The sequence below is a fragment of the Scleropages formosus genome, chromosome 8, assembly GCF_900964775.1.
Source record: "Scleropages formosus chromosome 8, fSclFor1.1, whole genome shotgun sequence".
Lineage (NCBI taxonomy): Eukaryota > Metazoa > Chordata > Actinopteri > Osteoglossiformes > Osteoglossidae > Scleropages > Scleropages formosus.
The window spans coordinates 18,005,170-18,515,429 of record NC_041813.1 but is presented as its reverse complement, the minus strand read 5'-3'; the positions used below and the strand labels follow the sequence as shown (position 1 = coordinate 18,515,429).

Here is a 510,260-nt window from a genome sequence, read left to right as displayed (position 1 = left end):
CACATCCAGCCTTCGCAAGACGTGGATGCTCCCTGAAGATGCTTCCAACACGGGAAGCGAAACGTCGGAACCAGTTTCCTACACGACGCGGTCTCATCCAGAAGACTCAGAACCCCAGTCAGTTGACACCGGCTGCGGGAGCCTACGTGTTTTGATATCAGTTCGGCTTTATTCACCTCTTTCCACTTATACAGTTCAGTCATGCCACTCTCTGATCAGGGTTCTCACCCCGGACCGATACGGTAAAAAGCGGATAGCTCAGGGTAAGTTCAGACTGCTTAGACAGACAAACTGCAGAAGGCCACAGCAACACACAGCAAAGACACTGATGGAGTAGGACAGGAGACACTGAAACCACACCGGAGATGGTGAGTACCGCACCCGCATGATCACAAATAGACAGCGAGGTGCAGATAAACAAGAAGAAACGAGCAGAAAGCTCAACCAGTCCGCTGCCAAAAAAGACAAAACGAATAATATTGAATTATTAATAAAGACGGTTGAAAAAGTGAGGGGAAACAGCCAAAAAACAAGGGTGATGAGGCCTAAGGGTGGTACAGGTAAAATAAAAAACGGTCTGGGCGTCCGAGGCCTCCTGGGAATTCGAACCTTTCACACACACACCATCTGAAAGCGCTTGTCCCATTTGGGGTCGCGGAGAGCCGGAGCCTAACCCGGCGACACAGGGAGTACGGTTGGAAGGGGAGGGGACACACCCAGGATGGGACGCCGGTCTGTCGCAAGGCACCCCAAGCGGGACTCGAACCCCACACCCACCGGAGAGCGGGACCCGGTCCAACCCACCGCGCCACCGCACCCCCTCGAACCTTACGCTGTCCGTCATTAGGGTCCAGTTTATAGAAGGGTCAGGTGTTCACCTGGACTGCTGCTGCTCACAGATGAACGTCAATGATTTAGGAGCTAAAGTACCACGGTACGTTATTTAAACGTCACTTTTCAGGACTCGTACTTTTGTTGCGGTGGCTCAGAGGACCGCTCAGTCCCGCTTTGGCAAGGGCGACACAAAACGCGCTCGACAATTGCATGCAACGGCTGCAGCCCCTCTGCCAACATCCAGCCCCGTAAACAAGCCACGGCCACCTGCTTTACTTGGGAAAGAGCTGCAAAAGTGTTAAAAAATTACCTTCTCGTACCTCATTTAATCACTTCTAAGGGTCACGCAGGCTCTAATTAATTCATTTTTCCATTAAATAAACACTGCAAAGGAAAGATGGGAAAACAAGAAGAAAGATGATGCGAGCTCCTCTTTTTTAAATATTCATGAACTGTGACAGAGGCCTTTAATTATTGATAGACCTTTAATAAAGTAGTTTTATCAATGTCTTTTGTCCCTTCATTATCAGGCGGTTCTGGGCCCAGATCTGTTACAGTGATTGTTTATCTCTGTTCTGCAGATGAAGACAGATGGATGATGGAAAAATTATTCTGGGAATCAAATAATAGCAGCAGTGGAGCCATCGGACGTGACTACACACACACACACCACCCAACTTAAAAAGCACGTAATGTTCATCCATCTCCCCAGGACCCGGGCGCGACTCATTCCACCGCAGCCAGTGCGATGGCACTGCCGTCCCAGAATGCCCGTGTTACGCCAGTGTCTGTTTCCGTGATCTGGAAGCCTACGTTACTGCCACCCGCGTGAAGGCTGTCGGAGGTTAGGGTGCTGGTCAGGTGACATGGATGTGTAGACTTTATACTGGTAGTTATTACCTCTGCCCGACATTACCCTGGTAATTATAACCTCCGTTGACATTACCTTGGTAGGTATTACCTTCGCTCAACATCACAGATAGTTATCAGCTCTGCCTGACATTAACACAGTAATTATTACTGCTGCCCGATATTACTACGGTAGTTATTACCTGTGTTGTAGATGACACTGGTAGTTTTTACCTCTGCCTGACATTTACCTAGTAGTAACAACCTCTGACTGATGTTACCATGGTAGTTATTACCTCTGCTCTACATGACACTGGTAGTTATTACCTCTGCCTGCAATTACACCGGTAATTAACTCCGCCTGACGTTACACCGGCGGTGACTCACGCCGGCTGCCTCAACCGAACGAAACAAAGCCGCTCTAACACCGCGGTGCGCTGTCGTTGCCCCCGCCACCAGCGTTAGACGCGTTCGCTTTCGAGGTCACAGAAGATGAAGTAACCAACATCCTTGCCGTGCAGCGCTTATTGGGAACGCACGTACGCTAATAAAAGCGGAATTTACATTACGGAGAATCTGGACTCAAAGCGCAAGACTCCAAGGTCGTCCCCTGAATAGCTAAGAGGACTACGAGCCACTTCAGTGACTGCGGATAAAAGAGCGCTGTAGCGTCTTTAATGTTAAATACTCGTTGGCATTCAAGATAACTTTAATGTGGAATGATGCTTTTGATTCGCGCCCCTTGTTTAAATTCCAGCGGACGGCCGTGACAAAATTGTGTCTGTTCCAGTTTGCTCTCCGCATTTGTAGATTAAAGCGGTGCCTCGACACAAGGCTGTCGTGGGCAAGCAGGGATGTCCGCATGTCTTTCCTCGTCATGCCTATCAGTCATTCGCACGGCAGCCGCTTTCATCCAAACGGACTACAGCGACTGCGTTTCACTCGCTCGTTTGCGCCCCTTACGTTTTGCAACGTCTCCCGTTCCCCATTTGTTTTTCCCCGGTGTCTCATATTTGGCCACTGTGCTTCGTTCCATCTCTTCCACCACTAATCTCTTTGAATTCATGCAGACAGGATGGAGATTGCATCCATTCTCTCAGCCGGCCGCGTCTCCAGCATATCGGAGATCATCTGCACCCCCTGAGAGCCTTCAGAGGGGCAGGGCATCGTTATCGCCAGAGTTCGGCTTGCTACAGTGAACGTATGCTAGTCGGATTTCAGGACGAAGCCAGATGAAGGGTTTCGCCGGGGGGATTTGAGCTGCGGGAGATGGGTATTTGTTCCTGGAGCTCTTCGTGATTCTGTTCCAAAGGCCAACGGGCTGCCTTGCGGTAAATCAGTGTTGCTTTAAAGCCAGTTATCTGGGCCACAGGCCGAACGCTCCAGCTGCTGTCACGGTCATTAGAAGGATCCCTCCCAGCCCCCGCGGCCTCGGGAGGGCAGGAGCGGACAGGGTTATGCGAAGACAAGGGCGGACAAAGAAGCGTGTAGGCAACTCGGGCACGTGCGAGTGGCCCCGATTGGACTCCTTTCCTTCTGCTTCCTCCTGCCAACCGCCTCGACCTCCCACTGTAATTCCACCCACCAAACCGCAGCTTTATTTCTAGCCTGCCGGTTCCCATGTGGAAACTAACAGGAGGCCTCACATGTCATGTGTGTTTTTCCCCTATGTGTTCAGTTCAGCTCCATTCCCGCCAGCTGACGCTCGGCTCAGCGTGAAAAACAGTCGCCAAATTCGGACGGGGAGCTGCAGGTACGTGGAGCCAAAGGGGCATGCGGGAACAGCCTGCCTTCCTCCTGCATTGTCTTCGTCACACTCTCTTAAAAGTGTCTCACCTGAGGGATCAACGATGGTTTGAAAGCAAATGTCCATTTCCGTTTCATTCATAAAGGTGGTTTGTGACGCTACGACGCCATTAAAGCTGCATATTAATCCACACGCTGACCTTCCAATTACGTCTCCTCTAGGAAACGGACCATTTTATAGCGGACACTATTGGAACGCCCTGCTGGTCTCCTCCTTCCGGGGTGCAGATGTGCGAAGGATAAATACTGCATTCGCGTGTCACTCAAGTCACTCATCCTGCTCATTATATAAGGACATTAAAACATCCGACCGAGGTCGGTGCAGCGCGGCACACGGATGCAGAGAACCTGAAGTTAGCTATACTGGTGGTCACGATGTTGACAACTGGCAGTGCAGTAGTTAAGGTGTTGACTGATTCACATCCCAGGAGGGGCCTTGCTGTTGTATCCCCGAGCAGGGTACCAAAGCACAGCTGCTTCAGTAAAATACCCAAAATTTATTAGTGAGTAGAACTCCGAGTTTTGTAAGCTGCTTTGAACAAATAAGGCTGCCAAGTAATTAAGTAAAGCAAGATAATGAATTAATGAGCATTTCATATGCGTTGGAGAATTACTGCGGTTGTGCAGCCAGAATCGGGGTTTGTGCCGCACAGGCCAGCTGAGGAACACCAATTAGCCCTTGTCCCCTTGGGTAGGTGACACGGCTGGGGGGTCTCTCCCCCTCACAGCTCCCGCTCCTAAGCACATTACAGCGAAGGCTGCGGAGTGAGGAGAAGCAGGCAGCTCAAAGCCCAAACATCCGGGGAGGTGTGTAGCTGGTTTCCTCCCTCCCAGGCTGGTGTGGGCGTTCTTCTTAGAGACAGACTTAAGAAACTGAGTACTCAGCCACTACTTAAATTAGAAGAAAAAAGCAGGGGTAAAATGCAATATGTATAATATAATAAGAAATACGTCCAATTACTCTCCTATTCGAGGTGGACTATTAAGTGGCTCATAAAAACGGTGCTCTCGTCTTTGACAATGTCAGGTCATACTCTCCAGAATCTGAGTGCAACTATTTACAGGGGATCAATAACACCCGATACCTCCGGTTCGAGTGTTTCGGGGTAGATCCAAGAGAGAGCTCGTCCTCCCACTGAATATAAATGGGCGAGTTTTGGACCTCCGTGTGCCTCCCACTAGTGGCATCTACGCCAGCAATACAAATGAGCCCAAAGTGCCATTAATACATCACGGTGTAAACTACAGGTATTAAACAAACCGGTGAGGTCTGCAGCCAGATTCTCATAAAATAATTTGAATAACTTCAAAAGTGAACCTAAAAGTAGGCACGCGCCCCGTCGTATGTCAGGAGTCAAAATCCGTGCTCTCTTTATACACAACATTGACACCCTCATGTAAAGAAATATAAATCAGCGGCACGCATGAAATAAGTCCATTTACGTAATGAAATGGCACCAGTGTAAGGCAGCCTATTGACTTACAGCAGAGAATTAACTGCTGAGAATCTCTCCGTTTACACCGAGTCGCGCGCGCCGCTGAATGGGCGAATCAATTATCGCCGGCGAGGCCGTAACTTGTTGGTATCGCCCTTGTAGTCGGGCGCAAGCTATAAAAAATAAAAGGGGCTCATAATGAGCTTCTTGCCCGCGTATGCTTCCGGAAGGAAATGTCAGCTGCTTTTAAAGTGCGCCTGGTAATTACTGCACCAGGGCACTAATGAAAAAGAACCACGATGAGACGAGCGTCGCATCGAAGCCCGAGCGTCCCGCTTTTGTGAACTGGCCTCCTAAGGGTCGGCCTTCATCGCGCTCAGCTTTTGTCGAAGGAAGCGGAGACGGGGAAAAAGCAACAGACGACGTGAGAGCGCAGCTCTGCTCCGTCCTTCGTAACACGGCGGCCTGATGGCCCTTCGGAGCAAAGGCCGGAGCAGAAGTTTGAACATCCGACATTTAAGCCGCATCTCTGCGTGTGTCAGACGGCGAACGCTCGCATCTCACAATAATGCAATCAATGGGGGCCCCTTATATGGTTAGAGAAATGTCAGACAGTTTTGACCTTTCAAAACCACAGTAGGTTTGCGAAGACGGTGGGCCATGTGGTCCCGGGGACCTTTCAGAGCCCGCGGTCCGCTGGGGACGCGCAGCAGTGGCGGAAGCCCCGTAGAGGAACCCGGGATCCAATCCCCCAGGCGGAACTGGAGGGACAGCTTTGATCGCGGGGCCAGCAGAGACACAACCGCAACAGATTCAAAGCTGTAATATACACTCCGGTCTCCCGAGGTCCAGCCATTGATCTTTGTTCACTCTAGAGGACATATTTTTTCAAGCCTCTCCCAAACCGTACAGGCCACAATGGTGTGTCCCAGCCCACCATCCAGAAGACATGTCATACTTTTTTTCTTTTTTATTGATGCCACATTTACATGTGGGACTGGGACAGTTTCCTGGGAACATATACAGAAAATGACTGTGCTACACCTCAGGAGGCTACGTATACCTCTTAATGGTGTGGCTCAGATTTATAAATGGATCCCCATTCAACCAGCGGATTCGGTCTTTTATAACCCGCCTCGGCTCAGTTCTGCTAGCTGAAGCCGTAGCATCCTCATACATACGCGACACGCACGGATGCCAACGTCAACAAAAATCCATTACAGAATATTTGCAGGTTTTTATACCGCGCTCTTGTTGCCTCAGACACGGTGGACCGTTTCAAAGGTATTATTCTGAAGTGCTGGGGCCATTAAAGGAAATCAGCACTTAAGACTCTGCATTCAGCCCTTAACAATTTACCCGGAGTGATGCGTGCGCGTTGATGGCTTCGAAACCGGACCTTTGAGAGTTTGCCGCAAGGCTACGATGTTTTAACTGTTCCCAGCACGCGGAGTGAAAGAAAAACACAAACGGTCTACAAACGTATAAAGTCGAACACCTCGGCTTCCAGGAAATCGAAGCGAGGCCCTAATGAATAACTACCGTTCCCCACATGTACAGGGAGAAACAAATGATTCATGCTGGCGAAACACCGGCCAAACACATCAGCTGCAAACCTATTTGCCCCACCAGTCTTAGAACCTTAAAGCTCTTTACCGTCAAGTTACTCCAACAGCGATTATCCCAAATGCACTTTGTTTATAGACTCTCTGGGCCTCTGAAATGTCACGCAGCACTTGGAAATAATTATTTGTAATATATTTGTTGTTTTTGTTAATCAGGGCGTACCACTCCTGCCACAAGGTACATTAATGAGCTGGGATGGTAGTGAAATATTTAAAGCTGTGGATCTAAAGCAGTTTGTCTTTGGAGAAGATGTCTAGTGCAGCACTATTACCCAGAGCAGAGCACTGTGAGCGCTAGGTGTTGGACTGATGACTTAAGGTCTCACTGGAGGAACAGTTCCGTCAGTTCAGTTTGAAACAATCTGCAGTGCAAATTACGAGTTGTTGTTATTACCAGTAATGTTTTTTAGCGGACACTTTTCTCTAAGGCAGCTGACAGCATCGGGTTTGTATATCGAGATACAATGATTTCTCCATTTACATAGCATGGTAATTTTACCGTGTCAATTAAGGGTAAATACCTCGATCAAAAGTACGCGAGGTGGAATTCAAACTCGGCACCTTCATTTGCAAGCTGCTTACGTGCAATTATATTAAAAAGTTTCGTGTTTCCAGCCCAGAGGGGGGTGAAGTGGTGCAGTGGGTTCGGCCAGGTCCTGCTCTCCGGTGGGTCTGGGGTTCGAGTCCCGCTTGGGGTGCCTTGCGACGGACTGGTGTCCCGTCCTGGGTGTGTCCCCGTTCACCGCGACCCCGCTCGGGACAAGCAGCTTCAGACAGTGTTTGTGTGTGCGTTTCTTGCCTCTGTTCGGTTCTCAACAGAACCCGGGGGTCTGATTCGAACTGTGCAACCGCTGTCCGTGGACAGTGACCTTGACTGTATGTGGTTCACTGACCTGATGAGTCGTGCTGCAGACCATCTTGCCTGACTGAGCATGGAGACACACGCTTGCTGAGTGAGAAAAGACCCCCCTGGCGGGTGCCGGATGCACGCCCTTATTTTCGATGGCAGTAATAACCCCCCCCTTGCATTTCAGGCCAGAGATTGCTTAGGCTGCAGTAGAATGCTCTTCTTCATAAATGCAATTTAGGAGCGATGCTTTCTGGCGGCTTTGCTGCCGGTCGTGTCTGTCTATCATCTAGCTGTTTACCGCAGGAGGAGGGGGCCGCCAAACAATGCCGTAATAAAGCAGACCGAATGCATGGCCTTAACAAGCGTGAACGTGTGGGATGCATTTAGATCCCGGTTTGCCCGCAGGGATTTCACACAACAACGTTACATTTCACTACGCTCACATATTGCATTTCTACGCACCTGTTCCGTTGTAAAGGTTATTTGTTTTCAAACTGAAATTGGAAGCTGTGGGGAAGCGACAAAAAGACCTTTCCTTGTGTTTGTTCTGCTTCATTGGATGGGTTTGCGAGCACCGCACTCCGGGACAGGAACGCAGAGGTCTTTTACGCAGACAAACAAACAGCATGGGCTGAGTCCACATTCGTGTCCTATGTCAAAGAGCAGTCAAAAGCAGCTCCTCCTCGGCTGGGATCCCACAGCCATCTCCGCACCTCCTCTGTGGACCTGTACCCGCAACCGGGATGCTGATGACAGCCCGCTCATCCTACAATGACACAGCTGTCTTTGAGGCCTATGCTGGGACATATGTTACACCACACCGGGTGCATCTGGCTGCATGGGTGCTGACCTCACTCTCTGTGTGTGTGTGTGTGTGTGTGTGTGTTAGAAAGTGGTTCCTACAAGGTATTGGTATCCTCAAGGTAAGCAGGATGCCCAACAAGATCAGAAGGAGGAGGAAAGAGGACCCAGGACAGAGTCCCCAGTAGGCAGTAGAAGCAGCAGTGCTTTCCTACAACATTACTGTAGAGGAACAGTGTATAAACATATGAATCACCAGCATGTGCACAGTGGACATTCAGGAGACATTTCTTACAGTGTTACATTTCTCCAACAACGAAAGTAGGATATTTTGTGCTGGATGTACTCAAGTGACACTTGTTGCTCAAAGGTCCGAGGTAGGGTCTAGCACTGGAACCCTTTTACTTGCCTATTTGGCCACAGTTGCTAAAATCTGAGTGCATGACATTTATTCATTTAGCAGACGTTTTCCTCTAAAGCAACATACCAGTCAGAGTAAATCACAGTACAAAGAAGCTAAGATACAAACGTAACTGTCAAAGCATGGTCAGTTTGTCAAAAACCATTGCTTTTGCTGGCACACAGTACACAGGCAGAATTGAGAATTTAAACAATATCGAGCAGTTAAGAAATCAAGAGAGAAGGGGGTTCCAAATGAGTTCAGTTTTGAGACCCTATTTGAATGATGGGAGGGATTCAGCAGCTCTGAGAGATGGAGGGAGCTCATTCCATCACAGTGAAGCCAAAACTGAGAACCTACACACTTTCGAATTATGACTACCATGAGGCCAGATGTGGAGGAGCACAGTGGTCCTGCTCGGCTCTGTGGGATTGATCAGATCCTTTACGTATTGGGGTGGAGATCTTTTGACCATCTTGTAGACTATAACTAGTGCTGAAATTGATACGAACAGCTACAGGCTGCGAGTGGAGAGGAACAAGCAGGCAAGACCCATGAGAACACTTTGTGTCAAAAACAGCTTACGCTGTGGTACGTTACATTTACTCATTCAGCTCATGCTTTACTCCAAAGCAGCACACAATGTTAAGCTATTTAACATTGTACGATTAGCTGGAAACGTTTGATGGCGGAGGCTGGGAGACAAGACAGGAAGGAGTTGGAGTAGTTCAGGCGGGATATTACCATGGCCTGGACCAGAAGCTGTGTACGGTATGAGGCGAAATGAGGGTAGATCTTGTAGATGTTATGCAGGATGTATCTGCAGAACTGGGTTATGCCTTCGATGTGCTAGGAGAAGAAGAGACTACTCCCAGGTTCTTAATGGATGGAGCAGATGAAATGAGTAAGTTGTTCAGTTTAACAGAGAGTCCCCTACAGGTGGATGGACTGGGACACGGAGGATCTCTGTCTTGGAAAAAGGGAGCTGTAGATGATGAGATGTCCAAGCAGATATGTCTGAGAGGTAACAGAGAGGTATGAGATGCCTTTGAAGAAGACATGCAGTTTTCATGGACTCAGTTCATCTTTAAATATCAGTAGTCAGACATTTCTCAAGAGACCAATGTCCTGCTTCTGGAACAGAGTGGAAGCCTTTAAGATGTCGAGATAACCTTGGTGCTTCCCTGCCATCGATGCTCATGAGAAATAAGCAGAGAGGGAAGCAGTGGGATTGAAAGAGTGTAAAGGAGAGTGAATAATTCAGTGGTACCAGGGCGACCCCCTCTTTAGAATGTGGCCAAGCCCCGTATCCATTCAGGAGGCCGTTCCCAAGGGAAGGAGGATGTCAAGGCTGTCTCTCCAACTAATTAAACATTCATTAATGTTGTGTGCAGGATTCATAACCCCGCAGCCTCCAGCAGGTGATGTACCGGCCAAGTCGCAAGTTAATTAACCTTTACATTGACTTCTGGAGAACGCGAAGCGGGACATTTTCAATTTTAACCACCCATAATCCTTTTCCATGTTATGCTAACGCTTCAATAGTCATAAAGCAGTGAAATAATATTATTTCAAAGTCTGCAATGTGAAATAAACACAGTGAATACATGTAACAAGCTTGAACCAAACAGAGCAGTGAACGTTATGCGCCATGCAGACAAGAGCCCGAATCCGTTAGTGGCCAGAGGAAAGGCACAACGTGAACCACTAATGAATCATCAAGTACACAAATGTAGGCATTTTTAAAAACGGAGACAACAGAAATTCAACTTCCAAAGCTTATAAGGCAGCGCTGATGGTCGTGCAGTCACAATACCCTTGCCGACATGCACGCAATGAAGACATCACAGTCAAGGGAGTGAAGACAGATAATTAGACTTGGAGAAAACTGCATTTCATGGACTACTGACTCCTGATCAAACTGGTAACTTGGCAAGAAAGCAGCCTAATGCCTGAAAAGAGCTGCACAAACCTTATTTCGGCAGATTTAGGAACCGACGACACTTTTTAGCGAGTGATGACTTTGTACAACCATAATGCTCTGCTGCTCTCTCCAGGAAGCCAGGAGATATCTGCAAAGTAGGGGCTCGTCCTGAATCGATTATCCTGTCGGCTAATATTTTCCTTCCTACAGTACAGACCTGCTGCGGGTGTGACGGCCACCAACTCCACGCAGGCAGGCCAACGGTGACTCAACCGCGAACCAAATTGGTTTCCATTCGGAGACATCCAGCCCACATCGATTATGACACTATTATAGTGCCCCCGGTCCTTATTATAGAGCTGCAGCTCTGGATCAGAACCACAAATGCCAGTTTCAACAGACCTCCTCTAAGCTGCCAACTGCTACGGTAGCCTTCCTCGGTGAAACAGAGCCCCACTTTACTACACGTCCTCAGAAGCTTCCAAAGCCCAGGCTCCGGCAGGGAACGGCTAAATGCGTGCTCCCGTGGCAACGAAGCTCAAACCGAAGCCAAAAGGAAACCTACCCCAGCAATGACAGAAACCTCAGAAGCCCACCGCGGTTCCATCGGGCCCCCTGCTATGTAATAGTCAAGTGGCAGTGCTGATTGTTGCCTTCTTTCCAGAGCTAGTGCTAGCGGCCCGCTCTCTCGCCGCCGCCGCCGCTATATTACAATAATTACACGTTGTCCGTAACTGTCGGTTCAGCTGTCTTTTCCGCCATGTCAGTTACTGCAGTGAGACACTCCCGACAAGTGCCCCGGTTAAAAATAACCAGGGAAATGATGGCTTGCTAATAAAAGCCATCTTCCACCCTCCGTATATCCTGATCCGAACTTCCAGAAAGCACTTCGGGGGAGACGTCGTGCTGAAATGCAGCGGGGGCTCGGTGACTAATTACCTGGCAAGGAGAGACGCGGAATCACTGTCCTTGAGGCAATTAATGAGAGTTGTCGAAACAAACACACAGAAACAAGCAAAACACAGCAACTGTAATGAAACCACATGGGCAGGCTGGGGAAGGAATGAAGGAGAAGTTTTACACGACAACCAAAAGTGTGCGAGCGGAGAGCGGAGGACTGCCGGCTGTACCACGACATGTCAACGATTGCATGCAGCTGCTCAGTCTGTACAGCATATATACTCTCTGTTATTGCAGTATTTGTGGTGTATAGCAGCGTGGGTGAATTTACTGTGGTTTTAACCATTTTTTCGGTTCAAAGGTTATTTATAAAAAATAAAAAATAAAAAAAAAATCAAAACATGGTGGAAACATAGAAACAACATCACTGACATCCAGGTAATATTCAGACCATGGTCTGTTAGCCCAGAACGTCCCCCCCCCCCCCCCTTTTTTTTAAAAATGAACCTCAGACCTCTGAAATTGTTTTGTGCGTGACTGATGAAAGTCATAACAGTCTTATTTTTCTGTTTTTGAAGTATTTTTACTCCTGCAACTTTTGTCATGGATTAGCGCCCATTCCATTACAGGCCTGGGAGAGTGAGCAAGGCAATCAGGCTCCAGGAAATAGAAATGAGGAGATGGACATTAAGTCAAGGATGGGCAGAGTTAAACTTAAATATGAGAAATCCACCCACATTTCAGTCCAAATGGAGCAGATGGAGTGTTGAGCTTGAATAAAGATACCTTTTCGCATTTTAATTTTTGACTTGAAAGAAGAATAAATAAGACTGTCAGATCGCTGTATGATATTAAAAGATTCTGAAATTGACGGCTCACTGTCGGTTCATTTAAACAGTCGTTTGCGTATTTTTCTCCCTGTTGTGTTGAAAATTAACGTATGGCCCCCTGCTGACAGGCAACTCATATGATCCTTTCAAACGGAACACAATTGACTGAGCTGACTGGCATGTTCCCCTCTGGTCTACTGTACATTTCTTTTTCTTACTGTACTTTGCTATTCCACACAGCTGGCACGAAGCCTGAACAGAGGCACACGCGTTTAATCATTGATAGCCGAAGGCCACGTGGACATAAATGGAAATGCGCTAACTCGACAGGGGACGAGTGGGTCTTGCAACACGTTCTAACTCGACGTCAATCCTCGGTCGGAAGATGCAATGAATCATATTGTGAATTCAACGTCAAACTAATTTCTTCTCAGTAAAAAGGTGGTCAAAGTCCAACAGGACTGGTGTGAAGTTCACAGTTCCCACTGTTGCTGTAGAAACACATCCTACGGTCTCCTGGGAGACACCTGGACTTAGTAAAGCCTTGTGCAGTGAGAAACAGCTGGATTAACTAGTGGGTCAACCAGAAAAGGGCAGCAGGTGGCGTAGTGGTCGAAACTGACAAGTAATAGACCCAGGTTTGAATCCCACCTACTGCTGTAGTACCCCTGAACAAGTTACTTCCCCTCAATTGTAAGTAAAATACAGTAAAAATGACACTGCTGTATAAATGGTTAAATCATTGCTAGAAACTTACCGTTGTAAGTTGCTTGGGGGAAAAATATAAAAAAAAAAAAGATAAATAATGAATGTAGCCTATAAAAGCATACAGCCAATCACCAGCCGGAGCAGCGGTGTCAATCAGCCCATGGACTAACTCCAAGAGATCCAGACGTTATAGTGATGCAAGGGAAGTGTGTGAGGTGTTGGCTCAGAAGGCCACTGTGACCCCGCAATGGAATTGTTGACACGGGAAGCATCTCCCAGGTTGGTGGGCTGCGAGTAGGAGCAGCGCGAGTTCTTGGGTTGCACACACGACTGCCTGAGTGCCGTTTCACCCCAGTGACATCTTACACACACGGTGCCACACACTTTTAATGCAGCTCCGTGACTGGGAGACAGTTTTAAAAGAACCCAGGCCTGTTGGCTGGAGTTGCTGTTCTGGATGTCATCCAGCCCGGCTGAACACCCAGCCGTGATCTGGTCGAGGAGATGAGGGTTTTAATGCTTTAGACGGGGGCGAATCCAATAAAACTGGCGGAGAGGAGCGATAAGAAAGAGACTGGTGGGCAGGGGGGTGATGGCAGGGACACGGTTACTCATGGGCTTTTTTTCTCGGAAATGTTAATAAAAAGGTCTTAGAAACAGCCGAGGACACTATGAAAACTGAAGAAGCAAGAGATATCTCCTTCCAGCCATTATCCCTCTTAATACGAGCTCTTTTTAATTCATAAATAGGAAGCGGAAAGAATTAAACCCGAATTTATTCAACACGCATTCTCGTAAAAGTTTTACTCAAGGTTATTAAAGCTTTTTGACACGCATCATCTTCCAGTTCCACACTGCGTAGCACCATTAAAATGTAATGAATATAATAAAAATACTATTTAGGAATTATTGACAATGAACGCATGATACAACATAATTTACGAACAACTGGAAGAATCTTACTTTTAAAATTAAAGCAAATTTATAAATGGAAAAGATGAGAAGGACAATTTCAAATGTCAAATTTCAAGGGGTTTCAGATGATAGGGATGAAAAAGCTATTTTTGATTAAGCTGTACAGTTTAAAAAGCTATTAATGCAGTATTTGTCTATTTAGTTGACACTTTTCTATAAAGTGAATTACACTGATTTACTCATTTATACAGCTGGGTAATTATTACAGTATTGATTCACAATAGGTACCTTGATCAAGGGTATGACCGCAAGAAGTGGGATTCAAACCTGGGTTCTTTGAGTGGGAAGTAGGAGCTCTAACCACTACGCCACCTGCTGTCCTACATATGACATGATGGCTACCCTGTATCACACAATATGACATATAATCTGTACACTATTTAGTCACAAGCACCTTGCAGCCCTTGAAAGGAATTTAAAGCAGTTAATATGCACCCTTAGCCAGAGAAGATGCAGCAATGTATAAGAAATATGTGAAATATGTGGTTGGCTTTATATGAGATGAAGCCACAGGACTGAAGAATAATGCCCCATGTTTTTATACAGTGGAGGCAGGGTGAAGGTCTGGGGGGGGGGGGGTCCAACATGCATTCTCAAAGTAAGGGTGGGTGACAGCATCATCCAGCTGAGGCCATGAACACAACCAAAAGGAGCTGGAAATGCCCACTCGAACCAAGGCGCAACCCCAATTTCAATTAGATGGAGTGACTGCTCCACCTCCTCTGTTTATTAGCTGTCATTTCTGTCTGCCAGCTGCAGGCTGTGACATGACAGGCAATTAAAAATACACTCTGCTGGAGAAAGAGCGCTTGGTCCGACATCACAGCGTGACGCACGGTGCTGGTCGCCAACTTTGAGCTCTCTACAACTTCGCTTTCTGTCTGGCCCACCCTGCGTTGAATATCAGAGTTTTAACAATAACTTCTGTCTTCCGAATTAGAGGTCCAACTAGTTGGAGCCCATTGTACAGCGCTGAGTCACACTCTGTGTACGGGAAAGGACACTTCCAGCTTGTCCTCTGGCCTTATGGGGAACAGAGAAGTGAAACAGGCTACCGATTTCACAGGCACTTATTGCGCTGCTCAGTCCTCCAAATTCCTCCCCTTTTCTCAACTTGTCGCGTCAATGAGCAGCTTTTAGCTCTAATCTTCCATAACCTCTGAATAACCCAATCACTTTCATGTGTGCCAATCCAGGAAGACACCAAGTGTCAACAGAACAAATGGCTCTGGACAGGTGAGTGGAGTTCAGTGGGTACCGGGGGAATGAAAAACATGATTTCACCTCTATCCAGTCCCAGCTGCAGAGGAGGCAATGTGAGGAAGCCAGAGAGAACAGGGGTAGGTGGAGGGAGGAAGGAGGGCGAGGGGTCAGCCTGCAGATCAAGATTTCAGAGCGACGAGGCTTTCTGCAGAATATGAAATATCTGCAAGTTATGAAACATGTTTAAGATATCTGACATATGACTGAAGAACATCATTTAAATGCAGTCACTTGCTAAACAGATGCATGTTGGAAGTGTGTGCGTTTGCACGTGTTTTCTGGGTGCTGTCTCACAGTTCCATCTAGGGTTGTCAACCCCTGCAGAAGAAAATAAGGGACACTTTTGGGTTCTTTATCGGAAAATAAGGGACACTCGGAATGTCTTTGTAGCTAATGTATACGTGTAAAAAAGAAGTCTCTGCTTGACTGAATAAAATGCTAAAATGAATCTGAGACATTTTACTTTTAGCTCACTCGTCAAATGTAGTTTTATACAAGAAATGTACAATCCATTGGTTAAAATACATTCTGTAATATATTTTGAAAAGTAAAAGGGTGTGTAATAGAATACACAAAACAACAGCTAACAATATCAGCATCAGTCGAGGCGGTGCAACAAAAAAACTGGAAATTGCCCCTTGGGGGGTCGTTCCGTCGATGATTTTCCGCGGACGCATCTTGTTTTACGCCGCATAAATCTCTCTTCCAAACAAAGCTTAAATTACAGTTTGCCATGAACTCGTTCTCCCTGACTTTGCTAAGCCATCGGTTCTCTGTCTCCCATTCTTTTTACTTTTCTAATCGTTTTCGTTTACGAGGTGGACTGTTAGTAGCCATGATGACATCTAGTCATCTAAGTAGCTACCTGCCTTGACCCCTGACCCCTCCCACACTGTCAAATTTAGCATCCGGGTAACGTAGCAACGACCAACGACAGTCGGACTCGCACACGCGACACAGCTGTGTTTCACATACATTTTTGCAATGTTTTCCTAATCTTCTTTTAACACAAACTGCAAAGTTTATTTATGCAGTAAATATATGTAATAAATAATTTTAAATGTCTCGGTGTGAAAGGTTAAAATACTGGACAAACCGTGTTCGGTATGGTTTTAATACGGAACGCAACTCCAAATACGGAACGATTCCGTATTATACGGGACGGCTGGCAACCCTAGTTCCATCTGGGCTGCTGCAACCTGCCAGTCAGCCGGACGGTGTGATTTATAGCCTCGCTGTAAAGGGCCGATCCCAAGTTCTGTCACACATCCTCCACTGGCAGAGCGCACAGGGCTTGCTCAGACCTGGTCCTCCATGGTTTCTCCATGAGCTGGTCTTTGTATTTTCATAGATTTTCATTTATGTTCAAATACCTCACAAGGAACATAACAGACCACTCAAGACAACAATAACAAGGGACAAAACCACAGAAAAAACATAGTTCCTGTGGATATAAAAAAACATGAAATTAATTAAAACCATTAGAGAGTGCATTGCTTGGATTCTTTCTGCATTACAAATTTCAGGTCATTTTCTAACAAATGAGGTTGCTGACCTTGTTAACTTTAGCTTTAAGAAACGGGCAGATATATAAAGGCTGTGGCAAGAGTAACTCTGCAACGTGAGACTGTGGTGGGTGTAAGTAGCTCATTGGGTCAGGATTGGCATTAGGGCAACTAGTAGCAGCGAGCTGATGTTTTGCTTGGTAGAAGAGGATATCTGCCCAGAAATATATTCAGAAGACCAGTAAACCTTCCTTAAAACTTTCTTCATCTTAAGGGTCACGTCAGGGGTCATCAAGAGCCTTCTTACGCGGTCTTCGCAAGGGCCATAAAATTTTCATTCCAAGATATCAGTCCTCTCTATTAGACCACGACAAAACAGGTGTTGAATATGAATCTATGAAATGTCATGCACCTGATGAAATTTGTCATAAGACAGTGCGATTGACGCATTCTTTTTTGTAAATTTTTCTTTAACTTGTTAAAATTGCTCCAGAGATTTTATCGATTTGACCAAACCACCTTGGAAGGCCAACAACTTAAGATAGGCATTTCCCATCCGCATTACTGTCACCACCACACAAAAGTAAAATATACCTCTCCTCGGTCACCCCACTCTCATTTCTCACTGCTCCATCCCATAATCCTCCCACCTTTCATTCTCTCTCCCCATTACTGTCAGCTTGGCCGCCCACCACCTGCTCTGAGGGCAATTAAACATCTCAGGGATTAAACTGTCCACCACGTGCAGCAGACCCCCGTTCTGCATGGTGTTAAGGTTGGATTACATGCTGTTCTTGGGTGCTGAGCAGCGGATGCTCTAAAGCCCACTCAGCTGTCGAATCACTGTAACTTTAGGCACACTCCCTGCATCAGAGGATTTCCACTGGGCAAACGGTGACGCTCCTTGGAGAATTGTCTTAGCATGTACTGTGCCTCATCCGCACAGTGTTGAGGGTTACATGAGTGTTTAAAAAGGGAAGGGAGTGACTGTCTGTCCTTGAGTAGGGTGTTGGTCTGATCCACATTTTCCTACAGCTCTACACTCAAACCCACACACACGCACAGATGCAAAAAAAAGAAGAAAAAAACAATTTTCAGCTGCAAGCCCATCAAAGCAGTGCCAATGCAGGTGGCACCCATCCATTGGACAACCTTCCATTTGAACACATGCCCTTGCACTTTGAAATGCCTCAACCAGACAGCATCCGCATGGTCTTCTCTGATGGGTATTAAGGGCCAGCGTAATATTTGATTACACACTGTGGAAAAGTGGAACGTATCACAAAATTATACACTGTGCTAAAGAGGAACACATTGTTTTTTTTGCATTTAATTTTTCTAATCCCCAGCCGCTCATGAATCCTTGGTGCAACGAGAAGGTACGCAGCAGCCTGTACAGTGATGAATTGCTAACTGGAAATTGCGTGACGCTGCCAAGTGCACGCCGTGAATTACACGCCAATAAACAAATAACATATGAACAAACAGTTGGCCCACTGTGTACACGGTTGCCGTCATCAATAGCGACCCCAGTTTCTCAAAGACGAGCAAATGGACCGCGTTAAATTGAGTCTGCCGTAAGCCCCCGTTCGCATTTACGTTGCGTCGTCAAACCGACCTTTTAGTGCCTCTTTGGGCCTTCTCTTTCTCAGCGGCTTTTCAGCTGGCCAGCGGTGATTAACATTCTTGAGACATGAACACCTCTATTCTGCTAATTAGCTCCTGTTGGTCCACATGTGGGGATATCGCGCACACTTCATTACGCTGGGATTATGCTTGGGGCTGTGTGTGTCGACTGTCTTTCTTTAATGGGTGCTGGCGCTTGCGTGCCCCCGTGCCATACCTAACAAGCGTCCGTCTCCGGAGACCACCGCGTGCCGAGCGCTGCCCACCGTAGGGAGAGAGAGGGCACACGCCCAGCGTGAAGCCATTAAAACCATCCTTTCAGTCGGTGTGAATTAATGAGAGAGAAAGCGGCGTGCTAAATCAAAGATTTAATTCTCCCTCTTCCCACACTGCGCAGCTTGTGTTTGACAAATCCAATTAGTACACCCCCATCCCCCACACACATCACGCGCTGGCAGAACTGCCGTGAGTGAGGTATGAACACACTTTGCCCCAAGGTATGAACCCCGGGGCACTGAACACCATCACGTGTTGCGGGACACACATCTGTACACTGTTGACCAGAGCATGAGGTTCGACGAAGAATGAGGCCAACTGTGGTTGATGAGGAGATTCTTCCTTCTTTCAGACTTGCGCATACCACTGAAACACTGGGTCAGGTATTCATCAGCACCCTGTCCAGCCTGCTCACAAATTGTACGTCCAGTACCCTGCACCCTCTGTCCCAACCTTTCCTGTGCAATCTCCCTCGCCCCACCTCATACTCCGTCTACTGCTCTTCCCCAGCCTCACTCCTCAACCCGTACTCTGTCCCAAGATCCGCCATGCATGGAAACCATTTTTTAAAAAGCCTCGATTTTGGTCTCTGTGGCACTAAACGTCGGCCAATTTATTCCCAACCTTACAGCTTTCACTTAATGAGCTGGAGCGAGGCACCTCTTGCACGGTTCCGCGAACCGCCGGCTGCTCCAATTACGGCTCTGACCCCCCCCCAATCCATCCCCTGTTCCTTCTCGCCGGCTTGTCCGCTTGCACTTGGCAGCGACAGTAATTATGAAAAGCTGAGAGGAGTTAGCGAGACAGAGCTGTGGGCAATTACGGAGGGGTCAGGTGGTGTCAACCCACTGGCTCTCTGGCGGCCAGGCGCCAACACGCTCACACATTGCCGCGCTCTCATTGGCGATCCAGAATGCCTCCTGCCACCGTATTATTGTACCGTACACCTTCCTTTATAAAGGCCTACTGTCCTAAATAGTAGTGCTGAAACTCCTGACCGTTGATTCCCTGTGGTTATTGCCTGGCTTGAAAAAGTCACATGTTCTTGACTTTGATTCGCTCAAAACACTTGAAGCATTCCGATGGTTCGTGTTTGGTCCCATTCATTAACTAAGGATGAGCAGCAGGCAAACGTTGGCCAACGAGGTAGCAAGATGGAGGGATGATCTCGAGCGTGTTGTAAGCAGGAACCACAGCGTACGAACGGAGTCTTGCGGTACTCTGCAGTCAGTGACAACGAAGACTAAGGCAGTCCAGACCAAGTGAGTTCCTCAGGCCTGATGAGGACATCACTTCTCCACCCACTACAGAGGAATTTTTTTGTGGGCTCCATTCTGGTTACAGCTAAATACACACTCTTTGCTTCATTATAGCACTGCAATGAAAGGGACAAAAATAACAAAATCTCAGAAAACTGCAGCAGCCAGCATTTTCCCTGCAGCATCGCCAACAATTGCTGGAAAGAGGAAATAAGGGTGATGCAGCCACGTGGCTGATTCGTGTCCCACACAAGGCTGTGTCTTTCCTCACGTGGCTCCCAGTGCTGAACAACTGCAGCAGCTCCTCCTTTCCCCTTATTGATGTAAGCACTGGGTGTGAAGAGAGAAAACCAGGCAGTTTGTGAAACACATGCACTATTTGTTAAGCAGCCTGCTTGATCCAAATGCTAACATTTTTCCCAACTTGTATATAATATCCAAATATCTGGGCCAAAATACTTTTGTTTCTCTGCTTCCTACACATTTTTTATTTTTTTGGCAGTATGAGATGATGAACTGCATCAGGATGTAAATCTAATAAAACCATACTGTGAAGTGGAACTACAGCTTTCTCATGCCAAGAATACCAGCTTAATCCTCACCACACTCCAATTTTAACTGCAGCTATCATTGGCCACGTCCGCTGCGTGTTCCAGCACACCACTGACCGACCACCGCACTTCTCTGGTTAAAGAACCAGCAGCACCATCCATTGCTGGCAACTGTCTAACGTAGCTTTGGTTTCTCCAACGATGCAGGAAGAAACACGAAAAAGTAGGATACCTACCAACAAAAAGCACTTAACTTGAATAACATCTTGTATTCATCCGATTCACTCCGTTTACCACTTGGAAATACATATTTTGCAAGGCTGAAACGTGCGTTCATTTGCTCGAGGAAGAAACTAAGAGTCCACATTTTAAGATGGCTCCGAGGCTTCGCATAACTCAAAAGGTATCACGAACAACTTCGCAATTAACGGTTTTGCCTTGAAACACGTTTACAGCACTGAAGCACATGGTACCCTAACAGGGTGTGGAGATGGAGGGGTGAGGTGGGGGTTCTCAGTCATTAGAAGCAGTTTAACAGACAGTAAACACAGAGTCGCATCAACGATACGAGCGCTGGGGAAATTAAAGAGAACAAATGACAACAGGAGGAGTCCCAGGAGGAAAAATCTCTCTAGAGGCTCATCGTGAGAACCACTGTGATCCTGCTCCAGACGTCCAGAAGCTTCCCGCCTGTTCTTCAAACATCCACAGAGAGACCTGCAGCAGAGGCCCTCCGTTTTCTCGCCCTTTCACCTAATAATACACAATTAATTGCATCGTGCCGTTGTCAAAGCTTTCCCCATCACAAGCTGAACGTCTAAACTGCTGTCAATTGAGCGAGAGGATAAATAGCCGAGCCCTGTTCTAAGCAGTGCAAGGGATCCTGGGAAAGAAGGCTTGTGTTAAACAGTACCAAACTCTACTCGAATGCTAGGGTTACCACATTTCTTCAGGACACCGCATCTGCTATGATCCGTGATCAAAGATGAACGGACACTGAAACACCAAACCCACATTGCTATTTTTCTTTAAACAAAGAACAGCTCCATGCTAACACATGGTGTGAACGTTCAGATGAATTTTTAATTCAATTAAAAAAAAAAAAAAAAAAAGACCTGCACTTGATCTCCTGTCTGCATCTCACAGACCAGCTCTCTCATGTATATAAAGTTATTCCACCAGTCATGTCTGCATGAAGGTTGTGTTTGGTTTGTTCTCTCATATGAAAGGAAAAAAAAAAAAAATTAAATTTTCAGAATTAAACGACAGTGTCGTGGGTTTGAGATTACTTTCAAAGTTTCAGATTCCTTTCTAGCAGACAACCTCTGATATGGAATTACTGCCAGAGTCAGAATGTAGATGAAAAAAGTATGTATCTGCACATTTTTATTTTGATTCAGGTTCAGTCTAATTAGATTTTAAAAGCCGCAGGCCCTAAAAACATGCTAGAGATCACTCCTCCAAATATGCATCAATATGTCAACGTAAAATGATAATCTTACGCAAACTGAATTGGCACAGTTTAAGGTTTCTGTCCTACTAGGCTGGGGTTGAAATGATGGTAAACTTGCTGTTGATGTAGCTATATCACTGCCTTTCAGAGAAGGTGCTTAACCTGAACTCCTGTGATGAATATCCAGTCGTGTGAATGGGTTTATACCTAAATTAACGTCGCTGTGATGAATAAAAAACAGAAAGAGGGAACAAATAAGAGCACCAGAATTACAACGTTAAATCAGAGTTATGTGGCCCTCACAAAACCACAGCCAAAACCATCTCAAGAAGTAATGCCCCCAAGTAACATTAAATGTTTTCCAATTTCCTTTGTTAAAACTTGCATTTACTTGAGCAATTACAACAAACATACCTCGAGGTAAGCAAAACAAGGTAGCCTTTTTAATTTTGCTGGAAAGAAATACTAATGAATAATCCTTGCGATCTGTAATAAACCTGACATCCGCGATACAATATTCATGCCGTTTGGTTGCTATGAATATGTATGGATTGCTTAATGGAACGTGTTTAATCTCCCAACTGGTTTCACTTACAACTGTTTCGATCCCAACGTTCGAGTCGTATGAATGCGGAGGATACGCGAGAGGGTGCGCATGCGCACACACACACACACACACACACACCTTCTCAGACTTTCATGATCCCAACAGCCCTTGCTTGCAGTACTTTCTCCCATCTGTCTCCACCATGTGAGAAGCTTGTGTACCCATCAAGACATTAATGGCTCCCCCCAAGCAGTCATTCACACAGGCGAAACCCATATTAACGCCATTGGTGCCGCTGCTAACATTTCAGTGCCTTGCATGCATAATGCAGCCAAGAGAGGCCGTCTTCTCGGCCTACAAAGGCTATTTGCTCCTTGACTCCCGTGGATTAACTGCCCTTGTTTATGACAAAATATATCATCTGTCAAAAAAGTACACAGTTTTTGGCAACACAAGTAAGGTACAACTGAATCATCATTGGCTGATTTGTGAACCAGTGCTCACTGGGCCACAAACTGCTGGCCGCGTCATGAAATGTGGACAGACCTCCCCAGGATCGCACGGTCCTCACTGAGGGATGGCGTCTGCACTGTATAATGTGAAGCGTCACCCAGCACGGCCTGCAATCTGCACCGCTACGACAAAAGTGTGACTGCATGGAGCGGCCAGCTTGCGCAGAAGGTAAAGCGAAAAAAGTCAAAACAACAATCTTTTGTTATGAATACAAGTGCTATGCTGGGGACAAGTTTTCAACTTTTTTGCTGTTCTTGAAGCATCACAGCAATTTCCATCTTTTAATGCGTTTTGAAGTCCAGCAGTAGGACTTCCAGGACATGTTAACCTAGCAGTTGGAGCAGGTCTTCACGATGGTCTTGGGCTCACACAGCCCAAAAAGTGAACGACTTCCTCGTTACGGTTTTGCTCACATCTAGCAAGAGTGCATGTGCTGATGAGTGATAATAAAGCTGTAGGTCGTCTATCGAGTCCAGGATCTGGAACATTCATCATAAGGTTGCACTATGTAGTATATCATAGTCGAAGCAGAGAGAGTGAACCCAGCAGAGGACCCAGAATGTGAAATCAGAGTCATGAGTTGGAACAGAATGAAAATAAAAATGTCATTGTGACACTCTGGTGGAAAATATACCAGAAATACTAATAATGAAAACCTTAGTGGTGCTAATACATGCTATTGTATGTAAATGATAAAAAGTAAGCAATCAACTGGCAACAGAAATTATTAATAATTACAGCAGTGGATATTACGAACCTGCCTGTGCCTATGTAAACACACGTTAACCAGGCAAATGCAGCATCATCAGATCCTAATAATTACGCCAAACTTTGCAAGCATCCTAAATGCATTTCAATCAGGTCAAATTATGGCTGATTGCTGTTCACAATAAGTGATTTCCCCTTTTTCAAGTGCAAAGAAAATACTAAAATGTGCAGTGTTGCAACAGCAAAGCGTATATTCAACATCAAAATGAGGGTTAGCTGGTAGCGTAGTGGTTGAGCTGCCTTTGGATCCAAAGGTTGCAGATTTGATCTCTGGCTGTAGTACCCTTGAGCAAGATACTTACCCTAAATTGCTCCAGTAAAATTACCCAGCTGTATAAATGGGTAAATAATTGTAACCTTAACCCTGCAAGTTGCTTTGAAGAAAAGTGTCAGCTGACTGAATAAATGTAAAATGGTGGATGACAATTGATGTTGTGCTTGGGCAAAATCTATACAAACCAGTGATGCTAATAAAAATAAGTACTTTTAAAAAAGAGGAAAAAATCTATACCTCTCATTTCTGCACTGCTGGCTGATTCTGTTTGATGTTTTTTTCTCAATAAAATCATTAAAGAACCTGTTCAGGTTGGCTTTGGTGTGCACAGTGTGTGTTTTCTCTTTCCGGCAGGTGTACTTCAGGTGAACAAAAATGCAGGCAGCTTCCCTGGGTCAGTCAATTTCCTGACATTTGCCAAAGAAAGTGAAGCCATGCGACCGGGATGCATTGATACAACAGCAAATCACGTGGCTCAGAAAATCCTGGCCACGGGAGACGTGCAAAGACCAGGGCAGCAGGGCAAGTTTTAGTAAGTTGTATCAGTTCTGTAAGTAACTTCATCAAAGGTCCTAAAAGCAGGAGGTAGGATTCAAACTCAGGACCTTTAGTTTCAAGGCAAAACTTACTATGATATCACCTGCTGCCCCATTTTCTCTGAATGCATTTGAAATTGCATTTGTTCAAGAGAGACATTTATATATTTCGATGGAATGTGTCCTGTTGGGCTGCATATCAAAACCACGATCGAGGTCCAGGCTTTTTGTTTGCTTTAATCTTCAAGTACTTCAGCCCCCTGTTTGTGCAGCAATTGAATGCTACTTTGAAAAGGGCAAGGGTTCAAGTCATCCGCTGCTGCCACGGTACCTCAGATCCGGAGAAGCAGACAGTTTGGCCTCACGTTCCCATGACAACCCTCACTTCTATCTCCATGGAAACCATGCTCTTTTCAGCACTGGAGCAAGCAGCACGGGGACCCTTCCATCAAAGCTTCGACATATTGTGTTTTTTTTTTCTTTAATAGGAATTCAAAACATGTTTTCGCTTATGAAGTTTAACAGGGAAACTTTTAGTCTTCGCAGAAGAAAGATAAGGCGTTCAATAAATGCTGCGTACGTTTAATATTGACATGAATTGATCTAACTGTATTTCAGAGGTTCATTGTTGCTTTTAAAGATAAAACTGAAAGGAGTTTCTCAGGAAATTGATCAATGCTATCTTCTGTAAACGACGATGCGTGATGAATATGAGGCAGTCTTCACTGAACGTTTTCTTTTTTCAATAGCACAGCGCCACTATAGTCTAATGAATGCATGAATGAATTATGAATCGCTATGGTCCTGTCATATAAAATCAGTCAAATTCAGGCCACTGAACCTATTGATTCATAAACAGCATCAATACATGCTGCTGCCTGTTACCTTTACTCTCTTAGACCTACTTGTGTGGAAAATTACACTAAAAAAAAAAAAGACAGGGAGTGCTGTTGATTCTTTTGAATACCAAAATCCAAAACAGTCAACAAGCTCATCAATCCACAATTTTTTATGCAACACAAACAGGTCCAGGAAGGAGCTGTGAAGCAGTTGCGAGGCATCGAAAACAGAAATCTGTTTACTGCTTTTCACTTACACTCTATTCTGTACCATGTTGTTCTGCAAAGCCAGTACTGACAGAAGGCAACTGTGATCTTGACCCTCCATCTCTTTCCCGCCATGGGAGTAAGATGTGGGCCAGCATTGCGTAGACGACGTCCAATGAGTGTCTCAATTAGCCTGTTCTGGAGGGAAAAGGTGTCAGTGGTGAGTCTTCATCAGCTGAAGTTCCTGTCAAACCACACTGGTCAAAGGAATGAAACGCTTCACTTGCGATGAGGCGTAACTGTCCAGAAGGAAGGCGCTCAAATCAATAAATTTACACATGGTCACCAATGAGAGCATTTTCTCCCAGATATGGTTTTAGGGAACTGGCAGACTTCCTGTGGAGGGGTTGCCTAGCCAGTTTAACTTGGGGTGTTAAAAAACATATAAACAGATAAATCTTTGTTTCAATATTTCCTACATATCTATTTTCACAAAAGGAGATTCCAGAGTAAGTTGTCCAGACATCCTAAGCTCCCCAAAGTCTCCCAAAAATCAGCATCTCCTCCCCACCTCTGGGAAGATACACACCTTCTGAAACTTTCCCAGACTCACTTTGCCAATGAACTGTCAAGCTCATGTATGGTGTAAATGTTCATGCATCTTGACTTTATAATCATACCCAGATAAGCATTTCCATAGCTGCTACTCCTGTATTGTATGTAAATGTAAAATGTAAAAATTGTACGAAGGTGATCGGGATTAGTCTATCCTGAGTTTAGTGCACCTACTCGTGCAATCAACATTGTTTCTTTCCACTTTATGCACCAAACTAGGATTACTTAAGAATCACATGACTGCAGCTATGTCTCTCTTTCTCCTAATATAAAACACAAATTGTATTTTCTCGGAGATGTACATCGCTTTGGAGAAGAGCATCTGCTAAATGAATAAATGTACATGTATATGTAAGTGATCCACAATGTCCGGGGAATCGGTCCCACCCATGAATATTTCCCAGATCTGGAAAAGTGACTACTGATCATTATACAGGTGTGATGTTTTTTCAAGGGCCCCTGTCCACAAATTTGACAAATTGGAAGGTCTGAAATATACAAATTCAAGTGTTGTTTCAGTTTTGCTCTTATGGTGGTAGGAGGGTTGTTTACAGCATGTATCAGACATAAAATATGGGTCTCCTACGGTAAAGCGGGAGCATGAAGACTTGGGGCTGCTGCATCCTACTGCCTCTCTTTCCACACACGTTCGGGCGTGAAGTCAACACTTGGCTCACGATTGCAGCTACAGGACAGCTGCAACGCAGAAAGTGGCCGGGCTCGCGCCGACAGAAGCGTTGACACGAGCTGACGAGAGCGTGACGGTCGGGGGCGCCGCCATCCGACTCGCTGTCACTTATATCTGAGGGCCGTGTTCCAGCTGTCAGCTGGCACTCCTCTGTTCATGCGACACAGGTGTATTTATAAAGCTGCCAATCAGTTGCTCTGCCGTGCACGTCAACGGAGCGAGTGCATGTCGTGAGTACCACCAGGAGCACGAAAACACAACCTTGCTAACAGAAGGCTGAGGACAGCAAGTGAAACTCCATTTCTGATAGAGATTCAAATCAACCAGCCTGAAAAACATCAGCTGAAAAACGTGAGAGGGCACATAATGCTGGAAATGTTCTGCTGCCGTCAGAGTTTGACGCACGGTCATCGGGGGCAGAAAGACACGGTGATGAAGGTCAGAAATGACTGTACCTCAGAATAGCCCCCTCTGCCCTGGATGACCAAAGCTGTGAGTGACGGAAGAAACCACATTGTGGTGTCCCCTTGACATGCCAAACCCTGCAGTCAATTAAAAGCCAAACCTGGTCCAGGCAGGTCAGACTAGCGCTTCCTCCATGTGACAGCACACACTGGGGCTGCCGTTAACTGCTGCTCTCCACGGTGCCCCGATGACACTGATAAATGGCGGACAGTTCTTCATTGCTGAAGCAGGGCGATAAGATCCTAGAAGAAGATAAGTTGGGCTTTGGCTGCCTATTGTGCAGCTGTGAGGTGGGGGGGTGGGCGGACAGATGTCCTGCTGCTCCGAGCTCAGAGATTGACTTGCTCGTCATTTGTGCATTCATGCACACACCTCTCACTGACACCTAACACAACCACTAAGCGACATCACAACTTTGTCGCTGGCTGCCCACCACCAAATAGCTGCAAGTAACCCAAAATGATGAGTTCACATCTCCCCTTAACAAATATATGGAAAGGTGGGAAGTCATGTGACAGAAATTTTAAAACGGTAATACGTGGCTTTTGTTTACAGAAACAATTACAGCAGAGAGACGCCAAAATGACAAGTAACGTCCTGACTCTATGCAGAAGGGAGACTAATGAGCTCTTACATACCATCTTGGTCATTCAGTGGTCACACTGGAAAACAGCTCCCTTCACAAATTCCTGCCTGCAACCAAAAGAACAATACCGAGCATGTGGGAAAGAAGTCCAGTATTGCTTTCACCATGGATGGCTGTGAGACACGGAAAGCCTTGTCATTGGACGCATTGCAGGAAAGGCTTAGAATGTCAACCTGCCTCATGTGGTGGAATGAGATCCCCTTGTCCCTCAGAACTGCTGAATACCTCCCACATTCAAAAAGAGCATCGAAGCAATCTCTTTCAGACCCAGTTCAACCTGATCTCCTGACAGCTAGATAAATTAGTCCAACACCATCTGCTATGATTATCTATGTATTTGTTATTTCAATGTCACTTCCAGAGGCAACTACTCGAGGGATGTAAACCAGAAACATGATGATATCAGACACACATGCTGCGTGTCCATAATCTTGTGTCTGTGTCTAAAGCTCTTCATCTCTCTCTGATGCACATTTATTTACTCTGAGTTATACATCAAAAGCGTAAAAGGCCTTTTTTCACACATGATGATGAAATGCACTAGTCTTCAAAAAATGACAAGTAAGCATATAAAATTAGGGTGTCCGAGTTTCCAGGAACCACAACAGGGAGCCACCCATCCCCCTGCCTGCTGTACACATTTATCACTCAAGTCCCCTGTGGAGTACCGACTTCTGGAAGCCTACAGATTAATGTTTTGTCGGAGATCATCATTAATGGTTTTGTTTTGACAGGAAATGATGTAATTGCTAACAAGAGGGTTGGTCTCATTTGCTGGGATATAGAATGTGGGTTGAGTGTGGGAGGGTGTGGGGGGTGGTGGACCATCTAACAGCTTGGCCTGGTGTACGAAGATTTGCAGAAAAACAAAAGTCTGAGTTCTTGCGATTGCTAGTGATGGTGAGGCCCTCTGGACATTTGTGATAATGTTAATGTATGAAAACTGTTGTGCTATGAAAGCTGAATTGCTGTATAAATCTCTGTAAATGTTTCCTTTTAAACAGCTTCCTGTCGCTTCAACCCATCCGTAACTTGTTTGCTGCAGTCTGTTCATTGCCTCAAGTGTTTTGTGTCCAGTGCACGTCTTGAGGGTTGAAGAGGGCTACAGTCAGCTAAGGAAACAGGCCAAACCCTCGATACCATACGACCCAGCCAACAGGCTGTGTGTCCATGGTGATCTGTACTTCCTTTGCTTCTGGTGCAATCTGAAACACGTCTGATTGCACTTTGATAACACTCTTTTGCCAAAGGAACTGAGTGCCACAATCTGTCTGTTGCACCACACCCTCATCCAGCACCATGCTGGTGATGGTATTACTAATGACTGGAATTCAGGACCATGTTTTTAATTATACCCCAACATGTCTGATGTGTAGTCTTGACAAAGTCAAGTCAGGACAGAGGCTGTTGTTAACAGCACCAGTGGTGTAGCCTCACTGACCAATCTCAACACTGGTGGCAGAGGTGGGATGGAACCGTAATTCAAACCCTGTTATGAAGGAATTGTTGCTGAACATGTACAAGTGGCTAGGAGAACAGGTAGCTAAAGCGTATAGCACCCTTAAGCAACTGAGAATGACAAATGGATTTTGAGGTGTCTAGGAGAGGGAGCAGAGACCCCAAGAGGCAGGCTGCACAGTGACAGTAGAAAAGTTGTGGCCCATGTTTTCCATTAATCATGTGACACCACGCACAAAAAAGACAGAAGGTAATCAATGGTAACAAATCTGATTAATGGTTATCAAACAATCATTCATAATCATTTAAAATCATGGAACTACAGCTAACAGACTTCAACTTTTTACAGAAACACAGAAAATGCCTACCACAAGGCATTGTGGGAAGAACTAACGTACAATGCATCCACAACACTTCCGGACTACATAACCATCCAGATCAGAATAAAGACCCATCATTTTATAGTCTATTTTCTCATTCAGACCCCACCCCATGATGTAAAACCATGTCAAACACCACCGTGCATGCTTTATGTTGTTTTGCTCTTAAGACCTTAATCGGAATTTGACAAGCCTTCCAGACAAAACTGTTGTCAGTGACAAAGAAAAGCAGAAAATGCCATTTTAACACACCGACACAAACCTCTGACACAAAATCTGTGGGTTTTTTCCTGGGTAAAATTTTTGTGTAAACAGGAAGAGGAGCTGATCATTTCCTGGGCAATCTGTGCTAATGTGAAGTAAGCAGAGCTGCTGCGGGGGCGACAGCAGGTCACGTCTCGGTCGTGTCACCTGCCAGTCGTGTAGGAGAGCTGAACAGGGGGTGGAACGCTGCTGACATCCCTCCAGATGTAATCCCTTCCGGAAAATTTACGACAGCTTGACTTGTGCATTAGCGCCCCCTGCGCACCATTCGCCTGCCGGCAAGCACAGGAGGCCCTCTGTGGGGGCGCCATCGCTCACACACTGTGCTGCATCCCCTACAGTCTGTAAGAAAGCGATCAACTTGGTAGGGATGTATCAACTCACACAGAGGGCCTGCTGGGAATGTAACAATAGTGGGACTGGACCAGAAACTGGGAAAGGAAATTACTTCCCATTCAAAGCTTCTATCTCGGAAACTAAAAAAAGTGACCGTAAGCTTCCAGTCACTTCCGAGAGCCGTGCTTGCAGACATACACGCGGTACCTACACACACGCTCCTTCAAGGAGCGGGATCAGGTGACAGATTGTTCTGTGTGAGGATGCTCTGTATTCAGCCCACAGTTCAGTGAGCTACAGTCATGTGCACCTCACTGCAGCAGCATCATCAGCTCGCCTTTGGGCACGCAACCCAGGCAGGTGAGGGTGTCAACCAGCCCGCGGGGCACCATGTTTTATTCACATGCGGAGCGTGCACGCGTTGGGACGGGACCGCAGCTACCGTTCAGAGACGGAACAGAAAGGAAGAGACGAATGTGAATGGAAGCACATGGTGCACAGAGTTATTCTTGAAAGAGAACGATACTGTACGGACCAGTGTCAGTTCAGTCACTCCAAGGACTTCCTTCGTGAACAAGAAAAGTGTCCCTGAATAGAGATGTGGGAGACAGGAGAGGACAGTGAGAGAGAGAGAGAGAGAGAGAGACAGAAAGAGGAATGAAGAAGGGTTTACTGTGGGTCCCTCAGCAAAGCAGGGCTGCTGATTGATGCCGCATATGGGCCTCATGATGACGGATCGGCTCTAATCTTGCCCAGCATCTCAGCAGCGCCCACGGTCGAGGGCCAGGCCGTATCTTCCCGCTCGTTTCAGGAGCCGATCCCGCTCTAAATGGAAACGCATCTTTGTACTGACAAGGAAATAGCTGATGCATATTTGAAATTGTTTACTTACTTTATTCCGTTACACTCTAGAGGTATGGATCTTCTCCAGAGGGTTGGTAGCAATGGGGGGCGGGGTGGGGTGGGGGGTGTAAAGCCGACAAACTGCCGAGCTTGGCGAGGTTTACAAACTCGTCAGAAGCCATAAAGCACATCAGATCAGATATGCATTTCTGTATCGTTAAGCGGATGAATTATTCATGCAGACAGTCGATATCACGCGCCCGCCGTTGACCCTGAGCATCAAGATGAGACATGAGGGAGGCATTAATTTTGATTAAATCCATCCTCATAGTTAAACAGATGAGGCGCAAATCACACACAGCTCTGTGCCAGGAAGGGTATAGTTAACAGGCATCTGGAAATGAAGAACAAAATTGAATTAATGGCTTGTGAGGAACTCAATAGCCTCAACCCATATTCATACGTTTCCAGCACTGCGTGAATATGCATTCAGGGGTGGAGCTTCTTCTGTGTTAATTAGGCAAACCCTGATCCTTGACAGACTACCTTCAACAAAGGGCCCTTTCTTTCGTAAAAATGATCGATTTTGCCTCCGGGGTGAGGCCAGAGCACTGTAGCAGATGTGCCCAGCCTTATTTGTTTTTGGAGTGGAATGTAAATACAAATTGGACATAAAATTGCTTCTGCACTCCGGGGCAGAGTGTGGCCAGCCGCCATCTGGTAGAGATAAATTAGTGCGATCCGATTACGGCAGGTTTCCACGCTGCCAAAACCTGCCAGAGAGAGGAATAATAAGGTCAACACAGCACAAATGGGACTTTGTCCTTGCTCCCCCGGGGTTGGAAAGAGCACCCCTTGGTGGTGGGGGCATTAATGGAGGACATGCCACTGATCCCAGTTTTCACTAAGTCTTCACTGTTAAGGTGCCAGGGACCATTTGGCATTGTCTGCATTGCTCTAAGGCTGGACAGCATCTGTCGTAGAAGTTCAAGGAGCTGTACTGTTGTACCCTTTACCACAGTACTTTACCATGATGGTTTTGTTAAAGACTGAATGAGAAGAAAATGGAGGATAAGCACTTTTACATTTATTCATATAGCTGATGTTTTTCCCCCAAAGCAACTTACAATGTTAAGCTATTCACAATTATCCACACATTTATACAGCTGAGTACTTTTACCAGAGCAATTTAGGGTAAGGGCCTTGCTGAAGGATACTACAGCCAGAGGTGGGAATCAAACCTGCAGCCTTTGGGTCTAAAGGCAGTAGCACTAACTATGCACTATAACACTATGCTATCAGCTGTCCCTAGTGACCCACCCTTACACAGATTCACATAATTTTTACCGTTCAGCACCTACTCTTACTCTATCAAAGCAAAGTGGGAACCTTGATCAAAGGGTACAATAGAGGGAGAAGAATTCAAACCAGAGGACAATACAGTGCAAAACAACCGCTATGCCACCTACTGGATGGAAGCTACAGCTTGCCAAGACTGTCCATGACAAAAATAAACCTCGAGATGGTGAAAACACGCTGCCTTACAGTGTCCAAGGAAACCTGTTAGCCTTTCATTCGAGGGCTCAATAAAAGCAGTTTAGTAACGGTGCGCTGATGCTGCGTCTGAAGGGAAAATATTCTCTCTTTCTGCTCCAGTAAACACCGTCTATATATTTAAAGCACCTTCTGCATGGAAATATTAAAGCACTGCAAGGCTGGCACTGGTAACACTGTCACCTGCATGCTGGACACAGCTCAAGTTCATCATCAGGAGAAACAGCGATATGAACAAACATAAGTATCCACGTATATTATTCATTATTTTGCAGACGCTGAATAATTTGTTTGTTTATTACAGTTAACTGCTTTGCGCAGAGCCTATCCTGAAAGCACAGGGTGTGAGGTAGGGTTCATCCATGCCAAGAACGGTCTGTCACACCGATATTCACATCTCATCATTATAGCTATGGAAAAAAATTTTGAAAAAAAAAAAGGGGGGGGGGGGGGAATAATGGAAATGTGTGGAAATGCTCTGAGGTCAGTGAATGGAGAAACACACATCCTATCTAAGGTATTAGATTAGTGCGCAAAATAAACTATTCTGTGCTACATGACATAAACTCAAGGAAAAAAAAAAAAAGCTGACTCACGGTGCGACATTATATTGGCGAGTTGTGCAGACACCGTTCATCGTATCAATTCAGTGAGGCCCTTCCCCACGTCTCTCCCACCTAATTGTCCCTAGAAAGCTGAGTGCAGCGTCTATACATCTTACTAATTGAGACAAGGCCTCGGTTGAGACTCCTGCTTAACAAATGCTGACGGCCAATTAGCTCGGTGACACCGGTTTCACCGAGGTTACGCAGGGCAGCACCGATGCTGACCTCGGCAAGACTGCCTGTGACCGCATTCCAGCTGCGGATTCGCCGCTCTCTCCCAAGACGACAGCATGGAAGTGACGCAACTGTACGGTGCCATTAATCAGCTGTGTAAGCGCTGGTAAACACAGGTCCAGCCCCCCAAGGTGAGGAACGGCTGGAGGCATCCAACTTGACAAATGAAGCAGCACTGGAATTTGGGTCTGTCTGGCATCGCCGCCTTGCCTCGCCTGGGAACCTGCGCTCGAGTGAACAGCAAGGCTTCCCAGGGTGAGCCCTTGTCCCTCAAAGGCAGCGATGGGACAGGGCAAGCTCACTCTGCACCCATGTGTGTTCACAGTGACCTGCAGGAGGCGCTCTAGCTAAGGTGCCAGACGGACAACCCCTGAAGTATTAGGATCAACTTATGCAAAAAAATCCGACTCCACTGAAACACTTCAGTTTGGTGACCTTCAGTGAGACCCAACGTCCAACTGACCACGCAACGATCCAATAATGACTCTCGAAGACACCAAAAATGTTATTAGATCCATAATAAGCACAATATGCACCAGGATATTTTTAAACGGTACATGATTAAACTAGACAGAGTGACCTGTACAGCGGCAAACAAACACCGTGCTCCCGCAGTACAGCTCACGGCACTAACAGTACTTTGTCCTTTTCCACACGGTGTGATAATATTTAAATGAGCAGGGCTGCGAGTGCACGTACACAGGGATGGGGTCCTGCTCTCCCATGACACCAATAACAACACGAGCTACCGCTGGCTGCGTCCCACCTGATAAGCTTTATTTTGGGGTTGGGGGGTAGAAGGGCAGTAGGGGTAAGAACAGAGAGGTGCACGTCGGGCAAGACTGCCCACATACAGAACTTTCTGGAAGGGGGATGGCAGTGTTCCAGGGTGCAGCAGCACCGTCCCCACAGGGCCTATCACCTCTTTTATTATCATTATTTATTTCCCTTTATCATGGAGATAGGCGAGGGAAGCCTTTTAGAACCCGGGGAAGGCAGCCACCGAAACCATGTTGAATTACACCGCAGCTAAGCCCTTATCAGATCCGGCAGCCTATTTTTATTCATTTCTTTGCCTGCTTTCTTGTTTATTTTTGCCAGAAGCCTGTAGGTATGACCCCCTCACCTGGGCAGCTTAAGCGCCACGATGGAAGGAAAGTCGCTATCGCAGGGCAGATGCTGGGCTTGGGTTCGATCATGCTGAACTGAAAATAATGAGCCTGCGGGTCCAGAGGTGTAGTATGGCGTCCCCTGCTGGCACAACTGATGAATCTCAACCTTCCTTTTGTACTAGGACTGGATGACTTGGTTAACACATACAACCTTGTGTTCCTAAAGCAAAAGGGAGACAAAAATCAGCTCCACAGCTTTGAAGGACTGAGCAGATACACGTCCATAAGCTCACTATTAATCTCAGTATTGGCTAAGATGAGTAAAAGACAACGTAAGAAGACAGGGTCGAGACCTTGCAAGCTATAAAGCTGGGTTCGAGTCCCCCTCCTGCTTTTATTGCCCTTGATCAAGGTACTTACCCAGTAGAAACAAATGAGTAAATCAATGTAAGCAGCCTAGTGTACAAACCTCACACTGCAGGTCACCTTGGACAGAGGAACTGAATAATTAATAGTTAGTGAAAACTTTTTTCTTGACAAAGGGAAGACGTTTCCCTTTTATGGAATACGTAACTGTCTGCACTGGGGGCACCTCCTCATGTCACCACAAGACTTACTGTGGGAAACACTGACAAGGAAAATCACACAAACAACACTATCACATAAAGCATCAGTCATTCTCAGGCTCACATTTCATGCCCCCCGATCTCTGCTGGGGCTTCTGGGTCCCGGTCTCCTCTGCACACAGGCCCCGGATACCATTACCCATTCTGACCAGGTCTCACCTTTCTAAAATAATCCACCCTAATATGAATATGAATATTTTATGAGTCACTTTAATGGGATATTCTAAAAGGTGCTGCCATGTGCTCTGCACTTTCGCTCTCCTCCAGGCGCATATTTGTGCCTTAAAGGCCTGCTGGGTTCTCCGCCAGCACCGTATGCGACCGTGAGCCGAGGCGCTGTCCTTCCGCCTCACTCTGCGCCAGTCTGCTGAGACATGCCTGACCCCTGAAAAAAAGGAACTGTAAACAGGGGACGTGCTGCATGACTCCAGAAACGTTGGGTGCTATTGAAATCAAGGGCCACAAGGCTGCTAGTGACAGACGCAGCGGCCGCTTTTAGCACTGACATTTAAGAGCAGTGTGGTACCGATAAGGTAGTTCTGGAAGGGGGGGGGAACACTCCCAGAACAATCGAAAGGCAGTCAGCCCTTATCTCTCCTTCTCCTGCACTCGAGGATCAATGTCCCCCAGATACAGGAACTGTGAATTTCATAAAATGAAGTTCTTTTTAATATAACAGTACAGATTAGCTGGAAACAGCCATAAGATACACTTCATATTTTTGCTGCAGAAAATAAACACTTCCTCCTACACTGGCTTGTTAGCTGACAAATGCAGCTGGGGGTAGAAGTCTGCTCAGAACTATGTTGTTCACAACTCCAGAGTCATTTTTGCCAAGTCATCATTAGTAAAAGGGTAATTTTACCACATTTAAATTTATTCCTTTAACAGATGCTTTTCTCCAAAGCAACATACATCTCATAGAAAATATGAGCACATTACATGAGCAGAAAGAGCAACTTAGATGGAGATACATGATTCTAAACAGTTACTTTACACCATATGAACCAATGGATCACACGAGTATCTGCATAAAGGTTTATCCAAATAATCAACAATTCCTAATGAATTTTTTTTAAACAAACATTTACGTCATGTGAGTAACTGCACGGTTTATCTGTTACTTAACAGCTGGGAGCTCAAAGTTATAGTGGGTGAACATTTAGAGATTACTGAGCTTTAGAGATCATGGGAAAAGAGAGTCGAGGAAAGGTGAGTTTTAGGACCCTTCTTAAATGTAGGGAGAGAGTCGGCAGTTCTGAGTGAGAGGGGGAGGTTGTTCCACTACATCAGAGCCAAATGTCCCAGATACCATTATGTTCCTCCATTCATTCATGGATTAGCTTCTGTTAGTTATAGTGAAGAGGAATTATCCAAGACCTTTATGGTTTCATATTTTTATCTATTTTGAGCTACATTAAAATTAAATCTACTGTGAATCACTGGAAATAAAAAACAAAAAACAATCTCCACAAACCCCTATTCTGTGTTGACTGATTCATCTCACAAACCTGGGTAACTTTCCTCACTTTGATCATCTACACTTAGGAACGACACATGTTGTAAACACAGTGGAAGTGAGCTGAACCCAGGCGAACCCACGGTCCTGTTCCGTTTGGGTCTTACTGTCATCTATGGACTGGACATGCAAATAAACTGGAAAATGTTCCCACATTTGTAAATTCATAACTCACAGTGTCAGTGTACTTCTATAAGGCTTTATGCAACATACATAGGACTACCTCCAGTAGAATGCCATTTTCATGGTTGTGAATTCACTATAGGGTCAAGGAAGCGACCAGATTTGAACTGAATTCTTGAAAACAGGAGAACGAGGAGCTTGTGTATCAACAGTAGCAGAAGGACCCTCACGGAGACGTCGTGTTAAAAGACTGAATGCAAAGTTTAAACGAGACATAAAAAAAAAAATCTCACTAATGACACTAAATGCATTATACAAGGCTTCATAGAACATTATGAAGTAAATATATTACAAAACAGTGGAAAAACTGCTCAAGATGTAAACTGACAAAATTCTTAGTGATTCTTCAAAGGAGTTTTTTTTTTTTTTTTTTTTTAAAAATAAAAAGTTTTGGAGCTTGCTGGAGAGCCTACCTTCCTCCCTGGGTACAGTCAAGTGGTTTGGAAAGAACCCCTAATGTGTACTATTAGTTTACTGTAGTTAACATGCTACACTTTCAGTTCCTTCAGTAGAACACAATGCACTCCTGAAATAGCTCAGCAGGAAACAATATTAGGGATGCCACCTTACAATGTGAATGCAGCAGGTTTGAGCCCCACCACCTGTTGTAGTACCCTTGACCAGGATACTTACCCTAACGCAATGTGTTAAAATGACCAAGCAGTATAAATGGGTAAATCAGTGTAAAGCTGATTGTCAGCTGCACTAATCTGCTTTGGCAAAAAGTGTCAGATAAGCACAAGTTAAAAATAAAATATTCTGATGCTGTTATATGGCTGCTGACAGTATATGTGATCAACTCCCTCACCTTGATGCCAGCAGAGCAGAAGATCGAAGCTGTCCCGTAACCCTGAAGTCTTGACGCCACACACGACACAAATGCAAGAGAAGAGGGGGGGGGAAGCACCACTTCCATGTTTATGCTTCTCCTTCACTGACACGCAGCATGTGTGTAAAAATTCTTCACCTATCAGACGTGTCTTGCATGCTTGTGTAACAGAGATCCTTGTAAACATTCAGGTCCGTGCAACTCTTTGATGTTTGCCATTGTCGCTCTGCATCCTGGAATTTGGTCTTGGTGGCACATAATATATCAGTCAGCCCTGGGGTGGAACTGGGGTGCGCTGGTGTGGAAGTTAGGTGACAGAATCTAGAGAGGAAAATATTACTTACATTGCCTGTGGACAGATCTGTGAATTGTGCAGCAGAAGGGAGAGTGGATAGTGTGGCAGAGGCAAGGCAGGAGGGCGAGAGATTTCAGGTTATGGCGGAAGGTGACAATGGGTGCAGAAAAGGAGAGGGATTCATAGTGAGAAAGGGTTGGAAGGAGATGAAGAAATGATCAGACAGGCACCAGTGTAACAGAAGACAGGACAGCCACAGTATGGGAAAAGACAAGGTCAAAGCTATTGCCTGCTTTGTTAATAGCAGGGGAGAGGTCGAAGAGCAGCAGGAGCGGCAAAAGGCCGCTTGCACGAATGTCCTCAACATCAAGTTGAAGTCCCCTGGGAGAGAGCTCAACAAGTCGTCAAGGGCACCCAGGAGGGCAATAAACAACAACAACGATGGGGGCAGTGATAGAGACAAGTTGCAATTCAAAGGAGGACAGGTCATGCAGGAGGAGAGAGAGAGAGAACAGAATAATCCCACTCAGGAAGGATGAGCAAGCCACTCCCTCCACCTCTGCCACAGGGACGAGAGGTATGGGAGAACGAGTAGTTAGTGAAGAGGGCTGCAGGTGTGGCTGTGTTGTCTGGGGTGATCCAGGTATTAATTAGGGCCAGGATGTCCAGCGAGAGGTGGGAGGCATAAGCTGGTATGAAGTCAGCCTTTCCCACAGCAGACTGACAGTTCCAGAGTCCCATGGAAAGGTTGAAACAGGATGGAGGGCTTGATGGATGAGGATAAACCAGGTTACTGTAGCAGCGGGGGCGTCTGAGTCTCTGATAACGGTGATGTCCCACAGTTCAGTTGTCAGACAACTCTGATGTCTGATGTGTTCGACGCACAATCCCTCACAGAACACGATGTTGACGGCCAAACTAACGTAGTGGCGGAGCCCTCCCTTGGTGAACTCCCGCAGGTAGACTCCCTTGTCTTCGCACCTTGAGGCAAATAAACATTTAAAATCACAATGAACAGCAGCAGCAATCCTCCAATGCAAGTGTGTATATATCTGTATTTTACCACTTGTGAACAGCTTAAGCCTTTGCTTCTTCATTAGTGAAATATTTCACTAAAACAAATTCTGCATTGAATGTTGTGTGAATTTCTGCATGTCTTATTGCCTTCAGTACAAGGCAATAAATTACGTAACATGGAAAATGTAGTTTTAAAAAAAAAAAAAAAGATGTGAAGCAGCAAGGAAACCGCACTACAATCTCCATGAGGTGAGTGTTCTCACCCAGCCCACTGGACAGAACACACACCTGTGCCTCACATAAGGGTGAGGATTGGTTCCAGTTACCAATATTTGTTATGTGGAGAAAAACAAAGAAATCGGATCCTGGTTGAAAAATGTCACCTAAAATTGATGAACACCAAAATTAAACGCACTTTTTATGCATGACAATCATAACACTAACATATTTCATATTTGTAATAAAAATGATTATTTCTAGCATGTCTTAATTCCATTTTTATATTTTCATTAATGACCTCTTGCCCAAAGCAGGGTTGTGGTGATCCAGAGTCTATCCTGGAAGCATGGAGTCACCCCATCACAGAGCAATCAAACACAGACTGTTCTCAGTTTGTTTTCCTCTGCCTTTTGCACTTCTTTTTCAATCTTTTTTAGGAGACTTTTAGAAAACTTGATAGGCACCCAAGTATGTATCTCCTGTGGGAAACTCTTCCCCTGCTTCCCAGTGGCTACCTTCATCCCTGCCATCCTCACTGCCACCAGAGCCATCTTGTCAGTTGAGTGTCGATGAGCCTGTCTTTTGTCTTCGCCACCGCTTTCTGGATGTGTTCGTTGCCATCCCCAGGTGCTGAGAATCAAGATGGTGCATGGCGACGTGCTGATTGCTGATCCTCGCAGACTTGATAGTTTAGTGTGTATTGTTTTGTTTGTGTTGCTATCCTTCCAGCCAGTTTACTCTTATTACTTATGATCACCAAACACTTCTGCAAAATAGATGAAACAGTGCGATTAGACGCAATTCTTGGTGTTAGAGAGCTGAAGTCGCTACCTTCGCTCTGCCACAAACACGGCTGCGACCCACCTGGGACCACTCAGAAGGCGCAAGCCCGGAGACGGGGCCGCAGGGCTGGCGTACAGTTGAGAATGAAACGCCGTGGGCTATGATGTCCTATGCCTAGCATTTTCCTGTCCAGCATTCAGTCTCTGGACAACAAACGATGTTCTCAGAGGACGACAAATTCCGAAGAGACCTATGGAACTACCGTGTTTTCTGCTTTACGGAGACGTGGCTTACCGCAAGCATGCCGGACCACGCGGTCAAGCCCAAGGGACTCTCAATCTACCACGCAGATCGAACCGATTCATCGGGGGGGGGGGAAGAGGAGATATGGTGTATGCTTTCTTATTAACGACACATGGTGTACGAATGTAGAAGTGATTTCACAGAACTGCACTCCGTACCTTGAATACCTTTGGATCAAATGCTGACCGTTCTACCTGCCCAGGGAGTTCTCAGCTGTGCTCATGGCCGCAGTTTACATCCCACCCCAAGGGAATACGCACAGTGCTCTGAACGAACTGTACCACATCGTCACTAAGTACGAGAACAAGCACCCAGGTGGCCTGTTCATTATCTCTGGGGACTTTAACCAAGCCGACTTCAGGAATGTGTACCTAAAGTACCATCAGCACATCTCCTGCCCCACCAGAGGCTCAAACACCCTCGACCACTGCTACACTTCACACTAAGGCGCATACTGTTCCCTACTGCGTCTGCACCTCGGGCAGTCAGATCACACCTCGATTTTGCTGCTCCTGCTCTACAAGCAGAAACTCAAGCGAGAGGAACCTGTGATACGCACAGTGCAGCGCCGGACACCAGAAGCGAAGGAAAGGCTCCAGCACTGCTTTGACTCCGTGGACTGGGACATGTTCAGAAACTCATCCTCCAATCTGGAGGAGTATGCCACAGTGGTCACGGACTTCAATCGGTACTGTGTAAGGCAAATTTTTTAAGACATGCAATGAACAACTGGCTGCTGTCTTCATGTATCATATTTAACACCTCCTTAAAAAGCTCAGCTGTACCCACCTGCTTCAAAAACACCACCATTATGCCCATTCCTAAGAAAAACAAAGTGAGCTGCCCTAATGACTATTGTCCAGTGGCACTGACCCCCATTGCAATGAAATGCTTTGAGAGGTTGGTGCTGGGACACATTAAGGACACCATCCCAGACACTTTGGACCCACTACAGTTTGCCTACCGCCACAACATCACACACACACACACACACACACACACACACACACGCCACTCTGGCTCATCTGGACAATAAAAACTGCTATGCAAGGCTATTATTTGTGGACTATAGCTCGGCATTTAACACTGTCATGGTGACCAAGCTGATCCACAAACTACTAGGTCTGGCACCGAGTACCACATTGTGCAACTGGATCCTGAATTTCCTCACCAACAGACCACAGCATGTGTGGATTGGCAGAAATACCTCCTCCCCACTGAGCCTCAACACTGGCACTCCACAGGGAACACCACTTTCTAGAGGTGTGCTGTGGAGTCCGTCCTCACAGGGTATATTACATCCTGGGGTGGAAGCTGCTCCATACAGGACAGGAAAGCCCTACAGAGGGTAGTCAAAACAGCTCAGGAAATCGGCACACAGCTACCAGCAGTCCAGGACACCTACACCACAGGCTGCCTCAGAAAGACAATGTGCATCATGAAAGATCATAGTTACCCTGCATGGGCACTTTTCTCTTATATTTCTATTGTTTTTGTTTATAGTGTGTGGAGAAGCATTCAAGAAGAATTTCATACTTCTTGTACACATCACTTGTACCTACAACAATAAACTTGAAACTTGTGTTCACAAGCCTTGAAAGAGGGCTATAGAAAGTGCTCTTCTAGGGACCTCCTCTGGCACATATTAGTACTACAGCTTAATCTTGGCTAAAAGGCAGTTTTAGATAGAAGAGATTTAAGCTCCAAAACGTTCTGATCCAATTCACACACCTTACCTGTGCCACAATACACACATTTATCTGAGATTGGTCAGTGGTTTCTTTCACATAATGTTGCTACATTCTACAACCATGGTGAAGTAGAAATGTCAAAAGTGTTACAAGTTACAATATTGCACTGGAGTATGCAAATTAGCTTTATAATTTGTGGTAACATTAAAGCTTGTATGACAAAGTACCTTTCTCATAGATTGATTAAATTGTATATAAATGTCCACAGGGAGTGAAACATTCATACATTAATATTCTACTACTTTTCTTACCTTAACATTCTCTGTGCAAAGATTTATAGGAAGTGTCATTTAAAAAGACAAACAAGAAACCAATAAAAAGTAGTGGAGTTTACATTTATCTGATTTTTTTTTCCCCCCTCCTCAAAGCGAGTGAAGATGTTCTTTTTCCTACAATTATTTTCCCATTTACTTACTGAAACTTTTACTAGAACTATTTAGGGAAAGTACCTTGCTCAACAGTACTACAGCAGCAGGTGAAATCTGAACCAACAACCTTTGGATCCAAAGAGAGCAGCTTTAACCACTACACGATCACGTCACACTACAGTGATTGACTGTAGAGGACAGCCTGCGTCCTACGGTGCTGTGCCTCACTCTGAAACACATCCTCTTGGACACTTGAAAATGTGTTGAAAATGACAAAAGGAAATCATTTCCACATAAAGTCAAGCAAATGGTTTAATAATGCATACCAGCAGTGGCATAACAATAAAGGAGACTGAAACTAATAGATCACTTTTCAAGCAATAAATCACAATTACATTTTACATTTAGTTTTATGCAGCTACTCGTGTGATGAACAGTGGTGCATATGGTGAACCAAACAAACTGTACTTAATCATGCATCTGCAACCAAGTCTCTTTCTGCTCATTTAATGCACAAACTTTTCTATGGGATGTACGTCGCTTTGGAGAAAAAAAAGTCTGCTTAATTAATAAATGTAAATGCACATCATGAGTTGTTTTATTTGTATTACTAGTAATCACATTATGCTTTCAACAAATTTCTTGGGTCACAGAACTACACTATTACACTTCTGCCTCCATTTACAAACACAGCTCCAGGTGTTTGTAATTCAAGTTCTTCGCAGCTCCAAAGTCATCAATAAAGGCTGAATACAGAAATCTCACCACTTGAAGAGGTTTTTTTTTTTTAATTATAAAAAACCTCAAACAGTTAAGTGCTGAGTTGTGGTGGTCTGAAGAAATGGTGCCAGTCTGGGTACACTCTGGCTGTGATGCTGCTACTTCAGTGTGATACTTATTTAGCTATTTTTTCCAATGTGAAGATTACCGTAAGACGCATGCTAAGATAGACGAGCACTCTTTGGTGTTTGTACCACTGGCATAGACCCCATCTTTTCCCTCGTGGGAGTTTGTTTTTCATGTTCCTTCATCAGTAGTTTCTCAGCATTTTTCCTTTGAATTAGCTTCTACTAATCTAATCATTGGTGTGAATGTAAAATTCAGATATTGTAACATAGCAAAGATATTAGAAATGACCCAAAGGTTTCTGGGAAATTAAAAGGTAAACCAATAACTGTCCATCTGGCCCAAATGGAATACCGCACTTAACTGAAAAGCTTGCAAAAAACTCACAGGGTTATTTTAACTTTGTGAAAGAGCAGTTGAAAATGTACTGATTTGGCATCACGTTTCGTGTGCTTTATACCGCCTTGGGGAGCAGACAGGTTCTTCAATCATCTGGAAAAACTTTACATTAAGCTGCAGTAACTTACTTTGGATCCACGAGGTGGCAGCAAAGCGAGGGGAGAGTTTCCACTGGTAAACATGATTAAACCAGGAACCTTACATTTACTTAGCAGACACTTTTCTCTAAAGCAACTTCAGATGAAGTCTATGTAGTGTTCTCAGCCCATACACCTTATTCACCAAGGTGACTTACACTGCTAGATACACTACTTACAACAGGTCACTCATCCATACATCAGTGAAACACACTCACTCCGTGACACTCGCACACTACGGGGGAACCTGAACAGCATGTCTTTGGATTGTGGGAGGAAACCAGAGCACACGGATGAACTCCACACAGACTAAGTGGGGAATCAAACCCATGTCCTCTCACACCACTCAGGGGCCGTGACACAGCAGTGCTACTCGCTGTGCCACCCCAGGCCTTGCAGCTAACAGGCCGGCTCCTTACCTTATCACGTCACACCACTGCTTGAAAAAAGGAGATTGAAACATTGCAGGTGTTCCGCTAAATCACGACTGCTCACGCTGAAACTCGGATTAGGCTGAAAAAGAGATATACACCACATTTACCTGACACATTTTCCTCTAAAGCAACACACAAGTTAGGTTACCTACGATTGTTTATCGATTGATACAGCTGGGGAATTTTATTGGAGTAATTTAGGGTAAGCACCTTCCAAGCCAGGTACTACACTGCAGTGTGCACAGCTAGTGGGATTTGAAGCTGTGACTTTTGGATGCAAAAGCAGCAGCTCTAACTTAGAGTTAAGCACTTTCAGACAAGACTGGGACAAGCAACCCAGATTACAGACACGTGGCTGTCACCTTGGCGCAAGAGGCATCATGGGTTTGCAGTCACTGTTTGGACCGACACCAAACACAAAATAATAACACAATAAGAGACCGTCAAACCAGCAGTGTGGTGGTTTGTTTTCCACCAACTTAAATACTTGTTTGCTATTAAGACACATGTCACATGACACACCTGTCCTGTGCTGTGTAACTGAGTGTATTGCAGATTTATGAATTAAGGCCTTCGAACAACCAGCGCCAGGCTTCATTTAACCATACTTCCAAGCCAAGGCATTTGAGCAGGGACTTGTCTTATAATAAAATTAACTGTTTTTCATTTTCTGCTGAAGAGAAGAAGAAACCAACTACAATTTCTCTCTTTTTTCACTGAACTGAATTAGGCTTGCGGCCTAAACCTCTTCAGAAACGACAGTTCAGTTGTCGTGAGTTGAACTATAAACACACAACTAATCTCATTCCACATTATATAGAAAACGAGTACAGTTTTTTTTTTTTTTTTTTTTTTTTAAAAAAAAGGATATGTACAAACCTTGTACCTCTTCGAAGGGTTGCTAAATCCTTAAATTACATCAATTTCTTCGTTCTGGGAGCACGCAGCTAACCACCGCTCGGGCTAAGTTATATCTGCGCGCCAAAACCATTAAACTAATTGGGCATTCCTAAAACGCGTTTTCTTGGGAAAATGAGACCGTATCAAAATAAAAGCCCCCTTTAATAACCGTACGCCATTACAATAATATGACAAAATAAAAGTACAAATACGAAAGGAAAACAAATCTAACAAAGGAATACAAGTTTTAAACATCAGCTGGGGTCCTTTACACATATTTTTTCTTTTTATTAGTTTTTAGTCATGGAGACATAGGTGAATACTATTTTTTTATTTTTTTTGCAAAAACCACATCAAACTTTCTGGAAAAAAAAAAAAAATCACCAAGCCAAGGATGTCTGGGACTTTCAAAGTTCGAAAAAAAAAAAAAACTTGTCACTTTGTGGTTAACACCTAATCATAGACACGCACTGTCTGAAACCGCTTATCCAAAGTGGGGTCGTGGCGATCCGGAGCCTAACCCGGCAACACAGGGCGCGAGGCCGAAGGGGTTGGGGACGCAACCCCGGACGGGACGCCAGTCGTCGCAAGGCACCCCAGGCAGGATTTGAGCCACGGACCCACCAGAGAGCGAGTCCCAGCCAAGCCTGCTGTGCCCCCTAATACCTAATCAGTTTCTGCCAATTCAGTAAAAAGTGTACTAATTTGGCAGTTTTTAAGGTTTTTTCCTGCCAAGTTCTGTACATGAGTCAATACTTATGCCTCAACCCCTCTGTGGTGTGTATGCACCAACCGGTCAAATCGTACGACAACAGCCATGCATGCTCATATGTGCTTCCTAAGGAAACATTGTTGTTTTATTATCATTTTTTCTTCATCTAAGAGAGAATTAGCAGTTGCTTTTAAATGACAGAAGAACAAGTTAGTAACATACTGGATAAAATACAAAAATAACATATCCTTTACACTTTTAAACTACCTCACATATAATAAAATCTGGCTATGATTTTGAGCTTACTTATAAATGAAACAAAGTGTAAGGCTATCTCTGGACCGACAGGAATGTGTGTGATGTAATGCTGTCTGCACGTTATTTGAAAGTACAAATGAGGTGATAATCTGATCACTTAGAGGCTCAGTCTTTTTTCCCTGTTTTTATAATGCCTGCATTAGGAAATAGACCTTCCAGAGCACTCCTGGCCAGGGATAATGCACACTGGAGTAAGAACTCGGCGCCAAGCGTTAGACGAGGGGAATCTTTATCGTCTACTTCAAATAATTCCTTTGAAAACAATGACCGCCTACCGAGCTTCTCGAAAACACCCCCAGAAACTCAGTGAAGAAATACTAGTTCCATTTTTAGGATCGCATCAGTTCATTGACACATATCAAAAGCCCTTTTTTAGGCATGATTCAAGGCCCCAGTAGCTGTGCTGTGCTGTGCTTTTCCCTCAAAAATCGCAAAAAATTATGATTTATCGTATAATTGCTTTGGATCAGCACCAGCAGTAAGTTCACCTATGGCTGTCATAGTCAACGTGTTGATGCCAGAACTCTCCATGTTGTTTGACCAGAGCTCTTCGCTTACATGTTTACCCCAAGCGCACCTGTCTTGTTACCCTGAATCCATGAATCCATTACGTGTCTTGAATAAAACGAGTGACACACTACATGTGTGTTATTGCACGGTGCCTTGTTCACCACGCCTACGTCAGCCCTGCAAAAGGGTGAGCAGACATCGCTGATTCAATTAGGGAGAGCCCCCGGTCTCGGTCCCCATCTCTACTCTCATCTCAGCCTTTGTTGAGAATAATGAGGGCATCTGTTAAAGGAGCCCGTTTGCAGATGCTGGTCACCATGAAGCGGGAGCCCTGTGCCAATTATCGTTGGGCTGGATAACGAATACCCAAAGATCATCATTAGCCATAGCATAGCTAACGCTAAGATCCTGTCCCGCACCCGCCCTCCCCCCACCATCTCCATTCTCCATTAAATACGTGTGTGTGTGAGCAAACAGACAAACATAAGCACACACCCCCTGAACGCTTCCCTGTTTTGCAACTCGCTGTGTCCCCCATAACCCCTGGGCACAATCATCCCCTCTGCAGCCCACTGCCACATCCCCAACCTCCCCAACCTCCCCACCAGCGCTCAACGTATCACAGTCTCGGCTGAACGTTGTCCGTATTGCGCCGTGTGAGTAAGACGCAGGAGGGACAATAATAAAAGCAAGGAGGATGGATTCGGGGGAGGGGTGCACGTTACAGCTGTTCCATTTTCCCTGTCCCTCATTTCATATGTGCTCCAAGTGAATTCATTAAGATGTGGGGGGGCTGAGCAAGGCAAGGAGAGGGAGCGGAGCAGGGAGAAGAAAGAAAGCCATACGTGGAGGCACACGTTATTACTGGGTGGTTCCAACAGATGGGTGGAGGTAATGGGGGGTCATTAAGCGGAGGATTTTCATAGGGGGGCAACAGAGCTGAACTGAAAAGGAACCCGGGAATGCGCCTCTGAGCTCCGACATGTTAAGAAATTGTACAGTCGCAGCCAGCGAGGCTGAGAGCGGAGACCAGGAGACAAGTGGGGTGGGGAGGGAGTGGGGGAGAGAGAAAAAGAGAGCGAGATGGAGGGAGGGGCCACTGAGAGAGAGAGAGAGAGAAAGAGAGAGAGAAAGAGAGAGATACGAAGCAGTGGCTGCAGACCCGCGCAGGATCCAGTTGAGGCACACAGCTCTGCCACCGAGCATCAAGGGGACGGCGTCAGCTGCCGTCGGAGGCTGGACAAGAGGTGGCACATAGGTAAGGGAAGCATGTACGACATCTGCGTGCAGGATTTGATCCGTAGTCCCGCATTTCGGCGCTGGGTCAGGATGAGGGGCGGTGATCATACTTAGGGAGGAGAATTCAGCTGCTTGGGGAATGCTTCTCTTTTACCAGGCATGCTGCTTGGCTGGTGGGATTGAGAGATTGGGGGGGGGGGATTAGGAGGAGAGAGAGGAAAGGAGAGCTGAATGGATCAGACTCATATGAGGATGCTCTCATCCTTGATCGGCGGATGAGGACGACCGATATCCAGAAGTCCCATTTTCAGGGGTGCCTCACTGTAAACGACACCCCGGGAGCCGCGACCCCCTTTCCCTCCCCTGGCCCAGCTGTGCTTGTCCTGCACCAGTGTATGGTAGGCAGCTGCAACCGGCAGAGGAGGGGTCTACCCAGGGCTTTCCGCCAAGCTCGTAAACCCACTTCACTTCATAAAAATAGTTTATCATCTGTGTCACTGCAGCAAGAAGCTGGAGAGAAACGCTTTGTCCAGTTTGCAGATGTGACATAATCATAGCGTTTATACCATACTACTGAAGTTACGGCATATATTCGCGTCACCGCGTCTTCACGAAAAGTTGGTTTATTACCAACCTTTTGTGGCTTCCTGAAGGCAACCAGCTATTTTAAGCAATTTTGGAAGCTGGTTAATTGCTCAGTTCAGGGTAAGTCCCTTCCCCAAGGGTCCAACACCTGGAACTCCTGGGACTTGAACCTGCAACTTCCAGGTTACACCATGGTTCTCCAAAACATTGTAGTTCTTTAAGGTCTTTTGTGTTTCACAGGGATTCTTGTGGTTCAGTGTTTGCAGTCATAGTCATCCCTTGCCAGTGGGGTAGTAAAAAAAGGGGGGGTGGGTGCCGCAGCCACGACTCCTTGGTCTTGATACGGTCATTAAATTTGCTGCCATGGAGATGCGTCATTCACTGATATTTGTATCATTTGCTCTTTTTGGTGTACTTAGGTTGGTGGATTAATTCTCATGGAGAACTTCACTTGAAGTATTTTATTTGGATCTTCGCAGTCCCTTCCAGGGAATTTTAGTACAGCTGTTGTGGTCGAGTGTGGTTTCCTTTGGGATCAATAAAGTTTATATCTATGTATATTAGGTCCTCAACTTACAAACACAACTGGGAGCAGAAGTCTTGTCCCAGTTCGACTTGTTCCCAGCTCGAAAATCAATTACCAGATTGCAATAGGAATGCTGAAAACATCCACTCACTTTTTAGCAGGTTAGGTTTTATAAAAACCTCAGAGATACGATAAATTTTGAAAAATAGTCCAACACTTCCATCAGTCCATTATGAGAAACCTCCTGTTATATGCAGTGGCAGCCCTTGATGTGACACCACTACATCACTGTGTAACACTTTTGTTTTATTACTTTACATTTTGCTAACTTTGAAACACTTTAAAACTCTCTTAATATTAGTTAAGTAAAAAAAATACTGAAATAATATTACTGAAATAAAAATTCCGCCTTTCTGCATCCAGTTCCTCGTATAAACATGTCCAATTTTTTTTTTTAGGTACAGGATTCTGTCAAATCTTATTAATAAAACCTTAATGGATAGATGTCCCTCAGTTTATATATAGGTAAGTTTCTGTAACTATTTTGAATGTGTCGATAGTAAATACTTTGTAGAACTTCAAAATGTAACATTTTATTAGCTTCAAGAAAAAAAAACTTAAAAATGAGTAATAGTAAAAGTGCATTCTCTCCACATTCATCTCATAAACATGTGCAGGATTCCTCATCTTTATTATTACTTACCACCAAAAACAGCACACAGAGCTGTAAACATTGTATCATCTGATAACTCAAGTTGCTCCCACCAACCTGCCAAATTTCTATTTTGTCTCATTGAGTTTTACGGCCAGCTAATGGCAGCGAGCAGAAACACTGGTCATTCAAGCTCCACGAGAGACATAAAATTGAGAAAAAAGAACGGTGAAGAAAATGCAACTAAAAACAAACTTTGAAACGTTTGCAGCTATGATAGTTTATATTATAACTCTAATGTTTGTAACACGGGGGGGTGCGGTGGCGCAGTGGGTTGGACCACAGTCCTGTTCTCCGGTGGGTCTGGGGTTCGAGTCCCGCTTGGGGTGCCTTACGTCCCGTCCTGGGTGCGTCCCCTCCCCCTCTAGCCCTACGCCCTGTGTTACCGGGTTGGCTCCGGTTCCCCGCAACCCCGTATGGGACAAGCGGTTCCGAAAATGTGTGTGTGTGTTTGTAACATAAGAACCAGTGTATCTAAACTAGCAATAGGCCTCTTCACCCTCTGTCCCTATTTTCCTATGTAGTAGCACTCGTTCTCTAGGTTGGTATAAATTCTTATGGTTTTGTAGCCTTGGCATTGAAGGTCCTGACCTCCATTTCATACCTTTATACCTTGCACTCTTGGAACGTTAAGGGGTTGGTGATGGTATTCCTGACCTTGCCACGTAACAGGCCATCTGTCACAACTGACTGTCAACCCTCTCCGCAGTGAAGATGTGGGTGTGTTGCTGTTGTGCTGCCTTCAAGAACTGTGCGCACAGGTGAATCAAGGAAAATGCAGAAGAGCAGTACGAGCATCACGATTTACACCTATGTGATTTATTTGCGTTTTTGGAAGGAGCCCATTCAGCCGATGCTGAACACATAGACTACCTGTAAAAACATCCCAGAACAAGTACGGTTAGGGAAAATCCTCCAGCAATGAACAATATGATTTTGTTCAGTTTTGATGTTGTCCTAAGTATCATAGAAATCTCTCTTGTCACTTATCTCCAGTGTTGCACATCTCTTACATCCAACCTCACTCTGCAGATAAACTGAAGACCAGAGGCTTGTATTATGCCTGCTGTTGGACCATCACGCCCATGACAGAGGTCAAAGATGGCAGTGTTTCCCCACAAAAACTGAGGGCTTTATTGGGAAAACCAGAGCAAAACAGGCAGCTTGTCTCTTTAAGAACCCAAAAGATCCTGAACTTTTCAACAAATAAATAAAAAAAAAAAAAACTGTGAAGACATTAGAGAATAAGTAGCATAACAAGACAAAAATACTAGCCATCAGTTGGACATAGTGTGTTCACCTGCTCCCTCCATCCCCCAAATCTCTCTGTAGTGCTCAGACCAGCTGCCTCAACAGTCTGTGTTGATTGTCCCTTAATTGTGAGCAGCTGGTCATCATAATTTTGGCTTGGCAGGGGTGGGCAATGGGGAGTGGTCCATCATAATCTGCCTAGGCTTCTTCTGTGCCTTTGTCCACGTTAACTGCATCCTACTCACTGGAAGCGGTCAGATCTGTGCAATTGTGCCGTTCCTTTTTGCACGGGTTTTCGGTTGTGTGAGCGCTGGGATGGCAAATACACTCGCATGCATCATACCTTCACAGTGGGCTGGCAGGAATCAATGGGAATAGCCTGACCTCATGTTAGTCCGAATCAGGCCTTTGTGTTGATCACGAACTCCTTTGATGGGTTTCATATGAGTGAAATCTCACATAAAACTGAAAGGCAAGCAAAAATATTACAGAAACAGCCATGTGTGCATGGTATATACTATAGAAGCTAGACTGGTGTCTTATGAAAACTCTTAAAAGCACTGATTCGTAACTTAACGTACCTTTTTCATAATAAACTGCATCTGAGAAACATCAGTCTGAGATCCTAATGAGCTGGTGGCATAGAATTCTGTGCTTTTTTCTATGGGAATTGGACAAGACAAAGCAAAAATGTTTCTAAAACATTTCCTTATTCTTTCTTAGAGTGAAAAAACTCAAGGAGATACTGCATTTTAATATTTTCCACTCTTTGCTGATGACATTTGTGACTGGTGGGATTGTCATAACTTTTTTTTCAGGCCAAACACCCTGAATTCACAGTTGCGATAAAATACCCTGGCCTTTCCAGAGGTTCTAGGAATAAGACAGAATTACTATGTAATGATGGCAAAAAAGGCAACAAAAAGCTACCTTTACCGCTGGGTTCTGACACTATGATTTCCGTGTAGTTAGAAAGGCTACATATTTAAATCTAACATGGATTTTTTCCAGAGTTAATGCAATCAATGAGAGCATATCTAAAGGTACAGTGTAAGAATAAAGCATACAGATAGATATTAAATATTTGTAGACATACATACTGAATAGGATAGGTGATCTCAAAGATCAAAAACAGGTGTCGTCATTACTGGCCTTAATATTGTATATAATCACACACGTGCAAACAATATAGTCTCTCTATGTTTAACTAATAATCCAGACGATACACCGTACGTGTTCATGATGAAAGAATACGGAAATAAAGATATTAAAAAACGAACAACTTACACCACCACTCGTCTGTTAGCCAAGATCCTGATGTGCAGTAAATATGGAGATGATTTCAATGGTGAAAATGACCGCTTTCAGCAATGGCATCAGTCACAGTCATTTAGCAACAAAACTGACGTCATCCTTCCTCTGGCAGGTCAGTACTACCAATATAATGGAAACTAGGCTGCCCTGTGTGTGTGTTTGTGTGAGGGAGCATCCCTGACCTGCTAATACCTTCTATGGCAGATGTAATTTTGATTCCTAAGAACCAGTCATGCACTGTGAGGTTATATACCATTAGCTTGATCCTAATCTGATTTATATCCACCCCTCAGACAAAAAAGAAAACCTGATTGAAATACAAAAATCATAGGAACAGGACCTAAGGCCAAGATGATGATGGACAAAGGGAGCACTATCACTATGGTTTTGTCTGTGCCTTCAGTACGGGTGCACATCTCTCTCCCTTGGCTCTGCTAAAATGTAATCCCCATCATTTATGGTTTTAACAGCTCTCACAGCTCTTCCCCCATGGGAGAATAGGTGGTCCAAGGGAGGGGGAGGCTATGGTGATCTTGCAGCTGGTGACAGGACCCTGGTGGTGATATCATCCCATCATGCTGGCCTCAAGAGGAGGGGAGGACTAGGCTAACCATTAAAATGAAATTACAAGACAATTGTATCTGATGTGCATCTGCTAAAGATATATCCAATGTTCAAGTCTCTCTGATTCAGTTATATTACTTTATATCATCGATTTAGCAGAACTATTCCGATTTAATTTGATTGCTCTTATATGTGGATCTGCATTACATGGCCAGGCTGGTAATTCTATAGTTGAGGTGAGAAGAGCTCAAACGGGAGATGGTTTTGTCCATGATGTGCTGAAATGAGCTCACTCTGTCCCTCAGAACTGCTGAGTCCTGAAAATGGCTCTCTTTTGGACTCACTTCTCTGATGGACATCAATTAGCCCAAAACCATCTGCAATGATCGTCTTCGTATTTTGCTGTGAAATTCAGGATTATATTGGCAATTAACGGAGTAATGCGGCTGTATCGGACAAACTAAGTACGTTAATAATCACGTGTCCATATCTAAAGCGCTTCGTCCGTTCTGAAAAGTACTTGTTTACCCTGAGTTGTATGTTGAAAGAGAGAAAGGCATTTGCTAAAAGCTTAAATGTAATGAAAAATACACTATTTCTGCTGCGGAGAGAGATGGTTATTTAGCTTTTAACCACTGTGGGTTAAACCACAGTAAATCACAGATGACATCATTTTAATGTGGCCAAAATGAGCCAATAAAAGCCCATCAGATTATACAGCATGGAAGCCATGCAATGGAAATCTCCTAGTTTGCTCATTTCTGGCATCAGTTCACTCTGACAATGCCTTGTTTACCTTGTTTACCTTGTTTTGACAGGGTCTACTTGCCCTGTGTGAGAATCTCATATCTCCCAGGTTTCTGACACCCTGGTCTGCAGCCACCGTTAACTGACAGTTATCTTTAATGTGCTGCCAATGGAGATCACCATGATGGCTCTTGTTTATGGTCTAAACGAATGTGGGTAGGGCAGGGTAGGGTAGGGTACACTCTTGCTTTCTGTGGCGGCTTAACATGGACCCATTAGTTATTTACCTCTCTTCTCTGAGTTTGGGGCTTTGCACATTATAGATGAAGCCTTTAAAATTTCATTACCTCCCCTTTTTTTTTTGCTCCTCAGGCCCAGTCCAAAGTCGGTCCTTGGGGTACGTACGAACTGTGAAAAAGATGCACTTTTCCCAATTTCAGCAGGATTGTTTGAGGCAAGCTAGAAGAAAGTTCCCTGGAAAGTTCCTCTGACGTCAGACACGGCTCCTGAGCTGCCACTGCATTCACAGGCCACGACGGCCGTTTGAAGCCCACATGGGGGCGACTGCTAACCCACCTCTGCGTCACAGAATGGTGAAAAGACTAAAATTAAACCTCTCAAACTACACGGCAGCCTCTTCAGACTCCAATCTCGTCTGAGCACGAAACGGGGAGTTAGAACTCCAGCTGAGCTATCAATCGAATCATTTGTATAATGAGTTTGGCTCTGCAAACAGGTCTGGATCCATAGAGCAGTCTGCGCTCTGGGTGTGTGCACTTTAGCCACACTATTTTCATACTTCCCGAGCCCTAATTTAACTCCTTTTCACATCGTGCTGCCTTTTTACTCTAGTATTCTAATCCTTAAAAGCAGCGATAATTAAGAATATACTGAACGTGTGCGTGTAGTATATCAGAAATAATTACGCGCTACTTCACTCTCGTGCACAATATTGTGGGTCAAACACACAGGTCACCCCGCTGATCCGGTGCTTAGGTAGCTTTCAATGTTATATTTAAATACTGAGCACAAAAAAGCCCTCAAAATATTCCAGTGGGCAGCTAGAGTCCTTTTACATTACAGAACTGATTTATTCGGCTTATTTGAAATTACTACTTAACTTCAGCCATGTGTAAGGGTTTCTATTTGCTAAAGAATTTAAGGCTCCAACCTCCAGTCTCCACACTGTAGACTACAATGCTGAGCTCTGCCATTCAACCAACAATCGTTGTGTCTCATTTTACTACGTCCACAGAATTCAGTCCGGATGGATGCTGGTTGAAATAAATGTGAAGATAATATGAAGTGCTGAGTTCATAAAGTCCTGACTTCAGGACTACCAAGCTATCCATGCTTTTCTCAGACAGACAGTGATGTCTGGAATATGTCCTAAAAAAAGCTGGAGCTGATGAAAAGGTACTCAATCAAATGTAGATATAGCAGGCTTTACTGTACCTTTTAGCTGTGTTTAACTCAAGAGCATCAACCTGCCAGATCCATACAGGGTCACACAGCAAAGACGTGAGGCTCTTCCTCCTTTGTCTTTCTCTCTCTTTATCTCTTTTGTCTGAGAAAAGGACGACTGATGCTGAAGATTACATGTGGTCCTGAAATACACACTCCCCTTCCTTCACACTCCACCGCTGACAAGCCATTTGAACCCCCTCCCTTCCGGGGCTGCTTTACATTGGCCTCAGCTGGTGGAGCTAAGGCCAAGGGGGTTGGGGGTGGCAATAGAGAAAGTCCTTTTAATTTCCTGAGCGACGGATGTCCTCTAGGGAGGGCATTTTCACGGTTGATACTGCCTGTCTGTCTCGAATCTTGCCACCTTTTTCGCCAGGCTCGGTCGCCCATGTCTGAATGTCCTCATGTTACACGAAACGTACAAAGGGCATCACAAGATTTAGACTAATTCTGCTATCTGCTACGTATGTTCATTTTTTTATCCTCGTACAGTATATGTCATTTAGCCATCTGAACATGTACGTATATTCATTTATTTAGCTGACACTTTCTCTAAAGTGGCTTACAGCGTTGAGGGCTTTACAGTGCAAAAGGGTACTATAGCAGGAGGTGGGATTCAAACCTAGATATTTTGAGGATAAGGCAGCAGGTCTAACCACTACTCAACTTACTGCCCACCGATTTCAAAACATTTATCGTAATAAACACTGTGAGGGTTCGAAAAAAAGCCTTGATGCTAGAGGTTATAATCATTGTATCCACCCAGTTATTACAACGTCATGAGGTCCGGTTGCAGAGCACGGACGTGTTTTACAGGAATGAGTGCGGTTTGCTCCTTGCTGACTCGCATCTGGAACGTTCCTCCACCGGAAGAGAAGCTGCAAGAAGTGTACTTGTGTATTCCACATTCGCTGAATTAAATGGCTTTGCTGGCAAATTGGATGCCTTCATAGTGAAAACTTTTGTTTTTTTACCCATTTATAGTGACGTTAAGAAGAACTACATGCTGAGATGTGACTTTAGAAATGCTGCGCATCCCCATCTCCACACCGCTGGCCTACAGAGGAGGATTCGCATCCTGCACCGATATCAGCTCACTCACTCTCTGCTTGAGGAGAAGCTTGACTTCTCAGACTTGATGTATTTATCACCCTGCACGAGTTTGAAGACACGCACACTCTTTACCGCACCTGCACCCAGATGCTTTTCTACCTCTGCAACACTGCAGTACTGAACAGGATTTACTTCTGAGATCTTAGGTAGGGCATGGAGATCCAGCACACCTGTCTAACAGTCGCACTCCTCCAGGAGGTCCCACGTCATCCTGTCTCCGTGCTGCATCACTGGGATTAGGGCGCAGATACGGATCGGGCTGTTTGGCCACCGCTTGCAGGGAGAGAGCGTGTGTTTGTCTGTGCGGCTTTGCAGTGGAGGGAAAGAGAAGCACGTGGGGATGAGGATCAGAAAGAAGAGCGCAAAGGCTGCCAAACAAATCATCTCTGTCCTTTTTCACCCCTCCCCATGCAGCCAACTTCCACCCACCCCCCTTTCCAGGTTCTCCTGACCAGGTGATTGATGAAGGAAGTCATGCCGGTGCTCACGGCAGGCACAGGTATGAACCCCGCTGGGGCTCGAGGTGGGCGGCTGAGGGTATCTCTCTGCGCCTCCGATTCACAAACCACGTGCCACTGCAATGCAGTGCGCCAGGCTAAGTGATATGCATACGGATCCTGCTGGCTAGCCTAGTTACTCACTCACTCATACGCTCTGGCAAACACACAGCGGAACTACGCATCATCGCTGCTGCTTGCAAAACGGCGCGCTGCCCTGAAATCAGGCCTCCCTGGAGAGACAGCACTAAATATAAGGGTGTTTTTTTGCTAAAAACCTTCAATCTTCTGTCAGCCAAGCTGCAGAACATCTCTCCACCACCAGCTATATAAAAACATGTATTTGTCCAAAACTGTTAGTTTATAGAGGGGGGCGCGGTGGTGCAGCGGGCTTGGCCGGGTCCTACTCTCTGGTGGGTCTGGGGTTTGAGTCCTGCTTGGGGTGCCTTGTGATGGACTGGCACCCTGTCCTGGGTGTGTCCCCCTCCCCCTCCAGCCTTACGCCCTGTGTTGCCGGGTTAGGCTCCGGTTTGCTGCGACCCCGCTTGGGACAAGTGGTTTCAGCCAGCGTGTGTGGTTTATACACCTTGTTCAGAAGCACAAGCTCCCTCCTGAAACCTGATCACCAACTGTCTGGCCACAAATCAAGACCCTTAACCACTATGCTTGCTATGCTATCCTTGGGCTAGACTAACCCTCCGAGGTGCCGGTCTTCTCTATAGAACGTCCTCAAACTTAGTGTGACCATGTGATTTGTCCTGGGCAGGACTGCACGAAACTCTGGCCCTGCTGACCTCGCAGCTGAGGCCAGATGCCAATCACAAGGAGGACATGGTGTTCCTCAAGGACATCTTCAGCGAGAAAGGCCTGGGCAACCTCATGAAGGTACAAGAGCTCACAAGGCAATGTGTCTTCCCCAAGTGTTAATCATCTCTCATTTCTTGTAGCTCCAGTCTATCATCAGCAATACAATGTGCCAAGAAACAGTTATGCACAGTTATGACTATGAGATAAATGTATCATGAATTTTTCTCTCTTCCAATGGTGACGCTTCCATTTTGCCCACTCTGGCCTCATGCATATGGGATGTAGATTTCTATCATCTGCAAGAACGCTAGAGTGACGTTTTATTATTACTTTTCCCTCTTCTTCCATCTTGGCGTTGTGCTACAGATCCACGAGAGGCTGCGACAATACGAGCGCCAGAGCCCCACACCAGTCCTGCACAGCGCCTCCACCCTGGCTGAGGATGTGAGTGCCACACCATTAGCAATTTCAGCAACAATATTGCAAAAGGACTAAACATTTGGCACAGAGTCTTAGGGAGGAGTCTGCTGATTCTAAAAAATCCAATTCATTCCTACAGTGCATATAAAACTATGAAATGTTGTCGGAAAAAAAAAATCCCATTAGTATGTTCTGTGCTTTCGCTTATTTAAACTCTAAACAATCATTCTCAAGTGAAATAACATGGAGCAGCTCCAGGGCCAGAGGGATTCTGGGTAATGGGAGAGTTGTCGGAACATAAAGGCAGAGCGATGGCAGCAGGTAGCTGAACAATTACCAGTCTCTGTTTGACGCATGTCGACATGTAATGAGAAAATTCACTTTCCTCAGACCTTGGGGTAGCAGCTTGTCCACAGCGAAGGAACAGGCCTCGAGAAAGGGAATTCCTTAGCGTGGGGGATGGAGACGGAGTTGACCGATCAGGCTCCCTTAGCTGGGGCGTCGCAAATCAAAATGTGCAAAAAAAATTCTAATAATCAGATTCACTCTCACTTTCCCTTGTTTATTCTGTGTAAACAGTTGTTACTGAGCCTGAAAGGTATCAGTTATTGAAACGAAACACACCCGTACACCGTCCAAATACACAGGTGTGATACCTTTCAATTGAAGGATTTTCTGTATGTTGAACGAGAGGAGGACTGGACCACCAGAACATGAGACATTTCTAGTGGCCCATACGCATCACACAGTTTTTACCCTACTCACAGAGCCCTGGTGTGCTTTTGGGCGGCACGGCGACCAATGCAGGCACCTTGAAAGCGCTGACTCCGAATAAACTGCTATATTAGAACTCCGGCATCCTGGCTGGCCGTATTCCTGCCGGGGGAAATGAAAAAGCTTCAGTCTACTTATTCCCTGGTGGATACAGCTTTACTGTTGTTATTTTGTTGCTCAGTTGACTCTTTTACGTGTTTATACTGCTGGGTATTTTTCTACACCAATTCAGGTGAGCAACTTGCTGAAGGGTACTGCAGCAGGATCGCTTCTTATGCGACAGACCTGATCTTCACCTTCCATCTGGAGTTCTTCAAAGTCTACTACCTGCAGTACCCGCTGCTTTGGCTTTAGTCATATCGCCCGCTTACGGCGTACTCGATGACGGCTGTCATATTCAGTCCTGCACCGGCTTGGGCTGCTCTCTGCTGTTTTCCCCCCATTTGAGGCCCAGAGCAGTCAGACTGATAACAGCACTCTGTCTAGTGAGTCTCGATGGCCCTCTCCCCACGTAGAAATCACTGATTCTGTGATTGACAGGTTGTGGAGGAGTTGCAGAGTGGGCCAATGAGCAGCGAGGAGAAGGAACTAATGCAGCTGCTGATGTCACCACACATGAAGGTACCAATATGTTAACCAACGTACCAACCAACAAACTAAACCACACAATGACACTGCCATCAATCAGAAGTCGCTGTCTGTGATCATGGCCTAACCAGGACTTAGTGCCTTTGAATTAAGTTTGTCAAGACACTGTCACTGTCCAGGCTTTGATAGGGACTCAATGTCATAGACAGTCATAACCAGGACTCATTTCCCTCAACCAGGACTTACCCAGGACCCAACTCCACTGAGTGAAGTTTGACCAGGACTTAATGTCATTGACCTAAACTAGACCTCACTGCTCTGAATTGGAGCTTAAACAGGGTTCACTGGCATTAACCAAGGCCTGACAAGCACTCTGTGTCGTTGACCTGGGCTTAACCAGGACTTAATCAGGGCTTCGGAAATGAAATGCAATTATCTTGCTCAGCCTCAGCTCATAAATGCATAATTTAATTTCCTCTTTATACAGAAAACACTCTTTTGTGGTGTGCCAGGTGTAAATTGGGAACTGATGAAAATGTGCTTTCCATTCTGCAGTTGCTGACCACTCACCTAAACTATCATTGCTCATTTCTCTTCTATAAAGTCCATGTTTGATCAGTACAGTTATCTTAATTATATCCATTAATAGAACCTTGCTTTGAATGAATGCGACGTACAGGGGGTGTTGTATTCCCCTTTGGGACAAAGGTTAATGAGAATTCATTACCTTTCAAATTGACCTTATATTGCGTTTCCGTTCTGAAGCTCCATCAACTCATATGGTCTAGTCACACTTCCAAACGTTATTTTTCAGCCTTTCTGTAGTTCCCATTTTCTCTCCTTGTCCACTCCTCCTTCAGGCTGTGCTCAGCGTGCACGACACTGTGGCGCAGAAGAACTTTGATCCGGTCCTGCCTCCGTTGCCTGATGACCTGGAGGACGAGCTGGAGGAGGAGTCGGTGAAGATAGTGCGACTAGTAAAGAACAAGGAGCCCCTGGTGAGCAGAATCTGGTTGTGCAATTAGAAAGACCATAGAATTCCTCATTACTGACAATTTAAATGTTACTGAGAGAAGCATTTGAGTGATGAACAGTTGTGGAAGAGTCAGAACCACCATCGCATCTTTACTTCATCTTTAACAAGGGGGCAACCATTCGCCGAGATGAGACTACGGGGGCTGTCGTGGTGGCCCGAATCATGAGGGGTGGTGCTGCAGATAGGAGTGGTGAGTTCCCTGTTTGTATCGAGCTGGCCGAAACAGGACTGAACTAAATGTGACAACGGTACTTGGATCCCTGTTTATTAGGGTGGTATCGATCTGGATGGTCCCATCTGCATGCATCCTGCTCCCAAACCACACCCCACTCACAAGTGGGGGAGTGTGGGGATGGAAGATGAATATTGCTTTGAGGTAAAGTGACAGACTGGCGATATATGAGTGGAAAAAATGGATCAGGTATGAGATGTTTGAACATAGAGGCTGATGAGAATAGAGGAAGCTCAATAAGAGTTCAACTTCAGAACAAGATGTACAAGAATGAGAAAAATAGGGCAGGGGAAAAGAAATATTACCGAACAGAATAACACAAATGCCTCAAGACTGGGTCTGTCCACTATAATTTTATCAAAGAGACCTCCTAAACTGGAAAGGGGAGGGGAGGGGGGTGTTCTGGGAAGCTGACCACTGCAGTTGCCATGGAAATGTGATCCTTCTGAGTGTGTTTAAGTGTGCACAGATGTGACTTACTGTAAGCCTCTATGCTGTACTTCTTAATTGCATGCATTCCACTTTATAGTCTTATGAACACCTTTTTTCCCCTCAATCCCTGGCTCTCGAAGGCTGCAGCCTGCACTGATTTTCTTTCAGCTTTGTTTGCTTATGGAATTAATCTATAGGACCTTAAGCCACTGCAGCCAGTGGTTTTCAGTAACCATTTGGGGCTCTGTTGATACACATTATATTCTATTGATCACCTGTTCACTTAAGGGGTCTGATGTTTTGACATTTAGTTGTATCACATCACACAAAGCAAGACTTTTCCACAGCCTTCAGCCGTGAGATCCACACAAGATCCCCTCCCACTACTCCATGCAGGTCTCGTGCACGTAGGCGACGAGCTCCGTGAAGTCAACGGCACCTGTATCATCCACAAGAGGCCCGACGAGATCAGTCAGCTGCTGGTACGGAGCTCTGATCCCTCTCAACTCTGTTGTTCATATTGCCTTTGATATCGCTTTTTCGTTCGGCAGCTAACAGAGTGCTTTCATCTCCACCACCCTCAACCTCAGAATGCTGTCATCTTGCAGAAATGTAAATCAGAACGTGCTTGAGTGACACTGAAGAGTTTACACAGGATCCTTCAAAACCAGACACAATGTATTTTTCATGACGTTGATATCAATTTTGCATAGTTGTAGAATGAAGCTGAAGTCAGCAACTCAGTTGTACATCTTGTAAGAATGAAGCAAGAATTTTGAAATGATGCTGATGTACATGTGTGCAGGTGAGGTCTATAGCTGGATCATTGCTGAACAAGCCATTTCCTCTTCTCTGTGCTCAAGTCCCAGTGTCAAGGATCCATCACGCTCAAAATTATCCCAGCCATCAAGGAAGAGGACCGGCTGAAGGAGAGCAAGGTGTGATAAGGTGCAACTCTATGACCATTCATGAGCTCAAATATTGCTGCTTTCTCATTGGTTCTCTGCTTTTGTTTTGGACAACAACGGGCCGCTGTTGCCTCCAAGGTGTACATGAGAGCCCTGTTTGACTACGTGCCCTCTGAAGACAAGGCCACGCCCTGCCAGGAGGCAGGACTTCCTTTCAAGCGTGGGGACATCCTGCAGGTGGTGAGCCAGGATGATCCCACCTGGTGGCAGGCCAAGAGGGTGGGGGACAGTAACCTGCGAGCTGGGCTCATGCCTTCCAAGAGCTTCCAGGAGCGGTAGGGTCTGCCCCATTGCAAATGCATCTGTCCAATGGTTTCAGACATCATTTTATCGGTGCAATCTGAGGTTTCCATGACAACTATCTTTTCATTTTAGTTATGTACTTACTATAGCTTTAATATGAATACCTTTGTGTTCCTTGGTGTGGTGAATTTTCGCTGAAAAGCATTCCTCAGAGGCACTGCGATAGCAACCGGACCGAAGACCTTTCTTCTCAGCCCAAGGTCTAAGGACAGTCTTGCTTGTAAAAGACAATCAAACAATTCTGAAGCTCAATGAGATGGCAGACGAAAGTGTGCGCCAATTTTGTGTGACCTTAGCGTCTCAACCTGTTGATGGAGTTGCTGCCACTGCGATGTCTGCCATGGTTTTCTATCCTCTGAGCACGTCTGCCTTGCATAGTCCTGATTCTCTACTTTGGCTAACATCAAATGCACTAAGAAAAATCCGACAAGTCAAAGACCATCTCTTTTTTAAATATTTTTCCTTCGTTTCCTGTGTATCCTTCATTACTATCCTGTTCTTGTTAGATTTCTTTTCTCTCTGTTTTATCAGACGGCTGGCTTACAGGACTAAAATGGGCACGCTCCAAAATCCTAGATCACCAGGAAGACACCTTTGTAAGTTTTTTTTACACATTTAAATATTGCTGCAGCTGGGGTCAGTATGATTTTCATTATGATTATTGTAAAAAAAATATTCCAACATTGTATTCATTATTTATTGACTCAAGCAGGTTTTCTGTTTAGCAGCCTCATTGAGTTGATTCCTGGATTAATATATTTTAAATATACATATTTAATGAGTTTGTTTCTCTCCCTTTCTCGTAATTCCAGAATTACTCACTACTAAGTCGTTGCCAGTAGAAGTTAATTCACATGAACATCCCTCCATTTATTTACAGTTTGGGTTCTGTAACCCTGAACATCACTGTAACAAAAAATACTTTGTCTTTTTTCTTAATATTCGGAATGACTTCAAGGCACACAAACACACGGGCATTGGCTGAAGCCGCATGTCTCGAGCGGGGTCACGGCAAGCCGGGGCCTAACCCGGCAACACAGGGCACGAGGCTGGAGGGGGAGGGGACAGACCCAGGACGGGATGCCAGTCCATCACAAGGCACCCCAAGCGGGGCTCAAATCCCAGACCCGCCAGAGAGCAGGACCCGGCCGAACTCGATGCACCACCGCACCCCCACTTCAAGCCACATTAAAGCTAATTATAAATTACTAAAAAAAAGTTATTTTCACAAACTCCTACTAAGTCCAAATTTTTTTATCTGTTCATCACATAAACGTGTATTATTTGTCATGTTACTGATTACCAACACCCATTATACTGAATTCAGTCTCTTAAGCTCCTCCTGTAACTTGGTGTGTTTTAGCGCCATCTATTGGCTGCATGTGTAAACACACGGTCTTTACTTGGATTTATTCATTTAGGCGATGCTTTAATCCACAGCAATTCAGAATATTAAACTACCTACAATTATCAACCCATTTATACAGCTGGATAATTTCACTGGAGCAATTCAGCACAAGTACGTTGCTCAAGGGAGCTACAGCTGGAAGTGGGATTTAAACCTGCAACCTCCGAGTCGGAAGGCAAGCGCTCTAACCACTACTCTGCCAGCTGCCCCCACTGCAATTCAGACATGTTAGGAATTAAATGAAGATTATACAGTTCAGAATTAAAAAAGATAAACAGGAAAATGCTTGTGTCTTTTAGAATTCCTAGCTTAACTCTGCTGAAAATGAGGAGCCGGTGTACTGTAGTCCTTATACACTATATGGCCAAAGTATGTGGACACATGACCATCATACCTCTATGAACTTGCTGGACATCCTGCTCCAAAAGTATGGGCATTGATATATATAACAGCCTGCACTCTTCCGGGAAGGCTTTCCAGAAGACTTTGGAGTGTGTCTGTGGGAATTTGTGCCCATTCAGGCAAAAGAGCGTTTGTGAGGTCAGGTACTGACGCTGGATAAGAAGACCTGGCTCACAATCGGTATTCCAATTCATCCCAGAGATGTTCAGTAGGGTTGAGGTCAGGGCTCTGTGCAGGCCTCTCGCGTTCCTCCACGCAAGACTCGTTAAACCATGTCTTTTCGGATCTGGCTTTGTGCGCAGGTGTGCAGTGATGCTGGGACAGAAAAAAGCCTTCTCCAAACTTGCCACAAAGTTGGAAGCGCACAGTTGTCTTAAACGTCTGCGCATTGACGGTACCCTTCACTGGAACTTAAGGGCTTCGCCCAAACCCTGAAAAAACAGCCCCAGACCATTTTCCATCCTCCACCATACTTTACAGTAGGTACTAAGCATTCCGGTAGGTAGCGTTCTCCTGGCATCCACCAAACCCGGATTCGTCCGCCAGACTGCCAGATAGCGAAGTGTGATTCATCACTCCAGAGAATACGTTTCCACTGCTCCAGAGTCCAATGGCGGCACGCTGTACACCCCTCCGGCTGAAGCCTGGCATCATGCATAGTGAACTTAGGCTTGTGTGCAGCTGCTCGGCCATGGAAACCAATTTCAAGAAGCTCCTGATGCACATTCCTTGCGCTGATGTTGCTTCCAGAGGCAGTTTGGAACTGTGTAGTGAGTGATTCATTCTGCTGCCAATGTTTGTCAATGGAGATTGCACGGCTATGTGTTGGATTTTACGCACCTGTAAACAACGGGTGCGGACGAAACGCCCAAACTGAATAATTATAAGGGGTGTCCACATACTTTTGGGTGTATAGTGTATATTTGGGTTGTGTTCCTGGGCCACAGATTCCTGCTACCATGACTTCCAAGAACAATGACACCACAGAGGGCTATCTGAACACTCTTTGTTCCACAGTGCCTCCCAATGGCAGTGGAATCCAGCTCGTTGTTGCGGCTGCAGGTCACTACATTTATTTGTGTTTTTTCCTTCCTCACTGCTGACGCTTAGATGACCAGGGCTGTGAAAAAGGTGGGTATGCCAAGGTCCTCAGACATACGGTCCCAGTGCTACTCATTATCTCCTCTGTAAAGCAAACACAGTCTTGTACTACGTCTACCTCTTGACATGCCAACAACAGCTGCCGTAGAGGAAGAAGCGAAATGAAACTCTGTTCTCCTAAGACCCTTTTGTGAATGCACAGAGGTCAATCATTCAGTGGCTGATTTACATTTGGGTTTATTCGTTTATTATTGCACATTACAGGGCCTATGTGAATTATATTTCGTATTTATCCCACGTTATTTGTTGTTCTCCCAGAATGAGTATAATCAAACTGTTCTGTAATCTGAGCATGAAAGGGCGGCTGGCTTGTGGTCTCAGGGTCTGTTTCCCTGAAGAGAAAACCAATCCCCTGGGCCCTCTCCTGCCTCTCAACTGCAATCCCACCGGCTGTCAGCCTACAGAAGTGGAATAGAGATTCTCCAAGCTCTGGTCCTCGAGTTCCCTGATCAGTCCTATCCGCCCCCAACAGCCCTTGCAGCTGAGAGTCGCTTTGGCGTATCGCATCGAGACAGGCAGTTGCTCACTGCAGTCAGCTCCCCGTCACCCCAGTGTCCTTATTCTTCTATATCCCCTCGTTCTGCTCCTGCTCTTCTTCTGACTTGTCGTTTAGGATCTCATTATAATCCCTATATTGTTTATTTCCTGATATAAATGATATGCTGAGGGTGACGATATAATTAAAAACGTTTAATGATAAGCGCTCTCACGTATATTAACCGCAGATGTTTGTCTCGATTCATTGCTGACTGGTTGATCGTAGAATGAGCTCGTGTTTGTCGCGTCATCCAGACTGGAGGGAGCCGATAGCTCGTGCGATCATATGGGCACCACGGAAGCCGGTCAGAGTGCTTATGACAAACTTCTGCACAATTTCACACTCACGCATTCTCACTGCGAGGAATTATGCCTCTAAGGAACATGTTCACGTGTCTGCGTGCTGTTAGCCGGAGGATCCACGCTATAGTCGAGTCGTTGGCCTGGCAGGAACAAGAGCCGTGCTTGATCCCTAAGTGTCCAAGCACTACGCCTGGTTTCTTTCATTGCGGCCGATGCAGAAGCTGTGAACTTCCCAGAATCCCCTTTTCCTGTTCCTGTTATCCCTGCAGGAGACTGTCCATACTCCCGAATGCTTCCCAAGTGCCTGCCTTGCTCTACTGTCCTCAAAAGCCCCAACTCCAACCCATCTCTCAACAGTCCATTGTCCATGTCTGTTACCCCACATCTTACCCCCCCTTTTCCCTGCTTGCCTCCCTACAGAGGACTGTGACTGTGAGGGATATTTCAATGGACATTACATAGGTGAGCGCATGCATGTCTTCTACGCCTACTCGCTGGCCTCAAGCAAACTCGTTCCAACGTAGCCGCTTTGGGCAAAGAGGCAGTGGACTTGGCTGGCCGGGGTGGATGTCAGTGGGAGGGGCCATCAATCCCAGGAATTTATTGGAGTATACTGGAAACTCCAGAAAAGTGGAGGGTCCGTTTTCAGGTTTACCCAACATGCTTGTTCCTTAGTTTAACCTTCAAAAGAGAACAATTAAAGACTCGCCACCTTTAACTCCCATGCGTGACTAAGAAATTACGCTCATTATGTAAAGTGTTCTCAAAGCTGCTGCAGCTCACAGAGGATTTAATTGTTCCTGAAATATGTGCATCTGCTGCGTGGTGCAACATCTGGGCGTGCCGTTTCACAGTCACAAATTAAAGTTGTTCTTAAGCATTTTCCAGTCATGAGCAGAGGTCACATTACGCCGCAGCTGTGGAAAGTGCTAAAAGAAGTACCCACAATTCATCTGGGTTAGCGCTTGGAGTCCTCGGGTAGTGTTTAGATCCTGATGATTCATGCTAGATTTTGCTGCATTGTCTGCATTCACCCGTCCCGGAAGGCCCCCCTGCTTACCAAGTGCAGTGTTAGAAGTTCCTGCTCCCGTTCTCGATGATTCATTAAGTGTCACGAGGATGTGGACGCAGCTTGATGTAAGCAGTTGTGGGATTCAAATAGTCCCTTGGCTAAGCCTCCTGGCCTGATCCTCAGCACAGGTCCTTCATGGCATGAGCATGCCAGCAAGTGGCCTTACATGTTATGGTTTCCTTCATGGGCTCCACTTGCATTACAGAGACGACAGCACCCCCTATCAGCGATGTTTATATCACACGGAGCCAACTCTCTCCGCACCCTCCCTTGTGGCCGCGTTGCGTGTGCCTGTGCTGCCTAATCCCCTCAGCTTTGGACGCATTGCATCTGAGCGGTGCACGGCTGCCCTCCCCTTGCTAAATCCCCCATGCTACCCCCTTACGTGAACACATAAGTCTGGTTGTGTCATGGTCTAATACGAGTTATAGTTTCTCCAAAGTGTAAGCCTGTTGCGCCCTCCTGCGGTCAAGCTTTTTCCTGGGAATTTTACACAGGTACTGTCCCTGTCTACTCCAGCGTATTTACACCCTCTCCCATGCATCATCAGTGTGTTGATTTCTGCCCACACATATCGCACCCTTGGCACTCAGGCCTTGCTCTAGACTCAGAATGATGTTTTAGTGAGAGAACCCGTGGCAGGCATGGGTGGGGATACCATCAGAATGATTTCCTTTGAATAATACATGCTAGTATTTAGAGATGTTTGTTGGCAGATCTAATGGGTCAGACTTTCCTTCTGAGGCCAGAGCAAAGCATTGTTCAGCAAAATAAAGGAGGAACGCACTCAATCAGTGCAGCGGTGGCTCAGCTCATCTACCGGCACTGGCTTCACAGCTTACCCAGTTTAGGAGAGCACGTAGAGGAGGCATAGGAAATTATTATTCAACAAGTGCTTAGTACCTTCACATTTTGAGGTGGCCACCAGATAAGCGGTTCACCGATGACCTCTGGTCAGTCACACATCTGGTTTCATATCGCACACTTTGCAAGTTCACTTTTTACTGAGATAACTGGCACTAACTGACATGTATCTTCTTTGGTGACAGTGCAAGGGAGAATACAGTACCAGTGAAAAGCGAGAGTCCACCTACTGTAGAACGGAGTTTGTTTCCACAGGATATTTGACCAACAAGCTGGATCAGGAAATGAGCCATAATGTGTCCCCAGCTCTTATGCAGCTTTTTCTCTTCTGTCAACGTCATCCCATTAGGGTTGCCAACCCCTGGAGAAGAAAATAAGGGACATTTCTGGGTTCTTTATAGGAAAACAAGGGACACTCGGAATGTCTTTGTAGCTAATGTATATGTGTAAAAAAGGAGTCTCTGCTTGACTGAATTAAATGCTAAAATGAATCTGAGACATTTTTCTTTTAGCTCACTCAAATCAAACGTAGTATTATCCTGGAAATGTATAATCCATCGGTTAAAATAGATTTTGTAATATAGCTTGAAAAGTAAAAGTGTAAAGAAAATGTGTGTATAATAGAATATACAAAACAACAGCTAACCATATTCAGTATCGGTTGAGGTGGTGCAACAAAAAACTGGAAATTGCCCCTTGGGGGGTCGTTCCATCGATCATTTTCTGCGGACGCATCTTGCTTTACGTCGAATAAATCTCTCTTCCAAACAAAGTTTAAATTAGTTTGCCGTAAACTCGTTCTCCCTGACTTGTCCGTCTCCTATTCTTTTTTTATATTTCTCTAATCGTTTTCGTTTACGAGGTGGACTATTTGTAGCCATGATGACATCTAGTCATCTAATTAGCTACCTGCCTTGACCCCTCGCTGGGGGGAGGTTTCTCCTTGACCCCTCCCACACTGTCAAATGTAGCAACGACCAATGACAGTCGGACTCGCACACGTGACACAGCTGTGTTTCATATCCATTTTTGCAATGTTTTCCTAATCTTCTTTTAACACTTTAATGAGAACTGCGAAGTTTATTTCTCCAGTAAATATATGTAATAAATACTTTTAAATGTCTCTGGGTGTGAAAGGTTATGGGACAAACCGCGTTCCATATGGTTTTAATACGGAACGCAAACCCTACGGAACGATTCTGTATTATACAGGACGGTTGGCAACCCTACATCCCATACAAGTATTGCCCAGAATGGCCAAGCATACTCAAACTTTTGACTGGTTCTGTATATCTTGCAATGCTTTATTTACTGTTGGTCACAGAATACCACACTTAGTGCGTTATTCTCAGCTGTGAAGCACTATTTAATTACAACCTCCACCTTATCTTGCTGTTACAGTTCATGCAACACATTACTAAATATGAAAGGCAACACTTGACATCAAAGTGCTCGACACAAAGCAAAGAGGACCACTTATGTGTTTGTGCGTGAGTTTGAGGGCCTGGGTTCAGGGGCAGCATCTCACTGGTAGCCCTTTGCATCTGTCTACCTGTCTGCTGGTCAGCCGGCTTGCGAAGGAGCTTCCGCTTGAGTCGCAAGGACCGCCAGGAGTCCCAGTCCAATGAGGACAACTCCGACTTCCTGACCTACGAGGAGGTGACGCGACACCAGCAGCGCCCTGGCGAGCGGCCACGTCTGGTGGTGATGATCGGTAATGCAGCCCGAGCTCTGTGGACCTATCTAGCTTGGGGTATTGATTTTGTGGAAATTGTGGTTTCCTGCACTCTGCCCTGAACAGTTGGAGGAGGGATGAAAGTACTCCTTGCCACAAAGCAGTACGTGAATGAAGGCTCACATGCAAAAGCTTGCATTTCCTCGATGTTTCAGAAACTCTTCTTTGACTTGCACAGCCTCAAGTCCTTGGAAAGACAATGCTGTTGCTCCCTGAGAAACCTTCCGCTGTCTCTCTGGGCAGGTTCCCTGGGAGCTCGGATCAATGAGCTGAAACAGAAATTGATAGCAGAGAACCCCCATCGCTATGGCGTTGCTGTGCCGCGTGAGTCCTGCCGTGACTCCCCGTCTACCCATCCATTTAAGAGTACAGTATGTGCATGTAAACTCACGCATGTACATGTGCACCTTGGGTGTTGAGCCCTTCCTTCTGTTTCTTTCTGAAGACACCACAAGGCCCAAGAAGAGCCACGAGAAGGAAGGCGTGGAGTACCACTTTGTGTCCAAACAGGCCTTTGACGCTGATGCCCAGAGCAACAAGTGAGTGGTGCTTCACTAACCTGTCTCTCCGCATCATTTTTACCTCCCTACTCAGCATGCATGAGCAACTGCTCATCACAAAGACTAGATGCATAATTTTCTTCAGGGTTTCCATTGTATTTTTGGCAGCTGTCCTACATTTAATATTTTTCTTTCACAAAGGATGCAGTTGGTAGGCCACTCTGTGAAGAGGTATCAAAACTAGGTCAATATGAACTGGGCAGCTGAATAAATCCTATTACATAGATGTCCTGAAAAGAGATAAAGCAATTTCACAATAACAACACCTCATTGTGTCTGTGCTGTAAAAGAGAAGCTGGCTGTAGTGAAAACCAACAACAGTGGGTCCCCAAGGTCAATGGATTGAGCAGCACACATGTAGTCCACTATAGAAAGTTCCGGACAGCTTGTGTGTATCCCTGGGCTAAGGCATGACTTTGCGGTGAAGTGCTTAGCTGAACCATACTCCATCCTGCCAGGTTCATTGAACATGGGGAGTACAAGGAAAATCAATATGGCACCAGTCTGGAGGCCATTCGTTCAGTACTAGCCAAGAATAAGCTGTGCATCGTAGATGTACAACCGGAGGTAAGAATCCATTTACTGTAGTAATAGGAACAATGGTATATCATCATAAAGCCTCAGACCCAAAGAGCCTTCTGTATCTTCTCATACTGTTATATTACCTGTGATAACATTATTATAAAACATTAAACACAATTAAGGATAAATGACATGAAATAAACCAACATTAATGACTCTGACAAGAGAAAACCATGTCTGGTGGGATCAAATGGCTCCTGTGTTGCCAGTAGGCAGCTGAGCCACAAAAATTGTGTAACCATTGGAAATTCGATAGATGCCGAAGATGAAAAAGGTAGACATTAGATGAGGAAAACCTCTCTCACCCCAGGCACTGAAGACTTTGCGTACAGCAGAGTTCAAGCCCTATGTGATCTTTGTGAAGCCACGGATCCCGGAGAGCCAACGACAACGACCCAGTGACGGTGCATCGCCATCAACATCTGAGCAGTTCCGTGTCACGGTAAGATTGCCCTCCACCACTCAAATTTAGTAGACTGCGGTTGAACTGAGGTGTCACAGCTTCTGCATCATGCAAAATACACGCCACGCTTCTGCACCGCGGTGACCCCAATGTTCCTGCTCCTTGTCAGGATGAGGAGCTGGAGGAGATGCGACTGTCGGCTATGCGGATTGACCAGGAGTACGGTCACTTGGTGGATCGGGTCCTAGTGAAGGACGACACGATTAGTGCCTGTGCAGAGCTACGGTGCATTCTGGAGCGGCTAGAGCGGGAGGCCTTCTGGGTCCCTGTGAGCTGGGTGCGGACCTAGTCCAAACAATCTGGGGGTCCCTGGCACCCTCTTTCTCTGAGTCCTTCTCTTACCCCTGTCTGTCTGTCCCATCACACGGACATGCAAAAATCCCAGAGACAAATGCACACAAGGTGGGTCCTGAAGGGTGTGGCATGCCTTAATGCAGGGCATTCCAAACCACTCATACCCACATCTATAGATGTTCTACACCTCAACCAGAGCAATCCCCCTGTGTTGACAAATGAGACAGGTAAGTTTCCCTTTGGGAGGAGCAGTGAGGGAAAAAGATGGCTGAGACCTGCTGGTGGTCAAAGAAGTTATAGAAGTTTGTAGAGCCGTTGGACTTGGAACCCTGCATGGACCCCTCATCTATGAAGACTTAGTCCAAGTTCAGATCAGTCCCTTTAGCATTTTATGGTTATTTATTTGATTACTGAACTGTTTATAAACAACATAATTTATCACAGCAGGAACTCTATGTCATATCCCACTCTCCTACGGCTCAACCTGAAGAGCTGGAACAGGGTGTCAATCAAGGGCCGCTTGGTGGGGAAGCGGTTTCAGCAAGTATCTTGGCTCTAACCTCAAGAGAGCTGTCATCACATCACAACCATTTCCAGTTTTCATTCACTGATTCAGCGGAACGAAGTGCACAGCTGGATGAGCAGGGTACGCAACGTACTATAGATGTCTGTCCACTGCTGAAGACCAAAAGGCCCTTAAAGTTATCCAAGACATCCTCAGTGAAGCCTCTTCTGAACATAAAAAAAGGAACATTTCAACCTCATGGTGCTTCCTTCTTTTCATTATCCTGCAGCCATGTGAATGAACAAGGTCTTTATAAAGCTGGTGTCTGAGATGTAAAACAGTCTTTACCATGAGTCCAAAGGTCAACGCAAATCCAACGCCTTCCAGTACAAAATGTTCATGGTGTGCTACACATCTCTGTCACAAAACAGGTCTTTTTCTGCATCATTCAGCAACAAAGACACCAAGGACCCTTCATTTCGGTTTCAAGCAAATCCCTTCATGCAAATATTAATAACTGCACAAACGGCACAGCGTGAATACCATTTTGTCAGTATGAAATTGCAAATCATATCAATTATTCCGACTGAGGTTGGTATGAGAAAAGGATGAACCCAGGCAGCAATGCAGTTCTACAGGAAATCCCAAGGAGTTCAGTGGTTTTCCTTCTCTGTGTGACAATATCATTACAGCACAAATAAGCAACCAAACTGTCACACATTGTTAAAATTAATGCAAATATATGAGCCCAAAAATCATTCCATAACCATTACGTTGAGACTGGACTGCGGCAATGTGAGCAATATAAAAATCGGCTATATTACCCACTGAAGCGTTCATATAAAAGACAAATATGTTTTAATGTATAATAGAGACTGTACTCCGCAACAACCCATCACTGCAGTGTCACCCATCTGAGGATGATTTGCAACTATGTTATTTGTGTAAAAAACCTGAAACCTGTGGAATGTGCCAGAATCCCAAAGCCTCTGAATCCCACACAAAATGTTTCCATAAGCTCTTACTGTAATGTACTGTTACTTGTGAACCCATTATTCAGGTTGAATTTGTACCATGAAAAAGTGCCATAGTAAAAGCAAGCTATGCTGTAGGTGGTGTTTTTTTTACTGCTGTATTCATGCATACTTGAAAAACAAACAGAAAATTACTATATTATCTAAAAAACTTTAGATGCATCTTTTACATTCATTTATTAATTTTACATGTGTACCATATAATACTGTTCATTATTACGCTGCAGGGTTATGAAAAGCAAATACACCTCTCGGAAAGTTTTGTCTTTAAGACATGCGGATGTGAAATAATCATTTAAATACTACTAGTGGCTCAAGGGACCACATTTAAAAAAAGTAACACTGTACATTTGTACTTTTCAAACATTTTGAAAAACTATACATGAATGTGCTTTCCCTGAGTGGTAACACTGAGCATACCTCAATTTCAGTGCTGTGCGTCACCACAAATAGCCACCTTTCCCTCAGGGTGAATAATCCAGACCCTGATCGCTACGAGCAGGACATAGAGAGACATACAACTACTGTAGATTGAGGATATCGGCCCTCGGTAATAAATAGCCGGTCTGTCATGAACACCACATTGTTAGTGTTGCGTACTGCTGTATAGTGTAAACAGCACCGCACTGTGGAAGGTTTCTATACTGCATTCAACAATTTTACCAGCCCATTATATTTACATATTTAGCAGACACTTTCCCAAAGTGACTTCCGATGAACACTATGTAGTGTTCTCAGCCCACACACCTTATTCACCAAGGTGACTTACACTACTTACACTGGGTAGCTCATCCATACATCAGTGGAACACACTCTCTCTGTGTCACTCACACTATGGGGGAACCTGAACAGCATGTCTTTGGACCGTGGGAGGAAACCAGAGTGCCTCGAGGAAACCCCCGCAAACATGGGGAGAACATGCAGACTCCACACTGACTGCGTGGGGATCGAACCTATGTCCTTTTGCCCCATCCGGGTGCTGAGAGACAGCAACACCGCTCACTGTGTCACCCCACGCTGCAGTAATAAAATACTTGACTTCTGTTGGCTGAGGAAACACTGTTTTTTATATTATACATGAAATGAATACTGCCGAAGTGCACTTAAAAAGATTTGTACACCGTGAGCAAAATCTTATAACCTGCAAGTCATCAGTCCAGGTCCCACCGCAGCAGCTCCTCGCATCGGCTGTGGCTCATCCCCTGGGTCCCATTCATTTACAGAAGCGGATCTACTGTTCAAACAGACCTGTGAGGAAGTGCTGCATCCGGGACCAATTTCGGCTTTCGAGAGATACAGAGAAATCCTCGAAAACATGAATGCTATTCAATCAAAGGCTCAGTTTCAGCTGACTGCCAGGGAAAAGGATTCTACCTCCTGTCAAGGTAAAAGTACAAACTTTGGAATGTCTTACCTTACTACTTGGATGGAGTCGACAGCGCTAATGTGACTGAATCCATAACGGACCGATGATGGGTCAACACTGATTCATTCAGTTTACACTTTTTACCAAAGCAGCTTATGTCACGTCCACGCCCACAACTCAGTTGACAGCACCTGACACCAGTTCAGCACCTACCCTTTAAAAGACACTCCGCAACTTCCCGACCTTTGCGGAATCTCGTCAGGGACAACCGCCCTTTCTCGTGACTCTTCGTTCACGTCCTCCGGTTTCTGACTCTTCGCTTCGTTTCCCGACCACGTCCACGGATCCTCGTTCCTGTCCTGTTCGCCGTTCGATCGACCCTTCGCTAAGTCCTCTGACCTCGCTCATGGATCTTCGCTCTGTCCCTGACCGCCGATCAACCGACCCTTCACCTGTCCCCGACACCGAGAACTAGCCTCATCCCTCGTCTCCGGACAAATGACGCTGCACTTGGGTCCAGCCGTCCCAGGCCCCTATGTTTCACAACAGCTTACAGTTATGTTTTCATTTACAGGGCTGGAAAATTTTTTTGGAACAACTTAGAGTAGCTCATAAAGGGCATTATAGCAGTAGGTGGACCTCAAACCTGCAACCTCCAAGTCCAAAGGTGCTCTAACCACTATACCACCTACTGCCCCCAGGCTACACACTTAAAAGTGGATTTATGAAAAATAAATTATATTCAACAAATAATTAAGTAATCGAATAGCAAGGATTGCTAGTGATTGCTAAGCGCATTCTAGTGAATTTCTTTATTCTGACGGATTGGTATCGGCTCTGGAGAAGATTTGTGATATTGTGACATTAAGAATGTTTGAATAAATTAAGGATTTTTCGGCTTTTGCACAGCTGCAGAATTTTGTCAGATTTTTTTCTGAACAGAAGGAATCAAACTCATTAATAATTTACAATTAGACTACAGGCAAAAGTAAACATTCTGTCAAGTGAAAGGCAAAGCAGAACTCTCTTTTTCTGTTTGTTTCTTCCTTAGAGAAGGCTCAAACATTAGTAGACATTGACATGTGTTCAAATTTGTGAAGTCCAGCCCTAATCAAAAAGTCGAGAAAGCTTGCAAGTACTTCGCTGAAGTTTCAGTTAATTATTGCTAAGTAATTTCTATTCTCTAAATTAAATCAAAAGGCTCCACCAGCTCATCAGCGAGTTAAGAAATTACTAGCTTTAATTAAACCAAGTAAAGTTACTAGTTCTGCAGGACTTTTCTATGCATGTTGCATTGTTTGCAGATTGGCCACCCCCCAGGTCCACCACACACACACACACACACACACACACACACACACACACACACACACACACACACACACACACACACACACACACGCTACAACCCTGTAATTCCTCTGTACTTCACTACTGTCCTTCTCAGATTATTGTTTTCTCCCCAGTCTACATCATTTTTCCTTCCAGTCACACTTTCTGATTAATAAAATTAATTTTTAACATTTTGCCAAGAGAATTTCCGTGTGCATATGAATTTATTTTTAATTGGGGGAGAAGATTGGCTTGCCAATGTGACTTTGTTTCATTTTGAAGGTAGGGAACGTTTGATTTACCTGCAGCTGTGTCCACCTCTTAATCTTTTCCAGCTGGAATTCGCTGTATGTCAGAGACTGCTTCTAACAAAACAGTGTACACAGCAGAATTAATCGGGCTGAAAATGACATTTTCCTTTAAAAATTAAAAACACGACTGCTTCTCGCAAAAGTATGTAATGAAACATATTGTTTCATCAAGAAGGGGTGCGGTGGCACAGTGGGTTGGACCACGGTCCTGCTCTCTAGTGGGTCTGGGGTTCGAGTCCCGCTTGGGGTGCCTTGCGGCGGACTGGCGTCCCGTCCTGGGTGTGTCCCCTCCCCCTCTGGCCTTACGCCCTGAGTTGCCGGGTTAGGCTCCGGTTCCCCGTGACCCCGTAAGGGACAAGCGGTTCTGAAAATGTGTGTGTGTGTGTTTCATCAAGCACACAGAGCACAGACCTGAGAACGGAAGCTGATTAGCTCATTGACCTACCAACTTCTCAGGTACTGTGGCACCAAAATTATTATACACAGTACACAAACTGGACATGAATACAGGGAGGGACATGTCAAGGTTGCTTACATACCTATGACTAACCTTCATGCAAACACCTTCTGGATCATACAATAACAGGTCAGTATGCAGTCGTCTTTGACACGGAGAGCCATGCAGGGGTCACACCAGGACGTGGGCCAGGCCACCCCCCATGAGGATGTTACCAACTGGAGACAGAGGAGGTGACGGTTGGAATTGGGACAAGATAACCTGGTGTCATGGAAATGGAAGGGGTTCTGAGATATTCGAACTTTTAGGGTAAACCAGTGTATTTCAGTAGCTAGACAGGAGATGGTTTAACATTTGTCCAGAAGGAACAAGGAACACTGGAGGTACAGCTTAATGTATGCAAATGTAAACTTGGCCACCAGAGGGCAGCAATGCACAAAGAAGAGGAATCGACAGAGTTACAGCAGTACCTCTGCAAACAGGAGCGCGGCCTAACAAACATACCAACCAACGTCAAGAACTGCTTGTCCTGAGCAGGGTCGAGGTGAGCTGGAGCCTATTCTGGAAACATTGGGTGCAAAGCTGAAGGGGGGGCACACCCTGGATGGGACGCCAGTCCATCAAAGGGCCACAACTAGTTACCAAGACACAGAGCTAGACAAAGGTACTGGAGCAATTGCAGGGCAAGCACCTTGCTCAAGGGCACTACAGTCGGAAGCGGAGATCAAACTGGCAACCTTCAGAGCCAAAAGCAGCCGCTCCAACCACGACACCACCAGCCGCCCCTTTTGACAACCATATGAAACTGGAATTCATCTAAACACACACATACACAATCTGAAACCGCACGTCCCAAGAGGGGTCACGGCAAACTGGAGCCTAACCCAGCAACACAGGGCACAAAGCTGGAGGGGGAGAGGACACACTCAGGACAGGACACCAGTCTGCCTCAAGGCACCCCAAGGAGGTCTTGAACCCTAGAGCCACCAGTGAGCAAGCCCTTGCCAAATCCACTGTGCTACCGTCCCCCGATCATCTAAACACTGCATGTGAAACACTAAAGGCAAAACATTTCAAAAATCCATTGTAAAGCTCCTTTTGGCAGTTTCCTGCAAAATCGATAACAAAATTCTTCCGAAGATTCTTTCTACTGTGTGCTGGCAGCCAGAAGTCAAAGCTACTCAACACCTATTCAGACAGAAATAAAAACAAATCTATAAAACGAGAGCTTAACGACTAAAACTGACATATCAGTTTTGTTCCAATGTGCATATTTTATTCTGAGGTCCAGACCAAGGTTATGAAAATACTAGAAATGTTATAAAGAGCATTACATCTATTTTGATAGACTGCTGCACTGGGCAGCTTCCAGGGTGAATAACATAAAGTATTTGAGTGAACACACACACCCAAGGTATGCGATGGCTGTGCTTTGTCAGTGCCACCCTCGGACAAGATTGGTACCATAACGGGAGGTCCTCGGTCAGCTGATGAAATTTTAAGAATAGTAATTACTTGCTTTTTAATTTCTGAATAAAGCAGAGGCAAGGCACAGAATTAAACTGGGCCTTGAGACTGTCTCTGTGTGGTCGTCCTCATTTCATCACTTGGCACAAGTGGGTCTGAGACCCTCACTGCCCCCAAAGCAGTGTGTCTGCATACCCTTACATATGTCAAGCTGTCATATGCTTTAATGTGGGAAAAATCACAGCATGTCCACCAGTCTTCCTCCAATGGTCTTTCCCAAGTTTAATCTTAACATGATTTTGACTGATTAATACTGTAAATGCCAGCCTAAAACTGCACAGTGGAAATAACAAAGTCAGTTTAAAAAAAAAAAAAAAAATCATTGTGTGATCATAATTAACAACGCAAGAAAGGGAGGGACATAACAAGCAAACACATCATTAATCGCAAAGCCTTCATTTACAGAGTGCAAGATGTATCACTGATCATACCTAATTGGCACGGACTCCGTATGTGGGCCAAAAAGATGTGCGTTTTATGATTCCCACTGCATTCCCTTTGCTCAAAGAAAGAGTACCTTTGAATAAGAATAAGGTTCTTTTTAATGGTCCAACCTGAAAGGTCACTGTATCCTTAAAAGCCCCCGGGGTGCAGCGGGGTGGAGCGAGCCGCCGGTGTCCTTGGGAAGAGCGATAAAACAGATCGTCTCTATATCTTCTTCAAAACACACTCCTATTGACATCTGTCTTGTCGATATCTAAGAGCAATAGACTGGGTTATTCTTCTTCTTCTTTGCTCGTCAGATGGGCTGCGCTACAGCAGGGAGAAAATAAAATCCTCTTTACAAAAAAGGGATTTTAACCAGCTCATCCAACACCACTTGACGGTTTAGGGTGTGGAGGACAGTGGCCCCCCCAGCTGGTGGGCAGTCTAGCTGTTCCAGGAGCCTCCTCCTTCTTTTCCTACCCCCCTACAACAGGGTCTTGGAGGTGCATCTCTGAGCTTTTGGTGTTAAATGAATAAAACTTCAAGATTTTATACAGTGTCTTAGGAAACCTATTTAACCCTCCTTCCAAGCTCATGTTGGTGAGACCATCAGCCCTGCCCCACACAATCCCATTCATATCACAGGACCCCGAGAACTCCTCACCTCCTCTAACTAAGCTAATCTGGTGGTGACATGATGTGCGGTATTGTACTCAATTTTAGATTACATGTAAATTTCCATAGAGTCTTTTCTATAAGAAGCTCAGGTTCACAACCTCTCAAAATGTCCATCTTAGAGGACAGGAATGGTTTGCTGGAGTTTAATCTCTGCTGCCCTGAATGCGCACTGCATTGTAATGTCACTGTAGTATACCCTCACTGATCCCTTGTTCTAATGGGGAACAGAGTATTGTCAAATACATGTAAGTAAAAGCAAGAAAATATTTTGCAATGTATTGGGAGTTCAACTGCTTATCAGTATAAATATGTCTCAAAACAAAGGTTTCAAACAGCCGCTCATGTAGAACGATCAATAGCTCAACAGAAATTTGCGCTAAGAGAGAATATTTGTGATTTTCCAACAGGTTTATGAAGCGGGCTGATCTCATTAGAGTGGTGCAATCACCCCAGCATGAGTGAACTCCGCAATAACAACGGTAACAGCAGAAATAATAAAACCTACCTAAACTCAAGAGCGGGTGAGATTAAGAACATTGATTGAAGACACATTCTAACACAGGTGAAATCAAAGCTGAAGGAGTCAGTTGCATGAATAACAATCAGAAACACAGGAAACCAAAGACAAGGACAGGTATGACATGATTGCTGGTTTTCAGTGCTCCAATTGGCCAATGTTTTACAACACGATACCACAAGGATACCTCAAGAGCAATGCTATCTAGGTTTTGTTATCATTGTAGAAGGCTCTGGATGTATTTGGCCAGTCAGTGCAGAATTACAAGATTCGGCCTCTGCTAACCAGAAGGTCACCCTCACCACCTGGGGTGTCGTGCAGAATGTCAAGTTGGTCTGAGAACACACTGTGACAAAATCACACACATGCTTTTGAAGTAAGGGGTCTTCCATCAACAGAAACAAAGACAAGCCCATACTGACATTTAAAAACCTTCTAAAGACAATCTATCCACCCGTCTACCTATCCCCCCATTCATCCATCCCTTTATCAACAGAAAATGCTTGACTAATGTAGGGTTGCGGTGTTCTAGAGCTTGTCCTGGTAAGGCAGCGATATACTCATCTAAAGGCAAATGGTTTTAAAATGGTAGGGTCACATCTGTTCACCAAATAATAATCATTTGTCCCGAGATAGGTAATGACACACACTGTATGTAGGCTGCTTGTGGACCATATGGTTCTAGTCCAGCTTTCTGAACATATCCCATATCTCCGACAGGGAAATGACGTTAGTGACCTCATATAACATTACCTGCCAAGAGAACGATTGGCGCCCTGATGTTAATTAATTTGATCTACTGTTACAGAACTCGAGGCAGCCCAGGGGAGCAATCTGATCATGTTCTCAGTGTTGACAGAGAGAAATTCAGCCCTCATAAACCCGTACCTTGGAGACCAGTTGGCATGGCTGGAGGTCCAAAGTGGAGCACAGCATGGAGACAGAGCATCTGATACAGGGCTCAGGTATGCCTTTTTCCAGGTGATCCTCCAAGGATCATTTCCCGCTTCTGGGAAGCACCTCTGGGATGTGAGGATCTGCTGAGTTTGACCCCACTCACCCAACAGGAATTTATTAAAAAAGAGAAACATTGACAGGTGGCCTTCAAATGGCTACAATTTGAAATGATGCTGCCATAATGACAACAGCATTGCTTACCTGGATTGTTGTCACCGCACCTAACACCCTACTTCGTCTGACCTGTATTTCAAGGCATTTTGAAGTAGTTAGAATATTTCAGCAGTAGGTGCCCTAACAAAATCACACGTAAGTAAAACATCAGGCTTGTCATGCATAATTAGCCTTGACTGAACATGAGCACTTAATGCAGGGCAGAACAGGAAGGAAAATGCAGTTTTTTTTATTTTCCATACAGCAATTATTTCTCACTGTACCTCTCAATTCATGTCTCCATAAAATTTACTAAAAGCCATGTGAAGTTCTACCATTAAATCCCACTAACTGGCATAATGATTGTTGATATCACAAACCAAAATTTGCTAGTATGCATTGTGATTTATGATGTTTACAGTACTAGCCCAAAATCTTAGTAAACCTGCTTAAAAGATTTTCATTATTATTTATTCGTTAAACTGCGTATAATTATCAATCTAAAAAAAAAAAATAAAAACGAAAAAGGATGAAATGAAAACGTTTTAATGAAACACTTTTTCAAAGAAAACTTATATGATGTAAAATGTTAATTGTAAAAACAATTGATTTCCATCAAGTGTACTAAAAATTTTGCCTGGAACTGCATATCTATACAGTATGAACTATTTTCATGTTCTACTCTCATTCTCACCTCAAAATTCCAAATAAAAAATATAAAGTACAAAGCAAAGGACAAAGAAGCAGAATATCCTTTCAAACTTCCCATGTGGGACACAAACTTCCCAGAAGGTTGTTATTTTGGATGCACTTCAGCTGACATTCAAAGGCTATTTCATGGCTATTTGAAGAGACGTTTCCATGGCTATTCCTTTTGGTAGAGGCTGTCTGTTTTACATCATGATTCAGTGGTGTTTATTGTATGGATTTCCATTACAGAACTAATGTCATCCGGCGGGCGATTGTCACGGGACAGCCATTGGCTAGAAAAAAACGTGAAAGTACTGTATGCCAGGTAACTTCGGTATTTGACATGAGTGACGTGGCAAAGTGACCTAAGAGGTGTATTTTCTTCCTGCCCTGTGATGGGCGCTACCTCGGATTATTGTGCGATTTGATAAGAAGAAACGTCTGGCACGTTACAAGGTCCCAGCTGACATTTGTTCAAAAGGTCGCATGGCCAGCAACTTGTTCAGGTCACTGGCACGAATGTAAACGCACTCCCAGGCTACCTACTCACCAACGAGCTTGAAACAAGCCTCCGCATGGGCAGAGCACCAGTTTGCAGAGTCCATTCCTCTTCTGTCCCCGGCTGCTGCCCTGCCTCATATTCTGCCTTTGTTTATTTTTATCCAGCTTCTTGAAGTTAAGCTTGAAACATGTCTGCCAGGATACCAAAAGTTTCTGTTGAAAAAACTCAAGGATGTTGATCCTCCGCTCTAGCTCCCTTTCAAAATGCGTGCTTCGGACGCAACTCAAGTGATCTCAAAAAAAAAAAATCACTGTAAAGACTTTAGAGACTAACTGGGAGGGAGGGAAGAGTTCAAGCCAAGCACGACCAAGCAGATGAGCCACACATGGCTGGTTTGTCAATACCCTGCCTCGACTCTTTTCAGCAGATTTCTTTGCATTTTTACTCTCGGTTCTCTAGAAAATGGCACCGAAAACACATAGGCTACACCTGTCTGATATAAGACGCACGACCGATTGTTCATATGATCCCAGTGTATTCAATCTTGTGTTTTCTCACTAGGTGTTTCAGTTGGTAGAGCTTTTGCATGTCCTAGATGTCTCCTACGGGGCCACGTCTGGCACTGCAACTGCGAAGACCCACTTGAAGCTCTTTTGCAGCACTAACCTGGGCAGAAAGGCAATTTGGCTGATGAGAAGTGGGGCTGAGACGTAGTATTTAGAAATCAGATGCTTGCAGCTCTTTCTCATTTTCATCTGTGCTGTCAGAGAAAGAGGAATCACACCGGAAATCAGCGCCGTGTCTCAGAATCACACAGCGACATCTGAGAGGTCTCGGTAAACATGGAAGAGAGCCAGTCAATTCTCTCTAGTGCAATCCATCGAACCGTCTGCCAAGATGACTCTCGGCTCTTCCACAGTCACTTACAAATGGTGCGATTGCCGTCACTGGCTGTAAGTGTAGGTCTATGGAACCGTTCCATGGGGTTTTTCGGCTAATTATCTCTTCTTCATTAAAGTGGGAAGATCTGAAAACCAACAACAGACCTAATCACTATCCCCTTCCCTACTCGAAGTGCGAACATTTTGTGCATTTCTGGGTGGACGTCCAGTAAAGCCTACTTCTCTTAAGCGTGAAGATTAAGCCTTTTTTTTAAATATCAAATGCTGTGCGTTCAGCTAACTAGTTTCTGATGGGGTGAAACGATGTGCCGCGTGAGAAGAAACAAACATAATTGCAACGCGAGACGTTTGCAATCTGAAGACGAAGAGAATAAATCAGTCCAAACAGCTCAAAATGCTACCTTCACATTAAAATTGTCATAGATACCAGCGGTGACAAAATGAAAATGGATTTAATAGGGGTTAGGGGGTTGTGCAATCTCACTCCAAGAAATCGTAAGATTTCTTCGTTGAAAGTACACAGTATTTAAAATTACAATAGCAGGAGTTGGTCAGCTACATGGTATTGCAGGTCCCTGGTCACATGCCATGTTTACCGTGCATTGTGAAGAACCGCTTGCGCATTGTAGCAATCTTACAAGCCAAAGGTATGTTTAGTACGCTGCTGTGCAACCACACACACACAGACACAGACACACTAAAACAATTTAGAATAATTGATTCACCGTAAATCTGTCTTTAGACTGTGGGAGGAAACTGGAACACTCCATTATTTCCATTTTTTGTACATGTTCAAATTCTTTTCTTATTCAGAATCTGTGATTTAATAAACATCAAAATGTTTATAGCTTATCCTTTAAATTGAACTGTGACAAATTCACTTCCAGTCTATTTGATGATAAACAAGACCGAAGGGAAAGTGGTTCAGTATTTCAAGCGTGCGTCTGAGGCCTGTTGACACAAGACAGGAGAATGACACCACTTTAATGGCAATCCGCAGAAACCCGACAGGCCTGGAAACACAATTAATATGTGTTATCCAGCAGCCCACTGCTGAGTGGCCTCACCTGCACCGCTTGGTATCCGTGTTACCCAGACAGAAATGACTGTGAAAGAGACAGGGTCCCTTCCACGGCATCCGGACCTTTTCAGAAGCAAGTGTATGAATTCTTTTCTTCTTATAATAATCGATTACTTTGCACCAAGTACTTTAGATGAAAACTGGAGAAATCAATGCTTTTGTCTTTCTGACTCCAAATTGCACTCACTAAAACCTCTGGATGCTCATGTGTGGTTCTCTTGAAAAATTTATTTTAAAAGAAAACGGACGAAAAATATGAATTACCCCAATGGCACTGCGTAAATCCTAATTAGCTGGATAACCGCAATGTTAGTCAGGCTAATTTTAGCCCATTAAAGTTTATTATCTCATTGATTCCTTCTTTGATTTAACTGACTTTTTCCAGTTTTTTTGTACCCTGGTACAGTAGGAGGAGGAGGACGAGGTGAGGACATCAATGGCCCAATGGCCTGCTGATGCTGCCCTTGAACTTGGGATTGCAAGGTGTTGAGGGAGCTCTCTTTCAGCACCCCGGAGCCATGTTAGGCGGAATCAGAAACCACATGCTGTCAACGGACTCACTGCTGTGGGAGCTCCTGCTGATCACACAGACTGGGGAAGGGTTGTGGGGGTAGGATGAAAAACCTCACGGGAGGTTGACACAGACCCTATGGTTCCTTCATGGTCTCTCTTTGGGCTCAGGAGGTAGCCACCCTCATGGTTCCTACGAAAAATTAATAGTTTGCTTTTCCAGAAAGATCCGGAACAAGCCTTCATTGTTCTGTTTAACAAAGGTACAGTTCCTCGCTATTCATTTCTGCAGGCAAATAGTCTGTACGCTGTGTCATGACCCCTTCTGCTGTACAGACACAAATAACCCTATCAAATGATATAAGGAAGCAGCCATTATACCAGTATGCTATTACAGGTACAGAAACAATAGTCTGTTTTGTGTACAGCAGTTACTTTCCTCAATTCACATTTTTATCATCCGATGCCAGCTGACCAGAAGCCGCATACAAACATACTTTTAAGACTTGTAAGTTACAGGTAAACAATATAAGACGAGAAAAAGAAATAAATCCACTCAATGAATTCCTGAAATCGGACCCATGTTCCCTCTCAGTTGCCTTCAATCTGATAACAGCAGTCTAAACGGTCTTTCTGAAGATTAAAAATTTCCTTGATTGACAGGCATTAAAATTAATCCGCTAATTAAGTGAACAAAGGCCCAGCGTACATCTGGAGGGTCAGCAGCGGTTTGCCATCTCCAGTCTGCACCCGGGGGGGATTGATCCAATCAAATTGGCCGACAGATGCAAATGGCATGGAAGTTTTCACTCCCAGAAAAATTAATTTAGCTGAGGTTAGTCACAGTAAAAGCTGTAGGAGAGATAAAACACGGAGCAGAACTGCATGTGGCCCAGATCAGTCTGACCCGATTTCCCTTCTTTCCTCCCCTGGAGCTGTTTTTATTTCTATTACTTCTGTACAGTTTATGGAGTCAATGCAATTAAATGCAAACATTGCAAAGTGTCAATATCCATTCTGATATGAAGACAGTGCTTCTCTCAGAGAAACCCCACTTTTTTCACTTGTAAATTTATTATTTACTTTGAAGGCAAAGAGATTCTTTGATAATATCTAAAGCATCCATTGCGTGAGGCCTGCTCTGTACTTCGACAAGCAGCTTTTTTGTTTTATTTTACCAAATTACCTGGCATGGAGGCACTCGGTGGACCGTGAATCACATAAAAGGCATTGCTCGACTACTGGAAATCCTTAATAAAGGAAGAAAATTGTGTTTTTCAAGATGGCTAATTGCTTTGGCTTCTGTGTCTCCCTGGTAACAACCCGATTTAGCCACAGCATCGTAAATGGAAAAAAATAAAATCTCCATTTCCTTTTCCATTTTTCTTCAGCAAGGTTTTTAAAAAATGAAAACCAAAACAACAGTTAATATGTACATTTATTAACACATTTGTACAGTGAGAAAGTCAATGACAGCGCGACGACAGGGTGACGTATTTGTCTAGGACAGGATAGCTCACCCTGCGAAAGAACTGCCGGCAGTGAGGTGAGGGGTCACAGCCTGAACTCTTTGATCTGTAACATGATAATGCCAACAGTGGGGAAAAAGATCCTTTGAAAATTGCCAAATTTCACTGAAAACCAGATTTGCGCTGCTAGCACGTGCAAAATTAGCTAAACCAGGAAATTTCCCTTATGAGGTTCTTACTTGTAAAAAAAAACACTTGTGTGCTTAAGACTTGTTGGACCAATGGAGACTTTGTGCTGTCAATACTTGCTGATCTGAATAAGGAGAGAATAAAAAAATGAAGTGAATTAAAAAAAAGTGTCGAGACCCCAAAGACTAGCTAATTGCAGAGTTAGAAAATTTGGCTAAGTTTGCAACTGTGCCCATGTTATGAGCTGCAAAGCAATTTATTACACATGTTGTCATGTTCTTATTAGGATGAGTCTGATATTAGGTTTTAATGAACTAAGTGAGGACACCCAAGACAAAATAGAAATAATTCATTTTATGTTCAGCGTAGCCTCTCGATGTTGCCATTATATGGGGCTGTACGTTATCATTATCATCACTAAATATTTGGAGTATTGCATTGTTTTGGTGTGGTTAATGGAGCAGAGATACAAGGCCCAATCAAAGAGAGAACAAATATGTTACTATATTAAAATCAAGATTAAAATCCAACAGAACGAGATTTTTGTTCAGTGCTTTTTTTTTGTGAACACAACTTTTTGAGAAGAGTTGTAATTTTATGCCAGTGCCTATGATCACTTATGAGGTACATTTCCAAAGGGCTTGACATAACAAAGAGTCTGGATATTGAAGACTAAAACAAATTTGACCACAGCCAAGTTCACTGCTCAGCCCTGATCTGTCAAATTTCAGCAGTGTATGCCACACAGTGTATTGAACTTTTTGGGTGGTGACTAAACTTTGTGTTTCCAAGCACTCCTTGTTGGAATGTACATCAAAATAACGGACAATCCAATGCAATGTACTTTATGTAAATAGATGAAAACAAGAGCAATTTCATTTCATACAGGAAAAAGGGATGTGATATATAAACTGAAGGTAATTGTTACACATACAGTTCAATTAAATTAAATGTTCTTTTTTAAATTTATGGTAATTACAGGGAATAGGAGGAAGAAAAGAGAAAAGGATTAGAACATAATACGTATTTTTAGTCCTGGGTTACTGCTATCGCTTGAATTGGGTGTTGCTGAAAGTTGCTTGAGCAATTCATTGTGTTGTACCCACACCTGCATGTTGGCCACTGGAATTTGATATTTGTAGGTGGGTGCTTGTACTTTTGTAAAAAAAAACTCCATTGACATTTATATGGCATGTGATAGTTGGAGATCTTTTCAATCAGAAGGAGGGGGAAACGGCATCATTAGGAGAAACTAGAAAACAAGATGGTGCGCACCCCCCCATCATCCCCTCGCCCACGTGAGTCACAACAGCCATCTGTCCTACGCAACTTCTGCCACATCCCCATGCCTTCACTCGGTACTGTTTACCTGTCGCTCCGCCGCACGCAGTACGTTACCAAATAACCTTCGTCTGACTCAAATATTCCAATGAAAAAGGTTCAGCTGATCACCGATTGCCCGAAAAGTGAAAATGAGTGCAGCTGGGACAACACGCTAAGCTCACGGCACACACCATTTAATTAACACAGAAGGCTGTTCATGACGGGATACTGACAGACGGCGAGCCCTCCGACCAGCACCACCCACTTGCTTGGCAGGATGGCTTCCTTTCCTCGCTTATACCTCACTCCCCCATCTACAGCCTCCCAGAGAGAGATACAGCGCAAATAAGCAATACAGCAGTCCTGGCATTAGTAAAAATGACTGTATCCAAACAAGGGACATGCATGTAGGACAGTTGTACAATTTACATTTGGCAGTAGACTGTAAGTGACGCACAGTTGCTTGTATAGGCAAAACTTTTGTACAGATCATTTGTGTGTCTTCTGATCCGGTTCGGGACTTGTCCTTGACACCAGAGACATTTCCATGGCAGGCCAACGGAGGAGGGCGGGGACAGAGAAAAGAGCGATGTTCACTTTGCTCTGTCGCATAGGGAATAGTTAAGTCAAGGTGACATGCCTCTCGGTCGCCACTTGTGGAAACGCTCTTTGTCAAATTTGCCTTCCGGTCTCTAGTGCACCCGATTTCCAGTCTGAGGATGCCATCCCATTTGACTGGAGCAAGGCGAGCTACCCTCTGTTCCTCCCCCGTGGTTATTAGCTGTCCATCCCGGTTGCTGGGTGACGGGGGGAGGTTCGGGGGTCAGGGGGGATGGTGGCGACTTGCTGCGATTTAATGTTAACAGGCAATCTCCTCCAGCGTGCCCAGAGTGGTCTGCAGAGGCACGCTCACTGTGTGGCTGATGGCTTCGGAGTGGTTTGCCACTGGGTCGCAGGTGCTCTGACCCACACGCACACAGAGGAAAGAAAAAACACGAACAGCTGCGTTGAGCAACCGAACCCGTGAGCCACGTGGTTGTGTCAGATCTTTGAATGGCACGGATTCTTTCCTTACCACATCCTCACCGCGGCTCTCCTCCTCATCCTCACGGCTCAGCAAGTCTAGCAATCTGTCCTTCATCACCTGACAACAGTAAAATGCTGCATGTTATATGTCAGAACCTCATGAGAACAGCTGGCAAAAACCGACCAATCGCATTACCACACCTGATTAAACCTGAGGCAAGGTGCCTTGATCATTTCAAAGTGCATACCTAAAGTTAATGCATCCATGTGTGTGCGCGCACATGCATGCACGTATCTCATACCAGAACCTCGTTTTAACCTAAAGCCAAAAACACCTTTCACAGTGCAACTTAAAAATCAACAGGAACTACTCCCCGCTGCAGAAGAAATATGAAACACAAATTTTTAATTAATGAATAATAGCAGATTTTTAAATCAGGCAAATTAAACAACAAAATGGTTGCACAGCCAAGGTGCTTTGGAAAGTTATTGGAGATATGCTGACACTTTCAGGTCCACACAGGGGTAGTGTGCAGCCCACATTAAACATGAAAAGGCTTCTTCATGCTGTGTCTTGTTCATATTTTCGAAACGCTGACGGGCAATCCAACTGCCAGACGTGCACTTGATGTCCGAATGTGAAGGCAGGAGAATATGGCCCTCAGACGAAAGTAGGCGTAGTGAGGGACTGACATGTGTGTGGGACCGTTGCTCTCGCCTGGTGATCTCTCTGACAGTTTACTTTGCTCTCTGTGCACCCCTGGGTGAATCCTGACCTCATAGGCGTAGTCAAAAAGTTCCAGTATGGTGAGGATGCTGGCACCAATGAAGAGTCCCATCTGACCCCCGATGTCACCTAACGAAACATTGCAGTATTGTTACAGCATATCAGTATGGCTGCATCATGAAATGTAAAGTGCTAGGAGGGAGACTTGCGCTCGCATGCCTCCTCTCAACCTTACCAAGCAAACTGGCAACCTCGTACGCTTTCTTCTGCTCAATGGTCTCGTAGTTCAGCGCTTCAAAGAAGACGTCCAACACTAGGATGTTGTCCCTGAGGAAAAACCGAAAGATGCTGAGAGAAAAAGTAGCTGCAGCTCAAGGCTTCTCAAGAAGATGCTCTCCAGAAAAAAAAAAGCAGGAGCTAAGTGGTAAAGGAATGATGTCAAAGTCAAGGTTTCCTGAGCACGAGGATGAAGCCAGTGGCCTCCCATGGCCTTCCCAGTGACCACATCTAAACAGCAGTGAACTTTTATGCCATTCTGGAGAAATGAGTGCAGAGTAGATTTCCACCTCAAAGAACAGGAGGCTTCTGTCAGTCAAGAACAGCCCTACATCCCAGTACTCACAGCTCACTTCTCATTTAAAATGCTCCCAAAAGGAACTCAGGCTGGCTGGAGCTGAAGGCAAAGGTGGACCCTCCTTATCAGTTACTTAATACACAGTACATATATTGGCAATGGACTACACCTGTCTTCAGGTTCTCATATTTCATCATATCAGTTTTAGCAACGTAATTTAATTACACGTAGCAAGTAACATAATGGTTAGAGGCATTGTCTTGTAATCAAACCCAAGAACGAATCCCACCTCTTGGTGTAGTGCCCTTGATCAAGGTACTTGACCTGAAGTGATACAGTAAATCACTGAACAAGTAAATGAGCAAGTTATTGTTAGCAGCACGATATATAAATGTCACATTTTAAGTCGCGTTGGATAAAAATGTCAGCAAAAGGAAAGAATAATCTTATTAATAAGAGTAACTAATGGCTATTCAGACAGAGGGTAGCTGAAAAAGTAGCAAACTAATCATCATAAATTTGCCATCATTACTGCTTTAGATGTCTGGTTAAAAAGAAATAGGCTTAAAACATTCAAAATGACGATTATTTAACATTTAAACAACTTTATTAAAGTTTAGTGCAACTTGGGTAGCGACAAAGCTAAACTGCACTTGAATCTGTACATATAACAAAGTCATAATATGTGCTTATTAAATAGTGAAATGTGTTTGCAGTGAATACATGGATACAACTGGCAGGTCATTGCTGGGCGGTGAGTGTTACATCCCTCCAGCACCTAACAAGCTGGAGTGGATATTTCAATCACGGAGCATCACTGAAACACTTTGGATGGGTTTCATGGCGTTCAGAAAAAATCCCAGCAGAAGTCAATTATTCAGTGTGATCGGGTTTCCATTTTCCACTCAGTTGAAATGACTGCGCTTAAAAGCATATATTAGCTGGAGAGCTGAGTGGAGACGTCTCTCCTGGTGCTTTTCGAGAACACGAATGCTAAGTTCTTGTACTGCCTAGCAGGTAGTGATTTTCCAGATCTGATGTCTTTTGCCTCACGCTATCCCACCTCTTGGAACGTGAACCAAATAAATATTCATGTATTGAGGCAACCGAGGTTAGCTAAGAACACCGGGATCAAAATTTTGCTTATTGTTCCACATTTGGGACCAATGGCAGCAGTAATTAATTAACATGAGAGGAAAACCAGCAGGTAAAACTTCAGTCCAAGTAATTTGTATGATCAAAAATTCTACTTGAAAAACATATGTGGGATCATTAACGGTCTCTTAAAAATGAAACATATTTGGGATTAAAATACTTTTATCTTTTGACTTTGGCTCTCAATAGCAGGCACATGCAAGTATTGGATTTGTGAAGAAAAGTCAGTGGAGAAGATGGGGAAGCTGGGAGATTGAACCCCGGTGCTCGCCGATACTCACGCGATGTATTTCTCCGACTTGTTGAACTTCCTCTCCAGGTACCTGGCGGAGGTCTTGCTGGGGATCTTGACCATGGAAAGTTCCTTGTTGTAGCGAGTCAAGTTGCATGGGGTCCGGCACATACAGTCGCTGTTCTCCTTCTCTGCAAGCGTTGCTGCCATGAAGAAGGAGGACAAGGCAGAGACGGAGGGAGGTGCGTGGGGAGGATGGAGCAAAGAGCAGTCATTCAAAGAAAAGAGGGAGGGGGAACAAAGAAGAGTGTGAAGGCAAAGGAAAAAGGAAAGAAACAAAGATGCGTACTTAACAAAACCTTGGAAAGTTCAGAAAAACATGAACACAGGCAAACTTCAAAATATTTGCACAGATGGAAATAAGTCTTCTGCTGCCTTGTCTTGGGGGTGCAGTTTCTAACTGACCCGTTTTTGATGACCTTGTTAATACTCTCTACACATAAAACACGGCTCTACCTAGAAGCCCGCTGGTCCGTATGAATCCCTGCAGAGAAAAATGTAGTTAAAACACTGTAAAAACAAAACAAGGGCCAGCACGCAACTCATTTCCCATTCTATTTATTAGTACTGTACTTAGAACATCCTGAAAACTCAGGATGAAAGGAATGTTAAGTTAACGGTTGTTTAAGAGAAACAAGAAACTAGAAACTGGTATCCAGCAGTAGCCCGGAAGTTGTATGTTATCCCCAGTGGCTGCTGGGAGAAGCGGTGGCTTTCTTCGAAAAAGCTCCAGTAGACAGTGCGAATGTAACCGGAGAAGGGAACAGATGATTCTTGATTCGGTGCTTCCAGGGAATTCTCCCTAAAAGCCCACTTTGTTTTTCCTGTAGTCGCAGCAGTGCTGAAAGCGAGAGCTGTAACCCCCGACCCTGTAAAAAGCCAACCGCCAGACAACCGCCGCCATCTCTCCTGCTGTCATGCTACATAGACAATCCACCTAATTTTGCCGCTACCCGGTATCCTTCCTCAGAGTCTCGGGGCTGTTCATCCTGTTAACTCTCTTTCGGGACAATCCAGAGTTTGGCTCTGTGTAAGCGCTTCGTGCCAACAACTGTTTTGGAGGAGGTGGCTGACCTGCGTTGGTCAGCACGGTCTGGGAGAAGGAAGCATTTGTATCTGCCTCTAGGGTTGATAGAGAAAGTGCCAGAATATCCCTTTCCTATTGCCCCCCTCTCCCAGTTGGGTGTTGAGACAGGGCAAAGCAATTCTCCGCAGCCACCATCTGCATTCCACTCACGCTGGTTCCAAACACTCTCGACAAGAGGTTGCTGCTAAATTTCAGTTGGAAAAAAAGATCACGGGGGGGTAGACACAACAGGCAAACAAAACCCCCATCGCTAATAGTGGTACCCATCTTTGTGCTCCATCGGCAAGGAACTAAGACTCCCAGCGGTCAATTAAAGCCTTTGCCATCCTCGTAGCGCAACAGGAAATCCAATACAGCATTGGCTGCACTCTCATTTTCATTTTAATAAGGCCGGTTATTGGATCTCTCCTCCTTTATGAGCCCATTCTTGGGCCTTTGTTTTTATCTCAGTGCGTCAGTACTCTGGAAGAAGGGTGCAATACTTGCCATTTCTACATTACTCTTTCTGAGCGATTATTCGTGCGGTGCATTTTCCCCTCCGCAATGTGAGTGTAAACAGCTTTAAGGAACGAGATAATCTATCGGTTAGGATATGTTGCTTCACTGTTAAAGGAAACAATGTGCCTTGAAACACAGGTAGTGTTTAGGAACACTGAGTAAAATATAAGAAACATTTTTTTCCCCCACATATACTTCTGAGACAAAGCAATTCATTTTTATCTATCGTAGTGGACATTTTTTTTTAAAATTTATCTCCCAAACTGTATATGCTACAGTATTGAGTCCTAATGCACATTGTACAGGGCATTCCAAGTTGTGGATGGTAGCGCATATGTTTTAACAACTTCCTAGAAACCCTTGAAATACACACACACACACACACACACACACACACACACACAGGCTGAAGCTGCTTGTCCTGAGTGGGGTTGTGGCAAGCTGGAGCCAACCCCAACAACACAGGGCGCAAAGCTGGAGGGGGGTGGGGACACACCCAGGACGGGACGCCAGTCCGTCACAAGGCACCCCAAGCGGGACTCGAACCCCAGATCCACCGGAGAGCAGGACCTGGCCAAACCCACTGCGCCACAGCACCCCCCCTTGAAATACATTCAAAGGCATTTTTTTTTTTCTTGGTCTCATGAGGATATTTCATACTTCAGAACTGTGGTTCAAAAGGTCTGTGACTATATTTTGATCTTCAGAGAGGAGCGAGACAAGCTATGATCACCTAGCAGTTGCGTGCGATACAGTTTTACGGCTCATTTGCTTGCACATTACCTCTCTGTGTGCCAGACCAGTTAAGTGTGTTGGTGTGAAGGTTGTCATGAGGAACTGCTTTGCACAGAATGTTCTGGAAGGTCTGGTGGTAACAAAACACGGGCAGTTCTAAAGGCGGTTTTACGTGCTCCAGCAAACCTTTATTCAGTTGTCTTCAAAGGCACTCAGGATAATTGCGAGACAGAATAGGCCACAAGTGAATATCTCTTACGCATTAAGCGGATTTGATAGCGGGGGTAAGTCTGGGCCTTAATTTGACGGCAGGGGTTATCACGGGTGCAACGCAAAAGTTTAGAATGAGATTCGCGCACATAAATCCATCGATCTGGATCTCATTTGACTTTCATAAGCATCTGTGAAGCTTTAAAGGATGAGAAACTCATTCAAAAGACAGCAGTAAAAATGTATAAATGCATATGGAGAAACCCAAACATTAATGCAAGAGTATTAATTAACTGTCAACGTCCACATGTTGTGGAGTTTCTGGCAAGTTACCAAGTCACTGATTCTGGTGGAAGTGAAAAAGGCAAACCCACGAGGGACAAAGTAACCCTCCGTAGGTCCAATCCCAAAGGCCGTTTCTGGTGGAATGCTCAGGAGAGCCGCGAACTACAGCCGTTCACGCATTTTGGAGAGCCAAAGTTTGTGTGTGGAATGAAAAACTGAATAAGAGCTGATGGTGTGTTTCCTCGCATCAGGCTGCTCCCCAAGGAGGAACAACACGCTCAGATACATAAACATCCAATCAGCCCGAAGACCAGGTGCGAGAGAACCTGGGAGAAAAAAATGCAAGACACTCACTGGGGGTGGGCGAGAGTGTTTGTGTATATGTGTGTGGATATTTGTTTGGGGACAGGTGACAAACGGGAGTATAGATTCAGTTTCTCGGTGTTCATGTTATATGCTCAACTGAGAAAGGGAGAAATCTGGTCGAAATCCATAATTCCATATGGAGGGTGGTATGTGGAGATGGAATGTTTAATCTCCCTTTTTCCCACAGATCAATCAAGTGGAGGTTTTTTCCGGATAATTGATGCATCTGCAACTCGTTTAGAAATCAGTTTTGCATCGAAAACACGGCTCCCCAGCCAGCTGGCTAATTACGTGGAGAACTGTTGTGATACTGGTCCAAGGTTCTCTATCAAAAAAATTAGTTAGCGGGACCTCATCGACCTCATAATTCCTTCACTAGATGCAATTACCACTCATTTATATTCGTGAGCGAATGATATCTCCATCCCGGTTGGCCCTTCTCTATTGAAGGGGGTTTTCTGGGGGACAAAACACTTATTTTCACTTGCAAACATTGGCTTACCACTGATTCTTCAAGGTGGATATGCAGTTGGGTACTTGACCTTCCAACAACCATCTTAGAGTAGGATCTCAAGTCCAAACCATGCTCTGGAAATAGTGTCTGAAGATATCAACATATCGGTGTATCTGGTTTTAGTGTTGTTGCCTCCACTGTCCCTTTTATTTGGTTTTTTACTGAGGCACAAGTGCTTATGAAATGGTCAATAAACAGAGGAGCATGTGGATGTTGAAACTCACCCAGTGCCGGCTCGGCGCACTCCTTGTATTGCTCAGGAGTGCAGAACGGAGAGTCACCTGCAGGCAGAAGAACCGTCTCAGAAACGGTCAAGCTTTTTCACCTCGGGCCATAAGCTTTGCTACGACCCAGAAGAACCAGATCAGGAAAATTTGACCTTGGATGATGCAGCCACATATAAGCATGGAAGGAGGCGGGATGGGATTTGGTTTGTTTTTCCACACTGATTTTCCAGGCTGTAGTCATATGGGCATGAGCTCCCATAAGATAACTGATTTTAGTGCCCTGCTCAGGTCCACAGCTCTATGACCCGAACGGTTACACTTATACACTTAGATATGCACAAAACACCATTGCTCTCCTATAAGCGGGTGAGACAGGCCTTGCATCAGTATTTCACTGTTTTTGTACACGTGTCAATGCCTGTACTCTGTGAGAAATAACAACTGCTCACTTACATAAACTATGAAACTGTTAAAATTTCCATCGTTCTGTTGTTAAACTGATACTTTCATCCAAAACATCTAACAATCTGACCCACTTATCTAGCTGCTTGTTTTAATGATGCTATTCAACTTAAGTACCATTCAGAAGGGCTCTTCTGGGACTTGAACCAACAACCTCCAGGTTATAATCCGTCATTAACTAAAATGATTCCTGTTTGTAAGCACAAAAGCAGAGTATTTTCCACCTTTGTGTGTCAACAATGGCGTATAAGCAAAATCTAAAGGTGACGCGCTGGTAAAAATGTTCACTGTGTTTATTTATACGGTAGGAACTGCTTCCTTAATGGCAGAAATGTTTTTTTTTTCAAGTGGATCCCTGCGTTAAAGCGCGCTGTTCTCCAAGATGCGGAGAAGCTGCAGTAATTAACGTGTCCTCCTGCTGCTGCCACGCTGCACATTCAATACTTTCAGGGTACCAGAAATGAATAATTTCATAGCGACCCCCTGTGGACTGGGCCAGTTCTTGCCAGGGCACACTAAGGGATTTGTAAACCGCTTTCTCTTGTTACAGCGATGCACTCATTCACTGTCCCAGGACGGATTTCCTGAGCTGGATGCCACAGGCGCTCTTGAGTAACTGGTGAGCTTGAAAGTAGTGTATACCTGGAAAAAGGTATGCAAATGAGGAACAAAGTCACAGTTGATGATGGACGATGTTGTAGTAGAGAATCAGCGGTGGGGCGTGATCTCTAGGAAAACAACACCCTTGTAATGTCATTTTTAATACTATCTTTTAGATGCATAAATCACTTTGATTAATGCAATTTTCATTTCTGTTTTCGTGTTTGGTCGAAAGTTTCGGTGTATTAATCATCAAGGGGCAGCGCTTCTTCCTCAAGAGTAGGTTTCACGGTACCTTCATGTGTTTGTTATCAGTGGTCTGCTCCTCTGCAGTTGGGTGGTGATGGCATGTGGAATGGATGGAGTAAGGACACATGGACATGAGCTGAAAGACAGGGAGGGCTGGGTGGGTAAATGGCACGGAAAATGAGACTTTGTGGACAAATGACAGTGACAAGGACAATGACTGCGATCGCTCAAGCCGCAAGGTCGGGCCGAAGCCGCTCAAGGCCGAGGGTTGGAAAACAAACAGCGGCAGGCTTTCTAAAGACCCAACACAGCTGTGTCACTTTGCTTTATCCGGAAAACACAGCGGCGAGCTGCTAAGTGCTGCGAGGGGACAGAGAGTAAAATTAACATCAAAGAAAAAGATGAAACGAAGAGGGGCTGGTGCGGGTGCGAGTGGGGGTTGGGGGGTGCAGGATGGCAGAACCAATGGAAGCAACAACAAGGGAGAGGACAAGCAGTGAGAGGAGAGCATAGTGGATCGGAGAGGGAGTTGATGGGAGGCCCCCATGGGTACTGCGTGGGGGGGGCGTCTACCTGGCATGTGCACCATCCTACAGTTGCAGTTCTCCACGATGTAGCGCGTCTCGCAATCGATGCGGCACGCCGTGACGCTGTATACCTGGAAGAAGCTGGACTCCTGGGCCCTCAGTTGGCACTCACCCCATGGTGGTGGGAGGTAGGTAAGCTTCAGAGACAGACACACAGACACAGACACACATCTATGTTACATGAGTTCCCACTGGCAGGAGGAAAAAAAACTAAATCACAGCATAATTTCTTAAGCGTGTGCGTGGCAAAGGAACGCACCATGAATACAAACACGGGACAAAAGAGACAGAACCGCCACAGCCCACAATCGCCATATTTATTCAAGCCACCACATCTCTATTTTGCACATCAAATTTGCCACCTTCAGCCGCAAGCGAGGACACCTGGAGCAGAGAGATGCCTTTCGGCCAAATGCTGAGACCATTAACCTCCTGCGCTTGAATTTCACAACGATGTACGGAATCATTCATCGCTTAGCTGTGTAACAGAAGACCACATTTGATCCCTTTCTGTATGTATAAGTATGGATCAATACAAACAATCGGGGCTAACTGGCTCAATACATTTTAACCATGCCGTCTATTTTGTCTCTGAATCGCCATTGCAGCCTAGACCTCAGCGTTATTCTGAAAGCCACCCCTCACCATAGCCCCCTGTCGACAGTTCCACGTTTTTAATTCTGCCTTGGCTGACCTTGCTGCACAAATGGCCACTTTGACAACTGCTGCAGAGCTACCCAGTCTGGGTCCCGCAACAAAATGCTCTCAGCGGGAGGTGCCCAGCGAATTACAAATTCAAAGTGCGATGCAGAGTTAATTGGCCGCTTCTAAATATAGCCCCAGCTCCCACCGCACGGCGTAAAGGGGAGGATTCGACAAGCAACAGATCATCAACCAGCACGAGTTCTGAAATGCTGAAAAGAACAAAGTCTGATTTGATCCTGTACAGCGAGGAAAACCTACACGGGGACCCCAAGAGATCTCCCACCCTCCGCCTGCCGGGTGTGTTTGCCTCCTTCTGTTTCGAGCTGCGCCTCAGCTGCGGCGTGGACTTGTTGCAGCATCTTGTTTGCTGATTCTTAGGTGCCTTTTCATCTCTTCTGTTTGTTTTCGGCGTGTCATTGTTTCACAATGCTGAAGGAGCTAGTTCATTATGAGAAATATGGAACACGAAAAGTCAAGAGGATTAAAGGAAGGGCCCGGCTAAGCGATCGGTCGAGGTGGTGGTTTATCTATAGCCTCTAGCAACGATGCTATGCGGCAGACACCTGCAGAAAAGTGTGTGAGGCTTGGGGGGGCATTTTGCTGGAGGTGGCCATCGTATTCGATGGGTTCTGTCAGACATAATCCCAAGTTTTTCAGTTTTCCCCACTCTTCTGTGCTGCGGTTTACAGCAATCTCCCTCTGAAGCACGCAACAAGAAATACAGCGAATACATCTCACCACCTTGACTTCAATATCTGTCAGGGGACAAATCACCGGCAGAGGTGAGTAACAGCCATTCAGCACTTGTTGAAGGCAGATCCCAAAGGGCAGAGCCGCCAGTCGGCTTTCATAAATATGAGGGGAACTGAAATTGGATACATCCATCATGGCCTTCGAAATAACACGGGCTAATGGTGCAATTGGGTCGAATGCTCATCCTTCACAGATGCATACCGGCGCAACTGCAGTGTTCATTCTGAGCTGCACAGCAGCCGTCCAGGGGGCATGCAATCTGGCAAAACACAGGGGCCACCTCTTGTTGCTTGGGGGGAAGGCGTACTCGACTCCTTCAGAGGGGCCCAAGATTGCGCCCAGCCTTCTAGCAGGGATGCATCACGCAAGGTTGCGGCGACATCAAGGGATCCTGCTGCAACAATCCCCACGGAAACATGCCCCACCCACGTACCACCAGCAGGATGAGTTATCTCAATTACTGGTGGGATGGAAATTATGTCTGAACATGGGCAAGAAGGGATAAAAATCAGGGCGATTCATCGTGGGTGAGTGCTCCGACTAAAGCAAATAAAGAAATAACTGGGACACACATGATGGCAATGCTGGATGAGGATTAAATAAAAAAAAATGAAAAATTAAAGCATTTTCCCTGTAGGAGTCGGCCTTTCAACGTAACCTTCCTTCAGAGGGGTGCCTTGTTAATTTCTATTAGAAAAGCTCCCTGGGGGAAGTTAAAACACAAATGACAAATCGTCACCTTCAGCTGCGAAGAAGATCTATCATTTGAAAAAGAGCTCTTTCCCCTCCTCTCACTCTTTCACCATTATTTACTGTTCAGTAGTGATTTTAACAAAAATATTTAATGTGTAGGGGGGCGCGGTGGCGCAGTGGCGCAGTGGGTTGGACCGGGTCCTGCTCTTCGGTGGGTCTGGGGTTCGAGTCCTGCTTGGGGTGCTTTGCGATGGACTGGCATCCCGTCCTGGGTGTGTCCCCTCCCCCTCCGGCCTTACGCCCTGTGTTGCCGGGTTAGGCTCCGGTTTCCCGCGACCCCGTATGGGACAAGAGGTTCAGAAAGTGTGTGTGTATTTAATGTGTTTGTGAAACAGTAGCGAGGAGGTGGGAAGTAAGCACGGTTTCCATTTAGAATTTCATGAAAACAACAAGACCCTGGGGTTTATAAGCCACTGGTGCTGACCTTGAAATACATAAGTGCATCATGGTATTTTGCGTAGTTACCACAGATACCCTTTGGGTGCTGACATGGGTGCTGGATGCGGACATTACTCCTTCACCTGCTCTATTCTGCTTCCAATGAAAGGGACCCAAGGGTATGCGGGGACTGCCAGGGTGGCTGCCCGGAGGTCCGCACTGCCAGGGAACGCATTTCGGCATCACAACATCAGGGCTCACAGTTCACACGGTTCCACGGTAACTCACAGCCAGAAGCTCCATCACTGTCTAATAAAACCTGAAAAAATGCAATGTTATCAGACCGGTCCATCCATCCTTCCTTCGTCAAAAACAGCTTGTTCCGAGCGGGGTCGCGGCGAGCTGGAGCCTACACGACAACACAGGGCGTAAGGCCGGGGGGGAGAGGGGACACACCCAGGATGGGACGCCAGCCCGTCACAGGGTACCCCAAGCAGGGCTCGAACCCAAGACCTGCCACAAAGCGGGCACCGGCAAACCCGCCGTTGCGCCACGCCCCCACCCCCATCAGACTGGTGCTCCTCAGAAATTAAGGCTCCTGGCTTATGTTGCAGGTCCATTACTCTGGCCTTAACTCAAAAAGAAAGTCTGGGTTAGCTTGTATACCTGAGCAGAGATGTTTTATCTACTTTTGAAGCATTACTTCTTCATACGATTACAAAATCCAGGGACACTATTGCCTAACAGCGAGCTCAAAGGTATTACCTTTCAGCTTGTTACTGTTCTGGGCAGCAGCAGTATTACGGTTCACAATGACACGTTTTCAGCAAAACTGCAAAGCTCAGTGAGAGCTTGAACGTTGTGTTTTTAGCAACAACTACAACACCACCACAAACACTCTGCCACCTATTAGCTCATCTGAAGAGAGCTGGGAACCGCCACAATGTGAGACATAGAAAGGAAGCAGACAAGAAAAGCGCGGAGAAGTCTTGGCCCGAGTAAAACGGAGAGCCAAAAATGAATGGAAATGGAAAGGATCAGGGAGAAGATAAAATAAACAGAAAAGAGAAAGATCTTGTTAACAGCAATGGCTGCTAAAAGACACTCACCCTTTGCTCCTGGGTGGCGACGAAGGTTTGGAAGCCGGGGGCGACGCCGAAGCCAAGCTCGTGAACGAACGGCGGCTCGGCCTGGCTGTGGACCTGCACCCGAACCCCAGCTTCGAAGGCGGTCTCCTCTGTACATGGAAACAATGCGCAAACATGAAGCCCTCACAGACCTCCGGGAGATCATTGCACTCTTAGATCGGTAGCCCCAGGCAATAAGCTAACGTTGAGTTTACAGAGTGCAGCAGAAAGCAAAGGGTGAGGCGCTCCATGTTTCCTCACACGGACTGGGATTAGCGGTTCTGCCCACAACTCTGCTTTGTGCAAACGTATCACCGGCAGCTGTTGAATTCTTCATTAGTCCAATCAAGAAAAAACACCAGCTGTGTTGCTGCAAGGGGACGGATGGAGGCTTGGGCCTGTAAAAGTGGCTGGGGAAGGGAGCCTCTGCTTCGCTTTGTTGCCTTCTCCAGCTTGCTGGGTTTGAATAGCAGTGATGCATTATGGCTCTGCACAGCATCCCGCCTCTTGATTATGTGTTTGTAGCAAGACAAACAGAAGTTCATTTTCTTTCATCCATTCTGTCTATCACCTGTCTGATTACAGTCTCACACGGTGCTTGGCCACAGGACCTCCACACTCACTCTGCTCATCTTGGCAAGTTGGGAAAAAGCCAGCAAAGAAAACGATAAAGAAAACTAAATGAGCATATTCTACATGAATCACATTGCTAATTCCATGTCTGCTTCCCTATAACTTTTCCAAATCCAGTCCACAAAAAAGCCTTTCTTACTCCAAATAGCTACCCAAAGCTATATGTGATGGAGGAATCTTGGAAGTATTTGACTTCTAAATCTGCCTCAAGGCTTCAAGGAAAGACCCAGAATATTCCACAGCTCTTAGAAGTTGCTGCTTTCTATACTCTGCCTGCTCCGCTAAACCTTCAGCTCCCTCGATAGAGAAGGCTAAAAACCTCTAAATAGGAAACCAATTTGTTAAGCGCAATTGTAATCTTGTCCCAACATTTGTAAATCACCTGCTTCGGTTCGCATGGCTCAGTATGAAGGCAGTGAGCAGGCAGTGCTTAATTATACTCAACATGTCCCTGTTCACACACACCCACATGGGATGTGGCTTTTTTCGCTCTAACTCCGCATCCAGAGACAATTCCCTAATTTCGACCTTCGTTTGAAAAGGTTTGGACGGAACGGGGCGAAACGGCAACCTGCTTTTCGATGCTGGGAAAGTTGGTGGATTTGTGACCGAGATGGCGGTTAAGCTGGCCGCTTTCTCTTCCTCCATTCACTGGTGAGGAATCGGGTCATTCTGAGAGGCTGGAGTAATTCCAGGATTGCGTACCCTTGGGCTCACATTTCCCAAAGGCGGCATAAAGCCACAGAACAAAAACAGAGCTGTTAGATGTGAAATCCCTGAAACACCACCCTGCACTTCGTAAGGAAACAATGACACTGATTATTATATAAAAAAAAAAGTTTTGTAGATAATTGTCTTTACTATAGGGTTAGAATTCTGCTGAAGGTGAGATGGCACAGCCCTAAATATTAAAAAAGTATAAACTCTTTCTTATGTTTCTAATGGTTGAGTTACAATTTTTTTGAAAAAACATTTTCCAATGAGTTTTTTTTTTTTTTGCTAATTTATTGCGTTTTTTTCACTTTCTGTTTTCTGCTTGTTGAAGAGCAAAGGCAACCTGTGTTTATCCATCCTCTTGCTAGGTGTCAGTAAAATACACCCAAACAGAATACCAGCGAAGAACCACCTTCATTCATTTGGCTTTCACAGTGTTTACAACTTTCATGTTGCATTTGTGAATGTTGGTGATGAATAACAAGATGATAAATGCTGGATATGTTTATACTTCCAATCTGTCCACAATCTGTCTTGAACGGGAGTTTCTGGAGATGACATTTTTTCTGTTTTCACTTCTTTAAAATTTTTTTCAGTTTGAATTTTAATGTATCTGGAAGTTAATGAATCATTTAAATGTCTCGGAAGGCATTTTTATTTATTATAGCTTTGTCCAAGACTTTAACACAGTGTAACCTGTAAATAAATTGAGAGATGTCTTTATTATATTTGTAGTCCTCGACTTAATACATCAGTGATTTAGAACAACCTGGATTTACGACAGTGGTCCCATCAACCTTATTATATTTTTGAATCCCGATGTTCGCTTGTAACATCTCATAATAACTGCCTGCTCCACCTGCTGTACGATAACATTGGCTGGCTGTGCTGTGACAAAGAATTTGTATTTGTTATTGACTCAGTGTCTCTATCACCACTGTGTTTTATTTGAACAATGTTTTATTTTCAAAACATTTCACTTGTTATTCCATTCAAGCTTCTTTTTAGTTAAGATGTGAGTAATCTGGTGGTCCTGAAAAGAAAATGAAAAAGAAAACATTTAGAAATGAACGTGAAACTTGCACAGCTTGAAAATATATCACTGCAATGTATTAATATTGTTTTTCTATATTAGTACTGTTGAAACTTGTATAATGTGTGAAATCAGTGGAAAAACTATAACAAAGCCCTACATAGCATTCATGCTTAATCAATTATTTCTACATCCTTGTGGTTTATATAATACAGTATAAGGGGATTTGAGACTTCCGTTGAAACGGGCGGAACGCCATCATCAGCAGAAGACCATCTGTAAAAGTTTTGTTCACTATCCCTTAGTAATCAAACTGAGTTGGTGTTGGGCTTCCTGTTCCTTTTGTATTAATAAGGTGAGGAACAAGAATGCAGTTTAGGATACTTTGCGTGTGTATACCAACTGCACCTACTCTACTGAACAGGTGACTGAGAAACAAAGATAAGACTATGAAAAAGACCGCTCATGGTGTACGATACGCAACATTTAGGAGGGGGGAGAAACCACAAAACCAGAAAGTTCTACAGCAAGGGGAACATTATGTTAGATCTAATGACAATATTTGAGAAGATTTGTCCTGAACTGGAAAGGATTTGAAGCAGCTGTTTGAAAGGTTTGAAAAGATTCCCTTGCAAAAAAACAACCAAATGTTATCTTTAGCAGGGCTTTATTCATGAATCTGTAGCAGCTGATAGCAGAACAGTGTGTGAAGATGTGAAGAGGTTCTTCTGAAGTTCTCCAAAAGAAAGGGTGTTGCCCACAGTGCAGTGATATATTCTTGCAGAGGCCAGACTTTGGGGTGGCACCCTGTGGCTCTGCATTCATTTACATTTGTTTGTTCAGTTGACGCTTTTCTCCAAAGCAACTTATGATGCTAAGGTTACAATTATTTACCCATTTATATGGCGGGGTATTTCTTTACTGGAGCAATTCAGGGTAAGCTCAAGGGTCCTACAGCGAGAGGGGAGGCTCAAACCTACAACCTTTGGGTCCGAAGGCAGTCACGCTAACCGCTACAGTACCAGTTGTCCCATTCATTGGCACAAGTCTTATAAACAGTGGCCTCTTTGAAAGGCAAAACAGAATGGTTTTTTAATTTTAATTTACTTCTTTGCGAGCTCTTTCATCAGAGACGAAACGGAGAAGAAACTTGGTTGGAACCATAATGGGGCGGCCTGTTCTGTCAAAGACGTGCACAGAACGCTATAAAGAAAAGATGAGAGAGAATCAAAGTGGGATCTCTGCCTTTCATGGGTTTAAACCAGCTGCCAGCTGCTGTCCATGCGGTTCACGGGCCCCCACCACCCACCTCACCCCAGCCCCCGTCCACATTCCGAGACCGAATCGATATAAAGGTCTTTGTCCCGGAGCACATCTGCAGTTGTCGGAAGCGCTGCCCTTCTCTTTCTCTGAAATTCATCATCAGGAGTCTGGAGCTGGGTTGGACACAGACAGATGGAACACCTGGACAAATTGAAACACTTCTCTGGACCCTATATATCTGATTCCACTGTCCAGCCACATTTGCTCGTCAGGTTCGCAGACTCTGCAGTCCGTGGCCTTTCCTCTCATCCACACCTAAAAGTCTGCCAGCGCTAAGCCGGAACTCACTTCGATCCAAGCCACGCAGGGGCCATTCTCACGGCCATCCGCCCAGATTTCTGCCGGAGGCTCTGGATCAGAGAACTGAAGCGGTATCAAGCAGACTCACATATGCTATGTTGGACGCATAGCTGCACAGTGCAGAATACAGGCAATAATTCAGAGATGGTAGTATGAGCAGCCAGCACATCTTCGGTGCACTAAGGGAACTTTGCTTACACTGAAGCGATGCTACACCAAGATAACTATCTGAAATATTTTGGTTCCAATTAGTATTAATGAAGGAGATGCAAACTCACAGAATAAAAAGCAATTAAGAAGTGGAAGTAATATGTCTTCATCAGAGTGGAGGAATGATTGAAAGCGGATCTGAATAGGATGAAACATTTAAACTTCAGAGTGCACATGAGTATAATGGCACTATAAATCTTGTCGTGTTCCCTTACCCTAACTCTTACTCTAACTCTGGTATATGAATGCGTCGAATGTGTAATATTAATGAACTCTGGTCTGTTTTTGAATTGTTAAACAGCTGAAGTCTTATTCCCCTGTACGTCCTTCTCGCAGGCAGCTATTTTTGGCTTGTGTTTTTCAGCCGAAAAGGGAAAACATGACATGAATAAGTAAAAAACGCATTCCTCTTTCGGAAAAAATATTCCACTGTGGGACTCAGGCTGATGCGCAGGTCGTCTGACCCTGTCGACTTCCACAAGAATCTGTATGAGAATTCTCTCTGGTATGCCTGTCTATGTCTTTTTAAATTTTCTATTCTAGTATCCTTCGAAGGAGATGGTGGGCTCTGCTGGAGTAAAATTCACCTGTTAAGAAATATAAATGACTGAGTATAAAGTATGCAAGGGAGTGAAAATGTTTCTCGTGGAAAGATATACACGCTCTGTAAATGGCTTATTAAAAACATTTTTAAAAAAATCTGCAACAGTTATGCACTTTGCTTTCTGGCTCCTGGTTATGTAGCTCATTTCAAGGTTTGTGAGGGCATTCCGATGACTGGATCACCATATAATCAGAATGAAAACGTAGAAATGCAAGTTAGAAAATGCGTAGCAGAACAAATTGGGAACCCGAGAAGAGGCGTTACAGCAAGACAGTTCCAGAGTAAACCACGGCTGTGAAAAAAAGAAACAACAACAAGAGGAATGTGTAAGTAGCTCCTTTGATCAAACAGGCCTGAGAGCGGAGCAGTCAGAGAGACGAGAGCAGCTTCAGATCTTGTTCTCCGTTAAACTTGGCTTGACTTCACAATGCGAGGTGCGGGAACTCGCAAGGCAGGACGTGCGGAAAGTGCCAGCGAATTCCCTCCACAGGACGTTTGCTGAGATTCCACAGATGCCAAAGAATTGCTTCTGAATCAATTGCTTCAAAAAAAGCATCTTTCTTATTGTCAGAGCAAATGAACTGGAACAAGTGGTTTTGGATGCAGAGCAGCTCACGAGCTGCGATCGAGTCAGAAACCATTCTGGCTCATCACTGAAACCAGTGCATTAAGGTTGTCATGGCGCCGGGGAATGCTTCCTCCATTATGACAGAATCCAGAATCTTTATACCCCAACAGATATACAGCATTGCCTAAAGTGCGAAATTAAACTTATCTAAAAAGCTTCTACCATATGAATAGGAGGACTATTTCATTCTGCCTGACTCCTTTTATTTCAGTTGGCTTATAATTTCACCTACATGCGCAGATTTTTGACCAACAACTATTCAGGTGAAGCATCTGGCCATCATGCTGAATGGTGCAACAGCAAGGCCTGTCTTGGGTCTTGAACTGCTAACCTTCAGGTTTCAAGTCAGCACCCTTAGACAGAACACTAGTGGTGAAAAAGATCAACTTAACTTGAATCTTCAAGGGTACAGTTACTGGAAAGGTAAGAATGACCAGTTACTCTAACAGTGAGGTGTTTAAGGCTGCTACCTTCATTATGGAAGACCTCAACAGATTCAGTTACATTTAACTTTATATACAGTAACTCTACTCAACAAGGTGACACAGAGTGTCAAACAACAAACAACAGAGCACATGCAGTTCAGACAAAAGTGAGAAAAAAATAAAGACCAAATAAACAAAGAAGGCAGTTGCTCAAGAATTATACTATGAAATAAGCCATGTATGACTGAAAAAACTTCTAGGCCAAAGAAAGAAAAGTTTGGGTCCGAGTACCAGTGGCTGCCGCTGCCTCCTGGTCATCCTGGTGTATAATTGGGCCTGTGTGGGGTGTTTCTACTGTCAAGAAGTCTAGGTAGGTTGATGCAGAATTGGAGTCACTGTGGTCAGAAGCCATGATCCAGCGGTCTCGGATAACCCGATTTGGTGGGCATAAGTGTCATGGCCTTCCTAGGTGACCAGTACAGATGACATGTTCAAAACAGATGTTTTCCATACGATTTTGCAGGAACTGACAAATTCTGGTATGACTTAGCAGTGGCGTTCTTTGTCCTCAGACCCTTGGATCCATCACCCAACCTTCTGGGAGCATTTTTTTATGCCAGACACAATGCTCTCAACCAGTTGAACCCTATAGTTCTCTGGCATGTAATCTGAAAAATAACAGAAGCAGTGCCTAATAAAAGAAAGTACATTACTGGAGCCAAGATCAATCATTTAATGAGAAATTGCAGGAAACAATCAATTTCAATAAGAATTTGAGATATGTGGTAAATTATGAAGCCTAAGCCCTAGGCATTTGTGCCTCTCATTCACCTTGTCTTTCCATCGCTTTAGCTGCATCATTTCCGTTTTATGTCCAGATACTGGAATGAGCAATGCGGATGACAAATACTCATTGGTAAACCAATAATTTCTTTCCAATATCCAGCTGGCACAAAATGACATAAGGTGCAATAAAGCTGGAATTTGTTAATAGAATATGAGAACAGTACCTGAATACTGAGGGTAACATTGTTTCAAAATTAAACTGAAAATTTTCTGGATGTTGCATTAACCCCCCAAGACAACCTGAATTAAAAAAAAATTCTGTTTTAAACAATTTTAAGTTTTTAAATACAAAGCAGTTAAATACAAAGCACCGTGGTAACAGAATCAGCAACCTGGCTAGAGGCCCAAATTGTTTTTATGCAGGTTGCATTATTAGTGCAATATTACAAGTTACCAGTTTCAACCTTGTTTAAACAAAGAATTTTAGACATGCAATATTGGACTGCTAGTTTATAAAGAAGTGTGAGATGTATGTTGCTTTGCAGAAAAGCGTCTGCTAAATTAATAAATGTAAATGTAATTTAGCTGTAATATTTTTTGTAAATCCTCCAAAATATAGAGAATTAAATACAGTTACATTTATAAAATTAAATGATTGCAAATGAAATGCCTGATAACTTCACTTTGTGAATTATTTCACAAGTTATTTGTTATGTATTAGTTGAATGCAATATGTTGGTTAAAATATAAAATGGTTTATCTTGGGCACATTTTTCCTTTACATGTCCCTAAATGTATTTAATGGCAAATGTTCTCTGGCTAAGCTGATTGAGACCTCTGAGAAGTTTAAATAAGAAGAGGAAAAAAAAAACTCTTCTTTCTGTTGATGTAATGCAGCTTTGGAGAAAAGTGTCTGCTAAATTAATAAATGTAAATGTAAATTTTAAATGTACTGCAAGGTACCATCTTTGGATCTACCTGTTTCTCCCCAGACAGGCAGGTACTCATCCTGCTGTATGTCCAGCATGATCTCCAGGCCATTGCCTGTGCCCCCCTTCATAGTGGTCCGCAGGGTCTTCCCTTCCTCCGCAGCGTTGAACATGTAGCACTTCCCGTACCTGGTGAACACCTGGGACACGACAGAGAGGCAGGGTTAATGATGTTCAGGACCACATCCAGTGTTCAAACAGGACACTGTCAGTAAATTATTTCATTGTGCTTTCATTGCTTTGGTAAATCTTCAGCTAAAATACATAAGTAGAAGATATAGCTGAAATATGTGGCTTATAATGAACCAGTGGTGAAAGACTCAAGTCTGGTATAAAACAAATTTATGTAACAGGTTTCTGAAAAGAGAAGAGAACAAGCACAGGCAATGTAGTCACTTTTGCTTTTTTTCTTCTTTTTTACTGCATTAAAGATTTTAACCAGTCTTTCTGCGTAACTATGCTGAAGTTACAAAAGCAACTTTAACTGGAAAAATCTGGAACCTTTTTCAATTACACTAAATGAGAACATCCCTTTTTTTAAAAAATTTTTAATGTTTTGCTGTGTGTGCAAAAGCATTCAGTGCCTTAACTGGCAAAGTTTGACCTCAGCAGTGATTCCAGAGGTCATCAAAATGGAGAGATGCATTATAGACCCTTTATTGATTTTTCAGTGCTTGTTTTCCCGCTGAATGCTCCAACTGAGACAAATCCTATTATTTAGTGTAATAGAGCTTTAAAACAATAGTTTTCTTGAACAACCCGTTAGGCACTAGTTGGGCAAGCAAACATTTTATGGTCTGAAGAGCAATTTCAATGTCCCAAAGCTCAGGTTTCACATAGATTTTCTTTAAGAAACCCTAATAAGCCTTCAGCACTCACAACGTGACTTTTAATGAAGTCTAGGTTGCCACGACTACAGTGCATAGAAAACTATTGTTGTTCCATTGCATTAAATGATAAAATATTGCGTAAATATGTACGAAGGTTAGGCTCCCCCCTTTTGCTAACTTTAACAAACAATTTCACATGCAAAAGCTTCCTCTCTTGATTTACCGCAGCCGGCAGGTACAGTCCGTGTCTAATTAAACCGCGTGGTTCCTTGGCTGCAAGGGAGAGGTGTCAGGGACATGCTTTTTCAGTTATGGAAATTATCCGCTGACTAATTGAACAGATGTTGACAGTTGTTTCAAAGGCCCAGGTTCAGATGAACCTGTGCTACCGTTCCTGTCGGAAGGCGAGCAATAAATGACAGTGTGTGTTAGCCAACGGAAAACAAACACATGGTAGGCTGGAACCCATGAATGACATCAAAGTCCTTTCCAAGTGGAGCCCATACTGTTGGAAAACTGTTGTAACACACATAACTCACGCCAGCAGTCTGCATTTCTCTCGTACAGCTACACGGGGATAAACAAACACACACACACACACACACACTGTCTGAAGCCGCTTGTCCCAGGCGGGGTCACGGAGAACCGGAGCCTAACCCGGCAACACAGGGCACGAGGCTGGAGGGGGAGGGGACACATTCAGGATGGGATGCCAGTCTGCCATAAGGCACCCCAAGCATAACTCGAACCCCAGACCCACCAGAGAGCAGAACTTGGCCAAGCCTGCTGGGCCACTGTGCCACTGCACCCCCCTGGGGATAAACAGAAAAATTAAACTTTCCAGAGCTCCCTTTTAAAAAGAATGTCCAAGATTGCATGAATACATCCTCAGTTTATAGGGACAAAATGATCATTTTAATCAAGGAACTATTATAGCTTTAACATGAACGGCAGGGACTGCGTGCAGCCACATGCCTTGATCATCTGACAGAGCAAAGTGTGTGTTTAAAATTCAGAATTACACGTGTCTTGAGTCATGTTAAAAAACCCAACCCAAGGACATAAGTAGATTGAAACATTGTCTACCCACAATGAAACCCCTGAAGAATGACAGCATGAGGGCTGCTTTACACACTCCTGTGAAGCCATCAATCCACTCATCCATCCAATATCAATAACTACTTGCCCTTTGCAGGTTCTTGGTGATCCAGAGCCTATCCTGAAAATACAGGACATGAGGCAGGCTACACCCTAGATGGGACACCATGGCACACATACACATACAATGAGAAGCACCAACACTACCTGCTGAGTGACTGTGTCAACCTGATTTTCATTGATAACTTTAACCATATTTTTTAAAATAATTTACACATCATATTTCTGAGATGGCTGAAATGTTTCAGGGAAATTACTTGTCTATGAATATTTACCAAAGACACAAATTAAAAATAAAAAAAAAAAATTTATTGCTTTCTCGCTTCCTGGCAGATGGAGTAACCTGTTGTTCCCTTTTGCACTTTTCATCCAGCCTCATATGTCCAAAGCCCAGTGTGGGCATGCTATATAAAAATAAAATTAAATAAATAAACTAAAAAAGTAAAACAGCACTGACTGAATCACATTTGTTTGTATAAATATGTGTATCTTGGCAAAAAGAAAAATTAATGCAGTGCTATCTGGAGACTGAAAAGTTCACACAGTAAGGCAAAACAAAGGGAATTAAGCGCAATGGGCATTAAAGTCTTAAAGAGGCTCTCTTTGTAATCTCACCTTCCTAATTTCACACTAAATTAATCTCTCCTCTGAGATGGAGTTCAATTACAGTAGTCCATATATAACAGGCCTCCACTATACTGTATGTAAAATAAATCTTTCTTATTAATTAAACACGATTTCCCTCTGCGGAACAGGTGGCTAGAATAGCAATGTCATATTCTAAATAACACTGGGAGTGTGAACTATTCTCAAGTCAAAAGAATCACACATGGTACAACTTAAAAGTCTGAATAGAAATGCTTGAAAGCATAACTGCTTGAGCCAAAAGCACAGTAAACGGGTGGTTCAGAAGTGAAAGATTTCAGGGACCCAGCAGTTGTTTCTCCAACACTCAGCACTTGGAGGAAGCAGGGATGTGCTTGTGTGGTTCCCACGGACCAGCATGGAGGTGGGAGCATCATTTCATGGGGTTGCTTTTCTGGTCACAGCCATCTCAACCGGTATGCACACGTACTGCTTCAGCAGGATCATGACCAGCTGGTAGTTCATTAACAAAAACAACGATCCAAAACACACCTCAAAGTTATTTAAGAACTATCAGTTGTAGAAGGAAAGTGAAGAGCAACTCAGACTAAACTGGGATCCAAGACCTGAATAATTACAAGATGAAAAAAGATAAAAACAGGTTTCAGCAAGTACACTCAAATTTTTGAGTGGTACTGCAGATTGACAACTTCATTCATTAATAAATGGGCTTGACTCAACCTCAGCTCATGTTAGGTTTTGGCTCAGAGTGGGATTTTTGTTTCTTTTTTAACATATCATTGCTGAGATTGGGACCCATTCCTCCCGCAGTCTCATAAGTACTTTCATCACCCGGAGAGAACATTCACGGCCAAGGAAAATGAATGCCATCTTCATCTCTGCTGTGCTATTGTTGGAACAGTTAGTCTGTAAAACCTTTTGTCCTGAACTTATTATTTTGTTCTTTGATACTGATGGTCTAACGATTTGACATCGTGGCTCTTTTCATTCTTTATTTAATGCTAAAGTTGGTGGGAATCCATAAACTGATTTTCTTTATAATAAGACCTATATACTTTCTTTTGGAATAGTGGAATTAGCTCCAGATCGATGCTTCCTCCAGTGCACACGACACCTACCTGTCGACTGCTAACAGCAGCCGCATCACCAGTCAAGCGGGAATACTGGTGTTGTGTGATTTATAGATTATTCATGATCTATTTTCAGAGCCGCTGCGATGCTGTGAAATTAGTCGGGAATTATGGTTATAATTTTCACAGTTTAGTGTTACAAGAGCATGCCCAAATGAAATATTATACCATAGAACCAATACTTGATTTTGACATGAACTAAAAGCATTTTAACCCCTCTTATTTATCATAAGCACATCTGCAGCTCCCACGAGATCCCATCTGCAGGCAATACTGCTGTGGGATGTACCATCTAACCAACCATTATCCACTACTAATGATCTGGTCAGAACTGATGTTTCTGAAAGCCAGTTTTGGGAATCATGGGGTGTGAGGCAAGCTGCACCCTGGGCCAGTCTATTTCACAATGCTGACATACACACAAATGCACATTTTCACTCCCTCAGTCACACACGACGTCTCACAAAGGGGGGTTTAACAATCCGCTTACATTTATACATTAGCAGATGTTTTTTTTTCCCAGAGTGATGTACATCTCATCTCACTTGACCCTCACGTCTTTGCATTGTGTGTAGATATACATATAATACTGGGGGGACCTATAAACACCACCCAGACAGAAGTGGGACTTGAATCCAACCTTAAACCCTGGAGCTACTGAGCCACTGTCCCATTTTGCAACAAACTGTTTAGAATTAAGCTTATTAAAAAAAAAATCCAGACGCATAAAGAACATGTCAAAATGTTACTTTGTTCTCCTACTGTAATTAGTGGTGACAGGCACCTCTAAGACATCTTCTCTGACAGATAACATTCATTTGCATTTCTAGCATATGGAAAAAAAGGCTGGAAGACCTTGTTAGCAAAGATATATCAAAGGTGGTGCATGACTAACATTAAGGTCTTTTTTTTTTAACCGTATACTGTATAAGTACCCAGTTCCCTTCAAATTTATTTATTTGTTTATTTATTTATTTTTAAAACAAGATGTCTCCCAGTGGGACAATGGATTCATCATAACTTGGAAAAGTTCTCTGTTTTTTCTATCTTTACATATTTATTATATACATGCGTATATATTGTAGTGCGCAGGCCCACCGCATGCGGTTCTTATCGCGGCGTGCCTATTGGCTCTCGGCCCCGCGTGCCGACAGATGGAGAAATTATCTTCCAGAACTGCCGCTGCTATCGCTCCTTTCTTCTGCCTTCCCTGCCTGTTTATCGCGGCCCGTCTGTGTCTGCGTGCTGTCTTGTTTTTCAACATGAAAGAACCCTGAAGTGCGTGCTGCACCCGAGTGGCCTCCCTCTCTCCCCCTCACTCTCTCTCCACCTGCTCCGACGTTCCGCTGAGGGGGTAGGTAAATCTGTGAGGAGAGCCCCCCAAACTGAGGGCGAAAGCACAGTCATAACTTTCCCCAGATGCTACAAACGCCCCCTCCATTAACACTTTTTTATTTCCTGTTTATTTTCTCATCCTCACCATGTTCCGCCCACGCGTGCATTTCATAGTCAGGTCAGGAGTTTATTTCTCTGGATCCATGTGGATTAGGGAATCTAAACTGCCTGTTGTATGTGTGTATGCGTACGTGTGTGCTAGTGTGTGTGAACGAACGAGTCTGTGATTGCCCTGCAATGGACCGGTGTCCTGTCCAGGGCATACCATGCCTTATACCCTATACTTTCAGAATAGCCTCTGGATCACTGCATCCCTGCACTGGACAAGCAAGTAATGACGGGGACAACTGGTTGTGTCGAGGCAAGAGCTACTGCCTTCGGGCCCATAGGTCACAGGTTCAATTACTACCTCTGGCCATAGCACCCTTGAGCGAGGTACTTACCCTAAATTGCTCCAGTACAATTACCCAGCTGTACAAATGAGTAAATAATTGTAGGTACCTTAAAATTGTAAGTTGCTTTGGAGAAAAGCGTCAGAAAAACGTAAATGGATATTTTTCTACCCATTACATAAACAATCTGGATCAAAAGAATTCAGAACAACAAGTTTTAATCCTTATATCATTTACATCTTTCGGCCAATCTCATATATTGGGTCGGCCTACCGCAATATTAGAGCCGCCGGCACGGTCACCATTTTCATACAGATTGCCATAGGGGAGGGAAAAGATTTGGCTGGTCAGTAAGCACATTTAATGTCAAACTTGCTTTTCTCCACAGCTCAATATTCCATAATGAAGGTGACCTCAGCTCTGCCAAAGTACCGCAGTGATGCATAACTCCAATCAGCTTCTTTACATCTTTCCAATACAGTAGACGGCCAGACGTAGGATTAATGCTTTGTACATCTGAAAATCTTTACTTTGACACGTCGTGGTCGCTTGTCAACCGTTAATTTGGTTACGGAGTGTGGAAAGTGAGCAAGTTTTTATGGATCCTGCCGGCAAGTATTGGCACCTTTAGATGAAGAATCACTAGGCTAGTCAAAGGCACACTTGATTTGCATTCGACTACGGTAAGCAGCCAGAACGCTACCCGAAATGGCCTTGGGAAGAGACCGGCAACCTGACATTTTAGACTCACAGCAGCTGTTAATCACAGATGAACTGCTGACCGTGGAAGACGTTTGCGATACAGTCCCTGTGAAGTTGCTCTGAAAGAGAGAGGTAATGCATGAGGAATATGAAAATTAAACGAGTTCAGCTACTAATTACGCGATTTGCTAATTTTCTGAAAATTAAAGAAAGAAAGGTACGGCGTCACACAGAGTCACTCTAATTTAGGTACCGTTAAAGGTTGGTGTATTTACAAACGCACATAGTCTACCCACCCATCCGTTATCGATCACTTCTTGTTCAGTGCAGGATCATGGTTGTCCAGAGTCTATCCCAGAAACTCAAGGCGTGAGGCAGGGAACGCCTTTGGCAGGCAGCGATATATTGCACACACATATAAACACTATCTCGAACAGTCGGAGAAAACCAGAGCGCCTGAAGGAAACCCACCTGAACACAAGGAGAACGGAAAAAACTCCGCATAGGCAGAAGTAGTAGTACTTACTGCATCACCGTGCTGCCAGTGTTGATAGAGATTCGTTATTAGGTAGATAACAAGCTGTTAATAGTCTCCGGTCCTCTTGAGGTGTGTCTAGGCATCAGTGTGGGGAATAAAGGAAATACGATCAAATTTATAACACTGTGTGGTAAGTTAAGGTAAAGGTGCCTTAGTGAGTGTGAGTGTGTGTGTGTATGGGTAAGCGTTAGCACACAGCTGAAAATAAAATAATGTGCCGAGACTTAAGCGCTCATTTTTCAGTGTATATTTTGTATGCGCATTTTCCTTGCGGGTGTCAGCGCACGCGATAAGCTGTAAGGTTAACCTCGGTACATAACATATTACTGAACCGAGGCTGATGTGTGGCACGGTCATTCTAACCTCGGGGGCCTCACCTATTTGCTACATGTTGAGGGAATTTGTTCGCGCTGGGGATGCTAATACGTGGTTAAACGTATATCCAGCTGGAACATATGCTGTGCAGCTCTTCCAGGTTCTGACGCTCTGCTGTAATGAATAGATACTGAGCTGGTAATGAATGGGTAATGATCTGTATTATTTATTTCTGTCTAACATTTAATATCCACTACCAGGCGCCGCTTATCACGACGTGCAAACAGAAGGAGGAGGCCGCTTCCCGACCGACTTTCGGAAAAGTTTGCAGCTGCATTTGAACTAGTAATTGAGTAAACTGAGCTCCGTCGCGTTATCAAATTTCATAGAGTAGGCCAGGGTATTTAGCTCATGTGAAATTTGCATGATTATTCCACTACGGTGGCATTATCTCCGAAAACCATTTCCACGGCGACATGCACAGGCTGGCCCAGAGAAAAACGGCGACGCGGTGGCGTGCCGGGTCTGCGTTTTCCCGCCACGCAGCGGGTGCGCGAGCCACCCTGGGTGGGCGATGAATAATTGAGCGGACTCAGACGCGCGACTACCTGGCGAAGCGGCACCCGTTAATCCCGAAGCGGAGATGCACGCGAACTTCGAAAAACGACTCGTGTTTGCGTCTTGGGATCACTAGGAACCCCAGCTGGGTGAGACGAAAAAGCTCTAACCGTCTTCTCCTTTCAATTCAAACCGAAGAACTCGGATACAATTCAGGATTCCAGTTTAGGCGATTTTACACCGCCGCCGCCTTTATAGTACATCCCTCGCAGGGTAACCGCTGCAGGCTGCTGGCGCAGTATTAATCTCCTTTCTTAAACAAAAAAAGGAGTTGGGCGATTAATGAGGAACAGAAATGGCTATGAATGTCACGGTTTACTGGCACAAGGGATATACTGACATTGTCTGTGCCCGCAGAATATCTCAAGCTTAATGGCATTTAAATAAGAGGAGTGGCGATGTTGCTGTCACCTCTGTGTCGAGGGCCTATCGGTCACACGCTGCCAATGGGCTGCCGCTCACGTATCTCTTTCCAGTCCCTCTTTCCAGTACCGGTGGCGCTCTAGAGCGGGAGACTCCAGCTGCAAACATCATCTCTTCTGGCATCTGAATGTGACACAACGGCATCCTTCATAGTTGGATTTCTTTTGTCTGCATCTGCCACCATGTCTTCAAAGCGTCTCGCAGAAGTCCTGGAGAGCTTATTTCATGTCCTCACCCACTGATGGACTCGTGACAGCAAATCACGTCAGGAAGTAATCCTGGGAGCGGCTTGGCTAAGGCTGAGAGTTTTTCTGGAACGCAGTGATGGCGGCACCTATTTTACATGACAAAACCCCAGCCAAGGACCGCTCCACAGAATGCAGGAGGGGGTCTTTGAGGCATTGGCACGACAGCATGTGCGCACCTGTCGCTTATTGCCGATCACGTCTTTCAAAATCCTCACCCTTTGCTCCCCATCGCTGCAGGTTGGAAAAGTGCACCGCACGCTGTGCATCCCCACATTCACAAACCATCTCAGGGACACATGACCTCATGCTGTTCTGTTTGGGCTCAGGATTCAATAGATGGTCTTTCAATACATCCAAAGCCTTTTCCAGCTACAGAGAAAGTGTCAGAATAGAAAGATTGAGTGGAGATCATCGAAATATTTGCCCAGTTGGGGAAGCAGGAAGCAGTCCAGCCTTTCAACTTCGCCTATTCGGTTTTCATACACATTTATCCAATATCAAGAAACCAATTTATGCACAGGCGATACATTTCTCTGGAAATTTATGAGGTGGTTCAGAAGTGGAAGAGGAACAGAAGTTAAGCGGTGAAATTCAATAAAGTCAATTAGTCAGAGAACCTTCCTGCAAATGGAGTTTTTTAACAGAGTGCTGGAGTAGATGCACAGGAGGATGGTCTTGCATGAGCACAGTGAACTGTGTGTCTGATGTGTCTTCGTGGTTAGTTTTTTGCCCCCCCCCCCAACCCGCCGCCCCATCCCCAAGGGCTCCTATTCCCACAACAAAACAGGCAAATTCTGTCAAGAGAACAAAGTCACCACTGAAAGTCAAGAAACAACTGGCAGAAGAAAAAACCTTGAAACTCCTTAAGATTAAAAACATTCCTTGTTGAAGGAAATCAATCACGAAATGAAAAATTAAACAACGGAAACTGGTATTTAAGGAGGTTGTAGCCACAATTGTTTGTGGCTTTAATTTGTACCCCTTTGCGTGCATTAGTGCCACTAACAGGAAGCGTTTTCTGTAGCGCAGCGGCTCGCCGGAGCACCAAGAGGTATAAAAACCCTGAGTCATGTTTGAAGGGCAGGCCTAAGAAATGAGCCAGGGTGAATATAACTCCGCACCGTGGTGCAGAGCTTTGCGGTGCAGCCTGAGACACGCTTATCAGACCACAATGTGGTAATCGAAATCACAATAAGGGAAAGAATAAGGTGCCGTTGTGCACAGATCACAGACTTAATGAAGTCTACTCTCTGGAGTGTAATTACTGCAACATTTAAGAAAAAAAGAAGCCTCTTATCAGGAAAAGCATATCTGGGATTTTTTTTTTCCCCTATGAAATAGTTTGAGGCAGTAATGAAGCTGATACTACTTCCCCCATTCATCGGTGTGTCTCTGTTTCGCACTGTCGAAGGTATTAGCACCTTTTGATGTGCGTTTCCAAGAAAAAAGCAAATCAAGACTTGCGAAATAGAGTGCTTACAGATACGACTGTTCATATATGCGAGGTGCTTCTGAAAATGCATGACTTGAGCCCCATGCTATAATTCTGCAGCCATGCTTTGCAGATCCATACACTTCCATTTAAATTTGCTATTCAAGTCAGTTCAAAGTGTCACATATAAGAATGCAGGACCTGAACTTCTGCCAAGCTGGACGTGTTATTAACATTCCACGCGTATGTTTTACGACCCATCCATGCCAGCAGGTGGCATGGTGATAAAAGGACTGAAACGGTGCCCAAAAGGTTATGGGTTCCAATCCCAGAAAGGGTTCTTCTGCCATTCCGTCCAGAGTTGCTGAACAGTAAAATACCCAGCTGTCCACATGACACATGACTTAGCCTGCATAATACACGTGTGCCAAAACAGTTTCTGGTGTTCTGCCAAGGTAACAATGTACTACATTTACCATGTGAAACACTGCTCTGATTATATACACTGCTGGTTTAAAGACACAGCTAAGGTGCGTTCTGACATGAGGCACCGCGGCACATGTGACAGGACCAGAGGCTGAGGCACTCCGATATTTAGGGAACCGCAACACCTGCTCCTGCTGCACTCCTTCCAGAAGCAAACATTGCTTTTAAGCTCTGACGCAGCCTAAAATCTGGAGGCAGCCATAACATGTAGTGAAAATTGACCCGAAACACACGTACACTAGGCAGGAAAACAGACAATTAAATGAAGAAATATTATATGAATGAATAAATAAATAAATAAATAAATAAATAAATAAACAAACAAACATCCTCTGAAATCACGGGAAATGATATTAAAAAATATGTGGTAGGATGTGCTGATAAGCCAAGCTGAAGGCTGTATCGCGCCGCATCAATCTGCCTGCTGTTTTCTGGGCCCTGGAGGATCCGGTGGGCGGTCTAAACGGCTCCCGTGCGCCCAATCAAGGAACCTGAATATATCTCATTAGGAGACACCAAAGGAGTCAGGGCCCAGGGCACAGTTTTGCCCCATCCTTCACATCCGCTGTCATTCCAAGCATGACGTGGGCTCTTAATAAGCCTAGGAGCTCCTGGCAGTCGGTGCAAATGGGTGAAGGGGGGAGGCATGTCAAGCAATGGTTTTTATTTTTCGCAAAGAGCTGTCCGCCTGTCGTGAGCACCAGCTATCCGTGCATCCAAGTGGGAGGGTGATCTCGCACCCCTTGTCTTCATTTCCCCATGAGCTCTTTGAGATCTTGGACTTCACCCTTAATCCATCCAAACTGTCAGCATCTAATGAGTGTGGAGACCAAGATGGGATGAAGAACAGCACCCCGTAGTCCCACAACAGCACCCCACCTACTCATTCACTCAGATTTGAACTGGTAAAGATGTACAATGCCAGCAGCGTAGTACTTCACCACTCTTTGCCCTTGTACTGTGTCACAACGTCTAAGTGACTTGGCTTTGTTATGACTGCCAATAAAATAAATGCAATACAATGTAATGTAACATTTGCAGAGATCAGGGTGGATACCATGCTGGCTGGACTTCCCAGATCTAACTAACAAAAATGTTATTTATAGACCTATTGCAAAAGTCAATGCATGTGGAATGCATTAGCTAGAGAAAGTAATAATAATAATAATAAACACTGACATCGCCTTACACATAATAGCTGAGGTCTCAGATACAGTAAATATACAGAAAATACAGGCAAATCACACCGTTGTCATCCAGTCTGTACATCTATGGTACCCTTTTATTCATAACAATGAAATGGGTGTTCAGCATAGAATCGGTAGGAAGGAGGTGTTTAGGCTTGGAGCTTGAATCCATCCAAAGATGCTATTAATAATCCCTATTTTACCCTGCTGGGTCTATGTCTATAGGACTGAAGTGTAACATAACACTGAACTGAAATTACCTCATAAATCCAACCAGCCAATACGTAAACATTCAAATCAGAAGCTGTCAATAACCGTAATACTTTGTTTCCAGAAAATTATGATTATTTTCTTGGGCAGGGCTGCTTGAGATCCCGCACATTGACTGCTGCAATGTTGGCATGCTGCAACACACCGATAAAGTTTATCGAGCCCTGGAAGATAATCCCCGCCCCGACTCGGCCTGACAGAAAAGCTGATTCAACAACATCGTTGACACCAGCTCCTTGGAGAGGGCCCGCCAATGCCCATTGCGATTTTGTGGGAAGATCGCTGTCACGCGCCGCTCTGCCCCCACGTCCCGCCCATTGGCTCACCGAAACGTAACAGAGGAAATTCGGCGTGAAGCGAGACAATTAAAATAATTGCCGTTTTCAAATGTCAGCTGCGACTGTGATCGCACCGTAACGCGGCAATCCGAGGACGTGCAAATGAAATGATTGAAAACGACACACTCGTTTCATCACGGAAAAGGGTAACGAGGTACTCAAACACAGAAGCGTTTATGAGTAGTAGCTAGAGAGATGCACGGGGCTGATGGACAGCGTGCATCCAGATGGGAGGATAGTCGCCTCTTCCGTTTAGCAATTAATGAACTGAGGAGGCCAAAGTAATGAGGACAATCAGGGAAAAGTCATAACACCCATACTAACAGATGGACACCTGTTCCCACGATACCAAGTCCAAACCATACAACACTTCCAGCGTTCCAAAGCTTTGCACTGGCGTGAAATTCATTTTTTTTTTAAAGAAAAAACATACCTACAACAATAAAACTTTGTCTAAGCCTATGCTTGATTTGGACTAAAACTAAAATTAGAGTTATGATGGTTCTGAAATATACATTTCCTTAGCTGACACCTTTCTTCAGTGTGACTTACAATGTGTTGTTTGTATACTGTGCGACTCAAAATGAGGTATACTAGGTTATTTAAAATGATTTATCTATTCTCTCTACATAGATTTTTGTTTCTGTATCAATGCAGGGTAAGTACTTTGGCAGTCAAATTCAAAGAGAAAGGCTTGCTACTCGATGAATCGACACAATCGCCTCACTTTCAAGTATTAGCTGGTTGGTGGAAGACCGGACGCTTTTCAGGACAGCTATTCACAGAGTCACCGTGAGTCGACATCGACTTGACGGCACCGAACAACAGCAACAACACTGAAGCAGTGCACAGCAGCAGTAGTGGGATTCAAACTACTGGCCATCAAAGGCGATGATGTTAATAACTGTGCAACCTGCAACACTCAATAAGACAATAAGTCTAGTCAGTCCTGAAGAAAAAAGGTACAATTCTGTGAATCAGGCCCTCGGTGTACATGAATATTTCAATTAACAACTGGATTGCGGCATTTTCCACTCCTACGGGATCAGTCAGTCTCACAAAAACCACACGGCAAATTCTCCACCTTTTATTACGTGCCGGTCCGTAGGCATATCAAAGGGATCATAATCACAAGCAGATGGATTAGCGTGGCTTGTCTAATAATACTCATTATGTCACCTTTAAGTGTATGCAAATGATGCAGAATGGCTGCTTTGGGGACTTCCACTGCAGCTGCAGTTGAATCAGGGTGAATGGTATGTACTTTAACAGAAAGAATCAGAGAGCAATAAATGACACACTGGGGGCACCCAGGAACCAAGACTTGATTCAGTATGGGTTCGCATCATGAATAATGGGGCGGGAGAAATGTTGAAGAGGCTGAAGCAAACTTGCTCATTTATAATTAACCTTCTAACACTTTTAGAGCTTTGGAAATCCTGCCAAGCCCTCTAGAGTTGGACATGCTCTACGCTCTTCATTATGAATGAACAATGGAAGGCTCACCTGGGCCCTAATGCACTCGCAATGCAAAAACGTCAGGAGAGCATTGGGAGGTAACATCGGACAGGTGAAAGGGCAGCTGTTGTTTGGCACATGTCTTTCCCATCACTTCCCAGCAATCTCATCTCATCTCCCATTACATGGTATCCCCATGCCTGGTTTTCCTCTTATTTGGTTAAACATTTTTAATGACACATCATTAATTGCTCTGCATTTTCATTTGTCTAGCCTGTGGCATCCAGTCCTGTCCCCAAACATTCGACTGATCCCGATAAACCAAGACTGCACTTCAGAACTGTGCCAAGCGGCGATATGAGAGAGACAGACTCACTGCATTGTGGAACCTCATACCTGCACTCTCAGCTGTGGTCTGACACTGTATGGTCTCACTTGCATACTCCCAAGTTTGTTCTTGCGTCGTTTGTGTTGCACCATTTTGCTTTAATTATCTAATTACTGATTTATATAAAAATATAGTGTATTGCCTTCATCTTCCTCAAGCCAGCCCATGCACACAATCAGGATAAGTTTGCTTGGAATTCACCCCGAAGTAGTAAATCCTTGAAATAAATATTTTTTAACAATGTATTATAGATCATGCTATTAATTTTCAATATTTTACTATTTTTTTTAAGGGTTAAACAAATCTTAATGTATGATATTAAATCTTTTTTAGGTGCACTTTAGGATGAACTTGGGATGGAATTTGGACAAACTGGAATTTTTCCTCATTAGAAGCAATGAATTAAGTAATTTCCTTAAGCATATTTTTTAACATTTTGTGTGTTTTCAGGACCAAAATAAAATTTCTTAATGCGGGACATGCATATTACAATGCACTTCTTTCCGCGTATGGTCATTTGGTGTAGCCTCTACGAAGCAAATGCATTGTCTACATTGTTCTCATGGATTCCACTGCAGTTTGAAGTTACGTGTGAGCAGGTCAAACAGAAGGACCTGCAAAACTTTTTTAAGAATATTTTGTATTCTTACAACAGAAGAAACAATGGTGGATTTCACTTTGGAATTGTGAATACTGGATGACTGTGAAAAGGGAAAAAGTACGCTATCTAAGAAGGGTGGTGATGAATACAGTGTTTATATTCACTGGATACTCATTAGTCATCAGAACAGAGCTGCAGGAACTTCATGCTAATGTTATAGAGTATAGATGTGTGCTCATATGTGATTAATGTGTACTGCATTGTTAGACTCAGGAAAACGTATTGCTTTTCCTATAACATGCACAAACGTTGTAAATCTAATCGCGTTAAGAGCCTTTAGTAGCTGAAGTTGGAATAAGGTCTATGGGGACGACAAATAAACAGTGTGAAATCAAGCGTAGCTCTATAAAGTGAACAGCATTTCTCCAGTTGGATTTTAGCAACAGTTTGGCCTGTAACAGGTTATTGCCCATGTGTTTTAGTTCACGGTTGTTTTGATCTTGCATTTTTTTAGAAGACCACCGAATTATTTAATGCCACAATTTTTTTTTTTCTAAACCTGGGGTGTTACGATGGACAAAGGAACCATTTTCAGCACTTCCTGCTCAGTCAGCCTCCTACACAACAAAGAGCTGAATTCATTCTTTCATTGGTGATTTTCATTTTTTTGTTTTTTTAAAAAACTATTGCTACCGGTCTCGAAAGGGTTCTCCTATTCACACTGTCTGACATACTGTGTCTGTACCAGGGGCAGCAGGTGGCAGAGCAGTTAGGTATGTCACTTTGCAATTTGAAAGACCTGAATTTGAATTGCACTTCCCATTGTAGTGCATTTTATCAAGTAACTTACCCTGACTTGATCAATAAAAATTATGCAGCTGTATAAATGAGCAAATAATTGTTAGTAGATTAGATACCCAACAGTTGTTTTGGACAACGATGTCAGATGAAAAATGGTAAATAATACAGCAGTATGACAGCTACAGAGCTAGGCGGAGAAGCCGCACACTATTCTCGTACACAGCAGGTTGCTTGTCTTTGTTTTTCTCCTACTTGTGATGTATTTCAGTTCTTTTTTAAGACGATTTATGTGGAAACTCCAGCTCCCTCTGTCATATTCTGCTTCATGACACAGTAGGGCACGGCCTGCACATGGAGCTGAAACGATGCTGTGATCTTTGGAGATAACAGGTCTTGGTGTTAACAGGTATTTTCGAGCACTTACACGATGCAAGGGTTTTTTGCTCTACATTTTGAAGTGTGCTTTTAGGAAATTGATAGTATCCCCCGCCCTCCCAGGAACCACACATTTATCAAACAAGAGGGATTTAAAAAAAAAAAAAAAAAAAAACAAATTCATGTGGAAAGATTGAAACAAATGTTCCTCCAATAACCTTTTGGAGTATTTGCATTTAAATTTATTTATTAAGCTGATGATTTTCTCCAAAGCGACTTAAAATGTTAAGCTGTTCAATTATTTACCTATTTATACAGCTGGGTAATTTTTAAGGTATTTCATTCTTTTGTACTGGAGGAGCACTTGCTCTACTGAGAAGCTGCGGTCCAGCCAAATTACATTTTTTTGGGAACAAAAGACAGGAAGCCATATCACGTAGACAGGATGAAGGAAGAGAGGGTTGTGCACATCGATTAGAAGCTGTATGGAAGTGCCTTTCCAATCTGTTATGTTGTCTCTTCGCCTGTTCTGAAATCCTCGCGTGCGATCTTCTTCAAAAACATGCCTGTCATCATAACTGATGTTTTGGGTCTGAAATGCCCTTTGTTCGAGATAGGCACACAGATGGATGTTTATTGGAAGAACTACGTTGCTGTAGTGACCCCAATAAAAGTGACAAGGTTTAACCCCCGAAAACAAAACGATAAAGGACAGCAAACCATACAGATGCTACAGGGGCACCGGATTTACTTTTACTTCTTTAGTTTTTGTATTTGATGGTTTCTTCCCTTGATGCTAATGCAAGAAGTTCTAAAGCAAGGTTGATTTTGCACTCACTGAAAATCATGCTCGCTCCTGGTTTAGTTTGTCATTGTCAGCAGGACAGTTTTTACGCTTGCCCTGGTCACCGTAGGAAACACGAGAAAAAAAACACATGGCAAAGACTTTCAGGAGACATCAGCAGAACATGTTGGCTCTTCACACTGCAGTGCCTTTTTGTCTTTCCCTGCAAATGCTGTGCAATAGGCTCCACAGTCAACAGAACACACACCTGTAACCTGAAAGTTTATGATCCACTTCTTAGAAATGATCTTACTATGGTTCTCTTGGGCACTGTATTTCACCCAAAGTATTCCAGTTAAAAGCTCTTCATCATCACCATAGCTCAGTATCATCAACTGCTTGTCCGAGTTAGTCTCACTGTGGGCTGGAGCCTGTCCAGGAAGTACAGGTTGTTAGGCTAAGTAAGGTACACCCCAGACAGGACAGCAGTACATGTAATTAAATATTACTATGCATAAATGAATAAAATCCCAGTCCGTGTTGATAACAATGGACAATGCCTACAGAAATGTGGTAAAATACTTCGCATGAATTACCTTAACTGCATATCAGTGATTGCCACTTAACCCAAGTGATTTCTAAAACACCACAGTTGATACAGATATTTCATAAAAGGGGACAAAAAATTGTATTTGTATTCAATTTAAAACTGCTTTGTTTGACATTAAAGAGTATTTTCCAGTTAATCAGTGTCAAAAAAGCCACATTAAACCCACTATGATTCAATGTTTAAAACAATAAAAAGTCTGAGAGGGAAACTTTCTTATCATTATGTGCAATAGAAATGTGTATATGCAATGACAATGATAAAAAGTAAAAGCTCAAAATGAATCCCTTCCATGCTGAGAAATATAAATATATCCACATAATGTTACATCTTACACTGTAAATGAAACCAAAGTATGAAGCTGAAAATCCAAACACATAAATCAGTAGTATCTCCCACAAAACACTTGCACACCTGAGAACAACTAAAAAAAACTAAAAAGAAGACTAGGGAAAAACAAAAAAAAATAATTTTTGCTTAAAATTGTGCCAAAATTCCTTTCAAATAATGGCATGGCCAGCAAATGCAGAGCTCACAAGTAAAGCACAGGAACCCTACTGGCCTGTTTTTGGATTATCGCCCTGGAAAGGAAAATATGGAAAAAACACATTTAACGAAAACTCTCTTAAGAAGGAGATAGTAAACCCTCTCCTTTCAGCTCACCATATTGTGCCAGCTTCTGTTAAGGAAGCACATAGCAAGTTTTTGCAGCAGGGTCTTTACTGACAAGCATATTGATGTGATGGAAATCATGTCACCAAACTTCCCACACTGGGAGACGTACACACGCAGGAGGGAAAAAGCATCGAAAAAGTGGTGGAAACACAGCATGTTTTTGGTCACTCATCTCACATCATGTTTCCATGGACACTGGATGTTGGAGGAAATCAGACCAGGACCCTGAGAGGAAGCACAAATGATGACACTGAAGCACTTTGGCCACATCATGACAAGAGTGGATTGAAAAAACTGTAATGGTTGAAAAGGATGTGGAAAAAGAAAGAGGATAAACAACAGCCGGAGAGATGGACTTAACCAGTGACAATGGACATACCCCTTCAACACTAAGGAGTCAAAGCGGGAGGCAGAACATTGTCTATGTGGTCAACAGAAGCCAACATTAACTCATTGGCGCTTGGCAACAATAACAAGACCACGTGACCCATCCTGGCCAGGGGGGAGGGACAGATGCTGCATTGAGTTTGAAACTGAGTTGACTGAAGGAAAAGCACTTCAACAGAATGGACAACATCCAGTGAAACTAGAGAAATCAGACAAAGCTGCAGGCTGCCTTGCCAATGTACCCAGAACAAACAAAAAAATGTTTTATTTTTCCTAAACCATACAGTGTACTGGCCACCCTGCCTTTCATCTTTTATGGAAACTGAAGCCCTATCCAAGGCCCCAGTCAGACAGGGGAACTGACTTATGCTGTAGTCACTTCTGATTGGTTGTCTTTGGTTCTTTGATGAAACCAGCGCCGATTACCTAAGTGCTTTCCTGCCGACACCTACAACATTCACGAACCTCTGTGCAACACTCCATACACCTTCCCCAGTGAAGGTCTACTCCTAAATCGGTGCATTGGTAGCCGTTTTATTGTTGATGATGGGAAAGAAGGAGAACGTGACTGTGATCCCAACAGTACTACATTACCCAGAATGACACAAAAAACAAACGTGATCTCTTTTCGTACCTCTGCCCAAGAAGTTGCTGCTGTATGTTTTGCTACCGTAGTTCCTGGCTGTGCCACGCTGATTTGAGTTTTGCTCGTGGATTATTTGAGCTCATCGACACCGAGTTGTATGGGAGAATGACCTCACTGCAACGAGTCTCGGAAAGCGCTCTCACACCTCAGGCTACCAAGCTGCAGACAGCGCCTGAAAAAACAACGTGGGCACAGATCCAGGGGCCGATGGAAGACAGGGCCAGCGAGAGAAGAGCTCGGGTCATGACCCGCAGTAAATTTGCTGACTCGAAAGCGCAAGCCTTGCTGCGTTAGAAAAGTGTGCGCTGACAATGTAGGCAGCGAGTGCACTCTGAGGACCTTGCTCAGGAAACACAAAGAACTCACGGGGAAACAATTTAGAGATATCTCTGCAAACCGCAGCTCAACGATGGCCATTTTCTCCTCAAACCTGCAAGGCGCAGATGGATTATGGACTAACATGCATCTGCAAACCTCAACCCTCACAGTTAGATGTGTCCACATTGATCATATGCTCATCAGATGGAAAACAGAGCAATGAACAGTGTTTTTGAGAAAAACTTGTGAAGTGCTCCCAAGTCCATCTCATATTTTCCCATAAACCTTGATTTCTGAAACCAATGACACGTGTTTGTGCAAAAGCGCTTTAAAAGTCCCGTGAATCAAAATCAGTCATTGCTGCCCGACGGGCTATGTTTTTTATCAACGCACCAGATTATAAAATAAACAATGAACGGCTGTCAACTAAATTCCCAACTGTTTGTACCCCTGAGCAAGATACCAAGCGAGACCCTGAATGGTACCAGTGAAATCTTGGTAGAAAGGGATAAAAATGTAAATCCCTTTGGATAGAAGCATCATCTAGGCGACTGACTCTTAACTCAGTGCCACAGAAGAGTTTTGGGGACATCGATTGTATCAAAACTCCTTTGTGAAAATACAGAAACATTCGCAGCATGCAAAATGCGGTGCAATGGCTGCACTGTACCACTGAGGAGACCTTGCACTCAAGGGTCTTTGAGAGACAGATGGTTGAAGCAGACCGGACCACCCCCTCCCCACTGAGAATGCAGTCTGTGGAATCCACCCCCCCCCCCCCGCCAAGACCTGATAAAGCAGCCCTGTTTATTATGCCGCTTAAAACGCCAACGTGAGCGGCATCAAAATGCTGTTATTACAAACCCATATCACTGCTAATGCATCTACCGTCTCGGGCGGTTATGTTCCCTTTCAGAAATAAAAGCACTTTTCTACATGTGAAGCCAATAAGGAGATGTGAATGAAAAAGCACTGCTCATATGTGAGGCTACTTTCTATTCAATTAGCAAGTAAAAATCTTCATTGTACACTTTTTTATGAGTGTCAGTATATTCCAGTCTTCCAGTTAAGAAAGATAACGCCTGGTGTTCAGCAGATACAGATAATATTAATGTTAAAGGATGAATGCAAAAACTGATCAGCGGGGTGATTTCGTGACTTTTTCCCCCCAGACTTCTCCCATCTGATTCAAACTCTGAAGATCCACCCTTTGACATTTTGGAGTTTTCATTTAAAGCCGAGAATCCCTCCAAATCCCACCTATTCACCCCTCCTCCGTAAGTCACAAGCTGTGAGTTTGCCTGTACACGGCTCTACTTTTTCTTTGAGTTGCCAATCTGCCAGTTTTCAGTGATTTCTTTCGTGTTTTTTGGGTCTTCATCACACTGACAGATAAATCAGGTATGCACGACTTTGGCTTGCTCAGATCCAGACTTTCCCACGGCAGATTTCCATGTTTTCTACCACTGATGCTCTGTATGTAATTTGGCGGGTGGAATAACGACATCCAACAGACGTTCTCCTTCAGGGGCTCAAAGTAATAACATCTCAGTTTTTCACCGCCGTTTCTTTTAAACACCATGATTGCATTATTGATCTGGCTCAAAGACAACTTTATCTGAAGGGCCTTACAAAGTGTACCCTTTACCGTGATTATGCGGCGTGGTATTTACTGGTGCACAGTTTAGACCTGAGACATTGTTAGAACCCTCCAGCATTAGTTCATGAGTTCAATTCACTAACCACCATGGTGTGTAACTACAGACACTATATTTGTATTGATTTTTTAAAATGCTTGATGAGTCAAAGCTCATTTGATTAAACAATAGAGAGTGAAATGAGTTATATTACCGTTCATTACCTTTGAAACGGCAGCTCGATACCATGAGAAGTATCTCAGAACTATGGCGGGACTGTTCTCTCTGGGGCCAATCATTGTTATTATATTTAAAATAAACACTGACAAAGTGGGCTTGATGTACATGAGTGAGACTTGGAACAGTATTGGCACAGTGTTATGGACTTACACGTGTAACCCGAATGTTGAGTGTTGAGGCTTTGCTGTTGTACCCTGATTAAGTAAGTAACATAATAGTAGAGTCATAGGTGTGACCCCATCAACTGTCACTGCAAGTCATTATGAAGGAGTAAATGTGATATAACAACAACACCATCAAATATCTTGGACCCCAGTGTCCAAATTATGTTGAGTGCACAGTGAAATAAAAAAATACACGTATCATTAAATAATTAGCTTTTCACACCAAACAGTTTCTCACTATGCCAGTACATCCTCTCTCATCTGTGTGGAGTTTGCGTGTTCTCCCTGTGTCTGTGTGGGTTTCCTCCAGGTGCTCTGGTTTTGTCCCACAGTCCAAAGACATGCTGTTCAGGTTCCCCCATAGTGTGTGACTGACACAGAGAGAGTGTGTTCCACTGATGTATGGATGAGTGATCCATTGTAAGTAGTGTATCTAGCAGTGTAAGTCACCGCAGTGCATAAGGTGTGTGGGCTGGTAACACTACATAGAGTTCACTGGAAGTCGCTTTGAAGAAAAGCGCCTGTTAAATAAATGTAAATGTATATACTGGGCGGATTCCACTTTCCTCGGGTTATCTGCTGTCAGCCGGGCCATGCGTTGTCTTCCCGATCGCGCCATTTACGATCTCTAAGCATAATTTAATCCAATTACGGGCACAATCCAATTACTGCTTTAAGGCGGTATGAATCGCTCGGGACTGGGAGTTGAGAACTGCCACTGTGCAATTGTTCCCCGAGCAGGGTGCTGTAATGGCCAACATGGTGACAGGAGACTGCAATTTCCTGCATGGTTGACCTCTTTCAGCCACCGCTTGAAGAGAATAGGATTCGCTGAGTCCCAGGGGAAGCAGGGTAGAACAGCCAGCAGCGCACTAAAACAGAACAGCTAACATTTTCCCCTTTTGTTCACCTAAACTGATGTGCTGCAGGTATGCAAACCTGTGGCTGCTGGAATTTCTATTGCCGTTCAGTGTTCGGAAACAATCCCACCAAGAGATGCGGAAGTCAACATTTGCGTAGGAATGCACCCGTCGACACCATCGCCCTCGGGATGCTGAGCCACAAAGGGCTGATCGACGGCAAAGTGCGGCATCTTTGACGGAAGGCCCGACAGTTTGGGTCCTGCGTGGGAGACCGTTTGCGGTGCAGAACAAAAAAAGTCAAACCCTGTCAATGCGTGGAGAAAGTCATCCGCGTGCCTGAAGTGTGAAATGAGCTTTTATTCCCAGCTGTGGGAACGCATTACGTGGAGCCTTTTTAGAGGAATGAAGGGAGCGCGGGTCAGACTGCTCCGAAAAAATGAGTGCCGCCACACAAAAGGGATGCTGGGAACCGGCTCTTGCATACGTTAATGTGACACTGAAGTAGAAAGACTATTACGCAACATCACGCGGGTGTCCAGAAAAGTTAAACGAAAGTCTAAACGAGGATCAGGAGTTCAGAGCTGTCGGTGAACATATGCACCGGGGGCAAATATGAGCAAATAAAATGAATGACCAGGAATGGGAAGTCACGGTCAATTTCCCACTGAATGTTTCCTGACCAGTCACTCCTTTCTTCCATGTGTGTGCCTCTTTACTCTCAAGGCTGCAGCTCAACGGCGCCCTTATCTCCCAAGTGTACATCATAGAGTGTGGGAATGCGGCGCAAGCGAAGGGGGGTTGAAGGAGTGGGAAATGTTTCAATCTATTTCTTTGATTATATGTCATTCCCTTTGCAGCCCGATGGGAGTCGGCGGGGGGCTTAAACGAAGCAGAGGTGACGCGGCTGTCACATTAATAGTTTTATCAAGGTCTAACAGCGTGTGCCAGCACAGGAAGATTTAAAAAAAAAACTGATCTAATTTTAGATGGGGTGGCAGCTTGGCTGCAGGAAAGGGGTTCAAACCAATGAGGTCTGAAAGACTGGGAGCCTGGGCCCCATTTCCTGGCTCAGGGAACACCTCCCACAGGCAGAAACACAGGACTAGCTATTTCCAGTCCCCATTATTTGTAATTACATATGGATGGGGCTGGTTATCCCTGCTGGCCCTCACCCGATGGACAAGTCCAATGGACAAGTATCATGGCTGTCTGTTGGTAACATGGAAAAATTTAACATAGCTATATAGGTATATATGAAAACAATTTAGTCTACGAGACTGACGGAAATGCCATCGGGGCAGGAGGTGGCACAGTAGTTAGAGCTGTTACCTTGCAATCATAAAGAATCGAACCTTGCTATAGTCCCCTTGATCAAGATACTTTCCCTGAACTGATATAGTAAAAATTAAGCAGCTGCATGAAAGGATAAATAATTGGAAGCAGTTTAGTATACAAACCTTACAAGTCACTTGAGAGAAAAGAATTAACTTAACAAATAAAAAGGACATCTGGCAGGCATCCAGATGGTTTCTGTATGTGCATATTTGTTTATCGAGGTATACATGGATGTGTGGGCTTGAAAACGATGGAGGGGTCAATCGGTTCACTTGCCTTTGCAACGTTTTGTTGGGAAACACGGGGCCGACTTAAGCTGGAAAACTGCGATAACTTGGAGGAAAAACTTAGCGGCTAAAGTGATAAGACCCCTTAGGCTCAAAGAACACTGCCAGAGACTAAGCCCTTTGTGATGCAATTCCCAGATGCTCTTGTCGCCGTGGCAACTGCCTCCCATGCCTGGCCAACTTGCATCGATAGCACTTCCCTTCGCTGCGTTTTAGCCTCTTTCCTTCGGCTCACAAGTTAATATGTGGAAAAGAAAAAAGTTCTCTCTGCCTAAGGCAAGTTATTTTAATAATGAAGAATTACAAGGACAAATGTAGCACTTAAGTACAATCTACTGTTTTTCTGGTAGGTGAAAGAAGAAACTAATAACAGCAGGATGATTCATTTGTGTTGCTGTCAGCATTTGCACTAAAAGAAATAATTGGGTAATTGACCATCGGTCCATCACAGAATTGACTGTTGGTCAAGTCATAGATGGTGAGGAATGGCTGCCACACCTGCCATCAAGTGCGTGCCAGAGTGAAGGAGGGTGTAGTCATTCGATGTTCAGCCAGATTAGAAATCACTAATGAGCTGCTCCTTACCCTTAGCAGCCATCCAATCAATGTGTGAAATTTATTAAGTATTCTATTAAGTCGCAAAATCATTTTAGGCAACTTTGTTGGTAAGTGTCAACAGGATTCAATGGACAGATGGCAAACGGTGAACTTGCAAACAAGAAGGTAGAAAGTCAAGAAATTACAAAAAAAAATGCATGGGTTGCCCATGGGTTTGATCAATATTCAGTCTGTATGGAGTTCATATGTACTCACCATATTTGCTTGCATTTCTTTCTAGTGTCCAGAGATGTGTGCATCAGTTCAATTTTTGACTGTAAATTGCCCATAGCCACAGTGTGAGTGTGTGTGTGTGTGTTTTACAATGCTCGCTGGTGTACAGATGTGTGAATGAATGTAAGAAGGTTAACGTAGCACTGCAAGGTATCTCGGACAGAGGTGTTACATAAATACTACATAGTGACTGCTAAACATCATTCTGGAGAAACATATATAAATGAATACACATAAATAAGAGAGTGGTAGATCTGAACTTATTTTCCACGTGCAGAAAAAGAGAACAAAGTTCTCCTCATCATAACTGTCCCCTCAACCGCTATCCTTATCCTTCAGAAACACCTTCTTCCTGCCAATTATCTCAGCAGTGAGGAGGAAATGGAGGCAAGTTGGAGGAACTTGATGGAAATTGAAAGCGGCGGCAGACGATGACCCCTCGAGTTTAACGAGATTAGCCGTGGTGGATTAGCATCTGACATCCTGCATGGCTGATGTTCTGTCAAAGTGGGGGCCAGGAGGCCAGTGTTTAATGACGCTATCTCCTCTCTTGCCATTGATGGACAGAGGGGAAGTGAGCACATCGCTTACAAAACTACACAATACCCAGATACTCCTTGTGCCACTAGGCTATTTTTTACCACTTGGAGCCGGCTCGCACATTCACTTGACATCTTTATCTGGGTTTGCGAAAATCCGACACTTTTTTGCATAAACAGTGCAAGAGCTCACTTCGTTCTTTTAGATTTTCCTAAAAGCCCAACCTGACAACCTTGGCCAAAAGACCCTGTTGTTAAAAAAAGTGTATTTATTTTACCGTATGTACCTGCATGTTTGCGTCGACGTTAACGTTGCTAATCTCCTTGTTGCGCCTCCACTGCTTTGAAATCCATAACTAAGCAACAGATCCAAGATTAAAAAAGGTATTCAGCTGATACCAAAACAACCCAATTTGTCTTAATTGATTTTCAAGCAGTTTTTTTTTTCTGCTGGATTTTACTTTTATCTCCACTTTCTCAGAATCACTAAAGGCAGAGCAGTTGCTCTCATGCTACAACCTGGACACATTGAGAAGGGAAAAATAAGAGAGAAACGGAGGCAAAATGTAAGGAAGAACAAACGACTTCGGAGAGCTTCGCTGAAGACTGTCTGATGAGATCCCGCCGTTGACATGAATAAATAATGAAGCGAACGGCAGCACGATTCATTTTGTAGAAGATCCAAGTCTATAATGAAGCCTCTCGTGCCTGTGGTTTCAGATGCCGACTCCTTTTCCTTCTTTCATTGTACAACTTGCCTCACCAAATTGTGCTTTTACTAATGCATTCCATTTTCTTAAGCGAATAGCTTTACCTTACAAGTTTTTACATCTGTCCATAAAGGCTACAGATATGAACATAGCAGGTTGGGGATAAGGACACGAACCAGTAATGTAATGGATGTTAATCCAAGAGCTCCTCATATAGCACCCCACTGAACCTAAAGTTCTAAAGTCAAATATCCTGCCATATAAACAGGTAAAATTTAAATTAAAGTGCTAGTTGAGCAACTCATTAATAATGATAATACTTTCCCAGTCAAAGGTGCAATGGCAATTCCACTCTTGAAAATTCTTTCTCGTATTTAGCTCCTTATACCCTGAGCTGCCCTCCTCCCAACCTGCCGGCAGCCATTGCAGATGTTTGTCAAGTGCGCACGTATGGCATGGAGGAGAATGCATATTTCTCGAGCTCAAAGGCAAGGCCTCGCTGATTAAAGCTTTCAGCTCCACTGGAGAGAGACTACATAATGAGGCCGGGGGCTTATAGCCTCTGCTGGCCGGTGCCGACAAAACCCATTATGGCCTGTGTTATGGTCCCATCACTGAGGTGCGGGGGTGTTTCTCAAAGCTTTTTTCTGACACGCCGCTCTTTCATCGAAAAAGAGACTGCCATGCTAAGGTGGTTTCTTGTGTGACTGATGGAGCTGCTTGCAGGTCTTGCTGGAAGCTCCTCCCACTCTACACTTCATTCTTACACCAAACCAGCACCAGCGAAACAGCCAGGTGGTTTGCATGACCCATTAATATGGATCGCATGTATAATTATTTATTCGTGTAGCTGACACTTTTCTCCAAAGTGACTTACAATGTTACGTTGCACAATAAGCCATGATTTACCCATTCACACAGCTCAATAATTGTTACTGGAGCAATTCATGGCAAGTACCGTAGATTAAGGGTACCAGAGCAGAAGATGAGATTCAAACCCAGGTCCTTCAAATGAAGGGCGGTACCTCTAAGTGCTATTATCCCATAATGTTTGGTCATGCTCTTTATGCAGCTGAATGCTTACTGAGAGAGTTAAGAAACTTTTTAAAAGATGGATGGTTCACCTATTATACAGCTTGCACACCTGTAGTTTACAGCAGTGCCGAGTTTGCTTCGGGCAAACAACCTGGCATGAGCATCTCACCTTCGGTCCGCTTGATAGTGGTGATGGTGACGATGGTGATGATGACGGTCTCCACAGCACTCCCCAGCTGCTCATTAACACACCGGTGTGCCTGGGGTGAGAGATTGAATCACTTCCCCTGCCTCCTTGGAACCCTTTGAAGTATCTGGACTGAGGGAGAATAATGCATTTTTCAAAATGAGATAAGAATGAATTATTCCCAAGATGGAGTGGGAAAAGAGACCAGAGCTATATTTAGAAATGGATGTTTTCCGGCTTGGGGTTTTGGAAGGAACATGGAACCAGTGAAGATACCCCAATGCGGTGTGAACCATGTGAAATTCACCAGCTGTGATCTGACATTCCCGTTAGCGCCCACTTTGAATATGAACAAAAAGAAAAACCTAGAAGGGATTCCATATTAAAGAAGGCTCATTAGGACAAAAAAATAAAATCGGGCAGACTTCGGAATTTCTGAAACTTTGGAAGAGGAAACTTGCAAAAGTGCAAAGCATCATGGGAGACACAATCTCTTTCATCCGAGATTCTAAAACGACAACAAAGGCTATATAAACATGACTTAGTACAAACTAAAATTACTGCAAAAAAGACTGCTATTTCTCGAGTCCTTTGGATAAAGAAGAGAAGAAGGGAATTTGGATCTAAACCTTTTGTAGGGATGTCTATTTGCATAATTCCAAATTTAAATTGTTTTCTGATGCAGCGGCACACATTGGGGAGGGGGCGGAACTCATGATTCTCCGTGTTCCAGTTCAGTCATTCAGACTGACTCGCCACAATAACATTATCTTAGAAATTTCCCTGCTTCTTGTGATGGACTTTAACACGGTGAAAGGAGGCTTATACAAAAGTTTGAGCTTGCGGCACACTTGGCCACGCACAGCTTGAGGTGCATCGGGCCTTCTTCCCAACGACAAACGCGAGCCGAAACAAAACACAAATATCCGCCCGGGTGTGCCGACACCCCACTCCCCCGCCCCGTAGAGATCCTTCTGTTGCATTAGCGTGTTTGCTTGCTTGTTTGATTGTTTGTACTTGACTTTCGCCTGTTTTCCTGGGCCCGCATTCGTCTGCCTGCAGGCAGGAGATGGGTGTGTCTTTGCCGTCTGCTTGCCAGAGCACGTTAACGCAGATAAATGTGCTTTCAGCAGAAAACCTGCAGGAAGGATCTTCTACAGCTTTGTTATGAAGAAAGGCCTTTGTTAGCAAGAGCGGCACCGTTGTGCTCCACCGTCTTAAAAACTGCGTGAGGTAGAACCTCAGCTGTCATCCGTCACCACAGATTACTTTTCCATAATATAAGGGTTAGGCAACATGTTTATATTGAGCAATTCTCTCTGTACATGACTGCAGTTAAAGTACTCAAACTTTTTGGCATTTCCTTTATCAACTGCTAAGAGCTCATTTAACATACATTATACATTTCATTAATTTTGGAAAATTTGGTCACTTTTTTGGAAGATTTTAGATAATGCTACATGCCACCCTGCTGAACACAGTAACCCCTAGCCCTTGTGCTGTGTTTATTTGTATGTGTATGTATTTGGATTTTCTTGATATACAGATGATATGTGTATTGTGACCCAGCTCTGTTCCGTCAATTGAATTTGAATAAATAAATAAATAAATGCACACACACACACACACACACACACACACACACACATATATATATATATATATATATCTTTAAACATAACCTGCATATGCCCGAGGTACTTGTGTCTCCACTAGTAGAAATTCTTATTACGTATTCATTAGTCATCACATTACACAGAAACATGCTCACAATGTAAGGAAGGAATTTACTAGTTTTGATTACATGAATCTATTACATCACATAAAAAGTCAAAATCAAAAAGAACTTCTCTTCAAAAAGAAGCACACCTTACCGGTAAAAGTTATATTTTTAATATACATTTCTAGAAATCCTGAAACTAAACAGGAGAATTATTATTTAAAGTTCCTGGCTCCTCGTGCCTATCCAACTCTTCCCTAATCCATAAGGAAGCACTAATTTTGAAATTTCTTGGTACTCGGTATAATAGAGCTAATTAAATGTTAAGTGGATTTTGCTGTCTGGACTTGTACAAATGAATATTCATCCTGTCACAGAGAGGCGGGGATTTGATAGTCCCAGGCATCTGGTGCAGGAGCTCGCCGCACATCAACAAAGCGCATTTATCAGGAAATTTCCGTCGAACCGCAGTCAAGCATCCACTAGAGTTTGGCGCGTCCTCATAGGAGTCTTAAAATATAAGGCAGGCAAGAGTGACAATAATACTGTACCTCTGAGGAGGAGCTGGGCTTGGGAGGACTTCAGTCCGCAGAAATAGGAGGGAAGGGGCAGCGCATCGTTAAAAGGAGCTCAGCTTTAAGGCCAATTTGTCGGGCCTCAGGGACCCAGCAATATCGTTCATTGTTTGTTTGACAAGAATCCATTTTTTTGGTCCATTCCATCTAGCAGCCAAATGACCGGGAATTGTGGCGTTATTTTCCTTTTATCTGAATGTTCAAGATACCGAGTCTGACATACAGGTTAACAACTTTCCCTACAAAAAAACGAACAACCAAATTAAAAAAAAAAATAAAAAAGAAGAAAAAAACCAAGGCCTTTAGTTAACCTTGAGGCAAACTCGACTTTATTTGTTCTTTTTTTCTTTATTTGGTCATCTGCTTACCTCCTGGTCCCACGCTATATCTTTTGACCTTATCTGTCAACAGGCAGTGTTTCGAGATACAAAAATAAATCCACACATACATAAATAAATAAAAACAGCTGAATGAGTCAAATTGACAGTCTGAAAAATGGGCCTTTGGAACGCTCAGTTTGATTCCAAACACCCTCAGAAAGTGTGTGCGCGTCTCCATTACCCACACCCTCCCAAAATAGCAACACGCCATAGGTTGGGCGCAGAAGGGCCGCGGCAGTCCTACGGTAGTAATTTGGCCGCTTTCTTCCCTCTGTACCGTGAATACCAGCAGTTCCATGCTCCCAGGAGTTGGCTCTTTTATTGGCCATTTTTACTGAGCTGCCATTAAAATTAAGTATGATATATCGCAAGGTCTGGCTCTGAGACAGGGCAAAGGATGGAACTGTGCTGATGGCATGACTTCAGAGTGCCAGATCCCATTCTTTTTGTTTGCAAGCTCACCCACCCTCTACTGGCGTTACGTGCGTCGTTCGGCCCCGGGCAGAGGAGGGCGGGTGGAAGTCCGTTCGCTGGGCTTCCGTTTGATGTCGACAGACTCCTTTTGCTTACCATGCTGGTCTGCGGTCGAGAAAGCAGTTCTTTATCAGCCCCCCCACCTTGATGATGGAGGAGGAGATGAGCCACGGCAGAAAAGGATAAGAAGCGCGAGATCGATACAACCATTTGCATGGCACTACAGATTCTATTAGTGGGAGATTGCAATTGCGCTGCAAAAGTGCCGCTTCCGTCTTCACGCACACACACGCAGGTTAATTTAGCCAGGACGGTCGGGACCACCAAAACCGAGCATCCTGTCCTGTGCTATCGGTTTTGGAACAGAACATTACCTCACCGAGGGCCTCGAAAAATAATGGAGAATGACAGAATGGGAAGATGCGCATGAGTGGACGATTAAAGAGGTGTGGCTGTTCATGTGTGGCTGGGCAGTGTGTGTGTGTGTGCGCCTTAGCGAGATGGCGAGGGCACTGAGCGTGTGGTTGTGCGTGCATATGTACGGTATAAGGATTCTGTGAGTTTGGGCGAGGGCAAACAGAGGTCTGCATGTCCATTAAGCTTGAGCCAGCCAGGGCTTTACTGTCCTTGCTCCACACATGGAGCGGACAACGCCCCTGACACGCTGTTCCTCTATGGAGAAAAGCTGTTTCGTATGTATGGCACCAGCAATATATCTTTAACACGCACCCACTGGCAGCTCCCAGAACCCGGATCCAGAGCTGTCACATTCTCTCCATCCATTTTGCATTTTTTTCTGATATCCCAAAGCCCACGTTTCATGTACTGGGAGCTTGAAGGTCATCAAAAGCCCAAGGGGTGCAAAAGTGTTTTTCTGCCTGGCTGGCTGGCTGGCTGGCTAGTGGAGCCATCTTTTTCTTGCTCACTATGGAAAAGGTGGACATGGTAAAAGACCGCCCTGCCTGCATCTAACCAAGTTGAAGACACACCGTTCTCCTGCTTTTTCTCCTCACCCGATACATTTTTCACAGCTGTGCCGAAAACTACTGTCATCATTCACTCAAAAAGAGATGAGCAGAAAAGGGAGGACATCAGTAAATGTCACTTGCTTACCCCATTTAACAAGAATAATTCATTCCTGGATATCTCTTTGTAAAGTGAACTCTCAGAAATAGAAGTCTTTGTTAAGATTAATTTAAACTGGAAAAACTAATTATGTGTTTCTGAACTGCAAAAAGTTGACTATTCCTATCTGGAATGTACTGCTACTTACAACTCCTGAGATGAGAGTTCAAGCATGGGTTTCTAACTTACTGTAACATACTTTGAGAAGCTCCAATATATAAAGATAATTATTTAAATTATTTGATCACTCATAATTCTCATAAAACAGTCATTCACGATGATATTGTCCTTCAAGATAATTCTTATCGCTGAACGTTTTACATAGGTACGCTTTTTTTTGAAACTGCCTTGTGTACGGGAAGCTGTTGATTATGAAGGGCAGGGATTTTCAAGATGGAATTTTTTCTCGTAAGATGCATCTCATTGATTATTCAGATTTACAACTATATTTGCTCAATAAGAGAATTCTTTGAACTGTTTTCGATGATGGAAAACTTGCTTTTACTGTCTTGTAGAAGTAGCGAGTCTTGCTCCTTCAAGCCGATGGAAGCAGGGAGCCTCATAACCGAGCAAGAGAAACAGAGGAAGCAAAGGGAAGTGGAAAGTAATGAAATGCACGACCCTTTCCATTATCTTCCAGCAGAGGTACATTTGACCTGATGTGTGGTGGCACAGGTCTCAGCAGACAGCAGCACTGTGGTTGAGTTGCTACCCCAGGCAATCATCTCTGCCAGGGCCCTCCCTCTTCACAAGAGCGGCCAATCTCAACCTTCGCACGGCAATTCTGGCACCGCTCGTTTAGCCGTGAGGATGGGGAACATGACTCAGAGCGACTAATAAACAAATTTTGCCACCCCTCCACCCTGCAGCAGAGGAGAAGCGAGAAGATGTCACATCGCTGCTTTGCTGCTTGTTAATGGGGAGGGGGTGGCGGGGTGCTGCCATGTGGCATTGGTCACTGTGCTTTCTGCAGTAGGAAATAACCCATTCTGTCCTGGATCCCACTCCCTCCTACCCACTGTTGCCAACAGACTGAAAGCCAAAGGTCACAGAAACACAAGCTTCCTTCTATCTGTTAGTGCCATCTAAGTTGAGGTGACATTCCAGGGTTTGAAGAGCAAACTCTGAATTTTAGCCTAGGGGCAGCAGGTACTGCAGTGCTTTAAGGATGTGGAGTCATGGTTTAGAGGTTGCGGTGGTGCAGTGGGTTGGACTGGGTCCTGCTCTCTGGTGGGTCTGGGGTTCAAATCCCGCTTGGGGTGCCTTGCATTGGACTGGCATCCTGTCCTGGGTGTGTCCTCTTCCCCTCTAGCCTTATGCCCTGTGTTGCTGGGTTAGGCTCCGGTTCCCCGTGACCCTGCCTGGGACAACTGGTTCAGAAAATGTGTGTGTGTGTCATGGTTTACAGGTTGTCCATTCTATGCCCCCACTTCAGTGCTTTTTTTCCCCATATAACTGAAAGCAGTTAACCTGGGCTGGTTCAGGAAAACTATTCAATTGTTCAAATATCTAAAACTTACAGGATGAACACAGCTGTATTAATTAAATAAAAATGTATAAATCTCCACTTAGGAACGAGAATGAAAAGAATGGCAGCTACATAATGGTAATTATTAGAACTTTTGGAACCGTCTTCCTGGTAAAAACTCAACATGATAATGGTGTCTACAAAATACATACACAGTACATGTGTTCAGTGGTGTGCCAGTTTTTCTGTGGAGCTGCACCTGCTGCTGCTTCATGCCAGTTAAATCAGCCTTGCTGAAAATAAATGTAGAAGTTGAGACAGCACCATGATGCATTTGAAGTTATATTATCAAGCAAATAAATAAAAACACATAGTTGCATTTAGTAAAACTGGGATAAAATTTATTTTCTTTGATTTCTAGTGCTGCCAAATTTTTCTTTCGTAAATATTATGTTTCAAAGGCATTTTCTGTTGCGATAATCAAAATCTTCAGACAAATCTTAACAGCAGAGTGTCACAGCATTTTCTATTTCCTTTGTTTTATTTTTTTTGGGAAGTTTTTTTTTTTAAAAAAAAATAAAACCCTTTCCAATTATCATTGCCCTTGAGTATATTGTCAAAATCGTGATCGCGAAAAAAGCAAGAAATATTTAAACGACGCGAACGTATTTACTCCTTGCTGAAATGTGTTTAAGTGTGCTGCAGTCCTCAGAGAAATGTAAAATGAGCAGTAAAGCATGCAGTAAATCCAGTTGTTATCTTGTACGGTGTCAGCTTGACGTTGTCGCAATCACCCGCTCCAGCCCTCGCTTAACACACTTCATCAGTGTGAATTAGCAACTGATTTTCAACACTTTCAGGAAACGCAGGTACTCCTCATAATCCGCAAGCCTTTTCACTCACGCGTAGGCCTACTCAAGACACAAATAAACACATAATAGGTTAATTAGGAAGGCCGTCTAGTAAAGTTCTGGATCTGGATTAAATGCGCAACATTTTTAAACGTTTCTGGGCAGGAAACAAAGATGGTGTAAAACATCTCCGTAAAAGCTATGGACGGTTACAGCGGATTCATTTACAAACCACCTGACTGCCAAAACGCGACCCTGCTAAGCCCCGTCAGGGACAGAATTCCCATAATGTTTCCAAATCTAAACCCCTCCCCGAACACACGTGGAAACGCGGATGGCTTCCTCCGTTACCCGCCAGGCCATATTTTGAGAACGTACTTTGGGTGTGAAAAACCACCAAGGGGGCAACACTATTAGTCATGTTGAAAATCCGCTGGGAGGGAAAATAACGGAAAGCAAAGAAAACTCTGAAAACAAGCCAAAGGTTCTGAGAAGCAGCATGATCCGGCTTGAAAGGATGGCACCGACAATGGGGCATCGCGCGGGTAACTCGTACAAAATATAACGTTTCCCATCCCGCTTGTTTCGCAGCCCTCCTTTGTAATAAAAAACTCCCCCATTTAGTTCCGTCTGCGAGTTACAAACAAAGATACCGGCAAAATATGGACGAAGTATAAATAATCAGTCGAGCTGTTTTTTCCCCCCTCCTAAACATGTAATTAAAGCTCCATGGAAGAACAAAGCATGTAGTAAATGCCATGTAATTTCACAGCTGAGAGACCAGCAGGAGAGGAGGGGGGCCCTCACCTCTGAAGACCTTAACCTTTTCTTTCTGACAATTCGTGAGCGAGCACAGGCACGGCAGCGCGAGCTGCCGCGTTTTCACTCTTCGGGGCTGTGTGAGAGGACAGTTGGGCCGGAGACTCGGCGGGAGACGAGGAGGCATCGTCTCAGACCGTTTTAAAAAAAAACCCCGTATTGAGAGCCTGTTGTTGCGAAAAAGCTGCTCAGTGACTGTAAAAACCCTCCAGTGCGTAGCTGAGCACAATATGGAATCAAGAGATACGTGCAATCGCCGCCTTAACGCAACTTCAACGCGACTGTCCTTTCGCATAGTAGCTGTCACGCATACTTTATACTTTGCAAATTAACCTTGAGTACAATTAAACACAACGATTAAATATAAGTGCAATTGATTGAGAGACCAGGACCAACCCATGATTTAAAGAGCTTGTGTTTGAAGCTGTGTCATTTACTCTGAGTTGTGCGTAATTTTTGGGAGAAAATGCTAAATGAATGTTAAGTGACTAAATGTAAATGTACATTTCGGTCGTTGTCACTATTGCACAGACACGTGAAGGATTTTGCACATATTGTGAGAACACTAAAAAGAACGCTGGCTCCACATCATACTAACACATTAGGAAAGTCGATTTATAAATCGATTTGGTCATAAATCCACTCTTGCCTTTACCATTAAGTCAAAATCAATAAAAGCTTAATAACACTGTCTGCCCTTGAGTTATTTAGAGGTTATGCCATGTAGAAGTCTTCTTTATACCTTTTATGCTGTATATATATTAATGTACAGTACTGTGCAACACTCTTATGCACTTTGATGTTTCACAAAAATATTTGTTTTGATGTCTTCTGCATTAGTGTCAATGGGAAAGAGCATATTTTAGATTTCCAAGCATTCCTTTAACGAAAAGTTGCAGTATTACAGTAAGGGTGTTGTATGTCATTAAAAAAGGAAAGTGCACACGCACACACACGCACACACACACACACACACACAGTCCGAAACCACTTATCCCAAGCGAGGTCGTGGCGAACTGGAGCCTAACCCAGCAACACCGGGCGCAAGGCTGGAGGGGGAGGGGACGCACCCGGGACGGAACGCCAGTCCATCACAAGGCACCCCAAGCAGGACTCGAACCCCAGAACCGCCAGAGAGCAGGACCCAACCAAGCCCGCTGTGCCAAGTGGTTGTTAACAATGGATGGTTACTAAGCTTTGTAGGAAGTACATTAATTAAAAGCATTATTTCTGGAAGCATTCTCACGTCACAGCTTTTTTCACCGAGTACCTTTTGCACAGTACTGTATATAATATCCTGTATGTATGTATGTATATAATATACTGCATAACATACTGTATACATATTAATGTTTTAAGTGGATTTCTGCCACATAAGAGAAAAACTGCAAGGAAAACTTTTAAATGACTACCTATAACATTCTCTCTTGACAACTTATATTCGGTGCTGATTGCTGACCGATGAGCTACACAAACACACACACTGTCTGAACCGCTTGTCCCGTACGGGGTTGCTGGGAACCGGAGCCTAACCCGGCAACACAGGGCGTAAGGCTGGAGGGGGAGGGGACACACCCAGGATGGGATGCCAGTCCATCGCAAGGCACCCCAAGCAGGATTCAAACCCACCAGAGAGCAGGACCCGGGCCAACCCACTGCGCCACTGTGCCACCGCACCCCTCTTATGCCACACAAACATATGAAACATTTGTCATCTTGCCTCGGATGACCCACGCACAGGAAGACCAGACAAGCTGTAGATACTATGGAAGGGAGTGAAATTGATCTGGGCACACACTCCTGTTCAGTTTGGGTGAATGTCACAGCCACGTATGAGCTGGGCATGTAAACAGAGGTCACATTCGCTCTGGAACAAACCAAACCTTTAGAAATTGAAAGTGAAGAAAATGCAATTTAAAATAAATAAAAATACTGGAACCACCTTCTTTTGGAAGTGTGCACTATGGCTTTATGAGTGGATGTCGATCTCCTTATTTTTCCTTTCCCGTGACAACATGGGTCTGTTTGGGGGTGGAGCTCAGACAAGTGGGCAGGGCCAAAAGACAGGGGGTGCATTAAATCCAATGAGAGGCGTAGCATTTTGGCAGGAAAAACAGTCAACGTTTCCGTTTGCTAGAGTTAATTTTGTTTCTTCCCACTTGGCCATGTAATCAAAGCAGCCTGGTCAGAGGTTTTGATGAGGTTTGCCGTATTTCTCTAATTTAGTGCCTGAAAGCTGTAGTACACATCTCTCTTTAAATGTCAAATTTCTTATTTAAGATGAACGCCTTGGGAATCAGGACCGATGAACAGAGGTGAAAGTTGCGAGAAATATTTACCGTACATGTCCCGGGTGGATGTAGGTACATATTGGGAAATCTCGGGGGAAATTATTTCCGGAATACCACTAGGCGGCCACAGCGGCAGCAACGCCCTGGGGGCAGTCGTGTCTTATTTGCGGGCCGACGGCGTCAACCAGATATGCCCCCCTGCGTCCCGGGGCCTCGCCTTACAGGGACACGTTGCCCATGCAAGTGCATCAGCCTCGCCTTGTTTACGGGTGCCTGTCAGGCTTCGGAAGCATCAGCTCGTCTCGGCACGGAGCGAGGCGGCCTGGCTCGATCCCAAGAGCAGCAGGGACGCCGGCAAAATGGACTTCTGTCAAAAAGTGTTGGCCCTGGAAAAAAGGCAAACCCAAAAACAGCATGTGCCCTTTGATGCAGACATAAACATTTACCAGGGATCTGACAGGAGTGCAGAGTACAAAATGAATGCTCAAGTAAGCCTGCGGGGCAAAATGCTGGCCTCCCAAAACGGACCCCCCCCACCCCGCCCCCATTCCCCTATAAGCATTGATTTCTCCTCCTGATCCCGATGGCCTGGATACTTGTTTAAAGGCAAGACCCAAGAAATCAGGGCCAAAGGTCAGAGGTTACCTTGTAGAAATGAGGACTTCTATACAGGAGGGGAAACAAAATAAGGTTCGCAGCAGCTAATACCATACATGGTAAGAACTGCTGCCTTTGGTTCTGAAGGTCACCGGTTTGAATCTCACCCACTGCTATACTACTCTCGAGCAAGGTACTTACTCTAAACTGCTCCAGTAAAATGGCCTACAATTATTGTAGCTACCTTAACATTGTAAGTCACTTTGGAGAAAGTGTCAGTTAAAGTAATAAATGTAAATGTCCAGAGAAATTCAAGGCACAGCTGCATGTTTCTGAAAATTATGTTTTTCCTCCAGCTGCCACATTCATAAGGATCGGAAAATGCCAATCTGAAACAAAATCAGTATGAAAGAAAACTGACCAAAGTAGCTGCAGATCTTCCAGTTTTTATATATTTTGTGCAGTATTTCATAGACGGGGGGGGGGGGGGTGCGATGGCACAGCGGGTTTGGCCAGGGCCTGCTTTCCCATGGGTCTGGGGTTCACGTCCCGGGTCCTGCTTGGGGTGCCTTGCAATGGACTGGCGTACCGTCCTGGGTGTGTCCCCTCCCCCTCCAGCCTTATGCCCCTGTGTTGCTGGGTTAGGCTCCAGCTTGCTGCGACTCTGCTTGGGACAAGCAGTTTCAGACAGTGTGTAGGTGTGTGTTTATATATATATATATATATATATATATATATATATATATAGGGCAGGATGGGGGGTTTTGTGGTTGGAGCCGCAGACTTGAAGGACAGATTTGAATTCCACTTCCTCCTTCCACTGTTGACCAAGGTACCTATCCTGAATTGGTTGAGTAAAATTACCTTGCTGTATAAATTGGTAAATAACTTCAAGTAGCTTAACACTGCAGGTCGTCTAAAGAATAAATGCAAATGTATTCTGTTTTCTAGCAAACAGTGGATGATAAAGCTTTTAATTGGACCGAATGGAATTAAAGGCCACAAAAACAAGCAAGTAATGCAACACGACAATGCTGGGATATTAAGATCTTTAAGTGACTGCGGTACGTGTAAAAAAAAAAAAAAAAAAAAGGCAACGTGAAGGGATTAGTCTCGTCCTGTGCTTGTGTACCGTTGCTCACCAAGGCTCATTCGTACGCTCCTCCGCCGTTAACATTCATGTCACTTAGCATCTTTTAACTTTTGTGTCACTGAAGATGAATTCCGATAATAAAAACAAAAGCATGTATTGCAGGAGGGCAGTGTTGGGTTATAAAAGAGGCAATTAATCCATAATGAGATTGATCCACCTGATGTATTTGGCTTTAAAGCAGCCTCCCAACGTCACACGAGGTTTGTCTTAATTACCCTCCTAATAGTGGGAGGATTTTGTACCCGATAAATCTCAGCGTTCGCATAAGGGGGCCGCGCTTTTGCCGCTAATGAACTTCCGTGAGGAGGATTAGGGGATTGCTTCGCTTCGATGGACTCGAGCTTTATGCAGACTACGCACTTAAGGTGCTTTACTTCACCTTCACAGACACCAAGGGCTAGTACTCCTCCGATCACTGGTGGCCAACTTCAAACACAGGATCTTCCTGACAGATGCCGAGCGAAGCTATTGTTGAGTATAATTCTTTAATTACGACTACCAGCATTAATATTACGTTGCTAGCCTGCGCAATAGACTGGCGTCCCATGCAGGGTCCACCCCACCTCACACCCTATACTTACATTTACTCATTTACCTGACACTTTTCTCCAAGGCGACTGACAACAATAAGGTACTTACAACTAATTATTCACCCATTTACACAGCCGTGCAATGTTACTGGAGTAATTTGGGGTAAGTACCTTGCTCAAGGATACTACAGCTGGAGGCGAAGCTCAAACCCGCGACCTTTGGGTCCAAAGCCAGCAGCGGCTCTAACCGCCACGCTACCGGCTGTCTTACTTCCGGGATAGACTCTGGACCTCCGTGATCCTGTACTGGACAAGCCGTTAATAACAGATGAAAGGACGTCGCTCCGTTGACGCTTTCACCCCAAGCAAATAAAAACTCCACTCGTCTATAGAGCTGCATTCGTTTGCAGAACATTTCATTTCACGCTGAGTAGCCGCTTCGTACAGCGGAGGACTACCCCGCACTCGGAGCGGAAACCTTCGTGCTACCAGGCTGTGTCCCTAACCACACCTCTGCCCGTTGCTGTTTAATGTATGGGTCTCTGGAACCGATTCCTCAAATTCTATTCAGCAAGTGAAACATCAAATATTAGATTTTTAGCAGAGAGAATGGCGCACATCTCCTGGGCACAGTACATTAATTCAGCGATTTATGACAGCGGGGGCTACGACAGTGCCAGGAACAAGCGTCAACAGGAAAAAAAAGTGTCCCCACTGGTGCGATCGCAAAGCCACGTGCAAATACTCCATTGTTACTATTATTAAAAGCGGCCAGTCAAAATGTCAGGCCAGCTGTAACTCAGGAGTCGATTATTAAATTTCAAATAATACGTTTCCCCTAAAACCAATTTGAGTGGAACATCTCCCTCCACATTCTAATTCCACTTTCCTGAATAAATGTCAAGCCATCGGTCACCCAGACTTAAAAACGACTGGAAAAGTAGGAACTTTGCATTATTACTATTTATTATACTTCTGATATGATCAATGATCGATAAGAACTTTTCCGTATGAAACATTGCAGCCTTTCCTTTCTGTCTTGCAATTCCGGAGAACGTGCCATTTGCTAGCTTTGCTCTGAAATTTAGTTTCTACAGGAATTTGCAAACTTTCTTCGTCCGGGCATGATTCGCCTTACTTGTGAGGCGTTCAATTTGACATAACTTCAGAACCGGTAGTTGTTCAAAAAAAAAGAAAAAGACTATTAAAAAGGAACTTCTCTAATAATCATTACTTAAGGTTGAGGGTTGTAGTATATTATTTATTCATTTATCTGACACTCTTCTCTAAAGCAGCTTACAATTTCTGTACACTAAATCACTTGCAGTAACCTTCCGACTTGGGCAATATTTACTGTATCGCTTTAGAATACGTACCTCAATCAACGGGTACTGCAGCAGGGGATGGGAATCAAACCTGGGTCTTCTGATTTTGAGGTGACGGCTCTAACCACTACGCCATCTGCTGGCCCGCATTGTTTCGCGTCAGCTACGCTCTCACGCCAACCGTTTAGACTGCCGCATACAGACCCACAGACCACTGTGGACCACAGGCCAGAGCAGCTGGGGTTCTTCGCCTTCACCGCTGAAGTCCGTGCTGATGCAGGAACGGCAGCCCTCTAATAACGCACGGCAATGCAACTCTGTGCCAATTGTACATTTGTGATTACGTGTCATTTTTGGAGCACGATGGCCGCTAAGCAATTTACTGTTAATCAATTTTTACAGCCCGATGGATTTTACTTCGGCATGCTGAATTATCATATTATGCACCAAATCTTTCTCCAGGGTGCCATAGCATGGTCAAGCCCGAACGTTTTGGACATGAGGGAAAGCCCTTTCCCTTAAGCGTCACGATGGCTTGCTCACAGGGACGGCTGTAGACCAGCGCTCCTCGCCCGAGCGCATTACAGCCACGGCTTTCGGGATTGCCGAGACAAAACACGGCAAACCAACACGGCGTCACAGCAATTTTTACAGCTGAGCTGTAAACAAGAGCAGACACCCCCTGCAACCCCCTCCCCCGAGCATGACGCTGCCCTATACAGCTCCTCTAAATAACACGGTTACGCAACACCTGCTTTATGAGGACAGTACAGCTGACACATCACCGCGTGTTGCCAGTACAGGGTCGGCACTGTTTCGGAAGGTTATAATAAATACTTATTAATAATATCATGTTTGGTGTTTTTGCCAAAAGGCATAAATATAGATGGTCACAGTCACAAGCAGGGGAAGAGCGTGTGTGAGAATGCATGTGGGTGTGCGGGTGTGTGTGTGTGTAGCCTGAAAGACAGTAATCACTAGGGGAAATGTATCTACTCCAGCCTTAATCGTCGTAGCAACAGTGATATTGCGCTTATTTATTATCTAGTTTGTCTGCAAAGCTGTGGACACAAGGTCAGTCAAGTTGACAACCCACTGGGGTGCTGCATTGTGTGCGTTGGTGGGGGGGGGGGGGGGGGAGACAATGACACCAATAGCCCTATTCCAGCTTTGTTTGTCTCGATCTCTAATTCACCCCCTGAGGGAGCCTCCCTCAGCCTCTCAGAGAGACCCTGATCCGAAAGTCTCCTGGGTTCTGATCCAGAAAACACCAAAAGGCACTAGTCAAGGTAATACATGAAGGAATGGGTATGAGTCCTAGGAGGGATCCTGCAAAAGTAACCTATGAGCAAGATACCAAATCTGAATATCTTAAGTAACACAGAATTTTTGAAAAAGCTAAGATGGTGAAACAGTGTTACTTTGACTTAAAAATATCTATTATTTCCTGACTTCATAAGAAATGGAATAACAACATAGAAATACAGAAATGGAACATATTAACTCTCCCTCTGCCTGGTTTAAAAGCTGTCATTTATGTAAACATACAGTGTGTGTTACTGTATATATGCTTGTGTGACAGATGAACTATTCAGCACTATTGTTAGTTCATCTTGTTACTGATTGTATTACCGTTTTGTACAACTGCACTTTACTGTTGCACTACATACTGTTTTAATTTATTTAATATACTTTTTATTCTTTTATTTTTCCAACAGTATACATAATTGCATGTATATTTTTATCTTGTATTTTTAACTTGTATTTTTCCACTTGTTTTATATGTTTTTTAAATATATATTGCAAGTATTTATCTGACTTGTGTTCTGCTGCTGTAACATAATAATTTCCCGTGTGGGATCAATAAAGTATATCTATCTATCTATCTATCTATCTATCTTGTGTGCATATACACACACACACACACACGCACTCATATACATAAAGTACACAATTATATTTACATAAGTGTATGAGTATTCATAAAGGTAAAAACGGTTTTCTGCAAGTTTTGCAGTAATTGGGTGTGATCTAATAATTGGGTGTTATCTTTTGTTGATCGCACACTAAGGAAAATTCAGCGCTTGGTCCAGACAAATTAATTCAGACTAATTTATTTGTCTCAGCAAAATATTCTGCCTCAGATTAATATGCATAAGAGTGCACATGAGCCTTTCAATTCCCATTTACTTGATTGAAATATTCTGATTAAAGTTTAATGAATGTCACTGATTGCCTGAAACATTAAACAGAATAATCTTATTGTTTGAGTAATTTTTTTTTTGTGTATTTTCAGAAGTATGAAGCATAACTGCACTCCGTCTTTGCCAAAACTTATGGCAGCAGCCACAAAAGAAGCGATCAGTGACTCTTCACAACAGCACACATTAAGACAAAAGACAGAACAAAAAATTATAATTAAAAAGAAAAAAATTCTACAATAATTTCAAAAGAAATCTGTGATCCTGCTCATTAACTGGGGGGGGGTCACAGGCCTCTTCAGAAAATTCTGGCTTGCCAACCTTAAACAATCCCAAATATCATTTTTTTGCTCAACACTTGATTTCAAATGCTTTTGTCTGACAGCTGAAACAAACAAAAGAAGCAAAAGAAATTAATACCTATTTTGTACCACAGCTTTCTATGTGTTTATTGTATTTTGTTTCTCCCCAATTCAATTTATTAAGTTGCCTCACACCTTTTTTTTTTTTCGCTCCAGGCAGCTTCATAAGAAGTTTTTCATAACAGCTACATCAGTGACTGAGTAAATGAATATTTTCCAATTTCTATGCTCAGTTACTCAAAATACACCTGCTCAGTCCAAGGTTGTGAAATACAGTCTGCAACCCTGTCCCATCAAATGTGGTACAACATGCAATCATCTGGAATATGCAATAAAAGAAAAGCACGTGGCTGTAAAGGACATTACTCGACATGCAGTCCCTAGCTTGAGTGGCAGGTCTCCCTTAAGGAGGAAAAGGAAACGATTCTGCGCACGCATGGAAATACGAGCGCTTGGATCAAGCAGAGGACAATAACGCATAATACGGGGAACAGAGTCAGGCTCGCGAGGTGGTCATAAACGCTGTTCCTGGAGCACCGCGTGCCGTTATGTAACGTCTGCGACGCATGGACTTGGGTCGCTCACCGCGCGCTCCCACGTCTGTTTAGAAGTCAGGCCGCGCAAACGGCAGTCCTTCCCACTTCTGCTGCGGTACCTCGCGACTGCAGCGGCAGCCGCTGTCATTATAATTTAATGTCTAAATTAGGATGTCGATGGAAACACGGGATGGAAAGTCACTACTGAATTATTCAAGGTGGGCTCCGGTGTGGGCACCCTGCTGTTTCGCTCAAGCCGGGCTCTCTCGAAATGAAAAATTCCCACAATTAAAAGAGGGAAAAAAATAGTCCCTTCTGCTCAGCGGCTGCTTTGCCCCTGCCGATTGCGACCGGGGTCCCGGAACACCCAAACACGGTGGTTATTGGTGGTTTCCAGGGAGATCATGGGACCACTGCATGAAAGGGACAAGGATCCTGAGGGCTTGGTGGTTCATAAATGTGAAGGATGTGCACTTTGATCAAAGACATGTGCTGGCTTAAAGAGATTTCCTCTTGTGTTGACCGGGTCTTTGTGAGTTTGAGCTCGTGTGGCTGTTCAGAAGTGAACCCCCCCAGGGATCACAAGGCCACCATGAAAGTGGACACAAGCAGTTTATGTTCTGTCATATCACAACATATGAAGAACCTCATGTGGATCCATCCATCCATCCTAAATAAACCCTTGTCCAGTGTTGAGTCTCGGTGACTCAGAAAGACAGAGCGTGAGCCAGGGTACACCATGGATGGGATGCCAGTCCTCTACAGGGCAATCACACACTCATATACTGTATATATGCACACGCTAAGGGAAATTTAGAGTCACCAACTCATCTGAAACACAGACTGAGCTGGGTTCAGACCTATGTCCAAACCAGTGGCCCAGGAGTGTGAGGCACCAGTACCACCTGCTGAGTCACCATCCTGCCCTTTTGTGAATTGAATTCCAAGTGATTGTTATCGGCTGGTGGCGTCGCGGTTGGAGCGGCCGCCTTTGACTCTGAAGGTGGCCGGTTGGATTCCTGCCTCCAGCTGTAATGCCCTTGAGCAAGGTGCTTGCCCTGCAATTGCTCCAGTACCTTTGCCTGGCTATGTGCCTGGGTAGCTAGTTGCGGCCCTGTGATGGACTGGCATCCCATCCCTTCAGCTTTGTGCCCAATGTCTCCGGGGTAGGCTGCAGCTCACCACGACCCTGCTCTGGACAGTTGGTTGCTTGGTAATTGTTATTAAATCTCACTCAATCACAAAGGAAAGCCAAGCAGAACAATGGATACAGATGCAATGGAAGGCAGTAGCAGTTTCTCTGGGGTGAAGGGGCTGCATTCACACTACGCAAGTGTAGTGACAACTCTCACTGCTGAATCCCAAACTGGATACAGTAGCCACCTCTCACCTCTCTGTCAATCTTTCCCTTCGCTTGGTTGAGTATTTGAATTCACCCGATACGTTGTATAAAAACAGCCTCGGGTGTAGATGGGGCCAAATCCCCAGTGTGATTACCAGCTGTCCGTCACAAGGTCATTGCTTGGCTATTTCGCTTCACGTGACTCGAAGTCCTGTCATCTCAAAGCTTTTGTCAGGAGAGCGGTATGGGGAGCATCTCTCACATCACCCAAGCAAATCAAAAGACCTTCAAGGGAATCGGTGTGACCTAAATCCATCTATGACCTTTCACACAATGATTCACCTGAGAAAATTCAGTAGGGGACTTAAAGATCTCCAGCTGTTTTCACCTGTACAGTGCAGGATGCCGGGGCAGCAGGTGGCATAGTGATTAGAGGTGCTGCTTTGCACTCAAAGGACCCAGGTTTGATCCCTACTTGATCAAGGTACTTACCCTAAAGTGATAAGAGTAAAAATTACTCAGCTGTGGGTAAATCACCGTAACGAACAACAATTAAGTCGATTTGGAAAGAAGCGTCAGCTGAATAAACGAATGTAAATGTAATTTAAATATTCAAACTTTCCTCATCATGATTGCGGAGCTCAAATCCACCTGGGCAGGAGCGTCAGTCAAATAAATGCAAAAATAAATAAGACTGTGCCCCATCACGTTTTCTCGAATAATAAATCAATTACATTTGCCAAGTTTATTTAAAACAGAAGTGATGTCTCATTATGCTTCTCTGCACACATCTCATCAAGGACGGCGTGCAATGCCGGGAAAGCTGCTTCTCAAGCTTTAAACAGCCCAGTGCCTTGCTTAGGATCTGAACCCACAACCCTGAGGTCATAAACCAGGGTTTCTCACCATTACAGCACTCGCTGCCCTTGCTAACACGGAAGCACTTGTCTCACATGTTTAATAGTGGGAGTGATATAAAATGAAAGTCATACTTGAAGCCAGGGCCTGGCAGCATGATGATGTACGCGCCCGTGATATTTGAGGATGGCCTATGATTTAAACAGAGCTCCACATTAAGACAAGCTTGTAATACTTCCTGCGAACAAGCAGAAATCCTTCATTTCAATTCAGTGTGTTTGCCACACATACTCCGAGCAGTTTTTTCATACTGTATTTCCAAAGTTTTTTTTTTTTTTTTTTTTTTTAAATGAAAGGCGTCGCTTCATTTCGATCTGCAAAATGACGCGGAAAAAAGGAAAAAAAGATGAAAATGGAGAAGAAAATGGATGATAATTCAGGGAGAGCATCGTCTCAGGTGACACGGCGAGGAAAAGTGACTAACACGGTAGCTCATGGGGGATGCTGTGACAGATGGGATGCAAAAAAAGGGAAAGTAACAGAAAGGCTGTTGGGAGCACCAGCTGAGTCTGCTGTGTTTGGGGATAGAGGGCGTAAAGGAGGGCGGAAGGAAAAATTGAGATAAGAGTCCGAGGACCAGCCCACGATAGCCTGTTCTAACCACGTTTCTGCCTCCTGCCACAAACCCTTCTCCTTGCGGGCCCTTGCCCATCCAGATAGCTCCTATAAGCAAACAGACAAAATCGCAAAGTTTCAGGGTTGAGAAACGCACATCATGGTATATCACATCACCCATGGTTTAGTACTTTTTTTGTTTTTTTTTTTTTAACTAAACTTGTTGCTTAATGGAACACGCATCTTTATGGTTACAGCGATGAAAGCGTTGCACTGGCTTGTCCTATCATAAGTGGTCGAGTTACAAATTTAAAAAATCACAGACATTTTCCAGTTTGGGGGCGTGGTGGCGCGGAGGGTTTGGCCGGGTCCTGCTTTCTGGGGTTCGAGTCCCGCTTGGGATGCCTTGCGGCGACTGGCGTCCCGTCCCCACCAGCCCCGTGCTCTGGTTTGCTGCGACCCCCCCCGGGACAAGCCGTTGTACACATTCACACGTACATCATACACTCCTTTAAAAGACATTCTTAATTTCAAAATATTACTGCTGTACCAAATACTCAATTTTTGTGTGGGACAAAAAGTCAATTTTAATCAGCAAAAAATTTCTATGAATTTATTTCAATTCCATATGCACGTAATTAGGAATGAGAGCGTGTTACAAGATGTGAAAACGCTCATCACGGAACATACCAATGCGCTTATGCGCAGTCACACTCCGCTACGCCTCGCACACACATACGATGACCGTGCTTGGAAGAACTGCACCACTGTAAACAAACAAATAAATAAATAAAGGCAGTAGTTAATTACTGCAGTGACTTCTAACTGCAAGTTAATAGCTCAGAACAATGCCAGTGCTTCCAAAAGTGTTTCTCGCATTCTGGTAGCTTACACGTTTGTCAAAATGACAGCAATTTCGCGCTTTTGTTTTGAGTTTCGCATCTGCAAAAACACATTACTGCGGCATACACCTAATTGCTTCACGCCCCAATCACCCTAATCACATCCGCTGAACTTATGCACACCCTACATTTGTGGCATCCACAGTCTGGTCAGAATTATTTCCTCCAGACTTCAAGATACTGCTGGTACTGCTATAAATATAAATTATTATTGCACCAAGAGGGGGAGCAAACCATCTGAAAGAGAATGGGGGGGTCTGTCTTTGAACCGGCCTTTATAAATTAGCTAAATTGTTTTTATGCTCCGCCTCCATTTGGGCTCATCATGTCTACACGTGCCGTTGAAGTTTGGAAAACACATTTCTGCGAACTTACAGTAAATCGTGGCTTTACAAAACTGTGTGATATTTCATGTTTCCTGCATTAAAATATGAAGAGAGGAGCACAAACATTCAGCGATTCAAACACTGAAAAATTAAAGGTTTGAATCATAACATACTGTTCACTCATATACGCAGACACATATAAATTGCATACAATTTTGGGTGGTATATTTTTCATTGAAAAAACATATTAACTTGAAAGGCACCAAAACTTTTCTGGTACATAATTCACATCTACTGTACATATAGGTATTTAGAATGAATTTTTCTTTTTTGTACTCTTGTACTTTTTTGTACCCACCTGTTGTTTTAAAGATATCTGCGTTAAGATGTGACAATATGAATTTTATTCCAGAAATACATGGCCGAAATGCTTTCCACAGCAATACATATGCAATATGCATGCGACTATATGCATCCTTTCCCCTGCACCGGTAATTTTATACAGCTAGTATTCATTGCTCTTTTCACTGATATCTGCTAATCTGGATGTGCAGAGAATATAAATTTGGATGGGGAAAAAAGATTCTCTAGAACCTTAAATATCACAGACCTAACATATACGACTGGGACAATAATTGATGATTTCATTATTCCTTTGACAAAAGCAGAGAAATGTTGGAAGGCTTCAGATGTATTATTACAGCTTCATTTTGGGTACTGAAGCATGTTCATTAATGTCAGGTTGGTGACAGGCTTCACAGAATGTACAGGACAATATAGATGCAAATAACGAAAAGAGGGATCATGCAAAATATTTCCAGCTCATACCTTTGTCTGAGTTGACTTACAATGTTAGTTAAGCGGCAACCACTTACACAGCGTGTGAACAAACAGGTTTATATAATGTGATTAATCTGAAAATTTGTACTTGCGTACTGGCATACAAAAATGACTGACTCTAAAATGCCAGACGTGAAATAACTCATAATGGCCTTTTTGATAAGGAAGCTGCTTTAAAAATTAATCTTGTTTACTATAGAATCTAGCAGTTTTGACTATGCCTAACATGTTTTTCAAAAAGAACAAGATGTGGCTACAATAAAGGCAAATGAGAAATTTTATAAGCAAGATAATTCCAAAATGAAACTGATCAGAGTTGAAACAGTTACCTTAGTTCATTTCTACTTATTATTAATATCATCATGTATTTAATTGATGCTATTTTCTGTGGTGACTTAGAAGGTATATCGAAGCACTTAGAATTATTTATCCATTTATACAACACGGTAATTTTTTTACTGTATAAAAAAACAAAATGTACCTTGATTATGGGTACTACACCAGGAATGAGAATTCAAACCTGGGACCTTTGGGTTGCATGGTGACAGCTTTAAACGTGACATTACTTGGCGCCACACATTTACATTATTTAACCACATTTATACATTATAACTAAGATAAGTTTACCTGAACCTGATGGAGTTAAGGGGGGGCGCGGTGGCGCAGTGGGTTGGACCGGGTCCTGCTCTCCGGTGGGTCTGGGGTTTGAGTCCTGCTCGGGGTGCCCTGTGATGGACTGGTGTCCTGTCCTGGGTGTGTCCCCACGCCCTGTGTTGCTGGGTTAGGCTCCGGCTCCCTGCGACCCCGTATGGGACAAGCGGTTCAGCCAGTGTGTGTGTGTGTGTGAGAGAGATGGGGCTAAGTTCTGTGCTCAGGGTAACAAGTGTCCATGTTTGATTTCCTCACAAACCCTGACAACTAGAGGGTGACCCTGCTCAGGCAAAGGATGGCAATCTCTGGCAGCTCACATGCTGACCCGCTGATCCTGGCTATTTGCAGATTCCGGCTTGACCTGTTGGTCATGGTTATTTGCAGCACAAGGACCCATTTATAAACACACAAAGTGTGGGGGTGGAAAGGCAATCGGAGCGGACTGTGCCGATTTGTCCAAAGTGGCGCTTCTCCAACTGCTGGCTCGATAAAAAAAAATTTAAAAATAAATAATTTTTAAAAGAAATCACAAACTCAGTCATGGGTTGAACATATTGCTTTGCTATCAATAAGAGCATCTGCTAACTGAATGAAATTTAAATTGAAACTGCTTTCCCAACATGTACCACAGCGTACTGCAGACAGTATGTCGCAGGTTCAGGTCTTATTTTATCCCCAAGGACATAAAACTAAGGTTTGTGCTTGAGCAGAAATGCAGGCAGCTTGAGGCTCATTTGTAAAAGCAGTCATACCAGTGTTCAGCAGCAAGCACAACTGTGTTGAACGCCAACGTGATGCTCAAATGGTGTGTGTTGGCCGCAGATTACTCTTCTGAACAGGTGTCTCTAATTTCCAATGTGCTTGACAATGCCCGCCATGGTCGAGACAAATGTCTCCAAGCGAAGAAACTGACAGTTGATGAAGGACAGGGGGATAGTGGGTGACTTCACAGCGGGCAGATGGAGACATTCAAAGTAACACCTGGATCTCAAGAGCAGTCATGGGAACAGCGGAGTTCCTCCTTAAAACGATGGCGCAAAGGGTGAATCGGGCTGTCTTCACCTGACAGGATGGATGAACATAGACTGAACGGATGCGCTGGCTACGGGGACTGATTTTTCAGAAAGGGTTTTGAAAAGGGGTGTTAGTAGAGACTCAGCATCTCCTGACGCCTCATAACCAGTGTGGCGTGGACAGATTATCCTGTATGGTCCTACAAACTGACTGTTATTTTAACTCTGAGGTTTGTGCGCTAAGTCACGTACATTTACACATACAGCAGGGTACATCTTACAATCTCAATTTAGGGTAACAGCCTTGATCAAGGGTACAACAGAAGGACCAGGGGTTGAATCTCAGTCATTTGAGGAAGGCAACGGTTTTAACAACTACCATCTGCTGCTCCAATCTTCTGATAAGTCCTGTGTGGGGAAAAAATTTTACTAATAACATGGCTAACAACTTTACTAACAGCTTCACCCTTAAAAAGTTTAACAATTCCTTTAGTTTTTTTTGGTTTAATTCTTATATATATCATTCCTTGTGTGTTTTCTGTTATACTCTTGTTCTGCATTGATTTGTGTTTCCACAAGATGGTCCAGAAGATGAGGGTAATGAAGGTCAAACGCTGTAAGATAGACTGTAGCGTAAGGAGTGGTGTGACTGAGGGGCCTTTAGGACTGGTGGAGGACAAGGGGAACTGGAAAGAAGTGCTACGGAGTAAAAATCTCTGTCTCCATATTGTGTCACTGTGTCGCCAAAGAACCAGGACTCACTGCTCCCAACACATGAATCCAACAGCTGTCATCGGTCTCGGCACGGTCAGCTGGAACAGGTCTTCGTGAGGATTGAAGAGTGGCGCCAATTTAAGGCTTATTAGCATCTAGTTCTAAGGAAATTAAACGGTATTAGGCAGATAATAAGGACAGTCAGAGGAGATCCACACAGCAATTTTGCCCATAAGGTGAGGTTCGAGAGTACATGGGACCTTCTTTCTCACTTTCTACTCATTGATGTGTGCCTGCTCCACCTTATTCGCAGTCCCCCCTGCGGATAATACCAGCATTCGTAGCACACTCCAGGGACGTGACTGACGGCATTGATCATGATCCATCTTCCACCTCCTCCCCGCAGGCTGTTGAACACCCCCCGCTGGTTTATGTTTGCTGCAAAGACAGTCACGCCGACCTGTCCCATTTGACAACGCCTGCAGATCGATGCCACCAGTGATGCCGTGGGTGACGCTCTTCTCCTTCGGGGGGCCAAAGTCCTTGTTGCCGGCAGCTACTCTCCCCCTTGTTGCCTAAACTGGAAGAGTTGCTTCAACACAGACCTGGCATGTTGCAGCAGAGCAGATTATTTCCTAGGAAGAGGCCGTCTGGTTAAAAAAAAAAAAACAATGGGATGCATCGCGACTCAGCATGCAATTATAACAGCAGGAGGGGGAAAACAATGAGGCACTCAAATGGCAAACAACCAAACGCCTTCAAAGTACTTAAAGATCTTGCACTTTGCACAGTGCATTGACACACAGGCTTTGGCTAGGGAAATGGAGGAGGAATTTTTGGATGAAAGGTACAGCAGCAAGCGTGAGCTGTCCAGAAAATCTCCATGGTTACGTGGGCTGAGGACCATGGTAAAGGTGGCAAGGCACAAGTAAAAATCAAATGCTGGTGTACGAGTTAAAGAAGAACATAGCGCGGTAACCCCAAAAGACTCCCGAGACTCCATGGCATCCTTGGTATGCGCAACAGGTACCACCCAAACATACACACGTTCCATTCGAAATACTTTTCATTCACACATTCCTGTTCCAAAAATCTTTATATTTTCAACAAAACTAAAAAAAAAAAAAAAAGTTAAAATCTTTCCCATAAAAAGGTGATTAAATTTCAAAAACATTCTTTCAAGATTTACTATGTTTGTGAGGAAAACATTTATGCATATACAATACACACACACACACACACACACACACACACACACACACACACACACACACGTTTCTCAGGCTACAACCTCAAGGGCACATGAACCACAGAGATAAATTAATCCCGTTGAATACATGTGAGCTCAGCAGTTTTACGAACGGCGAGGACAAACTGCTATCAGCATCTCTCATTGAGCCCAGATGCAGGGCAAGACAAGAATGGAGGTGGGAGCAGGGTGGGTGTGGGGATAGGTAAGTCTGGAAGGGATGAGGACAAGAAAGATGGGGAAGGATTCGGTTGAGCACAAGATGGACCTAAATTCTGAAACATCTGGAAAGGAACTCATATTGTCTCTGCCCTGGTAAAAGCAGGGAGGCCTCGGGCCAGGCAGTGGATGTGAGATATTGATCAAAAACAGAAAACATGGACAGCATGAGCTGCACTGCTGCTACAAACTAGCATCTGCTCACCTCCGCCCTGCACCCCTGGCTAAATCAGGCTCAGAACTTAAGAGCATAAACCATGTTTGACAGAGCAAAGACAGCTGCAGGGAGGTACACCTTGTGCTTTGTAAGAGGAGCTGATATTTTTCCGAAATATACAATTGAATTGAAACACAACTGATCTGTATCAGTCTTTTCATTTTAACCTTAGGTTCCATGGGGATTTACAATATGTTCTGGAATGCCTCAGTAAAAATGACATCTTATGCACCAGTTGCTTTAAAAAAATGTGTGTGCGGACAGACACATCAGCATACATTCAACCTAAGACTGGCAGTCACAACAAGGCTGCCACTTTTATAGGAAGAATCTCAAGGCCCTCTCCTTTCACACACAATTATTCACACAAAATACTACATAAAAAAATAACTAAATGGTCACCTGTGATACATTTGACATGAAATTTAAGACTAATGGTAATGGCTGCAGAGAACGTACTGTTGTAACATTTCCATTAGGTTGCAATAAATCTTCTCCAGGAATTAGGCCCTTTAAGGAGTAGGAGGTAAACACCGTCCGCTTACAGTCCTGCTGTAATCCACGGCTCTGCAAATGCTGATTATGTATTTTTTCCAGCACCGCGGCTGACTGCTCATCGACGGAGTTTAAGCGGTACATCATCAAGGGCTGATTGCAGGTTTAGCCAAAAGGCGAGGCATCACAGGAGCATCAGCGAACGCAACAATGTCACATGCATGCGGACTACCTCTAACAGACGTCACCTATGCAAGCTTCAGAAGACTCGGGACACGGGATAGGCAGCCCTTGGTTTTACTTCTTAATTTAATAGCCTTCAGTTTAAGCCAATGTTATACGCTCAACAATGGTATTTAAACATTCAGCAGAAGAGACAGAGAAATTCACTAAGACACCAAGAAATCTGTGTGGCACATTTAACAGAAAGTATTATTATTAATAATAATAACATTAAGAATAATAATATGAACAACAGCAATCTTTGTCGTGAAGTGAGATGAAAACCAGACATTGAACTTCATGGAAAGGTCTTCCCAAGCATTATTCACAATGGATACAGAACTCCTAATACTTTTTCGGAAATACAGATGGTAAGTTAAACTGCAGAGAGGCAGGTGCTGTAATATTGTGGTTAGTTATCCGGACTTCTGAACAGCAGGCTGAGGGTTCAAGTCCTAGGGGTGCCCATGTTGTTGCACTCCTGGGTGAGGTTAGCAAAAACACTCGGCTGTGAAAACTGGAACAAGTGTTAGCAATATATATGCTAAGCAACTAAATAACGGCATGCAAATGCCTTCACTCCCACAGACACCAGTATAAATCATACTTTCAAATACAAGAAAGACCTTACAGTAATGCAGCTAAGGGAGCTAGTGCCAGAGCTTAAGGCTTTTCTTAAACCTTCCAATAAACACTTCTTATAGCTACAGAATGAGTTTTTCCCTCCAAATGTTGTTAATAATTGACGGATCACGGCTCCCTGTCACGGAGAGCAAATTCAGAAAAACGCCAGTGTAAAAAAAATATCTTTCCAGAGTGGGTGTTGTATTCAGGTAGGGTTGGAAGAGTCGAACCATTGACACGGGGGCCTGCTGTGATGGTGTATGGAACCGGCGCCCCCTGCTCGGACAACCTCCTCCCAGGAAAATAGAACAGTCTTTGAAGCATGCACATTTCGGGTGGGGGGTACTGCGCCATCAGACATATGTGGCATTTATTCTTTGCTGAAAGATCCATAATAGCGTAGTGGGGTCCTCTTCAGGGTACATCAATCCCCCACACACCGCAGAAGAACACCTGACAGGCTTATCGATTAGCCAGACATCCGGCCACCATCGCAGTGCAACCCATGTGTGAGGTGATGGAGCCATATTATTCCTCTCATCTACATTCTCTTCTACACCACACCTTTATCTCACTTTTTTTTTTTTAAACTCTCGGCGGCTTCATTGTCGTCATCCCCCTCCTCCCCGCTATCAGCAAGAAAGCTCCTATGTGACGTCAGTCATGTTTGAAGCAAATCATGTGCACATGCATTGCGTTTAAAATGCACCTACACACCTCCACTGCCACTCACGTACAAATTTTCACTTGTGTAGGTAATTATTTTTAGGATACGCTTGTTAGAACAACAGACACAGCACTTAATTGAGGTTAAGCATAATTTCAAGAAAGAATTGTTATGTCATCCCACGGCTATGAAAACACAACCTAGTTCCGTGGGAATTTTAGATGTGCTCTCCTTCTAGGGAGAGACAACATGTTAATCTTTTAACTCCCTCGATGGCTGTATTAAAAAATAATCAATTCCTAAGAAGATCCTCACTGACTATTATGGACCACTGATGTACCGTCACCCATAAAGACCTTCAATGATCCACCAGCTAACATCAGTGCTAATAAAATGCTCGTTCAAAGTCCCTTAGTGAATACTTCAGGAAAGTTCGAACTGTCAGAAGTTGCACAAAGATAAATACCATGTGGTTCAAACTGTCAGTGTCTCTTGATGGATGCATCAGTTAATATGTGTAGGCCATCTGGCATTGGCATGCCTTCTGATTAAGAACACTGTGATCAAACTCATCCTTTAGCGATCAAGCTTATCTTGTTCAAAGTCCTTTTTCCCTGGATAGGAAACTCTAACACACGAACAACCAGAGATGGATTCATTAAGGTGCTTGTTCTGGCTCTCGAATGTCATGGAAAATTAATGAAACCCGTCCATTTTCATCAAGTCAATGACGCAGATGGCTTTTCATTGCTATGGGGTGTGTGGATGGAAATAAACTTAGGAAAAACATGATCGCCATCATCACTAAACTGTGCGCTCCCATCTAACGTCAATCTTTAGTTAAACTTTTAAAAAGTTCTACAATTCTTGTTGAAAAACAGAGTTAGATGATTTACTTTTGTCATCACATGGTGGATGATTATTCTTACATGCCTGGCAAGGAAATGTACTTTATATCTGTTTTCCACAGCAGAAAACCCCTTTACAAATATGACTAACTCAAACGTCTAACTTTGTTATACTAGAGAAGTTTGGACTGCATGGTAATTCCAGAAGATCTGGTCACTCTTCTGGAATTGTACACACCCCAGCAAAATACTGTAACTTTTTGTACTTGTATTGTATTGTAAATGAAGGTTGTTGCGATTTCTCGGTATACCTTTTCTGCCTCTGTGTTGCTGTGAGCTGGATCTATTCTGTTGCTTATAAAAACAAAGTTCTATAATTCATGTAAGACTTTTCAAGAAGACAAATTTAACTGAAAATATGGTGAAGAAAAGAGACATCTGACTGTAACTCAGAGATAGAGTTATAATCTACAAGATACACTCTCTCACAGGTAAAAGTTTCACAGGACATACCAAACACACCACGCAGGCAGAAACACCTGAAAACAACGTTAACACCCTGTGAGGCGTATCATAAGTTACTTACATAATAAATATTCAAACAAATAAACAATATTTGCTTGTTTTCTATGCTGATTCCGGGGCTGCAAAAAATCCATCCTTGATCTCTCTAGTTTGCTGGACCTTACAGACACGTTACAGAAATTTCAGTATCACTGTAAGTCTGAACACGCTTAAATGCTGCGCAACAAACCAACAGCACACTCTCAGTTTCGAACTTGCTGCACTGCAATACATAACATCTTTACTGGTTCCCAAAAGAGCACTTTTGCACAGTGCAATACAGCGAACTTCACATATTTATCGGAGGCAACGCTTTCATCTTGGAACATCTGTGAGAACAGTGATGGGGGAAATCAGATGAACTGCTGAAATAATTGAAAAAGTAATAAATTATTTGTTTGCAGATACCGGGTCCTGCACGGGGAGGCTGTGTGGAGGGATGGCGGAGGGGATCTGTAATACCCAAGCCCAGCTCGCGCAGCCAATTAAGCAGATCTGCTCAGACCTTGGCGTTCGCCTCGTTTCTCTGTGCAGGAGCAGCTCAGCAGCTGCGTGTCGCTCCAGGGTGGAGGACGGGAGACGCAAAGAAGACACAACTGACTGTTTTTAGCAGGGATGTCCTTGGGCAGAAGGGGCTAAAAATATCCCTCTATATCAGGGGGATCTTCCTGCTCCAGCTTTCACCGAAGGTTACCATCCCTCACTTAGCGGAATCTGTAAGGCATCGTACGGGTTGGAAACCTTAAAGCCTTGGGACCTTGGGATTTAAACAGGTCATCTGTGGGTAATTTCCTCACAGTTACCAAAAGAACTCTGACACCAGAATCACAGCCCCCAGCAGGACTATCTCTCATGGCTGTTTACAACAGCAAGGAAGGAGAAAATAGGTGTGATATATGGCACCAAGTCACATAGTCCAGCTAATGCTCATAATGAATCATAATTCGCAGTTTTAATATATACTGACAGTAAACTTGGCATATGCACAAAGCTTTTAACCACTGGCTTACCTTTAAAGACCAATTATAGAAAATTCTGCACCATAGATCCCTGTTGCTGGTCAAGCTCTTATATTTTCGTTTAAAAGTACTGGTTACAGTGAACAGATTGTTCCCTGGTTGCAGTGTTAACTATTTAGTGCTGAGGAAAAAGGAGGAAGAGGAGAGGCCCAATGCTGGAGCACGGGATGACTCACTGTGGAGAAGTTCTGTGGTCCACACATCTCCCCGCGATACTTGCATGAGAGCAGCATGTCGTCCAATTGGTGGCTCAGCCTGTCCATAAACTCCAGGTTGGTGCCCTCAAAGTGGCGTGGGGGCAAGAAGAGGCGGAAGTCAGAGAGCTTGTGGAACCAAGCCCGGCGATCCTCCTGCAGCAGGTCCAGGACAAGGGGCCGTGCAGTCCGGTTGGCTAGCAGCAGCCCCAGCCAGTGTCCAGCGAAGTACAGGTCGCTCTTGGTGAGCTTGTAGAAGCGAACTGGGTTATTGTTGCAGATGGTGACAGTGGGAAAGGGTAGTTCCTTGGCCCACTCTGTGTGCACCTTGGTGTAGGTGGGGAAGGAGAGCCAGTGAAGGAGACGGTTGGAGGACCAGGAGAGGAGCAGGCCCAGGGAAGTGCATAGAGCCAGGATCCAAAAGGTGCGGCGCCCGATGGAGGAGCCTCTTGCGCACACATGCCGCAGGCCGTGCAGGCGTGTCCTCGGTACTGGGGCCTGTCGCCGTCGCCGTCCCCTCCGGGCCGGGGTGGCTCCCCGCTCGCCACAGCGGCCCTCCAGTGCCATGGCTGCCCAGAGCACAGCTAGAGCAGTGGGAACGGCATCATCCCTCAGCCAGGCCTGTGGGTCTGGGGCCCACATGAAGCTCCGGGGCAGACTAGGCCCCCTCAATGGTTACCTGGGCCCAGCAAAATGCCCCACCTCCACCTCACCCCTGGACAAGCATGCTATTGCAGGCAACAACACACTCTACCGGCTCCAAGATCCAAAAGCTCAAAAGCACAGAGATGGAACAAACAAGGAACCTGGCTGAGGGACCACTCTGCTGATGTCAGCCTACTTGTTGTCCTCTGTCTGCCTCAGTGGGAACGGGCTCTCTGCCCTCTCATCGCTACAAACGAAGGATTTGGCAGGGACGGAGCCCGTCCTGTTGTCCATGAGGAAGTCCGGTACTCGGGACTCCCTTCCTCGTTGCCGTGGTCGCCTCTGTCCACCCGATTTCAACAAGGAGCGAGAGCGGTGTGACAGAGCAAGAGGGAAGAGAGAGCGATAGAGAAACACAGAGTGAGAGAGAGAGAGAGAGAGAGAGAGAGTGGCAAAGGGGAGGCGAGAGAGAGTGAGAACAGAGGAGGAGAGCTGTGGAAGAAAATCTAGGAGAAACGGGAAGAGGAAGAAAAGGATTAAAGTAAGAAGTCTTCCAGAGGGAGATTTCCCCAAACCGGCAACTGGAGCAGCTCAAGCCTGGTGTTGAAGCCTCAAGTGAAAAAGGTCTCAGTGAAGCTCACCGCTGTCTAGCCCCCGCTGCCCGGAGGGGACCAGGCTTGACTCGTTTCCATGCCGACGCTAACAAGAGCCTCCACGCATCGCTGATTGCACTTTATCGCTGCCCTCCTTTTCCTCTCCTTCCTCCGTGTCGCCGCTCCCCTGCTAAGCATAGACTCTCAGGAAGGAGCGTTTCATGTTGCCGATTCACAGGACTTCCTCTGTGCCTCCGTCTGTCGCTCCTGCTACCGGCGCGCTCATCCTTCCCCACCTCCTCTTTCCCAGGGGTTTCCAGGACAGGATTCAGTGCCCTCTTCTCTGGGCATCCAGAGCTGGCTTGCTCTTCCCGGTAGCTGTTGGGTCAACCGTCACCAGTGTGGATCTGGTCCCAAAGCGCTGCGGGGCGATACTCTGCCGCCCTGTTCCCCGTTTGGAACTTGTCATCCAGCCCTTCTTCCTTTTTCTTTGTTTTCCGTGTCCCTTCTCTGAATATGTCAGCTTCTTTTTAATACGACCAGGATGTAAACTTGCTGTCACTTCGCCATGCTTCCACTGGTCAACGCCGCTGCACTGTCAAGGAGTTGAACCCTCAAGCCTCATGCTCTCATCTTTGATCCCATCACCCCACGCTTTTATCATGGGATCACACTGAGGTAACAACCCCCATGGGGTGCCTGTCCTCATGGGGGGATGATGGCATTGACTTGTGTCAGCCTCCAATGAGCTTCAGCATCAAATGGCCCTCGATCCTGGCTGCTGGGCAGGCGCTCAGAGCGTCGGTGCCACACACTGTCCGAGCTTTCCTCCTCACTGCAGAAAATGCAGCGTGTTTCTGCTTGGACTTTCTCCCTCTCATTTCTCCATCCCTCCCTCCCTCCCTCCCTCCTCACTTCCTCTCTCCCTCCCTCCCTCCTCACTCCCTCTCTCCCTCTTCCACACACTCGCTCACGTACATAACGTGCACTCGCTGTTTTAATTTCCATCGGTTATTTGTGCACTCCCGCACGGAAACAGATAACCCGGCATCCGGGAAATTAAGACAAGAGGAGAGAGAGGTTGTCAAAGGGGCTACAGGAGCAGACAGAATAAAATGAATGCTTAAGAGATATGCAATTAAAATATTATCACAAGGAAATCCGCGCTTGCCTACCACAGGTTTGGCAGCAGCAATTATTATGCTATACCCTAGTATAATATACCCCTCCCAGGAAATTCCCTCAGTAGAACTAGTCATCTTTAGGCAGCCGATATTTCAGGACTTTATATTCTTGTTTGACTGATTGACTTCCTTTGTTCATATTCTTCCTTACATTAGCAATATAGACCAAGCTAAAAACTTCTGACAGATGTAGTTGCACTCTCAGGCTGCAAGATTTTGCAAATCTCTTCCCAATAATTAATTGGTAGGTGACAGGAAAGCATGAAGAATTTGACACATGAAAAATAAAAACAGCAATGTGTTTTATTCAAAAAGCATCAAAGGAAGACTGATGACAGAAAATCTTCATCCGTTTACGTAACGCTAACCTGAGGGGTCTCGATGAGGAACATTATTCTACATTGCAAGCTTTTGCAGCTAAATTATACCTCTTGACTCTAATAAACCAAGAATTTAAAGGCCACAATACAGCACCTTTACTTTTTCTCCTCAGTGTAATCATATAGAAGTTCCGCAATTTATGTTACTTCTGTGTTCAGATATTTATTTCAGCCATGCAGGTTAATCATCCTGATCAAGGGTACAATACTGTTTCTGATTCCGGGATTTGATCCCACAACCTTTCGGTCAAGCTCACCATCTGCTGCTCGTATGCATTTTTGAGCTTGACCACAGGGGCCAAAAATATCTACATTTTTTATCATATATTTACATAAAATTTCCTTCCGGTAGCTTTGGAAAATCTCGGAGTATAGAGAAATAGTAGATAGTGAAAGACAAATTTGAAAAGCCATGAGGAAACAAAATGAAACCTTTGATGGACAGAGTCATTAGTTCAATATGTGTTTATAATTACATTGTTACTTTAGTAAAGATTTTAATGCTTGGTTAAAAAAAAAAATTTCATCATAGGTGCTATTCTTTCATGAAACACACCTACTGATGAGAAATGATTATATAACCTATATAATATTTTAGCCCAGAGACTTTCCTCAAATATAGCCTCTAATATATCTTCAATTCATAAACAACAACATAGACTACAGTACAAAAATCAGCGAACTGAAGAAATCAGTGATATATTTCATCCAGTTCTGCGACTGCTCAGACGTCTTCATTACAATGTGTGACTATCAGGGAAATACAATTGAAGGACAAATGGAAAATGTCACAATTGATGTTTTTCAGATTGAGCGACTGCACGCACTTTGGGATACATTTATCATTTTGGAGCAGCATCATTCCTCCAATTTCACCACACTTCAGCAACACCTCAACACTTTTTACCTCTGACTGCGTCATTTAAATTTGTCCAGATGTTTAGTTATGTCGAAGGTTAATCTGTTCACACCGGCAGGCCGTGGCTTGCTCACGCACACGTGTGCTCACGTGCAGCCGGCCCTCGCGCCACGTGATTCTGCAGCAGAGTGAAATGGACAGTTAAGCCTTCAGTGGGGCGGGGAACACCATGGGGATCTAATCAACATAAATATCCAATTAGCAAACATAATTAACAATCATCAGGGCTGCAGATAGAAATGAACTGCAGGCCGAAGCTTTTCCATTTTGACCAGCGGTAAGGGACTGTGTGCAGGAGCAGGGAGGGCATTCTGAAATCCCCCAAAGCCTGATGCCAAAGCAGCAGAGGTGATAAGAAACACAAAAACAGCCTGCAAGGGATCCCCCAGTGTACGATGATAGTGATGCGATACCCGTTTCTCCTCAAAGAGGCATCACAGGCTATTGTAATTGCTCTAATCGAAGGGACAGGAGTGAAGAAAACAACCGGAGTCAATTTCCTTTGATGGGAGCACACGGTAGCTCCAGTCGGCTGGAAAACAAAAGAACATTTCTACTTTATAGAAACCCTCCCTCCCTCCCTCCAGGGTCCAAGTGCACCAAGCCACCCACCTCCAACTGTACAAGACATACTGAATTGAGGAATAAAGGGGATAAAGCAAAAAGAAACTCTATGGTTACAAAGCTTAGATCTTAATCTACCCTTTGAATAATGATGTCTCCGATCACATTATATCGATTACTTTCACTCTTTTGTTATGAGATATTTTTCACATTTCCTTGGAACTGCAGCTGTTTGGTAAATTCTGGACACACTGACTGTGTGAAGATTATATCCATATCAGTGCTTAAACTCAGCCGAAATAGCATGCCAGCCTTTTTCCATAGACTGGTGATGACTTAATCATCTTCAATACACAAATTCTTCTCATATATTCAGGCACTTGCATTTTAGCCTATATACACCAAACACTTTCCATTATATGTTTAATACTCGTGTACTTGTTAATTTTTTATCAATTCCAACAAAATAGGATACAATGAAATTGAACACAATACAGGCAGTCTTGCTTAGTCTGTCTTTAAGTCGGACTTTGACGTTAGTCGCAACAGTTAGGTATGGTGGGAGAGAGAGAGAGAGAGAGAGAGAGAGAGAGAGAGAGAGAGAGAGAAGAAAGAGCATGTGCGTGCAAAACATTAAAGAAACATTAATGCTTGCTTTTCCATGTTCATTGGCATTTCACCTTTCGCTTTATTATTTACTCTTTAGTTTCAGTCGTGATGGCTTCCTTTTTCTTGGATGCATCACCATCATTTGCATCACATTTACGCTTTGGTGCCATGGTCAGGAAGGTAAAAACAAAAAAATTAAAGCCAAATACAGTAACACAAGACACTGTTAATGGGAAAAGAAGAAGTCTGTACTACCTCGGGCTCACGTGCCCCGCCCGCAAGCCAACAAACTGCTGTAGATGTGCAATGAATGTTTGGATGCGCTTTGGAAAGTAGCGCCCGTTCATTATTACGAACGATTGTATATACAGTAACTCAAATTTGTTTATATAATAGGCTTAATCAGAAAGTTTTCATTTGATTGTTACTTAAGGGTGACAAAAAAAAAAAAAAAAATCAGCTTCCATTCAGTAAGGGGGTGGTTCGTAAGTATGTGTTGCACGTAAGTCGGACGTTCATAACTCAGGGCCTGCCTGTATAAGATTTTTCATCTGAACCACAGAAGGGCTAGGAATACCAAAATGCAGTACAACTATAATATGAATGAACGTATCGCTTTGACAGGCTAAGTGTTTTTATTTTACTTATTACTGAAAAGACAACCTGTTTTGGGCGATTGTGCTCATTGCTTACAGTTACAGGTCCATGCCTCTAGGGACACTAGCGAGCAAAGGCATCTCTTTGTGTTCCGAATCACAGTTACCCTAAACATCATTTATCTGACCAATACAATCTAGTGTGCCTATACTAGTCATCACAATTCTAGATATAGTACTTACTGCAATCCTAGTACCTGCGTGTGAGGACACCCATAGGCCTGTTTGAGGGTGGCAGGTTATAGAACATCAATATTTATCTCTCAGGCAACGATTTGCTGTTTTTGCAACTACCCGAATAACAATATTTTTATTGACGTGGACCTGTGGAAAACTGATGATCGGATATAAAGATTCTTTCTTTTATTGGTTTATAACAGTGGTGGAGGCCTGCAGACAGCTGACATTGATCTGAGTCTGAAGGAGCAGATGCATTTTCTGCGTTTGTGAATACAAGAGGAGCAAATACACAGCACTGCAGACAAAGCAAGCGAAAAATTCAAGAAAAACAAACGGAATATGCAGCTATCCAGTATTCACAGCACTCCAGATAACAATAACGGATGTTGATGTACGGTTTTCATAGCACCTTTACAGTTGAGCGGCTCACTCTTTACACTTTGATCTCGTTGCGCCAGCTTTTATTTTTCATCGCTGCAAACATAAATGCAGCAAACAGTTTACACGCAGTCCCTTTCCTCTCCTTGCTTATCGGTCACCCAGGCAATCAATCTCATTAGGGTATGATTGATTGCATTTGTGGAGGGTTGGCAACTGTGGGCACTGGCCTTGCAGTGATTACAAATGCACGGGCACTGGAGAGCCCTGTCAAACCACGACCGCGTAGGGGCATGGTGCACAATCCATGGAGCAAACAAAATCCCTTTAGATTGCATTTATGTCCTCACATAATGGTTTTTATTTTTACTTCACTCAGTAGCCAACACATATATATAGTGAACTGGTTTTATCCATTTTACAGATGGATGCTGGTTAGCTTAAGGGTCTTTTATGTATAAGGGTGCCCCTGCATCTTGAACCCACAACCTTCAGATTCAAGTGATTCAACGGTATGCTAGTTGTGTTTATGAAGAAATAAATACTATTTTCTTTCAGCAGGTGATGCTACTGTAATTCATTTGGAAGGAAAATATCTTTAAAGGAATTCAATAATTCAGTTTGAATAACTTTCATCAGTTGTACTCATTTGCTATCATTATCTAACTAATGTGACTAAATGGCTGAAAGCAGGCAAACATGATTTAATCTAAATGTTCTAAAGGTGTTGAAAAGCACCTTACAGTTTACTGTACATTAAGATGGACAATATGTTTATATTCAGTGTGAGTTCTGTAATATTATTAATTTTGCTGCGGTGAAATGTGTTATTTAACAAAGTTTAATAAATTGCCTACTAATGGTAGTTAGTGTGAATTAAACAGAGAAATATATAAACAAGATTAATTTCAGTACAATTCTGAGATAATTTTGTGTGCCAGTATCAATACAGCACATAAATAAAATTCATAATTCAGGCCTATACCACACACATTCTGAAACCGCTTGAACCAAGCAGGGCCGCAGTGAGCTGGAGCCTAACCTGGCAACCCAGGGCACGAGGGGACACACCCAGGACGGGATGCCCATCCATCACAAGGCACCCCAAGCAGGGCTTGAACCCAAGACCTGTCAGAGAACGGGACCCCGCCAAACCCACTGCACCACCGCACCACCCTATACCTGGCCTCTTGTTTTACAAAGTAACCTGAGACAGTATTATTGCAGATTAACAGTTATAAAAAAATTCAAACAGTTTATCTGCTTAAGGTGACAAATCACAGGCAGTTAACAGTGAAGGTCTCTATGGTACGGCTGGATTTCAATTACATGAAATTAATCTCGGGATCGACAAACTCGGGATCGATAAACTCAGTGGGTCTGGAAGTCCGTTCGTAACCCGATTTGTTCATACTTACCACAAAAGTCACAATAAAAGCATAATCATAGAGATTAATATGTCTTGCTGTAACAAAAAACAGTAACAGTGTTCAAATAAAGTCTTATCGATTTTCAAGCTGCGTGATAAACTGCTTTGAAATGACTGAGAATGACTGTGCAACCTCCTTCATCTTGCTTGATAACAAACAGAAGCAACAAAAACTGACAAAGTTAAAATGAAGCGGTTCCCAGTCCCGACTGCGTGTGCTTTACTGACACCCATGGGCTCAGTGGATAAACACAGGTCACCGTGGCTCCACAAGACACGGAAATTTACAACAACAGATTTATTTCATTCTTAATAAGCAAACAAATAAAACTGAGACGTGTCTTTGAAACAGTTCAGCTGAATTATGAACAGACTGTTTTTCCATTTAGAATTATAATATTTCAACATATTAACTTAACATTTAAGCGGTACGCTTGAGTAGTATTTTTCAGGTGGTAACTTTGCTTGTATTTCTCTATATGTGGAAGGTGTTAGGGACGAATTTTCTTCTGTAAGATCTAATTTTAATTTGATCTCAGTGAAAACTCATAGGCGGATACTTTTTGAACAACGGACTTGGGCAATGGCAGCTGATCGCTTCTGAGAAATGCTTCAATTTGCTATCCTTGATTTACATTTGCAGTTCCAATATTAATCTGTGTTGCTGCCCTTGTTTCTCTTTGTACGTCACTGTGACCCAGTCCAATTTCTAAAAAAGCGGGAGATTGTTCCTTGGGAATACGTAAATTGTTTGTAACACGAGGAGCCAGTGAAACTAAAAACTGAGATTGAGGAATCATTTACAGTGAGACGGCTATAATCCGTGTAGATTGTGAATGAAGCACTAATGTAAAGCAAAGATTAATAAATCATCCATTCCTTTATAGCAGCCATCTCTTCAACAGACAGACACCCACTGACTGAAAAAAGCTCTGATGTTAACAGTCGATCGTAGCTGTCGCTCGTTCGACTCGGCACAGGCAGGAGGGTTTAGGAATACGAACAGAAATGTGCGCAGCGAGCTCTGCTCACATGTGACGTTAAAGCTTTTTCCTGAAACAGGCTGCCAAGCCACACTGGGTAATGACAGCCCGCCGCGTGAATTTTCTGGGGTCGGCCATCATCGCAGAGACAAATTCAGGCTGTCACACCGTCCCAGGTGCCACTCTGATAACTCAAAAATGACACATTTTAAATACGCAAGAAATATAATTCGATAAACCGACCGGATGCAGCCACGATGGCAAGGAACACACATCAAGTTAACTTTCTTGCCAGGTTACAAAGATTGTGAAATTACTTATGTGCAGTTTACAGTGCCTGCACTGAGCTTTTTGCATCTATAACACACTGAGGAAAAGTTAAGTGTTTTTAAAAATCCACCAACCCGCCGGCTCGCCTGCCTCTCAATGCTGGTGGAGAACATAATCTCCGGTAGAACCGTGGACTCGCAACAACAGGGGGATGGGGTCAAGAAGCGGTTTCACATAATGACATCGAGCACCATGTGCAAAATGCTAAACAGTGCAGATGGATGGGGCGAGACAGATTCAGGGCAACCACGTTCCTTTCGCTGTGGCCACGAACCACCAAAAAATGCGTCCTGCTAATTCAGCTGCAAATTGTCATATCATATATATATATATATATGTCTGTGTGTGTGTGCGCGCGCACGCCAGACCATTACTCAAAGCTAGGAGAGTGAATAATCATGGACAAGTGCAGGCCTGCTCAATGATAGCACTCTAAACATATTTATTCATTTAGCTTTCCTCCAAAGTGATGTACAACTCAGAGTAAACAAGATGCATTTCATTAAAAGACAAAGAGCTCTAGATGCAGACATATGATTGTCAAAGCATAGTCAGTTTGTCTAGGACCACCAGTTTTGCGCAGTCGTTGCATATGAAATTGAGTGGGACAACAAATGCGGAAGCGACTGCGTACTTTATTAAAAATTTATTTAGCTGTTAGAGGGTCACAAGAGAATTGGGTCCAAATGAGATGGATTTTGAGACCCTTGTTCAATACTGAGGGGATTCAGGAGGCTTGAGGGGCAGAGGGAGCTTATTACACCTTGTTGGAACTAAAACACAGAACCAACAGGCTTTCAATTTTGTACCGATCATGAGTGGAACTACCAAGGGGCTCCATCAAGTGGAGGAGCACAGCACTATTGTTGGGGAATAAGAAGTGATCAAATGTGGGCGATATCAGGGTTCAGATCCTTTGTCTTACAGACCAAAATCACAGTCTTAAACACCACAGAGTACAATAATTCACAAAATATATCTGCTATCTACGTGATATGTAGTCAGCAGGAAAGTTATTTAAAACAAAATAAATTTAATTTGCAACAGGTATAACTCATGAAACTCAACATGCCTGAAAGTGAACATTCATTTTTGAACTAATGACTGTCAGGTCAGATGAAAATCAAGAGAAGGGGCCAGAGTACCCTTCCAGAAAGATCAGTTACACACTGATTTGAGTCTCATTCACTCTGTTAGGAAGCTGGAACTCTGTGGCATATGCACCAACCAGTTGACTCAGAGAATCTACTCAACTCTTTAGTCATTGTTCAGTTAGAGATCATAGTACCAAGACATCAAACCACTTCCTCCATCAGTCAAGGGACCTGGATTCAAACCCTCATACTTGCTGTAGTTCCGTCAGTCAAGGTACTTAACTTGGATTAGTGCTGTAAAAATGACGTAGCTATATAAAGGTGTAAATAGTCATATTTGGCTGTCACGTCAAAGATTGCACGTCGATCAGATGCACCTGCAGTGCATCGAGGAGACGGGGCATAAAAGGGCTGCCCCGACATCCCAGGTTGCAGAACCTCATATGAGCAACCACAGTCTCCACGATTGCTTGCGATAGCCAAAGTTCTCCACGCTCCTTGTTTTCCCATCTCCCTGTTCCCTCCCAGTACCCCCCGTTCTGATCTCCCGGACCCTGACCTCCTGCGTTTGCTTCTTGAGCAAGATTCTGGTTTTTCCTTCTGGACGACATTTGCTAATCAGTGACCTCCTGCTTGTTTTCTGACTACTCTTTCGTCCGCTCCTTGTCTGATCACACAACCGAAAAAAGACGTGCACCTGCGTTTAGGTCCGACGCCTCACTTCCTGGTGGCTGGAATGGCGATAGCTTAATGTCTGACTTAACATCTTAAGTCCCTTTGGAGAAAACTGTCAGCTAAATGAATAAATAATGACTCATTTAATGAGCAAGATATCAAGTAATCAGCAGCGGATTAAAAAAAACCCACCAAGTCATCAAATAAAAAGTAATCACTGATAAGTTAAGCAGGTTGCATCATTGTACTCTTTTTTTGTCCATGTTTCAGAGATTTCCTTGACACACATTATAGGAATGCAACCCAAAACTCACGTAGTGTTATTGTTGGAACTGATATATTTTACACATTGGTTACCTGTGCCTAAAGATGGTGATGTGACATGTATGAGTGGGCACAATGCTGTGTTCATTTTGCAGCTAGTCTGTCACACTGTGACTGGCTTCACCTCACGCATGGAGGGATGTCGCGGTATTGGATTGCTCCCGCTTGGTTTAGGTAGTACCCGACCAGTTTCATCTTGCTTCATGAGCGAGCAGCATGCGGCAGGACTTCCTTATCTCAGCATCCCACCCTGGATTTATTCAATTCCATAAACTGCTCGGGCAGGCTGCTACTGGAAATAAAAAGACTGGTTTTTATATTTGGCTGTTGGTGTTTGGAAAAAAAAAAAAAAAAAAAGCTACTGAGATAGATTGCTGTTCAATTTTTTGGCTTGTACAAGCAGCATTGCTCAGGACACTCACAAGCACATCAACCATCTGAAACCCTCCCATCCGGTTGCTCCTATATCCAGCCCTCCAGATTGGAGATTGTTGAAGGGGAGGCCGGGCTGCTCTACCAGGCCATGTGCAAGAAGTAGCCCTTCTTTCCACAGCTTGGCCTGGAGCTCTGGCCATAAATTCCTCCAGGGTCCATCAGCACTCCTGTCAGGGCCCTCTGGATCCCAAATCATCGCTGCTTAGCCGCACGATTTACGCCGCCTCTGGCATCAGTGAGGTCCAAGTTTGAAGCTCCTGGGAGTGCATTCTGAACAGCATGTTTGTATAATGTTTCCCTCCTCTCGGCTTTGTTCGACAGATCCTTTAGCCTCCATATCCACTTCCATGTGTTCCCAAGATTGGCTGGACATATGCATAAAACAAGAACAGCAACCTTGCAGTGTTGGAAAAGACTGGCAGATTCTAGTTGTGAATATATGACTGGACTGAAAATTGCCTCGGCATGGGAGTCGCAACGTGCCTAATGAGACAGCGAGATCCTTCGGCAAAGAACAACATGACGGGGCGAGGACAAACCCGACTGGCACAATTTCAAACCTACAGAGGATAGAATATTTCTGAACAAACCCAGGCACAATAAATTGTCAATGAGCTGTGTGGCAGCCACTGCCCAACTCCAGTTCCCCATGTTTGCGTGTGCCATTTTCCCATCCCCCGAGCCTTTCACGCATAGGTGGAACAGGGTGAAGATAAATCTCGTTTCCCCTCCTGTGTCAAACACAGAACCACTTTCTACGATGATTAAAAAGCAGGGCGGTGAAATGGAGAAACTGTTTCAAAATCTATCCAAAGAACTCCGTTTAACAGAAGTGAATAAGTTGGATTCTGTGTAGCCCTTTGAGTTGCAAAAAATGATTAACATACCCGTCTTTACAGGAAAGAGGCTGTGGTAACAGTTAAATGAAAGTAAGCTTCAGTTCAGATGTCGGCGGGAAGCCGCAGCCCACAGCAAACTGGAATTTCATGGGAAATTAATTGCATTTTCAGAGCTTTTCTCAACCAATGTGCATTCAAGAGCTGTTTGCTGCTGGAACACAACTGCAAAGACACCAGTAAAGCTACCGCGTTTACACCCTCCAGTCAAACGCAATTTCTTATTTTGTTTGAGTGCTTTCCATGAAAACAACATTCTAAACTAATACAGATAAAGTATCATTCAAAAGGTGAGTAGACCTGGACAACAGTTGTATGGCATGAACTGGACAGAAGAAAGAGAGTGAAAAACAGACCAACCCCAAAGCGTTCTATAGCTCTAGGAAATTAATTATAATAACTGGCGAGACATGCTCTGATCAAAATTATTCACTGGACACTTCCTAAATAATAAAAACTTACTTCCAACAAGAAGAATCAATATGTATATGGCATTAGTGAAAAGTTAAAGGTTAAAATATATTTAAATTAGACCAGGGACACTACTACTGCATGACCGTCTCTGACTCTGAGTCAGTAACCTTGCGTGCAAGTCTGTGCCCTTAGCCACAACACAAGCTGCTGCTCAGTTGTGGCTAGGTTGCCAAAATCAGAACAAATTAATGTATAATCTTATACTCTAGCATGCCAGCGTGTGCTATGTTTGAGGTGTGACAAGGTGAGGGGTGAATTTATGCATAGTTTTCTTTCCCATAGTCTTTAAATAATAGCAAACAAAGCTCGGCTGGCTGTTCCTTAAGAAACAAACAACTACCCAGCTTATGACAACAGATACAAGCTCAGAATATAAACACAACTTAAATTAAAACTTTAAAATAACATCAAATTCTTTCTGACCGAAACTCAAAGTTCAAACTTTTATTCACAGCACATGGTTCTCCTATATGTCTGTCCTTTAGGATCCAACTTCTTCCAAACTGGCCATACCTGGTGCTCATTTCCGGAGAGCAAACCCACGCCAGGTGTAACTGTGAGTGTACTCATATATAGCGAACATGGGCAGGCTCACTTTCTGCTGGTCACATTTATGTCACGACAGGTAATGCTTTGCACTGCTGAGTTTTTTTTTTTTTTTGCAACAAATACATACATACATACATATACACAAACTCTTAGCCCTTCCACCTGCCCTGCACTGCCTGTTAACCCTCCCAGTGAGACAAGAAAAGAAAGAATTAACACAACAACCGAAACATTAAAAATATTACATCAACACATATTCATAACACAGCCTGGGTTGATGGAAAGGGTGCCACCCCAGCCCCCTGCTAGAGTGTAAAATATTTTTTTCCATCGACTGGCCATCCTTCCATCCTTGGCAGATAACCTGCAAAGTACCCAGCTGAATAAAATAGCTGAATTTCCATAAAGATCTAGTGTACAAACTTAAAATTGTAAGTAACTTTGAACAAATGTGTCAGATGAATAAAAGTTAATAATAAGAAAGCAGCAGGTCCAAAGGTTTAAATCCCAAGATGGTCCCTGCAGCCAAATATGTAAAGTAAGTTAGAGCAGCCAGCTGCATAAATGTACATCGCAATAATAACCTATCTAAATTGGACTGGATCAAAGCATTAGGAAAACGATAACCATAAGAGGAAATCATTAAGTAACTAATAACCAATGTTTCTGCTCCACTTCTTTTTTAAAACTTCAACCAGTGTAAAAGTGCAAAAAAAAAACAGACGAGAACATTAATAAAAAACTAGGGGTGACCCAAGTTTATACTGCAGCACTATAGGCCATGCAGTTTTTCAAGGTGATGCATTGACGATTACCGGTCCCTGCCTCCAATGCTAATAATGTCTAGATTTTCCAGCGTAATTACAGTGAAGTGAACACAAACGGTTGGGAGCATTAGCACTGCCACTAAAGTTGTAAATATTTAATGCAAGCCTTTATCAAATGTGGGAAGTGCTCCTAATGCCCATTAGAAGCCAAAAAAAAACTGTCCTGTTTAAAAAACGGAAGTGTAATTAAAATTTTATTTACTTATTTATTCATTCTTTCTTTCCTTCCAGAGGAACTTGGTTGGATAATTGCTTCAATCAATCATCACTATGAATCAGCAGCAGCCAATGAAAGTGAGGGCATCATTATTTAATAGCATCCTTGGCTGGCTAGACAACATTGACTCTGACCAACGGGAGAACTGGACCGTTTGAATCTCTGCTTCCCAAAGGCATCATCAACCCCTGGTGCTGTCGCTTTGCATGAGGCCTGACTGTGGTCACGGAGGCCCACTCTTATAACACATTACTCTCTGTTTGCTTCCTTCACTGATCATGTGCAACTGCATTTAGAGCACTGCACTATCCCGAGGAATAAATTCAGATTTAATCATAACCATTGAACTCGAAGCACCACTATTCCCCCCTGGAGCAAAGGACTTACCCTGAATTACTCCAATATTATTATTATTATCATCATCATTATTATTATGTCATATTTAAAACAGAAACATATCAAACAGTTTGACAAAATCTGTAATATTCAGGTACCTGTAAAGTTAATAATAATAATAATAACAGGTAGCAGAAAAAAATTTTTGATCTATCTTCCCTTTTATGTCTAAATTAAATACAAAAACAGGAGCTGAATAAACAGAATGATATGGAGCATTTAAAGTATGAGGTACGTGCGTTTCAAGAACACACCATTTTGCGTTATATAAGGGCTCTACGTGCACTCTGAAGATGCATGGACATCAAGCGGTCATCCTTGTGGAGTTAATGGGGTTGTGGAGTTATTCCTTTCAGCTGCTTCGGTGAATTGAGCATCACTTAATGACCGTTTCAATGAAAAGCAGCACCTTTTCAGCACAAACTGTATGCGCAAATGAAAAAAGTCAAACACAGCAGAGAGCACGTACAGCTTGTGCCAAGTACTTGACAAAAACAAGTGCCCATTATGAATGTACTCAGTAGATGCTTTTAAAAGTCCAGGTTCAACAGCTGAATGCCAGTGACTTTTTGATTTTGTTTAATTTAATAAAGCGCATAATGCTTTTGATAGGTAACAGTTATATCAGCGTATCAGTGCAGAGGTCCATGTTAACAATTATAATTTTCATTTCACACGGCACAAAATCAACTTCTCAAAGACCTTTACAAAAAATAAGACCACGCAGAGTACAAATAAATAATAATAAAAAAAAAAATTACATTGAAAAAAACAAAGGATAAAAAGCATATAAGGAGGGAATAAAAATAAAAGAGACAATGACAGAAAGGAAAAAGGAGGACACAAATGTCCTATCTGAAGGGCTTTAAATTAAAGGGGCTGACTGAGCGCTCTTCAGATCTGAATGTCCCTTCTTGCAAACGAATGTTGCACAACTGTGTTTCTTTGTGTGTGTACTTTCTTTGACCTATGGCGTTTATCAGCAGTGTTGCCATTTCACCATGGTAACAAGCCCTCAGCTGTGCCGTGGAGTTGGTAATTGACAGCTGTTAGAAAGGGTCATTATGTGCAGAGAATTATATCTCCAGGAGGTAGGGAGAAACTTAACTATTTAAAAAATATGTTTATGTAAAGATTTTTTTTTTTTTTAAAGTCAGGGAAAATTAAGCAGTTTCTAATTATGTAATTAGCACTTGCGTATAATTATAATACTTGCCATGTCTTTGGCAGAGACATCTTGAACAACCATTCAGTACCAAAGCAATGTAATATTTGCAGGGCAATACCACAACCTTAGAAGTAGCATTACATTCTGCATGACACATTATTAGTAATATTTAACCAATTTATCTGCCCTTCCGGTAATACACTGTGCTACCTACAACAATTTACCAACTTATATTGAATCAGTTTAGGGGCCTTAAATGGGTACTACAGGAAGCACAGGGATTCGAACCCAGGTCCTTTAACCGCAAGGCAACCACTCTAACCGCTATACGGCTGCCACTGGTATAGCAAGTGTGGCTATGAGAATTGGAAAGAAAAAGTATGTGTGTGTTTCGGCAAACCACAATCAGCAGTGGGTATGGATTTGACTCAGTAACTTTCTGTGTAAAACAACCATGAAAACAACATGTCGGTACAGGCGGTCCTTGCATTGCAAACGAGATCCGTTCCTAAATCTGTCTTCAAGTCGAATTTGTACGTAGGCATAAATTCAGTAACACACGCGAGACACCGTTGACAGCAACGTGGCCCGAGTCAAACTGAGCGAACAGGAGACTGAGGTGTGTGTGTGTGGACCCAATCGCGGGATCTTTGTTGTCGGTACACAAGGGAGCAGGCGAGATTCGTGGTCCGGGACAGGCGTGGGTCGGTTGATACGCAAACGTAGGTTTAGGGGAGAATCCGATGTTGTAGTAGAGAAGACGATGCAAGCGTCGGCAGCCGTGGACATCAAGAGTGAGAAGGAGGGATTGAGGAGAACGAGCAGCTTGGAAGGGCAGGTAGGTTGTCGTGGGTTCACTCGAGCGCTGGAGAGACGGGTTTCTCAAATGAGATTCCTTAACCAGGGTGTGCAGGTGTGGTGGCTTTATACCCCGCTGCTCTGATTTCGGGCAGGTGCGGACGTTTGGGGCAAGGTTGTGGGCATGACAGGAAAAGATCTAAGTCTTTGTCGTACCTTGAGCTCACGAGCCGATGAACCGCTGTAGATGCCCAATGTTTCGATGCGCGTCGCAAAGTAGCCCCGGTTTGTTATTGCGAACCATTGTGTGCCGCTCGAATTTTTAATATAATACGCTTTACGAGGGGTGATTCATAACTATGGATTGCATGCGTGTCGGATGTTCGAAACCTGGGGTCTGTCTGTAAAAGGAAAAAAATAAAACTTGCAAAATGAAGACCAAACAATGAATATTTGGGTCAGTTGTCCCACCCATGAATCAAATGCTCTCTCCCTACAAAAACTGCACGGATAAACACGCATTTGTCTTCAGTTGGCCCGTTCTTTAAAATTAATAATAGCCTTTCCGTTCTCCGGAGAGTTCATTACATGAAAGTCTTGCTCCAAAAAACAAAACACTTTGCTTCAGGTTATCGTTCTCGTTGCAAGCATATTACCGTAAATTACACTGCCAATGTATTTGCATCATTGTAAAAAAAACTCCTACTAATAGTATGCTGCTAAGCTGGACTTACTGAAGAAATGAGGGGGAATAAGCTGAAAAATGTTAAAAGTCAGAAATTGTGCTAAGTATTAGGTTCTTATCAAAATTTTGCATCCAGAAATGAAAAAGGAAATATCAGTTTAGTTGCTGCGAATTACCAAGATGGGAAGTGAGACGGAGCAAAACGCTGGAGGGATTTTTATGCCGAAAAATAGCCCATTTCTGCGGCCCAGTTAGAATCAGCGGGTTCGACACCTTCCCCCTGCATTATCCCACACACATCCTAGGCAGGTCTGCGTTGGAGGGGTGAGGACATGTGGCGTGACTCATGTCCAGCTGTCTACCCACGACCCCCACCCCCAGCAGGATTCATGTTTAAAAGCATGAAAGACAGGGCCCCCGTACTGTAAGAGGGCATGAATAAAAGATGAGCTCAAATTGTTCCAGCGGCTCATCGAATTGACTGGAACAGATTTTCAATTTGCATTTTGTCCGAAAGCATCTAAGCATCGCTTCCAAAACTGGCGGCACTGACGAGCGGTTGGCACGTTTTGGTCCAAGCTCGCCCTGATTGGCTCAAACAGTGGGTTTTTGGATTCGGATTAACAAATCGCGCCGCGTCTGTGCATCCGTTAAAATGAGCCTGTGTGGGAATATTCTTCTCCAAACTTGGATTAGGCACCCTCCGCCTCTCAAGCGTAATCGAGCAACCTTTCGAACGTGGACCCGGATCCGGATACGGAGCCGGTGTCATGTTCGTGTCGTACAGTAATTCCACTTGCAGGAAGACGCAGCCCAAGGAGAGCAACAGTGAAAAGGTCGACATCCATTAGTTAATGGGAACGGAAAGGTCAGCTCTGTTATGACAACATCAGCCGGCCGCTCGTTTCCCGACAGGGGAAAAGTCTGCCGATCCAGAAAAAGAATCCGATGTATAACCCATACATCTCAAATAGGACCTGCCCTTAAGCCTTTGCTTCTCTGCGTTCCTCCCGACATGCCCCAGGTTGAAGGCTTTGTTTATTTAGCAGCAGGTCATGTCTTTGTACATCTCGAACCTCTTTCCTTTTCAGTTTACCTTCTTTAATCTGATCAACCACTCAGAATAACATCAAGACAAAATTAATTTTACGCTATTAAACAAATACATTCGAAATAGTTACAGTAATTTAACAACTCCACTTGGACTCCAAGCACTGCTGTAGTACCCTTAGGCACGGTACTTACTCTGAATTGCTACAGTAAACTGGAGGAAAATCCAAAAGCAGCTAGAAACAAAAACATCACTTAAGTAACTAATAGTAATTACATTTACATTTATTCATTTAGCAGACGCTTTTCTCCAAAGCGATGTACATCTCACAGGAAAAAAAAACAGTGTGTGCATTACATCAACAGAAAGAGAGGCTTGGATGCAGATGCGTGATTCCAAAGTACAGTTAGTTACTTTCCACCATATGAACCAATGTACATCACACGAGTAGCTGCATAAAGGTTTATCTGAATTATTGACAATTCCTGATATTTTTTTTTACATTTACATTACATGACATGAGTAGCTGCGTGAAAGTTTATTTAAGTTACGGTCTAACAATTATGATCTCAAAATCAAGGCGCATGAACATTTACACATTCCATGAACTTCAGAAATCATAGGAGTAGTGAGTCTGGAAGAGGTGAGTTTTAAGACCCTTTTTAAATGTAGACAGAGATTGAGCAGTTCTGAGTGAGAGGTCAGGTGAGGTCGTCCACCCCATCGGAGCCACATCGGGACCAGTAATTATTACTGTTGATCATAATTCATATGAAAACTGCAACTTACAATACAGCAGGGTAATTTTTACTTCTGAATTTATTGGATGCACCTTGTTCAAGGGTACAACAGCAGGAGGTGGGACTTGGACCCAAGTCCTTCAGCAGCAAGGCAGCAGCTCTACTTCTGCTCGCTTGGTGGTCCCGCGAACGAAAGGTAAAGCTCGGAGGTTCTCGGTTCTGGATCCGTTGTGGTGGAACGACCTAACCCTGTCACTCAGAACTGCGGAAACTCTGTCTATATTCAAGAAGGATCTGAAAACTCACCTTTTCCAGATCCACTTCGCCAAAGATCTCTCCAGTTCATTTACGGTGTAACTGTTCATGCATCGTAACTCCGGAAGCATCCCCAGATACAGCCTTTATTCAGCCACTACTCTAGCATTGTACTTGCTTATTTGTGTGTCTTATAATATTTAAAAAAAAAAACGGTGGAAGGGTATCGGGATTTGTCTATCCTGTGTTTTATGCACCTAATAGAACGATGAACCTCGGTGCAGCAAGTGGTATGTAACAAACTGGGTTTGCTTGAGACTTTCATGTCTGCAACTATATCTCCTTCTCTTAATGTAATGTATAAATTGTACTTTTGCTGAGATGTATGTCGCTTTGGACAAAAGCATCTGCTAAATGAATAAATGTAAACGTAACCACCGCACCAACCTATTTCTAGTTCAACACACACACACATTTTCTGACCCGCTTGTCCCATATGGTGTCGAGGGAAACCGGAGCCTAACCCGGCAACACAGGGCGTAAGGCTGGAGGGAGAGGGGACACACCCAGGACGGGACGCCAGTCTGGCGCAAGGCACCCCAAGTGGGCCTTGAACCCCAGACCCAGCAGAGAGCAGGACCCGGTCCAACCCACTGCACCCCCCTCTGTGGCATGCATTTTTTAAAATTATTTTTTAGGTGAAGAAGTTGCACCACAAAGAAAAAAAAAAGTTTTCAAGTCAGGCGACTTATAAAACATGCACAACAGCTTGTGCTCGTGGACTCAACACTCCTTAAGCACCAAACCCAAAGTGTTTGCACAGCGTTATTATTTTTTCATTCCGAGATGAGGGAGCTTCAGACCAGGTAGAGAACAGGAGCCTCCTGATCTGCTCCCAGGCGGCAGAGCTAAGGTGGACACGGACAGCGCACGTTTACACCGCTCAAAATCTGCACCCCCCCCCCCCCGCATGAAATATGGAAAGACGCCTTAAACATACCAGTGCATGTGATCACGGTGAGAAAACGTGCGTTCGCATCCCCTCAGACTTTCTGGAGGATTCTGGCGCGTGGTGCCGTGCGCTTCTGTCAAAACAAAGGGCCCACGAGTGGAGCTCGAGAGCGATCATTCATTTTTCATTGCTTGTACTGTCGTATCCTCTTTGGTTAATTATGGATTACACTGACTACTGAGCGCAGGCCCCGCCGACTCGGCAGCTCGCAAACTCAGCCCCGAACCGAAGAACTGCAATAAACTCTCCATTATATCATTTCTTTAAGTGCAACTCGCTGACATCAGTATCGACTTTTTCACTCGCTCTTTGTCGAGCACGTTCGGGCTTCAATACGAAGGTTTTAGGTTACCGCAGAGCTGTAACGCACCCCATCCAGATTGCTGCATCTCCATGGCGTGCGGTTCACATCGACTTTATCTATTATTCTCCAACTGCCCCTGAGCTCCATTGCCACGGTGGAGGAGCAGAAACGTGGAACTGTTTGCTGTCCAATGATTTAAAAAACTTTAACATCCTGACTGTTGCCCAGGATTTCAAGAAGGAAGAAAGTGACAGCCAAGCTTTGGGGAATTCTGTTTGGAACTGATTCTTTGCAGAAACCAAAAAAACAAAGTCAACTCCAATGACAAAAAACAGAAGTAAAAATGTGTATGTCTTTCAAAATCGCTGCAGTGATCACGTTTCATTATGGAACTCCGTTCATCCAACCTCTATCAATAATCACTTGTTTATTGGAGGGTCACAATGATCCAGATGGTTCCAGATGGTTAGAGGAAACCTGCAAATTCCACACAGGCTGGGCCAAATTCAAATCCACAGTCCAGGAGCAGTAAGGCACTAGTGCTACCTGCTGTACCCACATACTGCCGAAGTATAGAATACCACAAAGTTTGAATGTTTGCAGAAATTTTTGCTAAGAGAAATTTATTAATGGAGACAAGAATCTAGAAACTCTATGATAGACTCTTATATTTAAAAAAAAAAAAAAAAAAAGTGTTATGAGGGAACAAAATTCCTCTTTGCTTTGCCTATCTGAACATATCCCTTTCTACTCTACTTAATAGTTGAAATTGTAAAAAAAAAAAAAAAAAAATAATAAATTGAGAATGAGACTAGGAGACAAATATCATGAGATTGTTTTTTTTTTTTTTGTTCTGTGACACATAGGCACATCAATAAATACTGGACATGAACAATTTAATCATATCCCTTATTGTATAGATGAAACTTTAAGTCGTTTCTTATTAGTTTTTTAACGCATTTTGCTGCTTGGGTCAGAAATGCTCGAAAAAAAGGGTCATGAAGCTGGGAAACAGACAAAGTGAGGAGGGACCGCTGAGCCCCACAGTTAATTAGGAAGCGCTGTAACCAGGGATTCGGCCCGGCGTTCACGAACCGAGGCAGAGCCTCTGCAGCTTTCAGATTGCTTCCTGGGTTGATGTTCCCCGAGAAGCTCCGAGCCTTCCCGGAAAGCGCCGGTCCGGCGGTGTCTCCGTCTCAGTGACACATCAAAGAAGAGCTCCGTTCATAGACGTGTGGCTGTAATTACGTGTTCCTTGGCTGGAGGCATGCGGCTGTCAACGGGTACCCAGGGCCAGCAAACACCTCTTTAATAACCCGACTCCTTCCCTAGTAGCTTCCCATGTCCTTATATGACCTTTAGCACCTTTAAAACCCGCTTGGAAGTGAATATAATATTTAATTTTTTACCTTCTTGCACAGAGATTGAGAATGGCATTCTGCAACATACGTTGGAACATGTGCAACAACAAGGGAAGCACAGATCAGAGTCAAGTCAAACTTGAAGGTGTTCAGAGCATTTTTAACCTGAGTCGGAAGAAAGGATGCGGCGGGGGCGGCGACGCTCGAACCCTGTAGCCGCGCTGAGACGGGACCCATTTCCTAGCAGCTAGTCCGGCAGGGGCTTGGTGCCGGTGTGAGGCAGGTACACCCCCACATGGTGCACACAGGTATTCCTTGTAAGCCATCCATCAAGATCTCCAGCGTTGTGGTGATGAGAGGGAAGAAACTAGGGCTGGAGATGTTCAAGCGCACAGTTGTCCCTGCAGGCTTTTGATGAGGCCATTTAAAGGCGGTAAAGAAACACAGGAGACACATGTTTGTGGCAGTGAAGGAACAAAGGACCTATCAGTGTTGTTTCTGGATGCCACAGACTTCTGATACCACTTATTGCTGTTTAGCCAGTCCTTCCACACTCTCCCTCTCATATTTACACAGCATCCACAGCTATTTGCATTTCCATACACAAACTCGGCTACGCATTTTGCCGCGGAGGCCGTGAAACACGGATCACTGCACCATTTTGATTGGGGCTGGATTTACTGTTACTCGCCTGTTAGCCCGAGCCTGTAGAACAGCCCGTTCTCATTTCCAAAGTCAATGTCGAAAAAGTCAATATATGGTGCGGCGGCAGATCGGGCACGCCCCTTGAAAAAGAGGTGCATTTCCGTGCAATTGCATCGAGCGAGCACCGCCAGCGCTGACATTTAATGCTTTTTAATCTTGCCGCATTCAGCGCTGTGTACTCTTAAGATGATTAAACTGTGGGCCCCTGTTCTAAAGCGGCCCGACTGCAGGATTTCTACATTAATGAGGTAAATATCGATGGACCCCGGCACCGATGAAGACCGTCCATGATGATTACCACCCAGATCTCTTCCATCTTTCGTCCTCGCTCTGTAACTGATGGTGTTTGTCTAATTTATACCGGTAGGCACGAGAGCGTTTCACCCTGCATCCACATTGTGCTGTGTATGTGCGTGCGCAGACCTTCGTAGTGCACTCAGGATGAGCTGAGTGGATACTGAAACTAGACATCTAGATGGATGGAGATCACCCTGCCAAAGGCCAACACTGATTTCATATTCCGAGAGGGTATCAGCTGAACAATTTCATGGAGAAACCTTATGCAATGGCCTTCCTGATGCTCCCCGGCCCTCTGCGGTCATCGCGCGGACATGGTGAAGTCATATTCTGGGAACAAAGCCTATTGAACTCTTTACAACAGTGCCAGTGAACTGTGTGGCTGTCAGATCGTGGCTTTAAACCATTCATATTACCACCTCTATCAGATTGTCCTTGTAGGCCCTCAAATTGGCAACGTCCCCCAGTCTAAAAGCGAAATTACCCCGTGCCAGTGATCGTAAACGTGTCCATCCTGTCACTTGGAAGAACTGCTGTAAAACAAAACAAATTCATGCTTGTTCATTTCTTTCTTTTCCCGTTGTTTCTTGCCCTGTCTTCGTGAGCTGCACATTTTTAGTTACACGCAGAACTGGATTCCTTCATGAAACCGCAAAGGTACCGAGACTCGCGAGAGGCTGCTAGGTAATCAGCGGAAGTATAATTATGATTTAATTTAAAAGTTCCGAAATTTGATCAGGTCTAACAATTTCCCTGCTGGGAACTCTTGATTAAAAATGCAGGGATGAAAAACCTTTAACTTCTAAGTGAAAAATTAGATTCTCGCCATAATAATGGACTTTTGGCGAAAGGAAAAGGAGCTCAAAATGGCCTCCGCTGCAGTTCATATACAATATTAATGGAATCGGGGATAAAACAACCCACAGCACATTTGCATCACTTTTATAGCAAAATAACACACTTTGCAGTTAAATCCACAACCTTGGGTCCAATACAATGACAGCTATTGAACGGCTCATTTGGCTTTCCAGCACATCACCAACTTTTTTTAATAATATGACCCAATAACAAACCATTAAATGACCCATAAGAGCCTTACGGCGATGCTGCATTAATTTCTCCGTCCCTGAAGGACATTCGAACGAAGGTGAGATGTTGTCACGGTGCACCGAGGACATTTGGAACAGACCTCACAGTGCACGGACCCCAGACGAACACTCCCAAGCACGGACCGCCATCTCAGTTCACTTTACCGGCCTCGCAGGCTGACCTGCAAAGAGGGGTGCTGGGCGTTTGGGAGCGGAGCCTGACAGGTTGCTAGGCAGCGGATGGCGCTGAGGCGGACGCCAACGAGGCGAGGCAAACGCGGGATTGCCGCAGGCGGTCCAAACCCCTCGAACCCCTGAGCGTTCCCTTGCGAAGGCCGACCGCACTCAGGTATGAACAAACAAAGAGTGTTTAAAGCCTCCTTTCAGCCACGGCGCAGGAACGGAGCACATTGTCTTTTTACGGGACGAATGGAGGTTTGTGCGTTTTATTTTTGGTTGGGAATGGTTTGTAAAACCCGGAAATGCTGCCTGTGCCTCATCTCTCTCAGCGGTGAGTCACAAAGGTCCCTGTGCTGAGCTCTTGCCAGCGTGGGGTGCGCACTGCAGCCCAGTGAAATATTTAAGTGTTGCTTTGGCTCCGTTTATGCATGATTCAACAGATGGAAATGTTAAATGGTGATGACGGCTTGCAGCACCCGTACATGTCGTTTCGACAGGCCACGACACGGTGAATTTACCCGTACCGGTGAATTAGGGAGAGGCTCCTGTTGGACTGTAAACATGTATGTTGAGAACATCTTCTGCTATTTTCGTCTACTCTTTGCCTTTGCCAGGCGTCTTGGTGGAGTCAGAAATCTGTGGTCCTGGGGGTTTGGTTGGAAAAAAAAAAAGCCTTTAATTAAGCCAATTAAATGTGTGACCAAAAATCCCAATCTTCCACACTCCAGCGGAGCTGTAAAATAACCAGACCCGGCACAAGAGATGCTGCTTCATTAATGGTGGCAGATGAGATCATTATTTAAATGATTCCTTGTTCATTTAGCTGAAACTTTTCCCCAAGGTGACTTACGACGTTAGGGTTCTACTCTAAGATACTTACTACTCTTTGCCTATTTGTGCAAAAGAATTATTTTTACTGTATCAAGTCAGGGTGAATAACTAGATTAAGAGTACTAAAAGCAGGAGCAGGGATTCGACCGCAGATCCTTAGAGTGCAAATCGACAGCTCTAACTACTGCACCACATGCTGCCCCACATACCGCAGTGCTTAGGGATTAGTGAGTGAACTGTGCAGCCTTGCCCTGGCTTTCTTATATAATTACGTCATTTAGCATGCACCTGTGCTCCCCGCGATGCTGCACCGTGCCTTCTCACCACATTTACCCTCCTCCCGCCGCGGAACCCAGCGAGACGCCAGCTGGCCGAGCAGCCGGGCAGCAGCTTGATCCAAAGGCACAAAGTCATCTCTAGGGGCGGCACGTCGATGCTTTCGCCTGCCAAGGCGTCGCGGCACACAAGCTCGCAGTTTTCCACCCAGGTGGGAAGTGGAAATAAAACAACTAGGAGCACAGAAAACTTGAACGGTCAATGCAAAGTTGGACACGTCATCCATACTGTCACACCTTAAAGGCAAACGCTTCTTCTGGAGTGGCGAAGGACAGTTCTACCGCCTCATCCAATTATTGTGAAGAACTTTAATGAATACTGGAAATCTATCTTTAAGCCTTTTCCCCACATGTTGCCTTCAGGTGACCTGTATAAAAATGATGAGATGTGAAGCAAACTCTTTGTTTTGGCTTCTGCTTAGCTGCTGATCACTGAGGTTGAGTCACTGTCGCACCCCTGTCTGCAGGCTGGTAAGCGACTTTTTCACCTGTCGCTGATATATGAACACTTCCTTCTTAATTAGTCAACAAAGTCAGAAGCTGCTACTTCCAGCCTGCCTGTGCAGCTAAATTGTTTCAACATCGCCCCATATCCCCCCCGAATCATCAGAGTTTCTGAGATTTGCTTCTGAACGTCCCCTCGGGAAGACATGCTGGAGACACTGTGCTTCTTAATGAATTACTACAGAAAGAGTGACGCAAGAGGCCAATCTCTTCTTACTAATCCATCAAAACACTGCAGAAATCTGCTTTTCTTGACCATTTGGATGAACAAGGATGGAGTACAAGTTGAGTGCAAGGGTCAAATAAGAGCTCAATAATTATAACAATATCAATCATTTATGCTACACCTTCCAAATCCCAAGTTACTTTTTCCATGACTATCGCCTTCTTCATGAATGATTTTTTTCCCCCCAAAATTACAGAAAGATTGTACCAGTGCTACTAACTGTACTTTTTCAATACACTCTAAAGAAGACCAGAAACAACTGTAAACAGCTCATTTATAATGTAAAAAGTGCCAGACTTACATTGTCAAATGGTATTAAAAAAAAAAAATTAAAAAAAAAAGAGTCAGAGTCTTGTAAAAACTAAAATAAACTTGGGAAGTTTGAATTTTCTCTCCTGTGCAGAAGTGGATATAACCCTGCAGGAGCAAGGGCACACCTGGTATGAGCCGTTTCTTTCGATTGGCCATCGCGCTGGTGCCGGTTCTCGAAAGCTGCCGCCGCCCGTTGTGAATAATGACTTTGCCATCGGTGAGTAACAAAGAGGTCGCCATGTTCATTTTATGCTGGCCTCAAGCTTGTCTTGTCCCCGTCATTGCCAAGCAGTATCCCCCGTCTCCCACCGCATGCCACGGTCAGGCTCGTGAGCACAGCGAAAGGCCAGATTTGCGCTGGGCCGTGGCGGATTTGGGCTGACCGCATTATTGATATTTCTTCATGGGCACTGGCTCCTCGTCTTATGAATGCTAAAGTTATGCATTTTCAAAGATTTTTTTCAGACATATTCTACTTAATTTCTGAACTGAAATTTCTTCACCTTTCCATTGTTTCCAATTTTCCTCTGGAGCAGAGCAATTGTGACGTGTATTTACACGGCCGGGTGAGAGATGGCCGTAAATGGGGCCCGAACGTAATATGACTGTGGAACCACCTTAACTGAGCTCAGTTCTAACGTTTACAACTTGTGTCTGGTGCTCCCGACTGTTGGTAAGCAATAAGATGAGAAACACTGCACATACTTACGGGATAAATCACTCAACAGGGAGCACTTAACAGGAGTTTGTGAAGAAAATGTATTTCTGCTTTCGCTCATATTAATTTTAATGTAGCCTAAAGTTAATAAAAAGTAAGTCTCACAATAAATTCTTTGTTTATTACTGCTATATCTGAGATTCTCGCAAATGCTAAGCCAGGAATAAATTGAGGAACATTTGCATTATTACATTTTTCTTGAAATGAAATTAATTATGAACAGACTACCAATTGTATTCATAAGATGAGGAACCAGTGGACTTGGAATTAAATTCTCGTTTTGCATGGGTTTCTCATTTGTAGCTCACTACATGTTTTATAAGTTTATTTGCATTTTGATTGGTCACATTTTAATTGCAGTTAAAGAAAACAAATACTTTGAAGTGGTATTTTTTATATTTGTGTTCAAATTTATATCTTGCATGGGCATTTTGTATTTTGTACTGTGGCAGGCTGCAAAAAAGGCAGCAAAAGAAACAGATCCGTTTTAATCACGTTAGAATAGATAAAAGTCAATTTCTGCATTAAAATTAAATAATTAATGAACCTCATTAGACAGAATTGCTGAGGTCGGTTGTTAGCGAGAATTTACATAATCAAATTTGTTATGCAAGTTACGCGGGAAGCGACTGGCATCGAAAAATCGAGTGTGCCTCGTTTTTCCGATGATTCCAAGTCAGATCTCTGGAAAGAAATCAGAGTGTTGTGTCACAGAAAAAAAGGAAACTGATTTTCTTCTTATTTTTCTTAGTGGTAACAAATGCAGACAAACTAGTGGCGCACAACACTTGTTCGGAGTACAAGGGAGGGTCCCAGGAAAGCAGCCACAGCAGCGGCAGGCAGATGTCAAGCATTTCACCTGCTCCAGGAGATGACAGACAACAGCTGCACCGCTCCCCACCACGGCGTGCCTGCGGTACGAGCGCCGCATCGGCCTCTACGCTTGCTGCGTGATCTCAGGTAATGCATTTTAATGTCGGTATTTACCTGCATGGCTTTTAGTTCATACATAGTAATTTCCAGCATAAAATCTAAATCCAAAATCCAGTCTAAATCTAAAGCAGACTCGACTGAGATGCAAATATAAAATGTAATACTTCATCTTATTTGGGGGGAAAAGAAAAAATCACTAGAATTTCTTCAGATGTAAGTTTATCATGTAAAAATCATCACATTCCTTCCCCAGATAGCATCATTATTAGTATCAATTCATATGACATTGCACTTAAATCTATTTACTGATCTGCTACTCACTGGATTTCATTTTGAGTAAACTTTTGCCACCCCTTTGGTTTCTGGTGTGGAGCAGCCCAAATGAATACATTACACAAAACAGCAGAAGCCCTTAATGCATAAAAAATTAGTCCCATCCAATTAATAATTCAAAGCAGACCAATTATATGAGAGGCCTCTGCTGAATATGGAGATACACTAATGGTGCGGTTCTGCGTATTTGCATCTTAGCGTTTAGTAGTCTTAGTTCTTTTATCCGGAGACTTACACAACTTACAGCTTTACACTTTTCCTTCATTATACTGCTGGGTGTTGCACCGAGGTAATTCAGGTAAAACCTCCTGGAGACATGAGCGGAGTCTCACCAAGGATGTGAACCGGCAACCTCACGGTTACAAGGCCTTGTTCCTTTTCAGACTACCACAGGCAGCCGGTGGCATATTGACTACAGCCACTTACTTTCAGCTGTCATCAGGATGTTTACCATGAATTGATACAGTAAAATCTACCCAGATCTATAAGTGGCTGAATATTGTATGTAGCTGAAGGTTTACACATCACACACTTTACACCGACACTGTATATGTATAGGACCGCACACTTCCTGGCATCAAGGGACCCAACAGATTAGAAAGTGTTGGACAACATAATCTGCTATTCGCCACCCAAATGCTTGTATGTTTAGTAAACCTTTGGCAAATGGATGCAATAATAATAATTCCGCCTCCCCATCACTGAATAATTCAGAGACAAGACACCTCAGAAATACAGTGACAAGGGGACCGAGGGTGTCGGTGCCACCCGCGCAGCCCACTCTGTGCCTCCGGCCATCAGGCATCCCCTGGGCTGTGGGAGTCGCGTGGGGCTGAGTCAGCCGTCCTGCAGGGCCACTCATCACTCTCCATTACAGTCTGCCTGATGGAACTGAACGTCCCCCATCAGAAATTCATCACGATATGATGGGAAACTGGGCGGGTGGGAAACGGCGCATTCCAGCAAGGGTATTTCTGCCACTTGAAAAGGTGTGGAATAACTTCATTTAACCACAAAAAGACAGAGTACTGGTAGTCATACAGGAACTCACTTTGGATTGTGAAATCAGGCATGATCTTGAAGCACTTATCTGGTGAAACCAGCTGGGAATCAATACATTTAAGTAATTTTTATCCAAAACCTCTTTAAAAGAACCAATTTTTAACACTATCAAGCCATCCATTATCGATAACCACTTATCCAGTGCTGGGCTGCGGTGAATCAGAGTCTATCCTGTGTTGGAACTCATTTCGGTCAATTCTATTTAATTTTACAGAAAAAGTCTCCTGCAAGCAAATATTTAAAGCTGAATTTCCACAAAACCCATCCAGCCAGTAAAAGCACACAGTAAAATGTTCACGTAAACACGGGCTGAGCGCTCGGTAAAACCGGCATCCCGTCATCCCTACGTTGCTTAGCGCTTCAGTCCAGTTCAAACTTGTAAAACTAGTTCGTGCGGAAACCACGCGGACGCCTCATGATGTAAGCCCTTGCAACACTTCCAGGCCTCACCAGGCCCCGCGGATCCAGCCCCCGTTGTGAACTCCTACCTGTTGGAAAGTATCTCCCTATTCTCAGCCTTCTCTTTTGGCAAACTGCTACACTGCATTATGCAAATAGTGCAGCACCCGGTGTGACAGACTTAAATTACGGCGTGATGGCTTTAGCAATGATCTCAGTCAGAAATGCACCAGTGCATCTCTTAATAGAGTTTAGCCGAACGTGGAGGGCCGGGGTACGCATGGCTGCGTGGGGGCGACGCAGGGGTGTTCTTTGGGAGCAATGTGAACACGAACACGAAATTATAAGAGGCTCAAAGAGGAACCTGAAAACAGTCCAACCGCTCAACGTCCTACAGATGTACAACTGTGAGCGAATCCAAAATTACAGCACGGCCACTTTTTTCATCACGACTTCAATTTAACGCAAATTATGCTTTGCGCTTTTTCATCATTATCTGCCTGTTAAACTGTCATGAACAAGGAATGAAATACTACAAGTACAGCCTAATATTTTATTGTAAATGCTATTAAAAGTCATACCATATTTGATTAAAATGGACATTATAGGATTTGTCACTGTGCTGACGTCTTGTTAAAAAGAACAAGATTACTTCCTAACCTTGATTATTTCTATGGCATTCGCTGCAGCTTCATTCAGGGCAACATCCATATTGTGCATGTTCGTGCAAATACTGCGGCATGCAGTGCTCTGGGTCAGCATAGGGCGAAAAAGGGCGCACAGGAAGCATTCATTTTGAATGTTTTATCAGAGCACCAGCAGACCGACAAACAATGCTTTGGGTTCGAAGACCCTGTTTCCCTCAAGGACCTGTGCCTCAAACCAGCCCGGTTAGCGCACCCCGAGGCTTTCTCCTCTTCCCACGGGCAGTCACCTCATTATTTTCCCCGTAAGTCCCCCCAGTGGTTAAACACTTTTTTACATTTTACCCACAATGCAACTCTGTACAATACACTTGTTTTCCCACCCAAACTCAGGGTAACGCGGGTCATTAAATTACATTTATTTATTTAGCCTATGGTTTTCTCCAAAACAACTTGCAATGTTACATTTGTATACTAAGATACAACAACTTGCCTATTTATGTAGCAGGGTTACTGGGTACCTTCATGAAAGTCTGTACAACAGAAGCAAGGCTGCAAACCTGGGGCCTTCTGACCACAATGCAGCAGCTCTTGTTATTGCTCTTGTGAACAGCACAGGGTCACGGCAACATAGAGGCAGAGACAGCACATGGAGAAACTGCAGATGCATCGACATGCACAGAGTGAGGGCTCAAGGTTAAAAGGTTACAAATATTGCAGGTTTGATCACATAGCACTTTAGAATAACTTCTAATAACAGAAGTGTATCCAGATACTCCAGAATTCATTAGAATTGTCACACAAATCACATGGAAATTTTTCAATAAGGTCTATACCAAAAGTTCCCTCTATAAACATGTGAATAACTGACATGCAATTCAGCAGCTCCAACCCCTGCGCCACCTGTTGGCCTATATACGCCTTTGGATATTTCAAAACTATGACTGAACTTGAACGAGCATTTTTCAAGATACAACTCGGTGTCCATAGCTACTGCCTGCTGCTGAAACACTAATACATAGAGTATGCATACCTCCCAACAGCAGCACTTTTTCATTATTTAAGTTTGTTTTTTTAAATTTTAGGTCTCAGAAGCAAAGCCGCTGATCCGATAGCATACACGAAATACGTGGAAAGCTTTATCAAAAAAAAAGAACATTATTGCGAAGTACTACTAGGGATAAGACGCTAAATCCATGTATGTCCCTGTCTCAAATGCGTGCTCCGAGAGAGGGAGGCTCCTCTCAGAATTTGCGGGTAATAAAACCACAAACCCATTACAATGCAGGCTGTTTAATTTGAACCGTGTTCAACTGGAAAGGTAATACGCATCATAATTAATTTGAGGCCTGGCGCAGGACGGTATATAACAGCACTTTAGAGCTTAGCTGGCACGTGGAACAGTGTGTTCCAATTAGGGTGCCGTGCTCAGAGGAGCAGCGGTGGGGGGACGGTCCCTCGACCGCAGACGAGCGAGAAAAGGGCCGGCTGCCTGCTCCCGTGGAAGAGACTTGCAGCAGCATCTGTCGACTCGTAGCAGGGCAAAGTCGCTGCAAAGTCACTCGCGATGCTCACATCAAGTCATGCAGTCCTAGCTAAACATGCATCCACTCATGATCAATAGCCACTTGTAAAATGCAGGGTCGTGGTGGTCCAGAGTCCAGATGCATGGGGCAGGGAACACTCTGGACGGACATCAGGGCAATCGCTCACTCATTCGCTCACAAATACACACAAAGGGCAAATTTAGAGTCTCCATTCTACCTGGAGCATGTCTTTGATCTCTTGACATATGCATTGTCGTAGTCCAATCTGCATTTCTGAAGTTCCTTCATTTTAGAATCAAAACTGAACTTTTCTGAATCAAAGGAGCCACTACGTGTCAGGACTGATCTGCTCTGCCATATCTACATTTGCACTCTTTATGTCTACAACATAAACTGGTCAACCTGGGACGTTGGAGAGTTGCCGTGTCTGAGGGTATTAGCTCCATCTGAACACTTTACAATCTGATTCCGCTCATCAGCATTTTATTTTAACAGCTCTATCCTGGGATCTGGGAGTGCTTTTGGGCAGCTGGGTCTCTTCCAGCTGCAGTAGCTGTCAGCCTTGATGTTTTTGCGCGCCTTCTTTACCTGCGCCACATCCCCAGTTTGCATGCGAGCTACGTGTCCAGGTGCTGTCAGCGGAGGCGATCATGCAGCACTCCACACCAGCACCTGGGTATTTCTGCCCGCCTGCCTTGCATCTGCTGCTCTGCACGACTGACTCCCTCCGAGGTCCGGCATTTTGCTTTGCTGTTGCCGTCGAAACCACTTTGCCTCCTGGCTCGATTGCAAAGTGCAGCGTCCTGGGCCGTCGAGAGAACAAATAAACACCTCTCCTCGGTAGCTTCTTGTACCTACTCCTCTTCAAGTCCTCAAAGGGAGAGTGAATTGTGCAGAAATTCAGAAAAAGCCTTCAACAGCTTTGTTAGAGGCGCTCCCTCATCTTCAAGATAAATGAATACCACTGGATTGAATTGTGGATTGAATTAACCTTCATCTACCCGACAAAAACAGCCTAGCTTCAGCATTTAATGCATTAATTTTGTTGAACTGCAAAGGGCAAAGAGAATACTCGCTGCAAAGGGCTGGAATTGTCTGTAGGACTGTTTGTAGGACCACAGTGTGACTGTGAAGTCACCCAACCAGATTAACTCCATTGCCAGTTCTCTGAAGTAAAAGGGTTTAATAAAGACATCATTCAGTCTGCGGCCCAAGAGGGATTTGGACTGCTGACTGGATTCTTACAAGTCAGGAGCTTCAGCCTGAAAAGACAACGATCACAATTTTCTGAGAGCCAGCGGTAACACAAGGTCCTAAAAAAAGAGATCAGACTTTTAAGACCACACAGCATGAGGTAGTTAACAGTAGTTGACTAACTTTGGTTTTCATTACCTTACTTCCATGTTTATGTTAAATGGAACATTTCTCACGACTGAGACCACATGCCGTATTTGAACCAGTCTCTTAATGAGCCCTTGCATGAGACAGGTAAAATGCCAATACCATTACATGTATCATTAGTCAGTGTCCACCAAGAAATCAAAGAGGAGTGTGCAACTTCTTCCTTATTTGGCACAGATTACAATGACCTCCTCCTGCGGTCATTTCTTTCTCACTGTCACTTCCCTTATTTTCCCCCGATTTTCACACCGCATAGGATAACCAGAGTTGTGCGAGTGTGTGTGAACAGGTGCAAGTAGATGGATGGATGGATTGTGGTGGGGGAGGTTATGCTATTTATACTCTGTTTAAAAAAAAAAAAAAAAAAAAAAAAAAAAAAAGGGCAGAATGTCAGTCATTTAGACTAATGTGATAAAGTTAGGTGTGAATAATTGTATCATCATTACCTTTACTGAGTACTATCCATACAAAGCTTCGGAGTTGAATAATAAAACAATAGAGTAGAAATAAAAAAAGCTGTCTTTTTTAAAATACTTTTCTTAATTTTGATGGAAATTCAAGCTAAAAACCAATTTTAAATTACTGAAAATAAAAACTACTTCTCCCTACAAATGCCTTTTCATTATTGTCTGTTGACCGGTTCATCCCATAAAGACCTGCATTGTTCTTCATCTTGTTATTAATCACTCCAATTGACAATCACTGAACCCGGGCTGTAAACACTGTGTACATAGGTTGAAGGGAGCTAGTCCCAAACTCCTGCTCTTTTTTAGTGACGCCTATTTGGTTAGAGGGTAAACACAAGTCATGTTCACTCCAGCAACAGAAGAAAATAAAGTCAATAAACTGAGGAAAATACAGAGCTAAGGAACCTACCCAAGTCAGCTCAGCCATGGGCCTCCAGAACAACCCCTGTGCCCCTTACAGTCAGAAAACAAGGATCTGGGAAACACTCGCTGTCTACAGCGCCATCACTGAGGAATTCGTTATGCAATGCAGAAAGGAACAGGGCAACAATGACTGATGGAGATGCTGAAATGTCCCCAAAGGACACAAGTTTTGCCATTCAGCAGCATGTCCTCATTCGATCCCAGTCCCTTTCACTTTGAGGGCTCATAATTAATTTAAGACCCAGAATTAATTCCCAAATTCACCCCTACACCACATTATGCACTTACGGTACTGCATACTATTAAAATATATTATATCATGTCATGGCCTTTTTTGAAACCAGTAGGCCAGTACTCAATTTATTCCCCGTTTCCCTTAATTTTCCTCAGTATATACAGGTTTCTGAGGTTGTTCTATCCTAGAGGGAGATATGGAAAGAAAAATGTCCTCTGAGCACGAAAAAATCCAAATACAGAGCCCATTAATTAATGTGCAAATGCAGTTTTTGCGATTCTACCATAAGCAAGGTCACATCATAATCCTGATTTCCTCAGGATTCGCCGCTTAACACAAAATAGTTGCTTATGCCTGAGAACTAGCAGCTAATGGCTCTAGGAGTCTAATTATCATGACCAAACATGGCTCAGCTGCCCCATCCATGGCCATATTTTCTTGTTAATGCAAAATAATTTGAGACTGGGTGATACCTAGCTGTATGGGAACGAAGGGAGGATTTTGTTTGGTTGACTTTAGTTGAAAAACCGAAATAGGGCTGATGGGAACAATCAAAGTGTTTTAAATTAATTAAAGACCATTTTTGTGTCTGATTTCGAGGTGTCCCTCCTCCAAATGACTGAGAAATCGATACATAATCTAATAGCTGAAATATTTCAGACACAGTGAGGTGCGGATTAAAGATCTGAAGCCAGTTAAACTTTGCTTTTTCGGGTGAACGTCAGGCCAGGGAGCTCATTTCATATTCAACAACATTTTAAGCAGAAGTACTATCAGAAGTAGAAGGTTTTTGGTCCAAGTTCACGTGGCAAGAGCACTAACAAAGCTGCACTTCTCTGGAATCTCAAACACAAGTAAAACCATCTGCTTAATCATTTAAGTCCTCGTTATCTAAATGCTGCCGCCACGCAGACAACCGCAGGCAACAGATTTTAATTCATTAATGAGTTCAACAAACAAAGGTTTGAATTTTTAACTAAGCTGTTAAGAACAAACACAAACCAAAACCTGCATGCAGTGTGTTACTTTGTTGGACAGAAACAGTGGGTTTAGTTAGACCCAACACAGTTAACAAATAATTGGTCAGCACCCCTATCGATCCGGCGCCATCTGTGTGTCTGGGGTGGAAGCCCAACCTGGAGCAGCAAAGCAGTAGGGACTATTCAAAGCCAGCTGTTCATAGGATCAATGCTGCAGAACTGTTGTTAGACACCATTAGGAATCATGCCAAGCCCTGCCGACTAGTCCCACTTAAAAGCACACTGCCATAAGGACTCGGAAAATAGAAGCCGTGGGCATGCTGGGAATAAAGGCCAGAAAAAAAACAGATGCAAAGGTCAATACAAAATTAGTCTTATGGGACCGTATTGGATTGTCATTCTTCAACCTTCCACAACTCTTCAGTTCACCTGTCTCCTTTAAGTACCGCTGAAGTTCACAGTTTCAGTGTCTCTAACTTTCAATTTCATGCCTTCTGAGCATTTGACTCAAATTCCGATTGCACCTTGAGCCCGGCCATTTGTTTAGAGGAAGAGGAGCTGTGGAGAGCAAGGCTGATCGTCAGGTCTGGTGATTAATAACGGAGATGTTCCAGTTGTCCTGGAAAGGCAAGGGTGCATGGGTTTGTTCGCCCACAAGTTAGGCTAAACGTTTCAGTCAAACTTGTGAAAGAGCCATAATCTCATGATCTTTCAAGACCAAACTGTGAGATAAGTGAATCCCATTATTCATGCACTGCGCTGTAACCTTTGGCTGTATGGTGACACAGCTAGTAGCAATGGTGCATCACAGCTCCCGGGATGTGGGTTCAGATATGGGTTTGAACTCAGCTCACCCTCTGAAATGGATTGGCATCCCATTCAGGGTGTGCCCTGTCTAAAACCCAATATTTCTGTTATACACTCTGGACACACAGAGACGCTGCACTTGGTTATTGACGATGGATGGATGAATGGATGGATGGATATACTGTATCTTAATTACAGCCCATGTCAACATTTTACTTTGTTTCTACCAGTGACATATGGAAATCCAAGAATTATCTGAATTTTTGCTTAATTGTTGGTTTACTGTTGGACACCACGGCCCCAAAGTAGAGGAGTCCTCAAGTCCTGACCCCTGTATACATCTCAAGCAACATGCAAAAACATGTTCCTACAGCTTAACAACAGCTTTTCCATCTCCCTCATGGGAGAAACTCAGTCTCTGTACACGACTATAAAGACCACCCTGCTAAACCACCACCAATCTGTCTAACAGCCTATATTTCTGGAGCATAGTGCTGCGATTAGGGAAAGAAATTAAAGAGTCCCAGTTGTGTGGCCCTGTCATTCGACCCGGTTCACTTAAACGTTGTGTGCTGCCACCACCACGCGCTGCATTATACATTCAAAAAAACTAACCATCGTGTGCATGAAACACTGAAAGGAAGCAAAGTTGAAATAACAGATCTTGAATTAGGAATCACAGCACGGCTTACATGGCAGCGTGCAGAAGTGCATAAATAGTTTACCGCTGTTAAATTCAAAGGGTCCATTTGGTTATAATAGGAGCCTTTGTAATATTTAATGGGAGATTTTTACGCAAATTAAAAATGCATGGAATCGTCAATTTTTTTTAAGAGAACGGTAAAAGGGAGGGCACACAGATGGACCCAAAAACACTGTGTAAAGCCTTTGATTGGGGGGGGCTCCATCCTTGTAAATTTAGATAAAGTTCTCTGCTTTCTGGTCTTCAGAATATTTCACTTTGGAAATGTACGGAAAATTCCACATCAGTTATTTTCAGGTTTGAGCACAGTCTGTTGTCTCTCACACACACACACACACACACACACACACACACACACACACACACACACACACACACACACACACACACAGAGAGTTTACCTTCCATAGTGGGAACTTCATACTGAGTGACTTCAAATGGGAAAATGCAAATAAAAGTGGAAAACTGTTGCCTTTTTATTTTCATTTTGGAAAAATTACATTTATTTATTGAGCTAATGCTTTTCTGAAGAGCACCTTGTGTTCCTCTCCTTACAATGATTTACCCATTATAAAAATGGATCATTTTCACTGCATCAATTCAGGGCATGTAGGGTGATCAAGGGTGCTCCAGCTGAATGCGGGATTTGAAACCAGGTCGTTTGAGCGTATAGCAGAAACTCTAGCCACTACGCCACCTAATGTGCAAAACCTGTTCAAATTTAACAAAGGCAACTTACCATGTGTAGATGTCTCCTAGAGGCCTATTCACAACGTTTTATCCATTACACATGTTCTCATAAGGAATCAATATCACGGTAGATACTCACCTCACACACTGGAGAAGAAAGTTTTAAAATATTTTCCCGAAGATGCTGAGCCCTGTGACACTGAGAAGACCATCTGAGTGTTTCAGCAATCCTTACCCCATAACCGCAGAAAGCAGTTAATAGCCACGGTTCAAGAAGAGGGTTAATTATCCCCAGGCACAGATACACACCCACACCGAACATAATTTCAGCATCCCACAAAGCTTGAGAAAAATACAGTATGGCACATACTCAGAAAACTTAATTCTCTCATCAATTGTGGATTATTCTGGAATCAGGTTTGCAGGCGGATTCAGCCCTTGATTTTCCAAAGGCTTTGTTCATCATGCCACGTCCTGGCTGAACTATACAGTGATAGATGGCAGATTGCTGTACATTTGACAGTCTAATACAGCCTCTACTGCAGCCATTCACCAGTGAAAATGTACAGTGAGGTGGGTTAATTATACTTAGCTAACCACTGAAAAGTTCTTTCTAAACTGTTACGGTGATGCGTGAAAAACAAGTGGCAAAATACCATAGCTGACTGTGCCTATTTCAGATTTTCTTTCTAATGTACAAGGAATATGTATTTCATTACCTTTCTGTTTTGAATGTCTTATGTGAAAGCAAATAGTGGGATGCGGGGATGCATGAATATGTGCTGGTTGATGGTAGGTGTAAGCAGACTACACTGGCTACTCATACTGCTAGAGGGGGGGAAAAAAAAAAAAAAAAAAAAAAAACTTTTTTTTTTTTTTTTTACCCCAAAGTTCATCTATGTAACTTCACTTCTACAATTATGTCATGATCAATAAAATGTTAACACAAAAGTCCCTCTTGAGATTACTTGCAGGTTAGGTTCTGTAAAAGTTTTGGATATTGCTAAAAAAAAAAAAGTTGTTTTTCTTTTTTACTTAAAGCTCCATTCAAACAAATGTAAGTGAATATAATAAGTAAAATAAGTGAAAATAAACATACAAGATCTCGAGAAACTGTTATTCAATGCTGACCATTGACCAGTTCTTCCCCAGATATGTACTACATCTTGTTATTGATTACCAGCACTCACATGAACTTGTAAATAATGTGGAAGTGAGTTGAATTAATGTCGCTTCACATCCCTATTTTGTCTGAGTGCTCTTTACTGCCATCTGTCAGCTGGGCAGGTAAACACAGGTCTCACTACAAAAGACATGAATACACGAAGTGAATAAAAGGCAATTAAAAGTACAGTACTAGCTCAATTTGCACTATGTCTTATAACGCTGTTATTTTATAGTGCTATTGTATTTTAGTCATTTATGAAAGTAATTTACCATATTTAAAAAAATAAATAGCTAAAAAAAATCAGTCCGTGACCCCTTGTAGCACTGTTTCATTTGGCACTGCATTTCTCAAGAGCACATCTATAGCACTGATCAAGGTATTACCGTACTGCAAATGCTGTGAAATGTTTGAATCTTCGAAAAATTCCTGACTACGCTGATCATGACACGAGGAACTAGCAACGAGCAGCCTCACAAGGTACCAGTTCATATTTGTTATGCTGTCCATTGTTATAAAGCTCCTACTTGGCTAGCTGAAGTTCAGATTATAAATTTGTAATTCAGAAAAGGTTAAGGAAAAAAGAAAAATAGATGCTTTCTTGGAAAAAATCTCAAAGACATCTGCATGCCCTTAACTAGTGTTTAACACAAGACACAGCAGTGCTGAGAGCCGCCTTTAGGAAGCATCCAGCCTGTCGTTATCTACAGGTTAGACACACATTAGGGCAAGGTCTGCCCATTCAAAGCAGTTCTGCTAACTACTAATGACACAGTAAATGTGGGCTCCAGATCTCAGGGGGCACAGCACGTGGCTGCTAATGAAACAGTGCAAATGAAGCACACTGGCGAGTGAGATTATCTGGAAGAAGAAGGCCTCATTCCCTGGAGTTATCTTGTCCTCAAGATAACACTGGTGTATGTGGCCTACACGTACAGCTGCCAGTGCATGTAATACTCCCACTCACACATGCTCTGAGGATTCTCATATTACAATCCCAGCTGAAATTTAATCAGTTCTGCCTTTTTAAATACAGTGAAGCTAATTTGCTTTAAAAGAAAGGAGAACATCACCTTTATCTCCCATGTTGTCAGTGAGTACTTCCTTTGTGCAAAATCTGATCTTGGGGACAAAAAAAAAAAATTGGAAAACAGGCAAGAGAAGTGTTTGGGGGCTTTGAAAAGCCCCTGGCTTATTTTTCTTTGAAGGAAACGAGCATTCGAAGAACGAAATAGTGGTGCCGCCACACAAAGGAGGAAAAGCACTCGAGAGAAGCTGATGAGGTCTCCAATTAGACAGAGTGACAAAGGGGCAAAGTGAATGTGGATGAGAATGTGACAGCGCGAGTAGGGGGTGGATCAGTGCTACATCCCACAATGAACCCCGACAGCGAGCAGCAAAATATGAGGACTATTTGAGCCGAGAACAACGTGCGTGCGCAAGCCATAGCGAAGACAATGGAGCTGTTCCAAAGAACGTTAACGGTCTCATTTCCCCAAAAACGGGGCACAGGGTTGAGAGTAAAACAAGATTGGTACGTTCAAACCTTCTCCCTGAGAAACCATTCAAACATTGAGTTTCAATGAACTCTGTCAAACGATGCCCTTCATTTAGGTTCACACAGTACATATAGCATGCAAGGTTTTCCAGACATACATTCTGCAAAGGCTTTGCCGGAACATTTTAGTTAAAGAATTTCAGTTAATTGCTCAGCTGTTACAAAGTACTGTAATTATTGCAATTGTTCATTTAGAAAAAGAAAAAAATATCTTTGCATCTTTCTCGCAAGCATCGGCATACCATCCTTTGGCTAATACACAGTTGGTTTAATGGGTGTTGGGTTTTATGCTGGGAACATCAAGAGCCTATAGCTAACACATCAGGCTTAACATGACTAGAACTGATTGATCATGATTAGAATTGTCATACAATGAATAGCTCCTTTAGGAAATCGATCGAAACCCCCGACTAAGCTTCTTGTGCAGAAGTTGTCCAGTGGTGGGATACCACGTGGCCACTTTAACTTCAGTATCTTTAGTAGTTTGAGATTTCCTAATATCAGTGTTTAGGCCTGCAACGTGAAGACCTTTTTTTTAATCACCAATGGCTCTTCAATAGTTAGCAGTACTAGACTAATCTTGCATTTGGTTGAGTGTTTAAAGTAGCTACCATCTTGGCGTAAAGTCTATGGCAGGACGCGTACCTGCAACCAAGTGAGGCTGATGGAAAACCAGATTTGAGATATTGTTGAACAAAAGAGAAGTGAGGTAGCATCATTGAACAAAAAGACAGCTGGTCGCATAGTGGTTAGCGCTGCTGCCTTTGGATCCAAAAGTTGTAGGTTTGATCCCCACCTCCAGCTGTAGTACCGTTGAGCAAGGTACTTACCCTAAATTGTTCCAGTAAAAACAAAAAAAAAATTAGCCAAGTGTATAAATGGGTAAATAACTGTAACCTTAATGCTATAAGTCAATTTGGAGAAGAGTGTCAGCTAAATGAATAAGTGGAGGGGCTGTGGGTTTTAAAAAAAAAAAAAAAAAAAAAAAAAAAAAAAGAATCAGGTCATGCGGCAGCATGAAGGTTAGTGGGGGTTTTATGTCTTGTACATGATTGACAGGTGGACTTGGCCAGGGGTTTGGTCTAATACTTCCCTTTCCAAATAGAGTTTTTTTCCCAAACTCCACTAGTAGGATTTTAGAATCACAGCTTTTGTGATGGCTTGCAGGGCAGTCAAGGCTCTGGCTCAGCTGTTCTTATTCAGCACTTTCTACCTCAGTCCATCTGTGGTGTGTGCTTCCTTTTTCCTTGGGAGGAAGGAGACTAAGCACGACACAGTAGGATTTAGGGGAACCAATACCTTACTCCAGGATTCTGGACACCTCAAGACAGCTGTATCTCAGCAACATGCTCTCCACCATCTAATCTTATTTCCACTCATTTTTGCTCATGTGCCGCTAACATAAGACCTTTCCTCCTTTTGCACCATTACACTTAGCTTAATGTCGGGTGACTCAAGGAACAAGAACCAAGCTTGTATCTTTGGGTTCTGGGATAACCAGAGAACTTACCGCCTTGGGACCAGTTATATATTACACTGCATGGTGCACGTTGCCTCTTAAGTAAACCCTTAGAAACTTAGTTTTGTGGGAAAAATGAACTAATTCAAGCTTAGATTAGTAATTAAATAACTGTCACCGTTTCCAGTAACATCCTGGCTCCTGCTGAGTCTGGACCTGTCGCCAGAAACTTTAAAAGCTAGTAAACTGTAATAACAAACTTTGCAAAACAACATCAAACTGTCTTACTTCGGCAGTGCCCGGCTGACCCCTCCTGCAGTCTCACCGCACGTGCACAGAGTGGAAATGAGACCGAAAAACTGCTCTGAACCAGCGCCCAAGGACCGATACTCTCCGCAGCATGACAGACGCAAAGGACCAAACAACAAAGATCGTGCTGGTGATGCCAATGAAGACTTAGGCAGAAATTAAATGAAAGGCACAAAATTAATTTAAAACAATCAGATTTTCCAAATTCGCCGTTTAGTCATGAATGAGTCAACGGTAAATATTTTATATTTAAAAACTCATTAATTTTGCTAAAATGTTTTGCATTCCTGTCGATCCAAGAGAAAAAAACCCACAAACGCCTTCTGACACAAAGCAGATGGCGAGAATGCAGAAGGCTGAATTTCAAATATCTGAGTCGTTTCATATATTTATTAATTGTTTCGTTGGATGGGCATCTGATGTTGATCCGTGGGGCGTCTGAACTCGGACAGGCTCGTGCTTGGATTTGAAACTGGGCCCACCATGACACCTCCTGAATTTTCACAGCGGGGAATAGTCTGCCTAAGGACAGATCTGTATATGAATTTACAGAACTGCTTGCCGGTACATTTGTGTAAAAGAGGCAAAAGTGGTGAAATAAGATTTCACTGCAGAATTTGGCAAAAAATAAAAAATAAATTGAGCGAAGAGGTTGGTTGTTAAACTGGTTTGCAGGAGGAGACCGAATGTTTTATAAGCACAGCTCATTACAGAACGGAGGATTTGACCTCAGATCGAGAGTAAACGGTTTGCTCAGAACCACCAGGGGCTGCATTCACTTGTATTTTGCCTCCGGCTCTGATCTCGATGGCCTCTACAGCTGACAGCACAGGTCTGGTCACCTCGGTTCTCTCTGCAACAAATTTTCAGCAACAGGTGCTGCTGTTTGGCCTCCCAGCCCATGCTTTTGCCTTGAAGCTCATGGAGGAATTACTCTTTAAAACTTAATCCCTTCATGAGTCTAGGGGCCACCGTATAAACACTGCTTAGATAACCCCCCCAAAGAGAAGATAACAGATACACAGTGAACAGATGATGTATGTTTTCTATAAAAGGAAACAGTTTGTGGTTTCAAATACAAGGAAATTAAAAATATTTTGGATGAAACATCATTATACTTATTATTGCTAATTGAATTTTTTACCCTCACATATGAAACCTGGCTTCATAATTCTGACCAAATGTAGTGTTTTTTTTGTTTCCACTGGTCTAAACCCAGTAAAATACGACTTACCAAAATATGCCTCCACACCTCAAATAAATCATGTGGGCTGCAGAGTTATACAGATGTGGAGGAATAAGCCTGTCAAGGGCCTCGGGTCATGAAATTAATATACATAATAATAAAAAATATGTAAATATTTCAAACTGAAGCAGAAAAAACCGTATTCTTTGCTGAATACGAGATCAAGGGAAAGTATTAAAAAGCGTGACCCGAAAGAAAAAGAGTATCTGAAGGCAATGGCAAAGTATGAAAGACCAGAGAACGTGAGGATAATTCCAGCTGTCTGTCCTTGATGCAGGAGCCCCTTTCTCTCTTTCTTAAGACTTGACAACTGAGGCTTCACCTTGCAGGTGAGCAACACTTTCTCTCTGGCCCCTGCACTTAGGAGAGCGCAGAGGAACATGAAGGTTCATTATATACCACCTTTACCGGTTTACTATACTTACATTTGCATTCATTTCTTTAGGTCGTGCTGTTCTGCTGAACGCTGAACAACGTTCCATAGAATGATACAGTGCAGAAAGGCAGCAATCACAGCAAAACTGCTACAATAGGTCAGCTGGTAACTGAGGAAAAGAAAAAAAAAAAAAAAAAAAAAAAAAAAACTCCCAACTGCAATGAAGCAGAGAAAAATAAACCTCTAGGGGTCCAAGTACCGGTGAATGTCGACCCCTCCTGGGGATTCTACTGTGATGTCAGGAGACGTGTGTGAAAACATCTACAAAAGGCTGGAATGTCTGTCCGTACATTAAGCTACTTACTATGATTTACCCCTTTATAAAGCTGGGTAATTTTAACTATATGAATTCAGGGTGATGTTTCAAGGTGACAGTTCTAACCACTATGTCACCTTCTACCTATAGGCTGTAATATCTACATAAACTGCAGAATAACATATAACTTTCCAAAAGTACAGTGTTACTTCATTCCTCTGGTCTAGCATTGCAAATACACAGAACATAAAAAAAAAGTCATACCACGGGATTAGCAGCAGGAAAAGAACACGGAGAACTTCTCTCTCACGCACCAAATACCTCCTGTACTCAAATAAATCTACTGTTGCTTATGGTTTTTTTCTCTTTTCCCTTAGAGAACACTGTTTAAACATTCAGGAGAAATAGTCTGAGGTGTGGCATTTCAGAGCAATTTCCAAATTCATTACTGTCTAATACTTAAGGTCACCCACTCTCTCTTCAGGTACAGTATATGTTTATATATCTATCATATACAGATGTGGCAGAGGGAAAGGAGCATTTGGGGGACCCTTTGAGAGAGAAAATTCATATCAAAAGAGAGAATCCGTTAATCAAGTATACAGCGAATGTGTTTTCAGACACCTGCATTCGAAAAAAAGCAAGAAAAAAATAAACAAATGGTGTTTTGCGAGTTATGCCTAAGGCAGTGTTTTTCCAGATCCACCCCGAATGACACTTACTAGGTCCTTTTATCATATCTTTTGCTTCCCCCATTGTGTGGTTGTATCTTCCTCCTTTAGAAATACTTCCTTAAACAAGAAGATTTTCATGTGCTGAAATGTGACTCACATTTAGCATAATTTAAAAGAACATGGGACATGCATGAGTGCACATGAAAAGTCTAAATATGTGACAAGGAGATGAAATGGCTAGGAAAGGAGGTGAAGATGGCTAGATTAATACACACACATACACACTCTGAAGCTGCTTGTCCCAAGCGGGTTGCGGCGAACCGGAGCCTAACCTGGCAACACAGGGCGTAAGGTCGGAGGGGGAGGGACACACCCAGGATGGGACGCTAGTCCGTCACAGGGCACCCCAAGCAGGACTTGAACCCCAGACCCGACAGTGACCGGGACCCGGCCAAACCTGCTGCACCACCGCACCCCCCTCTGCTAGATTACTGCAATGGGTTTAAAAAAAAAAAAAAAATCAGCAATAGGTAACAAAGCCTCACATTTCCCTTTCTCCCTTAAGAGAAATGACAGTAATGAATTTGGAAATTGCACTGAAACGCCATGCCTCAGATTATTTTTCCTGAATGTTTTGTGTGTTGTTGTCTTTAACAACAAAGTCCTTCTGGAAAGGAAATTTAACTGCTGGCAGTTGTGCTCCAAAGAAGTGTACCTGTCATGGCACCTGGCCCAAGGTAGGTCAGTTCCCAGAAGGCTTTACCAGGCAACACCAAGACATCCCTCAGCCCAATTTAATGGACACGATCATGGATTACTGTTGCATCTGAAAGGGGGTCTGCACATTTAGTATGAAAGTCTGCTTGTTTCTGGACTGAGTCTCTGCAGAAGAGCATCTGCTGAGCTCAGCTTATGTTGTAACTCTGTTAAAATTGTGTTCTGAATGGAATTTTGAAGTGTGTGTCTTGGGAGGCTTATGGATTTCTCAGAATGCTTTTATGGGCCTCAGATCCTAATGTGAACTTGGTGAGAGACCTTGTGCATTCATTCAAGTCTCCGTGGGCCTGAGATATTATTGTAAGTTGGGTAGAAGATGCTGGGGGTTCATCCAAGAGTCTTTGAGAGGCATATCCTACTGTGAGTTGGGTGAGAAATGCCGGGGGTTAATCCAAGCGCCTTGTGGGTGTGAGATCCAATGCTGACTTGGGTGAGAGCTGTTGGGGGTTCATCCAAGCCTATGTGGACCTGAGATTCTACAGTGAATTGGGTGTGAAACCTCAGGGTTTCATCCAAGTGTCTTTGTTCATGTCCGACTGTAAACTGGGGGGGGAGACCTTACGTATTTATCCAACACTCTATGTGGGAATAAGATCCAACTGTGAGTTGAGTGAGAGATGTTGGGGTTCATCCAAGCATCAGTGTAGGCCTGAGATCCTACTGTGTACTGGCACTGAAACGTGTTTTGCTTTTGGACACTATACAATTATGTCTTGTTAAGAAGTTATAATAATTCCTTGAAGAAATAGCAAGTTGCCAGAATTTAAACCAATGCCCATTAAAAATACAAGAAATAATCATTTGACAGTAATTAAAATAATAATGAAAATAAGAAAGAAGATGGGGTGTTAAATAAGTTTATTAAATCTTTTAAAAAATTGGTCCACTGATGTATGGATGAGTGACCCAGTGTAACTAGTGTATCTAGCAGTGTAAGTTACCTTGGTGAATAAGGGGTGTGGGCTGATAACACTACATAGAGTTCACTGGAAGTTGCTTTGGAGAAAAGGGTCTGCTAAATATGTAAAATGTAAATGTAAAAAAATTTAAAAAAAAAAAGATTTTTAAAGCATTATTCTCAAAGACCAACCCATCCTGCTAAAGCACAGTGTTCACCTGTGTCAGGGTTGCAATGGTATGCAGGGAATCACTCAACCAAATCAGCTCTCGCTGTTAACATATCTCACAACCCATGTTTCTTGAGTAACATTGCTTGGGAACCCTGTGCAACTATGCAGTTTAATGATTTGTTAGATACAAAGCAGGTTGTGTATCTAAACGCAGACGTGATCCTGTAGGAAATGGATGTACAAAAAAAAAAACAATAATTATGAAAGTATGGGGGAGACTGTATAGCAAATTTTCATCGGTCAAGTGATTGCAGTACAAGACATTCTTCAAAGTATGTCCTAATTATGAAAAAGTTTATTACACAATGCCCAGATGAAACATTTCAAAAGGTTCCTATTAAGCCCTTCAAAATGATTTTTAAAAATCAAGGAAAATCCTGACTTTTGAGAATTGAAGTTAACAGGAAAGATTCCCTTTAGAATTTCAAAGAGAAAACTTTTTAGTGGGTTGGTTGAAAATAGTACATCCTTAAATCAGGAAGTGTCCGAAGTTGAACCTTCCGTTATGGGAATCTGCCCTTCAGAACATAAAATGGCATACCTTCCAAGGACTCTTAGCTTATCTCAAGTGTCACTTCCATTTATCCCAAGTGTGTCATTATGACCTGAACTCAGTTGCTGTCAAAACAAAGACCTCACTTCATCTCTGCATGACAGACCATGGAGAAGTTCTTCTGCTGTACCACTGAAAACAGTTCTCTCCGTTTGTGTGTCCACTATGTCAACTAAGAAACAAAACCATCCATCTTCTGTTGACGGCTTGGAAATGGGTAAAGCAGAGGGGCAGTTCAAACCATGCTGAGGAATGTGCCTCAGGACATGTGCCATTGCTACTTTATGACCACCATCATCTGTAATCCTCAGGGCGGTTCAGGACCTGAATGAAATATTTGACCACACATCTGTGAGCACGGTTTACACAATGTAAGGAACTTTTCAACTCACCTAACACACCACACCCAGAATAGATCCATTTTCATCTCTCAGCTGTTGTACTCACTGATCTATGTAAAGCACATCTATGACATATCATCTTAAGGATGCTGATTTCAAGAAGGATAACCATTTTTCTGTTGTTCTGGGCCATAAACTGATGTGCAAAATGCAGCGCCTGAATTACCAATTGCAGTCCTGCTGTCTGAGACGACTCATTCAATCGATGTGTTACCCGTGATTTTTTTCCACGTCTAAGCGTTTTCTCATCTCCATATCCCACGGATTATAGATTAATGGGGAGGTAATAAGTATTCCACCCTCCATCGCACAACACTAAGCACACAAGTCCCGGTGAAATGAAAACACCCATCGGAATCTTCCGTGTTCCTTATTTGTACGTGTGATTTGTGATTCATTAATATCGCACCAATTTCGCAGTGAGAAAAAAAATTTCTCTCTGTCTAGTACTTTGCAGTGAATCATCTCCAAGTTAAAAATTCTGCGTGTTCAAACTTGCACTGGATGAAATAAGGCCAGAATCAAACTTGCAAAAGATTGCTTCAATACTATTTTCACTGAATTCATGTACAGTATTACATTATGTATTAATAACATTCATCTTCTCTATAATACAATCATTATGAATTATTTTTGGGACATCGTCAGTACCTACAAAAAGTATTCACCCCCTTGGTCTCTTTCGCATGTTATGCTACAGGACGAACCACAATGTACGTAAAATCAGGAAACCACGTAAAACCTCGACTGCACACAGATAGGCACTAAGTCAAGTAATTGTGTGAGATGGAAAAGAGACACGGTTACTTCAGAGGTAATTTAAATGTGACAAAGCAAGAGACAGCATACTTATGCATTCAATTATTTTCTGTTTCTGATTTTAATTTTCATTTTTTGATATTGTAGAGTGCTTTGCATTGATGAGGGGCAAAAAATCTAAGATACATTTATTTGATGCCTTCTCCAAAGAAACTTACAGTTTTCATCTACCTACGGTGATTTACCCATTTATTCAGCTAGGTAATTTTACCACAGCAATTTAGGGTAAGTACTTTGCTCAAGGGTACTACGGCTGGAGGTGGAATCCGAACCTGCAACCTTTGGGTCCAAAGGCAGCAGCTCTAATCATTATGCTACGATCTGCACCCATTAATACATCATAACGCAATAAATCGTGAAATAATCAAAGGGAGTGAATACTTCTTATAGCACTGTACACATTTCATAGCATCTGGGAAATTTCAGAGAAATATACTAACTTGTGCCTTTGCGTGAGTCAGCACATATCTTGTTTTGCCATCCAGTGTAAACAGCCATGGCAAAAGGAGCAGAAGTCAACACGGCTTTCTCTGACACAGTACATGACATTCCTCTGTCTGTTGTCATGTATTTTTTAGGTGGTTGTTTATGTACAGGAAGTGCCAAATCGTACATCCTGCAAAGTGGGAGTTTTTTCTTCTCACTGATCTTGGGTGAGTGCTGCAGGGTGAGCCTTTCAGCCTGGGGGTGGCTCTTCTCTGTTAAGCTCACCCTAAGCTGAAAGCCTGACAGTAGAGCCTAAACGTGCCTTTTTCAACGCTGGGTGAAAAGCCCCGATTGCAAGCATAGAATCGCCGCTCAACAATGAGGAGGCTGTTTCATAACTATCTGGGCTACTAAACCCACACATGTGTAGATTAAATCCGGAATAGTCCATATTTTGAGAGTATGTTCATTTATACACTACATTACAGCTTGTGAGAGACCACAAATTAAAGTCTCCAAAATTCGTCAGGTACAGCCTACGTATACGTACAGTGAAAATAATTTAAATAACACTAAAAAACAATCGGGATCGTGGTAATAAGATTTTGGTTCTGCCCCGTTTTTCAGCCTATTTAATCCGGGCAGCAGCTTGACCTCCCTTTAAGGAAACCAAGCAACACTGGCGAAAGAAATGTTCCTCTCTTGCTGCATCTCTCCACTGTGTATCTCCTGATACAATCAGCGGGTAGGCCGAGATACACCTGCTGGGACCTGGGTGTGTGTGAAAAAGGAAAAACATGGTGTGGGATTCTGAAGGCAGAGAGGACGCAAGAGAATGCGAACCTCAGAGGGACCTCTGCATCAGTCCATTACAACAGTCCGGTTCACCGGTGTGAGAAACAGATGAACTGGAGATGAACTGTGGGAACTCACAAGGGCTGGGAGTCTCCAATACTTTCCTTAGCAAATAACTTCAAAGCAAAAATAACATCTTACCCAGCAGTGACCTTCACCACGAAACAAGCTGGAATTATGCATGAAAAAGTGTAAAGTGCTAAGGCTTCCATAAAAACAGCCATGATGTACCAGTTATGTGTAGTATAGTTACTATAGTGTATCACGGAAGATGTTTTGGAAAGTTTGCAGACTCAAAACCCAAATGCTCCAGCTTCTGTTTTTAATTAATATACCCTGCACGAGCAAAGCATACAAGTGAAGTGCATTGGATCCTCATCTTTGGAAGACAGTTCAGACTGTAGGTTTGCTCATAAAGTCATTTGTCTGTAAATCCAGTCACTTTTACTGCCAAGTCATCATCAGTAAAAGTTTAATACAGATTTCCTTTGATTAATTCACTGTTTAGGTTCTATGAAATTACCAGACACCGCTGATATGAACATCGTCAAGAGTTTATTTTAATATTTCAATGCTAGATCTATGTAAAGACACTTCGAAACTGAAAAAAAAAATCAAAATGAATTAATCACTGAAAACTGAAATATACTTTCTCCAAAATCTGTTTATCCCATAAACATAACGTTTCTCATCTTACACACTCCCCCTTGGGTGCTTTACTGACTCCTATCGGCTGGATGTGTAAATGAAGGTTGCTTTGACTTCAAACTAAACACATTTTTGAAATTAGATAAATGAAAAAATGCAATTAAAAATAAGATAGCTGGGAAGAAGGATCGTTAATGACTGTCATAGCGACATAAAATGAGTACTGAGTGCAGGTAAAGTAGTTCTACTATATTCTTTGTTTTGGTTACTTCTAGCTACTGCGTCTGTTCAACACTTTAATTAGCTTGCTAGTGTTTTTTCTTCTACCTTGTGATGTGCTCCCTTTGCCATGCCACAGTGATTTAAATATAGAACATAAATGATATATTCTTTTTTGGGGAAAAACAGACAGTAAAACTCGTCTTATCGGTTCCCATATCGCTTTGAGGTGCATCAAACTAACAGAGGCTTTGAGAGTCTTTCATTTACATGATACTTATTTTAGGCAGCGTGTACAAGTTTTTTTTTAATCCTTTCTAATTGAACCTCCGGGCAGTCGGAGGTGTGCTGGATTAGGACCACTTTGTGAAACATGGCAGGCCGTCTATGGACCTGTCAGGGTTTCAAGGTGCCTTCCAGAAGGTGCTTTGAAGGGTCTTTTGTTGTTTTCATGCCTGGAAGCATTATGGAAGGCGCACTCTCCTTCTTATGCCGCCCTGTCTACCGTTTTTATGTCTGGTATTAAAGAATGAATTAAATATTTTTACTGCTAGCAGGGTTGAGGAAGCAATTCAATCTACGGAGAACAGTAAAAAGTATGCTTTCAGCAAATTGTTTTTAGCAACATATATTTTAACATAAAATTAGTTTTACATAATAAAATATTTAACTATGGTGCCAAAGTGTAAGGAAAAACCACCTTAGCTCACAGCGTTCTCATCAATTTGCACCTGGGTAGTATTTCGGTATGAATGTGAAGTAAGAGAGTCTGAAGAAAAGTACAATGAGAAAGCAAAGTGAGAAAAAGAAACTGGGAGATTGAATATAGCCTAAAATAAAGAAAAAAAATTGTTACAATGTATAATGGTAGGTAATTAAACTATCATTAAGAAATAAAACAGACAAGTCTAGCAAATGTAGAATATTCTAAGAATTAAAAAACATGCACATATTACATTAAATTGTGCCGCAAAGGCAAGTCGAACCCAGAAAATAAGTTTAGAAATTTCTCTGTGGATAAGAGGGAATGACAGACAATATCCTAAAGATAGCATCAAGGAGGAGTGAAAGAAAACAAGGAGATAGGCTGACAGAAAAAGATAAAGGTAGAAAGCACATATTCTTGTGTTCCAGGGACAGCTTGTCCACCAGACGTGTTGAAAGCTAATAAGGATACTGCCTGTCTGAGAAACACCACCATGCGTCTGCAGAAAATGGACAAGAGAAGCAACCGCAAAGGAAGACCCGAAAGCGAAAGTTTTTCATCATAATATTAAGTCCTTGAGGGGCTGTTCCTTCCCACTAAACATCCTTTCGAAATCATCTGCCTTGACTCTCCAGCCTCACCGCAGCCGGCACGGAGACGCCGTGCGACGCGAACGGAGTCGAGTTCGGCGCTGGAACTGGCACGCTTGGTTGGATCAGACCGAGAGAGCCAGTAAATTCATACTCAAGGTGGCCACATTTTTTCCATTGAGCTGCCTGCTCTGTGTGTGGGTGTACGTACAGGTTTCGAGAACCTTTCGTGAGGAAATGTGGACCTTGTGGGGATGCATCTAATCTTTAAAAAAAAAAAAAAAAAAAAGGTGAGAAAAGTCTCAAGGTAGCATCTGCTAGAAGATCCCTAGCTACCTTAGGCTCTGTTGTCACATCAGCAAACAGCATAAGCCACATGACTTTGTCTCGGAACACTTTGCACGCAGTCGTATGGGGAAAAATGCGCAGAATTATTATATTCACGTGAAACCCATGAAGCTTTGGCTCCGTGTAACTTTAATCTGGATGAATTCATCCTACAAGGAGCAGATAATGCAATCAATTTTTGTCCCCAGTCCTCCAGCTAAGAAGCAATGGACAGGAAAGTGGTGGCTATTGTCTACAGTATAGTCACTATCAATAGACCGTACCAGCAGTTTCAAGCAGAGTAAATGACAGGTAGATATAAATGTTACACCCGGTGCTGGATGTAAACCGATGGTACAATTTCACACCGTAAAACCTAAACAACTGCTCCCATTCCCAGAGAAAATGCCAGAAAAAAAGGATGCCTGTCCTGCTGTGGGATTCGTTCAGAGGAAGACAGCAGTTGCGTTTCAGTACAAACTCCTTTTTCATTCAACGCTGGTTAGTAATGGCAGAAATCTTAAGTATCTGAGTAACGGCGCACTGACAATTTAGTATTATCACTAAGTGATATATCTTAGTGAGTGTTTTGAAAGATTCTTTCTACGTCTTGAAGAAAGTGAGACAGACGTGGGTTTATTATGCCTAATTAATACGCAGTATGAAGCCTTTAGCTATTCTTTCATAGGAAACATTGTCCTCCCTCCTCATACCTACTTTTCATAGACTGCGGGTTGACACATTGGTGTGACGCCCTGTTCTTGTCCTTGCTGTGGATCATCCGCGGCTCTGTGGGCCTGTGTGGAGGTGAAAGTACGGCTGGGCGAGGAGGTAGGTAATAAGGAGGCTTGGGTGCTTTCTGACACCTCCCACATGGCTGCAGCTACGTCACCTGCCGACCTCAACGGCGTCGCTCCCAGACAGAAAGATTAGCATCGCACTCTGACCCTCGCGACCCCAAACTGGAACTAATTCTTCTCGATGAGAAACTACTAGCCTCCAAAACTGCAGCTCTGCTACCAAACTCCATCATCACAAAATGTCTTTTTACTTAATGTACTGAACTCAGATGCGCCAGAGGACCTGTTTATGACATCTGATCTAGAATATAATAGAATCGCTGTTAATTCATCCAGGATACGCACTAAATAAATTGCCCTGAAATGACCATTCGCATTGCTGTTATCTTCCGATTACCCCGGAGCAGCACGGTGTTCTGCGACGTCCAAAAGCTTGTCCGCTGCCACGTTCGTTTCACGGGCCCTTTCAGCCTGAGCCGAGGCTCTCGCAGACGATAGCATCGACCTCGGTGCGGGGGCTGCATCCGAGGAAAGAAAGATACATGCCATAAGTGTGCTGTGCGGGAATACAATTGCGATTACAGAAGGCCTTTCTTATCACCCCCCAATGCGGCCCTCCCTCCATCACCGCATGGCAGCTGTTTGTGTGAAAGAGCAAATGCAGCGACACGCAATATTTTCCACCAGGGAAGGAACAGCAACTAGGATTGATGAAACCCCCCAAAAAAAGTGCTGCTTTCTGCATGGCGATGGGGGGAGGGGAGAAATCCATCATTCATGCCTGAAAGTAATCAGAATGGCTTAGGCATTAATCAGAGTTTGTATACACTGGATTAACAAAGTTAAGAATGCATTCGGCCTATACCGCGACGCCGCCTCGCGCCGCCAGAACTGCTGAGACAGGGCTTAGAGGAGGAGTATGTCCGGGCCCCCGGAAATTGACATGTAAAACAGATCCGAGCTCTGGTAAGACAGGAGGTTGGACGCGAGCCCCATCGTCCAACTCGCTAAGCAAGCCTGAACGACGCAGCAATCAAACCCCATTTGAACCCGCGGCTGCCGCTGATTATAATGACAGTCGCAGCGTAGATGAGGAGAAAATCAGCATACAGTGCTGACTGCGACACAACACACATCCACGGCACAGTCCCCCGAGGACAGGAGCAGGTGCGCAGTCATTCCGTCTTGTACTGTCAAGTACAGACGCATCAATCAGTAGGATCCACCGCTGGAGATCTAAGTCAGATAGTGCGTCTGCACTCTGGAAGCTTTGTGGATTTTCTTTGGTCATGCTGTACCATCTAGTGGAAAGTGAGAGCAGAGCATGAGAGAGCAGAGTGAGAAAAGTCGAACGAGATCAGTCTGGTTTGATTATCACGAGACCCGGGAAATATGGGGGACAAAGATACGGAGGCCTGCTTTGGGGGGGAGTCGCTGCGGTGGTTTCAACCTGCTCGCGTGGAAGGGCCAAGAGCCAGTGGCATCAGTACTTTCTTAAAGGCTGTTAATTACCCTCTCGCTGCTTCCGTCACGGCGCAGGATCTCCAAGGCAGGCCGGACAGCAGGAGAACGCTTTGGTTCATTATTCAGCCAAACTGCCTGAGATCCCTGGCTCCTCCAATGTGGTTAATCATGTTAAAGACTAGAAGTCAATAGGAGCAGCTGGTATTAACCATCAACTGTACGCCCAGTACCTTGACAGTATCGCTTAGCGTCAATAACTCCAACGGGTAGAGCGGAGCTCTTCAGACACGTTTACCGTTCCACCGCTGTTCAGGTGGGTACGCTCTTCTGAGTCATTGACCTTTATTTGGCCCACAACAGTGTCCAAAGGGACTGATAGCATTAGATCATCAACTTTACAGTGATTTACCTGTTTAAACACTTGGGTATTTTTACTGTACCAATTCAGGGTAAGTATTACGCACGAGGGTACTACGGGACTCCAAGAGTCGGATTTGATCCCTTCGTATTTGCAACACAGTATATCACCTGCAACCCACGATGCAGAGTGAATTATTTTACTGTATATTGGCATCACTGAAAACACTTGCATACCTTGCATTTGCATGTACGTGTAAATGTAAGGTATTGAAAACACTTGTCTTCCGCGTGTTTTTCCCCCATTTAACTCAGGGGTTGAAAAAGCAGCTGCATCACCATTAGTAGTTTATAAAAAAAAATGAAAATTAAAAATTAGAATTAAAACACACACACACACAGGCATGCTACAGACCGGGGAGGGCTTTGCAACTGCACTTGTGTTTTTCTTGTCAGCATCAGAGACCCCAGTTCTCAGCTTTGCCCATAGAAGTCCAGCTGCAAGGTCACCAGGTCTTTCAATACGGCACATCTGGGAGAACATACGAACGCGGTGCCAGGATCAGCGTCTTCATTCTTCGACAGTTTTCATGCCGCCCGTTTTCAATCTAATACGCAAAATGAAGAACTGCAGGAGACTAGACTGGCAACTACTGATAACAGCAAACAATGCTGCGAATCAAAATACACTGCTAATGCTGTAACAATGAAGCTATACAGTGTTTGGTTCCCAAGGCAACAAAAAGATTGATTTAAAAAAAAGAGAAAAAAAAAAAAAAAGATTGTTCATGTTTTGTCCATGATCGGCACTCAGTGGCTTTACTGGCTAAAACAGCTACAATCCAGAAGGTCACTGTTGTTTAAATAAAATGAGTAAAAATAAGCACATAACGAGCCTAAAAGAAGAGAAATTCAGAGCGACCGAAAAAACAAAAATCTCGATTTCGTGCCAAAGTTGTCTTGCGCGCCAAAAAGGGAGACCTTGTGGATTGCCAAGGTGCCCAGCAGGGGGCGATACAAGCCCTCTGGAAAGTCCAGGGCCCCGTGAAGGTAGCAGCTGCTTCCAGGGAGAGGAAGCAAACGGCCGAGCTCCTCCCAGCAGCCTCCGCTCTGCCTTTCGATTCCCCTCATTTGTGGAGCCGTCTATTCGCTTTGATGTGGGCCCCCGAAAGGCCGCTCTCCCGAGAGCGCCAAACGGAGGAGAGCAGGAGAGCGGAGGCCGAGCCGAAGCGCCGAAATCCTCTTTGAGGGACCGCGAGCAGCTCCCCGAGATCCACGCCCACGGCAGGCATCGCATCGCTCTCTTACGCCGCCATGTCGCTCCCTGACAATACAGCCGTTATAATGAAGCCCTTTCACGTGCAATTTTAAGGCTCTTCCATTGTGCCGCCCCGGTCGTTTTACCCTCTAGGCAATGGGTCACGGGAGCAGCTGCCCTTCGCACACTTACGCCCAGCGATCACGATCAGCCATCCGTTCAATGTCCTTTCACATCCCTCATTTCGGAGGCGCCCTTCCCTTCCTCCCGCAGCACGGATTTTGCCGCATCAGACCTTCAGCACTGAACTTCCGGAAGGTGGACTGCGTTTAAAACCATAGGCCAGGTGCGTCCAGCCTTTTCTGGTCAATGGACACAATCATTAACTGCTCCAAGGGCCAAACATGTAGAAGTCACAGTGAGGGACAGACAATCTTAAATGTCTAAACTGAAGCAGGGTGTGTATTCAAGTGTGTATCTAACTATAAAGGTACTATTGCATGATCCAATAAAGTTTATAGTATTCTGTGCGGTAAGTGGAAATATTAACAATTTTACTATTTTTTTAAGGGCCGCATTACATTAAACGGTTAGGGTGTTTATAACTTTCACAGCACGGATTTACACACAGGCCCTGTCACCTAAAGCCAGAATAAAATTACACTTATACAGCTCGCTAAACACTCTGAAACCTTTTCTTTTTTTTGCTTGGCTCTTTCCAGAACAACCCTGAAAAACAAAGCCAAGCTGCTCGACAAGCGAGAACCACTCAGCTCCCGATTGATTCCTGGAGCTCCCGAAAGTTAACAGCGTTTAATTGTGCGGATCTTGCAACTCGGCAGTTCTGAAACTTACCGCGGGACGCTTTGCGGCTGTTTTCGCACAACTGCGAATTCACGCACGAATCTGCACAGCGCGGGAGGTGTAGAGTTTATGTGTCGGTTTATCCCACAGTCCAAGGACGTGCTGCAGGTGAACCGGAGACCGCAATTCACTCCAGTTCACCTATAAGGTGTGCGTGCTAACACGTGAGAGCACAGGAATTTGTGCTTGCCTTGTGATGGAGTGGCGTCCCATCCAGGGTGTAATCTGCCTCACGCCCTTTGTTCTCAAGTTAGGATAGATGTGTTTCTAGTCATTGATTGATAACAGGTTTTCTTTTCATTTTTAATTTATGAATCAAATAACACCGGAATGCAGGCAAGGTGATCAGGCAAAGCTTGGAGGTCAGGAGCGCAGTACAAGCATCTGCTGGCTGCCCCCAAGAGAGACATGTGAAATATTACTTATTGCTTGGACCTCCACCTCGCCATTAACTTCCTTCCTCCCAATTAAAGCTCTTTTATTGCACACGCCTTCACCCGAAGCGCATATATGGTTCTCACTTTTCCGCGGAGTAACAAGGACAACGCTGTTTACGGCCTGACATTAATCACAAGGAGGGCGGACTGCAAAATGCACGGAGCGCAATTGTGCTATGATTCTTAGTAATTGCGAAATCAGACCCCCGAAAGGCAACAGTGCAAAGAGGGGAGGGGAAGCAGACGAGGGGGGTCATGCACCGGGTGAAAAAACACGGGGTTTTAGGAGTTTCTGAACAGCTTGTCCCACAGGGGGTCACGGGGAGCCAGAGCCTAACCAGGGCATTAGGCCGGAGGGGGAGGGGACACACCCAGGACGGGACGCCAGTCTAGCACAAGGCACCCTAAGTGGGACTTGAACCCCAGACCCACTGGAGAGCAGGACGAGGTCCAACCCACTGTAACACCGCACCCCCTGGTTTTAGGAGTTCATTTAACTAATACGTTTCTCTAAAACAATTTCCAATTAAGCTAATTTATCCATTTGCACAGCTGCATAATTTTTACTCTGTCAAGTGGGAATAAGTATCTTGATCAAGGGCACTACAGCAGAAGATGAGATTTAAACCCAAGTCCTTTGACTTCAGCGAGGCACCTCTCACCACTACGCCACCTGCTACCACAATTTACCCGAGATTAGAGCGCTTCTTTTCACGAGAGCTCGACATGTACACGTCAGCAGTTTGAATAGCAATACCAACTGGATAATTACACCACACATACAAGGTGACTAATATGCATTTTACAGGGTTCTTTTTACTCCCGCATTTCCATGCAGTTGTTTCCCTGATTGGTTGACTGGGCGGGATGCGGAGCCTTGAGCCCACGCCAATATGGAAAAGCTGCAGTAAAGCAGTGCTGAGGGGTGCAGAGAATGCAAGACAAGTCCATTCTTAAGAGCATGATGGGGAAAAAAGGGGAGTGGTGACACTGGTGTAAAAGAAGCGCCTCGACCCAGGGTGCGTCGGCCGTTGTTCGTCGCACTTGTGCACTGTGGGGCTGCGAGACGAGGGACGACCTAGAGATTCTTTCCTCGCCGTGCAGTGTTTTTCACACTCTTTCTGCTGTATTACTCACCGCTCATTTCCAACAAATAGCAGGGTTGTTACATGCCGATTTTAGTGTTTATTACATGTCACTGGGGATCCACACAGCAGGTACAGGAACAGGGGCCGCAGGAAGCTGGAGCTGGGACTTGTGGGTGAAAATTCATAACGTCAGAACTATAAAAGCAGCTCTGACAGTTCTTAGTGTGCTGGGATGGAGGGGTCCCCAATCAGAACAATTTGTGGGTTATATGTGTCTTTAGGAAAATCAAAACCCTCCTTGTTCCGCAAAACAGCTGGAGCAGCAGAACCACTGAGCACCTGCTCTCCAGCTCAACGGTCCATTTGCATCCAGGCTTCCAAGTGTCTCTCACACACACACACACACACACGCACACACACACACACAATTTCAGCTGCCTAACACAACGTCACGCAAAGCTCCCGCGCTAAAGAAAATGTCCAGTAATTACGCTCTGTGCAGATGGGTGGAGGAGGCTCGCACCTCATCGCGCTTTAATTGTCTCTCGACCTCTAATAGGCGACATCAATCAGTCGCCGCAACGGCAGGGCGAGAGTAAACTTCAATAAATGCCAAGACAAGGCTCATCGTTCACCGGCAGCCCCAACGAGACACCTGCTCGCCTCCCCTATGGCTCTTATTGGTTCGTGAATTATCTCAATGAAGTTGGAGACATTAATTCTGCTGCCGAGTTGAAAATGAATGAGCAGCCAAGGCAGTTTCCAGGGGACAGGCCTATAGCTTATGAAAACTTTATTCATGTGGTTCTACATTTGGTTAGTGCTGTGGTTCTTCTCCAGGGGGCGGCACAGTGGCACAGCAAGTAGCGCTGCTGTCTCACAACACCTGGGTGGTGCGAGAGGACGTGGGTTTGATTCCGGCTCAGTCTGTGTGGAGTGTGCATGTTCTCCCTGTGTCTGCATGGGTTTCCTCTTGGTGCTCTGGTTTCCTCCCACAGTCCAAAGACATGCTATTCAGGTTCACCCATAGTGTGTGACAGAGACTGTGTGTTTTACTGATGTATGGATGAGTGACCATTGTAAGTGGTGTATCGAGCAGCGTAAGTCATGTTGGTGAATAAGGTGTGTGGCCTGATAACACTACATAGAGTTCATTGGAAGTTGCATTGGAGAAAAGCATCTGCTAAATAAATAAATGTAAATCCAGTGTGGGGGGGGGGGGGGGTGCAATATTCGGCAAGAGACTCCTAAAGTGAATGTTCCATAAAATGGATCGTAGTTCTGGACTCCTGATAAGAGTCGGTGTTAGGCCAATAAAGCCAATTAGCCACAAAAGAGCCCCATTCCCACAGGAGGCCCAGATACTGCTGACCAAGGAAAGGAAAGCACTGAAAGCAATTCTTCCCTCTTCATTCTTTTGAAAGTTTTTAAAAGTTCTGGAATTCCTTCTTTTCAATGACAGACATACTCTATTTCCCTTTTTTTAATTTCTCTACTGATAATTTTGACAATATCAGGCATATTGGCGTCAGGGGGAAGGATCTTAACCGAATTAAAACTGATCAAAACTTATCTAAGGTCAAACATGCTCCGCGATAGACTCAATAGCCTTGTGGTATTATTCAGAGAATGTGATGAAGCAAAAAATAAACTTTGGCAAAATTTTGCTGAACAGAAAGCAAGTATAGTTTTGTTTCAACGATTTTATGTTGACTTGAAAGATAATAAATAGAGATATTGTTTAGTATCTAATGAGTGATGAACTGATGTCATGACCCAGGGTTTACTCTGCCTCACACCTTATGGTTCCGGGTTACGCTCTGAATCACCACGACCCTGACTTGGCCAGGCAGTCACTGATAATTGATGGAAGAACATTTTAACTCTAATACGTCGCCGTGGAACAACATGTGGCTTTCGGTGTAACTCCAAATCAGAAAGCAGCGCGTGTTCGTTCCCTCTTTCAGCACGGTCTTGTTTTGAATGGTTTTCTTGTCAAGACGTATTCAGTTCAACTGAAGTCAGCCTGGCAAGAAATGCAAAACACCGTTTGCGCTTACATAAAAAAAAAAAAAAAAAAAAAAAAAACCTGCCAGCTGTTGCAATATAACTAATAGCTTTACAAAGATATGTGCCCGAAAAAAAGCTGTCAGAGGATAAGAGCAAAGAGCTTTAAAAGGTGCCCTTTTCAGGAGACGCTATGATAAAAACACTCATTTAAGTATGGGGGTGGGGGGTAGGCTGCTTTACCTCTGAGGGAAAAAAAAAAAGAGAGTCAAAAGTGTTTCAATTTGCATAGATTTTACAGATTTGTCAGGAACAACAGCGTGCTTTGCCACCATCTGCTGCACATCCCACAACTGAAAATCACCTGAGACGGAGTGGTTCGCACACCCGATCGAGTGCCAACCAGGCCTGCTCTGGGAGAATCCGCTCGCCCTGGTTTGGGAGAATCTCAATCCAAATCCACTGATCATATGTAGAAGTCAAAGCTGAGACAAGAAGACAAGGGCATAAGAAAACAGCGAGGGACTAGCCCAGGAAAACTGATTCCTCAAGAGACAAGGAGAGTGGTATTCACAGACAACTGCCATCTCAGCTCTCGTGAGGAGCGTCAGGTGTGAACACGAACTCAACATCTACGGCTACAGAACTGCACTTTCAGAACCATCAGCTGCTCAGCAGACCTTCACGACAGACTACCTGATTCTGTGGACACAGACCAAGGGACAGTAACAGAAATCATACCTCATCTTCAAACTCTAAAAATACCTGATTGACTCAAAAAGATCCATAAGACATGTGGTCTATAGATCCACAGACATGTTCTGTGCTGAGCTGAGTACTTTTATTGCATCCCATTCTTGTTAAGAAAGCTAATCAAAGGTACTAGAGCAGGAGTTGCTTGCTTGCTTGGTTGGTTGGTTGCAAGATCACGGCTGTAACCACCGCACCACCTGCTAACTATTTAGCAAGCACTTACTGCCAAGTGGAAGTGATGCTTACAAAACCATCTGCACTCTCTCGAAAATGCATTGTGCTTAAATTGCAAAAATGACCGAACGTCACAATCTCACATGCACTGAGAGAAAATGAAATTTCCCAGGTCCACGGTCAGTGCCTAGTATGCTTGTAGTCTTATACATGGCAGTCTTAGACAAACACTCCATAAATAGCAGAGCCTTGCAGCATCTCCAAGTTCTGCATCAGCAATGTCACGTTAACGGCCCGGAACGGCTGCATGACAGCGAGCTGGGAACTTGCCTTTCGGAATATAGTGCTTGCGATCACCAGGTTCTTTCAATATGTTCACCTCTCCTTTCCGGGCAGCCCTTCCACTCCGAGAGAGAGGGGACAGGTAATCAATCCCCAGAGCTGCAGGGGAGGAAGAGGAGAAGAAGAAAAAAGTTCTCCTTGGCCCCTTTGCCGTTGCTCGCTAGGACAGCAGAGGGAAAATGGAAGATAAAGTGAGTGCAGCTGTTTGTGCTGAGGGGACAGTGCGCTCAGCGGGCGCCATCACTTTTAAAGACGGCTATAAAAGGGGGAATCCTTTTTCCGATGGCCACCCTGTCAGAGCGTTTGTTTTACGGCGTGCGACAATGACGGATGAGGCGCTGCTGAGGACGTATTTGCAGAATGCTTCCAATCACTTCTCACACACTGCTTGGGAGGCCTGCCTGCATGCTCACGTGACCAAAATCGAGGCCATTCTGATGGCCATCCTGCACATTGATCTGGTGAAGGGAAAGGCCAAGGCCTTGGTGGGGAAACAAGGGATCGAAAGGCTAAGTCAGCGGGGAGGGTTGAGCCAAGGGTAAAATGGAGCAGCTTTCCATTGAGGCACTGAAGGCAGATGCAGTGAAGCCAAACCAACTGCTGAACTCTCTCGACTGTCACTTTCACACTAGCAGGCAACCAGGCACTAAGAATAAACAGAGCATAAGTAGGAGCATCATCAATAATTACAAAAGTCTATTATATAAAGGAATTCTACTTCTGTTTAAAAAGTTATCCGGGCACTTTGATGAATCTATTCCGGGAATATAATGGGATACATGCTGACTGGAATGGTGTTCGTTCGACTGATCTTTAGAAGAAAGCTTGATTTGTCAACCTCTACATTACCGTTAAACCTTCTGATGGCGTTATTTATCACGGGTTGATTTCGGTTCTACATTTGGCAAAGAAGTGTATTTACTGCTATGGACCACAGCAGAAGCTCCTTCTACAAATAAGCGGTTAACTGAAATATCTAATCTTCCTACACTACAGAAGTCAACAAGCGACCTGCAAAGTAATTCAGATGAATTACGGACAATTTGGTCACCTTTTGGAATGTCTTACTGCTACATGATCACTCCTGCTAAATACTTTAACCTTTTGCCCTTGTGCTGTATTTATTTCAATTGGTATGAATTTGCATTTTCTCAGTACATTGATTCTGTCTCTGTGTTGTGGTAACACAGTTCTGTTGTAAATTGTTGTAAAATTAATTTGATAATTTTATTTTATATATTGCACAAGTGACAGCCTGCAGTTTCACACATTTAAGTTTATAAATATGTCATATGATTGCATGGTTATAACATTAAGGTTGAGGTTCAAAACCTAGGATGGGCCCTGCTGTAGAACCCTTGAGTAAGATACTCTACTCAAGAAGTCAGACTTCTCCAAGGAAGGCGATAGAGGGACTATATACGAAATGTAATCTAGAGTTGAAGAGGTAAAAAACACAGCACTGTGGAAACATAACTACTCTATTGCTTTTCCATTATCTTCCATTTATTCTTCATGTTTCAGCAATATAAATACAGCATAGGATGTACTGTATTTCCCTACAATCTATATATCAGATATTTTCAGTTGAATTACATTTCCAGTGCAATGTCCTGTCCTTATTTCCCTTACTAATCTAGTCACATAGGCAAATATGTTTTTTGGGAAAGTGTGTATCCTACACACTTTCTTTCAGATCATCTTTGGGGATGCAGTACTAACGCTGAGCTTCATCGCTCGGGGGCAAATATTCAGCGTTCAATTACGCCGGCTCACATTACCCGTTTGCTGCTTCTTTCCCTGCACATTAATTTAATCCCAACCTTTGCCCGCTAAAAGCTGCTCCTTCTTTCTTATGAAAAAACAGAAGAGTCTTAAATATATATGACACTGCCCCTCTGGCCAGCAGAAATAGCCCTTTATTATTAGAAATGTAGCAAAGCTTGCACATGATGGGGTATTACTTTTGATGGATTTAAACATTGCTCTGGCATCATCATGCTGAGATTTCAGCTTCTAGCAAAAACTGGCTCAGTCACCAGATCACGCTTGGCCTTCTTATTATCTATGTTTACTGGAATGAGGTCCATCAGCAAACACAAATCACGCAACCAAATCAAATAACCAAAACAATGTGACCTGAATTCTAGTGTTTAAAGTGCATCCAAAGTTACAAATTTGCAAAACTGGGGATAGCTCCACTAATGGGTACTCTGACTGTAAGCCAGACTGACTGATCAGTCAGTCAACTGGCCAGCCAATCAGGCATCTGGCAGGTGAGCCAGCCAGCAAGCCAGCCAATGAGCCAGCAGACAGACATCACCCACTCAGTAAGCCAACCAGCCAATGAATCGGTGAGCCAGAAGTCAATCATCCAATCAGGCATCCAGCCAGAGAACCAGCCAGCCAATCAGTTTGCCAATCAAACAGTCAAATAGCCAGGCTGCAAATCATCCCGTCAGTCAACCAATCAGTCAGCTAGCCAATCAGCCAGTCAGACACTGAGGCAGCTAAGCAGCCAGTCAATCAGACAGCCATTCAATCAAAAGCCAGACTGTGAATCCACCATACAGCCATGGAGCCTGCCAGCCAATCAGTCAGCCAGGTCACCAAAGACTCAGCCAATCACATTGCAACCAGTTTCCTTCATCCCAGAAACATGCGACAACCATGACCGAGGCTTTCTCATCACTTTAACTTGAGCCACTCAGGTATTAAAATTCTTTCCCCTGGATTTTCTGCCACTACACTACATTGCTTTCCACCAACGTATAGTACGCCAGTCATGGGCCTGTTCCGCCTATCAAATCCATGGAAACCCAGCAGAGACGCACCGTCGACCCGCTCCGGAAAGCTGACCGCTCCGCTCTCTCCATGACCCTTCCCGGAAGCACTTGCTACTGCCAGCGAAGAGCAATACGTTGGGAAAAGCAAAGCACAGCATGACAGCAACGTGACACCGAGGATCTCCCAGAAGCCCACACAGTTAGCGAATAACGGGAGCCCGGGCAGAAGGAAATGAGCGCTGACAGTGTCTGAGCTTGTCAGCACACTGCGGAAATCACCGCCAACAAAATCTTGTTTTAATGTCTGGAATTCGATTTTTTAACAACAGACCCCCTCCCCCTTTTTATTTATTTTTTTTTTTTGAGCAATTACAGCTCATCAGCAAATGGGCTGATTAAACCGTTGATGAAGTTGCTAATCAGCGAAATCACAGCCTTCGCTTCAGACGACTTTTATTTTTAAAATGCCATTTAAACAAAGGTTTTATTTACTGACTAGCAACCCCCCCCCCCCCTTCTATTTAATTTGATACTCCACAGAGTGCTGATCGATTATTCCCGGCTATTGAAACCTCATCAATCCAGAATACATTGCCATCAAAGCGCCAGAGTAAAAAAGGGCTCAGCGTGTGAAAGTTTTATTTTACGCTACTCTTCTACCCAAAGCAGCAGTTCTGTCTGACCCTGACTGTGTCTGACCTTAGCAGATGGCTGTACCTGACCCTACGTCACGGGTCCTGAACCTAGGGACCCCCAGGAGGTCTGTGCAGTTTCTTCAGGGGCTAACAGTACCATTTAGCAGATTCAAAGTTATTCTCAGCCTGAAATATGGCCTATACCGCTTATGAAACATGTCAAAGTTAATAAGGGGCACATGCTGCCTTAAGCTGGGGCCAATTGGGGCCGAGTGGGGTGGGGGACCGTGCAAATGGGGGGGGGGCTGGAAAGGCAGATTGAATTTAACCCTTGGATTGAGTCTGAGACAGTTTACGGTTTTTGGGGTTCCCATTCAAAATTGGGTGGCGCATCAAAACTGTTTATAAAGCTCTAGCAAAAAACAGGTGATCACTTAATGTGTTACTTCTTCAACCAATTTCTTTTGTAGCCATTATCTCAAGTTCTCTACTTCTTTTTCGAATTCGTTCTTTATAGGTGTGATCTACCAAAAACGATACCCCTCCCTCTCTCTCTGCATTTTGCATCTTGAATCTTGCATTTGACACCTTGCTCTTTATTATAGTCTCACCCATTCATTCCCTGTGGGCAGCCATCTGATTACACACACACACACACACACACACCACAGTGACCGCTGATTTTATGTGTTTCGATGGCTAGGGCTGACGATGTCGCGAAGCCTCATGGTATTCATGTGAGAGAAAAGGAAGTGGTTACGATAGGAAAAAGTTAAGACTGGGTCAAATTAAATGGAAACGCAACGGTTAAAAGTCACGGCCCTAGAGCAAGGCTAGGGAACTTCACGTATGAAAAGCAACAGCCTGCCTTAACTGCTCAGCTGGTGACGGGGGTCATTATCTGGATAGAAAGTTCCCTCTCCTGGTGTCGCGACTGTCAGTTAATAATTGCAGGACTGCGGTTTCCAGTGGCTGGAAAGGGTGGCCCTTGACCTGGGCGACAATTGGTGAGTGACATGTAGAACGTGCAAAATGGACATAGCTGAGGAAATATAAGCAGGTGGGAGTGTGCGGAGGAGAGCTGCCAGTCGCTGGACGGGTCCCGGCGGGGGCGGGTGACACAGAGGAACCAGGGAGAGGATGGACTGGCTGGACTGGATGGGGGCGGCTGTCCAGTGGGCCACTCAGTTGGACAGATGGTGGGGTTTACAGCCTGGCAGTGAGGACAGGCAGAATGGGACAGTCCCCGCAGCCTCCCGAAAACACACACACACTCACTCGCACGTGGCCAAAACAAGCAGCCAAATACACATACATGCCCACAATCTGTTACATCTTCCTGTGCAATTTAAAAAAAAAAAAAAAAAAAAAGTGTCGATTCCTAATTAACCAGCGTGTTTAGGGCTTAGTGGCTTAAGTTCAGCCTTCTCACAGAGGACGCCATCTGCGAAAATGTAACAAAATAATGTAAATAATTTATAAACAGCAACTCGCATTTGCGAGTAATGGCCGCAGTCACTTGGTATGTTTAATAAATTGCCTGACTAGTGGCAAGGAAAGCAGAAGGTTGTCAGAGATAAGAGTTTAAAATAGAATATAAATTGTGTATTGCACCATTATATTGTCTTGTTTCCCAACAATGTTATAAAATGTAAACGAAATTATAGCACAGTTTTTTTTTTTTTTTTTAAGGAACTGAAATGCACGTTAAAGTATAAGCAACATTTTAAAATATCTCAGCATAGCTGGTTATAATATGACCTCATTGATCTACTGTATCCTCACTATTTAGCCTCATACTGTACAGGACTGGAGATGTGAGGCTTCCGTTTGCATGTTAACTGCACTTTCAAGGGACTCCATTTGCACGCTAACTGCATTTGCATTTTTCATAGCCCGTCATTGATAATGAGTATGTAAATTTGACATATTATGCAACAGCTCAGCATTTAACAGAACTTTAGCTTTGAATCGTGTTGCTTGGCAGCAACTCCAGATTATAATCAGCAATCATCAATGCTCACAACTTGTTTACCCATGCATATTTTGAATCTCAAAAATTGCACTGTCAACTTTTATTAACTTCATTTTTAAAATCCTTTGCCTTTCATCTGTACCATGTATTCAGCAATTTCTTTCTGGGCAATAACTGCTTTTCTTGCAATTCTATTAATTTGCCTGATTATATATGCAACATACTTGGACATTAAAAAGACACTCAAAAAAAGGATAATAAAATAATAATAACTTTGTTGAGATACCCAGTCTCAACAGATTAGAAATCGACAAGTAAATCGACTGTTTTCAATAGAAGAGACCATGAACACAAGTAGCAATGAAGTTAGAGATGGAAAATGCAATGCAAGGACCGAAGTTCAAATTTCCCCGTCGTCAAGGTGCTGAAGCGATAAAGTAAACTTAAAAAAAAATTACCCAGGTATATAAAGAGGAAAATATGTAGCTTAGTGTAAAACATAACACTAAGACACTACAGAAAAGAGTCAACTAAATGAGTAAAATAATTTGTGAAAAGGAGGACAATACTGTAATTTCTGCTCCATTTAAATTTCTTTAGTTTCTTGCCTATGGCCAAAAAAAAAGCGTTTTTTTTTTTTTTACACTCTCCCATTTTAATAAACAGTTCTCTTAGATTAATCTTAAAAAAAAAAAAAAGTACCAGCCTGTAAGGACAACTCGGTCGTGGATTTTGAGTGGAAAAATAAATTCAACGAGGTATTTTTTGGCCCATCTGAGTGCATAATGGAGGCCATTTATTTAAATGACTCCTTTCCAAGCTGTGACATGGTGTGAGAAATTCATACAAAACGACCTTGACGTGAAACCCCATCCCAGACAATTAAAACCGCACGATTGTGTGCGACGCTTCATTTCACTTGTAATGACACGGAGATTTCTAAAAAAAAAAAAAAAGGTTCCCAAAATGTGCAGAAAAGGGGGAAAACAGTGGACAAGTGCAGTATTTGTACTGTATCAGCTCAGGGAAAGTACCTTGATTAGTGGTACTACAGCAAGAGCAGGATCTGAACTGGAGACCTTCAGGGGCAGAAGACAGCCCTAACAATTACGCCACCTACTGGCCCTTATTTTATGAAATTACAACTGCACTTTAAAAAAAAAAAAAAAAAAAAAAAAATACACATTTTGTTATAAAACTGACCTGTAAGAAAGCGAGAAAAACAATACTCATTGAAAAATGTGTTAACTATTCAGTGAGAAAACAGTTTTGTCAACAAGAGAGCTGCGCTACACCGAGCTCTGAGCAGTGGAATGTCTTATTAGGCCTTAACCCTGCTTTACACACAAACAAGCATAATACTGGGGCACGCTCACACAATATGATTAGCTACACGCAGAAAGTCACAACGAACAACAGTCTCCATCCCGTCAAACGCACACACGCACGTACGCACAGAGCTGCTGCCCACAGCAATATTACTCCAGCTGTTCAGAATTCATCTGACATATAACATTCCCAGCGTTGCCCCTCTGTCTCCTCTAATGAAATCGACTCTCCCTTGCTCTCCTTCTCCATACCGCTGTCATTTTAAAATAAGTAATATTGAACTATTACAGTGTATTAGAGCGTCCTTTTCGGAGGACAGGTTGCGCCTCGCGTTTTTACATCTTTCAAGTATCCATGAAGAATATTTATGCTGCATGTTCCGTTAGTGATTTTGTTGATGGTGGATGATTTCCTGCATAGTTATGATACAACTGCGCACTGTAGTGCTGTTGGTAAAAACAGAGTGTCATGTCAGGGATGCAAAAACATGGAGATACATGGTAGTGGAGTGCATCTCGGAGACCCGCGAGGTTTGAGCGGGGGCTGCAGACAGAGGCATAACAGCACATCGCCGCAGCTTGAGACCTGAAAGCCACAGCAAAAATCATGATAAAAATCAAAAACATGGAATTGTGCAGTATGGTACTGTGAGCTACTGGAAAAGTCATGATATGGCTCAGTAAAGTCATGACAAAGTTGAACTGACTCACTGTCACGTACTTATTGTCCAGTGTTGGGCCGCAGTGGTCCGGAGCCTATCTCAAAAGCACAGGGTGCTAGACAACTTAAGGCACACCCTAGATGGGACATTAGTCCATCTCAAAGCCAGATTCAGACCTCTGCCTGAAGAGCCCAAGTGCTGAAATTCAGCAGTGGCACCATGCCACCCAAAATCATGACGTAATGCAGCGAAGGCATGAAAAAGCCACGATATGGCACTGAACTAATGGCAATGCTGGAATATGGTGCTGTGTACTCAAGGAAAAATCGTGGAATGGCTTGGAGGAATAATGAAAAAGATGCATTAAGCTGGTGAATCAGTTTTCGGCTTAAACCTGGACTACTGAAAATAAAAAAAACATGCAAATCATCAAGGTGTATTCAATGTAAGATTTTTCCATATAACACCACTATCACCATTACTGCTCCTTGACGGAAAAAAAGGGGAGGGAAAAAAAAAAAAAAAAACACCTGACATAAAACAAAAACAGGTTAATTATTGAAGTTGTCTTTCCGAAAAAAAAAGAAAGAATTGGAGGAAATGAGAGCGCTGCTGTAAAAATTTCTGCAAATGCAAATGGGAAAAACGAGATCCATTAAGGTGAGTGCAAACCGCGGAGCAGCAGGGAGACTGTGGTCTCAGACCCACAGAGTGCTCCACCCCCAAACCACCTCTGCACGTCTGCAAGCAACACAACCTTGGCCTAAATTCAATGACAACTAAATAAGGTCTTCAGCAGCCCTAATAGCGGACCGATTGTAAGTATCTCATGAATACAGATTAACGTCGCCATCCAAATATATCTGCCGTGCAATTTAAAAAACACAGCAGCTCTCAGCAAATGGGAATTAAAAAACAAACACACACAAACTGCCAAAAGAAAATTTGATGCAATGAAGCACTGTTGTAATTCACCATTACATATTCATTGGAAGACATCCAGATTAATTCCTGGCAATGAATGTATGACATGCAATTATACAAATATGAGCTGAAGACCTTGCTTTTCAATAACTGACAATGTCAACCGGTGGATTTTTTACCTTAGTAAGAGCAGCACATCCACAAGTAACATGAAGATTAATCTAAGGTTGTTCGGACGCAGAAGGACTGTTCAAGAATAATCTTCAGTTAATACACACATAGATTATACTGACAACCCATAATTCTTCTCGTTAACAGCTTTTATTTTGAGGTCACTTTTTGTCCAAGGCAACTCCCAATGTTAGATTTGCTTTTAGCCTTGATACTACAGTAAAAATATGCAGCTTTAATTATTAGTTGTCATTTACGTCATGCTTTCCTTCAAAGTCACTGACATTGTTAGACTACTCGCCATGATGTACCCATTTATGCTACGGTGTTACTGTATCAATTCAGAACGAGTACCTTGGTTAAAGATCCAAGGTTCCAAAGCTCACATCACTTCTTCACTGCCAGACACCTTGGACTCATTGCAATTTGCATATTGCCAGAACAGGTTTACAGAGGATACTATTGCCACTGCCTTCTCACACTTGGACAAGAAAGGGTCGTATATGAGAACGTTGTTTGTGGATTACAGCTCAGAGTTCAACACCATTGTGCCCTCAAAGCGTGTCATCAAGCTCCAGGACCTGGGACTGAACATCGCTCTCTGCAATTGAATCCTGGACTTCCTGACACGACGTCCGCAGATGGTGAGGGTGGGCAACGATATATTCTCTACACTGACTCTGAACACCAGAACCCCGCAAGGCTGTGTGATTAGCCCTCTCCTTTACTCTTTATTCACTCAAGACTGTGTCACCAGGCATAACTTGAGCACTATCATCAAGTTTGCAGATGACACAATGGTCGTTGGCCTGATCCCAGATGGGGATGAGACTGCATACAGACAAGAGATTGGTGCCCTGGCAGGTTGGTGTCATGACAACAACCTCTCTCTGAACATCAGTAAGACCAAGGAGATGATTGTGGATTTTAGGAGGCATCAGCGAGAAGACCACACACATGTTCATATCAATGGGGTAGCAGTGGAGAGAGTGAGCAGTTTTAAGTACCTGGTGGTCAACAGCACTGAGAACTTATCCTGGGCCCACCACACCAACACTGTGGTCAAAACAGCACAGAAGTGCCTGTTTTTTCTCCGTAAGCTGAGGAAGGTTGGCGTGCCATCCCATATCCAGGCCAGTTTCTACAGGTGCACAATTGAGAGCATCCTGATTGGCTGCATCACCGGCTGGTATGGGAGCTGCTCAGCCCAGCATCGTAAAGAACTGCAGAGGGTGGTGAAGTTGCACAGCTCATCACTGGCTGTGCGCTTGCAGATACCGAGGACATCTATGCAGCCAGATGCCTTATGAAGGCCAGAGGTATCCTCAAGGATCCCAGCGATGCTGGTCACATGCTATTTTCTCTCCTGCCGTCTGGCAAACGTTTCCAATGTATCAAATCAAAATCAAACAGACTACGAGATAGCTTCTACCTCCGGGCTGTTAAACTCCTGGATAGTCAAGCAGCATCCAAATTCATTCAAAACAACTCATCTGGTTTTCATTAAATAGTTTCACTAAATACTTATTAGTGTTACCTAATTCCTATTGTGTTGTTTTTTTTACATATGTTTTTAACTTATTACTTATTGTAATCTTAATGTATGTTGTTTCCCCCCATGAGCTTGTGCAAAAAAAAAACATTTCATTGCCAGCAGCCACCTTTGATTGGTCAATTGATTGATTGAGGATACCAGAGCAGGAATAGGATTTGAACCAGGAACTAACTTGCGTAACTATCGCAACGCAAGACCTGTAAACACTACGCCACCTACTGCTCCATCAATAAGCAGACACAAAACCAAGTTAATTCTGAATCACCAAGAAGAGCAATAAGACGTGATCTTCAGATATCTGAACTAAGATCCGCATCTCTCAGCTCCATCCCATGCCAAGATGTAAACATAAACCCTTCCAGCTGGTGGACAGCACTATGTCAGAAGCAGGACTAAATAAGACAGTTGCTAAGCACATCATCCAGCTGAAAAGTTTGAATCAGTACCATATTTTGTAAAAATTTTACTTTCATAAGGATAATAAAAAAAATGATGCTTCACATAAAACCCCAGGGTCTAGTTGTATTTTTTTTTCCGAAGCTGTAGTCTTGTTCATTATTCATGCACTTCAGCAAGCTGGCGAGGGAGAGCAACACCTGAGCAACACCTAGCAAAAGCAGAAAAGCATCAGTGGAAGGAATGCAAGAACGTGTAATAAGTATTGCTACAAAGGTGAATGGAACATCATGTTCCCTGCTGGAAGGCAAAGGCTTTCCAGACCACAACATTGTCACTGAGGGTTTCAAGGAATGTAGTGATTAAGAAGCCAGTCTTCCGCAGGTGCCAAGTCTTGAATCTCGAGAGCATTTGCTGAATAGTCTGCGGAGGCAGGCTCACAACGGTTGCCAGAATATCTGTTACTCCGTTCCTTGTTTCCTTTCTCCTACCTGTACACATGCACCTTGGGGGGTGACAGGGTAAAACAACAAATTTGTGAACTTCTGGGCACGCCGAGTCCTTGCTCTTTCTCTCGTTCTCTCTCTCTCTCTCACACACACAGCTAACAAAAGGGAGGAAGTTGACAGTAACTGATCCCCCCCACCCACCTCAGGCTGAAAGTTGAGAGCTAAATGTTTTCAGATGCATCTCTAAAAGACACTCATGTAATTCTGAGTTTCAAATTGAGTTTGAAATGGTCAGTCTCCACCTCTGGCTGCTTGATGGTCTCATGTAGAATAAGTAAAAAAAATCTGTAATGTGGTGGAAAAAAGATCCCTGTGTCCCTCAGCGCTGCTGAACCCCTTTCAACATTCAGGAAGGGTCTGGAAACATAACTCTTTCAGCCCAGCTGCTCTGCTGGTCTTCTGACAGATAGGCCTACATAAATTTAGATCACATCGTTTGTCGCTTACATTGACATACGTATATTCATTTAGCAGACGCTTTTCTCCAAAGCAACTCTCACACAATGGGTGCACATCTGCATTTCCTCTGAGATTCAGCTCTGAAGACGTCTACTCACGCAACGCACGAATACAGAATGTGCTGTGTAATGCACTCTGACTTGTGTGTTGCTTTTGAGAAAGTGTCTGCTATATTAATACATATAATTACTGACAATTATTCTCCATCATGCTAACAGTACACAACCAGTCCCTCTGAATTATGTAAAGTAGTTCAGACAAGGATCTTAAAAAAAACGCGCAGCATCGTCCTTCACGGAAAATCCGTAAATGCCAACTTTTAAAAGGTACCACAGGAGCCTGTCGCAGAACAGCTCAGCCAGTGAAGGTCAACTCTGTGAGCACTGCAGCTCAGACAGCCGAACACGCACCACGGTTGAATTGTCTGCTGACCCTTGAAACAAAAGAGGGGACTCGACCCACTGGGAGTCATATTGCGTTGTGTGAGAATAATTTCTCAGATCGGCTAGAAGAAATTGCTTCGAAGTCACAGCCCTCAACTATCCCATTTTAAAACAAAGACTGGAAGTGAATATAGGAGTCATGTTTCACCCTCTCCTATGCTTGGAATAAAACACTGCATTAAACCAGAGGAGGGGGCGCAGTGGGTTTGGCCCGGTCCCGCTCTCTGGGGGGTCTGGGGTTCAACTCCTGTTTGGGGTGCCTTGTGACAGACTGGCGTCCCGTCCTGGGTGTGTCCCCTCCCCTTCCAGCCTTGCGCCGTATTAGGCTCCGGTTCACCGCGACCTGGCTCAGGACAAGCGGTTTCAGCCTGTGTGCGTGTGTGTGTGTGCGTGAGATTAAACCAGAGGTAGCCATACCACGTATGATGCAGTGATTTGTGGTATCCCAGCTCTCCACTAACTGAAGTACCCATCCAAATAGAGAAATCACGCAGCTTCAGGTGGTAAGGCGTAGCTGTCAAGTGGAAAGCAGCCCAGCCGGCAAATTATCAACACCTGCCAAAACCAGGCGATGTTGTTGACAGTATTAACAATACTAACAATGACTACAATTAAGCAGATGAGGCACAACAAAAACACACACCCCAGTACCATTTCTGTGCTGCTGTAAGTCCAAGATGGAAAGAGAGACAAAATCCTGCAATTAACACCCTTTTTAAATAAGGAACACCTGTGCAGATGGTACAGTTAGCATACCCTGGATAAGGATGATTAAATAAACATGGAATGTAACCAGAATTAAGTGACTCTGTGTGCGTGTGTGTGTGTGTGTAAAATGGGATGGGCTGGAGTGGTGGGTAAGGGATCTGACTAAAGCCCTTTGGGGTTTCTCATCCTGCGTCAGAGGGAGTGCTCCGAGCCTCAGCGATACGCTAGAGTGCCGATCCTGTCATTCCATGACAAGCAACATAGAACATGGCTCACAGGACAGGTGATAAGCAGAGAGCCGTCGCCTAAGCCTGGGACCCGACAGGTTGCGAGGGCCCTGGAGAAATTCACCACCCCAGGTGCGACGCTGTTCTTCACTTGACCGATGACGTGTTCACCTGGCTCCCGTCGACAGTCCGGTCCCAGGGCGAACGCTTGTTTCCCAAACTCAACAGGCCTGGGATCGACCGCCAGCTCGAGAGGCTATGCAGTCCATCACCCTGTCAGCCGGACCATAATGTAAGGTGACGTGGGACGTCTCCTTACCACCGCTCACCCACTCTATCCTCAACCTCCTGTCGGATGCCTCAGCAACCAAGGAAACATCTGTTAGGACTGACTTCTCACTGCTGCTAAGGCTAACAAATAGCTAGAGTGAAAGACATTGAAAGAAAAAGAAACCTGATTTAAATCGAGATGTGGAGGTCATTAATCTTCTCTGGTTGGACTGAAACAGCCCTGGCCAGACATTCAAGCAAGTAAGAATGACCTAGTCATTCAGCCTTTGGACCTTTCGCTCTCTCCCCACAGGCATCCTCTCACCAACCATTGTCTCGAGGCTGCTCGCTCCTTCGATGTCTGAATTTGAGAGAATCGATGCGCCCGCTAACCCGAAAACAACGATACAGATTGGATGTGAGGTCTACAGAGACTGTGCATAAGCGAATATCGATAATTGACTGGTTGAGCAAGCAACGTGATGGCAGCTTGACGAACGCAGAGTCTTCGGCAGCTGCTCATGGTTGCGTTAACCAGTAATGAGTTACAGGAGCAGAATGTTCCCCCAATGCTGACTTCTGTTGTCCAGAAGCCCTACTAGCAGTAGACTTCCAGGCAAGAGACATGCTGTCAGGGATGCAAATCTACAAGTTTCTCTGCAGCAATATGTTTGGAAAAACAGATTTCCCACACTTATAAACATGTGCATACACATTTGTCAGCATGTCACACTTGTCTCTGACTACATGCACTGCCTCCTCAACTCATGAACAAAGACCGGGAGACTGATTATAATTTGATTTGTTTGTAACTCCAAAATAAATATTGCCATCAAGTAAAAAGATTTTTGGAAACATTGATAATACAGATAAAACACACAGAAGAAAAATCTCGTCAAACTCCTACTGGACGAGGATTGCTGACCGCTTATCTCATGAACACGTTCAATGTTTCACACATCCCGGTCACTGAAAACACCACACATGAGCTGCAAACACTGTAGAATAAAATTGAATTAAGGTGATCCCACACTCCTCTATTTGGCTCTAGTATAATGACACCTATAGGCTATGGGGGCAAACATGCTGCATTTGCTCAACAAAGAAGTTTTAGAAGTAAAACGAAAAGAAAATGCATTTTATAATTGATTCATTTAGCTGATTTTCCCCCCCAAAAGTGAGTTGTAATGACTTACTCATTTATACATTTTTCTGGATCATTGTAGAGTAAATACCTTTATCAGGTGTACAACGACATGAGTGGTGACCCAAATCTGGGTACTACCCACTGCCCCAACTGTACTATAATTTGAAATACATTTAAATAAACTGGAAAAAATCGTTGAAAATTCCTAACTCGGCCGTTTGTAATACGAAAAGCCAGCGCGTAACATTTCGGGACTCGAAAAACAGGTCACGAACGAATGAACACACAGGTATACACACACACACACACCGAACTACTTTCTCACCTTCAGCCGAAGCCAAGAAACGAAGACACTTATACAGAGATGTGCAATCAGCTGAGTCAGTAAAGGGAAATTCAAAGCATCCCATCAGCCAAGGCAGCACCTCCCCAGAATCCTCCTGGGGTCCCAGGGAGTCCTTCTTTTCTCTCTCAGAGATCTGAGTACATTTAGCCAGTCAGGAAAAAGAGGCGCATCATTACCCTCACTTAAATCTTTCCGCTCAGCTCTCGTCGACATGGGGAAACAGGCCACGGGAGCGTTCTCAGCGGGGGGGATGTTCTCCATGAAAGCCACTCGTAGAATGATCCGTGCCGAGAGAGACGGAGCCCACCGCTTTCAGGGGGTCGGTGCCATTGATTTTCTTTCCCTTCTTACTAACACTTAGCTTTTATACCTCCAAGCTCCTTCAAAAACTCACCTGTGTCATCCACTGAACAAAATGTATCGCCACAAACTGACGCCGAAAAAAATAACTGGCACAACTCCACCGCATTTTTAAGATGACAAATTAACACATCAGCTTCCAAACAAATCTGTGTACAACAAATACGGTTGTACTGCTGCAGGTGCGTCAGCAAAGAGCAAATTAATGGCTTTGATTTTTAGCGTTCAGGAAACATTAACTGACCAATACGAAAAAATTCCAAGAGAAGGCAGTAAAGTGTTAACAAACGTTTCATTCGGTCACATTCGTAAATGCAGTCCAAATTCATGAGTTTCTATGTTCAGAGTCGAAACCAACATAGAACTGAAGCCAATTCTGCAAAACATGAGGATTATGGTAGGATACATCTTGGACAGGACAGCAGTAAACTGCAGGGCAAAAGACACACACACACACACACACACAGACACACAGCAGTTTAGGGTTATAATTTGACCTGACCACTATACTTCTGAATGTGGAAAGGAAAGAAAACAGAGGAACAGCATGGCATGAAACTGTCATTCTTCTGTTTTAAAAGCACGTAGAAGATGGTCAGCTTCGGAGTATGTTAAAAGCCTTCTGTTCGCTTATTAAAATCATTTACAAAACACAATGAAAGAACCTGCTAGAACTGATCTGAATTTCAAAGCAGAATGGGCTCACCAGGCAAACAGCTCAATAGATGACTGTGCTGCAATACAGCCGTCCTTTGATGCCACCAGACTTTAATAAAAAACACAGAAAGGTGCAAAAGTCCAAACTCTTCCGTGTTTGACAGACACGTTGCTTACCTGGTGTCCAATTAATCTGCATGCCGGTGTGGATGGCACTGGATTTAGATTGAATTGGCAGACTGGAGTTTGTACACCTTGTCGTGTTGGTCTCCGCTAAATGGCTACAAAATTATCTGTGCGCTCCCATGAGAAATTATGTTTGATCGGGAAGGTAAGCTGGCGGAGGCGGCGAGGTTTCACCAGTCACCATCTGGTCAGCCTTCCTCAAGACTATCAACACTAAAATATGAAGAAAAATATTCATTGCATTCTTCCCGATTTCAGCCATGTAGAGCAGAGCAAACTGCTGGCAGCCACATGTTGTGATGGAGGTGAACAGATCACTTCAGTTAGAACTCAACACACTCTTCAACATTCTCAACAACCACTTCAGCTCCCTGGGGCAGCTGTTTGAAAATGCACTGGGCACCTTCTGCTTCTCCATTTTCATCAAATTTTTTATTTATTTATTTATTTATTTTTTTAAAAGCACATGGATTCACGCCAAATGTATATTCTACATTAGCATCAATTTGCTGCCCAGCAGAAATTCCTATATCAAGTAACCTATGCACTCCGATGGACTGGCACTGGTTCCGTCCAGGCTGTTCCAAGTTAAGTCTGAGCTCTGTGTTTCCAGAAGAGGATCTCGACTCCTGCGTCACTGAGTCGGACAAGCAGTGAACAATTGTGAGTGGCTGAGTGAATAACTTATACATGTACTTGGATACTGTAAAAAGCTGAGTGTTCCTCAATTCACTTTAAAAACTAATTTTTTTTTATGGAGTATTTTTCTTACTGCGATGCCAAATATTACTGAAAAAAGATAGAATACAGAATAATGGTAATTGTCAAATATTAGGATAAGCCAGCAGCTAAGGAGAGGAAAACAACAACAAAAAAAAAAATCCTGCTGAGGTGCACTACAGTAGATGCTCTTCCAGGATTATAACCAGCAAATTCAGCATGACAACCCTGTGCCCTTAGCTTAGGTTCACTACCCGCTGCTTCCAATGTCTCCCTAGAGTCTTTTTGTACTTCATTGTACATTTGTAAACTCAGAACTTAAAGAAACTTTTGGAAATAAGGCAGCCAGCATCCTCCAAGGAAAGAGACAGACGCGGGAAGAGAAGTGTATTGTAACCACTGCAGAACATGCCACCACTAGGGTCTTGAGATAAGTCTCCCAAAGTCCATCAGTAAAATAGTGACCAGTGAGGAGAAGGCAAGTGAGATACAAAAAATTTGTGACAAGGTACACTTCTTCTTGCCCTGTGTTATTTACAGTAGGTCATTTACTCAGCAGATACTTTAAATAAAAACTGATTTACAGTGTTACTTATAATGACTTACTGAGGTTTACTAATTTATGCAGCTGGTTAATTTTTACTGTGTCAGTTGAGGGTAAGTACCTTAACCAAGCCTTAGGAGATGGGTTTCAAACTTGGGTCCTTTGAGTGCAAGCTGACAGCTATACCCACTACGCCACCAGCTGCGCGAGCATGCAAACCACTTTCCATCGGAAGGCAGGGTCTCAAGGTTCTCGCCACCAGCCTTGGAGAAGATCCCATTTCACATGTGCCTGATGACTGCTGCGGAGAGATTTGGGACAGCTATCTGAATCCCTGCAACAGAATTTGAAGTGAAGGAAGAGAACAAATGTCACCAGTGCCATCGGAACCCCTCGTTTGCATCTCTGCCACGTGTTCACTTCCACAAGCTGGAGCTACTCTGCTCCTGTGGAGGGCCAGTTCGAGTGGGAAGCCACAGCAGAGCCCTAGGAAGTAATATAACATTTAAACCAGGGAAAAACGCCTTTGTCTGGTCTCAGAAGGAACCCTGTGCATGTCCTTGTTTGAGTTAATTACCTCCCGCATGACTTTTTCCAAACATGAAATATTAAAAACAAACAGCCGAGCGTCAGAATGAAAATAAAATAAAACACCACAGAGTGCGCTGATTAATATTTCAGTGCCCCCCCCCTCCCCGACGTATGTCAGAATATTTTAAAACCTGACTCCCTCTTCTCACCCGTGGGCCTGTAATGAGTCTTGCGTTTGAGCTCCGTGACAGATTTGTTGCCCGGCGCGGAACGACGGTCACAAACATTGACAGGAAGATGACCTCAGAAACCTTTATTCGTTAAATATTTGACACAAATCGGAAAGTGTAGCTTTAGCAAAGCCGTATTTGCACATTTATGAACCGCCGCCGTGTTAAATCTGCTGCGGCGCTTTGGGTGAGAAACCGCGTGACTGACATCGCACAAATGAACGGGGGGCCGTATTTACATAAGAGCTGCGATTAAACTTGTATTTGCTTTCGCGGGATCAGAGACCAGCCATTCTTAAATAGAGCATTTAAGTTGTGGACTTTAAAAGAAGATAATTTTGGATCTGACCTTCATGTCTTCCGCCTCTAATATGTAGCCCATTGGGTTTGCTATTAGAGCACTTTATTATTGAATTACCAGCGAGTTGAGTATGTCTTCGGAAGAAGAGGCCAAAGGTGCGAAGTTGCGCCGCGACACGGACTCCGAGCGAAACGTTAGTTCAATTCATGTACCGCTGCTCACTTCGAAAGGTCATCCTGGTGGCTGGTGCCACTCAGTGCTTTTACAAGCTCTCAAAGCACCTCGGGGCACGAAAACTGTCGAGGTCTGTTAATTAAACCTGTGAACGGCGCCTATATTTTCCGCCTCGTAATTTAAACTGCAGGTGCAAAAGAAGAATAATTGCTCCATTTTGTAAATTTCAAAACTGACTAATGGAATTAGAAATTGGTATTTTTAAATAAAGTACAGATGATCCATGAAAACAATTATTTGGTGTCATTATTGCTATTTATTGAATGCGTCGTGCAATTTAAAAATTGACCAAGTTACAGAGGCTGACTTTTTCTGCAGAGGCAATTCTGGTTAGGTGCTTTGCTGAAAGAAAAAGGACCTTCTGGAACCCAAACTAACCCCCATGCAATCAAACATTCGGGTCCTTCACCACCGTGTCACCTACTACCGTGTAATGTTCGTCCGAGATTCATTATTCAACATGAAGCAATTACACACACTTAGGAACTGCGGCTATAAAGGCCACAGAGATTATATCCGAGTGAGGATTTGACTGCAGCGTTTAAATTGCTCTGAAGCGTCATCTTATATTAGCGTATCGGGCATGATCGGCAGCGTGGCGTTGCCAGCTGTTCCGGCGAGCTTTCCTTCCCCCGGCATCTAAAGTACCAGTCAAAAGTTTAAGTACGCTTCCTGGAAGCTTTTCTCTTGCAAACTGACAACGTTTTAGATGCAGGTCAGGGGTTTCAGATGTTCTTCGCTTTCGTTTTCATCAGAAGGTTCTCTCACAACTTTGCTGTCTATGCAGGGTCATTGCTTTTCTGAGGAATGAACCACTGCCCAACTGGTGGTAATCCTGAACGGCATGCCTCTACCTCTGAAGCATGTTATAACAGACTTGGTGGGGAAAAAACTTCCAACTCTGAGCAGCAAAGCAGCCCCACACCATGACGCAACCACCTCCATGCTGGACAGTGGGAATCACACAGGCACAACTCATGCACTCCCCAATGCTGCTCCTTGGAAGTTCCATAAGACAGACTTACGCTCCTCAATTCCTCAGCTTCTGTGTATTTTGGCCCAGGCAAGTCTGCCTGCAGCATATGAGCTCAACATTTGACTGGTCCTGTTCATCATGTCACTCAATGGCAGCCTTCCCATGCAAGGTCCAGGACCCTATTCCACACACAGCAGACCCTCCTGTGCACTAAATCCAGCCTTGGCTTATAGGCAGTGGAGGACGAGTTCCTCGGGACACCGGGGACTGAAAAAAGCTAAACCAGCCTTTGTCATGCAAACCATGCCTAACTGTACTTTATCTACATTCTCTAACCCCATATCTCAAATCAAGTGGGAACAGAATACCACAGCGGCGTATCTTTCAGTGGATGTGTGCTTACACTCATGCGTAGAACTTGCGCAGTGTAATGTCCACCAAGATCACAGTGCTGACCTTCCGGCAACTTCTCCAGCATCTCTTTGGTATGCTCAAACTATTAGAAGACGAGAGAAATCAGTCGAGTAGTTACACAACGGGGATCAGGGACGGGCCCCGCCTTTATGCGTGACTTTCCCGTGAAGCAGATTGAATGGTAAGTACATAATGAGCTTGATAAACACTCCCACCCTAATCAGTTTACGGGCTTGTGACATACCCGCAACCCCTCAAGTAGACATTTTTATTGCTTCTTTGCCACAACCTTCCTCACCTCGCCTGGACTGATGGACGGAAACAAGCCCACGTGAAGCAAACAACCTGCAGGCTCCACATGCATATTCAATGAGCACATTCGCTCCTCTGATGGATTACTCTGAGTCATTCGTACCAACTCTTTATAAGACATCCAGCTGCTTAAAAAGCAAACACAAAAACAATTATGTCCCTTTTTTTTTGCTTTGCTTCACTTGCAACCCTGTAGTGATCCAGCAGCCTCAGGTATGCTAATGAAGATGGAAACAAAAGCTTTAGCAGCACTGAAAGCTAGTTTGTAAGGTGGAATGAGCACCTTGGGGTGACTTTTATGCTTTGGAGGTTTTGGACAGCCTTCTCGTGAGGTGGGAACTCACCGGTGGGAAAAGCGCCAAAGATCTGGGGAGGGGACACATACAATACGATCTGCTCTGCCCGAGCCGCCTGCACGCGTGTGCGATGAAGCAGCACAGAATGTCTCCTTTGGTCTCTGAGTGAAACCACCTAGGGAGAGTCATACTGAAACTTCCCATACCAGAAGTCCATCTAAAGCTCACAAAAAGCTGGGGGAGGAGGAAGGAATAAAAGCATCCTTCCCCAAAGGCAAATTCAATAAAGAAAAGGCAGCTTTTGTAGCTGAGAATGCTGAAAAGATGACTAGAAAGCTGGATCTCAGTTCAGGACTTGTTTTTCATTACCTCACATGGTCCAAAGCAACTTGCATTTGTACTCTCGGAGATTGTTACTGGAGCAACCAGAGATTAGCACCACACTTAAGGGGTACTCAATGTCCTTAACCATTGTCCTATTTGTGTTGTAGGAGAGGGAGGGGAGTCACTTTCACATCAATGTCTTCCACCTTCTATTTTACAGGAAAGTCTTAAAAGAAGCTTCATTAATTTGTTTTGAACTGATAATAAAACTGGGTCACAGCAAGGACAAAGTATTTCCAGAAATAGCAAAAGCATAGAAAAACATTACAGAGCACAAGGGTAAAAGTTGAGCAGAGGTGGTCATGATGCAGAAGCGTCCATGCAAACTGCAAAAATGTGTCCAGATGTTCCAAAATTTGTTTCAACATGGAGTTCAAATATTAGTTTTTCTCATGGAAGTCAGACAGACACCTCAAATAGATATCTGGTGTGGACCATAGAAAGACATACTTGTCTTTGGCAAATGTATACGGGTGATCCTAATATGTTTTGCATAATCATTAAAAAACCACAATCCAAACTTTGTTTAATGGGTACTTCGAAGATGGAAAAATTTATTTTTTCAGTGATCTTTTGAATATTTAAATAAGCGTTGTTACAGTAAGCTTGTACCCCATCGTGCTGAGAAAAGAGATGCCTCAAGGTTCCAGGAGTGATTTTAGATCTCAAACAATAGATGTCTTCATCCAAGGCTTTATTTTTTTTTTTTTTTTTTTAAAAATTCTAAACTTCACTCCTAATCAGCATCTGACATGTTTCATTATTACCCTACATGGAAAAGCAGATAAATCTCCAGTATGCAAAAAAAATCCTTCAGCCCTAGAAATTAAAAGATGCGAAAGGTTTCCCAGTCGAAGGCGCTGAACTGTAAAGAAGATAATAATCCGTTGCTGATCCAATATTCCTGCAGAATACATACTGGCTGCTGTCCACAGTTTAGGTGTCACTGCAGCAAAGTCTCCATCATTAGCTTGGTAATAAATAGCTTATCAGCTAAAACCTTCCCAAATTAACAGCAAGCAAGCTATCTAGCCATTATCACATTCGGTAGCTGAATGTGATAGCAGCTGTAACTGGGGAAAAAAGCAGAGAAAAGTTTCAACTGGAATAACTTCAATCTATTTCATCCAGATGTAATTACTTATGATTTTTTCTTTTTTTTTCTTTCTTTCACCATGTCCCTTTCAGGTCCTCAAATGGAGCAGAAAATATTCAGTCTATGGCAGAATGGTGTATATGAGTGCAGCTTTATATTAACTCTCCAGTCAGCCCTGGAGAATATCGTCCTTAAACAGAAGTCATTTGCTGGTACCAGTCTCTAATTTCAGCAAATTAAAATCCAAACAAAGACAATGGGGTACTCACCCCCTAATTATGACTGTAATGATAACGGCACGAATAAAGCTGGCTGCCAAAAGGCCTCAGTGGGGGGGGGCCGGGCGAAACACGAGGCGAACAGACCTGCGGCTTGTCTGAAAAGCAGCGAGAGACAACCGAGACCACGCAGGCTTTCCCACAACAGCACCGCAAAACGATCACCTTAAATGAACCTCACTTTACAATCCAAACAATTACAGGAGCAAACGATATTTTGATGTTGAATATAATAACGACTGTAAGCCACAAAAGCAACCAGGAGGCAAAAAATTATTTTTGCAGCATTTTAATGAAAATGCATAGATAAGCATGAATTTTAGATGAAGTTAAGGAAGATCAGGGTCGTGCAGAATTCTGCGTAGCACTGAAAGACATGGATTTCTCACCCGAAGGTTGTCGGTTTAAGATCCATTCCCTGTTCCTGCTGTAGTACCCTGGAGCAAAGAAATTATCCTGAAGTGACAGAGTAAGAACATCCTGCAATATGAGTCCAGTACTGTAAGGTGGTTTGTGTGAATCTGTCAGCTAAGCACCAAAATAAGAGTTAATACACAAACAGTACAATTTTAAAGCTAAGAATTCACACCAAAAGTCAAGCAAACAGTTACAAGCATCACTGCAAAATACATTAAATTACCGAAGCCGTTTTATTGCTGACAATAATACGGCCAGAATGACGTTTGCACCCCAGCGTAGCACACATTGCGCACACAGAACGCAGACCTTAACCAGCAAACTCTTTATTTCAAGTCATATGGCCACCTGTAGCATCCTGGAGCAAAGTACATTTACTGTCTCACAATTTCTTCAGTTTTGGTTATTGAAAAAATAATCCCTAAACCTCTGTACTATAAATAACTGCACATCCAATGCAGGGTCACGGTGGTCCGGAATCTATACCAGAAGCACAGGGTATGAGGCAGGACTTTAATCTCAGTTAACAATAACAACAGTTTCAAAAAGCAGCAAAAATCTTCGCAGAAGCCAATAAACACAAACCACCTTTGTCACTGTTTGTACCACTTGGTATCAAAACCTGCAACGTGGCCTTTTATTGATTTACAGGAAAACGATAAATGCTATAGATAATAAACCAGAAAACACTGGCTTTAAGGAGTGAAGGATAATCTATGCACAGTGGGAAGAAAGGGAAAAAAAAAAAAAAAAAAACCCTTCACCTGATTTAGCATCTTGGGAGGAATGCAAATCAGTGCAGATACATGCCATCCAAATATTTATCATTTTCAAAGGCGGGAGTCGCCTCCGCATAATGGTTTCGGTAATTGGACACTCCAGTGTTTATTCCTGCGCACATTAAAACCCACCGGATATGAGCATGCACGCACGCGCTGAGGAGCAGTCACCTCAACTGTAGAGCGTCGGGTAAATAAAAATGCACAAAGTACCAAGAAAATTCTGGGAACTTCCTCCAAGACCGCATCAAAAAAAAAAAAAAGAAAAATTCTAACAGTAATCACAGTGTAATCACTGGCATCCATAGGGAGCCGGTGCTCTCACCAATAGGCCTATGAGAGGGGATATAAGGTTATTAATTGCCAGCGGCAATCAAGGGGCTTTTCATATCTGATGGCGGTCTGCCGAGAGAGAAGCCGATGAGAAAAGGAGACAGAGACAAAGTATTTGGATAATCATCTGTCAGCAATGACTTTAATTTGATCCTGTGTTCCTGATGCATAACTACTCTACTGTGGGCCTGGGGACTCAGCGAGGGCGCTGGCGTACACTCACACCGATCGCTTCATCGTATAAACTGCAGCGCAGCGAAGAAGAGCTACGCCCACCTCTGGGAGTATCGGCCGCACCCGATTAAGTGATGAGGGTTAGGTGCGGCCAAAGTATGGGCAATAGGACAGTCGTTTGTCGCACTGCGGAGCTTAAACTGGTGCAGATGCCAATGCTGCACAAAGGACTTGGTGGTTGCAGTATATGTTTTTTTATTTTTAGTAAAACACTCCATACCACCTCATACCTGGTCCAAACCTAGCACGCTCGGCATGTCACGTACACTTACGAAACAGGGGCTCATTTACATGCAGGAGCTATTGATAGCTACAGGATAGTGAGGGAATAGAGAGAATATTTTGTATTTTTCCACATTCATTATTCATGACCTGTTTATTTTATATATGCTATGCATACAAGTTTTTTTTTTTTTTTTTATTATGACCCACTATTTATGTAACCCTTTCCTCTAAGGCTAAATGCAATATTATGTTTGTACACCAAGCTGCTAATTTCCCGCTTAACACAGCAGGGTAATTTTTACCTGTTTCAGTTAACAGTAAGCACCTTCACCCAACAGAATTACAGTAGGAATTGGGATTCAAACCGAGATCCTTCTGTTACTATGAGAAAAAAGTATAAGTCCTTCAATATGTATTCAGTGAAGTCAATTTGCAAGTGTTCATAATTAAATATACACTTATTAATTACTTCAGTGCTACCAATTTTAATTAGCTCAACATCTGACATTTCAAAAAGAAACCTATACATTAAAAAAGGATATTGCGGCAAGCGGCGCTCTGGGCTCAGATGGGGCTAAAAAAGATTCACAGGTAATATTAATTGCAAATGTTTTATTGGAACACCGGCAGAGAGAGAAATAATGCTCCTGGTCAAAGAACCCCTTTTCTTCAAGGACCTGCACACCAAGCCAGCCTTAGCAACCCCCCAGACTTTCTCCACCCGCTGGAAAACAGTCACCCCATTATTTTTCCCGTAAGTCGCCCTAGTGGTTGAACACTTAAATCACATTTTACCCAGAATGCAACTATTTACAATAAACAGGTTTCCTGCTCAAACTCGCGGTAACACAGGTCGTTACAAAATCTTCCATTATCAGAGCAAAAGTTCCCTGAGTGCTCACAGAAAACCGGAGGCAAGTGGTGTTTATTTTCAACAACCGGCCGAGTTTGGCGAACGACTTGATAGTTGGGTAGGTGGATTAAAAACCTTGAACCGCGAGACGCAGCAGGCCGCCACAACAGTTGGAGACTCAGAGCTAAGGCATACCTGACCAGGCCTAAAAACAAGCAGGAAGCGTGTGATCATTCTCAGTGTGTGTTCCAAACATCAGAGCAGTTCAGCGCCTACTTTGCTCTATTATTTCATATTTATTATCTTGGGGATTTTTTTCATTTGGCTTTCTGTTCATGCATTATTATAAAAAGCCTCCTGAAACATCTCTCATGGCGAGGACTTTGTGCTCGGGTGTGCGTAGGCCAACACCGAGGCCCTGTAATGAAGAAGGGCGTAAAGCTAGAGGTGGGCATGGAGAAAATGTATTACATCGCCTGGCCTTTCTCCGCAGCTGACAGAGCGAGGTCGGGGAAAAGACAGGTTTCGGCGTTCTTTCTCTCGGGTGCATAGTTACAGTGTCAAAAAGGGAGGAAAAAAGGGGCGTGGGTGGGGGGGAAGCTTTAACACTTTTGCCGCCTGCCCACTGTGATACCGCACACCTACTAGGGCGGCCTTTCTGCCCAGAATAAATGGAGCCGTGTAATAGGTGCAGATTCATAACCTACCTTCTTGAGGTGTAACAGTGTATAATGAAGCGATGCATCACAGTGAATGGAAGCTCTGCCAGAACTGGCACCGCACAGAGGAGGATTCCTCACACAGGGGAGTACAGAGGGAGGGAGTACTGGAATACTTGTGCAATTTTTGGAATATTCATGACCATGTGTAACAATCTCTTTATTAATGGTAATACTGATCCATAACATAGCACAGCAGTTGTGCCATGCAAACATCGGTCTCTCTTAGGCACCCCCAATGGCACCCCCTCTCCTCCCACCAAGCCATCGGAAAGTGGTACTTTATCGGCTATGCCTGTGGAGGAGATTATGGCATCGCACACCAGGTATGGCATGGAGTCATGCCACTAAACCATGAGGAGGTGGGATCATCAGAATCATGCCTGTGTGTGGGGGTGGGGAGGGGCACTCCTCCTCCATCGCAGCCTCCTTTTTGCCCCAGTGCCTCCTCTGAAATGTCACTTTCCCCTCCCCGTTCTTTCAGTCTCCTGTCCTCAGACGCATACCCTCTTTGGGGGCTTTTTTTTTTTTTTTTTTTTTAAAAAAATAAAAAAATAAAAAACCCAAACTGATTCCACAAGGCAAATATTTCAGCGGATATGAACATCTAGGCCAAAAGTGTCGCTAGTGCAACACAGCTGCCATTTTTGCACCCAGTTAACTGTCAAAAAAAAAAAAAAGAAATAAATTACCCACAATGCATGCTCACCTCGAGAAGATACACCTGGGTCTTTTCCCGGACGTTCTGAGCAGGAAAGCGCCATTGTGACACGGACGAGCGCACAAAGCATTTAATCCCTCACATCCGGGCCAAGGATTTGTTCTTAATTGAATTTCTTACTTTATTATAAGTAGGGATTACATGTCAAATCCAGGATTTTGTAGTGGCATTTAATCGCCTTTTTATATTCAAAATGAATCTTTAAGACATGCATGCTTATAAATTGAAAAAATTAGAAATGTAAATACATGTCCATATAAAAGGAAAATTCAGAGTATTATTTTCAGTCTTGTAATGATATTTCTCAAACCAAGACAGCATAACTAGAGTTGTGGTTATTGACCTCACGGACAGTTCATTAGTACAATCACTCCCCTTGAACCCTCTGCCAGCTTTGGTGTTCTGGTACTACTGCCAGTCTGTAATCTGCATCTTAAAATGGAGAAGGACAAGTCCCAGGAATACTTCCAATGTACCCTTGAGATATTTAGGTTGACTGGCGCAGTAAGACATCCAAGTGTATATTAACAGGTAAGATTATACAATATACAGTCCCTCACAGCTGCTGAATCCCTCCCAGCATTGAAACTCATCTTTAAAACACATCTCTCCTGATTTTCTGAAGTTACATAAAGAAGTCCATTACCATCAGCTATGATTTTTATTGTATTTCCTATATGACTCTCACGTCTATAACCAGCTATTTGAGTAATGTGTTCCAAAATGGTAACATCAGACAAACAAGCCGTGCTTTGACAATCATGTTTATAGCTAAAGTTCACCTGTTGTGCATTTAGTTTGTTTATTCTGAGTTAGAGTGTCTGCTAAACAAATGAATACATACTGCCAGTAAACACCTGAAGCAACAATACAAAAAGAGAGGAACTTACATTTACATTTATTCATTTAGCAGATGCTTTTGTCCAAAGCGACGCACATCTCAGCGAAAATACAATTTGTGCATTACACTAAGAGAAAGAGACGTGGCTGCAGACATGTGATTATTAAGTAAACCTAGTTTGTTACCTTCTACTTGATGCACAGATGTTCATAGCTCGCCTAGGTGCATAAAACGCAGGATAGATGAATCCTGATAACTTTCCTACATTTTTTTTTCTAATGATAAGGTAACCAAACAAACATTCACATGCAATGCCGGAGTAGCGGCTGTGTAAAGGCTTATCTGGGGATGATCAAGAAGTTACCGGCTGCCCAACTTACCACAGTCAAATTCAGTGCCCTCAACAGGATGATTCTTTCCTTTTCCTGCCAGAAAACATCCCCCATCCCAGGGCAATCTACAATTGCTCCCAAGGTATTCTGGTGCCCTTGGATGACCTGGAGCTCCACCAGTGCAGAAAACACCTTTTCCTTCCCACACAGCTGTTGGTCCCAAGAGTGAAGACAGCATGCCCTAGTGTATGGATAAACTGAAAGGTGAGCATTACCACCTGCAACAGTGCAGTCTCAAAGGACCAGATTTATATTTCAATTAGCAGCTAATTATCTCCATTAATCACTTTGAAGTCACAGAAGGACATAAGACACAGCTGATTCTGTTTACGCTGTTTGGCATTGATGTTTCACAGCAATAACATTTCGTGGCATTCATGATTTCTGACAGTCAAGATCCTTCCACCCCAAGATCTTCCTTCTAAGCAATGATTCAGACACACCAACCTCAGTAGTGCCAGACATCTGTCCATTAGCTGCTCTACTGTAACAGATCTATTAACTGAACTGGAATTCAGGAGGGGGAGTCATTACGGATGAGAACCAAAGAAATAAATATGTGAAAGGGGTTCCCTGTAGAGCTTTGATGACAGTGCATTACTTACTGTAGCATTCTGCGACGTCTCAGCCATGCTGCCACTGTAGAATCGCTCTGCCTCTCACTATGCCAGCCAGCAGAGAGTGGGGAAACATCCCGAGGCTTCCAGAGCTCAAAGCTGCCTGACGTGAGCTGCCTTGGGGTATCAATCCTCATGGTAATACCAGCACAACTGCCGGCTGTAATTTGAGGACCTCCAGGTGAGCAAATCTGAAGCTCATCATAACTGGGTTCCAGAAAGTGCTCCAATGCATGGATGAGAGGAGTGAATAGGCCTCCTGATTGCTGAAGTAGTTTCCAACTCTGGTAGCGGAGAGCCTCGGTAACCAGCTGGTCCTGCATGCTACACTAAATCTATCAGGTAGGTTATGAAAAGGGTATGACGCACCTTTCATTGCAAATACTAATGCTCATCATATCGTCATGATTTTTGTAATAGATGACATGCTTGCAAAAGAAGCACTGTGTTTGTCATAACACAGACAATTGTCTTCAGCAGACTCCAGAAAACATCCAAAGGAATTCACCCAAGATCATAAAGCCTTGGATTTTTAGAGTTCAACAAAAGGTCTGGGCACAGAACTATCACTTCCCTATGACATGAGCACCAACATGCACTAGCCCTCTTCCTCTCAGAATCAGGGACCCTAGACAACAGAGCTGCATCGGATGTGTTTGGGAAGGGTGCGATCCAGAACTGTTTTCACAAACACGGAATGTTGTACAACACAACAAATCTTTATACAGAAACACTGGAGGAGGTAGACCAGTTTCAGCTTCTTAATACAAGCCAAAATTGCTATTTTTAGTAACACTACAGGGATGTGAAAGCTGGACCCTGACGACGCAGAACAGGAAAAACACGGACTCCTTTGAACTATGCTGTTGGACTTTTCACAACATCATGAATAGCCAGGAAAACAAATAGATGGATGGTGGATCAAATCGAACCAGACCAGCACAAATGATGAGACTGAGGTTATCATGCTTTGGAAATGTCACAAGAAGATTGGGTTCTCATGAAAAAACAGCAATGTCTGAAAAAGTTGCAGGAAAAAAAAAGGGCAACCAGATGGATGGACTAAGCCACATTAACAATGAACACACCTGTTCAGCACTAAAGAAACAATATGAGGACAGAACATTCTGGAAGCACTTTATGTTGTCAACAAGAATTGGTATCGTCTCCACGGCACTTAACTCCAAGTTTAAATGATAACTGGGAACACTTAACATTGTTAAATACAGTCGGGTCAATAAGGACAGTGAAAATTTTCATCATTTTGGCTCTGTATGGCACCACAATGGATGCAAAATGAAACAATCGGTAGACTTTCAGCTTTAATTTTACCTTTAAATCTTATCTAACATTTTTTTATGTTTCATTATTTGTTTAACTACTGGAAATTTGTGGCAACGTTCATTCGTTTAGCTGACACTTTTCTCCAAATCAGCTGAGAATTATCTACCTATTTGTACAGTCGGGTTACTGCAGCAATTTATTTTATGTACATTCCTCAAGGGTACTACAGCTCAAAGTGGGATTTGAACCCACCTTTGGATCCAAAGGCAGCAGCTGTAACCACTACGCTACCTGCCACCCATCAACTGCTTCTATTGCACCCCCATAGCTACAAGAGTTCTCGGAGACCCCCTTTTAAGAGGGACGCTTAGCAGATGTATGAACCGCAGCCATACTGTACACTTCCTACTCAACTACCCATGGTGGGATGCTTGCTAAGTGTGATTCACATGCAGTTATTTTGTCCTTTAATGGCTCTCTTCGTTCCTCATCTGTTTATTTGTCTGTGTTCTATTTAAAGTGAGCGAAGGACTAAGTACAACTGGTGAGGTACTTGACCATGAAAAACAATGACCCGTTCTTTTCTGGCTGAGCAGGCCAGCTGAAAATTAAGAAATATCGAGAGTGTCCATTATAAAAGATGAATGTGAGTATTCACGTCATTAAACTTTTTAATCCTGTTTTCAAAGAGAAAGTGGTGTAGCAAGTTCTTTCTTGTTGGAGTTCACTTATACAGTCTTCTTCTGAGCTCCTCTAATATAGTGCCTGTGTTGAGAAACAGATGTCTGAAGTGCAAAAAAAAAAAAAAGAACTGGTTTCATTAACATTTTCTCAACAAATGGCTACTGTATGGCACTCTGCAGAGATCTGCTAATAAAAATCAAATTAGGTCATTCATTTAGTTTCTCTAATTGTGAAGCATGGGGTTCACACACAGTGATGGGTGTTTTGCATGTGTCTTCCCTATCTTTTAACTTTATTATTATTTATTATTATTAATTTAGTTGACACAATTGATGACTTATAATACTAAGTCTGTACATCAAGCAACTTCCAGTAAATTTTAGTTTTGTAAAAGGTATTCTTACTGGGTGGGGCAGTGGTCTTGGCCGAGTCCTGCTTGGGGTGCCCTGTGATGGACTGGCATCCCATCCTGGGTGTGTCCCCTCACCCTCCAGCCTTACGCCCTGTGTTGCCGGGCTGGGCTCCGATTTGCTGCGACCCCACTTAGGACAAGCAGCCTCAGACAGTGTGTGTGTGTGGGTATCCTTACTGTATCTTGGCCAAGGATACTATAACAGGAGCAGGATTCAAAGCCAAGTCCTTCAACTGCAATGTGATGGCTTTAACCACTGGGCCACCTGCTGACACAGCTCATTTAACTTTTCAATATATTTTTTGTACATCACATCCAACTCAGAGCTTGATGGGACAAAAGCTGTTTCTCTTCTATGACGGACTGGGTGTACTTACATTTACATATATTTAGCAGATGTTTTTCTCCAAAGAGACTTCCAATGAACTCTATGTAGTGTTATCAACCCACACACCTTATTCACCAAGGTGACTTACACTGCTAGATACACTACTTACACTGGGTCACTCATCCATACATCAGTGGAACACACTCTCGCTGTCTCTCTCTCTCACTCACTCACACTCACACACACACACACACACACACACACACACACACAACTACTACTTGCTTAGCCTTGTTCCCTGTGTCTCTGAGGGTTCAAAGCACTGCACCCCTCAATTGGACAAACAGATAACAATGAGTTCCTAATTCTTTCTGCAAGTTGTATTATTTCTTGCAATATCAGCATCCGCTAAATGGTCCCATGAAAACTGAAGAGAGTATAGGTCCAAGAGCAGATCCTTGCTGATCCCCATAGCTAATCCTGACAGATGTTTTTTTTTTTTTTTTTGCAATGTCTACAACTGCTTGTTCCGAGCAGGATCGCGGCAAACCGAAGCCTAACCGGGCAACGCTGGGTGCGCGGCCGAGGGGACACACTCTGGACGGGATGCCAGTCCACTGCAAGGCACCCCAAGCGGGGCTTGAACGCCAAACCCGCCACACAGCGGGCACAGGTTAAACCCGCTGCATCACCACACGCCCCTCCTGACAGACTTCTGAGGTCTAAATTACTGTTCAGAAAACAGAACTTACCTGGTATGGAAACACATATAGTATGGGAGTAATACCAACATGGGACCCTCTAACTGCAAGGCAACTACACCATGACTTCCACTGCATACACAACACACACGATTGTTACAAATAACAAATGCAGAGTCTATTTTGGCTTAACATTCTGCCTGTGATTTTGGAGGGATGCGGTAAATGACAGTTCTCGGCAAACAAGGTATCTATTAATCATACAGATGTATCCCTCCCAAATGGAAAAAAAAAGGTGCCTGGAGAGACTTGCCAACAGAGCATTTCGCATGTGTTTTACCACATACTGTTGCTCACATCTGCTGTGCAGATGGTCTGCTTCAAGTCACTACAGCAGCAGTTCACACTGCTGTGATACCATGTTGTCTTGCACTGCCTGACTCCTTATAACCTCTAAACATTTTTTTTTTTTTTTTTTTATTATTATTTTACTGCCATGGGGTATTGAGATGTTGTGTGCTTGAATATATTGTTTTTCTGTTCTTTCTGAGCTGGAAATCAGATCAGCACCTCTTAGATTTCCTCTCCTAGTTGTAGTTGGGTGTTACTGGGTTGCTTCAACAACCCAAAAACCAACGCTTCCACAAATTTTGTATATTCTACAATAATCATTGATGCAGCTGTTGAGGCAGTGGCGCAGTGGTTAGAGCTGTCACTCTTTCACTTCATTCCGATCCCTGTTCCTTCCTTTAGTTCCCTGAGCAAGAAACTTACCCCATATTGGTACAGAAAATATAATCCAGCTCTATAAATGGGTAAATCATTATAAGTCGCTGCAACAGACGGAGGTGGACCCAGGTCGGTGCACGGCTGCCGCCGGTGTTTATTTACAGCGGTGCACAGGAGAAGGGAACGGGGGAACCGGGGACAAATGGGTCGGGACAGTGTTCCGAGGGCAGCGGCGTCGTCCGGGGGGCTCGGGATCAGGGCTTCGGGCGTACTTGTGCTCGGGGATAGAGTGTGTTGGTCAGGGTCTCTTGGGGTTTGTCTGTCTCTCTCTCTCCTCTCTCTCTCTCCCTTCACTGGCGGGTCCGGGGGAAGAAATAGAGACAGCAATTAGTCCCAGCTGCGGCTGTCTTACCTCGGGCTCCGCCCCTCTTCCCCGCCGTCTCGGCTTGCTACAGTCGCTTAATGTACAAACCTAGCGCTGTGAGTTGCCTTGGAGAAAATCAATGGCTAATAATAAAAAGCATATATACACATAACCAGATCAGTCAGTTGCCAACGAGGTGAAATAAAGTGTTCTGTTTAGTCCCTCATAACTATCAGTAATTGTCTCATCTGAACAAGCACTTGTTTTGCAATAAGCTAGTTGAAGAAACAGTTGGTCTAATGACTAAAATAAATATTTAATTAGGAAATGAAATATTTCAAAAATGAAGTGCTTAGCAAAGTTGCGCCTCCTTACACTTGATCACCATGATTCAACCACGTTTGATTTCTTGAAAAGAAAGGTCCATGCAGCTAGTTGAGCGTGATTTCTTATTGGGTGACCACTTGGTGGGAGCTGGGGTGGGACATCTTTCCTGCCAGGTGGTAAATAGCCCAGGTACTGCGCCCAGGAGCAGCCTGCTCACCTTGGAGCTCCTAAACCCTACAAACCAAGAACACGTCTCACTCATGGCTCCTTTACATCTGATTAGCGAGGGGCATTTCACTCGGTCCTAGCAGAGCGAGGCAAACCAACGCAGGACCAGGACAGAGTGATGGGAGCAAGGCCAGGAAGGAGAGATTCCCCATCAGCATGATTGCACTCATCTGAGGCCTCCACACTGTCTGACAGGCTAAGGATGTGAACTGGCAACAAACAGACCACCAGGAGGCAGACTGGGACACTGGCCAGCTCGGCCATCGGCGCTCGTCTACATCACCCCCCGCAGTCGCAGCCTTCCACTGGGTGTGCCTGATGAAGGCAAGGTTGGCAGGACCACATGTGGCACTAAATCAATGGCCTGTAAAAAATCCAGCCTATATACGGTTTATGACTGTAACATTTCATGTAATATTTCTATTTATGTATTTCTTTGATGTTTATTTCTTTGATATGATGCAATGGGTAGTGCTGCAACCTCACAGCTCCTCAACCATTTGTTGGGGTGTGGTCTCAACTTCAGCTCAGTCTGTGTGTTCTCCCTGTGTTCATGTGAATTTCCTCTGTGCGTGTGTGTGTGTGTGTGTGTGTGTGTGTGTGTGTGTGTGTGTGTGTGATTGCCCTCTGAAGGACTGGGGTCCTGTTCAGGGAGTACCCTCTTTCACACCCTATGCTTTCAGCATAGACTGTGAACCTCAGTAATCCTGCATTGAGCAAGTAGTTATTGAGGATGGATAGATGGATATTTCATTGCTGCTTTCCCCCAAGGAAACTTGCCACTTAGGAAGTACAGTGGGTCTGTGTACAACATACGTTATTATCGCGAAGATGTCAGCTGAAAAAGTGCTTGCATCTCACAGGACATCCTTGGTGCTGAAAGTAAACAAAAGAGGTCTAAGTGCTGAGCGTGGTGTGTAATGCCTGCCGGTGCTTTCAAGTTCGTATGCCAGTGTTTTTTTTTTTTTTTTTTTCCCCCTCTGCTCAGGTCATGAACAATGTTTCACAAAGGAAGTCAGGTCCCTGTTGCCATGGGCATCGGGCATAGCAAAAGCAGAGACAAATGACAGAAGCTGGAGAAGGACAAAGAGATGGGGGAGGAGAGAACCACTGCTTTGGAACATCTGTATAGGAACGAAGGAGCACTTATGGCAAACAGAAGGCATCTTGACCTGCTTCCAGTACCCTGCACTAAAACATACAGAGGCAAAGAACATGTCAAAAGACTCTGAAACACTCCCATTTTTCACAGCAGAGTTCTAAAGCCAAAAGCAAAGTTCTCCAAGAGCCACACCACACGTGTAATTCCTCCCAAGACATGTCACGTCAACCTTCTTCGAGATGAGTCAACCAGCCCGATCACCTACAAAATCGTACGTGTCCATTATTATGTGGAATCACATGTTTTCAGAAGACTGGATTATTATTTATTCACGTGACGCTTTTCTCAAAAACGGCAAACATTGTTAGGTCTGTACACTGAGCTATTTACAAAGAGTTACCATTTTACAGAGCTGGATAATTTTAATGCATCAATTTAACGTAAAGGGTACAAGAGCTGGAGTGATGATTCAAACTCAGATTCTCTGTTTGCAAATCGAAGGCCCTAATGGCTTTGCCACCTGCTGCCCCAGAATTGTACCTGTTACCTGGATGCCCCAGAATGCCATTATAGCCCAATGAACTCTACCTGAGTAATGTGTGCTCACGAGGAAGAATCAGCAGCACGACGGAGGGCATGACAAACCAGGCACTTCTACAACATCTTTTCCACTACAACCCCCTGTAGTCATCGTTTCTCAGCCCTTCCTCTGCACCCTTGTCATAGCGCTGCCCTGACATCATTAAACATCTCCGCTTTGCTCCGCTTGTCTCCCTAATAAAATGTGATTTTTTTTTCCATTTTTTTCCCCCCCTGCCATCCTGTAATGTTTCGCTTACAAAAATCTGTAACTCAGCATTAAAGTTGCATAACATTCATATATGCACATTAAACAGGATCATTATTTTAACAAGTATATGTAAGTAATGACAAGTATATCAAGTGTCATATTTATCACAGCTGGGGTTGGAAAATGTTGAAAGGCCCAGGGAACTCTCTGGCTTTCTTCCTTAATAATTTGTCATTTTACATAATGACTTTGTTCCTAAACATGATAATAAAAGTAACTTATTTAATATTGATCGTGACACCACCAAGCTGGGTTTGACCACAGATGTGAATATAAATCACAGCCTTGGAAAGAAAAGAAAAAAAAAATGGAATGTAGCTCAGCCTCTCCAATTTCTGCAGACACAATATTGATGCAGTACATGAGTAAGGATTAATATTGTTAGTATGAGAGACTTTTTTACTATAAAAACAAAACTCATTTTATGCAAATTCCAAAGTGATTGAAATTCACAACATAAGAAAACTATTTTTATTCAAACGGTGCAGTTTTTGTACCCTACACTTAAGCGGTTTAATTTGAAGAAGAAAAATTGGACAAATTTCAAATGGATTAATTCATTTCAGAAGAAAATGACTCAGAGCAGATTCAAAAGAAGCAAACCCTTCTTCCAGCCATGACAAATATTGATAAAATTTGATATTCTGAATGACCTTTGATCATACTTACTATATTTTATGAAGAGATATGTAATTCTTTTTACATCCAGAGTAGCTCCAAAAATAATGATTGGCAGCAGCTTTAATGAACGAGAGCCTCTGGTTTTCCATGGAAAGTTCCGGAGGGTCTCTTCTTAATGAGGATCTTAGTTGATGATGATGATTTACTAAAATCATTTTCAGCAGGACCACCCTACTTTAGAAAATTATCAAATGATACATCCACGCATACAGCGTGCAGTGGATAGGCGTTTTGTCCAAGGCGTACCCTGCCTCACACCGTAAGTTTCCAGAATAAACTCTGGACCACTGCAAGCCTGCATATGACAATTGGATGAGCAGACACTGACAATGGATGAGTGGATTATGTGTTTACTTGCACCACACAGGTACCCTATTTTGCTAGCAAACCTGCCCCTTATTCAAGCTGGTTTATACAGGACCGCTGTCCATTCAGCACCATCACCGCAACGAGGAATCTCAGGACCATGGACAACACCCTGCCCCACTCACTCACTGATTTGAAGGTAGGAGGCTCACATAGAAACAGCACTGGGTTCTGAGCTGAATGTACAAAATTGGCTGATGCGCGTGCATTATGTGCACACGCGTGCAAATGTGACGAATTGCACGGCGGAATTTGCTGTGTTTGAAACAAACAAGCTCCATATCTCACCAAACAAACAAACGAAAAGCCCGGAATGAAAAGAACAGGCACGTGAACAAAAATCCAGTGAGCCACAATACATGCAGAAAAATGCTGGGATTGAAATGCCAAAGCGGCATGACAAAAGCAACAATGGTGGAATTATGGGTAGTGGCAAAAATAATGAGTGGCAGCAGCTTTAATGAATAAGAGCCACTAATTTTGCATGAGAAGTTCCGGAGGGCCGCCTCTTAATGAGGATCTTAGTGGCCCGATTTACCGCTGTCGTTTTGAGCAGGACCTCCCTGCCTTCAAAAATTACCAAATGATCCATCTGCATAAACGTAAAACAAACAAAAAAACAAGCGCAGCAGCTGTGTGCGCAGGGTGCTGCGGGGCACTCCCTGATGGCGGAGCTCACCACAGCGAAGGGTCGCGTGAAGGCGAAGGCATTCATACATAACCGAGCACGGATCCCTCTTGATCCGTGCTGCGGCTCCCTGGGACGTGTGGAAAAGTCAGAACGACGGCCTTCAAAGACAGCCCCTCCCCCTCTGAGGCCACATTCCATTCCAATCCTAAATAAGTAAATCCCAATAAATAAGGAATAACGACCAGTTTAACATCCCAAACACTTCTTCCGCTTCACTGAAATGGATTGTTTTTTTCTTCAACTCGGCAGAGGTGGCAGGAGGGGAAGGTCTAGCCCCAACAGCATTGGTAATCCAATAAAAATATACAGCTCTTATAATTATTTGTCATTTATCTGACGCTTTCCTCCAAAGTGCCTTATAACATTCAGCCGTTTACAGTTATCCACCTACTATGACAGCTGGGTAAGTTTATACTGTACCAGTTCAGGTTAAGTACTTTCATGAAGGGTACTACAGCATATGAACCTGGGTCCTTCGATTTCTAGGCAATGGCCCTTAGTGCTACGCCACCATATTTGGGGAAAATGATTATATAAGCAATGAATTACTAATAATATTGAAAATGTGAGGCTTGCATCCTTCGGCAAACACAGACGCCTATTTCCAAACCAGCAGTGTATCACCGTGGCCATGCCAGAGAGGCACTTACCTGAAGGACACAAAGACAATGTCTGCCTGTAGACACTGATTCAGAGCTTTCTGCTGTGGAGGTCGGAGCACTTAAGAACATGATTCAAAACCGCCTCCATCTGCTGCCCTCTGACAGTGTTAAAATGTGCCTTTCTGAACAACGATAATAAAACACAATAAACCAGACTCTTCGCAGCCCAGGGGGCTTCAATAATCTGAGCAGAACTGAGTAGTGATGTCCTACTCTCAGTCCTCATTTCAGTTGACCCTGTCTCAAGACTTTTGTGCTTATATTTTGATATTCTCATACTGTACATTCCTTGTATTCTATTCTTATTAGCATTACCTAATGAAGGGTAAAACAGAAGAGGGTCATGGTAAGAGAGAGGCAAAAACAGTACACCGCTAAACCGAATATACATATAAGTACATAATAATACAATAAAAGGCCAAAAGGTTACAGTATTTGGCAGGTGAGATCAGGTAGTACTAAGAAGTTCAAATAAGACCAGATCTAAATTATCAAGCAGAGAGAATTTTAACTTTTCTAGTGGAATAAAGTTAAACAGTTGAGTCAACCATATATTTATAGAGTAAGCTTCCGGTATGGAGCATAGCAATAAAGTACATTATCTTGCCAGTCATGTGAGAGCAATCAATCTACATTCCATAACTTCATCAAAACCACAATTTGGGTTGTTGGGTTCGCTAGCTGAATGAATATTCCAGTAGGTTTGTATTCTGTCGTATTCCCAGAATAGACGTATCAAGACGCCAAGACTGGCAGTTACCGTTTCGTACTTAGAAATCAATGTGGCTTTTGTTGCCGAGCATCCAAATGAACGTCTCGCATACAAGAGCGCTACCGATTGGTTTGACTCACTCGCACACACTGCCAACGTAAACCAGCGAACGACTAATTACAGTGTTAGTGCTTTCCTCTGAGAGTGAATTGGCAAGCGGCAGTAAGCCCGTCTAAGAACACTTGAGTCCTTTCAACACTGTCCATCTGCTGGGGGTAAGACGACATGCAAAAGGAAATTAAAGCCTGGCAAACTCTTAAAGGGACGCGCACGTCAATTCGCTTCCTGCTGGGTTTCTTTTTGCACCCCTTTTCTTGAGCAAATGAAGGAACAAATGGAACATTTTAGGGTCTATCTTCATAGCAGTGGCGGGGGTGTGGAGCCCTAGCCCTGCTCCAAGTGTTAGTCGTTTCAATTAGATGTTCATTTGCATGGCACGACGAATCACCTGCCAGTCACAGTTCAGATCATGAATCAAAAGACAGCATTAAAGTTGTTGGGGAAAAAAGTTGCATGGCGTGGGGTGAGGGGTTGTGTGGCAGCTTAATTGTGCGAGGAGGGGAAATGTGGGGGGTGCGGCGGCGCAGTGGGTTGAACCACAGTCCTGTTCTCCGGTGGGTCTGGGGTTCGAGTCCCGCTTGGGGTGCCTTGCGACGGACTGGCGTCCCGTCCTGGGTGTGTCTCCTCCCCCTCCGGCCTTACGCCCTGTGTTACCGGGTAGGCTCCGGTTCCCCGTGACCCCGTATGGGACAAGCGGTTCTGAAAATGTGTGGGGAAATGTGCAATTTTCAATAAGAAACTCTACCACTCGGGTCCACAGCTGCCCCAGATTCAGAGCCTCCCCACCACCCTGCTACAAATGCACCCCGAGGGCACAAACCCAGAGAAAAACAAGATGGAAAAGGACCAAGCGAGCGAACACCACGTGAGAAGGCGTGGAGGACCGGCCTATTGTCTGCACACGCCAGGGCTTGAACCTCGGCGCTGTTAAATGGGTCATTTATTAATAGTGCGCTGCTCATCTTGGATGTTTCCTCCAGGGTGAGGATGAGGTCCAGCGGCGTTATGGCCGCCCCTCCACCCGCACACTGGGTCCTGTTCATCCATATTTTCCGTGAGCAGCCTTGGGGCAGAGTTTAACAGAATGGGGCCTTGGTCGGCACCACGGACCATCATCAGGTTTATTTTTATTTTGTCTGTTAGCTGTTACTGCAGTACACCAAGGAGGGGCACGGGTCCCTGGCCTTTCGCCACACGGCAAGGCATGGTGCCGCGGGCTTCCCGCGGTGAGACGTCAACCCCTGCTCGGCCATTCGGCGTGACGGCAGCGTCGGGGAAAAGCCACTCGCACACCCTGCGTGCTGGGGAGAGCGAGTTGCTAAGCAACCTCGCCTGGCACAGACACTTTTGCTGTCTGTCGGTCTCTCCCCGACTCCCAAAATCTTTTCCTCTCCCTTCCTCCCTCACAGACACATGCGAAAGCAAACATCTTCACAAAGGCACACCTCATAAAATGATAATTATAATAAAAAAGATGCAAATGACAATACAGGGCGGTCTTACAGCAGTACATAGCAGGGCGGTCTTCAAGAAACAGGTCTCGGTGTGAGGTGCTTTCACAGCCACTTTCGTAGCCGTACTCCCCTTAGGCTAAGTTTGGCCTTCCGTTTCGCCTTTTCTGCTCACATCTTTGCCCCGGCACACGCTTCACATCCCTCTCCTTCAGCAGAGCGTCCCTAATAAGGAGCGCCTTTCATCCCCTTTGTGAGAAACCCTCCTTCTTTCGTTTGTTTGCGCCTTTTGTTTGCATAATTGAATTTGCCCCCTCAAACGTTTTTCTTTTCCTGGCTGTCGAAAAACGGGTTTATGCTTCACTTCATGTAGTTAACGACAAAATACAGTCACTCGTTCTAATGAGCCTCCCTTTTTTTCCCCAGCAAGTTTTTTCCTCCTGACCACCGTTTTTTTGCATGAAATGGCTTACGCTTAACAATTAAAAATTCATTTCTTACGTCACTTTGCATTGATTTCCATGCATAGTTAAAACATAATTATTTTAAAAACAGGGGGGGGTGCGGTGGCGCAGTGGGTTGGACCGCAGTCCTGCTCTCCGGTGGGTCTGGGGTTCAAGTCCCGCTTGGGGTGCCTTGCGGCGGACTGGCGTCCCGTCCTGGGTGTGTCCCCTTCCTCCTCCGGCCTTACGCCCTGTGTTGCCGGGTAGGCTCCGGTTCCCCGTGACCCCGTAAGGGACAAGCGGTTCTGAAGATGTGTGTGTGTGTATTTTAAAAACAGAACTTTTTCCATGCATTTCCCTACAATCTATGTGGTACCACCCTATTAATCCTTACACAACCCCTTTAAATTGGGTCATTTTACCATGGGATTTCCAGATGTCCTCCAAGTTGTTTTTAAAAGGTTTCAAACATTACATGTGATACAAATATGTAAAAAAGCATATATTGTCCTAGATAAACAATACTTACAGAAATGGCATGTCATTAAATCAGTGATGGAAAGTGATTCCATTGATGATTTGAATGGGAATTTTGAATTAGCAGGACAATTCAGAATAAGTGCTGTTTATGGAAATTAGATTTTTTTTTGTTCCTTCATGGATATGAATGAATTACCAGCTTACTAAAAATAAAGAAACAGTTCTATTTGAAAAGTGGAGATATGCTGCCTTATATATTAAGTATCGTGGAATATGGTGGAAAGAAACTAACTGCACTTTAGGGTCACGAGTCTCCATCTATGTCTCTCTTTCTGCTGACGTAATACACACTTTGTATTTTCTATAAGATGTACGTAACTTCGGAGAAAAGCCTCTGCTAAATGAACGAATGTAAACGTAAGTAAACATCGCAAGAGACATCCCGGCATCGCGATTCTGAACCAGTGTTGTGGAGTCAGAGTCGACGGTTTTGTGCACCGACTCCACAGCTCTTCTTTGAACTGCTGAAACTTTCTAGGCAACATTTTCTACGACACCAAATGTGACCCTAATCAGAAAATAGTATATGTTTATTTGTCCCGCTAAACTTCAGTCTTGAAAATAAGTTTAGTTTACAAGTGTTAAGTATACATTTGTATTATATAAATAATATTTGTATACATACTATTGTAATACAAAAAAAAAAATTGTCATATATAAACCAAGAGTACGTGTTCGTCTATTAATTATTAAACAATAATGAATAAGTCTAATTAAATAGCTACAGTGGATCTATTAAGTCTAATCCGGTGCTGCATTTATTCCTGCCAAGGGTCACCAAAAACGCCAGCACAGGTCCTGAACTAGAAGGATATTTTCCTAGAGGGGGTCCCTCTCCCGCGCCACTGACCATGCTGCTATCCCTCAAGTTATCTTCAAAGCTCTGGCCTGTTTTGATTGTGGCTTCCATTAAAATGTACAGGCGGGTGCCAACCTTCACAGGCAGAGGTGGCTCACAGATCTGTGGCCCCAAAGCACAGTAACATCACACCATGGAGAAGTGCAAGACCAGGTCTATTCATGGAACGCTGCGATTCCAGTTGACGCGGCAAACTGGCAAAAAATCTTCTGTATTTTTTAATAGAATTTCTGTAGCCTCTGTACTTTGTCTAGATGGAGCAATTTCTAAATTATGTCTTACACTCTTCTCTGTGTTCATGAGTACGGACAACAAGTCTACTCTGAAATGGCAGGGGAACCGCTGGTCGGCTGTTAACAGCGCAGGACTGTTTCTTAGTAGTTCCATGGTGTTTTAGAGCAGTTTTCCAAAGACTCCCAAACAGACCGTGTGACCCATCCAATTTCATTGTACTCAAAGTATGACTTGAGTGAGCTCATCTATGTAACTTCAAGGTTTGACTACTTGACAATGATTATCATGTACATTTATTCATTTAGCAGATGCTTTTCTCCAAAGCGACGCACATCTCAGAGAAATACAATTTGTGAATTACATTAGGATAAAAAGAGACAGTCGCAGACGTGCGATTCTAAAGTAAACAGTTTCTTTCCGCTATATGCACCGATGTTCATCACACAGTCATTATTATTATTAAATGCATTTCTGATTTTCTCCAAGGGACAATGTAGGGGTTTTACATTTGTACCGTCTCTACATTAAGCATTATCGTACAATAATTTACCCAGTTTAAGCGGGACTTTTTTCCTGTAGCAATTCAGGGCAGGTTGGCTCATCAAGGGTGCAAGTGTTTTGAAACCCAAGACCTTTGATTACAAGGCGATGGCTCTAACCATCATACTCTCTGCTGCTGTATGGAACTTCATTTCTCTATGTATCTTATGTATACTATGTCCCACTCAGGACTTAATGGGAAATTACTCTTTACAACATCATTATCCATCAAGTGGTACCATATCAGGTGAAAGCGGTACAGCTCCAAAAGCAGATTAATGCAGGACTCTGCAGTTAATCCTGACAGACAGCAGGGGTTTAAATTACTTTTGGAAAGACAGAATTAACCAGTTAATGAGATATTCACCACATTCTCCAGGAATCTGATGACCAAGAGAGTCTCTGAAAAACACAATTGTTCCCTTTGCACTCCCATCTTTGTGATATTAAGCAAAAAAAATTGGCAGAAACAGGAAGCCTCATCGCTCCTTGAGGACTTCATCTATGGCTGTGTCTGAAGAAAATATGAATTTGTAACCATTTCATTTAGAAGAACTCAAACATTGCCTATACATTAGGGAATTCTGGAAGTGGACTAAAAATTCCTTGTCGGGATCCACTCCTTAAAGATGGGCTTTGACACCACCTTGCAGAATGCAGGAGGGGGCTGAGGCATCAGCTGAGAAGCCCGAGAAGAAAGGCACCATCTCAACCTTAGTGTAAGGCAGGGCAGCTGAACCATGGAATGGAGTCACATGGTGTCAAACCGCTACTCCCCCCACTAGACAAACCACCATGCAGAACTTCTATGAGCCAACCTCCTTTCTGCTGGTGGTGGTAACATTTCACACATGGCAACGAGCGGAACATACGTGTCGGAAAGACTCCGCAGGCTGGCCGGGGCCGTCTGCGCTCTCTCCCACACACTCGTTTGCTCGGCAAGGCCTCGGGGAGCACTAAGGCATTTAAATGAGAAGTGAAATGTGCCAGCGAGAGAACGGAGAAGAGGAAAGTGAAGCTTACTTAATGTAGCACCGAACCTGGGGACGGGAATTCAAAAATACCCCTGGCAACGGGGAAACATTTTTCACACCACCAACAGAGCTGCAGGCTTCTAATTTATTGCTTCTTTTGCTGAGTCAGTCAGAAAGGACAACAAAGGGGTCAACGTGCAGAATAAAGGGCTCTGTTGCGGAAAATAAAATGGGGCAAGAGATGCAACAAGATCCTGGAAGAGTTTATTAAAGTTTCTTGTCAACATATTTATAAAGGAACAGTTTTAAATTATTGGTACAGTGACCTTGATCAAGAGTTAAATCACTAAGTAGCTTAGCATATAAACCAAACGTTGTAAAAGTTGCCTTTAAGAAAATATCAGCTAAATAACAGATAATAAAAACATACATAACCATATATATCATATGTACAGGTCAATCAATAAAATAATAAAAAGTGTCGCTCTCCCGACATACTGGAAAGCTGTGGCAGACTTAGGGCTACAGAAGAGCATTTGCTGATACAGAGGCACGTGCGGCAAAACTGACTAACGCCGCTGAAATGTGGACTAGACAGACAACTGAAGGGCACTCATTATTAATGCACATCCAAATGATGTGCTGTACTGGGATCAGGTGCGAGTCTGTGCACGGTTTCGCTTATTCTTGCATATGTGTCAGGCAGACATGAGCCCACTGGCCAGCACCAACTCCGCTGCTCATTTTAGAACCAGCCACCACTTGTATAAATTTGTAGGAGGACTAAAAGGCCCACTGTTTAAAATTTTAAAGAAAAAAAAAAAATCATCATTCTTTGCTGAGCTGACACCTGTGTCCTTATAGGAATAGGTGATATACAAAAGATTTTTTTTTTTTTTTTTTAAACACTTTTAATAATTCCATGATAACCTGTGCAAGCTCAGAAGGGGGAAACGTCGGTACGATCCTCCTCCGAAATTCGTGCTGTGAGCACAAACCCGAACTACAACCCTACCCAAAAGCCTCTGCAAACCACAGGGTTCATCAGGCGCTATAAACCCCATTCCAACCACAGTCCTACAGGTGGCTCAGCCAGTTGCAGATGTCCTTGTTAGCAACACGGGTCTGCAGACACCAAGGACCTGCGTAGACACGAGTGGCGTGGTACCCTGGCCCCCACTGTAGGCAAACGATCTATGTTTTGACGCTTAGATGACATGTTTGTCCAAAGCAGCGTATGGATCAGTTTAACCCTCCACCTGGGACTAAAACCTGCAACGTACATACAGTATATCAAGCTTGTGCTCCTAACCAGTGCCAAATTTGCCCTCCCTGGTTGCAGGCAACGCTCAGGAGACCAATCGAGGCGATGTTGGCCTGCTGCGAGAATGACGTCCGTTTTGTGTCCGACTTCTCGAGCACCAAAGCCGATGCGTTAAGCGAGAGATGTAAAACACCCCACTTTGACTCTGCGCACCGTGTCGAGCAAAACGTTAACTAACCGGCCTCCGGGTTCCCCTTTCCGGCAGCTTTCGCTGCACCAAAAGCAATGTCTCCAGGCAGCCGCGGCGCTTGCACAGTGTAACTGCAGTGTAAACGTGAATAATACATGGCGTGGGAGACTTTCACATGGAAATGCTCCTCATCCAAAGGGACGCGGGACTGCGAGGTCTCCTGACGAGGAACCACAAATCCTTTGTTTATTATTCGAAGCATCGCCACCGCCCCTCCTTCAGGTCAATACTCATCTGCATATTTCATGTCGTCACCTTCCAGTCTCTGCAACGCTTATTAAATCCATAATGTCGCCTTATCTCCTCCTCCAAGTGACCGACTCATCTTACAAGTGGCAATCTGGCGCCCGTAATCTCATCTTTGTGTCACCTTCCCGAAACTTCATTTTCATCTTACAGCGGTGAGCGTGTGGAAAATCGCTGCTGATTTTGCACATGGGGGGGGATTATTCATATAATAAAACACCCAGAGGAGGCATCTGAAACGGCTGGATGGTGGAAGTTTACATTGTCTCACCCTTTTATTCTCATTTCACCCTGCCTTCAAAAGAACTTCAATTGGTTTCCCGGCAAAAAAAAGAGAATATTCAATAGCTCTCAAAATGCGTCATCTAAATGGCAGAAGAGCCGTGTTATGAAAGGTCTATCAGTGCATAATTGTGTTTTGAAAAAGAATCACTCTGATAACACGGTTTGTTGTGCTGATGGACAGGACAAGGATACACACCATGTACCACGTTTCAGGGTTTGCACCAACACGCACAGGTGGGAGGCAGCAAATGAGAAGGTCCTGGGTTGATAGTTACGTTTGTCACTTGCGCAGTGTGAAAACGCTGGCAAGGTGACGCATCTTTTGCAACACAGGTAGTGCAGAGCTTAGTGAAGGTCGCCGGTGGCCCTTAAACACACAGTGCGTGAGCCATTCATTCATCTTCTTTAGCAGCTTATCCAATTAAGGACCCGGAGGAGGTCAGGATTCAACCCTGGAAATCATCGATGAAGTAAGAGCACCTGAATAGCAAGTACGTGGGAGGAAACCAGAGCACCCACGGCGACGTGTAAAGCTTACAGTCGGAGTCGGGATCACACGCAAACGTACAGCCCTGAGGCCGGGATGTGACAATAATAGAAGATGAACCGACACAGAGCTTGAACTGCGTTCAAAATATTAATTACAAACAAGATCCACAGAGTTCGTTTATTAATTTCTGACACCTTTCTTCAAGGCAGCTTATAAATGTTTGTATCTTACATTATTCACATTAATTTGTTTCACCTCTGTTAATCCAAATGACAAAATCAAAGCTGTCTCCAGACCAAGAATAACACATTATTCCACACAAAGCCCCCAATCCTCCATTAACACTACTTAACAAAACCAAAATGCAATTTCACAACTCCACAAAACGATCATGCGCCAACATCTGTGTAAACAGTCCTCTCTCATTAACACCTACAAAACACACCACAGACATTTCCTGGTGTTACTTCTATAAGCATGGTATTCTCATTCGAGGGCAAGGGCAAGATGACGGCACGTGCAGACGCAGCTGCTCGGCTCTCCCTCGGTGCAGCAGCCGCTTTTAACGCATATTACTGATATACCAATACCCTGTATTACCGATCTCGGTTACTTTTCACCACAGACACCCCTTTCATGCCGCCCAGAGCCCATCAGAATTGCCATCCCACGAGCGATGCGGCGCGGGCAGCAGAGAGAGAGGACGCAGAAGCAGGGGACGTGAGCCCGGGACGTGAGCCCAGGCCGTGTGCTCGGTTACGGGCCAACCCATACAAACCAGCACTTCCGAGCCTGTTCCTCACCAACTCCGGTTTCAGATTCGACACCATCTTCACCCCCGTGGAGATCCTACGCCCCCCAGAGCTCATCGAAATTGCCATCCCACCAGCGCGGGCAGCGGAGGGAGAGGAAACGGAAGCGGGACGCAAGCCGGGCCACGTGCTCGGCAAAAGGCTAACCCGTACAGGCCAGCGCTTCCGAGCCTGATCCTCGCCACCTCCGGGTCCATCACCAAGAAGATGCACGAGATCAGAAGCGGATCGGACGAGGGGCTCCGGGAAGAGCAGAGGACGACGGCTACGGGTCTATGCGAACACCAGTTGGTACAGTAGCCTATACATTTCTCTACAGGCTGCTGTTCTTCTGCGGGCTGCCACACAAAATTTTGTTGCATTGCATTGCATATGACAATAAAGCATCTCATCTCATTCCACCATTCGTATGACTCAGTGAGACGAAACTGCAGCAAGCCCCTAAAACACCAGCGACAGTCGTTTGCTAACATTAAAACAGCAGAAGCGAGAATTAAACGTCACACCACGCAGTGACAATCAGCCATCGTTCGCAACACTCAAAAACGACTATGACTGAATTACCCATTCATAGAGCTGGGTTCAATTCATGGTAAGCGCCTCGGTCAAGGGTAGTACCACAGGATCAAGGATTCAAACCAGGGTCTTTAGACGCTCCAACCACTACGCCCTTTCTGCTCCTTCCGTCCCCCAATGGCTCAGTGAGAAAACTAAGTCTGTGACCTAAAGATTTGCTAGGCTTTAGCACCGACTGTTATAAGGACAAGATAAAGCTGTTCTACCTAATACGCCGAAAATAGGAGAGCGCGGTGGAGAGCGCACACTGCCACACGAGTGAAGGCCTCTCAGTAGCATGAGAGAACTCCTGGGCTGAGCGAATCCCTCTTACATCCTCTGCTATTGTATTACCACCAATTAATTACCTTTCCAAATGTCAAACAGCATCCGCTTTCGTGTACGCCGGCCTGCTCCGGGTGATATAACGTGCATTAGCCCACATTTCACCGAAAGCAGGAGCAGAGAGAGGCGAGCTATGCATTTACAATCACATTTACATGAGTTCATTTTGCCGCTGCTTATTCAAAGCAATTTCCAGAGCTGTCAAGGAAACAAAAATAGCTCCTTGCATTTACTTTTAGATCAGACAGGATCAACAAACTGCATTAGACTTTCCCTTCTTTTACACTGAATCCAGTTGGGGTTAACTCACTTTTTTACTCCGCATGAAATTGCATTTCTATTCAATTTCGCTGGCTAAATAATGGCAAAGTACAAATGTATAATGTCTGCTTACCCCGCTGACATCATTTCAATGAGGATCAGACATCCTCATGCTTTAATGTATTTTAAAATGACAAAAACTTCCCCCCGAGGGCACTTTTTCCACATCAGTGTAAATTGGTTAAACAGTTGCACGGTATATAATTATTACAATTTGCCTTGGGCAAAGATGCTGGACAATTAAATAACTTTGAGAGCCCTCAAAAAATGTTTTTTTTTTGGATAATTTGTAAGATTTTAAGGAACTAGTTAGAGCTCAAAACATGTTGCATCATTTAAAAGCATAGAACATCCTTTATAAGGTGCATTGGGACTCAGCACTGTAGCGTGCACAGTTCGGGAGATACACTTCTAAAATATATGTTCTCTGGAGTTGATAAAAATGAATGGCTGGGTCTCGGGAGTGAAAATAAAACAGCACGGAACATTACGAGTTCCGTATCTGCGAAATGATGTTCAGGCTCTAACAGAAACTATGCCAGTGGATATGCATTTCCTGGTAAGTATGATATTTGTGACACAACAGACGAGGCAGTTCACAAAATTTCATGAAGATCGGCATACACAAAGACCCATAGACACAACATAAACCACACACACACACACCATTGCTTACAAAGAAATATCTTGTTAAGGACCGCCCAGGCACACAAGGTGCCAAGCAGAGGATGTGGAACTAAAAACTATGCCATCGAACCCAAATCACTATCTCGTGCGGACAGTAGAGGACGGCCACACTAGCACACTCCTCAATAACATACAGCTATGTGGGCACAATGTCGCATTGCTTTCATCCTCTACAGATAACGCCCTATAACAGCAGAGGCCAAGTCCGCACTGCCAAAGCCGCCCAATTACTGGGCTGAGGAAACATCTAAAGATTGCGTAAAATTGTGCCTTTCACCCTGTTACGCACAGCAGATGGCTAAAAGTTCGGTTTTTTAACGCGCAGAGAAGAATAAAGGTCGCCGTCACGCTAACGAACGTTGCAGTTACTTGTCCTGTTTTATAAGCAAGCGAACTCAAGTGCAGATACTTGTGCTCATCAGTCATCAAAGTCATGCATGATAAGCAGCTTTGACTGTGACAGAGGGAAGAGCAGTGAGCACAGCCGGAGCAGAGCAGTGAGACTCCAAAGGCCATGATTTTATTTGTGTGTTTGGTTTTTTTTTTTTTTTAACTTAAATTCTCACCTTAGTGTTGAGACAGAAGACAGGAGGAGGGTCATGGATGGAGGCCAGGCACCACAAGCATGGAAAGCCCAAAGACAAAGGGCTCTTGAGAAATCAAGTAGAGATGGCAGAGGAAAAAACGTTGCCTTGGTTCACCAGAAGGTCCCGTGAAGGAACCGGCAGGTGTATGATGCTCCTGCAGAGGAATGTTCTAATTACGTCCACCAGGAAACCAACACAAGGTGTCCTCCCTCCTTCACCGGAAGCTCTTGGCCTCCAAACTACCACTATTTCTTTCTGATCCCTGCTTGGATCTCCAGTCACACGTCAGTCGCTGACCGGCAAAGAACCAGGGCCATCTGGCTGCATTTTTTACATTTCATACAGTACCAGCCAAAAGTCTGAGGGACCGTGGGCAACCTAGACAAAACCTGTATGGGACACTCCGGACAGAAGAGTAAAAGTAGAGCAACGCAAAAGTGTCCGACATCTCCAGGAACTCAATCATCCAACTAGTTCACCTAATGACTTGGGGTAAGAAGCTACTGTCCAGCAATGTCTAGTCAAATGTCTCACCGGTACTCCAAAACACTGTCCGTCTCACACGGAGTGTGTACCCATACTTGCATTCACTCATTTCTTCTCTTAGTTGCATCTTTTCACATGATCACTAAAGTACCCATTGGCAAAGGATCAGGAAGTCATTTGCTGTCATTTGTTAGTTTGGAAGCTGGTAGTGTAATGATGAAGCGGAGGAGTTTCAGTCTGAATACTGCTAAAGGACCCTTGAGAAACCTCAAAGACAGCAGTCTTTTTAAAAAAAGAAGAAAAAAAAAAACGCCCAAGATGTACCAACAGGCAAAGCTTTTAATTTTTTTGATCACCTCTGGAAAAACTGCGCTTAAAGGTCATAGTGTGTTTGTAACAATGCACAAAACTGGAAGGATTCGTTGTAAACGAGCCACGTCCTGAGCTCCTGTGGACTCGGACGTAGAAGCGTGAGCAGTGCCCTGGGAGTCGGCTCTTCATAAAAACCCCACTCGTGTCTCCATCCTAAATCACCCCGCTCTCCAGCAGCTGGACGCCGCATCTCAATCCCATCTCCCCTGCCCAGCCTCGTGTCCACCCCTGCATCCTAATTCCGCTGACATTTCTGCTGTCTGGATGAAAGCACAAATATTAAAAAATATACCACTTCGCTGCCTTCCTCCCGCCTCGTGTTTATAAACACGTGTGCAGAGAAGCACGATTTTTACATGAACTTAGTACCTGAGCGCAGTTCGATAACATCGACTTCCTTGTGACTCTCGCTGAAAAATGCGCACGAGTCTCCCCTGAATTCTGGGCCCCCAAGTGTGCCTCCATCAATGATTTAAAATGGGTCCTACCTTCTCTTCCTGGGCCTTAAGGCACGTCAGAGACCCAGTTCAGTCCTAGGGTGGCTTTCCTTCCAAGGACGGTTGCCACAGCAACCGTGCGTTATTGTGATGACCTTCTCAGAAAGGTCAGAAGCACTTTAAGCAATCTTTAAACCTTCTGGCCAGAGTACTCCAAGACGATCAAACGCAATGTCATGTTTTTGTGCTCCTGCTTTACAGAAAACCCTTTTCCGCGCCAGCTTTGCACTTGAAGGACCTCCATCATGCTCACGAGACTTTTTAAAAAAAAAAAAAAAAAAACTAAGAAGTAAGCACAAATATGGTGAAGATCATGTTGAGTCTGAAACGGTCAAGGAGTTAAGATGGCCAGCTCAGCAAAGCCCACGCTAGTGCACATACGGTGCACCCAGGTCAGAAAATTATATAATAGAGCTATAGGTCTCGTTTCAAAGCAACCAGTCGAAACAGCTTAGTTTCAGTTTTCAGTAAATGTAAAGCAACTGTCGAAAGTTTGAGTACACGTGGGCAACCCTGTGCGGGAAGAAATGGAGAGACAAATGAAAGCAAAGCAACATATAAAGCCATCATATATGAGTGGGAATTGCTAGAGAAGAGCCAAGAGGACATGAGCCTGGTTCTGACAGCACGCTGAAAGGCGTAACATGATCCTGCAAATACCCCCTGTATAACATCTTCATGATCCACCCATATCTCAACACAATCTGTGAACCTTCTGGTCCAAGACAGCCAAGCTATACCTGGAGAGCACACCTCAGGCTCTGCTCCCTACCCAGGAAATATCCCACAGGTAGCCACAGTTATGTACGAGTATGTAGAGGAGTCAAAAAGGGAGAACGTGCTTTTTGGTGATGGCAAGCCAGTTCTGTTTCAGCTTGGCAGCCCTCCCACTAAGACATCTCGCTAACTGATCAACTGAAAAAAAGGTAAATATTCTATATAATTTAAAAAAAAGTACACATGAAAGTGAAGCTACATGACAACATGGGGAAAGTTTCACTGCCACAAAGACTAGATCTTTTGAAACACAGCGAGGCAGGACCTCTGGAGAGAGAGGAAACATTACCATAAGGGCAAGGCTTTCAGATTTGGGGGGAAAAATAAGGGAGAGCTGAAAAGAGCAGAGGCTACATTCTAAAAATAAGCGGGGGGGGGGGGGTAGGGGGTGGGTAGAGGGACGCAACATGCGTGGGGGGAGAATTACCTCATGGCGGGCTGATGAACGCTTCTCTCACGACCCCCCCCCGCCACTTTGCGCCCCGGGTCCCACAGCATCGGTGGATGACCTATTCCTGAAGCAGCAATCATTGCCCCTTTTCCAGAGGGGTGTGTTTGAGCAGAGGGCATGTTTCATCTACAGGGGCTCCAGCACCTTCCAGCTATATACAACATTTCCTATCCCTCCCGTCAACCCAGCACTCCACCCTCGAGCCTCCACCACCAGAGTTCTGTGTTCAAATGAATTATTAATGTCATTTTCAGCTGGTATGATTCCTCTGCTGGGTTTTTTTTTTTTTTTTTTAGCACTCCGTCCAGCTTATTCGTTGGCTCCGTGTGATGCTAATCAACTGCAGCGGCACGATGCCCCTGGTGATGTCATCTGCGAGGAAGCTGGTGCTGGCATTACTGTCAGCTTTGGCCAAAGGATGCTCACAATGAATCTAATGGCAGGTCAAAGGTCATGGTCCTATGATGACCTGAACCGCGAGCTGGCTCTTATTAGCGTTACTAACGCCGCAAACATAGCGAATGCATGTCAGGGGTCACAATTAGTCACGGGCAACAGGAGCAGTGGTCAGAGCCATCACCTAACAGATGACTCGGATTCAAATCCTGTAACTAAAGCATCCTTAATCAAGGTACATACGTTGACACAATAAAAATTACCCAGCTGGATACATGGGTAAATCACAGTAAGTAGCTTAAATTAGTTTGGGAGAAAAGCATCAGCTAAATGAATAAATAATAAAATAAGCCATGCAGAATTCAGGCCTTTGGAAGGAGTCGCTGCAGAAAATTAGGCCGAAGCGGAGCACAAAGCTACAGCAGGCGCTCACCGAGAACAAGGATGCGGGCAAGTGCTAAACCGCAAAAATTACTGTCTTCTCATCTCCCTCAGTTATCAGCACCCTTGGACACACATCTTTAAATCAGGCCCATCTACCTTCACGAGCGAGGATGAAAGGCCAGGAGAGAATGCACAGGTAAATTAAAAAACTAAAAAAAATATCCCCATGGCGGTGGCTTCTAGCGCTCTTCACCAGCTTATTAGCCCTCATTTTAGACGACCTCCCCATCATATCTCGCTCCGACAGACAGGACAGACCCCCATCCTTATTTGGCGTTGCCCAGGCCATCTCCTCCATCTTGTCCTACATGACAGGCCATTCTTAAGCGACCTAGGACCCACCGGCTAATGAACGAGCTTGCCATCTCTCCGTTTAGCGTGAGTGTGAGCGTGCGTGGGAGTCCAGGAGAAAGAGCGAGAACTGTAATTAGACTCCATTTAATCTGCGATTATCAGCGGCTGAATTATTAGCAGCGTGTCCGTACCCCATTTGCATATTCATGCACTATTAGAATTTGAAAGCCCGTTTTTAAAAGCAGATAAAACTAATAGAACCGAAGGGGATGAGTAGGAACGAACATGTGTGGACAGAGCGTGTGAGAGAGTGTGTGAGTGTGTGTGTGTGTGTAAGAGAGAGAGAGCGCGAGCCCTTGGTCATGTTATCCCAGGCAAACACCATCTGTCAGGAAATCCGTGGAGTTTGTGCTAAAGTCCAGGCTAATCCCACTGTGAAATGAGGTGCAGCTGAACGTGGGAGGTCTGAGGGTAAGTGCCATTAAGACAAAGTCAACTGCTGCTTTACAAGACTTGTGGTTCACATCATAAGAAAGAGTGTGAACGCATCTACATGTGTCTTTGGGCTGTGAAAGAACATGCAAGCGCCAAACAAACTGAGCTGGATTCGAACCAAGATCCAAAACCACAGAGATCCAAAGTCCAGGAGCTGTGAAGCACCAGCCCTACCCGCTGTATCATCATACTATTAGTACGTCCTTCCCAAATTCGAATAAAACATCATGTCTGCATATAGTCCCCAGCCTACTATCTCATATCTCTCTCAACTTAAAGGGAAATTTTCAGTGCGCATGAAGACATTTACGGCGCTGGGCTTTTAAGGACACCGCTGATTAAGAATGTATCTTGATCAAAAATACCTCGGTATTTGAACACACAAGGACTGGCTAAGTAAGCGGGCTTCATCCAGGCTTTGACCCAACTTGTGCTCCACGATATTTCCATTTAGTTACCTAAGTGACTTTTCTTCAAAGCAACTAACAATGTTAATTACATTGATTTACCCATTTATACAGCAGGCTAATTTTTACTGCGTCTGTTCATCGTAAGAATCTTGATCAAGGGTACAGCAGAAGGTGTTATTCGCACGTAGGTCCTCTCAGTGAGAGGGAGCAGCTGCAGCCACTGTGCCTGCCGCCACTGCCTCAGTGAAGATGCACCTCAACTACCACTGCTTTCCATACCAAACCATTACGCACCTGTGGTTTTACTACAGTAAGGAAATACCCATATGATTTGAAACCACAGTCCAGCCAACCTTACAGCCCCCTTTGTGTCAGACACCTCCTCAAATGTTTCATCAAGTGTTGAACAGGTGTCTAATCTGTATGCACATTAATTAGTGTCAGGAGGCACCGAAGGCAAGGAGCAGCTCAGGGTCTCCGTGGAGAGATGAGTAGTGTTCTCTGGTAGAGGAGTCCATCCAGCTTCCCTGGGCTCCCGGTACCTTCCCATTCCCTCTCATTTTCCTACCTCATTTGTATCGCTTTCTCCTTTTTACAGCTGTCCAAACCGGAGAACTCCCCCTCCCCTCTCTCCCTCCAGCTTCCAGGCACTGCCAGCGCCTCGGTACCAGTCCAATTTGCAACTTAAACGTTCTGGATTGGTAGCCGGCGCTAACTGCACCTGGAGCGCTCACGTGAATTGGAGCGGCTTCCAACAGGGATCTCGCCGCCCCAGCTCATCGCTCTCGCACTTAGTGTAGAAAGTTGGGACAACGTGGCACAGCTCTTACATCATAACCCCGAGACTGATAACGCGGAGGCTGTAAGTGATGACAATGTGGTGCAACATACAGCAAGAGGGACAAAACATGGAAAAGTGTCTTTGGTGTCCAGTGAGGCACCATCAATCTGGACTTGGATGTTCACACAGGTGCCAACCGGGCAGGTCTGGTGCCCGCCCATCCATAATTAAAAGTTTCTTATCTAGAGCGGAATTGTGGTGGTCTGGAGCCTAGCCTGGAAGCACATTTACATTTATTCATTCAGCAGACACTTTTCTCCAAAGTGATGTGGATCTCACAGGAAATACAATGTGTGCGTTACATCAACAACGTGAGGCCTGGTTCACCCTGGACAGGATGCCACTCCATCACAACGTAATCACAGACGCTCGTTCATTCGTACAAAGAACATGGTCGGTTAAGAGGCATCAGTTTCACATAAAACACCTCTCTGGACTGCAGGAGGAAACCCAGATAAGTCTCTCCCCTCCCCTCCATCATGAGCATTGATGAATGGGATAGACTGACCCAAACACATTCTTCTTGAGCACTCTCCAATAGTGCCAGTACACCTACAAAAAACAGGAAGTCCCACTGCTTCGTGACATCACTTCCTACCTCGCCATGTGCCTGCAACAATCAACACCAACACTGGTTTAAAAGGGCACCACTTTGCTCCCGTTCTTCCCGAAACAAACACAAAGAGCGCATCAATATCACTTAGTAAGTACAGAGTGTACAACACTTTAGAACCCTTTGTAATGAAATCATCCATGGAAAAGCTTACAGGTATTTCAATTTGGTTTGAATAAAGTCTGCGTGAGGCTAATGCGCTAATTCTCTCCCTTCCGCTATCTTTATTAGCAGCTCAGTCTGTTGCTCTTGTTTTCCCGTGCCCGACGTTTGGAATTTATTAGGAAATTAATGAGCCACACCATGCCTGAACTCTGGCTCTCCCTCCCTGCGTCACCCCCCATCCAACCCACATGGCTCCGTGACTTACCCTCTGGCAAAGATCCTGTTTTATATTCCCTTCTCTCATTTTTCCTCGCTTGGCACCGTTAGCGAGCTCTGTTAGGTGCTCCGCTGTGGTTAACCGAGGCGACTTACTGTATGCTGTCAAAGTACGTTTCCAAACATATCATGTTGTGATGGCAAAGGGCTTCCAATCTGCCTTCGGTGATGTGCGAACATGCTGTGACGGACTGATGTACAGTCCACGCTCCGGTGACCCTGCTTGCCTTAACAGATATTCACAGCACCTGGGTGGACTTGAACATCTGTCCACTTCACACTTTGCCCATTTGTAAAGCTGGATATTTTTCCTGATGACATACCGATTCAGACTTTGCATAGCAGTAAAGCACGCGTATGTCCCCTGGGACTCAAACCAGCAACCATTCGAGTCCTTACCAGCAAAGTTACCTCATTAGGCGGTAGAGGAGGTATCAGTCTTTCCATTTTGTCCGTCTACCCTAACCTTGCTGACGTTCCTCTTATTCTCCTTCTTCGTCCTACACTGCGTGGTCCCACAATCTCGTCCCCCAATGAGCCATGGAAATGAGACCACTGTCACCCGCAGGCCAGGAGTGATGGCATCGATTTCAGCGAGACCGTTATATTTTTGTCCTTCTTCAAACATCAATTAAAGTATGAACCCCGCAGAACCAAACCGCAGGAATTGTGATGTAGGTTCACAGGAAAAGTGTGCGTTTGTTCCATTTCTTTCCTAAACGTCCTATCAGACTCCATTCTACAGACAGCTAACAGTCACATGTTTGTTTCTGAAGCTCTTCATCTGTTGTGAAATATGTCTGCTTTCTCCAAGTTGTGTCACTTTGAAGAATCTGTGCATGTAAATACAAACTCTTTAGCTCTTATGTGTTTCTGCATCGGCAATGATTCTCCTTAATGCAATGCAACTCCAGCTCTCCAAGACCTGCGAGGACAACGATCCTCCTTCATTAGGTACAACCCAAAGATATAATATTCCTACTGTTCCATGGGGAAAAACAGCAGCAAATCCAAGACTCTCAATACTGCATCAGCCAACAAGGCAGGCCATCAGATAGTTGTAACATCAATTAGTTCCAAAAAAAGGCCCTGGAGGAGAACCTTTAAAAAAGTTACTTAATCAGAAGTGCTCTAATACGAAGCTTCGTAAAAATGTGATTTTCTACAAGAAAAATTAATCGGTAATATTGGAATATTAATAGCACTCAAATATTAATATTACATGGAATCTTTTATACAGTAAGCATGGGACTTTAATCCATAAACTAATTATTATTCAATTTTTTATACTAATCTCATGGACAAATTCCCACCATTTTACTAGTTACCACAGTTCCCCACAACAGCAGCCTCTCCTGTTTGTTCTTACAAATCAATCATCATGCTGTATTTCCTGGGAATGGCAACATTCATTATATCAGTCAGTTACAGACATGAGGCAACCCAAGCGTTCCCATAACGGAACAACGCCAGTTTCAACTGTTGGGTGTCTGTTGCTATGACAACAAAAAAAAAAAAAAAAAAAAAAAAAACAACATGCGCTTTTGCAAACTTACCTTTATTTTTTATGTAATTCAGCATATTAGATGCCGGCACGGTACTGCAATGTGAAAGTGCACGTTACAAAGGAAGGCAAAAGCCGACAAGGCAAGAAGCAGCGAAATTCAGCTAATTCTTCAGAAGACGTTCCTCCGGGATATGCTGAGCGGGGGCAATGAACGCAACTTCTGCTCTACATACGCTCAAGCAGACAGGCCTATTGCCATTAAAACAATTTTTGCTATTTACAACGGTAAGAGAAACGACGATACTCATGGTAAATAAATTAGAAAGCCTTTATTCTACTGGCATGCGCAAAAGTGACATGAACGCAAAGAACACCCCATGGCTGTAGGCCAGTTCCATTTGCTGCAGTTTGTCGGTACGGTTACATGGCCATTGTTGTTGCTAAAGAAGAAAGGGGGGAAAAAGCATTAACTACATTTCATTTTGCTGTACCGGAACATTGCTGTGACATTTCCATCAGCATCGTGATTGTCAAACAAGCAGCGTGGTTATATGCTATTGGAGTCGGTCTGAGTGGACCCACTGTCCGTGTGAGAGAGGCAAAACGACTGGAGTTGGTGTTGCACACAAACACTGCGGCAGAACTCCGATGTTCTGTATGTTAATATAACTGGAATGCGTTTGGAAAAATGCATGAAAATATGATTCTTCATAAATCACCTTTGATCAGAGTAACTCAGATGTGGAATATGCCTGCATCTGTATCAGGATCGCCATGACAACAGACCAATATGGAAAGCCTATTGGTGAGAGGATGTTTGCTGAGCTAATGACCTGATCTTCCTAGATAGGGGATCTAATGAAACTTCTACACTGCATCCAGCAGGTGATGTCACAGCCACTGATAAACACGTGCTTCATGAACAATTACAAAGCATTTTGGAAAACGGTAAGGAACTCTAAAGTCCTGTCTTGTAATCTTAAGTTGTCATATCAAGATATGATGTAATATTCATAACTCACATGCATGATCTGATATAAAGGTGGAAAGACTAAAAAAGCACATAGGTGGCTACGCTCGCAGCGTGCCTACGGGGTATGGACCACCACACACACACACAAACTCTCAGAGTACCACCGCATACACACATACAGATAGACACACTCGCACAGAAATTTGCAGGACTACGTAAAACCGAAAAAAACTTCAGTTTCAAACTGAAACACCAAAACTGTCAGAAAACAAACAGATGTGAGCAATGTAATTCACAGTCCAGAACACCCAGCTTGTACTTTAAATACAGTGAGTTAATTGTTTCTCAGGGTATTGTTACAGTATATATCACATGTAAATTATTCAGAGTTGGGCTCCTACTTCCTACTTTCCCCGTCTGTTAAACTAATAAAAATTCAAAGAGCTTTTGTTTTCATAAACCACTTCAGTGAATATAAAATATTTACAAATTTATGCAGATACATGTTCTCTTGTTTTTGAAGTAAAAATGTTTGTCCATCATATCAGAAATACTTTTGCGGATTAATATTTTTCTCATTATTTTTATTATTAACCTTTAACCTACCCCCTTTTTTTCCAAGGCTACAAGATTCCATGCTTATGCAATATACTATCATCATCATCCTCCTTTATTCATTTAGCGTACTCTTTTCTCCAAAGGGAATTACAATAGTCACTCAGTTACACTGATTTCCCCATTTTACTGTTGGTTGTAATTTTCACTATATCAGTTCAGGGTACGGAACTTGATGAAGGGTAATACAGCAGGAGAGAGGATTTGCAAAGGAGTATTTTGTATGAATGGAGCTGTTTGTAACCACTATGCTACCTGCTGCCAGATACAAAAAAAAAAAAAAAACGAAAGTTTAACATTTTTATTATTCCGCTGTGGTATTAAGAGTGAGACATCAGAGCTGTGGTGTGAAATTGTTTCAAAGCTCCACTTTAAAAAAGACCACTTGAAGGCTGAGTGTGAGCTAGGCGGTTCATAATGTAATAAAGTCGTGCGAAGGTGATTGATTCCCAGGGACAGCTCTGTTTTGGTACACGAGTCCCAGTGGTGGTGCTGGGATGCTGCCAAACCAATCCATCAGCCAGCGAGCATGATGGGAAAAGGCGAGGCGGCCACACCCAGGATATCCGCTGCCTGTACACATTAACTCTGGGGCCCAGATGGGATCGATACCTAGCCGGATGCTGGAGTCTCCTCGGTCGCGGTGATAAAAAGCGATGCGCTGTACACCCGTGCCCCGGACCGATGAAATCACTTTGTCAACCATCACTGTGCTGACCCCTGACGACCCCATAAAAATGACTCTTTCAAGCCTCTAATTCCAATTGGACGAAGTAGCCCATCAAATCCGTACCCTCCCCGTGTGCGACCTTGTTATAAATCAACGAGAAATGGTCATGATGAGCAATTTTTCATAATAAAATTAAAGGAAGACTGTAGCAAGGCACTGGTGGAGGCACGGCGGCATACTGTAAGGAGGAGACCTTCTGGCTTGCGATGCGTACAAATCAGGAAAAAAAAAAAAAAAAAAAAAAAAGGCAAAGCCATGCCCAGGCAACGTACTGCTTTTACACACATGGTGCTGTTGTATCCTGAAGAGAAACCACAAAAATCCCAGCCGAAAAGGGTTTCAAGGCAAGGGAATTTGCTGCTGCCTCTGCCTTAATGCTGCCCTGTACCCAAAGTTCCCACCTGATGGACACGTTCTACGAAAGCAGCCCAAGGCAACCCTGCACAGTGCGTTTCTTCGTCACGGCCTCCTTCGGTGTGGAAAAGAAGCCTTACTTCATGTTAAACGGTATACATCACAAAAGAAATAAGTGCAGAACTCACCAACAGGGAGCGCTACAGTCCCCCTCGCTCTCAGTACTGACACTCTGGAACATTATCGACGAAATACTGACCGAAAGTGCTGATCGGAGGCTCTTCCGAAGGACAGCCTAGCACCCTCTGCTTATCCAAGCCCTTAATATTTTACACAGAAATTCTGGAGTCATCCCCAGACTGAGCCCTTAATATTTCATACGTATTCTGGAGCCGCGCCCACTTGAGCCCTTAATATTTCACGTTTAATCCAAAGTAGATGGGTTACAGTCTGAGGAGACTGAGTTGACTTCCCACGCCCAGAGCACACATCAGTGAGCCTCTGGGTTTCAAACCTGCCATCCTCCGGTGTTTCCTGCCAGGTCTAACCCTGCAATGCCCCCTACTGTGCATTCACAGTAAAACCCCCTCGGCGAGGCTAGCCGACGGACGGTCCCCGACTCCTGGGAGACGTCGCGGAGGAGGAGCGGGGCCTCTGCTTCATGGACCCGACTGATTCGGAAGGACAAAAACAGGCCTGTTTTCGCAGCGCGGAAGTGGGTTGTAGCCAGAGATCGACAGTACGCTCACAAATGGGACGCGTGTGCATGCCCAGGCTCTGAACCCTGGCACGCACACCGGATGTGTGAAACAGCTAAAGGAAACAGATTTCGGCGCAAACACAAACTCAGACGTCGGGCACACGTTCCAGATATACAAGGCCAGGCTACTCCCAATGGACGTTGAAAAAATATTCATCTGGCATCCTGACAAACTGCGGTAACAGGTGAGAATTGTTCAGTTAATGCAGGGAAACGGTGGTGCCATCACCATTACTATATTTTGGTCAAGCACAGTCCCAAACTCATGACCTGTTACTCTGTTCTAATGCAATTTCTCATTTACACATGGCTTGACTTAAAGGACAAGCAAGTCAATGATTCCAAAATTAAGCAAGTCAGCATCAGAATGGCTGGAAAAAATAAAACTAAAAGTTGCGGAATGGCTTAGAACATAGTCTAAGTTCTAGAACCTATCTAAACTATTTGAGATGTTATGGCAAGTCCTGTTCGTGTTCAAAAACTTGCAAATGTTGCTGAGCTAAAGCAGATCTGTATGGAGGAGTGGGCCAAAATTCTTCCAAAGCAGTGAGACCCTGGTCAACAACTACAGGAAGTGTTTAGTTGCAGTCACTGCAGCTAAAGGTCGTGCAACCGGTTACTGATTGTAATGAGCAAATTACCACATAAATGATTGCACATTTCATTATGTTCCACACAACGCAAATGACATAAAAACATTACTGGTGCCATTTCTCTCTCTTGCTCTCTGGTTCTACTCATATGCTACTAGATCTGATCAAATTTAATGTCAAAAAAGCTGCAGAAACAGATGAAACCTAGAACACTCTTCCACAACTCTATACCTGTGTAGCGTACTGTGTAGTATGTGTGCACTTCACAAGTCAATCGGGGGCCCTCCAAAGTGCCCATCCCCCTCCTGTGCCCATCTTAAGGAGAACGCTCTACCCTTGCACTTCGAGAGGCTTAAAAATGATCCCAGAAGTGCCAGTAGTGCTAATTAGATGATTAGAGTTTGCACGTTTAGGCTTTAGAGGGAAGCCTTAATAATTCGTTCTGTGCGGATTTGGGGCTGGTTAAGCTCCGATCTTCGGGAGGCCACTGAGATCCAGAGACCCTTGCCATGGCATTATAGAGATCTAGTAAGAGGCGGGCCCATTTGGGTTGACCCACAGTTGCAGTACCAGTCAGAAGTGATGAGCCACTTGGAAACCAATGTTTCCCCCCCACAAGCCATTCAAGTGTGATTAGAAAATTAGGTGCCAATTCTTCTCAGCTCTTCTGCAGCAATTCCCAGAGATGTAAGACACTAATGTTTTGGTTTGCTCTTACTCTTCCGTGCAGTTCCTCCCATAGAGGTATTGATCACATGTACTTGCACACAGCCCAACGGTTCTTGCTGCCCAGCTCGTGAGCAATCATTTCACTGACTCTTAAAAGTTCTACATCCTTTCCTATACTTCCCTCCGCAGACTCCAACAGGCCGTGCAGTTTCACATCCCAGAAGCCCAGAACAGCATCTGAGGGCTCTTCAGTGTTATAGGGCAACCCCAAGAAGGTTAAAACCCATCCTCATTTGATGTACTTACAAATTAAGGGCCCCTAATTCGCTCACGGTGAATACTGAGCCCATGACAGGGACATTAATGATCCGTGCTATCAGACTCTCACGAGTGTCATCTCTCAATCTTTAATTCATGCCACTTTGCTTCATTCTAAGCATAAAGTGGTTATATTCTATGTTGCGCTCTAACAAGCCCGCCGTTTTCCTTCGCTTTGCCCTAGAGGAGGGAGGAAGAAAAATAAGTACCACGAATCCCAAGGTGAAGTCTTTAAAAAAAAAAAAAAAAAAAAAAAAAAAAACCCTGTAATGTGAGACTGCATGTATGTTACATAGCTCTGTTGTGTGGATGACTACATACTTGGTACTAAGTTAGCATTGTACTGTACATAACACTAGTAATAATGGTAATTTCATACACCCTGTGCTGTACTGAGATGAAGAGAAGGCGCAGTGAGTTATTCCACTAACTGTGGGATGTGCTGCCGCAGAAGCTGTGAAAATCAAACAGATGTATTTCTGTATCAACGGCAGAAGCCGCGATGATTCTAAAATTACTGACTTTCTGTCTACATCCAGGACGCCGAACTGCACAGCATCGTCATGTTTCTTACAGCTTTCAAACAGCCTCGGGGTTTGCTATGTACACCTAACCTCGGGGAAGACATGAGCGGAGGTTAACCACTTGTTCATGGCCTATTTAGACACGGTTCTTAAGCAGTGAATTGTAGAAATTTTACCTTTGGATCCTGTCAGCCTGCCTTCCTGGTTTCTAACAAGCGCAAGGATGACGGAGAGCCTGAGAGAGGAGTGACCCTTAACCCTACCATCTTGCGTACTGCTGGTCGCCACGGACTCCCATCAAGAGGCGGCAATTGGTACGGTCACAGCTGGACACGTGGCATTCACCAAGCTGATGCTTACCAGGACAGACGCTTTCCTGAACTGGAACTCTCAACCCTACTGGCATCTGCTTCCGGCAGGAAAAAGGAGAGGAGTCTCGGCAGACCAGTCGAAACGTAGTTTTACATGTGCTGGACATCACTCTACTTCCAGCTCTGGCTCCCCCAGCCTCATTACTGACAACATGAGCAGCCTCGTGATTGGCTGATCTGACATGGCAATCGCACAGATGCTGAAGAGCTCCAGTTCCCTGTAGTGTATTAAGAGGAACGGTGTACTTTGGGAGCTAAAAAGTACAGTAAATAAAACAGTAACTGCCCCTAACTGCTTATTAAATCCAGTTAATCAGCTCCTTCAAGGCCACGTGGGGTCCGAGGCTGAGAGATGAAACCTCCCATATTGTCCGAGAGGATCGCTGCCATCATTTTAATAATCATCATGTCATCATACGTCTTTGCATTCCCATCTAAAGTGACATACAGTTTCTGGTTCTGGTGTGTTCACTGCCTCAGCCATAAGGAGCTGGTTTGCTCCAAAGGATTTTAAACATGTTTAATATGTTTAACCTTCAGCACTAGCTGATTATACAGAGGCAGCTGGTTGTAGAGAGGTCCCCAGGTGGTGTGCTGGTTAGGGCCATCACCTTCCACTTGAAGGACCAGATCTGATCCCACCTCCTGCTGTAGCACCCTTGATTATGGTACTTGCCCTGAATTAGCACAGTAAAAACGCCCAGCTGTACACATGGGTAAATCACTGCCAGTAGCTCAACATTGTAAGTCGCTTTGGAGAAAAGCATGAGCTACATGAGTCAATCATAAAACAATATGGCGTTTAACTACAGGAGCTTTTACTCTGAAGGTTGTTGGTTCAAGCATCAGGAAGGGCTTGGATTGAAGAAGGTATTTAATCTTTGCGCCAGAAAAAAAACACTATCCATCCTGTATACAAGAGTAAAAAGTGTAAATCTACTGTAGATGAAGGCATAAGCCAAGCAATTAAATAACAACAACAACAACAATAATAATAATAATAATAATAATAATAATAATAATAATAATAATAATGTAGCAGCAGCAGGAAAGCTATATATACAGCTGCCCAGCAGATTCGATTAGAGAAGCAAAGCAGCATGTGCAAGACTGAATTTTAGCTCCATTAACACGAATACAGTCTGAAAGCCATCATGTGCTTCACGTGTGAAGTCTTCATACAGCGGAGATGTTGGAGCATCGACACACACCGGAACTTGTACAAAGGCACGACAAACACACCTAAAGATCTCAAGCATATCAGGAGTGGCACATCAATGATGCATCTGCAAATGGGGCTGACCTGCCTGCAGGCATTAGCCATTCGCTTGGAAGGAGGGCATCCCGTCCAGTTTAGGAGCCATGATCCACAATTGTCATCAGTTAAGGAGGAAGCAAATGACTTATTTAAGACGGTGCCCGTAACAGGGCCCGTCGGTTATTTTTACCAGGGCTCATTCTGAGCGCCGACGTCAGGGAAGCCGCTCCGGCCGCGTGCGATGAAAACCACGTGAGAGTGATGCGGAAACCCTTAAAAACGTAACTAAGGGCAAAGTCTGGCCCTACGGCTGGAAAGGAGGTTTGCAGCGGAGCCGAAAGTCGGTAGACGGTTGACACCACGTGCAAACGCGTGCGCTCACGCACACGCGCACACAAACACTCATTACAGAGGATCCGACCGTGCTCGCTTTGGGTTTAAGAACAACATTCATTATCTTAATGCTAATTAATGAGATATCTGAGGATATTCGGCAGCGTGCGTTCGTGGACTGAAAGGCATATGGATCACAGTCGAAGCCCAGTTCTCCCGAGCGGGATTGTAGGATGGTACACTCCTGCTCTGCAGAGAGACTATAGACTGTTACACTGTTTTTACCCATTTACATGGCTGGGTATCTTACTGGAGCAGATAACCTTCAGTACCCTGCTGGATCAATTCCCTTTGCTTTACACCCGCAGCCTTAAGAAACTAAGATGAACACCTGAACAAACTGAGACACGGAAATAAAGAAACATGCCACTGAAAACAGAAGAAAACATTTTAATGTGTAGGTCTGATATGCACTGCAGGGAGCCAGGATATGTGAAAACTGCAGATATCACTCGCAGAAACAGAAGTTAAAAAAAATAAGCATAAAAGGCTGAACGTGGTGACTAATCTCCCCCCCCCCCCTACATCCAGCTCTACCTCAACGCAACAATACATTTTTGACCATTATGTTTTATCATCAACCTTTTCCTTTTAAATCGACTTAGCTCGGATTGCGCCGCCGACATGATTGCATTTCCCTCTTCCGTCTGTTTATTTATATCCTTATTTATGCATGTACCTATGTATTATTACTTTCCTCCCCAGACTGGGACACACCATCGATTCTCCCGTTCCGACCATTTACGCACGATTACTGAGTGGGTCACGCCCCTGAGGGGTGACCGCTCCGAACGTGCGCTGACATTTTCACATCGAGATGGACCGGTCATCAGATCAAAGCGTAACAATGAACTCCTCGGTACTTTAACGTGTTCATGCATAACCTGTGAGCGTGTTGCCCTGCAACTCCATCACAGAGCAGTAATACCTCCTTCGACACCATGTTGGTTTTCCCAGTGGACTCAGCAGCCGAACAACCGTCGTTAAGCAGCTGGTGACCGTCACTGCCGCATCTTCATTCCATTCGGCACCATACGATAACCGTGAGCATCGCAGGACCAAGGAGGAAGGGCATCATCCCAGCAGATTAATAATGCATGGCGATGACGGAGCAGAATCGGCTACGTGTGCAGCTCCACAGGCCCGGCCAAAAGAATACGACCGCAGATAACCGCTCCTCGAATGATGCGGGTTTACGGGAGACTCGCAAAGTTGGGACCCTTCTCAGTCTGCAAGATACCAAAAGTCGACATTGCTTTGTACAGTCAGATCGGTGCAGGTGGGGCGCCACCTGAAGTAGCAGGTACGGTCCATTTCTCTACAGAGGACAAATGGAACTCGGTCTGACAGCAACAGGAGCCCAGTGACAACGGAAGCGGAGATGAAAACACGGTTCACTAACGCCAAAGCCGGTGACTGAGGTCATGGAAGTGAAGGGGCCCGATGTTTGTTTCCTAACCTTGGAACACCCTGAACCAGAGAGCATCATCAGCATGAAACGCTTTGTGAGCCATTAGAGAGAAGGAACAACGTACCCGGTGGCTGTTGTAATTGCCGGTTGACAGTTGGTGTGGACAGAAAAGCCCACTGCCCCCTAGTGGCAGGTGGAATGAATAGCTGTCATGAGCATGAGTGACAGCAAAGAGAAAATGACACTCTTGTGGGGTTCTCTCTTTCCCTCATACACACACACACCCAAGGCAGTGGCAGAATGGCACCATTTCCCAATGTGATGCGAAATGACTCTGTGCACTTCCTGTCCTGGCACTACCCCCGCCTCATTCATCCTCTTGGTCTCTCTCCAGAGACCACACACAGGACCCTTAAGAAATCACGGCTTCAGAGGCCATGGGGGGCACCATCAATTGAAGTGACAGTAGCTGAAAGGGAGTTTCATTTTCCCCCTCCCCACACTCTCAGGGTAGTGCATTTCTATCCATCGTAGTAATCGCAAAATGAAGCTGCCATCCTTCTTCTAGATAAAACCACAGGAAAGGAGCACATTAGTCTACATGAACAGACACAAGGGCCCCGCAAGCACACACTACCCATAAAATCAGGAGGGAGTGGGTGGAAGAATTAGCTAAATAAATCCATAAATAAAATCATAAATGCAGGAAACGCAAAGAGGGCCACACTGGGTAATCGAGGCAGTGTGGAAAAAGGATGCCGATACGATGGAATCGCAACGTCGGAGTTTAAGCAGCACATGAGGGACGGCATCTGACGCGTGCAATTAAAACGGCATAAGCTCGCCGACAGCGAAATGCACGCTTGCACACACTCATTCATATTCCCACTCGTTTTGTGGGAAGGAAGAAGTCGCTGAATACCAGCTGGCCCGCAGCAACGGACAACGCAGTGGGAGGAGAGTCATTCATATTTCCATTTCGTTTACTCCGTGACTTTGATTACTTTGCGAGCATTGAATGACCCTTCTGCGATGGAGGCTTCGTCTGCAAGTGCAGATCGATCAATTAAATAAGGGGGTGTGAGATGGGGCGAAACGGTGAGCAGCTGCACCCTATTGTCGTAATGGCTGCGCGCCGGTGAGCAAATTCAGGACGGCGGTCTGATGGCCTAATTGGAGAAACATAGACCTCGTGATAAGCGGTAAGAGGGGTGGAGGTCATCTGGAGGAAAGAGGGAGATGATGCGGATGGGGGGCTGGGGGGTCGGTACCAGTGCGATGGTTGTTTGGAAGATCAGCGTTGGAGCAAACAAAGCCCAGAGCATCCCGACAGAGCTTTTGTATGCAGCTTTGTACTAATGTATGCACACGCCTGATCATATGCACAATCAGATCCCCCAACGTGAGAGGACAGGAGCGTTCATTCAGAGCAACACAATGGAGAACGCGCTGCCAACCCACGCTCAACAGACACACACAACGGCCTCCGCTTGATGGGTCATTTTCCACCTTTCATCGCCCCTGAGCACTTCCAACCTGCAGATTCCCCAAACAAGGTCACAGCTCACAAACCTTCACAAGCAATTTAACATCACATCTCCTTAGTCGACATTGACTAAAGAGAGGAGACCTGCTGCGAGAAGCGAGGCGCGAGCACAAAGAGCGGCACGACAGGGAGGCAAAGCAGCAGTGTAACACCAGCACCTTGGAACAAATCCCAGCTAAGTCACAAGTGACAAGGCACCCATGGTGTCTCAGTAAGCGTGACGGAGTCAGCTGGATCCTGTGGACACCCTGGACAACACCTGTACGGGACAAAAACGGGACAGAACAGTGAAATCAAAGCAACACTTAAGCGCCCAAAGCATCTGGTCTTCTGGTCAGCCTTGTTCACTTAATTCCGCAAAAACGAATTAGTCTCCAAACTTTCGACTGTCTATATCTATAAAACAGACTTCGACAGGCAACTTCTTGAAAAGCCTGAGCTTTCTTGTGCTCTCAGAGTTGACAAGCATTTCGGCTACAGAGCGTAATCCGCAGGGGCCACCGTGGCTGTAGATCATGGCCTAAACTGCAATCGATGTGGCGGATTCCGATGAGCTCTGTCCAGAACAACACAGCCCTCTGGTGAGCTGTTTATTGCTTTCGAACCAATGTCTCCCAAGCTGGGAGGAGTTTTATTGCAATAAAACGCTACTTCAAGTCATGCTAATAGTAATAATGAAACAATAAGGACGGAGACCGCATCTCGGCAGCGTCGACGGCTGAGTGTCCCCCGCCAAAGCCGTCGGGCGCGAGCAGAAACCACAAACAAACACTCATCAATCAATATCAAACATCGGCACTGTTTTTCTGGACTTAACTGTGGGATTTAGGAAAAGAGCCGAGTATGGTTTCTGGCTCTTGAATAATACATGAAGGAAAATACGAGGCAGAGTCTGGTCATAAAGTAGATTGTAGAAAAACAAACAAATAAATAAATCAAGTGGCTGTGCTCGTGATGCAGCGCTTAATCAACACGTTCTTCATTCCTCAGGCCTCGCTGTCTAACCCAGCACATTATTCACTTTTGATTCAAAATACACTTTGGGGCTCAATTGGAAATGAATAACCTGTAATTTTAATTAAGAGTGTCAAACATATGCCAACCTGATGCAATGGTCACAGAGAGAATTACATCTCAGAATGACTAGAAGCTTTAATGCTGCATATCAACAGAAATGAAGATGGGAAGCAAAAATGTTTGGAAAAATAAATACAGCTGATGTAAGGCTAATAGACTGCTATTCCCTGAAAGTATCACCATCTGTTAATTGAAGCTCATCCAGCGTAGAGCCACAGTGGTCCAGCATCTGTCCTGAAGGCATAGGGTGTGAGGCAGGGTCTGTCCGCTCCGTTACAGTTCAGTCACACGCTACTGGGTAACAGTCACCAGCCCACCTGGAACACATCTTTGTATTCTGCAAAGAAACCAGGTCAGAGCCAGAGGAACCCACACGAACACAAGGAGAACATTCAAAGCCATGTCGACTGAAGAAGATTCGAACTTACGCCCGAACCGACAGTCGAGGAAGTGTGAGGCATCAGAACTACCCTCCTGGCCACCGTGCCACCCAGTACATACGACAATATAACACAAGCAAGCTTGTCATCAAGCTCCATTGAAGAGGATGAAGGTTAATATTGTCAATCTGCTATATTAGTTTCTTCAACGGTATGACACTAATTTCAATAATGTGTCTTAATCAACAAATGCTTCTGAGCTGTGGAGAGATACTTAAGCAGGAATCCGCTGGCCAGAGGTGCATATCAACGAAAAGGAGGCAACGCAACATGCATCATCAAATGAAGCACGCGACAATTAAACCACACCATTAATCTCTGGTTTCATCTGACCCCACTGTAATACATGAAAATGTTATTAAACTCAAGTGGGAAGGGAGAGAAGGGAATAACTTCAATTCTGAAACAGAACACCGTCAATTTTTCCATTTCAGCACCTTTCCTACAAAGTAATGAGATACTTATTTTGCGTGCCCTCTTCAGATGATGTCTAGATTGATGTGTTCGCAAGGGCACTGACATACTAAATAGAATCGCCGACACCCTTACAGGAGGCGTATAAAGTCCCGAGCGCTCTGCTTCACCTCAGACTACGCATTTAAATCAGTGCTCCAATTCCACCGACCAACAACCCGGTTCAAAATGAGCAGGAGGTAAAGAGAACTGTCAAGAGGAAACCACTTAAAACATCCTTTCAGCTAACGGGTGCTAAAACAAGCACAAGCATCTGTTTTTCGAAGGGGTGAAAATTACAGGCAGCCAAACCCTTTTTGATGTTCGCTAAGGACAGTGTCTCTTCAAACAATTTTATTATTCATTTTAAAATTATTATGGTTCTTATAACGGTGCTTTTATTCAAAGTGACTGTGCATTTACATATTTTTGAAGCCATTCAGGTTAAGTGGCTTTTTCAGCGGTTCAAGAGTAACCCGTCATGGGTGATCTACTAACAACCATCAGGTTACAAGCCGGTCCAGTTATGCTCCATGACACCTGCTGCAAATTACAGATGGAAAATACGGTGAGAATAGTTAGGAAAGGATGTCCAGTGCTATAATCGTTCCTGAACTTCTAGCAATATTCAGCTATGGCTAGCTGGCTGAGTGATTGCATGGAAAAGCGGACAGATGGGTGAACGCATAGATGGATGGATCCCATCATAAGCCAGAAATTTTTAAAGGAACATTGAACCAGAGGAGAAGTAAAGTCAAAGGTGAACCCATGGAAGAAGAAGAAAGAAAAAAAAAAAAAAAGACTCAAAACACTCTCTCCTCTTCTGCTTCTGTTCAGCCTAAGAGAGCAAAAAGATAAAACAAGACTTCACTGCATAATTCATCTGCAGGAGACACCCAAGAGCGTAAATCTATCAAAAAGTTCCTTACGTGCAAAGATTAAAGTTTTTTTTTTTTTTGTCTTATTGTTTACTGGTTTGAGCTGGACCAATTTTCAAGCCTCTGGTCTGGGCTGCTTCAGCTGATTTCAGATGCCGGTACAGCTGCCTAGTGGGAATATTTTGGGGCAGATTCAATCTAGCTAGAGTTCCACCGTATCAATAAATAAAAGAAAAAAAAAACCTGAGGCGCAATTTTGTAATCATGTACCATATTACATATTTTCTTAAGATTGCACAAAAAAAAAATTACATTGTGAAATAAGGTCTTGGTTTTTCCAGGTGTGTGCAGTGGAAAATGTGTGTTTGCATAGTGCTAGCCTTTAATAAGTGGTGACGCAATGTGGCCCTTCAGAAGTAGAAGCAGGCACACTTTCCTTAGGTAAGAATCCCGCTCTCCCACAACCCCTAGAATCTTGTTTGAGAGTCGCCGAGAAACTTTAAGCCCTTCCTGCCTCTTTAACGCTCTTTCCTGACCCGTGTGTGAAGTTGCATTGTCGGGAAAAACAGCGCAAGAGGTTCAGTTGCAGAGATGGAGGTTTTTTTTTTTTAGCTGGAAGAACCTTAATTTTTCCACTTATATGCACTGACTTTTTGGACAAGGTTTTGGGTCTGGAATGAATCAATGGGGCCTCTCTGCCCTGCTTTGATATGACCATTGAGAAAGAACACTGAAGGGCCTACGGGGTTGTTTCAACACATGTAATGGCTCTGGACTGTGATTCTCCCTCTCAGCTACATATTCAAAGTACACGAGAGTTCCTAGACCCCCGAGTGGAGCAGGGAAGATGAGCATGAAGAAAAAGACATGCATGCAGGCAGGGTTGGGTGGGCAACCCCGCAGAGATGGAAGGCGAATGAGATGAGCGAGGGTGGCCCAGCTTCTTAAAATCAGCACTGTGTCTGGGGCTTCCCTCTTCCACACTTGTTGAGTTGAATTATAGGGGGCGGGAGAGCACACGCTGCGAGTTGGATATGGATGGAAGCACAGGGGGTGGGGGTGGGGATACAGAACAGGCGCAACCAAAGAGGACTTCCACCAACCACTGAGTTCTGACAGCCCCCTGAGGATACAGATACCGTAAGAGTCCTGCGACTCAGCGATAATCAAGAAATGTGGGCGGGGCAGGGGGTGGCAGCAATTCAAATGCACATCAATGACGGGCAGGTCAGCAGGGCATCTCGAATGAAGAGGCGTAGCCGCTGAGCGATGAGGAGGGTGGCTGGGTAGGGGCACTGGAACGCGACAAACACCGAAGCGGAGAACTCAAAGTCCCAAGGACTGTGTGAGAAAGCAGATCCCACAAGCTTGCAAAGCAACCTCCAACGCTGGGAAAAAAAAAAAAATTTAAACACTGATGCAACACATGGAAAACAGAGGAACTCGTGTATCAAAAGCACCACAAAAGCAACGTTGCTCCATTTCAGTATGCACAATTTAGCCTAGAGCTAATGAGGTCTGATACAGCCAATATTGCTTGCTTAAGGGATTCGTTCTGCAATTAATGTTCTAGATCTAATTTAATAATGGCTACAATTCATTAGTAATGCTAAATTCCATGTATTCATATAATTGTACATATGTAATATAAACGTATAAATGTATAATTTTACCTTTATACATACATATATAGCTGTGTATATGTATAATTACAAAATACACATATAATGTGCGCATATACGCATCTATATAATTGGACATACATATGTATGTAGTTATAAAAATATACACATACATATCTATGCATCTACATATATACACAGTATATAAACAGCATTTACAGAATTGCTATAATTTCCAGTAAATCCCTCCATTTGCACTTAGGAACATAATTTCACCAACCGAGTGAGGTTGATTGTAACCGGTATTTCTTTTTCTAAAGTTCTGCAAGCTGCTGCGTGTACATAACTTCTACCTTTTCCTTCAGTTTTTCTGTCACACGACCCTGTTGCATGTCACCTTGCCTCCGAACCATCAAAACTGCAGGTCATTCATCATAGCTTGCTTTGTGATGCTCTGATTAATGCTATAGCGCTAAGGAAAGCACTGCGTTTTGTCATTAGCAGCCGCAGAAAGGCGTCCCCCGGCACCCTCAGACGCCTGTCAAACTAAGCGGCATTAGTAATGGCAGATGCTGCGACTCGACTCGGCCGTTTTTCATTGCTTTCCGTTGCCGGTCTCTGCTTAATGCACGATTCCCCGACAAACAGAATCGCAGCCAAATGTTGTTTTTCTGTTACCTTATCTGTCAGTCTCCACCCCCTCCCGAGCTTTCGTGTCAATGCAAACGAGATGGATTTTCCCATCCTTTTTTGCAATGACTTGTGCTGCTTCTTGTTAACTCTTCCAATCGGTAAGCTCACAGGCCCTCGGTGGTGCTCATCCAGCCCTCCTCCTCTTGGTGTGCCCTTGCACTCCTCCACGAGCACTGACTCCTCACCAGAGAAGCCCGAAGGTGTGGAAAACTCCCTCCGGATATTGATCAAAGTGCCAGCTGGCTGACCCCAGTCCCAACACTTCCTTCTGGAAGTCTCTGTTGGAGGGAATAAGACACCCTACAAGAATGGAACTGACCCAAGACTACAAGGTATGATTTTACAGGTTTGGCAGTAGATATCCATCATACATCAATCTACGTGAAAATTCCACATGTGATGCAAGCTACCGTCAACCAGCATCCCAACAACGTGAGTTTGAAGAGTCTTAGCATGAACGTCTTTAGCAGCTTTCAGCCCTCTTTCTGTATGATGCCCAAGAAAGTGGGCAGAAACAAACACAGATGCCAAGTCCTGGTGCCCAGATCTTCACTTTTTACCCACTCACACTGAACCGCATAGGGTCCAACAGTAGATCCGAACCCGACAGCCAGGTCCGAGTCAGTCGGCTGCCTACGGGGAACTGGCAACACTCATTTACTCGGACATCAGCGTTTACCCCGAGAGATACGGAGATGCGTTTGGACTGCAACGGGGGGACGAGCATGCCTGTTCGCCCACCAGGGGACAGAATTTGCAATGCAAAGTGTGTTATTTCACCAGAGTCAGAGTGCTAAGTCATAGATAGCTCCTCAAAGACACTAGAAGGAGCTTCACTTAAGCCAAAGAAGACAAAAACTGAGGAAGAGCTCTGAACCTAATGTGAAAGACCTGTCTTTACTTGACTTCCTCCACCTGTTATTTACTAGTTTTTGTTCAGGCTGACATTTGTTTTAAATGTCTAAAATGAGCAATTCCACCCAGAGAGAGTGCTGTCATACATAACTCCTGGACCTGGAGCTCCCCAAAGGGCAAGTGTGTACCCCATTTTTAGCAAACTTGAAAGTTTTCAATTTTGCTCTCATCACTAGATCCTAAGCTTGCGAACAAACCCATGGGGGAGAAAACTAGTCACTGGTAGGAGCAAAAGGTATAATGAACACAAACTCCTACACACCCGAGTAGGAGAAAACTGTGTCAACACATGCTGAGCTCAAAAGGGTACGCAGATGGGGAAAGGTTCGGAACAGCCGCTCCACGTAATTTAAATCCAATCTCCAAAGTCAACCTGTGGATGCGCTTAGACTGTAATCAAAACAAGCAAGATTGGCAAACAACCTAGAGCAATTTCAGGGGAACATACGGTTTTACCCATCAACAAATCACAGATACGAGCCCCGAGGAAAACTCAAGAGGAGGAAAACAACAAACACACAGCTGCATCCGCAACCCATCGGGAAGTGCATGCTCTGCCGAAGGACAGCTGGCGTCCATCCAGCACGAGCGCTCGACCAAGGAGAGAGAGGAAGGAGGAGGACACTTACGGTTTTGAAGTCTCGGTGGCTGCACTCGTGACCCTGGAAGCGGCAGTAGAGCATCATCTCCTTCAGGTCATGACCCACTCGCTCAGTGAACTCCTTCATGCTGAAGGGCTTCGGTTTGTAGCCTGTGAAGTTGGCCCGTTCAGACAGGAACTCGAGAACCTCTGGTTCAGCCAGGTGGGGCTCCTGGATGCGCAGGTGCACGTCGAGTAGGTCCAGCAACTCGCCGGCATGATAAAGGTCGTTGCGGGTGAGCTTGGTGAAGCGGTAAGGGTTCAGGTTGCAGATAGTGACCACGGGGAAAACTAGGCTGTCAGAGACCACGGCATCCACGCGGGTCACATGGGGGTACGAGAAGAAGTAAGCGAGGCGCTCGGCACTCTCCAACGCCAGCAAGCCTAACGAGGTCAGCAGGGCGGCAGCCCACAGCAGGCGGCGCAGCGTGAGTGGGCCGTAGGCGAAAACAAACCGCAGGCCGTGCAGCGTGCTGCGGTGGGCAAAGAGCTGCCAGGAGGAAGGCCGCAGGCTGCCCCCGCTGGCCTCACTGCCACAACTCTCCTTCAGGTCCATCTCCGGCCACTCTGCAGGAAAGGAGAGTGGAGAAGTGGAGTTGAGCAACACTCACGAGCCCAGACTCCAGCAACCGTCACACACCCTGCAGCTCAAGATTCCCAGGAGAGAGCGAAAGACAGACAGAGAAAGCTCCGCAACTTCCCGTTCCATTCTCATAGTTCCCCATCACCCCGCAAGGGGGCAACACGTCAGTCCCTCGAGTACTCCAGAAGTCAACCTTCCCGGACTCGGACTGACAGACAGAGAGGTTGGGGAAGAGCAGGAAAACAGAAAAAACATTCAAAACAAGGTGAGTCCAGCACGGGAGGCAGAAGATCAAAAACAGAAGAGATCCTTCACCCAAGAGACTCCTCCTCCTCCTGGTTACACATTACTGTTGGCTACTCCTGTGCCATTAATGAGAAGTCTGAGCGTTTCTTGCTCAGTGCAGCGGGATCACAGCCAGTCTTCGCAGGTGTGTGTGTGTATGTCTGTGTGTGAGAGAGGGAGGAGTTGATGGAGGAGGAAGGGGGGTTAGCCCCACTGCTCAGCCTTGTACATCGAACCCCATTCCTCCACCGCTCCTCTTTCAGCCAAGCCACCGCCGCTCTCGCTTCCTCTTCCCAGCTCGTCCACGGAAGCACTGAGCAACGGCGAAGCGGCGCGACACAGGAGGCTCTCACACACGCGAGCGCACATACAGACACACACATACCCTCGCACTGAGAGAGAGAGAGAGAGAGAGAGAGAGAGAGAGAGAGAGCAAGAGAGGGGGAAAGAGCAGAGGGAGGGGGGAGAGAGAAGAGAGCATACACGTTCCCTCTCTCTCACACACATACGCAGAAAAACAAACGTGGCAGCTACTTGTGCTCATCGAACATGCACCCGTTGCTTCGCTCGCTCTCTGCTTTGCCGTGTTTGTGTGTTGTGTGGATGGTTGTGGAGGGGGGTGGGAAGAAGCAGGGACACACTTGATTGAGAGTGGTGTGAGACTCGAGCGGCAGGAGGGGGCAGGGCGAGGAGAGGACAAGCATCGCGTTGAGAACCCCGCAGGCAGAGAGAGATGGGGATGTCACGCTGAGCAGGTCTCGCCGTTGAGAATCAAACCGAGAGAGCAGCAGCAAGCCGGAATAAAAACTCGAGTGAACCCTGGTGGTGATGGGCGTCATTTGATAGTAGAGTGCCGACACGATCAGAGGTCGCAACTATGAGCGCGGTCGTGTCAGTTCTGAGGATTACACACAGGTATGGCAACCAGATGTCATCACACCAGATCACTTATTAAAATAATACATTTGTGGGCATCAGAAGAAGCACACGTGAACAAACGTTGACTGGTGGGCAATGCACAAATGACCAAAACATATGACACAGACAAAATGCAACTGAAAAAGCACAAGTTTTTATTTATTAAAGGGAAAAAAAAAAAAAGTGCCAATTTATTAACGTCAATTAAATAAAAGCAAGAGGAAGATAAATAAAAGTCAAATGTTAAAATACTCACACTGGAGAATTACAGCAGGCAGTGTAGTGAATAGAACTTGCACTTGAAGGACCCAGGTTGAAATCAAACCTTATGCTGTAGTATCTGATGAAGGTACTTATCCTGAATTGATACAGTAAACATTATCCAACGGTATAAATGGTTAAACTATTTTAAATGACTCCGGAGAAAAGCATGGACTAAATGAACAAATAACATTGCAGCACACCCATAGCCCAAGCTGCGTGACTAAAGGTGTATTCAAAGAAGAGGAGATCTGAATGGCGTGGCGGTAATGCTTTCAAATACAACCCAGGAGACAAATCTCCCAGATGATTAGGAAGATTGAGACCAGCGTCATATCACTTGGAGCCACCCTGGTGGGTTCAAAACACCAAGTGGTAATCAAGCTCCACGGAAAAACCAACTTCGGAAATGTCGGTGCAAAGGTCAGGCAAGCTGCGAACCCAGAAGAAGCCCCACACAGCAAAGTGAGCCCTCAAAACCACAAAAACCACCTCAAAATCCAGATGTCACAGAGGTCTTCAGAACATCTTTGAAGCTACAGGTGCATCTCCTCCACAATACAGGTGGCCCAGAAACTCAAACTTCCTGGTTCTCGGATGAAAGGCTTTGAGGAGTGCAAAACTGAAAGCCCACGTGGAGGACGGATTCTCAACGAACAAGAGTAGGGATTGGAACCACAGCTTTAAAGATATTTCTCAAACACAACACCCGTTCCATCACCTGAGTAGCTGCAGCCTCAAGCAAGTATATAAGACCTGTTCTTCACAGGAAGACCCTGCCTTAGGGGCATGTCACTCTTGAGCACAAGGCAGTAAAGTAATTCATCGGCGTGCTGAATGTGAAGCAGATCCATTTCCATTCCACACCCGGACTCCATCATACTTGCGCCACACAATTCATTTCCAAGGTGCCCAGCAGCAGAGGCCAAAACTTCTCTTAAGCAGCCAACGTCCATCTGCACCACTGGCGGAATTCAATGACCCCCTTCCACAAAAAGGTCTGCAAGGGAAAAGCCAATGTTAAATGTAGCAATTTCAGTTCCAGCTCGACCTTATGACCAAACCGTCATAGTACGAAAACATTATTTGAACACATTCCTGCAAGAACTTTTATGAAACATGAACGTTTAAGTTTCTCCTTTCCTGACCTTAAAGAAAGTGCTAATGGAAGAAATGTATTTAGAAATATGACCAGTAAAATCCCATCTTGAGCCAACAACATACATCTAAAGTGAGGTTGTTTTGTCCATTAGCTATGATATACCAATTTTTAGTGAAGTAGTAAAAATTACATCTCATTCAAGATTACAGCTTTACCTAAGTCTCTATTCAACTTTTAAAATTTTATCTATATCTAGATTTCTGTTCTACATTTATGTAATTTTATAATAGAATTTCTTTGTATATTCAAAGTTTGACTCAATGTCTGTTTGCAGGCGCAATGCAGACTCTATTTCCAAGTTATTATTTCATCTTCTGTGATGCCACAGTCACTGTGCATAAAATCAGATAAGTCTAGAATGGAATAGAGATGAATCCTCTGGGGGTCGAAATGAGGAATATAAAGAGGTTTAAGTACATTTGTGTCCCTTGAGGAAAAGAGGCATTATGGTAGGGTGAAGAGATAAGCTCATTATCTCACTTAAAGCTGTGACACAAAATATGCGGATAAAACAAAGAGTAAGGCAAAAACTGTCAGTAACATGATCCATAGAGGTGAGAATGGGGGAGTCGCCCCCCAGTGGTACAGCAGCGCTACTGTCAAAACTGAGCCTTGTTATGCACAATCTGAATATCAACACCTAAACCAAGAGAACCACCCACCTAAACAAAAACTCACACCTTTACACCTGTACTGTATGGCATTCATTTCCGGTGCCAAGCATCCACTTGGACACTTTAAAAATAACATTTGCAGTCGTGACATTTACACAAAGAATGACTTTACTGAGGGTTAGGGTGAGTGGTGAAGCGTAAATGCTAAAAGCTGCAATTGAGCAGCTCAAAAAGTGGAGCACTCACAAGACGAGGGGGCCACAGGAGGCCCGTCTCTCTCCGTGAGCTCAGAGACAGCACCACCTGCGGGGGCAATCAATCACCCACCAAGGCTATTCGTCCCAATTATACCTGCAGCAGCCTGCAACCGTTGACTTCATTAGCTAAACAAGGACCTTTCTTACACCAGTGAGCTAATTATCACACTTATGCATAAGAAAACATCTCATGCGGCAGGAACAATGTCCCTGCAGGACAGGATACCAGACTTCACTTTCCAGGGCAAAGGTTCCAGGACCTCCTACCATCTTCTAGCATCATAACTGAAATAACATTTAGTTCATGCCTTGTTCAAAGTGACTTACACTGTTTCAAAATGTACTTACCAGTATCTAATCATCCATACAACAGAGCAAACGTAACACAGGAACAGTCGTTTTCGAGCCATGTTTCAGTGAGGGTGGAGAAAGTGTTGGTCACCAACTCACCAGCCAACCATTTTAACCCAGATGCTGCAGGGAAGGGAAGAGTTCAGCCTAGGTCAACGGCTGACAATCTGTGTACAAACACAGCCCTCTATGGCTCACAACCTGACTCATGTTTAAGTATCACGGCATTCAAGTTTCCTTCAGCCTTGACTAAAATGAAATGCCACGACGCTGAGAAGCTTTTCTCTGAGAAAAAAATGCCTGCAGGAGACTTCCTTTCAGCTGATAGCGGACATGTTGACATTTTATCAAATAATTAATTAAACTGGCCAGATACACTTGCGAAGATTGCACACGTAATTACACTTTCATAAGTTCCTAATGGATTATAAAAATTGTAAGCTACCATCAGGAGATAATTAGGGTGCATAATAAGCTCGAGAGTAGAGCGATGCTCAGTAATTACAGGCAGAACAGAGCAGTTTGAAGATGAGGACAAACTGTCGGCATGTAGAAGAACCACTCGCTGCATGGAGCTGCCTGAACCCGAATGTCCTCCGAGAGACATAAGTGAAGAGCAGCTGCACCCTCAGGCTTCTGAACCCTGAGAGATGCCCTCCTTAAGATCCCAGCCCAGCAGCAAGGAGACAACCAGCACCACAGCCTGAATAAGAGAGCACACGCACCTTCTGCATTTGTCAGGTATATGTCTGCCCCCTGCTGACAATGAGTGGTAGATGCAGCGAAGCTGGACAAGACAAGAACTCCTCAATCAACCTACTAGACAACAGCAATGATCCATGAAGACAACGTCTAAGGGTTTACGATGCAGAACCCTGAGGATGTTTCCAACATAGGAAACGAAACGTTGGGATTAGTTTCTATGACGACGCGGTCTACTCTGGAAGACGTTAAATTCCAGTCTAATGACAACGGCCGCGGAAGCCTAAGTGACTTGATAAGACAAGAAAGGTTCTTTGAAATCTAATGTACCGATCAGGGTAGGAGGTTGCCGTGTGGTTAGAGATGAAGTTCAAAGTGTTAGGTTCCACCCAGACCCATGTCCAACAAGCATGTGGCTAACAACAGCAATTCATCAGGGCTCTTCTCGCCAAGACTGGTTACAGAGATACCAATCAGGCAAATAGTGAGCTATTGCAGCACAGGTGTTTCCCCATCAAAGCTGGAAGTTTTCAGTTCCACTATATTTTACAAAACAGAGACATGCAAAATCATATTACAAGCAGGGTATACTTGCATTGCAGTCACATGTCCAGTGCTTTAACTAATATTCTGCCTGTGACCACCAGCCAGTCACCAGTCTCACTTGCTGAAACTTAAGCAAATATCTTGTGTACGTGTGGCTGTAAAGGCAAAGGCTGGCTATCTTGAATAATCCAAGCCATAGGCATGTTTCAGTTTTTCCCTCATTTCAAGTATTTACAGATATTGATGTACTCTAACAGCTTACACAAAGTGCTGAGAAATTTTGACTGGTTCTGCTTACATAGAATAGCAAGCTAGTAATAGCTGGTGTCCAGAAGAGCAATGTTTCATAAACCTGATTCAAACATAACATTGCTGAAGAGTTAGGAGATGCATAACAGTTTTTCAAGGAAATTAATCCAGAAGTGACAAAAACAGATGCAAAAAACCAGGTCAAATTATTACATATGATTTTGTTGCATTTCCTCATTTCATGAAAAAGCCTATTCACAGAGTTGAAATTTGCCAAGCAAGAACTGATGTCTTTATTATTTTATATATATACACATTTGTTAAGCAGGAACATTGGAACAATCAGTAAACTAAAAGGTATAAGGTTCACCAACAAAATCATTTATATTTAGTGTACCAGTTTTGGAACAGGAAGTGTTCAGATCCAAAAGCATGGTTGACATGTGTATATACATATATACAAAAAATGTTTGTGCAAAGTATCAAAAGAACAGAGTCCCTGAGGGTCAGATCTTGAGGACCAAAAGCACCACCGTGATCACCTTGCTTATGTCACGGTTGTCTCCTCCCTCTGCCTTGTCCAAAATTTCTTGGGCTTCTCAAAAACCCACCTCAAAGGCTGCAGGACTCCTCAGGCAGCTCCCCCAACAACTGGTCCAGATCATCTGCATCAAAGAGGGACACAGGCATGGATCAGTCCTCCAGTGTGACAGTGAGTGAGTGTGTATATATTGCACGCGCGCACACACACACACACACAAGAGAGCACTTAAGTCACCTAGACCATGAGAAAGCTGCAGCGGTTACACGCACATACACAGTGTCATTGCTGCCAGGATCTTAAATGGTTAAAGAACATTCAAACTGTGCAAATATATGTCCAACAAGAAAGAAAATTGATCAGAAGCAGGCCTGTCTATGGCATAACTCCACTTGTGCAAAATACAGCATTAGAGAAATGTTGAGCTCATAGTGACGAGTGCGTATCTTCCAGACAATGTATGATTCATGAGGATGATTCATGAGGGCCTTTGTTTATTGCATGTGACCTGATGCTGTGCTCTGCTGAAGGCAAAAGACAGACCTGCATCCCAGGCTGAATCACCCGCCTCACTCTGAGCTTCAGCTCCAGGGTCGTTCCCCGTTAGTCCTCGCTCGCCACATTCATTGCTGTAGATCATCTCCATTTGAGAAACGATGCCCCCTACTGCCAGGGAGGACTGTGTGTTCCTGGTCATCTGCTTCTCCTAGTCATGGGCATATAGGGTGTATGTTGCAGCCTTCGGTATGTAAGATATGAGATCAATGCCAACACTGCTCATAAGACATAATCAAGTCTTCATCATCCCCATCACAGTCATAAACAGGCCTTCATTCGAAGAGTCACTGAGGCAGAAAATGGATTATGCAAATCGCATGTCGACAAAAATTCTCATTTCAATGTGAAGTTTGAACTTGACAATCATCTTTGGCAGTAAAATGGAAATCAGTGACAGTGGCGTGGTTGACACGTCAGTCTCCTTGACACATTCTAATAACCCTCTCCTTTCCTCCCAGTACTCACTGGAACTTGAAAGGACTGCTGGGTTGAAGACCACATGGTGCCTCCTGGGGGGTAAATCCTCAGCAGGTTTCTGGGTGTCACATTCAGGTAGTGGTTGCGATGGGATGGCGAGAAAACACCCACCTTCGGAATGGCAAGACAGTGAGATATGGACACCGAACACAGTCACCTGGTGCAATAACCATGGGCTCACATGAATCTGCCAAATGGCAGGACTGAAATCTGGTTTGCTGGAACACTGGGGTGTCACAGAGAAAGCCTCAGCAAGAGCTCCATAAGGAGACTAACGCAGCATGCAAAGCTCCACAGATGGATGCCAGCTTTTCCATCTGTTGTCTTACACTACAAACGTAGATGCACTTTAAAGGGTCACACACAGCCTCCCAGGGGCTCAAGGCTTCTGATTAAACAGCTAGAGAGATGATGGCTCAAGTGGCAGAGACTGACAGGCCTCTACAATTATTCTCTCTCAGTGGATACTTCTCCAATTGATTGTGTGGAAACAATTGTAGAGCGCTTCGGAATACTTCCAGCGATTCTAATGCAGTGGTCTTTACTGCATCTTAAAATTATGATGGCATGACAGAACATCTTATAAAATATCAAGAATTAGGAGAAGTTTCCAATGCACAACAAGGGCTGATCTGATTTTTCTCCTTTCACACATAGAAACCTGAGACCTTCATGCACAATTCACTTTATTCTTCAGATTTGATAAGTAGAAACAAAGGCTTTAGTGTCCTTTTTCTTTTTTTAATATATAATATATTAATATATATTTAGTAAACATTAAAATATTTCATTCACTGGTTTGGGAACCTGCCCAACTGAGAAGTGACCTTACTTGTTTGAGCAGCAGCACAGCCCCCACCTTCAGCTCACCCTGTCTCTCCTCAAGGAGGCGTCGATGCACTGTTCCCTGCATCTCTCCTGGGAGGAAAGGAGAAACACAGATATTGCCACCCTGCCTTTAGGTCTTATGGGCCCAATCAAACACAGGCAGTGGTCAACACCTCATCAACCTTCAGACTGTCGCTCCATCCTCCGTCACCGAAATCAACTGCCAAAATTCTGCAGCTGGGTTCAGGAATCCCTGGGTGCTGGAGTGCTACAAACAATCCTCTTAAAATCAGCTACTGTGTGTCCAACCCATTTTGGGGCCAAATACAGAACTATTTCATTGTGGTCATAAATAGCGCTGTGATTCGCTTGCCTGGGGACTAGCTCTAATCCCCCCACACTGGAAATCAGAGCTGTGTTTTAGAGAGGCATTAATGAAAAGGCAATGAATGCATTTACCTCCCACAGCAGCGAGAACTCACTTTGAAGGTGAGGAGTCACATTTCTTAAGGTGTGACTGACAAAAACAAAACTAAAGCAGCTCTTCTCATGAATAAGTCAAGACCTGCACTGGATGTGCATCCTGATGACAAGACACTTTGCAGAATCGACATTGATTTGTGGACTTAAGCAGTACGGTTGTGTGAAGAGCTATAGAACACAAACCAGCCACTGTAAAGACAGAAACTGCAAAAGCAATAGCACCAAATATGACAGCTTGTCCCTTTAGATTCTAATAATGTACTGGTCAAGAAAGGTGACCAGAGTGGCCCAGTAATTCAGGCTGAAGAAAAACAGTCAAGTATACATAGAAATATATTTGCTAGAGTGAGCAAAAGAAATTCCCGAGACAGAGAACTGCAGTCAGATGCAGAGAATCCTTACTGATTGCTTTTGCCCAATGAAGATGAGATGGAACTGATTGCTTACAAATACAATATGATCATCTGTACTATGTGTAATAACTCAAAAACGGGAGTACCAAGTTAATTCTGCCAGTGTAAATATAACACTTACATTAATAACATAGCCTACCAAAAAAAAAATTGAAAATAGTAAATCGCACACAAGCGGGTTCATGGCGAACCAAAGCCTAACCCAGCAACAGAGGGCGTAGAGCTGGAGGGAAGGGACACACCCAAGAGGGGGCACCAGTCTGTCGCAGGGCACCCCAAGCGGGACCCGAACCCCAGACCCATCAAAGAGCAGGACCCGGCCAAACCCACTGTGCCACCATATACCCACAAAATATTAAATGTAATAGCTATTATTATAACCTCAATTAAGCACGTTGCATAAATTTTATCTGGTGGCAAAAATAACCGTTTCTCCTAATGACCTCAGTTATATGCTGTTTGGCATACAAACATCAGGTAAGCAACAGAATAATAAATTAGTAGCAAAGAGAGAGATGAGATGTATTTGCATTTTCCAAACTGCAGAAACAACCAGTACCTGTGGGGTCCTGGAACACGGCCTTGGCATCAGCATGCGTATGCAGCAGGCTTTTCAACATGACGGCCATATTGGGCACCTTGTTTTTGGCCAGCTGTTTCAGGGCAGCCTGATGTGGGATGGGCACATACACAAAAAACCTGGTGCTTAGGGTTTCCACATGGCTTGATTCATCAACAAACCATCAGTTAAATGACCACAGAGCCTGGACCACATCTATTCATGTAAACTGCCGTTAACAATGGAACATTAGGGTGAAGAAAAGCATTACAATGATCACTACAATGATTCACAAGCAGAAAAATACAGACAATGACAACTAGGAACATTTTTTTTCCTGATTATTAAGGCTCCTACTCCAGCCTTCTGGACACAATTTGACCAAAGCCTTTTAAACAGACAACGAAAACACTTTCATATTAACATAGTTGCTTCCTGACAAGCTTAACTGGGAGTGTTCATTAGAGATGGGAGAGATGATTTATTACTCAAAGGTTCCGAAGTCAGGGAGCAACTGTAATACAAAACAGAATATCAGCGTGGGGCTTCACCTTACGCAACACCATGACAATGCTGTAGGAGTGCAAGAAGCAGGTGGGACTCCTCTCATCCAGTCCCATCTCGGCTTTCATTACAGCCCAAGTGCCTCCACTGAACTCATCACTAGTCCCCTGGGAGCTGGGAATCTGGAAAGAACCAACACCACCACTTGAGTTATCTAGACATTTTTTTGAACATTCATTAATTTATATGACTTACAATGTCAGGTGATTATACATGGCCGCTTACAAGTATTTAATTATCATTATTAACGCTGCTACCTAACTTTTACAGGAGCAATTCAAGATAAGCACCTTGGCTTGAATCAAGTCTACCACAGCTGGAGTCAGCAATCAAAGAATTTGACCAGCAACCTGAATTCTTTGATAGGAATGACAGCTTTATACCACTCTGCCACCTAAGGCCCCAGATAACTTCATTCCCTTTATTTTAGTTACCAAATACTAATAAGATTTAAAACACATTCTGAACATGAATGCCCAGTTACACAATAACAGCAGAACCCATCTCCATGCAACAGCATAACATCAGCCCCACCCCTGCAGCAGTGTCAACACTACCTGGCTGCGCAGTTGAGCCATGGCTCCATGTGCCGGTGTTTGCGGGTGGGGCACTACAATGTCATCCAAGCTCCGTCCATTTAGCTATAAAATGCAAAGAAACAACATACAGGAATAAATCTTGACCTCACCAACTCTCACTTGTCACCACTGCAAAGATTACCTCTTGAATGTTTACATGGCCAAAACTGAGATACACACAGAATTCTTGCTACAGCTCACAGAACCCAGAATGCTTGGAAGTATTCAGTTCTGATCACATCACAGCTATGACCAGAAACCAGAGCAACCAAGCAACTAATTACTGTTATTACTCTTTACTAGCTAGTGCTAATATGGTGATTCACACTATGAGGTCTTATACCAACTTACTTACAATGATTCCCCATTTAGATAGCTGGACCTTGTGTAGACTCAGCTTTAATGTCTTCGCTATGTGATGCTTACCTCATTAAAAGCAGGGAGCAATTTGCATCTTAAGTCATTTGAAAACATGCATGGAAAGGGGACTGGAAGTCTATTAACCCACTGAGATGGACCTGCACACACCTGTTGTTGGGGCAAAAGCCCAGCAGGGCCCGGGAAGCGGCGAGTCTTGGGCCGCAATGTTGGTGTGCCAGGCTTCTGCGGTGTCTTGTTGGCAGCTGATACCAACTGCACCAAGTGGTTGGTAAAGACAGGTGTATGCAAGGGCCGAGGGGTAAGTGCTGGGGGTCCAAACCTATTGGGCTGCAGCATGTGAGATGAGGACTGGAGGCTTCCCACTGACTGTAGTCCAGCTGCAGCAGCCTGAAGCGCTGGAGGACTAACTGGCTTTAGAGTCCCAGGACCTGCAGTTATTGCTTTTGTCAGAGGTCGCACTGTGAAAGATGTCACTCCTGGATGAAGTGAGGGGCTGGAAACGAACACATGCCTCGTCAAGGGCGAAGCAATAGCAGGTCGGGGGCCAGACCCATCCAGGTTACTACCAGGGACCAGTTCACCACCACACAGAGAGTCCCGCATTCTTTTGGCCGGAGAGACAGAGTCCTCACTGGGGGGTGCTGGAGTGGAGCGGTCCATCAAAATCCCTCCCTGCGACTGCAAAGCATTTTCATCCAGTTCCTCCAAATCCAAATCCCAGTCATCAAAGTCATCTGGGGAGGGGCCTGCCTCACGGTGGCCCTCAGAGCCAAGGGGTTCGTGCGAGAGGGGGACTGGACCCTCCATCTGATCCACAAGCCCGGAAGCAAAAGGCAAAAGGGAATTGTGCGGAGAAGCAGAGGAGACAGCTGCACTGGACATACATCTGAGACCGAAGCCTGCAGTGGCTCCACCAACAGTACCGAGGGAGGAGCTTCCCAACTCATTCTTCAGCGTGGTACATGAGGAGGCCTTGAGGAGAATGGGGTGATTCGTGGCAGACTGCGCAGGAGCCCGGAGAAAGGTTGCCTCGGAAATGGGTTCAACAGCAGCAGGAACCGGCTTTGTCGGTACATCCCAGTCGGTGTGGAGCAAATCCTGAAGGCAAAACCAAAGTGAAGAATTAAGGAAAAATAAATATATAAAACTGGCTGTAAGAAATGTGGGGTTCCACTATGTAGTGTCAATACTTTAAGATGGAATGTACTATTACATTAATTTCTGCACATTGGTCTGTCTGTATTATTTAGGATCAGGATGTACAGATTAATTTGAACTGACGTCCTCAGCATCACAAACCAAAACTGCCACACGATGCCTACCTCATCCAAGTCTTCTCCCACGTCAAAGAGCCCATTCCACTTGCATGCCTACGAAAAAGCATGATGGAAGCAGACACACGACTTATTTTCACAGAAATGTAATCATTTTTAAATTATTGTTTGTTTCTAAACATCCTTCTCGACACGACGTTGACTGAGTATTATCTCTGGCCCAGGTCAGGAGGGAAAAACAAGTGAGTCCAGCGCGGGTGGGCAGCGCTGATTCTCTACAAAATGCAGCTCAGCTGACACGTCAGACCGAAACCGTTCCGTTCACCACATTCTTACCATTTGCTTTCATTTATTTTTGTCCTCAGAACTGATATTTAAAATGAACAATTCGGGTGGACACGCGATAGTTAAAGCTAACTTAACGCTAGTTTACAGGTAACGACAAAACTCTTGCCGCCTCAGAGTTCAAGCTGTACGTAGGTACGTAAAGTGTCACCGATACGTAACGTGTTACGGAGGCGCTTTTTTTCTTTTTTTGAAAAAACTTTATTGACAAAGCCAGTAATTACAAAAGCAAGGATCATAAACAAAACAGATCCAAATATTCCAACAAACAATGCCAAAGGAAAAGAAAATTTACAAACAAATAAACAATAAATTAATATAAAAAGAAATATAAAACATAAATGGACAGAAAAGCAAATGATGACCATTCATCACCAATGGGGTAAGATGCTAAGAGAAGCAGTTGTCAGAGCCTCAGTGTCATCTCTCTCACATGATTTGTGAAATCCAAGCAAAACATGCTTAAGAATAAAAGAAAAATCTGAGGAAACCCACGTTTCCACTGAGGAGGTCCAACCAGAATTTTTGTGCGTATCAACAGAACCAAAAATAGGTGAAGCTAAGTCTTAACTTAAGAGCTCTTTCTCGGGGACCGTCACAAATTGAGCACGGTGTCAATGTCTTTTCCAACACGTCTTTGTTTGGAAAGCACATACTTGGGTAAACTTTGTGAATTAATTTATGAGACTTCACTTATTAGTCAAAAGAAATTTCATTATGTAAACTAAACTGTTATTTCTGCGAAACTGCGTGAGAGAAAGATCTGCCCCAGAACCGAGGAGCGCGGATCTGGAGTAACAAGGGTTAAATAAGGCTGCTGGTCTGTTTTTTTTACAGCAGGATGACACCTGGTACCGCATCAAAAACATGCTCCGCAGTAGCGCAACAGGGCAGCAGCTACGTACACGTTCGAGATGTAGGCACGTGCGAACGTCATCCGTACGTACGTACGTACGTAAACGTGCCGGCTGTCCGCTTAAAGGCGCAGTGGAGATTTGTGCAATAGCGCCCCCTCCTCGCTTGTCTCGTTGCTACCCGACCGCAGCCCGCCAGCTCGCATTACTTGGCTATTAATACGAAGAGCCCCAGCTGAGGTGGCGCTCCAAAATTAGCATCAGGAACTTCGTGCTTAGAAAAAAAAAAAAAAAAAAAAAAGCCAGGCATACGTTCTGAAGGTTACTTCCAACATTGCCCGCATATACTGAGTATTATTAAACGCGTGAAGTCGTTTATCCTTAATTTTAGAGCTAATTATGCGGTGTTATGCGAAGCTGACAGGTAAGTGCTTGGAGACTCACTCTCTGCTTTAAAAATTGGAATGTGTGGCACTGAGCGCTTGTAGAATTTGCGATTCAAAAATTAACTTAACATTTTTGAGAGATAAGGAATTATGACAAAAGTGAGAAATGTTAAGCATTCAAGGAGAAATAACTGATATGACCAACCATGGAGTGACACCACATAACTGTCCTGAGAATTTTGACAGGTTAATGTTTTTTTTTCCTCTCTCTTCGTACCACTGGTTAATAATCAGACATTTCCTATTAAAACAAACTGATGTTCGTGCTAAGTACTCCACTGGTGCTTGTGTGTGGGTTTTTTTTTTTTTCTTTCCCCTATTTCCAGAAGCAGCTGAAGGTGAGTGGTGAGGGTACCCACACAGCATGTCCAGGGAGACGTTTGCCTTCAGTTCCGCCTCTCTGCGCTCCTTCCGGCTGGAGCGAGAGCAGCAGGAATGGGAGGACGCGCGCCGTTCCCTCGCCCGGAGGAGGGCCTTGACGAGGACGCCCTTGGCTCCGGCCCCCAGGCTCTCCGGGCAGCAGCCCCGGACGACAGCTCCGCGAGCCCCGATGGCGCACCGTTGCCGTGACCCCGCGGTTCACAACACATTTGCATGTGGGGACATGCCAAGGGTGTACGCCGTGTTGCAAGACCCCACCATGGTCAACGCCCTGATGGAGACGGTGCAGGAGGAGATGACGTGGGCTCCGGAGATGGGTACGAGTGACGGAGAGGGTTGCCAACACATGGATGTAAAAGCGGGAGGGGACAATGACCTCCCCACCCACATACGCACACCCTGCCCACATTCCAGACAACGTTGCTTTTGTCGTGCTCCCCTAGGGATGTGGACACTGACGTCCAGGACGAAGCAGACCTCGGCACTGCGGCTGGCGGCGGGCAGGGGCCATGCAGCCTGCGTGGAGGAGCTGCTGTTCCGTGGTGCCGAGGTGGACGCCAGCCCCGGCGGGAGGACAGCCCTTCACGATGCCTGCGCCGGCGGCCACGAGTCCTGCGTCCAGCTGCTGTTGGCCCATGGAGCCGATCCCGACCGCCTGGCCGCCGACGGCAACGGTGCCCTGCACCTCTGCAGCTCGGCGGCAACTTTTGCGTGAGCATCCAGCTCATAGCCCAAACTTGTCTGGTGGTTTTAAAGAGTATTTCCAGTTGAATGCTGACAGATCTTGGAGCTGGTACACGACTGTTTCAGTATCAGTGCTCCACATCCATATGGATCCTGTGTCTGTGATCCATCTATACATTTCTGAAATTACTCCATTTGTAGTGTGATCACAAAAATTTTTCGGTCCGTCTTATAAGAGGGGCTTCCTTGGCCAAGGGCCGCAATCATTACTGTGAATGGGTCTAAGAACCACATCTGTAAAAATCAATAGAACATACTGAATCTTAAATGCCTTCATTGAAAAATAATTTTATTCTACTTTATTTAGACCTGGGGTGTGTTCACTATGTGTCCGACTATACTGTTACTGTATGAATTGCTATACTATTACTGTATGCCTTCATAGAAATTACAGTGTTTATGGTAGGTGCAGTATATACAGAATTTTATTTTAATGATCTTGCAGGCTGCATGCACCTCTCAAGCCACAGGTTGGGACACCTCAGCTCTATAATATGATTCACAGTAAATTTGTGTTTTCTGTGGAAGTGTCGTGTGATGCTAATGACAGTGTGGTCAGGTGTAATTTGACTCGCGTGTGTAAAGATGCGGTATCATCTGTGCTACACATGGTCGCTGCAGGTGTGCTCAGCTGCTGGTGCAGGTGGGCGGGGCATCGGTGAACATACCCTCTGGAGAGGGTGACCTCACACCGCTGCACATCGCCGCCCGCCGCGGCCTAGAGGAACATGTGGAGCTCCTTCTCCGACATGGGGCGGACGTTTCTGCTCGCAACCGGGAGGGTGAGACGCCACTCAACGCAGCCTGCGCAGGAGCGGAGCGTCCGAGAGAAGCCGGCCGCTTTCTACGAGTGGCGCAAATGCTGTTGAAAGCCGGGGCTGACCCTCGAACGGCTGGCAGAAAGCGGCACACACCTCTACACAATGCCTGTGGAAACTGCAGCCCGCGCATAGCTGAGCTCCTGCTGCAGTACGGTGCCCAGGCTGACGCTCAAAACTGTGCCGGTTACACCCCCATGGACTGCTTGCTGCAGGTAACAAAGAGGCAGGAACATAAGCTGTGGCGAACAGCAACTCAGACACACACCTTTTCCTCCTGACATGCAGCCAATCAGTTTTGTCCACTCCAGAGGGCACATTTTTAGGTGGATCTCCCAGACCATATGCGCTAATAAATCCTAATGCACCTTATAAATTCTCGAACTTTAAATGATCTCACTTTTTGGAATGGGGCACGGACACTTCCTAGAAATCTTATATGTCTAAAAACCTGGAATATATCTAAAAGCCTTTTTTTTTTTTTGCTGGGTCTCAGAAAGATGAAGAACATTTTTGTTGCATGTATTTTCTGTTCTTAACCACATCCACCCAGTTTTAAAAGGCCAATGTGATGAAATAAAAATGTCATACAGGCAGCAGGTTGCGTGGTGGTGAGAGGTATAACCTTGAAATATACGGTATAAAGGTGTAACCTTGAAATTTACATGTATTCATTTAGCAGACACTTTTCTCTAAAGCAATGTACATCTCACAGAAAATACAATATGTACATGACATGAGCAGAAAGACAGACTTGTAAAGTACGGTTAGTTTCTTTCCACCATGGGAACCAATGTACATCACACGAGTAGCTGCCTAAAATTTTATTCGAATATCAACAATTCCTAATCACCTTCATAGTAATATATATTTTGATTATTCATTTTAATATATAAACATTTATGTTACACTGCCGAAGTAGCTGCGTGAAAAATCTATAAAACAGGTTTGAATCCCGCTCACCGCTGTAATACCCATGAACAAGTTACTTACCCTGAATTCCTCCAGGAAGAATACCCTACTGTATAAAAGAGTAAATCACTGTAAGTAGCTTAGTGCTAACATTGTTTCTTGGGCCAAAAAGACATCATGTAAATAATGATTAATAGTACTCATAACAACATCAGGTGAACTGTAACTAATTACACAAGTGCATTAAACGCACAGTGCGAAAAGAACACCCAGTGAAGAACCTCACATCAGTTTAACACAGTAAGGCATGTCCATGCGGTGCTGTTTGATGGATGAGATGTACCATGTTACTTTGCTCTCTCCTTCCTGCTCTCAACAGGCAGTGGAGGACTTCCCAGACCAGCACCCAGAGGATGTGGCTCGCTCACTTCTCAACCATGGGGCACAGCTCGCCTCACCCCAGGTCAGACATCGGGGCCCAGGGGGGGACCAGAAAGCACGGAAGGTGCAGCTTGTGAACAAAATCGGAACTGGAACTTCTTAGAAATGCTTTTCGGAAACACGCTCAAAGGCCACAGACACAAAGAATTCAAACAAACTCATCTGCCTACAGTTACACTGTATCTTACATTGGCATGGCTGGGGGAACAGAGCACATCCCCACCTGTGCTGTTACTGTAAGGAAACACCGGTATCCAGTGACCGTGTCTCCCCAGCTGTAATACATTTATGGTATTATATAACAAGAATTATAGATATTTATCATGGCACCTAGTTGCCGTGGCTCTCCATGTCCCTGCAGGTTTCCTGTTGGTGCTCTGGTTTCCTCCCACAGTCCACAGACATGTGTTTTAGGTGAAATGGTGACTGTAAATTGCCAACAGTGTGTAAGTGAATGTGTCTTTTGCGCTGCTGTGCCGTATAAATACGTGAATGACTGTAGGCAGTTTTGTGTAATATGTGTGACACTGTAGGTCACCTTGGACAAAGGTGTCAGATACATTCATTCAAGATACACGGGACGAGATGTTACACCTCATGTGTATACTACAACGGCTGTACACAAGGATCTAGTGCAACCAGCCTCACCATGAAGCCACACAGGAAGACATCCAGCATTGCCAACGTATATCTCCGTGCCTCAAGACCAAGCAACTTAACTTCCTTCCCTAACCACCACAACCACAGCGTACCAACATGGGTATTTCATTGAGGTTGTCAAGTTGGCACCTCCCTTCGTTGGTGTTTCGTTGAATTAGGCCCACGACACCTCCGGAAGGCTCAACAGTGCAGTCTGGCGTCCCAGACCCACCCCCCTCCATATACGTTAGATGCCCTTCACCCTTAACAGCTCGTGAATCATTATAAGCTGCTTTGGAGAAAAGCATCTGCTAAATGAATACACATAAATGTAAATGTATGAATCAGGGAAGTGGCAATAATTGATATTACTGTGCTCACTGGTAACATCCTTCCAACCCCTCTTAGATGCTGAAGCTCTGCTCCCTCTCTCCTTTGACACTGGAGGTCATACTCAACTGCTACGAAATCATCCCCACATGTGAGGATTTGATCAGTTCTGTGCCTACCGAATTATGGCAGGTAAGCTGACAAACATCGATGGATATTATAAGCATTATAAAATACTTGCATTTGTCTATTTGTCTTACATCTTTTGTATATCATTCAGCCTTTACCATTTATCTTTTCCTCCTATTATTACTTTTATTATTAATCTTATTCAGTGGATACCATCATAAAAGAGAGTTTACAGTGTTATAATCAAATTTACAAAGACTGGCCCATTTATACTGCTGCATAATTTTTTACTGTTTCAGTTCACGGTAAGAAACCTCAATGAAGGGTACAGGTGGTCCCCGACTTACGATGGGGTTACGTTCTGCAAAACCCATCGTAAGTCAAAAATGCATTTATTACACCTAACCCTCCTGAACAATATAGCCTAGCATACGTGCGGTGGCCATTAGGGGCTTGCCGCCTTCATGCTGGGCAATTATCTTGAGTTTCTCCTCAAGAGTAATTGTCTTCCTCTTCTTCTTCCCACCAGTAGCAGGAGACACAGATGTGAATCCATAATGTCACAGAAATCTGAAAAATGCAACTGCGTGACAGACTGGGAGATGCGGATTGCTGCCGCTGCCCAGCATGGCAAGACGGTATCGCACCGCATATCGCTTGCCTGGGAAAAAAAATCAAAATTAAAAATTCGAAGTACGGTTTCTACTGAATGTCTATCGCCAGCTCACCATCATAAAGTTTAAAAATTGTAAGTCGAGGAGCATCTGTACTTCAGTAGGAGCAGGGATTTGAAGCCAGCATATTTTCCGCTACAGCCCCATTTGTGCTCTCCCCTTGATCCCTTGTTTTATTTTTTGGCATTCTTTCAGGAGCACCAACCTTTCTTTGAGTCTGTGCTGCGGATGAAAGGCCAGCCACGCTCGCTGCAACACCTATGCCGCTGTGCGCTTCGGCGCCACATGGGAGCACGGTGTCACTCTGCCATGAAGGAGCTGGACATCCCTGCCTCGATGAAGGATTTCCTACTGCTAAGCCCAGAAGGACAGCTGCGATGAGAGCTGCAAACGCTCAACTTCAAGAAGTTCTGTGGCTCGAAAATTGATTGTGCTGCTCTGAGATGTTAACTGAAAAAAGAAAGGCAGCTCATTGCATGTCTTGTTTGTAATAACCACTAAATAAATGCATGTCCATCCTGTATCAGAAGAGATGCTTTTGGAATATTCTGTGAATTTCATTTTGTTGACCTTGGTTGCACATGCACGCACACATGCACGAACGAACCCTAATGGTGCGGGGACGAAGACCACGTTCCCTTTCCAATCCTTTTTCATAACACGACCTGCTAGTGCTTTTCCAATGACTTTCGAAACACCTTACATAGATTATCAACACTTGTGCAATGCCAAACACTGTCCTCTGTGTTGAGGTCCACCTCTTTTAATTTTTTGACTATGTTATGCTGATGTAGACACTCTGTGCTTGTGCTTTATGGTTGGGTTCAATTCTTTCTCCTTTTTTTCTTTTCGATGACGTATTTATCCGATGACGAAGACAACCGCATTTGCTTGATGACGTAGACGGCACATTTTGCCGATGACGTAGGGCACATGTTTTTGTGCGGTGACGTCGCCGCGGTCAGCGTGTTTGTATGCGAGAGAGGGGCGCTCGGAGCGGCGGCTGCGCGGGCTTAAAGGCCAGTTGACATGGTGTGAGCGACGTAATAACCAGGTAAAAACACCGTCCTCGCTTTACTCGTTGCGTGCCCGCGTCTGGCCGGAGACGACAGCGCTGCGGCGGCTCACAAATCGGTGGAGTAACGGCGGCGGATGAGACGCGCAGATGGCTGCGCGGGGCGAAGGTCGCCGTGGCTCCTTCTCAATAAAATATTAATGAAACATCACTAATCCGATCGACGAGGAGAGGGAGCAGCGTCATTTTGATTCGCATCGTATTTAATTTTACAGTGCAGTGGGTGCATGTTTTCAACTCCAGCGGTTTAAAAACGGACTTTAACAGCGCGATGGAAGAACCGCTAATCGGCGGCGGCGGAGCAGTTCGGGCCATTTAACTGACTGTTACACTGTAACACTGTTTTGGCTTTGGAGTCGCGATAAATACACGATCAGGGCGAAGCGACCTGTCCTGTCCTCTCCAGTCCTGTCCTGTACTGACTAATAGAGTCACAGTGTCTTCAACAGGCCTTCTGCTTCTCTACCACCATCCACAGCCGGCTGTCTGTACAGATCAGATGTTTGCGGATTAGTAAAAACACATTTTTAGCCATCGAGAACCGCATCATAGAGTTGTGTGTAATAAAAGGATCAAGTGTTTTGTTTTTTTCCTCCCTGCGATCAGTTCATGCCGTTAGGAGATCAGTAAGCGTTCATCCTGGCTTGTAGCCAGATGCTCATTAGACCAGGAAACATCACAGAATCAATATTAATGTTAGTATTATACCCATAGGTTTTAAGGATAAGGAAGAATGTTTTTTTGCTGCAAAATACAATCAAAAGAGGTGTTCCCAATATTCATTGGTGAAACAGTCCATGCCTGTCAGGTGTGCCGTTTCTGTCCCGCCAGCAGCCGTGCGGAGGGGCAGCGATGGCCGTGTGTGCGCTCACCATGCTGGACGGAGTGGGTGACGAGGTGACGGTGGCGGGGGGCGTGGTCCTGCTTGGGCTGGCGCTGGTCCTCGCCTGGCTATCTACCCACGTCGTGGAGCGTGGAGATCACATCCTGGGCACCATCCTCACCGTGGGGGCCCACGCCTCGCTCATCGGCCTAGGTGGCCACGACGCCTACATGGGGGGTCCGCCGGGCGCAGATGCCACGGAGCCGCAGCCCCCCGCCCCGGCCCAGGAGGACAAGCCGGAGGATGAGGACCCGGCCCCTGAAAGCAGTGTGGTGGAAGGGGCCGGCGAGGGTGCCGCGGAGCCCGGCGTCGACCAGCTGCTGAACATCCAGGGTATGCGGAAGAGAGCAGGTGCCGTCAGCGAGTTGTCCGCCCCTCACCACGATGAGCAGGAGGAAGACAGTGGCGATGGAGAGGAACAGGAGGCGACACCCCTCAGCCAAGTGGCGCCCGCTGCTGACATCACCGTGCGACTGAAGTTCCTCAACGACACAGAGGAGCTGGCCGTGCTCAAGCCCCAGGACACGGTGGGACTCCTCAAAAGGTGAGCTGCCGACCCAAGGTCTGTGGCGCGTGTCGCCGAAGGGCAGCCTGACTGACCGACCCTTCTCCCTTCCCCATGCAGCAAGTACTTCTCCGGCCAAGAACGGCAGATCAAGCTGATCTTCCAGGGCCAGCTGCTGCAGGACCCAAAGCGAACGCTGCTCTCCCTCAACATCACCCACAACAGCGTCATCCACTGCCACGTGTCGCAGGCATTGCGCGAGGCCGGTCCCGAGGACGGGGTAGAACACGCTGGGTCCGCCTCGGCACGGGGTGTCGGGGGCGCGGGCCTGGCACTCAGCACCAGCAGCCTGGTTGTGCCCATTTTTGTGGTGATGCTGGCCGTGGTGTGGTACTTCCGCATCAACTACCGGCAGTTCTTCACTGCCCCGGCAACTGTCTCCCTCGTGGGCGTCACCATCTTCTTCAGCTTCCTCGTCTTCGGCATGTACAGCCGGTGAGAGTGGGGCGGCCCTGAGGGGACGGGGTCTCTCCGGAGCAGGAGGTGCAGCGAGAACAAATACATAGCAGACGTCTTAGTTTTGCAGACTAGGGCAGAACGTGGGGGAACTGCATCGTGTCATTTTGGATCGGGCTCTTCTAGGGCGTCGCCGAACAGTAAGTAGGGTCGGGGGAGGACGGCGTTCCATATTTCACGTGGTAGAAAATCAAAGGAGTATTTTGCATAAAGAATCAGTTGGACAAGGTTGTAATTGAGCCCCTAAAAAGACAAAGGACCATGGCAGTTGAACCCCAGGGTCGGTTGCTCTCTGGTCCCGTTAGGCCAGAACTCCCACCGTCAGATAGGTTGCAGCCGGACTTCGCCCCCTCCCATTCTTCAGCAGTCTTAAAGCACGCTATTCCACCCCATTCCCCAAGGCAGTGCCCCACTTCGAGGTTCCCCTCCAAACAAAACCGCCGCTGAGCAACCAGTGAGATTCGTACTCCTTACCACTGCGTCACATTAGCACAGCTGTTTGTTTTCATCATCAGTAGATAGGAAAAACGAACTGCAGGGGAGATTTGTCCAAGTGCAGGTAGATCGATGACTCTAAATTGTCCTGTGTGTGTGTGTGTGTGTGTGTGTGTGTGTGAATGAACGAGAGCATGTGCTTGCCTTGTGATGCAGTGGTGTCCCATCAGGGTGTACCCTGTCTCAGTCCCCATGTTTCCAGGATAGACTCTGGACCAGTGCAACCATGAACTGGATATGAACTTACCGATGATGGATGCACGGAGTAGGCGGCCCAGCCTGGATCGCGGCGCCCTGGTCACATACCCATGAATCCTGGACCGCAGACAGGCGTCCGTTACGCACGGGACATGCCTTTTCCATTTTCACTTCAGTCGGGGCTTCATCTTCGTCTTCGGCGCTCTTCTCCTGTCGTGGCGCAACCCGTCATGGGGCGTCATCTCCCAGTCAGTTTCCGCACCAACCCGTAGCTACATCGCTGCTCGAGTGCGAACAGCTGCTACACATTCCACGCACAAGGATGAGGTTGTGAAACGCAACTCCTTCTGGAATCAAGATGCAAAGAAATAGAACGAATTGTTCGTAAAGCAGTCATAAAGTGTCATTTCGTTAATTTCCCTACAGGAATTAATGAAGTGCCATCCTATCCTATCCTAGTTATAGACATTTTTCATTTTGTGGAGTCGAGTTATTTAAATCGTATTAGCATGCGTGACAAAGTAAGGTCACATGCAAGGTCCTGCACCGGTGTTTGTGTCACTGTCCCTGGACACCCAAGGCTGCTTGTTACCACACACACCTTCCTGTGTTCTGCCCGAGCTGCTGGGTATCGACTGTCCGATTTTAGCAATGGCTGACAAGTATCCTGAATATTAGATTATCACCTTTTCTTTGTCGAAGGCATAGCATCTTCCTGCATTTTATTAAGACGTGTACAAGCAATGCGTACAGTTTGGTTTTTTTTTTGCAGTAATTTGACTAGATTTTATGCTTAAGTACTCATAAAATAAATGTTTTAATGCTGTGTGTGATAAAGTAACCCCTTATAGGAGATGCTTTGTGTAAATATTTAAAATTTATTTACTGTACATGGGCTGGATTGGGAAAAAGTGGCACCGTGGGGCTCTTTGACTGGGAGGAAGTGCAGAGAGGGGCACAGTCATGCTTTCTGCCCACGTCTCTGGATCTAGTTTGATTTCTAATGAGATTTTTAAAGAAAATTTTTCTTCTGTAGCTTTTATGTCGTTGCCGAAATGCCATTAATGTGACAGGAATTAAAAGCATTTTAATCCAGTTAGCTGGCATTTGTGTGTGTCTACGTGGATATATGTATATGTGTGTGTGTGTGTGTGTGTGTGTGTGTGTGTGTGTGAGAGAGAGAAAGAGAGAGAACGCTTGCGGACCGAGGAACCACCCATAGCTGGGCCCACACACTCCTTCCTAAAATGTGCCATTTTCCTAAAACACCCTCCATTCGCTACAGGCCTCTGCTGATGCTACCGTCTAAAGTTAATGAGCATCTCAGGTCCGTGCTGTTCTTGCACAGCAGAATTGGGATTACGTGTGATCGTGCTTCAGGCCCACCAGCCAGATTAGCAACACACCTTTGCCGACTTACCGCGGATAAAAGGATCTGCAGATTCACTGCTGCACGTTGCTGAGCTTCCTCTGCTGAATTATAATTGAGAATGATTAGCATACTGCTGCGAAGATGCATGCTTTAACACAGTTCTAGCTGTGACATTTATGCATTCAGGATATTTCAAAATAGTAATGTACTAAGGTAAGTAAAGTATTAATTCAGTTTACTTTGTAATAGAGTCACTTTGTAATCAACACACTACTTTGTAAGTGGAACGTGTAGGACAGGGTGGAACAGAAGTTAGAACCATCACTTCCCAATCAGACTGACTTGGGGTTGAATCCCTGCTTCCACTGCTGTACCCTTGAACAAGGTACTTACCCTGAATTAATACAGTAGGAATTAAACACCTGTTTAAAAAAAAGTAAATCACTTGTCTGATGCCTTCTGTAGAAAGCTGTTGTAAATCACCTTTACCGTTGTAAACCACCCAGGAACCGTCACAATTATAATCAAGAAAGAGCTCACAAAGGCCATAATGAAATACAGTGCAATCAGTGATTGTTTGATCTCTATTCGTCTACAAGAAACACCCATCAATACAACTGTCATTTAGGTGTATGCACCAACAACAGATGCAGAAGAGGAAGAACTTGATCAGTTCTACGAACAAGTGTAAGCTTAAATCGACCAAACGTGGAAATGAGACATAACACAGTCATGGGCGACTGGAATGTGAAGGTCAGGGAAAATGAAGAAGGCCAAGTGCTTGGAAAATATGGACTTCACAACAGGAATGAAGCGGGAGCGCATGAGTTCTGCAAGATGAACAATCTATTCACTTTCTGCAGCACAAAAGGCAACTACACATGGACCTCACCCAATGGATTGTACAGAAATCAGGTAGACTATATTTGCGCAAGTAGGTGATGGAAAAGCTCAATATCGTCAACAAAGACAAAGCCAAGAGCCGACTGTGGTAGAGGTCACAAGTTACTAGTATATTAACTCAAGTTCAAGTTGCAGAAGAGCAAGCCAATCTGGCAAGTAGTAAAGTACATTCTTCAGAACATACCACCAGCGTTTAAAGAATGCCTGCAAAAATTGATTCGCCCCATTGGACAGATGACAGTGCACCAGAAGAACTATGTGAAGACTTCAAGAAAGTCGTGCTTGAAGAAAGTGAAAGATCCTTGCAATGACAACGAAAAGAAAGGAGGCCAAAATGGATGACTGAAGAAACCTTGAATATGCTCAAAGTGAAAAGACAAAGAGGAGAAGTTATTGAACTCAACCGGAGATTGCAGCGTGCCGCCAGAAAGGACAAAGAAAAGTACTATAACGGCATGCAAAGAAACAGAATCTGAAAATATCAGGGGCAGGACCCAATTGGCCTTTGTGAAACTACGCCAGTTAAAGAACTTCAAACCTCGATTTGGAATGCTGAAAGACGCTCAAGGATTAATGCTCAACGATGCAAATGAAATCAAGAAGCGATGGAAAGAATACACCGTGTCACTGTACCACAAAGATCAAGCGGAATAACAGGCGTGTCCATCTATGCCTTATGAACAAGAACCACAAGTGATAAGAGAAGCAGTAGAAGCAGCATTAAAAGCATTATCAAAGGCGGCGGCACCTGGAATTGGTGGTATTCCCACTGAATTGCTGCAGGAGTCAGACGCAACTGTTTCAATACTGACAAAGCTCTATCAAGAAATATGGAATGCAGCACAGTGGCCAACAAGTTGAAGAAGATGTGTTCGTACCGATATTAAAGAAAGATAATCCGAATGACTGTGGGAATTATCGCACAATCGCCCTGATCCCGCTTGCCAGCAAAATATTACTTAAGATCCTTCATTGGAGACTGCAACTGTACCTGGAGCAAGAACTGCCTGTAGAGCAAGCAGGATTCAGGAAAGGGCGAGGGACAAGGGATATCACGGCAAATGTGAGGTGGATTCTTCAAAAGGCCAAAGATTGTCAAAAGAATATCTACATGTGCTTCATCAACTACAGCAAGGCATTTGTCTGAATCATCAGAAACTCTGGACCGCACTACATAGCATGGGTATACCAGAACACCTGGTCGTTCTCATGCACAACGACCAAGAAGTTTGAACGGGACAAGGGGAAACAGAATGGTTCAAAACTGCTAGAGGCATAAGACATGGCTGCACATTCGATCCATATCCGTTCAATTTACGGACGGTCCCCGACTTACGATGTTACATTCCGATAAACCCATCGTAAGTCGAAAACGCAATACTGAACACTGTACCGTATCAGTTGTATACACTAGCGACTGCATAGCAGACTGGGACATCTGGATCGCTGTCACTGCTGTCGTTTCCACACCCGCATCTCAACAAGCAGCAACCTGGCTCCGATTATGCACTTGGTGTTAATCGGAGCACTCGGCTACAAAAACACCCCTTAGCCTCTTCTCAGTTGCAGAATCTCAATGAGACATTCATCTCCCCTGTGCCAACACATTCCATATCCTGTTCTTTGGTCCCTGACTCCCAACCATTTGCTTTACCCCCCAACTTCAACTATGGATCTTTGCTTAGCCACGGATGCCCCACTTAGCCAGTTGGCGGAAGACTGGACGCTTTTCAGGGAAACTATCCACAGAGTCACCATGAGTCGACATCGACGGCACCTAACAACATTCCTTCCACTGGTCCTCCCGATCTGCCAATCCCGCTTCAATTCTTATAACTGCAATCACAGACCCCACTCTGTGAAAATGTTGATGTTCGTAGTCAACACAACACAAGCAGGAGGAGAAAAGCAGTTTATTCATCTATAATTTGGAGGAACCTTTCTTCAGATGACAAAAGACTGACACAGAAACATTGACACCTGATTTTATTCAGACTAATAGGCAACCACAGTACACAATGAAGATGAAAAAGAACAGCTGGCTGTACATCATTTAAGTAAATATACAGTACATGCATGCATATACACATGCTTGTTTGTGAAAAATATATATTTTTTTCTGACCAAAGATTTTTTTTTTTTTTGGTCTTATTGGCTATTCAGTTGTACTGAGTGAGACCAAAAGGCGAAAGAAGTGTCTTGACATGGTAACCAGCCACACGGTGTGTGTCCCTGACCCTTGGGCCTTCCTCTTGATGGAATATTTACAACTAAATTAAAACTGACTCTGCCACTCATGGGCAGCCTGGTGCTCTCACTAACGCCTAGCAATTCCACTCAGATAAAGTGGCTTTAGTAGCAGTGGTAGCTATGAATACCATTGCAAACAAAGGGGCTTGCGTGAGTTTTCTACTCAAAAGGAATACGTTTCAACATAACTTGGTTTCCGATGATAACGAACGCGCCCGCTTTCCAGACCGGTGCTTGACTTTTTCTCAGAATCAAGTATCGCTTTTGACTCTGGGTCACCGATCTGACTTCCCAACAAACCACAACACAAACTCAACGGAGCCCACAGAAGAGTCACCTTTACCAGCACCACAGAACAAAAGGAGAAAGAATGGAGAGTCACCTTAGTGCATTTCATGTTACGGCAATTACGTCAAAAATTCCAGAACGCTTGAGGTATACAGATAAAACAGCATTAAAATTCCAGCGATGCACACACTTGACTGTTCAGTTTTTTTGAAGACACTTCACTGCATATCGTATGCGAGCTTCGACATGAATCAAAAACGAGGCCTTCCCTTTGCGTGGAGCAGTCTCCCTTTAATTATTGCTCCGCGAGAAGCAGTGGGGAACTGTCATGATCTTAGGGGACTGTGCAAGTTGTGATACTGATTCATGATTCATGGTGAGCACTCCAAAAACAAAACGAAAACACTGACCTCTTTGCATGGGTACAGGTCTAGCAAACCATACACACTGGAACTCAACACACATACAGGCTCACAACGGAAGCACGCACAAGTTTCAAATATATCTGAATACTTCCTTTACACAGATACATAAATGCACACATACAAACAAATGCAGAATTATGGAAGCGTCTCCAAGATGCGCAGTTATGACTAAACGCTGCAGTAGCACATAACCCTTGAGGTTTGGCAGCTGGTGCGCCAACACACAAAGATGTGGTCCAGCACAGGATGCACACACTGACAATTTGCAACAGATCTGTCACACGACTGCCAAATGGAACCACAGATAAAAGCGATACCACATGACCCCTGATCCACGTTGTGACTTACGAGACATTACAACCATCAGCTGAATGGATGCGAAGAACAAGTACCTCTGCAGTTTCCTGCTCGCTTTCTATTAACCATAAGTGGGAAAAAAAGGAAACATTTAGGCTCTTTGACATCGGTCACATCAGGAAAAAACCAAAATGATTAACAGGTTATCTGATTGGTCCCTCACCTAAAATGAACTCAAGCAAAACTGCAGAAATAAAAGTAGAGATTACTGCTTTAAAATTCAAATTAAACCAAGTAGAGTTACTCCTCACCAAAAGACTGGAGACACACCACCAGTACATGTGCAATGACCCAAAGTAAGTAAAAAAAATCTCCCCACTGCTAGCACTTACATATACCAAACAATTACACAAACACCAACATGCTTGTTGTCTCATCTTTTCAAAAAAATTTTCTATATATATATATATATATATATATATATATAGACACACACACACACACACGCGTCCCAAAATTCACATTCTCTGTAGATTCTGGAATCCTGGAATTACCATAGCAGCTGTGATCCAGACGACACCTGATCTTTGCAATAAGAAGCCCTGAACCCCCCGGTTACCCAAATAGTTAAGGGGTAACAGTGAGAAGGAGAACCATTTCAAGACATCAGACTCCAGGTTTGTGTAGGTTGCTGAACATCAGAGCCGACACAGGTTGAGAGGCTTGCTTGGCCAGTCAGTGGCACTGCCACTTGTTGCTGGCGTCCATCATCCCCTGGCTTCACACAGGTGCTGGAATGGGGAGGGGTGGGGCAAGGTAGGCTGGATTAGGACAGAGTCTGAAGAGAGTGTACTCCTGCTAGTTCATGTCATCGTAGATGCTGGGGGTGGGAGGTGCAGGCAACTTCGGCTTCTTCTTACGACTTGGGAGGCTAAGAACCCCCTGTGAGCTACTACCACTACCCGCAGTTCCAGGCCCACCCCCGGTCCCTCCTCCTGTGCCTCCGGTCCCGGAACTGCTTAGTCCAAGGGAAGGCTTCTTCTTTTTCTTGGGCTTCTTGGAATCCGAATTGTTGGTACCTTGGAAGAGGCATCAGCCATGAAAACAAGACTATGGACGTGCCATGACTCAACTTTATGTAAGCTCTGCTATTTCCTCATTTCTAGTGTTGAGTGACTCATGAAACACTTTTGCCACAATTACCTAACCTACTCAATGTAACAACTCATATCCCTAAGAGATTCCAGTTTGCCTTTAAAAACTCACTTGCTTTTGAAGAGGCAGAGTCAGAAGGAGAGATGTCAGAGGACCCGTCCCACTGCAGTCGGTTCATCAGAGCCTGTCCATCGGAGACATCATAGCCATCGCTTTCCACCACCGCATCCACATCCGGCAGTGTTGACCTGTTTACAGCGACATCCAATCAAATACCCTCCAAAAGAAGAGAAGAGCATTTTGGTGTTCCATAGCAGTTGACACCAGAAGCCATTCATTTTATTAAAGTATACATCTGGTTTAGTTTTTGAAACGAGATGATTCACAGAGCGCCCATCAACGAAGGGAATAACATTAATCTACATCGCTTTGCACAACTGCATAGTTTAAAATAAGCCAAAGGTCTAAGAAGTTATGGATGATTTCAGTAAGAGTTGTGTCCATCCAGATGCCATTTATTTGCATAAAACACACCCTGGGTTTGGGCCTAAGTGCTCAGTTTCACTTATATTTTGTTTCTTGTCATTGTGGATTAAAGAAAGTAAAGGAAGATAAAACACTGCGAAGCACATCAAACACTGGGAAATGAAAACTGTGCAGGTATGGGGAAAACCTGTGACTATTTAAAAGCAGGCTGTGCTTAACAAAAATAAATTCACTACTTTGATTTTTGCCACATCCAACAGAAAAAGAATGAAGTACACAGACTGGGCCTTTTCCACGGATGCTGCCCATCACTGCCTACAGACATGGCTGTGAAGTCATCAGCCGGTGACGTGTGGATGTGGGCTGCACTCACGCGGACGGCCCTGGGAGGAACACCCGGACGGTCCTCCTCTGTTCGTCTGTATGCTGGGGACACCGCAGAGACCTGGTGGGACACAACGTGGCATTAAACCCCCCTTTGAAGCACCTGCACACAATACAAAGGGGAGCTGTGCCCCTCCCACCTCAAAACCCCCCATTCCCAGGGGCCAAAGAAGGCAGGCTGCTCGAAACAGGGGTCTATCATCGAATTACTTGTAAAGAAACTGAAGATAATTTCTTGTGGCCCACCCTTCTCAAGTTTATTTGCTTTAAACTTGGGATGGGCACATGGGTCTTCAGTTTAAAAAAAAAAAAAAAAAAAAAAAGAAGAAGCCAATCAACCTTTTGCAGTTTCAGCAAATAATTTCCCTAAACAGAACTTGAGAAATTTTGTCCACCAAAAGAAAACTGAGAATAAATGTAGTTGCCACTTGTGTACCCCATTAGTAACCTTTAGATGAAACCACTTCCATTTGCAGCAATGAAAGTGATTGTGTCCCTTAAGGAGCATCAGCTCTACGAACTGCATTCCTGCACAATCCACCGTTCGATGGAAACACAGCCATGTTTTTGTACATGGTCCAAATACCACAGGGTATCATACACAGTCTTCCAGGACAAGATTCTGGTATCAACCGAAGGATGGACACAGCGCTTACTGACAACACCTACAGAGCAGGCTGGCACGTAAGAGATCACTGGCTCAAACAGGCCATCTCAAAGCTCTTGGACCTTCAGGACACATCCCAGCAACACAAGAATTTTTCACACACTTAAAAATGGCAGTACTTGGGGCAAAAACATGAGCTGTTGTACCATTTGTGTGAGTGAGAGAAGTGTGCTCTGAATTGTCCCACATTTCTAGGGTGATAAATGCAGTGTGGTGTCATATGCGCCAGTCCTTACCGCGTGCACATCTTCTTTGTATGCTCAGATATCACCCCGCATTGCTGGAGAAGCAGGAAGAGAAGTAACGGTTATCGAGCAGAGTGGAACACTGACATATGAGGGAGGGTCTGTCCACTCTGGAGAACATATAACCTTAGGACAGGATGAAAGCAATGAAGTTCCTGGAGCTTTACCAGATAATTGGGACATAAGATCAGCTCCATAATATTCTTAGCAAAATCCTAAGGATAATGTGAGGACATATTTTAGAAGTACAAGGTCTCCTGACTATCTCTCAGATCTGGACCTCAAGGGCAAAGAAGCCCAAAGATATTCATATTCTGAAGAGAAAATGCTCTGTCTGCACTCAAGAACAAAGACTGCAGAAAAAAAACACAGAACTTATAAGCAGACATCACACCACACAGAACAAGTTCTCACCGTGGTCAGTAAAGACCTCAGTTCTTCTGGGCCAAGGGTTTCGTAACTGATGCCGGAGTTATAGTTGTACTGCATCAGGGAGAAGAAAACAATTTCAGTTCAACAGCAGGTCCATGTGTAACATGGAGGCCATCTGAGAAGCGGACAGTAAAACTGACATTTACTTAACACTTGGTGTTTCAAAGAGGTCATGAAAACAGTAAGAAGTCAATTACCTTGTAAGGGTCAGTGTTGACGTTATTATTAAGTTCCCCTGAAACATAAGAGCAAGCACATTTATTGCGGTTCACTTCAAACTCACACTGACATTTCCAGACACCTGTGTGCGCAAGACAATTACCTGATGTTCAGCTCACTACTACTATTTTTACATGCTCTGTTGAAGTTTTTTTTTTTATTTAAAAAAAAAAAAAAAATTTAAGCCATGCACCCATACAGAGTAATTCAGGGTAAGTACCTTCATTAAGGGTACTACAGCAATGCAGCTTCTGGGAGTTGAACCTGCAATCTTCAACTTAATGCAGTATCCTTATACAATTTATACAATAAAGTACATCTCTGGCTACATAAATGGGTGCATTTCTAGATAAGTTGTTTAAAACACAGGTTTTTGAATGAACCTAAATATAAAAACTTGTGTCAATCCTGTCATAAAAGGAGCCGATAAGTGTGTGCCACAACGCAGGCAATAGCAAAAAGCTGCACAAAGCAGCATGGTACTCAAGCATGCTGGAGAAATACTGCACAAGCAGACACATTAAGCAGCTGCTGAAAGCTTCCTTGACTGACAAAGTGAAATCATGGACAAAAGGAAGGAAGACCATGAGAGACAGTGCACTTGTGAACCATGACTTATGAACAAAACAGGGAAACATTTAAGGCCTAAAATGACTGGTTATTTCAGCACATGTGATTTCAGTTCAAGTCATTTATTCACCTGCTTGAGGACACTCCTTGAAGTGTCACCCCTGCAGGCCTCAGACAGATAGCAGCACTGAAATTTATTAGTTTGTTTTTTTTTTCCCTCCAGCAATACATATGACACAGTGACGATACAAAGGAGCTCATTACAATGCAAAAACATGAACAAAGCAACAAAAAACGGAGCAATTGTTCTACCATCACGATTTTAAACAACTGACACATGAGAATATACAGGTGCCTGTGTAATACTGTGCAGTCAGATTGTGCGTTTTCAATAGTACTGTGGCGATCATTTATCAACACTAAATTTTGTTTTTATTACTATCGTTTCCAGTCGTTAACACCAAGAGCGGCATTCCAAAATGTTTATAGAATTCTTCACCAAAAATTCCAAGTTTGCTTATAAGAAATAGAGGGCAGATATAACAAGTTCACATACAGACTCATTCACTATTGCACATACTGGTAACAGGTAAAGGTGTTTGTGTCCTATGATGCGATACCACAGGATCCTCACCAGCTGCTGGTTGGTGGAAAATCTTCCCACCAGGAGCCAGCGAGGACATTTCATCTCCCGCTTTTGTAAGTCATTAAGCATTAACGTTTTCACTGACCTTCATTTCAGTTGCCCTATAGTGGTACCCACCAATAGCTACATCATGGTTAAAATATGGAGGATATATACACACACACACACAGAAAAAAACTTTCACCGTTAAAAGTCAAAATAAAAATATATACATGCTGCACTCCCCAAAAGTCACTTTTCTGAAATCCCTGAGGATTGTCAACCAGTCAAGTACACCTGTTACAAATTACAAAGATGACAAAATGCACATGCTGTGTGTTTCCAAACGCCTTCTGCTCAGCTTTTCCAGATGGCAGAAGATCAGATTCCGACAGGGGGGGGCATTTTCACACCCAGCTCCAAAAGCCAGGTTGCCTTCTCCCAGTAGCCCCGGTCCTTGAACCTCGACCCTATGCAGAGGGATGCCGCTGTGGAGCCAGGGAAAGCTGTCAGCCCCTTTTCCTGTCACTGAGGGAATGCCTCGTCTGTCAAGAGCACACACGAGGTCTCTTGCTCCGTCCCCCGCCGCCTGGGGCCCAGAACCGCTGAAAACGATGACACCGTCAGCGATCTGCCTTGCATGTGCTCATTTGCGGCACAGGTGACAGAGGTAGCTGTACGGAGACTCACAGCTCCACAGATCCTTGGGTATGCAGCCAGACATCCAGAACATCTAGTCAAACTATCAAGATGAGGGGCTTCACCAGACGGCATACAGAGCCGCCTATGATTGTGAGGAAGGTCAGCAGAACTACTGAAATAATCACGCTACGACTTCACACTCTAAACACTACACAAAATGGACTACTCGGCATTTAAATGTCAAGACAAACAGTTTACAGAAACAAGGCACAAAAACATTTAAAGCAACCAGACAGGGGCCATTATGGTTCTTTTCAAAGCAAGAAGCTGCTCATTTATAAAAACTTTATTAGCAAAGCAGAAACTTATTAGTGCAACTGGCCACATTGCCATAAAGTGGAAAGATGTGCTTCAGTGCAGGTGATTATTGCTGTAGTTTAATAGCACGTGCCAGCCGCAAGGCGACAAAAGTTTAACTCACCATTCTTATGCTTTAAAGATTTTGATCTTCTTGGAGAGTTTGGATTCTAAGATGAACAAAAACACAGTTATGTTTCTTGGAATGCAAGCAAAGACCTCAAGAAATACTTAAATATATAAATAAATAAAAAAGAATGTTTCCAATGTCACTATAATGATGTGGATATGGCAGTTTTCCATGTTTTGCATTAAGCAATATCAGGAACGGATCCCAGCCCTATCACCACCAGTGTTGTAAAAGACTGCACAAAAATGCTGCATTAAGATACTTACAAGATGTGCTGCCAAAGCTTTATATACTTCAATCAAGCTAATTGCATCAACTAAATACTGTGCATTGCACAATGTCCACACTGAGCTAGAAAATAAAACTGGGATTCTACAAGTCACTTTCACAAGTGAAATATTAACACATCCCCTGATCGACCAAAAAAAAACATATCCATAGAACAAAGAAACATCTATGACAGAGCAAGACTTACCAATAACACAGGTTGTTTCAAAGAACGTAAAAATACCTTATCTGACTTTCTCTTCTTAGCTGCAAAAGAGGAAGGAACAAAAAAATGTGAGTCAGAGACTGAATACATTTCTTTTATTAAATCAGCAGGACATGTCTGGTTGTCCTCACCCTTCTTTTCTGACCCGTATGACCAGTCATTATCATTTATGTCATCATTGTCCTCCTGATCGCTCTCAGATTTACTCATATTGTTGCTGCTGGCTATCCTGTAGAAAGAATGGGGGGGGGGGAGGCGGAGGAGAGAGAGAGAGAGAAAGGAGGGAAAAAAAAAAAAAAAAAGTCTTTCAGGGCTCTCAACAGCAGCCACACATGTCAAAGTATCCGTACCATCTTGTTATGAAATTCCAGGAAAATTAATTAATTATTTTAGTGGTGTCCATTCATACAGCTGTATATTTTACATAAGAAATGGAGGTACATACTTCGAGAATATTACAGCAGGGTCCATTTCTAAGATTGGAAACTACAATACCTAGGTTAGCCATATGTCCTTATCCATAATGTTACCTATAAAGCTCCTTAAGTAGTAAGAAAATAATGTGTCAACTACAGTCAGTTCTGTTTCTACGCAATAGTTGTGTTCCGGTGAAATACTGAGGTATGCCAATTTACATAAGAGATCCATTTCAATGAGGAAAAATGAGGTTGCGGCAGAGTAAAAACAGCAGTTACCTACTAAAAACATACCACAGATATAAGGCAAAACCTATCAAAACCAATCTGATGGAAAAAACTAAACCCACAAAAAAAATGCTGCGTCTGATACGAACAAAGCTTGCTGGAGGAGCAACGGGAAGTTTGGAATTTGCAGTTGAGGACACTGAGGATCAGATTCTTCTTAAATTGCACTTATTACATAAGCTGTGAAATTAAAACATGACTATGTTCTTCTTTCATCACAAGACAACCAGTCAAAGAACTCGTTAGAAATATAGCTACTAGCAGCGCTAACACGGAAGCTTACATTTATTCATTTAGTAGACACCTTTCTCAAAAGCGATACACATCTCATAGAAAAGACAGTTTGTGCATTACCTTACCAGAAACAGAGAATTAGATGCAAATGCATGATTAAGTACAGTAAATTTGTTTCTACCATATCAATGTACATCCTACGAGGAGCTGCAAAAAAAAAAAAAACTTTCCGAATATCAATGATTCCTTCCTAGTAATTTTTATATATATATATACACACACACACACACACACAAACATTTACATTACTAGCTTACGTTATATATCAACATTTACGTTATATTATAAGCTTGTCCCATAAACGTGTGGCACGGTGGCACAGTGAGTAGCGCTGTCATCTCACAGCATCCGTGTGGTGCAAGAGGACATGGGTTCTACCCCTGCTCAGTCTGCGTTTTCCCTGTGTTTGCATGGGTTTCCTCCCACAGTCCAAAGACATGCTGTTTAGGTTCACCCGTAATGCGTGAGTGACAGAGAGGGTGCGTTTCACTCATGTATGGATGAGTGACCCATTGTAAGTAGTGTATCTAGCAGTGCAAGTCACTTTGGTGAATAAGGTGTGTGGGCTGATAACACTACACATAGTTTGTTGGAAGTCACTTTCGAGAAAAACGTCTGCTAAATAAGCAAATGTCAATGAAATGTAAATGATGGCCAAAGAGTCTCCGCAATGCCTGGGTGCTGACCTGCGGTTGGCGATGCGGCTGCTGTTGCGCCCCATACCCAGACACTTCTCCAGGTGTGGCGCAAAGCGTGAGGCAGCGATGCTGCGACTGCAGTTGGGGCAGACACACTCCTTGTTCTTCCACTGGTTGTAAACCTGACCGAAAATGTCCACACCCGGTTGGTCCACGATTTCTGCACCAGGTGAACAGAGGGCACGGCCACATCCTCGTTTAGTCACAATGAAATGAGCAAAAGTACAAAGAAATCACAAACCTTCACAGTCATTTTCTACCCTCTCTAAAGTTACAGTGGTATCATTTTGCAAGTACAAGACAAAAGGTAATGACTACGACGACTATCACACTTAGACTGGAGAGTGGTAACTTACCAAAGTCCTTCATGCTGTCTTGGTCAGTCTCATCCAGGAAGAAGTATCCTTGTTTGACAGCCCGATGCACCTCAAAACATAGGCCAAGACAGGCATCCTCCACCAGGTCTGAGTAGATATCATGAGCTAAGGCCTTTTCAGTGTGAAGGCATCAAGAAAGAAGATGACCACTTAGTCAATGTTACATCACTTCAGACAGCCTTTAAAAGTAAAACACGGGAAGGCTTTGCAGTAGGCGTCAAAACACATTAAACAAGTCAGCAAAACTCAAACCAACTTAAAAGTCCAAACACCTCTATTTGTTAAACTACTTTGTCCTTACCTCCAGTTTGGTGTTGTCCAGGCCCGAGAGTGACATAGCCTCCATTTTCATTTGAAAAACTAAAAGGCCGTCTACATAGCACAGCCAGCGTGAGGGTAAACAGTACTGCAAACAGAACAGAGACAAGAACACTGGCATTAAAATACTAATATACATGTCACACAAGGTGAATGGGGCCAGCAATAGGAAATCTCAAAGTAAAATAAAATGGATACCAATTCTGTGTTGTAAACATCAGCAAGGTAAGTGGTATTCTGAGATTAAAAAGTCTGCAGGCTACTCACATGGAAGTATCTGTGCCTTCCCACGCTGGTATACTTCAGCAGGAAAAGTGATTGACTTTGGATTTCTCTCGTATCCTGCGGAAATTAAGCGTGATGGTTTTTATACACCGATAAACATACAGATGCACACGTAAACACACACGCGAAAAGAAGTAATCATCTGTTCAACTACATGATTCAAGACGGTCTGTGATTCAGTAAAATATTTAACTGTCCAAACAGAAACAACAAATTATGAAAGAATTAAAATGATAACCCAGAAAGAGCAACAGGTGGTGTGGTACTTGGAACTGATGCCTTATAACCAGTGTTGTGGAGCTGGAGTCATAGAGTCAGAAGCAATTATTGGGTTACCAGAGTCGGTAAAAACGTACCGACTCCGACTAAATGTACAGTATATGCCGGTGTATAAGTCGACCCCCAAAAATTAGAGGTGTAACACAGGTTTAGGCCTATATTCGCCAGATAAGTCGACCCCAAAATAACGTGCAACTTCTGGGCAGTACTGTGGAGTCGAAAGCAATTATTGGGTTTCTGGAGTCGGAGGTTTTGTGTACTGACTCCAGAGCCCTGCTTATAACTGAATCACCTGGGTTTGAATCCCTACTCTTGCTGAAGTACCCTTGAAGAAAGTACTAACACTGAACTGACAGTAAAAGTTCCTAGCAGTATTGGGGAAAGTAATAGTTTTCAGCTTAGTAGAGAAATGAAACAGTGAAAACAGCTTTGGAGAAAGGCGCCAGCTAAATGAATACGTAACAAAAAACATAAACGGAAACATGCAATCCATCATGTACTGACTTATTTCAAACCTGGAACTGAGTCTACGAGCTCTCGCTTTCAACAACTCAGTATTAGTGAAACGTGCAGAGCATTTTATTTCAGTTCTGATAGTTAGCAGGAGAAACATAGATACATACTTTCCACAGAGAAAGACAACTAATTTCTGACATTATTCATACGATGCACGATTAATCATTTCGATCAGTAACCAGCTGCAGAATGCAGAGTAAATCCGAAACAAGTGTTACACGACGGGGCGTTTTTGTTTCCTGCAGCAAAGTGTGCGAGTTGGCGCATCAAAACAGAGCAATCCGGACATATTTGTAACACAGAACGTCTTTTACTACCTGCAGTGCTACATGCACATTCTCAACAATAAATAAGGAAACAAATTCATTTCTACATTGCTGATTTTGGTGGGTGTTTCCTTACCTGTAATTTACATTTATTTATTTCGCAGACGCTTTTGTCCAAAGCGACTTCCAGTGAACTCTCTGCGGTGTTACTAGCCCACAAACCTTATTCACCGCGGTGACTTACACTGCTAGATACACTACTTACACTGGGTCACTCATCCATACATCAGTGGAACACACTCTCTCTGTCACTCACATACTATGGGGGAACCTGAACAGCATGTCTTTGCACTGTGGGAGGAAACCAGAGCACCCTAAGACTTACACTGCTAGATACACTACTCACACTGGGTCACTCATCCATACATCAGTGGAACACACACACTGTCTCTGTGTCACTCACACACTATGTAATGCTCCACACACATTCACCTTTTGACACGATTAGTTACTTGGTTGCTGGTTAGAATTATGCCGAGTGGTCAGTGGCACATGCCATGGGTGTTGTTTTCACTCATTTTTACCATTATTATACAGTCAGTGCTATTCCTTTTGAGCGATATAACTGTCCTGCTCCAGTTACCGATTCCTTCCACCGAATCATGGTACATGATACTAGTACTCGTCTTTTTTTCCCCCATCAATTCGTGTATTTCCACAACTTTGCTACAAAAGCTGTGTCGTCTGACGTGTTTTGCCACCTCTGCCCTTCACACACTCACACTTTTGCTGTTTTATAATAGAGTTGTGGTGTCCGGTTTTTTCGTCGCGGTATAAATTCTGTACGTTTCCCCATTTTCGTGCTGCTCCGCTCGGCGTGTTACCTGTTCCTTCCTCTCACCCTTTGTTACACCCAATGCTGTGTTACTCGCGCTGCTTATTATTTATTATTTATTATTTTCGTTAGTCTGTGTGTTTCCGTGTCATTTCGTGCGTCACTCTTTGCTGAATACTGCTGTTATTGTGAGCGTTTTAGTTGCTTATTTTGTGCGTTTTTGTGGGTTACCTGCTCCTCCGCACCGCCGCCCGGGCCGCCCCGGACTCTCTCACTCACTGCTCCTCCCTGCCGCAGCGTCTCCTTCCGCGGCTGCTCCTCGCGTGCCCACCGCGCGAGCCGCCGGCGGCCATTCCCCGCTGCGCGCAAACGTGGCTCTCTGACCGGCACGTTCCGTTCGCCCGCTGCACGGCCGCACGGTCGAAGCGCGAGGAAAACGGAGAAATAAAGATTAGGCACGAGCTGCCATGTTTGTCCCCTCCTCGGCAGGCAGCACTAATCGATCTCAGACGTTCGTCTGCATCCTGTGTGTGGAAACGACAAATTAATCGACTTTACGTGTATTGTGAACACAAAAGTAAATTCATTTAGAATCACGTCGAGAAAAAGCTCAGCCAAATAGTTCAGAACCGAAGGACGGGCGTAAGTTAATTTTGACTGATATGAGTAAGCTCATTACAGACATGATGAGCTAAAACCGAAAGCCGCACTGTTCTACTACTAGGACTTGTTCATCATATTTTCTCGGGCTGAAGTGGAAATGTATTTATCTTTTGAAATATTCTTATCATTATGGAGTCATTAATACGCTTTCTGTCTTATGTTCGTATTGACTTGTGTAAGGTCATTTGTATTTTTTCTTTTTTTGCCGTCTCGAAAATCTAACGGCATGAATATAAGTCAGACAAAATGTTCAATATCAGAATTAGATGTACTGCGTCTACGCTAACATAACTCCAACTTTCTGAGGCAATAATTCAACAAGAACAGAACGCCAGGATAGGCGCTCCATTAGTTGGGCTGGCGCGTTCCTCTGCCATGTTGTCCATAACTCAGGGAAGCTATAGTTTCCGTCCCTCCACTTTGTCAATCAATGGCTTTGAAATGAAAGTAACGTGTCTCTGGCACTGTAAAACACCACAGCTTTGCCTTATAGAGAGGGCAGCATGCGGTACAGTGCCTACCACTGTTATTACATAGTTCCTGCTTTGAGTTCTGCTCCTGTTACCCTTGATCATCATGTAGTTACATTGTTGATTCAGAAAAAAAAAAACAAATAAGGTCCTGCTTTCCCCCCCTTTAGTTTGGACATTTAGGATGAGATCACCTTATGTTTAGTACTGGTTATCTGGATCAATCTAGTTCCTTCAGTGTCCAAAAAACACAAGGATGCAGGGGAAATAGTGTTATGGAACTGGCCCGGGGGACTGAACGTACACACGTCTCGGCTTTAATGTACTGATGGATGGATGGATAGATAGACGATCCAGAAAGTGAAGGTTATTATCCATAGAGTCCTTTCCTTTACCATTTCCTACCTAACACTTGCACAGGGGAGGGCTGGTGATTCCACCAGGCAGAGGTCCTGCCTTGTTTCCTACACCCACTAGCATGACTTGACTAGCATTAGTATTCATTCCCTAAAATAAACAGCCATCCTTTGAACTATGAGGGAAGACCGAAAACAGCGCCAAAACACACTGAACAAGGAAGAATAAGCGTCGGTATATTTTTTACATAAAAGACAGATTCAACAGCATGCACTTCAGGTTTATCGTTCAATACAGCATTTTCAACAGAATAAAAGAAATTAGACTAATTTAAAAGGCACCGTCTGCCATCCACTCTAAGAAGTAAACCTAAAAGAATAAAACACAAATACTGAAACAATCAAAATAAAAATACACATTTTAAGACTAGGGTATGCAAACATGTATACACAACTTTCCAACTAGAATTATGGCTCCTCTTGGTCCTAAAATAATCCAGCAGTTTTTTTTAATCCTCGAGACATACCGATAATAAGAGCTGCTTTGGCTAGGATCAAATACAGAAGTTAGAGTTAAAAAAATTAAAAGAAATAATTTTGCCTTAAAAAGAGAGAGAGGAGGAATGTAAGCTTTCCCTAACAATTCATGAAATAATAGAAAAGAAAAGAAAAAAGTTCCCCTGCAGTGTCTCAGAGTGTTGGAGAGCCTTTTGGGAACAGAAGCGCCAGACAAATGTGCAAGATGTCACAGTGGGCAATTTGCCCCAGTCTGTGACTCTGCGGCTGCCAAGGTCAGTCTGAGTCCGCGGAGCCATCTGAGCTGGAGGCATTGCTGCTCTCACACTCATTCTCCCCATTTTCTGCCTCCTCCTAAAAGGAAATACCTCCATTGATTATGAAGTACCAGCCTTAATGAAACTGTCTTACATCAACAATACCCACATTGATTTTATGTCCGCATTCAAGAGCTCACACACAGATTACAACAGTTAAATTAAGCCCTGAAATAAGTGCTCAAATAGTTTGTATTAAATGTCACACCATGTCCGCAATTTGTTAATAAATCGCAGTCAGTATGGATGTATTCCCAAATCCTACTTAATAAAAGGACCTAAGGAAGTAACAATGGGTGTATTTTTTGCTCTTTCACCTGTTGTTCCTCCTCATCTTCCTCTGAGGATGCTTCATTTTCTGAAGAAGCCCTTTTTTTGTCGTCGTCATCATCATCATCATCGTCGTCGTCATCGTCGTCGTCATCATCGTGTTCATAGTTCTGAGGAACACAGAAGACAATTATACAATTTTGAATATCGTGTGGGTGGAACAGCAAGTAGCGCTGCTGTCTTACAGCACCTGGGTGGTGTGAGAAAACGTGGGTTCGATCCCCACTCAGTCTGTGTGGAATTTGCATGTTCTCCCTGTGTCTGTGTGGGTTTCCTCTGGGTTCTCCGTTTTCCTCCCACAGTCTAAAGACATGCTGTTCAGGTTCACCCACAGTGTGTGAGTGACACAAAGAGCGTGTGTTCCACTGATGTATGGATGAGTGACCCAGTGTATGTAGTGTATCTAGCAGTGTAAGTCACCTTGGCGAATAAGGTGTGTGGGCTGATAACCCTACATAGCATTCATTGGAAGTCGCTTTGGAGAAAGTGTCTGCTAAATGAAGAAATGTAAATGTATCATCTCCTTGACTCAGTAGTAACAAAATCACTATGTGCAAGACAAATTCAGGAACTACAACTTACCACTTTTGTTTGCGTAGGTTTCATTTTTGCTTTTGCCCCTCCCAGTTTGTCAGCGTTTTTTCGTTTCTAAATGAAAAAAATAAAATCAAATAATTAAAGGAAACCAGGAAAGTCTTTACTCTGACTGAGACTTGACAAGGTTCCCTACAGAGAATTCCTGCTGCTCCGGTTCTTCACTTACAGAGGACTTGTTTTTAGCACTGGCAGCCCTCTTTTCCGATAACAAGCCCTAGGAAAACAGGAAAACACTGTCACAACAATGACTGGGAGGCATGGGGGCTTTAACTTTTGCAGCTAGGGCAGCAGGTAGCCTTCCACTCAAAGCCTTTGGGTTCAAATCCCACTTTCTGCTGCGGTACCCTTGATGAAAACATGTATCCCGAATTGATACGGTAAGAATTACCCAGGTGCAAATGGGTAAATCATTTTAAGTAGGTTGAAATTAGTCGCTTTGGAGAAAAGTACCAGCTAAATAAATTGTGCAGGCTACATCACGTTTTATCCCGCATCTTACAACAGGTGTGTCGTGCTAGTATGAAAATGACCCTTCAGCAAGAAACCCAACAAAAAGTGTAGCCCTTAAGGACCAAGGCTGATCACCTTCAAATCAAAAAGAAGAAAAGAAAGGAAAAAATAAATATCAGCAGTACTTTGAGCCACTTATCCAGCTTCACCTTGTTCTTGTTTTGCATCTTCTCAGCAGCAGCCGTGTAGCGGTCCTTCTCGTGCTGCGGCATCTTCTGCCACCTTCCCTTAATCTCTGCCGAGCGCTCCTTCAGCGACAGGTGATCCAGCTCCTTGCCTGCACACAGCTCCTGGGAGAATGCCTGGTAACCGCTCCTGAGGGCAAAGGGTCAGGGGTCAGGTGTCAAAAGCAGCACCTCACTTGAAAAGTACATCAGAACAAGCGAACGGTAACAAGTGGGGAAACTCACAACAGCGGCTTCTTGGATTCTCCTTCAATCTTAGCCTTTTTCGAGTTGGGGGTGGCAGCTGAGGCCTGCTTGCCTTTCACTGCTTTCTTCAGTTCTACCTTCAAGGTTTCTTCCAGCCGCGCATACTTCTTCTGCACAGCATCAGAACAGAGGAAAGATTATAATTACTTGGGGCTGCCTTCATTTTATTGTTTATACATCCCTTCAAAAATAATCACTATTCATACAGAGCAGCGGCACCTTCTTCTTATCAGGAAGTTCAGTCCACATGCGCTCTAAGAGTTGTGCCACCTCGCTTTCCGACAGGTCCGGCCTCTGCTTCTGCAGTTTGGGCCGCTTCTCCTCCTTGTAGATGAACATGGCCGAGATGGGCCGCTTGGTGCTGTCCGAGTCCCGCTGCAGAGAGGCACAGAGTGGCACAGCTTATCCACATCTGGCAAAATGTGATCAATGAGCTCTTGCAGTGCAATGAACAAGCATTTGCCCGATTTCCTCTATTAAAGCTAATTTAACACAATGTGTTGGATAACTGTGTTCATTAAATGTAATAAGTTAGTTAACTTTAATGACTATGAATTACTCTATGAATTCGATATGCACAATTCTATACGTAATGTGCACCCGAAAAAACTGTGGTATGTGACTAAGTGATTACTTCAAGAATTGTGTATCTGTGTCTTTGTTAATGCAATGCACTTTTGTTCACTCTCAGCTGTAAGTGCAAGGTAGGGTGGGGGGGTGGGTGTGTGTGTGTGTTGCAGCCGGGCCCTGCTCTCTGGTGGGTCTGGGGTTCGAGTCCTGCTTGGGGTGCCTTGCAGCAGACTGGCATCCCGTCCTGAGTGTGTCCCCTCCAGCCCTGCGCCCTGTGTTGTCAGATTAGGCTCCGGCTTGCTGCGACCCCACACGGGATAAGCGGTTTCAGACAGGGTGTGTGAGAGTTTGTAGGGGGCAGGGGGCTCAGCCAGCAGGGGGCGCTCTCCACCCACTCACCTTGGGACGGGATCTCTTCCTGGAGGCGTTTTGCTCGGCCTCGACCTCCGCCAGCACCCGCTGCTGCTCCTCCTCCGGGAGGCTCTGCGAAGGTAGAGAGAGACACCAAGTCACGCAGTTCACACAGTGACCAGCCTACAGAAAGAGCACCGGCTCGATAACGGGAAGGAACTTACCTTCACGTAGCACTCCATCTCCACTTCGTATTCTTTCTTTTTCTGAAAAAAGAACACACAGGAGACTTATCGCATGCTGACAGATTATTCAGATGTCAAAATGTTTATGGTAAAGCTGACAGCTGTGGGCAAAGCGGTGTGCAAGATGGAGATGGAACGTGAAGGGCTGCAGTAGAGCCCTTGGGAAACAGCGCAAGCCTAATCGCTACAGTAAAATAGAAGTGCTCCTTGCCTTATAACAGGGTTCTGGTCTGTAAGTCAAAAATCCCCTCATATTATATGAACCATGAGGATATATAATGATTAACCTCCAACATTTTATGAGGGCTTTGTTTTGTTTTTTCACTAACTGCACAAGATTTATGCCAAAATAATACAGGTATAATATATTGTATAAAATGGGGGGGGGGGAAAATCACACAGGTAATTACCACTACTGTAGTTTATACTGTATAGCGTAGTACTCAATGAGTTGTGAACACTGATTTTTTTTTCCCTGCTTGGCAGCCATTTCAAACAAAAAGTGACTTGATGTTGATCACAAGCAACTTAAGTAAGCATTTTCTGTCATTTATGATGTTATCCATTCAATTACTTATTTGTTTGTAAAACTCCACTTTGTTCGTATGCGTCATGTTGAGCTGCTGTGTGTGAATTTCCCTGCAGGGATAAAGTATTCTTCTATCCTATTGTATAATTAAATGTAATAAATACATAAATAAATTCAATATACATTCAAAATATAATTTTAAATATGCACACACGTATTAAAAAAAAAATTTTTGGCCATCTCATCAACCTTTTTTTATTATTATTTTTACACACACAAATATGACATATAATAAGTTTGATGGGATGGACGTCTGCGGGCCGAGTGCAAGTCACATATGGCGCGCTTCGAGAACCACCTGTACAAGGCAGACCCAATACAATGCGGACTCACAGATAACTTGGTGAAATATTGTGGAGCCCAGAGTCTGTACTGTATGGGGCTTACGGTGTCCTCAGCAAGAGACGTCGCTGTGGAAAACAACACAATAATAAAAAGGAACAACACCCTGTGCGCTTACAGACCTGCTTGCAGCGCTCCTGGTAAGTATCCCTCTCACTCTGCTTCAGCTGCTTCCACTGCTGGCTGCACATCATAATGCGCTCGGCATACGGCACCTCCGTCATTTTGACCATGGACTCGGTGCAATACAGGGAGAAGCCGTTCCTGAGAAAGGGGAGGGGCAGAAATGAGCTTGGTACAGTCAGGACAGAGCACAGCGTTGGGCCTGGGGCATGCGGCGCCGAGCGGGTCGGCCGGGATTTCGAAAGCACTCACGGCGGAGGCTTGTCGGGCCGCCCATCAAACTTGTCCTTCAGTTGCCTCTCGGCTTTGGTCAAAGTCACCTTCTTGATGTTGCTCTCCGACAGGTTGCGCTCAGGATGCTGCTGGATGAACTCCCGCATCGCTTCCTGGACAGTGCACACAGGAGAAGGTGGACGCCTAAGGTTCCTGCTTCTAAGAACCAGGTCCATTCCAGGCCGCTCCAAAACAGGAACTGGAAACACATATACAAAAGGCTGGACGACCACATGACCCGATCACCCACCTCGTATACTTTCTGCTGCTCAAGGGCCTTGTTGATCCATTTGAGTTTCTTCTTGTTGGAGAGCTCTGCCCACTGCTTCCCCACGCTCTCCTTGATCTCTTTAGTGGTTGCCTGGCAACGGGATTAATTAGCTATATATCCATTGAGTAACATAAACTGAAATTACTCATAATTATCCATACATCAATAACTGCTTTTCCAGTGCGGGTCATGCTGTTCCAGAGTCTATCGCAGAGCCACGAGGTATGACACAGGGTACACCATGGGGAGGACACCAGTCTATCACAGGGCAATCACACACATTATGGCTAATTCAGTGTCACCAGTTCACTTAAAATTGAACTTAAGGGTGCCACAGATTGAGAAGGGATTTGAACCCATGCCTGTTAATTGCAAGGCAAAGAACCTAACGCTATGCTGCCTTCGTACTACACTGAAATACTTGGGAATAAGGTTTAACTCCACCCGCCACCTCTCTGCTCATTTACACTCACTTCTGGGTTGATCTTGAGGATGGACTTCTTCTTGTGGTTGTACCACAGCTGCTGGGGTGTCTTGGGCTTCTGAGGCATTTCAGATCGCTTCATGTACTCAGCCAGGTCTGGGTGCTCCTCTCTTCTCACACACACACACACACACACACACACACACACACACACACACACACACACACACACACAGAGTGGGAAAGACCATAAACTTCAAAACAATTCAATTTATTAACCACCCTGTTGCCACCGAAGGCCTGAGGAATGTACGATTAGAGGTCGAGAAAGCTGACATGGGCTTGTAACCAGAAGGCTGTTAATTCAAATCCAAGGAGAGGGAACCTGAACTGTCTAGAGTAACATTCATCTGTTTAAATAATGGAAAAAAAAAAAAAAAAATGAGAGCGGTTCTTACTGGAATTTCAAGAGTTGTTGTTCAAAGATCTCCTTCTCTCGATGAAAGGCCTCGCTGTACTTTGCCTGCAAAGTGCACAACATGGTTTTAAAGTTTAAAAAAAAAAAAAAAAAATCCCAAAATTCAACACGTAAATTTACAGGGAAACATGGCTCTGCCACTTGACGCTCTTGAACCTCACAAAAGCTAAAGAGACCGATATGACTTCAGCTGAACGTGATACGGACCTCACTGGTATCTCACCATCAGTTCAAAAGGGTGTTCAGTGACCTCAGTGGGTACAGAAATCACACTTGATTACTGAGTCCTTTTACAATTAACAGGTATTCATTTGGAACATGATTTTCTCCAAAGCAACATTTTACTGAGTAAAGAAAAGTGCATCAACGAGAGATGAAGAGATAAAAATACAGATGCACCACTGTGAAAGCACAACTTGTTTGTCAGCACTACTCTTCTGGGACACATCCCTTGAGTAGCTGCCTGTACAAGAAATGTGGAAACATGAAACGGATTGTGACAGATAGTATGATGCAAATTTATGGATCTCTCAAGGGAGCAGGAGAGAAGCAGGTGTGAAAGAGATAAGTTTTGAGACTCTTCTGAATGCCGGATGGGATTCAGCTGCTGTGAGGGACAGAGGAAACTCGTTCCACCACACAAGTTCAGTTTTTGCTCACCTACAGGCTTTCAGTTTTGGACCCCGTGTGAGGGGGACCACCAAGTTCAGTGGTGGAGGAGTGGAGCGCTCCCAATTGCTCCCGATTGGTGTAGCACATTAGGGACATGAAACCATCTTCTGTACTCACAGAGTATTAATAACCAGCCCAGTCTAGCTTCCTCTATCACTTTTTACCTCGTCCCACACACTCCGCAGTCCTGACCCTCCTCACCTTCTTGCGGTCCGAGAGCTCCCTGTACTTCTTGGAGAGCACTTTGGTGAGCTCCAGATTGCTGATCTCTGGGTGCAGCTTTGCGTATTTGGCCCGCTTCTCCTTGAAGAAGCGGAAGTAGGCCGTCAGGGGCTTCTTGGGGAAGTCGGGGTGTTTCTGATTCAGAGGCATAAGGAAAACCCACTCAGCGAAAGACAGGAGAAGCAAGAACCAGCTTTGATGGCATTAGAGAGCCAGTGTGTGCGGCGAACCCTCCAGAGCCACGTTTACCTTCACCGTTTTGCCCTTATGGGGGTTTGTGGCGAGCTCTTGGACATCGGCAATCAGCTCTGTCAGCGTGCGAAACCTGCGCACCTGAACGACACACAACCACATGGAGTCAAAATGAAAGCAACCACTGTTATGATCACAGGCTTATTACTGTTACATACTTGCCAGGGAAATATCTTTTACGGTTAAGGTCAATTCCTGAAGTTCCCTCTCTAGATATGTGGATGACTGAAGCGTTTCATTTCCTTCCAATAGAAATGATAACATCTGATCTGCATAATAACTGAAAGGGATTCTGGGGTTTGCTACATAATGCTGTGTGATCATGCCTGCAATATATTGTTACCTTGTTTTACATGTGTGGATGTACAGTATCTGCTATTTCTCAGTGTACCGTTTCTGTCTCTATGATACTGTGATCCTTTGCTGTGCATAGAACTAATACAAATAAAGGCAATGACCAATGCAGCGATGGGCGAGGTACAGCGGAGAGGCACCCTGAATATTTTACAGTTCAGTAATAAATCACCAACAAAAGCGAACATAAGACAGGGGTTAAATGCATACGTATGTGTAGAATCTAAACATAGTCATATTAGTATCACAGCTAACAGAAACAACCTTGTGGCTTGAAGGCTGCAGGTTCAAGTCCCCCGCGTGCTTTAAAGTCGGACCGGCTGCTTTAAATATTCAGCTGTATTAGTATGTGAAAATGCAAACCATATTTGGGGAAAAAGTCTTTCTCAGAAGGTATTAGAGCTGGACCCCAGCTGGGATTTGCTCAAGGAACCTCCTGCTTTCCAAGTCCTGTCATGACCCAGTGCTACTACACACCTGTCTGGACACCTCCAGCCATTTCCGCTTGCACTCCTCTCCTGAAAAGTGTCCGAAGGCCACCTCGTCCCAGTCCAGGCGTGACTCGGCCGTCTTGTACCTGACGACGTCTTTCTGCGGGAGCTTCTCCCTCATGCTCTCCAGCAGCTTCAGCAGGTCGTCCGAGGCCCACGCTGCAGCACCGGCACAGAATGTCACGGCTCACAATCAACACGGAGAGCAGCCCGCGGTTTCCTGCAGCTTTACGTTCTCACAGACGCAGCAGATTTTACGTTCAGACTCGTATCAGCTATGAGTCTCCAGGCAAATCCTTATAATACATTGAGTGAACATTATACCACGGTGTTTACGTGTGTGAGAAATAGCTGGCACCCCCAAGGCTCAAAGTTTACGTCACATCAAAACAAAACAAAAAAACCCCCCCAACAACCCGGGTCCAATCCCCATGGAGAGCGTGGAATAGCAAACCTGGATTACTAGCAGAGGCGTCCATGTCCCGCCAAACCTCTGGAAGCCTCTTCTCAAAGGAGCGAAGACGCTGCAAGCAACGCTGGTGTAAAAATGAGAGGAACTGGACAATCAGTGCACAGGGAGCCCTACGCAGCAATGGGACACCTGGTAACGTAGTGCTTAAAGCTACTGCCTTTGGACACAAAGGTCGCAGATTCGAATCTCAACTCCAGCTGTAGTACCCTTGAGCAAAGTGTACATGTACACACACAGTCTGAAGCCGCTTGTCCCAAGTGGGGTCGCGGCGAGCCGGAGCCTAACCTGACAACACAGGGTGCAAGGCTGGAGGGGGAGGGGACACACCCAGGACAGGATGCCAGTCCATCACAAGGCACCCCCAGCGGGACTTGAATCCCAGACCCACTGGAGAGCAGGCCCAGGCCAAACCCACTGTGCCACTGCACCCCCTTGAGCAAAGTACCTACTCTAAAATTGCTCCAGTAAAATTACCCACCTGTATAAATGGATAAATAACTGTAGGTAGATTAACATTCTGAGTCGCTTTTGAGAAAAGCGTCAGCTAAATAAATCACTCCGTGGCACCTCACTACACCTTTCACAGACATCATCATACAAAATTGCAGTAGTTATTGTTAACAGGGACAGACTAAGTGTATAAATTATAATTTAAAGGATTAATGGGTCTTCACAGTCAAGGGATGGACTTCGCACGCACAGCACAGAAACTGAGCACAGTTTCGAAAGTCACATCTCCAAGGAGCAGAAGAAAGTGAAACTGAAGGAAATGAGCTGGGACAGATACACCAACGGTGACTTCAAGGTAAAAGCTCCACATCCACAGGTGTTCAGGACACATCTACAACTCTTAGGGACCACAGGGAAGCCAAATGACATGTGATCAAAGTCATCAATTCATGCATTTATTCCTTTAGCAACTTACAATGTTAATCTACCTACAATTATTTACCAATTTATAGAGCTGAGTAATTTTACTGGAGCAATTTAGGATAAGTACCTTGCTCTAGAGTACTGGAGGTGAGATTCGAACCTGCGACCTTTGGGTCTAAAGGCCGCAGCTTTAACCACTATGCTACCACCTGTCCCTACCGAACACAGTGTAACAGCCCGGAAGAAACGTCTCATTCTTTCTCGTGACACAACAGAGGGTCTAATAATAGCTCGGGTCCAAATTACCAGTAGAGTACCAACCACCAGTACTACAATAGTACTGGATTTCGACCCTACGCCGGGGGGGCGCAAACGTCAACGTTCCCGTTAACATAAACATCGCACATTAACTTACTGTAATAAGCTGTTTGCAGAAAGAACATAACACTATTTGTGTGCAGCCCAGATTTGCAAAGTTAATGCTGGAAAAAAGTAAAAAGCTGATCGTCTCCACACCAGTCACGTGGGCTACTCTGAACCCTGCGCCCATCATCACTCTCTCCAAGTTCACTTACTGCGATTTACTCTATTTCCCCTGGCCCCGCTGCCCCGGGGCGTGTGGAGATGTGGCGGAGCCGAATCCGCGCTGTTTCCGACTCCGCTGCGCGTCACAGGTGAGAAGAAACAGGTTCGAGTGAAGACGAAGAGGCGCTGCCGGCCATGCTGCGGAGCCACACGTGTTTACGGAGGGCGACCAATCGATCGCCGATGCAACGGATCGGCCCTGTTTCATCGAACTGGAGATGCGGAAGGAAGAGAGTCTGTTGCGGCTGGGCTGCGTAGCGCGTCGATCCCTGCAGTAGAAGCACGAAAAGCTACCAAAAATAAGCAAAAAAAAAATAAAGTTACGCTTCTTTTGTTTATGAAACCACAATGAGTTGATTAAATGTGGACAGGAGTTTCCGAGAGCACCGCCCTTCGGTGCTTTTCAACAAGAAATGGCTGTCTGTAAACCGGAATTGTGTGACAGTACGAAGGCTGATATTAAAATCTCCGTTTATGAGATACGGATGTATGTAAAGAGCAGCGAAAAAGTGCCCAGCTGAAGGAGTAGTGAAGTAAAGTCCACCCAACAGCTCCCCAAAGTGCATCCTAGGAACCGGCAGGGGGCGCCAAGCGCCACTACATTACATTTACATGTATTCATTTAGCAGACACTTTTCTCCAAGCGACGTACATCTCATAGAAAATACAATTTGTACATTACATTAGGAGAAAGAGACATAGCTGCAGATGTGTGCCTCTTAAGTACAGTTAGTTTCCTTCACCGTATGTACCGACGTTCATCACACAAATTTAACTTGAAGTAGCTGCATAAAACTTTACCAGAAATTCAGTATGATCGACGATTCCTAATCACCGTCCTAGTATTTTTAGAGATACATATTGCCATTTACGTTACATATAAACACATACATATAAATACATACATATGATACAAGTAGTTACTTATCTCAGCGATACTGTCCACTAAAACTAAGGAAATAAGCTTTTGTACTATTTCAATACCAAAACAATCATTCTCTTAGTACAACAATAACGAACAAAACCATAAACAAGGATATATACACCCTAGTTATACTTTTTTCAGCGTTTATTCCACATACTCTCGCGCATCAATTGTGTAAAGTCTTAACACATTAATCAGTCCGCACAAAAGTAATATTAGGTTTAGCATTTTTTTGTCTGTGAATACTGTAACGACCCGAATGAGTACAGAAGCACAAAAGTCTTGGGTTTATTAACGTTCTCCACACAATAATAAGACGGGCTGCTGCCTCGTTCCCAGCCAGCGCCGCAAACACCTTTACGTCAACTCTACAGCTCGCGCTTAACTCTGAGCGTCACCCGCCCTCACACATGCGCAGACCCACACCTCTCACGTGACACGTATTCTCTCAACCACACCCGCGATAACGAACGCTATAAAACACAAACGTGACAACAAACTATTTACAATTAAATAACGAATAATGCCGCAAGGTATTGCAGTATGGTATCTGCGAAAAGTATACACAATTCGCTCACCGAATCAATATTGTTGAGCAAATCGTGGCCATTCATGATTCAGTGGGTGTGGAGTGTGTGTGCGCTGTATTTCCAGAGTCACACACACACACATACACACACACAGAATCTAAAACTGCTTCTCCCAAGTGGGGTCACGGCGAACTGGAGCCTAACCCGCAACACAGGGCGTAAGGCTGGAGGGGGAGGGGACACACCCAGGACGGGATGCCAGTCCATCACAAGGTACCCCAAGCAGGACTTGAACCCTAGGTCCATCAGAGAGCAGAACCCAGCCAAACCCACTGCACTACCACAGCCTCTTCTCCTAAGTTCTGTCTATAATAAAATCAAGTGTTTTTAAATGAAAATAATTCAAAATGTTAGGGCTATCTTCCATATGAAACCAGGGACAAAACCTTCGCGAACACTGTTGAGAGAATGTTAGAGATTCAATGCCACAGCACTGAGTGGCCTGTTTATTTTATTCTGTATTTGTTTTATTTTATATAAAACATGTAGGCTACTTGGGAGTTTGCCTTTTTCCCCGTGGCTGCCTAGTTTCCTTCGGGTGCTCTGGTTTCCTCCCACAGTTTAAAGACAAGTGGTTCAGGTGAATTGACAACCCTTAATTGCCTATTGTGTGTGTGTGTGTGTGTGTGTGTGTGTGTGTGTGTGTGTGTGTGTGTGTGTGTGTGGTGGGGGGGCTGCTAATGAACTGGTATCCAGTCCAGGGTGTGTAACCCCCCCCCAGCCTTGCACCCAGTGATTCCAGGATAGGCTCCGGGCTGCCAGGACCCTGACTAGGACAAGCAGTTAGTGAAAGTGAGCGATTATAATGTAACAACTCAGTCAATTAAAGGTGGAAATAAATTAATCATAGCAATATTGGAAAGTGGGTTAATTTCCAAATAGCTCGTATTAAAAAGTGTATATTTTGTCTTAAATTAAGATTTTCTGATTTTATGGCATAAGATAGTTCTGATAAGACATTAGACGGACGTATTGCAATTTGCACATTTTTTTTATAAGATCTCATTTTCCTTGAGTTAAGTTTAACTGAATAAATAACAGGCCTTACTGCTTTAATATCTTTAATAAAATCTTACAAATGCAAACAGCATTAGCAGACATTTAAAACATACCAGTACAAAATGCAAAGATACAATCATTAGCCTCCTTCATCATTCAGCTTATGGTATAATTGCATGTAAAACTGTAGGCAGTGTAAATTGCTTGTAAAGCACCAAAAATAAATAATTCTGTATTTTGCTTTCTCTGCTATTTTTGAATTCTATTTTGTGTCATCAACAATTTACCCTGAGCTTATTTACAGAATGGGAAATATTATTGTAACACTACATTTACTTGCAGAGGCATATCTAATAAACTTTGAAACACTACTGCAATGATGGAGAATACACGAAATCTGCATAAAGCTACATATGTTCCACAAGCCCACTACTACAGCTAATGCCATTATCCATACCTGTATATGCCTATGTATAAACCTGTAAAAAATTGCACATACACTCTAACTTATAACAAAGCCATGTCTCACTGAATGGAGGCAAATGGTTGATGCAAAAACAGCATCACTCACAAATCTTTTATAAACTTACACTGAAAGATGAAATGGTTGTGACAGTCTTGCGAGAGAAAAGATCAAGTCAGTCTGAAACATTAACACTAATGTTGTGCATAACAAAAATATAAATAAAAATAAGAAAACAGATAACCAGGTAAGAAAACAACTTAGTAAATACTATGGAATGATATTTTGCAAGTAACATTTTCTAACTGGGTGACCGAATAGTTTTGTATAAATTTTATTTAAAAAATTTAAAATTGAATTTTTTGGTAAGCTAATTTCTTCCGCTAGACAAACATACGTACACTCAGATATGGGCTCACATACATACATACATACATACATACACACACACAATCCCTTCCAAACACATCCAAGAGAGTTGGTGAATTCACTGGAAGACTGGGTCAGTGTGCTACAGGAGCCTATGGCTGTAGGACAATAACAGCTGTAGGACCTTATTGTAAGAGAGTACAGGGAAGTTATACTTTGTGTGTGAAATTTTAAAACAGACTAATGACATTTTTAAAAGAGGCTCCTGATTTTGTATATGGTGGTTGGAACTTTGGTGCCAGATATTTGAGAAGTGGCGGTCCTGTCAAAGTTTCTATGGCAACGGGGACTCAGTGTAGACATCCTCTCCCGGCTCCTCCTCGAATGTTACTTTGGCGTCATCGGCATCCAGCTGAAAAGGACAACAGGGTAAAAATGGAGAAATAAGCCAAATAATGGCAAATGTTAAGGCACCAGAGGTGCATGCAGATCAGGTGTAGCAACAGCTACTTTACCAAGTGAGTAAGAGCCCACTTACGCATTTCATCTCCATCTCGGTGAATAGGCGACCAGTCATGAGTATGCGTAAGGGGATGGTGAGGATGAGGACAAAAGGCAGGGCCAGAGAGACGGTGCTAGACTTCACCACCCACAGAATCACAAGGCACACAATCTGGATCAGTGTGAACAAGTGTATCCGAAGTGGCTTCACCTGCAGAAGCGAGATTGGGTGGAGCAACCACACAATTAAAACATCATCCATTTGTGCACATCGGACCTTCCGACATTTCACCTATGCCATGACACGCATTTGTAGCAGATGAGTTCCCACTTTTGCCCCAGTACACCAACGAAAGCATGTAAACATCTTTAGCCAGAGGTTCCTCATTCTCTCCTTGTGGTCCCACAGACATTCCATGTCTTCATTCTAGCCCAATACACTTGATTCAGCTAATTAAACAATCATCATTTTCTTTTTTGTGCAAGTAATTGTGTTTGTGGCAAGGTGAAAGTAACAGAAGGAATGGTTGGGGATTGGCAGGGAATAAAATTTAGAAGCCGATGCCTAAAGTAGCAGATTCAGGTGAATGGGTAGGCTTACCCTGGTGGCATAGGCCTCAGTAGGGAAGTGCTTCTTTGGTGTCAGGAGGAGTAATGTGCGGTCCCAAAGCTGGATGCCACTAAGTGATGTGATACCCATGTAGAGGAAAATGCCAAACAGAGCAGTCATCGGGATCATCTTCAGGATGGGCTCCATCAAAATGGACACCCCTGGTGAGGACATTAGTAGACCAAAGCTGAAGTTCACTGATTCAGTGTACTGTTTTCCCATGCCAAACTACTATCTGCATTGTTTTTCCCTAACAGTTGCTATGGATGATTACTAGAGTCTTTGACACTGCAAAAAATGATGAGTGTGGACTCACCGACCAGTAAAGCTACCAGAATGCCACTGATCCTTTGTTCCACTACTTTCTCAATCTCAGGCTTCGGCCCCTTGCTCATGACTGTGAGGGCGTTGGCGTGGGTGACTGTGCGCACGGTAGCAGCACTGAGCCAGGGGACGCCGAAGATGGCACTTATGCCACCCATGCCCACCAGGATCAGAAGGTCAAGGTGGAACCCAGAACCTTTCACCATCTTCCGTTCTGGCTTGCTCACGATCAGCCTGTGAGAAAGTGTCTGTTAATAGAGAACTTGTGGCAAGGGCTTAGAGAGAGTCCATGAAAAATGTAATGCATTTACCATGCCAACTTAGCAAAAAAATTGATTCAGACCATAAAAGCCCACCCCTGCAGGTTATATGTTTCAACGAGGAGGTTGAGGCACTGGTAATTAATTGTTTAAATGGCAGTTACCGTTGAAAAATTGTTTTTGATGATGCGGCTGTTTGATAAACCTGGATTGTTTGGAAAGTTTTGGGTTGCCATGATGCAAGTTTTCTTTACACAAAATTGTAAATATTATTAAAAAGGAGGAAAGTCCCGATGGGTCTTGTACTAACGTGGTAATCTGTGACTCGAGAAAGATGAGGATGAAGACTAGGATGGCTGGAACAACAGAGGCAACCATCATCCAGATGGGAAACTCAATCTTTTCACCCATTGGGTTGATGATCCATCCCCTAGCACTGGTGTTGGACACTGTCAGTCCTTTGGGCACTACAAGTTTCTGTAAAAAGAAGCAGAAGCAAAAAAGCATACATCTATTTTCTTGTCCAAGTTCTTTTTGCCTCTCACACCAGTCTTGCTCCAGCAGATGAAGTTCTGCCTTTGTATTGTAAAGCAAATACTATTGAGCTCTAAAATCAGGGTCAGTTGCAAAATGCTAATGAAACATTTTGGGATAAAAAACAGAAATGACTTCCGTGGTCTGTAATTTGCATGTGAAAGGGAAAGCTTTAAATCAGTTAATTACTTATACAAATGAATATCCTTGGCAAAGGCTACTCTTGACACCTGAGTTCCTCCACAAACATGAATGTACATCTGCCTTGTGACAGGATTTCATCAAAATCCAAGTGAAGTACATGTTAGAATACAGTGGCAACTGCAACAGCTGTGCCGTTATAACTTGGAAATGCAGAATATGCATGTGTTATTATTCATGAAAGCTAAACTCTCACCTGTGTATAGGCATCCTCAATACTGATGTCCACTGCAATCATGAAGAAAATGGATATAGGCACACCGAAATCTCCAATGATGCGTCGGAGCTAGGGAGTAGTGTTACAGGAAGTATATCAGATTTAAGAATTTTCTCTTACTTCTCAGCCAAGTGGTAAAGAGTTCCCATTGTAAGAAAACATCATTTAGTACATAGTACATTTCCATAACTGTTTCCATAATTGGGAATTGTCGATCATTATTTAAACAAAACCCCAGAACTTACAGGGCCGGGTAGGAAGTGGCCAGTTTTGAACCTCCTGAGGAAGTAGGCGATGAAAAAACAGCCAAACATCAAGCACATGGAGAGCAGAGCAGTGTTGGGGTAAGATCTCTCCCGAATTTTTTGGTGCATAGTTAAATTCCCAGTCTCATTGTCGTGGTGATGATAGTGTTCGATAACAGGGTGGAAGGGATCATCCAGTGACTCATTAAGGTGCTCATAGTTGAGAACCAGGGGGTGGGCTTGGAAAATCTGAAAGTAAAAGAGGAGCAGCACAACAAAAACAATGAGGTTTTATGCATCTCCCATAGTACGTGAACCAGGACTGCAATCTACAGAAAAAGTATAACAGCATTCAGACAATGTAGATTGAATGGTGGCAAGTATTATTACAGATTGTAATAGAATGAAGGTAGAGGTAAAGAGAGCACAGAAACAGAATATGTACCCTGATGAGCTTGGCAAAAGTCTCGTAGATGAAGATGAGGGAGATGAGGACGGAGAAGATCTCTTGCGTGAAGCGGGAGATGTATCTGACCAAGAAGCTGCCCTCAGCAGCAACGATGACCACCACGATGATCACTAGCCATATACCCACCCAGACACGACCCACGATGTACTCAACCCCTTGAGACTTGCAGAACTGAAATATGAACATATATGTAGCTATAATGAAAACCTCAACTTATAAAAACTATGAACATATGAACAAATCTCCTCAGTACAGTTAAAGATTTTGTTTCACATTTATGTACCAAACTCAAAATATACAACTGTTCTGCTGCAGCAGAGTTCACTACTCAATTTCAATTCAATTTATTTTTATAGAGCACTCTTCTCACACAGTGACACAGAGCACTGAACAAACGGATAAGACAAATAAACAAATTCAACAGTTGACTATATGCTAAAGTAATACATTATCTGTGATGTTAGAAAAGCTAAACGTAAGACTTCTGGCCATGGAGGAAAGGAAGAAAAAACTCCCAAGTGAAAGTCAAAGGAGAAAAAACACCTCTTGGGGTTCGAGTGCCAGTGGCTGCCCACCCCTCCTGGGCATTCTAGATTAAAAAAAGACTTTTAAATCAATTTACAACTAATAATAACATTGTAGCTGAGTAATAGCACTCCTGCTTTGTTTGTCCTACTGGCAACTGCTGGCAAACTTCTACAGAAACTGCAAGATGCTTACCCCGTAAAAGGCCTCCTCGAATACAAGCAAAGGCCCTGAGAAGCCGATGACCAGGATTGGTTGGGCAGCCAGAATACAAAAGATGACACCCTGAACACAGGTGGAGATCATGAGCTCCGAAACACCCATCATGTGCTCAGTCTTGTCAGCTGAGGGGTAGGGCGTGCAAAAAGAGATGTCAGCACAGCAAAAACTTAAAAGACATTTACGAATGAGTTGGACTTATTCACGTTTAGAAGAAGCAATCAGTCCACTCACCAAGCAAGCCTCCAAAGGTGATGGCTGGAGAAAGGGCAGCAAAGTAGATGAAGATAACTGCAGCAAGGACCTGAGGGTTGAGGGCATCTGTGAAGTCGCTGAGATAGTGTCGATAGCGCCTCTTTATGTCTTTGATCATGCCACCAAATGGGCGTCCCGTGCGTGCCAGAGGGTCCTCTTTAGGCTCCTCGCTGGCTTTGCGAGCTTCAAAAAAATGTCATACCACTTAATTTAGCTATTAGATTAACACCATGATGGGAACAGCACTTGAAAACAACTTTGGAGTAATAGGTTCAGCTATCTGAAGTTCAGCTTTATTTGCAAAACAAATCTTTCACAGTAGAAGTTTTCACCTTTAAGCTTGTCATCCAAGAGCAGCTGAGTGTCAGAGGGTCGGAGCCTTTGCTGCAGCATCTTCTTCTGGAAGCTGACCATGGACTGGAGCATGGACTCATTTTGGATCTCAGTGGGAGGAATCACAATGCTGCAGTCCATGAAGTCAGCCATGGCATTTGTCAAATCAGAGCTGGCTTGTGCTAGGGAAGCAGTCGCATTGAACACCTGAGAGGATGAGAAGGGCTAGAGGTTAGCAGGCCATTGTAGCATCTTCCAGAAGCTCCCAGAAAATTTCTCTTATACACTCCCTCACCCTGTCAGCCATGAGCGCAGCCATAGCACGCCCAGATTCATGGTAGTCTATGCCGCTCTGGCTTGGCCCAATCAGCATGAAGACAAACCGGACCGGAATTGGTGCCTCGAGGACTGATTCTAGAACCACAGTGTCTTTCAGTCTCACAAATGCAATCGTAGGCTTCTCCAAGAAATCCATGGCACCTGTCGGACAGAAGAGAAAACAAGCAGCATGCTAAAATTATCGTAGCAAAACTGCAAAGCACATATCAGCCTGTGTATTCCAGACACTGAAGTTACTTCTGCAGATGTGGAAAATAAGCTATGTGTCAATCTTCACAATGTGATTAACCAACTTTGATTTAAGTCAAAGCTGTTAATTAATTTAATTGGACAAGCGGTTCAGAAAATGTGTGTGTGTGTGTGTGTGTGTGTGTGTGTATTTGTCACACAGCCAGAGAACTAAAGAGTAAATATTCCAGAAAATGTCCATTACCTGGAAGAACAATTTTACTCCATAAGACAAATGTCAATTTATAATTTTCTTAAATTTAACAGTGGTTTTTACACTAGGTTGTGAGAAGTAATGCTGTCCATTCATTTCATATACCTACTTGAAAGAATGATGGAAGCTTCCACACTGCCACTGCCATCTCTCTGAAAAGGGATGGACAGAGGTGAGAGGTCACTCAAACTATCCATCTGTGCATCAAGTTCCAAGCTGACCTACCAGCATGTTCACATACACATATATTAATCACAAATACTGCAGCACCATTTCATCTCACAACAAAGTTGCAGGAAGGACTTTACATTCATACCGTATACAGGCTAGAATAATGTGTATCCAGAGGCTGCATGAAATAAGAATACTGCAAAATCTCTGATCTGCCACTTTATTAGGTACACCTGGTTTTGGTACAGACTGGAGGTGGTGGTGTAATGCTGTGGGGAAAGTTTTCTTGGCACATGTTCGGTTTTTAGAGCAAAGTGAGCATCATTTGAACGTTAGAAGGTACCAAACTTTGTTGCTGTCCAGGTGCATTCCCTTATGTCCAGCATAGTCTTGTTCACATTGATGCTTTCAGTAGGATAATGTGCCATGTCACAAAGCACACATGGTTTTTTTGCAAAAGTCTCAGAGCCTTTACTTTGGCAAGCCAATAGAGCACTTTTGGGATGAGGTCAAATGCAATGTTCACAGAATTAATATACCCCCAAAAAATCTGCAGAAACTATGCGAAGCTGTGAAGCTGTCATGGACCAGGAACCCTGTAGAGTGTTCCCAGAACCTATTTGCTGAATTCATGTTGATCTGAAGGGGGTCCCAAATGGAACAGGCTAAAGGTACCTGATAAAACGGCCAATAAGCAGATGTTTTTTATAAAGGCAGAACAGATTTTCCAACACTGATGTGTTATCAGTTTATAACAAACACTGTAAATTAGCTGTGAAAAGCTCCATGCGAGGGACTGGGAAAAGGTGATACCTTCTTTGTGATTGAAAAGGTCTCCATTTCTATTCCAGAAGATGGGGTCTCCATCGGTTCAGACTGGCTGTAAGAAAAAACACAGGCCATTCAACCAGAATCATTTTCAAAAGTTATTTCATTGATTGGCGCTCATGTGATAAGGTGTGTCGATGTGGTGTAGAAGAGTGTGGCGCCTGCGCATAGATGTGTGAAGGATGCTGGTTCTACCTGCGCTTCTGCTGCAAGGCACTCAGTAGGGCATCGTGGTCACCAGGGCGGATCTCCTTTTTTGTCAGTAACTCGGCCACCATGCTCTCGACAATACCGGTCATGGTGCACTCCTCCTGGTCCAGCAGGATCACACCTGAGCGTGGCCACACAAGGTAGAAAGGTGTTAAACAATGGTTATCTTCCCACACAGGCTTCCCAGTTCAATCCCACATCTGCTAAAGATCTAGCTGATATTTCTAGACGTTCAGCTGGATACAGGCAGAGTTCTTAGTGTGCCAAAACAAAACTTTACTCTTTAGCCCTATTTTATGCTTTGTTCATGCTACAGGTATGATTCACTGGAAAACCGAAATGCAAAGAAACTGCCCTATAAAGAACAGAAGTATTTATATTTAATTATTAGATGCTTTTCTCCAAAGCAACTTCCAATGAGCTCTATGTAGTGTTATGAACCCACACACCTTTTTCACCAAATGACTTACACTGCTAGATACACTACTTACGCTGGGTCACCACTCATCCATACATCAGTGGAACACACTCTCTCTGTCATTCACACGCTATGGGTGAACCTGAACAGCATGTCTTTGGACTGTGGGAGGAAAACAGAGCACCCAGAGGAAACCCACACAGACATGGGGAGAACATGCAAACTCCACACAGACTAAGCAGAGATCGAACCCATCTCCTTTCGCATTACCCAGATGCTGTCAGACAGCAGCACTACTTGCTGTGCCACCAATGTAGAGCAGGAGGGAACAAAATAACAGGTGAGAGTGAGGTGTTTTTGACCCTGCCTTACCGGTGCTCATGGTTCTGCGGAGCTGAATCAAGCTCTTGAAGGTGAGGTAGGAAATATGGGCAGGACCCCAGGTTGCAGTTTTGGGGTTGTAGCTCTCCTCGTAGCCCATCCATCGGCCCGTCTCCTGCCAGTAGGTCTCTTGGTCCCTGCCTTCCTGGAGCTCATTCAGCTCCACGTAGGCCTGCAGGGGTATTGAAGGTAGCAAACGAGTGGCAAACACGCTTTAGTCCCACAGCCACTTTGCATAATACTGCAAATGATTGCAAGGGTTGCTGGGAAATAAGCCTTGACTGGGTGTTCAAGTGGGCCTGGGGCACAACTACACACAACAGAGGGGTAGAGGTGAGCTTTCACTGATGCCTTCTTTCACACTTGGCATTGCTGATCGCTGACTGTACCAAGACTGTGGTAAGTTTTGGGCAAGGAGGAATTTTATTGTCTAGGAGAAACATCCTGTGATTACTTTTAAATGCTTATGGACCCTTGCCGTAGCAGTGACTTTAAAGGGGAGGTGGCCAGAAGGGGGCGCTAGTGGAGAGAACTTACCAGACAGTCATCCCTGGGGTTGGCATTTCTGTTGAGGTTCAGAGATGCTGAAATACACAGAGATCACAAGGGAGAAGCTGACATCAAAGAGGAAATACTGAAATCACAGACAGCCTCCCGCCCATGTCTTTAGAAATTTCCAAGACCAAAAGACTTAAAAAGTAGAGCATCACCATGGAGACCTATAGCATCGTTTTAGCTGATGTGCCAGTATAATAGATATTCTGATTATCATTTTCTATCTTTCAAACTGTGCAGGAAAGTAAGGATGAACCCAAACAAAGTGGGGAAAAGCAAATGTCCTGTTACCTTCGGGATCTGGGTAGGAGCCAAACTTCTTAGATACAAGGATGCCCTCCTCCTGGCAGCGTTTCTCCAGGTCATAGCTGCCGGTGTGGCCCGGTGGGGTCCTACAAAGCACATGGGAAGCGAGGGGTTAAAGACGCCAGGACCCCCCACTGGGTGGGGACAGGGGCTCCAGCAGCGCACCACTCTGTCTCTCACCAGATCTTACGGACAACAGGCCATGGTGAAAACTTTCCATTTATGAAGCGACGCCAATCGACCCTGATGCAGAGAAAAGGTGTTTTTTTAACCAAAATAACCCCCAAAGAGGTGTGGATTTTTAAGATGTTAAACGATAAACTAGGAGATTTCACCACCAGTCTACAACAGTCTCCTGCACTTAGGTGCTATTCTGTGCCAAACCAGGAGAGAGAGCGTTGCTTTAGACCGCACTTCCACAAACTTTGAGAGGAAAAACGTATAGCTGATGCTCTTTAAGGCAGGTACTCTTTATAAGTTATGTTTTAAAGTGAAGGTGAGCTCACAACTTTGAAATATATATTTTGAGCACTGTATCTGAATGAATGCTTTATTTGGTATGCTTATGCCACATATAGGTTATGCTGGGGAATCAGGACTTTTCTTCCTTGAAGAGAAAACATTCAGATACTGGGTATATGGGTAGGGGGTGCCATGAGCAAGCATTGCTGCAACGTCAGTGCAGCCAATGAAGGTGTGTGTGTGTGTGTGTGTGTGTGTGTGTGTGACACAGCTTGACGCTGCATTTGGAGGGGTGGGGACACTCACATTGTGATGGGAGATGAAAACCGGGTCTCCCGTTCCCCGTAGGACATTTCATAGTCCTGGACAACCAAAGAGGGACAGCAGGGGGTTATACCCGTAATGACGGAAACCTGTTTGATGGCTATCGTGCCAGACACACACTTTCCACAAGGACAACCCGACCAACCCTCTTACCACAGTGACTCACCCCTTCAAATGATAAATTGATTTCCATCGGTGTGTGTTGAGCTGCGTTTTCCCAAGCTGTCCTCGAACCCTTGGAAATATGTTCACATTACCTAGAAGAGTGCATCATTTGAGGTAAATCTTAAAATAAATAAATGAAACACAAGTAAATAAATTAAATAAAGCAAAATGAAATCAATGGAATTATATTAATAAAATGAATAATTACGCTCTACTGCTTGCATTGAGCGCAAGACACATTTTCGCAGTTAGGGGGGCAACGCTGAGGGTCTTATCTGCAGGTCACACCCTTGACCCAGCTCCACCTTGTCGAGGTGTCACCCACAAACAGCCACCATTCCATTTCATAGAGCACAACACATTTATATTACAGTTATATTCCATCGCCTTTCCAATAAAAATTTTTTACATAACCTGGCTTCATCCAACTCTTTGCCTGAGAAGTATGTCATTAACACTGAAACTGCTCATCTCTATAGTTTTGGCATATACAGAATTATATGCTTAATAATATTGCTTTACTGCAGGTGGTGTAGTGGTTAATGCTGCTACTTGCACTCAAAAGACCCAGTTTTGAATTCCACCTCGTACCGTAGTACCCTGAACAATATACTTTCCCTGAATTCACCGAGTAAAAATGATCATTCTGTATAAATGAGTACACCATTGTAAGTACCTAACTCTAAATCACTTTGGATAATAGCATCTGTTAAATAAATAATGTACAGAATTCTTACTGATTATACTTAAAAAAACAGTCAAAAAGCCAAGAAAAATTTGCCTCTTTTTGTCTGAATTAGTGATATTCAGGAAAAGTTAATGAATTAAGGGTGAGACTCTTCTCCACATACCAATATCATATATATATATAGTACAAAAAAGTGCATGAAGAAAAGCCGCTAAATGACCGCTATCACCCTTTGCCATCTGATCACCGCTAGAACACACTGAACCTCATTCCTTGAACGTTACCTGAGTGAGCACTGCAGCACCTGCCACCTCCTGCCACCTCCAGCACATGAAAATGTGACCCTTCTCACCTCTTTCCACGTTCAGCCGACTGTGGCCCGATTTCCAGCAGCACAGTTGGATCACTTTGCTCTAAATCATCTGGGCATCTTCCGTTATATCTCAAAACCTTGCCCTTCCAGAACTTTCTACTTCGAGACCAAGGTTCTGAATCAGGTGAGCGACGCAGACCTGCCTTTTTGTAGCACGGCCCGAAAGTTTCACTCGGACCCCCAGAGCTCATTTATTCCCCCCAATAGATGTTTAATGTATTGCCAGGAATTCAATTGTACTTATTAACTCCCCGCTGTGTTTGTTGTACCTTTAACCCCATTTTACGTTGGCCAGGATGGACTGGGCAGTGTGAAACCTTTGAGTAACTTCTGCAGAAGTGGTGTTACGGGGAAACGCTAAGTGGCGTGTGCTGCACCTACAGGCACTGAGCATTTCGTGTCAGTAACATTTTAACTGCCCTGTTTGTGATCAATTGGTCCTCCATCCTGACCTCTGTATTGAAACCACAGTAAAAACTAAGGCTGCATAAAAAATTATTGAATACTGCTGTATGATTAACCAACTCACAGAGATCAAAGTTAATATTAAAAACACCTGTCTGTACCCTTTAACTGTGTCCACCATGAACACATGAAGCTGCAGACAGGTATGCATTTTTTGTGCATGAGATAATCAAATAAAAACATGACTGGTTGTGACAAACATCATGGAAAAGGATCTAAATCAGATGAGGCAATGTGAATATGAAATTTTATTTGTCAAGGCAGTTTAAAGTTGACATTGAGAAGTTTTGTCCCTGGCCCTGAATATACCCTGAATAGGCTACTGCAACACTGGTGCCGCTTGCATTTATATAAATTCAAGTATGCTTTTGCAGAATGAAAACACCGTGTGCAATCACTAAATAAGGAAAATAAACAAGCAAGAAGACTGTTGACTCAAGGTCTGGTGTTCTTACCTGAGGAAAAGTGATCCAACAGGTCTGGGGCTCCAGGTAGCACGTAGGGCAGCTCCGCGTGTGAATAGGCGCTCAACGTTAGTGTGGTCTGCACGGAGACCCAGGGTGGGGAAAATCCAGCCGAACCTCGTCGCTGAGTCACGTTCCGTGTTTGCAGTCCAGGCCCCTAGGAGAGAAGCCCCCCCACACTCCAAGCTGCCACCCCACCCATGACCCCCTATCCCCAAACCCACCATGGGTGACAGGCCGATAAACCCATCGCCACAGACAAACAAGGTAATCAGCTCATGACATCTTGACATGGGTCTACCCCATCCCATGCACCCCCCTGCTACCACCGCCTCCTCCTCCACCCTCCAGACTAGGAGGTGCTTTGAGCCTCAGTGGAGACCTGCAAAGACTGCTGCGATGATGGTAGAGGCTTTTCAAACAAGGAACATCTTGAGCTCTGATGCCAACTTGTTTACGCACTTGGGATTCCCTTCACTGGCATGACAGAGTGTAGAGGGAAGCCCACCAGTGAGCTCTTTTGTCATATTTTTAACATCATAACCGTCCACAGCATGTTTGCAAAGTGGAACTCAAGCACTCAATAAACACATACGGTGCATCAGCACTCTTGATGCAAGGACCCATCAACCCATCAATGGTTGAAGTAGCTCTCAAAACCTTTTTAACAACATAAATGAGGTGGAAAAATGTAAGAATGAATCCACTGCAGCACAGATATGAAGTTTTGTGCTCTAGTGGTGGAAAAAAGTCTAAATTTACCCGGTTGGTTGCTTAGCCAGAATGCTCCATTTGTTCTTCTACACGTGGCGTTATTGCCATCAAGTATCCTTGTCTACTCTCTGTGAAGTGGACACCTACAGTTATTCATAGATGATGCTTAGAAGGATGATTTATCTAAAATGGATCTTGTACAGTTGCTGATAAATATTTCCATCTAGATAGCTGAGTATTGACTAAAGCACCACACACAAGGGTACAATTGATCGACTGCTTAACCTGATGATGGCTGAAGTCCAGATCATTGCTGTTGGATGGAAAAAAAGACAAAAAGATAACTATATGTTGGTGTCTGTGTCCACTTAGTAGGAATTCTGTTTTTTTGGGTGGGTCAAGGGTTGAAGAAGACTGCAGAAGGCCTCAGCAATCCTCACTGTCACTCCATGACAGAAGTGAATGATGACTTTGGGTGGTTCACCTCTGTGAAGCAGTGATCCCTCCCTCAGAGTTAGGACTCTGGGCCTGTACATGGGACATCTTCAGGAGAACTTTTGGGTCCAATGGCAGCTGATAGAGAGATAACATTTCGAAAGTTAATTGCTACAGGTCTTTAAGTGACCTGTTCTTAAATTAAATAAAAGTACTTTTTACAGGTTATAGCATTACAAGTGTCCCATCCAGGGTGTATTCTGCCTCTGCCAGGGTGGACTAAGGACAACCAAGGTCCTGTACTGGAGAAATGGTTATTGAAAATGGATGGATGGACTATCAGCATTGCCTGTGTAATCATTTCTACTGTTATTACACGTATAATAAATCTTATAAGTACTGGAGTAAAATAATTTAATGAAGAGCTGATGTTAAGCCATAGTGTGTGTTTTACTTGGAAACATCCCAAACATTCTGAAATATGATTTTTAGGTCTGAATAACTTTGTTGGGCTTTGACTCCAAGATGATAGGAAACCTGAGCAGGAGAGAAGTGAGGGGAGGTCGGTAGAAGAAGAGAAGACCTACGCCTTGTTTGATGAACGTCAAAGTGCTCTGAAGTGTGTGCAGTGTGTTATCATCATGAGCTCATGCTGCCTATCTGAGGCTCCCATGCTGGCCATTATCTGCCATGTCACACTGAGCCTTCACCGTGTCAGCGGTCCACCCTCCACACATATTATACTCCCTTTTATTGCTTCAGTTCTTTTCATGTTTTAGTATGATCATGATGGTTATGATGGTGATGATGATGACAATTATTATAATTATTATTGGCCATGCATAGGTTTCCTCCATTTGTGGTTTGGCTAATAGCGATATTTTTGCCACAGAAATGTGGAAGGGAATAATAATAATAATAATAATATAACATTATTATTCTTATTATTATTATTATTATTATTATTATTATTACAACCTGGCACTCAAAGCCACAACTATGCAAGAAAGATCTCTAAACATCTGACTTACCTGGACTAATGATCATATATGTATGATCTTCAATCAATTACAAACGAAATGTCCCAGATGTGATGATTTTTGAGTGAGATGCATGAAACCATCCTGCTACTTGTACAGCCCTTGTACAGTATAGCCCTTTCACAAGTTGTTTTCCAGAAGTGAAGCCCCATGTGGGCCGGGTTTGACGTGTGGCCATGGTACCGAGTTTGCACACGTGGCTTAGAAGCGCTGCCATCCACAATGGGAGGCCAGATGCTGCATGTTTCAAATGTGCATCAGGGTTACTAACAGCGAGGAGGCCATGACACAGACAAGGCGTAGCAGAAGTAAAGCAGGGCGCTTTTTGGGGTGATTAGCTCTATCTTTGCAGGAGCGAGGGAGATGACGTGGTTATCGCATGCCCGCAGAGCCACTACCCAGGATCCACCTTCCCAGGTGAAGAGCTGCACTAGGATTTTCTGTATGCACAAGAAATATATGACATCAATTTCTATAAGTGCATACATCCATGCTGTGTCATTAAGATAATGGACAAGGAATAATAAATCTGTCCGTACAGTCCATTGTTGGCTTATTAATGTACAGAGCACAACAGTGTGCTCTGCATGTATATTCATGTTGCTCTATTTTGTCCATCCATCATCAACAACCGCTTGCCCTGAGCAGGATCGCGGCGAGCTGGAGCCCAGCCGGCAGCGCAGGGTGCAGGGCCGAGGCGGGAGGGGACACAAGTCTGCTGCAGGGCACCCCAAGCAGAACTCGAACCCCAGAGCCACCACACAGCAGGCACCACCTGAACCCACCGTGCCACTATGCACCCCCTTGACTCAGACCCCATTTTTCAATAAGATTATATTTTTGCATTAATAAAACAGTACATTCTAAAGCACAGTGACATTCCAACCTTGTACAACCTAGATGGTTAAGATTCTTCACTTAACAACATAAAAAGAATAAACATGCTTTGGAAACTTAAGAGGGTTTATGCAGAAATGCAGCGTAAACTGATTTTTTTCTAAATATATCAGAAAATGTTGCAAAAATCCTTTGTATTTACTTTTTCAGTTTAATTTTTAAATTTATTTTGCGATTTTTGAGTCCGGGTAGCAGCTTCCAGCCTGATCAGGAACAAAGAAAAAATATGAAAGAAGTATTGTAAAAAGAGATATTTCTTAGGCTGTAAAGTTTTGAAGTTTCACGTTTTGTTTCTGTTTTTCAGTTTTGCATTTATCTCACAATAAAAGGAAACCTGTCCCCTGTTTGAATAGTGAATGACATGTTGTCTTTATTCACTAGTGACCACAAAAAGCCCATTTACATCGTTCACAGAGGAAGAGTGTGGAATTCATTGTGGAAGCAATTTGCATACTGCCGAGTCATTTTGCAAATGTAAAACGCATTTATATGTCACATTTATATTGTACTCTATGATCAAAGGAAAAAACTCTATTGCTATGAAACATGACTGTCTGTCGTTTCATTTAGGTCATCAGTCACCCATCTCCCTTTCCTCCGTTATGCATGTGCCTTACGCAAACACTCAGCTGTGCTCAATTGTCCTGAGAATGTAATTCAGTGGCAGCAGATGGTGTGGTTTCTGTGTAGAAGATGACTGATGATGGCATTCTTGAGTAAGGTACGTACCCTGAATTAAGACACTAAAATCAGCCAGCTGTATAAATATGGGTAAATCATTGTAAGTAGCCTAGTGTACAAACCTAACTTTGAGAACAGGGTCAGCCAATAAGTAAGCAGATGGATCGACCAGTAAATGGATGGATTTATAGACAGATACACACATTGTCTGAAGCCAATTGGCCCAAGTGGGGTGGCGGCAAACCGGAGCCTAACCCAGCAACACAGGGCGCAATATTGGAGGGGGAGGGGACACACCAAGGACAGGATGCCAGACTGTTGCAAGACACCCCAAGTAGGACTTGAACCTCAAACCTACCAGAGAGCAGGCACAGGCCAAACACACTGTGCCACCACCACCCCAATAAACAGATAGATAGATAGATATTTTTCTCCATTCTGTACACGAGGGCAAACACATAAAGGCCTTATTCTTGATATTATGAGTTTACTTACAACGGTCACCAAAAGAAACCGAATTTGACCACTTTGTAACGACATTTCTTTTAAAGACACGCTTTGCAACCGTATTTGAATTTTAAATATAAATACCAAATTTCTGAGCACTGCATACATATAATGAGGATTGAATGAAGAATACACATTATGTTTCATAGCGTGATTACTTTATTGATATTACAGTTATCACCAGATGTCTGATGCACATGTGACAGCCGTACTGTTTCCTTAGAATTTGGCATTGCTGCTTTACACAGATTTGTTTCTGGCATTGGTTCTCAGCCCACTGCTGCATTCCATCTTAACAAGTACACCTGACCTTTGAACCAATTATTTCGAAGAAATCGTTGCTGCCAATGGTTAATAAACAATATGGTGCCATGATCCTAGACATTGATGAGCTAAAGGCTGGCTAACGTATAACCCATTTCCAGGTCCGCTGCAATGAGGATTGGGGGTCCGGCGTGTCCATGTGTGTCGACATCTTGGAGAGAGAAGCGAATCTTAGCCTACTGTCTCCTTGTCCTCCCTGACCTTTGACCCTGCTCCTTGAAGCACAAGGAAGTCAAGACTGAGAAGTTCCCACTATAGCCTTTTAAGTTTCAGCTTAGTCGTCATTAATGTCTAGACTCCCCGCCAAGGTATAGGTGGGAGGAAAGGACACTGAAGCTCTAGAGAGAATTAGAACTGACCCAACGACCACCTGAGGGTTAGGATGTCACGGGGTCAAAATTTCCTCGGAGGGGTGCTGCTGATTCACCCCTGGAACAACAAGGGTAAACGGAATTGGTACAGTAAACAATCACCAGCTATACAGGTGAAACAGGGAATGTTATGCTCTGTTTTATTCATACACTTCTAGGGAAGCCAACAGGGAAGGTAGGACCAGTATTTCATTTATGTAAATTCATTAAGTAAGGTTCCATTACTGGTGAAGTAATGGAATAAAGGTTAGAAATATGTTATTGTTTCTAGAAAATCATCTAAATTTTGTTTGTAACGTAGTGGTGGAAGGATAGTAAACTCCTTGGTGACCCCTCAGAAATGGTATGGTCTGTCAAAAATTCTGGTCTACTGTGTTCTGACTGGTCCCCAGAGAGGGAAAGCGACCAATCGGGGTTGATGTGATGGAATGGGGGGGCAACTGGGGAATTCAGGGAGCAAGGGCTGTGGCTATATGATGACACATGCCGAGTGGCTTCTGGTGATCTTCTCCACGGGCTTGCCGTCGGCGGCGTTCTGGACAGCAGCCAGTACCTGTGGGCAAGCACTGCGTTGAACAGTAATCGACAGGCTACATGAAACCAATCAATATGGCACTAGCAATAATCAAAGTATCCAGAAGTGTGGCAAATGAAGAAAAGAGGTACGCTTCCAGATGCTCACATCATCAGTGTAAGGGAAACCTCCAGCCTGGAGCCTGGAGAAGACCAGCAGCCCATTGATCTCAACCTCAAAGCTCCCTGGAAAAGGCAGACACTTGATTAGGTAAATGCGGTAAAGGGTATCTACAGGTAGCCTCAGTATACACAATTCACTTTCTGGAGAGATTCCATCACCGGGTTAAAAGGTTTACGGTTGTATTTACGTTTACCTTACATTTATTCATTTAGCAGACACTTTTCTCCAAAGCGACGTACATCTCGGGGAATACAATTTGTGCACTACTTGCCACGAGCCGGGCAATTATATTTTTTATATTTTGCTAGCTGGGTGTCTCACCCCTGCGCCCGACGAAGCCCGACATCTCCGCCCCAGTGAACCTTGCCCGTAGTGCCTGGGCGAGCAACTGGTAGTGGGCCTTGCCGCGTCATATGCCGCTGCACCAGAGACAGGGAGGGAGAAACATAGCAGGGGAAAGAGGTTAGATGCTATCCACCTGCTTAACCTTAAACAGAAATGTGAATGGGTGTCATAGCAGGGCAGCTCCGCTGTACCGCAGGAACACACGGGGCACCCAATGGAGGACTCCTCTGCAGGCACCCCAGCCAGGTTGAACGTTAAACAGACTGCTTAATGGAATTATTAATTATTATACTACAGGTGCCTTCTAAGAAGGCAGCACAGTGACCCCAGGGGACCTTGAGACAAGCATCGGGTGCCAATAAGGCGAATGACAACTGCAACAGCAACGAAGGTTTCCTACATGCGGCAGGTGATATACTGTATGTATTACCAGGACCCTGTAGGCTGCCCCCCATCTAATCCTCTCATCTAGGACATATATCTACACACAGCTAATATATAGCATATATTCTCTCTCTCTCTTTCGCTCACTCTCTCTATATAATATATATATATATATATATATATATATATATCTCCACACATACAATACAAAAAGTCAAAATTCAAAAAGTATCCACAAGTTACAAAAGTTCTGAAAAAATATTTAAAAAACATTAATCAGTTTTTCGCTTACTGTGATTTTTATCTTTTATAATATATGAAATATATGTATTACATTTACATTTAATCATTTAGCAGATGCTCTTGTCCTGAGCAATGTACATCTATGTATATACAGAGGGAGCGAGAGAGAGTGCACAGTTTTATGTCTTATAGATGCACATAAATCTATATAAAATACATATCAGAAGGATAATCATACTACATGATGCAAACAAACATATTTCAGATGTAGAAGGTATGCATCAAATTATACAAGAGTTATACTGAGTTGGTTTTGATCACATTTTTACCACACCTGATTGTGGGCGATCAATGCAGTATTCACCTCTCAGGTGTTATTCAGAAACAAATTTCACAGACAACACCACACAATTAACTTACCAGTATTCAACTTTAATTTTCACATTCATCTTCAGCTGTAGATTAAGTGCTGTCAGGTAGTCTCCTTTTTTTCGAGGGGGTAGCAATCAAACCCGGCCCGCGTGACCAAAAAGGGATGTTGCACAGGCTTTGCTCCGTGGGCAAGTGAACATCCCACCTGACAGGTCTGCTCAGGTGTTCACAGTGACGTCATCCGAGCCAACATGACAACAAGAATTGTTTTCGGTTTTAAAGGTGAGGTCTAGGGGCAACTACTCTTTAGAGTCAAGAGAGGCTTTATTGTTATTTCAACCATATACAGCTGGTACAGTACACATCGAAACGAAACAACGTTCCTGGAGCTGCATAAAACAACACAGAGTTACCGACACAGATTACACAAAGTGCACCTGTACAAGGCTTGTGCAAACAGTGCTAGACATTACTATACCAGGACAATAGTGCCAGCCCAGCTCTAGGGGCTCTAAGAAGCCAAATAAATAACATACTACAGAAAATGCATTGTAGTACACGGCAGTCTGGGGTCAGATGGGGCAAAGAAAAACCACAGACAGCGTTCATGTCAAACATCTTATTTGTACACCGGCACACAGCAAAATAACGCTCTTAGACCCCCCGTTCCTCAAGGACCTGCACCTCAAACCTGCCAGCTTACCCCCCCCCCACATTTCTCTCTATGTACTAGCAAACACGGTACCCCTTTATTTTGCTTGTAAGTTCCGCCAGTGGTTGCACATTTTATTCACATTTCCCATAATGCAACTAGTTACAATTGACCCGGTTCCTGCTCAAACTTACGGAAACGTGGGTCGTTACAGTATCTTTTTTTAAGTGAATTATTGTATCATAGGGGGTGCGGTGGCGCAGTGGGTTGGACTGGGTCCTGCTCTCCAGTGGGTCTGGGGTTTGAGTCCCGCTTAGGGGGCCCTGCCCTGGGTGTGTCCCCTCCCCCTCCAGCCTTCTGCCCTCTGTTGTCGGGTTAGGCTCCGGCTCACTGCGACCCCGTATGGGCCAAACAGTTCAGACGCTGTCTATTGTATCGTACTATAATGCATAAATACAAATGAATCCACAATGGAAAGATACTGAAGCTGATCATAATTACTGATTTTTACCCCTACATTGGCTTTAGTTTTCATAGCCTTTTTTTATGTGCTACTCCTTTTTCAAGTCAGCTACCACCCTGCAACTATGTCTTCAATCACCCTACAACTCATCAGCTCAAGAACATACAATAGGCCTACAGCCCTCTGTGTACACATGGAGCTCGTCTGATTCCAGCATAAAAGTACTGAATAGTTTAAATTTACGCACTTAGCTGATGCGTTTCTCCAAAGCAACTGACATTGTTAAGGTCACAATTATTACATGCTTACAACCATTTACACAGCGGGGTAATTTAACTGGAGCAATTTAGGGTCAATACCTTGCTCAAGGGTACTACAGCCAGAGGTGGGGATCGAACCTGTGACCTTTGGGTCCAAAGGCAGTAGTTCTAACCACTACACGAGCAGCTGTCCCATTAGTTTAAATGCTACAGTTGTTCTGTTTCCAAGGAATCATTGCGGGAAAACTTAGCCGAGATCTAAGGATACGTATTCAAATTTTTCTCAGTAACAACCACTGCGCTTGTGAGTGTTTGATTGTTTGCAGACACATGAAAATGGAAATGAGACGTGTGTGTCTGATGAAGGGAGACGCAGAATGCGACACACCGCCGCTAGGGGGCAGTCTCCAGCCATACAACTGCCAATGTGCTTTTCTTTTGCAGTTAGGGCTGAAAAGAAACACACACACACACACACACACACACACATTTTCAGAACCGCTTGTCCCGTACGGGGTCACGGGGAACCGGAGCCTACCCGGCAACACAGGGCGTAAGGCCGGAGGGGGAAGGGGACACACCCAGGACGGGACGCCAGTCCGCCGCAAGGCACCCCAAGCGGGACTTGAACCCCAGACCCACCGGAGAGCAGGACTGCAGTCCAACCCACTGCGCCACCGCACCCCCATTGAAAAGAAACATTATTCTGAAATTTAAGATGCTTTTTGATCTTAAAAAGGATGCTGGCGCTTAAAACTAATAATCTTAGTAATATTTTATCTGCTCAACAGTAAATGAAACATTTTTTCTGGGTACGGCACTGGTACCGATGGCGGAAAACACACACACAATTTGCACAAATTTACATAATTCAAAACAATATGCTGTCCATTAAAGTTTGGATTCAAGATTGCTTAGTAAGTAATTTCCAACAATCCTCTGCATGTGCAGAGCAGACTGCAAACACGGTGATTATATATTTCGATCAATATGCTTCTGTAGTTTAGTAAAGTAATCAAACTGGAGTTTTTTGCATGATTAAGTGTAGTCTTGGTCAGGCTTTGAAAAGGGAACCAACTCTCTTTTAGACGTCACTAGTTTATAAAATATGCACTAAAAGCTCATTTTAAAGTTTTAAAATGTTTCCAGTTTTTTTAAAATAACACTGCTAATTCTCCTAATCCCTCGCCGAGGATCCATAACCCATCCACGCAAAACGTCTAGAATCATTCATGCCACATCTTGCTGCCTCCGAGCTACATCCAGCAAGTAAAACTCGGTGAAAATGTGAAACGCGTGGGCCCTTTGCTGTGTCGGGTAGTGCAGGACTGAGCTCAGCGGCGCAGGGAGTTGGGTCATGATCGTATGACCAACTGCTGCTGAGGGGGCGCAATGGAGCAAAGCCACTGACCACAGGCATTACAGACTGAACGGCTTCATTGAGCCCACATAATGCTAGGGGGACCTAAGAGGGGGGCATCTGGACTCCGCCAACTGGGAAAAGGTTGGAGAACAAAGCAAGGGGGTAATGAAGTGGTGCTCTGCGGCAGGGACACGGCGCTGATAGCTGCGCCGGTGGTGAGTCACCCCACTGCAGTGGTGTAAAACTAATGTGAAATACATGCCAGATGACAGTGGGTCTGACTCGGGGCGCTGACTCATCTTAATGGCTTAGTCATCAGGACCACGCGGTCCGACGGGAACCCCCAAAACATCGGAAGAAGTCTCGCACCCCACAGACTGACTATCTTCAGTGCTTAAGGAACACTTCTGTCTCCTCCACGAGGCCCAGAACTGCTGATGCTTCTCTCCAAAGCAACTTATGAAGTTAAGCTATAACACCAATTTGCACATTTATATAGCAGGGTAATTTTTTGTTCGAGTTCTGGGAAAACACCTTCGTCAAGGGCGCTGCAGCAGGAGGCGGGCTCCTTTCATGGCAAAGTGGGAGCTCTAACCAGTATGGCACCTGGTGGCCCATATCCAGATAGCTGGCGAGTTTTATTCATAGACTACAGCAACAAATAATGAGCTCATCACCTGTGCAACTTTTATTTCTAAATTTCATCGGTTTTATTCCTTTTTTTTTCTTTTTCTAATTAAACTCAGTAATGAGGTTGCTCTATACTGCCGTACTACTCCCCCCCTTGTCTTTCTGTGTCTGACTTATATTTACATTTATTCATTTCGCTGAAACTCTCATCCAAAGTAGTTTACAGTATTAAGCTACTTACTGTGATTTACCCATTTATACAGCTGCATGAAGTTTACTAGAGCAATTTAGGGTAAGTACCTTGATCAAAGGTTCTACAGCAGTTTTCAAACCTGAAGGTAACAGCTGTAACCCCTCTGCTATCAGCTGCCCCGTTTCGGCTCTTCATATATTTCTTCATGTATATTTGTTTATGTACATAGATATTTCATCGTGCCTTTTCTTAGCAGTATGTACGTTGGGTACCAAGCAGAGTTTTCCTGTGGGATTAATAGTTTCTGACTGACTGATCGATTCATTCATTATGCAATGAACGTGGCCATGCATTTACTTCCATTGTGATTGCAGCACCGCTGTCATTGCGTTGTGATTCCCTTTAGGGTTAATAATCATTCATAATTTTCAGAAGCGCTCGACCCAGACAGGGTCGCGGGGAACCGGAGCCTACCCGGTAACACAGGGCGTAAGGCCGGAGGGGGAGGGGATACACCTAGGACGGGACACCAGTCCGTCGCAAGGCACCCCAAGCGGGACTCGAACCCCAGACCCCCTGGAGAGCAGGACTGCGGTCCAACCCACTGCGCCACCGCACCCCCTAATTATTCATAATGATCGTTCATAATTCTTCATAATAATTAAGTTCCCATACAAACTAATCTAAACTGATTCTGACAATCCACATCGAAAACCTTCACCTGTGGGAGATCCAAGCAGCTGTTACGTTGCAGGAGGGAGACTGGCATAGTCTGAAGTGCCATAGAAAAAAATTCCACAAAATATGGATATACTGTATATCATTTGGAAAGAAATGCGAAGCAGCAAACAGGGACTTCCACTCTTACACGCCGCCGTCAGAGATCAATGCGGCTGATTGTTCACCCTGCTCCACGAGAAGGATGAGTCGACAGGCCGAGGGAGGCGCAGGCAGAGGGTGCCGGGGAGCACGAAACAACGAGCTTCCTGTTCTTCCCAAGGGGGATGAAGAGTTCACAGTGAGAGGATCAGCGGCTCCCCCAGGAGTCGGGACAGTAACCGAAACCCAGCGGTCGCCAACGTCACGCCTACCGAGAAACAGAAAAGAAAGAGGCCTCCATTCAAAGGGGATCCGCAACTTATAATACCCCGCTGGACAATTATCAAACTGAAAGGCTTTAGAAGACAATGAAGACATGACTCTGGACAAAAAAAATGAAGCGTACTCAGTGTCTGAGCCGATCCGGGCGTAACAAAAAATCTGAGGTTTATCTGAAATTTTGTTACAAGTTTTTAAGGGAAGCATTAAAAATCCTTGAGAGAGATTTTAATGGGTGAATTAAAAAGCGGCAGCTTTTAATAGCTGAAGCTATGTCAAATATTTTTTCATCCCTCGTTTTTAATGGAAATTTGTTAATTGTCACCGTGATAATTAACATAAAACAGTGCCTTGAAAAGGCTGCTAATTAGCCTGGTAATTGTTCTGCCGCTAAATCACTTTGCACATTTTTAACGCGCTTAGTGATTTGTACGTTGAGACAGCAGCATGGATGTAGAGAGAGAGTGTGTGTGTGTGTGTGTGTGTGTGTGTGTGTGTGTGTGTGTTACAACTGGAGGTCCTGCACACTGGCTCCTCAGCCTACAAACTAAACTGCCACTGGAAGTCAGTTTGTCACTGGATTTGTTCATAAACCCACAGTCAGTATCAATACGTCACAATTAATAAATGCTTCATAATACAGACTAGGTTTATACAATGATTAAGTTTGGCAAAAACTGAGATGAAGCTATGATAAATTCTCTGTAAGATTTTAAGATTTTTTTTTTTTTTTACTTTAAGCAACATTAATTTAAAATGACTCAAAATAAAGATGTCTCATTTCTACAACCCCCAAATAAATCACCATAACTGACTGATTCATCCAAACAAGAGCAGGCAATATTTGTCAGCTTTTGGGCACAGACAAATTACCGTCATTATCTACACAATCAAAAAGTCAATAACACAGATGACCCTTGAGAAACTTCTGCATTAGGTTCTGTTAAAGGTTTTGTTAAAGCCTCAAGCAAACCTATACAAAATTACCCCTCCCAATTATTTCAACATTTTTGTTAACTAAGGAGGGACAGCTGGTAGTACAGTAGTTAGAGCTACTGGCTTGGGACCTAAAGGTTGTAGCTTCAAATCTCACCTCAGGTTATAGGACCTGTACCAACCAACCCAACCCATTTCAAGAACAGCTTCTCCTAAGTGAAGCTGGAACCTATCCTGGAGACACTGGGCACAGGGGGGGGAACACCCTGGATGGGACACCAGTCCATCACAGGTCCACATCTAGTCAGCCAGGCAAAGGTACTAGAGCAATTGTAGGGCAAGCACCTTGCTCAAGGGCACTACCCCTGGAGGTGGAGATCAAACTGGCAGCCTTTGGAATCAAAGGCAGCTGCTCCAATCATGATGCCACCAGCCACCCTTGTAGTACCCTTCAGCAAGGTATTTACCCTAAATTTCTCCAGTTAAAAAAATTACCCAGGTGTTTAAATGGATAAATAATTGTAGATAGATTAACACTGTAAATTGCTTTGGCAAAAAGTGTCATATACATGAATAAATGTTACTTATGAATATAAAAATATTTTGTCTCCACAAGCTCCTGTTTAGCACCAATTCCTGATGGTTTGAACCCTTAAACAGGCAGCTCAGTGTGAGCTGGAAACACTGCAGAGTGGGTTTCGCTGCCAAAAAATGGCTGGACGCTGAAAAGCAAGCGGTTTTTCTTCAGAATTCCATTTTAGAAAACAGATCAATGAAGAAAATACAATTAAAAAAAATGAAAAATCTGGAATCTGTTTCAGTGATGAACGCAGGGAAAAGCCCAGTGTGTTGCTTTGGACTTGTGAGTGTTCAGAGCTGGAATCGGTGAGGTGTTTAAGCAATATCCTTAGCGCTCCCTCATCCTGTATTCTGCTTCTGCCCACACCACCCCCACCCCCACCCCCAAGCCCCGCAGACGGATCTGCCGCTCAACAGGAAGCGAGAAAGAAATGGATCTCTTTTACTGAAGTGTTTTAAGAAACAATTACGGTGCCACATCCATCTCCATTAGCAGGACAGCGGAGAGACCGGGCCGAGCGCTTGGGCTCGTGTTTCCCACTGAGCTATTTTTTCAGGTGGCCCAGGATGAGGGAAGGCTGGGTTGGAAGCTGCAAGGTGGGGGGCAGGGCGAGGCCGCCTATACGGACCAAGCTATAGAGAATCACTACCTCACGTTCTGCGTGTGTTGCAGGAGCCACCTCAAGGAAGACAATATTATCTGCATGAAGTGAGTTGTTAATTTCAGTTCTCTTTATGGAGGATGCCTGCTTGTTGAGATGTAACTGGGATTAAATGTCTGATCATATCTGTATTGAGGATAATTGACCACAAAGAGAGAAGGTAGGCACTGACCATTCAATTAATTTTGAATTTCCTTTGGCCTGTGGTCATGGCATCATTAATCCATCATAAATGACTGCTTGTCCAATTGAGTCATGGAGGTCCAGAGTTTATCCCTGAAACTTAAGGCTTGAGAAAGGATAAACCCTGGATGGAACACCAGGTAATTGCAAGAAAGTCACACGCTCATTCAGTTACACGAGCTTTGGGCAATTTAGAGCCACCAGTTCACGTAAAACACATCTTTACACTGTGGGAGGAAACCACGCAAACAGGAAGAGAACATCCAAGCTCCACTCCAGGTTTGCATAACAGCACTTTGGCATTTATAAAACAATGCTTAATCCACAGAGCTCGGCATTTAATGTGAGAAAGTTGTGCACTGTGATTCATTTCTTGCAATGAAATAGAAGATCATGTTCAAGTGAGAAGTACGTCAACATAAAGTACAGTCAAATTTGCCTTTTGTGATGTTTGTCCTAATGCTGGCATAACAGACATGCTGTCAGGTTAAATAATAATGCTCAATACATACTATATGGTTTTACTGACCAGACAGACCTTGGCAAGGCAAGAAGACAAGGGGACTCCTCAGCTTTCTGTTGCACCTTTATCGTATTTTTTTGAGTGTCACGCCCACACCCATGCCATCAAGTCAAACAACCGCACCTGCCACCAGTCAAAGCGCCCGGAGATAAAAGAGTCAGCGCTGTCTCACAAGCTCATGGAATCTCTTCAAGTCCACTGCTCCCCTTGCGATAGCCAAGCGATGACCACTTGCTCCTCATTCTCCCAGTCCCTGTTTCCTGATTCCTGTCCTCTCGGCTCCAGACCTCCTGATTTGTCTCCTAGTCCCTGATTCTTGTCTCCACCCACGGATAACGTCTGCACCACCAACAACCCTTGCCTGTTCCCGTTGTTGAGTGTTGAAGAATAAAGAACCTGCAGTTGGGTCCTCACTTTCTCTTCAGTCTTCTGTCCTCATCATTGACAATGAGTTCCAAAGTCTGAGGCTCAGCAAGCTGCAAGATGTTGGTTTTTGGACTGGCAGGTTTTATTATTGTAAATTTAAAAGATTATCATTATTATTATTATTATTATTATTATTATTATTATTATTGCCGTTATTGGTATTGAGTCTGCAGTACAGACTACGCTTTGCAGTCACTTTTCTGTAATGGGCATACTTTAGATACTGAACATAGGCAGTCAAGGTATTATTCAGGGAGCTGATATATTAACCGGTGCCTCGACAAAATCTAAGTGATCTCCATGTATACTAAATATTTATTCATTCATCCGACGCTTTACTCCATGGTAGTTTACTATGTGAGTTTGTTGCAGTAATCTACCTACAACAATTTTCCCTTTTATACAGCTGGTTATTTTTACTGTTTTTTCTTGCACTGTATTTTTACTGTATCATTTCAGTTAAGTACCTTGATAAACTGCAGTGGGAATGATGACTGAAACTCAGGTTTTTGACTGCAAGGCGGCGGCTCTGATCACAGCACATATGAGAACGAAAAATCCGACCCCATGCCCTGGAGCCAGTTAGGAAGAAGATGTAAGAACAGCGAAGGACAGACTGTCTGTTTGGGTACCTTGGCTCTACATGCCCTTTGAGCCCTGAGCTGCTCTTGAGGTGCACCTACACTTCCTGTTTCCCTGGACCTGGAAGTTTTGGGCTTCCCAGAAAACCAGGGTCATTGCAATCACGGGGGGTCAGGGAACAATTATCCAAAAGATTGAGCATGAAACTCATTCCCCTTTCACTTCATGTCTCCAGGGGTCCACAAGTAGAAACCTTCTCGAACCCCACAAGGGACGGCGCACAATCAGCAGAAAAGGCACAACGGCAAACTTGCAACGTCTGCGTATGTTCCTCACCTCCTCCTCAATGACCTCTGCTGCTCTCCCACAGGAAGCAGGGTTATTTACACTGGTATATAGATTTTTTGGCCTTGTCAGAAGAGCCGCGTGGGACTGGTAAGGAGAAAAAGTGTCTGGTGGGCAGAAAGGAATGGATGAACCCCTCGTGATTATGATGATTGGGCAAAACGTTAGGGTAAACACGAAACTAAGCTCTCAGTCCATTAGCAGACCCCTGAGCTCATTTTCATATCGATTTCCGTAAAGGGGGGTGTGAGTGTGTGTGGGAATGTTGGCATGCCAATAATGCAAAGAAAAGACATGCTTCTGTGTACGCGACATTCAACATACATTTTAGTGATAAAGGAGTGGTCAACAGTTGACACCAAAGGTTTGGGCTTCACAACACCCGCCATATGTAAGACAGCTCTTCCCTGGCAAAGTACACTTGTCCTGTATAAGGAATGTGACTTGATGGATCCTCTTTGAGTTATATCTATCACGAGACCGGCAGACATTAAACAACATTAGAAATGAAGTTATAAAATCGATTCAGGGATAACTTTATAAAACTATAAAGTAAATTCAGGGTATGTTCCTTTATCAAGGGGACAAAAGAGGACGTGGAGATTCAAACCTGGGTGTTTTGATTTCAAGGTGACATCTCTAATCACTACGCCACCCTCTGCACCAGATCAGCACTAAATTGTTGGCACTGTATGGACAACACCTCTTAAAGTTTAACTCGCTCAGAGATGGCTCAGACCAAGTTTTGCCATGTAAGCCTCTTGGGCTAAAATCCAAGGGGTACTCTGGGGCTTCTGCACCCTCACTGAAAGGTGTGTTCTCCTTAGCCTGCTGCCATCACACACAGCCACACTTGGAGCCCCTGGGAGCTGACCTCAGAACTACTTCAACATGGTCTCTCCTGGTCACGCATCGCCTTGGAAAGATGCCATATGATGGATCAAATCCCATCAGTGACCTGAAGCAGCCCCATTAAAGAGGATTGGCGCAGAGGATCCTGTGGTTGCCCATTGCAAATGGAAATATGAAAAGCGGGTGATATGCAAAACAGTGGTTATTCTCAGTAGATACCAACGCAAAAGTGATGGTCCCATCTCAGCAGGACAATGTTCACTGAAGAATATACACATACAACTTCCTAGATTCACGAGACAAGTTTTGAGTGTTTAAGCGGTTTGCCTGGGCATTTGACATTGATCTGCCATTAGAACCTTTATTGACTATGAAGCAGAAGCCATGTATCTACAGGCTGGAGCCACTCAGACCCTTCCGTCCTACCCCCGGTCCTGATGACTGAAGCAGAAAAGAAACAATCTCAACAGACAGAAGCTGCAGACAACGGCTCTTTCAGAACAGCACGGGACCGATGGCTTCTGAACACACCACCTACTGTCAGCCCTTATTGTCTGTCCGTGGAGTGTCTTGGCGTTTGTGTGTGGCCCGGGGGCTTTCCTGCATGCAAATGACAGTCCAAGAGAACACGAACAAGATTCACAGCACTTGGATGCTCTCAGTATACCACATTTGAATGCATGACAAAGGAAACTTTATGACCGATCTTCGCCACAATTTGGAAGTCAAAGGCATTTCAACCCGGAAATATGGAGAAAATTAAGGGAAACAGTATTTGTTTCCTCCATAAAATCAGCATAGTTTGAGAAAATAAACCATGTTTCCAGAAGGGGTGACCAGCATTGCTGGAAAAACCCATACTTTTATCTATAGACAGACACTCTCACATACTCAAAAAACTGCTGGAAAAAATTTAAGTTCTAAAACACAAAAAGCTGCATCTTAGAGCAGTAATGTTTATACGGCATGACACAAACTATTGTTCTTTTTTTTTTTTAATCAAATTGGTCAAATGTGGTATGCAACTCACATTAAAATAACTACTGACACTTCATGACGGAGGAGGGCAGTTGGCAGACAGATAAAAGATGAAGTGTCCATGGACGATCCACTCTCTAGCCTCAGCTAAAACCAGACGCGGTGCATTAATTGTGCATTCCATTACCGAAAGAGGTAATTAACACATGATAAATGTACTTAGCAAGAAAATCATCAAGGGCAATGGCTGTGAGTTTCACGTGAGAGCCATGCAGTCGCTCGATTCCCTCTGTCAGGTGCATTAAGAGTCTACAAGAGGAAAAAATACAAAAATTGCCACATATATCACAATAATTGGGGAAATTTTTAACAGAATTAGCACTGAGACTGATCCTGTTGAAAATGTAACAGGGGTTCACTTTAGCATGTAAATGAAATACAATACAGGAGGATAAATAGAGCATTACTTGGGTTCTGTTGCATTTCGATTTAAATTAAAAAGTATTTACTAAGTATGTGTTTGAGATCTTGAGCATCTGCTGTGCCTGTGTCCTGTACACATGCCAGCTTTCTAGATCAGATCTTGGTTTGAAATCCACTCGCTTCTACCCTTACCGACATAGCTGGGACTGGAAGTGTGTTTGAAACCCAATTTGCTCATGAACCGAAAGTCACTTTTACCACTAAGTCACAATCAACAAATGTTTACCAGAACTGCTTTTCTTGATTGATTCATTCCATGAGCACATGCACTGTTCATCATATTTTTACTGGTCAGCAGCACTCAGGAAAACCATACATGAGTTCTCACAAATGTGGATATGACTTGAATTAAGGCTGGGATTCTTAAACCTGACCCCCCTCACCTCACCTAAAAGTGAATTTAATTTTTACTCCTCGTGTCCTTCTTCAGATGAGTCGACGAACCAATGAAGAAAAACTTTCTACGACCTCGGGGAGGAGCACCCCATAGGTCAAGACTCCGAGTTAAAAGCTTCACGCTCCTATTCTCTTTGAGTACATTTTACTGACACCTATTGGCCGGATGTGTAAATACAGTTCACTTTTGTGCGGCACGAAGCAACAATTTTTAGAAAGCAGATTACAAGAAAATGCAATTAAAAAGAAATAAACATAATTGCAAAATGTCTGTATCTTTGAAAATTAGTAACTCAACTGTTTGTAACATGAGGAGCCAAAGTAAATTAATAATAGAGAGTCATTTGGGTCTCAGAACCCGAGCAACATTCCCGGGCATCGTTCCAGTCGTACATCTGCAGCAAGCCATTTATTTACGTGATCACTGAAAGCCTATTTTGGACGTGACCTTAATCACAGGAAATTCAGAATGGGATGGATGGGTTTATTGAGAACCCTTCAAAGGGTCGCGCAAACCTCATCGCCACCATCTAGCTAAATGTTTTCATGGACCACCATAAAACAGAGCAAAGAGATCGGTATACATACACTGCAGATCCCAGACATCCCAACACGTGCCCACCATTTACCCCCTGTGGATCAGGCGCATTTCCCCAAACCTGATTCCGCTAATTTTCAGCTGTACTGCCATGCAGGCAAACGGAGCAACAGAGGAGCACCAACATCTGCTTTTGGTGTGCACCGACCTTTCGTGCAGACTTATGGAAAATAGCCTGGCTCCTGCACATAGCTTCATGTCTCCTCTGCCCAGCTTGTTTTATCCACATGTTCCCAGCTGCAACCCTGCAGAGAAAATGAGGTGTCATCCCCTCTCTTTGTAAACAGCCCTGACAGACAGGAATGTGACAGGTGAGAAACTTCCCTAAACAAGGAAAAAGCTGCATGTGTGGTTATCACAGACATCGCATGAATTGCGATGGGGGATACGATCCCCCCCCCCCAACAGTTTTGTATAACTCAAATAATTCCATCTTGTTATTTACACCAGACACGAGCAGCCAACACTATGGATTTGAGGTGAATTACGTTACACAGTATAGGACTCGCACTCTCATTCTGTGCGAGTGTGTTTTACTGACATCTATTGGCTGGATGTGTAAAAACAGGTCACTTTTGCACTGCAACAAGCAAAAATTTAATTTGCAAAAAAAAATTATTTCCCTAATATTTTTGGATCCCTCCAAACACCAGACAGGTTGTCCCACCACTATGGTAACAGTGGACTGTCAATGTAAAGGGAGATGGACGTTTGTGCAAGTTGTTCTCCATTCCTCCTGCCACTGTCCTCCAGAGACCCCTCAGAGTTAACTACCAACCCTCAGCACAACGCAGTTGCAAACACATCATTAAGACAGCTTTGGTGTGATCCTCGGTAAGTGCGCGGACGGGATGAGAAATCTTTTCCGGTGGTCCATCTCAGCAGGGAAGCCAGCAGATTGAGCCAGTTGTAAACAGTCGGCTTTCCAGAAGCTTCCAAACTTGGAGACCAGGATTTCTAAACAAGGACCTACCACAGAGATTCTAATGCAGTTGATTAACATCCACACCCCCACATCTCCATAATTAAAAAAATATGAGATATAAACAATACAATGGCTTCTTTTCCTGTGTGAAACCAGAAAGAAAAGCATTCTTTCCTGATGACTCCTTGCCAGGATGGTGCGTCCCTTGTGTGCAGCTGAGATTCAATCAAAACACCGCAGATTTCAGTAACTTTCCCGCTGTTACTAACAGAATATTATGAATGTGTCATTCACTGAAGTTAATGGACTGTGAAGAAAAAAAAATGGATACTTAGCAGCTTGGATTTATACTGTAATATCCAAGAAGATGTACGGGACAGGAAATCATGTTACCACCCAGTCTGAAGTCATTCGGTAAGAGTTTGCACAAACCCATTTATCCCACCTCGAACCCCTGCTCTGTCCTTCTGTCTTGACTTCTTTACCCCGACAGCCAAAAACTCAGCAGCGATAAACCAATGAGGCACATAGTAAACTTTTTTCTTTATGAGGATATTTCTAACGCTCGCCAGTATTGACTATGCCGAAATCTAAAGGTAGTCGGTGGGATTTTATGGAGCAGTTTGGAACGCCAGTCCACACCCCTTCCCTGCCTGCTAAATCATGCATCATCCTCAAGTGTGGGTGTCTGTAAATAGGCTCAAAACCTATGTCTCTCGCTTCAGTTGGCAAGTGTGCAACGGGGCCCTTCCTGTGAGGGCCTGGGGCCTCTTCTCTGAGCCTGTGCTGGTCTCTGGTTCACAAAGCAATCTAGGTGTGGTCAAAATCAGCATCTTTTTATGCTTTTTCAGCTGCGTGTAAAGGGTTCGAATAGTACTTTTGTTTGAAATTTACCCACATACTGCAACTGTGACATAAAGTCCTTCTTGAACTCTGGCACAGCAGGTAGTACTGGTACCTCACTGACTCTGGGCTACGGGTTTGGACTTAGCGTTGAATCTGGCTCAGTCCGTGTGGAGTTCGCAAGTCCTCCCCACACTTCAGTGTGGATTTCCTCCCAGATTCCACTGAAGGCTATGGTAAACCACATCTGTACCCTCAGCTACCATGAAAGCCACGTGAGTGGTTGCCTTGAGTGCACTTTGACTGTATGGCACTTATCCTATTAAAAACACAGTATGGTAAGGACCGGATATTACTGAATGCTCCCGCATGAATTAACAGCCGAGGTGGTGAAAAGAGTGAAATGACCACCCAAAAAGAGGTCCAACAGTCACCAAAGAGTGTGCTGCTGTGCAACTGGTTTACTGAAGTGACTTACCCCAGTTGGGAGAACATTAATTAAACCCCCCCTACCATGCGCAACACAGGATGTGGTCACATCGACGGGTCGGGGAATCGATATGGGAGGTGACTGTCACTGCGCGAAACCAGAGCCCCCCAGCCAAACAGGATCTCAACAGCCCTGTACTGCAGCTGACACAGCTTTTCCAGAAAAGCTGATGGTCTGGGGTAGGCTATCAGGGTGCATGTTTCATCTCCAGGAGCTGAAATGTGGTGGGTGTCACCTGCATGCTCCATGCACGCGCACACACACACACCCAAACAGCTGCCCACACTCAGAAATGTATCCCACTTAAACATTACCTATTGTTTCATAACAAGTACCTTTTATTACATGTACAGGCACCTTGAATCAACAAGACAGTACAAACATTCTTCAACTTTTTTCCCGCCACATATCTAAACACCCCAAAAATTATCCTTCTATCCAGCCAAAGACATTTTTTTTTTTTTTTTTTTTGCACATTTCCTGCACTTTCACAGAAATATGACACGGTCCACATGCATTTACTTAACTGTGCTGCTGTAAAGCAGAAATAATATCAGCCATTTTCACTGTTTTGTATTCAGTTTCAGAGCGTGGCTAAAATCAGATTTTTCCAATGGAAAAAGACGTTAAAAAAAGGCATTAAGCATCAACAGAACATGAGAATGATTTCATTTGGAAAATATGAATAAAAAAGAGGCCTGTACTTCTCTACTTTATTTGTCCCCAAGAAGTCCTAAAAAGAGATATATAAAATATACATGGACAGGCAATCGCTCAGATCCTACAGAAAGAAAGCAGTGACAGCGGACGAGTTATGAGGGCAGCATATGGACTGTAGTTCCGTGTGTGTCTCCCGTCAGTACGAATGTGACCGACTGCTGCGATTCAGTCGATAGCAGAGGAGCCTCAGCTCTATATTTAGTAAAAGGCTCTTTAATGGAACACCTGATCTGTGTGTGTGTGTGTGTGTGTGTGTGTGTGTGTGAGAGAGAGAAAGCAAGAGACTGCTCAGTGAACTGAGAATGGGAAAGACCCACCCCACCACCCTACTGTAAGTACAGCACAAGGTCTCACCCAGGCATTGCACCCCTCTGCTCTGTGTGTATGTGTGTGTGTGTGTGTGTGTGTGTGTGTGTGTGTGTGTGTGTGTGTGAGATCTCCGCTTTACCACCCTGTGAATCGAAGTTGGATATGCAGGGCTATTACATGCGCACACCTCTGAGGACCACACCCTAACTTGTTCCTATAAGATGCATATGCATCCATGCAAAATTAAAAGGTGTCTCCGGCTGTGTGCTGTACGGACGCCCTGGAGGCGCACGAGCTGATGGAGACCACCAACTCACCGCTGGAATGGGCTACAGTGAAACGGCTGTGTTATGTCGCCCCCTGGTGGTTCCCTCTAGCACAGGATTCATTGGCGAGCGCAGGTGGAGGAGAGGATGGGGTCTGGGGGGGGGGGGGGAGTCCACGGACCACTTAGTGGATGAAGTCATCCGTACCGAGCACTGTACCCCCCACCTCCGCCTCATCAAAGAAACACAATTTAAGCGAATTAAAGTTACATACATACACATACCCTGATGCCACCATACGAAGTATGCATGATGGTGTATTAATAAAAACCATGATCACGCAAAAGTTTTGCATTTCTTCATGACTCACCGCGCATTACACGCACATACTTAAGAGTTAAATGCTCGTTTTGCATAATTTAAGATTGTTATTTAAAGGACGTTGGCTTTCATTGGGGCTCTTGTACAGACTTACATGTGATCATGTGTGACACGATGATGATTGTTTTCGGGATGCAGATGACAGACTGGGGTGGGGGTGGGGGTGGGGTGAGGTGGGGTGGCGGCACACAGAAGAGGAGTGTCTCGCATTGGTCCCGAGCCTTGACCTCATCTCGGCGTGCATGTCCCTCCGATCATCAGCGCAGTCGCGCAGGAGACACGCGACACCGGAGCAGCCAGCAACCTGCCGCGCGCCTCGTCCGCGAGAGTGTCTCCCGCCGCCGCCGCGGGAACGGGAACGGGAGCAGGAGCTCGCGCGGACACGACACACTTTCTACTGGACAGCACCTCCGATAACTGAGGAACTCGTGACACGATCAACTAGTATTAACACAAGATTTTGTGATTTTATAGACTTTTTTTTTTTTTTTTCCTTCGGGAAATTAATCTGCACACTCAGTTAAGAGAGAATTTCTCAGAATTTTTCAGCCAGATCTTCAGCAGGTTTCACAGATCTGAGAGAGAGAGAGAGAGTCGCGCGGAATGGGCACCTTGCTGATGGCGGTGCTGCTCGGAGCGGTGAGTACCTTCATCATCATCATTCCTCTCATAATCATGACTCGCGCCGGGGGTCGCGGGGGGTCGCGCGCGCGCGCTGCCACTTCGCCGCCGCCGACAGGTGAGCGCGTGCCGCCTCCGCTCCTGGCAGTTTGTTCCTGCACTCTTTTTACTCCTCAGAGTCATATACTGTATGATTATTTTCCAAAAATCCTGCGGACCCAGCCAAAAAAGTGGTATGAGCGGGATCTTGTGACAGGATAATCAGTATAAATGAATGCGATGATAAATAAAATTAGCTGTAATCACAGCAAATAAATAGAACTGACTGATCACAGCACTTTTTGTCCTGGTCAATTATTGTTTTTTTTTTTCTTCACTCTCATAAATGAGTGCGTGCAGCGGTGGGAATCCCAGCGTGAAGCTATGCGCGTAGTGCAGCCCAAAGATTTGGCCGAAAAAATGCTGAGAAGTAATGAAAAAAAGGAACTGGGGGATTATTACGGCTTTTGGACGTAGAGGATGTCCTCAGATGTCCTCAAGTTCAGAGTCACCAAGTTAAACCCCCCCTTGGGCCCCCTTTCCAAATTACACAGCACACTTTGAGCTGCAACGACCTGCATGATGGGAAGGTGCACATGAGTTATGTTTTCATTTCATATTGCGTTGCACTGAGCTGAAAGACAGCAGTGAAGGTTGATCAGCAAACACTACATGTGTCAGATAGTCACATTTCCCAGTGTCCAGCATGGGTACGAAAAACAGTGACCAACAAATCATGAGACTGGTGTCGAGAATTTTATTTAAAAAAGGAGCTGTCTCACTGAAACGGGCCGTAGAAAAATGTCCTCGCGGGACACCTGTACCTTCGCAGTCTCTGCCCGGTCTGAGATGGACTTAGATTCTGAAACATGCGGAACGTGTAAGGAATAGTTTCTTGGGGGATCCAGGACAGCTGGACACAGTCGGAGGTCAGGAGTACCGTCCTGCACTGCAAGAGGGTGCATCCAGCAGGGGAGCTGGACTCTTTGCAGGATGTCACTTCACACAGAGGGAAGCTCTTGCTTAAAATATGCACTTTACCTATTTATTTACAGTTGTAGGATTTAAGGTCAGCCACTAAAAATCTCAGATGCTGACAGCTGCCCCGTTCAGCCTGCGATCCCAGTGAAGGCTGGGTGAGCGAGAGCTGTACCCCCGCAGGAGACACTCCATCCTTCGCTCCGCTGCTACACAAGAAATGCTCAGTTTAATTTTTTTTCTTTTTTTTTCCAAAAAGAAGCCAATAAAGAACACTGATGAGCTGGGGTGAAAAAGTCAGATGTGTGTGTATAGTTACCTACAGCAGAAATTCACAGAGGCTGCAAATCACCTATACTGAGAACACAGGAGGTTGAGAACACCCAAAAAGTTTGGAGTGGGCTCAAATCATATGCACATATTTGATGCCAATGGGCTCCAGTCCCTAACAGTATCTAACAATGTAGCAGTATATTTTTACTACCGCTTCTTTAGCAAGCTCACTATCGTCTTTTTCTTATTCTTTTCCTTCTTGTTATCACTAACCATTGCGCAAGGCAACGTATTTGATATTAAACTATTTTTTACTCATTTGTACAGCTGGGCAATTTTTAATAGTTAGGATTAGTAGGTAATTATGAAATTCAACATACTGGGTCCTTATAATTTGCCACATTACATTGCAAGGGAAAGTACAGTTAAACCTGGTGAAGTCAATTTTTATTGAACACATTTAGCAGACACTTATCCTCAAATTAACTTCCGACGGTTTACACATTTATATAGGTGGGTAATTTTTACTGGATCGGTTCGGTATAAGTACCTTGCTCAACGGTACTATGAGAGAGGTGGGATTTAAACCCGCACCGAATATGGGAGCTCTGACCCCTATGAGAGCTTCCTCGCCACTGCCCTGCTATAGAGGTACAGCTGCGCAGGATGAGAAAAGAGTGCTGGTTTGACGCAACACTTTCTGTGGTTCGTACCCATTAATTCACATTTAAAGTCAAATGAGATTCTGGATGCTCCCACCCACACCCGAGGCTAAGCAGTGGGCCTAATAACAGGGACAGGTGAAGATGCAGGGGTTGGCAGCATTCCGTGTGTTTGGGGAACCACCGTGAGACTGGGAGGCAGCACGTGAGGTGGAGGGTGATGGCAGCGGGAGCGACATGACGGGCAAGCCTTAGGAAAGGCGCTTAATAAACGGGAATTTTGTCAAGGTGACGGACGGCGCGCGCACCACTTGCTGGACACGGCATCCGGTTTCCACTGTGCTTCGCTCACCTAAATTTGGTGCCGCGTCGGAAACGCGACCGGTGTCGAGTATCGGAGTGCCGGAGAGTAAATTTAACAGCAGAGTTTGTTTCGAGTGTAGCTGCAGCTGAATTATTTATTTTTCTGAGAGGAAAAGAAAGAGGAAGGAATATAATGTGAGGGAGAGTTCACATTTGGGAGGTGAGAGGTCATATTTCACCAGTGGGGGGGGGGGGTGATGTGGAATATAAACTGTGGTGGGTTATGACTTGACAGGGACAGCACCTTCAAGTGAGACCATGTGGCAGTTAAGAGGTGAACATTCCAATCAGGACTTGTGTCCTCAGAGACATCCGAGTCTTGGGGTGGGGGTGGTTTCAATATTATTATTATTATTATTATTATTATTATTATTATTATTATTCCTTTTGCTGATGCTGATTGATCTTCCATTTAATTTAGGAGTAGTTAAATTAAAATCCTCCCACTTTTAGTTATGCCATCATCCCAAGTAGGAATTTGAAATAAAAATGCAAATATTTTTACTGTACAATGGTAACACAGGAATTTAACCCCTGTAACACAGTGCGATGATTTTGACCTGTGTCATGGGATGCATATTGTATGGTTTCATACATAGGTAAGGTACCAGTCAAAAGTATGAGTACACCAGGCCAACCTGGGCAGTAGCTTTGTGGGATGAACTGGAGAGACGAGTACATACATACCGGTGTCCTGCTTCTCCAGGAATCACTGCAAAAGAGCTGGGAAAACGTGGTACGCCATTTCCTGCAAGTGGACTCAAACTTCAGCCTGGGCCACCATGTAGGTGTGAGGTTTAATGGATTGGAGACATCTAAGCTTTGCCCAGAGCAGATCCCAGTGAGAGATGGAGCAGCGAGGAGTCAGTGCTCTGCCGCTTCACTGTTACATACAGCAAATGATGATTTTTAAAGAGCATCTGCCACATCTGTATGCCCTGGAGTGGGGGAGGGTTGGACTGGGAGAGAGAGAGAGAAAAGGGAGCTATTAACATTACACACAGGGCAATTACAGGGTTCCACATGGTCCATGATAAGAAGCTGGAAACTCGCTCATTAGAAGCAAGAGTGCCCGTAGGGGGGTGCGACCAGTTTAGATGCCAGCTCTTTTATGTTCTACAGTTGAATGCGTCTGTGAACCGAATACTCATGTGTCATGCTGGAGGGAACAAGCCTCCTCTGCATCCTTGACGTGTATGTATATGTACCGTGATGTTCCTTTGTGAACCTTTATGCTCAAATTTACTCTTCATGTACCCAGCAGATGCTTGTACACAAAGTTACAAACCATCGAAACAGATTTTCACTTATGCGTGTTGCTCAGCGGTACAGTATTGGTCACCAAGCTGAGATTTGAACACAGAGACATTTGTTTGAACCTGTACTATTGCGTTTCAAATCCTTGTGTCCTCCATGACAGGTGGGAGCACTAGCGGCCAAGGAGCCCTGCGAGTCGGGGCAATACACAGCGAAGGGAGATTGCTGCATCAAGTGCCCTCCAGGGGAGGGTGTGTTAAAGGAGTGCGGAGCGGAGCAGACCGTCTGCACACAATGCCAGGACAGTGAGTACCCTTACCCACCTCTTTAGACCGTAAACAGAGTAAAATGGAATTCACTTAGCCCTCTTTCCCACTGCACGTATATTTTGTACACAAGTCCTCTTTACTCAGTCTAGCCTGGTGGTACTGTGGTGAACCGCAGTGATGAACAAATAACATATTTTCACTCGGTTAGTTCACTCACTATTCTTAACTGCTTCTCCACATCAGGGTTGCAGTGACCCAGAATTTGTCCCAGAAGCGCAACGCATTAGGCTAAGTAGGGTACGACCTCCCCTGAAGGGGACACGAGTCCATTGCAGCTGTTCTTTCATCTATTTTGTCAAATGTCAATAAAAAGTAATGTCAGGTGTGGTGTTTAATATTTTACCTATTAATGTACCGCCATTAAAAATTAAAGCCACTCGAGGACACATGTACTTAATTCCACTAACTGCAGGCGCTGCTGGATTCAAAACGGCTGATGGGATGAATGGCCAGAGGGTTGTTTTCATTTTCCTAACCTCAGCGACCTCAGACAATCAAACAGTTGGCCAAGCGAGATTTTTCTTTTCCACCTGCACTTTTCAGTTTACCTCCGTTCGCAAGAGGAGGAAAAGGATGTCGAAGCGATACAGAGTTATTGGAAGTTAAGGACCTGCCGACAAGTGGACCCATTCAGTTCCAGGCTATCTCTCGCTCTCAGGAACAGATTTATCACAGGTTTTCGGGTTGCTCAAAGCGCAGAAAGCCGCCCGTCAGCATCGTTGCGTGTTCGATTGTATCTGCTTGGCGCACGCAGTCGTCTTCCCGGCTCCAACTTAGCACCGGCAGATTTGTCGATTTTGCATTTTCCAGCTAAAACGGTGACCAGTCAGGCATAGTGAGGTACAGCGGAACCTAAAAAGGGTCAGGTGGGACCATGGCCAGGCCAGGCTTTCTTGCCAGAGATGTCCTGCCATTGTCTATCTAGGTGGCGCTGTTGTTGTCTGATACAACATCATGTAACGTGCAGTATGTAAAGAGGGCAGTCAGCTTGGTGGGGGTGCCAACACACACTACGCTGAAAGCTGGCATGGCAGCTCTTCAACGATGTTTACGGGGTGAAAAATCAGAGCAAACAACCATGAAATATTCAGGCGCATGGTGGGTTGCCATTATGAACAGCTGGGCTTAACTCATCCCGGAAATAAAAATTCAAAAAGAAAATGCAGGTATCTAGCAATGGAGGAAACGTGCTTTCAGCCTCCAGGCACTTGAACCTTGTTTTCAAACTACACTATTAAATATTAATTAACCGAGATTAATCTGAATACCGGTCATACATATAAATGACCCAAAGCTACTCATTCCTTGATAAAAACTAATAAAAACCGTGAGCCCTTGTGGCAATGAAGAGTAATGATTAAAACTCATCATAATGGCCACGTAAACCCACAGTTTATGAGACCAAGAACCTAAAAGTGTCCGACTCCACATTTCCTTTATTAGTTTGTTAAAAACATGTAAATAAAATGCTGTTTTCCTTACGTGCAGAACGAGACCTCTTAAGCAATGACTATACAAAAACGTTAATATATATGGTGATGATTATGAAATCGACAAACCATACGTTCAACGTACGATTATGACAAGGCATCACCAGAACTGTGAGAAACTATGTCTCCAGCATGGAGGGGATTTAAAAGTGACACGTTACCCTGTCACCATATGTCTAACCCGCTGTAGTGCACAAACGGTTCTATTTTACATGAAGGAATGTAGAATTTGTGCCACTTCGGTTTTTGGTAAACAGGGTAAATGAGTAACAGCTTGTGCGTGAATTCCATGTAACTGCGGAGCAAACGGACACGTTGCTGAGTACAAACGCGTGTGTTCTCTGGTGCTCTTACGCACCTTGTCTCATTTTTTACCGCGTTTGCAAAATGTGAACCCTTAAGGCTGCACAAATAGCGAGGGAAATGTCTGTTATACGCGCCATTATGCGCACACACATGTGCTCATGGATATAATGCATACATTTGCATCGTGTTAGAGAATGCCTGCTCTGTTTTTGTAGCTCAGAACAAGACGGGACTGTGCGATGGCGTCTGGGAGGAAGCCGAGCAGCGGCTTGGCCCTGCATATGAGTTATTACCTCCGTCGAATACAGACGCAGCACTCGCTCAGACGCATCTCTCTCTCTCACGCACACACACACACACACACATACAGTGGTACTTAAAACATTCAAAGAACCTGCAGTGGCCATAATTTCAAGCTCTTGACCGAACTGTCACGTTTTTAATTATTTTTTTAAACGTGAACTCTCCGTGACCCAAATACATGCACTGCATTGTATTCCCACATGGGGCGCCACCCTGGCATTTGTAGCCAAGTGCTGCTGACCCGATCGTTGGAGGCTACTGTAAAAGGAGTTCTGCTTCGCATAAGTTGTTTGTCAAGCAGTTTTAGAGTACACACTGGGGGGTAATTAAGAACAATTAAGCGATTAGCCACAGAGTTGGCCTCAGGTACGGGGCTGACATATGGTTGCTGTGATATATTCAGCGCCTAACAGCCTTTGAGAGAAAATTCACATAAGTGGGTCCTCAGTCCAAGCTAAGGGGACAGATTTAAGGAAATTATTATGTAGTTTTTCGACTATTAGAGAAAGAAAATTGTTATTGTAGCTTTCGTTATTACATAATTAGCTGGCATATCCTGTAGGTCATGATTGCACAGTTTAGCCCTTTTAAACAATTCATTGATTAGGGTAAAAGAAATAGGTAATTTCAGATTTTGAATATGCGGGTTAAATATGAGACAATAATGACAGGCTACAGACTTTTTCATGAGCACCGCACTCAAACGAATACCCGCTGATAATTTGGAAGTAATAACTGTAATACTGATTATTATTCTTTTGGTTCAGCCCCAGTTTGTATCCCAGTCACCCCCCCCCCCCCCTTAACCCCCCCCCCGTCCTCTGCTTCCGGCAACCCGGCCCACTCAAAAACCACATGCACAACTGTCACTGAAATATTTATGGCCACGCTCGCGTTCCTTCCACAACGCTGCCAGGAGGAGGACCGCTCTGTGTCCTCCTTAAGATTTAAAAAAAGGGTCTCCCCTCATCCCAGAGGCGACGAGGCTTCATCATTCACCCTTACAGTTGGTACAGCCGAAACACGAGTCGGAGAGACACAAGTGGTGCAGTCGTGAGCGTGTACTGGATCAGACTCGTGATCAGCTGTAATAGTGGTACTCACCTTTGCAGATGTTTCCACTGCGGACAATGAACAGAAAGCTTCCAGTCTTAGTTACTAGAAATAACATGATGGTAGTAACACACAGAGTGTGGCGTCTTTTCGTGGACTCTGAGTTGCATGCCGAGCCCAACGGGTACCAAGTAACTGGTCAAGGATTGTGGGAAACACACAGTAATATGTCACAAACTTGGGTAAATCCAAAGAGCAGATGTGTTCTTACTGATGAAATATGAAGGGCTGTGTTACTATGAGCAGAGCTACTCTAGCTAAGTCCACAAGTTAGGTGGCAGCTTTGTTTGACTTATGGTATCAGAAGACAACGGACCTTCAGTCCCGAAGAAAAAACTACACCTATGAAGATGTCCAGACACTTCCCCCTGCACCAAGACCACTCAGCTACAGATTTTTGAAGGCTTCCACATCCAGCACGCTGAGGCCACCCGGTGACCACCTTCAAAGTACGCACAAAGCAAAAGCAAGGGTGACCAGAGTGCAGCAAAGCATCAGCAAAGCAGCTGTGAAGGACCAGACCAAGGGGAGAAGAGTGTCCCTTGACCACATAAGATCCACCTTCATGTTCCAGTATGTGCTCAGTTCAGGTGTGCTCCTTGTTTAGTAATATGTGGTATCAAATGGGACTAAACCCAACTGGCCCAGTGCTGGATAGCCCGAAAAACCCCACCTCTGTCCTAAAGTACTCTGTTAAAATGCGCTGATCATAAAAAGACAACCGCAGCTTGGGTTGGGCTTAATGAACGAATTGACATGCATTATTGATGGAGTGCATTATAGTAATGGGCTTCATACAAAACGGCTGGGGGGGAGTCTTTCTGTGGTTGGACGAGCTGGGGTGGGGAAGGAGTGACACATTTGCGATGCCTCAAATGGACCTGACATCCCCCTTCCTACACACATTGCCCTTGCAGTCAGGCTGGTTCCCTTAACCCAGGAATGGATAATCGTGGAAAATGATATCGCCTTTTTGGCTTTTGTAAATAAAAATCAGCTGCAATCTAACTGCAATGTACACAGATCAGTATGTTATTAGTGCATAAAATCTAGGTATTCTTCCCTTCCCGTCAGGAGTGTCCAACATGTGCACAAGGGCTACATGCAGCCTGCAAGAACATTTGTAAAATTAATATATACCATACCTACGATAAATATTCTACTGAAACTCATAATACACTTATACTTAGACATACTCAAACACACAAATAAAATACAATAATATAAATAATTTTTCAATTTAGACATTCACATTTATATTTATCAGATGCTTTTCTCCAAAGCAATGTACATCTCAGAGAAAAATACAACGATACAATAAGTACATTACATCAACAAGCTTCAACGTGCCACTTACTATTATTTTTACACATGCGGCCCTTGGACCTGTTCACAATAATAATTGTGGCACGTGGCCAAAAAAGGTTGGACACCGCCAATGTAGATGACGATTAATTTACTGATCATTGACCACCATGCATCCTGCAGACCTGCAGATCCCAGTAGGCCACACTTACCTGGCTCTGCTATAAACTTTATGCGTGGCAGAGGAACTCAAGGTGGGTGCTTTTTGAACCGGACTATTGCATGTTGCCTGCTTCTGCCGGGCAGGAGGCTCTGAGCCTGTGATGCTGTTGGACATGTTGATGTAGAATTGCAGATATGTGGTGAGGATCAAAGTGTTGAATCCAAAGGCCCATGGAAGATGCTCAGGTCTTGTGTTTGAGTCTCGGTTTATATAACCAAAATCAGTTAAAGTCCTTCTCTAGACCAAGAAAGCTACGGGTCTTCTTTGGGACCCTTGACTGTTCTGGGGTCAGAATAAGAGGATCAGCTCGATCATGGTACTAACTCATGGACAACCAGAGTGCTGCTCTCCCTTTGTCCAAAGTGCTTGAGATTGACATCCCCAGGCACCCATTGCGCTTTCATTTTGGCCTCCTCCAACAGGAGAAAGGTTGGAGGGTGTTCAGCAGCGCGGGCTGATATTCACGGGTCGGATTCCTTTCTTGCTCTGGTATCCTGAATGCCTCCACACCCCCCTCCACTCTGTCCCACCATTGCGGCACAAAGAAGAAAGCCTCTTGCATAATTTAGCATGTTTCCAATTATATCTGAACATTATTCCATAAGAACATATAATATTGATGTCTTATTTTGGGCCACAATAGCCAGCCTCCCTTGAAATAGCCTTGTGTTTATTATTTATATTATTTAACTCCTTCCAGCACCCAGCTTTTCTCAGTCTTTTTTTCAGCAGATCAGTAGAAAAACAAAACACTCTTTAAGTAAAATACCAGCAACGTCAATGTGTTGGAACAGCATACGTTAGCTGTAGATCATGGGCAAGTGCAAAATCATGGACACATTAGGTGTCCATCATCATTAGGTGGTATTTTTCATTGCAGCTCTATCTGACAATGTAGCTTTGATAGATGAATTGAAATATGTGGTTGAGTCTCCTGGCATTGGGGAGGGAACAGCTTGGGGAAATGCCACATTACTTCCATCCCTCCAGGCAGTGAAATTAAATGCAGGCCAACGGTACACCCATCAATGTATCTACAGAGATTACACAGTGGCGTCAGGAGTCAAACTGTGTTTTTCATCTAAGTCAGCCCAATTTGAAACTGTGCCCAGCTACCGAGCTCGTAAACAGAAATTGCGTTGTCTCTCTGCTGCCCACTGCAGGTGAGGAGTACTCAGACATCTACAGCCTGACGCAGCCCTGCCTGCCCTGCACGCAGTGCAAGGGTCTGATGCGCATGCTGACGCCCTGCACTGACTCCAACAATGCCGTGTGTGTCTGCGAGTACGGCTACTACCTGAATGAGGTGGAGAACCGTTGCGAGCCTTGCACGGTGTGCCCGCGTGGCAAGGGGGTGCTCTACCGCTGCGAACATGACAAAGACACCATTTGCGAGGAGTGCACGGACGACACCTATTCGGACCAGGAGAGTTCCATGGATCCCTGCTTGCCCTGCACCATTTGTGAAGACAACCTAGACAGTGAGGTGGAACCTTGCACTCCCATGAGTGACGCTGTCTGCCACGGTGAGACCCAATGCATTACGTTACATTTATTCATTTAGCAGACGCTTTTCTCCAAAGTGACGTACATCTCATAAAAAAAATACAATGTGCGCTTTACATCAGCAGAAAGAGACAATTAGATGCAGACAAATGATTTTAACGTGCAGTTAGTTACTTTCCACCATATGAAATGATGTCCATCACACGAGCAGCTACATAAAGGTTTATCCGAATGTTGACAATTCCTAATCACATTCCTAATAATTTTTTAAAAACATTTTCATTACATTACACGAGCAACTGCATGAAGGTTTATCCGTTGTTCAACAGTTGTGATCTGAAAGTTATAGCGCGTGAACATTTACACATTACATGAACTTAAGAGATCATGGGAGAAGCGAGTCCGGAAGAGATGAGTTTTCAGACCCTTTTTAAATGTGACACTCTGGCCTGTAGTTTTGGATTGAGTCAGGATCTAGAGAGGGTTTCTTTAACAGAGGTGAAATGAGGGCAGTTCTAAAGGCAGATGGGAAGCAACCAGAGAAGAGCAAGGAGTTGATGATCTTGGAGATGAAGGTGGAGAGTTGCAGGGAGATGGTCTGTAGGAGAGTCGATGGGATTGGATCCAGCAAGCAGGTGGTGGCTCTGTGTAACAGCAGGAGGTCAGAGATTTCAGTTTCAAACAGGGGCTTGAATTCAGAGAGCGTGACTTCACAGGGAGGTCCAGCATGATCAGGGCAGACAGATGCCGAGAACTTGTTTGTGACTGCGTTCACTTTGTCTGTAAAAAACAAAGCAAAGTCATCTGCAGTGAGAGAAGATGGAGGAGGAGGCACCAGAGGGCAGACTCGTAGGGATGAGAATATGACGAAGAGTCTCTGTGGTGTTTTGGGTGCAGACTGTTTGATAAGAGATTGATAAGAGATCCTTGTAGACATCCGGATCTGTGAGAGTCTTGGATTTTTTCCACCGTCGCTCTGCAGCCCGGAGCTTGGTCCTGTTGGCACATAGCATATCAGTCAGCCATGGGGCGGAACTGGGGTGTGCTGGTGTGGAAGTTAGGTGACAGAGAGAGTCTAGAGAGGAAGACATTACTTACATTACCTGTTGGGAGATCTGAGAATTGTGCAGCAGAAGGGAGAGTGGACAGTGTGGCAGAGGTAAGGCAGGAGGGCGAGAGATTTCAGGTTGCGGTGGAAGGTGACAATGGGTGCAGAAACAGGAAGCAGGTTAGTAGTGAAGCAGGGCTGGAAGGAGATGAAAAAATTATCAGTCATGCAGCAGAGTAACAGAGAGGACAGGAGAGAACAGCCACAATTACAGGAGAATGCATGATTGACATGTGACTCAGTCACAATCCAGTGCACTCAGGTTCAGCATTAACTTGTAGATTAATCAGCAATGTATTATATGGCAGGTTATTTGGAACTGGTTTCTGAAACTGTGCCATTCGTGGCTGTATCATTTGTGTTTTCATTTAGAGGCATTAAGGTTATGGTCTTTTAAAACAAATATTGCCTAATCAGGTCCTAGAAGCAGTCTGCTTTATTACCTTTGATAAAAGTATTTCACCTGAACTGCACTAGGAAAATTTCCAAGTGTACAAAAGGGTAAAACAGACAGTTTTGGAGGAAAATAATGTTCTCCCCATCTTACTACTAATATACAATGAAGGTATTGATTATCAGAAATCTAGCATCTGTAGATTCGCTCCTCAGTTTACAATTGTAACTGAAACTAGAAGTCTGTCTGCAGAACCTGTCACACCAGTCAGACAACTTCCTCTAGCAGCCTTAAAGGGTTAAAACCATCAGACTTTTCATTTCCATCACAGACACTCCCAAACAAGGTCATGAAAGGACCTCTGTCTCTCCAGATGAGACTGGTTCTATTGTAAAGGAATAAGGGACAATCGAGGCATCTGGTCCAGTGAACCCTGTGGTCAAGGAGCCTGTTGGAATGGAGAAGCTTGGTGTGATGTCTCTTGAGACAAAAAGGGGATGTGCTAAACTGCTTCTTGCACACCTGTGTATCGTGGGTAGGTGCACTTGTTGTCTTTTCCGTCACACTGATGCTTCCCGGTGCTGCACTCACGTTTCCAGAATCGTTCTCGGATGATTGAAGTTGAACAAGCAGGATGGTCTGGACATTGCTCAAGTTTATCTTGCAGAACAGACAACTTTCCTTCATTCCTCTTCCAAGTCAACAGTGAACTCTTCTACTTTCCTTATGAATGAGATGAACTGTTTGTGGGACATCCGGTGATAGTGAAAGAGGCCTTTTCTTGTCCATTTTTGGTCTGAACCAATTTTCTGGAATAGAGTGACTTAACATTATGTTAGCAAGAAACCATATGAAGTGCCAGTGTCCACAAGGGAGAATCATATTACCCTCAATTATCTGAGGGTGAATTTTTGTTATTGGAACTGTCACAAAGGTTCTACTCCAAAAACATGTGGCTGCCCTGATCCGATTAATGTGTATAAATGAATAACAGACTTAATTGAAAGTTATAGAAGAAAGGCATGTCAGGGAAGGTCACCCCCTCGTCCAGCGTTTATCTACGAGAGCAAAAGATCAACAGCAGCAATTAAACCCCCAAAGGCTCTTGTGTTGGAGGTCAGATGCCAGAAGTCATGAGGTTACTATGCAAGTCGCCTGGGAAGCCTGGAATATTGTTCCAGAAGAAATTCCAGTGCAGAAACAAAACTCATCTGCTATGACCAAAAACCGAAAGTCTCCCATTTGAAATAACAGTTCTGTGGAGCTTCAATTTTTTAATTGTTGCACTAAGCCTCTTAGAATTCTCCATGCAGATCAAAGAAGAGAGCCGTACATTTGGGGTCATGCCAGTGTCAGATATGCACATAATAAAGCGAATACACAGGAAGCCATTTTTCAGAAGATTCAAAGCAGCATGAAATATGTGTATAATGTGATTAAGGGGTTAGTTTTTGGCTGGCAGCCGTCAATTTTGTGCTTCCTGTGGCCTGGGGCTCCTTCTGTTAGGATGAATGCCAATGGACAGAGAACCTTTCTCTGAGATGCTTTGGAGAAAAGCGCCTGCTAAATGAATAAAAGTATATGTACACCCAGAGGTTTTAAACCTGCTCTAGTCTGTGTATGGACTCCAGGTAAAGACTGAAAGTTGTTCACATTTCAGAATTGACAGTGCGCCGTATTACATTAGCAGTTACCACAGACCAGCAGACAAACATGTATTTTTTTCTAATCACAAGCTAAAAATCATTTGTCCAAGAACTGCTTGGACTGATAGTGGGCAAGGCCCAGCTAAGTTCTACAGCCACTCTAGATGGTGGCTGTATGTCTCCCTGCTTCCAGAAGACATGTCTGCAACTTTTCCTTCTGAGAATGTTGAGAAAGGTTAACAGCAAAAGGAGGCACAAATGAGAACCAGTAGCATCGTGTACACGGTGCCCCGGCTTCTGTACGCAGCAGGCTCTTGACCATGGGGGACAAGCATGCGGAGAGGAGTAACATTGCGCCACTCTGGTGTCCTCCACTGCAGCTGAAAAAACTGAGTATGTCCCATAGATGGATCCCAACCTCAGGACCAGCAGCTGGAACAGCGATTTTGAGCTGGGCTCAGGTGTGAAGCATTTCACTTTGCTGATTTCTATAGCTAGATACTTTCTGCCATATTTTAATCTAGAGGTACAATGGCAGCTCCCCTCCTGGAATCAGAGCACGCACATAAGTCCAATTCCTTATCTACTGGTTGCAGTCACTTGGAGATTAGCAGCACCGACAACACACTTGCTGAGGGGGTGCAAACTGTCCTTTCACTGCATGTACATGAAGGGACACCACATTAGCCCACATACAGCAGGCGTCGGGGGTGACCTTTTCACTGGCCACGGCACTTTCCTCTCGTGACTCAGTGGGCGCCCGCTGACTGACGGTGACGCCTCAAGTGGCCTTTTCTCCATTCATGGCTCTGGGTTTGATGTCTGGTAGAAGTGCCATCAAACAGTTGTTTCAGCGTGGTTTCCTGTGGGTGGGTATGCCTGGGTTTCAGTCTGCCTATCCGTCCATTATCAATAAACCCTTGTCTAATAGAGGATTGTGGAGGTCTAAAGCCTATGCTGGAAGCACAGGGCATGAGGATGAGACACTAGTCAATCACAGGGCAATGACACACAACACTGACTGCAAAAACACAATCCTGCCTGAGTGTCCCATCTGCTATTGCAAGACTAATACTTACTAGGTTCACTCTTCTCAGGCCTGCCCCTTGATCAAGCAAGACATCATGATCACTGCTTCCCCTACTTTTACTTCTTGGCTGTTGCAAAGGACATTTAAGTTCTAGATAGCGGTGTGCTACTTTATTGTATATACACACGTCGGTACTGCCGTATACCCATCATCACAGAGATTCTGTAACTATTCATGCAATGATGAAAGCCTATTGAGAAATAGCTTGCCCAGTAAAGTCCATTCATTTTGTTCCATGCCTCAAACCTTTGGCATTCAGGATAGGCTCCAGACCACAGATATTGATAATGAAAGTATGAAGGAATACATGAATGAGAGACAAGCTATTTTGTCTGGCTTCTCAATTCAAAGGATTCTTGTCAGTTGACTGTTGTTGTTCACTTTGTGTATCAGGATTAAGGATTTCTACAGAAACTGAAAAGGTGCTAATTTTGGGTGTGTTTTGACCAAGGAGGTTGCAGCAGGGAAGGGAGATCAAGGAGGCTATGGGGATGTAGCCTGAGGAGCATGCTGGATCAATATGTTTCATGGGGTTTGTCTTTCCCCGTCTGACATCGGCCAGTTCTGGCCGCCTCCTGTTGCAGTGCATGGCCCAGATTTAATTGAGACCCAGTTAAATTTCCCTCCCTCTACCCCTCCTGATCATCCTTCATCGTCTCCAAACCTTTGCCTGCCAACCACTCAGCACCCACCCTGCAACTCTGTTCTATACTCCACACCCTTACCGCACACACTTTCTCTCCATCGCATGATGGCACTGTGGTGTGACCCCGTTGGCATTACCATCCAACCACAGAGGCACTGTTGGAGATGGGGTAGGGCCTGGAGAGGTTTGGGTTGAATGAACCTAAATTACTTTTGTGGCCTGAATCCAGGTCTGAATGCCTGCTAGGGATATTCATGACGGGCAATTGATTCGGACCAGACAAAGAACGCAACAGTGTGGAAGATGTGCAGAGGCAGTCGTTAGGCTAAAAATACTGTATGCATGTTTACAAACTTCACAGATAAAAAGTCCATTGCCTCACGCTTATCATGTTGTGCACATTTCCTGGTCTGCATTACACTAATAGCAATACATAAACCAGTTTGAACAGCTAACTGAAAGCTCACTAATGACAAAGTATCAACAGAGATATAAAGTAACATGCAGTCATATTGCATTAACGTCACTCAGCTTTTACTCTGTTGACATACTGTAAGCTGTTTGCTGGGTGCTGATGCTGTTCCTTTCTAGTCTACATGGATTGTTTTAAACATATATTCACATAACGCCTAAGTACAAAAGCACAGTCTCTTCTAATCATGTGCTTAAATATAAAGTACGGCCTATTTTAAATGTATTGCAGCGCACGGCTGTCTGGTTTTGGATGTGTCAAAGAAGGATGCATGGATAGCGTTCATTATGAACATTTATTGGAACACAGGCACACTGCGATAGGTATCAGTGCAAACTAATGGAAATCATGCTCTTGGTCCAAGGACCCCTTTTTCTCTAGGATCTGCATCTCAAGTCAGCAATCCCAGCCTGCTTAGTCTTTTCACACTCCCCAACAGGAACTCACCCCCTTATAATCCCTGTCATCCCCCATGGCAGTTGAATAATTATTTTACATTTTTAACAACATTCCAACTATTTACAATGAACAGTTGTTCCCGCTCGAACATGACACTCCTCGGTAACGTGGGTCATTACATAATGGTATTCAGATCAAGAACTTCTGAAATCTGCTGAGTCTTGGTACTTATTGCTTAAACAGTCAAAAGCAGAAAGATTTAAGACCTCAGATCTCCTAACAAGAATACACATGTTGTTTATCCCATTCTTCTGTACTTTTCAGGTTTTTTAGGAGGGAAGTGTTTTTATGCCTACGAGCAAATGCTCTAGGCAGCTTTTGCTTGGAAAAAATGGATTCACAGAGCCACTGTTATACCGTCTAATCACATCAAGATGCAATTCACCTTCGTACAATGAAAGGGAGCCAGAATCCTAAAACAGCAAAACATTTTTTTTTTAATTTCACTCTGTTAAAATTGGGGGTCTGGTTCATTGTGTGTTTCTTTATTCCTTGCTACCATACAGCTAGATGGGGAAGGGACAAAGAGGGAGGAACAAAAGAAGGGACCAAGAGATAGAAAGAGAATGAGACAGCACTTGAGTCCCTAGGGAGGGAAAGATTTAAGACCAAAATAAGTAGATGACAGCAGCACAAGAAATATGGAGTGAAGATTATAATGAAGCCGCCTAAGCACCCAGTGCATTACTGTAACAAACAAGCTGTACTTTGTTTTTTAACAAAGGCATCATCTAAATAAAGATGCAATATCATCATCATAAAACAAGGGAAATAACAGAATAGGGAGTGCTTTGACCCAGGGAGGGTCTGAATCAATTCACTGTGTCTGGTATTGACCCAATACCCCCCACCACGCAAAAGCAGGTCAGCACAGAGGTCATTTAGAAGCAATGAGTTCAGAATATTAACTTGCTTAATGACCTGCAAAAAAATATCGATTTTTTGTTGCTTCTTCGTTTTAAAAAGCATCATGTGGAGGTGCTGGGTCACTTTTTTCCCCGCTTCTCACTTTCAGCATATAAAATTGGGTTAATAAGGTGTAGGCTGATACCACTACATAGTGATCATTGGGAGTTGCTATAGAGAAAAGCATCTGCTAAATGAAAATGCATTTAGTAGATAACAGTAGGAATCCAAGCTGTGTCAAACACATGAAACTAATGACAGAATAATGGCAGTCTCGTGTTTAAAAGCTACTAAAGCCCATTCTCTGTACAACCTACGTTCCTCTGGCTGTTTTGAACGCCATTTGCATTTCATTCCAATCACAGCAGATTCATGGCTGCTGACTATGCTTAATGCCCTCTGCATACATGTGATTGCTTGTCCTTCTTTGACCTCATACTTGTCGATTGCAACCTCAACTGCTGAGATAAAATGCTAATTATATCACTTTAGAGCATGTCCACGTTAAACGTTAAACTTATTATTGTTGCAAGTTCCATTAAACCTACAAGTGCCACAACGATATATCAGAACAATCCATCGCCCCAGCACATGTTGGTGCTCAGCAGCTTGCTGCCTGTTTCTGCGGTTCACCTGGAGTTTAGAATCTATCCGAGATTGACTATCTTCTTGCTGCTGCAGTGCCTCTTTGGAAGTTATTCAATGCCTTCATGGAGCATATTTCATAATACTCAGACTGTTGGTGCCAAAGCTGCTAAGCTTTCCCACAGTTGAGAACACCTTAGAGAGATAACTCATGGGTAGTGGTGTAGAGGGAGTGATAGATGTCTATTAATCTACTATTTGCAAACCCAAAACTCTGGATGTCAATGAATAAAGATCTGACAGGTGGATTGTGCATTTGACTGTTCCACTGCACAGCTGAAAAATGTATTTTCTTGCTGTGCCTGACTTCAGAAGAGGGAGTTCTAGTTTGGGTGGCAGCTAGAAAAGTGCTGCCACCACTATGAAGTGACCGTCTCTAGAAGAGTCCTCAGGGCAAGGTGATGGACAGCCCTGGGTCCTCTACTGTGTACATTTGGGTTTCAACATACAAAACCCAGCAAATTCCCTTAAGTCAGCAGAGATTTCACAAAGAGGGTGGGACACTTCAGGAAAGATGAAACACATCAGAATGATGTTAACCTTTGCACCTAATAATTATAGTGTCGGGTTATGAGGCACGATAGAAGCCATTCTCAGGGGATGTCATAACATTTTCTTCAATTCATTCTTCTAAGGATTGGGGAAACTGAAGGGAAGAAGTTTGCAGATGAGGGAAAAAAAAAAGGCACAATCATATGTCTGCAGCCAGTCAAAGTGTGAAAGTGACTGATTTAACTGATGACAAGGCATTATTAGTTCCTTACCATCATCATCTTCCTCTCCTATCTATAGATCCGTCGTACGTGCTACCATCCTTGCAGCCCTCCACGAACACTGAGTCCGACTTCTTCCCTGCTATCGAGCCTCCAGATGATGACGACAGCCCGTCTCCCACGGAGATGGATACCACCGCCAGCCCCAGCCCACCACGCTTCATTGGTCACGGACTGAACGAGAACCTCATCCCCATTTACTGCTCCATTCTGGCCGCAGTGGTCGTGGGCCTTATAGCCTTTATCATTTTTAAGAGGTGAGCTGCTTGTTCCGCAGACTAAGTAGACTAAGTATATAGGACTAGAAGAACATTCTAAGGAAAATTGGGCTGGCTTGAGTTTGAATAGAGGGAACAGGGAAATATGGGAGCCTTGCATGTTGAATGTGAGGAAAAAGACGATGAATTGAGGATGAACAATCCAAAGCATTAGTAAACTTTCTCCCTCTTTTCTTCATAATGTTCAGCAGCTATTTGTCTATTTGTTTAATACACATTCAACTTCCAGTCTGGTGAATTCGCAGTCCAGATTCAGCAGGAACAACAAAACAAACCTGCTGCTGTTAGGAGGGACATCGCCTAGGGGCACGAGACACATCGAGATGGGGGGACTATGAAATATTCACACGTGCTGTCAGCAGGGGGTGGGGGCACGACTTTGACCTACTTACACCATATGAGCTGCAGTCTGAGACACTGAAAATGCATTAGCAGAAAAACAGCCCACAACCCCCATTATGTACGCAGGCTCACCCCAGATTCCTTCCTTTTCACTTTGACGCTGAATAGAAGCAGCTTCAAAGCATCAAAGCCTGAAAGTCATCTCAATTCTAACCTGCTGGCATCACCCTGCTTATGTTCTACAAACATCCATGTTCTTCAAGCTTGTGAAGGAGTTATGAGCCCAGTCAGCTCAGACAAAGGTGGACAAACGCATTTGCTCAATAACTGCATGTAAAGATGGTCAATCAGCAGGTGAGGCAATATGGACAGAGTTGAGCTTGCACAGCAACTGTGAGACCAAGGAGGTCAAACGGCATGCTGGCACACTGTGGATTGGGGTTGGGTTGCGCTATAACCGTAGCTGTGATCTGAAAGCTGTAAGCGTGTTTCATTTAATATTCCCAAAACTTTAAGACTAAACTCCCTCCATTGCACAATTGTCAACATTCACCCCCCCACCCACCTCCACTCAATTCCCACGGTGCAGGTGGAACAGCTGCAAGCAGAACAAGCAGGGCGCCAACAACCGCGCTGTGAATCAGACGGCGTCGGCAGAGGGAGAGAAGCTGCACAGTGACAGCGGCATCTCTGTGGACAGCCAGAGTCTGCAGGAACAGCAGCAGCAACAGCAGCAGCAGCAGCAGCAGCATACAGGTGAGCTTGGTCCCTGGCAGGAAACCACCAACACAATAAAAACACAGGGAAGACCCACTAGCTGCCGAATATTGAACAGTCATCTTGACAAAAAAGACACATCCTTTTAAAAAGCCCCTTAGTTTTAGTCCACCCCATGCTACCGATGGAGGGTGATGGCGCCAGCATCCTTTATAGGTTACATTGCCTTCTTTATGGGCTTCACAGTTTAGAGACTCTCCTTTACTTTGCGGATGCAGAGCCTGTAAATGTATTCAGGGTGGCTTTTTTAAAGTCGGCATGGCCACCGGGGCTATTGCAAGCCTGAAGTTTGCATTCACAATGCGCAGGAGCAGAGGGCTGGGGGAAATGTGTATTGTGAGGCGAGAAACAAAGGAAGCCATTAACAATGTCAGATGGGGCCTTTTGGGCAGGGGGTGTACGGGAATGTTAAGTGTAGAGGCTATTCAGCAGCAGTACAAGAGCACCCTATGCATGTGGATCGCGCAGCACAAATGCAGGTTTCTCAGCCACGGAGACACAAGGACTGCTTTTCCACTTTTTGCCGCATCCCCTCTTCCCTTCTGCTGCACACCTTAAGTTTATCTACCTCTCTGTTTATTTTGTACTGCACAGCACAAGTAGAGTCAGGTTAAGGATGTCACATACAAAAGTACTATGTTTTTTTTTCTGTATTTATTGTCTGTGAAAGGGTTCTTTCACAGGTTTTCAGCTGTATGGTTCCTCCATTATTTGCCTTAATGGTTTCGTTCAAGGCATCCTGCAGTGGGTGGGTGGACAGATAAATAGGAAGACTGACAACTCTAATGGACTACAGTGTAAGACGCTGAACTTTATAATTAGTTTCCAACTTTGAGAAATTTTTAAAGTGGGGTATTCTTACTGTATTAGCTCACGGTAAGTGTCTTCATCAAAGGTACTACAGCAGGACAACAGCAATTCCTGGCCCTTCAAAGTCTCTAGCTCTAGCCACTACACCTCCCCCATTGTGGGGAACTCAGTGTGACCTCATTGACTGGCTGGAAAGAACCACCATTTCCCTTAACGGTCAGATTAACAGCAGGTCTTTTCCAGTGAAGCTGGAGTGTTAGATGTCCACCGAATATAGTGCATCAGTGATGTTTAATGGATACTTACTGCATTCAGCACCACCTGCTACTAGAGAATCCATTAAATACTGTAGAAGTTTCCGGGATCACCTTAGACAATTACACTGCACAATCGGTGTTGTCTTCAAAATTTCCAAGGGGCATAAGCATATAAATCACCTTTAATAATAGCAATTGTCTCACTCTAACATCTATCTGTAAGTACATATTATGAACAAGAGACAGGTATTTCAACTGAAAGCCTTTCAAAGATGATAATAAGCAGAGAAGCATCTCACTAGGTATTGGACTTCTGGCCTTTTCTGTCAGTTTGACAAGCCCAAACTGAAACTCCCTAACCTACTGGATTATTAATCTTTTTTTGACATTTTATGAGTCATATTTTCCATTCAAAGTACAGGGTTGGGAGATAATGCAGTGCAATTCTCTGACACTAGCCCTGTCCATCACCAAAGTTAAACATCAATTTGTCTATTGTAACCTGTTCATGTGCCTCCTTATGATATATGTGCTTATAATAATAGCAGGAAGCCAACAGCACGGCCAACACGCCATTGAATTGCAAAATTATGCTCAGTTTGTGTCGAAGGACCAAAGTATTGCCCCTCATTGTGTTTTTCCTAGTCATTTCATAAAAAAGCAGTTAAAAACTTAAAGCAAAACAAGCGCCAGTGTGCTCCACCCTTGTTCAGCACCGCTTCAGGGTGAAGATAGGGCTGAGTCACTGCAGATTCCCACAGGGATAAAGCCAGCAGTGGCAGTCGCTCGACCGTCTGGTTACGGCACTGATGTGCTGAATTTTGCCTGGGGGAAGATGTTGAAATCTATAAGCTTCAGGGCAGGGAGGATAAAAAACCAATTAATCACTGCTTCTGTTTGACCTTGTCTTCACCATTTCCAACATGTTTTTCTGTCCTAGTAGCCTTAGTGTTCGGTGACCCTGCCCCCCATGATGGAGCAAAGGCATGAAGAAGATTCTTAGCATGTGTGGAAAGAAGGCCTCTGGGGGAGGTGGGATGAAATGTCTATGGTTGACGCTCTGTGAATAAGACCGATTATCTGCCTCCTAGAAGAGAAACAAGCTATGGTTCTTTTCCGTTCCCTTCTGATCTTGTTTTTCATCTGTTATCTCAGGGTGCCTCAATCCAGTCGCAGGTGAAGGGGAGTGGCACTGGCTTGTATGCTGCTGTGAACAGTTTTGGACATGCCCCCAAAGAACTGGTTTTTAGAGCAGCCTGACATTGAAGTCACATGTCAGCCAGAACACGCTGCAGATGACGTGGCTCACAGCTTGTCGTGACTTGAAGCAGGATTCCCCCAAAACTTAAAACAATTACGTTTTTTTTCTCTCGGCAATAAAAGGCTATTGCCTTCCTTCCAAGAGAGACTGCCATTAGCTTGATGGTCTATATAAAGTGATGTTTTTCCTTAATTGCTTAGTTAGCGGTTCTATTCCGTCGCTGTGGACACAGATAAGCTGAAAATACACTTAATGAGACTCTTACTACATTGTGCAACAGCTCAGATGAAAGCACAGTTGGGGCACTTTCCTTGTTCCCATTCCCAATAACACTCCTTTTGGGCTCATGTGAAAGAGTATGTTGTGATTTCTTTTTTAATAACACCAAGCAGTACACAGAAATAAAACACTGGTGATGGAAGTCTTGACTACTTGCACATGCAGCTTGTCAGTAGTGGTTTGTCACTGCCTGGCGTTCTATGTTGAAAAGTTTTCACCAGGCCACTCATTCACCATTTTCCATCAGTAGAAATGCCATGTATTGCTTTGGTAAATTTTTAGTGTCCAGTTATTAACTGTGGGGAAAAAAAGACCAAATGGATGTCACATATAAAGAAGCCCAAAATGAAAGCAAATGACTCACATTTGGAGAAAGAAGAAAACTGTAAAATGCCCCAAGCCAATGCAATTAATTACAAGCATATGATAGAACAGCCAAAGATGCCAACATCTGAGCCCTTCACAAACCTCTCACATTTTTGTGCAGCCTGGTGAGGAAAAAAAAAACAACAAAAAACACCCTTATACATGAATGAAGGCAGGACTGAAAAACACTAGTCTTCAAGGACCGCTGCATTCCTGGACTGTTCCCATGGTATCTCTCAATTGACAACAGATTGGGTTGGTGGGAAAAGGGCCATTTGTCTTTCTTCCCCCTCAAGTAATGGCTTGAGTCAAATAATTCAAGGTGGACTGAGCAAAGACCCGTGGGCCCCGTTAGGGCGGTGTTTTTGAAAATCTGGTCAGGATAGCACTCTCATGCTATTCAGATCTAACGTTGGAGGCATTCTCATTGGCAGCATCCACTTGGGTTCATGTGTAATGGGGTCTACCGTTCCCACAAATCTTTAGAGCATACTGAACTTATTTTTCTGCTCAGTTATTTTTCTGGTTTATATTTGGTGTTCTTCAGTAACATACTTGCACATAGCCTGAATGAGTAAACTGTCCAGATGATGATATGAGTCAAAGCAGACCAAAGTGACCAGTAATGGTCTTTATGATAAATGCTTCTAACCAGTCATCTGCTATTAAACCTCCTTCCGTACAGTGGTGAGGGTGGATGGGAGCCCCAGCTTGGTTCTTCCACCCAACAAGAACGAGGAACTAGAGCGGCTGCTGGGTGAAGGGAACGGTCCAGAGTCCGAGGCAGACTGGCGCAGCCTAGCAGGCTTGCTGGGCTACCAGGAGGAGCACATCGCCGCCTTCCGCCGGGAGGAGCGACCTGTGCGGGCTCTGCTGTCCAACTGGGCTGAGAAGGACTGCGCCAGCCTAGAGGCCCTGTGCGCCGCCCTGCGTAAGATGGACCGGGACGACATCGTTCAGTGCTTGAACCCGTGTCCCACTGCAGATCCCACCGCCACTTCAGCTGTGTGATGGTCCTCTCACAGCACCCCTCCTAGCCTCCGCTGCCAACCCTGGATGGGTTTCCCGGACAGGCAGTCGGCTGGTTAATAAGCAAGTGTGCTTGGCCGGGGTGCTGTCCTTCAAAGACTGGCCAGTGGTTTCGCGGGAAGGAGTGGTAGCACAGATGTCTGTCAGGCTACCACCCTAAGTGATTACCCACTTTATGCTGTCTGCAGTCCTCCTATACCTTGACTCTCTGGCTGCTGCTCCCTTGCAGAATCGTGTCTGCCCCGCTGTGCCATCTGTTGGCCACATCCAAGACCCTTTCCCCTGCTTTGCCAACTGAGGCAAACTATAATAATGGCCTCAACAGACTCACACTGTAATTCCACAAGTTGGCCCCCATCAAAGCCATACAGTAGCAATGACCCCACTGCCCTGCATCAGCATCAATCTGCCTCCATCGCCACAACACATCCCCCCTTCCTTTGTTGCCTTTCCTCTATTCTTAGCCCATCTCTGTAAGGTGTGCTTGGCAGTGGCCTGCTCTTCTACCCCTTTCCTCTAACCACAAATGGGGACCAAAAGACCACCCAGAACCACAGGCATCTGGGGGGAAATCCCATGATGCTTCAATCACCATCTACAATTTTCATATTGTCTTCCTCCACTGACATAACCAAAAAAACCCACCCTCATTAGTCTGATTGTATATTCTGTAAATGTATATGCTTTTTATCAAATATTATATTATGGCTTGTTTGACTGATCAACCAACCCATCAGCTGTTGAAGGGGCACAATGCCAGGGCTGACACTTTAGCCTAGTGCCTACAGTTGCAGAATTTTAAGCACAGCATCAGCTGCCCTTGTCCTACGGACCAACAATGTCTGTCAGCTCCCTCCACAAAGTGGGCGGGATCTTGAGCGTTCTTTTCAAGGCTTTCTGTCTTGAAGGCAGTCAATTCCAGTGTTTCCCGTTCGTAAGACTGCAGTGCTGTACAGAAGTTTGTATTTAAGAGGTTTACTCTGAGTCTCTGGAGTTCTAAAGGTTGGAAATGCAAAACATGGAAACAAACATCACAATAATGAACAGTGTGCCATGGCTGGCTGGATACAGAGAATAGCACTCACTAACATCCTGAGAGCAGTAGCTCTGCCCTCAGACGTTTATCTGCATAAGATCCTGCAGTTAACGGAATGGTGGCCTGAAATGTTCAAGGTATCTCGGACAGAGAAACCAGGTTGTTCCATTCTAGTATTGGTACAGATTCTAACACAGATAACCACCTGACAGGCCCAACGCGCCGCTACACTTAATCGCCATACTAGCGTTGCATGGTAATTTATATATAATCAATTATAGAAGCAACCTCAATGGATGTGTTAATTATAAATGGATTTTCACTAGCTTTTTGGGTTTATGCTTTTAAACTTGATCAGTCTTGTGCTTGCAATATACACAATACTGTAAACTTGTAACACATTTCTCAAATGACATTTATGGATTTACAGTGATGACATTATTTTTACATATTTTGAGACTGTCATACCTCATTGCATTAACATCCTTTAGATTCTGAGACATATATATAAAATCAACATCTCTAAACTGTCAGATATACATGTACATATATATAGCACATGGACCTTATATGACATGAAAATTTACCCTAATGCTCAACAGATCAGGTTGAAAACCAAGAGTTATTTTATTAGAGTATACTGAGTGTTTTTTTCCATGCTTATTTTTCTGCCAGTGCATTGGGGTAGAAGGTGGAGATGTGGCTGCTGAACACCCCCCGCTTGCTGAGCCACATTTGATATTGAGTCTGTCAGCGTATTTAGGGAACAGGCACCAGAATAGAGAACTGCCAGTGTCAGCAGCAGTGTGACTTCTACACAAATGTTGTGAGAGATGCAGTCCAGTGATGTTCGTGTGCAGCTGGAGGTTGGGTGAGAGTAGAATGGGCCAGACTATTTTACTGACTTTACGTCTGAATATAGTAAAACGTAAACTTGTATAACTGAGGTGATGCATTCACTTGAAATAAACAAGCCAAGCAAGCGGGAGAGTTACTGTAGGTAGAAAGATGAATATATTAATACTATAGCACCCCTGCATGGAGAGGAAAGGGTACCAAGGCGCCACAAAACCCATCCTACCTGTTTTCCGCGGTTTATAAGCACGCACCAAGGAATTAATGGCAGGGTCTTGGATGCGAGTTAGATTGCTCTCTTGTCATATTGCATGACTCACTGCATCTGTGCATTCTTCATCGTTATTGACAAGCGGGTGAAAATGACTGATCCAGCTAATTTGGGAGCCCATTAGCGACGCAAAGCACCGCAGCGCTCAATGCACATTTGATTTGATGTTTGCATGAACTTCCAGTTCGGTGTGCGTGTTGCGAAGACACACTCTCCAACTGCAGACATCCAGCCTCCGTGCGTACACATATGGAATTATGTAAATCCCCTAAATGAGGAATTTAGAGTATTTTCCCCATTTACTTTTTTAATAAATATCTCAGTTATGTTGTTATTTGAATTACTTATAGGATTCTCTTTTTAAAGTTATTCTACAGCAATTATTAGTGTAAATAAGTATATATTCTGAAGCACATAATGCCTAACAAGTGCCTGGTAATTGTTTCTGGTCTTCTTTACTGTTTCCATTATTTTTTTTTCCCGGCATGTACTCAATTTCCTCATCATTAGTATATTTTTGAATGTGTCAGATGGCAGGCCATAAAAGGCAACTGAACTGGTTCTATCGATGTTCAACGGTCAGACCCCGATAATGCCCCCGACTGCTCAGGAACTTCAAACAAAGCTCAGTTTCCTTACAGTCCCCAACACTAAGGAAAGGGTGCATCCTGCTGGGTCTGCTCACTGCCTCGGTGTTCATAAATCAGTATTCCAAACGGCTCAACGCTACGATCCCCCTTTCTCCTAAGTTTCAAGCCAGTCTGAAAATTCTTTGACACTGTGTGTACATCATAACTTCAGTCTGCCAGTATTTTATTTTATATATTGTATATGTATATATATATTTTGACAGTATGTTTTTTTTGTTAAATCCAATAATATGTACCTTGGGGTTGGGTGTCTTCAAATTAACCCCCTAACTGTGTCAAAATACTTTGTGTAATAATATCTGCATCAGCTAAAAAAAATTGGATTTGTTTCAATATTCCATGACAGTATTCTCTCTTAAGCGTGGCTCCATCCAATGAGACAGAGATGCGAATGGAAGGAGCAGGCAAAGTGATTTCGGGGGAAATCTGGGAATCGGAATGCCAATTCAGTGTATGCAGGGTGTTTGGTACTGGGGAGGTCAGGTCACAAGGGATTCTGTTTGACACAACCCATTGGACAGCATTATTCCCACCCCGTGGTACTGCTGGGATAAAATCACTGTGTTTCCACCCACGTGCCGAGATTTAACCCTGACTGGTACAGTGGACTCCCTGAATAACGGGTCTGACCTCGAATGTTCTCTGTACCTGCAACTTATGAACGCTGTATGATGTAAATGTGAAATTATTGCCACAACAAATTATTCCTACAACAAATGCACAGTTAACCATTAAAACAAATAAATAACATGATGGAAAAAAAAAAAAAAACATTTTCTTTCTCAGTACAAAATGGTGAACTGCAGAAACCGAGAACTAAAAGGAGAAGAAAAATGTGATTGTGATGGGCTGTGATGAATTCCAGACTGCAACAGTGAAGACACTTTAATTAGATCAGCAAATATACAGCGTCAGACCAGGATGGCAAAATGGAAACTATAATTTGATGATAAAAACCTTACCCGCAGCTGATGAAGAGAAATGAGTAATCCTAAAACACATGTACGTGGACATTAAAGGAAAAGATCACCAATCGCAATACTCCAGTACAAAAGGTATTACAGCTACTGCATATTTTTTTACATTTTCATTTTAAAGCTCCTCCGAATTCCATATACTTCGCAACACATGTCAAATGTTTACTCATTTTTAACACAATTTAGATAAAAATGCCTCTCAGTGCAAACACAGTGAAGCACAATGAACAACACTGCCAAAACAGATAAACGTCTCAGTGAAGAAGGAATGATTGTTGAAGGACCAAAAAAAGCTTCAGAGGGTTCAGGACACAGGAGGGCTTAGGGCCCAAAATGAAAATATGGCTTGAGAAGGAAATGTCGTAACAGCAACATCTTGAATGCAGACGTTGCAGACAGAGCTGAACACCCCTGGTCCAAATTCAAAGCTTTTCTCCCCAGATAGGGAATTTATGTATTTAGACTTCAGGCCAAACTGATGCTCCCAGCCCTGACAAGCATTCTCAAAAAAGATTTACTTGAAACATTAATGATCCATGTTGTCTTTTGCTGTTCGACCAGGGTCCAGATCAGCAACCAGAAGGTCAGTGAAGGTTATGTAACGGAGGAGCCACAACAACTTTGTAAACACTTTACTGAGATACACAGATACGCCATTGCAGTGAAGTGACGTTCCGCATTTTCCATGGTGCCATTTCAAGTGGTGACCAACCACATGACTTTGGGAGGCTAGGAGATCGGAAAGATGTATGGACAAAAGCACAATTTGTCAGAAGGCACCCAAATAGCTCCCATCAATGATCCTACTTAATTGTAATTATTATTTATTCATGTAGCTTCTGCTTTCCTCCAAGGTGACTTTGAGTGTTAGGTTTATACAATAAGCTCCTTACTATGATTTACATGTATACAGCTGAGTATACAGCTTTTACAGGAACAATTTGGTGAAAGTGCTTTGCTGAAGGGTACTACAGCAGGAGCTGGGATTCAAATCCATGACCTTTGAGTCCAAGGCTACGGTTTAACCACTACACTCCATGCAGGCCACTACAACCTTCCTTTATTAACCAGACATGAACACGCACTTGGTTAGTCCAGACAAGTAAAACTATGCATTATTTACTATCAGTAAGAATCACCAATAAGAAATAATTAAGTCTAATGAGAAAGAAGCCAAGAAATTAAAGATAGATGTAGGTTTGTGATGAGTTCCATGAAGATGAGCTAAGGCACTAATTCAATCAGCAAATCTATCTGGATATGTTGGCGAAATGGAACCCATGTTTTGATGGGTGAAAACCTTATCAGAAATGAACCGCATAGCTCAGTCAGCTGAAAATGTGTGCGAGGACATTACTGGAAGAATGTAGAGAGCAAGCACCAACACCAGTCACCAACAGATGTTATACTTTTTATGAACACTTAAGGAACAGAAACCTGCGATGAGAATGAGGAAGAAGCTGTTTGAGTGCCACTTAAGCTTTCATTTGTCATTTCATCAGCATCCTCCCAGACACTGGATGACATGCACGTTTTGTACACGATCTGAACATGACGCACACAAAAAAGGGCAATCCTGCATAATGGAGGTGACGGTTCACTGTGAAGCTGGTGCTGAACAGAAAAATCATAGTGCATAATGCCTTACAGTCACAGTATGTCACTTAGTCCAGCTTTTGTTTAAATAGTCACACGCAATGTGGGGGTTCCAGAGCTGGGACTAAGAGTGTGGGAATCTTTACTTCCCACTGGATGATACTGATTTGTACCAGTCATGTGTTTGCTCCACCCTTAACATCAATGACAAAAACAGATGCCTTCCCACCAGCGCCAACCCTTGAGATGGATGGTTATCTACTGCTGTGGGGTTAGCCTTTCGACATGAAGAGAACACAGAGATCAAGTCTAGAGAGGTTTCCGCCTTACCCTCACACAATGCACTCATGCACGGAAGCGCTAGAGAAGTTTGTGACTGTTTTCCGTTAATTCCTCAGCAAATTCAGTGATCAGTTTGTGAAACCACGCTGGCAGTACTTATGAAGACTGTTCAGAGCATGTTAATGTGGGAGGGACCACACACTCCTCCCTAACACTCAGTAGATGTCAGGTTTGATGAGTGCCTTTTTGTCCCATATTCTTATGTTTGCCACACAGATTTACACCCTCACCCATCAGGGAGTCCGAACTTATGGTTTGGGTCAAATAAGGACATACATCCTAACCTGATGATTCCATGTCGATAGCAGGCCAATTCAGTGTCAATCTGAATTAAAAACAGTGTAGAAGACAGAGCAACACACAAGCATAAAACCTCAGGCATGCCAAAGAACCACAAAGCCAGAGCTCCCCTGCTGTTGTCTCCTGCCAGATTCATGTCAACATCTCTTTGGGGGGACAGCATCATGTCACAAGCATGTTGAATACATCAGGGTGACCTTCAACAGCCACCCCTGCTCCTCTTCCCACCAGTTCCTCTCCCCTCTATTGCGCAGCACATCTTAGGCGTCATTAATGCAAACCGCAGCCCATTACGTAAATGGCTTCAGCGTGTAGCCAGCTTTGTTTCTCATCACACAGGCAGAAATCTATACTCGCTAAAATATTTTACAAGCTGGAGGTAATGTGCGCTCACACCGATTATAAGCAGCTTGGAGAGTTCGGGCTGCCTGTGCCTTCGCCTAACTGGAAAAGAGCACCGGCCTCCCATCATGCCAGACATGCCATCCAATGAGTAGCAGAAGGAGAACCAGACATCTTGGCAGACATGTGGAAGCTTCTCACCAGACCTGTTAAGTAAAACACTACTTTCTTAGACAAGATCACAGGAATGAAAACAATCAGTGAAAAGTCTCTTTTGCGTGATGACACAGCTTTCAATTCTGCCACATTTCAATAGATGTAAAAAAAATGTAATGAGCACATGTCCTGGTGTTATTTTTGGAATTGGTACTGTTGATACCCCTAATAATGCAAATGACCTTCCTCCTCTACTTTCCTCAATACTGCCCCCATGCTACCAGATGAGGGTTAAGTACCTCCAAAGACACACCTCCTAGAGCAACCCACAATGTCAGTGAAATAGAGGGTGGCGGTTGGCATCACTGTGCCAGGGAAAGGAAAGCTGTAAGAAGGTGTATCCTTCTCTGCAAGAGTTGCACCCTGACATTCACAAAGAGTCCAGCTTTTTAATGAGGTACATAAATCAGTTTTATGATAATCCATTATTGCCGGCATTCTCCCCTAAGCCCATTCAGTTGTGGAAATTGAAGAGTCCCTGTCCTTTTTTATTTATTTTTTTTATTTTACAGTGAATGTATCACAATAAATAGTACCTTACAAAGTCATAAGTAGGAAATCACTGTTTTTCAGAATGATGGGGTAAAACACTAAATGCCTTTTAATGTATAGTACCGACGTGTGTTACTGGGGTGTGTCATGTTTGAGCAGGAAAGTGGGTTTATTGTAAATAGTGGAGAATTATAGGTAAAATGTAAAACTGTTATTCAACCGATGTGGGGGCTCAGAAGGAATATAAGGGGATGAGTGGCTGTTGGCCAGTGTGAGGAGAAGGAAAGCCTGAGAGGCACTAAGCAGACTGGGAAGGCTGGCTTGAGGTGCAGCCTCATTTCTTCGTGTTTGTACCTATACCTCTCGCTGTATGTCCGGCATTCCAAAAAACATTCCTAATGAACGGTATCCATGCGTCTCTTCTCGCCCCATCCGAACCCAGAGTGCAGTGCGCTACAGTATTTTTCCACATAAATGAGAAACTGAGCTAAAACCAATTACATTTACGAAGTGGTGAAAACAGTAACATAGCAAAGCCAAGATTTGTCAATCTGTTACAAAAGGAGACCAAATGGAGTCTCTCTGATTCGGGAGAAATAGCACAATACACAGTAACACAATAATCTGTCGGAGAGGAAGTTTGCAGAAGGGGACATACAGAGCTTTCTGTACTTGGAGTTCACACACCAGTTTACACCCAGACAGATTAACAGCATGTTTCTGCAATTGCTTACAAGTTTGGACAACACAACTGTGATGTTGTCTAAAACAGCCAAGAACCTCAACTACATTGAAAACGTGACCCTGGACTTCTCAATGCGCTACTTTAGCATTCAGAGCGTGTGCATTTCTTCGGTAGACCTAATTGATCCCCCTCAATCTCACATCACTCATCCCCATGTCCATTCTATGATCATTTCATTATTATGTTTATTTACTCATTTACCAGACAGCTTTCTTTAGGGGGGTGATTTTTATTCTATCAGTTTACAGTTTATAGCTTCATCATGGGTACTACAGCACGAGCCAAGATTTGAACCTGGATCCTTTGAGTGCAATGTGATAGCTCCAACAACCGTGCCACCGGCTGCCACTGTCTACCAGCACGTGCCGTCAAACCATTGTGGGCTCCAGTAAACACAGATATATCTAGCGTACTAGTCCTTAAAGGTACTGTGTGGCCATGAGAAGATCCAGTCACTTGTCATATACTGTTTCTTAAACCAAGATCAACGCATAACATCTAAGCATCAGATTATTTAATTGCTCTGGAAAGACCTAAAGATTTAATCAGAAATATTGCCAAGATTGTTCCATACTTTGTAATGCTCTGTTCATAGTTCTGTGTGTGGTTGTGCATGCACTGAGATACAGCGGTGCTGCTTTCAGCTGCAGATGTGGTCCTTCACAAGACTTTGGGGTGCAATTAGTCTCCTTGTAAACGGCACCGTGAAATAGCAGCGCTTTTGATTTTATCAAGAACTCCTAATGCAATAATAAAACTAATTACTACATGTCATAAAAATTACTTATTTTATTGTACTGCTCCACAATTAGATTTTCCTCCTTTTAGGAAAGGTCAGAGGTGCCCTTTTCAGCTGAAAGTGCTGACTGTGAATTTATTTTATCACCAGCCATACACAGATGGGGACTCAAGCATAAAAGGGAGTTTATCGACAAAAATGCTAATGGGTTTCATGCAAGGCCCACCTGATATCCATTGTACAAGAAAAATAATGAGAACCTTATTTATATTTCTACTGCTCTTTCTATTTCTACTGTATAATTACCAACACAGAATGAAAATACCTGTGTCATGCAGAAGTGCAACAAGAAACAGCATTTCCAAACGTATAACATGTCACCTTTAGGGAAGGTCTTACAGGTTGATTGATTGATTGATTGTATGAATGATAATGTTTGCATACAGTCTTAACTTTTGTCATCACCATTTTTCTAGAAAGCAACAGGTATTAAAGGATTCAGAGATGAACACAAAAAGTGCCCCGATAGTTTGGAACATAGCTTTTTAAGATGCAGTTAAATTCCAAACAAAGCATTTACTGAAACATTTACTGTACATACATTTTTTTTTTCTGAGGAAACAAGCAGAAAATGGTGTTAATATCTACTTGAACATGTCAGTTAATTTCATTATTTTCTTTTCTCAGCCTCAGAAGGCAATGCTGTAATTTGATTTGATTGTGATTTACAGACATCTGTTAAGCTGGTAATAAACCTGGACGGGGGCGGGAATTTAACAGTGACTTACGAGCCAGAGTTTTACATTTTTCATTGTGCAGTGTATGTGTGTGTATGTGTATTCTGAAAATCAGGTTTTCAAAAGCCCTGTTCTGCGTGTTCTGTGTTATCCAGGGATGTACTAAGTACATAGGTATCAAACCTTCAGTTCTTTTTCTGTATTTTTATATTTCCAATCACTACGTGCAGTGTGAGGTGTGCGCTGAGCACAGCAACACTGAGGAGTGAGGTTTCATATGTCCATCTGAGGAAAAGAGCGGTGGCCCAGCGGCCCACCCCCTCCTGCAGTATATCACCCAGAGCTGCGCTGAGCTCTGCGTATTGAACCCTGGCCAGCTGTGCCCTTGTTGGCAGGTGATGCTAATCGGGACCGAAAGCCCAAGGCAAGATAAAGGCAACACGGCAGAAGGCCGTATTAGGAAATAACCCAAAAGGGTAAATTACAGCTTTTATCCATTTTAGGTGCCTTTGGTTCATTTATTTTGCCCCTAATGTTTGGGGCTATGATTTGGGTGTCAGGAATCTAATGGGGAACAGAGCTGGATAAGATTTAGTTTTTATTTCGGAATTAACTTAATTTCATATCTCCTAATCTTTCCTCAAAGGAAAACCACCAGTGAGAACAGAGGACAATGCCTGTCCACGTCTCACATTCCGTCTTCAGGATTTTTATTCATTTTTCTGATGGCTTTCTTCAAAGTATCTTGCAATGATTTACCCATTTATAGAGCTGGCTGATTTTGTCAGTTCTGGGTAAGTAGCTTGATCACTGGCATAGCAGGAGTTAGAACTCTTTGCACCCAAGTATGAGTCCCAACCGCTACTACACCTGTTGTCAACTTTGCTGCAAGTCTGACATCCCTTGGTCTCAGGGAATTCCCTTTCTTCATGAAGACCACAACACTGGCCTCACCTTAACTAAGGCTGAATTACGGTATAATACACAAACTAGTCAGGCTACCGTTTAAACCTAAAACTGTAGTACTATGCATTCTATGAATTAGAATTACTTGCCATTTTTTGCATGAAAATTTTTTTATTTTTTTCCCCTCTTGCCAAACAACAAGGAAGCTTCACAATGTGAAATGACTCTGAGCTCTTGAAGGACCTGCTGTCCAGCAAAACTAATTCCACATAGATAATCTCATGATGATAAGCAAGCTGGTCCTCCACTGACTTGATTCTCACAGCTGTAAGACAGAAGCTCTATTTCACCAGGCCCATACTCATCCACAAGTGTCACCCAACATCTTCCAAAAGGCCTCACCTCTTCAAGCCTCCTCAATTCCCTCACTGAAAGAGTGGCTTTCATCGAAAGCTGAAAAGTGCCCCCTCCCCAGCTCAACATGTATTTTGGCATTTACACCCCAGGAACACAAATCTGTGTGCCACATGTGGTGAGTACATGGGAGTAAAAAGCAAGGGAAAATCGCAGAATAATGCTAGGAGTGACGGTTGAGAAAGGAGGGGGTGAACTTGTCAGTCCATACCTTTCCAAACACTACACCACATATTGTTTCTAACTCCCCAGTGACGTCATTAATCTTCGGGCCCTACTGTTCTGACAGTCTGTAATTGAGAGGGCAGGGAAAACCAGCGTCTTTGGGCTTTGATGGAGAGCTGGTGCAAAAATCACACTGGGGCAGCAACCTCTCAGGGGCCACCACATATGTCACAGCCACCAGTGGCTTCCAGTCATCTAGATAAGCAACTTTTCTTTATGTACAACCTGGTGGCTCCTTATATGAACCTGTCATGCTCTAAATGAAACCCAGTGTGAAGCACTGACCACTTTGCTTCCAAACAGAATCTCCTGAGGAAGCGCATGTTCATATCACATGTAAGCGATGGGATAGGATCACCCACGTCATTATAAACCTTGGCAGTAGGCTTTCAGTGAGCAAAGCCCCTGCTGCTAATTGCATGGTCGCTCTTATTCAGTCATGCTACACGTCAATTTGTTTTGATAATAAATCAGTAATTTGCGTGCAAACTTTGCATGCAGGTCCACATTTTGTTTACACTTATTTGGAATTAATTCAGAGTATTTCTTGTGTGCTCAACAGCATGGTGTTGATTCTGTCTAGTCTCTTTCAGCTCTCCTTCTAGTGTATGACCAATTACTTCATATTATAATTTTGAGATCCTAGATAATGCCTTTTTTTTGAAAGAAAAATATATTTGCAGAGAGAAGAGTGAACATGTAAACTGCTGGGCATGAGTCTTTCCGATGGTAGCAGGTCTGTGATGTAGGCAATATAAATGGGACACTGTTACACTCTGACAGTCACCAGATCCAGTATCCAGATGGTAGCTTTTTTCCTCGTGGACAACTGTTTATAAACTGTGAGCTTGTAACCTCTAGGCCATCCTAAGCCACCGGCAAACTGCACACATATTCGTATGCACAGCTGTATTTGTCATTAACTAGCCCATATATACTCAGTTGGTGGAACTAATGGGCCATGTTTCAGCAATCCAGTTAGTGAATCTCCCTTTTCTTCTCACAAAGACAAGGAGAAATCAGCTTCACGGATGAGCATTGCACAGTTTTTTTTTTCTCTCCAGCTCACTCGTTTCCATTCCATGTTTACAGTGTAAGTTAGCAATGCATGCCATGGCTCTGTCTTCAATTACAGGCATACGCATTTCAGTCGTGCTTCATTCTGCTGATCGGAGAAACATCCGTTGGCATGAATTAGAGGAACCAGCATAAGACTGTGCCATCAGAGGTCATTAGAACGGTAACCTCGTTTATAATACCAGCATCGTTTAATTACAGAAATACTACACTGATTCGGGTCCCTGCTTTCAGCAAAAAAAACTGTTTATGTATTAATCTGAGAACCACGGCCTTATTTATGTACTGATTAATTACAGATGATGAATAGTCATGACTCAGTGATCACAATGTAACACCAACATACACATCCTTGACAAATTGTTTGACAGCCCTTGCGGCATTTCGTCTTCCAGCCCTATTTAGGACAGCTGTTTTGCTTATACTCTAGAAACAACAATCAGGAATGTTGTTTAAGTCAGCCATACAAGTCAGCAGCTAAATGTTAATCGCTAACTGAGACACTAGTATATGAATGAAAAGGAGGAAAAGCAGATTACTGGCCACATATGCTACTAAATCACTGATTGTTGACATGACCCTAGTCAGGCCTTGGATATAGATTCTGATTGGTGTTAAATATAAATGAACCAATTTAGACTCATTTATCAGCCTAAGAGTCTTTATTGCCTTTACCAGTCAATTGTAACCATAATTTAACTGTGCAATTTCATTAATTTCTAATAAGTACGTTTCATGGAGCACTAAGATTTTACTGGGGAATTTAAAAATAGAGGCTCACATGTATCAAATAAATACAAACAAATTCTTAACTTTTACATCCATACCTCCAACCCTTCCCTTGGGCACTGAGAGACATCCAATTCTTTCTAATTAAGTCATATAGGACATTTTTTCAGGGGGGTTATGCAAGCAACCTCTGATCACCATAATACAGCAATCATGTTTCACAATTAAGAGGTTTCCCCCAGATAAGCTTTTTATTATTGTTATCAAACAATTATTCACTTCAACACCCTAACAATCCATTCCACGCAATGGAGTTTCTCCTCTGGACTTACTGACATTATTAGGTTAAGACTGCCCCTTGTCCCCTTGCTCAATTGCACATCACTTTGGAGAAATGCATCTGGCAAATGCATAAATACAATTTAAATGTCAATAGCAGGGCTAAAACTATGGCATCAAAAAGCAAACATGAACCATAAATATGCCCCTAGCACAGAGAATTGGCCTGTGAAGTCCATTTTAATTTCAATTTAATTAAACATCAGTTTGTACATCCATGAAAGGTAGAGGTAACAGAAAACACCTGTGGCCTTTCACTATACAATTACATTAAGGTTGGCTTGTGGACATATGGCTACATTAGGTGTATGAACGACAGATTCAAAAGTAGTCTCAATAGGGATAATTCTCCAAGGAGTAAGGAGGACTGACACTGTGATGGTTGGAATGGAAAGAAACGTTTGCTGAATGCAGAAGACAGGATCCCAAGCCATAGATGACCATCATCATAGGCTCAGTTTGCTTCACTTTGTCTAAGTTACCATGAATTCTCTTTCTTTCATAATTGCCACCCACTGTTGCCTTTATATAACATCTTTATGAGAAATCGTAATGAAGAAAATTCTTCCAAAGACTGCTTGTAAAGACTCCATGAAGGACCACAGAGAGGTGTTTTGAACATTTGATCACTTAAAAACTTGAGAACCCATTTAGGCACCTTTTTTTGAGTTAATTAACCTCAACAGGTGTTATAGGTGTTCCATTTAAACACTTGTTGATGTGGCTGCTTTACAAGCTTGGGTGTCAACACCATCACCTCATAAATTCACACTAACGTTGAGAGGGTGATGGATTTACAGTTTTAAGGGGGATTCTGGAGGAAATGTGTTGGAGACTATTGCAAGGACAACTGAAAAGAGAAATCTATACTTTTGAGGAGAGTGATCCTTTCTAAACACCAAAACACACCTGTTCAAACTTCACTAAACTCAGTTGTTGCCCCTGGCTATTTACAGACAGTGAGAGTAGAAGTACGAAAAGGCCAACCCCATCCCCTCTTATTCAGACTCCTTAACACCTCCCAAAGGCTGAAATCAATTGAACTTGACAAGAGTTATCTTAGGGGTCAGTAAACTGCACTGCAGATGTTGTAGTCTTTCATATATAAGTGGTACCGTCTGGATATGTATTGTTCAGCATGGTGTCATAGATCTGAGGGAAGCTGGCTTGAGGGCAACGTTGAGGTACAATGAAAAGAAACCATGCTGGTGTCAAGTGTATGTCCATTGTCCATCTGTTACAACGCGCTCCCTGCAGGCGAGATGAAACTAACTGAGCACCAGCTGGCCTAGGCACTCATGGAAGAGCCAGCTAATTAGCTGGCCTACTATACATGGCAGGAGATGAAGGACATCGTTCACACCTGTTAGCTCAATGTTAAACTTACATTATTCCTTCTTTTGGTAAAGTCAGAGGTTACAAAGCTAAGACATCTTCCACACTCCAGGAACTATTCTATCCATGCAGCTTATTCTGTTATCTAGAATGACAGATTATCGTACATCTTAAATCTAGAGCACAGAAAATCCATAATCAGGCTTTCTCTTAAATGAGAATGTTATTTTTCCTTATTTAGGTGCACAGGTGGCAGATGTGAATATAACAAAAGTGATGCAGACACATGATGAAGTCAACATTCCAAAATGGAAATCAATACAAAACATAACATAAATGGCTACAGCAAGAAGCTGTATGACCCTAGGTGACTGAAGACACATCTATTTCTCTATTTTTAGATTTAGCAGCATTTTATCTATTTTTGACAGGTTAATGCCATGAAATTCTCTGTATAAAGGTTGAAAAATTGCAGGAAGCACAAGGGTTCCAGCTGTGATCACACTACAATTTACCTTGATGTATACTGTTGTATAGTGAAGTTTGTCACAAGTTGCTGACAGCCCCATGGGAGGGCTGAGGATTGCCTCATTGCCCAAACCTCCCTAAAACTGGCACTTTATGTTGGCTTTTCCCTTGCTATCATGTGTCAATCATTGCCTGAAGAGCAACTGTAATACTTACATTATGTCTTGAGGATTTTGTAAAGGGAATTTATAGGCAGCTCTAACACAGTGGGTTGTAAATCACATAAAAATTCCAGAATGCACTTCCTTCCCTGCTATGTCCACCCTCCTGCCCCGTGGTTCATCTTTTCCCAGCTGACGATGACCTGACAGGAGGTTCATCAGCTTTTTCCAGATCACCATCTGGGTCTCCTTCCTTAGGTTGCAAACCAAAGAGACACACAGCAATACATACATAAAGCAGCTATACCATTACACTGTCCTGGATACATTACCAAAGTAAGAAGTTGATGCGTTTAATTAAAAGGGTGTGAAAGTCTGCAGAAACTTGTTTCTTTTTGCCTGTGAATGAACATGTTTTATTATATATTATATAATACTGGAAATAGAAGCATATTCAGGACTTGGTCGAATGGAACAAGGTTGTTTGCTATTACGTGGTTCCTGCCCGTGGGTCCTGCTCCCCTAGAACAGCACCTTGCAATGTATGCTGGTCCAGAGGAGAGCCTTTTAAAGCCAGTGAATAAAAGCTTTGACATCCCCTCCAGCACCCCATCCCCACATCCCTCTCCCCTCCTCTCTTGTTTTCTGCCAGAACAGATCTGGATGCTTTGAGCACAATTAAGCACTGAGTGATGAAATTATATCTCCAGGACCGGTAAATGGAACAGAAGGTGGTAGGGGTCAGACAGAGGGAGTCCATTCCGCCTCCCTCTGGGGCCTTGGTAAATTCTATTAGACACAGACTGGTCATAATAGCCATGCTTTCTTACATCTCCCTCGCTTCCTACCCATACTCTACCTTTCTTCAGTACCATACAGTTAATGTTGTACAAGAAGAAGGCTGCAGAAGCTAACAATGACTATTGCATAAGATCATCAACCATGATTTTGCATTTGATTTCTGATTAGCTACTAAAGGGATACAATGATGTGGTTGGAGTAATTTCCGGGAGTTGTTCTTCTACCCGGTAGGGGGGCGCAGTGGCGCAGTGGGTTGGACCACAGTCCTGCTCTCTGGTGGGTCTGGGGTTCAAGTCCTGCTTGGGGTGCCTTGCGGCGGACTGGCGTCCCATCCTGGGTGTGTCCCCTCCCCCTCCAGCCTTACGCCCTGTGTTGCTGGGTAGGCTCCGGTTCCCCCGTGACCCCGTATGGGACAAGCGGTTCAGGAAGTGTGTGTGTGTGTGTGTGTTCTTCTACCCCATCTGCCTTTGGGTGTAAGGCATTTTCCCCATCTGTTGCAAAAACACTCAATGAATGAGGAGATTGTGGTGGATGAAGAAGTCAGCAGCGGGCAGGTTCAAAGAGAAGCTGGAAGAACATCATGTCTCATGATGTGTGTAGTGCCACTTGTTAATCCTGTTGTGTTTCAGAACAAATATTCATCTTTGTGAGATGTTCAGGTCTGAATTGCCACTATCAGCACATTGCAAACAGGAGACCTTAGGCTTTATTGTCACAGACTATCCCAGCACCCTATAGAACATTTTAAACACATTCCACATTGTGGAAAAATACAGTCAGTGTATTGCTTGATCTAGTACTTCTCTTGTGAAGATGTGTTACTTCTGAATTACAGAAGACAAACCAACCACCAGATTTAATTTCAGAACTATATACTGAATAATCTATCTTCAAGATAGTCAAAAAGCCCAAAAGTAGAATGTAGTTGTTGAGTAATAGGATCAGAAGTCTTCCTTCAAATATGTTAATAGGGACTTGAACCATTTATGACTTCCTATCTGTTTACATAATCAACAGGTCCAGTAGATAATTCTTTGTTAGAAATATGAAGTGTTTATACACATGCTCCAAGAATTTAAAGTTGAAAAACCTGATGTGAATTCCACTTAGCTTGTAAAGATAAAGGCATACAACAAGCAGAGAAAGAAATTATGAGTAGCTAAAAATTCTTACTGAATATCTGGTGTCACTAACAGCTACAGTATGCATTGATCATAAGGCAATACTGTTAAGAACACACTTGTAGCAGCAAGACTGCAAATATATATTGCTCAGAGAGTCAGCTTAATAATGATTGTGGAGTTACATGACAAAGTCAAAGAAATCTAAGACTGGTTGGTAAAGCTGGGCTGTGATTTTGCCATCCCCCTGGGGAGCCAAAAGAGTCTTGAAGGATACGGTCAAAGGTTTGAAGAGGGGCTGCCAAATATATGGCATCTGATGATGGCATGGAGACATTGTGTTAACAAGACAGTATCTACTATCATCTACTGGAGTTACCTGTACCCGAAGAACAATGACATTGTTTTTATAGATCATGACACAGTATGGATTTAACTAGAACTACTTTGAACCTCCTTCCTTGGTTTTTGGGACTTCACAGAGAAAGATACCAGGAAAAGTATGCAATATTAACAAAATAATGATTAACAAAAAGGAAGATAAATAAATTAGGGATAAATTTGATATCTCCAGCAGAAGCTGTTGGGTAGCAGGGTGATTAATAACTGTTGAGTGCTAAACGCTCAATTTTTTGTTTCAAGGAAAAGAAACTAGGGGTGCATAGGGTTTGCGTTAGGGTGGTGTGAGAAGGTAAGCTGGGTTGGACAGGATAGTGTATCTGGGTGAGGGAACTCAGACCAGATGAAGGATGAATGGCCCAGGCATAATGGGAACCTAATGGAAGGCTAATAGACTATGCTTTCAGAGAACCAAGAATGATGGCTGAGCAACAAAGCAATAGAAGATGACAAAGAACCCACTACAGATTTTCTGGCTTGCCCAATGGATGGATAGAGATACGTGGTTCAATACCAGCTTCTTGAGTTCATTTTCACAGGAGGACATTAGTTTAAGTCCACTAATCCATACATCCATAATCCATAGAGTATTAAAACAAATTTTAGAGGCTGGACTAACAGGGACAGAGAGTGCTAGAGGTGATTTTGATTTTCTTTCATCTGAAGTCTTGACAACAAAATGGCATCCATTATGTGGGTACAAAATGCAAGTATAATTACAATATCCCAATTACACAAAGACCTTTAGTACTTTAGTAAGGGGGCTTTCAGCTTCTGGTATGGAGTAGTAACTCCCAAGCAACAAGACTGGGAAGGTTATTTTCCAATTTTTCTCTGTCCAATTTTTGGTTATTCTGTGCAACGTTTATTTTTGTACAATCCCCAAGACTCGCCAGGAAGCATCAAAGAAAGGAAGGGTGTGATATTTCAACAAACGATCATTTCAGAAGAACATTTTGCAGTTTCAGAGTGAGAGACAGAGATACAAGAGAGCCAGCATGGAAGGGAAGCGCATTTCACTGTAGGATGTCAGTTGCCCGCAAGTTGAATGCCTGCAAAACAACTAACAGCGTCACACCCCCTGCAGTCCTTCCTCCTCCACCCATAAATAACTGAGCTGAACCATGTCAAAATTCATTTCTTTGGGCAGATATGTGAACACTTTTCATACATGGCATAGCAATGACATGTGAGTGTACATTTTCTCATTTGCGGTGGACATACTGCATGAAAAACATCTGTGCTATTAATCACAGCGGCCAGAGCTGCCACTTGCTGAAGGAATTGCTCCTGAAAATCTTACAAGATCACAGGAAGGGCAAGGGTGTACCAGTCAGTTTTCATCAAGAAAGACTAATATTGCGACCGATGGAAATTCCATCCTGGAAAATTTCTGGACAATCTTGTTAAGCATGCCCTGCGACTCACAGATTTCAGTTGTACTGCAGATCATGAGAGAGTTCAGGCCATGCCAGAACAATATGCAGTGTCATGCTGATATTGTGAGGTTGATTAAATTCAAAAACACTATTTGGATGGGAATTTTTTTTATACTTGCAAACGGAGCGTTAAATATGTGTAACACAACATGGCTAGCTCCACAACCTCTTAATGTCAATTCTCAACTGATTAATTACATAAACACATGTAATGTTCATCATGTGGTAACTTTGCTTTACTATATATGCAATCAATAAAAGCATAATAAAGAGAAATGCCTACTTTTATTTGCTGAAAAAGTTCTAGAAAAGTCCTAGATATGGCCAAAATCTATAAAAAATACATTGTAGGACTATTAACATTTTATTAATGTTGAGCTATATTAAAATTAGAACAAATTTAAAATGACCAAAAATAAAAAATGTTGTCTTCTCTTACCAAATGCAGATAATTGACTGATTAAACACATATACATGTGCAACATTTGTCATCTTGTTCTAGATTGCCAGTTCCCAGCAATATCAGACACGAACTGTAAACACAGTGGACAAGAGTGACATTAATCTAGTCACACACTCCTGCTTTGTTTGGGTGCTTTCTACTACCAGCTAACAGTTATATATAAGGGAAAAAAATCTAAATAAAGCCAGGGACGTTTGTATGTTCAAAAATTCATAACCTGAATGTTCGTAACATGAGGACCCACTGTATTTACAAATGCAGTGCAAATCCTGCACATCTGGCAAACAATACCTTGGCCATATATCATCACAGGCAGTTATTTCTGACAATAGCCATAGAGTTGTATCTTCACTGTGAATTGCTAAGCCTCTTTGGAGTTCACACAATGCTCTTAGTGCTTAAATTGCAATTGAGGAAACATGAAACTTGCATCCTGGTGCCTTATCAATACCACACACATCTGCTTCCACATTTGCAGGAAGGTTTTTCATATAAACTGGTTGTTGTTGTTGGGACGTTCCTGCTGCTATTCTAACCCAGGCTAGAACCTGACTCCGGAGGGCAGCCTTATTCTCACACCATCCTTTAGGCATGTTCCTTATTTATTATGCACTCACAATTGAGAAAGAAAGACTTAAAGGGTACAAAATCGAGTTTGTCTCCATAGCAGAATGCCCCGAGCAAACATCAGTTATTGAATCCTTCATCTCTACCTTTGCTCCATTCAAATATACTAACCTCTAAAACAAAAAAGTGTTTTGACCCTAAGCTTGTCGCCTGTTATTTTATTAAACAAAACAGAGTGAGATAATGTATTTTGGAGGACAAGTTGCCATGACATTTAACTGGAAATAGAGACCCCCAGAATACAACATAATATTATTATTTCATCTCTTGTGCCTCCTTGTTTTTCTCTAGTGCAGCTTCAAACCCTCTAGCCTCTCATGAACTGAAACACATTTAACGTGCCATTTCAGCAGCAGCAGCACCATATTAAGGGAAACGGAACAAGTCGAATCATTTAATATTTCTGCTATGCATATATGTACATTTGCAATCCAGCGCACATCTGTAGTTGCAAAGATACTGGGAAAAAGTCCAAGGAATAATAAACAAGCATAGTAAATTGCTTTATAGGTCCCCTTGATGAATTACAGCAACTGTGTTCTTTCAAAACATGGAAAATATTAACAGGCATGACTTTTTAATTTGCACTGACATTTTAACACCTTATTGCATGTTCCTTTAAAAATCAATTTCCAGCATTAAATAGTGTGAACATTAGTTTTAATTTCTCTGCTTTAAGAACAGGCCTCTGCACAGTGTTGATTGCAGACATCTTTGTAGCTACTGCATTACACTATAAAACACAGATGTCTGAAGTAAGAAAAAAATCTTGGTGGTATTCTCGGAGATATTTTTCCTGCTATGATGCTTAAGTTTCTTGCTTGTGTGTTCACTGCTGTCAAACTAGCTCTTTACACTGGGACAGCTCTTCCACTGCTAAAACACAGTGCCTTGCAAAAGTATTCAAGCCTCTTGAAAATTAGCACAATTTTCTGGATTTCAAAAGAAACTTACTGTCACACCCATGGTCTCGCGCATGATGCCCACACTTGTCACTGATCAGAGAGGACAGGTATAAAGGGGCCGTGCCTGCACACCTGCTCATGGAACCTCTTCCAGAGCAACCACATCTCCAATGTGTCTGCGATACTAGCGATTTCCTTCGTCCCTCTCCCTCATTCCTGCTTTCTGGCTTTTGACCCTCACTGTACACCTCCAACCATGTCTCTTGCCTCGTCCTACTGAACAGCATCTTCGAATCAAATGACCCACACTTGTCCACAACAACAGTTTTTGCCTGCTCCTTTGGTTGTGTTACTAATAAATGCACCTGCATTTGGGTTAATTTATAATAACTCCTAGACTTTGCCTCTTCCAAGATGACACTTAGAAATGTTCTAGTTACTATTGTAATTCATGCTAACAGTCTATTTCAAAAGCCAAAATTAGTTATTTGTCCTTAGATAAGAAAATAAATAAATAAATAATACTGAAATGTGCTCCTTGCATAAATATTCAAATCCCTGTGCTCCAAAAGATGAAAATGGCAAATTGTTCCCAAACAAGACACATTTGCCTTTTATTTGGACAAAATTGAATAATTAGTGTCTAAAATTAGTTTCTACCATTGAGCAACTGAAGTAAAGGCCCCATTTTCTGCATGTAAAATCACTCTGTGTAGGTAGGGGTCATTAGCCAGGCTATGAACCCACTGTGAAAATGAAGACTAAAGAGCAAAACATGGAAGTAAGAGACAAAGTGATCCAAACGCATGTCAGAAAAAATGGTATAAAAAAATACCAAAATGCCTGGATGTCCCAGTGATCAACTGGATCTATCTTCAGGAAGTAGAAGGTGTATCACACCACTAATTTGCTGTGTAAAAAAGGCCGTTTGTCAAAACTTAGCGTCAACGCAAGACATAACCTGATAAAGGAAGCAACAAAGATGCCAGCCATCAATCTGAAGGAACTACAGATGTCAGCTGCTGAAACTGTTCATTGTACATGTGCCTGAGTCCACAATGTCAGGAGCTCTCCATAAACTGGCCTATTTGGGAGGTTGGGAATAAAGAAGCTATTACTCAAGAAAACTCATAAAAAGATGTGTCTTTAGTTCACCACAATGGATGAGAGGAACCAGGCTAGGTTGTGGGAAAAAGTGCTGTGGTCAGATTAAACCAAGACAGAGCTTTTCAGCCAAAATTCAAACCTAACACTACACACACACACACACACATTTTCAGAACCGCTTGTCCCATACGGGGTCACGGGGAACCGGAGCCTACCCGGTAACACAGGGCGTAAGGCCGGAGGGGGAGGGGACACACCCAGGACGGGACGCCAGTCCGTCACAAGGCACCCCAAGCAGGACTCGAACCCCAGACCCATCGGAGAGCAGGACTGTGGTCCAACCCACTGCGCCACCACACCCCCCTCCTAACACTACACATGCCTCAAAAAACAGAATCCCTACAATGAAATATGGTGGTGGGAGCATAATGCTGTAGAGATGCAGGGACTGGGAATCTTGTTAAGACTGATGAAATAATGGATGGAATTAAATACAGAGAAGCACTGGAAGAGAACCTGTTCCGGTTGGCTAAGAAACTAAGGCTTGGGAGAAGGTTTACCTTCCATCAAGACAACGATCCCAAGGACAAGGCCAAAGCATTGCTGGTGTGGCTCAAAAACAAAAAAGTGATGTCTTACATGGCCTAGTCAGGGTCCTGCTCTCAATACCATTAAGAATCTGTGGCACTTTTTGAAAAATTGTAATCCAGAAGCACCATCCAATCAACCTGAATGATCTCCAGAAAATCTGCCAAGAAAAATAGCACAAAATCATTTTTGAGCAGTGTGCAAAGCTGGTTCAGACTTAGCCCAAAAAACTCAAGGTTGTAATTGCAGCAAAAGGTGGCTCTACTAAATATTTATGTGTGTCTAATGTGTTGAATATTTATGCAAGCAATGTTTTTCCAGTTTTTTTTGATGTAAAACCTTTTGACAAATGATATATTTCAGTTTTGAAAACAAACTGTTAGAACCCTTAGGTTTATAGCAAAAGTACTTATTGGAAGAATATATGAATGTATCTCTTGAAATCTAGAAAATGGTGGTAACTTTCAGGGGATGGATGGATGGATGGATGGATGGATGGATATACAGTGCCAAACCAATATTTTGGTAAGGCACTGTATATCCATCCATCCATCCATCCATCCGTCAGATTTTAATAACTACTTGTCCTGAGCAGGGTTGTGGTGAAATGGAACCTGTCCTGGAAGCACTGAGTTTAAGACCATGGGGGATGCACCCTGTACGGGATGCGAGTGTTAGTATTCATGTGCGGACAGTGATTAAATATATGATGGGAAACATTAACTAAATTAATGAATTAGTGGTTGAATGATTTTTTTAAAGCAAAGCATATAGGGATTTGAAGAGGAAGCTGGCTTGCTGACTGGTCTGTACCCTGGCTTCAGATCAAAGATTCACTTATATAGCCCTGACATAATTTTATGGAGTGGCCATTAGCTACAGATGGATGGGGGGCCATCTGGGCTTTTGCCAATAGCACCATCCAAGCTCTGAGGCCATGCCTCAGAATGCATTGATTGGCTGTTCCTCTTTTATAGTTCTCTTCACCTCCACACAGGTTTTAATCCAGTCACTGGAGAGAATGGGCAAGGAAACCAGAAGAGATTACCTGGAAATAAAAGAATTACAAGAACACCACTGGTGACCCACCACAGCTGATGGATAAGGATCGGTTCAATCGCTCGGGTGAGAAGTTCACTGCTTTCTCAGAGGTTGGGATAGAGTTTAATGGGGAATTACCTGCCTGTATTTTTCTTTCCAGGCTCAAGGGACTGCTGTACCTTGGGAGGAAGCCCTGCTGAAGATCCTTGCTTATGGACGATTTAAATTAATCTCCACAGCAGAAGAATAACAAAAGCTCACACCTCAGGATTAACACCTTTGGCACATTTGAACCTTCTCTCACATGCTAGAACTTCTTTGCTTCCTTCAGCTTTTCTTAGTATAGCACTAAATTCTTTTGACTCCACATGAACATTTTGAGGTGTCAGAAAATTCACCGGGAATGAGTGCAGCAAAAGGCCTATGAAAGGTTCACTTAGACCAGGGAGAAGTGTTCAGCTGTTTCAGGTGAAACAATGAATTAGTTAATTTTGATAAAGGAACACGTCCAGTTGGAGTGGAGATGAGAATTCAGTCAGATGGACGTTCAGGAAGTCATTTGGATGAATGTGTGAAACAGAATCTGCATTACCAAAGTCCACTGGTGATATTCCTGAGTGCAGCCTGAGAAGTTAAGGCTAAAACACTCAATGAAATAGAAAAAATATTATAATATAATATAGCTGCTGGTGATGAAGTGGTTGAGTAATGGCAACCTGACAAGTAATTTGTATGCTTGTTAGTCAAAACCACAGAAGAAGGCAACTTTTATTGTGTATGTGAAGTAGGTTCCTAACCTGAAATTCTTGGCTAACTTTCTAATGCTAGAAATGTATAAATGATGTGTGTGAATGATGAATGACATGATGAAACGACACAACTGACATTGAGTCGACCCTTGTGCTGGGAATGTTGGACCATTACATTTTTCTGCATTTTAATGAATCTTTTAAAAATTTACAGCACCACAATGTCTCTGCTGCCCATGTTGGCGCTGACATGTTGTGTTCAGTCTCATTTAAGGCTGCAGTAATAACCAGTAAGAGTGAGGCCTCAGTAGCACTCAGATTCGTCCAAGCCACCGTGCTGATTAATCACTAAGGAAATCCTTTTTAGATTGCATCAGTTTCGCTCCCATTTGCTGCTTATTGGAGAGATTTTATGTAATTTGGAAGGCAGGACAAAATGGCTGTAAAAAAAGAATTTGACTTAATAGGCTTAACTATGCAATTATTCCTTGGAACAAACATTAAGAGGTGGTTTTGATGGATTCCAGCTCCGTGGGCATGAGAAGGAGTTGGTCCTACCCATTATTATTGGAGGAAATATTTTTCCATCTTTATAAGGGTTACTTTTAACGCACAAAATGAGGAGGAGTAAAGTTTTATATTTGGGAAAGGGGCAGTCAGAGGAAGCCGGTTACCATATGCCAATATGTGTGCATGCATGTGTTTGACAGAGATCTGAAATGGTTTAAATCAGAGATTTATTAATCCAAGATTTATTGTCAAATATACTGAATTCTGCCTTTGTATTTCATGCAAGGTCATTGCTTTTGACTAGCTGCACCACAGAATGAAAAATGAAAGACACAGTCCAAGATGCTGCACAGAAAGTACTGCTGTCCACGGAAAAACTCTTCTGGATGGGCCCTGCAACAATTCCATGTCCCATATTCCTGAAGGACACAACAGCAGATGGGAAAATTAGAACTTAGAGATAAAGTCTATCTTCTGCTTTCAAGTTCCATTCATGCCATGCTCATATGCCATGAATCTGAGAGCAGGCATGAATGGGACCATGGATCAACTGGGAGTATTTTTTTCACTTGTTTACCTTAGTTTTTTCCATCCTAGCTAAGATATAAGATATCAATTTTTCTACTGTCTTGTAATGCAATAACAACAGAATGACTGAACAGGAAGTGAGATTAAAATAAAAATGCACTTTATAGATATCACCGTGAAATATTAAGTTCAAGGTTTCTGCAGTTTGTCTTTTTATTAAATACCCTGGCCTGCAGACCTTTCTGTCCTATACAATGTCAACAATCAACAGTTTGGCCTGTTAACTTACTTACAGCATTAATTGACCTATTGACCTCCTTTCTGGTTCAGACAGCATTGACATTTTTCATTTCTAACTTGGTTTTTGAAGATACTTTCTGGAAACTGGCAACAGCTCACCTCAACAAAAAGTGAATGCTACATAAATGGACCCTGCCAAAAGATTTCTGCATTCACCTGACCTCTAACACAATCTTTTGTTAATGCCGGTAATTTTAGGACCCCAACAGGCAGCAAACAGCATATTACTTTAGTGACTGCCACTCCTAATTAAGATCTAAAACAAACACATGTGTATTTTTTCCCCATGTTCCTGCGAGCCATCCATCCATGTGTCTTTAATCCCCTCTACAAAACCCCGGTGACCTTGCCAATAACCTTGGGCAATCATAATGGATGGTGCTACCATTTTCAGAAAAAGGAAGCATAGAGGGAACCAGAATGACTGGAAATTTGCCCAAAAATACCATTTAAAGGTAGCTTGTTGCCCCTCAACCCTCGAGTCTTTCAAACACAACTCCAAAGGAGTGCAGAGACCAGTACACATCAGAGTACAGCAGAATGGATTTGTACACACAACAGTAGTGCCCTGTTTTCATATGGTTCACGTGCTCACCCACCTATCTGCAACCAGCATAGATCAATATACCGTATATTGTGGGACCTGAGACTGAATGCCTGCTTCTACTGTGGTGCTTTGAGCAACATACTTAGAATTAATATAATAAAAATTACCTAGCTATATAAATGGGGAAATCATAAGTAGCTTAGTATACAGATCTCACACTATACGATGGCTTGGACAAAGGTGTCATGTCATGTCTAAGTAATGGTAAATGTCAGTTACTGCATCAGCACTTCAAAACTCCCATTACTCCTGCATGTCACAGCAACAGCTCTCTCATTGGGTGATTATTGCTGTTTCGTAACCTCTTGTGTTTGAAGTCCACAAAGGATTTGATCGGTCCAACGGCTTTATAGACGTTCCCATAATTCGTTTTGCTTCGTCAGTGACAAAAGTCTGCTTGAAAATGGAAAGTACTCTGCCATGCTAATGAGAAGGCAGTGGTTAACCACAGTTAAGTCGGTCAAACATAGGTTTACAGACAAGCCGTTCACCTGTAGAATTCACGGTGATCAGATGACCCCAGGGAGGGGCTTTAGACTGCTACAAGGGGCTGCTGCACTATGGGGTTGAGAGCTGATAAAATTAGATATGTCACAAAACACAGTGTGAAAATAGAATCGGCCTGGAGCAGGTAGGATATGGATGAAGTTGAACTCTAAACTTCCAGCAGGACCCATTACTACAGTTGTTAGCAGATTTGTAATTTACTCTATAGAACACCTGGGCTTCACAATGGCCTATTGTGATGCATTCTTAAAACTTCCAGATTCTCCCACACAGCTGTGGTCCAAAACTGAACCTAAAGTCAACAGTATATACCCACCTGCATGCTTTGTCAAGGCCTGAGATTTTATTTCTCACTGGTTTTACATCTAGCACTCTATATATATAGATATAGTGCTAGATGTAAAACCAGTATATGTACATATATGACAGTGTATGTACATATATGACAGTGCCCTCATTTATATATTCACAATTATTTGTGTAGCAAACCCTTTTCTCCAAAGTGACGCACAATTCAAAGTAAACAAAAGTGCAATGTGCAATTCACTGGAAGAGCTGTATATAGATAAATTATTATTAAACCATAGTTCTCTTCTCTGATGTCACTGTTTTTGCAGGTGCAAATGTTTCAAACAGTGGCGTAAATAATTGTGAGTCAGATAGGAAATACATAGCGAATTGCACTGATCATAGCACTGCATTTTGCTTTGGCTGAACTTGCATCCCTTGTCATATTAACAGTCTTCTTTAGTGATTGCTTTATAGTGTTTTTACTTGTTGAGTAAATACCATCACTATTTAATCAGCCGTTCTGCTTTGTACCTGCACTGTACAGTGTTTGGCATTAGCAAAAGAAATATCCGAGGAGAGATAAGTCACCCCAAAAATGGCTGGAGGTGATGTTAGCATAAGGGCTAACAGCCTGATAGCCATGACTGATGCAGCTCAAGCTAAATTGTACTGATAACATGCAGTCTACTACTTTAATATGAAAAATTACTGTCTTTCTCTGTGCTGGAAAAGAAATCGTTGCAGACTTACATCTTACAGCTCATTTGAATTTAATGGTATAATCAAGACCAGGCAGACACATTTGTGATTTTTTCTAATGTTTCACTCCTGATGTGATCATTTGCAACAGGGCTTTTTAAAAAGCTGTTTATTCAGTTCAGCAACAACTGTATCCTGTTTAGAAATACTTTCGGGCTAGAAACAGCTTTCATCTAGTCTGTTTTGCAAGGATGATATTAGCTTTCTGTGATAGAGCAAAGCTAACAAATTGTGTTGCACAGCATTTTTTGTCTTACGTGCCAATTTTGTCCCTTTGTGTTTTTTTATTACAACATAGAGCTTTAAACCACAAATAGTCCAGCGAAAATTAAGACATCACTACCGAGAGTCAAAGGTTCATGGCAGCATTCAAAATTTCTAAGCAGTCATTAAAAAAAATCATACAACAGTTTTGGAGGAAAACACTTGTAAAGAGTTTAGATAGGTTTGTTGTCAGGCAAAATGTTACCGACATTACCGTAAATATGCAAATTGACAGCAATTTCAGATATAAAATTCAGAACTAGTACAGAGCATCTTACACTGATTACAACCTTCCCATTTGTTCAACATTTGCAGAGTACATAATTTGGGCAGTTTCCTCAACTGTTCATGTTCTGTTCCTCCACACATCACAGCATGCTGTCAAACCAAATTTAAGAGATCTACATCCTGTCTTTAGTAATTTCACTGTGTGGGCTTCCATTACCAAAAAATTGATAATGACTTTCTTCAACACAATGAACACCATTGTTTCCTTGTTCTTCACCGAAATGTACATTTGCATCCATTCCAAATATCCCGTACATGTATGAGGAAAATGTCTGACAGTACAATTGTCTGCAGGATTTATTTACATTGGCGTCAAGCAACAGAACTTGCAAGCTCTTTGATTTCAGCAAATATATGGCCAATAGTCTTATTTTGATTTATTTTTTGACTTGCTGATTCATGTGACTTTCACAACATTTATGATGCAGATAAGTTAACAGAGATATATTCCATCATGGAGACTAACTAAGACAATATGGAGGAGTGTGATGTATGAACAGCGGCACACATGCACATTTCCTTCTTTTACAGTACTGGCCATTTAGTCTCATGGACAGCCAGTTCCGGGCCAGTACCATCCCTCCTAAAATGGTCCCAGGTTGCCGGTAGATTGAAGTTCGTTGGCAGTTGCATTATAACTCTTCTCACTGTGTTGGAAACTTTCCACCAAAAAAAAGTTGATTGTTGGATCACCTTCAAACTATGGCTTTGATAATTCTTTCAGCCTTTTACAAGCTTGGCAATGTAATCTGGTAATAAAAAACAGCTACATGCGGATGACCAGTTTCCCCATTTTTGCTCTGATCATGTTGCCAGTTTATTGGCCAGTGAACAAGAATTGGTGGGTGTGACAGCTGCTCTGGTTTGTTGGGACATGAGGGCATGGACACAAAATTCTTCAGTGTGGTGTGTCATGTTATAGTGTGACATGTCGTGTCAGTGTGTCAGCTGTGGCAGCGTGCCACAATGAGTAAAAAAGCACATCTGCGAAATCGAATTAGTGAAATCTACACACTATCATCAATAAGCTTAGTTATTAATAAATAAATGAAGCCATTCAGCTTCCAAAAGAGTGTACCTCAAATTTTGCTAGAGGGGTGAACCTATTAAACTAAAAACGTAGCTACTAAAGCAAAAAACATCAGTAAAGGTACGGCGTTTCTTACCTTGTTGATAGGCTGTGGGATAGTACTCAATCAAACAAACAGATGTTATTTCTACAAAGTGTCCTGTTCTTTCTCATAGCAAATAAGGCTGCACTGTTTTGACAGCAGTTCAGATGTTTGTAGACATGGGAGGGTTCTTTCTTAAGAGCTGTATTAATATGAAGCCAAGGAACTCTATGCTTCTGGACTCACAAACCTGAGATACCATGTAGCTCCAAAGTCTTACTAATATGTATTCTCACAGACATACATATACACACACACGCACACACACACACACACACACACACACACACAGATGCTAAGGCCCTCTTTAGAAGCAGTGACATTAAAAGGGCAACTAGCAGGTTTGTCACTGGGGACCACTGAAAGCCGTGTGTGTATTCCCCATTCCCTGGAGACCACTAAGGCCCACAGCTAAAAGCTCTCCATTCGGATTGATCTGGGGAGGATGGATGGCACAAGTAGTGACGGATGAGGTCTCCACCTCTTAGCGGCCCATTAGAACATGTGCACCACCTCCATTCGGTTGCCCTGAGGGAAAAGAGACCTCTCTCAGCCAGGAGAAGCTGCAGTGATTAACAGTCATGGTTGTTGACAGAAACCCTAAGACTTGGATTTGCTGTGCATGATTAGCAGAGTGATGTCTATCGTATGTAATGTGTAATACATTTTTCCTCACAAATGGGTCTGCCTTGGAATTACTCTTCTGAGCCTGTTCAAAATTCACTCCTCTACCCATTCTCTGCTGCCTTATACCTTCTCAGCACCTTCTTCAAACCCAGTTTGTCTGCTTATTCATACAAACATAGAAACTGGAAGGTTCTTACAGCTCGGTGGCTGACTGCTTGTGCAAAGTTTCCCCAAAGGCCAGGAAGCAAGAGCCCCAGATGGAGACAATCGTCTCTGACGTGACGATGACAAATGGAGACAGAAATGTACCGCAACTTATCGTAATTGCTGGGGGTGGCAGTTGATGGTGCTTTCTCCAAGCCTCAGACTTGGTAGGTTATGCATGTTTTGCGACTGAATAAATCACCTTCTTCCGTTAGACCGAAAAAAACATTCCCAGACCAAATTCCAATTTTTACTGAGTCATTGGGAAGAAGTGGCCTGATTCTTATGCCTCACCCCCATGCACAAGCCATTCCACGTCCTAATTCTGCCATAGTAATTCCTTGTGGTTTTCTGTCAGTCTTCATGCGTAACAATTTCTGATTTTTTTTCTGTCAGTTTTCAGGCTCCTACGGTTAGAGTAAATGTGAGCATGAGTGGAGAGAATAATATTGGAAACAGCTACTGTATATGCAAATCAACAAAATCTGTGTACAGTATAGTAAACTTGTGTGTCTTTGCATTAGTGTTCATTTGTAATTCTCCAACACTACAACTCTGTGGTCAGGATCATCCTGTTTAAACAGCGCAGAGGGTTTATAGGTAAAACTGTCAATGGACACTGCTATACATTCCCAGATCAGATGCTGGTGAGCACCCATGTCAAAATATTCCCTCTACTCTAACCTTTGACTCTCCACCAGCAAAAACCGTTTGTCTTAGTAGACCTTATGCTTTTATTACAACAGCTCTGTGTTTTGATGGATTTAGCATGCTTGTTTGTCACATTTCTCCAGCCTTTAGTGGTCATCATTTGGACTGAGTATATGTGGAAGAAACTGAGACAACTGGGTGCAACTGAAGCATGGTGTGAAAACAGTCATGGGAAGTTCAGGCTCTTACTAGACTGACCTGCCTGTTGAGGAAAAAATAAGCAAATCTAGAGAATGGGTGTCAAAGATCAGCCTACAGGAAGATCCTCAGAGGTGGTTAACAAAGATTGCCACTACCCCACATAATTCTTATTTATGATACAAAACGGCTCCTTAAGAAGGTGGCAACAGTAAGATGGTGGCAATGTTAAGATGGAAGCTGCAATGAAAGTTTTTCTTTCTGTGAAGAACCAGACCAATTCACAACAAACAAACTGTATGAACTGAAACTGTTCTAGGTCTGTATTCATGCAAACCCCTCATTCAGATGGAAGAACCACCCCAATGCTATTCCATTCATTCTCTGTGTCAAGAAAATGATTTAGGCTGAAAAGCTCTCTACATGATTCTATTTTCTAATCATCCTAAGGACTTCCTGAACAGCTGTCGAAGCCTGACAAGGGGACTGACACTTGGCTATGTGAGGTCTTTGAGCCTGACTCTTGGGGATTAATTTGTACCACCTGTGACTTTCAGGTCGATCAAGATGACCTGTTGCATTTCCTGTTCAGCATGGGCTCATGTACTTGCAATCATCAAAACTGACTAGCCTTTCCCAAATGTGTGCTATTAAGTTAGTGCAGGTATTACCATTACCATAGTATGGCCCACTTGGTTTTTAAACCAGATTTCAAATCCAAAAATAACTTGAAAGGGAGATGAAGTGATGGCAGCTGTGTGGTAAGGAGGGTTTGATGTCTGGACATTGTGATTTCATAACAGAACTTGCCACGAACAGCCACTTTTCCAAACTACGGGTATACAAAACTTGTCATCCTGTCTGACCTCAGAATGGAGAACAACATAAGTCCTGATGCCTGAGTAAAATGTACACAAATGTTTATGTGTGTGGAGCTATCACGCGGTATACAGTGCAGGAATGACAGGAGACCTAAATCAGTGAGGTTTGACAGCTGGGTCCGAATTAAGCTGCTCATCAAGGAAAATTCGGTGGGCCTTACTGAACTGCGGCAAGGAGTCATCCGTTACATTTGGGCAGCTCATTAAGGGGAAACAAAACAAGTCAGAACCTGCACTTTCATCTCTGTGTTTACTTTGAAAAGGGTCGGAGTCCACGGCACTGGAGTGTTACCGCATGCAGCTCGACTGTAATTGCCCCTTGTGAGGAAGTTTATTTGTTTTGTTGTTAAATTTGGCATGCCAAGTCGGAGCCTGCAGACCACGTTGCCCTGAAAAGAAAAATACACCTTTCTTGCAAATAAATACTCCCTTTTCCTCCCACCAATTAACAGTTTGAAGTGAACCCTGTCAAAACTGCCCTGCTCTGTAGGGGTTTGGTGCGATTCAACTTTTTTTCCTACTCTTGGGGTGATTTGCTAATCATTCACAGTTTGCATGTTACTTCTTTGTACCAGCCTTTAAATCAGATTTAATGGCAGCACACGCTAGCACTTAGAAACGATTTCTGGAGAAGTAGACCATGGCACTTTAGAAGGGCTGTAATTCATATTGATTGCTCAAGAAAACCTTCTAGGCTTGGTGAACGGTACAAGTCTGGGTAAATAATGGGATCAGTTGAAAATCCAGACAAGAGACCAAGTTGGACAGGTGCTAAGCCTAACCTCACAGCCACACCACACTCCCTTCTTTTTCTGTTTGACTCTTCAGTTAAGACACTCACCACATTGTGGTGCAAGCACGTGGTTCGAATAAACACCAGAAAGTCCAGTCGCTACACAATGCAAGAGGGAGAGAGTTGGCTAAGGAGAAGAACCACAGAGCAAGTCTCCATTGAAATCAGGCCCGCGGGGTCCTATGGCCTCCAGAGTTGGCCTGGAGCCCATTAGCAACATCGTGAGGTGAGGTTAGAGAGACACAGTGACGCTGCTCTCCGCCCCACCACCGAGGGGAATAACCGCCAGCGTGTCCACTGCAGGTCAGCCAACAAAACACCCCCCTCTCCAGGGACACAGGATATATGGAGGTGCATAACCTGAGCAGCTGAAAAAAGGCTGGAGCAATATTGCTAAGTACATTCACATGTGAATTTATTATTTCATAGCTGCAGAAAGAAAAATGTTGAAATTGATTTTAGTCTAATGTTCCCCTATATTCACTGCTCACAGATGGATTTCCAGTGTTTTGTCTATGTTCCAGTGTTACAGCATTCTTTTAAAATACCAGGAGAAGTTCCTGTGCTTATTTCAACTTTGAAATTTTTTCCAGGATAGATGTTGAACTTAAATATACAGTATTTGCGATAATATTATAATGGTAACTACCTTTACTTTCCTAGCAGATGTTGTTATCCATAGCAATTCCCATGGCTTATAAGTTGTCCATTTAGCTGCATATTTTAACTTAAGCAATTAAGGCTAATTACTTTTCAGAAAAGGAACAGTACCAGGGGTCCTTTGGGGACAAAGTCCAAGAAACTTTTTGTTTATGAGTTCATATCCTCAATTACTATATTTTCTACAGAAAGGAGGAGGCATGCATTCAAAAGCTATGTCCAGATCTAGTCTAGACGTAAAAGCATTACCCGGCGGAAAATATATCTGAACTGCAGTAAGCACACTGCATTCCATCAGATACCACCTTAAAGCAATAAATACATGTCCAAACTGTATATAACAGCATCAGGAGCGCTTACAGCCTTCCACAATCCTTCTTAAGACACTGGATCTCCTGGATATAGCCTGTATACTTAACTAGCTGCTTCATTGTTGATTCCCTTCATGAGAAAGTGGATATTCCCATCTTAGATTCCAGTTCTCCTGCCATTTTACATCTTCCATTCGAGAGATCTGAGTAAAAAGTGTTGCAGGGAGACTGGAGGTACTGGGGATGGGATATCAGGTATGAGTGCAGATCTAAGGCAGATGGTAAATTAGGGACACATCGTGTCTCGACTCTATGCCATTAGAGGAACAAAGAGATGGATCCCTTGCCCTTGGGGGGTGTTTGCAGGATCAGCCAGCGGCCTAGCGAGCACAGAACAGGACCCCCAACCAGTGTGACCCTCTGCTGGAGGTCTCTCCATAGGAGGGACTGGACTGACTCGGGCTGGGTGTTACTCAAAGCACCCATGGCTTATCATGTCACAGGGAGTAATAGTGTTTCTAATGGTCAAAATTACAACTAAAACCACATAAAGTTAGAGAGATGAGTGCCGGATCTGCTACTGTGTGATCCTAAGAATTACATTTCTGAGCCAGAATTATAAGGTCACCATTACAACATTGCCCTTGGAACTGTGGGTTGTATATGGCTGATGTCTGTGATTCTCTGAACATACTGTTTTGCAGTTGCCTTTTCAGGCCTGCTTTTGGCTTCCTTCCCTCTTCTATGCATTCCATGGCTCATCACCAGACAGCATTGCTGGATATTTACTGAACCAATCAGGCACTTTGCCCAAGTGTATAAAAGTAGTAACGCTCCTGGGACTTGAATGCACAGTCTTTCCAGTCTTACGGGCACTTCCTCATGGCTTTGACCTATTATGGCACTTGTATTGAGGTGGCTGGGAACATGACGAGGCTGAACCTTGCTTTCCGGGGCAAGTGCAGATCTTAGCACTCCAGGAAAGAAAAAGACCAGATGTCCACACAAGTGCACAGTGACATCGTTCCCCCTTCGCAGGCAAAGAAACGGTGGAAAACAAAGCGTGCTTTAATAGGGACAAACGGGTCTTATAAAAGGAAGTCTTGATCAATCTACTGCAAGTATTAGATTACAAATTGAATTCACCCGAGCGGCCTTTCCTTTATGTTCTTCCCCTCTTGATTGCCCTGTGTGTGGCTCCAGTCCTGAGCTATTTAAAGTGCTGGTTGCTGCGCTAAGCTAATGATGGGAACAGGCTCCAAATACTTCAGAATAGGGCCCCAAATTAAATCATGTCGTGAGGAATTACTTTGATGGGTCCAATCAATCCAAAAGTGGGGCCGGGGGGTGGGAGGTCATTAACAGCTCTGAGCGCTAGGTGTTGTCCTTCCATCCGTGAAAAAGGAACTCATAAAAAATTCTGCAGAGACAAAACACGGAACTTAACCAGTGCATTAAGATTCTGTGCTAATCTGATTTTACTGGTTCCAACAATATTTCATCATGATTTGTCATCAGCTGGTTATTATCCTGAAACTTTATAAGCAGTCTTTTAGCTTTAATGAACCTAAGACAACAGTGTCCGCTAAAGAAATAAATTACTAAAACAACTACCATTACGATATTACAATAAAAACAACAATAATAATACACACACACACACACACACACACACACACAGACACATGCACACACACACACACACATTTTCCGAACCACTTGTCCCATACGGGGTTGCGGGGAGCTGGAGCCTAACCCGGCAACTCAGGGCGTAAGGCTGGAGGGGGTGGGGACACACCCAGGACGGGACGCCAGTCCGTTGCAAGGCACCCCAAGCGGGACTCAAACCCCAGACCCACTGGAGAGCAGGACCCGGTCCAACCCACTGCGCCACCGTGCCCCCCACAACAATATTAATAATATATTATTATTATTATTAAGAAGAAGAAGAAGAATGTTTTCACCCACCCACTACCCTTTAGCACTCCAAGCTTCCAAGTCAGGGCTTTGGTGATCCAGAGCCTATCTCAGAAGCACAGGACTAGTCAGGACACAGTTGAATTGGGTGCCGGTGCATCATATAATACTAAGAGGTGAAATACCAAAACTGTAAGCTTTGGAATTCACTGTTGTCATATAATGGAATGCTCATGACTTGATAATGTACAGTATATTCTAAGTTATTTTCCCCAGATTACTCTGTTCAGTCTGAATACAAGATGCGTCGTTTCTCTTTCCTCCTTCTCTTAGATGCATATGTAGAGAATGGATAAGAATGGACACTGACTTTCACACTATGGACAAGAAGAGCCAGATTGCAGCTATTCTTTTCTTATTGACTGAAGGTGCAAAGCGATATTCCAAAGAAGATTGAAAACAACAAGCAAACATAATGAATTACTAGTGTGGTTTTTGATAATACTTTGTAATACCAAAGTATATAACTGCATTTGTACATAGTAAAAACAGATAACTGCTGTGTCAAACACTGTTAAAGCCACTTTCCATGCATTGGCAAAAAAATACTCCAAAAATCCACAAAAGACCACCAACGAGTAAAGTGTGCTGCTCAGTAGATCTGAATAGCCTGCACACCACAGATAACTCAGCCAACAATCTTCTCATTTTTTAGCTATATGAATTTTTGTTGTTTTTTGGCTCTGTGTAATGTTTATCATGTCTTCCAACTTGCATGTTTGTGTGGATTCTTACTTAACAGACCAGGGTGTATCAACACAGAAAACTCAAGTTGTCATGTTTCGTCCGGAAGCAGAGGGCGGACTCAATTGCGGAGTACACTGGAGTTTATTTAGGAACAGGACAGGAACCGTGGTCGGGGACAGGCGAGGGTCTTCGTACTGCAAACATCGTTTACCAGGAAATCCAGAATCGTGGTCGGTGAATACAGGCAACAGGTCAAACACGAAAGACACGGATCAGAGCACAGGAAGGTAGAGGTCATGGGAGAAGGCCTCGGGAGGGTGGAATGGGAACAAGGCTGAGAAGCGAGGAGCAGGCTGACTCAAACGAGTGAGCTGTGTTGGCGAACAAGGTTCCGCGTGCTTCTCTGTTTGCTTCTGCCTTATATCCTGCCAGGTCCAGGTGTATCTGATTAGGGTGATGGCATGGGTGTGGCACAAGTGGAGATTAAATCAAAAATAATAAATCAACACTTGCAGAATGACCAGATCTGCCTTTTTGTCTGAGATCAGGATACTTGGCTTAACGTGCATCCTTCCTAGACAGCAATCATGCATGGAGGGAGCGAGGGAGGGAGGGAATTGTTTGGAACACAACTCCGGGTGGGAAATTATTTCCAGTGATACCCTTTTAAAGAGAGCCACAAATCAGGGAAAGCAAAATCAGAGAAACTGTTTTGCAATTAATCTGGAGGATAATCAATGGTAGAAAATCCACTTATGCCGGTTATGATTATATTAAGCAGTAAAGAATAAATGTCTAATAGGAGAGAAGTACTTCTGTAATGAACGTCGGTGCATATGGTGAAGGAAACTGACTGTACTTAAGAGTCACACATCTGCAGCTATGTCTCTTTCTCCTAATGTAATACACAAACTGTATTTTCTATGAGATGTAGGTCACTTTGGAGAAAAGCATCTGCTAAATGAATAAATGTAAATGTAGGTTGGGCTGTGAAGGAGAAAAAAAAAAAATGTCAAAAAATGCAGGAAACAATGGGACCATTGAAAAACTTGCAGTTTGTTTAAAAATGCATTATTTCACAAAATCAACACTCAACAAAGTGTAACATAAATATATACTGAGTCTGTTTCTATATATAATTTCAAACAGTTACCCACATATTCGTTAACTACTGTCAACAGATTTATGGTTGTTAGCTGCCATCAAAAGTACCAGAAATAATATTATGAAACAAACGTTTAATATTGCATTTATGTCAATAAGTATAATTCACAGTTTATTCAGTGAGTCCTTGACAATTATACTTCAGACTCCATCCCTCATGGATTTCATGAGCCATAGGAAAGGCTATGGAAAGAAATTCTAGAATCAAATCAATGTAAAGGAAAACCACTTTAGGAACCATTTAGCTGAAAAAAAAATCTGAATAACTGCCATATAAGACCTAATTGCTGTTACTGTTGAGAGGCAAGTCCCTAAACACTTTCCTGTAAGGTGGTCCCTCACCTGAAGAGACACTCAAAGGGCAATTTGTTTCTGCTGAAAACTGAGCTGCACTTACATCAGTATGAAAACAAACAGGGCATTGACTCCATCTTTCATCAGCCGGTGAACCTGATGGAAAACAATCATACAACAACACGATCACTGAGCGCTCAGATCAGCATGAGGCACCCCTCCCACTCTGTTGAATGCTCGTCTTTAATCTTTGAACTCATGCGACAGTAATATCTAAATCTGCGGTCTGTTTTTATCGTTCACGCAGCAGGGTCTAGCTTTCACTTAAAGAGTCCATAAATCACATTCCATGAGATGCTGTCAAATTTTGACTGAGCTAGGTTAGGTAACAAAGAGCACGGCAGGATGGAGCAAGGAAGTGTGTGTGACAAAGGTGAAGAACATAGTGAAACAGGATGTGAACACACTAAGAGCAACAGTGTGGCAGAGGTATTTAAATTCAAGAAGAAGGGTGGTATGTTTGACTGAAAGGGATGGTATCCGTGAAGATCTCACGAGAGCAAACATCCCTCCAGAGCTGAGCCCGTGGTTTATTTCTTGTGGGCTTTGAAGGTTATTGAGATCCTCAATACCATTCAAGATGATTCTTATATGGATCAAGAGCGTAACATAAAACCAAAGAGATTAGGTCAGCAGGAGAGAATACGGTCCAAGCACATCATTCAGGTTACAGTACGCAACTCCATTAAAACCATATTTTATGGAAAGGCTTTTATTAAAATAGAAGTGCTTCATACTTATACCTAAAGAGACTGCACTTATTGAGTACATAACTGTGCTTTCAATATGATGTTGAAAATGCCCACCCCTACTTGTTTTGGACTTAGAGATCCCATTTAGGCTGCTGATCACAATGAAGGCTGGAAGAATAGTGGTAACAGAGTCAACGAACCATCTAACTTGACCACTGTCTACTAGGATAAACCAAAGCAATGTGTTCATAACATACCACCGAACAGCTGAAAATCATACTGAAATCATCTCTGGGATCAGACAATGCATTAGAAGCCAAAAGAGTATCTAAACCATTGTGAATAAACACACACACACACACACACATTTTCAGAACCGCTTGTCCCTTACGGGGTCACGGGGAACCGGAGCCTACCCGGCAACACAGGGCGTAAGGCCAGAGAGGGAAGGGGACACACCCAGGACGGGACGCCAGTCCACCACAAGGTACCCCAAGCGGGACTTGAACCCCAGACCCACTGGAAAGCAGGACTGCGGTCCAACCCACTGCGCCACCGCACCCCCACTGTGAATAAACAATGAATAGCAAATAATAAAAATTATTTCTATAAATTATAAAGGGCATACTTTCAGTTGCTGTAGTTTCTACAGGGAAAACTTTGTCTTAGTTCTGAAGAAGAACACACACACCGACGAAGAGAATAAGGCAATAACGTAGTGTAGAGGGTGTAACTAATAGCAGACCCGTCAGGAACCCACAACCTTCAGCTGCTGGTGGCACATGGCAGTGACAAAGTCTGCGGTTCCTACTGCTGTCAATTAAGTACGTGTCTACCAGCATTTTTCCAGCAATGCACAACCCAAAGGACCTTAATCCCTCCATAAACTCCCCTGCTCATGTTGAAATAGATTTTCTACCAATTTTCAAATATCAGCAAGAAAATAAACGTGTTTGTGGGGGGAAATCAGCGGGTAACCTTTTACATGAGGCCCCAGTAAGTATTGACGTTGCCTGCAAAGCGGTTAGAGTTCTTTCCACACAGACACAGGGCCGGCCAAGGCGATTAAAGCGGATAAACTGGGAAAAATAAGGTGCGATTTTTACAAGATTATGAGTGTAACTCAGGCCTCCGGGCTCAATTTAATATGCATCCGCAGCCTGATTTTGAGGTCTGCCTTGTGAAGTCATAAAGAAGGCCCTCCGTGCAATTTGGAGAGCCCCTGCAGTGAAATTAAAGAAGAAATGGAGCAGAGGTGAAGGCCCTGGTGCAGGGATGCCGGCCAACGTCTCCGACAGGATGAAGGTGCTCTGATGGTCTTACACTTATATATTACAGTTATTCATTTAGCAGACACTTTCCTCCAAAGTGACATACAACTCAGTGTTTTGAAAAAAAGTCTATTTCACCATCAGAGATACAGATGCAGACACGCGATTGTCAAAGTAGAGTCTATCGGTGCAATAGCACTGATTTCGCTTGCTTACATCAAACAAACAGCTGTATACATAATTGATAAGGGGCAATATGTAATGTAGGTTTATGGAGCAGAGAGCAGATAAGGAGAGAAGTGGGCCTGAAAGAGATGAGTGTTTGAGACTCTTTTTGAATCTTGAGCTGGATTCAGCAGTGTTGAGGGACAGATGAAGCTCATTCCATCGCGTTGCAGCCATAACCAAAAACCTTCAGGCTTTTGATTTGGGACCACCAAGCAGCCAGAGGTGGTTTTATCGCGGTGCAGAGGCCTGTAAATGCCTTTGTCAAGAGTCACATGGTATACGGGCACCGCACGTCAACTGTGGATAAAGACACGTGAACAAACCGCGGCCACACATCCGCATGCTCAAGAATTTGCGTTTCCTCTTGGGGCCGAGCGGCTTCTCGCAGAACGCTCTGAAAAACTCGGTAAACCACATGTGGCAACTGTTTATAAACCACAGGGTAAAGCTATACGACATACATATGGACTCTGTTTAAGGGGGAGAAATGGCATCTTGTGGTCTGAGATGCAGGCCCGTAACCCGAGGGCCAAAAGGTTTGGTTCATCCACGGGACAGCACTTTCGTACCTTTTGGGAACGTCATTTACCTGAAGGACGCCAGTTAAAGGGGATTTGGCAAGTAGGCCCTGGCCGTGCTTGAAATGTTAATAGAATTCCTTCGAAAAATGAGCCAGCTTAGGTTACGATGTGACAAACTCGTCCGACAGACCGGGTGGCCCAACACGCATGTTTCAGCGCCACGGCTTTGTTCTCGTAAGTTCACCTGTCCTTCTATAAAATTTTAAATCACGGGAGTAAAAAGGGCACATTAGGCACACGGTCAGCACCTGGGCCAGCTGCCCCTTCTTCATCTTAATTCAGAGACAGGATGTCTCACAGCCCAAGCAGACAAGGAAGGAAGAAATGGGGAACTGGGAAAGATCACACCGTGTTAAACTAGCAGAGAGAGTTGTTCTGGAATGCACTGGACCGTAAATTTTCCCTGGAAATGGTGTGAAAGAGGAAGCAGGTCGTCATCTGTCTTTGGGTCATAATCGAGACTAAATAAGGAGGCGATGGTAGACAGAATACCGTCATCAGCGCCTATGTACGGTCTGAGGTATGAACTGGACACATGTCAGACAGATCCTGAACAATCTTAACCAACCGGCATCTGGGACTTAAGATGAAAGTGTCCGTCAGTACATTTGGGATCTTTAACATGGACCGGATGCTTACAACCTTCCGTGTTCAAAATGTGTTGCATATTAAAACATACCTTTTAAACATGCCCTGGAGGGCCAGCGAAGGCTGCATGTCATGGGGAGGAGAAGTCACTTGAGCCCCTGCTTACAGTTTAAATACAACACAGTACCTCCAAGGAGCATTTATTGCATGGCAGTGTGATGCTGTTTGACTGGAGTCCAGCTGTTTTACTTTTTACTCTTCCATTCTACTATAGTACAAGTGCTGAGCATTTCAGAGATGCAGGGAATCTATTCTTTAGTGCTGCCTCCAATAAAGATCAGGGTTAGGGTTAGTCATCCAAATCCTCCCCGGTTTCATTTCAGGTTAGGGGTAGGATTGGAGCTGGGGTTAGGGGTCAGGGGTCAGGGTTATGATACTGATATGAAATACCCTGGGATGCCTCTGGTGACTAATGTGTTCAGTTCACCCCCCCACCCGAATCTGTGCTCAGTGATCTTGTGTGGGTTTTATACTATGCAAAAAGAATCATCTTGAGAGAGGGAACTAAAAATGAGCCTGTCGCACCTCCATAATTATGCCGACACAACTGGGTGCTGTTAACATCTCATAAACGCAGACTCTTGAAATGCAGGAGTTACAGGTCCCAGACGGAAGACACCATTTACAAAGCTAGTGCTATAAACTTGTATAAAACAGGAAAGGGAAAAACAATCCTCACTTTGGCTTATCTGTAATAATGAGGTTCCCTTTTTAAGTAATCGCTTCCAAAGCATTTCAATGTACTACTAATAAGTAATTGCCATTGCAGATTTCAGAAGACACAAGGCCATGACGCAAGCAGAAACATCCACATCACAGCAAAAAAGCGTGTGCTTCGTAATGAATAACGATCACACAACATAATAAACCACCAAATAGTGCAAATGACATCATTTACATTTATTCATTTAGCTGACGCTTTTCTCCAAAGTGACTTACAGTGTTAAGGTTACAATTATTCACCCATTTATACAGCTGGGTAATTTTACTGGAGCAATTTAGGGTAAGTGCCTTGCTCAAGGGTACTACAGCCAGAGGTGTGGATCAAACCTGCAACCAAAGGGTGAAGTTCTAACCGCGATGCTACCGGCTGTCGCATTCTAAAATTAAAAAAGGAAAACAAGTCTTAATATTGCAGGATAACAATCATTTCTTTCTATCTTCAGGCATAATTCATGTGGTTAGCAATACTGTATTGGCAAAAATATCAACCCCTGGTATTTCCCCAGAATTTAAGCCCCCTAACCCCACCCCCATTCCCCTGCTAACCCTAACCCTAACCCTGTGAGCTCAACAGGGTGCCAAATGGTGGTCACCGATGTCCCTGAATGCCACCCTTGGGTACCCAGCACAGAGTCGCTCGGAGGGCGATTACAGCTTCCCAGCAAGCGGCAAGTAAAGTATGGATTCAGTATTTGGATGTTTGGCTTCACCCGGGATCGCCCTGACACATGAAGCGGCCTTGAAGCTCAGGGAGTAAATCAGGAATGCTCCGCAGGGAGTTAAAATAAAGCAAACGTCATTGCTTGCGAACGATCGGCTCTTCTAAAATTAAGTTTCAGAGATGAACGTCTGGAAAATAAATAGTTTATAACAAGGATTATGAATTTTAACGATGCGCACACAGACGGTCATCCATTTTCATGATTTCCTTTTGATGCTGTTCTTTTCCCCACTTCGCGATATATCATTCTCCACCCCACCCTGACAGGAACCTGGAAGCCACAGCCGGACAGAACCCAGCTGAAGCATGCAGGGCAGGCGTTGTATTAACATGACAAATTAGGGCTCGGGGTGCAGCGGCGAGGAAACCCACTCTTTGTAAACAGCAGTTCCAGATGCCCCCATGAACCTAACTTCTCGCCCAGTGCCACGGCCACCAAGTCAGAACAGAGCAGTCCCGTGTGGCCTGAGCTCCGTTTGCTCTGCTCCGTCTCCACCGCCTTCCTATGCACGGGACCCTGGGCTTCCCAGCAAGGTGGAGAAAAAAACAAACAAATCAGAACGGGGAATAGTGAAATGTTATCACAACAACGGGTTGTTCGTTATGTTTAATTTTATATATTTTTGTTAGGAGACACCCTGTAATCAGGGTAAAATACACAGTGTGCAACATTCAGGTTTGCCAACTTCTACAGAAGAACTGTTAGAATTTAAAACCTTTCTTGAGGCTACAAGAGCACCTTTTGACCCAGGCGTGTTCCCCATTCGTTCATGTCCAGAGACCCTAAGATCCACCGGTTTCTAAAATCACAAGGTACAAACCTCCCCATGACTTTGCAATGTCTTGAGGCAAAATTACCTGCCACTGTTTGACAGTTCATTTGATCGATACTCTGGATTTACAGCGTTACGAAAAGCAGTAACAAGTTTTCCCAATAAAAAGCGTTTCCAGTTTGATTCAATTGAATCTTGTCTTTACCTTTCTCATTTTTTTTTTTTTTTAATAAAATTCTGTCTACAGCACACCAGATATGGGAATTGTTTACTCAGCAAGCTGATAGGTGATGTTAAAAGTGTGGGATCACCTCAATTCATCTCATTTCCACAGTCTTTACAGCTTGTGTCTGGTGTTTGTAAGTGTTGGTGATCAGTAACAAGACAGTGAACAACGTACACGTTAATGAGAGACTTCGATCGACCATTACGATCAAGTGGGATTGAACAGGAGTTTGTGGAAAAAACGTATTTTTTTTATCTGCAGTCATTTTAAATGAGTGTTTAATGAGAATGTACCTCAAAGTGAGAAAAAATGTATTAATGTATGTCTTACGAGACATTTCATTACAGCCATAGCTGAGATTTTAGACAAACCTCACCAAAATGCGAAGCATGTCTAAACTTTTCTTGATAGAATTTTTTGACGATGAATAGATAATTTAGAATAGTGTTTTTTTTTCTTCATTTACTTGAGTTTTGTCCAAGACTTTTATACAACCTCACACATTAATAAGTGAAAGGGTTTTTGTAGTACCTTTTGATAGTAACTTAGTGGTTAAAGTAACTGTGGATTAATGAACAAAACTCGTCTGGGACAGACCTACGGTGTCGGTGTAAAATGGTTCATTTTCCATGTGTGGCATCTCTCATTACTTTGAATATACTGAAACTATACCAGTGGTCTCTCTGCCGGCTGAGGCAGCCCTGTGTCTCCTAACAGGAAGCAAGGCTGCATTTAGTCTTGACCGCTGACCCTCCTGCAACGGCTGTCCGACCCAGACAGTCCGCTTTTTCTCGTCTGCTGACCATTTCCTTGTCTGTTCAGTCTATAATGAGTGTGATCTCTGGTCACACTGTGGATGTATTAAAATGAGATGCCGGTCAATCTAACACCCGCATTCCCCCCTCTCCCTCTCTCGCTCACACACACACACACACACACACACACACACACACACACACACAGTGGTGTTATTCCTGTAGAAGAGAGAGACGCCCCCTAGGCATGACTGGAGTAACAATGAGCAGGGAAGATGGGGGTGGGGGGTGGGCACCCAGGAAATGCAGAGCTGTCTGCTCAGAGGTCTGACCAAAATAGCTCCCATTCAGCGAAGCAGCTTTGTCAAATACCACCCCGTCACATCTTGGCGAAGTCGCCGCAATTGGATGGGGCAGGGTGGGGTCAGATTTCTGCCCCCCCCCCCCCCAGCCACACTGACTCCACCACCAAAGTCCTCCACAGAGGTCAGAGCTCCTGTTTCATGGGATGAATTATGCTTTTGGGACATTTTATACTGTATACAGAAAAGGCATCAATCATGTTTTAGAGGAGAATGTCTGAAAACGAGCCCAAAAAAAAACCTGAGCTACTATGACCAGAGTGGTGAGTTCACAGCCCAGGTGCGGAACCTAAGCGACACCCCAAGTAAGACTCCCCAGATGGATCTGATAGAGAACGCGTGAGCTTGGCCACGGAAAGACCTTCCACAGCTGGGTCGTCACATCAAATTAGGGGTGGCACCATTAAAATGGTGGAACAGGTTAGCCGGGGCTATCTCTATGGCTGGAGCAGTCACTGCACGGCAACAGGCCTCCCTGGGGCGTAGGGCCTAAACGGGCCATGTAAGGCCTTGTTTGAGATCCCCGTCATAAAGTGAAACATGTGCCGTTTGCTGGTCCTCTGTGGGATGGGGAGGGGGTGGAGCGGAGATGAATGTCCTGATGGATGGCGCCTGGCATGGATACAAGCGGGAAGGCGGAGCACAGCCGGGAGAGGCTGAAAGAGGTGCTCGGGGGGGATCCTCGCAGGTTCTGCCTGATGTGCAGAGTAAACCACAGGGGCGCCAAGCCCTTGAGAAAAGGTGTCCAACATGTGATCATACTTCGTGCCCCCAAGCGATGGGACCTTCAATTCCGCTGGAGCACCAGCAGCAACAAAAGGATCAGCTCCTTTGAAAGCCTGCAGAAACCCCACTGGGGGTACATGTCTTCTTTTCATGCTGTGCCTTTTTTTGCCTTTGCCCACACAGTGTACACTCAATTATCCATTTAAATCGATTACCTGCGACAATCATAAATTGTTATGAAATGACTGATGACAGAGTGGGAAAGAACATGTATGGCCATACGTTGCACGCGAAAACCTGAAGACAGCAGTGGGGATTGGTCCTGTGTATTTGTGCATGCTCGGTATATGAGCAATTCTGTAGGCACATAGCTACAGCTGTGCTGAGTGTTCTATCCGCAACACTGTACATAATTTCACTCCATAAAAACGGAAAAAAAGTTGTACTTATCAGAAAACAAAAGCTTCAAATAACTGAAAAAATAATGACACCCAATAAAGTACACACACACAGGCTGAAACCATCTGTCCCAAGAAGGGTTGCGGTGAACCGGAGCCCAACCCGGCAGCACAGGGTGCAAGGCCGAAGGGACACACCCAAGACAGGACGTCAGTCTGCCGCAAGGCACCCCAAACAGGACTCAAACCCCAGACCCAGCAGAGAGCGGTCACAGGCCAAAACCACCATGCCACTGTTCCCCCCGATAATGTAAATGTTTTGAATTATTGATCAATTACTGATCCATTACACCAGACAATCGAGAGGACCCTGTAAGCACCAAATCCTGATAAAAAAACTACTGGAGCCCATGCAGCTGAAGACCTTTGTTCAAAGAGGGAGCACTTTGTAGAACGCTCAACCTACTCAATAAACTCCACTTCTTTGGACGTAATTATGGCACAATATTTATAATCTGGCAACTAAAGCAGTTCTTTTGTGTCAACTGGTTAGTCATACTTGTCAAGAAAGTGAACCCGCTTGGGTCTGGTGTCGCCTCCAATCAGCTTAAGTGGGGCTCTAAAGCCGAGTGGCGGGAAATGCTTCCAAATGAAATTTAATTAGTTAGAGGGAGCAGATACACCCCAAGTCACCCAACTGAAATCAATCAAATTAATGCAGGGAAATATCAGACCATGAGGTCAACATACTGCAGAGATGTGCTCTACACGCTTACCCTCCTGATGGACACAATCCTTCCTCCCTGTTCTCTATGAACTGATAGGACTTTGACAGAAGAGTTTTGAGTTCAAATTCCTCCACTAGCTTTCCTTGAGTGTTCCAGCTGATTTTTAAGGTCTGCACACTTTCCTATGAAGCCCTACGTGACGTGGCACCTCTGTACCCATCGACCTTTGATCAGCATATTTCCCACCTTCCAGTCTTCCTTTGTCCTTAACACATCCCTTAGGCTCACACTCACTCGATGGGAGATAGGGTTTTCTCCTGCTACACCCCCTCAAACCATAGAATTCCTTCCCTAGAAATATATATTTGATATTGCCTTGTTATTGTATCAAGACCTGGGCAGAGATAGGCTTCTTATGTTTCTATTTAATTCAAGAATTCAAATGGTTTTTCAAATCTAAAACTATCTCCTTCACAGTTATATGACATCTCCTTTCCAAGAAAATTTTTGTTTGTTATTCCATAGTAACAATAAAGCGAATACGGAGTGATGCAAATAACTTCAGAGAGCAGGAAGCATTTATGCTTTGAATTTTCTGCATTTAATCCCCTAGAGGATGAGACTGTATTTTTAAACTGGACATTAACAGATCTCAGTGTCATTCCCCATATATGTCACAGAGCCCTGCCACTATTACTTAACGTAAACTGTGATATTTGATTGATCGTTAAGTGCTTCCTGCACTTACGTGTTGCTAGTTTTCCTCTAAACAACCTGGGATCCGACAGAATTATTATGGCATGGCCCTGATATTTGACTCTGATTTTCTTATGTCTATGGACCCTGTGACTGTGACAACAAAAACAAATATTGCCTTCCTCCATGAAATACTCTGCTTTTCACATGTTGATGTTGTTAAATGGGATCTACGGTCCCACACTGGTTGCATTGTGTGTGTTCTCAGTTTTGTTTTCTGTTTGGATTTTTGGCCGGTGGATGTTGAGCTTTAAATCCCAGTTTAAAAACACACACGTCTGTGGACATCACACATTACGGAAAGGTTTTTATGACCCTCAGGGCAGCTCAGAAACAAGCTGACCCACTGTTTATACACCAGTCTTTGACCTCGTTCACAAACAAATGTTCTCCACCACTGATCTGATCAGTAAATCTCAACAAGCACATCACTAAATGGGTAGCACGCAAAAGTACTTACAACTCAACAACTCACTCACCTACCTCCTTGGCTAAGAGTCTGGGAATAACGATTGACACGAGTCTGTCTTTCTCTCAGCACATCAAAGCCACAACCCAGTCCTGCAGATACATCCTGCATAATATTCATAGGATCCGTCCCTACCTCACAATTGACTCTGCCCAACTACTTGTCCAGGCCATGGTGACTTCCCGTCTGGACTCCTGCAACTCTCTCCTATGTGGCCTTCTTGCTGCTGCCATCAAACCTCTGCAGCTTCTACAAAACGCTGCTGTTGTTTTTGATTTGTCAAAGCGTTCCCACATTATCTCCTCTACTTATTTCTCTACACTGGCTTCCTATAGCTGCCCGGATCAAATTCAAGACCCTGGTTATTGTCGACAAATGCATCAATAGAACTGTTCCCAGCTATTTACAAGTCTTGATCAACCTCTACACCCCAGCCAGACCCCTTTGATTGTCTACTTCTGCTCACTTGGTGGTCCCACGCACGAAAGGTAAAGCACGGTGGTTCTCGGTTCTGGCTCCGTTGTGGTGGAACAATCTTCCCCTGTCACTCAGAACTGCGGAAACTCTGTCTATATTCAAGAAGGTTCTGAAAACTCACCTTTTCCGGACCCATTTCGCCCAAAATCGCTCCAGCTCACGTACGGTGTAAATGTTCATGCACCGTAACTTCATGAGCGTCACCAGATAAAGCCTTTTATCAGCAACTACTCCAGCATTGTATTTGCTTGCTCATGTATCTTAATATTATTTAAAAAAAAAAAATTGTAGGAGGGTCTTGGGATTTCTCTATCCCGTTTTATGCACCTACTTGAACGATGAACCTCGGTGTAGCAAGTGGTAGATAACAAACTAGGTTTGCTTGAGTCACATGTCTGCAGCTATGTCTCCTTCTCTTAATGTAATGCATAAATTGTACTTTTGCTGAGATGTACGTCGCTTTGGACAAAAGCATCTGCTAAATGAATAAATGTAAATGTAAATGTGTTGGACCACACCATAACCATATCAACCAACCAACGTCAACAACCGCTTGTCCCGAGCAGGGTCGCAGCAAGCCGGAGCCTACCTGACAACACAGGGTGCAAGGCCGAAGGGGGAGGGGACACAGCCAGGACGGGACACTAGTCCGTCGCAACATAACCATACCATGACTCGGAAAAAGATGCACATGTTCAATATTGGAGTCTGGACAATTCAACCAATTCAACAACAACCAAGTAAAATGCTAATTAGCAGTTACTAGTCATTTAGCTGACACTTTTTTCCAAAGTGACTTAATGATTTTCCCATTTGTACAGCTGAGTGTTTTTTAGCAGTTCAGGGTAAGTACCTTGATTAAGGGTGGGAGGGGTGTGGAATCCAAACCCAGGTACTTTGAGAGAGAGGTTGCAGGTTTAACTAGTACACTGAGTCCATCTTGGGCTGCGAAGCCCCCCTTTAGCCTATATGATGGAGAACACACCACATAAAGAAGTGCTGTTATTGAATAGGATTTACATATTCAAGGTCATGTTGAGCACACATATTGTAGCGATTGCTTTCTTGAAGGTCACACAGTTATAACTGGTCTTTTTGGAATTTTGTCCTTTAAAGAAGATTGTTTTAGAATTAAATCAGTAAGCGGAGCTCTTCCAAAGGATCAGCTTCACAGCTGGAAAGAGAAGAAGGCCACTTGGACTAGTCCTTTGAGAACATCTAACTATTTCATCTTGGCGAACCCTCGAAGCAGGAATGGGTGTGCACACCTCGCCTAAAAACAGTGGGGGACAGTTGGTAGCATAGTGGTTAGGGCTCCTTCCTTTGGCTCCAAAGGTTGCAGATTTGATTCCCCACCTGTGGCTGTAGTACCCTTGAGCAAGGTACTTACCCTAAATTGCTCCAGTAAAATTACCCAGCTGTATAAATATAACCTCAACAATATAAGTCGCTTTGGAGAAAACCCTCAGATGAATGTACCTATTTATTTAAAACACCGCAACGCTAATACTGCTGCAACCTAGAGGCCAGGATGGGCACTCAAACAACTCACTTTCTCAGACACATACACACACAGACCAGCCATATATAACGGCGATGACAAGTCTTGCTGGCTCACATTTATTAACTTAGAAGAACACATAACATTTCTGTTCTTATTCATTAACTTCATGTTGTCCTTCCTATTAAGTATCCATGACTTTTGTGAAATGTATGAATATAGACTATGTTGAATATTTACTTTTTTAACCATTATTTCGTTGACATCTTTGTCCCAAGTGACTTACAACATGAGCTTTTAACACTTATACTTATTTAGCCATTTATACAGCTGGGTAATTTTTATTCATTGCAGCAATTCAGGGTAAATACTGAAGTCAAAGCAGAAAGAGAAATTTGTGCCCACATCCATCAGTTAGATGGCAATGACACTGACCACTTCACTAATCACCACCCTATATTAATTTAAGGGGGTGCGGTGGCGCAATGGGTTGGATCGCAGTCCTGCTCTCCGGTGGGTCTGGGGTTCGAGTCCCGCTTGGGGTGCCTTGCGGCGGACTGGCGTCCCGTCCTGGGTGTGTCCCCTTCCCCCTCCGGCCTTACGCCCTGTGTTGCCAGGTAGGCTCTGGTTCCCCGTGATCCCGTAAGGGACAAGCGGTTCTGAAAATGTGTGTGTGTGTGTGTGTATATTAATTTATATTAATTTCCCTCATAAATGTAACAATCCTGGGATGATAGATGACATGCAAAAAAAAACTGGGACTTTACTGTACTTGTAAATTATAGGTTGTTAGATCAAGTCCCATGAATGAGATTTGTTAGACTATTCAGCAAAGTACTTAAATTACATTTCCTGCTGCCTGAATTGTATATGACTGAAATGTGGGGAAAAAACAGACCTCTCAGATTACAGAAGAGCTTCAAGTAGAGTCCTTCCTCTAACAAAGATGTAGAAAAACAAAAAGAAACCAATAATATGAGTATAGTCCAAAGAAGTGCATCGGTCAGGTACAGTGGAAAGAAACAGTGAAGCAGGTTCATAAGGATAGGCTTTTAAAGGTCAAAGATGTGATGAACGTTCCTTGGCATTTGGAGCAAGGGTCTGACAAACTCTTGACTCTCCTGAATCGAGGACTCAGATAGATAGCTTCCCACTTCGAATACACAAACAGATGGGCTACAACACCCTGGCAGAGGTCAGCCTTAAAGCCCATCTCCATAACCCTTTAAACTAATTGTAATTTTCAGGAATGAGGAGCAGTTTATAAATTACTTCAAGCCACCGCTAGTTTAAAGAGGTGCAGGGTTCAGGTATTTGAATCATGAGGTCAGCAGACACGTTTGCACTCGTTACACCACAGAACTGACAGCAGGTGGCGTGACGCTTAGAGCCACCGCCTTGTACTCAAAGGACCCGAGTTTGAGTCCCACCTCCAGCTGCAGTACCCTTGATGAGGGTACTTTCCCTGAACTGAAACAATAAAAATAACCCAGTTGTAAAACAGGTAAATAATTGTAGGTAGCCTAATATAAATTGCTTTGGAGAAAAGCATTAGCTAAATGGATAAAAATAAACTAGGCAAATTACCCAATATGACTACAAGAAGGGGAGGAAGGTCTTGCAGGGCTACACACAGTTAATACCAAAGAAGAACTCATTTGGTCTGCGAGGTTTTAATTTTAAATATGAGTCTCATTAGCAGGAATCAGACCTTTAACATCAAGTCTAGGGGCCAACCATGAAACACACAGCTGCCCAAGAAACCGAGTGAGATTTCATGGTTATTATACAAGGAACTACAAATATTTGTCTCCACTCTTGCAAATATTAGAAATTAAGTGTTAGATCAAATTAATTTTGCTGGATACACACAGGGGGACACCTGAGGCTTCAGTACAACCCCTGTAGTGCATCACGTTGCCGCACAAACAACGGCTGTCAAACATCCCAATTGCACTGATGGGGGAAAACATTATAATTTGCTATGATACTTAATCACCACCTCCCTCTCCACTTAAAAACAATGAACCTGGAAGCTTCTAATCACCAATCTTAAAGAAGGCCGCCAAATGTTCAAGTTGTACTTATGGATAAAATAACATTCTGAATAATGTTGACCCCAGCAGTGCACGGCTCAGATCGAACAGCCTTTGTGCAATTGTGTTAAATTGCTGGACTATAAATGACCTTTTCAGAGTCGCTTTGGGCCACAGTTAAGGCTGGAATATAATTAGTAGTGCTTGTTTATGCACTGGACACACGGGATCAACGGAAGGACCAACCTCGTATGGAACTTGAACAAGACGAACTTGTGGTAATTAGACAGAACTTCACTGCTGTTTACACACTGAGAACGTGACCTCAGCACCGTTTCTAAATGAGCAAGGGAAACATCCAAGCACTCCAGACGTGTTTAGATCACAATCAGTGCAAGACATTATTAATATAAATCAAGAATTTCAGAGAAAATAAATACATCTTACTGATATAACTCATTAAAATATGTAATTAATATCAGCAACATGCCAACAGTTGATGAGAGCTCACTCACACACACACACACACACACACACACTTTCTGAACCGCTTGTCCCATACGGGGTCGCGGGGAACTGGAGCCTAACCCGGCAACTCAGGGCGTAAGGCTGGAGGGGGAGGGGACACACCCAGGATGGGTGAGAGCTCACTAAGAACTTCAGAAGTTATTATATTTAATGTAGCCATAAATATGAAGCCATGGTTGTGTTGACATAGAAGACTGTGGATTTAACAAGTTCATCCACTAAATGGGGGGACCAGGATTTGAACTCCTGTTTGTGACATAGACCTCCACATGTCTCCATCTTCCCAGGCCCTGGTCATGTCCTCAAACGGCAGGGTTTATTTTCCCTGCCCTGTGTTGTGACCCCCCCCCCCCGAAACCATCTAACTAGCAACCCCCAAATCTGGAAAAGTAAACCTTACGTGCTATAAAAGCTTAGAAAATCACAGTTGCTGTCCAGAAGGACAGTGTTTTTTTTCTACATTTTTAACACTGTACAAAGGATGGGGGGCTTTAACTGCAGGTGTCGGAGCTCGAAACAACGGGTTGTGTAATTTTAGTGTCATCAACTTCCGCTTTGAAACTTCTCAGATTAAATTTTACTTCCTTGTGTTTTCTAAAAAAAAAAAAAAGAAAAAAAAAAACATTTGAAATCCAGCACGACAGTCGAGTTCTCATCTTCTGGAGCAGCGCCCATTTTTTTTTCCTGCTCTAACGAAACACAGATATCATACCGTCCCATTCATGTCTTTGAAGAGAAACATACTCCCTCCGTTTTACTAATATTTAAAATCTTTAAACAGATCATTTTTCCATGGTTTCTCTTCATTTGTTTTCTACTTAGCGAAGAACCACACTTTGATAAGGAAAAAGTTATAAAGGCAGAAGCACTGCACTGGCTGCAGAAATAGATTGTCTTACCACCCATCCGACAGCAGGTGTCAGGACGGTTAAGGACGGTTAAGGAGTTGTACTTGCAGTTGAAGGTGCCAAGTTAGGGTCCTGCTGTTGTATCCTACGACAAAAGACTTAACCTGAACACCATCTGGAAGAGATTAGCTGAAGAAGAGGAAAAACGCTACATATTCTGTCATAAGTTGCTTTGGATACTGGCACTGGCCTGGCAAGTTAATAATAATCATCACTGTGCCCATCTGTGTTTGCTCTGGCCCTGGAAACCTGCCAGTGGTTACAGGATAAATCCCCAGTTTCTTTGAATGCATTTTCCCTCCATTTCTGACATTTAACAGGACAAGATGCCCCCTTGAGGCCTTAATGGATATTACAACTGAAGCTTCCTAGCTCATTCAAGACTTTGGAGCATTTCAGATAAACTTTAAACATTCCTCATTTTTATTTCAGTTATTTCTAAACACTTTACCGGGGGTACATTTCCAATATCTAATGAATTAAATCTATTACTGTGACCCCTGCTGCCTTGTTGAGAGAATTTGGTGGATTGGTGAGGTGGTGAGGTTAGGATGACTGTTTTGCGTGGCGGCTAACCAAGGTATGACACTCACCAGGACGGTTCCTTGCAAGAACACACCAAAAATAACTGCACACGGATTATTTAAGCTTCATGGAGAATCTGGGTCCAGTTTCCCGGTCTAAAGCAAATGATATTAGTCCGAACTGTGGCTGAGAAACTGGGCGCTGAACCAAGAGCTTGCTGGTTGACATTACTGCACCCTGGAGCAGGACTCTTCTCGCTTCACTAGCTTTCCAGCTGCACAAACTGGTAAAGCCTAAGCAAAGTGTTAACAGAGGCCCTCTGGATAAGTGGGCTGGAAGGGGTACGAGCAATAATGATAAACAGAGAGAAACCGCTCCCTCCTCCTCTGGATCCTTGGCATATCTGCCTTCAATCTGTCATTGTTTATTCGCACCCGTACAGAGGGAGCCCACCCATTCACATTTGTCTTTTACACTGATTTGTTTAGCTGGAGGGGGTACGGGGGCGCGGTGGTGCAGCAGATTTGGCCAGGTTCCACTCTCTGGTGGGTCTGGGGTTCAAGCCCCACTTGGGGTATCCCATCCTGGGTGCGTCCCCTCTCCCTCCAGCCTTGCGCCCTGTGTTGCCGGGTTAGGCTCCAGCTCGCCGTGACCCAGCTCGAGACAATCGGTTTCCTACTGCGTGCGATGTTTAGCTCTCGTGCCAAACCAGCCCGGCCCTTGTGGGACCCACAGCCAACACAATGGTAGTGTGGTAACAGTTCTCCAGGGGTCATTGACAACAGAGTCTACAGCATCACAGAGTCCAACACAACCGGGGTAAAGACCCACTGAAAAAAGGACAATGGCCACATCCAGTCCAGGCTGGGCGCAGTGTGTGGTGAGAGAGAGGAGATCTTGAGAAACATCGCCTGAAACATTGTATGGTCACAGCAGCTATGTCCCATCTGCTGGGTGGCCCAGCTGCACAGAAATTCCCATTGCGGTGGCACACCCTACTAGCTAGAACAATCTATCGAGCGGTAAAAACAGTGTAAAAATAGAAAGGCAGCTTCCAGAATTGTCCACCAATAAGAGGGTAAACAGGCCTGAGAGTGACTGCCTCCACCCTGGCTCAGGATGCTGCTGTACCACAATGGCCATTCACATTGATTGCACTGCATTAGCATGGACTCTTGGGCATGGTTACTATGGCAGCAGGCCACTCGGGACGTGACCCCAGAGCTCTAAGCCATAACTTTAATGCCCCGTGTATAAAATTTTCTAAAGAGCCAAAACACATGAGCGTGAGTGACTCTGAATTGCCCCTAGTGTGTGAATGAGTGTGTGCGATTGCCCTGTGATGGACTGGTGCCCCATCCAGGGTGTACTAGCTCTGCACAGGTTCTGGACCACGACAAATGTGTACTGGACAAGAGGTTACTGATGATGGATGGATGGATGGATGGATGGATGGATGGATGGATGGATGGACACTAATTTCAATCTCATCTTCCACCACGAGGGATGTGGGAGGAGCTGAATGAAGCAGGAGTTTTCGCCAATATTTAACTCTTACTTAACAGTCCAAAGTATAGGAGATCTCTCTGAATGCCCATGCAAAGGAGTATGTATCAACGTCCAAAGAGGATGGGTGGACCCCTGGTTCAATTGATCATGCAGTGACCCCTCTCAGTTAGTGGTTTGGTGAAGAAGGAGCCCATTGTCCCTTGCTGGTCTGGTGAAAACTGAGGTAGGGAGGAGGACGTTCGATGATCAAGGTGTCTCCAGTCTTTGGGAACAAGAAGACAGCAGCCAATGGGACACCACCTGACACTTAACTTTAAACCCGGCAGCTCCCCCACCCCCCGCCACCAACTCGCTTTCAACGGAACTTTGATCAACCTATGAAATGGAGGTACAAACCAGGCAGCAGCAGGATTTTTCTAACCTCTCATGAAGCCCATGGGCCAAGTCTCACATCAAACCGTTCGCATTAGAGCAGAGTTCGACATTCACAAGCAAGATGACTGATGATAAATGCATATTTAAAAAATCACCTGAAATACATTGTAAAATGAAAGAAACTCAACTAGAGGCTGTCATTAACACGTGCGGTTACAAGGCCTCTGTGGCTTCAGTCCAAAAGAAAGGAGTGTGAGATGTTTGTGGGTGACGGACAGCTTCACTCAGGACACCTTGCATGTACACACCCCTGGGCACAGCGCCGGAACGCGTTTGAAATCACAGCGGATTGTCACCCATTTGCACGCCTTTCACGTGCGAGTGTGTTTTCCGGCGCTTTTACACACAGTGCGAATTGAATCTCGGGGCCAGCAGCTGCAGGGGCGCTGGGGTCGCCAGACTGATTGCGCAGATTCGGACGGAGGCGTCACTGCCGAAAGCGTATCCCAGGATGCAGCTCTCCCGAGGCAGTTATACCTCCAATTTCATATATCACACTCAAATCTAAGTGGCCCTCAATCCTGGAAACATCGGCCTGTAGACCCACACGCAGCACCTGGACGATTCAAGGTCCGAAACCACGATTTCGCCAACAATCAGCAACTATGGAAAGTGTCCTTCTGTCACACTGGGTCACAGCAACTGAATGAGGAAACTAAACGTGAAACTAATTAATAATAAAACTGAAATGGTTCAAATGTGGGGGTGCGGTGGTGCAGTGGGTTGGACCACAGTCCTGCTCTCCGGTGGGTCGGGGGTTCGAGTCCCGCTTAGGGTGCCTTGTGACGGACTGGCGTCCCGTCCTGGGTGTGTCCCCTCCCCCTCCGGCCTTATGCCCTGTGTTACCGGGTAGGCTCTGGTTCCCTGTGACCCCGTATGGGACAAGCGGTTCAGAAAGTGTGTGTGTGTGTGTGTGTGGTTCAAATGTATTTGCCTTCAATAATAAAAAACAGAGAGCCATTTCCAATGTATATGTTTCGAAGAGGGGGAACATTTGGTAAATGGGACTAAAAATCATGAACACATAAGAAGCAGACATCAGGTATTTATTTTTACTTGGCACATGTCATTTAGGACGTATATGTTTTATATTTACAGGATGTTATTCTGGGAATAACAGCTTTTGAAATGTGGAGTGGGGCCAAATGATGCCTTTAATGTTGACATTTTAAAATATGTACGAAAAAAACAGCTGCACTTGATCTGTCTTTATGAATCAGATGGGAATATTAGCATGGTTTAAAGGCACAAAGGAAAGCCTCTAGAGTAACCCCTCGCTGAAGAGTTGTGTTTGCATGCCTACAGGTAGCATAGCAGCTACAGCTACTCCCTTGGATCTGAAGGCTGCAGGTTTGAATCCCACATGCTGATCTAAGTGCTTTCAAGGTACTTACCCTAAAGATTACCCATTTACGTAAATCATTACAAGTATATTCACGTCATAAACTGGTCTGCAGAAAAATGTCTGCTAACGATTAATGTGAATGTACGTGACCAGCATGTCTCTGGGTTCAAGAGCAAGCAAACAGTAAAGTGCTGGATTCCCACAGCATGTGGGTTTTCATACATGGAAAAATGTGGGAAAAAATCAACTTCAGACTGAAAACTGTGAAACCCCCGTGACAGAAAGTTGAGGCTCTTCACTATGCATCCAGATGCGATGCCTACAGACAGCTGACAAACCGCCATAACCCGAACTTTTCCCTCCCCGCATCTCAGTAAAGTACCCATAATCCCCTGCACCCACAGTCTTTACTGTATATTAGACTAAGCATGGCAGTCAGAGCTATGTGGATGGTGATGGTAGTTGGGGGGTATTAGGGCCGAGACATACCAAAACACGCAGCGATAATGGTTAGCATATGGCTGCACTGGTTGTCGTGTGACTGTGGGAAGCGATGAGAGGAGGGAGACGGGGGGCCTCGGCCCTACGAAAGCGGGAACGTGGAGAGCACATTGGGGATTAATGAAACTGAGCCAAACCTGGCAGCTACAACCTGAGCTGTGATATCTATATAACCCTTTTCCACCCTTCCCCCTTCAGTCCTTTTGTTAGCCGGAGTTCCACCCATCCTGGCGAAACCAGCCCACCGGTGCTATCCTGGTCCCGTTGCCCGAGTGGCCCAGAGGCGCTGACAGCCAACGTCAACATCGATGCGGGGGCGGCAGTAACACTATCATCTCGCTCTCTGGGATGAGGGGCTGCGGCGTGGCAGCCAGGGGATGAGACGTGTTCACCGATTCGTGAACGCTATGAAATACCGTATCTGAGCAAACTACTTGTTTTTTCAGGTGAAATACGATTTTCCCACATGAATATTTCCAGAGAATCAGAGAGGGGGGTGTCTAGAATCCCACGCAGACCTATGAGCAAAATATTTTTTGTCATTATAGAACCTTGATTCTTGGGCCAAAATAATTTGAATCAGTACAATTCCAATATTTATACATCACGCACCATCAGGAATAACACCAACCTTTGCATTCTGCATCAGCATTTACATGTATTCATTTTTTATGCTTTTCTTCAAATCGACTTAGTGGCTTCATACAACGGTTTAGCCATTTATACAGCTGGGTAGCTTTTACTGTATCAGTTCAGGGTAAATTTCTTAATCAAGGCTATGACAGCATGTACAGTATGCTACACCTAAGCAAACCTTATGCTTCAGTTTTTACATTTAGGGACCTCTTTTCTCCAGATCAGCTTATCTTGCTACCCTGTTTTACCTATTTGTACAATGGAATAATTTGTACTTAAGCAATATAGGATTTTTTAAAAAAAAAAAAAAACTTGACCATTGCACTACACCAGGAAGTGGGATTCAAACCTGGATCATTTGTGCTCCAACCCCTGAGCCACCTGCTGCCCCCAGTAGCACTCATGCGAGCATAGATACGGGGACAGAGCATCCCCAGATACAACAGGTCAGTCATTAGCAATGCCACACTATGGTGACATCCAACATCGATCAAACTGAGGATCAAGCTGAGTTTCTGTCCAACACCTAAAGACTGATTCATTCACAAATGACTCAGACAATTTTGCTGCATCCATCAACAAACCCCGGAGCCCTGGATCACTGGCATTAAAGATTATTGATTGCATGCTCTCAGAGGAAGTAATTTATTAGCTGCCAGATTGACGGGAGCAAACAAAAAGCTTCTATATAGTTGTCCTAGTGAGGCCAATACAGACCCATTAGCTCTGTCTGTCTGTTTGTGCATATATATGTATATATATATATACACATATATATATATATATATATATGTGTGTGTGTGTGTGTGTGTGTGTGTGTGTGTCACCTAAAACTCAACGCTGTTAATCTGCCTAACCCTAATCAAGACAAACACTGATCTGCTGCCAACTCAAAGTTAATACATATTGTATTGATCATTCGGGGTTTTATGGTGCACGGCTTGTTTAAAATTCCTTTTTTTAAATCCCTTACAAATTAAAGAGTAGAGCAAGTTCATTACATATTGCTCACAATGATCGGGCTCAGTCAGGGGTTCGAGTCCCACTTGGGGTGCCTTGTGACGGACTGGCGTCCCGTCCTGGGTGTGTCCCCTCCCCCTCCCGCCTTGTGCCCTGTGTTGCCGGGTTAGGCTCTGATTCGCAGCGACCTCGCTTGGGACAAGTAGTTTTTGTCAGTGTGTGTGTGATCAGGCTTGCATCTTTCCCGTGTCTCCAGCCATCACCAGTCTCCATGATCACATGACCAGTTTGGACGTACACATTTCTTTCTCCCTCCCCACGTTCTTGTCATGCACAGACCATGTCTTTAAAATCCAGGATTCCCCTCCATCCCACCCCACAGCCAACCATCAATCTGCTGTAGTCCTTCCTCCTCCATTGATCTTCCAAAGCAAACAGACCACTCTTAACAGTCACGTATTTTAAATTCATAATTGAGCGCGTGTCAGACACAGCCATAAGTCTTTTCATAATGCTTTCAGATTAATGATAAATGACATCTGCATGGGCACACGGTACTTTCAAACACTCGTCGGCCCCTCTACAGAATTTAGAGGCTCATCTCCGAGTGCGAATGAGGAGTCTGCCACAAGGGGGCGCTTGCACCAAAGGGTTGGCCTGAAAATTTTGCCTGATCTGAGACCCCCAGTCACTGCATCCATGGTGCTGAGAATAAATAGGCACACCAGTGTGCTTAAAAGAGGCTCAAGACTGAGACTGAGACTGAAGACTGAGTCTCGGGTCTCGCACAGGTGAGCCATGTGCGTGTGTGCGATCAGAGGAACGGGATATGCGTGGGATCCGGTTTTCCCGGGTTACTTGGCCTCGCTCGAGACACACGCTGTGAGTGCGAACATGAGATGTCACCCATGGGGAGGGGAGGGACCCCTCTGACCTGCGCACTTTCAATCCCACACCCCGTGCGGGAGCCTGAAAGAGGCAGGAAAAAGTGTTCCCCTGAACGGTGTGAGTGAGCAAAGCCTTAATTACTTAATTACTGCACGGTCCAAATGAAATGCTTAAAATAATAGCTTGTGACTAAGATAAAAAGACACACCGCCCCAGGAAGCAATGACATCGTGCAGTATAGCTGTACTAATAGTTTTACTCGCACACGACTCCACGCGAACCTATATTCTCCTAAGTCAAGTCAAGTACGAGGCGAGGCGGGGACACGCGGGCCCATGGCGCGAGCAGATTAATCGCGATCGAAGCGGTCGATAAATGTGCAGCCGCAGCTCATTTTGAACTTCGCTGAATCTCACAGCAGCAGATCTTGACTGGAAATTGAGATTCTGTTTGAAGGGAAGAGCAGTTGAGTCATCAGGGCCCCAGAACCACGGCAGCATCACTATTTTAACAAGCGAAGCAGAGTCATAATATTCACAGAGAGTGCTTTAAGAGAGAATTCGCCCAGTAAAGAAAAAAAGCCTCTATTCAGTTGCTATTAACAAAGGCAGTAGTCTGTGATTTAAAAATAACGGAGGATGCTCGGAAACTTCATCAACGCAACGTTTTTCTCCAAAGTGATTTACAGTGTGAAGTTACTAACGACTGTTTACCAATTTATACACACCTGGGTAATTGTACTACAGCTGAGATACAAAACTGGAACCTCTGGGTCTAAAGGCAGCAGCTCTAACCACTATGCTATCAGCTGCCATCAGGCGAGCTATTCTCAGGAAAATCAAAGTGCACATTAACAGGCAAAATGCAGCAGCATTAATTAGTACTACGGAACTATATTATACTACATAGTATACAATAGAACTACTGTTACAGTGACGTGTAACCCTTTCAGCAAGGCCATCCTGTAATACAAAATAACAGTTCTGGCTTGTTAAAAACAAATAAGAGTTTTAAGCTTTCCTGTGTGAAAATAGGATCATTCATTTTTTTCTTTTGGTATCAAAGTGTTTCATATACCAACCGCGTATATTGTATACACTACACTGGAGGAAGACTACACAAAACAATACATTCAACAAAAGCATTTAAACTGCACATATGCACTACTCCAATGAAAAATTGAGTAAACATTTCAATTTCATTTTAAAAACAATAAATGGATAATAATCTCATTGAGAACATATTAAAACTATAAAACAGAATATAAATAGCAAGTAATAAAAGCCAGAAATAATAATAATAATAATAATAATAATATAAGAAATATTATTACTGGCCTTAATTAATTAAATATTATTATGAGCATCACTTTGCAGACAAAACTTTACACGACTAAACAAAAAAAGAAAAAAAAAAAGAAAAAAAAAAAAATCCTCGAAACGCTGCAATTTCCATTTTGGCCACAAGGTGGCAACATGGTGACTGACATTTCCCAACGTCTCATTCCTCCGCAGAGTTCGCCCGAAAGAGTGAAGACTTGGCCCTTTCACACAGGGTGACATTAAAAGACCGCTTTTCCGCGTGTGCTCATCGCGAGTGATTTAGAGAATTCAAATGTTTCACGTCTGAGGAAATGTTATTACCGCGCAGGTCCCAACAAACACGCAAAACACTCAGTAAAGACTGCATTTGGTATCAATAATTATCTGAAGATCTGCATGATGTACCTGCGAACAGATCGAGCGAAAGCGATTCATCCCTTGGGCAATTGTTGTCTCGCAGCATGTTGCCACCTAGTGACAGAAAGTCGCACTGCAGCTATTAGGAAAGTCACTGTTTAACAAACTGTAGTTCTCACGTTTGCCCAGTAGGTGGCAGCATGGTTAAATAGAACCTCTAAGAACAGCTCGTCTTAATAACAGAATTCATACAAGCACTTTAAGTCTGAGATTTTTAGAGCAATTTTGTAGTGCAGACACATCGAGACAATGTTTAATAAAACATTAAAATTCTTACACTCATTAGGCTGCATTCTGCTCTAAAAACGTGCTTCATTTATCGAGGTAGAGTGACTGGGATAAAAGTAAAAAATGGATGTTGTATTTAAACTCAGTTAACATTTAGAAACTTTATGAGGCAATAAACACAGAAGTGTGACATCATCAGTCATTTCGCGGCTAATATTTTATAGATACACTCTTATTTATAAGCGTAGCTCCAGAGCTGGGTGAAGAATGGTAAATTTGGGTTTGTGCTCCAGTAAGTGGCCGAAAGGCCTGTGATTCCAGTGTGTTTCCCAGCCTGAAAGCAAAACAGTGCCCTTAATTTAAATATTCACTTAACACACTGTCCTTAGATACAATATTAAATATGTCCCCTTGAAATGCGGCTGTTAAAAACAGAACACAGAGTCTAGAGTCGGAACTGAGCCGAGGTGCCACGAAGCGCATAGTTGGTACCAAAGTGCACTGCCTGTGAGAGAGATATGAGTGTGGAAAATAATAGTCCATGGTGGTACACACACACACACACACATTTTCAGAACCGCTTGTCCCTTACGGGGTCACGGGGAACCGGAGCCTACCCGGCAACACAGGGCGTAAGGCCAGAGGGGGAAGGGGACACACCCAGGACGGGACGCCAGTCCGCCACAAGACACCCCAAGCGGGACTTGAACCCCAGACCCACCGGAGAGCAGGACTGCAGTCCAACCCACTGCGCCACAGCACCCCCATTCCATGGTGGTATTGCTTAGCAAAACCCACCTTGTGCTGTCGCTCAGGCACGTGGTGCCAGCAGCTGGTTTGTGGGATCTGAACTCACAATCAAGTGGAAACAACCAAGTATCTTTTTTGTTCCGTCTTTCCAACACAACTCCAGTCAGATTCTGTGCTAAAAAAAAAGCACATCCTGCTGCGGGAATGCAATATTTTTATTGTTGCGTATTATTATTATTATTATTATTATTATTATTCCTTTGTTTTTATTACTTCAATAATTTTTTTTTTTTACTTCGATTTACTGTACCTGAAATATTAGTGCTGCTGAGGCGGTGTTTTCTCTGACATTTCAGCTCGTGCTCCAAGACAAGGTGAATAAGCGCTTTGCGCACTTTTTGGACACGAGTTTACGCGTCTGGAAAAAGAACGACAAACATGTGCAGGAAAGCGTGGCGCGCGAGTGGTTTATGATTTGGAATAAATATTTGCTGGACTTAAGAGCCGCGGGTCTCACACACTTTGCGAGTGTTAAGATCACACACACACACACACACACACACACACACACACACACACACACACACACACACACACACACACACACACACACACACACGTCGCTCACGCGAAGAGGTGGCAGCAGGTGTGAGACGCCCAGCAGAGCGGATGGAAGGACGGTGCACGTGGACACGGGGTGCGCGGGAGGTGGGGGCACGGAGGGAGGGAGGGAGAGGGAGAGAGAGAGAGAGTGTGTGTGTCGGTGTGTGTGTGTGTTGGGGGGAGTGAGAGAGGGAGAGTAGAAGTGGTTTAACAGGGGTTCAGTGTGTGAGGGACGCGCGCAGAGCGGGGAACGCGCACTACAGCGCACGGTTCCGGAAGAGGACTCGTACCCGTGTTCGTTTTGCCCACTCGCGCTCGAGAACGCGCGAAAAGGAGCTCCTTCTGGCCTTTTTAGGAATGTGTGCCCCCCGCCGCCCTGCCCCACCACTGCGTGTGCGCGGACGTGGCGCGCGCCCCTGCACGGATTCTCCCGGGTCGCGGCGCGAGTGACACGTGAATTTCGCCAGGTGGACGCGTCGGATATGGGAGCGCGGCGTGGGATCGGGGGGTGCTCCGCGGGAGGGATTGCGCGCCCCTGAAGGGGGGGACCGGGCTCTGAACTGTGGACGTGGATGCGACTGCGGATGTGACTGTGGATGTGGAGGAAACCCACGAAGATGCGCTCGAGCCGCGGCTTCATTCTGCTGCTCCTCAACGGGACAGCCTGCATGGTGAGTAACCGTGGGCTCCCACCCCCGCCCACAGGGGGTCCCCTGGTCCCGCGCACCTCCACGCAGCCTCCCCTTGCTACCCGCTGCTCTGGAACCCGTGTCTTGCTCTTCATCCCTGCGGATAATCCAGCGGGGCGCATCCGGCGCGCACACCTGAACATCAACCTGCGCCCACGCAAAGCTCGCTGTCCCCGGTCCCCCGTCGTCCGGAGAGGAGCTAAATTCCTCACCCACCCCATGATCATGCCATGGACACACACACAGAGAGAGAGAGAGAGAGAGAGAGAGTGTGATAAATGAGCGCTCCTGAGTTGCGTGGATCCGTCACGCACACAGGAGTTCCTTAGGAAACCTTTTCTTTCTTTCTTTCTTTCTTTCTTTCTTTCTTTCTTTCTTTCTTTCTGTCTATTGCCTCATTAACCCCTTGTGACCCTCCAGCCGACACTGATGTGTAATACAGCAGAAAGGGCACGAAATGTCAACGCGGGACAGTGAGTGACAGGGTGTCCGATGTGTCCCGGGGGGCGGCGGTCCCGTGGGCTGCTGGTCCGCGTCTTTTTCTCAATGAACGGCTTGCGAAAAGGCGCGCGGCGACGCCTCACTTGATGGAAATCATGTCATATTTCCCTATGAATAACGCAGGCCGCATGGGCGGACCGAAGAGATACAGGGATGCTGGCGGGACAGCGGCACCTTCGCGTTGCCTGCTCGTATCCAGCGCTCGCTTCTTGTGACCCGCGGGGCTCACTTAATCATGCTCACATTTTCTGTGCTCATTACTGCTCTCTTCTTTGGGGCTGACAAGGGAAAAATAACACTGACATCATATTTAATATTTCATTCGTTTTAAAGCAATATCTTACATAAAAACTAGTTCAAACATGGGGGTAAATTTTCTCAGAAGCACTGGTTTGCATTTAAGTATCCCCAGCTATGGTTTATTATTTAATCTGTCATCAACGGGCTGGTTTCTTTTTTCTGTCGGTTTGTTTATTTCTGCTTCCCTGCGTCTGTTTATAACACTAGTTTATGTAATACAAAACAAAAAAAAAAAACTCACTAACACCCAGGGTTACACCTGGATGTGCTTTTCACCATTTGTCACTGGTCTAAACAGGTGAATCCTTTAATCGCAGCAAAGAGACGCTGCAGCCCCTGGATTCGCTATGGCAGAAATTAATTACAATAACATTAGGATAATATCCTCTAGATTTAATTACAAAAGACCCACAGGCAATTAAATCAGAGCTCTGAAACCAGTGACATGTTTTTTTTTTTTTTTTTTCAGCAAAATACATGCACATCATAATAAGGACCAAAATAGCTGCTATTAATGCAAAATAATTGTAAGTAAACATAAATAATTGTATTCAGGGATAATTTATTCACTTTATATTCATGGTCTTTAGGGTAATCTAGTACAAAAGCACAACAGGATCATGTAGGTCTGCTCACAGTGTGTATTATTATTATTCCAGCCTATGCGATATTTTCCAAGTATGGCTTTTGGCAAACTTTGATAACTACAACGGATATGTCTTCTACTCTCTTAAAGAAGATTAAGAATTGTGTTATTTCACATAGAGTAACAAGCTACCGTGTTTACCGTGTGCCCCTGATGTTGCGTCCAGCTGCTGTCCTGGACAGCGTGTGTCATCTTCCTAGCAAAGACTGATTTCGCTGCAGCTCATAAGTTACTCAACTTTCAGTGTCAGAACTCAGGTGTGAATCACTCCCACACAAGGACGCGGCTGGATTTTCTGCAATATTTTACATTTCATTTTGCATCTGCAATGTGAAAAATAAAATGCTGAATTGTCAGCAGATTTTGTTTATATTTCATTTTAACTAGATCCGAACAGTTTGACAGGCTGTTATTCCAGATGTGTTAGATAATTATACTATTTATTTCACGTGGATGTGCAGTTACATGAAGGAAGTTTTTTGTATTAATTTCTCAAGTGAAAATAACTTGTTCAAGGTAGAAATTTTGAACTTAAGAAGAGTAAAGGTTATATAATACAATGTGCACTTTGTGCTCTAAATTCAGTCCATGCTGCTTAAATTCTGAGAAAAAACCTGTACTGTAATCCCAATACAGGGGACATAATGTAGGAATCCGATGGTCCAACCAGCCGAGACCCCAAGTAACATTCCGGTTCACATATCTTTGAATTAAGTAGTAAAGAGCTCAAGGTGGGAAAAAAAAAAAAATCTGCATATGGAAAGTTCGCAGCCATTTCCGCTTGATTAGACAGTGAAAGGAACCTGCTGAGGGAAACATCTGTTCAGGGAGAACTTACCGCACTGTGAGGGTCCAGGACGAGAAAAGCAGCATGCAGAGCCAGGCCTGCGAGGTGTGTTTGTGGGGAGCTGTGAAGTAACCGCACCGAACAATGCGGAGAGCCACAGGTGGGTCATGGCTACACCAGACTGTGCCCTTTTCAGCCAGAAGTCCAACAGGAGAAACGGAACCAAAACGATGCTTGACTTCTACGGCTCTCCTATCGTAAGGCCGAGCTGAAACGGTTCTCATCTGAAATAAATAAATAAAGCAGAACGTTGAAATCCCATCCACTATATCCACATATCACTTGTAAAGTGGCAACCGCAGCCGTGAGGAGAATCGATCCTGCTATTGATCCGTGAGGCTGGGAGCCGGGCTTTTCACAGGTGAGAGCCCCTGAACTTAACCCAATTCTCTACAGCTTCCCCCTGTCAGAAGCTGCTTGACTAGCCCCTTTGCGGAGGAAACTTACACCTGGCGCCGTCTTCACGGTCAGCAACCTTGATTTATCGCCGCGCCGAAAAAACACGAGGAAACCTCGTTTCGGAGAGCGTTCCGATACACCATTTCACCTTCGGCCAAGCCCCCTCCCCAACGCACTTCTGCGGAACAAAATGCAGCTCCACTTCACAACCTGATGTGCTTCACCATCCGAGCAAGACTGAATGGTTTGGATGGTGCTGTGGTAACATACTCCATATGTCCCATTTTTAAGGGAATGCTAACGCTAAACGCTAATGCTATGCATATTCCGCAAGGCATCTCACGGAGCCTACGGTCATTTCTAGCAAAGATTTTCCACTTTGACTTGTAATCATAGCAATAACTCGTCACGCCTGAGGTGAACTTCTCAGGGCGTTTGACATTGCGTGCAGACGACCTGGCGGCGAGTGACTGCTATGCTAAGAGGAAGGCCTTCTTTTCACGAAATTGTAAATAGATGGCGCCTGATATATCACTGTATCCACAAAGATTATGTTGGGGGTGATATTTCATCTCCTAGGGGTCCAGTCCCAGGACATCAACAGTCAATAGACCCTAGATCCCATAGGGCCTTGTTTTACCCAAGACACACATGAAAGCACCAGCATTTAAGGGCGGCAGGAAGGGACCTCTACTGTAAAACATGAGTTTATCGCCACGATCATTCCCCGGTCTGTTGTACATCCCAAGTGTGCACTGCATTTAGATGCTGCCTCACAGGCATTGCACTGAGTCTCCATCATCATCATTGCCATAATCAAGCAACGTGCAAAGAGAAGATGGGTGCCTGCCATCTCCAGCAATCTTGCGTCTGTTTCACACTGAAAGGACGCCCAACAACCGCCTGCATATTTTCAGTCAATAAACACCAGAGCCAAACAATGCAAGGCACTTTTCTACAAGCAGAACCTTAGAAACATTCTGTTGCTCCAGACGTATATCTGATACGTGTAACACGCAGAGTTGTTCATTCAATAAAAACAACACAATTTAAGAGAAAAATCAGAATTTGGATTGTGAATATACAATATAGCAGCTTTTAGACAGTTGGAGTAAGGACTGGAAGGCTGTGGTGTTGAACCCTCTTAATGTGTGTCCACAGTGAAGCAGTGATCACTTCTATTGACCTGAAGCGTGAGGGGTCATGGACTTTAACTTTAAAGGCTTTAATTTACCAAATCCCTTGGGTCACTATGTCACGTGCATTGACTTTGCAAGAAAGGTTGGGTTTCCTCAAAGAAAGATTAATGTCCCCTTGTACTGGAATGAGTGAATTATGTGTTAAGATGCCTTGCCTGTGTAGCACCAGTGTGTGAAACTGAATCTGCCACATGTGTCCAAGGCCTCATCCTACACAACTAGTGGCATGGGCATTGGGATGGAGCAGCTACACTCGCTGCCACCAGTGGGAATGAAGGGAGGATGAGACCCCCTTCTCCGGTCCCCTGTAAAACTGCCCGACTCCCCAGTAAGATTATATCCAGGAAGCTGATGGAGGTGTGGCACCGCCAGGCTTATCATGTCTCTCAATATTGCTGCAACTTCTCCCATGGATTTCTATGTTACAAAGGGTTCTGCAGTTTCGGAGGCAGAGTGACTTACTCAATCTTATCCAAAGACACATGGCCTCTTAAGGGATCTCCATCTTAATGCATTCACCATGTCAGTAGAGAGTAACCCAACGGCCAGAAGAACCCAATTTACATTCAGAAAAGACATTAAAGCACTGCTGTTGATGGGATTACAAACTCAGACCTATTCAGGCCATGCAAAGACAAGGTCTGCACCACTGCAAGCCTGCCACTGTACCAGCTAGTGGTCTCCATTAAGTGTGAAATAAATTTATTCTATTAAATCTCAAGTAGCTCGCTTCTTCTGAAATCACCTCTTTTGCCTTTCCCCAACAATCCGTCGGAATAATTAGTTAAAGGGCAGCAATTCTCCAGTCCTGATCGTGTAATAAAGGCGGAAATCAGCACCAGTGAGAGCATTTTGTCTTTCATTGGGGAAAGAGGCGGCCAACACGTTGCAATTTAAAAAGAACTTGGGTCTTTAATTAAAAATTGATGTCATATTAGGGATGAATTTTTCAATTTCAAAGTGCAGGGATACAGAATGGTTATCAGACATGTTAGCTCAGGGAAGTAAGTGTTCAGTACAAAAAGCGTGTGTCTCAGCCTGTGTACATAACATCCTTTGTGCAGAAGTGCATAATTTTTCAAAAGATTTTTCAGATTCCGCACAAATGGAAACCTTTACATACTGAAAATTATTTGAGATGAACACAGTGAAAGATCAGGGGAACAAGTGCATTTTTTTTTTTTTTTTTTTTTTTTTTTAACTAAACAGCGTTTTATATTTATTATAATGCCTCCGAAGTGAAGTTACATAGTAAATTTCCCATAAATTGTACATTGATTCAGTTGCACATTGAGTGCAGTTCAAGTTCAAGCTATGTACCTCGATTCTGAAGCACAGTGGTGCGGAGAGCAGTTAATGCTTCACAGCTACTAGGCTGTGTTTTGGGATTCAGATTTGGCTCACTTTGTGTGGAGTTTGCATGTTCTCCCTGTGTTTTTGAAGGTTTCCTCGCGAAACCGAGAATTTTGCATTAGTTCAATTAAACTGTGATAAACCACTAATATACCCTCCCTTATCTTGAAACCCTCATGAGTGATTGCCATGACTGAATCTGAATCTATAGCACAGACCCTATTTATCCAACCTTGGTTTAGGGTACAATGGCATATCTCTGCAGCTTGTGAGCTTCAAGATATCGTTTGCTAAATGGTCCTGTTGCATCCTTCATGGCTATATCCCACCCACCCCTTCACCCTCTCCCCTCTGCCTTCCGGGATTGTACCCAGGCACTGAGGGTAGCAGTTGAGGTCATCCATATAAAGATCAGCAATCATCCAGAAGGTCCATATTTTTGCCCATGCACTGGTCCTACACCAAGCAAGTGGAGGGACACCTGTTGAGCTGGCCTGTTGTGACCAGGCCCTGGGTGTCTGCACTGGAGCTTTCTTATTGTTTAATTCTGGTTTGGGCAATCCTGACTGGACAAGACTTCCCTCTGAGTAAGAAGGCTGCCATTGTATTATGCTCATGGTGTCACTCCGCTATGACCATTCCTGAGGCCCTGCTGAATATTTTTCTCCAGGAGAGAAATGATTGGACAAAATGAAAAGATTTGCAGCCTTGACCATGTGGGGGCTTACAGGGGTGGTATTTTGGTACTGTTCTGTTTTGTTTCAGCATCATTACCATTACCTTTGCACCTTTCTGCCAGCATTGTAACTAAACGCTTAACCTTTCACCAAACGATTTGTCATTTGCCACAGTTAATAGCTGGGTTACTGTGTTTTTTTTTTTACCCACAAATATCCATTAATGCCTCCTAAACCATTTGCCTGCTTGAATGATGTCTCTGGGTTGGGCCCTGCAGTTTATCATCCAAATCCGCCAGCTCTGACAGCTTGCCAATGAGATCCACACCCGAGGACCAGCTCTGCTCCCTGGTTACCTGTCCCCCCACCCTGCTGAGCTGCAGTGAGAGGCAGCAGCTCCCAGCTCCAGTTCCGCTCTGATTCCTCCCTGGATCTCCCATGAGAGGTTGGGCTGAGGAGCTCGGGGTCTAAAGCAGGGTGGAGGGGAGCAGGAAGAGGCTTTCCAAAGACACTGTGGAGATGGCAGGGACGTGGCTGGTTGGGAGAAGCGCACAGTTGCACCAATCCCAATATTTCTGTGATTTAGAAGATGAGAGTTTTCTTCTCCAGGGCTTTAAAAGTAAGGGGTGCTATAATCATACTTCAATTCAAGTTTTACCGAAAATGTTTCAATCATTTAGTACACCTTCAAAGACCATATTTAACCTGTTTGTCAGGGATTGGATTGTGCTCCCTCGGTTGTCTGGGTTCATCCCCGGGGTCTTTATGAAAGAGGTGTGTCCAAAACATCTTCAGACCAGTACCCCCTGGGACATACAACGAGCGATGCTTTTGTCACTAGAGTTTCGACACCTGGCACGAAAGCTCGAGAAAGCCCTGTGTCTGAATAGATTAAAATCAATACGCCTACTGCTCCTTATTTCTCAGATATTAACGGTACGCAGAAGGTCTCGAAGGAGAAGACATCAGAATCCAGACATGTTTCCCTCAAGGTTTTGCACAGAAGCTGCTGCACACAATGCCAGACAGCATTAACAAGACTTTGAAAACAGGTGCCATCCTGTTTCGCAACAACTGGTGCTTGCCCCTCAGCCAGCTCTGCGTCCAGGGTGTGTTTGTTGTGCCGGAGGCATCTGCTTCAGGCCGTTAATTCACCTGTCCCAGGTGAGACTATCCCAAGGGTTTGGAAAGTGTAAATAGCACAGTTGTCAGCAATACCAGAATTTTATTATATGGTCAACGCTTCCGTGAGAAGATTACCATAAATAAATAGCTTCTTGCCAAGATCCACTTGCAAATTGGATGGCGTTTCAGAGTCAAAGCTCAGAAGCGGGAAGAGAGAGAGGTGTATGGTACTAATATGCTTATTAAAGTGGAGAGCTGAATGGATATTGTCTAACAAGAGGGTTATGAGTCCTAATCCCAACACGATTAATTTCTCTTGCACTAGGATCTACACTTCAACCTACGCATTGATCCGTCAGACATGGTAACAGCAGCCAGGTACCCTTTCGTGCGAGGTGTCCCTGCAGCAAGCAGACAGCCCTTAACCCATGGCTGTAAACTTTAAATAAGAGTGGCATAATTGAAAAGACCAGTCGAAGCATCTTGTGTAGGTGGCTTCTTCTGCGTAGCACCAGGCTACCGCCCCAGGGAGCGCACAACTCTGAATAACAGCCTCCCACACTGCTGGGCCTCACGTCTCCGGAGCCCAGTCAAGCTCACAATGCAGCCTCTCCCCCTCTGGGCTTCCCATGGCAGAGAGCGTCTACCTGCTAATAGGTCATTAGCATCTAATAATCCTCCATTACTCCCACTCTTGTGCTTCTGGTTGAGCCCACTCTGAGCTCAAGGGTACCACTCTTCTCCCCCCTCTATGCTCTCCCCTACCTCTCTGTCAAGATCTGATAACGCCGTGCTCTCGCTGGCTGATATTTTTTTTAATTAAAACATCAAAGCTGTAATTGCACACCGAACACTGTTCGCCTCCCTCACCACCCTCGAAGCAATAATGGAGGAGGTAAACAGCGGGTAGCCTCGTGGCTAGAGCCACTGCCTTTGGACCCAAAGGTTGCAGGTTTGATTCCTATCTCTGGCTGTAGTATGCTTGAGCAAGGTACTTACCCTAATTGCTCCAGTAAAATTATCCAGCTGTATTAATGAGTAAATAATTCACCATGTAATAAATTTTAACTTTTTTTGTTCCTGGAGAGTAAGTGTTATTTCCTTATTGCTTATGCCCAAAAATGTAGAAAATTCCTATTATTCCCTTCAAACTTTGCTTTTCTGACCAGGAACTGATATTTTGAAATTTACCGATTTACAATGGGAAAACGGGCGAATTTGCACATTGTCATTCACATAAAGTCAGAAAAAAACAACCTATGAATCAAAATTAACATGTATTTATACTAAAAATGACCACAGAAGATTTAGAAGTGAGTAGTTTTTCAAGGTTTACGATTATACTGTAAATCACTTTCACTAATCAGCTCCCAAATATAGCCTCCTATCATATTCTCATCATATGCTCCTTGGTAGCGCCGTTCAAAGTCCAGTATATCTTGACGGAATCGCTCACCTTGCACCTCCAAATATGCTCCCATGTTCTCTTTGAATTTATCAAGATGAGCGTCAAGTATATGGACTTTGAGGGACATCCTGCAGCCCATTTTACCGTAGTTCTTCACCAGAGTCTCAACCAGCTCCACATAGTTTTCAGCCTTGTGATTGCCCAAGAAGCCCTGAACCACTGCGACAAAGCTGTCCCAAGCTGCTTTCTCCTTCCTAGTGAGCTTCTTGGGAAATTCCTTGCACTCCAGGATCTTCTTTATCTGTGGTCCGACAAAGACACCGGCCTTGACCTTTGCCTCAGACACCTCAGGAAAGAAGTCTTGAAGAGGTACTTGAAGGCTGCAGACTTCTTATCTGGAGCTGTGGCAAATTGCTTCATAAGGCCCAATTGGCTCCCAGTTGGGCAATCATAAGGCTGCTCAAAATCAACTTTAGTATGAATAGATCTTAATTCTGATTCATATGTTGTTTTTTCTGACTTTATGTGAATGAAAATTCACTCATTTTCCCATTGGAAATCGGTACATTTCAAAATATCAGTTCCTGGTCACAAAAGCAAAGTATGAAGGGAAAAATAGGCATTTTCTATACTTTTTAGGCATGAGCAATAAGGAAATGACACTTACTACCCAGGAACAAAAATTATTTTACATAACTGTAAATACCTTAACAGTGTAGGTTTGGACAAAAACATCAGGTAAATGAACAAATGTAAATGTAAAGGCTCCCTCACTCAAGCGTGGACAAGGCCTAAATAATTACACTCACAAATAACCTGGGCAGTATCCTTCTATATCATGAGTCTGCAGTCAAAGATGCCACAGAGGTTTACTAAAAATGCTAATTAGCAAGGAAACATCTTTATGCATTCTTCGACACGTATGCACTGAGATCCAGAATTTTGTCTTCATAATTTTGTGGTTCAGAATTTGTTGATACTTCTAACGTTGTTATTGTTCTCTATTTTGACACAGCAGAAAACAGACAGAAAGTCAAAATGGTCTGTTTCATGTAACACTGGATGTATCCTCTGACTTTTTCCATTCATGCTCCAATGCTCACTCTCTCTGCAGCTGGCTCTCGGACAAGAAGACCCCTCCCCAAGCTACAAAAGCCCGCCAAGCGAGCAGCCCAAGTCGATGGGAGTCCTGGATGGACCGACCCTTTCTCCACTGAGTCGCTGGATGCTGCAAACCAAGAGCCGGGCGGCCAACACCACAGCGCTGGAGCTGCCCTACCGCTCTCCAGTCCCCTTCTCTAAGCAGGAATTCTGGGAGATGCTGGGCAGTGACCTGCGGCCAGACTCCAGTGCTTCACGAGTCAAGCGTCGCCCCATTGTCAAGACAGGCAAATTCAAGAAGATGTTTGGATGGGGAGACTTCTACTCCAACATCAAGACAGTACGGCTCAACCTGTTGATTACAGGTAAGATTGTGGACCATGGCAATGGTACCTTCAGTGTGTACTTCCGGCACAACTCCACAGGTCAGGGGAACATCTCTGTTAGCCTGGTGCCACCTGTGAAGGCCGTGGAGTTCGATCTGGAGCGCCAGAGTGTAGTTTACCCTAAGGACTCCAAGATCTTCAACTGTCGGGTGGACTATGAGAAGGTAGACCGCAACAAGAAGACGTCCCTGTGTAACTATGACCCATCCAAGACCTGCTTCCAGGAGCAGACACAGAGCCACGTCTCCTGGATTTGCTCCAAACCCTTCAAGGTCATCTGCATCTACATCTCCTTCTACAGCACGGACTATCGCCTGGTCCAGAAGGTCTGCCCAGACTACAACTACCACAATGAGATGCCCTACCTGCCCTCGGGGTAGGGACAGACAGCAGGCATGTCACTGTGGGTGGGAACAGGTCACGAGAGTGCAGGGAAAGGCACCGTAATGGCCAAATGGACCACGGAAAGTAAAATATAGAAAAAGGGAATCTGAGACATGAACTCTGGGAAGAGGACTTTAAGAAGAGGGTTACCCTTAAAACTTTACAAAAAACATGACTGCGCATTTCATGTTAACCAAAATTATTTCCATATTATTTACCACTTATTATTTAACATGGATCCCAGCTATCAGACCATTAATCTGTATTTTCCCTCCATACTATTCCATCCATACAGCTTAATTTCTTTCTTCCCCCAGAACACTATCTAAACATATTTTTGTAAATGTTTCATTTGATGTTAACTCTACTGTACCACTCATATCACCGCAATCCTACGTCACCTGCGCATCCGTGCAGTTTGAGAAATGCACCAACATGCATTAAAAAACATAAGCAATTTCTTATAGCAGACATTGTGTTAAAAAAATAAGTCACCTCCCCTCCTGCTCACAGCATATCAAGCCAGATTCCATACACAGTGAGGTAAGTCTGTGAAATCAAGTTCTGCAACGGTTGTGTCGGCCACGCTGTAGGAATACCAAGGGAAATGGATACAGTCTCAGATAAAGTGCCAGGCCTCTTTTTCGGCTCTCTGATGCAACAATCCGCTCCCGCAACCAGCTGGCGGGCTGGCCGGCCAGCTCCGCGCTACTGGAAGCCCAGCGCGCAGCTTTCGATAATAGCTTGACCATTCAGATCTGCCCCTCTCCTCGTTTACCCCCCGGCCAAGACCGATTTCTCACGGTCGCCTGCCGGAGAGTACAGCTTTCGAAAGGCGGACGGCCACTCTGCAGGGAACGCCAAAGAACGTGTGTCCATCGAATGGCTGGTTTGTTCCCTCCCGCTCCCACCTTCCCCTCCGCCACGCCGCGCACCGCACGCTGGAATGGCTCTGAAAGCTGCCCGAATTGAAAAGGGGAAGGAGACGGCGATGTGGAGCAGAGCTGCGTGACTCCTCCATCGCGGTTTCAAGAGCATCAGTGATGCAGGAGTGAACAGGAAATCTTCTTCATGGCACCATAAACACTTGATTTGCAAGGGGCCCAAATTGTGACAAATAACAAATGTATTCATTTATGTCACAGCACTCTGGGTAGCTCCACTAAGTCACGTATAACTTGAAATTTCTCTAAGACATTGCCGAAATTTCATTTTAAACATACACAATAAAGTTCTACATTTTTATTTCTAAAAAAACATGCATTCTGGATGATCAGTAAAATACGTAGAGTTTAAAACAACTTTTCTTGTCTTTAGAAATATTTATGTAATTCCTGAAACTGCATAACTCCTAGAAACCCTTGTCGACGCTGCTGTAAATGTAAGAGTATTTATTTTACAAAGTAAACCTTACTATTTCGCATTTCTGTTCAAAACCTACCGGCTTTGCTCCACAGCAGTTGCTGAAAATTTGAAGTTTATTATTTATAGGTACACATTTATAATAGTCCATGGACTTCTGGTAAAACAAACAACAAATATAAGCAAAAAATAAGTTGTTTTTAGTGGCGGTTAAAATTATCTAATAAGCTGCATAAGGTAGCAATCACACTGGACGTGGAAACTAATTGGCGTCGTTCCTAATTTCCAACCAAGCACTGGGCTCCCATTATATTGTGAGTTGCTGCTAACTAGGGCTCAAATCTCACCTCCTGCTGTACTGCCTTTCAGCAAGTACTTAATCTGAATTGATAGAAACTACGCAGCTCTATAAATGGATAGGTATTTGTAAGCTGAGAAAACCATCCGCTACATGAATAAACATAAAATATAGTGGGAGAACTATGTAATTTGTTCTAGACAAGCTTGTACATGATTGAAATAAGGAGGAAAAGACAAAGTAGTTCATTTCCAGCAAGGTCTGGAAGGTTTCTACGCGGGGAGCCAAGGAGTTGCGCCCACACCGGAGAATCACCCTTTCAGCAGCCCAGCTGAGGCCACCCCAAGCTCACAGATGGCAAAGACGAGCACAAGCCTTGCCCCTTCCTGACCTTTCCACGAAAACAATGTCTTTTACTGTTCAACTTACAGGGAGATGAAGGAAAAAAAAAAAAAAAAAAACAAGGTCAGAAAATAAAAAAGCAAACCTTAAAAAAGGAACATCCAAGTGCCCAGTTCACTATTCACTGTGTACTTTTTATTTTTTTAAATTTATTTTATAAACTCATAACCAGGACATCTCCGGTTAGTACAGACAAATGCAACAGCTCTGTGAAGACGACTGTGGGATTTCGTTATCATCAATATCAACACAATGTTACAATAATTTATTGAAACACAGAAACTAAACCTGACCTCAATTATTTCTCTTTTTTTTTTTTTTAGTAGCTGGGATTATTTTTTTCCTCATGCATACCCCCCTAACAGCGTCTAATGATTTTGATCACTGTTTAGATGTCATGATAAAGGATTAATAATGTTGTTTGTGCTCGCTGACTGAGGACTGTTTGCAAACCTCTTGTGACCATTTGCTGTCGCACCGTGCTCTGGCTCGACTTTGGAGGGATTCCCATGGAACAGGAGGAGGAGAATCACCATTTTTGTAGCCGTCCTATATGCGTCAACGTTACACCGTTGGATTGGTGACCGCAATGCTGAGTTTGCATCGTTCTCTTTCGCCCCATCCCCCCTTTCAACCCTGCCCTGCCGGTGAACCGTGCCAGACGCCCACCCGCCTCAAACATCCAGTACAGAGGGCTCTCACGCTGTGCGAAGAGCACTGCCGTGCCCTGCAGGTCTCCTCTGGCTTCCTGGTAGGAACTCCACAAGGTTTAAATGCTGGGAGAATAACTTGGGAACAATCTACCCAAGCATGAATACGTGTCAGAATACAGCCACACACACACACACACACACACAACTGCTCCTCACATTAATTTTGGCTGCAAGGTATTCTTCAGAAGCTAGTTGTTGCCGCTCAACTGCAGTAGCAGGAGCCGAAATGGAGTAGCCATGCTGCCCGCGTGTCCATCCAGACCGAGACACCATCACCCCTCTGGCAGGAAGACGTTCTGCCTCTTCTTGCAGTATCTTACCCAACACCCAGATCCTCACCGATCGGGTTCCAAACTCAACAACGCAGCCGTGTCCAGCCCCCCTCAGAATGGTCGCACAGAATGGTCGCACAGCCGGGCATGACCAACCGCCCTCCTAGTGCGCCTAAATTCATTCAGACATCGTTCTAACTGGGTGGTGTAGAAGGGGGAAGTCTAGGCTCACAGCCACCCTCATAAACAAGGCGTGTCCAAGTCAATTCAGCACCATACAATGAGAGCAATGTACGGTTTCCTGTGGATCCCCCCCCCCCCGTCCTTGGTTCTCAATAAAGTATTATTCAATGTCGGTGACGGTGTGACGCGTGGTTATTTCCAGCTTCAACATGTGAAGGGGCTGAGATGAGAGAAAAAGAGCTGCCGCGCATTGCATCCCCGAAGGCCCGGTGTTCTACACGTGGGGCCACCATGACATACGCAGCACTCATCTTCAACTCTAGGCTAATTCCTCCTATTTTTACATCTTAAAGCCCCTTAACAATGATTGGAAGCTACAGCCATGGTCTTTGTTTATTGTAGTCACACACCAATATCGCAGCGCTAGGGGCAAGACTGGAGTTGGCAGCCATAAAATATTATAAAGGATGTAAGTATTTGAACCCCGGGGGAGCAAGCTTATATCATGGATGGGCTCCTCCCCTGCCAAGTTCCCTAATTAGATATTTCTTTTATTTTCCAGTACCTCTTTCTCTCTTTTTAAGCCATAATTGACATTAAATCTGGTGAAGCTCTTAATTAAATCCCAGACAACCGTTAACAAGGAAATTAGCTGAGACAGTCAGCGCCGCACGCAATTTAAGGAAAGAACGAACGAAAGCGGGGGAGAAAAAGATCGATTACGGCGAGGCTATTGGCAAATGACGCCCACAGCCCCACCCCCTTCCCGTAATGAAGCAATGTGCCTGAGGACAGCCTTCTTGAAACTGATGAAAGGAGACCTGAAAACAGGGGGAATGGAGAGTTGCAGGGAAAAAGCGAGAGTCATCCAAATGCATTAGCAGCAACAATAGAGCCGTTTAAAATAGGATCAAGGAAACAGGCCACTGGGCAATCTGTACAAGTCTTTTCCCCCCACTAGTCTCGGAGAAGAGGGGGAAAAAAGAAATCTGACAGAACAAGCGGAGAACTGCTTTTTGGATGTAACTTTGCCCCATTTGAAGTGATAGAGTGACATAGATTAGGATAAAAAAACACAAAGACGATCTCCAAAGGAAGCAGAAAGAGCCAATACTGACACGAGACACAAAATATCGAGACCAAGAAAATAACCCCCCCATGTGTCTGGATGAGAAGGGACACCAGAAATGATTATATTTAAAAAAAAAATCATTATAGATCAGGATCCTATGAACATCAGTTATGGTAATGTTACCTGGAAACTCTCTTGGTCTGGGGAGAGATATTAACATATTCATGTAGATTGAATATAAAAATAATGTTTTTGTTTATTGTGGTCACCAAATAGACACTCTACAAGGATACTGTAAGTGGCTTAATTTTTTGGCATTTAGATGGTTTCCTCTCCCGCTGGACTTGCATGGTTAAATGGGGAATACTTGCCAAGGGTCCTAAGGACATGTAACTAAGCAGCGTAAAAGAGACCACAACAAAAAATTGAAATGGATAACTCGCTAGCGTGTGTGTATGTACTGTATATGTGTGTAAATGAATGCAGAGAAAGTGAGGTGCCAAAAAAAACTGTAAAAAAAGGAAAAAGGAATCCAAAAGTAAAAGAGGATTTACAAATAATTAAAAACTGTAAACGAGCAATATACGTATTATTCGTGATCTGTCTTCTCTGTACCCAAGGGAATGCATGTGACCAAGAGAGCATGTGTGGAGAGCAACAGACCAAAAAATGTCCCTCCCATTGACAATGAAGAGAAAATCAAAGTTGTGCTTTGAACTGACCTTGAAATGAGTTGTTATTGACTGCCCTGGATTCGCCGACTCATCGTATCATTTGCTCAATTCAAAGCAGACTATAAATGAGGATCCACTGTTATTTTAATTTCTGAAATTTTAATTTGTTTCAGCAGTATTAGAATACCTGCAGTTACTGCTAAGTGCTATCGAGTCAGCGCTGACTCTTAGTGACCCCACAGAGTGCTTCCACAATGTTCTGTCCTCCACTTGTGTTGAAGGTCGTGTGTCCACTGTGGCTGAGACTCAGTCCATCCATCACCTGCTTGTCCTTTTCTTCTTCCTCCTGCTCCAACCTTTCCAAACATTAATATCTTTTTAAAGGAAACACAATCTTTCAACGTTGTATCCAACATATCGTAAGGAGTTCCTGTAATTGTGGGGGGTATTAAATTAAACAATCTCAATAATTTTATGTTTAATTCCAGGGTTTAGACTGATAGGTCAAAGGATCAGCAGACCTAAGATGGGCGTGCTTGCAGAAGCAGTCGTTGCTCTGGGCCGCAGCCAGAGTGTGAGGCCACAACCTTCTGCCTTGGCAAGCCTTTGCTACGGCAATTACAGTCCAGCAAACCCCAACTGCTGGCTGTGAACAGGAAGGAGGCAGTCAGGAGCAACACTTGCTATCACTGTCAGACACACTCACACGCATCATGGACTGCACAAACATAGTGGGACATTTAATGGCTGCACAAAGCAATTAAACCTATTCTTCACTGCTGTTATACCACCCATTGTCAACAACCACTTGTCCCAAGCGGGGTCGCGGCAAGCCAGAGAGCAAGGCCAAACGGGGAGGAGACGCACCCAGGATAGGATACCAGTTCGTCGCCAAGCACCCCAAGCAGGACTCAAACCCCAGACCCACCACACAGCAGGCACCTGCTGAACCCACCGCACCACTGCACCCCCAATTATACCATAAATACTTTAAATTTGAGCCCTGTCTACAAGGCTGCACAAAATCATCATTTAAGTCCATCGCTACCTAATCTCCTGACAAAATTAATAATGACAAATGTAACTAGTTAAATAAAATATGAAAATCCAGCTCTGAAAGTGGAAATTAAATGAGCGCATAACTGGGTGATATATATTTATTCTGAAGGATATTTCAGTATAGCGTTAGAACAACTTTAAAGCCCCTTTACTCACTTAATCCCCTAAGTTTTATAAAGGTCCTATAGTCCAGATTCCACAGTACTTCCATCAAATTGAGAAATCAACATTTAAACACAACTTCACTGAGACAAAGTGACAAGGATGTCCTAATGCCATCACAAGGGACAAATTATTAAAGGCTCCACTTCTTAGCCATTTTCACTCATTCTCTCTCTGTCTCACCCTTGTTACTGACAATGTGTGTAACCTCCACAGTGGCGAAAAGCACAAAGAAAAAGGGAAATAAGTACGCAAACAGAAGCACCCGGAGAGACATGCTCAGATTGACTCGTATTGGAAATGTGTCCTTCAGAAGAGCAGCAGAACAGTGCCCTCGCTCTCCCTCTCCTCTTACGCTATTCTCCACAGCCGACTGTCACTCTCGCCCAAGCTGGGGTCTTGGCAATAAGCCGGTGAACACCACACCTAGTGCTCAAGTCACCTTGGCATTGAAACATCAATACATTTACAGTAATACAGTAATCAAGGTGACAGTGATGTAGAGCCAGTCCAAGGACATGTAGGGTTAGAGTTTAAGGTGTAGGTTGGGATGGGAACTCATTGTGCTGTGTTTTCATCAGAATTGTAATACACACATATATTTGTGCAAAAAAAGGCATCAACAGCACGTTTCTGGAATGCGGGAGAAAACACCAACACGGTTTAAAAAAAAAAAAAGACAGAATTGATAAGGGATTTAAACCTACAACCCAAGAGCAGCAAGGTTCGTCCCTTTAGCAAATCATAGCCTTAAATGAGTGTTTTGTGACATTGAAATTATTTGCCGCTGGGACTCCGGAAAAAACCAACCAAGAAAAGCAACACTCTGCATTTTTGGAGGGCGGATGTGTTTGATGACGATGTAGGATTTTGGCAGAGGAACACAGAGAGGATGAGGTTCTATATTGCAGCAAAGTTCTCTTTTGATATGACTCTTTTAAGTGCTTTGTGGAACAACTGTGCACCGGGCGATAAGAAACCTCAGAGCATCACCAAAGTGTCCTTTCAGGTGCCATTCTTCATATGCTGTTCTGCTCATGCTTGGCAACCTTGGCCCCTTGTTGTCCTCGACTGTGCAGCAGCTCAGCTCTGCTCCATGTGTCCGAAAACCTTGAAGACCCCCCTACATCTTCTGACCCAAAGGGCCACCAAAATCAAAAGTAGGTCTCGGTCCTGTTGGACTCAGCATGGCAGGAGGCCACAGATACCGACAGGGCAATAGTTTCGGAAGCTGCAGAATTAGGTTCTCTAGTCCTAATGGACATAGACTCTATTAATACATTTTCTTCAGTGCTTCAACTGTCACGGCCAAATAAAGGAGGTGAATTAAAGCAGAAAATGATGCGTTTGACCTATAGATTTTCACCCGGGAAACATGGTCTTCATTACCTGAACATGTTGGGTTCAAAGTGTCAAGAGCAGTTCCAATACTGACCATGTGATGAAACTGAGGACATATTCTCTATTCTGCCAGTATGTTTCCAAAAGTTTACTGGCTGTAAAAGTGTTAATACATTCCGCTAAAATGTTCCACCGTCATTATACATCATAGCTTCTGTCCACAATGATGCCAACCCTGAATCAGTCAGCTGAACTAAAATTTTTATTAACATATCCAAATTTCCAGAAGTGGCACAAAGCCACTGGTACTTGGATTCCCAGATGTTTCTTTTCTCCCAGTTCCTTTGCCAGGTTGTTTTTTTTTTATTTTCCTCTCCTCAGTTGCCAGATGGTGCATTGCAGTGTGTTTGTATACTGGATTCTGTGTTTAGTTTGTCTATTTTTTTGTCAGTAATGTGTCAACAATCCATGCTCTATTGTTCAACACACAGTTACTCAGCAAGCTGAGAGAAGTGCTTCATGGCAATAAATTGAGTTGACTTTTGCTTTAGTGGGGGGAGGGACAAGTGTGGTGGCATGGCAGGTTCAACCGGTGCCCGCTGTGTGGCGGGTCTGGGATTCGAGCCTTCCTGGGGCTGCCTTGCAACGGACCGACGTCTCGTCCTGGGCACGGACTGGCACCCTGTCCACGTTGTACCCTGAAAGAAAAAAGAAGAGATGGATGGATGGACGGACAGATTGATGGATGGAAATGTGTACTGTTCACATTATTTTATATTATTTTAATAGACGGGTTTACTGCAGCACCAATTTGTTTAGAAAGGTCTTGCAACTGACTTCCGTTCAGTCTGAAGTTGAAAACATGCACCCATTGAAAATTTTCTCATCTTTGATATCCAGCAAACCAGTCACTTGATGTACATCCCAGTTCTTTATTCCCGCATAACATATCAAGATTATTGCAGTCTCAAAAGCCCTGTGAATGCCTTGAAAAAACCATGACAACAGATCCATGACTGGAAGAATTACCATATCACAACACGTCACTGGGAGATGGAGGAGCACCTTGTAAACAGTTCACTTTGATGAAGGATTACTCAAAGAACAGAAGATAGAAGAACATTTTGTTAGGAGAAAAAACGCTTCTGCTTTGCCCCACAAACCTTCAGCGGACACCCACGTGCTTCCTCAGCGGGACATCTGAAGGAGATTGTCTCACTGACAGTGATGCGACTTTGGTCCGCTGGCTGCCGTTCAAAACTGCTACCTAAAAACAACGTTACGACGTCCAAGCACGGTCCATCCTTTATCGAAGAGGGCAGCTTTGACAGGCCACGGCTGGCCGTCTCGGAAAAGCCCGAGCACAGCAAATCTTCCCTTGTATGCATCTGTCGCCGGCTGGCAGCCATTGTGCTTCCTGAAAGGCAACTGCAAAGCTTCCTTGACATGTGGATTACATTTCGGGATTCTGATTCAGATTATATGTGAACACAATCACTTTAAAATGAATTATTTCTCATTGTGTGTGTCCTTGACCCAGTGACATCCATTACGAATAGTAAGCAGGAAAAAAAAAAAAAAGAGAGAAATACACATACAGCCACTTTATTAGGTATGCCTAGCCAGTATCACTTGAGACCACAGGGTTCTTGGTCCTTGACAGCTCGTCACTATTACATAGTTTCTGCAGATTTTTGGCAGCACATTCATTCTCCTAACGTTACATTTCATCTCATCCCAAATGTCCATTACTGGATTGAGGACAGCTGGGACAGCGCAGGGCAGTGGCGTAAAGTGAAGATGCCATCATGTTTCTGGAATCATCCTGAGACGATGCGTGTTTTGCAAGAGGTCACCTTATCCTGCTGGACAGATCAGTTTGGAAAAGGCTAGACTGGCCATGGAGGATGCATCTGGTCACCAACAATGTTCCGGTATGTTCACATCACAAGTCTGTACCAAGAGTCAGGAGTTCCCAATAAAGTGGGTGGTACCTATATTTTAGAAGTCAGTTTTTCTGGACACATCCAAATTTCCAAGTCCCATAAAGCAAATGTTAGCAATCTCTACAGTTAACTAGTTATACTTTCAGGGTGTAACATGACAAACACAGGCAGAATGGCTGGTCACTGCCACCCCACACTCCCTCCCCCACAGCAGTGCCAAATGCGACATGTAAATATAATGTAACACAAGAGGTGCCCCCACACCACATGGAAAAATACTGCTGACCTCGCAGACCTGGTGCCTCTTCGCACTTTGCTCGTCATGCAGCTTGGATTAGAATCACATTAACACCTGCCCTCGTAAACTTTTTCAGGCAATGCACCTTCATGAGGATGTCTGGGCAAAGAGAGGATTTTAGTGACTGCTCCACTTGTTCTTCCACATGCTCTCGTTCAGCTCCTTGACATGTCGGTGAGTCAGCAGCAAAGACCGTGTTCTACATTTTTCCTCCACATTTCATGGGAAATGTCCCATGATTGTTGCTTATGACTTCCCTTGAAAGTCCACTTTCACCAGAACACCTCCAGTGTGTACTTATTGTCTTCGCTGTTGTGCACGAACAGTATTTACTTATTTACTTACGCCTTCCACCCCTCCTGGGGCATAGGCCGTTAAGAAGGGTTCTCCAGGCGTCTCTGTCAAGAGCTGAGATGTCTTGAAGTTTCCTTGTTGGCGTTTCTGTAGCTGGCAAGGTTTTTACGGTGTGGGGTAGCTAGCCCCACACCCAACCCTCCTCCTTTCTCAGCCAGCTTTGGGACCATCCATGGCGGAGTTACTTCAAACAGTAAGAACATAAAAAAATCTTGTTTATCCATCCTTTCTGCTCTAGTACAAGTCAAAACAGCAGGAACATCTCGCTTCCCTAGTTCTGGTTAAGTAATTATGAGGAATGATGTGTTATCTTTCGAGAGGCTATGTGAGTGTTTAAACGTTTGGACCTCTGCAGCAGGACTTTGCCTGAGGCAAAGCACAATTTGCCTCTTTGGATGAATAGTACAGTTGAAGGAAGCAGTCCTGACCCAAAGAGTAAGCAAAGGTGGAGGTTTGTTGAGGGTTTGCCGGTCTTGAACATCACGCAAGAGTTCAGACACCTCTCACATGTGAAGACCTCATGGTGAACAGGGATCAAGCAAATAGCAGGTCCTCGGACAGATTAAAGAAACGATCACAGATGAAAAACAGCAGGAGAACAAGTACATATCCACGAAAGCTGCAGTACTTTGACACTATTGAGGTCTCAACATGTCAAATTATTGTTATTAATTCAATTAGCAGACACCTTTCTCAATGCCGACTTACAAACGTAGGTTTGTGTACTCAATTACTTCCACAATTTACCCATTTATAGAGCTGGGTTGTTTTTACTGTATTAATTCAGAAGTAGTACCTGGTTTTAGGGTAATAGGGCAGTAGGAGCTGGGACTGAAACCCTGCTCTAACTACTACGCCACCTCCCTCCCCTTTTCCTCTGAATAATCCCATCCTTTAAATAAACGATGAAAACTGAAGGCTATTTTGAAGCCGGTTAACTATTAAAACTTATACACTACTTTTAAAGCACTTAAAAGCTTGAAAGTATTATGCCCTGTTGTTGGGTTTGGTGCTGGTTAATAAATTACAGTGGACTGGTCCATCACAGATGACAGTTAATCCAATACAAGATAGTTATAAAAGCTGATGATCATGAAATCCAAATGTAGACACAGAAGGTATTCATCTGGGCATCGGTTCTCTGAGTCTTGAGTATGAAGAGAGCTTTATGCCTACTGGGGTTGGGCCACGGGCCCCGGATAAAGCTCTAAACATTTCAGAGGATGTCAAAAGCAGAACGGGGATGACTCACACAGGACGGCTCATATCAGGCTGAAGTTCATCCTTAAAAGTTCTTCTCCTGACCAGAAAAGCCTCAGAGCAGCCTTCCTCTTGGCATTCTTTACCTCTGAGGCCGTGCTTACTCAAGCATTGCTCCTCTCCCATTATCCATAATCAAACAAAAAGGGAGGTGGCGAGAAGATCACCAAGGAGGAGGGATACTGAACTGTGGACGAGGAGCTGGAATAAACCCCTAGGCCACAAGTCCACACTGCACAGGGTGGCTTTAGAGAACAGAGCTGACACTCCTCTCGCTCTCCTCTTCCAGCACAAGGATCATCCCCGTCACCCTCCACTTAACCAACCCTGCCCCCGCATGGCTGCCAATCCTTCCCGAATCTCCGAATAATTAGCCTCAGTCAGAACTCGACAAATCGGGGACTTGAGCAGCCCCAGGCTCCTCTCTGAGCCATAAAATCCAGGTCCTTTCAGCTTGCATAGGGTGAGAGTAATACGTAATTGTGTTTACGAGGTGAGCTGCTGACTGATTTAACATTTTAATTTAGCTTTACGGCCTCAGCATGGAGCAGAGCTCTTTACCACTGAGCTTTGCCTGAGGGTCAGTTCCAGCTGCTTGCGGCAGTATGTGTCCGATGACTGCGTCCGACAAATACTCACAAAATATCGAATATTTTCCCCTCAGCCCCCACCTCCACACACCCTACCTCATTTATCAAGGCCATAAATTGCACTGACGTTGAGCGCAAGGCTGGCAATGGCACCAGGTGACGTGGACAAACGGATGCCGTGGCCAGCAGGTGCAGATGCATTTTTTAAATGAATAAAAAAGGGGTTCTATTAAAGCCGCATTAGGTGGACCACGTAGACATGGTGTACAGACATTAATGATGACAGGGAAGTCTGGGGTTTCATCTCAACGAGGGATATTAATTACCCATTGGAGTCGATATCTGGACGAACCAAATCTCTTTTTGTGTCTGCCTCCGCGGCAGATAATCGAAAGGTATCTGTTCAATTGTGTGTAAACACACCAATCCCCAAAGGGAAGCGTGCATACGCCAAAACAATGGCGCATGAGGATCAAACACGGTCTGTGGTGAAGACAACAGTGGCGTCATAGGCGTTTTGATCTGCATTTAGAAAACCATTTCATCGTAATTTTCCATTATTTTGACATCGTGCTGTTCTGTTGATGGATATGGGGAATAAGCAATACATATGTAGAAGATTAAAAACTCAGGACTTACAGTGTTCAGTATATAGGGACACATGGCATTATGGGGCAGAGCAAATGCCAGAGAGGATTTCAAGAAGTATGTGCAGTATATAGAGGGTAGTAGGTGGCAGAATGCTGAGAGCAACTGACCTGCAAACAAAAAACCTGCCTTTTAATGCCTTTTCCTGCTGTAGGACCCTTCATCAAGGTGCCTATGCCAAATTGCTCCAGTAAAAATGATTCCACTATATAAGTGGGTAAATCACTGTAAGTAGCTTAACAGTGTAAGTAAGAGGTAGCTAAATGAATAAATAATATTTATGTTACGGCATAAGGTCACCTGGGGTTTAGAGTACTTTTATTCATATAATACAATATCCTGTATCCCCTGATAGATGTTTAGGGCTGCCTTTGTGTTGTACATCGCTCAGCTCCGGATCCCTGACTTGTATATGCTTGCAAGTAGCTGATTATTATTGATCAATCTGAGCAGGTCTCTTGTTCAATCAATGAAACTACAGTCCCCGTGATGGGAAAGGAAAGGGGGGCTCTGGAGTCGGCCTAAACACCCTTTGCAAATGATGCCCCAGTGACACAAACCATCCATCTCATTGTTTGGACTGAGAGATACTTTTACCCTTTCCAGGAAGCTTGAATTGTAGTTGGTCACCGATTAGGGTGCGTGTTATTGTCCCTGCAGGATTTGTGCCTTAACGGCGATCAGGTTCCTGGTGGTGCACAACCGACCCAAAACCAAAATACAGGGGAGATAAAGGAAAAAGGCAGCAACAGCCAACCAGTGTTCACATTTGAGTGAGTGCATCCTTTCTTCTAAGACACAAGATCTAGCCAAAGAGAAACAAATGAAAGGAAGGAAAAGCGCAGACCAGGGATTAACTTGCCCAAGAGAATAAATAGTTGATGAGGCCTTAATTAAAACTGCAGAAGATGGAGAAAAAAAAAATCAGTTTAGACACCGCAGCCAGAGAGTAGCAGAGCTTAGAGAAGAGGGGCCAAAGGTAATAGCAACAAAGGGAGATGATGGAGAAAAAAAACAATGTCCCCCGCATTCATTTGCTGTGACCTTTTTTAAACAATAATGGAGGGTGTTACAGCTATGGACCGAGTGCAGTTACAGACATCGGGGACAAAAGGAACCACAGGTGCTCCTTCACATTGTGGAATCGACCAAGAGATCGTCTGTCTTGTCAATTTCTTGTCACATCCCTTCCCCAAGGTGCGGACATCCTTGACTGTGAAAGACAGTTGTAAATGATCCCAGTGAAGAATAATAAGCAATCCACCTCTAAAATATTGCTCTCCATGTTACTTACCCGAGGAAATACTCCCATCAGGCGAGGCAATATGAAACCAAACGCTGAATTTGGGACCGCTGAATTTCTTAAGGACGGGAAATGTTTATTCCACAAGGCCGACGCACACTTTCCCAACACACCAGGAAGACAAACAAAAGTCTCCCATTTGGACGTGACAAACGGCTCTTCAAGGCAACTGTCAATTAGTTGGGAAGTGCTGCGTATGAATAATTCATTAGCTCGTTCATCAAGATTTCTTGCACAAAAAACCAAACAATAATGTGAGGCTGAATATACTCTTCCACATGGCATTGTTCACAGTAGAAAACTTTGATAATGGTGGAATCAATGAGCAATTTGTCACTGTACAACATCAAACATCAGTTTTACCTTCATGTGCAGCAGCTGACATTTAGGCACATTTAAAGTCATTTTAACTGTATTCCCGCTAAAATATATGTAGATCTGTTACATATAAAATATACAATGGAGAGGATTCTCGACTGTAGCAAGGAAAAAAGAGAAAACGTCTGCACAATTATGAATAATCACTTGCTGCTGGTGTAAATTAGTCTTTTATTAGGGCTATAACTATGACTTGGCTAACTTGCAGTTATAGAAGCTCCTGACAGAACTACCCAGGTGGGAACATGATGATCTCGGTGGAACAGTTTAACAATTTTACTCTCCTGACATGCTATAAATACACGCGTGTGCACACAGATATTGTCTGTGGTTTCGCTGGGTCCAGAGGGACAGAAATCTAGCTCAGCTGAATTTCCGTGAAAAAGGCTGAATAAACAGCTGCATGTAGACTCACACAAATCCTGCAGAGCTGAAGGAACCTATAAATGGGGCTACGGGTGGCGTACTAGTTAGAGCAGTCACCTTGCAGCTGAAAGACCTGGGTACAACATTAATACATTCACATTTTATTTACTTACGAGACTTTTTCTCCGACCTTACTTACAATGTAGGGACTGTATACTCAACTACTTACATTGATGTATCTTTCTATACAGTAAATTTTACTGTATCAATGCAGAATAAGTATCTTGCTCTAAGGTACTTCAGTAGGAGGTGGAATTGAAACTCGGGCCCTTTGAGTGCAAGCTCTACCACTACACTAGCTGCTGTTTAAATCCTTGCTCCTGCTGTAGCACCGTAGATCCAGGTACTTAACCTGAATTAATACAATAAAAATTACCCAGCTGTAAAGATGGGTAAATAATAGCAAGCAGCTCAGTGTACAAACATAATATTGTTGGAGAAGGTAATCAGCTAAATGAGTAACCATGTAATTGGTCATAGAACTTGATCTGAAAGAATGTGTAATCTACCACCAACCAAACCCTACACTCCTATCTGTTTTACTAATCAGATAGCGTCACGCAGAGGTTTACACATAACCGGAAGGGGCCATTGTCTAATGACATTAGCAAATTAGCAACAATCGCTGTTAGCATTCATGGTAACCAGCGTCATGTAGCTTAGCCACAAATGCTAGTGCTATAATGCAAAAGAGATTTGGCCAGAACTCGCATCGAACCTGCCACCCTTCCAATGTACAAAACAAAATGCGGGCAACATAGAATCCCAGTGAAACAAACAGGAAGTTCATTTACCCGAGCCATCACAGCCATGCTTCTCCATCATTCCTTTCTCTTAATGTCCCAATAGAAATGAAAGCAGAAGGGTGACGTTAAAATAGTACCTTTTATTCCGCTCGGCCCTGAAGGGGGGAAAACCATTATTACATGGTCACTGTGCTTGAAGAGCGGTGCTTCACACAAGAGACGGGAAAAAGCTTAATTGTAATGGAAACAAAATTAGTCAGACGGTCACGTCACAGAGTGAACCGAGGCCTGCGATTCGAAACAAACCCATCATAACCGTCACAAAGGAACGAGTATTATTAGCCCAGTTTGCAATGAACAGCTGCTTCTCAGCAACAAATGCTCTCTTGTGTTAATGCAGCCCTTTGTTTGAAGGTAAATTTTCAGATACGTATGTTTTCATGAATATAGGGATGAGTAGTACAGTAGAGGGTTTTCATCTTTCCCCCCTATTTAAGCAGTTTCTACGTGACAGCCATGGAGTTGGGCACCCTGGAACCAAGGGCTTAGATCTGCTAATGACATTCTTCAGCATGACTCCTTAGAACCAGATCTCTCGTAGATCAGACCCTTAAAAGCTCCGGGTTTGAGCCTCTCCATGAGCACTCGTCCTACAAACAAGATCGACACGCAGCGGTGTGTTTTGATAACTGCATGTTATCTATTAAAATCCATGTTCCACAGGTGACCAGATAACTCAGTAACTCAAGCGCGTGATGTGAGCCAAACTACCGCTGATGAGGCCAACAGTTTGTCTTTCGTTATCTAAAATAGGAAATCGTGATACGCAACCAATGACCAGCATAAATGCAACATGACACTAAATGCATTCATTTTGGTGATGCCTTTCTCCAAGGTGCCTTACAATGTGGGGTTTGTACCGTAAACTACTTACAATGATGTATTCTTTCATACAGCCGGACCTCTTTTACAGTTCAGGGTTGAGAAGCTTGATCAAGAGCACTACAACTGTATGTAGGATTCGAACCTAGGGCCATCCTTTGCAAGGATTAACCACTATGCCACCTACTGCGTTAATAAGGAAATCAAGCATGCAAAGAAAATATTTCCATGTTTGTAGTGCTCTTCCCTTGCAGTGGGACTTCCACTAGGTAAATTTGATTATAATTTTCATATACCAGAGCACCTTATCTGCACCCCCTCTTCCTGCATAATCACAGGGCTCCCTAGAAATTCAGTTTGTAGGCCACCGTAAGTGTATCTCCCTAGCTAATTTAATGATCCCATAACTTATTCTGCCCCCCATCCTTCCTAAATTTCTGGATGAGCCACTGAATTCCCATCTGTAAGAGTGATACAATTTGTCGTGTCCCACAAGGGTTCGTCGACAGAAACCAGTCACTGCGGACAAGCTGTGCATCTGCATTCACGGGAACACGTGCCTTTCAACCGAGAGAAGCTGGAGGCATCGCTGCGGGGCCCAGTGCACCAGGGTCCGCCTCCTCGCTCCCATGACATCTGTATTTCCCCCGGCGGGAAGACATTACAGAAAGGCCAGGATTTAATCAGGGCCAGCGCTAGCGTTTTTGGCACCCCGAGGCAAGAATCAGTCCAGCACCCCTAACACTCCTATCTCCAAATTAATAAAGGTACACAAAGATATATATATATACATAAAAAAAAAAAATGTATATATATTTTGACATAGATATTTGCAGATCATGAAGGGAGCATAAAGTTTGGCATTAAATTTATACTTTGATGACTGAAAACGGACTGAAAATTAAACTTATTTTCAGACAGCTGAAACCTGTGTCCTTGTTAAGTAAGGCTTTTATTAATATTTCCCAAAATTAAAAATTTTTCCAGATATTAGTGGATAAATCTGGCAACTCCAAATTTCAGTGTCCATAGGCAATTTCCTAGATTCCCCTACTTATAAAACCAGCCCACGCGTTGATTCCCCCTCCACCACTTTAACCAGACATCCTTGATGTTGGGAGAGGTGGGGGAGTAGTAACTGTACCAGGTTCTATAATGGATTGGAACAGAGATTCAGATCCCGCTCCGAAGAACCAAACTGACGCGCAAAGTGGTCCCTCTTTCATAAGCTGGGTTTGAAGTTAGTCCGCGGTGTTTGCAGGCAAGCCGACCCAGAGCATATGGACCGTGTGGAAAGGGCAGGGTTAAACTATCAAGCCACATAACGCACAGAATGAGGGGTTAAACACCCACTCCAGTGTCGGTTACATGAAACCTACAACCACTTCTCCAGAACCGGCGCCAATTATGACACTCGTGTTCTTAAACAATTAGGCTGATGCGAGATGATTACAGCCGCATTAAAAAGCAATAAAGTTCTATCAACGGGGGTTCGAGCCATCCGTACCGCGAGTAGATCGTTAAAGGAACAGCAGGCCCCATGCACTACAGCGTGCTGCCAAACAGGGTGCTTTTTTCTTGTTTTTTCTCCCCCCCACTCTATATTTCACGTTTAACCCGTTTAACCCCCCGCCCAAGCCCGGTGGCAATTTCACTCGGCTGCTTTTTTGATAGCTCTCCTCTCGTATCCAAGGAGACGGGTTACCGCACGAGAGGGACGTGGCATCCTGCGCTGACGGGAGTGGACCCTCAGAGCGTTTCATTACACTGCATTATTCATCGACTCGGGAGAAGCGTGCTTCCCCAGCCCCCCCGAGGGACTCGTGAGGCATATGATTTTATGCCGTACAAACGGCCTGAGTGGAAAGATCACTGCCCGCAGCACCAGCTGTAGGGGGAGTGCCAGGTGAAGGGGTGCGGTCCCCGTCTCTCCTCCCGAGGGCGCTCCTGTGCAGACACACCAGAGGGCACAGAAGCAGGACTTAAAGACAGACGTGGTACTGAGCAATTTGAATACATTTCTTACACACTCAACAACACCAAAGTATCCAGCTTAGGCTTTCACACACCCAAAGGGCAGCGCACACACTGGAGACACTCAGTGTGTAGTGCCTTGCTTCGTTCAAGGGTTCAACAGCAGCCGCTGAATATCATATCTGAGACAAAGGATGAGAAAACAAGCAGGTGGCGGGACAAGAAGAATAAAGATCATACTTAAAGCCTTCTTTACGTCTTACTGTAAAGAACATGTGGCCACAAATAACCCAGGTTTGAATCTCACCTCCTGCTGTTGTGCCCATAATGGAGGTACTTGCACTGAATTGATACAGTAAAAATGATGTAGCTGTATGAATGTGTGAATCACTGTAAAGCACTCTTCAGAAAAGTGTTAAATATGTGAAAGGAAAACCCATTTTTACAGATCACTTTTGTACTTTTACCAGTTTACACATGTGGATTCTTTGTGGAGACACTGGTACAATGCCAAGGCATCATCTGAGATATGAATCTTATTTTACAAGTCCTTCTTATATTTACATTTACTTATTTAGCAGATGCTCTTCTCCAAAGTGACTTCCAATGAACTCTATGAGAACTCTGGGTCGCTCATCCATACATCGCTCAGCCACACTCTCTCTGTCCCTCACACACTATGGGTGAACCTGAACAGCACGTCTTTGGACTGTGGGAGGAAACCAGAGCACCCAGAGGAAACCCACGGGGAGAACGTGCAAACTCCACAGAGACTGAGATGGGATCGAACCCACGTCCTCTAGCGCCACCCAGGCGCTGTGAGACAGCAGCGCTACTCGCTGTGCCACCATGCCGCTTGCTAAATATCTCAGTTCCTTCCGGTATGAAGGACAGAATTCAGCCTGTACTTCATCCGAATAAAAGGGAAAGAAAAAGGGAGGAAACTTACAGTTCCTGCTTCCCTTCCTTCTGTCCCACCCACCTCTCCATCGTCATGGAGGATGAGCCCCTGGAAAAAACTGGTGACGATTGGCTGCCTAAATTACTCGTCCCCAGGGTACGTTAATGGAGACGGATGTGTGAAACGCTTTGGAAATAATTGCCGGAGAGACGGCGCAGGGAGACATCCCCCGGGTTCCCTGCTCTCACACCTCCTCCCCCCCACGGATGCGCGTTTGTCCGAGCCGGGCGCGCGCGCGTGCTGCGGGGCGGGTGGCATGAGGCTGCTTAAGAGGAGGTCACAGACTGAGGCCAGGTAATTTTAGAATGGAGATGAGCATCTTCCAGTCTTATTTAAACACAAACAAACCGGTGATGCCGGTCCTAACAAACCGAGCGGATCGAGAGCCGATCTACACTATTTCGCCGGTCTATATTTTGGATGCGTGTCGCTGCCCTCCGATCTGTCTCTTTCCACACAGTTTAACCATTGCGAATTTCACAGTGTGCTTGGATCTCGCTAAACTGCATTGTCCCCCGATCGAGCTGGCAGATATACGCTCCCTTGACGGGTATACTTCTCAAACCCTGAGCCGAACGGGGCTGAGCGGGGCCCGGGCACCCTCCTGGAACGGGGGCAAATCCCTCGCTGGAGGCAACGGGCAAAAGGCAGGCGTCTGACAGGTCCCCGGGGAGGTGCCGGCACGGAAGCAGGCCGGGAGCCTGAGAGACCCCTGTCTCCCCGCAGCAGAACGGCGCCAATTACGGTCCACCGTTGCAGAGCTCGCTGTCACAGTCGGCTGACGACACGATGCGGCTCAGACTGTCAGTCTGGGGGCTGCGGGGGCCTCAGCCGGAACTCGACGCA

The 510,260-nt window shown here is 44.1% G+C and overlaps 11 protein-coding genes across 25 annotated transcripts; 5 read left to right on the top strand and 6 right to left on the bottom strand.

Annotated features, from left to right (window-relative positions):
• The first annotated feature begins 48,004 nt into the window (after positions 1-48,004).
• On the top strand, positions 48,005-73,433 carry mpp3a (MAGUK p55 scaffold protein 3a). Of its 2 annotated transcripts, XM_018756927.2 has the most exons (20): positions 48,005-48,162; positions 56,834-56,918; positions 57,683-57,801; positions 58,090-58,167; positions 59,458-59,538; positions 60,366-60,503; positions 60,650-60,731; positions 61,602-61,687; positions 62,069-62,143; positions 62,252-62,448; positions 63,008-63,072; positions 65,397-65,417; positions 66,708-66,749; positions 67,791-67,856; positions 69,791-69,937; positions 70,202-70,282; positions 70,404-70,497; positions 70,977-71,085; positions 71,411-71,542; positions 71,673-73,433. In XM_018756927.2, the coding sequence occupies exons 2-20, from the start codon at positions 56,882-56,884 to the stop codon at positions 71,850-71,852; spliced, it is 1,830 nt and encodes a 609-aa protein (XP_018612443.1). In that variant the 5' UTR covers positions 48,005-48,162; positions 56,834-56,881; the 3' UTR covers positions 71,853-73,433. The 2 variants fall into 2 exon arrangements, with proteins under 2 accessions (XP_018612443.1, XP_018612444.1); XM_018756928.2 differs by lacking the exon at positions 67,791-67,856.
• A 12,833-nt stretch (positions 73,434-86,266) lies between these two features.
• On the bottom strand, positions 86,267-303,082 carry asic2 (acid-sensing (proton-gated) ion channel 2). Of its 3 annotated transcripts, none has more exons than XM_018757223.2 (10): positions 302,194-303,082; positions 108,731-108,881; positions 101,079-101,206; positions 97,367-97,517; positions 95,480-95,536; positions 91,550-91,703; positions 89,775-89,866; positions 89,589-89,668; positions 88,862-88,930; positions 86,267-88,747 (listed from the first exon to the last, which is right to left on the bottom strand). In XM_018757223.2, the coding sequence occupies exons 1-10, from the start codon at positions 302,758-302,760 to the stop codon at positions 88,646-88,648; spliced, it is 1,551 nt and encodes a 516-aa protein (XP_018612739.1). In that variant the 5' UTR covers positions 302,761-303,082; the 3' UTR covers positions 86,267-88,645. The 3 variants fall into 3 exon arrangements, with proteins under 3 accessions (XP_018612739.1, XP_018612738.1, XP_029109853.1); XM_018757222.2 differs by lacking the exon at positions 302,194-303,082 and adding an exon at positions 165,646-166,740; XM_029254020.1 differs by lacking the exons at positions 86,267-88,747; positions 88,862-88,930; positions 89,589-89,668; positions 89,775-89,866; positions 302,194-303,082 and adding an exon at positions 165,646-166,740 and having other exon boundaries at positions 90,637-91,703.
• Positions 303,083-308,636: 5,554 nt separating this feature from the next.
• hrob (homologous recombination factor with OB-fold) lies at positions 308,637-315,150 on the bottom strand. The gene is made up of 10 exons (XM_018757191.2): positions 315,125-315,150; positions 314,837-314,884; positions 313,662-314,612; positions 313,113-313,196; positions 312,543-312,677; positions 311,992-312,100; positions 310,541-310,626; positions 309,697-309,819; positions 309,217-309,379; positions 308,637-308,797 (listed from the first exon to the last, which is right to left on the bottom strand). The coding sequence occupies exons 1-10, from the start codon at positions 315,125-315,127 to the stop codon at positions 308,745-308,747; spliced, it is 1,755 nt and encodes a 584-aa protein (XP_018612707.2). The 5' UTR covers positions 315,128-315,150; the 3' UTR covers positions 308,637-308,744.
• A 285-nt stretch (positions 315,151-315,435) lies between these two features.
• Positions 315,436-322,011, top strand: asb16 (ankyrin repeat and SOCS box containing 16). 4 transcript variants are annotated; one of them, XM_029254309.1, is made up of 8 exons: positions 315,436-315,515; positions 316,760-317,131; positions 317,258-317,525; positions 318,180-318,591; positions 319,668-319,751; positions 320,777-320,890; positions 321,127-321,132; positions 321,697-322,011. In XM_029254309.1, the coding sequence occupies exons 2-8, from the start codon at positions 316,798-316,800 to the stop codon at positions 321,880-321,882; spliced, it is 1,404 nt and encodes a 467-aa protein (XP_029110142.1). In that variant the 5' UTR covers positions 315,436-315,515; positions 316,760-316,797; the 3' UTR covers positions 321,883-322,011. The 4 variants fall into 4 exon arrangements, with proteins under 4 accessions (XP_029110142.1, XP_018612712.1, XP_018612715.1 ...); XM_018757196.2 differs by lacking the exon at positions 315,436-315,515 and adding an exon at positions 316,251-316,411; XM_018757198.2 differs by lacking the exon at positions 315,436-315,515 and adding an exon at positions 316,285-316,411 and having other exon boundaries at positions 316,763-317,131.
• Positions 322,012-322,442: 431 nt separating this feature from the next.
• Positions 322,443-326,306, top strand: tmub2 (transmembrane and ubiquitin-like domain containing 2). Of its 2 annotated transcripts, none has more exons than XM_018757203.2 (3): positions 322,443-322,555; positions 323,411-324,003; positions 324,085-326,306. In XM_018757203.2, exons 2-3 carry the CDS (start codon positions 323,429-323,431, stop codon positions 324,461-324,463), a joined length of 954 nt encoding a protein of 317 aa, XP_018612719.2. In that variant the 5' UTR covers positions 322,443-322,555; positions 323,411-323,428; the 3' UTR covers positions 324,464-326,306. The 2 variants fall into 2 exon arrangements, with proteins under 2 accessions (XP_018612719.2, XP_029109671.1); XM_029253838.1 differs by having other exon boundaries at positions 323,408-324,003.
• Positions 326,307-331,171: 4,865 nt separating this feature from the next.
• atxn7l3a (ataxin 7 like 3a) lies at positions 331,172-342,175 on the bottom strand. Of its 3 annotated transcripts, none has more exons than XM_018757201.2 (14): positions 341,917-342,175; positions 339,772-339,846; positions 339,488-339,592; positions 339,166-339,298; positions 338,798-338,969; positions 337,245-337,342; positions 337,096-337,154; positions 336,615-336,660; positions 334,275-334,312; positions 334,060-334,128; positions 333,637-333,680; positions 332,723-332,794; positions 331,975-332,111; positions 331,172-331,787 (listed from the first exon to the last, which is right to left on the bottom strand). In XM_018757201.2, the coding sequence occupies exons 3-14, from the start codon at positions 339,536-339,538 to the stop codon at positions 331,567-331,569; spliced, it is 1,140 nt and encodes a 379-aa protein (XP_018612717.1). In that variant the 5' UTR covers positions 339,539-339,592; positions 339,772-339,846; positions 341,917-342,175; the 3' UTR covers positions 331,172-331,566. The 3 variants fall into 3 exon arrangements, with proteins under 3 accessions (XP_018612717.1, XP_018612718.1, XP_029110041.1); XM_018757202.2 differs by having other exon boundaries at positions 337,132-337,154; XM_029254208.1 differs by lacking the exon at positions 332,723-332,794 and having other exon boundaries at positions 341,917-342,046.
• Positions 342,176-344,412: 2,237 nt separating this feature from the next.
• On the bottom strand, positions 344,413-354,059 carry ubtf (upstream binding transcription factor). 4 transcript variants are annotated; one of them, XM_029254207.1, is made up of 17 exons: positions 353,453-354,059; positions 351,987-352,068; positions 351,519-351,691; positions 350,685-350,768; positions 350,415-350,570; positions 349,522-349,586; positions 349,113-349,233; positions 348,619-348,729; positions 348,348-348,481; positions 348,095-348,236; positions 347,021-347,062; positions 346,845-346,928; positions 346,146-346,250; positions 345,855-345,985; positions 345,594-345,759; positions 344,920-345,148; positions 344,413-344,447 (listed from the first exon to the last, which is right to left on the bottom strand). In XM_029254207.1, exons 2-16 carry the CDS (start codon positions 352,009-352,011, stop codon positions 345,035-345,037), a joined length of 1,653 nt encoding a protein of 550 aa, XP_029110040.1. In that variant the 5' UTR covers positions 352,012-352,068; positions 353,453-354,059; the 3' UTR covers positions 344,413-344,447; positions 344,920-345,034. The 4 variants fall into 4 exon arrangements, with proteins under 4 accessions (XP_029110040.1, XP_029110037.1, XP_029110038.1 ...); XM_029254204.1 differs by having other exon boundaries at positions 346,095-346,250; positions 353,453-354,057; XM_029254205.1 differs by having other exon boundaries at positions 346,095-346,250; positions 351,987-352,056; positions 353,453-354,057.
• A 2,692-nt stretch (positions 354,060-356,751) lies between these two features.
• Positions 356,752-368,242, bottom strand: slc4a1a (solute carrier family 4 member 1a (Diego blood group)). Of its 3 annotated transcripts, none has more exons than XM_018757446.2 (22): positions 368,084-368,242; positions 366,104-366,194; positions 365,920-365,975; positions 365,332-365,394; positions 365,137-365,237; positions 364,828-364,874; positions 364,282-364,462; positions 363,477-363,612; positions 363,267-363,333; positions 362,392-362,434; positions 361,797-361,981; positions 361,501-361,708; positions 361,148-361,351; positions 360,890-361,038; positions 360,146-360,340; positions 359,701-359,949; positions 359,435-359,524; positions 358,814-358,980; positions 358,236-358,477; positions 357,911-358,080; positions 357,347-357,520; positions 356,752-357,220 (listed from the first exon to the last, which is right to left on the bottom strand). In XM_018757446.2, exons 2-22 carry the CDS (start codon positions 366,128-366,130, stop codon positions 357,143-357,145), a joined length of 2,832 nt encoding a protein of 943 aa, XP_018612962.1. In that variant the 5' UTR covers positions 366,131-366,194; positions 368,084-368,242; the 3' UTR covers positions 356,752-357,142. The 3 variants fall into 3 exon arrangements, with proteins under 3 accessions (XP_018612962.1, XP_018612963.1, XP_018612964.1); XM_018757447.2 differs by lacking the exon at positions 368,084-368,242 and adding an exon at positions 367,143-367,186; XM_018757448.2 differs by lacking the exon at positions 365,332-365,394.
• A 4,278-nt stretch (positions 368,243-372,520) lies between these two features.
• Positions 372,521-374,164, bottom strand: LOC108937301 (migration and invasion enhancer 1-like; the record flags this gene model as incomplete). Its single annotated transcript, XM_018757126.1, has 3 exons — positions 372,521-373,614; positions 373,744-373,820; positions 374,080-374,164. Coding segments are annotated over 3 exons (246 nt in total), but the record flags the coding sequence as incomplete, so codon positions are not given.
• A 17,296-nt stretch (positions 374,165-391,460) lies between these two features.
• ngfra (nerve growth factor receptor a (TNFR superfamily, member 16)) lies at positions 391,461-416,816 on the top strand. The gene is made up of 6 exons (XM_029254310.1): positions 391,461-391,877; positions 395,595-395,736; positions 401,664-402,026; positions 410,165-410,402; positions 411,355-411,521; positions 415,201-416,816. Exons 1-6 carry the CDS (start codon positions 391,842-391,844, stop codon positions 415,524-415,526), a joined length of 1,272 nt encoding a protein of 423 aa, XP_029110143.1. The 5' UTR covers positions 391,461-391,841; the 3' UTR covers positions 415,527-416,816.
• Positions 416,817-479,565: 62,749 nt separating this feature from the next.
• Positions 479,566-491,252, top strand: LOC108937285 (neurexophilin-1). The gene is made up of 2 exons (XM_018757109.2): positions 479,566-479,766; positions 489,354-491,252. Exons 1-2 carry the CDS (start codon positions 479,692-479,694, stop codon positions 490,104-490,106), a joined length of 828 nt encoding a protein of 275 aa, XP_018612625.1. The 5' UTR covers positions 479,566-479,691; the 3' UTR covers positions 490,107-491,252.
• Positions 491,253-510,260: the final 19,008 nt, after the last annotated feature.

Bases quoted from the DNA above. Each gene is read 5' to 3' on its own strand.
- hrob (XM_018757191.2), bottom strand. The intron at 314,613-314,836 runs GTAGGCATCGTG...TTTTGCCTTCAG, and splicing joins TGGGAGAAGACTTGGATGAG to GATTTGCTCCACACCGACTG. The intron at 309,380-309,696 runs GTGAGTACTGGG...GCCCATGACTAG, and splicing joins AGCAGTCCTTTCAAGTTCCA to GAGAAGCAGATGACCAGGAA.
- asic2 (XM_018757222.2), bottom strand. From the start codon at position 166,305: ATGTGGGCCCCAGACCCACAGGCCTGGCTGAGGGATGATGCCGTTCCC. The intron at 89,867-91,549 runs GTGAGTATCGGC...GTTTTTCCTCAG, and splicing joins AAGTCGGAGAAATACATCGC to GGACAACATCCTAGTGTTGG. The intron at 89,669-89,774 runs GTAAGGTTGAGA...ATGTTTCGTTAG, and splicing joins CGAGGTTGCCAGTTTGCTTG to GTGACATCGGGGGTCAGATG.
- ngfra (XM_029254310.1), top strand. From the start codon at position 391,842: ATGGGCACCTTGCTGATGGCGGTGCTGCTCGGAGCG. The intron at 391,878-395,594 runs GTGAGTACCTTC...CCTCCATGACAG, and splicing joins TGGCGGTGCTGCTCGGAGCG to GTGGGAGCACTAGCGGCCAA. The intron at 411,522-415,200 runs GTGAGCTTGGTC...CCTTCCGTACAG, and splicing joins GCAGCAGCAGCAGCATACAG to TGGTGAGGGTGGATGGGAGC.
- mpp3a (XM_018756927.2), top strand. From the start codon at position 56,882: ATGAAGGAAGTCATGCCGGTGCTCACGGCAGGCACAG. The intron at 62,144-62,251 runs GTGTGATAAGGT...GTTGCCTCCAAG, and splicing joins ACCGGCTGAAGGAGAGCAAG to GTGTACATGAGAGCCCTGTT. The intron at 71,086-71,410 runs GTAAGAATCCAT...CTCTCACCCCAG, and splicing joins TCGTAGATGTACAACCGGAG to GCACTGAAGACTTTGCGTAC.
- slc4a1a (XM_018757446.2), bottom strand. From the start codon at position 366,130: ATGGAAATCAATTTATCATTTGAAGGG. The intron at 365,976-366,103 runs GTGAGTCACTGT...TTGGTTGTCCAG, and splicing joins TCAATTTATCATTTGAAGGG to GACTATGAAATGTCCTACGG. The intron at 360,341-360,889 runs GTAAGCATCTTG...TTCATATTTCAG, and splicing joins TCGAGGAGGCCTTTTACGGG to TTCTGCAAGTCTCAAGGGGT.
- asb16 (XM_029254309.1), top strand. From the start codon at position 316,798: ATGTCCAGGGAGACGTTTGCCTTCAGTTCCGCCTCTCTGCGCTCCTTC. The intron at 317,132-317,257 runs GTACGAGTGACG...GTGCTCCCCTAG, and splicing joins GACGTGGGCTCCGGAGATGG to GGATGTGGACACTGACGTCC. The intron at 317,526-318,179 runs GTGAGCATCCAG...TGGTCGCTGCAG, and splicing joins AGCTCGGCGGCAACTTTTGC to GTGTGCTCAGCTGCTGGTGC.
- ubtf (XM_029254204.1), bottom strand. From the start codon at position 352,011: ATGGACGCCTCTGCTAGTAATCCAG. The intron at 351,692-351,986 runs GTTTGCTATTCC...CCGGTGCTGCAG, and splicing joins CGCCTCTGCTAGTAATCCAG to CGTGGGCCTCGGACGACCTG. The intron at 347,063-348,094 runs GTCTGTAAGCGC...TTCTTTTTTCAG, and splicing joins ACCAGGAGCGCTGCAAGCAG to AAAAAGAAAGAATACGAAGT.
- atxn7l3a (XM_018757201.2), bottom strand. From the start codon at position 339,538: ATGAAAATGGAGGCTATGTCACTCTCGGGCCTGGACAACACCAAACTG. The intron at 334,313-336,614 runs GTGAGTTAAACT...CTTATGTTTCAG, and splicing joins ATCTTTAAAGCATAAGAATG to GGGAACTTAATAATAACGTC. The intron at 334,129-334,274 runs GTAATTGACTTC...TCCCTGATGCAG, and splicing joins TCAACACTGACCCTTACAAG to TACAACTATAACTCCGGCAT.
- LOC108937285 (XM_018757109.2), top strand. From the start codon at position 479,692: ATGTGGAGGAAACCCACGAAGATGCGCTCGAGCCGCGGCTTCATTCTG. The intron at 479,767-489,353 runs GTGAGTAACCGT...CTCTCTCTGCAG, and splicing joins TCAACGGGACAGCCTGCATG to CTGGCTCTCGGACAAGAAGA.
- tmub2 (XM_018757203.2), top strand. From the start codon at position 323,429: ATGGCCGTGTGTGCGCTCACCATGCTGGACGGAGTGGGTGACGAGGTG. The intron at 324,004-324,084 runs GTGAGCTGCCGA...TTCCCCATGCAG, and splicing joins ACGGTGGGACTCCTCAAAAG to CAAGTACTTCTCCGGCCAAG.